This window comes from Schistocerca cancellata, unplaced genomic scaffold (genome assembly GCF_023864275.1).
Source record: "Schistocerca cancellata isolate TAMUIC-IGC-003103 unplaced genomic scaffold, iqSchCanc2.1 HiC_scaffold_426, whole genome shotgun sequence".
In the NCBI taxonomy this organism is placed as follows: Eukaryota; Metazoa; Arthropoda; class Insecta; order Orthoptera; family Acrididae; genus Schistocerca; species Schistocerca cancellata.
In genome coordinates this window covers 1,344,224-1,920,939 of record NW_026046443.1, presented here as the reverse complement: position 1 = coordinate 1,920,939, position 576,716 = coordinate 1,344,224, and the positions used below count along the sequence as shown (strand labels likewise).

The 576,716-nt window shown below is 41.3% G+C and overlaps 1 protein-coding gene and 1 long non-coding RNA gene across 2 annotated transcripts; one reads left to right on the top strand and one right to left on the bottom strand.

Moving 5' to 3' along the window:
• Window positions 1–47,724: 47,724 nt before the first annotated feature.
• Window positions 47,725–48,483, bottom strand: LOC126124762 (uncharacterized). Its single transcript, XR_007526438.1, has 3 exons — window positions 48,355–48,483; window positions 48,090–48,200; window positions 47,725–47,930 (listed from the first exon to the last, which is right to left on the bottom strand). It is a non-coding gene; the product is annotated as an uncharacterized LOC126124762 (long non-coding RNA).
• Window positions 48,484–104,519: 56,036 nt separating this feature from the next.
• LOC126124779 (extracellular matrix organizing protein FRAS1-like) lies at window positions 104,520–557,167 on the top strand. The gene is made up of 20 exons (XM_049915125.1): window positions 104,520–104,668; window positions 215,380–215,453; window positions 326,164–326,225; window positions 328,502–328,651; window positions 360,320–360,541; window positions 379,648–379,795; window positions 404,353–404,684; window positions 409,700–409,814; window positions 430,345–430,478; window positions 455,740–455,985; window positions 460,401–460,811; window positions 465,668–465,966; window positions 491,149–491,305; window positions 497,164–497,355; window positions 511,434–511,664; window positions 511,929–512,162; window positions 532,115–532,303; window positions 533,480–533,656; window positions 544,514–544,681; window positions 555,550–557,167. Exons 1-20 carry the CDS (start codon window positions 104,520–104,522, stop codon window positions 555,739–555,741), a joined length of 3,882 nt encoding a protein of 1,293 aa, XP_049771082.1. The 3' UTR covers window positions 555,742–557,167.
• The last annotated feature ends 19,549 nt before the right edge of the window (window positions 557,168–576,716 follow it).

The window sequence follows — 576,716 nt, the reverse complement described above, 5'->3', positions numbered from 1 at the left end:
TTCTGCAATGTTAACTCTTTAGTAGGTAATTTTGGTATGGGTGATTCCCATTCGTCATTTTGCTTTGTGTTAAACGTAAGTTGATTAGGAGTGAAACCTGTGGAAGAGTGGGGGAGATTGTTTACTATTTGCATAAATGGAGTAATGTGTTTAATCCATCATGAATGTTTGTTATGAGTGTAACACCCCTCCACGGGACTTGCTTTAGGGTGGAAAAAACTCCAAGATGTGTTTAATGCCCTGTGTGCTCATGAATTGTTTCCATTTTCTTCCCACGAAATAGGCTGCATTGTCTGTTAATATGACTTTGGGCTTCCCTACTCTTCATAAATAATCCTCTTCAATTCTCCTTGTGATGCTACTGGCTGTAGTGGTTTTGATAGCATAAAGTTTGATGTATTTTGTGAAAATACCATAAAGAGCTATTATGTATGTGACACCACCTTTTGCTCAAGGATATGGCCATGCGATATCCAGAGAAACCATTTCCAGTGGAGCTTTGGTTAGTATGGGGTGTAGCTCTGTAAACTTTGACATATTGGATGGTTTTGTTCTTTGGCAAATAGCACACTTCTTAAATATTTGTGAAACATGTCGTCGTATATTAGGAAAGTAACAAAGTTTGGAAATCTTGTCTGTACATTTTGTTACTCCGTAGTGTCCCCATACTTTGTGTGTGTGTTTGATAAATTCGTCGATATATTCCTCTGGAAGGCATACACACCAATGGTTAGAACTTTTGTACTTCCGGTGGAACAAAACGCCTTTGTATAACTGATACCATTTACTTACATTTTGGTTTGCATTGCTGTTAAGATTTTGTATTACCTTTTTCCACCTGTTGTCTTGCTGTTGTTTTATTCCCATTTGTTTGCAAAATTTTTTGTTGTCTGATTTTTGTGTACTATTTTGCATCAATAATGTACGGATTTCTGAATCTTGTTCAGACAGTTCACTGAACTCGTCTAGTCAGTGCAGTAATCTGGATAATGCATCGGCAATAACATTCTGACTGCCCTTTGTGTATATTATTTCAAAATTGAATTCCTGCAGGTACAAACACCACCTCACTAGTCTTTGGTGTAACAGTTCACATGTTAAGAGAAAAGATAATGATTGGTGATCACAATAGACTTTGGTGTTTTTACCTCAAAGAAAATACTCAAATTTCTTGAACGCCCAAATTACTGCTAAACTTTAAGGTTCTGATACGGAATATGATCTTTCTGCCACTGATGAAGTTCTACTGGTAAAACTGATGACTTATGGTATGGTTTTTCCTTTTTCTTCTTGTATCTGGAACAAACATTCCCCCAGCCCTTGAGACGAGGCGTCCATTCTTAAACAAAAGTCTTCGGACATGTCAGGATGACTCAAAATGTTTGCTGATATTAATGCATTTTTAATTTTGGTAAAGTCCTCCTGGTATCTCTCATCTGATATCCAAGGCTTATTCTTTCTCAACAGGTTAAGTAGGACATCGCTATTCATAAGCTGCTGTTGTATAAATTTTTGGAAAAAGGAAGTTAGTCCTAGATATGCTTTCAATTGTTTTCTGTTCCTCGGGGGTGGGCAATTACGTATGGCATCTAGTTTCTTTGGGTGTGTTAATATACCCTGTTCTGATACAATATGTCCTAAACATTTCACTTGTACTTTGACATAGTTAGATTTCTTTAGATTTGCTGTTACTCCATACTTTGTAAATCTCTGAAATATCTTTTCTATTATACTGATGTGTTCTGCCCGAGTTGATGTGGCTATTAACATATCATCAACATAAATGGCAACTTTACTGAGCAATTCAGGTCCTAAGACCTTGTCCAAGGCTGACATAAATATGTCTGTGGTAATGTTTAAGCCAAAGGGTAGAACTTGAAATTCATAACTCCTGCCATTGCAGACAAATGCTGTGTATTTATTACTCTACTCATGTTACTTTATTTGCCAGTAAGATTTTTTAAGGTCAAGGGTGCTGAAGTATTTGGTGTTATGAAATTTTAGCAATTGTTCATCTAAATTATCTGGTTTTGTTCTTACTAGTACTAAGATTTTGTTTATGCCTCTAGCATCTAAAACTAGTGATACCGATCCATCAGGTTTGCTAACTGGTAGTATTGGGCTGCAATATGGAAAAATGATGGCTGTATGATTCCCCATTTGCACATTTTATTGATTTCCTGTGTAACTGCTTCATGCTTTGCCCACGGTATAGGGTAAGACTTAACACAAAATGTTTCATGAGGACTGACATTAAGTTTATGTTCATAATCTTTGATTACTCCTGGAGTCTTATTAAAAACACTTGCATATTTAAAAAGTAAGTCAGAAAGCTCTTGTCATTGTGTAGCATATAGAATATTTGCTTCATTCAATTTTTGTTCTACTAATTCCTGGTTAACTTCAGTGTCATTCTTGTGTTCATTATCACATTTGTTCACAAAATACATGGTGGGATATGAATACAGTGACATGAGGTTCTCTGTTTACTTTGTCATACCTCTTCGGTGTGGTAATCAGGCTGATAGAAAATCTTTGGTCCTTCACAAAGAAATGGCACTTACCATTCCCTATGTCTATTTGAGTTTTGTAGGTTCTAAATTTGTCCATACCTATCAAGCAGTTGACTATATGTTTGTCTACTATTAAAAAATTACACTGCACAGAAAAATGTTCAGTGTTCAAGGTGATAAGAGCTTGGTGGTTTACTAATTTGGTTTTGCCACCTATAGCTGTTTCTACTTTGCAGTTTTGCACTGACAGAACTGGAAATTTATTCCGTATTTTTAATTCAGTGAAAAATGCTTCAGACATTAAATTAGTCATGGATCCTGTATCAAGTATTAACTGTGTATCTATACCAAAAATTTTCACTCTGCTTACTGCTTGCACTTGTTCTTCCAGTGTATTTTCCGCTGATTTTAGTTCATGTTGATATAGATCATCTTTTATGTCTCCTTGTTGATTGAATTGTATGAAACATGTTTGCAACTCTGGTTTGCCCCCATTGCTTATAAGGTCTATGGGGCTCAACTAAGACTGATTCGGGTTTTCATGTGGTGTAGTCTGATCTACTTCGGTATACGGGACAACTTCTGTCAGTTGTACTGTGTGATTGTTTCTCCAGTGTGTATCATTTCCAGTTCACAACATGCTTTCTCATGTGTTCATATGGCTGTTGTGAAATGTTGCTGTATTGTGGTTTTGCTGCACAAGGGTTGGCTGCGGTACAGCGTGTTGTATGCTATTGTTGTTGCCGCGCGCTGGCCACCGATGTGGCTGACTGTTTTTATTTACATGCAGTGCATAATTTTCAGAGGAGGGATTGAAATTAGCATGTGGATGGTAATTGTTCCTCTTATACTGAAAGTTTTGTTTAAATCTCTTGTTCCTACCATTCCCATTCCCATACCCATTACCATGGTTAATGTATGCTTGCGGTTGCGCGTACCAGCTTTGCTGTTTATTCGTGTCCGGCTTTTTGTATTGACCAGTAAAGTTATGTTGTTGTGATGTTTGAATGTCTGACATCCTATTTGTTACTACTTTCTCTTCATTTATTAGGTTGATTGAATCTAAAATGGATATAAAATATTCTGTGTCATGTTCAGGTGTAGTAATTAATTTTTCACGAATGTGTGACGGAAAACAACTTTTTAAAATTTTTAAAACATCCACATGAGAAATAGGATTCGTCCAATAACGTGTTTTGTAGAGATACTTCTCAAAATATCTTTGCAAGGTACCATATTTGCTATTAAAAGGGGCGGGGTTAAAAACCTCTTGCCTAAGTCTCCTGTACGGCTTCTGACCAGTATTTGTCAAGAAATGCCTGTTCAAATTGTAAATATTTGGTACAACGCTCAGCTACCCTGGTTGCCCACAAAAGTAAATCACCTTGCATATACCCAACAACAACCCTGATCTTTTGTGCTTCTGTCCAGTTTCTAGGAAACACATGTGGAAAAGCACTAATAAACACAACAGGATTCATCTTCTTACCTTCACTTGTAAATGTCGGAAATTGACGGTGTCTTAATAGACTTTTGTCAGCAAATATAGTGGACAAGCTGTTTGCATTTTGTGCTGTGTTTACATAGCTGTCATCTTGCAAATTGGTGTTCACTTTGTTGATAATATCATTTTCCTTTCGTTGAATAACCCTTTCAACTACATCATTTATTAAATTACATTCCTTCACTACCTTTGCCGCTGCGGAACTAGTTTTGTCTAAAGTACCTGCTTCAGATTATGTAATCACGTCAGATAAATTCTCATTAATTTTGTCTCTTTCCTTTTTGGCACAGACTGATTCGATTTCGAGTGATGCTACTTTTCAAGTGAGTTTATCTATTGCTGCTGGTATATTTTCCAATTCTTGTGCAGTTTGTTTACTACACTAGAGATGTTCTTTACTGTGGAACTTAATTGTGTTTGTGTAGCTTCCAGGTTTGTGTGTGTATCTTTCATCGCTTTTATTTGCTGCTCTACTGTATCATTCTGCTTATTAAGAGTGTCTAATTTCTGTTTTATACCCGTGATGTCATTGTTTACTTCGCAAAGTAAATCTTGCTTTAGGTGTTTTTCCATGTCTTTGAATTTTACATTCATTTCCACATGAAAATTCTTAGTCAAATCACTGATCTGTTGTGTGGCTGTATCCCAAAAATCTTTTAAAACTTGTTTTTGCTCTTGTTTTATGTTGTTTATGTCTTGTGTGACTATGTTAATGTTTTGCGACAAAGTGTCAAATTTTATATTTATGTCTACACACAAATTGGTGTTATTGGTGTTTGTATTTTTTATTTCTGTGATCAAGCTATCAAGTTTTCGAAGAGTAGCAGCATGTGTGCTGTTTTGGTTGCTGTCTAATGTACGTTGGTTATTGACAACTGTACTCTGCAAATCAACATTTGAATTTTGTGTGATCGGTGGTGGTAAAGTGTCGTCAAAAATGACGTTATCTGCACTTTCTATGCTTCGCTGTGTGAACAGAATGCTGCTTGTGGAGATACGTGATGTAGTTTCATCTATTGTCTTCAACATATCATCATAGTTAGAACTCTGTGTAAGTTCACTAGCACTTGTTACTTCGGTTATGTTCATCTCTGACCTACTTAATACTTCTGAGTGTGGAAGACATGGCGCTGGTATTTCAGATGTTCTATCCTGCAATTGTATGCCATCTTGGCTCATTGCGTTTTCGCCATTGTCAACAATAATCAAAACTGATTTTTGTGCCATTTTGCTTGAATATTAAAATTAAAATTTTGAAAAATAGAAAATTGAAATATATTATTTTTGTGAATTTAAACAAATGATTTACGTGTCATTCTCAATGAGGACAGCAAAAAATTATGAGCATTTAGTGGTAGTGGATGTCAATACATTCCTCAGTAGAAGCGATTATACAAAGCATGGACTTCACTTACGAATGGTAGGCAAAGAGAAATTATGTAGACATTTACAACAAGCAGTAAGTGCCAATCTGCAAATACCAGCTCTAACATACATACAATGTGAAGATCTTTCAGCAAATATGACAGTGAAAACACAAGAAAAATCAGCAGCAGAAATGGACTTATCCAACTCGATAGTTATGAAAGATAAATGAGGAGGCGCAAAAAAGAACTGTACTACACCTTCATCACTCAAAGAAGACAGAGCAAAACAAAACTACCATCGACTAAACCAGGCTGTGATACCGGCAAAAGCATCTAACCCAAAAAAAGCAGCAGAACCAAGTTCCACACCCAAAGATATTTAAGATACAACAAGGGGCACTGGAAACCAGAAGCAGTACCTACAGGAGACCCACTAAGGACATAATCAGATCCAGTCTTAAAAGTATCACCAAGGACATCTAATTTTACATGTATCAGTGAACACTAACAATCAACTACTACCACCCCAGCAACAGGAGGAAGTTCAGCAATTCCAGTGAGAAGAAATGTAAGGCGACCATGTTATCTAAAAGATTTTTTATTCCCAAAAAGCCTCAAGACCAAATTAGGATAACTAGTGCACCTATCAACACCACCTCCAGTAGCAGTCCTTGCAGCAAAAACAGAAACCACCTCAACGTCGACCACAAGTAAAATGACCAGAGAGAGGGAGAACTGCCCCTTTTCACCATCAGGACATTTTCTTATGACAATGGAAGAAATCAACTCATGCTTCTAGATGAGAATGAAGATTTCTCACACAATTTAAATTCAGGAATAAAGGTAACTGGTCAACCAAGTACAATCAGAACAAACCTAAAATCTCACCAGTTCACTCTTCTTCATCAGAATATACATTCACTTAGGAATAAAGTAAGAGAGCTTGAAATCTTGCTATCAAGTGAACTCAGATACGTTAATATACTGTGCTTAACTGAACACTGGCTGAAAGAAAATGAGTTAAAGACAGTGAAAATAACGGATTTTGTGTTAGCAGCACAAACTTGTAGAAATAAGTTTGCACGTGAAGGGAACTGCATATACATAAAGAAAGATATCGAAATCAATAACTTAGACAATGCTGAATCCTTAAACACTGAGAAATATTTTGAAATATCAGGCACAGAAATTCCTGCATTCAAGTTAATTGTAATATGTTTATGTAGATCTTCAGATACCCAGCTAAAAAAATTCAATACTCGGCTTGATACTTTACTAAATAAAGTAGTACAAATTGAAAAACAGTTCTTATATGTGGAGACCTAAATGTAGACTTTAATAAGCCAAGCAATTGAAAATCTGAGCTGATGAACATGTTAACAGCCAAAAATTAGGAGATTACAATCCACTCCCCTACACGTGAAACGAATCATTCTACCACTACCATAGACCAAATAATAATAAGCTCCAAAACAAAATATAAATCAGTTGTAATAAAAGCTGGACTGGCAGACCATCATGCACAAGCTATAAGCTTTTGTGTAAACACTAATCCATCCTATAATTATATGAGGAAGACTACACAAATGGGCAGAACTTTCAGTAATACTGCAGTACAAACATTCCAGAATTATCTTCAACAAGAATCATGGGAGATAGTGTATAGTACAGAAAATATTTCTGGTAAGTTTCAGACATTCAGGAATATTTTTAAATATTATTTTGATCTTGCTTTTCGATTGAAAGCCAAAACAACGCAAACCACTAAAAGCAACAAGTGGATTACTAGTGGCGTAAGGAAATCTTGTGCTAGAAAACGGTACCTTCACAATATTGCAAGAAGCTACAACACAACTCAGAAGTTTGCTAGTTACTTTAAAAAATATAAATCTATCTTAAATAAAATAATAAAGGACGCAAAGGAATGAGACAATGACAAATATATAGAAGTTTCTTCAAACAGAACCGAAGCAATCTGGCAAGTTGTAAAAAAAGAAACCAAATCGTACAAAAGTAGAGTTAATAATATAGTATTAAAGGCTGACTTGGAAAACATTAATAACCCACAGAAAGCAGCTAATATGTTTAATAACTATTTTATAAGTGTAACAGAGAAACTACTACAACAGACTTCTAATAGAAAACAGCATACAGAAACAGGGAAAAAAGTCTCAAGCAGATCAATGTTTCTGTACCCAACAAATGTAGAAGAAGTACAGGTTACAATAAAAAGTCTCAAAATAAAACACTCTGCAGGTGTAGATGATATACCTGATTTCATTATAAAGAAGTGTGGGGACTTGATTACTGAGCCCTTAACCGACCTATGAAACCTATCTTTTGCTACAGGAACTTTACCTTCATGTTTGAAAATAGCAAAAGTAAAGCCATTATACAAGAAAGGAAACAAAGATGATATTTCCAACTACAGACCACTGGCACCTCTGTCTGTTTTCTCAAAAATATTAGAAAGACTTTTCAATAAGAGGCTAACAGACTTCTTGGAGGTAAATGGCATTCTGTCAGAATCTCAACATGGATTTAGAGCAAACCGCTCAACTGAATCTGCAGTTCACTCCTTTCTATTAGAGGCACTGATAGCATTAGACAACAAAAACTTATCATGGGCATATTTTTAGATTTGTCAAAGGCATTTGACACCATAAATCATGACAAATTGCTACACAAGCTAGAAAATCTTGGCATTAGGGGAACAGCTAACAACTGGCTCAGCTCTTATCTTAAGAACAGGGAACAATATGTGGAAATAGATCAAGAAAGGGACAATGTCATCAAGAAATATAATTCCAAGCTACTGACTGTTAAATATGGAGTGCCCCAAGGATCAGTAATGGGTCCTGTTCTGTTCTTACTCTATGTAAACAACCTAAACGTAAGCAATGACAGCAGTAAAATATATCAATTTGCTGATGATACGAGTGTTCCAATTACAAGAAACTCAGAAGAAACTCTTGTAAAAAACATAACAGAAGCCACTGACAGGCTAACATGTTACTTTGATGACAATGACTTAATAATAAACACTGAAGAAACTGTAGCTATGGATATACACACAGCACAAACAAAAAATCTGATATCACCCAATCTAGAGCTATACAGACAGACAATTGCCAAAACAGCCTGTACCAAATTTCTTGGACTTCATCTACAAGACAACTTGAAATGGAAAGCACATATTAAGGAAATGAACAAAAAATTAAGTACTTCTTGTTTTGTGCTGCGTACATTAAAAAATTGTACCAGCTACAACACCCTTCAGTGTGTATATTATGCAGTTGTACACTCTCACCTCCGGTATAAAAAAAAAGTATATATATATAAAACAAAGATGATGTGACTTACCAAATGAAAGCGCTGGCACGTCGATAGACACACAAAAAAACACAAACATACACACGAAATTCTAGCTTTCGCAACCAATGGTTGCCTCGTCAGGAAAGAGGGAAGGCGAGGGAAAAACGAAAGGATTTGGGTTTTAAGGGAGAGGGTAAGGAGTCATACCAGTCCCGGAAGCGGAAAGACTTACCTTAGGGGGAAAAAAGGACGGGTATACACTCGCACACACACACATATCCATCCACACATATACAGACACAAGCAGACATATTTAAAGTCATCAGTTTGTTGCGAAAGCTTGAAATTTGTGTGTATGTTTGTGTTCGTTTGTGTGTCTGTCGACCTGCCAGCACTTTCATTTGGTAAGTCACATCATCTTTGTTTTTAGGTGTGTGTCTATATACATACATACATACATATATATATATATATATATATATATATATATATATATATATATATATATATATATATATATATATATATATATTTAAAAAGAAAGATGATGAGACTTACCAAACAAAAGCGCTGGCAGGTCGATAGACACACAAACAAACACAAACATACACACAAAATTCTAGCTTTCGCAACCAACGGTTGCCTCGTCAGGAAAGAGGGAAGGAGAAGGAAAGACAAAAGGATATGGGTTTTAAGGGAGAGGGTAAGGAGTCATTCCAATCCCGGGAGCAGAAAGACTTACCTTAGGAGCAAAAAAGGACAGGTATACAGTTGCACACACACACATATCCATCCACACATACACAGACACAAGCAGACATTTGTAAAGGCAAAGAGTTTGGGCAGAGATGTCAGTCGGGACGGAAGTACAGAGGCAAAGATGATGTTGAAAGACAGGTGAGGTATGAGCGGCGGCAGATTGAAATTAGAAATTAGCGGAGATTGAGGTCTGGTGGATAGCGAGAAGAGAGGATATGCTGAAGGGCAAGTTCCCATCTCCGGAGTTCTGACAGGTTGGTGTTAGTGGGAAGTATCCAGATAACCCGGACGGTGTAACACTGTGCCAAGATGTGCTGGCCGTGCACCAAGGCATGTTTAGCCACAGGGTGATCCTCATTACCAACAAACACTGTCTGCCTGTGTCCATTCATGCGAATGGACAGTTTGTTGCTGGTCATTCCCACATAGAACGCTTCACAGTGTAGGCAGGTCAGTTGGTAAATCACGTGGGTGCTTTCACACGTGGCTCTGCCTTTGATTGTGTACACCTTCCGGGTTACAGGACTGGAATAGGTGGTGGTGGGTGGGTGCATGGGACAGGTTTTACACCGGGGGCGGTTACAGGGGTAGGAGCCAGAGGGTAGGGAAGGTGGTTTGGGGATTTCATAGGGATGAACTAAGAGGTTACGAAGGTTAGGTGGACGGCGGAAAGACACTCTTGGTGGAGTGGGGAGGATTTCATGAAGGATGGATCTCATTTCAGTATCCTGTAATTGGAACACTCGTATCATCAGCAAATTGGTATATTTTGCTGCTGTCATTGCTTATGTTTAGGTTGTTTACATAGAGTAAGAACAGAACAGGACCCATTACTGATCCTTGTGGCACTCCATATTTAACAGTCAGTAGCTTGGAATTATATTTCTTGATGACATTGTCCCTTTCTTGATCTATTTCCACATATTGTTCCCTGTTCTTAAGATAAGAGCTGAGCCAGTTGTTAGCTGTTCCCCTAATGCTAAGATTTTCTAGCTTGTGTAGCAATTTGTCATGATTTATGGTGTCAAATGCCTTTGACAAATCTAAAAATATGCCCATGGTAAGTTTTTTGTTGCCTAAAGCTATCAGTGCCTCTAATAGAAAGGGGTGAACTGCAGATTCAGTTGAGCGGTTTGCTCTAAATCCATGTTGAGATTCTGACAGAATGCCATTTACCTCTAAGAAGTCTGTTAGCCTCTTATTGAAAAGTCTTTCTAATATTTTTGAGAAAACAGACAGAGGTGCCAGTGGTCTGTAGTTGGAAATATCATCTTTGTTTCCTTTCTTGTATAATGGCTTTACTTTTGCTATTTTCAAACATGAAGGTAAAGTTCCTGTGGCAAAAGATAGGTTACATAGGTGGGTTAAGGGCTCAGTAATCAAGTCCCCACACTTCTTTATACCTCTGGTATGGGATTATGTTCTGGGGAAATTCTGGAGATGCCATCAAAACATGCAAAATTAAACAAATAAATTATAAGAATAATGGAAGGGGTAGATAATCGCAAATCATGTAGACTATTGTTTCAAAAAAGGATGACCCTGCCACTTCCTTGCATATATATACTTGAAAATATAATGTACTTAAAGCAAAACTTACATACAAAAAGACCACTCATCACTCAAAATCACACAATACACCACTATGATACAAGACAAAAATTGGATGTACATGTTCAAAGCGCCAACACAAAGTTATTGCAAAACAGCCTTATCCATCCTAGTATCAAACTATACAATGTCTTACCAGATACCATTAAACACATACAAAACATTGGTCACTTCAAATCTAAACTGAAGTTGTACTTGGTTGATCACTGCTTTTTTACACAGTAAGTGAATACCTACAAAACAAAATTTTTGTGTGTTTACACAATGTAGTCTCATTCAGAAGGACATTTGTACTTTATCTCTCTGTATATAGCGTAACAACATTTATTTAAGTATTCATCATTAATTGATATGTTAATATGTGTTATTATATACAAAGGGGTAAGAAGTGCAATAGGATCGAAGGAAATTGTCGGAGATCCGAAATGTGAAATAATTTGGGCGAAGGTCACGGTTAAAGCAGGCTCAGACATGGTAATTGGATGTCTCTATAGGCCCCCTGGCTCAGCAGCTGTTGCGGCTGAGCACCTGAAGGATAATTTTGAAAATATTTCGAGTAGATTTCCCCACCATGTTATAGTTCTGGGTGGAGATTTTAATTTGCCGGATATAGACTGGGAGACTCAAACGTTCATAATGGGTGGCAGGGACAAAGAATCCAGTGAAATTTTTTTAAGTGCTTTATCTGAAAACTACCTAGAGCAGTTAAACAGAGAACTGACTCATGGCGATGACATATTAGACCTTCTGGTGACAAACAGACCCGAACCATTCGAAACAGTTAACGCAGAACAGGGAATCAGCGATCATAAAGCAGTTACTGCATCGATGATTTCAGCCATAAATAGAAATATTAAAAAAGGTAGGAAGATTTTTCTGTTTAGCAAAAGTGACAAAATGCAGATTACAGAGCACCTGACAGCTCAACACAAAAGTTTTGGCTCGAGTACAGATAGTGTTGAGGATCAGTGGCCAAAGTTCAAAACCATCATACAATATGCGTTGGATGGGTATGTGCCAAGCAAGATCGTAAGAGATGGAAAAGAGCCACCGTGGTACAACAACCGAGTTAGAAAACTGCTGCGGAAGCAAAGGGAACTTCACACCAAACATAAACACAGCTAAAGCCTTGCAGACAAACAAAAATTACGCGAAGCGAAATGTAGTGTGAGGAGGGCTATGTGAGAGGCGTTCAATGAATTTGAAAGTAAAGTTCTATGTACTGACTTGGCAGAAAATCCTAAGAAATTTTGGTCTTATGTAAAAGTGGTAGGTGGATCAAAACAAAATGTCCAGACACTCTGTGACCAAAATGGTACTGAAACAGAGGATGACAGACTAAAGGCCGAAATACTAAATGTCTTTTTCCAAAGCTGTTTCACAGAGGAAGACTGCACTATAGTTCCTTCTCTAGATTGTCGCACAGATGACAAAATGGTAGATATCAAAATAGATGACAGAGGGATAGAGAAACAATTAAAACCTCTCAAAAGAGGAAAGTTTGCTGGACCTGATGGGATACCAGTTCGATTTTACACAGAGTACGCGAAGGAACTTGCCCCCCTTCTTGCAGCGGTGTACCGTAGGTCTCTAGAAGAGCATAGCATTCCAAAGGATTGGAAAAGGGCACAGGTCATCCCCGTTTCCAAGAAGGGACATCGAACAGATGTGTAGAATTATAGACCAATATCTCTAACGCTGTTCAGTTGTAGAATTTTGGAACACGTGTTATGTTCGAGTATAATGACTTTTCTGGAGACTAGAAATCTACTCTGTAGGAATCAGCATGGGTTTCGAAAAAGACGATTGTGTGAAACCCAGCTCGCGCTATTCATCCATGAGACTCAGAGGGCCATAGATACGGTTTCTCAGGTAGATACCGTGTTTCTTGACTTCCGCAAGGCGTTCGATGCAGTTCCTCACATTCGTTTAATGAACAAAATAAGAGCATATGGACTATCAGCCCAATTGTGTGATTGGATTGAAGAGTTCCTAGATAACAGAATGCAGCATGTCATTCTCAATGGAGAGAAGTCTTCCGAAGTAAGAGTGATTTCAAGTGTGCCGCAGGGGAGTGTCGTAGGACCAATGCTATTCACAATATACATAAATGACCTTGTGGATGACATCGGAAGTTCACTGAGGCTTTTTGTGGATGATGCTGTGGTATATCGAGAGGTTGTAACAATGGAAAATTGTACTCAAATGCAGGAGGATCTGCAGTGAATTGACGCATGGTGCAGGGAATGGCAATTGAATCTCAATGTAGACAAGTGTAATGTGCTGTGAATACATAGAAAGATAGATCCCTTATCATTTAGCTACAAAATAGCAGGTCAGCAACTGGAAGCAGTTAATTCCATAAATTATCTGGGAGTACACATTAGGAGTGATTTAAAATGGAATGATCATATCAAGTTGATCGTTGGTAAAGCAGATGCCAGACTGAGATTCAGTGGAAGAATCCTAAGGAAACGCAATCCAAAAACAAAGGAAGTAGGTTACAGTACGCTTGTTCGCCCACTGCTTGAATACTGCTCAGCGGTGTGGGATCCGTACCAGATAGGATTGATAGATGAGATAGAGAAGATCCAACAGAGAGCAGCTCGCTTCGTTACAAGATCATTTAGTAATCGCGAAAGCATTACGGAGATGACAGATAAACTCCAGTGGAAGACTCTGCAGGAGAGATGCTCAGTAGCTCGGTATGGCTTTTGTTGAAGTTTCGAGAACATACCTTCACCGAAGAGTCAAGCAGTGTATTGCTCCCCCCTACATATATCTTGTGAAGAGACCATGAGTATAAAATCAGATTTATTGTATGCCTACTCTACACAACTTTTCTCTCGCTGCTGATAACATAAAATTTCTGAAAAATTCACTACAATGCATTTAGGAAAGGAAATTAAAGGAAGGTACTTCTAATTATTATGCAGGGGATGCTACCAAGCACAGCTAAGCAAGCGGTTGCGTAGCGGTCCTACCTTTGCTGTGATGAAACAAAAAGCATATTTCCAAAATTTTCCACAAATTCCAGTTTGTTTTTGCTTCCTTTTTGAATGGGTTTTCTCCACAAGAATTTTTGGTTCTGATTATTTTGCTCCCAGTCGTGATGTTGCACATGAAAATTTGAAAATAATTAGTACATAAAAAAAAATCTCATACAATGTCATAAATAATTTTGAATAATTTACGCAACTGGTTTCATGGCTTTCTCAATGTCATGTCACCAGGTCACCAGTTGTGCAAATTTAAACAAATTGCTTGTATTACTCTTGGAATACTTGATTTTTTTTTTAGTTTTTGGAGGGAATAAATTCTTTCATTGTTAATTTATAAATCTCGTAAAATGTGAGCCAGTTGGGTCATGAACTTACTTCTGATGTCCTTGGTTATATTCATCTTCTTCTGCCATAAGTATTCTCTTGACCGTGTGTTTAACATTAGTTCTTGATCGAGCTTCTTCTACCAATGCAGGCCGCTGACATCGAGATGATGCGCATAAGAAAGGAAAACTTTCTTCGTTTTGCACAAATAATAATTATTAAATTATTATTCAGACAACACAAATGGCTAACACACATATTTTACAAAAATGCGTCTTCTCCACTTGAGAACGAAAGTCAGAGTCTCTCTCTAAAAAAAAAAAAGGGGGGGGGGATTATTTTTTTATCATTTGTTATCTGCCTTCCAGCAAAATATATCTTTATTGGCACTTACAGTGGCTGCACTAATAATTATTATCATTGATTTTAAATTGTTGTCATAGCTTGTTGGGGCTTTTCTTTATGTACCTATACACACCCTCTGTCAGCTGATCACCGATGCATCAGCCAACCTGGTGCATGCTCTCTGTACAGTCAATGACCTCACCTCTGTGCAGAATCCTCCTGTTGAGGGCTCCAACTGTGCATCTGCCACTACCTCATAACTGCCTACAATGCAGACATTTCAGGTCAGTGACAACAAACTATCAATGTTTCATGTGAAAATCTACACATGCAGTGCTTCCGAGTCCTACAGACACATTCATTGGCATTATATTGAATGGTACCTGTTATAGGTTATCCATGACAGAAGGTTCTTCTGTCCATTACAAAGCTAAATGTGTCACAGGTAAAAAATTTTGCCATGTGAAGGTTTCTATGTAAGACCTCTTAGATTTAGATATGGTGCACTCATCTGATATCAGTTGGTCATCATCCATCTGCCTGGTTTCTAAGAAAGACAGTACATTTAGGTTATGTGGAGACTGTCCATTGTTGTGCACAACTATCCAACCCTTCACAGTCTGGACTTTGTGCAGCAGCTCCATGGCACACAGTTCTTTAGTGTTATTGGCTGTCAAAAAGTTTAACATCTGATACTATGCACAAGGATGATATTCCAAAAACTGCCATCATCACACAGTTCAGTCTGTCTAAGTATTACATTATTCCTTATCATCTGAAGACCACTGCCCAAACTTGGCAACAATTTATCGACTCTGTACAGCTTTCCTTACCTTTCTACTAAACTTACCTAGATGATCTTCTCTGCCTCCACCAAAGAGCATGAGCGGCACTTACCTTAGGTATTCAAAATTCTCTCTGGCAATGGCATCAACCACAACAAGTCAACTTTGATGCTGTAGTGTTAACTTCCTTGGTTACACCATCACTTATGATGGATTCCGGCCAATGCCTAACCACATAGCTTTCAATAATGAAATGCCTCCATCTGAAACTTATTGTGACCTCGTACAGTTTCTTGGCATGGTGAACTTTTTCTGGCTTTGTATTCCTCTGCTCCTCTTAAAGCTCCACTGGCAAATACTCTGGTGGGATTGTGGATTGCGCTATATTTGTCTTATAATTATATTAATCTAAATCATTTGATTCGGGTACAAGAGACACATCAAGTTATGGTGAAATTTCACCACAAAGAACGAACAGCTGACGTTAACAAACCACATAATAATAATACAGTTTTGTTATACAGGGTGTCCCATTTAGCTTGACCACCCTAAATAACAATTTGTCCAGATGCAAATTACGAAATGTGTCAAACTAATATTCTTTAGCCATCAGGGATACATCAATCAGCATGATTGCCTTTGTTGTAGGTTTGTTTTTTTACAAAGATACGAACAGCAGTATGACTTTTTTAAATAGCACCCTTTATTTTTTATTCAGTAATTCATTTCCCCTCCTAAAGACCTATTCAAAAATGTATCACAGCGTACCATTCACCGAAACACAACATTATTAATTACATAACACAACACTGATGATGATGCTCCGAGCGATTAGTGCAGGTACTTGGGATAATGGAACACATTCACGTGCTGATGTTGACAGAGGACAAATGCAACATAAGTAGAATGCACACCTGTCATTCTGTCAACCATTATCAGTTGAAGAGTTGTGTGAGTAGACTGTACACCAATGAAGAGGAGGTTGAAATGCTACTCATCTATGGGGAATGTAAGTTAGCAGAGCAGTAATTACAATACTGTTTTTATATGTACAGGTACATTTAGTGCAGTAGTTTAGTCCTTTTAAATACTGTTGTGCAGAGTAGGCATACAATAAAGGCTGTCCTTCCTACAAACTGCATCAACATAAGATTTTTTTTATTGTTGTTGAAGGTAAGCAAAATGCTACACAGGCAGCAGAACTGTACAGAGAGTGATATCCTGACAAGAACCCACCTTCCTAATGGATGTTTTCTTAGGAAACAGGAAGTTTCAGTCCATGACAGCGCAGTCGTCATAGCACTCGCACAGACAAAGCTGCCAAAGTTATTGTTCTCGCTTCTGTTGCTATGAATCCACATGTGAGCACATGACAGCTTGAACACGAGATTGGCATTTCTAAAAACCAATGTACATTGTATTCTCACACGTCACCAGTTCCATCATTACCATGTACACCTACATCAAGAATTGCATGAGAATGATTTCCAGAATCATGTACAGTTCTGTCAGTAGGCACAGCAGCAAATCCTCAGCAACCTGAACTTCTTCTTAATGTTCTATTTACTGATGAATGTTCTTTCTCAAAGGGCAGGTAAGTAATATGAACATGCATTATTGGTCCAGTGATAACCCATGATGGCTTAGACAGGTGGAACATCAGCGTCAATGGAGAGTTAACGTCTGGTGTGGGATGCTTAGTATTGCAATTATTGGCCCTTATTTCATCTGTGGTAGTCTAATCGTCACAGCATATGCCAACTTTCTCAGACAAAATCTTCCTCCTCTTCTGGATGAAACACCACTAAGAACCTGAATGCTTATGTGGTACCAACACAGTGGATGTCGAGCGCATAATGCCTTGCATGCACGTCATGTTCTGAACTGAAGGTACCCTGCCAGATGGATTGGTCAAGGAGGAACAGTTTCTTGGCCTGATAGGTCTCCTGATTTAAATTCTCTGGACTTTTTTCTTTTGGGATGCATTAAAGATGTTGTCTATCACAATATTCCAACAACTCCAGAGGACATGCAGGGAGGTATCCTGCTTGCTTGTAATTCTCTTCAGCAGGCAATACTGGAAGCAGTAAATAATTCTTTCATTCAATGAGTGCACCAGCATATCGGTGTCCAGGGTCACCACTCTGAGCACCTTTGAATGGTCTACTGCTGGGCAATGGGACAGGAGAGTCAAAGTCAATTTTGTGGTATGTTTTTACTTGGTGTTCATTTGTTTTCTGGCAACTCCAGCAAGTGGACAAGTTTGTGATACCGGGCTCAAAGTCAATTTTGTATTATGTAATTAATAATGTTGTGTTTCAGAGAATGGTACACTGTAATTCATTTTTGAATAGGTCTTTAGGAGAGGAAATGAATTACCAAATAAAAAATACAGGGTGCCATTTAAAAAAGTCATACCGCTGTTCATATCTGTTTAAAAAATAAAGCTACTATGAAGGCAGTCATGTTGATTGATGTCCCCCTGATGGCTAAAGTACATTTGTTTGAAACATTTTGTAATTTGCATCTGGACAAACAGTTACTTAGGGTGTTCAAGATAAATGGGACACCCTGTATGTACATACAATAAAATCTAACACTTAATGACCTCTTGCTCAAATTGTCATTTCATCCTCTGTGAATTCTTCTATTGAATAGTAGCACATTTCCCACAGAATCTGCTGTAGCCTCATTTTTAAAATTTATGGCTTCATATTAAATGTGTTTTTGCTCATTAACTTATTATATATTGTCATCCCCATGTACTAATGTAGTCCATGCATGTCATTTCAACTGGTGTGTAGGTAGCATAAAATTATTTTTATTTCTTGTGTTATATGTATGGTTAAAATGATTCTCTTCAAATAATTTTTGTCTGCTGTGTAGGAAGATTATGATTTCGTAAATGTACATGGGGGTAATAGTTAAAATTCTTAGTTTCTGAAATAATGGGTGACAAGACTCTGTTGTGCAGTACACATGTATCGGCAAAAACACTTCCAGTGGGTGTAAGATGCAATGGTCCAAAGACATGATTCATGTATTCAATGACTTCAATAGATATCTTACGGACACTGTAATTCTCACACACCCAATCACCCATTACCAAGTGAATCTTTGATCAGCGCTGTTTTGCATCAACATGGTGTTTGCCAGAAACCTTTCCTCTTCACAAATGGTTGGCCCAAGACAGACCATATGTTACTTCTGTGAGGACATATGAGGGCAAGAGAGCATGATTTTTATCTATCACTGATGACTTGTGGATGCACTTTGTAACCATGTGACTGATCTCCCTCGACACCATTTCTGGCACATGGACTTTATCTGTCAATATGAGTACACCACGGATGTTCACTACATCAAAGGAGCTAACAACATTGTGGCTGAATTTATGTTGTATATGCACTCTATTGCCTTTCTGCTTGACTTGAATGAAGTAGCTCACCTGCAAATGCAAGACACCTACATCCAAAAATTGTTATGTGATACTTCTTTCTCATTGACTGTGCAATCACGTCATCTTCCCAGTTCTTCATTGTTGGTTTTGTGTGATGCATCTACAGGTACACCTTGACTTGTTCCTACATTTCTATGGTCTAAGTTTCTTTTGGCCATTCATGACTGTTTTAGGTACATTCCCTCCATGTTTGACCATGCCAGCAGATGGATGCAAGCAGTGCCTCTGACTGACACTTTGGCCAATCCCATCATGTCAAGACATGGATCACCTACTTTGGTTGCTTCTCCTCTTTTGTCCAAGCTGTGTCTTGTGTGGTGCCAACAAATCCCACACAACTGCATAGCATTGGAGCCACAATTTGAAAATGGCCCTGATGTGTCACAGTGGATCCTGTTCCAAAATGCCACCTTGGGTGTTACTCAATATACAGGGTGTTACAAAAACGTACGGCCAAACTTTCAGGAAACATTCCTCACACACAAAGAAAGAAAATATGTTATGTGGACACGTGTCCGGAAACGCTTACTTTCCATATTAGAGCTCATTTTATTACTTCTCTTCAAATTACATTAATCATGGAATGGAAACACACAGCAACAGAATGTACCAGCGTGACTTCAAACACTTTGTTACAAGAAATTTTCAAAATGTCCTCCGTTAGTGAGGATACAGGCATCCACCCTCCATCGCATAGAATCCCTGATGCGCTGATGCAGCCCTGGAGAATGGCGTATTGTATCACAGACGTCCACAATACGAGCACGAAGAGTCTCTACAATTGGTACCGGGGTTGCGTAGACAAGAGCTTTCAAATGCCCCCATAAATGAAAGTCAAGAGGGTTGAGGTCAGGAGAGCATGGAGGCCATGGAATTGGTCCGCCTCTACCAATCCATTGGTCACCGAATCTGTTGTTGAGAAGTGTACAAACACTTTGACTGAAATGTGCAGGAGCTCCATTGTGCATGAACCACATGTTGTGTCATAAAGGCACATGTTCTAGCAACACAGGTAGAGTATCCTGTATGAAATCATGATAACATGCTCCATTGAGCGTAGGTGGAAGAACGTGGGGCGCAATCAAGACATCACCAACAATGCCTGCCCAAACGTTCACAGAAAATCTGTGTTGAGGACATGATTGCACAATTGCATGCAGATTCTCGTCAGCCCACATATGTTGATTGTGAAAATTTACAATTTGATCACGTTGGAATGAAGCCTCATCCGTAAAGAGAACATTTGTACTGAAATGAGGATTGACACATTTTTGGATGAACCATTCGCAGAAGTGTACCCGTGGAGGCCAATCAGCTGCTGATAGAGCCTGCAAATGCTGTACATGGCACGGAAACAACTGTTTCTCCCATAGCACTCTCCATACAGTGACGTGGTCAACGTTACCTTGTACAGCAGCAACTTCTCTGACGCTGACATTAGGGTTATCGTCAACTGCACGAATAATTGCCTCGTCCATTGCAGGTGTCCTCGTCGTTCTAGGTCTTCCCCAGTCGCGAGTCATAGGCTGGAATGTTCCGTGCTCCCTAAGATGCCAATCAATTACTTCGAATGTCTTCTTGTCGGGACACCTTCGTTCTGGAAATCTGTCTCAATACAAACGTACCATGCCACGGCTATTACCCCGTGCTAATCCATACATCAAATGGGCATCTGCCAACTCCACATTTATAAACATTGCACTGACTGCAAAACCACGTTCGTGATGAACACTAACCTATTGATGCTACGTACTGATGTGCTTGATGCTAGTACTGTAGAGCAATGAGTCGCATGTCAACACAAGCACCGAAGTCAACATTACCTTCCTTCTATTGGGCCAACTGGCAGTGAATCGAGCAAGTACAGTACATACTGACGAAACTAAAATGAGCTCTAACATGGAAATTAAGCATTTTTGGACACATGTCCACATAACATCTGTTCTTTATTTGTGCGTGAGGAATGTTTCCTGAAAGTTTGGTCGTACCTTTTTGTAACACCCTGTACGTACTGACCTCAACTGCTCATTGGTGGCACTCCTGTGTTGTGAACCCCTTGTACCTCTAGCCAAGTTTGTTGAGTACTTTGCTTCCATTTCTCTGTCCAAGCTCACAACACTAGTCAAGCGTGTCCATTCTTATGCAGCGTACATACACATCCCTGCACTCCCCACTCTTATTCTATGCCTCACGTGTTTGTCCACAAGGAATTCGACCAGTGTGAGTTTGTTATGCTCCATGATCTCACAGTTCAGGTAGCTTCACAGTGCCCATACTCGGGACCACCTAGAGTACTATGTCATACAGACAATGCGATGGACATTTGCCTTAATGGCAAGTGCCAGACTGTATCACTCAAAAACAAAGTGAAACCAGTGCGGACACTCAGTGAAGACCGCCCCACCCCTCCCCTCTGGTCTCAGACCTGGCTGACCTTGTCCCAGTGATTCCATGACTTTGTGACTCCTCTTATGAGTGTCTCAGCCTGAAGTAACCAATGTGTGTCTCACCCTCAGATTTGAGTGTTGTGTGTGACATGTCCCCTGCCTGCAACCCCCCCCCTCCCCCACTTAGTGCTCTTTCTTCTGGGTACCTGGGTGCCCCATTTTAGAGGTTCCTCTGACCCTCCACCTTGTGTTCCCACAAAAACAAATGTGCTGCATGTAAAGTACTTTCTCCCCTGGTGCCTTCTTCAATAACATTGCCCCCATTCCATCCAGTGTGGCAACTTTTTGCTTTGACGTTTAGTCATATTACATTGAGGACCTCTCCCTCCAATTACCAGATGACATACTGTTTGTGTTCTACGTGCCACCACTTTCACTTGACCACCCAGCCACCAATTACATCACATACCTCTGTTCTTATCACCTTCCATTGGGTGCTGATGATGACAACATTTCAATTTTGATTGACACCAATGGCCAGCTTATGGTCATCATATCTCTCATCTCGCCTCTACATCATGTAACCAAATGATTCCTCTTTCCTGCATGGACCATCCCCTACGTCACACATGCTCGCTACAGGATTGAATTGTCTCAGCCTTCAGCATTGAGTCTCTCCCACACTCCATGAGACATAAGAAATAGTTCATTCATGTCACTCCCAGAGGCCAACCAAGACATGACTGGTCTTCCTGTCCTCGCCCATGCTCCACACTGATTGTGGGAGGGGGGGGGGGGGGGGGGGAGAGGAGGGGCAGCTCTGTGGTGACTATTGACAGTTACACTAGCAATAGTATTTGGTGCTTTATCCAAAGCTCTTTGACTGGATGCTAACCATCTCCATGTTGTTCTCATGTACTGTTGTTTATGTTTGTTGTGTTAGCATAATGAGTAATAAAACCTCAATCAAGTGGTGAATCATTCTATTCTGCAGTGAGTATAGGACACAATTTTCCACACATTTTTTGTTACTACTATTGTAGATTTCAAATGTGCTCAGCTTTGATAGTTATCACTCCAAAATATTTTCCTTTTGGGTGGAAGTGATGGTATTAGAGAAAAAATAATATCAGTTGCTATGAGGGAAACTTTAATTTTGTTATTATTGTTATCATTTTTCTGTGTTGTACTTTCAAAATAAAACTGCATTTCTAAGAAAATTTGGCAATTTTAATTTTTTCCGATCCTCATGAACTTCAGTTTTGTTTGTTCAGCCCAGGTTAATTTTTGAGCTTGATGTGCTTGTCTTAGTGTTAGATCATCTGCCACTGTTGCCTACTCACATCTCCAGAGTGGCAAGTTATGTATAGCTTTTCCTGTGTTTTTCAAGTACCATAGTGTATTTCTTAAATTTTGTGTATGTTTTTCTATTTATGAAGTTTAATGTCATGTTTTGCAAGAGTAAATTCATTCAGCCTATAGCACAGTAGTTGCACATTTGTTTTGTTTTGGAGAGAAGCATCCATTTGGTTAGTAAGCCAGTCAGTCAGGCACTATGCTGTCACCTGTTCACATCTCCAGAGCAGCACATTGCATATTTAGATTTTTCTATGTTTTACTGGTAGAATATTTCTTAAATTTCAAGTGTGTTTTTCTGTTTTTGAGGTTTAATGTTGCCTTTTTAAGTGTAAGTGGAAATTCAGGCTGTTTATTGAACAGTGTTCATCTCTCTGAACAGCCAGCTATATAGTTAATTAAGGCAGCAGTATCCATTATTGACACTTCAGGAGGGTAGCAAGTTGCATATGTAGGTTTATGTCTGCTTTTATGGTTGACTTCTTCAGTTAGTCTTGTTAGCATGGGTATGATATATTTTGGATAAATGGCAGCATCTGTCATAGAGACTGAAATACTTTATTTTACAGATCAATTTCAGTCACTTTGTAACCATCTTCAGTGCAAACTATTCAAACCTTATAGGCCCATATCATAATAACACAAAATTTTCTATGAGGTCTAACATGTACTGTGATGATTATTTTCAACAGCTATCATCACTTTTACCATGTGCAATAATTTTGAAATAACGGATGAACCTGTCTTGTTCCCTTAGCAGCACTGTATGTTGGAACAGCAACTGTTAAGGTCACACGGTTCCCAATGGAATTGGACATCATTGGGTAGGACATGTTAGTCTTGCTAGCATGGGTAGGATGTGTGCATACTGTGTATGGATGCAGGTGGAGCTGACAACAGTTCACAGACAGCTGAATGTGCTTTCGGCTACAGTCAGCCACCTTCAGGCCAATGTTCACTCAGTATGTCTGCCAGGGGGCCTCATCCAAGATGTTGGGGCAGCCTTGCCTGTAGCTATTGAGTGTGCAGGGTGCAATCATCTGGATGTTGTGGCTCATCAGTTCCGGGCTTGTGTGCAGGTTACAATTAGAGCTTGCAATTTGCAGCATTGTTCCCATAGTTGGTCAGGGTCCTTTTATTGACTCTATGATAATCTTGGCTGTGTATTTCTATACCTGTGTTTTTAGATGGGGACTTGTAGGATGCCCTTTGATAAGTCAGGGGTGCACTACACGAAGGAAGCAGCTACTTATACAGCAGAATACTTGCAGAGTGCAGAAGGTTTTTTTTTAAACTAGGCAGTAGTTTGACGTACTCTGATAAACACTCATCAACACTCACCGGTCGATATGCAGAAAGGGAAGTCCAAACACTCAGAGCCAAGATACTTTGACTGTAAAAATTTTAGCAATAAATTGTCAAAGATTCATTACAAAGTTTCTGAATTTATTGCGCTACAGGAAAGTTCTCAAGCTCAGATTACACAAATTAGAAAGCTCTGAGATATTTAGCGAGTTATGGAGCATATGTTGGAAAGACATTAGATGCCATAGGAGGGGGAGTGTTCATTACAGTTGCCCAAAATATTGTTTGTATTGAGTCAAAGTTGAGTGCGACAGTGAAATTATCTGGTAACATACAAGGGGTCTAGGTGAAACCAAATTAACTGTTAAGTGTTTTTACTGGCCACTCAATTCCATTGTGACATGAAACATAACAGGCCATTTCTCATATGATTTCATCTACATCTACATCTACCTCTACATGATCACTCTGCAATTCACATTTAAGTGCTTGGCAGAGGGTTCATCGAACCACAATCATACTACCTCTCTACCATTCCACTCCCAAACAGGACGCGGGAAAAACGAACATCTAAACCTTTCTGTTCGAGCTCTGATTTCTATTATTTTATTTTGATGATCATTCCTACCTATGTAGGTTGGGCTCAACAAAATATTCTCGCATTCGGAAGAGAAAGTTGGTGACTGAAATTTCGTAAATAGACCTCGCCGTGACGAAAAATGTCTTTGCTTTAATGACTTCCATCCCAACTCGCGTATCATATCTGCCATACTCTCTCCCCTACTATGTGATAATACAAAACGTGCTGCCCTTTTTTGCACCCTTTTGATGTCCTCCGTCAATCCCAACTGGTAAGGATCCCACATCGTGCAGCAATATTCTAACAGAGGACGAACGAGTGTAGTGTAAGCTGTCTCTTAGTGAACTTGTTGCATCTTCTAAGTGTCCTGCCAATGAAACGCAACCTTTGGCTCACCTTCTCCACAATATTATCTATGTGGTCTTTCCAACTGAAGTTGTTCGTAATTTTAATACCCAGGTACTTAGTTGAATTGACAGCCTTGAGGATTGTACTATTTATCGAGTAATCGAATTCCAACGGATTTCTTTTGGAACTCATGTGAATCACCTCACACTTTTCATTATTTAGCATCAACTGCCACCTGCCACACCATACAGCAATCTTTTCTAAATTGCTTTGTAACTGATACTGGTCTTCGGATGACCTCACTAGACGGTAAATTACAGCATCATCTGCGAACAACCTAAGAGAACTGCTTAGATTGTCACCCAGGTCATTTATATAGATCAGGAACAGCAGAGGTCCCAAGACGCTTCCTTGGGGAACACCTGATATCACTTCAGTTTTACTCGATGATTTGCCATCTATTACTACGACAGGAAATCACGAATCCAGTTGCACAACTCAGACCCATAGGCCCGCAGCTTGATTAGAAGTCGCTTGTGAGGAACGGTGTCAAAAGCTTTCCGGAAATCTACTTCGAGGTGTTTCATAATGTTTGAATACAGTGTATGCTCCAAAACCCTACTTCAAACTGACGTCAATGATATAGGTCAGTAGTTAGATGGATTACTCCTACTACCGTTCTTAAACACTGGTGCGACCTCTACAATTTTCTGATCTGTAGGTACAGATCCATCGGTGAGCGAGTGGTTGTATATGATTGCTAAGTAGGGAGCTATTGTATCAGCATAATCTTAACCTGAAGACTTGCCTGTATCAAGCGATTTGAGTTGCTTCGCAACCCCTAAGGTATCTACTTCTAAGAAACTCGTGCTAGCATTTGTTTGTGTTTCAAATTCTGGAATATTCCATTCATCTTCCCTGGTGAAGGAATTTCGGAAAACTGCGTTCAATAACTTCGCTTTAGCGGCACAGTCGTCGGTAACAGTACCATCGGCACTGGGCAGCAAAGGTATTGACTGTGTATTGCCGCTTGTGTACTTTACATATGACCAGAATTCTTTGGATTTTCTACTAAATTTTGAGACAATGTTTCATTGTGGAACCTATTAAAGGCATCTCGCATTGAAGTCCGTGCCAAATTTCGCGTGTCTGTAAATTTTAGCCAATCTTTGGGATTTTGCATCCTTCTGAACTTTGCATGCTTTTTCTGTTGCCTCTGCAACAGCGTTTGGACCTGTTTTGTGTACCACGGGGGATAAGTTCCATCTCTTACCAATTTATGAGGTATGAATCTCTCAATTGCTGCTGCTACTATATCTTTCAATTTGAGCCACATCTTGTCTACATTTGCATACTCAGTTCGGAAGGAATGGAGATTGTCTCTTAGAAAAGCTTCTAATGACAATTTATCTGCTTTTTTAAATAAAATTATTTTGCGTTTGTTACTGGTGGATTTGGAAAAAAACAGTATTGAGCCTAGCTACAATGACCTTGTGATCACTAATCCCTGTATCAGTCATGATGCTCTCTATTAGCTCTGGATTGTTTGTGGCTAAGAGGTCAAATGTGTTTTGGCAACCATTTACAATTTGCATGGGTTCGTGGACCAACTGCTCAAAATAATTTTTGGAGAAAGCATTTAGGACAATCTCAGAAGATGTTTTCTGCCTCCCACCGGTTCTGAACAAGTATTTTTGCCAAAATATCGAGGGAAGGTTGAAGTCCCCACCAACTATAACCGTATGAGTGGGGTATTTATTTGTTACGAGACTCAAATTTTCTCTGAACTGTTCAGCAACTATATCATCAGAGTCTGGGGGTCGGTAGAAGGAGCCAATTATTAACTTAGTTTGGCTGTTAAGTATAACCTCCACCCATACCAATTCGCACGGAGTATCTACTTCGACTTCACTACAAGATAAACCACTACTGACAGACACAAACACTCCACCACCAATTCTACATAATCTATCTTTCCTGAACACCATCTGAGACTTTGTAAAAATTTCTGCTGAATTTATTTCAGGCTTTAGCCAGCTTTCTGTACCTATAACGATTTCAGCTTCTGTGCTTCCTATTAGTGCTTGAAGCTCAGGGACTTTCCCAGAACAACTACAACAATTTACGACTACAATTCTGACTGTTCCTTGATCCAAGCACATCCTGTATTTGCCATGCACGCTTTGAGATTGCAGCCCACCCCGTACTTTCCCGAGGCCTTCTAACCTAAAAAACCACCCAGTCCACGCCACACAGCCTCCGCTACCCTTGTAACCGCCAGCTGAGTGTAGTGAACTCCTGACCTATTCAGCTGAACCTGAATCCCCACCACCCTATGGCGTAAGTCAAGGAATCCGCAGCCAACACGGTCGCAAAACTGTCTGAGCCTCTGTTTCTGACCCTCCACCCGGCTCTGCACCAAAGGTCTGCAGTTGGTTCTGTCAGTGATACTGCAGATGGTGAGCTCTGCCTTCATCTTGTAAGCAAGATCAGCAGCCTTCACCAAATCAGATAGCCGCTGGAATCCAGAGAGAATTTTCTGAGATCCAGAGCGACACATGTCATTAGTGCCGACATGTGCCACCACCTGCAGTTGGCTGCACCCTGTGCTCTTCATGGCATCCAGAAAGACCCTTTCCACATCAGGAATGACTCCAGCTGGAATGCACACGGAATGCACACTGGATTTCTTGCCCTCCTTAGCTGCCATATCCCTCAGGGGCCCCATTACGCGCCTAACATTGGAGCTCCCAATTACCAATAAGCCCACCCTCTGCAATTGCCCGGACCTTGAAGGCTTAGAATCATCCACTGAAACAGGGCAGGCAGCTGCATCTGGCTCAGCCAGAGACAGTACCTGAAACCTGTTTGTCAGACGCACTGGGGAGGCTTTCTGATCAGCCTCCCGGGACGTCTTTCGCTGCCTGCTACACCTTGGAACGACCTCCCAATCAACCACAGGTGAGGGCTCAGCCCCACTGCGGGCAACAACCGGGGCAACAACAGCGGCAGACCAATCTGGGGACAGACAGGATGAGGTTGACATCCACGTGATACCCAAGTCCGGCTCCCCACAGTGGTGCCCATTGGCAACAGCCTCAAGCTGCGCGACCGAAGTCAGTGCCGCCTGCAGCTGTGAGCGAAGGAATGCCCACTCAGCCTTCATCTGAACACAGCAATCACAGTCCCTGTCCATTCTAATCGATGTTTAACAACAGTTACTGAAACATGAGTCCGTGCCTAGATAACACAAGGGAAACACGCGAAGAATGTATGAACTAACCTGTACAAATGCCTAATGACTGCACTACAATCTTCCTGAATTTACGATTACAGTAACTAAAACTCAAAATTACACCTATACGAAACTCACATGCAATGTGAGTAAGAATCTACAAAGTAAACACAGAAATAGTCTTTAAATATGTCTGCTTGTGTCTGTATATGTGTGGATGGATATGTGCGTGTGTGCGAGTGTATACCCGTCCTTTTTTCCCCCTAAGGTAAGTCTTTCCGCTCCCGGGACTGGAATGACTCCTTACTCTCTCTCTTAAAACCCACATCCTTTTGTCTTTCCCTCTCCTTCCCTCTTTCCTGATGAGGCAACAGTTTGTTGCGAAAGCTTGAATTTTGTGTGTATGTTTGTGTTCGTTTGTGTGTCTGTCGACCTGCCAGCACTTTCATTTGGTAAGTCACATCATCTTTGTTATTAGGTATATTTTTCCTACGTGGAATGTTTCCTTCTATTATAACCAAATCATAATATCTGAAACATGTAACAACTCTGATTCTCGTTCTGTCAACTTCTTAAGATATTGGCTAACACAATGACATCTACAATAAACCTGGACATTGCAATAACTGAGGTATACCATCTACAGTTATTTCATCTTACAGTCATCAATGCAGTAGGCTGTATGAACACTTTTTGTTGAGGCAATGTTCTTTTTTTTGTGGTGTGTGTGTTTTTCATATAACATAATATTTTCATGATGTGTGATGACAGTAGTGTTGACAGTCAAGAGATGGAAAAGGTAAAAAATTTGATACAAGATAATAAGAAGACAGTTGAAAATAATGTTAGTGATATAGAACTGTAATGGGAAGAAGTAGGTGGAAATTCAGACAGTATTTGTTCATCGATTCAAGGTTGCAGTTATGAGGAGATAATTGGCAATCTTTTTAATATGCTTGCAAAACTCATTGGGGATAAATTAGATTAACAAATCTAGAAAGTATATCACAGGATTGGAAAAAAATTAAAGAAGCAGAGTGAGAAATTAGGCAAAATATTGGAGTAACAAGGGAGAAAATTAAGTTATTTGGATAAAAACTCGGAGAGGCAAGTTCAAGCACTAAAATGTGCCATGCTAAAGTTCGGGTAGAGAAAACTGTAGAGACAACTGAGGGATTAGAAGTATATTTAAATGGTTTTAAAACACATGTAAAGACAGAGATTAGAAAATTTGAAATACATATTGTTTGAACATATATTACTTCAGCAGAAAACAAAATTGAGAAGGTTGAAAACTGATCAATGAGATAGAGAGCAATGACAGGAGCCCAAAAATCTTACATTCTGTGATTAAAAGTCAGAATGGCAATATTGATTTGAGACTAAATGAAAGAAATAGAATAAGTAACAAATAATTGTCAGATGTAAAAGATAGTGTTGTTGCACGTGTTTTCACTATTTCAAATGTTATGGCAAAAGTAGATGAAATTGAGGACGTTGCAAAGAGAAACATTTTTAGTAGGTAATACTTGGAATAGTATCAACATAAAGAATTTTTCCAGGGAATAGAAATTCCACACAGTGGAATTCATATGCTAGTGTAGGGATTATTTTACTTGCAGTTTGTCAGGCAACTTGAAAATTAAATTCATAAAGAAATTTGTAGGCGGGGAGGTTCTGTCAGGGGATAATTGGAATATATGTACAGATGTTTACAGAATTTGAAAAATGTTTTTTGAACAAATTTTGGTCTGAAGCCAAGCAATACAGGTTCAAACCAGAATTTTAGACTGGACTATGTTTCAGAGAAGGCAGCATTCATATCAAAGACTTTTGTGAACAGCAACTTTTGTTTATTTATTTATCTTACAGCTCGAAACATGTATTTAACATGCATGGGCAATGTTATAATAATTACATTCAGATTATTGATACACAATATAAATAGATTACATGCTACTAAGTAAAATATCATTGAAGTATATTTAATATAGCATTCCTGAGGTCAAATCATGTCAGCACCATCCTGTATGGGCACTTCAATACAAGCCATTTCTTCAACTCGTTTTTAAAAATTCTACCAGAAAGCTGTTTCAGGTTGTTTGGCAGAGAATTATAAAATATTGCTCCCTTAATGAATGGGGTATTTGTTGTTAGATTCAATCGTCTGCTCACCATATGAAAGTCTGATTTTTGTCTTGTATTGTAATCATGGATTTCCATATTCCTGTTTGTCACTTTTTTGTGTTTTTTCACTAATAATATTGATTGAAACATATATACTGCATAGATAGTCATAATATTAAACTTAATAAACAGGTTTTTACATGAAGTTCTGGGTCTTACTTTTGCCATAGTTCTTATTACTCTTTTCTGCAATACAAATATCCTTTTTATATTGTATTGGGTACACCCACCCCACAATACAATTCCATAAGATAGATGGGGATACACCAACCCAAAATACGCTTTTTTTATTGCTTCGATATCTAAATATTGAACTAATCTCCTTAGTAAGTACAGACTAGATGTTATTTTACCACAGACATGATCTATTTGCTGATTCCATGAAAGTCTGTCATCTATATATATCCCCAGAAATTTACATTCTGAACAGGTATTTTCCTGAATGTCCTCATTTAGAACAGTATTTTTATTTGAACTACTTGTCTTAAAATAAATTAAATTAGTTTTGTTAATATTGACCCTCAGATTTTCTTTTTCAAAATGTGTTTGGGCTTTTTCAACAAAATTCTGTACCACTGAATTTAGGTCATCATTACTACATGCCCAGCAAACCCCAGAGGTGTCATCAGCATACATAGTAATACGATGACTGGTGTCTAATACTTTTGGGAAATCATTCACGTAGCAAATAAACAAGAAGGGGCCCAAGATAGAGCCTTGTGGCACACCAAAATTTATGTTCCTTATCTTTGATCTTCTTTTTGCAATTACCTCTCCATTATCATACACAACTTCTGTGCATTGTTGTCTATCTTTAAGGTAAGATTCTATTAAAAGCAACAGTTTCCCACTGACACCATTATAAGCAAGTTTACTTAAAAGAGCGCCATGATGGACTCTGTCAAATGCTTTGGAAAGATCTAAAAACACTCCTGCCGTTTCGTATCCCTCATTTATTTTCTCCATCAGACAGTGTACAAACTGTATTGCTGCAGATATGGTGCTCCGACCACTTCTAAAGCCGTGTTGGAAATCTCCTATTAAGTTATTCATATTATAGTGCTCAATTAGGATTTCTAGCATTATTTTTTCAATTAATTTACCAAACACTGACGTTAAGGCAACTGGTCTGTAGTTCTGTGGTTGTTTTCTTTCCCCTTTTTTATATAAAGGTTTAACTAAAGCAAGTTTCAGTTTCTTCGGAAACACACCTTCTTCAAGTACACAATTTATTAGATGGACTAACGGTCTGGCTAACTCACCCTTGCATTTTTTCAGTAGAAAAGGAGAGAATTCATCCCATCCAGCTGATCTTTTATTTTTTAGGTTGTCAATTAGCTCTGGTTACGTCCTTGATGGTTACTGTAGGTAGCATACAAGAGTCCCTTTCCTTTTCCTTATCATATTTAAACGGCCTCTCCTGTTTCATGCAAGTATCATTTTCAATAGCATCTATAAAGTAATCATTCAATATATTGCTAACTATATAAGGATCAGAAAAATTATCATTATGTATACTTAACTCTATATTATTAATTTTAGTTTTTGAATCAGTGTTCCTCATATCATTAACTACTGCCCAGCACGACTTTGAGACACAGTCAGAATTTCGGATCTGTTTACTAATATGTTCTACTTTCCTTCTCCTTACTTCCTTGCGATACTCATATTTATATTTTTTATAATCCTCTTTATATGAATCAAGACTGGTTTCTCTGTGTAGCTTATACATATACTCCATTCCTTCTTTGAGTCTTTTCGTTTTTTCATACACGTTTGACTACTGGAGGTTTATTTTTATTTACATTCCTCTTCTTTGCCGGGATAGTAATATCAATATGTCTAGTTAAAATTTTTAAAAATACTTCCCATTTGCTGTCAACTCCCCTTTCTCTATAAACAGATTCCCAAGATTCTTGACCCAAAGTATTCTTTAGCAAGGTGATGTTGTATTCAGAAAATAATCTTCTATTCTCAAATTTTTTGTTTTGTTTAAGTTTATTAAGACAACCAATCACTAATAATTGTCCTAGATGATCAGATATGTGCCCGTTTACAGTCTGTGCCGAAACAACATTTTCATAATTGGTCATCACATGATCTATGGAACTGCTGCTTGACTCAGTTATTCTAGTGGGCACATGACCAAGTAGATCTTTAATATCATAGGATCTTATGCAGTCTTGTAAACCTTTGCATTCCTGGCTGTTGCTTAGTGTGTTTATATTAAAGTCTCCTAACATTACAATATTTACTGTATTGCCACCCTTGCTTAGCTTCCCCAATACACTATCCAGTGCTTCCAGGAAAACCTCGAGATTACCAGAAGGGGCTCGATATATACCTAGCACAATAAGTGGGACGGATACAATCATTAACTTAATTATCACTGCTTCAAAGTCTTTCTCGATACAATAATCCTTAACCCATGATACTTTTTCTACAGAACTTATTAGGTTACATTTCCTTACGTAAGTAGCAACACCTCCTCCTTTATGTTCTGTTCTACAAAAAAACGATGTAAGATTATACTCCTGTAACTTATAATACTGAATATTATGGTTAGCTTTTTGATGCTCTGTAACCACGATTACATGTGGAGCCAGATCTGTAACTAAGGCCTCAAATACATCGATTTTGTTACCCAAGCCCTCAACATTATAATGTAAAAATGATACATTAGTACAATCATGACAGGATATATCCTTCTTAAGGTTAACATTATCACACAAATTGATAGTTTCTAAATTGGGAACACTGAGGGACTTTTTTATCCTAAAAAATCAACAGTCTTGACACTGCAGTGAGGAATTATTTCGGTTTGCTTGCTCTGCAGGCATATATAATTATCACTTCCGTCTTTCGTGTGTATGACATCTGAGGTACAAGGTATCACATTTGAATTATCACATTTTGTTTCCTCAATAGCTCTGTTGATGTCAGTTGCTAGAGTATTCTTGCCCAGACGATTAAGATGTAGTCCATGTACAGAGAAGCTGCTTCTTTGATAACTGTTAAGGTCCAGCAGTCTCACATTTTTTAACTTGGAGCAGAAATGTTTTAATTTTTTATTTGTAGATCGGATTTCTCGGTTCACACACGACCAGTCAGGCAGATCAAATCTCGCCGGAATATTTGACAAGATCACATTTGTATGGGACAACATCATTAACATAACAATCAACTTTTTAATAAATGAACTGGCCTCGTTGCAATAAACGTCGTTTGAACCTGCTATAATAACAACGACATCACTTTCTGTAAAATCGGTGCAGTCGTTGTTTACAGAGCTTGTTACATCAACAAACTTCGCCCCAGGTTTAATAACGGATGAAATGCGCACGTTTTCTGTGGTCGAGTTAAACATACAATCTGAAATATTGCGTGCATGACTATCTCCGTAAATTTTAACATTCTTTTTACACTGAAATTGAGCTTGCTTAACCTTAGGACCACTTTTTGTAGTTTTGGTGACACTACTTGCATTTGCAGTTGCACTTTCACACGTGGTTTTCAATTCTTGTTACTGTTTTGTTTTATGTATTTCACCCACATCGGACTGTTTTTTCAAGTATTAATCTAGAATTTTCTTCCTTTAAACATAGTATTTCAGTTTTTAATGCCTGAATGTCATTTTGAAGTAATTTTATAATTTCATTTTTGGAGTCCACTATAGTTGCAAGATCGGCCGTTTCGTTACGTAAACAAGCGTGACACGTCCACGGAAAATCTTCACTGATGTATTTTAAGTTTATTTTCGCGCACTTTTCGTGTAACCAATAGTTGCACTTGACACACCAAATACCTTTCATAACTCGCTTTTCACATTCTTTACACGAAATGCTTATTTTTTGCCTTTTGGACGAGAGCACAGTGCCACTACACTTTCCTATCGGCGCCATCTTGGTACTTTCGCACACTTAGGTGAACCATTACATGAGATAATAGACGTAAATGGATTAAAGAGGTGATTGACACATAAAGTACAGGGAGTGGGGGCTAATATATGGACCAGTTGATTCCATCGAACAATTTTTAAAATATGTTGATAAACTACATATGGTTTGGGAAAGAAATGACAGGCAGAGGGATAGGCAAAGAGAACATGGATTTTAATAGATTTATAATTTTAGAAAAGCAAGAGGTAATTTTCAGAGGGAGTTCCACAGTGGATATTATGGTAATTTAAATCAGGTAAATAAAATAGAGTTTAGTAGGGAATTTTTGGAATACATATTAAGAGTGATGAAAGAGAAAGAGAATAGAAAGCAGAGGGCAGAAGTTGATCTTGATGATCATGTTTTGCCTAACCTGTTTGATGGGTCTTGTAGCTGTAACAGAGCTTTGATTGAAGATACTGATAATGATATTTGTGATAAGTTTGGTCTTGTGGGGTCAATGAATAATGAAAATATGAAGAGGAGTGATGAACCTATTTGTGCTGTGGTAAAATGTGTCGAGACTGAGAATCACATACTTGAGTGGGGAGAAGATAGGATGGATAGTAGTTATGATGGTGGTGATGATGAGGAGTGTGCTGTGAATAATAATGTTATTGATCATGATTTAGGTAATGATGGTATTATGCTGTTTCTGATGTTGACAGTGATGATGATATTATGCTTTGTAAAGAATTTGATGGGATGATTTATGTTGAGATTAAAGGGGGAAGAGTGATGAAAGCTGAAGATAAAAGTCAAATGTAGGTCTTGATGATGATGTAGTGAAGAATAGGGAAGTATGTGATAACCTGCTTATACCAGTTAATATCAGTGAAATAGTGTCCACTTGGTCTGTTGTCAGTAAGCAAAGTGATGAGATTTTGAAAGTAACTTGCCAATATTTTGATAGTGTTAAAAATGGTAATGAAATGAATGATGTTTTGAAGGGAATTTGTCAGTACATACATCAAGAGCGAGAGATAAATTTTGAGTGTAATGAAGAGCCAGTAGATCACAATGTAGTTAAGGAGAGCTTACATCCTGTCAAAAATGTAGAATCTGCAGTGAAAGAAAAAGGTATAGATTTCAGAGAGATAGAAGAGAATTTGCTGTGTGAAGATGAAAGCATTGATAATTGTGATATACATGGGAATCAATATATTTATCTATATATTTGTGTACAAAGTGATAATGGGAGAGGTGTCCTGTTGCCACTGTAAGTCTATGCATGGGAATCCATATATTTGTGTACAAAGTGATAATCGGAGAGGTGTCTTGTTGCCACTGTAAGTCCTATATGTGGAATATCAAAAGAGCTAAGTTACAGAATGAAAGATGGGGAGAATTATGCATAGTTTCCTGCAACTGGAGTCAGAATTACAGGTGCCACTCTAAATGTGGTAAAGTAATCACCAGACAAGCTTAATTGTTTTTCAAAATAAATAGTGTTTATTTTGTGCAGGGTTGTTTAGTTACTGAAGGTTTAAATGAAAGTTTAATACTGGGAGTGAACTGGACTGTCAATGCCAAAGTTAACTTAATTTGAATGAGATAAAATTGTCATTTACTGATCTTCAGTGGGGAATTTTTGGGGAGACAGATATTGTCATGATAATAATAACAGCTATCAGATTTGGTGTGTGGGAGAGGAATTTGATAATACAGGATACTATGAGGAAGACGAAGAATTTTGTGATTAGGAAATAACTAATGATTCTTACAGTGAAGAAAGATAAGGGAAACTAAAGCTTTGAGTATGGAGGGTAAAGGGGAACAAGAAAATTTTTTATGTGAATGTAGTGACATTTTTGGTGAGAGACCAGGCAGAGTGAACAATTATCAATGTAAGCTAAAGCTGAAACCTTATGGTGTACTGGTTAGTAAAAGAAAAGTGGTGGAAGGAAGACTACAGTTGGGTGCACATTCATACATGCATCGTGTGTGTGGCAAATGCAACCAAAGTGACATTTACTTCCACAGTGACACATTTCTAATGTCACATATTTTCTTAAACTGTCCTTTATCTCTGACTTACATACTTATATCTATACACTCGACTATTTGATTTATACACTGTGATCTTTGAATAGGCACATACTTGAGAGAAGATGTACTTGGCTTTTTCCCAAATACATATGCTGCTTTTATAACATTTGTACTATGATTAATTCTGTCATGTTATGATGAGATTATTTTGTTTACTTTGTTTTTTCCCAAACACATATACTGCTTTTATAACATTTGTACTATGATTAATTCTGTCATGTTATCAGGAGATTATTTTGATTACACTATATTATACACATATAAATACAAATCTCTTGTTTACTGATAATTTTTTTTATTTGTGTTCTTACTGTATTCTTCCATGTGTCTGGAAAATTATTTGGTGCATCCGTTTTAGACTTCAACACATTTTACCAAAATGATGCACAGTATTAGACCAGTAACCATGAATAGAGTCATGTCAGTCGAGGCAGAAGTGCAGAGGCAAAGATGTTGTTGAATGACAGGTGAGGTATGAGTGGCGGCAACTTGAAATTAGCGGAGATTGAGGCCTGGTGGATAACGGGAAGAGAGGATATATTGAAGAGCAAGTTCCCATCTCCGGAGTTCGGATAGGTTGGTGTTAGTAGGAAGTATCCAGATAACCCGGACGGTGTAACACTGTGCCAAGACGTTCTGCTTGTGTCTGTGTATGTGTGGATGGATATGTGTGTGTGTACAAGTGTATACCTGTCCTTTTTTCCCCCTAAGGTAAGTCTTTCCGCTCCCGAGATTGGAATGACTCCTTACCCTTTCCCTTAAAACCCATATCCTTTTGTCTTTCCTTCTCCTTCCCTCTTTCCTGACGAGGCAACCGTTGGTTGCGAAAGCTAGAATTTTGTGTGTATGTTTGTGTTTGTTTGTGTGTCTATCGACCTGCCAGCGCTTTTGTTTGGTAAGTCTCATCATCTTTCTTTTCAAATATACACTCCTGGAAATTGAAATAAGAACACCGTGAATTCATTGTCCCAGGAAGGGGAAACTTTATTGACACATTCCTGGGGTCAGATACATCACATGATCACACTGACAGAACCACAGGCACATAGACACAGGCAACAGAGCATGCACAATGTCGGCACTAGTACAGTGTATATCCACCTTTTGCAGCAATGCAGGCTGCTATTCTCCCATGGAGACGATCGTAGAGATGCTGGATGTAGTCCTGTGGAACGGCTTGCCATGCCATTTCCACCTGGCGCCTCAGTTGGACCAGCGTTCGTGCTGGACGTGCAGACCGCGTGAGACGACGCTTCATCCAGTCCCAAACATGCTCAATGGGGGACAGATCCGGAGATCTTGCTATCCGCCAGGCCTCAATCTCCGCTAATTTCAATCTGCCGCCGCTCATACCTCACCTGTCTTTCAACATCATCTTTGCCTCTATACTTCCGTCCCGACTGACATCTCTGCCCAAACTCTTTGCCTTTACAAATGTCTGCTTGTGTCTGTGTATGTGTGGATGGATATGTGTGTGTGTGCAAGTGTAAACCTGTCCTTTTTTCCCCCTAAGGTAAGTCTTTCCGCTCCCGGGATTGGAATGACTCCTTACCCTCTCCCTTAAAACCCAATCCTTTTGTCTTTCCTTCTCCTTCCCTCTTTCCTGACGAGGCAACCGTTGGTTGCGAAAGCTAGAGTTTTGTGTGTATGTTTGTGTTTATTTGTGTGTCTATCGACCTGCCAGCGCTTTTGTTGGGTAAGTCTCATCATCTTTCTTTTTAAATATATTTTTCCCTCGTGGAATGTTTCCCTCTATTATATTCATATCATTAATTTGAATCCAACAATCGCGTTTGTTATTGTTATTGTTATTGTCACTGTTACATTTCGTAGTCTTTTCTGTCATCTTATTTCCTCCTTCTGCTTTTTTACCGTAATCCAGTATACAATTTTATCCCGCCGATATATACTCAATAGTACGTAATAATACGTAACCCACTTCCAAACCATAACCAAAAATTTTTTTTTCCGCTTTCAACACTACCGCTGCTATAAAATCCACCGTTTCCAGTTCACAAACAGTTCCTTTCAGCTATTAAACAACCTTTTCGGCTAGTTTTAATATCTTTTGCTTTATTTCCATTTCCGTTTTTCTCACATCATCGATCATTTTTAGCCGCTTCCCACAGGTTTTAACGTCATTATTTCTTCATCAGACAATTGTTAGCTTCATTTCCATAATCTGCCACCACCAAACCACCCTTTTAATACATCCTCACGTAGTTTTTTCGAAATTTTCCCGTATTTCTCCACCCTTTAACGTGTTTTGGCGGCAACACAACCACCTAACCTTTGTGCACATCATTATCTACCTACACAAGTTCACCACAGGATCAACATAGCCCAGCTCTAACCAACCCTTTTTCGCCTTTTTTCACACCAGATCTCCATTTGCTTTCTAGTTTTACCTTTATCTCTCCCCATATATATATATATATATATATATATATATATATATATATATATATATATATATATTTATTTATTTATTTATTTTTATTTTCATTTTCATTTCAGCCTCGTGTTCCACTTTCCACCTTCCAGTACCATGTCACCCTCACAACACCTCCACAACGACCCCATTAAGTTTTATTTACATTCCCTCCGCAAACATGCCTTCGCCCTAGCCAGATTACACTCCCATATTTTATTTTCTCAGGCTTGTCTGACAGTTGGCATCACCCCCAAAGGCCTCACACTTAAAGTTCCCATCTCTGGCTGCAACCCTTCTTTCCATCAGTCCCTATACCAGTTCCAAACCGAACAATCCATTGCCCTCACCCACCTAATCCTTCACCTACACATCCACTCAGCCAATCAACACACCCATCAACTCCTGTCCCTAATAAAAGTCCTCAATCTTTCCTCTCCCACATCCACACCAGTTGTTCAGAGCATCCTCCTACAGGCCAACCGCAAATTAGAACAGCATGCCACCCTCCACCTCAAAAAACTATCCAATCTCCTGGTTTCCCACCTCCGGAAAGGCAACTCACTCACCCTTCACAACCTTTCCAGCAAACCTCAACCTCCTCTCATTGCACACAAACCCAGTCTCTCCCATCTACTCAATCTCCCACTTCCAGCTCCACTCCCTCCAAAACCTCAAAACTCCAATCAACACAATCTGGAATCACAACACCCCAATTCAGTAGTTAACCTCTCCTCCAAACCTCTCTCCCAATCCGAAACCTCTGTCCTATCCAAAGGCCTCACCTTCAGCCCCACTCCCAGATTTAACCAAACAGCCCTTGTCAAAGATTTACTGTCCTACAGCCGTACTCTCTGCTGGAAATATCACTTTGCCACGAAGAAAAATGATCCTAATCCTACTCCCAATGATCCAACTCCCCAAGATACTATCCAAATTGAACCATGCCTGGAACAGTTCCGTCCTCCCTCACAGCGGGACCCACCTCCTCTTCCTCAAAATCACCCTCTCCTAACCTTCCAGGAATTTCTGACTTCCAGCCTTGCCTCTCAATCCTTCTTAAAAAACCTTATTCCTACTCCCAACATCACCACTGCTGAAGCCCAGGCTATCCGTGATCTGAAGGCTGACCGATCCATCGTCATTCTTCCGGCGGACAAGGGTTCCACGACTGTGGTACTTGATCATCGGGAGTATGTGGCTGAGGGACTGCGTCAGCTTTCAGACAACACTACTTACAAAGTTTGCCATGGTAATCCCATTCCTGATGTCCAGGCGGAGCTTCAAGGAATCCTCAGAACCTTAGGCCCCCTACAAAACCTTTCACCTGACTCCATCAACCTCCTGACCCCACCAACACCCCGCACCCCCACCTTCTACCTTCTTCCCAAAATTCACAAACCCAATCATCCCGGCCGTCCCATTGTAGCTGGTTACCAAGCCCCCACAGAACGCATCTCTGCCTACATAGATCAACACCTTCAACCCATTACATGCAGTCTCCCATCCTTCATCAAAGACACCAACCACTTTCTCGAACGCCTGGAATCCCTACCCAGTCTGTTACCCCCGGAAACCATCCTTGTAACCATTGATGCCACTTCCTTATACACAAATATTCCGCATGTCCAGGGCCTCGCTGCGATGGAGCACTTCCTTTCACGCCGATCACCTGCCGTCCTACCTAAAACCTCTTTCCTCATTACCTTAGCCAGCTTCATCCTGACCCACAACTTCTTCACTTTTGAAGGCCAGACATACCAACAATTAAAGGGAACAGCCATGGGTACCAGGATGGCCCCCTCGTATGCCAACCTATTCATGGGTCGCTTAGAGGAAGCCTTCTTGGTTACCCAGGCCTGCCAACCCAAAGTTTGGTACAGATTTATTGATGACATTTTCATGATCTGGACTCACAGTGAAGAAGAACTCCAGAATTTCCTCTCCAACCTCAACTCCTTTGGTTCCATCAGATTCACCTGGTCCTACTCTAAATCCCATGCCACTTTCCTTGACGTTGACCTCCACCTGTCCAATGGCCAGCTTCACACGTCCGTCCACATCAAACCCACCAACAAGCAACAGTACCTCCATTATGACAGCTGCCACCCATTCCACATCAAACGGTCCCTTCCCTACAGCCTAGGTCTTCGTGGCAAACGAATCTGCTCCAGTCCGGAATCCTTGAACCATTACACCAACAACCTGAAAACAGCTTTTGCATCCCGTAACTACCCTCCCGACCTGGTACAGAAACAAATAACCAGAGCCACTTCCTCATCTCCTCAAACCCGGAACCTTCCACAGAAGAACCCCAAAAGTGCCCCACTTGTGACAGGATACTTTCCGGGACTGGATCAGATTCTGAATGTGGCTCTCCAGCAGGGATACGACTTCCTCAAATCCTGCCCTGAAATGAGATCCATCCTTCATGAAATCCTCCCCACTCCACCAAGAGTGTCTTTCCGCCGTCCACCTAACCTTCGTAACCTCTTAGTTCATCCCTATGAAATCCCCAAACCACCTTCCCTACCCTCTGGCTCCTACCCCTGTAACCGCCCCCGGTGTAAAACCTGTCCCATGCACCCTCCCACCACCACCTACTCCAGTCCTGTAACCCGGAAGGTGTACACGATCAAAGGCAGAGCCACGTGTGAAAGCACCCACGTGATTTACCAACTGACCTGCCTACACTGTGAAGCGTTCTATGTGGGAATGACCAGCAACAAACTGTCCATTCGCATGAATGGACACAGGCAGACAGTGTTTGTTGGTAATGAGGATCACCCTGTGGCTAAACATGCCTTGGTGCACGGCCAGCACATCTTGGCACAGTGTTACACCGTCCGGGTTATCTGGATACTTCCCACTAACACCAACCTGTCAGAACTCCGGAGATGGGAACTTGCCCTTCAGCATATCCTCTCTTCTCGCTATCCGCCAGGCCTCAATCTCCGCTAATTTCAATCTGCCGCCGCTCATACCTCACCTGTCTTTCAACATCATCTTTGCCTCTATACTTCCGTCCCGACTGACATCTCTGCCCAAACTCTTTGCCTTTACAAATGTCTGCTTGTGTCTGTGTATGTGTGGATGGATATGTGTGTGTGTGCAAGTGTAAACCTGTCCTTTTTTCCCCCTAAGGTAAGTCTTTCCGCTCCCGGGATTGGAATGACTCCTTACCCTCTCCCTTAAAACCCAATCCTTTTGTCTTTCCTTCTCCTTCCCTCTTTCCTGACGAGGCAACCGTTGGTTGCGAAAGCTAGAGTTTTGTGTGTATGTTTGTGTTTATTTGTGTGTCTATCGACCTGCCAGCGCTTTTGTTGGATAAGTCTCATCATCTTTCTTTTTAAATATATTTTTCCCTCGTGGAATGTTTCCCTCTATTATATTCATATCATTAATTTGAATCCAACAATCGCGTTTGTTATTGTTATTGTTATTGTCACTGTTACATTTCGTAGTCTTTTCTGTCATCTTATTTCCTCCTTCTGCTTTTTTACCGTAATCCAGTATACAATTTTATCCCGCCGATATATACTCAATAGTACGTAATAATACGTAACCCACTTCCAAACCATAACCAAAAATTTTTTTTTCCGCTTTCAACACTACCGCTGCTATAAAATCCACCGTTTCCAGTTCACAAACAGTTCCTTTCAGCTATTAAACAACCTTTTCGGCTAGTTTTAATATCTTTTGCTTTATTTCCATTTCCGTTTTTCTCACATCATCGATCATTTTTAGCCGCTTCCCACAGGTTTTAACGTCATTATTTCTTCATCAGACAATTGTTAGCTTCATTTCCATAATCTGCCACCACCAAACCACCCTTTTAATACATCCTCACGTAGTTTTTTCGAAATTTTCCCGTATTTCTCCACCCTTTAACGTGTTTTGGCGGCAACACAACCACCTAACCTTTGTGCACATCATTATCTACCTACACAAGTTCACCACAGGATCAACATAGCCCAGCTCTAACCAACCCTTTTTCGCCTTTTTTCACACCAGATCTCCATTTGCTTTCTAGTTTTACCTTTATCTCTCCCCATATATATATATATATATATATATATATATATATATATATATATATATATATATATATATATTTATTTATTTATTTTTATTTTCATTTTCATTTCAGCCTCGTGTTCCACTTTCCACCTTCCAGTACCATGTCACCCTCACAACACCTCCACAACGACCCCATTAAGTTTTATTTACATTCCCTCCGCAAACATGCCTTCGCCCTAGCCAGATTACACTCCCATATTTTATTTTCTCAGGCTTGTCTGACAGTTGGCATCACCCCCAAAGGCCTCACACTTAAAGTTCCCATCTCTGGCTGCAACCCTTCTTTCCATCAGTCCCTATACCAGTTCCAAACCGAACAATCCATTGCCCTCACCCACCTAATCCTTCACCTACACATCCACTCAGCCAATCAACACACCCATCAACTCCTGTCCCTAATAAAAGTCCTCAATCTTTCCTCTCCCACATCCACACCAGTTGTTCAGAGCATCCTCCTACAGGCCAACCGCAAATTAGAACAGCATGCCACCCTCCACCTCAAAAAACTATCCAATCTCCTGGTTTCCCACCTCCGGAAAGGCAACTCACTCACCCTTCACAACCTTTCCAGCAAACCTCAACCTCCTCTCATTGCACACAAACCCAGTCTCTCCCATCTACTCAATCTCCCACTTCCAGCTCCACTCCCTCCAAAACCTCAAAACTCCAATCAACACAATCTGGAATCACAACACCCCAATTCAGTAGTTAACCTCTCCTCCAAACCTCTCTCCCAATCCGAAACCTCTGTCCTATCCAAAGGCCTCACCTTCAGCCCCACTCCCAGATTTAACCAAACAGCCCTTGTCAAAGATTTACTGTCCTACAGCCGTACTCTCTGCTGGAAATATCACTTTGCCACGAAGAAAAATGATCCTAATCCTACTCCCAATGATCCAACTCCCCAAGATACTATCCAAATTGAACCATGCCTGGAACAGTTCCGTCCTCCCTCACAGCGGGACCCACCTCCTCTTCCTCAAAATCACCCTCTCCTAACCTTCCAGGAATTTCTGACTTCCAGCCTTGCCTCTCAATCCTTCTTAAAAAACCTTATTCCTACTCCCAACATCACCACTGCTGAAGCCCAGGCTATCCGTGATCTGAAGGCTGACCGATCCATCGTCATTCTTCCGGCGGACAAGGGTTCCACGACTGTGGTACTTGATCATCGGGAGTATGTGGCTGAGGGACTGCGTCAGCTTTCAGACAACACTACTTACAAAGTTTGCCATGGTAATCCCATTCCTGATGTCCAGGCGGAGCTTCAAGGAATCCTCAGAACCTTAGGCCCCCTACAAAACCTTTCACCTGACTCCATCAACCTCCTGACCCCACCAACACCCCGCACCCCCACCTTCTACCTTCTTCCCAAAATTCACAAACCCAATCATCCCGGCCGTCCCATTGTAGCTGGTTACCAAGCCCCCACAGAACGCATCTCTGCCTACATAGATCAACACCTTCAACCCATTACATGCAGTCTCCCATCCTTCATCAAAGACACCAACCACTTTCTCGAACGCCTGGAATCCCTACCCAGTCTGTTACCCCCGGAAACCATCCTTGTAACCATTGATGCCACTTCCTTATACACAAATATTCCGCATGTCCAGGGCCTCGCTGCGATGGAGCACTTCCTTTCACGCCGATCACCTGCCGTCCTACCTAAAACCTCTTTCCTCATTACCTTAGCCAGCTTCATCCTGACCCACAACTTCTTCACTTTTGAAGGCCAGACATACCAACAATTAAAGGGAACAGCCATGGGTACCAGGATGGCCCCCTCGTATGCCAACCTATTCATGGGTCGCTTAGAGGAAGCCTTCTTGGTTACCCAGGCCTGCCAACCCAAAGTTTGGTACAGATTTATTGATGACATTTTCATGATCTGGACTCACAGTGAAGAAGAACTCCAGAATTTCCTCTCCAACCTCAACTCCTTTGGTTCCATCAGATTCACCTGGTCCTACTCTAAATCCCATGCCACTTTCCTTGACGTTGACCTCCACCTGTCCAATGGCCAGCTTCACACGTCCGTCCACATCAAACCCACCAACAAGCAACAGTACCTCCATTATGACAGCTGCCACCCATTCCACATCAAACGGTCCCTTCCCTACAGCCTAGGTCTTCGTGGCAAACGAATCTGCTCCAGTCCGGAATCCTTGAACCATTACACCAACAACCTGAAAACAGCTTTTGCATCCCGTAACTACCCTCCCGACCTGGTACAGAAACAAATAACCAGAGCCACTTCCTCATCTCCTCAAACCCGGAACCTTCCACAGAAGAACCCCAAAAGTGCCCCACTTGTGACAGGATACTTTCCGGGACTGGATCAGATTCTGAATGTGGCTCTCCAGCAGGGATACGACTTCCTCAAATCCTGCCCTGAAATGAGATCCATCCTTCATGAAATCCTCCCCACTCCACCAAGAGTGTCTTTCCGCCGTCCACCTAACCTTCGTAACCTCTTAGTTCATCCCTATGAAATCCCCAAACCACCTTCCCTACCCTCTGGCTCCTACCCCTGTAACCGCCCCCGGTGTAAAACCTGTCCCATGCACCCTCCCACCACCACCTACTCCAGTCCTGTAACCCGGAAGGTGTACACGATCAAAGGCAGAGCCACGTGTGAAAGCACCCACGTGATTTACCAACTGACCTGCCTACACTGTGAAGCGTTCTATGTGGGAATGACCAGCAACAAACTGTCCATTCGCATGAATGGACACAGGCAGACAGTGTTTGTTGGTAATGAGGATCACCCTGTGGCTAAACATGCCTTGGTGCACGGCCAGCACATCTTGGCACAGTGTTACACCGTCCGGGTTATCTGGATACTTCCCACTAACACCAACCTGTCAGAACTCCGGAGATGGGAACTTGCCCTTCAGCATATCCTCTCTTCTCGCTATCCGCCAGGCCTCAATCTCCGCTAATTTCAATCTGCCGCCGCTCATACCTCACCTGTCTTTCAACATCATCTTTGCCTCTATACTTCCGTCCCGACTGACATCTCTGCCCAAACTCTTTGCCTTTACAAATGTCTGCTTGTGTCTGTGTATGTGTGGATGGATATGTGTGTGTGTGCAAGTGTAAACCTGTCCTTTTTTCCCCCTAAGGTAAGTCTTTCCGCTCCCGGGATTGGAATGACTCCTTACCCTCTCCCTTAAAACCCAATCCTTTTGTCTTTCCTTCTCCTTCCCTCTTTCCTGACGAGGCAACCGTTGGTTGCGAAAGCTAGAGTTTTGTGTGTATTAGTGGTGGGCAGGAAATCGCGTATCTGTTAGAAATCACAGTGACTGAGAAGTCACAGATATCACAGTAGCAACTTTACAGAATCTAACTGCGATTTCAGTCACAGTTAGCAGTCGCAAGTAGTATTTCATATTCAAAGACGTGAGCCATCTATTGCTCGAATTTAGCACTGCTTTCTGCGATTTCAGTGACAAGTCGCAGCTAAGAGTCGCAAGTAGCAACTAAAAAGCGCGGTTAACAGTGGCATCTGTTGGCCAAAGTTCGTACTACGTCCATCTCTTCGATACGGTATCGGGTCTAACTGCGATTTCCGTGACAAATCGCAACTAAGAGTCGCAAGTAGCAACTAGAAAGCGCGGTTAACAGTGCCATCTTTTGGCCAAAGTTCGTACTACGTCCATCTCTGCTATGCGGTATCAAGTCTAACTGTGATTTCCGTGACAAGTCGCAACTAAGAGTCGCAAGTAGCAACTAAAAAGCGCAGTTAGCACTGCCATCTGTTGAGCAAAGTTCATACTACGCTATTCGCTACCGAGTCAAACTGCGATTTCTGTGACAAATCGCAACTAAGAGTCGCAAGTAGCAACTAAAAAGCGCAGTTAACATACTTTTCCTAGTGTCATCTGTTGACCGACGTACGTACTTCGTTATGAGAGCCTTGTGCCTCACGAGTTCGATGTGCTGTGTGTGCATATGAAGGGCTTATTTCAATAGTGGTACAAGTCCATTTTTGTTCATTTTGAGATACAGAGTCGTAAAGTTAAATGAGCGCTGACAAATCTGCATTTGAGATACCAGAAATATTCAAGCATATGGCTTCTTGCTAGAGATGAACCTTTATTTATGTTTGTTTGGATCACTAATTTCAGACGCATTATAGACAGGAAAGTGGAGGTGATGGACTTGTACCACTATTGAAATAAGCCCTTCATATTATATGACGACATGCACATTCAGCATCAGTTATGGTTGGTCAAATACTGCTGTGACTCTGAATGTATTATATTAATAAGAAACAACATTGCCTTTTTCTCCTGAAAATATCAAGTAACGTAACAAATGTGTTTGATTCTGCTTCCAATATGACAGTTTTGGTTAATACTCCACATGCCTACAGGACTTTGTAGTGTTAACACAGCAGAACTCAGACATCTGTATAAGTGTAGAGAAATGAAAACAGTCATATGAATGCCTCACTTTTGTTCCGACACAGTTCAAGACTCGGGAGAAAAGTTTTACACCTGGTGTTCTACATGGCAACTTCACACACAAGAACTTTTTGCCGAGACTACTACCACCTACATAAGTAAGCTTTTCCTGTGTTACTTTCAAGTAACGCACTTAAGCTATTCCTGATTTAACTGGAAGATCTGTACTTCCCACTTTCATATCAACAGCCTCAAAATGCATATTGTAGACTTCGGGATAAGTTACAGGTCAGTGTCACACCAAGATTATGGTGAAAGGGGGGGTGGGGGGGGGGGGCGGCATGTCACTTTCCAATAAGTAAGTGGCGGAAAATTATGGGTATAGGGCGGCTTAAACATGTGGAAAATGAGATTTGTATTATTCACTCACTGTATTTGACATTTATTATTCCTTTAAAATCGCACAACAACTTCAATAAAACACAGTTTAATCATTCACACACTTATTTCACAATTATTTCACTTTTAAACTGCAAATCCTCTAAGAACTGTCTTGAATCTTCACTAGTCTCTCTCAAAAACAGCCTTGATGTGGATAGATACGTACAGCAACCAGTAATCAGAGTCAGAACTGTGTCTGGAAAAACACAAGGATTATTAAACAATTTTTGCTGTCATTAATTACTAGCAATATAATTGACAGAGCAGATTGCTAATATTTGCTATAATGAATATCACATTTGCAAGAACGATCACACTGAAGTAATTAAGTCCATCGAAACGCTTAGAAACTAACCTCTCGTCTGACGAAAACGGTCTAAAGACGCAGTGGCAATTTCTTCAGATCTGTTGACAATGATATTTTGAGTTATCACTTTACTGAGTGACTGAAATGTAGTTCAGGTACCTGTGAACATAACAATATGTTACAATTCATTTTCTAAATACGAACTATTACGGTACTGTACGTCTACTTACATATTAATTACACTATTAATATTTTCACAGTTGTTTCTTTAATACAAAATTAAAGCCAACGGAAGAAAAAACGTAAAACATACTTGCCAAAGACAGGTTTGTTGAGATGCAATTTTCTGTGTTGACAGATGTAACTTTCTCATACGGTGGTAAGTCGCAGAAATCGCAGGAATCACAGAAATCGCAGAAGTAGCAGAAGTCACGGAAATCGCAGAAGTAGCAGAAGTCACAGAAGTAGCAGAAGTAGCAGAAATCGCGGAAGTAGCAGAAATCGCAGAAATAGCAGTGGCGGAGGGATACACGACCTATGTTCCTTAACTGCGACTCTTAACTGCGACAAATCACAGTTAAGAATCACAGATACTCAAAAGTAGCATTCACAGAAATCACTGATATCGGAAAATCGCAGTTTAGCCCATCACTAGTGTGTATGTTTGTGTTTATTTGTGTGTCTATCGACCTGCCAGCGCTTTTGTTGGGTAAGTCTCATCATCTTTCTTTTTAAATATATTTTTCCCTCGTGGAATGTTTCCCTCTATTATATTCATATCATTAATTTGAATCCAACAATCGCGTTTGTTATTGTTATTGTTATTGTCACTGTTACATTTCGTAGTCTTTTCTGTCATCTTATTTCCTCCTTCTGCTTTTTTACCGTAATCCAGTATACAATTTTATCCCGCCGATATATACTCAATAGTACGTAATAATACGTAACCCACTTCCAAACCATAACCAAAAATTTTTTTTTTCCGCTTTCAACACTACCGCTGCTATAAAATCCACCGTTTCCAGTTCACAAACAGTTCCTTTCAGCTATTAAACAACCTTTTCGGCTAGTTTTAATATCTTTTGCTTTATTTCCATTTCCGTTTTTCTCACATCATCGATCATTTTTAGCCGCTTCCCACAGGTTTTAACGTCATTATTTCTTCATCAGACAATTGTTAGCTTCATTTCCATAATCTGCCACCACCAAACCACCCTTTTAATACATCCTCACGTAGTTTTTTCGAAATTTTCCCGTATTTCTCCACCCTTTAACGTGTTTTGGCGGCAACACAACCACCTAACCTTTGTGCACATCATTATCTACCTACACAAGTTCACCACAGGATCAACATAGCCCAGCTCTAACCAACCCTTTTTCGCCTTTTTTCACACCAGATCTCCATTTGCTTTCTAGTTTTACCTTTATCTCTCCCCATATATATATATATATATATATATATATATATATATATATATATATATATATATATATATATATATATATATATTTATTTATTTATTTATTTTTATTTTCATTTTCATTTCAGCCTCGTGTTCCACTTTCCACCTTCCAGTACCATGTCACCCTCACAACACCTCCACAACGACCCCATTAAGTTTTATTTACATTCCCTCCGCAAACATGCCTTCGCCCTAGCCAGATTACACTCCCATATTTTATTTTCTCAGGCTTGTCTGACAGTTGGCATCACCCCCAAAGGCCTCACACTTAAAGTTCCCATCTCTGGCTGCAACCCTTCTTTCCATCAGTCCCTATACCAGTTCCAAACCGAACAATCCATTGCCCTCACCCACCTAATCCTTCACCTACACATCCACTCAGCCAATCAACACACCCATCAACTCCTGTCCCTAATAAAAGTCCTCAATCTTTCCTCTCCCACATCCACACCAGTTGTTCAGAGCATCCTCCTACAGGCCAACCGCAAATTAGAACAGCATGCCACCCTCCACCTCAAAAAACTATCCAATCTCCTGGTTTCCCACCTCCGGAAAGGCAACTCACTCACCCTTCACAACCTTTCCAGCAAACCTCAACCTCCTCTCATTGCACACAAACCCAGTCTCTCCCATCTACTCAATCTCCCACTTCCAGCTCCACTCCCTCCAAAACCTCAAAACTCCAATCAACACAATCTGGAATCACAACACCCCAATTCAGTAGTTAACCTCTCCTCCAAACCTCTCTCCCAATCCGAAACCTCTGTCCTATCCAAAGGCCTCACCTTCAGCCCCACTCCCAGATTTAACCAAACAGCCCTTGTCAAAGATTTACTGTCCTACAGCCGTACTCTCTGCTGGAAATATCACTTTGCCACGAAGAAAAATGATCCTAATCCTACTCCCAATGATCCAACTCCCCAAGATACTATCCAAATTGAACCATGCCTGGAACAGTTCCGTCCTCCCTCACAGCGGGACCCACCTCCTCTTCCTCAAAATCACCCTCTCCTAACCTTCCAGGAATTTCTGACTTCCAGCCTTGCCTCTCAATCCTTCTTAAAAAACCTTATTCCTACTCCCAACATCACCACTGCTGAAGCCCAGGCTATCCGTGATCTGAAGGCTGACCGATCCATCGTCATTCTTCCGGCGGACAAGGGTTCCACGACTGTGGTACTTGATCATCGGGAGTATGTGGCTGAGGGACTGCGTCAGCTTTCAGACAACACTACTTACAAAGTTTGCCATGGTAATCCCATTCCTGATGTCCAGGCGGAGCTTCAAGGAATCCTCAGAACCTTAGGCCCCCTACAAAACCTTTCACCTGACTCCATCAACCTCCTGACCCCACCAACACCCCGCACCCCCACCTTCTACCTTCTTCCCAAAATTCACAAACCCAATCATCCCGGCCGTCCCATTGTAGCTGGTTACCAAGCCCCCACAGAACGCATCTCTGCCTACATAGATCAACACCTTCAACCCATTACATGCAGTCTCCCATCCTTCATCAAAGACACCAACCACTTTCTCGAACGCCTGGAATCCCTACCCAGTCTGTTACCCCCGGAAACCATCCTTGTAACCATTGATGCCACTTCCTTATACACAAATATTCCGCATGTCCAGGGCCTCGCTGCGATGGAGCACTTCCTTTCACGCCGATCACCTGCCGTCCTACCTAAAACCTCTTTCCTCATTACCTTAGCCAGCTTCATCCTGACCCACAACTTCTTCACTTTTGAAGGCCAGACATACCAACAATTAAAGGGAACAGCCATGGGTACCAGGATGGCCCCCTCGTATGCCAACCTATTCATGGGTCGCTTAGAGGAAGCCTTCTTGGTTACCCAGGCCTGCCAACCCAAAGTTTGGTACAGATTTATTGATGACATTTTCATGATCTGGACTCACAGTGAAGAAGAACTCCAGAATTTCCTCTCCAACCTCAACTCCTTTGGTTCCATCAGATTCACCTGGTCCTACTCTAAATCCCATGCCACTTTCCTTGACGTTGACCTCCACCTGTCCAATGGCCAGCTTCACACGTCCGTCCACATCAAACCCACCAACAAGCAACAGTACCTCCATTATGACAGCTGCCACCCATTCCACATCAAACGGTCCCTTCCCTACAGCCTAGGTCTTCGTGGCAAACGAATCTGCTCCAGTCCGGAATCCTTGAACCATTACACCAACAACCTGAAAACAGCTTTTGCATCCCGTAACTACCCTCCCGACCTGGTACAGAAACAAATAACCAGAGCCACTTCCTCATCTCCTCAAACCCGGAACCTTCCACAGAAGAACCCCAAAAGTGCCCCACTTGTGACAGGATACTTTCCGGGACTGGATCAGATTCTGAATGTGGCTCTCCAGCAGGGATACGACTTCCTCAAATCCTGCCCTGAAATGAGATCCATCCTTCATGAAATCCTCCCCACTCCACCAAGAGTGTCTTTCCGCCGTCCACCTAACCTTCGTAACCTCTTAGTTCATCCCTATGAAATCCCCAAACCACCTTCCCTACCCTCTGGCTCCTACCCCTGTAACCGCCCCCGGTGTAAAACCTGTCCCATGCACCCTCCCACCACCACCTACTCCAGTCCTGTAACCCGGAAGGTGTACACGATCAAAGGCAGAGCCACGTGTGAAAGCACCCACGTGATTTACCAACTGACCTGCCTACACTGTGAAGCGTTCTATGTGGGAATGACCAGCAACAAACTGTCCATTCGCATGAATGGACACAGGCAGACAGTGTTTGTTGGTAATGAGGATCACCCTGTGGCTAAACATGCCTTGGTGCACGGCCAGCACATCTTGGCACAGTGTTACACCGTCCGGGTTATCTGGATACTTCCCACTAACACCAACCTGTCAGAACTCCGGAGATGGGAACTTGCCCTTCAGCATATCCTCTCTTCTCGCTATCCGCCAGGCCTCAATCTCCGCTAATTTCAATCTGCCGCCGCTCATACCTCACCTGTCTTTCAACATCATCTTTGCCTCTATACTTCCGTCCCGACTGACATCTCTGCCCAAACTCTTTGCCTTTACAAATGTCTGCTTGTGTCTGTGTATGTGTGGATGGATATGTGTGTGTGTGCAAGTGTAAACCTGTCCTTTTTTCCCCCTAAGGTAAGTCTTTCCGCTCCCGGGATTGGAATGACTCCTTACCCTCTCCCTTAAAACCCAATCCTTTTGTCTTTCCTTCTCCTTCCCTCTTTCCTGACGAGGCAACCGTTGGTTGCGAAAGCTAGAGTTTTGTGTGTATGTTTGTGTTTATTTGTGTGTCTATCGACCTGCCAGCGCTTTTGTTGGGTAAGTCTCATCATCTTTCTTTTTAAATATATTTTTCCCTCGTGGAATGTTTCCCTCTATTATATATATATATATATATATATATATATATATATATATATATATATATATATATATATAGTTATAATAGAAGGAAACATTCCATGAAGGAAAAATATACCTAAAAACAAAGGTGATGTGACTTACCAAATGAAAGTGCTGGCAGGTCGACAGACACACAAACGAACACAAACATACACACAAAATTCAAGCTTTCGCAACAAACTGTTGCCTCATCAGGAAAGAGGGAAGGAGAGGGAAAGACGAAAGGATGTGGGTTTTAAGGGAGAGGGTAAGGAGTCATTCCAGTCCCGGGAGTGGAAAGACTTACCTTATGGGGAAAAAAGGACGGGTATACACTCGCGCACACACACACATATCCATCCACACATATACAGACACAAGCAGACATATTTAAAGACAAAGTCTATGTGCCTGTGTCTATGTGCCTGTGGTTCTGTCAGTATACACTCGCACACACACACACATATCCATCCACACATATACAGACACAAGCAGACATATTTAAAGACAAAGAGTTTGTCTTTAAATATGTCTGCTTGTGTCTGTATATGTGTGGATGGATATGTGTGTGTGTGGGCGAGTGTATACCCGTCCTTTTTTCCCCATAAGGTAAGTCTTTCCGCTCCCGGGACTGGAATGACTCCTTACCCTCTCCCTTAAAACCCACATCCTTTCGTCTTTCCCTCTCCTTCCCTCTTTCCTGATGAGGCAACAGTTTGTTGCGAAAGCTTGAATTTTGTGTGTATGTTTGTGTTCGTTTGTGTGTCTGTCGACCTGCCAGCACTTTCATTTGGTAAGTCACATCATCTTTGTTTTTAGGTATATAGACACACAAACGAACACAAACATACACACAAAATTCAAACTTTCGCAACAAACTGTTGCCTCATCAGGAAAGAGGGAAGGAGAGGGAAAGACGAAAGGATGTGGGTTTTAAGGAAGAGGGTAAGGAGTCATTCCAGTCCCGGGAGTGGAAAGACTTACCTTAGGGGGAAAAAGGGATGGGTATACACTCGCACACACGCACATATCCATCCACACATATACAGACACAAGCAGACATATATATATAGATTTAACAAGAGAGGAGCAAAGATGGATCCCTGTTGGAAGCCATTATTCAGTACTTTTGGGCAGCTACTGTATTTTTCTGTAGTTACAGTAAATGTCCTTCCAGTTAACATATTGTCAATTAGTTTTGTTGTCTGTTTGGATGGGGCAAGTTGCCATAATATATAAAGTAGCCCATGCTTCCAAACTGTGTCATATGCTGCACTTAGGTTGATGGAAGCAACTGATGTTTTCTGCTTCATTTGGTAACCTGCTTCAATAAGTGTTGTTAACAATAAGAGTTGATCTGTGAAACTGTATCCTGGACAGAAACCAGCTTGCTCAAGAGGAAGGTTCTGATAGCTTACTGGACTAATCCAATTATATAGAATTCTTTCTAGGAATTTATAAATAGTCCTTGATAGTGAAACTGGGCAGTAGTTCTTAGGCTGGTTGGCCTTGTTGGGCTTAAGTATTGCTATGATTTTTGATTGCTTCATTTTTTTGTGGGACTGAACCAGATATTGCAATGTCAGAGAAGAAATCCGTCAGTCGTCTTTTTGCATATTTCACACTATGCAGAAGAAATTCTAGGTGGATTACATCATTTCTTGGGAGCCTTCCAGGTTTAAGAGTTTTAAGAGCAGCAGAAATTTCAGGTATAGAGGAAGTTCTTGAGAAGCCAGATTGTTTCTTTGTGTTCGTTTTGAACTATGTAAGTTTGCATCTGATGAATCTTATATGAGTTTTATCCCTTGATGCTCTTGACGTGGACAGAAGATGTGATGGAGTCCTATTAGCTGAAATATGAGTGTTGTTCCTTACTTTCACTTTGTTTCTATCCAACTTCCTTAGTAATGACCATGCTTTTCTACTTGATGTTTGAAAATTGAGTGACTCAACAGTCTACCTAATTTGTCTGGCTGTATTGAGGTTATGAAGTAGGTAATCCACTATTTCTGGGTCTCCAATTTTTTGGAAATTCATTATATTGTTTCTCAGTAGTTTCATTACAACCTGGAATCTATTGCTTCTGGTAACCCCGAAGGATTGTCTTCTTTGCTGCACTTATCATAGCTCCAACAAGCCTCTCATAGCTTTTTGTTTTTGGAGGATTCCAACCAAGACATTTGTCCATATTTTTAGCACTTCACTTTTTTGAAGTTCCATCTAAGTTGTAGAAAAGATGGACCAAGTGGGATGTATGCCCCATTTCTATTAAGATTGGATGGTGTTGGCTGTGAGGGAAGTCTTATAATATGAACTTTGGAGGGGTAATTTATTTTCATTAGTTGTTATAAAGCATAGATTGGGATTATATTCCTGTCTCCAAGCTGCTGATAGAAATGTTCCTTTATTCTTTGCACCAAACATCAATTATAACCTATTGTCTTCTGTCCAATTTAGATTGGCTTCGCCATTTCCATCACTTTCTTTATACTTTCATTGAGTATGATGGCTGATGGCTGTTAAAATCTCCGAGGTATATGGTGGGGTGTTGTGATACTGGGATGACCTGTGAAGGCCAAGAAATATCCTGTGGTTTGTATACATTAATTACTGTTAGTTTCCTATTTTCATGGTAACTTTGTGGATGTCATTGAGATCGGATACAGAGCATAGATGTGCGTTCTTGATTGAAGATCATTTGTATGTTGCCACTCCTTAAGCATGGTGGCACGTAGATCCTAGTAATTCAAACCCAGGAATTTTTTCTCTCTGATTCATTTGTTCTTCAATTTCAGTATGAGTTTCCTGAACAACAACAACATTGATGTTATATTTTGATAAAATCTTCTGTAAGACTTGACGTTTGGATTTACTCATGCCTTCAATGTTGATTTGGTACATCCTGATAACTGGTCCAAAGTTTATAGCAGGAAGATCCTGAGAAGAATCATGTTAGCCCATGTCTTGTGACAAATTATTTTAGCAAGGAAATCTTTGAGATTATCTGTCATTGTCCCCTGGTTTATGTACAGACATTGCTGTATCAGCTAGTGGAGTTTACTATGATATGTAAACATATGAAAGAATAAAATGGTCAACTGATAAAGTTCAGAATACTACCAATACACTTGTTACAAAGGAGATTAAGGCAGATAGTACACTTTTCATGCTTTAAAGGAGTTCAGGTGCTCCAATAGGTGCACATATGTTACTGTGTTCTAACAGATAATAATGATATGAACTCCTTTAAAGCATGAAAAGTGTACTATCTGCCTTAATCTCCTTTGTAACAAGTGTATTGGTAGTATTCTGAACTTTATCAGTTGACCATTTAAAAGGGTGCATTGGTCCCAGTAAACAAGTGATATGAAACAGCACAGTTTATTGTCACCTCTCCTCTTCATTATGGTCTTGCAAGATGTTAACGACTAAGGTAGCAGAAAAAATTGGAAAAGACAAGATGAAAGCAAAGGTGTTCACAGATGAACTGGGGAAACAGGGAGGAGGAGATTCAGGAACAGCTGGATGCTTGGAAAGAAACTGTGAGACAGTATGGAATGAAATTTAATGTAAATAAATCTGAGATCCTGATTGCAACTTGAGAGAAAGATAGACCAACTAGCAGAATAAGGATTGAAGGTGAACAATTGAAGAAGGTGGAATGTGTTAAGTACTTGGAAAATGTGACAAAGTATATGAAAGAAATGAGAAAGAGATCAGTGAACATGGCAGACAGGGCAGAAGCATTCCATCAAAGTGTTAGGAGCCTGGTTTGAAATAAAGACATCTCACAAAGAGAAATTACTACATCCCAGTGCTGACCTACACATCTGAACATGGGTAATGAAGAAACGAGATGTAAGCAGATTACAGGCATGTGAAATGAAGTTCCTCAGAATAAAGATAGGAGTAACAAGGAGAGACAGGACGAGATTGAGTAATGAAAGGGTAAGGGAAATAGAGAAAGAGGAATCCTAGCAGAGCAGGATAGAAACATCACGGTCAAGATGGTATGGGCGCTTAAAGAGAATGGGAAGCTAGAGGATTCCCAAGAAGATACATGAAATGGAGATGTGATTGAAATAACCAAGAGAAAGACCAAGGTACAGAGAGCTGAAAAGTGTGGAAGAGTCTGTTGAAAAAAGATACAAGGACTGGATCAGAGTGAACATAGAAAGATGCCAGGAAAACAATAGTAAATGGTGAGGCATACATTCTAAGCAACTGACACACCCTGGGTCTGGAAACTATTCAAGATGATGATGATGATGATGTCTACATCTACATCTACATACATGCCATGCAAATTGCTTTGAGGTGCATAGCAAAGGGTAAGTCCCCTTTGTACCAGTTGTTAGGGTTATCACTCACATATGGAGTGCAGGACTAATGATTATTTGAATGCCCCTGTGCCTGAAGTAATTATTCTAATGTAATCCTCACAATCACTATGTGAGCAATACATAGAGGATTGTTGTATATCCCTAGAGTAGTCATTTAAAGCCGATTCTTGTAACTTTGTTAATAGACATTCTGTCTTCAAGAGTCCGCCAGTTCATTTCCTTCAGTATCTCTGTGACACTCTCCCATGGATTAAACAAATCTATGACCATTTGTGCTGCCATTCTCTGTATATGTTCAATAGCCCCTGTTAGTCCCATCTGGAATGGTTCCACACACTTGAGCAGTATTCTAGGATGGGACACACAAGTGATTTGTATGCAATCTCTTTTTTAGACTGATAGCCCTTCCCCAGTATTCTACCAATAAACAGAAGACTACCACCTACTTTACCCACAACTGAAACTATGCGATCATTCCATTGCATATCCCTATAAAATGTTATACTTATGTATTTATTTTACTGATTTGACCAATTCCAACAATGAGTCATTGATATTATAGTCATAACATTTTTATCATTTTGTGGAGTGTAAAATTTCACATTTCTGAACATTTAGAGCAAGTTCCCAACATCTGCACCCTGTTGTAATCTTATCAAGATCCGACTGAATAATTATGCAACTGCTCTAATGTAGTACTTCATTATAGATAACTGTATCAATTGCAGAAAGCCTGATCATGCTATTAATGTTCTCTGTAAGGCCATTAATATACAACATGAAAGCAAGGGTCCCAACACACTCCCCTGTGGCACACCCAAAGTTTCTTCTACATCTAATGATGACTCTCCATCCAAGATAACATCCTGTCTCCTTCCTACCAAAAAGTTCCCAGTCCACTCATAGATTTCACTTGATACCCCATATGATCAGACTTTTGATAGTAAGCATAGGTATGGTACTGAGTCAAATGCTTTTTGAAAATCAAGAAACACTGTATCTATCTGGTTGCCTTGATCCAAAGCTTTCAGTATGTCACACGAGAAAATTGCAATTTGGGTTTAACATGATTGATTGATATTTTCCAAATCCATGCTGATAGGGATTTGGGAGGTTAATCTGTTTAATATATGTCATCATGTTTGAGCTCAACATATGTTCTAGGATGATGATGATGGGACAAGACATAGAAAATTACGTGTTATGAAATCTCTAATCTCTCATTGCAAATTATAGAAAAGATATTGATTATGTCATTTATGGCAGTATTTGTTTGATGCATATAGCACAATAATAAAAAGACAAATCTTTTCATTAAGGTTACAGATTGTGTTCACTTATAAAATTACTCTTTTTCTCTCAGAGAATTCGTATTGCCTCCTGACACTGAATGATAATAGTGCATAATAACCTAAAACTTGACTCTGGAGATGTGTACTACATCTTGTTTTTATATTTTTAATATCTCAGACCTGGTAGGAATTGTCTTGATTTTTCCCAGTGCCACTTCAAAGTGTTGTCTTCAGTCACTTTGGTTTGATACTGTTATATTACTCTTCTGTCAGTCACACTCTAAATGACATTCCAAATGACAGTTTGTGCTGAACTTGAAGTTGTATCACAGCTTTGATTTTTTGTATTATTTTTGTCATTGCAGTGTTTAAACTATTTTCCCTTCAGCCAACAATCAAAGCAACATTTATGTGTCAGTAGAGATTTAATATAAAAATGGCATATAAATCCTCACTGATGTCTTATGACAGTCTTCAGAATAAGTTACTTGCTCAGATGTAGAAAATTGATTAAATTATTTAATTGTATTAAAAACAAAGATTCTGTGACTTACCAAACGGGAAAGCGCTGGTAGATAGACACAATAAAAAATATCTCAGGAAATAAGCTTCTAACAAAAAGGATGGTGCTGCCACAGGTGAAACAGGCATCAACTGCGTCTTTTTAAATAGGAACCCCTGTTATTTATTACACATTCATGTAGTGCGTAATGAAATATGTTTTTATTGTGTCTATCTGCCAGCGCTTTCCCATTTTGTAAGTCACAGAATCTTTGTTTTTAATATATTTTCCCCATGTGGAATGTTTCTTTCTATTTTATTCAAATTATTTAAATGGATAAATAAAAAATCTACTCACCAAGTGGAAGCAGAATACACACTTGTGTTTTTTTATGTGTGTGTTCTCCCACCATTTGGTGTGTAGTTTTTTTTTATCTATCCAATTAAATAATTTTGTCACTAATTGAATGTTTTCATTGTTATAGAAAATTGATTAGGATATTTGTAATTCCCCCTTTGTCCTATAACAACATGTTTATTGGGCCTACATTTGCAAGACTTTTAATTAGATTTTATTTTAATGTTATAAACGGGCTTTCAGAAGCATATTTGGGTAACTAACAGATGCCTTACAATAATCATGTCCTTCCCTTGCAGGTATGGACAGTATATAGTACTGTCAGATATTATAGAATCCTGGCGTCAGTGGCTGTTGGTGATTGCTTTGGCTGTGGCCCAAGTTACTATCTCACTAGCCTTACCTGTTCCCGGGTGCCCGCGGGGCTACTTGGGACCTGGTGGATGGCACATGCATGGACAGTATGCCAACTGCTCAGGCGGAGCTGCCAGTTACATTGATCGCCTGATTCTCACTCCGCGGCACATGCACAAGCTCACTAATTACAAATACATTTATCACAGTAGTCAAGTACATGACATTTATGGTGAGTAGAACTTGCAGCAATCATATAAAAACTGTGCAACTTATTGTTTTATGTACTGCTTCACATTAAGAAGAATATACACATCCGCATCATGCACATTGTGATTTCTGCAAACTCCTGTATAATATACTGCCTGATATATGACTTGTCTTTGTTGATCTGTTTCTTATGCTGAGCTATTTTGAATTGTATTGTATTTGAATTGAATCGTAGTAGCATATGCTGGCCCACTTTGCTCAGTCAATTTTTTCGGCAACAAGAGTCTTTGATGAAATCACAAAAATGTGTGCAAGTAGAATTTCTTTTCCAGTTAGAATGTCTTACAACAGCAAGCAGCATAAGCAACCCACTACCCTTATATCAACTGCAAAACATAAAAGGTGAAGCAAGTAAAGGGTGTAAACTTTTGCACTAATGAATGTTTTTTTAATCATTATCTAAAAAGAAAGATGATGAGACTTACCAAACAAAAGCGCTGGCAGGTCGATAGACACACAAACAAACACAAACATACACACAAAATTCTAGCTTTCACAACCAACGGTTGCCTCGTCAGCAAAGGGGGAAGGAGAGGGAAAGACGAAAGGATTTGGGCTTTAAGGGAGAGGGTAAGGAGTCATTCCAATCCCGGTAGCAGAAAGACTTACCTTAGGGGGAAAAAGGACAGGTATACACTTGCACACGCACACACATATCCATCCACACATATACAGGCTGTGCATCCAAAGATGAGGAAATAGTAGTAAAAATACGTGAGCAGATAATAACCAGGGTAGATTCCTCAAAATACCTAGGCTTGCATATTGATAGCAAACTGAATTGGTCAAACCACATCCTGAATCTATGCAAAAGACTAAGTTCAGCAACATACGCATTGCGCATTGTTTCTTCTTATAAAAATATGGAAATCATGAAGTCAGTGTATTATGGTTACTTTCATGCAGTTATGGCATTGGAATTATATTTTGGGGAAATCAGCCACTGGTTAAAAAAGTACTGTGTGTACAAAAAAGAGCCATAAGGATCATGTGTGGAGTCCATCCTAGAGCCACATACAGGAATCTTTTTAAGAAGCTTGAAATCCAGTGCGCGATATATATTCTCTTTGATGTGCTTCATAAGGAAAGAAAAATCCATCTTTAAGCTGAATAGTGCATATCACAGTCACAATACTAGAAGGAAACATGATATCCACTATGAAAAGCCAAATGTAAATATGGTGCAGAAAGGAGTCCATTTCAGTGTCTGTAAGATTTTTAATGCACTCCCTTCAAGAATTAAGTGTTTGGTAGATGATGATCTCTTGTTTAAAAAAACCTTAAGGCAGTTCCTATTGCAAGGATCGTTTTATACAATAGAAAAGTTCATGAACTACAGTGTTTAACATTTCTTGCATTGTAAATTGCAAATGTATGCCCAAATTTGTATTTGTGATACCAAATATTTTTGTTGTAAACATATATTTTGCAATATTTATTTCTCCGTAACACTTATTATTTTGTAATCTTTATCTCTAAAATGTATTTTTTGTAGTAGGACCTAAGTTACTGTTTACTGTTTTTGTTTTGCAATCTCTATCTATCTCTAAAATGTATTTTTTGTAGTGGTACCTAAGTTACTGTATACTGTTTTTGTTTTGTTTTACTTATTACCATAAATTCTGGCCAAAAGCTTGTAAAATTGAAATGTTCCATATCCTGTGATAGTGTCACAACATGGATCACCAGAACAAGAGATAAATAAATAATAAATAAATAAATAAATACCCTGCACTAGTTCCCACTGTGCCCCATGGCCAACTACATAATTTGAATGTCCTAATACAAACCGCTCAGAAGTTATGACAATTTTATTTCATATAGTTCAATAATTGTCACCCCATATGATGCACATGTACAGGGGAAAAAAAAACAATTACAGGAAAATTGGATGAGTTATTTAAGAAAAATAGCTTCACAAATTGAGCAAGTCAGTAATATGTTGTTCCATCTCTGGCCCTTATGCAAGCAGCCTTGGCGACAGAGTTGTTGGATGTCCTCCTAAGGAATATCATGCCAAATTCTATCCAGGCGGTGTGTTAAATCATTGAAGCCCCTAGATGGTTCTGGGACCCTGCCTATAACGATCCAGACATTCTCAGTTGGAGAGGGATCCAACAACCTTGCTGGCCAAGGTATGGTTTGGCAAGTGTGAAGACAAGCAGCAGAAACACTCATCATGTGTTGGTGGGGCAAAAGGTATCCCAGACCATTACTCCTGATTGTCAGGCTGTATGGTATGAGACAGTGAGGTTGGTATCGTCTGCAGCCTGGAATCTCATTGACTGAAGTAGAATTGTCTTCAATGTTAAGTCCTGCATTAAATCAAGCCTTGATGACCAGCAAAGATACAAGGGCTGTTCAAAATGTAAGGTGACTTTTCAAATTGCACGGGCAATGTACATTTGATTGTCAATTTCTTTTTGGTTATGTCGGTATACAAGTCTCGAATATATGTTCACAGTTTCAAGAGTACAGCATACTTCATTTGGTTTTGACAGATCAAAAGATTAGATGTGTTTTAGCGCGCTCCATGATTTTCGATTATTATAAAAAACAGAGCAAAGAATTTGCATCAAATTTTGTGTGAAAAATGGAATCAAGTGCTCTATAACACTTGAAATGTTGGCAGTGGCATACGGTGAGTCTCCTCTAAGTAAAAAAAAAACATTTATGAGTGGTACAAGCTCTTACAAGATGGCCGAGAAGATGCCAATGATGACCCTCACGCTGGACGCCCCAGCACATCAACAGCAGATGATAACGTCAAAGCCGTGAAGAAAATTATTTTGAAAAATTATTGAATTATCATAAGAGAAGTTTCTGATGATGTTGGCATATCAGCCAGCTCATGTCATGCAATTTTTTCAGATGTTTTGGGCATGAAATGCATGTCAGTGAAGTTTGTTCCAAAACTTCTCAATTTTGATCATAAGAACCATCACATGAGCATTGCTCAGGAGCTATCAAATGACATCAGTGATGATCTTGATTTGCTCAAAAGCGTCATAACTGGTGACAAAACATGGGTTTATGATTATGACACTGAGACCAAAGCCCAGTCATCTCAATGGAAGCATCTCAGAGAGCCAAGACTGAAAAAAGCACGCCAAGTTCGATCAAATATCAAAGCTTTTCTCACCGTTTTTTTTTTTTTTTTTCTTTTTCTTTTCAGGTACCTTGGCGTAGTGAATCATGAATTTTTGCCTCAAGGTCATATGGCCAACATGCCATTTGTGAGAAGCAATACACAAAAAAGTCCGGAATTGTGGAAAAACAATTCATGACTTTTGCATTACAACAATGCACCTGCTCATTCATCGTTGCTTGTGAGAGATTTTTTGGCCAAAATCAACACGACAATCATGCCTCAGCCACCATATTCACTGGATTTGGCCTCTGTGACTTTTTCCTGTTCCCAAAATTGAAGAGATTTTTGAAACGACTCAACGCTGTACCAAAAAGTGCTTATGAGAAGTGCTTCGAGGATTGGAAGAAGCATTGGCACAAGCGCATTGTATCTGAGAGGGATTACTTTGTAGGGGACCACATGAACGTTGTTGACTAAATAACTATTTTTTCATAAAAATATAGTCATCTTACTTTTTGAACATGTAATATCTCTTTATATTCTACTAATTATCCTTGCACAATTCTATGAGTGAATTACGTTTCCTACTTGACCATCTATGTACTCACAGAATCAATGCACAAAGTAGTACAGTACTATTACTCTTCCATGAGTACATAATTACTCTTTCTAATATTCTCTCTGGTGTGTTGAGGGGACTTCTAGGATCTTCTCCGTGCCCAATAGCCGCACTGAATAGTTGTAATTTTGCTATCGAGATTACTGGAAGAAAGAGATTGAAAATATATTGTATGCTACTCAAGAAAATATATACTGAGCATTTACATCAAAGGTGTGTAAGGAATTTCATTATATATATATTCTCTAATTGGAAATTTGTTCGGAGGTGTCGTTTCGTTGGTAACCAGAAGGGAACTTCCGATGAATTGGAAACGAACCTGCAATTATTAGATCCAAGAGCTCCATTATTTCATCGGATAATTAAACTCTATCAAAACAAACTTTAACCTTGATATGAGGTTTCCTGACTGACTACACAATGCAAGAAAAACCAAGACATTTTATTTACATAGGATTGCAGATCGCTTCAAATCATCGAGACTGCGGACAAGGAGAGTCATCGTCTGATTCTGATTAAACAAGTAAAGCTTAACTATAACTTTCTTGATCGACTGTGATGACTATGATATGGCTGCTTATGAATGAGATCATTAATAAAATACTAATAACTAACTTTCCTCCTCACCAGCAACCAGTATAAACACAATATTAATTAAAATTATAAACACACCTCGTATGTCTGTGTGTAGACGCTCCAGACAGTAATGGGATATCAGCCTGACTGTCACCCACCACACGGCCTGACGATCAGGAGCAGTGGTCTAGTGTGCCTTTTATTTTCATAGCAAGACTTCTTGGGTTGTCATCCTCAGCATCCTTACAGTACAGCAGTACACTATGATATTCTACGCCACATTTTGTTATCCTTCATGACAAGCTCTCATGTGGGTACATTTCAGCAAGGTAATGCTCTCCCACACATGGCAAGGGTTTCTGCTGCCTGTCTTTGTGCTTGCCAAACTGTACCTTGGCAAGCAAGGTTGTCAGATCTCTCTCCAGTTGAGAACATTTGGAGCATTATGGACAGGACCCTCCAGTCAGCTCAGGATTTTGATAGGGTACAACTACGATGGTTGGAACTTTAATGGTGGCAACTATTTATTTACAGCTTGTACAAAATAGATACAAGTTTCAGAGTTTTACTGACTGTCAAAGTAGTCACCAGCATTGTGTGTAACCCATTGCCAGCAATGTGAAAGTCGTAGGATACTCTTAGCAGTGCCAGTTGTGTTGACTGTTCGAGTGGAGTGGTCTATTGCCCAATGAATGTGTAGCAGTTCTGAAGTGAATGTCAAACAAATCAGTAACAGCTTGCACTGTACGTGCTTGAGCATTGTCCTACAAAATGATGGTCAGATCCTGCAGAAAGTGTCATCACTTCTGCCTCTATGTTGTTCATTTTTGGAACACAACCTATGACCAGCTTAGAGACAGAAGTGATGACACTTTCTGCAGGACCTGACCATCATTTTGCAGGACAGTACTCAAGCATGTACAGTGCAAGCTGTTACTGATTTGTTTGACTGATGGGACTGCTATGTGCTATACCACCTACTGCACTCCCCTGACTTAGCCCTTGTGAGTTCAACTTGATTTCTAAACTGAAGGAAACACTTCACGGAATTCACTTCAGAACTGCTACAAATTCGTTGGGCAATAGACTGTGCCGCTTGAACTGTGAACACAACTGGCACTGCTAAGAGTATCCTATGACTTCCACATCACTGGCAATTGGTTATACACAATGCTGGTGACTACTTTGGAGGTCAGCAAAACTTTGAAACACGTATCTATTTTGTATGAGCTGTAAATAAATAGTTGCCACTGTTTAATTTCCAACCCCCATATTATCTTCTGAGCCTCCTTTCTGATTAACATGTTTGCCTCAAATTTTCTATATTGGGTGCATATCAACCATAGTAATTTTATTTGGCACGTATGTTGCACACTGCTGTGCTAAGATAGAAGTATCCAGATATTGGTTGTGACAGGAACCTCACCCAGATTACGATTGAATCTTCTCATCAGCTTAACAACACCTGGACTTTTTTCCCTCTTCTGTCTCAAATATTTAATACACTAGAAGTCTAAATGTAGATGCACATGAAACACAGACTACCTAGGTGTAAAGCTCCAGGCTTGTATCTGTTTCATAATGGTTGTGTTAATGTGAAATTGTAGCAAGAATTATGTTCAACCATAGAAATATACTGAAGTGACAAAAGTCATAGGTTATCAATACATTCACACCATAAAAGGGCAGTGCATTGGCAAAGCTGTCATTTGTACTAAGGTGATTTATGTGAAATGGTCTATGATGCAATTTTGGCCACAAGACAAGAATTAAGACTTTGGACACAGAATGGTAGTTGTGGCTAGGCACATGGGACATTCCATTTCCTAAATTGGTAGGGAATTCAACATTCTGAGATCCACAGTGTTAAGACTGTGCCGAGAAAACAGAATTTCACGCATTACCTCTTAACACAGATAATGGAGTGCCTGCTGGTCCTTGCTTCATGACCAAGAGCAGCAGTGTTTGTATATAGTTGTCAATGATAACTGACAAGCCATACTGCATGAAATAATCACAGAAATCAATGTGGGATGTATGATGAATGTATCTGATAGGACAGAGTGGCAGAAGGCGCTAACAGCATGACATCACCTGTGATGCCTCTCCTAGGCTTGTGACCATATTGGTTGAACCATAGATGACTGGAAAACTGTGGCCTGGTCAGATGAGTCCTAATTCCAATTGATAAGAGCTGATGGTATGGCTTGAGTGTTGTGCAGATTCCACAAAGCCATGGTAACAAGTTGTCAGCAAGACACTGTGCAAGCTGGTGGTGGTTCCCTAATGTTGTGGGCTGTGTTTACATGGAATGGACTTGGTCCTCTGATCCAACTGAACTGATCATTGACTGGAAATGGTTATATTTGGCTACTTGGAGACAATTTTCAATTGTGCAATTGTGGATGGCTATAGAGGCAACATGGTTCAGTATTTCTGAAGGGACTTGCAACAACTTGTTGAGTTCATGGCATGTTGAGTTCTTGCACTACACCAGGAAAAAGGAGACCCAGCGTGATATTAGGAGGTATATCATGACTTCTGTCACCTCAGTGTACACCTTCTGAGCAAATGCTTACCACATAAAGGCGTTACAAAAGTAAGAAGAAAGTTACTTGAATATTAATTGTATGCATGTTTCTTTACTATTCCTTTCCATGGAATTCAGTAGAATAGCAGAAAATGGTTGACCTATCCCTGAATTTTTTTCTCCAGAAAATTTGTCCTTATAATGTACAAACTTCCTTTAATAACTATGTTTCATAGTAATTCAATGTAAGTTTACTGAAACAGTTGTCCATGGCTTTCGCATCCTCCCACTATCTCACATTTTGCAATTACTCATGTTTGCTTCTTCCTCCTCCTCCTCCTCCTCCTCCTCCTCCTCTTCCTCCTCCTCCATTGCCATTGCCACCACCATCAACTCCATCACCACTACCATTACCACCACTACCATCATAAAGACAACATTCCCACATAATGGATACATAATGTTGATTCAGTTTGACAATACAGAATGCAATTCTTTGCAAATTTGTGTTCTTAGATGATGCTGATAGCATTGCATATCTACTGTGTTTAGTACCATAAAAGTGTTAATGTTGTATGACATTGGTGGTTGTGATTTCCCTATGGCTTCAGCCACCCAAATTTTTTATTTCGTTATTTCAGACCTGCCACAGTGGAGCAATCCTAAGAGGATCTGAGAGCATGGTAGTTCAGATCCACTCTGGCAAACAATATTGAGGTTTTCCATGGTTTCCCTAAACCAGTAATGGCAAATGAACAAACATGCAACAGAGTACCACCCCAATCTTTTCCCAGTCAGAGGTTGTGTTCAGCCCTTAATGACATCATTGTCAACAGTTTTAATTATAATGTTCGTTCCTACCCTTTTCTTAAATTGTAAAACATGAGAGCTATATCTCAGATATATTTGCTTCATAAAGGTGATTGTGATGAGAGCATGTAGAGTATAATGTTGGGTCTATGTGATATGGCTTTGATGACAATCAGAGAGAGAGAGAGAGAGAGAGAGAGAGAGAGAGAGAGAGAGAGAGAGAGAGAGAGAGATGAAAAATAATCATAGTTCAGAGTCTCTTTCTCTCCAATAGCACTGAGGTAGTTGCCAAACTGAAGAACACAAAATTACCTAGAAATCACATTCTGCATTGCCACAAATTTACTAAACAATCATTCCATTTTCCACCTCAGCTGTGTTATGATTACAGTCATTTATTTCGCATAATCAGCTGATTTCAGTGATGTGCCATTTTCAGCTGTTGTAGAAAGTTTTAATGATGGATTCACTGATGCACAGTTTACAGATTGGAAACTTTACATCACTACCTAGTCTCACCTAGTTAAGCACAATCTTGTAATAAATATTTCTTCAAATATGAGAATTAAAACAGCCTACCACTGAGTCAAGCACTATTGCTCTAGTGGTTTGTCTTGACTGCAGAGTCAGCTTGTACTGAAATTAATTATTTACATTTTTGCAAAGTACCATCCCACCAACAGATGGAACATACTGATTTTCACAGTGCAAGATGTCCTAGAGTGAAGACAGACAGTCACTAATAACTAATATTTATATCTGCAGGTTGTTACTATTCCACAATTTTATTTTTGGCTTTACAGGTATACTTGGAACCTTAACATCCATTCTGACAGTCTACCTAGGAGTTCATGCTGGTAGAATCCTTCAATGCTATAACTGCACCTTTATGAGAATCTCCCGCTGGTTGTCATGGGGAGTGGTTACTGTGAGTCTATAAAGTCTCCTGTATAAATAATATTCTCTCCATCCTTCTATCTCTATTAGTATGTCATTTACTTATTAACCTTTGTAAGTTACTTTAGCAGTAGGGTGTATGCCAGTGGCCTGTATTCTGTAAGTTGGTAACAGAGAATTTAGAATCTTCTGGCACTGCAACAGCTTCAGAAGAAAGTGATTATTACCAGTTTCTGAATATTCAGACTGGCTTAGCAAGGGAAAAGATTAGAATGTAAGGAAGAATTATAACAGGCTGTATCAAAAAGAATCAACTGATTTTAAAAAATCATAACTATCATGTTATTTGAGACATAACTATCATGTTATGTGAGACATGTGCGCGTACAACATACTGTTGGAAAGAGCAAACTCTTGAGTCTTATGTGGTTCCCACTAGGTAGCAGCAGTGTGCACCCACTTCAGTTCTAGAAAAAATGGTGTTGGGACAACAGATAGCATTTTGTGTTGTACATTATATGCAGTGCAGGTCAGTGGTAACAGTTTAGTGTGACTTTCGTACTAGGTACAGTGTGGATCCTCTTACAGCACTGAGCATTAGATGATGGCATGAAAAGATCTTAGAAACAGTGTGAAGGAAAACTGCTGGGCTGTACTCAAGTGTCTGACACAGATGTCGAATGCATCTGCCATAATTTCACAAGGAGTCCACAGATATCCATTCACTGTGCAACTCGACAGCTCAACATACCCCTGAAGTCCATCTGGCATCAATGTTTACACATGAAACCTTACAAAATTCAGCTGCTGCATGCTCTTTGTGAAGGTGACAGACAACAATGTGTGGCATTCTGTAATTTTGTTCTTGGCAAGTTGGAGGATGACACTTAGTGTTTAGTGATGAGGGAACATTTCATTTAAATGGAAAGATAAACCATCGTAATGTGAGTATATGGGGTATAGAATAACCACATGAAGTTGTACAACATGAGAAGGACTCTCCAAAATTTCATGTGTTTTGTGCAGTTTCACAGAAAAAGGTGCATGGTGCATTTTTCTTTGCCAAGAACACTGTTACAGGAAGCAAATATATTCATATGCTTGAAAACTTTCTTTTCCCACAGTTGGAGGCTGATTTGAATGACTCACCACCACACTGGAAACTGGAAGTGCAGGAATTTTTAAATCAAAGGATTACTGAACAATGGATCAGTTGCACTGGACCAAATGATTCAGTCTTACATTACTGGCCTCCAAGGTCACCAGACCTGACTGAATGTGATTATTTCTTGTGGGGGTTTATAAAAGGCTCTGTTTGTATGCCTCCTTTACCAACATCAGTGCATGAACTGAGACACCACCTAACAGCAGCTGTGGAAGCTGTAACTCAATACATGGTCACTGCAGTGTGGGAATAATTTGAATACCGCATTGACATATGCCGTGCATCTCAAAGGAGGCATATTGAACACCTATAAAAATGTAAGAGAAAAAAGCCTTTTGAGTTTCCCATTCACCAAAAAACAAAATTAATTGTATATGTTTATTAGTTTAAGAAATATATATGTGCCAAATTGGATGATTCTTTTTGATACACCATGTATATTAATTAAAGCACTGCAGTTTTGATTGTATACTTCATTTTGAGATTAAACTGGTGTAGTGAATTACAGTTAAGAGTCAACTAACAGGATTTTTTTAGATTCATTTATCTTGCTTGTTTTATCAATTATTCATGAAAATAACAGTTCATTCAAAAATTACACAGGGCATATTAGCTGGAATCCTCTGTCATTTCTCAAAAGAAGATGGAATCATCCCAGTCAATAAGAGTCTCTGGTCCCTATCATTTGTGCTGGCAACTGCAAGCATGGCTTTCCTTTTGCTTAGCTTATTGTACTTTGTGGCAGACTATCATGACTGGTGGAGTGGAGCACCATTCCTATATGCAGGTAAATTAAGACTCATTTAACAATATGTTCTTACTGATGATGTTTTGAATACATCACAATTTGTAACTGCTGTCAAAAAGTGACTTTTGGCAAATATTTATAACCAATCTTTATAAATATGTAGGCTCTTTTAATAATAGAACAGCCACACAGGATTAGCTGAGCAGTCTAGGGCACCACAGTCATGGACTGTGCGGCTGTACCTGGCGGAGGTTCAGTCCTCCCTTGGGCATGGGTGTGTGTGTTTGTCCTTTGGATAATTTAGGTTAAGTAGTGTGTAAGCTTAGGGACTGATGATCTTAGCAGTTAAGTCCCATAAGATTTCACACACATTTGAACAATAATAGAACAAAGCTGCCTTGTGTAGAATGAAGCAAACATTGGTTGACTTGTCCTGTATCTTATCCTCTCAATCTGCCAGTCATTTCTCACGTAATTCAAAGGTTTATAATGGCAACATCTAAGGTTTCTTCCTCCTTTGTTCTCTTTGTGATATTTCCAGTTTTAATTTTTTAAATCATAATTACAACTAGAATAGTGCATGAAAGTTAAGCGTAAACAAAGAACAAGTGCTTATTTTCTGAACAGGATCGATCTCATTAAGCTTACAGAGCAAGATATGGCTTAATCAGAAGCCATTTGAGTAACAAATCATATAATTAGAAAACTTATGAAAGTGAAGAGAGAAGAGTCAAGGAAAAGTTACTGAGGAATTAATTCCCTTCCATAGCAGCAAAATTACACACTTACACTTAGAGGACATATATTCTTAGAATTTGCATAGCATGCTCTCTGTATTGATCAAATTAAAAACTATCACTTGTCTATTTCATCTCCTGACGAAAAAGTGGTAGGAAGTCTGGAACAGTCCTTGGTGGCAGTTAATGAACTGCAGTTCACCTGTTTCAAGCTTCCATAGGATTCAGATCCAGGGCTCTCCATCTGATGAATGTCTTCATCTATGGATCCACCAAGCATTTCCGTGCAGGCAGGCATTATGTGAATATGTTTCAAATAAACACATTTCCTCATCTCACTACATCGAGGGATTGGTAATATTCATCCAGCCGTGAACATAAATTATGTATTCATGTACTCCCATTCATTAGTATCTCACCTCAACCAAACTCATTTGTTTCCACAAAGTTGATACTATTTTCCTTTAAGATGATGGTATACCAAGACTGTTTCTGCAAACTGGAATGAATCCATGTGTGAAGAGTTCAGTCCGTCATTCATTCATGGTGCAGTTTGATGTTAACCATTCCACAATGAACTGGAACATATCTGCAATGCCAGAAGCTTGCTGTGAACCTGAGCTGGGGACTGGTAAACACTGCTAGTCATCCATAACCATAAGCTTTTTGTATGCTTCAGCAAGCACTGTGTGGTGTGCAATGGAATGTTGTTAGTCATAAGGGATGGGAATCTTGGCTGATCTGCTCAGATTGTGATAATGGTGTATTAAATGAAACTCTAATCTAAATGTGTGTTAGGTACTGAGAGGGTGGATAGCTGTAGAGGCAAAACTGTCATTAATAATCAACCTATAGGGCACCTGCAGCACTCTGTTTTATTAGCCTTGTAGATGAAATATTAAACTCTAACCTTCCTTCCTTCCTTGATGAGAATGGTGGGGCTCTGTCTGATTCAACCTTTATTTCCATAGCTCCCCAAAAGAGCAGCATAGTTTTCAATTCCTCTAATAATTTCTTTCTGACAGCTTGAGTGTACTATCTGGGAGCTATAACATCCATTCAACTAAGAGGTTTCTGGATAGCCATCTAGAGCTCCAGCTAAGAAGACACTCAATTTGAACAGAACCAAGGATGTTGCAAATTGCATGTATTTCTTACTAATGAGAATTCCAGCAGATTCAAAGTACTGTTTCATTACTATATGAAACCATTTTATTACTTGCATAGTTTCCTCCCCAGATACACTTTGTACCTGACATGGGCTAAGTCAGTAGTTTTTGTATTACTCCAATTTATTACACTCTGCAAACCTGGAGTAATGGAAGCATTTCATTACTCCCCTATTTTCTTTCCTGGACTTTCGCGGCAACTATGTAGTGTTTGTACGAGGGTTGTTTTTTAAGTAAGGGCCATTTTTATTTTTAAAAAAAGATACAAATACTTTTGTAAAAAAACTTTTATTTTCTGATTCTACACACTTTTACTTATTTTTCTACATAGTTGCCTTGTTTATTTAAGCACTTGTCATACCGTACAAATAAGTTTTTAATTCCCTCATCAAAGAATTCGGCCGCCTACTCCAACAGCCAAGAGTTCATGGCCGCTTTCACTTCATCGTCGTCATTGAAGCGCTGCCCACCAAGATGGTGTTTCAGGTACTGGAAAAGGTGAAAATCGCTAGGAGCAAGGTCGGGCCTGTATGGTGCATGGTCCAAAACTTCCCAGCCAAAAGAATCAATCAAATCGCGAGTCTTTTGAGAGGTGTGAGGCCTAGCGTTATTGTGCAGGAGCAAAACTCCTTTTGTCAGCCTGCCACGGCTTTTGTTTTGAATTGCTCTGTGGAGCTTCTTTAGAGTTGCACAGTAGGCATCTGAGTTGATTGTCATTCCTCGTGGCATAAAGTCCACTAGCAAAACACCGCGCCGGTCCCAGAACACAGTTGCCATAATCTTGCGCTTTGACAGCGTCTGTTTGGCTTTGACCTTGACGGGTGAGGTTGTGTGTCGCCATTCCATCGATTGTCGCTTGCTTTCAGGAGTGATATGGGATACCCATGTTTCATCTCCAGTGACAATTTGACTCAACATGTCATCCCCTTCTTCCTCGTAACAAATCAAAAAGTCCAATGAAGTGGCAAATCTCTTCCCTGGAGTCTGGGTACCCACCGAGAACACAGTTTCTTAAAGTTTAGGTTTTCAGACACTATTTTGTACAAAACCGATCTTGAAACTTGTGGAAATTCCAAAGAAAGAGTGGAAATTGTGAATCCTCTGTCCTCATAAATCTTTGTTTCGACAGCAGCCACCAAATCATCAGTGATCACAGAGGGCCAGCCTGAGCGTTCTTCATCATGGACATTTTGACGGCCATTTTTAAACTGTCTAACCCATTGATGCACTTTACCTTCACTCATTGCATTCAAGCCATAAACTTCTGTTAACTGACGATGAATTTCTGCAGCTGATAGGCTTCTCGCCGTCAAAAAACGTGTATCACTGACCGTATCTCACACGCGGTGCGCGATTCAATAATCGTAAACATTATAAAGTAGCACAGCGATGCGTACATGTCAGCTACAGAGCTGCAACTTGCATCAGTGTGAACGGGAAGGATGCCGGCAAGTGGCGCGGTGGCTTGTTGTGACGTCCGCGCGAATTACGGGACTATACGCACGAACGGCCCTTACTTAAAAAAACAACCCTCGTATTACTTAATTATTATTCTTAACAGAGCACATTGTTAGTGATGTGGAGTACGCCCCCCCCCCCCCCCCACACCTCCCCACCCCCTTGCATGTAGTTTGTGTGAAACTCAGGTGGGGTCAGCAATATTTTTTTATTCTTCAGTTCCTTTTTTTCTCATGTTATCCCACTGGGCATCATACTGCCAGCTTCTCAATAGCCCACAGCATTAAATAGGGTTTTAAATGCAGCCACAACACAGCTACCATCATCTAAAGACCATATGTGTCTTGCTTTGCCAGGACAGATGTCAGCTGCAGTACAGCAGAACTGCTTTGTCTGCATGTAATGGTGTATGTGAGACAGTGTCATGGGGCTTCAGTTTGAAATTGTGAGGGGCATTCAATAAATAATGCAGCACATTTTTTTTTCTGAAAGCTATGCAGTTTTACTCAGGATTCCAATACGTGATATTACTCACCACTCTTTTCGTTACAAACATTTTTCAACACAATCTCTATTCAGTGTGACAGCCTTATGCCACCTTAATGGGAGGACCTGAATGCCCAAGTGGTACCACTTTACCGGTCAGTGATCAAGCCAGTGTCTTGCTGCATGAATAACCGCTCCCTACCATCCACACACACACTCCTTCTTGAAGAGTGCATCCTTCTTTGGGCCAAACAGATGGAAGTCAGAATGTGCAAGATCAGGGCTGTAGGGTGCATGAGAAACAACAGTCTAATGAAGTTTGAGTTCCTCTCAGGTGTGCAGACTTGTGTGATGCCTTACATTGTCATGGAAACATAGAAGTTTGTTTGCATTTTTGTGACTGCAAACATGCTGAAGTCATTTCTTCAGTTTCTTGAGGGTAGTATAATACACTTGAGAGCTGATCATTGAACCAAGAGAGAGGACATCAAACAGAATAGCCCCTCCAAAGCCCCAGAAGGTTGTCACTATGACTTTATTGGGTGAGAGTGCAGCTCTGAGCTTTTTCTTCACAAAAGAGGTGTGGGGGACAACTCCATGGATTGCCATTTTATTTCTGATTTTAAGTGATGAACCCATATTTCATCACCTGTGATGTTTGATCAGCCTCATTCCACACAGATGGTCGTTTGTTGCTTTTTCCAGTCTTCTGTTAGGTGACAAGGAAACCAACGGGCACACACCCTTGAGTACCCTAACTGGTGGACAAGTGTGTCAACACTATCAATAGTGACTTCCTGTTGTGCAGCAATGCATTTGACTGTGAGTCAGTCACCTCACATGAGAGTGTGTGCATGTTCCAACAATGTAGGAGTCACAGCTGTATGCTGCTGGCTGGCTTACAAGGAATCAGACAGTTTGTGGGACCTTTTTTTTATGATGACAGACACCTTGCCCAATGAATCACCATGCTTTTTCCCACTACCAGATCTCCATAGACATTCTGCAAGTCCCTACAAATATCTGTGATGCTCTGGTTTCCTGTCAAAAGAAACTCAATGACAGCTCTCTGCTTGGATTGCACCTACATTACAGAAGCCTTCTTGAAGGCTATGTATAGCACTGCCACCTATTGGAACTTCTTTAAACTATAAGTCTGTAGCATGAATACTCCACAATGTTCCACAACTAATTCTGCACTTTTTCAACTGAAGTTGCTGAGAAAAAAGTGTGTTGTGTTGTTTATTGAATGCCCCTTGTATTTTGACATGACAATGAGTTCAGCTCTTGCAGCTTCAGCTGTTACCAATAATGCAAGTACAGAATTGGTGAGGACGTAGAAGAGAAAAATCTGTTCAGGAAAGAGATCCCAGTCAAATGGCACATTCATGAGCACATAATACCCACAACTTGATAAACTAGGGAAAATATATTTATGTGGAATGGCTATATCAGTAATGACATTTAGTAACAAAAGTAGTGATTAACAAATACTTTGTAATGGGTATGGATTGACAATACTGAATACATATGGTAGAAAACTTGGTTGTTATTTTTACAGCCCTACACAGAACACAGTGCTTCATAAACTGTTTTGTTGATTATTAAAACAAGGTGTTTTCTTTCTTTTGATATAGAGTCCTGAAATTGATGAAGCAGCTTTTAGTTGATAAGGCCATGAACTGTCATGCCTGCAAATACTGAATGCAAAAGTATTGGGCAAATAGATATGAAACTTCAGTGAACTGTCAGGTATAGGAAGATGTATTGTGCACACTGACATCAAAGAGCTAAAGGATGGATGAGAAGTGGAAAGTGTAATTGATGTGATGAATACAAAGTAGAGAGGAAATGAGTAGCTCAAAAATGTGGCTACATTTATAGTGACATGTAATTCATCTTCCCAGCCGAAGTCCATAACAACTGATTTCATCTGCCTGAGGGTGTACCCCTGTATTCCTAATCTCGTGCATACAAGCCACACTTGAGGCTAGAATCTTGTTGCAGCACCAATAAAATGTGTAAACTGTTTTGCAGTCAGCTAGTCTTGAACAGATGCTGTAAGGAATTCACTGAAGATAAAGGAGAGAATGGTTTCAATATGCATACCTTATTCTGAAGCTTAAAAAAATTTTCAGGCTCAGAACCCACCTGTATGCTGCAACTTGTGACATGTCACCACATCATGACCAAACCATTACATCATGTTGTAGTACCTTGCCATTAATGCTAAAGAAGTACCTTCAAACTTTCTTTCCTTTTTGAACTTTGTATTTGGAGCAGTACAGTTTTTCTGCTCAAGGAAAGAAGCCATTTTAATTTCCATTCTCAGACTTGGAAAGGATCATATGAGCAAAGTAAGTGTAGTCGTTTGAATAAATAACAACTCCAATTATATCATACCAGGGGGAGATATCCCAGTAAATCCTCATCAGAACAGGTGTAATACAAGAAGATGTCATTTAACCATTTGTTTTTAATTTGATTCTGGAGGATGTAGTTCAGGTAATGAAAAGAGTAGGCAAAGGCATGGAGCTAAATGGAAGAACACAGTTAGTGGGATATGCAGTTGACACTGCAGCCATAGCTGAACCAGAGGAACAGCTGGCAGAAACTGTAGCAGACTTAGAAAAGAATTCTAGTAAGACTGGACTGTAGGTTAAAGCAGAGAAGACTGAAATGATAGAAGTATCTAGGTAAGCCCCTAATATTGCTGAATTACAGGTAGGAATATGGAACATAGCCAGAGTGGAAAATCCAATAGGTATAATAACTTAAAAGAAATTAATGAATATTGTCAATGGGTCTAAAATTTAAATGTCTGAAGTAGATAATGTCATCAAGAAATTTGTCAAATCAGACCAAACTTAAATGTCTGATGCCACCTCCAGTGAGTGTTGACCTCATACAGCCCTTAGCAGCTTGTACCATTCTACACCATGTTATAATTTTACTGGTAGTTACCAGCTTTATCTCAGTTTCAATGTCTTTAATTTTATATGGTCATAATGGTAACTTCTTAATGAAGTATTTTATGTGACAAGAGCATTACTGCTCTTAATGCTTGAGCAGGCATGCCTATGTATAAGGTATGGCATCTACAAATAACATTGTCTTGTACAATTGTGAACTCATGCCTTTTCCTTCATTATTGCATCAGCTAACACAGTAGTAAGTTATGCTGTCATATGTTCAAGTGAGAAGCAGTAACATAAAATAAACAGGGAACTAAGTGAGGAAAAAATCTGATGTTTGCAAGAAAATGCCCCAGGTTTTGAGCTAGCAGCAGAGTTATACAATGAGGCAGTTATCTAGAGATAATTAGTGATTGACTAAGTTTTTGGCTACAATCTGATGCAACTGTTTGAGCAGGCTGTTACCATGAGATAACACTTGAACACGACAACAGAGTGATATTGAAAGTTTATTTTATTATTGTTTAATTAACCAGTGATTTAGCTCACATAATATAAGTGTATTTTATCATCATTTAATTAAACTAAGGTTAAACTGTGATTTTGCTCATATATGTTTATCTTGATATCATAAAAACAGCTTTTCTTTACATGCATACAAAGCGCACCTGCACCTGCTTGTGTTATGAAAATTGGTGCTCCCATCTGAGGGTTAAATTTGTTCATCAGTTACTGCAAGTAATTGTGGATTTTCTGATGTAGAAATTCATAGTCAGTGTCAAATCCTGGTAAAAGTAAAATTTTGTTGCAACTCATCCATAAAGAAAACATCTGGAGACACAGATAGAACTAAGAACTATACACTCCAATGAAACAACTGAATATCATGCAGAAAATGAAAGTGCAGAGAATAAGCATCACAAAGTATATTGTCAGGAGGCGAGGTCAAAGTTGTGCTTATGGGAATCCTGGTGCTATCTGTCCAATTGGAAGACAAAAGAAGCAATCGGAGGATGAACTGCAGAAAGACCTTCAGTAGCTTGGTGTCCATGAAAACTGGATCCAGAGTATAAAGATTGCCATATATGTAGGAACATTGTAAGTTTTGTGCAAAATCTTCCATGATTGCCAATATGTGTGCAATTGTACTATGCACATGGAAGAAATTGTACTTGATAGTCAAAAGATTGACTGGTTTTTAGAATACATGCATCTTTTTTTATCACTTTTGGTATGGGTTAAGAGATTACATGAATATCTTCTGACATTTTTAAGATCCTTCCTCTCTCCACTTTATTCTTATGGCATTACTGACACTGTATTACAGCATTTTGCACAGGAGAATAATGTCCCACAAGATGGCATATCAAATATTACCCTGTTTTTAATTGCTGTATATAGCATTGCCTGCGAGAAGGGGCCTCTTTTAGTCTTCCTTATTTTTGGATAATTTTCAGTTATCTGTTCTTTTTCCAGCTTCCTAGTAGCCACACATCACCTGCATCTAACAAACTTTGGAAGATTGTGTAAGAGAAAAGAGTTTTAATTTGTTTCCTGAAAAATTTGTGTGTATCCTTTTTAAATGTTCTCATATTGTTTCTAATTTCCATGTAATATGAAAAAGAGACACCATTTTAATTTTAGGGATTGGGCACATTTCTGGTCCTAATTTTTGATGAAAAGCCAGTTGCTACCTCTCTGACTGTCCTGAAGGCAAGGTCTCTCAAAAGCATTTGATACCTTAAAATATTCTGGGAACAGATAAAACTTGTTTGCATTAATGTTCATCTCCAGTGCTAGCCTTTGTGTTGTGGATGGTGAGAAACTTCTGGCCACTGGGTGATAACTCTTCACAGTGTAACAAGAATATTAGATGTTCTTGTACCCAAATTCACCTGTGTACCAAACTGTCTTAACACACACCTTTCAGACAGACAACAGAAAGTACAAGATGGAATAACAACAATATTATGAAAAGGATTGACTTCTGCTCACCATATAGAGGAGGAGTTGAGTTGAAGACACGCACACTGTAAATCTTATTAAAAATTTAAACTTATAGCCAAACAGACCTTCTTCAGAAATCAGAAGCACACACATATTCACACAAGCATAACTCACCCCTACCCTGCTACCTCTCTCCCTTCCCACCCCACACCTCCTGCTTAGCCCCAGCACCCACCCTCGATGGCTGGTCATGTCAGACATGCTTCTAATCTGCAGTCAGGCCACAGTGGCAGGAGATTGTGACTATGTGTGTGTAAGAACGCAACCACCCATGATGCCCCATTGTGGCCAGTTGCTGTGTACCCACTGAGAGAATCTTTCTTCTCATGAACCAACAACTTCAGTCTATTACTCCTAGCCTACCCTCCCATATAAAAGAGTCCAACCATTTTCTCTACTGACTCTCCACAGTTTCTATTCCTTTATTGCACAGAGCCCTGTTTGTCACTGCTGATGCCTCCTATGCTAACATCCACAAGATTCATGGACTTGTTGCTATTAAACACCACCTTTCCCAGTCCCTGGCTGACTCCAAACCTACAACATCCTTCCTGGTTACCATGATCAACTATATCTTCACCCACAATTACTCCTCCTTTGAAGACATCACCTACAAACAAATCCATAGTATAGCAGTGGGTGTACACATGATGGTGTCCTATGCAAACTTATTCATGAACCATCTAGAGGAATCCTTCCAACAACCCAGAATCCCGAAACCCTTACCTGGTTCAGATTCAGTGATGACATGTTTGTGATCTAGACTGAGGTTGAGGACATCCTATTTATATTCATTCAGAACCTTCTCCCCCATTTGCTACACTTGGTCCCCTTCAATCCAACAAGCCACCTTCCTCAGTGTTGACCTCCTCTGCAAGGCTAGCTACATCAGTACTTCCATCCACAACAAACCTACCAACCACAAACAGTATCCCCATTTTGACAACTGCCACCAACCCCATACCAAAAAGTACCTTCCATACAACCCAGCTGCCCATGGTTGTTGCATCTATAGTGAGAGCAATCTCTCTCCAAATATGCCAAGTGTCTCACTGAGGCCTTCACAGACCAAAATTACTCCGCAAATCTTGTCCAGTAACAGATCTCCTATGCCTTGTCTCCTCAGACCCCTACCATCTCCCACTGTCTGATCACAAAGGAGCTCTCTTCTCATGACTCAGTATTACATGGGACTGAGGCAACTGTATCACATTTGCACCAGGATGTGCCAAATTAACCTATGCAATATCCTTGTCCATCCCTAGTCCACCCCAGCTCCCAACCCCTTGCCTCATAGCTCATATCCCTGAACTAGACCTAGATGCAGGGCCTGTCCCATACATCTCTCCAGAACCACCTACTACAGTCCTGCCACAGGCATTTCCTATCCCATCAGAGTCATGGCTACCTGTGAAGGCAGCCATGTGATCTACAAACTAAGCTGCATTTACTGTGTCTCTTTCTATGTGGGCATGACAACTAACAAGCTGTCTGTTCACATAAATGGTTACTGCCAAACTGTGGCTAAGAGACAGCTGTACCACCCAGTTTATTAACATACTTCCCAACATAATGTGCTTCATTTCAGGGTCTGCTGCACAGTCTGCACCATCTGGATCTTTTCTACCAGTACCAGCTTTTTCTGAATTGCGCAGGTGGGAACTCTAGCTAATCTAAGCCCTCCACCTACATATCCCCTCCCTGCTTGCACTCCAGCACAACATACAACTTCTATTATATGTATCCTTAGTCTTTTGCCTTTCTCTACTTCTGTCCTGTCTCCCTTTTCCACTCTCCTAGCAGCCCTATCCTGTCCTCACCACGTTCCTGCATGTTCTCATAGACAGCACAACATCTTCCCTCATCCCTACCTTGTTATCCATCCGCCTCCTCACCCCATGCATTCCCTCCCCCTTACCTCTACCACTCACTTTGGATTGATGCTCACATAACACAGTTCCAGTCCACAGTCAGATCACAGGAGCCAGAAATAGTGCCCATTCGTGTGCGCATTGTGCTTATGTGAATGTGTGTGTGCTTTCTATTTCTGTAGGCCTTTTGGCTAAAAGCTTAAATGTTCAGTAGTCCTTCCTTTGTGCTTATTTGTGACTCAGTACCTCCTCTATGTAGTGAATTCAGTGGGTCTTTTTGGGGTACTGAAAATAAATCTTAAAATTTTGTCACTTCAAAGAGGAATTTTAGTTCAATCATAACATTAGCTTTCATTTTAATGTTGCTACTGGTTCATCAAAATGGCACAGCCTAATGATCGAAAATATTGTATTCAGATTGACACTGGTCTTGGAAATGTGTGTCCTAATACTATTTTCAGGCATAAGCAAACAGTTTAGGGTGCTGGCTTAATCATTTGTGGTATGAGGGAGACTGAAAGAATTTATAATATGAAGACTGAGCATTTTGTGAAAGCTATGTATGTTGAAATGCTTTATTTGTGAACAAGTTGAGCATTACATTTACTTTGGAACAAAAAAATTTGTAATCAGGCCTTTATACCTCTTATAAAATCCAGTACAAACCCTTGCACTGGGGAGAACAGAAGGTGAATATTAATGTAATACTAAAGCTATTGTTGCAGTAGTTCTAAGTTGTGTTTATCACAGTATATTATTCAAGCATAAAATGTACTGCTGTAATATATTCACAGTAAAAATCTTCTGTAAGAAAAAGCATTGAATTGGAAGTTATGAATAACTCATTGCGTATACATCTGATAATTTCTATCTACACTGTTTTAATTTTTTGCTTTCATAGCATGCTTCTTCATGAAAATGGACAGTTTTGATAATCTTACTTGATGCTTTATTTGTTTTAAGAACGTTATTTTCTTTGTTGCTTGTTTACAATCTTTGAAAAATAATTGGAAAATTTACTACTGATGAAATTGATTGGTTATTTCCATTATTTAGGCATGAATTCACTGGCACTATTTGTTGGCCATAAGATGACAAGGCATGTGTTTCCATGGACCTGGAAACCTTTCTACAATAATCATTCTGAGCTGTTGGCCATGGATATATGGGGTACTGCTCTGTGGTTAATAATAGCATATTTTATGTATCGCAAAAATTGCTTTGTGACTGTCTGAGAAATGTTACTAAGAGACTGATTTTAAATTATATACATGAGTATATGTCTTGTGTTTTGTTTTCAAGAGGTGGAAATATTTTAAACAAATTCTGAACACTGCAGGCTCTAATCACGTGGTCATAAATGCACAAATAATTCCATACCACAGAATTCTCATGAGAGATCAGGAATGTTTTATGTAAAATGAAATCTGGTAAGTAAACTATAATAGTCTCACTAGACTCATGTTTCAGTTCCATATTCTTCATACACAAACAAGATTAGCACATCTTGTGACCATGCAAACACTTTCTAAAGATGGCTGAATCAAATAACAACCCCATGTCTGTTCTAATCATAAGCTCACAATAAAGCCCTCATGAAAGTTCTCAGTGTGGCAAGTGGAAAATGACTGAATGGTAGCAGTATTGCAGATACAATATGCACTTTTGTGCTCACTAAGCAAGGTGGCACTGAGATCAGCTCACTGGACTCATATTTGGGCAAAGGCTGTTCAAATCAAACTATGCCCACCCAGATTTAGATTTTCCATGATTTCTCTAAACTTCTCGGTGCAAATGCCAGGATGTTTCCTCTGAAAGGGCACAGTAGATTTCCTTCCCTGTCCTTAACAAAATGATCTGAGATTGTGCTCCATCTCTAACAACCTCACTGTCAAAGAGACATTAAATGCTAATCTTCCTTCCTTCTTTGTGCTCTTTACTATATTGGCTGACAAACTTCTATTCTGATTAAAGCCAAACAAATAATTAACATAAAGAGACATTACACAGCCTCCATTGGGGGCAGGGTTCTTTATGCAATAGGTTTTTGGTTTCATCTGGAATATTAAAAGTTACTTCTAATTGCCTTCATAGGAATTCATTGAACAGTGGACTGTTATTTACAGAATTCTGCAGGATACTCATATTCAAATTAAATTTCCATTTTACCTGAAAATCAGTATGTGAGGTAAAGTCAGCAGTTAATATGTTTGCATAGCATTTTAAAAGTTCATAAATCAGATGTGTTGCTGCATCATAATAAAACTTTCAATTATTATACACTGAAGTGGCAAAGAAACTGGCATAGGCATGCATATTCAAATACAGAGATATGTAAACAGGCAGAGTATGGTGCTGTCTGGTACAGTTGTTAGATCGGTTGCTGTTGCTAAAATGGCAGATTATAAAGATTTAAATGAGTAAGAACATGGTGTTATAGTCAGCACATGAACAGTGGACATCAAATGGCTCTGAGCACTATGGGACTAACTTCTGAGGTCATCAGTCCCCTAGAACTTAGAACTACTTAAACCTAATGAACCTAAGAACATCACACACATCCATGCCTGAGGCAGGATTCAAACCTAACGGTTGCGCAGTTCCAGACTGAAGCCTCTAGAACTGCTCGGCCACTCCGGCCAGCCAATGGGACATCAGGAATCTAGTAAAACATCAAATCTCTGACGTTGCTGAGGAAAAGATTCTACGTGAATGGAACCAATGAAAACTGAAGACAATTGTTCAACCTGACACAAGTGCAACCCTTCTGCAAACTGCTGCAGATTTCAACTCTGGGCCATCAACAAGTGTCAGCGTGTAAACCATTCAATGAAACAAAATCAATATGGGCTTTTGGAGCCAACGGTCCACTCATATACCCTTGATGACTGGATGACACGAAGTTTTTTGCCTCACTTGGGCTAATCAACATCAACATTGGGCTGTTGATGACTGGAAACATGTTGCCTAGTCAGACAAGTCTTGCAAATTGTATCGAGTGGATGTTTGTGTATGGGTATGGAGACAGTCTCATAAATCCATGGACCCTGCATGTCAGCAGGGGATTGTTCAAGCTGGTGGAGGCACCGTAATGGTGTGGGGCTTATGCAGTTCGAGTGATATGTGACCCCTGATATGTTTAGATATGACTCTGACAGGTGACATGTATGTAAGTGTCCTGTCTGATCACCTGCATCCAGTCATGTCCATTGTGCATTCTGACAGACTTGGGCAATTCCAGCAGGACAATGTGACACCCCACACATCCAGCTACAGAGTGGCTCCAGGAATGCTCTTCTGAGTTTAAACACTTCCACTGGCCACCACACTCGCAGAGATGAACGTTACTGAGCATATCTGGGATGCCTTGCAATGTGCTGTTCAGAAGAGATCTCAACCCCCTCATACTCTTACGGATTTATGGAGAGCCCTGCAGAATTCATGGTTTCAGTTCCATCCAGCACTACTTTAGACATTAGTCGAGTCTGTGCCACATTGGCTGTGGCACTTCTGCATGCGCGCAGGGGCCCTACACGATATTAGGCATGTGTACCAGTTTCTTTGGTTTTTCACTTAAAGTTCGTTTATAGTTTCCTGTGGTAGAGCTATATCATAAAAAATTAATGTGTTATTATCTTTGATTAATCAAATGTCACAATTACAACAAAGTTTTTTCTGTGTTGTGAATTTAAGATATTTGCAGTCTAACATGACATACGCTTAGGCTTGCTTACCACACTATGTTACTACAACTACATTTCTCAAGGTTGATTTTCTTTTACACTAGTTTCCATCACAAATACTAGTACTACCTCACATTTAAAGACAGATTACACTTCACCATCAAGGCTAAAAGGCTCAGGAATACCAAGGTAAAACCTTGAACAAAGATGTCAGCCTTGAGCTACATTGGTTACACAGGCTGAAATATTGTGTTTAACTCTCAGAGAATGGATTCTTCAGCTAAATATATAGAATATATCTACTGTGTTGAAAACTCAGTTAAAATTTGAAGATAATTACAAAGTTAGGTATTTTTCATAATATTCTGTAAGTTTTTTCTTAATATGCAAACAATCATTGAGAAAACATAAATATTGATGTAATGGCTTCCATTTGTTCATTTTGTGATTTGAATGGAGAATGTCATTATGGTGAACATACTTTGAAATGACAAAACATTCAGTATAATCATTCTTTAATCAATGATTTTGAGATGAGGGTTACATCTACGTGGAAGCCAGAACAAATGGCAGTGAAGAACTTGGTGTGATGAACATTGTAGCCCTTCTTGGTTATCAGTCAGAATTGTGTGATTGAGAGTGCAGGAAGAACCCACAGGAAGTATGAAGAAAGGACTCAGAAAGTGCCATCCAGGAACTGATTGTGAATGAATATGCAACATTCATACATGTGTAAGTACTCAAATCAAACAAAATTTCCTAAAAAGTAACTGATTAAGAACAACAGATTTACATATATGGTAGCAGAGGTATAATAAACTAATTTCACTAGAATCATAAGTGATCCAGGAATATGTCTGATTACAAACACCTGATGTTAACCTGACAATTTTCCATAAATGTCTTATCTCAGTCAAGACAACATCAAAATGTAATCACTGTCCTTCAGAGTTTCTCAACAAAACCTATTCAGGAACTTGCAAGCACAGTCACAGAGTGTCTTTATTTAGCACTGCACAGTCGTCAACACCCATTTAAATCGAGTAATGCACTAATTCAACCATTGCATCAACAGAACTGTCCAGGATGTACCATATGGTGAGCAACAATCTGCCAACAATAGTGGCTTACTCATACACATTGTGTGTGTACTGAAATGTTTACCTTTCCATGGCACTTACACGAGTGTTGCACCCATGAGTCATATGCCCTACGTGCATACAAATAACTCAAGGATCCTACACTGCTGTAGTCTTAATTGCAGCAAATCAAACAGTCTCCACTCCAGTTCACAGAACTTCCAGCATCTGTAGCAGTATTTCAATCCATGATAGTGAAGGTGAAGACAGTTATTGTAATAGAAGATGCCACTACTAACAAATTATACCGCTCTCCACAAATCACAATCTGATCAACACTGCTCCTGAATCACACAGGAGTTCAGCCCATGCATGTGAACATCAGTCACAGGGATCTCTAATCAAGAATAAACTGGGAATCTACATCTTATAAAAGCCAAAAACCTCTGTTCCTTCCTAACTAAATCTACATAAACTAGGACCTCATAAACTCTGAAACAGCACTTGCCTAGAGAAAAGACAAGTCCTGTGCCTTTTTACCTTAAAAAGTCAAGGCAAATGATAAAGTTAAAAGATAACCAGCTATTGTGGCTATGCTATGATTATTTAACTTGCTGACAGTTGAAGAGGTGGGTCTGTAACTCATTTCTAATATATCCAATCTGTTTAAAATGATGCCTGAACTCAGTTATTTTGCACTGACATGCACTCTGCAATGTGTTGACCAACAAATAATGTAGTCAAAAATCAGAAAGATACTTTTAAAATATATTTATTACAAAACATCACAGACAAAACAGACAAGAATTTATCATTCACTTAATTGGCTCAAGACTACCACAAACTAACACTCTGTGGCTACTGTCATACTTGTACCATAATATAGGCTAATATTGGACAGAATTTTAATATACTTTAAGGTAGAATCAGGAAAAATATTATACTCATGCAACAAAAAGCATGAGATATTTGGTATAACATTAAAGAATAATATGATCAAAGAACATGTACCTGTACAACAGGGTAATTTCAGATGGTCACTGTATTCCCAACCAAAGTTGCACATTTCCCTCTAATGGGGTAATTTCAGACATAAATTATCTTTTTTAAAAATAAACATGCTCAGAAATTCTTTGTACATGTTCAGAAAATATTTTACACATTTTTAAAAAAAGCTTTGAAACACATACTTAGAAAATATTTGATTAATAATGGCAATCTACACATAGCATTAATCATAAATCTACAATATGTTCTCAATGAACAAAACTCCCTCTCTTCTTCTCCAAGAATCAGCAGTACTTTGGCAGTTTGGTGTTTGATCACAGTATCATCATCTGGAATCTCAGGAAAAATTAACTGCCTTGATATGGATGCAGAAATCTGACTGCCACCTATTTTGCACTTATTTCTGTTACAATGCTGATAAACTGCCTGTTTAGCTGTTTACTTCTCGTCTTGTGTTCATTTTGTAATGGTCAATGTACTATGTTAAATTTGCTTGGAACCTTCCTGTATGACAGTTTTCCATATCTTAAAGGAGCCGATTTTGATGGTCACAATTGCATCTTGGAAAAGCCTCAAGCCTCCTTTTAAAAGTCCATGGCAGTGTCCAATGTTCAAACAATGAATGTAGATATTTGTAGATAGTTTTATAGACATTAGTGCAAGTGAGATACATGGACAAATTACATTCACATTTCTCTCTTAACATCTAAATAAGTACATTATAAGAAAATTGTGCCTACCACTTTTTGCTCTTACAATAATGAAAGTATTAACATAAAGATATATAACAATAATTTTACACTATACTGAAAATTACTACACACCACAGTCTCAACTTTCAAGTGCAAACAATGTATGTTCGAATCTACTTGACAGTACCCAAGGGGTAAACAGCAAAATGCATATATGAAATAAAAGCTTGCATTCAGTGACACCATTGTAAGAAGAGAAATATACCGTTTCCATCTGAATGTACCTGTCTCTGATACTGCCCCATCTTACAGAATTTATACTTTATATGAATCTCAACAGCTGTTTTCAATATTGTTAAAATAATACATAATGAAACTCACAATTTAAAGTTACCAGTTTTCTTGGTTCTGATTACAGATTTTGCTTTGATATAATTTAGTAATTATTTTGAAGTAATCTGGACATTGAAATAAACTGGTTTTTACATTAAAATTTTATGTATGGTAAGCAATTGAGTAATTACATTCTTTAATTGCATTGTAATTATGTTATGACTTTTGATATTAACATGACTTTAGAATTTTGGCATTGAATACTCTCTTTATTACTAGTGCTTTATTTTAGCCTGTTCTCACAAATAATAGTCTCAGTGTGTATTTACATTTGGCCTAATGTAATTTGAGTTTACAGTGCAACACTTGCATAAGCTAATTAAATTTGTATGTTATGCACCTAATTTCATCCCAATTAGCAAATGTAAGATAATACAATTACAAGTATAATAGTGTCAAAATCTCCAAAATAACTGACATCAATCTGTTCATTAATATTTACTGCCCCACACTGCCCCCCACCCCCATTTATCAAACATAAAAATTGTGGACCAGACTCTCACAAGGCATTGATGTACCAGCATAGAAAGTTTGTTATATGAAGTAATTACTATTGCACATTTTTATTTTAATTGTCTAATATTATTTTATGTATGTGAATTGCTAGCTGCTGAAAGGAAACATGAAAATTTTCAAAATTCATTTTATTACATCAAAGAAGTCCAAATGGTTAGAAGCATAATTTACTGCAGATGCAGAACTTTCACGCAGTCCGTAAAGTGCATCCACTAAAAACAGGTATAATTCACACATTACTGCAGATTTTGACATCATCAGAAGAAAACTGAGAAGACAGGAATGATATTATGCCACTAGCAAGGTGATAGATCTAATACTGTATTCTTCACAGAAGAAAAACAAATTTACTAATGTTCTGATGGAAACAGAAGACATCACAGAGCACACTACTTAGTGATAAAAAAAGGTGTTCCAAAGTAGAAGGAGATTTCTGTCACCCTATCTTGAATTTAGTGTCAGCAAAGATACAGCACATGTTGCTCAGCATAAGATAAGCATCAGTGGCCTATGAGTTGAAAGCTTTTATTTATGAAATACTCATATGAATCTAAAACTTCTCAACAAACCTGTCTGTAAAGCCAAACTACCTGTAAACATCTTAAAAATGGATTATATGAAAAAATAATTAAGTTACATTCCAGAGGGAAAGATACAGTTTTGAAATAAAATTTTGATCAGTCCAACAACAAACAGAGATGAAACTGAATAGAATTTTAAGTCTGTGAATTTATTATGATGTAGTAATGTTTAAAATGTATTTAGTTTGAGGGAAATATGTCAATTTTGTATCCTCAAAATATAAGGTTTATTTATATTCCAATTTATTTACTGCAAAAGGGGAGAGCACATATGTAACACAAAGTAGAATAAAAACTACATCATCTAAAGCATCAAACAATCACATATTTTTAGAAAAATATAGAATAATTTTGTTTTAGAGTTTTTGTATAAAGCAGTCCCCTGTAAAATTTGTAAAAGTGGACTTGTTTCCTTTTTGCAGTTAGCAGTTCATTTATCTTTCAGTTCATGTTGAAATTTTAATTCCTCAGTGTCGAGATGTGATAATTTGTTTAATTGTATACAGATTATTATATACATTTTTCTTATAAATGCCTCATGGAAGTTTTACTTTCACTCCATGAAGTCACAAGCAGGTCCAGCTTCTCATCAGTTTCACAAGCTGTTTTCCACCTTTCTCAGCTATTGTCTTATCTTTATTACAAGAATTTAGCTGGAGCAGAATTACAGAAAAACGTAAACAGTATTAAACAATAAAAATGTGTGGGTAGACTTTACAGTTCCTAAAACCATATAATTAGAAGAACCCAATTGTTGAAAATAATAAAAAGTTAATTACCTCATGAATAATATCATTGAATACAAGTATATAACTAAATTATATATATGTTTCATATATCACTATTCATTAAGGTTCCTAGCAACAGGTATGCCATGTCCTAGCAGTAAAAATGCATGTAGTGGACCTGATCCAATATTTATAAAATAAAATGTTTAGCAAAACCTTATCTGCCAATAGGTTTACTATAAATGTGATTTTGTGGGGGAACCATGATGTTTGAGTTTCATTCATGCCAATTTTTTTTAATGTTAAAGTGTCATCCAATTCACACATCAACAGGGAACAGTGCAGTATCTTGTGTATTTCTTTCTGTTAATGTTACCTTTATTTAAACGTTAGGACATAACAGAACTTCTTACAGATGTAAATGACCATTTTGTTTCATCCATGACACAAATAAAGCCACGTTCATAGGTGACATATGGGTTGCGTTCCAATTGATAACAGCTTTTGTGGGAGATGAAAATACCTTCACAGGTGAAGCTACATTCGTCAGTCCATATCATGTTATTTATAAAATGTTTGTTATCTTCCATTTGGTGCAGAAGCCATTTACGAAACTGTGCTCATCAAATTCAGTTTTCTGGCCACTGATGTTAACATATAATGATATTCATATAGTCTCATACAACACTTCAATAACCAGTCTTTGAAATATCTGGAATTGCAATATCACAGGTACTTCACTATGGTGATTGGTAAACATTCTCAAAAATCACATCCTCTGTTTTTGGAGTATATCTTGTCCTTGAATAACCTCTGTTCATTACTTGTTAATGAAGATTACGTTTCCAGAAGGCATTGCTCCAGACAATGAAAAATTGTTACCATGGTGGCATCTTCGAGGGTAACATGCAGCAACAGTTTAGTTTTCAGATGCATGCAGTACCTAAAGCCTTCCAATACATTCATCATTTGTGTACTCCATTTGGAAGCCACCCACATGAAGCTGACAGGACAAATTATGGTTGAGCACTGTGCAGTTAGGTGACACATGCATGCAGTTTAATTGATCCCACTGTCATGTTATAGGCTACTGTCATGTGATAAAATGATATGCTATGATGAGAAGTAGGGAATGGGTGTCTAAAATATAAAAAATAAACCTTAACAGGATTCAAAAAATAGCTCCAAGGTGGATGCCCCAGCAGTCTACTGAGTGAGCTATGACAGCTGGAATAGTAGTGTGGGGTGATACAGTTCAGCCGGCCGGTGTGGCTTTTCGGTTAAAGGCGCTTCAGTCTGGAACCGCGTGGCCGCTACGGTCGCAGGTTCAAATCCTGCCTCGGGCATGGCTGTGTGTGATGTCCTTAGGTTAGCTAGGTTTTTTGATACAGTTCATTCTGATATTTAGGTTAAAATCATGTCAAGATCACAATAATATTTGTTTATTTAATGTTTTTGGCTTATGTGAAAACCATCTTTAGAATTTTTGGCCCCCTATGTCTGGTGCTGGTGGCTCCTCAGTCTTCTTGTGATACCACAATTGTACATTGTACTGTACAGTGTGACAGTGTTGCCAGCTCCTTGTTTTCATACATGAGTTTGCAAAATGCACCCAATATGATTTTGATAGATAAACTTCTGTCTTGAAACTGAATGAAAGCACAAGTGGTATGTCTGTTTTTGATAATATTTTCAGAATTACACTTAATTAACTCCTCCATCCTTTATACAGTCTTCAGGGTCTAAGAATTCATTTGGTGGGTATAGGCTTCATGACCCTAGAGTTCCTGAGCTGGGGACTGGTATGTGCCAGAAAAAATTTTCAGCAGGCAACCTGTGGGGAACCTGCTGCACCTCAGTTGTAGAAGGCATACCTAGGCATGTGGGGCTCTGTCTAGGTGGATTTTTATTTCCCGTAGCTGATTGTGGCACTGAGATGGAATCCTCCAAATTTTCTCCTTCTCCTCTCAGTGGAATGGGTGGGGCATCATTGGGTATCAACATCCAGTCCAACAAGAGGGGACATGTAGCCTGTCTTCCTGACTCATGGATTTTTCAGAGTACTTATTGTAATAGTAACAGAACTCATGTCACTGGTCAGAATGTGTTTATAAGAGTTTAAAGAAACAAGGGCAGCTTCGTGAAAGTTTCACCTTCCTATATCCAAAATGGTTTATAGGGAATTTGTGGTATTTTAAAATCTGCCAATTGTGTGCCCAGTGGGATGCTGTTCCCATCAAGCGACGAACCTCCAAATAGCTATATGCCTCGTGGAATATGCCTTATAAATGGAGATACATAACACATTGAACAGTAGCAAAGTTGTTTTGTCATACAGGCAACTTGTAGATATTACCAAAGAGGAACTGAAAGCTGAGTGGGCCCAAGAAGACACTGTGGAGGTGTGTAATATAATGGAAAGGATGGATGCAACCTGATCAAATCAGACTCATTTATCCTTGCTTACAATAGCACAAAACTCCCAGAGCATGTCAAGACAGATTTTATTCACTTAAGCATGGGGTTTTATGTCCCCAACCCAGTGTACTGTTTTAAACACCAGCACTTTAGGCACACCACCTTGGGATGCAAGGGTGAAGTCACTTGTTGGAAATTTGGTGAGGCTGCCTTCAAAGGATCAGTTGACCATCTCATCTGAAGTGTGTAAACTGCTCTGGCAATCACCCTGTTTGGAGTGGTGACTGGGGAGTCTTCCTTGAAGAAAAGAAGATGCAGGAGATTAAGACAATGAATCACTTGCTGCATGATGAGGCCAGAAAGATCTATAAGACCTTGCAGCCCCTCACGTTCACTGATTCCTTTACTAAAGTTCTTCAACAGCCAGTTCAGAAAACTGATGCTGCTACAGAAATGAAGGTTTCTAGAGGCAGCACTAATAACTGCATTTGTCAGTACATGTGTTCAGCTGGAGCTGTTTCAGAGCCCTTACATCAGGTAAGGCCACACTTGCCACCATTGCACAGCTTCCTGTACCTCCAGAGGCAGAGTTTGGTAAGAAATCCAGCACTGCCTCACTGCTGCTGTGTAGTTCCTAAAAAGCCCTTTCAGCCAAAAAAAGCAAATAGGAAGCTTTCACTGCAGGCAAAACAGGCAGTAGACTTTCAGAACAAGTCAATGTCATTGGACCTGATGGTCATTCTGCTACTTCTGCTTCAGAGTTAATGGAATGTGAAGTTAGCCAGGGCAACCATTTTTCCCCATTGCTGAACTTACACTCATTGCAGGCTCCCCACTGTAATGGGAAGGGGGTGAAGGTGCAACCCCTGTGAGAAATGGCTCCCACATGACAGTGGAACATCAATGGGTTCAGGCCTCATGTGGAGCTACTGAAACTCACTACACAGGCACAGCACCTGTGCTTATGTTTACAAAAAACACATTTTAAAGCCACTGATGGCCTTCTGCTATGCGGCCTTACCCTCCGCTGAAAGGATGATGTGACTGGGAAAAAGCCAGTGAAGGGTTTTCTGTGTTTATCAGTAACACACGCCACTCCTCTGCTCTCTTCTCAGTTACTGACCTCCAAGCAGTAACCATTGCAGTTGATGAGGGCCAGAAGATCACTGTCTGCTCATTATACCTACCACTGCAGTATATGAGAGACTTTGAGGCCCACACAGACCTTATAAAACAACTTCTCCATCCATTTCTCCTACTGGGTGACTTAAATGCCCATAATGTACCATAGGGTTCAAATATACTTATGCTTGGGGTTGAGTCTTGCTGCTCAGGAGCTGTGCATCCTCAACATAGGTGGTCCTACTCTCAGCTGCTGCTGGGTCATCCTCAGCCATCAAACTCTTTCTGCTCTCCAAACCTTACAGACTCTGTTCACTGGGAAGCATCTGATGACCTTCGTACCAGTGACCACTTCCCACTGTGAATCCACTTACCGGATGGAGCATTACTTGAACAGAAGCCACAGAAATGGGTGGTCAGTAGGGCTAAGTGGGTGCTTTGCAGCCAGCTGGTTGTGTTTGCACACTGCAACAGCCAGGAATGAGTGGACCACATCACACGAGTAATCCATCATACTGTTGACTTATCCATCCCAAAGTCCTCAGGTCATCTTGGAAGGCAATCTGCACCTTGGTGGACCAATAAGTGCTGCTCTAAAATCCGGGACAGGCATCTGGTTATTCAACAATTTAATTATTGCCCAACAGTAAACAACATCACAGCCTTCAGAGTTGTGACACACAGTGCTTGACACATAAGTAAGGAGAGCAATTATAGGTCACGGGAAGTGTTCCTGGACTCTATCAACTGTTCCACATTTTCTAAAAAAATATGGGCAGCCACCGGGAGGATTTCTGGTAAACATAGTAGTTTACCAATAGCAGTAGTGCTGAAGCAGGGATGTCTCTGAACAACACCTGGAGACATTTCTCAGACTGTGGCAGAGGATTTTACAACAGCTATTGCCAATGCCAGCCTGTATCCAGCATTTTGCTGCTACTGTACAACTGTAGGGAGGGGCAAGTTGTTCTTCATATCAAATAATTCTGAGTCTTACTGCCCTTTCTCTATTTGGGAGCTAGAGTTGGCACTGTCTGTGCCAGGTAACATCAAATCAGTACTGTATGCTACAACATTTGCCACCAGAGTCAAAGGAAATCCTCCTTTAATATTTTAACCTGATATGTCAGACAGGTCTCTCTCCCATACCATGGAGATATGCAATTTTGATGCCTCTCCCCACACCAGGGAAGGATCACACATTTCACAGTAGTTACAGGAGTGCCACCTTAACAAACTGTAAAAAAAGATATGGTTGACCATCATCTGGTCTGGTTCTTAGAGACCAGGCAACTCCATAGTTGCTCTCAGAAACAGTTCTGAAGATTTCATTCCACTGTCAGCAACCTACCATTGCTAGAAGCAGCTGTTCAGCAGGATTTTCTACATAAAAATCATTGTCTTTATCATTTTCTTTGACATCAGTAAGGCATATGACACAAATTGAAGACACAGTAATTGCATGCAGCTCTACATCTACATCTACATTTACATATATACTCTGCTGGCCACCAAGCACTATTCACTCCAAAGTCATATTTCCCCCCTCTGTTCCACTCGCTGATTGCGTGAGAAAAAACAACTGTTTCAACGCCTCAGTATAAGCTCTAATTTCCCTTATCTTTGAATGGTGATCATTGTGTGATCTGAAAGTTGGAGGTAATAATATATGCTCTACATCCTCAGCTAAGATCAGATTTTGGAATTTAGTGAGCAGCCCCTTCTGTTTAGCACGTCGTCTGTCTGCAAGTGTATCCCACTTCAAACTTTCTATGAGATTTGTAATGCTCTCGCAATGGCTAAATGTACCAGTTACGAATCTTGCCACTCTTCTTTGTACCTTCTCAGTCTCTTGAATCAGACCCAACTGGTAAGGATCCCATACAGATCCTCAATATTCTGAGACTGGATGAACCAAGGACTGCATCACTTCAGGATTCTACCAATAAAACACAATCTGGAGTTCACCTTACCCATTATTTGTGTAATCTGATCATTCCATTTGAAATGATTTCGAATAGTCACACCCAGGCACTTGACTGATGTTACCGTTTCCAAAGACTGGGCATTTATTTTGTACTCATACAATAATGGGGATTTTTGCTTTGTTATACACATTAGGCTACACTTGTTAGTATTGAGAGATAACTGCCAGTCATTACACCACTCATTTATTTTCTGCAAATCCTCATTGATTTGTTCACAACTTTTATGTGATACTACTTTCCTGTAGACTACAGCATCATCGACAAACAGTCTAATGCTGCTGTCAATACCATCAACCAGATCATTTATGCAAGTTGTAAAAAGAAGAGGACCTATTATACTGCCCTGGCGCACACCTGATGTTACGCTTGTTTCTGTTGAAGTCTCGCCATTCAGGGAAACATACTGCTTATCTGTTAAAAACCTTTCTATCCAACAGCATATGTCATTGGGTACACCACAAATGCAGACTTTTTGGACCAAGTGACAGTGCAGAACTGAGTCGAATGTCTTTCGAAAGTCAAGGAATATGGCATCAACCTGGGAGCCAGTATCAAGAGCCTGTTGTATATCGTGCGCAAAGAGGTGTCTCGCATGACCACTGTTTCCTAAAATCATGCTGGTTTCTGCAGATGAGCGTCTCAGAGTCTAGACAGGTCATTATGTCTGGACACAAAATATGTTCCATGATTCTACAACAAATCAATGTCAGTGAAATTAGCTGGTAATTAGGTTTATCTGATTTTCTACCCTTTTTATAGATTGCTATGACCTTCCCGTTGTTCCAATGATCTCTAATAGATCATGGATAAGAACAGTGCTATATTTGTAGCATAGTCAACATAAAATCTTACAGGGATACCATCTGGGCCAGATGCCTTCCTGGCATCTAAAGATCTTAACTGTTTTACAATCCCAGATACACTAAATATTACGTCAGCCATCCTTGTGTTTGTTTGATAATTGAAAGGGGGAATGGTGCTGCAGTCCTCTTCCATGAACGAGTTTTTCAAAGCTAGATTTAGAACTTCATTTTTCTGTTTATTGTTATCCGTTACATTACCCATACTGCCAGCAAGAGAAGGTATTGAATTATTTCTAGCGTTCATACATTTTATGTAAGACCAAAATTTTTTGGGGTTATTTTTAGAATCTTCAGATAAAATATTGCTTTCAATTTACATCATTGGTGCTTTCATGGGTACTTCCCAATCTTCATACGCCTTTCCAGTCTAAGCAGTGTTTTAGGTTCTGAGTTGGTGACATGCTGTCAAATTGTTTTGAACTGGAGAGCGGTATTCCTAGGTTAGCGTTTTACATGTTTCCCTCTTTGCCATAACCATAAACAGTACCATATCTATGGTAAGGTGTCCTGTGCAATGCTCCTTATTTGTGGACAATTTTGTAATTTTCTGTTGCTCCTCCAGTGTTGCAACAGCAACTCATCAGTTGTAACTTATAGTGGAGAATTTAGAGGAGTAGGCTGCAAAGATGGGTTTTCAGTTTTCTGCAGATAAAGGTGTATTCGTTCATTTTAATCAGTCTCACCATATTTTTAATTTACCTGACATGCATGTGATGGTCACCACTCGACTTTTTAAAGACTCGTTGACGTTCCTGGGCCTCATTGTTGACTGCAAATTGTAGTGGTTACCACACCTGAGAGGTCTGAAAACCAGAACCTAGAAGGCATGAAATATCTTAAAGTGCCTTTGCCACAAGTCTTGGGGTTCAAATGTTCAAATGTGTGTGAATTCCTAAGGGACCAAACTGCTTAGGTCATCAGTCCCTAGACTTACACACCACTTAAACTAACTTATGCTAATAACAACACACACACCCATGCCCAAGGGAGGACTCTAACCTCCGACAGGAGGGGCCGTGCAGTCCGTGACATGATGCCTCAAACCACGCGGCCACTCCGCATGGCTTCTTGTGGGTGGACAGGGTTTGTGTGCTCCAATTTTATAGGGCTTTTGTGTGATTGTGGTTAGAAAATGGATGCTTGTACTTAGCAGACAAAGTAGTCTAGAATATCCAGGACACCCTCCTCCAACTACAAAGGTTGGGGAAGGAGGTGTCTTTCTGCTGGGTGCTAGGGAACATGGGTATCGTGGGGAATGAAAGGGCAGATGTTCCAGCCAAGGAGGCATTTCATATAAACAGTTAGTGCAGTGTGCCACCTCTGGCATGCTCTTATCTTTCTGTTGAAGAACAGAGTCATGTGCCAATGGGAAGAAGACTGACTGGAAGTGACAGATAATAAGCTGGGCCTCATCAAGTCCACAGCATGCTAGTTACATACTTCCTTCCAGCCATGCAGGTGGGATGAGGTCCTTCTGACTTGTCTTCATATAGGCTAGAGCACTATGATACATGGCTTCTTGCTCCAATAAGAGGACCCTCCAATGTGTGGTGCTTGCAGCATACAGATCACAGAGTGCCACATTTTACTAGACTGTGTTTTGTTTCCTGACCAACAGGCTGCAGTTTATTTGGTGAACAATTTTTCTGATTAATTTACCATCTGTTTAGCTGACAATCAAACAGTTTTGCTCAGTTTAGACTGCAAGTGGCAAAAAGCTATAAATTATTTTCTTATCTTCCTCTATCCATAGTTTGCTTATTTAATGATATAAGCTATCAAAATGATAGGTAGTAATTACATAAATATTCACAGCTTTAGATAATCATCTTACAAAATATTGTTTAAGCAACAATAAGTGCTTTCTTATTTGAACACAGTGTACTGCATTGATAAATCAGTCTTAGTTTGGTGTGTTCTTCCGTAGTACAGTCACCTCTTCATTTTTTGGTCAGCATAATGTACACAAGTGTTATCAACAACTGCTCTAATATGTTACTTGGAACACTTGTCATTACCTTCATTTTACCACCCAAGTCTTCACTTAAATAATTTTTTGGCACCACATTTCTACTACCCTGTGGCTATTCTAAACTGTTTCTTAGTTCACATGTCACTACCTTGATTTTACTGCCCATTTCTTTCTTCTTATTATGTAAATCATTATGTAAGTTGTCAATTTTTTTGTGCTAAAAAACTGTGTAACTTGTTCAAAAAAGTCATTTTTGGGTCCTAAAAGTTCTCTGTTATCAAAACCTCAGAATGGACTGCAGACTTACATCTTTTGCTCCCTAGCCATGACTCTGATTAAGTTCATCATTGTCTAAAACCATTTCTGTCTATCCAAGACTTCAGTTTAGTTTTATTTTGTCTTTTGAAACTGGTTAATTGCCAACTATCTCTTCCTGATCTTCCATTTCCTGGGCAATGCATATTAACATACTGACACCAAAAATTATTTCATTGACCTAATCACTCTTTTTCACTACTATACTGTAAAAATATGAAAATTACAGTACCTACCTCTTTTGTGTACATGATATTGAAGCTCTACATGATTATTTCCGGTCATTCACTTTGTCACATTTCTTGTCCATCCCTGTAGTTTCATTTTCATTCAGTAATGTTCTCAGCAATGTACCTGTTCACAATTTAGAGTTTTATTTGAAATTAATTTTTGTGTTGCATAGAAATTTGAAACTCAAAAGTCGGTTACCACATCTGTCTTGACTGTCCATTGATCCCAGCTAGTGCGCAACATTAAAATGTAACCAGCCTTTGTGGCTACATTACAATTTCTTAACTTTCTAACTGTCTATGATGGATTGAGTGCATAATTAGGTTCTAATATAGCTGATCATTTAAAATGTTGTCTGGGCTCAGTTATTTTGCATTGACAATCATTTTGTGATACCTCATGGTCAGGGTTCACAGCCATGTAAAATTTTTTAAAGACATTATATTTGCTGTTGGCTATGGAAATTATTTTTTTTACTGCCTTAATATTTTCTGAGATAACCGGGTTTTATCCCTATTATTTCCTGTAATAAATTTAGAAATGACGAAAGATTGAAAAATTTTGACTCCCCTCAGTTTCAAGATATACAGAATCAAAACGTTTAATTAAACAGGCAAATAAAAGAAAATTTAGTCCGTCCACCATTGGCTACCTTTTCTTAGAGTGATAAGTGGTTGAATACCACCAAAAAATTACCAATATTCTCCTACTGATTCTAATGTTTTGAAACTCTGCTAAAAATGATGTAATCGAGGACCATAGCACTAATTTCAACATTACGAGTAGTCAATGCCCAAGAATGAAAACTAAGGTTCAAGAATTATAATTTTCTTGTTATTTGTCGATTTTGAAAAGCTGCAGGCAGATACAGGTATGTTATGTACACACAGGCATTACATTAGATCGTGTAATTTCTGTTTTTATTGTGTTCTACGTATGAAATGTTAAGTTTTAAGTTATATGATGTGACAAGTTTGTTGTGACTCATACCCTACTTCGCATTTTAAAGCAAATGGGGCATTGTAGGCCTACTTCACTGATAACAGCACTTCATAAAATACTTCCAGACAGGGGATGGTGCCATTACGGAAGGTTGAAATAGAGTGAGGAAGAATTGAGGGTGATATTTACGTGTACATGATCAACTCCTTCCCTCAGAAATATTTCTCCTCTTCATACCTCCTCTGTGTTACCACATGTGACGTGTCACTGATCTCATTTGTACTAAGACTGCAGTGCACGTGAGGTGCTTATTTGCCTCCACCGCCCTGTGTGGAATCCATAAGTTCTAACAAATGTTCACCAACATACAGTCTTCTATAGTTGTTACGCCCTGCGCAGAAAACAGCACGTAGGTCGTGAATCCGTAATCTTGAGGTTGTAAGAAACTCTTAGCGAGGAACTGTTGCTTCAGGAATGATTACATTCCCAATCTGTTTGTTTGTACTGGATGCCACTCGCTTTTTATTGGCAGAACACAAGTTCCTTTTTAGAGTCACAAGCGATTTTTATTCTATATCAAATTAATGAACTGCATATTTCCGTAATTACTATTATACTGTTCTCAACTATATGTCCAAATAATCATATATTGCTAATAAAGTCTTAACTTATACTGACTGCGGCAGACTACATGTCTGTCTTCCGACACTGCCGAACCACTCTGATTTACACACTAGATATTGCTAAGTCTTAACTGATACCGCGGCGGACATGTCCGTCCTTCAAGACTGCCGAACCTGCTCTGATTTACAGCCAAACCACTTTGCCCGCCCTCCTAGTTAGGTGCGATTCGAAGATCGCCGAAGTGCTTCGCTGCCTTTTCGTTTCGCAGTTGTTTATTATTCTGCAGGTTATCAGTACTTCTGAAATAATGCAATGATAGCACGCTATTGAGAGATGCTTTAATTTGAAATTCAAGTAAATACGCTGTTTATTTTTTCAAAAATTAATAATAGAAGATAACCATTTTGGCGCGCAACTTCCGAGCGCAGCAGCCAGTCGCGGAGAAGGACCACAATCTAGGCGTACCGTACCGAACAACCCATGTGTCATCTTGCCACAGCTGCCTTCTCAACTGTTCTAAAAAAAGGTTTCTTGTAGCCGAATATGATGGCTGCAGAGCAAATGATGTGCAAAGACAACAGCGGGAACTACCATATATACCATGTAGGACAAGTTTTGCACGCTGCAGGTACACGCGTACCAGGTAACAGGCCACGCCACGTGGTAACAGGTAGCTTACTGTCTCAGCAGTGCTGTACCAGTTTTATGCCATGTGATCTCCTCTGTCGTCATTATTATTACAACAGCATCTACATCTACATCTATATGGATACTCTGCAAATCACATTTAAGTGTCTGGCAGAGGGTTCATCGAACCACCTTCACAATTCTCTATTATTCGAATCTCGTATAGCGCGAGGAAAGAATGAACACCTATATCTCTCCGTACGAGCTCTGATTTCCCCTATTTTATCGCGGTGATCGCTCCGCCCTATGTAGATCGGTATCAACAAAATATTTTCGCACTCGGAGCAGAAAGTTGGTGATTGGAATTTCGTGAGAAGATTCTGTCGCAACAAAAACACCTTTCTTTTAATTATTTCCAGCCCAAATCCTGTATCATTTCTGTGCCACTCTCTCCCATATTTCGCGATAATACGAAACGTGCTGTCTTTCTTTGAACTTTTTTAGTGTACTCCGTCAGCCCTACCTGGTAATGATCCCACATCGCGCAGCAGTAGTCTAAAAGAAGACGGACAAGCGTAGTGTAGGCAGTCTCCTTAGTAGGTCTGTTACATTTTCTAAGTGTCCTGCCAATAAAACGCAGCCTTTGGTTAGCTTTCGCCACAACATTTTCTATGTGTTCTTTCCAATTTAAGTCGTTCGTAATTGTAATACCTAGGTATTTAGTTGAATTTACGGCTTTTAGATTAGACTGGTTTATCGTGCAACCGAAGTTTAACGAGTTCCTTTTAGCACTCGTGTGGATGACCTCACACTTTTCGTTATTTAGATTCAACTGCCACTTTTCGCACCATTCAGATATTTTTTTCTAAATCGTTTTGCGGTTTGTTTTGATCTTCTGATGACTTTATTAGTCGATAAACGACAACGTCATCTGCAAACAACCTAAGACGGCTGCTCAGATTGTCTCCCAAATCGTTTATATAGATAAGGAACAGCAAAGGGCCTATAACACTACCTTGGGGAACGCCTGAAATCACTTCTGTTTTACTCGATGACTTTCCGTCAATTACTACGAACTGTGACCTCTCTGACAGGAAATCGTAAATCCAGTCACATAACTGAGACCACATTCCATAAGCACACAATTTTACTACGAGCCCTTGTATGGTACAGTTTCAAAAGCTGCTTTTCCCATTTTCTTCAAAAACGCAATGTTTCAAAGTAATGGAAATTTTACGAATAACATTAACATTTTTTTTCAAGGTTTATTTAAAAAAATAAAATCTTTAGCACTGCCGTGATGGCTAATTGACGCTTCAGTTTTCATACCCGGCTGTTAGTACAACACAAAGAAAAGCTGTTATAGCCGAGACCAAACAAATACAGAAAAATACCGGTTATTCAGAACTAAAACACAGGTATCGGTTACTTAAAATCCGTCTTGATTGCAGATTTTTTTTATTATTCATATGACCGGTTTCGATTCATTCAGAACCATCTTCAGATCTGTAAAAATAATTATACTAATTTACTATTTCACGGAAGCAAATCTTTTTCATCCTATCTAATCAACATCAAATGTACCAGAACGTACCTGATATTTCAGTTACAGGAGTAACCCGTCCAAATCCAGCAACTTTCACATGCTACGTCACATAAAATTGGTTGGCAGGGTGCACGTCATTTATATTAATTACCGACAGGTGGCGTCTGGTACATTTGTTACATTCCATTTGCACATACTGTATTCAGTAGATCTTTTTTATATTAAAAATATTTAATTAAAATATGTAGATGTCAAAGTTAAAATCTGTACTTGTCAGGATTAAAAAGCAGTAAAATTATCATTTTTATACGATCTAATAAGCATAGGGCGATTTATATATCTATGGTGCTGGTGTGGAGTTGTTTTCCTCTACGGTCTGCTTCCGTGGTTCCCGCCATTTCGGTCCCCTCAGTCGGCTGATGTCCATCGCCACGGGCAAGAGGGCCGCACAGGAGGGCCCCGTCAACGATGCCAGGCGCTGCACGCGTCTTCCGGCTTCTCCACCGCGCACCATCTCTCATCCCTCGGCCTGGATCTCCACACGCAACAGTTGTCATCTTAGTAGGTCGTCATAAATGCTAAAATAGGCGTCATGATTGAATTCGCTTTGCTCGTTGAGGATTAAATCCGGATCTTTATTTTTGTGGGTGTATATTTCGATCTCTTCCAAAATATTAAGAAACCGTCCCTTATGAGCTCTATGCAGGATGTCTAAATTGTTTTCAATATTCGTGACTGAGTGCTTTGTCGCAGCCATATGCGCCCCAAGAGTAGGTGTGCTCCCTGAATCTGGTTTCAAAGTTCCTACCAGCCTGCCCTATATATTGTTTACAGTAGTCATTACATTTGATCTTATATACACCTGAATCCTGAAATTTATTCCTACTATTACATATTCTATGCCGGAGCTTCAATTTTAACATGTTATTTGTTCGGAACCCAATTTTAACGTCGGATTTACGAAAGCATCTTTCAATTTTGTCTGCAATTCTTCCATTGTAAGTGAGAGCTACATATTTTTTCTTGTTGTTCCTCTTAACTGCTACTTGACTTCCTTCTGTTTGTTCCATTTGCCTCTTCTTTATCTTCCTATAAATATTCATCACCTGCTTACACGTATATCCGTTCGCTACGGCCACTTGTTTTAAAATACTTAACTCCTTTTCTACTTCCTGTTGGCTTAGTGGCAATACACCCACAAAAATAAAGATCCGGATTTAATCCTCAACGAGCAAAGCGAATTCAATCATAACGCCTATTTTAGCATTTATGACGACCTACTAAGATGACAACTGTTGCGTGTGGAGATCCAGGCCGAGGGATGAGAGATGGTGCGCGGTGGAGAAGCCGGAAGACGCGTGCAGCGCCTGGCGTCGTTGACGGGGCCCTCCTGTGCGGCCCTCTTGCCCGTGGCGATGGACATCAGACGACTGAGCGGACCGCGGCACAACACCGAAATGGCGGGAACCACGGAAGCAGACCGTAGAGGAAAACAAGTTCACACCAGCACCATAGATATATAAATCGACCTTTGCTTTTTAGATCGTATAAAAATGATAATTTTACTGTTTTTTAACCCTGACAAGTACAGATTTTAACTTTGACATCTACATATTTTAATTAAATATTTTTTAATATAAAAAAGATCTACTGAATACAGTATGTGCAAATGGAATGTAACAAATGTACCAGACGCCACCTGTCGGTAATTAATATAAATGACGTGCTCTCTGCCAACCAATTTTATGTGACGTAGCATGTGAAAGTTGCTGGATTTGGACGGGTTACTCCTGTAACTGAAATATCAGGTACGTTCTGGTACATTTGATGTTGATTAGATAGGATGAAAAAGATTTGCTTCCGTGAAATAGTAAATTAGTGTAATTATTTTTACAGATCTGAAGATGGTTCTGAATGAACCGAAACCGGTCATATGAATAATAATAATAAAAAATTGCAATCAAGACGGATTTTAAGTAACATTATAAAATCACTGATTGCCGTTATCCCATAAGACATCATGTCTGTTTTTGCACAGGTATCGGTCTTAACCGGTCGGTTTTTCCCATCCCTTCCTTATACTGACCCTGCCGCCACGCAATGAAGCGTGCTACGGTAAGTGCAGATGCAGATGTGAGTGGCGCGCTTGCTTGGGGTACAGGTAGTGGGGGCAGCGGCGCCTTTTTAAGGGAGAGGCGGCCGGCCGCGTGGGGCAGTCCTTCGTCGTCTTCCCGCACAGCACCGGCCAGGTGAGTTCATCCCGGCCGCCGCCTCTGCGTGCAACCAGTAGCTCTGCAGTTCGCTGATCTTTTATTCTTTCGACATTGTCGTGCCTCTGCATTTTATTTATGTGAGTTTCAAATTTCGCTCCGAGAGCAATGGTTGCGTTCCACGTGACTTCCCTGCGACTGCTTATCGGTGGCTTCTCCTAGAGGGCCTATGCTGGATTTTACTATTCGGTTCACACGAAATGGACGAGTAGACGACAATGCAACAAACAAACAATAAACATAGGTCCGGAAATCGTGAACCAGTTGGACTTTTTTTTTCGGATATCTAAAGGCTTTGGTGTGTTTGACTCTTGTTAACAGTGCCTATGAACTCCGAGAACGCGTTGTAAGTTTTCGGTACACGACTGGGATTTTTAAACGTCTACTGGCGTGAATGAGATGTGCCGAAGCCTATCTTCACACGAACACTTGTTGCAATGTGTTTATCTCAAGTGCATATCTGCGGTTCGAATCCGCGGGGATTCTGTTATAAGATGTTCATGTACTCAGTCGTAATACGCCATATCGGGAAAAAACTTGGTTTCCGGACCTATGTGCAGCAGGACTATTTCCTTGTCCCGTTGTGTTCTACTCTCCCCTTTCATTTATACCCTGTGTAGACTACATTGATCCACTACCTTAACAGGTTGGGGCGTATGGATGTGGTTCAGAATTACAGCTTATATCATACAATATTACAATGGTAGACTAATGTCTGAGCAGATTTATTTTCACCAGTAAAAGGCAAAAGCTCGTTATTACTTTCATTGTTCACCAACACAGAGCGAGAGAGATTTTTGTGGAAACACTTGGGTTTCCTGTTGATGTATCGTATTTCTGTCAATTATTGCATATGAGGAGCCAGAGGAAAGAATCTCCAGGTAAGTCACTTTTTACGAAACTCGAGAAAAAGCGATTTAATGTTTGAACTGTGATTACATCAATACATAGCAACATACAACACTTTTTATTTCATAAATTAGACATCTTAGGGTGCATCGAATGTGGAAATAGCGTTATTTGCACCAGGTGTGTTCCTAGAATGAAATCATTTCCCAAAATGCTCTCAAACGTCACTCTGTAAGAGGAAAGAAACAGTTAAGCAAAACAGACGGAATAATTTCGTAATAATCACGACTAAACGAATTTCAGGTTGTGATAATACAGCTGCAGTACTCATATTCACGTATATTTAGTTGAGGCATCGGACTTAAAAATTTCACAGTTCCAGGACGGCAAAAACTTAATCAGGCTTTGCAGTTCTTTATATTTTTGCCAGGAAATTGGAAGGAGATCTAGAATAAAGAATAGAATTGTTTGCGTTATATTGCAGTAAACGTAACTGCCAAGCTATTGTACACTCGGCAAGTAGGGAATCACGCACCTAAAAATACAATTGCATGCAGATGTGGACAGTTCAAACAGCCCATCCATAAAGTTGATATCGTCACGGTGTCCTTATATTGCCATTCTGCATTCCTCCGTGATAAATTGTTTGGTATTATAGCATTCCGTAGTAGCTGGAGTCAGACAATATTATCTTAATTTCCTGTGTTTTGAAAGGGCATTTTGCAGCGTACTTTGAGTCAAAGAGCGTTTTCCGTGTCTTGATTAACACTGTTCACAGTCCAAGAAGGTGGCCCACACCTGGATTCTTCTATCATTTATTTGAAATCTTCAAGAATTTCCATGACCACGCACAGGGAACGTAATTTTCATCTTCTTCAGGCCAGTAATTTGAGAGTTACATAACGAAGGAAGAGGTTGACGGAGAAATTTTTATTTTGACCACCAGCGGAATCACAAAATATACTTACAGTACGTCCCAGGAGGAACAGGCAGTATTCGGGGATATGATAGGAGCGGTCATTCTTAGCAAATATATCCAATAAGCGTTGGGTCTAAACTGTATACCATAAGAGCTATGGGCATTTTTTCAACTTCGCAACTGTGAAAAGTATTCTACTGAACATGTCTTTATAGCTCGTAAGATGTGCATTAAACCCATCTTTGCTGGACAATAATTTCTTCATGGAAGTGGCCGTTTGTAAATACACTTCCAAGAATGTTGAAGCAACGAAGGAACGACGGAAAACGGATGAAACGACGATATTTTTTTCTTGTTTTGGTCCATGTTATTTCCTCCCAAAACATGGAAAGCAAAGAGCTTGCAGTAGAAGATATTTATTTCACAATTTTGAAGGTGAAGAAGTGCTCATAGTTCTTAAGCATTAAGGTCTGCGTTTTAAAGGCCACGCCCACTAGCCTCTTTTGCTTCGAATAATCGCTCCTGTCTTATCCCTGAACATTGACCGTTCCTCGCGGGACATCCTTTACAGAGCTTTCCAATGTCCCCATTCAAGGCACGAGTGATGACGTGAAAAAGGAATGACGTCACTTCATTTGTGCCCCTTCTCTTGGTGCATTCAGCACATACGTAAAAAAAGGATTCACCTGTCACAAGGACATGGACATTGAACGAAAATCGGAAAGTTGTCGCTTAAAGTAAAAGTCACTGGTCGCTATATTTCGCAGGGATACATTTTTGCAAACTCTGTGCAGATACTACCCTTATTTCTGTTTTCCCTTGCCTCCAGTTTACTGGTGTGCGGGGGTGAGGGGAAGAATGCAACTTAATTCTGTTTGCTCTGCCTTCTCGTGGCCGGACAAGTCACCACTGACTTGCTTGCTTCTTTCCCCAGAGAAAATGACTTACCTGGTTCTTTTCCATACAGCAAAACATTGAATGCTAGATGCTCTCGCTTTGTTTTTCCCAATTTTAGTTTGTGAACATCTGCGTATGATCAGTCTTAATTGAGCTGTAGCAATAACTCAGTTTTGGAAAAAGTGACTTACCTGGTTCTCTGCTCTGACTCTTTGTATGGTCGCTCGGAATATAACTCAATACACATCTCTTGAGGGGCCCTCATACGCTCGGTACTTATTGCACAATAATATTGTGTCAAACTATTGCTCATGGGTGCGAGTCTAAGAACGGCGCAATATTTATGCTCGGACGCGGGGCTTAGAACTCTGCCTTCGTAGCGAACACATCGGCGGTTGACGACTTGGAATTCGTATGCACTACGACTGACTTCTTTGTCTTACGGGACAAAAGTAGAAATTACGTATAACGGACGAAATAAGTGTGAAAAGCTTCAAGTAAATATTTCAATGGACCACACGCTCATTCACTGCTGCACAGACTCGTAAACCAGAACATCAACTAATTACAAATTAAACAACTGAACTGCGTGATTTATCGTGTACATGTGCTGTTTCCTACGTATTTTTCTACTGTGATTACGTTGCAAGCGAAATAAAACCATTATTTACTGACTACTGATTGAAAACTTACCTGATCTCTTGTTGGTGGTCAGATAACACTTGCAAGGAAAAAGAAACATGTATGCTTACTAAAAATCTGATCTGATCTTATTTATCAACTCTGAAAACTGCTACAAGTAAAATAAGCCATGCTGCTTATTCTCATAACATCATCATCATACGTTTCATATGCTATTGTGGACAATGAGGTATCTGGCTTTTCCTAAACAGTCACTTCTCAAAGTGTCGCGTGGTGCTCTAATTCTCCAGCACACTCCCTGATATTTTGACATTTACTTTTACGTGTTCTTTGCGGAAATTCGTTCGGAGCGAACTGAATTTCATCCGGTCTCGGCAGGAACTGCCGTTTTTTGCGCTTACCACCCTTACACGGTACAAGATACTGAGCGAGAGCCAATATTTTTAAAGCTCACCAGAATCAATTGCTCCACTTTATATTTTGGCTTGATGCAGCAACATTCCAATATATTGTGCAAATCGTCCATGACGCTCTCGGACGGTTAATATTACTGTGCAATACTCAGAATTGCGCAATGAATATTGATCGTCAAGGCCGCTGTATGCCACAAGACGTGAAAAGGAACGAAAAATGTTTCTCGAATGGAAATTGGTACAAGTACTGCAAAGAATAAAGTAAAATAAAAACAGTGAATATATCTTTCACATTTGGGTTCCACTATTCAGTTGAACCTTCACTGTGCTTAATCACATGGAAGATGCTTCCCGTTATTGACTGAATCAGGTTGTGCAAGTTCTCAATTGACATTGAGCCCACTATTTCAGAATAGAATTATTCGGCTCACTTAGTATAAAGTTGTTAGTCAACTTATTGTAAAAGTAGTGTGTCATCAAACTCTTTATGCACCAGAATCAACTCTGATCCCAGTACACCTATGTAAGTAGCAGATGTCTTGCTGGTATTTGTACATTCCAGATTCAATCTGTTGTGGTTGGCAGGAGAGCCAGCACCGTGTTACTAGAGGACAGTGAAGTCATTAGAGTCGGAACACACACAGACTGATTTTGGGAGGATACGCAAACCTTGTTCAGAATCTTGGGACGAGAATTTGAACCGCCTCCCCCGGAGTCTGAGAGCGTTGCCATAAGCAATGCGCCAGCTCGCTCACCTTGCCTGTTAGCACTGAGTCCTTTGTACGAATCGTTGTACCAGTAGGCTAATACTGAAATAGAAATAACTCTTCTTTAAGTCGCTCAAAATCATTTACCTGTTTCGGAGAGTGAGGGCAGCTTTCTTGCCTTTCTATGGACGTCGTTGTAAGGTAATTCCTGTAGGCATTTCTTAATTCCAAGCATTCATCTGCTGCCGTAGTTTATTTTGCACGTCTGATGATGACTATTGTAATGAAAATAATCACTGTTTAAGAGGACACACATAATTTCTCTCTCTTGTTCCGCTCAGGTTTAATTGTTTGAGCGTTCATTCAACTGCCGGTTTCAAAAAACTAGCGATAACACAACTTGAACGTTCCAAGTCCTTGACGATTTGACGATTGGAGAGGTCCAACTCATTTTAGCGTCACACTTCACTTCTCTGCATGGGTCAGATGCATTAGTCGGGGAAATATAGTTTACCGATTTCCATCATTTTTCTATTTACTTATTCTTGTGGCCAACGGCCCGGTACAAGACTCCCTAGTTTACATCATTTTTGCAGCTTGGATGATAAGTGGCTAACTGTCAATGCCTTGTGTGGGTGACTGCGATGAGTGCATATAGTTTCTGGTTTCACTTGTTGTTATTGTTGTTGATGACGATTATGGTAATGGAGAGGGCGAATCCTGTGGCTAACACCTAGTTTACTCGTCTTTATATAGTGGCGGGGCAAGCCTCCCGTGACGCAGTTTCTGCAACAGGGGCGCACAACCCGTTTTTCCACGCTGTGGTTGCCAGGACCTCAACAAAGGACGAGAGACCGGCGCTACACCAGGAGAGGCAAGGCTAGCTAGCGCTATCACATTATCAGCGTAAGGCACTGGTTCACACCTAGCGTTATAAGTACGGCCATTAGCAAGTCACAGCTTTCTCCGTGCAACAGCTTCAGATCTTGGCACCACTAGATGACCACTTTGTATTAGGTCGGGATTTTCTGCGAGTCATGACGGTAGTGGGAGAAACTTTCTAGATCCGTGAAGCGTTTAAGACATCAAAAAACCGTCCTGACATTTCACCACAGGCGCAATTCGCAGTGGCCCCATCAAGTCGGTCGATAGCTGCCAACGCAGTTTTTAGCTGATGTGAACAACAGCCGACTCGTCCATTAAGATCTCTCAACGAACACAATCCCTAGCCATGTTTACTGGTGGTTGTTATACGTAAGCCTTGTTCATGCAAAGACAAAAACAAGTGAAGTAATTAAAAGCACTAAACACGTGAAAACTTGTTATTGGTTACTTCTACAGAGTACAATGCCCAACTTAGCTACTGCGGCTACTCCAAATGGCGCTGTTGGTAACTTCTGCCGAATCCGCAACATATGGCGCAGTACCTGATCTGCTAATCAGGAATTTTACGCCACTACTGCAACACCCCTACTGCCAATTCCTGATTATAGCATCTTCGGCTACGGAGGTGGGTATTAGCGTCCATAAAATAGAATTTTTTCGTTTTCATGTTATACAGTGGCATGAGAATGCGAAGACACGTATAGTGTTTTACTCGTAGAAATCCTTTGTAATATTGGAGGCAACTACAATATACATGCAAAATAACCATTTTGTTAACTGCGACATCCAGGTGCCGGCCGCTTTGGCCGAGCGGTTCTAGGCGCTTCTGCCTCGGTCACGGATGTGTGTGATGTCCTTAGGTTAGTTAGGTTTAAGTAGTTCTTAAGTTCTAGGGGACTTATTACCTCAGATGTTAAGTCACATAGTGCTCAGAACCATTTGGACCATTTTTGACATCCAGGTGTCTTTATACGAACTTTCCTCGCTATTTTATTGACAAACGAAGCAAAGAATATTGATACATAGCATTTCTTGAGTCTATTTTTTTCTCACCCCCAATACATCACAAAACCGAATAGAATATTTCTTCCGAAATACCACAGAAACGGAACCTAAGGACTCTCAGCAGAGCCATCCAATATATATACTTCTTTTAGGTCTACCTGATAACTCTTTCGTTTCTGGAAGTACTTCATCATGCAGAGTAATGTAGGGAACTCTGTTTGTCGAGTAGTCTTCAGAAACGTTGTCTACCTCGCTTGATGTTGTGTTGGCACTCATCTAGTTTTTTCTGGAGTTTTGTATCGCAAGCATCTCCGGAGTGAAGAAACGTGGCATGAACTATAAGCCCTGCTGTCAATGGTCTTCTCTGTCTTCTAAACGAAACACTCATTTCGAATTTCAAACAATTTTGGAACTGAAGGGGTGATTGTTGTCTTCCTTAAAAATGGTGTTAGTGATATAGGTACGTTGTTATCTACATTTATCTCTTGTTAAAAACTGCATCGTTTGCTAGTTATAAGGGACGATCTGTTTCATCAGAAATCTGTGACAGACCACTAGTAGAAGAGATATGAGATCGTTCCTTTTCGATTTAACGACGGTCTATCACCGTAAGCTAAACCAGAACTTGACCAAGCGAGGGGTGGCTTGGGGGGGGGCAGGAGGGGGGGGGGGGGTGGCGGACGGCGTGTGGAATGTCATGTTGGCTTTCTGATGAATTACGAAATACTTTTGAGGTGGCAGACAAATGTCTCTGGTTACACCTGCTACTAGTCAACGTCCATTACATGTTGTAGCTTACTTCAGGCTGCAACTAAATTAATTCGTCTGCCTGTTTGGAGTTTGGTTTGCAGAGATTATAGGTTTTTAAAGGAGGGAGGGACTTGATGGATTGGAAGCACTGACACTCACGTGCCTTTTTTTGGGCCTGCCCTGGCTAATGTCTTTATCTGTTCTTCTCGTGTATCTGAAACGACCTAAAAGGCGGAAGTATGCGATCTTCTTCAGTTAAGCGATTTCAGGAGACAGAATTTAATAATTCGGAGATTAGAAGGATGATTATCGATTTTTTGGTGGAGTTTACACAGGAATAAAATTCTCTTAGTTGGTTCAGTCCATGCGTCATTAGATGCTAACATTTTTTTGAAAGAAAACGCCTAGATCGTGTAATACATTTTATTATTTTTATGTCGTTCAGCTACTGCCCCATCAGATCTATAATTAAGATTAGAGGAACGTAGGGATGAGAGCTGTTTATTATACAGGGTGGACAAAACTAGTCTGGCACACAAAACATTTCATGCACCATACGCAGAAGATGTAAGTTGGGTTGCTTATCTTAAGGCACATGAAGTATTTTCAGGGACAGTTTTACACGGAGGTGGCGAAAGTGCACATATATGCACATATACAGATGGCAGAAGTATCGCTTACACAAAGTATAAAAAGGCAGGGCACTGGCGGAGCAGTCTTTTGAACGCAGGTGATTCTTGTGAAAAGGTTTCCACCGTGATTATGGCCGCACGACGGGCATTAGCAAACTTCGAACGCGAAATGGTAGTTGAAGCTAGACGCATGGAACGTTCCAGTTCGGAAACCTCTAGGGAATTCAAGGGTTTGCCGAGAACGCCAAATTTCAGAGATTACTTCTCACCACAGACAACGCATCGGCCGAAGGCCTTCACTTAACGACTGAGGGCAGCGCCGTAGAGTTGTTAGTGCTAACCGACAAGCAATATTGCATGAAATAACCGCAGAAATCAATGTGGGACGTACGACGAACGTATTGGTTATGACAGTGCAGCGAAATTTGGCGTTAATGGGCTATGTCAGCAGGCGACAGACGCAAGTATGTTTGCCTGTTGCGCCTCACCTGACCTCGTGATGATATCGGTTGTACCCTAGACGAATCGAAAACCGTGGCCTGGTCAGATGAGTCCGGGTTTCAGTTGGTAAGAGCTGATGGTGGAGTTCTAGTGTGGCGCAGACCATACGAAGCAATGGACCCAAGATGTCAACAAGGCATTGTGTAAGCTGTTGGTGGCTCCACAATGGTGTGGGCTGTGTTTACACGGACTGGACTGCGTCCTCTGGTCTAGCTGAACCAAACAATGACTGGAAATTGTTATATTCAGCTACCTGGAGACCATTTGCAGTCATTCATGGACTTCGTGTTCCTAAACAACAACGAAATCTTTATGGATGACAACGCGCCATGTCACCGGGCCATAACTGTTCGCGACTGGTTTGAAGAACATTCTGGGCAGTTCGAGCAAATGATTTGGCCACCCCGATTTCCCGATATGAATCCCAACGAACATTTATGAAACATAATCGAGAGATCAGTTCGTCCAAAAAAATCCTGCACTGGCAACACTATCGCAACTATGGATGGCTATAAAGACAGCATGGCTCAGTATTTCTGCAGGGGACTTTGAACGAGTTGTTGAGTCCATGCATGCCACGTAGAGTTGCTGCACTGCTTCGGGAAAAAGGAGGGCCGACACGATATTAGGAGATGTCCCATGACTTTTACCACGTTAGTGTATTTTGCTCGACCTTATCAGTCTACAAAGGACGAAAACTTAAAACCTAACAGAGCAAATACAATTTCTATAATCACAAAAGCATGTTACGACAAAATTTATTTCAAATAAACTAATTTCATGTAAACTCACTTAAACCGTATCTTATAATTTGAGACTGAATGATTTTTATTTTAAAGAGTGACTGTCATTTTATAAGCAAGAATTTAAAAAATGAAAGGATATAAAATTCCCACACTATCGCCACCTCTCTGGTAACACCATCTCTCTAGTAGCATTAGTATCATAGTAAAAAAAAAAATGTTCAATTGACATTTGACATCCCACTTAGGCTTAGCTTCAACTGCTCGATATGGAGCGTCGTCAAACAACAGGTTCAAAGTCGTGGTGAGCGAGCTTTTTAAATTTTTTCAATCTTTTAAATTTTCGTCCTTTGTATCCCGATAATGGACAACGAACATCCGTCGTTCTCATATTCCTTTAATGATAATTACACCTCTCATAATGGCAGTAGCCGAAAAGACGTTATAAATTAAGTAATTTATTAGCTGATATAGACTGTTTCCTTCACAAAATATCCACAATGATCGCATACTCATTCAAGAAATTTATTTCCTTAATTACTAAGGATCCAAAGGTGCCCTGGAAACCAAGAGCCGTAAGCAGCACGACCATTATTACAGAACGAGAAGGCACCATGGTGAAATTAAATGGCTTCAAATGGCTCTGAGCACTATGCGACTTAACTTCTGAGGTCATCAGTCGCCTAGAACTAATTAAACCTAACTAACCTAAGGACATCACACACATCCATGCCCGAGGCAGGATTCGAACCTGCGACCGTAGCGGTCGCTCGGTTCCAGACTGTAGCGCCTAGAACCGCACGGCCACTCCGGCCGGCCATGGTGAAATTAGCCGTTGTCGAATTCGGCCACTCCGGCCGGCCACGGTGAAATTAGCCATTCTCGAATTCAGCGTGTGGAAATTACGGCACACTGAATTTCTTTTTCATCCACTTATGGGATCTGGTGATGAAACTGTATTGATTTGAAATCTATTGTGGACGAACTGAACATCAAAACAAATTGTGTAAAGCTGTATGAAAAAATCGACAGTGTTACTGGAATAAATTGAACAATAAGTAATAAAAGCTTTGTGGATGTTCTGCTCCCAAAAAACTTTGCGAAATAGTGTTTGCTTTCATACTTACGAGGGCTGTTCAGAAAGTAAGGTCCGACTGGGCGCGAAATGAAAACCACAGTGGAAACCTGATAAATCTTTACACAGATGTGCTGAGCAGTGTCTCTACTCTCTAGTACGCCCGTCGATCGCCTCACGTCGCTCCTTTTAGTACTGAGCGTAGAGTTAGCACATACAGATACCTGGACAAGTAATGTCTCCTGCCAGGTATGAGGACCTGCTGAGAGATTTCGCCTGATGTCATGCATCCCACATAACGTAACTGTCATGCGTTTCCTTCTTAAAGACAATTCTCAGCTGCGCTCTGTAGGGGCAATGAAGATGTTCCTGCAGCGTTTTCGATGGCAAGAGTTTGATCAGGTACAATATAGACTGTAATCGGCTCCTCCTGAGTTTTAGCTCTGATAACGTCCGCCCCCGGTAGCTGAGTGGTCACCGTGACAGAATGTCAATCCTAAGGACCCAGGTTCGATTCCTGGCTGGGTCGGAGATTTCCTCCGCTCAGGGACTGGGAGTTGTGTTGTCCTAATCATCAACATTTCATCCCCATCGACGCGCCCAAGTCGCCGAAGTGGCGTCAAATCGAAAGACTTGCACCCGGTAAACGATCTACCCCACTGGAGGCCTTAGTCACACGACGTTTATTTTATCTCTGCTAACATTAGCGGCTGGCCATGAAGACAACAATTTGGCACAGACGACGAGCTGTAGGCCATCGCAGAAATTCGGCGGAAAGCACAAGTCGCTGCCTTCTATGACGAGGGCAGTGAAAGGTTAAGGTTGGTACAACGCTACGAGTCGGATCGGCGCCTATGTAGAGATGTAACTGGAAGACGTTGCTAACTGTTGCAAATAAAACATTTTTCGTTTTCACAGTGGTTTCTATTTTGTGACTCTTGGGCTCTTACTTTTCGGTTAGCCCTCTATGAAACAAACACACACACACACACGCACACACACACACACAGAGAGAGAGAGAGAGAAAGAGAGAGAGGATCAAATGGCTCTGAGCACTATGGGACTTAACTTCTGAGGTCATCAGTCCCCTAGAACTTAGAACTACTTAAACCTAATTAACCTAAGGACATCACAGACATCCATTCCCGAGGCAGGATTCGAACCTGCGACCATAGTGGTCGCGCGGTTACAGACTGTAGTGCCTAGAACCGCTCGGCCACTTCGGACGGCAGAGAGAGAGAGAGAGAGAGAGAGAGAGAGAGAGAGAGAGAGAGAGAGAGAGAGAGGAGAGAGAGAGGGGGGGGGGATAGATAGGTTGAAAGAGAGATAGAGAAAAGAGCGAGTAACGAAATACATGCACAAAATTTTAGTGTTTAAAGGCGACACAAGTGAACTGTCTACCCGCTAGGAGTGACGTTCAGAGACGTTTCGTGGCTTCAATATTGCTTTAGAGATGTTGCTAACCTCCTATGGATTTCTTTGTGTGTGTGTGTGTGTGTGTGTGTGTGTGTGTGTGTGTGGTGGGAAGGGGGGTGGCAGATGAAGCTTTTGGTTTCGAGACACCGATAGGCACTCCATAACAGTTTGTTACTTGTTTGACTGAAGCTGCAGCCATTATTCGTGAATTCGTGAACTACCTGGTTTTGAGTGCACGTGTGACATTTTTGTCACAAAAAAGTGTTTCTTTTTATCACCCCTTAACACGCTAAAATTTTGAATATATAATTTTTTACACCCTTCATCTATATGTACAAAAACAAACTTCTTAGGTAAACGGGGTGTTTCATCATCATGTGCTAACACGATGAGAACAAATTCCTTTGCACAAAAAAATGGGGAAAAATACACGACATAGGTTATGAAGCAGTTTTCGAGACAGCTAGACTCGCCGAACTGTGAAACTTGGCATGTGGTTTTCCACGATAGAAACTGCTTACGCTAAAAAAAAGCGAAAATTAACAAACAGATAAACTTTCACTGGGCACTAAGGACTCTACACTCCCTCATGTATTTAGCACCCCAAGATTTCTAAGAACTTTGCAAACTTAGCCATGAAGAAAGTTTACATGACTTACTGGGAAACATGAAGAGCAGCTCAGTAGCCAGCCCACTTAAAAAGGAATGGACTTGTTTTAAAAGGGCAATCACAGGAGTTGGAAAGAAAAGCACAGGTACAAGGAAGGTAACTGCGAAGAAACTATGGGTAACCGAAGAAATACTTCAGTTAATCGACGAAAGAGGGAAATACAAAAATGTTCAGGGAAATTAAGGTAGAAATACAAGTCACCTACGAATGAAAGAAATAAGAAGTAGAGGGGAGCTAAGGCGAAATCGCTCGAAAAGAAATGATTGTCGGAAGGACTGACTCAGCATATAGAAAAGTGAAAATAACCTTATGTGAAACTAAAAGTAAGAGCTTGAACATTAAGAGTGCTATGGGAATCCTACTATTAAATGCAGAGGAGAGAGCGAATAGGCGGAGAGAATACACTGGAAGCCTCTACGAGTGGACGACTTCTCTGGTGACGTGATAGAATAAGAAACAAGCGCCGGTAGGGAAGAGATCGGGGATACAGTACTAGAATCAGAATTTAAAAGAGCTTTGGAAAACTTAGGATCAAATAAGGCAGAGGGGATAGATAACATTCCATCAGATATCTAAAATCACTGGGGGAAGTGACAACAAAGTGACTGTTCATGTTGGTAGGGAGAATGTACGACAAATGTATGAGATGGGCAATGTAGCGTCAGACTTTTGGAAAAAGCATCATCCTCACAATTCCGAAGACTGCAAGAGCTGACACGTGCGAGAACTATCGCACAATCAGCTTAACAGCTCACGTATCCAAGCTGCTGACAAGAATAGTATACAGAAGAATAGAAAAGATAACTGAGGACCTCTTAGATGACGATCAGTTTGGCATTAGGAAAGGTAAAGTGACCAGAGAGGCAGTTCTGACGTTGCGGTTGATAATGGAATCAAGACTGAAGAAAAATCAAGGTACGTTCGTAGGATTTGTTCACTGCAAAGAACGTTCGACAATGTAAAATGGTGCAACAAGTTCGAAGTTCTGAAGAAAGTGGAGGTTAGCTTTAGGGAAAAACGGGTGATGTACAATATGTACAAGGAACAAGAGGGAACAACAAGACTGGAAGTCGAAGGACGAACTGTTCGGGTTAAAAAGGGTGTGAGACAGGGATATAGTCTTTCACCCCTACTGTTCAATCTATACAACGAAGAAGCAATGAAGGAAATAAAGGATACATTCAAGAGTGGAATTAAAATTAAATTTGAAATAATATCAATGAAAAGATTCGCTGATGACATTTACAGAACATAGATTGATAGTAAACCGAAGAAAGACGAGAGTAATGAGGAGTAGCAGAAAGAGAATAGCGAGAAACGTAACATGAAAATTGGTGATCACGAAGTAGAAGAAGTTAAAGTATTTTGCTACCTGGGCAGCAAAATAACCCATGATGGACGGAGCGAAGAGGACATTAAAAGCAAACTAGCACTGTCAAAAAGGGCATTCCTGGCCAAGAGAAGTCTCAAACATAGGCCTTAATTTGAGGACGAAATTTCTGAGAATGTACGTTTAGAACACAGCATTGTATGGTCGTTTACATGGACTGTGGGTAAACCGGGACAGAAGGGAATCGAAGCATCTGAGATATGGTGCTGCAGACGAATGTTGAAAATTAGGTGGACAGATAAGGCAAGGAGTAAGGAGGGAGACAGGCAGCCACATTATTCCGCACGACACAAGAACACAGAATTCCAAGAGAACGTCCAAACAAGTGGAATGTACCGTCCGGATGGAAGAAGATAATGGATTAACATCTCGTCGGCGACGAGTCGATTACAAACGGTCTGAACAAGGCCATAGCTTGAATCTGGCAGTAACCATCCACAGAAATTATCCCAACGTCCAAGCAGGACGATTTAAGGTGACCGGGACATATGTAAATTTGAATAGTCGGGTAGGAGACGGGAGGGATATGAAGTCTGATCCTCGCGAATACGAGTCCATTATCTTACCAACGCCCTGAATCGAAAAAAATATTCTTTGGTGTCATGACGATGTTATAAATTCTTGTAGTACTACTGCAGTGAAAGTAGTTTGAATTTTAGATTTCAACATTACATAGTTTTTCTAAATTATTTGGGACGAGTTCTAGACCATTTCCTGTAACGTCACAGGCCACTAGCCAACAAACCTACAAGAAAGGAAACTAAAGAAAATTGTGTGAAGTAGAGGTTTCATACACTGAGGTGACGAAAGTCATGGAATAGCGATATGTAGCTATACAGATGGAGGTAGTATCGCGTTCACAAGGTATAAAACGGCAATGCACTGGGGGAGTTGTGACAACCTTTCTATGTTTTCCTGGGACCCTTTAATCTAAAAATCTGTCCAGTCCCCTCCACACAGCCCCTGCTACCTGTGTAACTGATTTCTGTATGTAGCGGACTCCTATTACACAGAACCTGGAAACCAACCACCCGATGGGACAAGTCGAAGAATCTACAGAAATGTCTGAGCCTCTGATTGAGACTCTCCACCTGGCTGTATGCCATAGCACCATAGTCGGCTGTGTCAGATGGTGTACTCTGGTTTAAATGGCTCTAAGCACTATGGGATTTAACATCTGAGGTAATCAGTCCGCTAGACTTAGAACTACTTCAACCTAACTAACCTAAGAACATCACACACATCAATGCCCGAGGCAGGACCTGTGACCATAGCAGCAGCGCGGTTCCGGACTGAAGCGCCTAGAACCGCTCGGCCACAGCGGCTGGCGGTGTGCTCTGCCTTCATACTGCAAGCAAGGCTGGGGATTCAGCTAGCTACCAAAAACCAGAGAGAAGCTCTTCCAATCCAAAGAGACAGACATCACTGGTGCCAACATGAGGCACCTCCAGCAACTGGCTGCACCCTGTGCTCCTCACGAGATCTGAAAGCACCCGTTCCACATCTTGAATGACTCCTCCCACTATGCGCACACAGTGTACACTGGATTCCTTCCCCTCCTTGACAGCCATACCCATAAGGGGTCCCAATATGCGCCTAACTTTGGAGCTCCCAACTGCCAGAAATTCCTCGCTCTGTGAATGCCCAGACCTTGCAGGTCAAGAGGCTTCCTCTGGAACAGTGCGAGTGACTGCATCTGGCTCAGGGACTTCATCAGCCACAGACAGAGTCCAAAACCTGTCGGTCAGACAAACCGAGGAGGCCCTTGTATCAGCTGCTCGGAAGGTCTTTCGCCGCCTGCACATTTTGGAACACCCTTCCACTCGACCACAGGTGAGGGTGAACATCAGTGCAGGCTGTTCCCCAGGCTATCACATTAGTGGACGTATTGGGGGACAAATTACATGTGCTGGCCACTCATGCCCATGAGCATTGGCAGTAGCTTCAACCTATGTGACTGAAGCCAACACCGCCTGGCGATGTGAGCAAAGAGTCACCAAATCAGCTCGCATCTGAACACAGCGGAAACAGTTCCTATTCGTACCAAAGATGGCGAAAATGTACTCTAGACTGTTAATGAACGCAGAACTGTACCTCATAAATAAACAAACAGGAACAAAATTAATGAGTTTAAACTAAGGAAAAAATTTAAAACAGGTCGCTTCTTAAGCGAAGCTGTGTGGGCTGTTCGTTATTTGGATAGTTTATGAGTTGATTTCGTGTCTGCATATCTGTGTACTGCATTATTTAGGAGGAGTTTGCATGTCTGTACTGAAATTATTTCGGTAATTTAAGAGCTGTTTGCGTGTCTGCAGAGCTTTGTTTAGGAGTGGTTTACAGGTCTGTGGGGTGTTTGGTGTGACTCCAAGCATGTCAGAGCGTGTGTTCTGTATCAGTGTGATAAATATACTCCATTACTAAATGAACTGTTCCAAAATAAATAGAGCACACTCCTACCTTACTTCTCCCAGCAGCCAAGCGCAGGCTGAGTCATTTTCGCACTATTTTCCCCCTACAGACCATCATCTTGGATTACATCACAGCAGGGATGACAGCACCTTCTGGTGGCAGTACTGTGTACTAGGTCAGTTGGACTAGATCTCGTGGTGAAGAAACTTCCTGCAAAATAAAGACTCATGTCCAGCACAGGCAGAGTCCTTTTACCACCATTTTTCCCCACCCCAGACGGCCATCTTGGGTTACGTCATGAAACAGATGACAGTGCTCTCTGGTGGCAGTACTGTGTACTAGGTCAGTTGGGCTCTGGACCTGGTGGTGAACACACACACTGGATGGTGGTAGTGGCTCAAATTGTTTAAATAAAGACTGGTGCACGATTTCGACAGTTGATGATAAGCAAGCATGTTTGCAGAGTCTTTTTAGAGGTTTGCACGTCTGTAGGCTGTGTGGCATGTCAGAGCATGTGTTTTGTATCAGTGTGATAAATATATTCCATCCCTAAATAAATTGTTTCAGAACAAATAAATAAAGTACACTCCTTCCTCTCTCCAGCAGCCCAGTGCAGGCTGATTCCTTTCCCCAGCTATTCCTAGGAAGAGGAGGCAGTCAGATGACATAGGTTAGTGGTTTACCACCAATATTCAAACTTGGCGCCAGTTCCTAGGAAGAGGTGGCGGTCGGGTGACTTAGGTTAGTGGAGGTACCCCAAGTGACCTATCTTCCCCCAATTTTCTTAGCTTTGTGGAGGTAACCATGGTGTGATGAATTATCCTGTTGGAATTTAAACTTCCCGCCATTTTTCTGAGGGTGGGGGTTAGGCTAGTGGAGGTAGCCAAGTCGACCTACCTTCCCATCAAAATCCGCCATCTTGAATGACGTCATCACTGCCAGCTTGGATGACAACATGTGCTGTTTCCAAGTCTACATGCCGCCATCTTGGATGACGTCATCGCCGCCATCTTGGATACATCTGGCAACAATGGAGAATGGGTTGACAACTTCCTAGCTCCACTACTGGCACATCTCTGCCTATTACACATTACAACCCTCTTCAACTCTCGGCGGTATCTGTCAGTCAACAGATGAGGTGGGCCTGTACGTTTTTGTGCTGCACATGTCCCTTATCACATTTGCTAACAAAGCTAATTGTGTTACATTAGATTTACGTCCTGCATTACGAACACCACGTAGTCTACACACTCGTCCAAAGAAAGAGAAGGTGGAAGAGCCACCCCATTCAATACTGAATGAGAATTGCTTTACTTTTTGTATAGTTTGAAGGGCGTGGAAAGTGCTCAATACTCCATCGCACTATTACGAGCTGGAAGAACAGTCCATACAGTTGCACTGACCACTATGTCCAGATGGCTTAGTGGTCCGAGCATCTGCCTAGCATGCAGGAGACCTGGGTTCGAATCCTGGCCCAGCACAAATTTTCAACTCTCTTCACTGATTTCAATTAATGCCCGCTCGCAGCCAATGTCCGTAATTCCTTTGTGTCGTAAAAACTAATCCTGTGGAAAAAATCAGCTTCAAGTTCATGCTGTGAAACATTCCCATTTGCCAATGTAGTCATATGTTGACCAGACATGATCGACTATGTTTCAACCAATGAGTTCTCAAAGAGATTTCAAGACTTTGCACGTTGAGGACTGATTTAGATGCACTGCTCTCTGCCTCCAACTTGAGCTTATAGACGTACAGCATACCACCCAGCTCAAAGACCTGTCTGTCCAATTCAAGCCTTTACAAATCTGTTATTAAATGTTAACCCAAGAGCTATATACTCGACTGCACAACAAACCTTTGAAGATATTTGGTTCAACGAATGTGTGCAAACGGATTTTCTCCCTGCTATGAAACTGAAAAAGCCCCACGAACATTAGGGTTTAACAGATTTTAATATGCATAACACCATGTATTTGTGTCACGAACCATAGCTCCATAAATATTACTTATTCTAAAATCGAAATGGGTATATAGACTGTAAAGCTTTTCAAAGTACAAACATTGACTAATGTAACTGAATAAGTAGTAAAATTATTGATTCGGTGGAAAATAAAAAGTTTAAAATAAACACTACCGATAAAATCTATCTTATAAAAGTATGCTGCCATATTGGTCTCTCTGAAGTAGTCGCACTATGTTGCAAACATGTCTTCCTAAGTTTCCTACGTGTAAGGCATTAGCCATATAGTCGTCGCACTCGCGCACAAGCTTTGAATAGAACAGTGGTGGGGGAAACTGGAGCTGTGCACTGGGAGCGCAAATCTTGGCCAGGCCTGGTCTACCAGGTGCAGAAGTATGAAACCGGAATTTCCCTATAGTTGGTGCTAGCCGTCAGTGTAGGGCTCGTGAGGCCGCGTCTGCAGCGCCATCTGCTTCCTGTAACGACTGACAATGAATGTCAACACTCAGTAACCAAAGTTCCATACATCGGTATCTGTTTCAAACCCGTAAACAGGTCGAATTTTGTGCCTACGAACTACGATTTGCGGACAGATAACATTCTGTTATCACTTGAAGAAAACTGCTGCAGAATCGCATCGAATGCTTGTCAAAGCTTTCGGCGAACCTGCTCTTGGGAAAAAACAGTGTTTTGAGTGGTGATTTTGACGCGGGAAACCACCGAAAAAGTTCGAAGACAACGACTTATTGGATAAAGATGATACCCAACCGCAACAAAAACTCGCGGAACAATTGAATGTGACGCAGAAAGCCGTTTCTCTTCGCTTGAAAGCTATGGGAAAGGTGCAGAATGTGGGAGAATGGGTTCCGCATGAACTCAATGAAAGGCAGCAAGCAAATCGAAAGACCACTTATGAAATGCTGCTTGCCAGATACAAAAGAAAGTCGTTTCTCCATCAAATAGTGACAGGTGACGAAAAATTGACATATTTTGAGAATCATAAGCGTCGTAAATCATGGGTGAATCCAGGCAAACCATCGACATCCACTGCAAGACCAAATCGCTTTGGAAAGGAGACAATGCTCTGTGTTTGGTGGGATCAGCAGGGTGTCATCTATTATGAGCTACTAAAACCTGGTGAAACCGTAAACACTGATCGCTACCAACAGCAAATGATCGATTTCAATCGACCATTACGTGAAAAACGACCGGAAAATGGAAAAAGGCCACATAAAGTCATATTGCTCCATGATAACGCCCCATCACACAGCAAAACGGGTCAGGGAAACGATCGAGGCGCTCAGTTGTGAAATATTAGGGCATGCAGCTTATTCTCCAGACCTGTCTCCTTCCGATTGTCATGTATGTGCTTCACTGGGACACGATCTCGCTCAACAACGCTTCAATTCGTATGAAAATGTACGAAAATGGTTCGTTGACTTGTTCGCTTCAAAAGAACAACTGTCTTTTTCTCGGCGTGGCATTCATAGCCGGCTGGAGAGGTGGGAGAAATGTATAAACAGCAATGGAGATTATTTTGAATAAAATATTGTTTATCAGTTTCAAACAACAGACGTGCAATTATTGCAACCAAATTCCGGTTTCTTACTTCTACACCTGGTACATTTTCTGACACGTCTGCAGCTATGCCACGGAGCATCTTACGAATGGAAACTTGGAGAGATGGTTTGTTCATTGATGTGCGTCTTTATACTGTTTCTTTTTCAGTTTTCGTGCAGTTGTCTTCTGAAACCGTGATGGTCTTATGAATTAATCTGTATAAGAAAAATTTCGGCAGACATTCCTTGGATAAGTGAGTAAAAAGCATTAGATAACAAGGCAAGCGATAGAGAGATACAGACGAGTAATGATATACAGGAAGTAGATGGAGCATTTTGGCGTCACATGAACGGCGGCACAGTTGCTCATGAGCCTAGCTGATGATCGTACATTCGTGCCACCATCGTTAAAATAATCAACCTGTTACCGTCACTTGCAAATAATAAATCAGAAGAAATTATTGCTCTTCGAAATAGATGCTTTTGCTGTTCTTTTGAGGCTTCAGCCCTCACTGATATTTATACCAACACGTGCCCAAATAACAGATAGAATTAGACCATCCTAAAAAAAAGTTGACTCACGAAAGTGAAACTACTTTTTGTGACCAATCTATCTAGGTTCTTTTGCAGCAAGTTCTGAAGGAACTACTCTGTGGTACTAGATTCTCAAACTCTGGCGATTTTTTAATCTTCCGTTTCACCTTGCAGGCATACCCTACGCCTGAAGCCGCGTTGCTATTCACAAAAACTTCGTTCTAGCGGAAATCTCCAAGTTATCTCCGCACATGGCTTTCCAAAGAATCAACACCTGACAACGAAGTAAAATGCCACACTAAATGAGCCTTAGAGGCGTTCTTACAATTCAGAAACGTTCTCATACATTCGTAATTCGACCTGGACTTAACGCTGAGGCATGTGAAATGTTACGTCTTATCAGTATTTCTCCAGGTGTAAAATGTTGGGCATTAAAAGGAGGAGGAGGAGATTAGCGTTTAATGTTCCGTCGACAACGAGGTGATCAGAGACGGAACACGAGATCGGATTAAGGAAGAATGGGGAAGGAAATCGGCCGAGCCCTTTCAAAGGAACCATCCGCGAATCTACCTGAAGCAATTTAGGGAAATCACAGAAAACCTAAATTAGGATACCCGGACGCTGGTTTGAACCGTCACTCTTCCGAATGCGAGTCCAGTGTGCTAGCCACTGCTCCACCTCGCTCAGTGTTGAATATTAAGAGTAAAAAAAAGCTTTCAAGTTGTAGATATCTCACGGATTACGTAAGACATCGTGTACGGCGGAAATGACACATGAGAAAGTCCGTAAGTGAGTCAGCAGAAACCGAGAACTATTTAGTATAGTTAAGAAGAGACAAAAAGCGATTTAGTACTTGCGATGCTCATCTTAAAACCCTGTTTCTTGCAACTGGTAACTGTAGGTAGGAGAGAACCTGGGAGGAGGAGACTGTGGAACAGTAAGCAGCGGGACGGACAAATTGACATTCGGTCACTAGTACACGTCGCACAAAACCGAGAGACTATGGAAAATGTCGTCGCAGACATCCGTCAGCAAATACTCGTTTGAGGAAAAAGCTGTGGAGGGCTAGATCTATAATTCGCTAAAGCGTACAAGGGAATGTGTTTTTTTTTTTGAAAGGGGGAGGGGGGATGCTGCTTCCATTTAATGTGTACCATTAACATATTAATGTCACTACTTACTGGGCAACAAAAATGAGGAAGAAACATAACTGAAACTGAGAAATAACATTTCGTTATCGCCGTCTCTCTGTCGCCTTGGTAATATAAATATAATTAATATTGAAATTTTCGTAATTAATAACTAAGAATGTTTTGTTATTAATTTTTGTCTTTAGTCCCTACTTCTATTTGTTTCTGTCTGCAATTTAATTAAGTGCACCTTACTCACACGAAGTGCTGAATACTATTGACAAAGGATCTCAAATTGATCCATATTTTTAGAATTAAAGACATGCGCGGAAAAACGGGCTGACCCACAAATGTAAAAGCTTAGCGATAAGTGTTGCCATCTGTTGCTGGGTACGGTAACCATCAAAATTTTCATAGTTCCCGTACCCAGTAACAGATGGCAAAACTTATCTCTTAAGTTTTTATAATTTGTGGGTTAGCCCGTTTTTCCGCGTATTTCTTCAGTTCTAGAAGGCTTTTAACATCGTTTCCCGACAAGCAACTTCTTGTCATACTGCGTGCCTACGGAGTATCGTCTCAGTTGTGCGAACAGATTCGTCATTTCCTGTCAGAAAGGTAACAGTTTATAGTGACTGATGGAAAGTCTTTGAGTAAAACAGAAGTAATATGTGACGTTTCCTCAGCCCTCTGCTGTTCCTAATCTGTAGTAACGAGACAATTTGAGCAGCCCTCTTAAACTGTTTACAGGTGCTGCTGTCGCTTACCTTGTCGTAAAGTCATCAGAAGATCAATACTAATTGCAAAATGATTCACACACGATATCTGTACGGCGCGAAAAATGGCAATGACCAAATAATGAAAAGTGTCAGGTCATCCATATGAGTACTGAAAGGAATACGCTGAATGAATTTTGTCCACATCTCGCTTCCCACGCCCGGGTTCCCGGGTTCGATTCCCGGCGGGGTCAGAGATTTTCTCTGCCTCGTGATGGCTGGGTGTTGTGTGCTGTCCTTAGGTTAGTTAGGTTTAAGTAGTTCTAAGTTCTAGGGGACTGATGACCATAGATGTTAAGTCCCATAGTGCTCAGAGCCATTTGAACCATTTGAATTTTGTCCACGTTTTCCTATGTAAACACGTTAGATGTTGTGAGTGTATGTGCTTCTGACGTTATTAACGCCTACTGTATCAAAGGCAGAACATGGAAGTACCATTATGTGCCATGAGATATAATATAAATTTAATATGTAAAAAATCGAGATATTTTTGTAAAACAATGTGATGAATGTAATGTGGAAACGAAATGGACACTCCAGCTGTATCTAAGTACTATAATACTGTACAACATATGTCGTTTAGCAACTTCCAGTTGCGTCTGTTTAGTCATCACAACATTATCTGTTTTCTATGTAAACGTTGGTCTGCAACACTGAGCACTGAAACATGCAACTGAATGTGAAACCACGGACACAGTCCCGAAGCCGGTTGTTCAAAAAGGGTTCAAATGGCTCTGAGCACTATGGATCTTAACTTCTGAGGTCATCAGTCCCCTAGAACTTAGAACTACTTAAACCTAACTATCCTAAGGACATCACACACATCCATGTCCAAGGCAGGTTCGAACCAGCGGCCGGCCGGAGTGGCGGAGCGGTTCTAGGCGCTTCAGTCTGGAACCGCGCGACCGCTACGGTCGCAGGTTCGAATCCTGCCTCGGGCATCGAAGTGTGTGACGTCCTTAGGTTAGTTAGGTTTAAGTATTTCTAAGTTCTAGAGGACTGATGACCTCACTAGTTAAGTCCCATAGTGCTCAGAGCCATTTTTTCGAACCTGCGACCGCAGCGGTCGCGTGATTCCAGACTGTAGCGCCTAGAACCGCTCGGCCACTCCGACCGGCGAAATCGGTTGTGCATTAAAAAAAATCACCTTCTATTGTGACTGGTAGCAGCTATTATTCTATAGCTATAATCCGTTAATTTCGGCTGCACGATATATTATTCGAACCTAAAGGCCACAAATTCAGCTGAACACCTAGTAATAACAGTTACGAACAATTTAAATTGGAAAGAACACACAGAAAATGTTGTGGGGAAGGTAAACCAAAGACTGCGTTTTAATGGCAGAACACTTAGAACATGCAACAGAACTACTATAGACGCTGCCTACACTACGCTTGTCCGTCTTCTTCTGAGGTACTGCGGCATGGTATTGGACATCGAAACAATTCGAAGAAGAGCAGCTCGTTTTGTATTATCTCGAAATAGGGGAGAGAGTGTGACGGATACGACGCACGAGCTGAAGTAGCTGTTATTACAATAAAGGCGTTTTTCGTTGTGCGAGATGTTTTCACGAAATTTCGATGACCAACTTTCTTCCTGAAAATATTTTACTGACATCCTCCTACAAGCGGAGAAATGATCATCGTAATAAAAACAAGATAAATAAGTGCTCGCACGGAGAGATTAGTGTTCGTTTTTGCCACGCTCTGTTCTGAAGAGTCACGGTAGAGAAATGATCCAAAGGTGGTTCGATGAACCATCTGCCAGGCGCTCAAGTGTTAATAGAAGCGGTTTCGTAGATGTAAATGAGATAAGAAACAGACGTCACAGCCTGGCAAATATCGTGCTAGTGGCGTTTCTGAGCGAAGTTTCGCAATATACATTAGTCAGATCACACACGATTGATTATTTGGGTATGCACCAGGTGTGTAGCAACGAAGGACCCTGACAGAACGTCCCACGTCCTCAAGCGATTGCGAAGGCTACGCGAGCCATGGGGAACAACTGCGCTCGCTGTGTCGACGTATATTGATGGCAGCTGCGGGCGCACCCTCTCTCGCCGGAGGGTCTGGCATTAGCATCACGCCTCCTCCCACAAACGCCCCCTTGCCCAGCCCCCCCACCACCGACCAAAAAATTTACGGGCCGGCTCAGCGCCAGTCGTTCCAGCAGATCGGTCGGCGAACGGCTGCGTGTCGTCCCCAGATTAACACGTTAAGGAGACAACACCTCTTAGCCGAGAGATGACCAATACCTCACTGCGTTGCGGTACCTTCATTCAAATGCAAATCGGTCACTAGTTTTGGTTTCACGAGCGGCCGCTGTAGAGCGTCAGATTCTTAAGGAACAGACAGCACGCCCTCTCACATCTACTGTTGTAGGACAGGATATACAGGGTGATTCAAAAAGAATACCACAACATCAAGAGCTCAGATGGAAACCCTGTTCTAAGCAAAGAAGGGAAAGCAGAAAGGTGGAAGGAGTATATAGAGGGTCTATACAAGGGCGATGTACTTGAGGACAATATTATGGAAATGGAAGAGGATGAATATGAAATGGGAGATATGATACTGCGCGAAGAGTTTGACAGACCACTGAAAGACCTGAGTCGAAACAAGGCCCCGGGAGTAGACAACATTCCATTAGAACTACTGATGGCCTCGGGAGAGCCAGTCATGACAAAACTCTACCATCTGGTGAGCACGATGTATGAGACAGGCGAAATACCCTCACACTTTAAGAAGAATATAATAATTCCAATCCCAAAGAAAGCAGGTGTTGACAGATGTGAAAATTACCGAACAATCAGTTTAATAAGTCACAGCTGCAAAATACTAACGTGAATTCTTTACAGACGAATGGAAAAACTGGTAGAAGCCGACCTCGGGGAAGATCAGTTTGGATTCCGTAGAAATGTTGGAACACGTGAGGCAATACTGACCCTACGACTTATCTTAGAAGCTAGACTAAGAAAAGGCAAACCTACGTTTCTAGCATTTGTAGACTTGGAGAAATCTTTTGACAATGTTGACTGGAATACTCTCTTTCAAATTCTAAAGGTGGCAGGGGTAAAATACAGGGAGCGAAAGGCTATTTACAATTTGTACAGAAACCAGATGGCAGTTATAAGAGTCGAGGGGCATGAAAGGGAAGCAGTGGTTGGGAAAGGAGTAAGACAGGGTTGTAGCCTCTCCCCGATGTTATTCAATCTGTATATTGAGCAAGCAGTAAAGGAAACAAAAGAAAAATTCGGAGTAGGTATTAAAATTCATGGAGAAGAAGTAAAAACTTTGAGGTTCGCCGATGACATTGTAATTCTGTCAGAGACAGCAAAGGACTTGGAAGAGCAGTTGAACGGAATGGACAGTGTCTTGAAAGGAGGATATAAGATGAACATCAACAAAAGCAAAACGAGGATAATGGAATGTAGTCGAATTAAGTCGGGTGATGCTGAGGGAATTAGATTAGGAAATGAGACACTTAAAGTAGTAAAGGAGTTTTGCTATTTAGGGAGTAAAATAACCGATGATGGTCGTAGTAGAGAGGATATAAAATGTAGACTGGCAATGGCAAGGAAAGCGTTTCTCAAGAAGAGAAATTTGTTAACATCGAATATAGGTTTAGGTGTCAGGAAATCATTTCTGAAAGTATTTGTATGGAGTGTAGCTATGTATGGAAGTGAGACATGGACGATAACTATTTTGGACAAGAAGAGAATAGAAGCTTTCGAAATGTGGTGCTACAGAAGAATGTTGAAGATAAGGTGGGTAGATCACGTAACTAATGAGGAGGTGTTGAATAGGATTGGGGAGAAGAGAAGTTTGTGGCACAACTTGACTAGAAGAAGGGATCGGTTGGTAGGACATGTTCTGAGGCATCAAGGGATAACAAATTTAGCATTGGAGGGCAGCGTGGAGGGTAAAAATCGTAGAGGGAGACCATGAGATGAATACACTAAGCAGATTCAGAAGGATGTAGGTTGCAGTAGGTACTGGGAGATGAAGAAGCTTGCACAGGATAGAGTAGCATGGAGAGCTGCATCAAACCAGTCTCAGGACTGAAGACCACAACAACAACAACCACAACTTTAAAAATGTGTATTTAATGAAAGAAACATAATATAACCTTATGTTATACATAATTACAAAGAGTATTTAAAAAGGTTTTTTTCACTCAAAAACAAGTACAGAGATGTTCAATATGGCCCCCTCCAGACACTCGAGCAATATCAACCCGATACTCCAACTCGTTCCACACTCTCTGTAGCATATCAGGCGTAACAGTTTGGATAGCTGCTGTTATATCTCGTTTCAAATCATCAATGGTGGCTGGGAGAGGTGGCCGAAACACCATATCCTTAACATACCCCCATAAGAAAAAATCGCAGGGGGTAAGATCAGGGCTTCTTGGAGGCTCGTTCTCGGCCGTCCAGAACTTTTCCCTTTGCACAAACACCCATTCTCTGTAAACTGTTTATACCGACGTTTAATACACCACCTATCAGGAGGTTTAACACCATACTTCGTTCGAAATGCACGCTGAACAACTGTCGTCGATTCACTTCTGCCGTACTCAATAACACAAAAAGCTTTCTGTTGAGCGGTCGCCATCTTAGCATCAACTGACGCTGACGCCTAGTCAACAGCGCCTCAAGCGAACAAATGTACAACTAAATGAAACTTTATAGCTCCCTTAATTCGCCGACAGATAGTGCTTAGCTCTGCCTTTTGTCGTTGCAGAGTTTTAAATTCCTAAAGTTGTGGTATTCTTTTTGAATCACCCTGTATTTTGCGTCACTCGAAGAGGGGAGTGAAGATCGGGGATTAATGTTCCGCCATCAACGACGTAGACAGGAATGAAGCACACACAGCACTATGCTCAGGAAGCTATCTAAAACACAAAGTTGACGGCAGTGCGATACATCCTAATACGAAAAACAAACGACGCACCACGAACGGATTACCTACATGGGACACAAAAATTGGATGGTTCATTCAAGAGAAAGAACTTCAGAAACTGAGCACATAAATAACGCGTAGGTTCACATTTCGCCATTATGCAAGCAGCTATTCAGCACGGTATTGACTGATAGAGTTGTTGGATTTCCTCTTAAGGGATATAGTCCCAAATTCTGTCCAATTGCCGTGTTAAAGTGTCAAAATCTCGAGGTAGTTGGAGGACCCTGGCCATAATGGTCTAAACGTTCTCAGTCTTTTGTAGCACAAACTGCTCACTAATTCACTTATCTTGCCCAACAGAGTTGTCACAAGTTCAGACTGGTTAACTGTATCTGACAGTGACTCTTGCATCTGCTCAAGATCCAACGATCTTGCTAGCCAAAGTATTATTTGGCAAGCACCAAGCCAAAGTATTATTTGGCAAGCACCAAGACAAACAGTATAAACTCTCGCTGTTTGCGGGTGGGCATTATCTTCCTGAATTGTGATCCCAGGATTCTTGCCATATAGGCTAACAAAAGGGGCGTAGAATATCGTTGATGTGCCGCCGTGCTGTAAGGGTGACACAGATGACATCAAGCAGGTCCGTCCTGGTATGATAAGAAATGGCTCTCCACACTTGAAACCCAGGTAACAGGTCCAGGATAGGAAAGGATGAAACATCAGCACATGGAAAGGAGACCCATCAGATAGTTTGTCGTTTTCACCAAATTAACATTTGTTTAAGAAAAACATACTGATCAATTAAATTCCAGATTAATAATAATCATGAAAACCATCAGAATTATAGTGACATATAAAGTGACAAACTACTGTAATTTACCAACATAAGCAAAAGGAAACAGTATTCAACAAATACAAAGCATCTGAGTTTATAACAGTAAGAATGAAATTTGAATCGTAATTTACAAAATTCATCAGTTAACCCCGCCAAACTCCACAACCTACAACCTTGGCGGCAGTCGCTCAACCCAGGTATAGCTCTAAGGAACAAGACAACTACTCAACTTTTGCTAGGTATGACAGGCGACGCACCACAGCGCTCCCGCGGCAATAACGTAGACCTCGGGCGTTGGGCAGGATGCCGCGAAGGTAGCGGCCCGGAAGACACGGCTGCAAACATCAAGGTAGACTCGCGTTTTGCAGTCAACTGCGAACTTAAATCACAGGCGAGGCAGCACTCTCAAACAGTAATAGAATAAACATTCACAAATGATGAGACTCGCTTTAGCTAGGTAAATACAACTCCTAATCCTAGATAAAACAAATAGTTAAAGCCAAACAAAGCCGGCCGCTGTGGCCGACGGTTCTAGGCGCTTCAGTCCGCAACCGCGCTGCTGCTACGGTCGCAGGTTCGAATCCTGCCTCGGGCATGGATGTGTGTGATGTCCTTAGGTTAGTTAGGTTTAAGTAGGTGTAAGTCTAGGGGACTGATGACCTCAGATGTTAAGTCCCATAGTGCTTGGAGCCATTTGAACCAAACTTAAATAAATACAAGGCTTTTAATCAGATCAGGGGAAACTCGCTAAGACTGACAAAGATAATTAGAAAGGATATTGTCGTACACAAATACATACGCCTTTGTCTAGGTAAGGTGATGAGGGAGTACATGTAACTAACTACTTAGCCACATATATAATAGCTCTCTGAAGCAGGGTATTTTTCCAGATAGACTGAAGTATGCCATTGTTATACCACTGCAAAAAAAGGGGGATACGTCTGATGTCAACAACTACCGCCCAATCTCTCTTCTGACTGCCTTATCCAAAATTCTTGAAAAAGTAATGTATTGTAGAGTAGCTTCACACCTTTGTAAAAATAAAGTTTTAACAAAATGTCAGTTTGATTTCCAGAAGGGGTTTTCAACGGAAAATGCTATATATACTTTTGCTAATGAAATATTAAATGCTCTGACTAACCGGAAGTCACCTGTTTGGACTTTTTGTGATCTATCAAAGGCTTTTGATTGTGTAAATCATGGAATACTTCTAGATAAGCTCAATTATTGTGGTATGAATGGGACAGTGCTCAAATGGTTTAAATCATTCCTAACTGGTAGAGTGCAGAAAGTTGAAATAAATAGCTCACATAATATGCAAAAAACTGGTGATTTCTCAGACTGGGGAACAATCAAGAATGGGGTGCCGCAAGGTTCGGTCTTGGGTCCTCTGCTGTTCTTAATATATATTAATGACTTGCCATTCTATATTCACGAAGATGCAAAGCTGGTACTTTTTGCCGATGATACAAGTATAGCTATCACACTCGACAGACAAGAATTAACTGATGAAATTGTAAACGATGTTATTCAGAAAATCATTAAGTGGTTCTCTGCAAATGGGCTCTCATTAAACTTTGACAAAACACAGTATACACAGTTCCACACAGTAAATGAAATGACCCCATTAATAAATATAGACTTCGATCAGAAATCGGTAGCTAGGTGTATGCATTGATGAGGGGTTGAACTGGAAAAAACACTGAGGATCTGCTGAAACGTTTGAGTTCAGCTACTTATGCAATTAGGGACATTGCAAATTTTGGCGATATACATCTGAGTAAATTAGCTTACCACGCCTATTTTCGTTTTCTGCTTTCGTATGGCATCATATTCTGGGGTAACTCATCGTTGAGTAAAAGAGTGTTCATTGCACAAAAGCGTGTAATCAGAATAATTGCTGGAGCTCATCCAAGATCATTCTGCAGACACTTATTTAAAGAGCTAGAAATCTTCACTGTAGCCTCACAATATATATATATATATATATATTCACTTATGAAATTTGTTATTAACAATCCGAACGAATTCAAAAGTAACAGCAGTGTACATGGCTACAACACTAGGAGAAAGGATGATCTTCACTACTCAAGGTTAAATCTAACTTTGGCTCAGAAAGGGGTAAATTATGCTGCCACAAAAGTCTTTGGTCACTTACCTAATAGCATCAAAAGTCTGACAGATAGCCATATAGCATCCACAAGGAAATTAAAAGAATTTCTTAATGGCAACTCCTTCTACTGATTAGATGCATTTTTGGATATAGTAAGTGGGTAATTTCCCAACGTCAAAAAAAAAAAAAAATAAAAAAAATGTTATGTAATATTTTGTCTAATGTAACAGGGCAGTTGCAGTTAAACCCTTAAGCACGGCAGAAAATTTCTCTCAGTAGTAGCCCTACGTAATTCAATTATGACTAAAACACATCAACGTAGGCTAGAACAAATACCCTTTACTAAATCACAATTAGGTTTCAAATTCATACCCACTACCTGATACAGTACCATTGCGACTTGGTGCAGTGCCACTCACCGGTGTTTCTACTTCAACTCATAACGTCGCACTCCAAGGAGGTGCACACAAGCGAGTTACCAATTAACAGAATCACGTGGCTTCGAAGAAGACGCACTAACAACCATTGTTCGCTCTCAAGCCAAGGCACACGTGAATTGTCCTTTGAACTCCTCTTCAAACAACAGGAGGAGGTCCCCGTCACCAGAGCTTCAGAGCACGACCTTTGTCATCTTCTTTAGCGTTTGCTCGACATTCAAGAAGTCGCTCGGCGATCCGGCTGGGTGTAAGCCACCCCAAATCTGCCCAACCTAACTCCTCTGCCAGGCACTGCTGCTCCAGCCCTCCTTCCGTCACGTGCGGTTCACAACTCTTATCAGCCGCGTCGAGCCCCCTCACGTCAACCAGGAAAAGCAAACACGAGTCACATGTGAAGTGACTATGGATACTGGTGCCAGAGGCAGTTAGGCCAGCAAACCGAGCCGCCACGGCTCAACACCGCCGCACCCGGTTGTCGGACTGTACGGCAGGCGACAGTCAGACTGGTATCCCACGCTGTCTGAAGCCTCTCCAGGTACGTCTTCACTGGTCATCGATACTCAGTTCAAAGCAGGACTCGGCGATAAAGACAGTGATCTTCCAGGCCAAATACGTGTCTGGAGAAATAGGATTATGGGGTTTATCTGTCTACTGAAATCCAAGATAGGTTTACTTTAAGCATAGTTCAGTGTTATAAAAATACAGAAGGAAAACTAAGACATGATTTATGAATGAAACATCTCCAAATCAATGTAGAGGAAAGAAAATTGGAGCACCAAATCCTTATAATACGTTTACTTAAATGGCTATTTATTTATTCTATAGCGTTGGATACTATTTTATGCAATCCATCAGCCAGGCGCCAGTCCAGTTTCTGTGAAAAAATCACTCTGCTTTGCCAACACGCCGCCTGCTACACAATGGTCAGAGGGGTGTGACCTGCCCCTGGGCTTGGACCCCATGCTGAGCGGAATGCCGACCCATCTGACTGTGTGCGGCACACTGAGACTGTGTGTTGGACTATACCTGCGTCCAGTTCTGCAGCAGTTTTCACAATGCCAAAACAGAAGTGTAAAGGACGTAGTGTGTGTTGATAGGTAGTGGTCGGGGCTGGGACAGTGAGTAGTGGTGTGCCAGTGGATCTGACACACCTGGATCTGGACCTGACTGGTTGGGGGAGACCAGCTCAGCTGTGGGGAGTGGGGGATGGGGACGGCAGGGGGGGGGTTTGCCAACTGGTTGTATTACAACCACCCGTTCGCAAGCTGCCAAGTCGTCCAACACCCCTCGTCCCGCTCAGCAGATAGCTGAACCATCTGACCATGTGGGAATGCTGCGACAGCATGGCGGACCCTTCCTGCACTTAGTCACGTGGCAGATTTCACCATACCAAAACAGAGGGGGAAAGGCAAATGCGAGGTGGCAGATACTGGTCAGGGCTAGAAGGTAGTGGTGAGCTGGTGGACGCAACGCATCCAGACATGGATCTAACCATTATAAAATCGCCTACACAATGGCAAATGTGTCATGGGAGACCCACTCGGCAGGGAGGGCTGACCGACTGGTAATGGTGAGCTGGTGGAGGTAACGCACCCAGAGCATAGACCTGACCACTATAAAATCGCCTACATAAAGGTGAATGTGTTGTGGCAGACCCGTTCGTCAGGTAGGGTTGGCCGACTGGTCATCCGGTGAATGGGTGGCCTTAGAGCTCGAGAAGCCTTCAGGCTGTAGGTAGCAAGATGACCATTGCTTTCTGAGACTCAGATAATTTACCAGCCCAGTACCACATACGGACCAAATTCACAATTAACTGGAATTACATTATTAGAGAGAAGTGATGACCTCTGCAATCATCCATGTCCCATTTGAATATAAAATCTTGCATGTCTTGAGGAACAAAATAAAAAAAACCGGATCTAAATATTGCATAATCAAAGAGTGAATAATAGCAATAAAGAATGAAATAACAGACTGACTCCAGGCTGGCGTGTTTCATAGTGAACAGGGTCTCATCGACCAAGCCATTATCCATGAAACGTTGTTGTGGTGTGTCGTTTCTACCTGTACTGAAATTATTTTTAAAAGCATTTGGTTGAACAATGTCATAAATAACTATGATCATTTCGTTCCAATAGTCTCTTTCTGATTTCGCTTTAGCTATGACACTAAGTTAGATCAGACACATCAATACCTGACTCCAAGATGTTTCTCTTGATTTATTCATTTGTTCACACCACTAAAATCACATGTCATTTCTCTCTTTTCATTGTCTTATATTATCTTTCCTCTACCTATTTGTTCAAATAAAATTAACCATTCTTTATCTGCCTCATCTACTGTCAATTTTACCTGACATCAGCCTGTAGCCTTCTGCCCCAGTCTGCCATGGCCTCTTGGTGAAAACATTACGCTTATATGTGTTCGTTGTGATTCTTCTATACGGTCCAGTCATATTAATGTGACCACCACCTATGTCCAACATCGTCGTGCAATAGCCACTCAGATGGCAGGTGGCAGTAATAGCAGTCGACATCAGGGGGACGTGGAAAACAGTGCAGTCGTTGTCACAATGTGTAAATTGAGTGATTATCTGACGCTCAAAAGGGCACGATCAGTGGGTTAAGGGTGGAAGCATTTCTGGAACAGCTAAGCCCGTAAACTATTCCCTTGATGGTGTCGTTAAAGTATGCAGTTTATGGCAAAATGGTACTATGCAAAACTTGTGTTGAGGAAACTGTAATGCACCATGGGCAGTAGATGACAGGGGTGAATGATGGCTGCAGAGATGTGTACAAGCGCATGGACGTGTAACTGTTGAGCAACTGACCACTGAGATGAACCAAGGGGCTACCAACAGTTCTTTTCAATAACTGTTCTGTGAACATTGCTGCGTGTGGGCCTCCACATCAGGCGCCTGTTTCATGCATCCTTGCTGACTGCTTTTCGCCGGCGGCGAAGTCTGGAATTTGCACGTCAGTACCACAACTGACTTCCACTGAGTCGCAACAGGAGGCCTTTTCAGATGAATCATGTTTTGTGTTTGATTTGACAGTTGGCCGTTGGCATGTAGCACGCAAAATGTCTGAAAGTAAAACCCTGTAAAAATCGTCAGAAGGGTCCAGGCCGAAGGAGGGAGCATTATGGTCTGGGGATTATTTTCATTATTCTGGCGTCCGCTTGCTTAGCTGAGCGGTAACGTTTTCGCCTCCCATGCAGCGGGCACGGGTTCGATTTTCAGCGGGGCTGGAAATTTTCTCCGCTCGTAGACTGGGTTTTGTGTTGTCCTCATCATCATTTCATCCTCACCATCGGCACACAAATCGCCCAACGTGGCGCCGACTGAAATAAGACTTGCAGTCGACGGCCTAACTTCCCCGGATGGGGCCTCCCGGCCAACAATGCCACACGCTCGTTTCATTTTTATCATCCTGGGAGGCACAATGGATCAATATGACCATGCATCTGTTTTTGGTGACCATGTCCATTCCTACATTCAATTTGTATTTCCTCGGCACGATGGCATCTACCAACACAACAATGCAATGTGTCACACAGCTCACGTTGCACGCGCGTGGTTTGAAGAGAACTAAGGTGAGTTTACTGTAATCCCCTAGCCACCAGACTCCCAGGATTTATACGCAATCTAGAATATGTGGGACCACTTCGCTAGGCCTGTTCGCGCCATGGAGTCTAAACCGAGCGCATCTCCTCACGGCACTAAAGTCGCCATTGTTCCACATTCCTGTCGGTACCTTCCTGAACCTCATTGTTTCTCTCCCTGTAGTAGCGCGGCAGTCTGCGGTTATTCAGGCTTTTAACAGGTGATCGCATTAACGTGACGACACTGTAGTAGTCTCGTGACGTTACTCACACCACTTGCCACATACTGTACAATGTGTGTCCGTCTGACACAACGATACACTCAATGTTTATTGCCAGTTATTGTCGTTTTGGCTTGGCGCTGTATTTTATAGCAACTTCTACCACATGTGGCATGTGGCATTTAATTCACATTCGTTATATATTCTGCTTTGCATAAGCGAAGATCTACTTGATCTTTTTTCACGAAGAAACCAAATAAGGTAACAAGACATCAAGGTTTATGGAAGATACTGTCCCGTTACACATTTTTACCTTACATCAGGGGTCTTCAAAATACGGCCCGCAGGCTACATTCAGCACACGAAGGAATTCAGTCATACCCCACCTGAACGATAGCTTTTTAAAGTAGCTCGCTGTTGTTTCCACTCGTTTACCTCTCGCTACGAAAACGAAATGGTACACTGTTTGATAGATTCAAAGACAAGGTACGTGCACATAACCCCGAAACACTGAAACGTGAACATTTTTTTCAACATAACATTTTAAGGAAACGTATTCAGTAAAGTGATGACATTACAAAATAATTTTACCAATTGCTAATGAAATCCGCAAACAATGGAAGTCCCTGATCCTGATCACATCCAGAGATGCATTTTAATTACTGCTGACTATCTGTTACGTGTTATAACTCATCAATACAAAGCAATTAATCTTTCAGCAAATGTAGTGGAGCATAAGGTGAAGATATTACTTGTAATTTACCAAATCAGTTACAATAAAAAGCATCTACGAGTAAGTTTGGTCGGAATTCAGTAGCCCTGGACGAACATACAGACATCTCTGACACTGCTCGAGTCTTGTTGTTTTTTAGCGGTTCTAACACAGCATTCTAAGTTATTGAAGGACTAACAGATCTTGTATCCTTGCATGGTACAAAAGCTGAAGTTATCTTTTAACAGGTACAGTAAACTTTAGCTGAAAAGGCTAATCTTACTCTTTCTCGGCTGAAATGTGTTGCAACAAGTGGAAAAATATGTCTGGCGAATATTTTATTGGCAGAACACTCACAAAATGTAACAGATCTACTAAAGAAACTGCCTATACTGTGCTTGTCCGTCCTCTTTTGAAATACTGCCGCGCGGTCTGGGATCCTTAGCATATAGGATTAACGGAGTACATCGAGGAAGTTCAAAGAAGAGCAGCACGTTTTGTATCATCGCGGAATAGAGAGAGAGTGTCACGAACATAATACAGTATTTGAGATGGACAGCATTAAAACAAAGGCGCTTTTGGTTACGGCGGAATCTTGTCACGAAATTTCAATCACCAACTTTCTCCACCAAATGCGAAAATATTTTGTTGACGCCGACCTACACAGGGAGAAAATAGTTCAAATGGCTCTGAGCACTATGGGACTCAACATCTTAGGTCATAAGTCCCCTAGAACTTAGAACTACCTAAACCTAACTAACCTAAGGACACCACACACACCCATGCCCGAGGCAGGATTCGAACCTGCGACCGTAGCAGTCCCAGAACCGCTAGACCACCGCGGCCGGCCTAAACACAGGGAGAAACTATCATAATAAAATAAGGGAAATCAGAGCTCACGCGGAAAGATACAGGTGTTCTTTTTTCCCGCACTGTTCGAGAGTGGAATAACAGAATTATTGTGAAGGTGGTTTGATGACCCCTCTGCGAGGAACTTAAGTATGATTGGTTGGTTCGATGATTCGGGTGAGGGGACTAAAGAGTGAGGTCATCGGTCCCATCGGCTTAGGAAAGGATGGGGAAGGAAACCGGCCGCGCCCTTTCAAAGGAACCATTCCGGCATTTGCCTGAAGTGACTTAGGGAAATCACGGGAAACCTAAATTAGAATAGTCAGACGCGGGTTTGAACCGTCGTCCTACCGAATGCCAGTCCAAAGTGCTAACCACTGCTTAAGTACGATTTGCAGGGTACCCATGCAGATGTAGATGTGGATGTAAATGTAGAATATTCATGTTCGTCACAAGACTGAACTGACAATGTGAAGCCAACGGTTTACTAAACCCTTGATGATACACTGCATTCTTCATCAGGAAGAACTTTGAGCAGAGTTAGCCGATCTGTCCTGTGGGATGGAGAGTGTAATTTCTGAAGTAAATTTCATTCGATGTCACGGACACAAACACCGGCAATTTAAGTCTTCCCTAGAATAAGTAGACTCTTTGTCAAGTATTCTCCAATACTAAATGACAGTAAGATGGTTAACCTGTGGTAAAATTTTGTCAAGGTTCTTTTCTTCGAAGAGCGACTAAAAAGTTTCTGAATGACAAAAACAAAAAAAAAAGGATATGGAAGTTAGCTTTCTTGACTGATGTTGCTCCGCATTTGGATGAAGTGAATAAGAAACTTGAAGGGGAAGACAATATTATTTATGATCTTTAAACACGAGTTAAAGTTTCCATACAGAATACAAAACGTGAGACAGAAAATTTTATCAGATTTCGTCAATTACCAGTCATCCCCAAGTGCGCATCAAATTTCAGTGTCATCCGTATCCTCAACAGTATTTTTAAAGTCACTTTAGTTTAATCTTAGATAGATAATTATTTCATACATATACAGTGTGGTCCATTGATCGTGACCGGGCCAAATATCTCACGAAATAAGCGTCACGAAAAACTACAAAGAACGAAACTTGTCTAGCTTGAAGGGGGAAACCAGATGGCGCTATGGTTGGCCCGCTAGATGGCGCTGCCATTGGTCAAACGGATATCAAGTGCGTTTTTTAAATGGGAACCCCCATTTTTATTACATATTCGTGTCGTACGTAAAGAAACATGAATGTTTTAGTTGGACCACTTTTATCGCTTTGTGATGGATGGCGCTGTGATATCACGTAACATTCAGCCCGCGATTTCGTTAGTTTTCCCCACAGTTTCGATTTTGGTACGATACATATTTAGTGCACTCCAATATAAAGTAGTTCAGATCTCTGTCGTCCTGTCGATGTTCATTACGCTTGGTAGAGTCTTAGGGAGGCGACTATTAATGTAAGAGCGATAGTGTTGAAGTCACAATATGATGTTGCGTGTTTAAGAAGATACATGTTACGGAACGCTCTAATGGGCCATTTGAGAGAAAAAAGCATCGTAATAAATCAGAACGATGCGGCCTCTTGCATCGGAATGCAGCCCAAATGCCTCTCTCTCGTGACAAGCCGACATGTGCTTCTGCGTGTTGTAGTCCTTCCTGCCATGGTGTTATGTTCTACCAAAACAAACAGCCCTTAATAATTTTCAGTTGCTATGCTTTAGGCTTTGTACCTTTCTTTGTGCCACAAGAGTATACTCAAACCTTTTACCACGAATTGCTTTTCTCTGTATTGTGTTATCCGTCTTTCGACTTGTTTTAATTCTGTGCTCCTTTTCTTCCTTACATTGCGCCACTCATTTCATGTGTGACCTGTTATTGCAACAATACCAACAGTTCCCTGCTTTTGTATCGCTTTTTTCTTTATCATTCCTTACAATTCTTCTCATCCACTGTTTCTCCAGTCCACTAATCCGTGATGCCTCGGAGCACGCCTCGCCAAATGGTATTCATTTCTTTTCCTGGTATGGCCTTTTGTTCCAATGTTTTTCCTCCATTCCTAGATAGACGTATTCGATTACAACTTGATTTGTCCATTTCATTTGTAATAGGGAGTTTCTAAATGCATCCAGTCTACTCTAAACTGATTTTTCGATGACCCAGGTGTCACTTCCGTATTGATTGACACCTCAAGTAAACAGGTTTAGGAATTCAGAGTTTGATACTGGCAGATTTATTTTGTTGAAGACGGTTCTCTCCTGGTGCGTCTCAACCTTCTTTTTTCTTGTTTGGTGATCTTATGTAAGTATATTTTTTAAGCTAGATCATTCCTTCACATCTTATACACTAAAACAACTTTGGCTTCTAGCATGTGTTTATTTTCGCTTCCCCACTCGTCATCAGTGTGGTCTTTCTTTTGTTTCCAGTATTATAATGAGGTAATCTTTCCATTCTATTAAATGCTAAGTTTATCAAATCATCCTTAATTTCAATCACGAGGGCACTGTCACTCACAAATCTTGACGTTCATAGTTCTTCCTCTTGCCATTCTACTCCTCGTCTTCAGGGTTATCTTTCAATTGATTCAGTTCACTGTGCTTTCGAAAGTATTCTCTTCATACAGTTTCATGATAACTCTGCACAAAACATTTTTATCAACGTTCAAATATGATACTGAATATTATTATCGAAGGAAAAAATAATTTAAAAATGCAGAAATGCTGTACAACATCATGAAAGTATTTCCTTCTTAATATCATTTTCATGTTCTGTCAAATACCAATGTTAAATTCAGGTAATGGTAGACTGGAAAAGCTGTTAAGCATGGGTAAATACGAGGGTAATCCCAAAAGTAAGGTCTCATGTTTTTTTTATAAGTACATAGACCTGTTTATTCCTACGATAGTTTATATCAGTTTACAGCTTGAACATTTAGCAATTTTTCGACATAATCACCATTTCTGTCGATGCATTTTTGTAGAGCTGTAGCAGTTATTGTATGCCCATGTCATAACAGCTCGCCGCCATGCTGTTCAGAAAGTTATGAACCTCTTCTTTCGCCTCGTCGTCGGAGCTGAATCGCTTTCCGGCCAAATGTTCTTTTAACCTAGGGACCAACGTGCAGAGATCATCCAGGCTGATCCGCCGATCTTCACTCATGCTTTGCTCAACCTTCAACACTGTCTCCTCAGAAATTGACGGTCTCCCGCTCCTTTGTTCGTCGTGAATTTCGGTCCGACCAGCTGCTAACTCTCTACACCACTTACGAACGTTTTTGACATCCGTGCACGACTCACCATACACTTCCGACAGTTGTCGATGGATTTCATTCGGCACAGCGCCCTTTGCGTTCAAAAACCGAATAACTGCGCGCAATTCGCACTTGGCGGTAACATCCAATCGGAGCTCCATTCTCAACGGCTGCCAAGCCAAAACTGAGCGCCTCAGCGCGGCGTGCGCCTATTCACACAGCGCGTGAAGCAGTCTTCATAACAGTGTGACCAAAAAATAGGAGACCTTACTTTTGGGATTACCCTCGTAGTTGGTAGTAGTGCAGCCCTCTCCCCAGCACCTCTGTTCAGCAAGAATAAACAGTTGGTAATAGTGCTGTGCCTTCCCCATCACCTCTTGGAAGTTATTTTCCTTTTGTCTTGTTCCCAGTCTGTACGCATTCTCCACAACCTAAAAAGCATAAATAGTTTCCCCAGTTCGGCCAGTTAACTTTCTTTCCATATTGCATTCAATATTTGTAGCTCAACGATATAATTAAAAATTAACCTGTAGAGAATTTTTAGGAATTGATCAAAAAATATTGGTTAGCCCTCTTTGAGAACACGAAAGTTGACACACAATTTTATATGGAGAGGCTATTCCTTCCCTGCATTCCAAGTGACATAAAGGAAACTAGTAACTAGTTCTGTCAATCCAAGTGACATAAAGTAAACTAGTTCTGTCAGTATAAGAGTAGACTGCACAGCAGTTTTCCAGACGCGACGCTGACTTACAATTACAGGCATTTTCAAAAACATTTCGAGGTTCCAGTTGACTTGAAGAAGGAGCCTGCTGCTACGTATGCTGCACCCGCTGTTTACTTGCGTATCAAGCTCGCATAATCTCGTCCTTTACAGAATGGGACTGTGATTCACTTGCTCGTTGCTGTTTATAAACAAAGTGTTGAGCACACACAACAACTATTGCAGTTCTGCGACAGTGCAAGTGGTCCTGAATGGTCGAGGTGACAGTTCGCGAATCATTCGTTTAAATCAGGAACCCTTCATAAGAAATTTTAATACTCAAGTAGAAGGCTATAATAACTGCTCATTAAGCTGGTGAGTACGGTTGGTTGGTCGATTTGGAGTAGGGGACCAAACAGCAAGGTCATCAGTCCCACCAGATTAGGGAAAGATGGAAAAGGAAGTCGGCCGTGTCCTTTCAAAGGAGCCACCCCGGAATTTGCCTGAAGCGACTTAGGGAAATCGCGGAAAACCTAAGTCAGGATGGCCGGACGGAGGTTTGAACCGTCGTCCTCCCGAATGCGAGTCCAGTGCGCTAGCCACTGCGCCACCTCGCTCGGTTGGTGAGTAAGATTATCATTTCGTTTTTTATCTCTTTGCCACAAAAGAATATAAATTATATTATATATTATAACAGCTGTGATGTTTAGAATCAGTTTCCGACATTTAGTGATAAAAAAATAACTAAATAAAAACAGGATAGCAATAAGAAAGTAATACTGTAATGTTTCAGAAGTATGGAAATTCAGGAAACAAGAATGCAAATGCTAACCTTCGGGTACAGTGGTCTTCTCGCCAGTTTTATTTTCGTTGATTGCCGTTCTGTTTCCAGTTCGAAGTGATGAACCCATATTTCACCGCTTGGACGATGTTTACCTGCCAGTAATTCCACACGCATCGTCCTTTGTTGCTCTTTACGGCCTTCTGCTAGGCGGCGAAGAACCCAGCGGGAGCACACCTCTGTCATACCCCAACTGGTGGACCACTGTGTCATCACTACCAACAGAGGCGTCCAGCGGAGCAGCGAGGTGTTTGATTACGATCCGTCGATCAGCTGGAATGAAAATGTCCGCACGTACCAACACGCAGGGGTCACAGCTGTGTGCGGCCAGCCGGAACACGGGATATTGGACAGGTCTGCGCGACTGCATTGCGTTGGTGACAGACACCTCGCCCAACGGCTCACCATGCTTACGTTAAGTGCCAGGTCTCCGCAAACATTCTGCAAGCGCCTTTGAATATCTGCGATGCTCTGGTTTTCTGACAAAAGAAACTCAATGATACGAAGCTTGTACCAAAAGTAAGGTTCCCATATTTTTTACAAATAGAAAACACTGTTTGTTATTAATAATTTATATATCGTTGAAAGGCTTCGACTTTGCCTATTTTTAACATAGTCTCCATTTTTTTCAACACACTTTTCAAGACGATGCTCCAGCTTTTGTATTCCTAAGTTGAAGAAGTCTCCCGCCAACCAGCCGAGGAACCGTGTGACCTCTGCTCAGACTTCATCGTCGATCTTGAAGCGTTTGCCACCTAAGTGTTCCTTTAGCTGGGTTCTAAGTCCGGGCTGTATGGGGGATGGGGCATAACAGCTCACCCAAATTTCTTCAAAAGCTCCTGTGTTTGATGAGCAACGTGGGGTCGAGTGTTGTCGTGAAGAAGCACTACTTCATCCTACAGTCGTCCTCTCCGGTGATTCTGGATTGCTCGCCAGAGTATGGTCAACATTTCACAATATCTGTCTCAGTTTATTATCACCCCAGGCTTCATGAAACGATGAGGAGTATCCCCTTCCAATCCCAAAACACAGTCGCCATAACCTTTCCTGCCATCAGTGTAATGAATGACCCACGTTTCATATCCCATGACGATAAACAACTTCTCCTTGTTACCTCACCTCATTGTTGAAACAACTTGCGAGCACAGTCAAGATGTTGCTCCTTATGTCAGTCAGTCAGCATCCGGGGAACCCAGCGAGTGCACACCTTGCAATAATCCAACGTTTCTGTTAAAGTTCTTTCAGTTTTGCCATGGGAAGCTTCAGGAATGCGTTCAATAAGTTCATGGACAATCACCCTCCGATCTTTGAGCAGGTCACTGTTGATCTTCTGGACAGTCGCATCCGAAACCGGCGGTCTTCCACTCCGTTCTTCATCATAAACTTCCGTGCGTCCCTCAGCAATAGCCCTGCACCATTCGCGGATGTGCTGAGTGGACATGCACTCTTCACCATAAATTTCAGTCAGCTGCCAATGAATCTTCACAGGTGGTAAGTTCCTTGCATGGAGAACCCGGGTTGCTGCTCGAACCTTGCACTTGGTGGGAATGGCGATCAACACTTCCATCTCTGACGGCTGCCAAGTTTTGCCGTGGGAAGCTTCAGTAATGCGTTCCACAAGTTTCTGGACAGTGACCCTCTGAGCAGGTCACTGTTGATCTTCTGGACAGTCGCATCCGAAACCGGCGGTCTTCCACTCTGTTCTTCTCCGTGAACTTCCGTGACACTGAGCGACGTAGCAAATCGTGGACAGGCGGGCTCGAGAGTGGGGGAACCACTGCACACGGCACTGTTGTCGGATTTAGCCTAGCACCTTCTCTCGAGGCTGTAGGTTATTGGGAACCCTACTTTTGGTACAACCCTTGTAGCTCTCTGGATGGAACACACCTCCATTACAGACACAATTTTGAAGGCTACATATAGCGCCACCACCTCGGAACTTCAAGGAACAATAGAGGCTGAAGCGGCAATATTCCATGATGTTCCATGACAAATTCCGCATTTTTTTCAATCTAAACTGGCTGAAAAAAAAGTGTAGCATTACTTATTGAACGCCCCTCCTATATTCACTGAAATTCTAAAGAGAGCAGGGATAAAATATAGGGAGTCAAATGTTGTCTGTAACATGTACGCGAAACAGACTGCAATTCCATTAGTCGAAGGATATGAAAGGGAAGGAGAAGTCGAGAAGGGAGTGAGACAGGGTTGTATCCTATCGCCAAAGTTATTCAATCTGCAGCCCGCATCTTGTGGTCGTGCGGTTGCATTCTCGCTTCCCACGCCCGGGTTCCTGGGTTCGATTCCCGGCGGGGTCAGGGATTTTCTCTGCCTCGTGATGGCTGGGTGTTGTGTGCTGTCCTTAGGTTAGTTAGGTTTAAGTAGTTCTAAGTTCTAGGGGACTTATGACCACAGCAGTTGAGTCCCATAGTGCTCAGAGCCATTTTTTTATTCAATCTGCAGATTGAGCAAGCAATAAAGGAAATCAAGGAGAAATCTGAAAAGGAAAATAATGTTTAGGGAGAAGAAATGAAAGCTTTAACAATGTAATTCTGTCAGAGATGGGAAAAGATCAGTTGAACGAAATGGATTGTGTCTTGGAAAGAGGTTACAAAGTTAATTAGATTAGGAAATGGAACTCTAAAATTGTAAATAATTTTCATTGGGGCAGCAAAATAAGAGACGATGGCCGAAGTATAGACGATACAAAATGGAACCTTGCTGTAGCAAGAAACGCATTTATTGGGAAATATATGCTCAGGTGATTCATGTGGAAAGGTTTTCGACGTGATTATGGCCGCACGACAGGAATCAAATGGCTCTGAGCACTATGGGACTTAACATCCATGGTCATCAGTCCCCTAGAACTTAGAACTACTTAAACCTAACTAACCTAAGGACATCACACAACACCCAGCCATCACGAGGCAGACAAAATCCCTGACCCCGCCGGGAATCGAACCCGGGAACCCGGGCATGGGAAGCGAGAATGCTACCGCACGACCACAAGCTGCGGACCAGGAATCAAGAAACTTTGAACACTGAATGGTAGTTTGGACATTCTGTTTCGTAAATCGTTAGGAACTCAATATTCTGAGATCCATAGCATTACCTCCCACCACCAACGTCTTTCACTTAACGACCGAGAGAGGCTGCGCCTATGTAGACTTGTCAGTGCTAACAGACCAGCAACATTGCGTGAAAAACGGCAGAAGTCAACATGGGAGTATGACGATCGTATCTGCTAGGACAGTGCTGTGAAATTTGGTGCTAATGGGCTATGATAGCAGACGACCGATGCGATTGCCCTTGCTAAAAGCACGACATCGCCTGCAGCACCTCTCCTGGGCTCATGACCATATCAGTTGTCGAGTGTGGCGCAGCTCTGCAAATCCGTGGACACAAGTTGTCAACAAAGCACTATGTTTATTGGTGGTGGCTTCATAATGGCGTGTGCCGTGTTTAAATGGAAGGATCCATCTAAATCTATCACTGACTGTAAATGGTTATGTTCACGTACTCGGAGACTGTTTGCAGCCATTCTTGGACTTCATGTTCCAAAACAATGGTGGACTTTTTATGGATGACATATCAGTGGGCCACAGTGTTCACGACTAGTTTGAAGGACAGTCTGAACAACTCGAGCGAATGAGTTGGTCAGCCAGATCACCCGACTTGAACTCCATCAATCGCTTATGGGACATAATAGAGAGGTCATTTCCTGCAGAAAATTCTACACCACCAACGCTTTCGCAATTATGGACAGCTACAAGGGCAGCATAGGTAAACGTTTCTGCAGTGGACTTCCAATAACTTTTTGAGCCCATGCCTCATCGAATTGCTGCACTATGATGGGCAAAAGGTGGTCCGACGTGATATTAGAAGGTATCCCTTGACTTCTGTCACCTCAATGTAATCACCCAGTATTTGTCTGGAATGTAGTCTTGTACAGAAGTGAAATGTGGGCAATAAGCAGTTCATATTAGAAGAGTACAAGAGCTTTTGAAATGTAATGTTATAGAAGAATGCTGAAGACTAGATCAGTAGATCAGATAGCTAATGAAGAAGCACTGAATCGGACTATGGAGAAAAGAAATTTATAGGACAACTCGATTTAAAGAAGGGATCAGTTGATAAGATACATCCTGAGGTTTCAATTAGTCGTCAGTTTGGTAATGGATGGAAGTGTGCAGGTGAAAACTGGCGAGGGAGATCAAGGTTTTAACATAGTAAGTGTGTTCAAATAGATCTAGAACGCAGTAGTTATGTGGAGACGAAGGCGCTTCCACAGGGTAGACTAGAATGGACAGCCTGCATCGAACCAGTTTTTGGGCTCCAGACCGCAACAACAATACCACTACTGTAGTCCAAACGGAGCAAAAAGATCCCTGACGGCTCGCTGCTGCGCTGTTGCCAGATTTCAGCTCTGAAGCGCTGACTGCTGCAGGCGAAAACCGAAAACGGTGGCCGTCTACAGAGCTGCGACAACAAAGAGACGCCTCCATAGAGATTTTTTACAAAATCGCGTTGCTCAGTTGCTTGAAGCGTTGTCGCGAAGCTGCCGTGCCCAGCCCATTGCAGCTGTCAGGGATCAACTTACGCTGACTCAATTATAGCTATTCAGGCCGAGAACATTTTAGCGAAAGTTCGGTAATCGTACTCAGTGTTCACTTAGAGGTGGTACTGTTGTACGTCGCAGCATGCAGTTAACTTTCAAACCTGCAGAAACAAATCACTGAAATCAGATGAATTTAAACGATGGACTTGGGAATGAGAGACGGTAACCTATCAGCCTTTGGCACTAACCACAATAAAATTAATCATGTAATTACTACTGAGGTATAAGTATTCAGGAAAAGGACGATAAAAGTCGCGTCGGGTGGCGAGCTTTGCGGAATAAAATCGTTTGCGTCACCTCTGTAAAAACCATTTGCCTCACTCGATATAAGAAAACCAAAGGAAAACGTAAATCTGGAAGATCAGCTAAGGAATTGAACGCCATGTCCATTCCAACGCGAGTCTGGCATCTGTCCTTTGGGACGAAGAGACTAACCGCAGGAACAGAACACGTTGTGAGATAAAAATAAAAGAAAGGCCTAGAACTGAGAAACAATAAAGACTACTTTTAATAACACTTTTAATATGTATGTGACTGTTTATATATTCTTCTAGCTCACAAACCCAGCGTTGCGCTGGCATTAATTTTGCCAGTTTTCCATTAGAAACGAACACAAAATCAACTGTTTTTGTAGTGTAATACAGAAAAAAATTCGTTTCTATCTAATCGTGAGAACCACTTTGAAATTATGAAACAGTTTCTGTGTGCAGCTGCTTTGCATGTCTAGTATGTCGTTTTTATTTATTTATTTATTTCTTGGCTTTCGGAAGTGCCCACACAGCCATCTCAGTAATAGAATGTTCGTTATGACGCTACGAACGTGAGGACAACACAACATCCAGTCTCTAAGCAGAAAAAATCTTCGATCCGGTGGGAACCGAATCCAGGCCCCTTTGGTTAGCAATCCGCCGCGGTGGACGCGCAGCTACGAAGGCGAACTACACTGAGGCGATTTTGTAAACTTCTCTACGGCAACACCGCTTCACAGCTTTATAGACGGCTATTGTTTTCGGCTACAGCTGTCTGCACTTCGTATTTGAAAGCTGTCAAACACGCGGCTAGGTGTCAGGGATTTCCGTGACTTGAGTCGACTGTAAGAGTGTCTTTGTAACAAAGAATAAATATATTAAAACTTCATAAATGATGCGGCATTTTTTCACTGATGTGTGTCTTTATTACGTCATATCTCTTCATCTACAGGGTGTTCGAAAATTCCCGTTACAAAGTTCTAGGACGTGTGGACGGGAATGAGTAGATAGTATTTTGAATTGGAACGCATGTCCGGAAACGTACCGTTTCCGCGCTACGGCCATTTGAAAACATGTTGGTAAGCGACCAGTTTCGCAAGTAATTGATTTGGCGTGACCCAGTACATCATTTGTATTATAATACCACTCATTAATATCCAGAGAAATTGATGGTGTACTTGTTGGCGGGTTCTCTTCAACGTGATGCAGTACGGCCTCTTCCAGTCTGGGTATACGGCGTCTCCTTGGAGCACCACAGTCACGCCTGTTGATGGTGGAGGTACATCCTGCCGTTGCGTAATTGTGGCGTAAAGGGAATGCGATGGAGTCGGACGTTGTAGAGAACGATCTTGATAAAGGCGACGAGCAGCTCTTCCGTTAGCACGAGCTTCCCTGAGGTGTAACCATCACTGCTGAAATTTATTGTCAACAACTGAGACATCTTGCAGACGCAGTCCAAGAACAACGACCAGGAAGACTGCGTTAAGTAATGCTACTGTACAATAACGCCAGCACGAATTTTGCTGCACTGACAAAAAACACTATACAGAAGTTGGGTTTGGAAGTCATTCCTCTCCACCTTATTCACGTCATCTTGCACACTCAGATTTTCACCTTTTCCGTTCTCTATCGAGCAACCTTCAAGGAACTTCTTTTCCAGATGAAAATGTGCTCTGAACATGGCGCGACGACTTCTTCCCCTCAAAACCACGTGATTTCTACAGCCACGCAGTCGAAAAGTTACCCCAGCGTTGGCAGACTGTTGTATGTAGTAAAAAAAGAATATATTATTGATGACCAAGTCTGTGTTATGTGTACGAGGGCGTTTGAAAAGTCCGTGCGAAGTCCGAGAGATGGCACCACTGGTGCGTATCGAGGTCATGTTTAGTTAGTAGCATCTTTGGAAAGAACTCACACCAAGTTTCAACCATATTGGTCTATTTCTTTGTGTTTGGCATTCTAGTGAATCAAGGAAGTCGAGTAATTGTCAAAAAATGGACGAAAAAGAATTTCGTGTGGTGATTAAACATTACTTTATGAAAGGCAAAACGCCTCATGAGACTAAAGAGAAGCTTGATAAACATTACAGTGACTCTGCACCTTCGATTAGAACAGTTTATAAGTCGTTCCAAAATGTTGGGAGTGACCATATGAGCACAACTGGAGCTGAACGTTCTGGACGCCCTATAGAGGTTACGACTCCAGAAATCATTGATAAAATTCATGATATGGTGATGGACGACAGAAGAGTTAAGGTGCGTGAGATTGCTAGTGCTGTGGGCATCTCGATTCAACGGGTACATAGTATTTTGCACGAATATTTGGACGCGAGAAAGCTATTCGCAAGATGGGTTCCGCGATTGCTCACGCTTGTGTGAAGTGTTGCAAAGATGGTTTGCAGCTGCTCAGGAAGAATCCGCAGGACTTTAAGCGTCGTTTCGTCACTGTGAATGAAACATGGATACATTACTATACTCCTGAGCTCAAAGAACAATCTAAACAATGGATTACCAAGGGAGAATCTGCACCAAAAAAGGCGAAGACCATTCCTTCGGCCGGAAAGATTATAGTGACCGTCTTTTGGGATTAGCAAGGGATAATCCTCATTGACTATCTTGGAAAAGGTAAAACTATTACAGGCGCATATTATTCATCGTTATTGGACCGTTTGAAAACCGAGCTGCAAGAAAAACGACTGCGATTGCACCACAAAAAAGTCCTATTCCATCACGACAATGCACCAGCACACACCTCAGCAGTTGTGGTCGCAAAATTAATGGAAACAGGATTTCATCTCGTTTCACATCCCCCATATTCTCCAGACTTGGCCCCCACAGACTACTATTTGTTCCCCAATTTGAAGAAATGGTTGCCGGGACAAAGTTTTTATTCATACGAGGAGGTGATTGCAGCAACTAATAGCTATTTGCAGACTTGGACAACTCCTGTTATACGGAAGGGATCAACAAATTAGAACAGCATTGGACGAAGTGTATAAGTCTAAAAGGAGGCTATGTCGAAAAATAAAAAAGGTTTACCCCAAACACGTAAGTAGTTTCTATTTTTGCACGGACTTTCCAAACGCCTCTCGTATCTGGTTTGTTTACTAAACTTACGGAAAAACGCTACGAAGTTTGCTATAACCCAATATTATTTTAGATTCCAGTTCCGTTTTTGCAATATTGTTGATAGCAGATAAAAACAATTTAGGAGACTAGATTGACGCTTCCTTAGATAGATTTGAAGCAACGTAGAAGCTATACTAGGGCTTGTTATCCTGGTGAAGGCACACGATTTCTTTTTCCCTCTCAGAGAAACTCTTCAGATCACATTTTTTTTAAAAAAGAAAGAAAGACTGGTAGTTTTTCGGCGTCATCTAACGAATAAGTACGCAGACGTACTCCTCTTTCTCATTAAGATGAATCAAATGTTTGTAGTTCTGAGGCAATATTCCATTGAAGTATACCATGAGCAGAGACATTGGAAGTTAATGAAAGTTTTGACAACGTAATGCGCATCTTTCTACTGACGTTATCACCGTATTCACGCGATCGGCAATCTCCGTCTGACATTTATAAGTATACCGAAAAACCTTCGAAAACATTCTGTCCGGAAACTGGTAGAGCGCGAATTAGCAAAGTAGTGAGACTCAACTTCCTGTTGTCTTACAGACCGATGTGGACGAGATTAATCGTAATCAAACTGCAGTTTCAAGTCGTAACCGCAACCGTCAAAAAAAAAAAAAAAAAAAAAAAATCGTAGCTCTCCTCTTAGCTCTTCTGCAGTTCAAACATGTGTCCCGTTATCAGTCTTTAGACCGCACTCAGAAAGTATAGTCTACATCTCTTCCCAACCCGCAACATTTTTGCTGTTGTGTGAACCTGTGTCGTTTATTTTATTGCCTTACTAAATATCTGAAATTTAACAGGTAATATTAAACACGTGGTGTGAAGTAGAGGGTAGGTGAACCGTGGCTAGTAAGAGTTCTGCATTTCCTTCCATTAACAGTTCGATTAAGACAAGCTATGATGCTTTTATTTGTAAGATTTGTGTTAACTACATCCAGCCCAGCCTGACAGTCGTTCTCCCTGGGTTTTTTAACGCCTGAGAACTTAATATCTTCCTCTTCTCGCCCCAGGGCTCGACAGGAATCCCATTTTTTGTTGACCTCCAGGAGGTCACTCGGCTCGCGTTTAAAGTTTGCCGCCTTCGTTCCTTCGAGTGAGCATCTCGCGTCCTGGTGGTAATGTGCATACTAAATCGTGTCAGCATGAAAAGGAGACGCATCCTTACAAAAACTAGATTGTAGTTACCCTATCTCAAAGAACATACTAACCATTAAGACGAGTTTCATTGTTCAACTGCTTATTCCTAGGTTAACGCATTCGGTTCCTTACTTCTACACAGTTAGTTGGGCCACCTCCTGCTCGATATTCAGAGACGTGCTACATATGAGGTCGGTGCCTAGGTTCGTAGCGTTTTCGTTGTGTATGTTGGTATTCCGGTTGGTATGGGTTTATCTATCGATTATCATTTTTTATTGGTAGTTAACTGTTGCTTTTTGAGTTTAAAGATTGTCATTTTGTCATTTTAAAATAGTGAGTGGAGCTGTGGATGCTAGAAAAAGTAGTGCCAAGTGAAGAAATCGGAACATTTGAGACATATTCCTCTATGTTTGTTCAAAAGAGGGGTGACAGCAGCGTAGGCAACCCAAACCATTTATGCTGTGTACGGGGATAAATCCATTGCACAGAGCACGGCAAGGAAATGGATTTCTCGCTATAAGGAAGTTTGTTTTGACTTTAGTGACTCTCCACATTCAGGAAGACCTTTGGATTTGATGAAGATCGTTTAAATGGATTAATCCACAATGATCCACGCGAGTGTCCTGGAGAACTGAGATCATTCCAGCGTTATGCGACATTTGCATCCAATGGGGAAGTTTCAAAGCCGGCCGGGATGGCCGAGCGGTTCTAGGCGCTACAGTCTGGGACCACGCGACCGCTACGGTCGCAGGTTCGAATCCTGCCTCGGTGTGTGATGTCCTTAGGTTAGTTAGGTTTAAGTAGTTCTAAGTTCTAGGGGACTGATGACCTCAGAAGTTAAGTCCCATAGTGCTCAGAGCCATTTGAACCATTTGAAGGTTCAAAACTCGGACGTACAGGTACCACATGCTATACGCCAAAATCACGAAAATCAGCGGGCGGCCATGTGTACGTCTCTGCTTGCTCCTCATCAATTGTCTTGTGAACAATACCGACATTTCCTATCCTGGATCGATACTGATGACGAGAAATGGTTTCTTTATGCTAACATAAGGAAAGGAAAGGAATGGTTCAGCTCAAATAAAGCAGCAACTCTGCGTACAAAGACCTGCATTCATTCACAAAAGATAATGTTATGCATCTGGTGGAACAGCAACGGTAGTGTGGTGTACTACGAATTTCTTCTGCGAAGTGTTAACTATCACTGCTGTCATTTATTGTCAACAAGTGAGGCGTCTTGCAGGCGCAGTCCAAGAGCTACCATCAGGAAGAGTGACTGCTGCTGCTCCACGATAACATACGCCCGCATTCTACTGGACTGACAAAGAACACTATACAGATGTTGGGTATAGAAGCCATTCTTCACCCACCTTATTCACCTGATCCTGCACCCTCAGATTTTCACCTTTTCCGTTCTCTGTTGAACAACCTTCATGGAACTTCCCTTCCGGATGAAACTGCGCTCCGAACGTGGGTCGACGAGTTCTTCGCCTCAAAACCACGTAATTGATACGGTCGCGGAATTGAAAAGTCACCCCAGCGTTGGGAGACGGTTGTACTTAGTGAAAATAGAATATATTATTGATGACGAAAGTCTCCGTTTCGTGTATCTATTATGGTTATTCAACGTGTGGAAAAACGCTACGAACTTTCGCACCAATTTAACAATTCCACCCTGTACGTCACGTGCTGCTCAGATTTCGAAATGCACGCGCCAGCCACTGCGAAAATGTCAGTCACAAGATTTTCAAGCAGCAGACAACCACTCGCATTCGGTTTCCTACAATTTCAATTCATTCATTACCAACGGCCGACAAACTTTCAGGGGTTGTTCAGGGATATTTTCTGAGTATTTTGGTATAAGGAAATAGTCTGAGACGGCCCGTTACAGAGTAATAACGCAGTTATGAGTAATTCGGTTTTGTTACCGTGATTACCTCTCTCTCTCTCTCTCTCTCTCTCTCTCTCTCTCTCTCTCTCTGTCACACACCCACACACCCACACACACACACACACACACACACACACACAAACACAAACACACACGCTGTTCATTAGTTCATTCCGACTCTCCGTGAACCCATGAACTAAGGTACGCCATTTTCTTCTGTTCTGCACTTTCTCCAGCAGACTATCCAAGTCATAATTCATTACTTGTGCGATTCTATGGATCCACCTCATCCTTTGTAGCCCTCTTTCCCTAGTGTCAGCATTAACGTCTTTTCCAGCGAGTCATGTCTTCTCATAATGTGTCGAAAGCAAGTAAATTTTTGTTTGAGTGTCAGGCCTTGCAAAGAGCGAGCTGGTTTTATTTGATGTAATACTGACCCACTCGTTCTCTTTGTGGTCCATGGAACCAACACCACAATGCTAAGGCCTACATCTGCATCGACATCTATAGCGATACTCCGCAGTCTACCTTACGGCGCGTGGCGGAGGGTATCCCGAACCAATACTACGGGTAGTCACTTCCTTTCCTGTTCCACTCGCAAATAGAACGGGGGAAAACGACTATCTGTATGCCTTGGCATGAACCCAAATTTCTCGTCTCTTATCTTCTTGGTCCTTAGGCGCAATGGATTCCGGAGGCAACAGAGTCATTCTGCAGTCAGCGTCAAATCCCGGTTCTGTACATTTTCTCAGTAACGTTCCTGGAAAAGAAAGTAGCCTTTCCTCCAGGGACTCCGATTTGAGTTCCCGTAGCCATCTCCGTAACACCTGCATGTTATTCGAACCCACCAGTAACAAATATAGCAGCCCGCCTCTGAAGTGCTTCGATGTGTATTCTTACGCCTCTCAGCCTTTTTTATGGGCCCAGTGTCACATTTGTACTTCACAACTGGAAAGGTCATAGGCCTTACAATACGGACCTTTGTTGTTAAAGTTATGTTTCTACTCCTTGAAACATTGTCAAGGATGGACATTACCTTTCCGCCAAGCTTCTCTCGATTTCGTGGCCACAGTCACCATCAGCAGAAATCAGGGAGCCGAGATAACTGAACACAGCAACTACGTCCAGTATTTCTTCTCTTATGTGTCATGAAGTGATAGGTGCAGTTGCTATAATTTTCGTTTTCTTGACGTTCAGCACTAGATCAGAGAAGAGGATCTGCAACAAAACCATTAAACGAGAGAGCGAATACAATCGTTGTGGGTCGTGGAAGTGGCTTCGGGCATTTAAATACAGAGAATTTAGGTAGTTTTTTACGTTCCAATTGGTGTTTAACTAGCATCACAGATGTCGACACGCTCTCTGGCAGCATAACATCACGACCACGTAGATCGACTTACCACAAGGCAATTATTAGGCCATCGCTACGCATCCATGGCGCATAAAAAAAAAGAAAGCTTACTATTTGACTGACCATCGTAGCTACATACTCGTGACAGTCGCGAACAAACGAGAATCAGTATTTAAACGACGGCGTTTTCCGCTTATAGCTGTACAAGTTTTTATTCAATTTTGGCGTAATGGCATTGTCAGGCATAAGTATTCGATACCATGTCACGGCACAGATATAAGTTGGTAGGACGTGTTCTGAGGCATCAAGGGATCACCAATTTAGTATTGGAGGACAGCGTGGAGGGTAAAAATCGTAGAGGGAGACCAAGAGATGAATACACTAAGCAGATTCAGAAGGATGTAGGTTGCAGTAGGTACTGGGAGATGAAGAAGCTACATGCTGCTGTAGCTTGAATCCGTAGCCTGTAATAGTTCAGAAATATCTGGACACACGTAAGTAATTAGAAATTATCACTCTTTTCCTTCTTATCCTACAATTTTTTTTTAACTTTTAACACTTTCTCATTGATACATCACATACCAGAAAGTAACAGGAACCAAACACTCCACAACACATTCACATTTACGTCTTCAGTAAGGATATCTGAAAGAAATTGTGAACTGAGTAATTTCTTGGATAACCCTGTGTAGAACTCACATTACAGTTCTTTTAAGGAAGAATGCATATTTCTCTTAACTATTGTTAATTTGTTGCAGTTTGTGGTGTTGCATAGTCGCGTATAACAAGTATTAGTCTTCAGTCCGGTCCCTTTTTCAGAATATGTATAATATCGTATGTCCTTTTAACCAGTGGACGGTATTTTTTTTCATTTTTGGGTAAGATCTTTCATTTTGATATAGAAGGGAGTTATCATGTTGGGTGGTCTGTTTCAGGTACTGGCTGATTTTTTCTAGTGGAGAGACTTACGTTGTTTGCATTGCCACAAATAAACTGATGTCCTTCAGTGTCAATGTTCGGAATTATGAAAAGAAGAGCGGTAAGCTATAGGGAGAGTCGGATAGCATACAAAATGTAGAAGAACCAAGAGGGAACAATAAGAGTGGAAGACCAAGATCGAAGTGCTCGGATTAAAAAGGGTGTAAGACTGGAATGTAGTCTTTCGCCCCTACTGTTCAATCTATACATCGAAGAAGCAATGAGGTAAATAAAAGAAAGGTGGGATTAAAATTCAAGGCGAAAAGATATCATGATAAGATTCGCTGATGACATTGCTATCCTTGGTGAAAGTGAAGGAGAATTACAGAATGTGGTGAATAGAATGAACAGTCTAATGTGGATTGAGAGCAAATCGAACAAAGACGAAAGTAACGAGTGGTAGCAGAAACGAAAAGAGCGAGAAACTCAACATTACAATTGGTTGGGGTTTGGGTTGTTTGGGGGAAGAGACCAAACAGCGAGGTCATCGGTCTCATCGGATAAGGGAAGGATGGGGTAGTAAGTCGGCCGTGCCCTTTCAAAGGAACCATCCCAGCATTTTCCTGGAGCGATTTAGGGAAATCACGGAAAACCTAAATCAGGATGGCCGGACGCGGGATTGAACCGTCGCCCTCCCGAATATTACGATTGGTGATCAACAAGTAGACTACGTTAAGGAATTCTGCTACCTAGGCAGCAAAATAATGCATAACGGACGGAGCAAGGAGGGCGTAAGAAGCAGACTAGCACTGGCAAAAAACGGCGTTCCTGGCCGAGAGAAATCTGTTAGTATCACATACATGTCTTACTCTGAGGAAGAAACTTCTGAGAATGTACGTTTGGACCACAGCATTGTACGGTAGTGAGACATGGAATGAGGGAAAACCAGAATACAAGAGATTCGGAGCCTTTGAGGTGTGTTGCTACAGAAGAATGCTGAAAGTTAGGTGGACTGATAAGGTAAGGAATGAGGAGGTTCAGGGCAAAATCGGCGTAGAAAGGAACGTGTGGGAAACACTGACAAGAAGGGACAGCATGATAGGGCACCTGTTAAGGCGTCAGGGGATCATTTCCATGATACTAGAGGGAGTTAGTTGTAGAGGGTCAAAACTGCAGAGGAAGACAGAGATTTGAATACATCCAGCAAATGAGGACGTGGGGTGTAATCGCTACTCTGAGATGAAAAGGTTGCTACAGAACAGGAATTCGTGAGGAGCTACTCCATACCAGTGAGAAGGCTGATGATTCAAAAAGAAAAAAACTAGAATGTCACGAGAGGTGGCCTCTCCGTCATGAAAAGAGGTGGAGAGTATTGGCTGTGAACATAGAAGCAGTAACAGCAGAATTATTGGTCGATCAATAGAGCTCAGTGACTTCGAACTTGGAGTAGTCATTGGATGTCACATGAGTAACAAATCAATCAGAGGCATTTTTAACCCTTCTAAGGCTGACTCACTCGATTGTTGATGACGTCATATTGATGTGGAAACGCGAAGGAAGAACCACAACTAAAACGAGACAAAACATACATCATGTACTGATGGACACAAGCCGTCCAGCATTGAGAAGGGTGGTTGTAAAAGATTGCATGAATTCAATGGAAGGAATCACTCGTGAGTTCCAATACACTACCATCAGTCCAGCCAGCACAATAACTGGGCGTGGGGAGTTAATAAGAATGGGGTACAGTGGTCCCTCCAGAGCCGCACTTTTCTGCAGTCAGTGGTAAGCCATGTTTGTGGTGGCCTAAAGAGCGACTCCACTGGGCAGTGGATGTCTGGAAACGAGTTATTGGCAGTGATGGATCACGCTCCACCCTGTGGCAATCCGATAGATGGATTTGGGTTTGCCGAATGGCTGGAGAACATTACCTGCTATCAGTAAAGTATGGACGGGGCCATGTTACGGTATGGGGGTGTTTTCCGTGGTTGAGGTGTTGTCTCCTTGTTGCGGTTAAGAAAACGCCGAATGCGGTCAGATACGAACACATTTTACGGCATTCACTACTGTGTACCGTAGAGGAACAGTTCTGAGACGGTTGTTGAATCAGCATGACATTACATCCTGTCATAAAATGGAATCTGTGATCCAGTAGTTTGTGGACAATAATAGTCCCGACCTGAATCCAGTGGGACAGCGGTTTGTGGACAGTAAGAGTCGCGACCTCAATCCAATGGGACAGCTTTGGGATGAGTGAGAATTTTGACTTCGCTCCCGACCCCAGCGTCCAATCTCACTACCTTCTCTCGTTTCGGCACTTGAGTAAAAATGGGCTGCCATTGCTTCGACAGAAATTCACACCACTGAAAGTGTCCCCAGTAGAGTTCAAGTGGTCATGATGTCCACTAAGAGGTGGACCCCATATTAATGTCCACTAACAGGTGTCTGGATACTTTAGCAAATATACTGTAGTTACATATAACGCTACAGATTCAAACTGCAGTAGTACTGTAAGTAACTACATACCTATGACTTGTTAACTGGCTCTAAAATGAAATAAACCCTACAAGAATACTATTACTTATATATGTGACGTGACATGACATCGAATATAAATGCTTGACACTGGCGCAATACCACAGTTGCCATAGTAGGATAAAAACTTCAACACTCTTAAGGGGAAAATGACACCTTTTAAACATACGGGTTGTGGAACTATATTACAAGATGTTAAGAGTCAGTATGGCTCGAAGTGTTTTTGACAAAGGAACACACTATTTGAAAGACACACAACACCTCTGATTACACTAGAAATTACCACAACGAGAATATCAACAGAATTCACTACTGGTGTTTTATGTGCTCATTGGAAGACATGCGGTAAAGTAATAGAAGCAGACTAAAACTTGTGCAATAGATTCTATTAACACAAGCTACGATCTAGACACCTGTACAGGTGGTGAGAACTATATTTTGATTCTTCTCTGGTCATCTGTACAATCGTGTTCTTTGCACGGTGTTGTTGAGACACAAGCTCTCGTTTGCCTGTGCTGGTACATCGGAATATGTGTGGGAGGCTTTATAGCTCACATTTACTAACATACCAAAAACCAGTTTTCATTTATATTGACGCCATCCTCGTATCCAGGACGTATTCTTCTACATTGCCAGTAAAAAGTGTGACCCCCTCAAGGAGGAGGTCGTTTCATTGACAAGTGATGTGGCTGCAGCGCATCATTGTAGGAGTATATGATAACAAATTCAGACCACATGAAATATGTCACAGTAAAAGGCGGCCAAACTGTCGCATCAACGCAGAGTGTAATCCTCTCTGGCGGCAACGAAGGCTTGTAGTCTTGCGTGGAAACGATCATGAACGTGCCAACTGGCATCCTGCAACAGATTGTCCCAAGCACATTGCGCCTTTTGTTGCAATTCGACAATGGCTCTTTCAGGGCATGGAGAACAAGTATGTTCCCATTTCATCATGTCCCATACATGTCCAATTGGTGAGAGATCTGGCGATCTTGATGGCCAGGACAGTTGTTGTACATCACGTACAGCACTTTGCGTCGCAGCAGCCGTATGTGGACGTGCATTGTCCTCCTGAAAAATCACATCACCTTCCTATGGCAGCAGCACGGGGATAACAGCCTATACAAAGCAGCAGGCACTGGTTACTTTAAGCTGCAGAACCACCAAGTATGAGCGCGAATTGTAATTGTTCCTTCGCCATTAACCCTTGGAGCGAACGCACCCTATAATAGGCAGCTTACCGGGTCTACACCTTACAGGTGTACGGCCATCAATTGCTTACAGAAAGAACTTACTCTCGATGCTGAAGACAAAATAGCGCCATTTCAACATCTAGGCAACTCATTCACGACACCCGAGTAACCGTTCTTGGCGGGGGTCGGGAAGTGTGTCGTAGCCTGACCAGAGGCACACATGGTTTTAATCCTATTGCAAGCGGACGATTCCCAATGGTGTATGATGGCACAACAGGTGCAGCATGTGCCTGGATTTCGTTCCTGGATATTGTTCAGTCGGGCACTGCTGCTCGCAGAATGCACCGATCTTGACGTGTGTTTGTACTATGTAGACGTCCAGAATCTGGTTTACAGATGTGGGAATGTCCCACAAACTACTGTTGAAATCAGCGACAGACTACGGATAAATTGTGCTCGACACGGCCATAAATCCGTCTTTATGTCCATCAAGCTTCCCACAGGCCAACAATGCGACCTCGCTGAAACTGCTGAAGCTGATCGACATGCTCGTCGGTGAGGCGTGGTTGCACCCTAGTTAGTTAGATACATGTTCCATGGATCATTTTACTCAATAGATCGTAATGATGTTGAACGAGTCATTTTACATTCACATCGCAAATTAATTTGTACATACACTTACATTCTGAACATTTCTAAGTTTTTTATATTTTTATTTTTTCATTACAAAAAAGATATATACAGATGTGAATTAGTAATTCCTATCCACTACCTTTTACACATTACAGTAGTAGAAATTCTTCTACAGAATAGAAGGAGTTGTCAAGGGGAAACTTGATCAGTTTGTGTTCCAAATTTACTTTGGTGTCAGTCAGACATTTGTAAGACGTCGTGGTCGCCTGACCTTCATTGCTTACATATTCCTCCCTCACAATTATATTCCGCACATCAAGACGCTTTGTTCGAACCCAAACTCGATAAGATAAAGTCAATGTTGTATTCATGTAAACGATATTCAAATAAGAAGTAAGCATACCGTGGTTGAAATACTCGAGGCTGGTGTAGACACACACATTCCAGACACGACGGTCACAGGAGCTTTTAGTTTGGGAGAGCAACCGCACGCCAGGAGGCCGGTCCCAACCTATCTACGTCGGCCGGTGACCGCCCGTAGAGCAGACAGCGTTTGCCTGAGTGGAAGGATGACCCCGTGTTCGGCTTAAAAGCAATTTTCTCTAAATTGTGTGGGAGCGCTCAGCCTACGCATTCTTTACAAATATAGCATGCAGTTTCAGATATTTTCACAGGGAGACAGCAAACGCCAAACGCCGATGCTACAGATTTCCAGATTGGTTACCTTAAACGAAACGTCATTCTCCCGTTTTAAAAGAGGAATGCTGATTGGCAGACGATATTTCTGACCCCTTGAGCTGAAGGAGTAATGCAAGAGACCAAAAGATATACCCCTTCACGTCTGGTGTGGAGAGGGGCCGTTCCGTTGTCACTCTTGGAGCGAGAACACGTAACAAGACCATGCGCGCCCGTACGTGTACTCAAAGAGCGAGGAACAAGTCTCTCCTCAGTACTTCACTGGGAGAGCACCTCTGTTGAGAGCGAATCGGAGTGCGACTCTATATTGAGTCCTTGCGATTAAGCGTTGTTCACTGTGTTGGCTGACACACTTATTGTGCAGTGTGAACGGACAGAGTAATAGTCAAACACCTGCAAGCGAATTTTTGAGTGACATCGGGGTGGACTGGTTATCTGACCGGTGTACCACGCCAATAGTTAGACTAGGGGCGAACAGGGGTCCTTGACTTCATCAAGGCATAGGGAGAGTTTTCATTGGCGAAGGTCGATCCAGATAGAACGAGAGTTATCTTATTTGTCAGCAGCGAGCGGCGCAGACAGCAGTCATCGCAGCTTACGGTATTGTGCGCTACAGCTCTTACGAGCCCCATATTTCCTCCACAACAGTACACTTCACTGCATTTCACACGCGACAGCCTCGACCGTACCTAGCAACATTCTAACGGATAATTATCAAGTTGAGTAGGCGCGGCTCTCAGCCATTCTGTCAAGTCAATAGCAATCTTAAACTTTGTATAGAAATTTCATTAGCGAATCCTATCCTTAAGAGGTAACTTCACATTCCGAAAAGAACCCAGAAATAACGTGTTCAGTTCATAACTAAAAGTGCCATTGCGATTTCTCAGAATTTTTGCAAAATAAATAATAATTTTCGTTAGTTTCATGTTTTTCTTACACTAACTAGCACTACTCCAGTACCCAAGTATCCCACTAGTTACGTAAGAAATTTTGTGAATTTTTGTGTCATTTCCTTACAGCGGACGACTCCAGAAGATATTTATTGCTGAAAGTTTTTTAGACATTTCTCTTTAGAACGTTAGGAGCGTTTGTCTGACTTCTGTAGTAGTGTGGGGGTGGAAATTGCATCTTGCAGGAGCCACAGGGTAAAGGGTACATCTCAGATTAATCCGTAGTGCAGAACGACTGAATAGCACCCACACGCTCACACATTTTATAGCACTTTGTAAGTGATCAAAAATTTTTGTGGCAGCAGAGTGAACCTCTTTTTGTGCTAAAGACAACCTTAACGTGGAGTAATGAATGTTATGTTTCCTTCTAGTGTTCTAATTATGTACATCATTGTTCTTTTTGAACTGTAGTGGCCTGTTTACCACAAACTTCATGAGGGAACGAATGTACTGTGAAGCAGTAGTCAGAATGCCCAACTCCTTAATCAGATGTCTACAAGATGATCGTGGGGGAGCGCCACATATTATTCTTACAGCAAGTTTTCTCCGCAATGAAAATCTTCTTTCTTAAAGATGAGTTACCTCAGAATATTATTCGATATGGCATTATTGAATGAAAATATGCAAAATGTGTCAACTTACAGACTTTGCTCTCTTCAATATTTCCAAACGATTCTAAGCGCAATTGTGACCGAACTAAGTTGCTTTACCGATTCCAAAATGTGTTTTTTCCCATTTAAATTCTCATTAATTTGGACCGCTAAGAATTGTGAAGTTTCCACAATATTTATTGTTTCCTCACCATGTGTTACACTTACATTGGTGTAGTACCTCTAGATGTGCAGAACTGAATATGTTGTGTCTTTTTAAAATTGAGGATGAGGTCATTCGCGGAAAACTAATCAATGACACTTTTAAGAACGTTGTTTACATTTTTTTCTGTTTCTGTACGTGCGCTTGGGTTGATTACGATGTTAGAGTGATCTGCAAAAAGAACTAATTCTGCTTGTTATAATACAGGGTGTTTCAAAAATGACCGGTATATTTGAAACGGCAATAAAAACTAAACGAGCAGCGATAGAAATACACCGTTTGTTGCAATATGCTTGGGACAACAGTACATTTTCAGGCAGACAAACTTTCGAAATTACAGTAGTTACAATTTTCAACAACAGATGGCGCTGCGGTCTGGGAAACTCTATAGTACGATATTTTCCACATATCCACCATGCGTAGCAATAATATGGCGTAGTCTCTGAATGAAATTACCCGAAACCTTTGACAACGTGTCTGACGGAATGGCTTCACATGCAGATGAGATGTACTGCTTCAGCTGTTCAATTGTTTCTGGATTCTGGCGGTACACCTGGTCTTTCAAGTGTCCCCACAGAAAGAAGTCACAGGGGTTCATGTCTGGCCAATAGGGAGGTCAATCCACGCCGCCTCCTGTATGTTTCGGATAGCCCAAAGCAATCACACGATCATCGAAATATTCATTGAGGAAATTAAAGACGTCGGCCGTGCGATGTGGCCGGCCACCATCTTGCATAAACCACGAGGTGTTCGCAGTGTCGTCTAAGGCAGTTTGTACCGCCACAAATTCACGAAGAATGTCCAGATAGCGTGATGCAGTAATCGTTTCGGATCTGAAAAATGGGCCAATGATTCCTTTGGAAGAAATGGCGGCCCAGACCAGTACTTTTTGAGGATGCAGGGACGATGGGACTGCAACATGGGGCTTTTCGGTTCCCCATATGCGCCAGTTCTGTTTATTGACGAAGCCGTCCAGGTAAAAATAAGCTTCGTCAGTAAACCAAATGCTGCCCACATGCATATCGCCGTCATCAATCCTGTGCACTATATCGTTACCGAATGTCTCTCGTGCAGCAATGGTAGCGGCGCTGAGGGGTTGCCGCGTTTGAATTTTGTACGAATAGAGGTGTAAACTCTGGCGCATGAGACGATACGTGGACGTTGGCGTCATTTGGACCGCAGCTGCAACACGGCGAACGGAAACCCGAGGCCGCTGTTGGATCACCTGCTGCACTAGCTGCGCGTTGCCTTCTGTGGTTGCCGTACGCGATCGCCCTACCTTTCCAGCACGTTCATCTGTCACGTTTCCAGTCCGTTGAAATTTTTCAAACAGATCCTTTATTGTATCGCTTTTCGGTCCTTTTGTTACATTAAACCTCCGTTGAAAACTTCGTCTTGTTGCAACAACACTGTGTTCTAGGCGGTGGAATTCCAACACCAGAAAAATCCTCTGTTCTAAGGAATAAACCATGTTGTCTACAGCACACTTGCACGTTGTGAACAGCACACGCTTACAGCAGAAAGACGACGTACAGAATGGCGCACCCACAGACTGCGTTGTCTTCTATATCTTTCACATCACTTGCAGCGCCATCTGTTGTTGAAAATTGTAACTACTGTAATTTCGAAAGTTTGTCCGCCTGAAAATGTACTGTTCTCCCAAGCATATTGCAACAAGCGGTGTATTTCTATCGCTGCTCGTTTAGTTTTTATTGCCGTTTCAAATATACCGGTCATTTTTGAAACACCCTGTATATTAAACGGAAGATCGTTGACATATGAAGAGCTAAGACTAAACCTTGGGGAATCCCACACATGGTTTCTCCCCAGTCAGAATTATGTCACTGGACTATATTGCAAGAATTAGTGAGAATGAATTACTAGAATGAATGTTACAAACACCTTTCACCTCTAAACTCAGCACAGCTGCTGCGTACGAAAACAGAGGATGGACAAACAGGGCTTCTGAGTGGTATCTGATTGCCGATGACCATGACAAATGAATTACTAAAACTACAATCCCACAGTATGCACATATTATACCCTGGTGCTCTGAACACAGTCTTTAAGGGTGTTGTATTTTTTCTTGACGAAGTCTATATTATTCTAGGCAGCTGTTTGTAAGGGTTAAATATCTACAGTGGTTCTCTGCAAAACACTGTGAAGTGCGTGGCAGAGGGTATTTCCCGTTGTACCAGTTTTAAGGCTTGTTCCCGTCCCATTCACATTTGGAGTGTATGAATGGTTGCTTGGACGGTTCTTTGCTCGCTGCAGCTAGCCTAGTCTGTCCTTCACGATCCCGATGGGAATGATGCATAAAGAGTTTTAGAATATTCCTGTAAGCCCCACTTAACGCTTGTTATTGAAACATTGTAACTAGGCTTTCCCGGGATAGTTGGCAACTGTCTTAAAGCATTTACCAGTTCAGCTTTACAGCATTACCGTAACGTCCTCCAATAGGTCAAAAAAACTTGCATCCATTCGCGTTGCTCTTATTTGCATACATTCAATGTTCCTTTTTAGTCCTATTTGGTAGGGTCCTACGTAGTTGAGCAACAATCTCGGATGGGTGTCAGATTCTACATAGGTCACGCGAAAGAATTTTCTCCCATTCTAGCAGCAGTTTATCGTACACCGCTGGAGCAAGGAAGGGTACCTAGTGACTGGGATAAAGCTCAGGTCATTCCCGTTTTCAAGAAAGGTCGTAAGACAGATGCACATAATTATAGGCCTATATCGTTGACGTCAGCCTGTTGTACAATTATAGGACATGTCTTATGCTCAAGAATTACGACATTTTTGAAGAATGAAAATCTCTCTATAAAAATTAACGTGGGTTCCGCAAACAGAGATCTTGCGAGGCTCAACTCTCTCTGTTCCTCCATGAGATCTATAGCGCTGTAGACAACGGCGCTTAGATTCATGCCGCTTTCCTTGACTTCAGGAAGGCATTTGACACCGTCCCGCACTGTCGATTAGTGATGAGTTTACGGAGTATTGGACCAGATTTGCGACTGTATGCAACACTTTCTTGCTGACAGAAGTCTACACGTCGTTCTTAACGGAACAAAATCGACAGATGTAAAGGTAATTTACGAAGTACCCCAAGGAAGTGTGATAGGACAATTACTGTTTACAGTGTGTATAAACGACCTGGTAGAAAGCGTCGGAAGCTCTTTAAGGTTGTTCGCGGATGATGCGGTTGTCTATAGAACTATAAGAAAATAGCGATGGTTCAAATGGCTCTGAGCACTATGGGACTTAACATCTATGGTCATCAGTCCCCTAGAACTTAGAACTAGCTAAACCTAACTAACCTAAGGACACCACACAACACCCAGCCATCACGAGGCAGAGAAAATCCCTGACCCCGCCGGGAATCGAACCCGGGAACCCGGGCGCGGGAAGCGAGAACGCTACCGCACGACCACGAGCTGCGGACGAAAAATAGCGATGTCAGAAGGCAGTGTCGATTTGCAGAATTAACAGCAGAGGACTGATGAATGGTAAAGGCTCTGGCAGTTGACCCGGGACTCAAACAAACGTAATATATGAAATCCACTACCGTAAAACTACGCTATCGATGACAAGTTGCTGGAAACAGTATGTAGTGCAAAATATCTATGATAACTATCTTGAGCGACCTTAAGTGGAATTACCACATAAATCGAATAGTAGGAGAAGCAGATGCCAGAGTGATATTCATAGGGATAATCATAAGGAAATATAGGTCATCGACGAAGGAAATGGCTTACAAGGCGCTTGTGCGACCGATTCTTGAGTGTTGCTCATCAATCTTGTATTATTACTGGTAGGACTGATAGAAGAGATGTAGAAGGTCCAGCAAAGGGCGGTGCTTTTGCCACGGGATGGTTTAGTCGGCGTGAGAGCTTTACGGAGATACTCAACAAACTCCAGTGGTAGATGTTACAAGAGAGCCGTTGTGTATCACGGAGAAATTTGCTATTGAAATTTCGAGAGAGTACTTTCGAGAAAGAGTGGGACAACGTATTACTTCCTCCCACACATATCTCGTAAAATGACCGCGACAAGAAAATTCGAAAAAATAGAGGCAATACAGAAGTTTACCGACAACCATTCTCCCTAAGCGCTATTCGTTAGTGGAACAGGGAAGGAGGGCTCAGTTAATTGTACGAGAAGCACCCTCCGCCACCCTAGATTGTAAGCAATCTCCTTTGTAGCTTGATTGCATTTTCCTAGTATCCAAGCAAAAAACCGAAGTCTCCCATCTGTTTCACCTACGAGTGAACCTGTCCGATCGTTCCATTTCATTTACGTACAAATTGTTACGTCCAGGTTTTTGTATGAGCTGACTGACTCCGACTGTCACTCATCGGTGTTTTCGTTTTGTAAAGTGCATAATTTTACATTTCTGTTCATTTCATGCAAGCTGCCATTCTTTTGCTCCATTTTGAAATCTTACCAAGATGTGACTGAATATTTGTGCAGCTTTTTCAGACAGTAATTCATTACAGACTACTGCATCATCTGCGAAAGGTCTCACACTACTATTACCATTGTCTGCAAGATCATTAATATACAACATGAACAGCAAGTGCCCCAACAGACTTCCCTGGGGCACGCATCTGGTTACTTCTACATCCGTTGATGACTTTCGCATCCAAATAACATGTTGCTTCCACCTTATCAAGAAATCTTCAGCCTACTCACAAATTTCACTTGATGTTTCATATGATGTTTCATATGATGGTACTTTAGATAATAAGCGTATGTGTCGCACTGACGAAAATGTTTTTCGGAAAGTCAAGAAATACAGCATCCATCTGACTACCTTAACCTACAGGCGTTCTGGATGAGATGCGTTATTTGGATTTCGCATGACCCACGTTTCCGGAATCCATGCTGGTTAGCATTCAGTTTAAGATACGTCACTATGTTTGAGCCAGACGTTCATACTAACTTTCGACAACAGATGGTTGGTTTGGTTTGGTAGTTTGGGGAAGGAGACCAGACAGCGTGGTCATCGGTCTCATCGAATTAGGAAAGGACGGGGAAGGAAGTCGGCCGTGCCCTTTCAGGGGAATCATCCCGGGATTTGCCTGGAGTGATTTAGGGAAATCACAGAAAACCTAAATCAGGATGGGCGGACGCGGGATTGCACCGTCATCCTCCCGAATGCGAGTCCAGTGTGCTGACCACTGCGCCACCTCGCTCGGTTCCGACAACAGACAGATGTCAAATATGCGAGACGTTTTCGTAATTCACTTCTGCTGTTTTTCGTGTATGTGTTTGTGTATGTGTGTATGTGAGATGAGTATTCTGACTTCATCCCAGACCAGCACTTGCACTTGCACCCTCTGTCCTCAGATTTTTGTTGGATGTATTCCAGTCTCTGTCTTACCCTACAGTTTTTACACTCTACACCTTCCTCTAGTATCATAGAAATGATTCCCTGATATCCTAACAGACGTCCTATCATCTTGTCCATTCTTCTTGTTAGTGATTTCCATATATTTCTTTCTTCAATGATACTGCGGAGAGCTCCCTCATTCCCTACGTTACCAATCTACCTATTTTTCAACATTCTTCTGTAGCACCTCACGCCAAATTTTTCGATTCTCTTCAGTTCCGGTTTTCCCGATGACCATGTTTGGCTCCCGTACAATGCTGTGCTTCAAACGTACAATTCTCAGAAATTTCTTCCTGAAATTCAGGTCTGTGTTTGATACTAGTAGACTTCTCATGACCAAGAATGCCCTTTTTCCTGTTCTGCTCTGCTTTTTATATCCTTTATATGTTACTTTGCTTCCAAGGCAGAGGAATTCCTTAACTTCGACTACTTCGAGTTACCCAATTTTTATGTGAAGTTTATCTCTAGTCGTATTTCTGCTACTCCTCATTACTTTCGTCTTTTTCGGTTTATTCTTAATCCACATTCCGTACGCATCACATTGTACATTCCATTCAGCATGCCCTCACGCAATCTTATCGTTGATATCCTTTCACACTGAATTCTAATCTCAACCTCGAAGCTTACTTTTATTTGCGTCATTGCTTCTTTCATGTATAGATTGAACAGTAGGGGCGAAATACTACATGTGTGTCTTATATCCTTCTGCTATCGTTTGTGTAGACCTGTGCTTTCTTCCAACTACTGAGGACCGTATTTTGCACGAGGGATCTATGGTCCACTCAGGTGACAAACGCGGTATGTTACCTCCTAATCTCGTGTCTGGCCTCTTTTTCCACGACGCATTACGGCAACTCAACGTGGCACGGACTCGACAAGTCGCTGGAAGTACACTGGAGAAATATGGAGCCATGCTGTCTCTATAGCAGTCCATAATTGCGGAATTTTTGCCGCTGCAGGACTCTGTGCACGAACTGACCTCTCCGTTATTAATGTTCGATGCGATTCATGTCGGGCGGGCTAATCATTCGCTCGAATTGTCCAGAATATTCTTCAAACCAATCACGAACAACTGTGACCCAGTGACACGGCGCATACTCCTCCAGAAAACTTCCGTCGTTGTTAGGGAACATGAAGTCCATGAATGGCTGATAACTGTCTCCAAAGAGCCGAACATAATCATTTCTAGTCAAAGACCGGTTCACCAGAGGCCGCGGTCTATTCCATGTAAACACAGCCCACGCCATTGTGAATCCATCACCAGCTTCCACAGTGCCTTCTTGACAAACTGGGTCCGTGGCTTCGTGGCGCCTGCGTCACACTCGAACTCTGCCATCGTCCCATATCAATTGCAATCGTGACTCATCAGTGCAGGCCTCGGTTTTGCAGTCGTCTGCGGTCCAACCCATATGGTCACGAGCCCAGAAGAGACTCTGAAGGCGATGACGTACTGTCAGCAAAGACAATCACGTGGGTCGTCTGCGGTGATAGCCCATTAACGGTAAATATCGCCGCACCGTCGTAAAAAAAAAAATACGTTCGTCATGCGTCGCACATTGATTTCTACAGTTATTTCACGCTGTGTTGCTTCTCTGTTAGCACTGACAACTCTTAGCAAACGACGCTGCTCTCGGTCGTTACGTGAAGGCCATCGGCCACTCTGATGTCCACGGTGACAGGTGACGACTGATATCTGGTACTCTCAGCACACTCTTGAAACGTGGATCTCGGAATATTGAATTCTCTAAGTATTCCCGAAATGGAATTTCCCATGCATCTATCTCCAACTACACTACTGGCCATTAAATTTGCTACACCAAGAAGAAATGCAGATGATAAACGGGTATTCATTGGACAAATATATTATACTAGAACTGACGTGTGGTTACATTTTCACGCAATTTGGGTTCATAGATCCTCAGAAATCAGTACCCAGAACAACCGCCTCTGGCCGTAATAACGGCCTTGATACGCCTGGGCATTGAGTCAAACAGAGCTTGTATGGCGTGTACAGGTACAGCTGCCCATGCAGCTTCAACGCAATACCACAGTTCATCAAGAGTAGTGACTGGCGTATTGTGACGAGCCAGTTGCTCGGCCACCATTGACCAGACGTTTTCAGTTGGTGAGAGATCTGAAGAATATGCTGGCCAGGGCAGCAGTCGAACATTTTTTGTAAACAGAAAGGCCCGTACAGGACCTGCAACATGCGGTCGTGCATTATCCTGCTGAAATGTAGGGTTCCGCAGGGATCGAATGAAGGGCAGAGCCACGAGTCGTAACACATCTGAAATGTAACGTCCACTGTTCAAAGTGCCGTCAGTGTGAACAAGAGGTGACCGAGACGTGTAACCAATGGCACCCCATACCATCACGCCGGGTGATACGCCAGTACGGCGATGACGACTACACGCTTCCAATGTGCGTTCACCGCGATGTCGCCAAACACGGATGCGACCATCATGATGCTGTAAACAGAACAGTCCGAAAAAATGACGTTTTGCCATTCGTGCACCCACGTTCGTCGTTGAGTACACCAGCGCCGGCGCTCCTGTTTGTGATGCAGCGTCAAGGGTAACCGCAGCCATGGTCTTCGAGCTGATAGTCCATGCTGCTGCAAACGTCGTCGAAGTGTTCGTGCAGATGGTTGTTGTCTTGCAAACGTCCCCATCTGCAAACGTCCCCATCTGCACGATCCGTTACAGCCATGCGGATAAGATGGCTGTCATCTCGACTGCTAGTGATGCGAGGCCGTTGGGATCCAGCACGGCGTTCCGTATTACCCTCCTGAACCCATCGATTCCATATTCTGCTGACAGTCATTGGATCTCGATCAACGCGAGCAACAATGTCGCGATACGATAAACCGCGATCGCGATAGGCTACAATCCGACCTTTATCAAAGTCGGAAACGTGATGGTACGCATTTCTCCTCTTTACACGAGGCATCAGAACAACATTTCATCTGGAAACGCCGGTCAACTGCTGTTTGTGTATGAGAAATCGGTTGGAAAATTTCCTCATGTCAACACGTTGTAGGTGTCGCCACCGGCGCCAACCTTGTGAAAAGCTAATCATTTGCATATCACAGCATCTTCTTCCTGTCGGTTAAATTTCGCGTCTGTAGCACGTCATCTTCGTGGTGTAGCAATTTTAATGGCCAGTATTGTACCATTCTGCATTCAAAGGCTGTTAATTCCTGTCGTGGTGAGGCCATAATCAAGTCAGAGACTTTTCACATGAACCACCTGAGTAGAAATGACAGTTCCGCCAACGCACTGCCTCTTTATACTTTGAGTACGCGATACTAGCGCCATGTACACTCCTGGAAATTGAAATAAGAACACCGTGAATTCATTGTCCCAGGAAGGGGAAACTTTATTGACACATTCCTGGGGTCAGATACATCACATGATCACACTGACAGAACCACAGGCACATAGACACAGGCAACAGAGCATGCACAATGTCGGCACTAGTACAGTGTATATCCACCTTTCGCAGTAATGCAGGCTGCTATTCTCCCATGGAGACGATCGTAGAGATGCTGGATGTAGTCCTGTGGAACGGCTTGCCATGCCATTTCCACCTGGCGCCTCAGTTGGACCAGCGTTCGTGCTGGACGTGCAGACCGCGTGAGACGACGCTTCATCCAGTCCCAAACATGCTCAATGGGGGACAGATCCGGAGATCTTGCTGGCCAGGGTAGTTGACTTACACCTTCTAGAGCACGTTGGGTGGCACGGGATACATGCAGACGTGCATTGTGCTGTTGGAACAGCAAGTTCCCTTGCCGGTCTAGGAATGGTAGAACGATGGGTTCGATGACGGTTTGGATGTACCGTGCACTATTCAGTGTCCCCTCGACGATCACCAGTGGTGTACGGCCAGTGTAGGAGATCGCTCCCCACACCATGATGCCGGGTGTTGGCCCTGTGTGCCTCGGTCGTATGCAGTCCTGATTGTGGCGCTCACCTGCACAGCGCCAAACACGCATACGACCATCATTGGCACCAAGGCAGAAGCGACTCTCATCGCTGAAGACGACACGTCTCCATTCGTCCCTCCATTCACGCCTGTCGCGACACCACTGGAGGCGGGCTGCACGATGTTGGGGTGTGAGCGGAAGACGGCCTAACGGTGTGCGGGACCGTAGCCCAGCTTCATGGAGACGGTTGCGAATGGTCCTCGCCGATACCCCAGGAGCAACAGTGTCCCTAATTTGCTGGGAAGTGGCGGTGCGGTCCCCTACGGCACTGCGTAGGATCCTACGGTATTGGCGTGCATCCGTGCGTCGCTGTGGTCCGGTCCCAGGTCGACGGGCACGTGCACCTTCTGCCGACCACTGGCGACAACATCGATGTACTGTGGAGACCTCACGCCCCACGTGTTGAGCAATTCGGCGGTACGTCCACCCGGCCTCCCGCATGCCCACTATACGCCCTCGCTCAAAGTCCGTCAACTGCACATACGGTTCACGTCCACGCTGTCGCGGCATGCTACCAGTGTTAAAGACTGCGATGGAGCTCCGTATGCCACGGCAAACTGGCTGACACTGACGGCGGCAGTGCACAAATGCTGCGCAGCTAGCGCCATTCGACGGTCAACACCGCGGTTCCTGGTGTGTCCGCTGTGCCGTGCGTGTGATCATTGCTTGTACAACCCTCTCGCAGTGTCCGGAGCAAGTATGGTGGGTCTGACACATCGGTGTCAATGTGTTCTTTTTTCCATTTCCAGGAGTGTATATACGGGCATATCTCTATCCCACGACTTTTTCTCAGCTCAGTGTCTTTTATGGTCAGAACACTGAACGTCCGACAGCTCGCATACTTACGGGCACGTGCCTCCTCCGGCAGTGTGAGGGTAGTGCTCTCTTGTGGAGACGGTGAACCGTGAACGCCGAAAGGTGGTCACACGAGGTGTTCTGTGGCGCAGCCCTCAGCAGCCGCAAGGCGCGAGAGCCACGCCGAGTCGTCCTCGGTGGCGGTCTCTTCCGCGAGAGGCCGCAGCCGGCCTCATTAGCGACGCCCGGGCTCTGCTCGAGTGGCGCCCGCAGCACGTGTGGACTCTTCGCCTCCCTCCGCGCCTGCCCGCTTCCTTAACGAACGGCCTCGCTGGGACACTGTGGTCAACTGTCTTCAAAAGCAACTACAAGGGGCTTTCTTTTACTGTCTAAATTAACTGCATACGGGTGACACTTCATAAATAACGCACAGGTTGGTATTACTGTGGATAGTTTGATGCAGTAACAATTAAAATTACGTCAGATGTAGTTGGGAGCTTGAGGAAGAAGCGCGTGTTTTTATTTTTACGCTGTGTACTCTAACATTAAACTGGCGCGAGGTAGAAACGGACCCTGCAGGCCTCTCAGGTACTATGACCGTTGAAGACCGGAGGTCGTACATCACGATCGAAACTTTAAACGGCAAAATCTGACAGAAATCGACAGTGCGTAAAGTGAAGTTTGTGGTGAGTTTACAGTGGTAGAACAGTTTCACGTTGGATTAATAGTCCTCAAGGTGGTCGTTTGAGCGTAGATGATAATCCGAGACCCGCAGGGCCAGAAACGTCGACAGACGAACGAAGTGTGGCAGGTGCTCTTGAAGAAGATCGCACCATCAGTATTCCGTATTCAGACAAATGATTTGAAAAGAGAAACATTTCTACGAGATGGATCCCACGCTGTTTGACTGCTGAAGAGAAGCAGAAACTCCAGAACATTGCAACCCTATTCAGACAACGATTCGACCGTGAAGGTCAAGACTTCTTGTGTCGAGTTGTCGCTATTGATGAAATGTGGATTAGAAACTTTGAACCGGAGTTGAAATACCAGTCCAATGAGTGAATAACTTCAGATTCTCCACGTCCAAAGAAAAATTCGACGCGCTCATTCAAAGCTCAAGTAAATGATGATTTTTGCTTATGATCATCAAGGCGTCATCATTACAGATAGAGTCCCATATGGAACAAGGCTCACAGCAGTGTATTACCGTAAGTTCATGCAAAACCTGTGCAGAAAAATCCACAAAACCCGACCTCATCTGCTCGAGGCTGTGCCACTCTTTCCCCACGACAATGCTCGCCCGCATATCAGCAATGTTGTAGCAAATAAACTGCCCGAATGCGGATGGAAAGAGTTGCCGCATCCTCTCTACAGCCAACCCATGAGATCACTAGACTTCGACTTGTTCCTGAAGTTGAAATAACCTATGCGTGAAGGCCAGTTATCTTACTCTGGAAGAGTTTTCTATCACCGTTACCTGAGCCATTCGACAGATGAACAGAAATGTTGTCCTGGGTGGAATAATAGAGCTTCTGAGACGTTGACATTCAGTCATGGAGAAGAAGGGAGGTTATACTGAAGGACTGTAAATAGAATTTGAAAAAACAGTTAAACGTGTAAGTAAAAAACTTAGTGTGCATTATTTATTAAATGCCCCTCAAATACGTGTGTTCCTTGACGTTCGGAAGGCACTCTATCTTATAAAAAAAGCATCTGGAAAAGACATCAGTCAAGATAAAAACTCCCATCATCATTCAGAGGCTGCGTTGCACAATCTGGGGGTTTTTAACGGAGACTTTGCGTACCTTTTTAGGGTGCGGGGAGGGGAAGGGGGCTCGTAATTTTTAATGGAGACTTTTCGTGCGTCTGCTCTTGGACACATTTTTTCCCCGGAGTACGGTATTGTGCTTGAGTGTGGAGTTACATCAGTCATTCCAGCCTCATCGATGCGCAACTCAGCAACACGATGCGCATGATTACTGGTACAGTCAAATCAACTGTCTACTGGTTTCCGTTGATAAGCAATGTCTATCCAGCGCAGATCCGCAGAACTGAAACTCTGCTTAGAGATTACCTCAGTATATACGGTGGCGCAGTTAAAAACAGCCCGCCTCCCCTTTGCATGCGAACGCAATATTTCAAGTTCTGAAATGAAATAAACGCCTACAACAATGAAGTTTTATGTAATAATCGATTGTTAGCGTTCTTCTGTCAGCATTGCACTTTATTCCAATCAGTGAAATTTGCGGCCTGTAAAATTACTTTCTCGATAGAAGAAAGAATTGAAATTGAGGAAGCATGTGCGAAAACGGGTTCGATTAAGGAAACTCGCGAAATTTTCGAGGCTTTCCGGAGAGAGGACTATAAGCAAAGAGAGCATATACAGAGTCTGCATAAAAACAGGGGCATCTACAGATCTGTGCAAAATGTAAAACAAGGAATTCCTTCAGTTCACACACCAGATGTTACTGCAGACATTTGCCGCAGAACTATTTAGGGCCGAAAGAAGGCTACACGTAAATTGGTTCAAAAGGCGCTTATAAGTAGAAGGAGTTGCCACCGGGTATTGAAAAGTCTTAATTTGAAGCCATATCGTATGACGGTGGTGCAGCAGTTACGGGAGGATGACAGTCAGAAACGTGTAGATAACTGTACGTAGCTTTTGAATAACATCAACGATGGTTTGTTAGAGCTTTTCCATTACAGTACGAGTGAAGAAGAATGGTTTCAGCTTTGCGGTCATGTGAATTCACAGAACACGAGGTACTGGGCAACGGAGAACCCTAACATTGCGTGTCAGCAACCAATACACGACGAAAAAATCGTCGTTGGTTGCGGTGTAACAGGAACGCGCAACATTGGACCGATATTTTTTGACGTTACCCCCAACACGGTTACATATATGGAAATTTTCGATTCATTTTGTGCTTAACTCACTGAATATGAAAGACAACACTGCTTCTTCCAGCAAGATGGCGGCAGCATGTCACACGTCTATCGTGTCCCTGGAACGAATCCATGATGTCTTCACTGAGGAACGAACTCTTAGCAAACACGTTCGCCGGGTCTAACAGCATGTGAGTTTTTCCTGTGAGGTCACTTGAAGAGCAAGGTCCGCGAAACAAATCCATACACAATATAGGAACTCAAAGACAACATCAGCCGTGAAGCTACCGCCGTTGATATCCGATCTTTACGCAGGGTGTATCTGAATATGCTTAGACATGCACAGCTGTGTACTGGTGTTGCAGGGGAGCACTTTCAGCATGTTCTATAATTGTATTTTTCGCTGTAAATAAATGGTAAGTCCGTTTCAGCTCATCGTTTCTGTAATTTCATTCCATTTCCTTCATACTTACGCGGACTACTTTTACCCGCGCCACCCGTTAACGAAGAAACAGGCTTCGTTGGAGATGGTTGGTTTTGGGGATAAAGGGACCAAACTACAGGGGGGGGGGGGGGGCGGCATCAGTCCCTTGTTCCAGACGCAAACAAGGCTCAAGGTAAAACAACTCCCAAAGTTTCGTTGGAGTCACCCGCTACTACTGTACGATGAACAGGTGGCGACGAGTAACACAAAAGTGGGGAGATTCTGGAACAAGAACTGGCACCACATCGGAAATTACTAAGAATGAGAACGGTTCGAGAAATACAACTGTGTCGAACTTGACCGGAAACTCTGGCACAAATCAAATAGCATCGGCGCTGGATATGGTCGATGTTCTAACTAACTCTATGAATAGATTGTATGCAGTTAAACGCTCGTAATTCCGTCTGCCTGTGAAAATCTCATAATGTCAGTAACCAGTAATTCTAGTAACAAAGAAAGATTTGAAAGTGCATAGATTTCTCTAATTTGTCAGTTATTAGGCTATGCTATATACGAGGGTAATCCCAAAAGTAAGGTCTCCTATTTTTTTATAAGTACATAGACATGTTTATTTATACAATGGTTTACATTAGTTTACAGCTTGAACATTTAGCTATTTTTCGACATAATCACCATTTCTGTCGATGCATTTTTGTAGACGTTGTGGTAGTTTTTGTATGCCCATGTCATACCAGCTCGCCGCCAGCTCCGCGGCTTTGGCGAAGAAGGACGCCGCCACTGGCGTGGCTGCTGCTTTGTCTCAGGTGTAAAGTGGTACGCTCAGGTTTCGTCACCCGTGACAACTGAGTTCAGAAAGTTGTCCTATTCGGCTGCAAGGCGGTGAAGAAATGCGCGGGAAGCATCAACTCGCTGCCGCATGTGGTCCTCAGTCAGCATGCGTGGCACCCATCTTGCACACGCCTTCCGGTAGTTCAATGTTTCCGTTAAAATTCTGTGAGCGGTGCTTCGCGAAACCTCAGGAGCCAACGTGCATAGATCATCCAGGGTGATCCGCCGATCTTCACGCATGCTTTGCTCAATCTTCAACACTGTCTCCTCAGAAACTGATGGTCTCCCGCTCCTTTGTTCGTCGTGAATTTCGGTCCGACCAGCTGCAAACTCTCTACACCGCCTACGAACATTTTTGACATCCATGCACGACTGACCATACACTTCCGTCACTTGGCGATGGATTTCAATCTGCGCAGTGCCCTTTGCGTTCAAAAACCGAATTCGCACTTGACGGTAACATCCAACGGGAGCTCCATTCCCAACGGCTTCCAAGCCAAGACTGAGCGCCTCAACGCGGCGTGCGCATGTTTACATAGAGCGCGTGAAGCACTCTTCACAACAGTATGACCAACTGTCACACAAACAGAGTTCTATACTTATAAAAAAAAAATAAGAGACCTTACTTTTGAGATTGCCCTCGTAGTTACACATGTAGGAACTTTATTTGTATCACTATACATTGTTTTGTAAGAGACCGATTTTGCTTCTCGTTAAAAAGAATGTAACATACGGAGTTACGAGATTTTCATTGTCTACCATCGAAATGTGGTATTGTGGAGGCTCCTAGTTGTGCCTGTGGTGCACTGAAACACTGTCAGACATGTAAGAGAGGAGTGCGTCCTACAGCGCTGTAAGGCCACATGTAATGATCTTATGAATGCCAATGTCACAGCGGTAGTACGGATTAGAATCTAGATATTTATATTTAGGCAATTTATTTTTGTTTTATTCAATGACGTTCTTTACATTACTGCATGTATGTGCAACACGAATGATGATAATCCGGAAGGCATTCGATCCAGCACTGTCGCTTAAGCCGTCCTCACACGCCACGTGTTTCTCATGGCGAAGCACGCCAGACGTGGTGTCCGTCGTGGTTTTCGCACGCTCTGGAACTGCCCGCTACTTTTCAGGGAACGTGCTCCACGCCGTGGTTTACGACCTCAGCGCTCTCCGCCGGCAGTTCTCGGATGCAGCTGTAGCGCAAATCACACAGTTTCTTTGCAAAAATCTGGACAGGTGCGAACAGGTCTCGCGCATCGAATGAATGCAGACAATTCATCCGTCCCGTGAATCGAGAATCTCGAGGACTTTTGTCTGTTATCGATAATGACACTGGCAAAATATCGGTCCCAGAAGTTCCAAGACCTTCGACGAAGACGAAAAAAATATTTATTTCGTGTGATATATTTACAGATTAACAATTCTCTGATTTTGTTTCTTGGCAAATATCAAGATTCTATGTCTACAGGAAGTACCCTCTACTTTTTGATGAGTGAGTTTTAGAGCATCAAAATATGTGACCTAAATGCCCGTATGTTTTGAGTTTATTGACTTTTAAGCTTAAATTTGAAACGCCGCCAAGGGAGAGTAGACCTTAGTACATGACATAAACTCGAACTTGATACGTTTACCTGTACCTAAGAAAGAGGCATCTTAAAAGACGGACGCACAGACAGTCAGTTGGATAACAAATGAGAAAAAACAAAATTTTGTCCTGTGATATAATTATACATTGACAATTTTCAAATCTTTTTCCTTTACTTTTACTGTGCAACCCTGCTCCCTGACATATTTCATTAACCCAGGTGAGTGGGAAGTACCCTACAGCTTTTCATGTGTAAATTTGCGAGTATCAAAATATGTGACATAAATGGCCGTATCTTTTGTCTGCATTAACTCAGACTGTCAATTTTTTTTACACCGTCAGGGGACAGTAGACCTTAGTATGGGGCATATATTTTAACTTGATATATTTACCCGTTTCTTACAAAAGGGTTTTAACAGACGGACGGACAGACAACAGTCGCACAATACATGAATAAGAAACTTTTTCGTATTATGCGAATTAACGCTTTTCAGATTTTTTTCCTTTGGTTGCACCGTAAAAACTCGCTTATTACCAAATTTCATTATTCTGTTTCAACGGGAAGTGCCCTATAGGTTTTGATGAGAGGGTTTGCGAGTGTTAAAATATGTGGCATAACTGGTCCAATCGTAAACAATAGAGAGATATTAATCTTTAACGTCCCGTCGACAACGAGGTTATTAGAGACGGGACACAAGCTCGGATTAGGGAAGGACGGGGAAGGAAATCGGCTGAGCCCTTTCAAAGGGACCATCCCGGTATTTGCCCGAGCGATCTAGGGAAATCACAGAAAACCTAAATCTGGATGGCGGTACGTGGGTTTGAACCGTCGTCCTCCGGATGCGAGTCTAGCGTGCTAACGACTGCGCCTCATCTCTTGGTCCCATTGGTCCCAAAGGAAAGGCTTGACGTCAAAAGTTACTGACGCTACCACTACGTCATTGACATGTCACAGTCTGACTGCCCATCATTTGGTGTGGGAACCCAACTTTCCCCCCCCCCCCCCCAAAAAAAAAAAAAAAAAAAAAAAAAAAAAAAAAAAAACAGACATCCAGCAGAGCGGCACTATCTCCGATTCAGCAGAGGAGAAGACTTTACTATATTAGAGGATAAGCTTCTCCCGGCCATTAGCGATCCGGCTCGCAGATACCTGTAGATTCCAAAAAAATTATTCTTCCGACTGTGAAATATTTTAATGGCGCCTTCACGTCATGCGAGAGGGCCAGAAAGCTGTAAAACCACTTCAGCCATCATCAGCGAAGATACTGCGGGCTGTGTTATAACCAGCAGGCCATTGCTGGTCGCTTGGCGACTGTCCTTACGATAACTCCCGTAATGTGGAAGCAGCCACGAGCCCCCACGCGCTCTCTACCATTCTACCTGCAGCTAGCTGCTTCCGCCTTCCCTGAATTCGACTCATTAAGGAGGCCCTTACGTAGGACTCTGAGCAGCGCATTTAACTTCGCATAACTACAGCACAGACAGAACATAGAATCTTAGTCAACAGAAGGCAAGACCTGTCACCTCTAGTTACCCAGTGCAGCTACACAGATGTGCTAAAACATAATGACCACATGTTTAATAGCATTTTGGTCCACTTTTCAAACACAGTACAGCAGCGATTCTCCTTGGCATGGATTCTACAAGTCCTTGGTAGGTCTCCAGAAATATGTCGCACCAGATGTCTACTCACAGGTCACTAAAGTCCCGTAAATTACGGGACGGTGGTTGCGGGCGCGCAGCTAGCGCCCGATATGTGTTACAGTGGGTACAGATCAGGGGCATTTTCTGGATAAGACAATAATGTGAGTTCTCAATCATGCTCCTCAAACCACTGCAGCACGATTCTGAGTTGTGTCGCGGAGAGTTATCCTGCTGGAAGATGCCATCACCATCAGAGAAGACTTCAGCCATGAAGGGGTGCAGGTGGTCCGCAATAATTTTCTCGTAGTTCACTGCTGTCATGGTGTCTTCGAGTACTACGATAGGTCCTATAGAAACCCAGCTCAGAGTACCCTATAGCATAATATGCTCTCACCAGGCTGTATCTGTGGCGTGGTGAATGTTCCGTGCAACCATTCGCCTGGATGATGGCGTGTAAGGACCTAACCATCGACCTGGTGTAACACGAAATTCGATTCATTCGACATACAACATGTTTCTATTGCTTCATGGTGAAAATTCAGTGATGCTGTGCCCACTGCAGTTGTAGATGACGATGTCGATGGATCAACACAGGAACACTTAGAGGTCGTTTGATGTGGGACTCCACGTTCAACAATGTCCTTTGATCGGTGTGCTCCGAAACACTTGTTTCTGCACCAGCACTGTACTCTGTTGTCTCATCTGCCACAGATCGCTGCCTATCCTGAATTACACAGTGGGGGATCCTCCGACCTCTACGTTTTATAAGGAAACGTGGACGACCAGTACCATATGAAGGGCTTATTTCAATAGTGGTACAATTCCATTACATCCACTTTTCTGTCTATAATGCTTCTGAAATTAATGAGCCAAACAAGCAGAAAGAAAGGTTCGTCTCTAGCAAGAAGCCATGTGCTTGAAAATTTCTGGTATCTCAACTGCAGATTTTTCAGCGCTCATTTAACTTTAGGACTCTGTATCTCAATATGAACAAAAATGGACTTGTACCACTATTGAAATGAGCCCTTCATATGGCCTACGCTTTATTTCACCATCCTTTAACCACTTACCATAGGTGCTCAGGACAGTAGTACGCAAACAGCCGACCAGTTTCGCCGTTTGAGAGATTCTCGTTTCCAGCCACAGCGGCACAACAACCTGTCCTTTGTCAGAACCGCTTATACCAGTGGATTTCCGCATTTGCAGCCCTTATCTTCGCTATAATGACTGCCCATTCGTCTCTCTTCCGCTTACATTCATTTCTTACTGCGTCACGTGCCTCCAGCACCACAAAGAGGCATTCAGCCTCGCGGTAGGTAGTGGTCATAATGTTTTGACTCATCAGTCTAGATGCTCTCAGGACTCTCCGTCTTTCAATCCCACAAAAAGAAATCACATGAGTTAAGTCTTGTGATCGAGGGGACCACTACAGAAGAGATTCACAATGGGTAATACGTCCAATCCAAAGCACATCGGCACTGAAATAATCACGAACGTCTGAAAGAAAGTGTGGGGGAGCACCATGTTCTTCCGAAACGAAGTCTCCACTGTCTTGTTGCAATTGTGGAATAAGCCATTGCTGCTGCATGTTCAATATACGAAACAACTCTCAGTTTTCTCCGCGTTGTGTGTCATCGAATGACCAGTAGGAATACAGCGTTTTTCCACAGCAGATTTGCTGACTTGAGGGAGCCAAGTGCGCCTTTGGTGTTCCACGAGGCGCTCTTGAACACTGCGCGTCGTTTCCCCTATACATGACTATCCGCGCCCACACAGAATCTCATAAACACATGCCTTACTCACCTCCTTGCCGTCTTCGACTGATCCTAGCATCGCCAAGAATTTTGATGGAGGGCGAAATATCACTCTAATCTTATGTTTTCTTAGAACTCTACCTGTTTTCACGGAAACTTCTAGTTTATGGCAGGTAGGCTGTCGTCTTGAAGGCCTCATCCTCTTCGTTGTTGTACCGTTTGAATGTCAGTACCGCTCTGTCTGCTCTTGAGATGAATATCTGTTTTCCAGGAACACGGTTTGGTGGTATTCCAATTTCGCTTACAGGTTTCCACTGGTCATTCGATGAAATATATCCAAAAATGTGGCCCACACTTCAAACTTTTGGAACTCTGTTATCAATGAGTCAGTGGAAATACTTCTTATCAATTGGGATGACGATTTACTATTAGATGACGCATGCATTCTCTCATTGAAAAACTTCGTGTTCTAGGTACACAGCGTCGTTCTGCGATTTTACCATGTGAAGACGATCTATCTGGTTTCGACCTTCCACTCACGGACATAACGCGGGCTCGCTGCAGCCGCAAGGACATTCGAGAGACGCTATTGAAGACCACGCCATTTCCCCAGCACTGCAGCGCTCTCGCACTGAGGTCAATATAGAGTCGAGGATGCAAGCACTCTGCCCCAGTTAGAGGTCTCAGCTACAGCAATCAGCAGCGTTTAGGACAAACGAGCAGTTAAAGTCTAACGAACATGTAGTGTTCTTAACGTTTAACATTGTACCTCAAGAGAGTAACTTGTTAATTAGTGCATCAAGTGACGCTTTGCTAGCCCATGTCAGTTTTAAATTATCCAGTACTCCGGTGGCAAGGAAATGTGTTGAAGTTAAGTAAATCTTTTATTAATTCATGTAATAAAGTGAACTAACATTTCATGTGTTCCAAGTTGATGTGCCACTTCACCAGTCAGTTACAGAACCCCTAGTTGTGTCCAGACGAAAGTTGTTTCGCTTGATCACAACTATCATTATTGAAATTCCTGTAACTGTTCCAACATGTCCAGGTAAACTGTCGCCGCGGTGGTAGACTTATTGAAAAAGAACGGTCCAATACTTCTATTCTGTATTAAACCACACCACACATTCACTTTTGATCTGCCTCTTACCAGCTGTACCACCGTATGTGCTATGTCCAACCCTAGAACCGGACATTATGGCTGTTTTCTTTTCCAGAGACGTGAAGCGGCGCTTCATCGAAGAAACAAACAAACTTTATTAAAGTAGTTTGCATTGATTCGTTCCAACCTGTTCCTAGCAAACTTGGCTTGTCTGGCCGTATAATCTGTTTCCAAAGCTTGCAGGATTAGCACTTTGTTTGTATGGGAATGCAGCCGTTGGTGTAAAATCTTCTGAGATATGCCTCCTTCTCTGGGAACACAACACGTCGATTTCCGCAGATTGGGTTAAAATGAAATAAGCACGTATCAAGAGTGGCTTCACTAGTTCTAAGCCTACTGTTTCTTGCCTTGTCACCAACACTGCCAGTTTCTATAAACTTTTCCTACCATCCTCTGAGGCTCTTCACGCACAAAAAAAAAGTGTTCAAATGTCTGTGAAATCTTATGGGACTTAACTGCTTAGGCCACCAGTCCCTAAACTTACGCACTACTTAACCTAAATTATCCTAATGACAAACACACACACCAAAGCCCGAGGAAGGACTCGAACCTCCGCCGGGATCAGCTGCACAGTCCATGACTGCAGCGCCTTAGACCGCTCGGCTTCTTCACATCTGGCGGATCTCGACCATAGGCATTTCGGAACTATTGCTGAAGGCGACCGTGCTTCATGAACGGCAAAATACAATGCCCTTTCTAAAATTACCCATCTCCATGAGTGGAGCAGCTGTTGTGAAGGTAATGGTTATCTTTATTTAGCATACAACACACGATAGCGAGGAATGTGATCCACAACTAAGCGTTTGAGGAGTCACGCTCCCATCACGTGGCTATCTATCTACGTTCAGTCCTTGACGAACACGCACCTAAAACGCACAAAGTACTCGTAAATGTAAAAAGATAATAAAAATATACAGAAATGGAGTCCACGTCTTACTTTAAACTCGACATCAACTGATTGTCTGCTGCCCTTCTCTACGTTACCCACCATTCACTGGAGAATGAGGTGCTGCATATTTTAAATTAAGACGTCTGTCTGTGTATTTTCATTATGTTTTTATATTTACGACTTGTTCGTGCTTTTAATGTGCTTGTTTATCAAGACAGCCAGATGATGGAAGCTTGAGTTCTGAAACGGGGTAGCAGTGGCTTATGTTCCTTACATTTGTGTGTTGTATGCTAAATAATGATTACGGGATTGCGCTTTCTCCTGCATAGACGCCCTTGTACGTTACCTGTAACAAGAGAGCGAGAAAAAAAATCAGATGCTTTCAGAGCACATGTACAAGTGTATCAGTACAAATTTCGTAAGTGCAGTTACTATTTGAAAAAGAAGAAAAACCGCACCTACCATTTGCAACGAACCTGATCACCATTTCTAGCATAGTTTCATGGTGATAAGATTTTGTAATCAAGGACAGACATCACGTTCGTACTGTATTATAGGAAAATAATGAATACAAATTTAGTTTATGGAACAGACAGTGCAAAATAGAACAGGTAAAAGTAATTTGGCAACTGGAACAGATACGGGCCTATCACTATAGTTAGTTCAAAAATGGATCAAATGGCTCTGAGCACTAAGGGACTCAAGTGCTGAGGTCATTAGTCCCCTAGAACTTAGAACTAGTTAAACCTAACTAACCTGAGGACATCACACACATCCATGCCCGAGGCAGGATTCGAACCTGCGACCGTAGCGGTCTCGCGGTTCCAGACTGCAGCGCCAGAACCGCGCGGCCACTTCGGCCGGCCACTATAGTTAGTTTTTATCTTCTAAACATTAAAAAAGATCCATTAGAGACCAGAAACTACATCATTGGTTCAACCCAGACGAAGCTACATGGAAGGAATGTAAATATGCGACCTCTATAGCAACACATCGACGTTCTAGGTTCGACTATTATCCGCTGCGGATGTTTAGACGCTATTGCATAATCTGAGACAACGTCGATGATTAGTTCACATTAGTTACGAGTCATTACGAGTTAGGTATTCCCTTGATTTCCCTCAACTATTTAGTGTGAACGCTGGGGTAGCTTCATTGGAAGGAACCCAGCCGATTTCTATCCCATTCTTCTCCAACTTAAACTGCTTATGTTATGGCTTCGTAATCAATGAAACGTTGAAGCTTTGTCATCCTTCCTTTTTCGTGACCTTTGATGGCAAGTAACTTTCTCTCCCGTACGCGTACGCGAGCAATGTTCTGTCTGTTGTAAGTCAAGCAGTGTTGAATATAGCTTAGCGACGTCAGCAAGCATGTAATTAGACCACAATTAATGCACGTCGCTTTTCATTTTGACAGATCTGAAAGCCTAAAATTCTTGTACAACAGTGTTTATTTATCTGATGAACAGATGGAGACGAATTATGTAGTTTTCGATGCTCGTGTTTTCTATACATGGGTGACTGCTTTACTGCTCTTCTCAAGTTAATGAATAAGGTGCCGGACGACCCTTTCCCTTATATCAGTCATCGAAGTTGTTCCTCTATAGCTGTGGGAACGTGAGTTCCGATTTAACATTGAACCACTATTATTCGTTCCAATAGCTCTTTGTTACCGTAAAAATGGAAGATCATTACTTTCAGAAACAGGAAGTCACTTCTAATTCGGCCTTGTATATGACATGTGGCTCTGGAATATCTCCAGCATTGCAAACGTTGGGCACGTATGAGGTAACTTCTGTGCTCCACGCATTCCTCTCACGTGTCGCTGGGCAACGTCACGTATATCATGCAACAAATGTGAGTGTGGCGGATGACAAGGAAGCAGAGACATTCACCACGGACAGAGACGATATTTATCACGTACTTGCCCTTTGTGGGCGCAGTGAAGTGTTGGGCCATCCTTCACGAACATGTACAGTACTATATTTATCGCATAAGCGTCGGTAGTGAATGGCGCAAAGAGCTGTAACGTTCTTCACTGGTAACACTGGAAGCATTCTTTGCACGCGCCTTCCAAAACCAGTCCCCAGCGCCGTTCAAGAAGCACACCGACGTGGAAAACTGAATAGCGAAAGTAACTTTCGCGTGACGTGTCATGACGGACGAGGAACGTAGCTCGACGAAACTTGGAGCATGCATAGGAATGATAGCTACCGTGTTACACAGAAGATAATTGAAAGAGATACGCGCTGAGACGAACAGGAATGACACTTTCATTCAAAGACAATAATTACATTGAAGTCACCGTTATTCATAATGGTGCCTTAGACATTACAAAAGGCGGGACATGGTTCTTAACAGGGTTTTGTGATCACCACGGTCGGCAAAGCGTGCTCTGCAATGTGCTCCCATGAGCCGGCCGCGGTGGCCGTGCGGCTCTAGGCGCTCAGTCCGGAACCGCGAGACTGCTACGGTCGCAGGTTCGAATCCTGCCTCGGGCATGGATGTGTGTGATGTCCTTAGGTTAGTTAGGTTTAAGTAGTTCTAAGTTCTAGGGGACTGATGACCACAGATGTTAAGTCCCATAGTGCTCAGAGCCATTTGAACCATTTTTTGTGCTCCCATGCTGGCCACAAGGCTGGTAACGACTTCTTGTGTTACGGAGTTCCATTCCTCCACTAGCGCGGTTGACAACTGTTGCATGGTCGATGGTGCATGTAAACACTCTGCAGTACGTCTCCCCAACGCATCCCACACGTGCTCGATGCGATTTAAGTCGGTTTAAGAAAGGAGAACGAGCAGGTCAGTCCATTCGCCAAATATCAAAAAAATGGTTCAAATGGCTCTGAACACTATGGGACTCAACATCTTAGGTCATAAGTCCCCTAGAACTTAGACATACTTAAACCTAACTAACCTAAGGACATCACACACACCCATGCCCGAGGCAGGATTCGAACCTGCGACCGTAGCAGTCCCTCGGTTCCGGACTGCAGCGCCAGAACCGCACGGCCACCACGGCCGGCTCGCCAAATATCCTTTCTTTCCAAGAGTTCCTCCACCTGCGCTGTACGATGCGGTCGCCAACTGCCATACATAAAAACAGGGTATATACGTGGACAAGGAAAGAAAAAATCCCGGATTTTTCCGGGATTTCCCAGTTAAAAATACACTTTCTCCCTGGTGAAAATGCACTTTTTCCGTGTTAAGTGACAGTATACTCTTCCTCAGCACTGTAAAACTCATCAATCCTTTGAACGTTTATGCTTTTATATACCGATGTGGAATTTCCCGGCACTTTAGAAACAAAACTCGGGGGAGGGGGGGGGAGGGACGTTTTGAAAGACCTTTGATGTGCAGCAAGATGTACGCTGCATATTTTCGAATTACGAAGATATAAATTTGAATTCCGCCAAACAATGCATGTTACTTTCCGAAGCATTGAAATCGAAATTATGATGGGCTTTTGTAAGCCAGTCATAGCTCATGTCACGTGATCTCGCCAGCTGATGACAGCATAGGACACGTGATATAGTCAGCCAATAGCAAGATCACTCTTAAGTAGCGCGAACACACAAATAAGAAAAGACAATGTTTTAAATTAATATATGTAGCATTCACATATAATATTGGTCTCTAAGATTAACAAGCTGGAAGAAAAGTTAAGCTTCCACGTATAATGTTGATCTTTTTTTGCGCGTGTTACACTTTAAGATACATCACACAAATGTGCCAGTAAAAATTTTAATAACGACGTAAATGTCTGATCTTCTGGGCTCGAAATACTTTTAAATGGTCGTCCTCAAAGAGTTTATTTTCAAATCAAAGTCAAACGCTTTGTGATTTAAGAAATTCATCATACATTCTCGCTAATAGTTCATCTTGCGCAAAGGGAAATTTGCTTTGAATGTTACGCTTTTCAAACCACCGTTCGCATTATTTTCCGGCGACCTGTTAGAAATAGGTTCGTTTCAGCAGTTGCAAGAGAGCGCCAGGTAACAGGCGTCACCGCGCTTGCGCAGCTACAGGGTGTCCAGAAAAGGGCTCCCTGATTTCAAAATTAAATATCTCGAAAGCAAAGATCGATAGAGGAATGCAGTGAACGGTATGTTTATTGTGAAAGCTGTAAGAAGTTTATACAGCAGTTTGAAATAATAGTTACAAAAGCTGCCAACAGATGGCGCTATACGCTGTACAGCTCATATCAGCATACATAAGTGAAATAATCGTATGAAAACGATCTTTGCAAACAATCACATCACAATGTTTTCAAAATGTTCACCATTGGCACTACAGAGGTGGCGCAAACGAAGAATGAAATTCGCCATCACAGTTCGTAGTGTCTCAACCAAAATGGATTCACATGCCACAGAGATCGCCGATTCAAGCTCGTCCGGCGTGGCGGGATGCTTCGGGTAGACCATGTCTTTCACTGTGCCCCACAAAAAAAAGTCACAGGGAGTCAAATCCGGCGAATATGGAGTCCAATCCATGCCTGCACCAGTAAATTTGGGATATTCCAAAGCAATGACTCGATTCCCGAAGTATTCCTCAAGAAAGCGAAACACTTGTTCGGTCTGATGTGGTCGGGCTCCATCTTGCATAAACCATTCAGTACCTGGTCGATCCTCTAACGCTTGCTGTGTGGCGATAAATTGTTCCAAAATTGCAACGTAACGTGCACCAGTGACCGTTTCTCGAATGAAAAAAGGGCCAATAATGCCTCTGCTGCATACTGCAGCCGACACAGTAACTTTAGGAGAATACAGGGGTTTCGCTTCACACCAATACGGCTTTTCGGAACCCCAAAATCGCCAGTTCTGCTTATTCACGTATCCATTCAGGTGGAAGTGTGCTTCATCTGTAAACCAGACGCAGCCAACATCAAATCCTTCACTATCAATCATTGTGAGCATCTGATTAGCAAAGGCAACCCTTTATTGCACAGCTCGTATGGGTATGGCCTGCCGCGTTTGAATTTTGAATGGAAACATGTGTAGGCTCTTTCTCAGTATTTTCTACGTGCTGGAACGCTTCAAACCAGTCTCAGATGCAATTCTACGGACGGATGACATTGGATTTCGCTGAATAATTCCAGAAACTGTGGCGATATTTTCAGGCGTAACTGCGGTTTGCTTGCGGCCAACATGCCCCACTAGATCATCAGTTACGCTGCCTGTTCGTTGAAATTTTGCGAAGAGCGTACGAATGGTTTCCGCATCGGGTCCTTTTGGAACATTAAATCGTGCTTGAAAACTTCGCCTTATTGCCGTAGGACTCTCTTCTAACCTGTGGTACTCTAGCACCAGAAAAACGCGTTGTTCAATGGAGTACATGGTTTTAATCTCTTCCTTCGGTACGCTAACCTCCTTTCACGTTTCAATAGTGGAACTGATCGCTCTGGGCTTCGGATCACTATTTATACTAGGCATTACGTATGGCGATTACAGCGCCATCTGTTAGCAGCTTTTGTAACTATTATTTCAAACTGCTGTATAAACTTCTTACAGCTTTCGCAATAAACATGCCGTTTACTGCATTCCTGTATCGATCTTTGTTTTCGAGATATTTAATTTTGAAATCAGGGAGTCCTTTTCTGGACACCCTGTACGATGACGCATATGTTCATACGTGTAAAGCATTAAAAGATCTTACATTATGTCATAAAAGAAGCAAGACATCAGAGGATACTTCAAAAGCGTCGGAATTTCGTGAACCATACTAAAATGCATAATTCGGCTTAAAATGCACACTCGTATGTAAATTTTCTTGGAGTACCAGTACCGTATTATCTCATGTTTGGTTCTTTATTATGGCATTATGCCATACGTGTACTTGAAATGCAGCGAACAGTTTAAACTAGACAATAGTGTGAAATTAAATACTTCGTTTCAAATAAATTGCCTGCCTCAGCAGAAAAGATTAATGAAAGCCAAATCTCTTTAGCAAACCGGCAAAAATAACTTCATTGTTCCGTAAGGTGATTAATGCTTGACTGTCAGAAAGGTGGAAATAATATCTGAAACTAATAACATATTTTGGCCTTCCGTAATTATGCGAACGTATGTTAATTCATTTGATAGCTCCCGGCCACAAAAATCCGTTTTGTTATCATTTAACGTGAGAGCAACAAACTAAGAGGAAAGAACAAAATCACTGAACGTAAACACAGGTCACGTGGAGACGACCCAGCTCCCCACCACAACTCAGACTGCTCTGTTCATCAGCCCCGGATATACTATTATTTCCGAACCGGGGCAAGATTAAGTAGTGGCGCCCAGCCACACTTCTGTAACCAGAAGCGGGAGAAGATACTATTCATACGCGACTCAACTGCGCATGCGCAAGAGCCCTCCCGCTACTGCTCAAACAAATCTAATTTAAACAGTTGTCACGTCACGATCATCGGAGGCAATTTGTTGTTATGAAGCAATTGCAGTGTTCCTAAAGCCTTTGACACACTCTGCTGTCGGCAGACGCTTGTATGAGCACTATTTTGTTCTTGTATATGGCGCGTTTCCTTGGCAACTTAAGTTTTATTTTCTTTCTTTTTTTCCTCTCGTTCATGTTTTGTTGCTGCAGTATTATTCTGCAGTAGCGGGATACAGTAACATCCTTTGTTAGAGTATTGGTTCTTACCAGTAAATATCACAAAAATTTAACGGAAAACTAAAACAATAAAAAATTCCCGGATTTCTAAACGATTCCCGGGTTTTTCCCGATTTTCTCCCGGATGAAAAAATTACCGGGTTTTTCCCTGATCTCCCGGTTGTCCCGGATCGTATACACCCTGAAAAATGAAGTCAGGGCCGAATGCAATCCTAAAAAGACGCACATGAGGGAGGAGTACAGTGTCAAAATAACGTTGACCGGTGAGTGTGCTGTGTTATAAGATCAGGAGGTCATTACGCTCGTAGAACATCACGAGTACGCCTTCCTACACCATAGCGATTGGACCGATCGTGTTGGACAAGTTCCTGGGCGCATTACGTGTTCCCACCCCTCACCATGTGAGGGCACGTCCAGAATCACTACTCACACTGAATCTGCTTTCCTGCGAGAAGAGCACGTGACCTCACTCCTCGTTGGTCCAGTCCCTACGCTCCTGGCACCGTCGCCGCCGATGAGCGGGTGCCAACGGAACAGGACGTACTGGTCGTCGGGAAAAAGAGACCGCCCCGTCTCCCCGTGCCACTGAGGAGAGTGAAATCGCGTGCCTTGCAGTCCTATTAAATGTGGTTGCAGCTGAACCCTCTGTTTGACGTGAGACACTTTCTTGCCAGCTGCACAGTGTAGCGAACGCCTGAAGCTGTAGCTGAACGTGGTCGACCATCTCATCTCCTTCGGGCGACAGTGTCAGTGGTTCGGAACGCTCACCAAGCACGTGAAACAATGCCGTGAGAAATACAAAACCCCTGAGCTACACTTGTTACACTTCGTTCTCCTTCCAGTTTCCCGATGATTGTTCTACATCCACAGTCCACCATACGGTGCGTGGCGGAGCGTACCTCGTACCACTCCCAGACAGAACGAGGGAAAAATGACTGCCTATATGCCTCTGTACGAGCCCTAATCTCTCTTATCTTATCTTTGTGGTCTTTCCGCGAAATATAAGTTGGCGGCAGTAAAATTGTACTGCAGTCAGCCTCAAATGCTGGTTCTCTAAATTTCCTCAGTAGCGACTCACGAAAAGAACGCCTCCTGTCCTCTAGAGACTCCCACCCGAGTTCCTGCAGCATTTCCGTAACACTCGCGTGATGATCAAACCTACCAGTAAGAAATCTAGCAGCCCGTCTCTGAATTGCTTCTATGTCCTCCCTCAATCCGACCTGATAGGGATCCCAAACGCTCGATCAGTACTCAAGAATAGGTCGTATTAGTGTTTTATAAGCGGTCTCCTTTACAGATGAACCACATCTTCCCAGAATTCTTCGAAGACGACTATCCGCCTTCCCCACAACTGCCATTACATGCTTGTCCCACTTCATATCGCTCTGCAGTGTTCTTCCCAGAATTCTTCGAAGACGACTATCCGCCTTCCCCACAACTGCCATTACATGCTTGTCCCACTTCATATCGCTCTGCAATGTTACGCCCAAATATTTAATCGACGTGACTGTGTCAAGTGCTACACTACTAATGGAGTATTCAAACATCACCGGATTCTTTTTCCTATTCATCTGCACTAATTTACATTTATCTATATTTAGAGTTAGCTGCCATTCTTTACACCAATCACAAATCCTGTCCAAGTCGTCTTGTACCCTCCTACAGTCACTCAACGACGACACCTTCCCGTACACCACAGCATCATCAGCAAACGGCCGCACATTGCTATCGACCCTATCCAAAAGATCATTTATGTAGATAAAAAACAACAGTGGAGCTATGGCATCCGTCTGATACCCTTCATCCATGGTTCGCAAGATATCATGTGAAAAAAGGGCGAGTTGGGTTTCGCAGGAGCGATGTTTCTAAAGCCATGCTGGTTCATGGACAGCAACTTCTCTGTCTCAAGGAAATTCATTATATTCGATGTGAGAATATGTTCGAGAATCCTGCAACAAACCGACGTTAAGGATATTGGTCTGTAATTTTTGAGGATCTGTCCTTCTACCCTTCTTATATACAGGCGTCACCTGCGCTTTTTTCCAGTCGCTCGGGACTTCACGGTGGGCAAGAGATTCGCGATAAATGCAAGCTAAGTAAGGAGCCAATGCAGTAGAGTACTCTCTCTAAAACCGAATTGGAATCCCATTAGGACCAGGCGATTTATTTATTTTCAACCCATTCAGCTGCTTCACAACCCCAGGGATGTCTATCACTATGTCCTCCCTACGGGAATCTGTACGAAACTCAAACGGCGGTATGTTTGTACGATCCTCCTGCGTGAAATATTTCTCAAATGCTAAATTTAAAATTTCAGCTTTCGTTTTGCTGTCTTCCGTTGCCAGGCCAGACTGATCAGTGAGTGACTGGATGGAAGCCTTCGACCCGCTTACCGATTTTACGTAAGACCAGAATTTCCTTGTGTTTTCAGCAAGATCTTTTGCTAAGGTTTGACGGTGGTAGTGGTTGAATGCTTCGCGCATCGCTCTTTTTACAGCAGCACGAATCTCTACTAGCTTTTGCCTGTCCTCATTCTCCCGATCTTTCTTGCACCGCGAGTGCAACTGCCTTTGCTTCCTGAGCATTCTCCGAATTGCGCTGTTATGCCACGGAGGGTCCTTTCCGTCCGTAACCCACTTTTTCGGCACATACTTGCCCAACGCGTGATTTACAATGTGTTTAAAATTTGCCCATAATTCTTCCACGTTCATCGTACCGGAAGTAAATGAAGTCGATTCATTTACTAAGTGGGATGCTAACAACTGCTTATCTGCTCTTTCTAGTAAGAATGCTCTCTTAGCCTTGTTGACCGACTTTTTAACTTTTCTCTTGTGAAGTCAACCACATGTTGCCTCGGTGCCATTGAAGAACACAACCACAGTGCATCGTAACTTTTCGCCAACTGACGCACACTGTCTCTTCTCGTTCCTTTAACTGCCTCGTGTTGCTGGCCAGCCCCTCCATGCATTCCCATCGAGTTGTTCATGTGTTACGTTACTTAATCTGTCTCGTCCTTAAGTTCTGCCGAGCAGGTATGTACAGAGAGACAGAGACCTGGCTGGCAGTCAGCGAGGAAACTGCTGAAAGTCTCTTTTTCCTGTCTGTCGTTTCGTCACCCCAACTAAACGATTGTCTCTACTGATACATGACCAGATGCCATTGTTGCGCACCAGCAGCGGCCACCGCAGTTGTGGCAGCCGTGTGCTGGACATCAAGTAACGTTTCTTGAGTCGCAGAAGGCAGGCACGTGATAACTCCACACTTGGAAATCATTCGAGACAGACCTCGCTGCTGCTTCTCAGGTAACTAACAAAATTTATGAAATTCTCAGAGTTTAAAAAGGCAGTATATTTACGTTCACACACTGCCTGCTTTGTAAAGGCTTCGTAGCGCACATGAGCGATACCGTATGAAGCAGTTGCTCTCTTTACTATAGCAGTTTCTCGTTTCATGATTTTCCTCGAATGTGTTGCTGTTATTTACAGCTAACAATCGTGAACGGGAATTCGCGTCTTCAGACACACAATGTAAGCAAAGTACTCGCACCGCTCATTAAAAGGGCTCTGTGCCACTTCGTGCTATGGATACGATATACCGATTGCTTCGTTCCTATACGCTAATCAGCAGTGAACAAATTCCTTGCGACAAATAAATAGTGAAACTTACATACAACGGTTTGTAGAGAGTTAGACGTTTCTGAAGATGATGACTCGTAGTGTGTTATTCAACTATACATTTGAAACCGCTTCCGACAGTTAATTACTTACTTGAATGTTCCATGGATCGTGATTGCCGTCTCTGGCTATAAGATGACTGGACGGAGGATTTATAGGTGGGGACGACACAATGTGTTATCTTCGATGGAGAGTCTTCGATACATGTAGAAGTATCATCGGTGTGGCCCAAGGATATATATTAATATATTCTATATTAATATATTATATTAATATATTCTATATTCATGACATTACAGAGTGTAATAATAGTAACCTCAGACTTACTGCAGATGATGCAATTACCTGTTATGGAGATCTGTAAAAATCTGCAGAAATAGTCATGCAAATATTGATAAGACTCCACAGCGGTGCAAAGACTGGCAACTCACTTTAAATGTTCAGAAATGTAAAACTGTGCACTGTACAAAACGAAAAATCGTAGGATCCTATCATTATATTACCAATGAATACCAACTGGAACCGGGAAATTCATAAAAATACCTGGGTGTAACAATTTACAGAGGTAAGAAATGGACCGATCACTTAGTCTCAGTCGTAGGTAAGACGGGTGGCAGACGACGGTAGGAAAATCCAATTAGCGTACAAAGGGAAATCCACACTCGTCCGACCCATCCTGGAATACTGCTCAAGTGTGCAAAACCTGTGCCAAATAGAACTAAGGGTATATTTAACGAATACAAACAAGTGCAGCACGAATGGTCATAGATTGGTTTCAACCATGGGAAAGTGTCACTTAGATTCTGAAAGAACTGAACGTGCATAAACATGAAGATAGATGTAAACTATCCCTTGGAAGTCTACTTAGAAAGTTTCTAGAACCAATTTTAAGGGATGAATCTAGGAATATACTACAACCACCTATTGATCGCTCCAGTAAGTATCGCGAAGACAAAAATAAATGAATTACAGAGCACAAAGGAGCGTTCAAGTGTTCCATACCTGAATGGAACTTGAAAAAGGCTTAATAACTAATACAATGGGACGTGTCGTCTGCGATGCACTTCACAGTGGTTTCCAGAGTTTAGATGTAGATGTAGAACGTGCAGCTAGAAGGGTGGTCTACAATTATATTTCATCTTCTCGGTTAAAAATATCATGCTGGTCATTTACATTGTTGTCACTCACGTCCGCATCACGGCACGTTGGTTCGCAGGTTGATTTATACTTAACTCTATATGCAATCCCTCTCTCGCTCACAAAACGCACCAACATACACACGTGTTGTAATATAACACATGCAGAAATTCTGAGAGTAGGAGAAACTAACGAGGACGTTTGATTCCATGGGCTCCATGGTTACTCTCCGAGGTCGCATTACCCCAAGGGTTATGTGGCCATTTTGGCTGAACAGGTACATCCCATGGAACAATATTTGTTCCCAAATGTTGATGCCGTATTCCAAGACGACAGGGCTTCTGTTGACACACGCCGCATCGTCCAGAACTGGTTTCGTGAGCACGAGGAAGAATTGTCGCATTTCCCCTGGACGACACAGTCACCAGATCCCAATATTACTGAGCCTTTGTTGCCTACTTTTGGAGAGAAGCGTGCGTGATTGCTATCCAACTTCGTGATCGTTATCTGTCTTGCCATTATTTTGCAGGAAGAATGGTATAAGACTCCCTTGAAAACCATACCGGACTTACGTTTATCCATTCCGTGACGACTGGAAGACACTTTGAATGCCAACGGGTTTCCTACCCGTATTAGGCATACAATCAGTTCTTTCCAAGTGATAAGTTACCCCAGAAAAATATTCCATACGACAACTGTGAGTGGAAATATACGGAATAAATTTAATGGGTTATTCGTTCATTTCCAAGCCTAGCAATTGTACGACGAACGAAAGTAGCTGAACTTAGCTGTTTGAGCAACTCAGTAATATGTTTCATCCAATTAAAGTTTTCATCAATATGTGCATACAAAAATTTAGAGCATTTAACCTTCTATACTATAACCTTTTCATGTGTCACATCTGCTTATTGTACAGAAATGGATAGACCGTATTTTCCGAAAATTTAAGGAGACACCGTTTTCAGAGGACCGTTTAATAGTTCTTTGAAAAACATCAATAACAATTCCATCTGTTGCCTTCTTTCTAATGGGATAATATTGTCTGTAGAAAGTACCAATCCTCCTCGATGAATATTAAGTGGCAAGTCATTTGCATACAGATGTTTCACGATTCATGCTACGCACTTCTAGAGATTGTAGAGGGGACGTAGTAGACCAATTTTTACATAGGAACCCATGTTCGTAAATGTCATCGAAAGACGCTACGGAGTGTCAAAGTTATAAGCACCGGTATCTGTAAATCTATACAGGCTGATTCCGAGATGATGTTACAAATTTTCAAGGATGACAGAGAGCGGTAAATACACTCCTGGAAATGGAAAAAAGAACACATTGACACCGGTGTGTCAGACCCACCATACTTGCTCCGGACACTGCGAGAGGGCTGTACAAGCAATGATCACACGCACGGCACAGCGGACACACCAGGAACCGCGGTGTTGGCCGTCGAATGGCGCTAGCTGCGCAGCATTTGTGCACCGCCGCCGTCAGTGTCAGCCAGTTTGCCGTGGCATACGGAGCTCCATCGCAGTCTTTAACACTGGTAGCATGCCGCGACAGCGTGGACGTGAACCGTATGTGCAGTTGACGGACTTGAGCGAGGGCGTATAGTGGGCATGCGGGAGGCCGGGTGGACGTACCGCCGAATTGCTCAACACGTGGGGCGTGAGGTCTCCACAGTACATCGATGTTGTCGCCAGTGGTCGGCGGAAGGTGCACGTGCCCGTCGACCTGGGACCGGACCGCAGCGACGCACGGATGCACGCCAAGACCGTAGGATCCTACGCAGTGCCGTAGGGGACCGCACCGCCACTTCCCAGCAAATTAGGGACACTGTTGCTCCTGGGGTATCGGCGAGGACCATTCGCAACCGTCTCCATGAAGCTGGGCTACGGTCCTGCACACCGTTAGGCCGTCTTCCGCTCACGCCCCAACATCGTGCAGCCCGCCTCCAGTGGTGTCGCGACAGGCGTGAATGGAGGGACGAATGGAGACGTGTCGTCTTCAGCGATGAGAGTCGCTTCTGCCTTGGTGCCAATGATGGTCGTATGCGTGTTTGGCGCCGTGCAGGTGAGCGCCACAATCAGGACTGCATACGACCGAGGCACATAGGGCCAACACCCGGCATCATGGTGTGGGGAGCGATCTCCTACACTGGCCGTACACCACTGGCGATCGTCGAGGGGACACTGAATAGTGCACGGTACATGCAAACCGTCATCGAACCCATCGTTCTACCACTCCTAGACTGGCAAGGGAACTTGCTGTTCCAACAGGACAATGCACGTCCGCATGTATCCCGTGCCACCCAACGTGCTCTAGAAGGTGTAAGTCAACTACCCTGGCCAGCAAGATCTCCGGATCTGTCCCCCATTGAGCATGTTTGGGACTGGATAAAGCGTCGTCTCACGCGGTCTGCACGTCCAGCACGAACGCTGGTCCAACTGAGGCGCCAGGTGGAAATGGCATGGCAAGCCGTTCCACAGGACTACATCCAGCATCTCTACGATCGTCTCCATGGGAGAATAGCAGCCTGCATTGCTGCGAAAGGTGGATATACACTGTACTAGTGGCGACATTGTGCATGCTCTGTTGCCTGTGTCTATATGCCTGTGGTTCTGTCAGTGTGATCATGTGATGTATCTGACCCCAGGAATGTGTCAGTAAAGTTTCCCCTTCCTGGGACAATGAATTCACGGTGTTCTTATTTCAATTTCCAGGAGTGTATGTCAATTTCAGGTAAGGTTCCCCTTACCGTAAACCAACGAGTCGAAAGTTAAAGGCGAAAAACGTTCTAAAACCTCTGACAGTGCAATACATCTACTGGTACTGTTGTAGCTGAGATTGTAGGGTAGGCAACTAGTGTGGACCAAAACAAGAACAAATGTTTAGTGAACATTTGGCTCTACATCGTACATCTTAAGAGCTCTGAGCACTTGTTCAATAGCGGAGATTTGTTTCACACTAGCGAAGATGAACGAGTCCCCATAGCTCCTCAGGTATGCATTTTAAATCTCTTGTTTACTACACTTTTTTTTCTTTTTTTGGTCCATGCTACCACCTCTGAATGTTGTATCCTACGGTCCTAGTAACAACAGTAGCGGTACAACCGGTACAGGCATATTCAGAAAAAAAACAGAACACCTTCAACAACTAGAGACAGGACGTTCATATTCACAGGACATGTACATTAGTATGTTCTGCAGAAATGATTAGCATTGGAACCAAGTCGGCCCTGCAGGTTCAAGATCAACATCGCTATCGCGGCGCAACACTACCTACCGGTAAAATATGCATGCGGCCCTCGTTGTCGCTATAAACCGAAGGTAATGGATCAATGTGACTTCAGCAGACGTACGGGATGTCTCGCAGACGTAAGCGCGGGCCGTAACGCCAAATCAATGAGTTTGCAGGAGGTCGCATTATTGGCATGAGAGAATGCGATGCACCCATCTGGGAAATTGCTGCTCGCGTGGGACGAAGTGTTTCGCCAGTGCAGCGGGTGTGTGCATAATGGTTCACGGAACAGGACGACAGGGTCATCTCACACCATCCAGACATCCCCCCCCCCCCCCCCCGCCGAGAAGATCGAAACCTCATCCGATTGGCATTGCAGGACAGATCTGCGTCCTCCTCGGCTCTGGCGCAACAGTGGAACACCGTACACACATCGTACACTATCAGGGCTAACACGGCATGCGTTACGTGCGCGTCGTCTATTTCTCCGTCTACCTTTGACGACTGTGCAGAAACATACTAGACGGCAATGATGTATGTAACGACGTCACTGGGGACAGGAATGACATCAGGTAGTGTTTCGGCCGAATCCAGGTTCTGTTTGTTTGTAGATGATGGTTAGATTTTGGTTCGCCGCAGACAGGGGTAGCGGCATGACAGTGACTGCATTCACGCAAGACACACACAGCCAACTTTATGCCTTATGGTGTAGGAAGCTATTGGGTACAATCACATATCACAGTCGGTGCGTGTGCAGGGCACTGTGACCAGTGTGGCCTACGTAAATGACATCCTGCGACTAGTAATCACACCCTTCCCGCATAACAGCCCAGACGACATTTTTCGGCAAAACAATGTACGACTACATGTTGCAGCGCGAACACTGGCCTTCGTGGTGTCACAGGATGTCAAAAAAATGGCTCTGAGCACTATGGGACTTAACATCTAATGGGACTTAACATCTATGGTCATCAGTCCCCTAGAACTTAGAACTACTTAAACCTAACTAACCTAAGGACAGCACACAACACCCAGCCATCACGAGGCAGAGAAAATCCCTGACCCCGCCGGGAATCGAACCCGGGAACCCGAGCGTGGGAAGCGAAAACGCTACCGCACGACCACGAGATGCGGGCACACAGGATGTCAGCCTTTTACCCTAGCCCGCCACATAACCAGATTTGTCACCAATCGAAAATGTGTGGCATATGGCGAAACGGTGGGCGCAGCGTCGTGACCTATTGTCGACCATCACAAATGAACTTTGGAACTGCTGAATGCAGCATGGATGGCTACACCACAGGACGCCATTCGCGCCTTATACGCATCGATGCCATCACGCACGGAACAAGTTATCAGACCCATGGCGCACCCTATGCCTACTAGGCAAAGGACACATCCTGAACCTAGATGACTGAAACGGTAATCATTTCTGCAGAACATACTAACGTAAATGTTCTGTAAATACGAAGGTCCTATCTCTAGTCGTCGAAGGTGTTCCGTTTTTTTTTTTTTTTTTTTTTCGAACATGAGGTTATTTCACTGTCAGAGATATCAGAATCCTTTTCGCTTGTAACTTTCGACTCGTTAGTTTTCGAACCAGAGATTTTTACCTCACGTTGATACATTTATACGCCTTCATCATCCCTGAAATTTTGTAACAACATCACGGAACCACCCTGCATATATATGCATTTACAGGCGCCGGCGCCTATAATTATGACGCTCTGGAGCGTCGTCGGATGATGTTTACGAATACGGGTTCCTATGTAAAAGTTGATCTACTATGTCCTGTCTAAACCTCTAGAAGTGTGAATTGAGGAATATCCCATATACACTAACTGACAAAAACGTGAAGCACTCAGACGATGTGGTTGGATATCAATATACACTATGTGATCAAAAGTATCCGGACACCCCCAAAAACATACATTTTTCATATTAGGTGCATTGCGCTGCCACCTGCTGCCAGGTACTCCATTTTTGCGACCTCAGTGGTCATTAGATATCGTGAGAGAGCGGAATGGTGCCCTGCACGGAACTCACGGACTTCGAATGTGGTCATGTGATTGGGTGTCACTTGTGTCATACGTCTGTATGCGAGATTTCCACACTCCTAAACATCCCTAGGTCCATTGTTTCCGATGTGATAGTGAAGTGGAAACGTGAAGGGACTCGTGCAGCACAAAAGCCTACAGGCCGACCTCATCTGTTGACTGACGGATACCGCTGACAGTTAGAGATGATCGTAATGTGTAATAGGCAGACCTATCCAGACCATCACACAGGAATTACAAACTGCATCAGGATCCACTGCAAGTACTATGAGAGTTAGGCGGAAGGTGAGAAAACTTGGATTTCATGGTCGAGCGACTGCTCATACGCCACACATCACGTCTGTAAATGTCAAACGACCCCTCGCTTGGTGTAAGGAGCGTAAACATTGGACTATTGATCAGTGGAAAAACGTTGTGTGGAGTGACGAATCACGGTACACAACGTGGCGATCCTATGGCAGGGTGTGGGTATGGCGAATGCCCACTGAACGTCATCTCCCAGCGTGTGTAGTCCCAACAGTAAAATTTGGAGGCGGTGGTGTTATGGTTTTTTTCATGGAGGGGGGCTTGCACCCCATGCTGTTTTGCGTGGCACTATCGAAGCACAGGCCTACACTGATGTTTTAAGTACGATCTTGCTTCCCACCGTTGAAGAGCAATTCAGGGATGGCGATTGCATCTTTCAACACGATGGATCACCTGTTCATAATGCACGGCCTGTGGCTTAGTGGTTACACAACAATAACATCCCTGAAATGGACTGGCCTTCACAGGGTCCTGACCTGAATCCTATAGAACACCTTTGGGATGTTTTGGAACGCCGACTTCATTCCAGGCCTCAGCGACCGACGTCGATACCTCTCCTCAGTGCAGCAGTCCGTGAAGAATGGGCTGCCATTCTCCAAGAAACCACCCAGCACCGGATTGAACGTATGCTAGCGAGAGTGGAAGCTGTTATCAAGGCTAAGGATGGACCAGCACCATACTGTATTTCAGCATTACCAATGGAGGGCGCCACGAACTTGTAAGTCATTTTCAGCCAGGTGTCCGGATACTTTTGATCACGTTGTGTACACTGAAGCGCCAAACAAACCGGTCTGGGCATGCGCATTCAAATACAGATATATATAAACAGGCAAAATATGGCGCTGCGACTGTATAAGACAACAAGTGTCTGGCGCAGTTGTTAGATCGGTTACTGCTGCTAGAATGGCAGGATATGAAGGTTTAAGGAAGTTTGAACGTTGTGTTATAGTCGGCGGACGAGCGATGGGACCCAGCATCTCCGAGGTAGCAATGAAGTGGGCATTTTCCCGTACGATCATTTTACGAGTGTAGCGTGAATATTAGGAATCCGGTGAAACATCAAATCTCCGACATCGCTGCGGCCGGAGAAGGATCTGTAAGAACGGGACCAACGACGACTGAAGAGAATTGTTCAACGTGACAGAAGTACAACCCTTTCGAAAATTGCTGCAGATTTCAGTGCTGGGCCTTCAACAAGTGCCAGGGTGCGAACCATTCAACGAAACATGATTGGTATTGGCTTTCGGAGCCGAAGGCGCACTCATATATCTTTGATGACTGCACGTCACAAAGCTTTAAGCCTCGCCTGGGCCCTACAACACCGACGTTGGACTGTTGATGATTGGAAACATGTTGCCTGATCTGACGAGTCTCGTTTCAAATTGTATTTAGCAGATGGACGTGTACGGGTATGGAGACAACCTTGTGAATCCATGGGCCCTGCATATCAGCTGGGGACTGTTCAAGCTGGTGGAGGCTCTGTAATGGTGTCGATTGTGTGCAACTGGAGTGATATGGGACCCCTGATACCTCTAGATACGACTCTGACAGATGACACGTACGTAAACATCCTGTCTGATCACCTGCATCCATAATTGTCCATTGTGCAGTCCGACGGACTTGGACAGTTGCAGCAGGACAATGTGACACCCCACACGTCCAGAATTGCTACAGAATGGCTCCAGGAGCACTGTTCCGATATAAACACTTCTGCTGGCCACCAAACTCTCCAGACATGAACATTATTGAGCATACGTTGGATGCCTTGCAATGTGCTGTTCAGAAGAGATCTCCACCCCCTCGTACTCTAACGGATTCACGGACAGCCCTGCAGGACTCAAAGTGTTTGTTCCTTCCAGAAAAGGACGATCGCCGTGTTGTATGACAGACACATCGTAATCCTTTCACGTCTGTGCCTCCTACCATTCGAGAACAAGTAAAGGACCCCCTGCAACATTCTGGGCCATCATGCACCGTGGACTATTAGCAGCCGGACAAGGGTGTTACGTAGGATGCTGTTGACACCACAACACAAATGGAAGCATTTGATGAGGTGTCGTGACCGGGAAACATGGGCTGCTGATGAACGACGTCGCATTGTGTTCAGCGATGGATCGCGGTTCTGCATTACCCCTGCTGAGAATCGTGGGCGAGAATGGGAGAATCTGTGACGAAGTCTTCCATTGTTTTGGAGAGACACAGTAGTGTTAGTCCTGGAGACATGGTACTACTTCAGGTCACGGCTGCTAGTGGTTGAGGGAACTCTGACAACACAACGATACGTAAAGGACATCCTGCGTCCTCGTGCGACGGTATTGTAATGTCATATTCCAAAAGGACAATGCTTGTCCACTCATGTCTCAGTTAACGGTCTGCGTGTTGTTGAGGTACTCCGTGGCCTGCAACATCCCCATATCTGTTCTCGATACAACAAGTGTAGGATCACATCGGATGTCAACTCCATCCCATTGCCAGTATCCACGATATCAAGACCAGTTACAACAGTTGTGAGTCCCCAGCTCCCAATCGAATTAGTGCATGCAGTGCCAGATAGGATGCGCCATCATACTTGCAAGATGGTTCACATTGCCAAGTTATGTTTAAATTTTACTAGATTTTGTAATAACTTAAGTAATATTACATACCACCCCAAACAGCGAAATTTCATTTCATTTCCGTCTCCCGTTTCGTTGTGCTTCACTTTTCTTTGTGAATAGGAGCAGGGCCAAAACAGGACCTTATGGAACTCCTTTAGTTATTACTTACTAGTCACTAAAATTTTCTCTCCTTCCAACGTTGTTTGACTTTTCAGCACAAATTTTTTCAGGCCGTTTATTAAATACGACTAAAGCTCGTTGTTAGTAAAGCCATCAACTCCAAAACGTTTTTAAGGAAAATGGGCGATAATTATTTAAGCCTTTCTTGTCACCTTTCTTACAAATTTATTTAACAATGGCTATTTTAATTCCTCTGGGAAAATTTCGTGTGCCAATGACGCATTACATGTATCAGAAAAGACATTACTTGTTAAGTTAGAACAAATCTTAAGAATTCTGTTTGAATAAACACCATAAAATATTTTGTTTCCGAGAACTTTTATAATTTTTTTAGTTGCATTGAAGAATGTTCGTACTACTTCTAGTCGCCTGAAGTTTAATGGAATAATATTTTTAGTGTATTCTCTTGTTTCCTCAGTTGAGTCATTAATCCTATTATTGCTGTAACATTTACAAAGCAGTTGTTAGAATTGTTCGTAAGTTGTGCATTGTCAGTAACAACTTTGGCGTTCAATTTAATTGTGATATTTTGTGCACTTACTGGCTGTCTGACTACCGTTACACCGGGTTTTAATACTATTATCTGTATTATTAAATTATGTCTTGATCTGCATGTTTCTGGACTTCAAAATATTACAGTATCATTTGTAAACTGGAAATTACGTTGACTCTTGTCTTCATCTGGCCTTTATATAAATTTGCCTTTTCCTCTTACATCACATTTTAATTACTTTAGTTATCCGTGGTTAACTCGTTTTGTTAAGGGAAAGCTGTTCTTTATTGTTGACACAAACTTACTGTTGAAGACACTGTATTTCACATTGGTATCTCTTTCCAAATATACCTCATATTGTACGACCTCTTTTAACTTATTCTTAAGACAATGCATCGAGGTATCATGACTAAGGCTCACTGTTTTGTAGGAACACGCCTCAGAGCCGTAACGTGTTTCAATATTTATTTCCAACAATTATATATATGATCAGATAGACTGTTAACGATTGATTACACATTAACGGTTTCAGCATGAGAAATGTCTATAATGCTATCAATCAGGTTCCTGCAATATTCCTCCACATGCACTGGAAAATTAACTACTGAAATCAGACTGAAAGGGCCAAACAATGAATCCAGTTGATTCTTCTTGTCAGAAGCTTTTAATAAATCTGCACTGAAATCACCACTACCTACTAGCTGTTTGTTCTTGTTTGACAGGTGTATCTCGAGTTTTTGTTGCTGCTACGACTCTTACTCCCGGTAATGTTTGCTGAATAACAGAGAAATTTTCGTTGTCGTTACTACTATCACCTACTTCTTGATGTTATATTGTACTAGCTATACCCAGCGAACATCGTTCGGCCACTGAAAATCTTTATATGTTATAGCTGACCCGGTAAACGTTGTGTTGCCATATAAATTCTCTCTAGTCTATAAGAATAATGTATACGTGTAACACAATGTATACCCGGCGAACTTCGATGTATATGTGTAACCCGATAGCTGTTGTGGCGGGAGCTCGTGACAGAAACAATAATAATGGCCGAAAACTGTGTAGGGAGTGAGAAAAGGCTTAGATTGAAGTCCGGCAGTATCGGCCACTATTAGTTCCAGCATTTCTACGGTAGATCGCGCAGATTTAACAATTGCAACCGATACACGGCTCGTCCATGAGCATACAAACATAGCGGCAATTTCGTGTCGAAACGTGTTCGTCAGCATTATGAATAAGGCCAGGCGCACACGCATCGATTTTTATCGTACGTAAAAATATTGTACGATTAAATTCTTTCAGAGGAACAAAGGAGAGCATGGGAAATTCTTTGTTCCACTAAAAGAATTTGATCGTACGATACAATTCCGTACGATAAAAATCGATGTGTGTGAGCTAGACCTAAATGTCGGTTTGGCGAATGATACGTGCTACCTAGTTAAACTTCTCAGTCTAGTTGCGTCGATTCAAAGAGCCAATTCGAGTCGTTGCTTTTGGTGCATTTTCTTCAATTAACTATCTATCGAATAGTGAAAGACTATCACCGGTAGACACCTGGCGGGGATAACTGATTAAGTGATAATTGATCAGTTATCGACCGGGGTTGAAAATTACTAAATTACTAAAATCGCTACTAAGAAATAGGGGTTAGTGGTAGAAGGGTAAAAATTTAGAGTTGCGTGTATTTTGTAATACCATATCATAAGAAAATAAAAATAAAAAGTTCTGTCCAAAAAATTAGAAAATTTTTTTTGTCGTGGACCACCCTTATCACTTAGGGGCATGAAAAATAGATTTCGACCGATTCTCAGACCTACCGAATATACATGTAAAATTTCATCAGAATCTATCGAGCCGTTTCGGAGGAGTGTGGCAACTAACACTGTGACACGAGAATTTTATATATAAGGATGTGTTATACAGGGTGTTACAAAAAGGTACGGCCAAACTTTCAGGAAACATTCCTCACACACAAAGAAAGAAAATATGTTATATGGACATGTGTCCGGAAACGCTTACTTTCCATGTTAGAGCTCAATTTATTACTTCTCTTCAAATCACATTAATCATGGAATGGAAACAAACAGCAACAGAACGTACCTGCGTGACTTCAAACACTTTGTTACAGGAAATGTTCAAAATGTCCTCCGTTAGCGAGGATACATGCATCCACCCTCCGTCGCATGGAATACCTGATGCGCTGATGCAGCCCTGGAGAATGGCGTATTGTATCACAGCCGTCCACAATACGAGCACGAAGAGTCTCTACATTTGGTACCGGGGTTGCGTAGACAAGAGCTTTCAAATGCCCCCATAAATGAAAGTCAAGAGGGTTGAGGTCAGGAGAGCGTGGAGGCCATGGAATTGGTCCGCCTCTACCAATCCATCGGTCAGCGAATCTGTTGTTGAGAAGCGTACGAACACTTGGACTGAAATGTGCAGGAGCTCCATCGTGCATGAACCACATGTTGTGTCGTACTTGTAAAGGCACATGTTCTAGCTGCACAGGTAGAGTATCCCGTATGAAATCATGATAACGTGCTCCTTTGAGCGTAGGTGAAAGAACATGGGGCCCAATCTAGACATCACCAACAATGCCTGCCCAAACGTTCGGAGAAAATCTGTGTTGATGACGTGATTGCACAATTGCGTGCGGATTCTCGTCAGCTCACACACGTTGATTGTGAAAATTTACAATTTGATCACGTTGGAATGAAGCCTCATCCGTAAAGAGAACATTTGCACTGAAATGAGGATTGACACATTGTTGGATGAACCATTCGCAGAAGTGTACCAGTGGAGGCCAATCAGCTGCTGATAGTGCCTGCACACGCTGTACATGGTACGGAAACAACTGGTTCTCCCGTAGCACTCTCCATACAGTTACGTGGTCAACGTTACCTTGTACAGGAGCAACTTCTCTGACGCTGACATTAGGGTTATCGTCAACTGCACGAATAATTGCCTCGTCCATTGCAGGTGTCCTCGTCGTTCTAGGTCTTCCCCAGTCGCGAGTCATAGGCTGGAATGTTCCGTGCTCCCTAACACGCCGATCAATTGCTTCGAACGTCTTCCTGTTGGGACACCTTCGTTCTGGAAATCTGTCTCGATACAAACGTACCGCGCCACGGCTATTGCCCCGTGCTAATCCATACATCAAATGAGCATCTGCCGACTCCGCATTTGTAAACATTGTACTGACTGCAAAACCACGTTCGAAATGAACACTAACCTGTTGATGCTACATACTGATGTGCTTGATGCTAGTACTGTAGAGCAATGAGTCACATGTCGACACAAGCACTGAAGTCAACATTACCTTCCTTCAATTTGTCCAACTGGCAGTGAATCGAGGATGTACAGTACATACTGACGAAACTAAAATGAGCTCTAACATGGAAATTAAGCGTTTCCGGACACATTTCCGCATAACATCTTTTCTTTATTTGTGTGTGAGGAATGTTTCCTGAAAGTTTGGCCGTACCTTTTTGTAACACCCTGTATATGATTATATATTAGGATTAAAGTCTTAAAACTAGTTTATTAAAGTATTTCCAATGATAAGGCTTTATTTAATATTGATGATAATGAGAAACTGTAAGAAAATTCCTACAGCAACAATTTGAAACTTCATGGTGGATGAGGGTCGTCTTGTAGTTGTCCGATATACCTTAAATTTTGCACATACTTTTTTTTTATTGATCGGAACAAAACAGAATGATGGGAGCTACACATTTAGAAAGTTGTAAAACAAGGGTCATCCGAACTTCCATGAACTGAAATCCACAGGATTCTGATCGGATGACCGAGGGGGCCAGGCACTGGAACCCCCTTCCGATAAAGGCCTCAGAAAACATCTCATGTGGTAACATCCCCATGATAGTGGGGTATGGCATCATCCTGCTGGAAAATTACGTCGGGAGACACAACTGCACAGTTTGCCGACATGTCGATGCAGGAGTGCCCTCTCACTGGTGCGCATGCGCCTTGCGACTCAGCGCTTAACATGAAATGGTGAGGATGACATCTTGGAGCCGACCGCGGTGGCCGAGCGGTTCTAGGCACTTCAGTCCGGAACCACGAGGCTGCTACGGTCGCAGGTTCGAATCCTGCCTCGGGCATGGATGTGTGTGATGACCTTAGGTTTAGTTAGGTTTAAGTAGTTCTAAGTTTAGGGGACTGATGACCTCAGCTGTTAAGTCCCATAGTGCTTAGAGCCATTTTAACCATTTGACACCTTGGAGAGTGCCTCTATTGATTGCGTATTTGCCCAATAACGTGAAATGTCGAGTTCTCTCGTTATATGGGTTTGTTTCGTGTATATATCTAGCCCAGAATCTTGTATTTCTTTCATGTGGTTATTACGCTTTAGGTCGCTCGGCGTACACTGAAGTGACAAAAGTCATGGGATAGCGATACGCACATATAGAGATGGAAGTCGTTTCGGGTACACAGGGTATAATCAGTTATCCCCGCCAGGTGTCTACCGGTGATAGTCTTTCACTATTCGATAGATAGTTAATTGAAGAAAACGTACCAAAAGCAACGACTCGAATATCCCTCTTTGAATCGACGTAACTAGACTGAGAAGTTTAACTAGGTAGCACGTGTCATTCGCCAAACCGACATTTAGGCCTAGCGCACACGCATCGATTTTTATCGTACGGAATTATATCGTACAATCAAATTCTTTTAGTGGAACAAAGAAGTTCCTATGCTCTCCTTCGTTCCTCTAAAACAATTTAATCGTACAATATTTTTACGTACGATAAAAATCGATGCGTGTGCGCTTGGCCTTATTCATAATGCTGGCGAACACGTACTCAGGTGATTCATGTGAAAAGGTCTTCGACGTGATTATGGCTGCATGGCGGCAATTAACGAACTTTGATCGCGGAATGATAGTTGGAAGAACACGCATAGGACACTATTTCGGAAATCATTGGGGAATTCAATATTCCGAGAACCACAGTGTCAAGAGTTTGCAGAGAATACCACATTTCAGGCATTGCCTCTAGCCACGAACAAAGCAGTTGTCGACGGTCTTCACTTAACGATCGAGAGCAGCGACTTTTGCTTAGAGATGTCAGTACTGACAAGTAAGCAACACTGTATGAAATAACCGCAAAAATTAATGAGACGTACGACAACCGTATACGTTAGGACGGTGCAGCGAAATTTAGCATTAACGGGCTATGGTAGCAGACGACCGACACGAGTGTCTTTACTAACAGCACGACATCGGCTGCAGCGCCTGTCCTGGTCTCATGACCATTTCGGTTGGACACTAGACGACTGGAAAACCGCGGCATGGTCAGATGAGTGCAGATTTCAGTTGGTAAGAACTGATGGTAGGGTTCGAGTGTGGCGCAGACCCCACGAAGCCATGAATCCGTCAACACAGCACTGTGCATTTTGGTGACGGCTCCATAATGGTGTGGACTGTGTTTACATACAATGGGCTGGGTTCTCTAGTACAACTCAACCTTTTGGAGACCATTTGCAGCCATTCATGGAATTAATGTTTCTAAACAACGATGGAATTTTTATGGGTAACGATGGGCCATACCAGTGGGTCACAGTTGTTCAAGAATGGTTTGAAGAACATTGTGAACAATTCGAGCGAATAATTTAGCCACCCAGATCGCCCGTCACAAATCCCATCGAACCGTTATGGGACATAATGGAGAGGTCAGTTCGTGCACAAACTCCTGCACCGGCAACACTGTCGCAATTGTGGACGGCTATACGTCTGCAGGTTACTTGCCGCGACTTCTTGAGTCCATGCCACCTGGAGTTGCTGCACTATGCCTGGCAATAGGAGGTCCGACATGATATTAGGAGGTATCCCGTGACTTTTGTCACCTCTGTGTTGTTACTCCTCGGTATTTTACGGTAGCTATTGTTTCCTGTGATGTGTCGCCAACAGTGTAATAGAACAGAAGCGGATCTCCTCACCTTTGTACGCTCAGTTCGTCACATTTATAGACGTTCAGGGTCAACTACCACTCCCTGCACCAATCGTCGATTCACTACAGGCCTTCCTACGTTTCGCTACAGCCTTATGGCATTGCAGCCTTCACAATGACGACAGCCTCCAAACGTTATCCACTAGATCGCTGATGCAGGCTGTGAACTTTAGCTGCCCTGTAACACTCTCTTGGGGTACTGCCGAAATTACATTCACATCTGTCTATTCTGCTGCTTTAAGAACGAGGTTTTGGTACCTATCTGCAAAGTAGTCCAGAATTCAATCACAAATCTAGCCCGAGAATCTGCGTACTCGTATTTTGTTCTCCAAGCGACAGGGTGTAACTGTATCGAATGCCTTGAGGAAGGCAAGGAACACGGCATTCACCTGGACGCCGAGTGTAAATCATCATCATCATCATCATCATCAGTTATCTGCTATATTAGCAGGTCCTTTGCCTCTCCATTTTCTCCGATCCATTGCTTCCTTCTTAAGGCTGCTGTATGTTGTACCGTCCATCATGTCATCCAGTATCTGGAAACTCTTCCTTCCTCGCTTCCTTTTCCCTTCTACATAACCTTCTAAAACTGTTTTTATCAGTCCGTCATTCTTTCTTAATATATGCCCAATCCAATTTCTTTTTCTTCTCTTTATTACATCTAGTAACTGTCTTTTCTCTCCCACTCTTCTCAGTACCTCTTCATTTTTTACTCTGTCCATCCAACTTATTCTTTCCATCTTCCGCCATGTCCAGATCTCAAAAGCCTCCAGCCTTTCCCTGTCTTTTTTCCTCATAGTCCATGTTTCAGCGCCATATACACTCCTGGAAATGGATAAAGAACACATTGACACCGGTGTGTCAGACCCACCATACTTGCTCCGGACACTGCGAGAGGGCTGTACAAGCAATGATCACACGCACGGCACAGCGGACACACCAGGAACCGCGGTGTTGGCCGTCGAATGGCGCTAGCTGCGCAGCATTTGTGCACCGCCGCCGTCAGTGTCAGCCAGTTTGCCGTGGCATACGGAGCTCCATCGCAGTCTTTAACACTGGTAGCATGCCGCGACAGCGTGGACGTGAACCGTATGTGCAGTTGACGGACTTTGAGCGAGGGCGTATAGTGGGCATGCGGGAGGCCGGGTGGACGTACCGCCGAATTGCTCAACACGTGGGGCGTGAGGTCTCCACAGTACATCGATGTTGTCGCCAGTGGTCGGCGGAAGGTGCACGTGCCCGTCGACCTGGGACCGGACCGCAGCGACGCACGGATGCACGCCAAGACCGTAGGATCCTACGCAGTGCCGTCGGGGACCGCACCGCCACTTCCCAGCAAATTAGGGACACTGTTGCTCCTGGGGTATCGGCGAGGACCATTCGCAACCGTCTCCATGAAGCTGGGCTACGGTCCCGCACACCGTTAGGCCGTCTTCCGCTCACGCCCCAACATCGTGCAGCCCGCCTCCAGTGGTGTCGCGACAGGCGTGAATGGAGGGACGAATGGAGACGTGTCGTCTTCAGCGATGAGAGTCGCTTCTGCCTTGGTGCCAATGATGGTCGTATGCGTGTTTGGCGCCGTGCAGGTGAGCGCCACAATCAGGACTGCATACGACCGAGGCACACAGGGCCAACACCCGGCATCATGGTGTGGGGAGCGATCTCCTACACTGGCCGTACACCACTGGTGATCGTCGAGGGGACACTGAATAGTGCACGGTACATCCAAACCGTCATCGAACCCATCGTTCTACCATTCCTAGACCGGCAAGGGAACTTGCTGTTCCAACAGGACAATGTACGTCCGCATGTATCCCGTGCCACTCAACGTGCTCTAGAAGGTGTAAGTCAACTACCCTGGCCAGCAAGATCTCCGTATCTGTCACCCATTGAGCATGTTTGGGACTGGATGAAGCGTCGTCTCACGCGGTCTGCACGTCCAGCACGAACGCTGGTCCAACTGAGGCGCCAGGTGGAAATGGCATGGCAAGCCGTTCCACAGGACTACATCCAGCATCTCTACGATCGTCTCCATGGGAGAATAGCAGCCTGCATTGCTGCGAAAGGTGGATATACACTGTACTAGTGGCGACATTGTGCATGCTCTGTTGCCTGTGTCTATGTGCGTGTGGTTCTGTCAGTGTGATCATGTGATGTATCTGACCCCAGGAATGTGTCAATAATGTTTCCCCTTCCTGGGACAATGAATTCACGGTGTTCTTATTTCAATTTCCAGGAGTGTAGAAGAACACTCCATACAAGACATTTTATGAGTCTCTTTCTGAGTTCTCTGTCCAGACCGCTGCAGAAGATTCTCCGTGTCTTATAAAACGCCTCTTTTGCCATTGCTATCGTTGTTTTAATTTCTGTGGTGCACTTCCAGTCGGTGTCTATCCTGCTTCCAAGATACTTAAAATTTTGCACCTGTTTTAGTGTTTCTCCATTCAGCACAATTTTTATTTCCTTATTTCCTCCTATTGCCAATACTTTTGTTTTATTTGTGTAAATCATAAGACGTTCTAATTCGTTTTTGCTGTAATTATCATTGTATCTACCTCCAGTTAATGTCAGGGGTGTGACATGCCTAATTCACTGTGTTTTGTGCTGCAGGTGCACAGCGACGATGATTCGACGCGGGGCTGGGTGCATCGCTGTACTGTGGATGGTCTCTGTTCACCTCGCAGGTAAGAGGCTGCTTTGGCCTACTCCCATTGCGGCTGCATGAGAAAACACTACTGCAGTGCTCCACATCGTCACAGTTTGCATATTCTTTACGTCCAAGTCCGTTGTCAAAGTGATTTCAGTTCATAATTGACAAATGAAAAATGAACTTTTGTTAAACGTAAATTGTACGTTTATCGGTCGTGAGTGGAACATTTCCAAACTCTAGTGTCATTTTCGAGCGGGCTGGTTTTATTATTAGAAAAGATCTGTGTTCAAGGCCCAGGCTGCTAATCCTGACGTTTGTTTGAGTCAAATGTTTCTGTAAACATGCAAAATGACAGAATTTCAGAGACTTTACTGGTCTCATATATGATTTCATGTATGTAGACTGAAATGGCGAGTGAAAATCTGTACCAAGGTCGGGAATCGAACCTGGGTCTCTGGCGTAGCAGGCAGGTGCGTCAGCCACTAAGCTACCTTGGCTCAGCCGTTCACACAGCTGCACGGATTACCCTGGCACGCCTCGCTCCTCGATCTAAATTCTCACTGCCGCCGCAGTTTACTTTAAATTCTCCCTTGCACACGAGCAGTCTTACAGAGTGTGAGAAAAAGTACCTCCACAGCTGTATCTTGGGAGTGTCTTTATTCTAGCACGCGGCTAGTTTCGTCGGCACGTTACCTCCATCCTCAGTCCCCACCATTGCCAAAAGAGTGTTTTATATCCATGGCGCATTTACTGCAGGATCTTTATTGCTAGCACACGTGGGCTAGCTTTCATAAAGAGTTTATACTCGACACCGTGTTGCCTCCAATGCCAATGACAATGCTGTCGAAATTAGTTGAGTGATAGAATAAAGACATCCCAAGATACAGCTGTGGTTGTACTTTTTCTCTGATACATCGTCAGCTGAAGTCTCTTGTCCATGCAGTAAGATGGACGTCCATTAACAGAATTACCGACACACTCCATGTTCTGGAATAGCTTCTCAGCATCGACCGTAAATGGAGGATCGAGCGCGAAACACAAGTGCAGGTACTTATACAAATGAACTTGCACCTGGGTTTCAGGCTGAATCTACCATTTACGTTCCATGCTGAAGTGCTGTCCCAGAACATGGAGAGCCTCGGCAATACTGTTCGTGTGTAAGGGGGAATTTACAGTAGACGGGGGCGGCAGTGAGTATTTGGGTCCAGGAGGCAGGCATGCCAGGGTAATCCGTGCAGTCCTGTGAATGGCTTAGCGGCTAACGCTCAAGCCTCGTAAGCAGGAGACCCGGTTTCGCTTCCCGGCCTTGGCACAAATTTTCACTCCCCGCTTCAGTCCATATACATCAGAAATGTTTGTGTGATTACTGGAGTAATCTATTGGCCAATTTTATTACCTGTCTTTGCTGAACTTAAACAGTCATCCACCTCCTGTTATCTCGAGGAGTCCTTCAAATCTTCTCTTGATATGTTAGAGGCGTGACATACGGCCTTCCTTCTTCAATTACTAATAACATCATCAGCCATTGTTTGTTGGACTTTAGACAGCAGTTTCGCAGACTTTTCAGGAAGTATGGCTACCGGAAAGAAATATTCATAAATCCATTGCTTTGAGAAATTGTAGTCCGGATCAGGTATTACAGCACGCTGTGGAAACATGTGTACACGAAATAACAGAGGTTCTGTATGTCGGCTGTTTTGTAAAATTACCGTCCACATGCCGGTGATACACTACGTTGCATAAGAGCAGAATTTAGATGACGTCAGACACAAATAACTGGATTACACCTAATTCTCTCACCGGCCCTAAGTGCAGCTACTCGATACAATCCCGAGGCGTTACAATTTTTCTGATAAAGCTGTAAGAGACTAGCCAAAAAAATCATCTATAATTCATTTGCTATTCTCGCAAACAACTCTTGCCCATTTTGCGTTCTTTGAGGAGGGGGATGAGATTTTCATTTGTTACTAGAGATAAAGCTGATACTCCCCTGAACGATATGAAAACAAAATACGATGATTTTGTTTCTTCATGTCTAACAACCGTTACCTGACACCGTACCCTCCGTTCCATTGCCATACCAAGGAGAAAAAAGGAATTAGCATTCAAAGCGCAATAAGACGCGGAACTGTTGATTTGTAAAGTAGATAGAATGGTTTGATCATATAAATAATGAGCGAAGCACAAACAACTACCACATACTTGCATTCCTATCCGGCAGGCGTTTTTAGTTAGTCTTTACCTGTCCTTTACGTACTTCATCTGGTGTCGCTATCACCAAGTCAACATCTACATCTATACTTACTGGGTGCGTCGTCAACTTGATTTTAAGTCTTTTTCTGGACACGTGAATCTGGAGGATGTAGGCAGGAGGTTATTTGTAATTGTTTTGCATGGGACAGGTAGAGATCTTGGATGCAAATATCTAGTTTGTACTGCGGCTCCATGAATAAGATTCTGTGTTCCGAGATGGCAGAAAGCTGTCTCCTCGCAGATTACAATCTTCCATGCAGTTGCATAAATGTTTCAATGTTCGCACGTAAACTGTTATTTTACTGTGGAATGATGTACCTGAGATTTTCCGCACCTACCTTTGCGACATAAAATATATAACATGAGCCAGATTAAATTTTCTGAAGGCAGTGCCGCTAGATAGATGACTAAGCAACTTTCGCTATCGTTATTTGCCAGTTTTAAACGTCTCAGTATGTGAACAGTATTGACGGGGGCGTGGCTTGTAACCGGACTGACGTGCTGTCCACATTCCTCAGCAAGCACTGAATTATTCAACGTCAGCACGGGGCGGATCATTCAATCAGTTCTCGTACTGCAAGCGCTGTCCGTATGCAAGGAGCTGTCCGCTGAGCTAAGTTCCGCGTTACCTCAGCCAGACAGCCTTGGAATTACCATAATCCTCCACATCCACCTGATTAGTCGTCAGTACCGCATCTCTGTCCCTTGTTGTCGCTGGTCGATCTTCCGTACTGCACCACATTAAATCTGCCGGCCGATCACGAGTCACAAGTAACTTGATTTCAGGACACGCTATTCAATCTCGGGATCAATTTAAACCACTTATGTGCATCTGCATTATTCATGGCCACTTGACACGAGAGTTATTAGTTCCTCTTCTGCGGTGTATAATATGCACAATACTACAGAAAATCTGTGCTCGGAAGCTATTGAGACGTTTACTGAACGCTGACCAAGCATATTGAGATTATTATTACTGCTTTGTAAGAAGCACTATTAGATTAAAATGGTAATTTGTACGACAGAAAAATCTCTACTTTCTGTTTCTTTACAGGCATACAGTGTGACCAACATGTAAATTCAGACTCCGTGTACACGCAGCTTCTCTGTAACGTCAACGAAAAGAAAAAGAATGGTGTAGGACTCATAAAAACTTAGAGGAAATCATGATCAGTTCAGCAGTAAACGAGCAGGAATATCCTTAACGCAGCTCGGTTACCGTTACAGAAAATGCCGAATGCCGTTCGTTGTCAGTCAGAAGACTGTTCGATTGTATTGAGTCTTAGACCATTCCCCAAGGATGCAGCTGATACTAAAACAAACAAATGGACTCTGTTTGAAAGAGATCAGCGTTACTAATACACGCCGGCAGTAGACAATCCAGGGTAAGGGCACCATAGTGATACACACGGTTAACTGTGTGCCCCCACTGTGGGTGTGAAATAGTGGATTAAAGTTTTTTAATTAATTACTTAAGTACTACTAAAGCATTTTAAAGCTACATCTATGAAAATTGGTATTAGACTTTTCAGTTAGAAATTAAAAAAAAATACATTTATCAGTGGTTTTGGAAATCAACCCCTAAGGAGATGAAATAGAGGACGAAATGTTTTGTGAAAATATTTTATTATGAAAGCATTTTTAAACCTACACCTATTAAAATGTACACTCCTGGAAATGGAAAAAAGAACACATTGACACCGGTGTGTCAGACCCACCATACTTGCTCCGGACACTGCGAGAGGGCTGTACAAGCAATGATCACACGCACGGCACAGCGGACACACCAGGAACCGCGGTGTTGGCCGTCGAATGGCGCTAGCTGCGCAGCATTTGTGCACCGCCGCCGTCAGTGTCAGCCAGTTTGCCGTGGCATACGGAGCTCCAACGCAGTCTTTAACACTGGTAGCATGCCGCGACAGCGTGGACGTGAACCGTATGTGCAGTTGACGGACTTTGAGCGAGGGCGTATAGTGGGCATGCGGGAGGCCGGGTGGACGTACCGCCGAATTGCTCAACACGTGGGGCGTGAGGTCTCCACAGTACATCGATGTTGTCGCCAGTGGTCGGCGGAAGGTGCACGTGCCCGTCGACCTGGGACCGGACCGCAGCGACGCACGGATGCACGCCAAGACCGTAGGATCCTACGCAGTGCCGTAGGGGACCGCACCGCCACTTCCCAGCAAATTAGGGACACTGTTGCTCCTGGGGTATCGGCGAGGACCATTCACAACCGTCTCCATGAAGCTGGGCTACGGTCCCGCACACCATTAGGCCGTCTTCCGCTCACGCCCCAACATCGTGCAGCCCGCCTCCAGTGGTGTCACGACAGGCGTGAATGGAGGGACGAATGGAGACGTGTCGTCTTCAGCGATGAGAATCGCTTCTGCCTTGGTGCCAATGATGGTCGTATGCGTGTTTGGCGCCGTGCAGGTGAGCGCCACAATCAGGACTGCATACGACCGAGGCACACAGGGCCAACACCCGGCATCATGGTGTGGGGAGCGATCTCCTACACTGGCCGTACACCACTGGTGATCGTCGAGGGGACACTGAATAGTGCACGGTACATCCAAACCGTCATCGAACCCATCGTTCTACCATTCCTAGACCGGCAAGGGAACTTGCTGTTCCAACAGGACAATGCACGTCCGCATGTATCCCGTGCCACCCAACGTGCTCTAGAAGGTGTAAGTCAACTACCCTGGCCAGCAAGATCTCCGGATCTGTCCCCCATTGAGCATGTTTGGGACTGGATGAAGCGTCGTCTCACGCGGTCTGCACGTCCAGCACGAACGCTGGTCCAACTGAGGCGCCAGGTGGAAATGGCATGGCAAGCCGTTCCACAAGACTACATCCAGCATCTCTACGATCGTCTCCATGGGAGAATAGCAGCCTGCATTGCTGCGAAAGGTGGATATACACTGTACTAGTGCCGACATTGTGCATGCTCTGTTGCCTGTGTCTATGTGCCTGTGGTTCTGTCAGTGTGATCATGTGATGTATCTGACCCCAGGAATGTGTCAATAAAGTTTCCCCTTCCTGGGACAATGAATTCACGGTGTTCTTATTTCAATTTCCAGGAGTGTATATTTGGCTTCTCGGTTGCAAATAAAAACTTGCATGTTTCAATGTTTTTAGACATTCAGCCCCTAAGTGGAGGGAAAGAGGGCCTGACTGATTCACTGGCTCATCCTCACCCTGGCCAAACCGCTAAGGATAGAATCTTGAGATTTGGAAAGCTTGTTGATCTGATACTGTAAGCTTCGTTTAGTAAGGGATTGTTCGAAATTTCACCCCTGAGGGATTGAAGTACTGGATGAACGGCTTTTTTTTTTAATGTCACTATGATGGCAATTTTGAAGACAGAAATGCGAAAATTGTAATTGGTTTCTTCGTAAGAAATAAAAAAAAATGTATGCTTCAACATATTTGGAAATTCAGCCTCGAAGGGGATGAAATACGGGATGAAAATTTTTATGAAAATATGTCGTTATTTAAAAATATTTTTAAATGTATAGCTATGAAAACTGGTATTGGTCTTTTAAAGAAATATGTGTTTGGGGTGGGAGTTTTCATGGAAATATCACCACAAAAACTCAAAACGCACGATTAACGAAGACCTCGGACTCTAGCAGCCAGAATTGCTTTTTGGTCAGAAGTGCATTCAGAAAAGACCATGCTTCTACGGTCTTAATTAGCGTGAAGAGTTTAGACAAACATTGCAGTTTATGAACAACATAGGAATTCGATTAAAGAAAAACAAAAAAAGTGATCTGTACATATCGTATAGCCTACGCGAACGAAGCGGGTGTAGTAGTTAAATATAATCGGTCATTCAAAGATTCGATTAAATGTGCATTCAGTAAAAGCTACAGGGGCTTCGGAAAGTAAGTTACTCATGTCGTCCCACGCTAAGACCATTGCGCAGCATGAGTGCCGCATTATCAGGAGAAAGTACGTGTTCCGGGATTCCCTGCAGACACGTTTCTGCTGAGGTACGGATAACAGGTGCACAACAGTGAGCAAGGGACATGGAATGCAACTGGAATGGTATTCCAAAGTTGAAGTACGCGGTACGGTATCGTTGTTTTGTGCAAAACGTCTAAATTACAGATTCACCGTGAAATTCTGGCTGTATATGGACCAAATACAATGACGCCTCGAGCCTTAGTGAAATGGTGCCAACAATTTGACGAATGCGGCACAGAAGTGGATGATGCTGATCGGGAAGGGAGGCCACCGACATCGACCACGGACGGCAATGTCCAGGCAGTCGAGAAACATCACCTGGAGGAGAGGGACAAGAGAGAGAGAGAGAGAGAGAGAGGGGGGCGGGGGTATTTTCCAACAATGAGGACGTTCACACAACGGTTCTCGAATGACTCCGTGACCACGGAGCGAATTTCTCTTGTTGAGGAAGTGAACGACTGATAGAAAGTCCCGACCTTAGTTTACAGAGGTTTTGTAACTGTATTGAGAGATATTGTCGAGTATCTCGGTCACTTTGAAGTGTAGCGCAGCATTCAGTAAAAGCTACTTTGCCTGTCGTGATAATGTGCATTTTAAAACTTCGTGGTAGATTAAAACTGCGTGCGGACCGAGACTCGAACTAGGAGCTTTGGCTCTCGCGCGCAAGTGCTGTACCAACCGAGCTACCAAAGCACGGCTCACGAGCGCTCCTCATAGCTTTATATCCGCCAATACTTCTTTTCCTACCCTTCAGGCTTCACAGAAGCGCACACTGCACTGCAGAGTGAAAATTTGATTCTGGAAACAACCCCCACACTGTGGCTAAGCCATGTCTTCTCCAGAAGTGATAATGTTGCAAGTTTCGCAGGAGAACTTCTGTAAAGTCTGGAAGGTAGGAGATGAGGTACTGGTGGGAGTAAAGCTATACGGACGGATCCAGTGTCTTGCATTTGTAGCTCAGTTGGTATGCTGTGCAGTTGGTATAGAGGGTAGCGTTTCTGAGTCTCGGTCCGGCATAACGTTTTAATCTTCCAGGAGGTTTAAAAAAAACAGTAGCGTACCAACTTGATAACTTATTCCAGTAAATGGTTCGCTGGTTCAGGTCTCGCCCGAGTCAGTTTTTTTCTCGTTCAACTTAAATAAATAATAATAAAAAAAAGTTGGTGGAGCACTTTCTTCCGGAACACAAAGGTCCCGAGCTCGAGTCTCTGTCCGGCACACAGTTTTAATCTGCCAGGAAGTTTCATATCAGCGAACACTCCACTGTAGAGTTAAAATTTCATTCTGGACTGTGTATCTTACTTGTACTTATTGTAAATCAATGGCACTTGTCAAAATTCGGTATCTGATGTAGCTGGTAAGCACTGCAGTCAAACCGTTGTGATATCGAATTGGATAGGATTTAAATGCAATGACGGGAAACGCTCATACCGACTAAGGTATCACATACGAATCACGATCCGCCCTTACATCATCAAATCTGCCAGTAACTCTCTCCTGCTTCCGGTCCTTCATACAGTATCTTACATACTTTCCTGATTTCGAGTTATGGTCTGGCAAACAGTTTTAGTCTACCAGAAAGTTTCACTTCGGCGCACACTCCGCTGCAGAGTGAAAAGTCATTCCGGAAACAATCTCGCAGGCTATGGCTAAGGTATACCACCTGGATAAAGAAGTGAAGCACCCAGCAGACATTGTAGAATCTCTGTGTAATTTCGGACATATACACGTACCCACCCAATGACTAGAACTGCGAATCTATGTGACAAGTTAGAACGGCCACTAAAGCCCATTAGTTATTGTCGTGTTTATTTCTGTTAAAACGTCTGGGAGGGTACATAAGGGGCGTGAAGAGCGTCAGACGTTGAGTGAGCACCGTGAAGGTCACGGTGATGCCACGTACATGTGTGAAAAAGCGGTATCAGCATTTGACGGAGATTTAAAGATACTGTGAATCTCCATTTTTCCTGTTGGTCGAATCGTCTAATGTCCATAGTTGTGGGGCACTAGGAGGTGTCAGAGGCCCTGCAGTGGACCACATGAGAACGTATGGGCTAGCATGGTTGACTATACCTCACCACCACAGGGGACGACCGCCATTTTGTGCACCAAGCATAACCCCTTCACACCTGTTCCTGTCATATGAGGACAAGTAACAAAGTCCCTGCAACGTTCTGTGTCACCCCGCGTCAGTGGTCGGAGATTAGCAGCAGCCGGACTAAGCAATTAGCGTTCCATTGGTAGGCTGATGTTAACACTACTGGTGATCAACTGCTGATGAATGGCGTTGCATTGTCTTTAGCGATGAATTACGGTTCTGCTCTACCCCAGATGGCCATCATCAGCAACTGTGGAGCGGCCTGGCGAGAGGTCCGATTCTTGGAATGATTTGGAGAGCCAAGTTGTGAGGAGTCACTGGGTATACTGGGCAGATCATGGCTGGTAGTGACTGAGGAAACTGACAGCACTATGGGTATCCTGTGTCCTCATGCGTTACATCTCATGCGATAATATCGTTGTGCCTTTTGTTTCAGCAGGACAATGCTCGTTCACATATGGCGAGTGTATCTATGATTTGGCTGCGTTTAGTTGCGGTACTCCCGTGAATGATCGCATGGTGTTGATAGCCGGGAGTGCCCACCTATGGAAGTTCGGCTGCCGAGCTGCAAGTCTTTTCAGTTGACGCTACATTGGGCGACCTGCATGTCGATGACGATGAGATGATGGTGAGAACAAACAACACCCAGTCCCGGAGGAGACAAAATCTCCGACTCAGGGAACAAACCCGGGCCCACTGCATGGCAGTCACACGCACTAACAACTTATGTAAGGGAGCATACACTCCCGTGGTCATCAAGATACCCAGAATTGTCCCCTGACAGATCATGTATGGGACCGTTTCGGATGTCAACTCAGTCAAAGTGGTATTGTATTCTATGTATGTTGTATGTTAACCGTGGACCTAGAAACGACAGAGAGGCTCCGTCCCCGCCGCAGCCACAGTGGTCCACAACCCCACGACGACTACCGCAGTCCACTTCACCTCTCCGCCGCCCCACACCGAACCCAGGGTTATTGTGCGGTTCGGCCCCCAGTGGACGCCCCAGGGAACGTCTCACACAAGAAGAGTGTAACCCCTATGTTTGCTTGGTAGAGTAATGGTGGTGTACGCGTACGTGGAGAACTTGTTGATGCGGAATAAGGGGAACCAGCCCGCATTCGCCGAGGCAGATGGAAAACCGCCTAAAAACCATCCACAGACTGACCAGTTCACCGGACCTCGACACAAGTCCGCCGGGCGGATTCGTGCCGGGGACCAGGTGCTCCTTCCCGCCCGGAAAGCCGTGCGTTAGACCGCATGGCCAACCGGGCGGGCTCAGTCACAGTGGTAGTGTGTACGATATCAAGTACCAGTTACAACAGTAGTGGGTCAGCATGCCTCAGGAGCGGGTACAATGACTTCATGAAACGTCTCCCAAGTGAATCAGTGCAAGCATTGAGGTCAGATGGAGTGCAAGATAAATGGTGTCATACTGTCAAGTTCTTTATAAATTTGAATCGGTTGGAATAACATCATCTACACTCCATTCCGTGAAATTCATTGTGTTTCCCCAACTTTTCTGTTTTCTTTCATTTTTTACCACGCTATGTATTTCTGCCCAGCAGCCTTTCTTGCAGGTGTGCTAGTCTACCAAGATGTGCAGGAGACCTTCCGTGAAGGTTGGAAGGTAGCACATAAGGTACTGGCAGTAGCGAAGCTGTGACGACGAATCGTTAGTCGTGCTTGGATAGTTCAGTTGGTAAGACCGTTGCCAGCGAAAGGCAAGGTTCCAGCTTAGAGTACCGGCATGTTACTCAGTTTCAATCCGCCGGGAAGTTTCAAAACAGCACGCACTCCGCTGCAGAGTCAAAGATTCACTCTGGAAAGCCATCGATCATTTGTGAAACTGGACTAATTCGTTTAAGAAACGAACCAATGCCCTCCCTGACAGGCTACAGCTTTAATAACCGTGATACAACGCTTGATAAACGGCGTATCGGCGAAGAGCGATGGAACATAAATTCTAAAACGAAAAAAAAAAAATGAAACATGCGTGCCGTGAATTGGTGCACAGGGGGCGGAACCGAGGCGATTGCTCCGTGGGCCGCGGCGGCCGTTACAGGCTGTGATCTGAATATGTAGCAGCCGGCCCGCGCATAAATATGCGCGCGGCCCCTTATTGAGACATTACTCTATTCTCGTGCCGCGTATAAATTAATGAAAGCCCCATCCATTAGGGCGCAGGGCGAGGGGCGGCGCCGCCTTGTCCGGCGGCCCGAATGGCTGGCTGGGTGCGGGCCGTGGAATCCCGTGGCAGGTTGTTAGGACCGGGACGGGGCGTTTGTTATGGGCTCCACGCGGGCCTGTCCAGGCACACCAGACACGTCCCGTAACCGTCAGGCATCAGCTGCTCGACAAGCTGTACGTCTTCACCACTCCATAGTGTTCCCCTGCGTCCGTTCAGATACTACACGCGCACTCTATGTGAGATGGCTGATGAAAGTTGCTGTTGCCTATAGTTTTACTGGAAATTAATCCATTATATGTGCATTAACATCTCAGTGCATATCAGTATGAAAGTGCTGAAATGATCGTATGGCATTATTCGTTGAGAGACGTCTGGGGATCTTTGACCGCCTGGTACAAGACTTTCTACAAAAAAATGGCTCTGAGCACTATGGGACTTAACATCTGAGGTCATCAGTCCCCTAGAACTTAGAACTACCTAAACCTAACTAACCTAAGGACATCACACACATCCATGCCCGAGGCAGGATTCGAACCTGCGACCGTAGCAGTCGCGCGGTTCCGGACTGCAGCGCCTAAACCGCGTGGCCACCGCGGTCGGCGACTTTCTACACAGTTGAGTTACATTAAGGGGCTCCGGAACGCCCTATACTTGCAATGTTAAAATAACGCTTATAAATTACATCTTTCCTCACAAAGTATTTGAGGTAGGAAGTTGAACTTTTTACAGATTATTTATTGGAATATGGGCTACAACTTAACACAGGGATTTTACAAAATTTTAGTTCAGTTATTAAAGATGATTTTTTTCAATTGTAATGAAAATTCACAACATTTTTTTTGCAATTTTTTATTTATATATTCAAAAATATACAGTTTTTTGGAAAAAGGCTGTGTTAAATTATGCAGAAGGTACTGTGTAACATTTACTGAAAGTTTGAAACAAATATGTTTGGAAGATCCTTAGAAAACATGTAATTAGTATGAGAAAATAAAAGTTTTGGGAATCGAGCGATAAAGATTGGATTAACTTTTTAGTGCATTCCAGGTCCATAGCATGGATTATCTTCATCCTCTGCAAACTCCTCCTCCAGCTTCCTCTTGTTCCTCCTCCTGTTTACTCTTGCTTGTATTTCTAGACTCTTTACAGCCCTGTCTGCAGCCCGAAGGCGTTCCTTGTCTAAAGCAAGCATCGCTCGTACCATGTTAGAACCTATCTTCATTTCCATATTTCTAAATACCTTGCACCTTACAATGTTGCCATCATTGAAAGTCGCAACAGCAACTTTACTTTTGCTCATTATTATACTTCAACAAAACAGAGACTCAAGAAACAGAATTAATTACGAATATTTTCGAGATAACGACAGAGTAAATAAACATGAAACAATCGACAATCACACCAGCGATATATATTGAACCATCACAGGTTAGCCACAACACATACTTTATCTCACATCACTAAAATGTACCTGATGAACACGGACGTTAATAATAACACCATTTGACAGCAGTTTAACAGCGCCACAGTGGGTCACGCCCATGTAGAACACATTTCAAAAAAAATTTAAAAATAGTTGTAGTCTTCGGAATTGAATAAATTATATATCTACTAAAAGTAATAGTCTGCAGATTCAGAAAACGCAAAAAAGTAAAAATTGAACTTTTCATGATTTTGAGCCTTTCCGGAGCCCCTTAATACTACGTGCAATAACCACTAACAAAGGGCATGTGGGAGCTCTAGCAGTAGACGGAATATAAACCGTGTCGGAAAACTGTAAAAACAGTGCAATTGTTCTCGTAATTCGGAAACAGCGACTTATCTGACCTCCTAAAGGGCATGATCATTGGCTGTCGGGCCGAGGGCGGAAGCATTTCCGAAACGGCTACCAAGGGGAGGCCTCAGACATGGCCAACCGATTCGGCTCAAATTTGGCATGTCGCTTGAGTACAACCTAAAACGAAGGACTCCAAGATATTTTGGGTCAACACCCCTAAAAGTTTTGACGAGCAATCGACTCAAAATTGGAGGGATCGATAGATAATTGTAAATAGAGCATTTTTCATCATCAGGTAATACAAACTTTTCCAGAAATCGAGGAAAGAAACTTTTACAACTGCCGCTTCTGTACCCACATGGTAAACGCTTTTTGGCGACAGCGCCGATAGCGCAACGGATAAGGTAACTCGCTGGGAATCGGTAAACTCGGGTTCGAACTTCCTAGAAACCTTCATGGTATAGTACTTCAGTATCAACAAAAGTCATTTCGTTCGTCAGCTCCAAAAATCGCTCGACGATAGCCGCTTATATCAACCTGGAACGCCGAGAAACAGAACTGCTTGCTTCCAGTAGTGCATTGATAATGCATCTGTCTTGCAACACTTTTACAAACCAAAACACAGCGTCGGTAATACTGTGACAGGCTCCCAGATATTTGATGTCCTCCTCGCCGTGTCCGGCGACAGCGACTCCGTCAGTCATAGTCCATTGAAACTTTGCCGGAGTCATCTGCGCGTGAAGGTATTTAAAGTGGACAAGCAGTTGCGCAGATGCAGATCCACTCTCTCGTCCTCTGCCTCTGGTTGGCAGTGGATCGTAGGGCCGATACAACTGGCAAGAGGCAGGGGATGCAGTGAATGGCCATATGCCACTGGAAGTATCCTGACATACGCCCTTAAGGCACATCACAGGTGCCTTGCTTCGTCGGTACACCGATGAAGAGACTGACAGAAGGGAAGAAGGAAAGGGAAGGGACTGGAAGGGAAAGGGAGGAAAGGACAGTAGGTCGTTGTGAGGCACACTTCGTCTGGCTCCTCTGCTGAGACCTGACCGCCTAGGTTGAACCTGCCAGTAGCTACGCTACCACCGGTATAGCTCTCAGCATCACAGGAACACGCAAACTCTCCCACCCGCACGGACAGTGCTACGATAAGGTGGTGCCTCCAGGGAGAGATATATATTACAGCGCTAGTCGAAGGGTGTACATCCTCCATTATTCAGATTATGCATCTGAAAGATATGACACTACAAACAATAACTAGTAACTACGGCATAAACAGACGAGCTAATTACTAAAAACTACATGCAGTACTCGTCATATGTTACTTCGGCGCATTAACGATAATAAAATCACTATATGTATCCGTGAGGTTCGCGGCAGCCTAATGACGGAAAAAAAAGCTCTTTCCGGTTGACTTCTATAAGGCTCGTGATGGTCACTTGCACTCTTCCAGGTCCACAACTATGATATGACGAAGTGGCAACCGGGACAACATAACTCTCCCCGCGTGCGTTCTATCCCGTGCCTCGCTGTAAACAAGAGTCGCGAGGTTGGCTATCTGTGATCTCTCGTGAGGAATTCGCAGCACTCTTATTCGGAGTTGTTTTCGTGTGACTAGGATTAAAAGTTTGATACTTTACTAACTCACGCCGTTTGGGAAATTAAATTGCCTACCTTATTATTATCATTCCCTATTGATTTACTTACCTTATTAAACCTCTTATCCCTATCAATTGAGATATGGAAAAATACAAACGAAAAGAAGAATATCCGCTAGGTTTCTTCGAGATTGATTCCCAGCCAGTTACCTTGCCGTTGCGCTATCAGTGCTGTCGGCGAAAAGTGTTTACAATGTGGGTACAGAAACGACACTTGTAAAAGTTTCTTACCTCGATTTCTGGAAAAGTGTGCGTTTTCGGACCCCATACCTGATGATGAAAAATGCTCTGTTTACCATTATCTATCGATCCCGCCAATTTTGAGTCGATTGCTCATTATAACCTTTGGGGGTGATTTTCTCAAAATTGCGGGGGTGTACCTGCCACATTTGAGTCGAATGGGTTGGCCGTGTCTGAGGCCTTCCCCTTGTAAGTCCGTAAACTATTCGCGCGCCGCCGCTGTTAAAGTATACTGCGTATGGCAAAATGGCGCTATCTAAAATCGACGTAGAGGTAACTGTGGTGGTCCAAGGGATATAGGTGACAGGGGTGAACGACGGCTTCTAGCGTTAAAAGGTTTTTTTTGGCTTTTAACATTTAACCAAATATAACATTGATGTTGATAATTCATGGCAATGTTTGCCGACAAGATAAAGAATGCAACCTTTTAACACTAGATTGCGTACTCACGGCAGTTCTCCTTGGCCGTTTCTTGGTACGACTTGGAAAAAGAGAAAAATTAATGAATGATCGACGATGCATCGGTTCTCGATTGTGTTTAGGAGACGTACGGATTGATTGCGTGAAAATAGTTTCTCAAATGACCTCTTAACCCGGATTGCTTTCACGCAATCAGACTCTTCAATGAAATTACCTAAGGGACCTATTTGAATAATAAAAAAAATTGGAAATGAATGCAAAACAGTGAAATTTTGTAAAAAAAAGTTGTCAGATCGTAAACTGAACACGTTAATGGTCTCCTAAATACAATTGAGACACCGCGATAAAGAGCGAACCTGTAACAAAGTTCATTTAAACATAAACATTAATTGTGGTTGATTTAAAGAAAAGAATAAGCATAGATTTTCTGTATAGTGAAGCATCAATATATTCGTAAAGAACAAAGGCGTTAAACTATGAACATTACTAAATTTACAATGAATACAAAACTTACATTTTTATGTTTTTCTCATACATGGAGCAGTCCAACAATCGCTGCTTCTGTATGTGTGATATTTTGTAAAAATTAAATGTCCTGGCGTGCGCGTAAGTATTTTTTATCGTCACAAAATTTACAAAAGCGTTTTTGTTTTCTTGGTGATAACGTGGTTTTTCACACCAAAAGAAATATAACTTGTAGCGGTGCTACACAACACGTCTTAACAAGTCGGCAACCAAACATCAAAGGTAATGAAGTACATGTTAACATATCGGCGACCAGAAGTACAACCAACTATAAAGACTCTAGAATTTTCCTAACAAATGATAAATTGTTCTTTCTTCTGTTTCGCAGCTTCTTGCTATCAAGCGCTGCGGCAATGATTTTAAATATCTGCGCCCAGCGAGTCATAGTATTTAAAAGTACCTTTTAAACGCTGGCCGCGCGTCTTGGTGTAGGCGAAAGTTATAAACAGATTTCGTTTTTTTTTTTACTCTCGTGTTGTCATGCTTAGTATCACTGCAAACTACAGCTTGGTCGCTGTCCTTTTCTCATATGCAAAATGTCTGAAATCCAATAATATCACATTGCTTCCCGCGTGAGGAGCGATGACTCCGTCAGGATCATCGAGACTCACGCGTAGTCGTGATATTATTGCTTTCGTGAAACAAGTTAGTATTACTTGCAAAAATTCTTTACAATAGATTTTACACACTGCATCAGACAAAGTGATTAACATACAGAGTATCAGGTAAGTATATTCGTACGACTGAAATTGATAGTAATTTGTCCATAGGGTAACTACATGACAATTGAACTGTGCCCTTTCTAATGTATTGTACAAGGATAACAAATGTTCATTTCTCGGTAAAAGATAATGAAATTAAGATAAAGAGACACATACATAGATACATTATACATGGCATAATAAATATAAAAAAAACAAAGAAATAAATTACTTGACTTCGCAGGAAGTCTGGGTGCTGTGTGCACTCGTGGAAAAAATATGTTACAAAAAATTGACATTCTTGTTTTACAGTGACATACTACAGGAATATTTTTGTCGTTGTTTCGTCGAAGATTTCTTGCAGTAAATACGTAGCACTTTACTTATTTGTGGCTTTTATGACCTGCAAAAAAAAAAATGTTTCACTACACTTGGGTAGGTATGAGTTGCACTGGGAGTGGTAGAACTTCGGGTATAAATGATAGCACTGCACTTGAGTGGGGAAATTGATTACACTTTCACAGTGGAGGAAAAGTAGGGCATCACTTTCACTGTGGAAGTTGGAGTAGTTGTCGGGGTGTGATGTTGCGTTGGAAATACGTCGTGGGTCAGGAACTGGAAGACTGGTTCTGCAACATGTTGAGCCGTATGGTGGCGGTCTCTATTTCACTTGACACTTGTCCGTGCTTCCATTTATGTTTTCGTACATGAAAAATACAGAAAAAAAATCTGTATTAGAATGTGCTTACTTACTAATAACTTAGTCTAAAAGAAAATTGGATTAGGTAAGGATAACAATTGTTTATGTACATAAGGTCTCATTCTCTTAGGAATGCTTAGTTCTCATATTTATCTATTTTTCTGGTTTTATTTGGTTCGACACGTTTTCGTCATTACTCGGCCTGGTCAGTAAATTCGGTAGCAATTGTGAAAATCGAGCTTAAGACTCTTCCGATTAGTGTCTTTATAATTTCACAAGGTACATGAGTGCTTAATTCATTGCTTTATCATATTTTATTTTGAATGCATTTCAAACACATTTGGCATCCGCGCTCGTTGTGCAAAGAAAAATTGATTGTTGAGCGCTCAGCGTACACAGTGTTACGTCCGTTGGTCACAATCACGTGATAATAACTTGAGAGTTCCACAACGCTAGCAGCAGTATTCTGCGAGAAGCCGAGCGTTAGGTGTCTACTAGCCGTGGTGTGAGTTTTTACACAGTTTTTCATCGACTCTGGATTACGGAAGCAGCCAGATGCGGCGACTCCCGCAGCTGTTTCGAAGATTGTGTCCGTGGAAAGGCGTACAGTACCGTTTGTGGTAAGTACAACACTTATTCACTTTCACTCTTCGGCTTTCTACATCGTGGTTTCGTGGTACAAGTACTTATAACATTACTTCACACGCGGTATTTCACACGTGCCCTTGGAGTTATCACCTTTTCAGTTCACACTTTATTATTAATTCGTGTTCACATTTATTTGGTCGTCATGTTAAGGTTCACACACACCACTTTTATACGTGTCCATTAATTACTTGTCTATATAGTCGGTTCACACGCAGCAGCATATACGTGTCCATTTATTACTGACTGCATTATTACTACAAAGTACAGTTAACATTTAGTATACATATCATGTCTAAAAATTATTTACAAAGAAATATTTAGTCTCTGTGACTACAAGGCCTGACGAAAAGCGTGTCTCTTGTTCGTAGTTTGTGCTTCCAAGGCACTTTAGGTTTACACTTTGTTCGAAATCTTGTTATTCTTTTCTTTTTACAATAGTTACTTTTTTCGCAAGTTCAGCTCTTTTATTTTCTCTCTATTACGTCGTTAGTTTGAAGACATAGTCAATGTGGCTTCGTTTACGTGATGAACAGTTCGTGTTCAAACTACCATTAGGGTAATTGGGAAGCTTGGTGTTCCCTGTCGTGCAATTGCACATACCAAATCTTAATTGAACTCGCAATTTGCGAAGAATAAGCATAGCCCGTCGACAACCAATGTCTCACGACTATCCATTCGTATAGCCTGTATGTATCAATCATGCAACCAGCTCGTAAAATTCACTTCTCTACTGGATAAGGTAGGATGGTAAGGATACTGGTTAGAGGAAAACACAAAAGACTTTTATGGAGTGAAGAGATTTGAAGACACAGTGTTAATGACGTATGATATGATGAGCTTAACATAAATTATTATCACCTTAGTTTTTCATGACAAATAGTATAATTAAATCGATACAGTAGTTTCAGTGTCGTCTGATCCAGCTCTCTAAACAATTTTCTATGCATATCTAAAATTACTTAAACCATGCATTAGCAGTGAACTGTGTCTGTTGACTATCTTCTGTTCCATGTATCGTAAAATTGTTTAAAAAAAAAATCGTCGTATCTCGAGGACCTGAAATAGATATTTCTAGTACTAAACTAATTTATTTACAAATGATCTTTGTATTTCAGCTGCACTGTGCCGTAAAATTGTTATAAGCGTATACGGTTTTCTCCGTATTATAATAAAATAATTGAGTTGCGCACTTCTTTCCTGCTACCTGGATCGTTATTGATTACTTGATTCTTATATGCTAAGCTGCTGCTTTTTGCCTGCTGCGTTTCATAGGTGGTCTCATAAAATTTGTTGTCACACACTCCTTATGCATAACATAACATTTACCTCATTAGAGTAAGCGACCTTGATAATTTTTATTTATTTATTTATTTTTTTTTTTACCTACGAGCAATCATTCTGGTCTGAATGATCATTTTAATTTATTTCATTCAAGAGGAGAGAGCTTTGCTATACATAAAACTAGTGGTAGCAGGTGGCACTTAGCACGTCCCTACTATAATATATGTCAGCTCTTTCGGCTGTGGCCGTTCATGGCTCAATTAACTTAAAACTAACTTACATCTAAGGCAAATCTTGCTCTCCTACAATAAATGTGTTTTACTTAAGGTGCTCATATAAATTACTTATCTTGTTGTGGCAGGTCGACAGGGTGTTAGTCCTGTGCACTACTCTTACATACGTTGGTTCTTCACACATAGTATGACAATTTATAGTGTGTGTGTATATTTTCTTTTAGCAGCTTAACTTAACAGATATTTTCAATGGTTGACTCGGTACTTCTTCAAGTCTGCGTGATGAAACAATCCTTTTATTCGTCCAGATACAGGGTCAGCTAATAGATAGCAACCAATGTGCGGCTTTCTTAAGATAATATATGGTCCTTCATACAAGTGCTGCCACTTGCGATTCTTATGATGAATCAAAGATGGTTTGAAGTGGGTCTTTAATAGCACTCGTTCATTTATACGATACGATAAGATTTTGCTAATGTGTTTGTCATGCGCCTTTTTTTTTTAGGTTAGCATGAGTTGTTAAAGATATGAGAGCTTATTGGTCCCGCAGCTTCCCCGTGGAGGCCTAAAGAAGCTGCTAATGGTTTTCCGACTGGGGTGGAGCTGAAATGTCAGTTATTTTTATTTGACTAGTATTTTGCGACCTACCAGGTCGAAAATTTGCGTTCGTATCCCATACGACTTGTGCATCTGTTGATTGCGTGTTATTTGACATCGCGTTTGGTGCTTGGCTCGCCTGTGTGTAAAAAATAGTCGGATTTCCTTGGCTATTATAACCGGCTGTGTCAGGAAAAGCATCCGACGAATTGTCCTGACTATTGTTCCTGAACTGTTGGTTCGGTTGGTGAGAAAATGTCGCATTTTTCGGCTGGGAAAAATTTATTTGCTGAGAGGGAGTGAAATGACTCGGCTGACTGTACTGTTGTGGTCTGTTATAATTGTTCCATTTCTTTCCCTTGTGACGATTTCCATTATTCGTCTTGTTGTTCTGGTACTGGTAATTACCGTTATGATTTATCGGTGAATTACCGTATTGTTGCTGTGTGTTTTGATAAATCGAATTGTACCTTTTCTGGTGGGGATGTTTGTTATATTGTTTTCCATTACGGCGGTTGAAACTGTTATGATTGCCGTAAGGCTGAGCGTTTGGTTGTCCCGTGTTATGTTGGTACGACATTCCATTGACACAGTTTGTTATGTGCTGTTGCGGAGCGGGCGGTCCATTATTATAATTATTCCGCGCGCTCGCACGCACATCCTCATAGATCATATCCAAATTGTCAAGAACAGAAAGAAAGGCTTCTAGGTCTTCTTCACTCACATTAACTAGTTTTTCTCTTATTGACACAGGAAGTTTTGACTTTAAGATCATGATTACATCTTTGGTTGAAATGGGCGTGTCCCAATACTGAATTTTACGTAGATATTTTTCAAAATAACGTCTCAAACCTCCTCCTTTGGTGTTGAAAGGTTCGGCGTTGTAAACCTCTTTTCGGAGTCTTTGTTGTATACCTGAACTCCAGAATTTATTCAAAAAATGCTTTTCAAAATCTGCATAGGTGTGACATTTGTCTATTATTTCTGTACCCCAAATTGATCCTTCACCGTGTACATAGCCTAAGATGAACTGTATCCGCTGCCTGTCGTTCCATGATTCCGGAAAAGCACCTGTGAATGATTTTAGAAATACCATGGGATGTATATTTCGTTTTTCAGGTATAAAAGGCTGAAAAACTCTGTGTTTTAGCACACTCTCGTGTCGCATTAGTTCAACGAGTGTTAGTTGATCGGCATGACTACGTGACGTAGAAGTTTCACCACGCGTATTATTTACTGTTGGTGAGAATTGTACCTGACACTCGGGATATTGACGATTATCGTGTTCTGGCGGTAGCGAATACTCACTTTGATTGTCACCTTGCAATTCCGTAACTTGTCGTCTCAGTTGATCTATATCATTGCTTAGCTGACGTTTCCATTCCGGAAGATCGTGGCTAAATGCTCGTCTGATTTCACCTAATTCACTGGTTAAAGTGTCACCAGAAGTACCGGGAGCGGTTAAGATTTCTGCTGTAGCAGATTTAACCGTACCCTTTAGTTCAGCGTGTACCTTGCTGACAATGTACTGTTCTTTGGATTGCATCCACTCTTCAAATTCCCTATTAAGTGTATTGCTTATACCGGTGTTGACATCTGCGATCTTTTTGTCAATATTGACATCGGATATTTGCTGAGCAAGGTCTTCGACTCGCTCGCCAACGTGGTTGACACTTTCTGTCAATTGGCTTACTCTCTTTGAAACATCACTGTAATGTTTCAAAGAGTCACTCGCAGTTGATTTACACACATCTATTTGGGCCTGCATATCTATGAACTTGCTACCAATATTGGTCTCGGCGGATTCCACCATCGAAAGAACACTATCAATTTTTGCGTGTACGCTTGCGTTTAGCTCGCTTGCGTAAGCAGTGGTAATGGCTTTAATTTTTTCCTCCATGGTGTCATTCGATTTTTTGATTTGTGCTTGGATGTCGGTAATAACAGAATTTATATTGTTCATTCGCACTTGAGTGTCCTCTACCCTTGATTCTAAACTGTTGAACCTGCTGTCACTTTGATTTGCTAACTGACTGATTTGCGTTCCAAGATTGTCACTTTGGTTTGTTAACTGACTGATTTGCGTTCCAAGATTGTCACTTTGGTTTGTTAACTTACTGATTTGCGTTCCAAGATTGTCACTTTGGTTTGTTAACTGTGCCATTCGAGTGTCAAGATTACCCATGTTTGCTTCAAAACTGGTTTTCATATCAGCAAACAATTTTAGTATATCTGACAGCGAGCATTCACGTGACTGCGACGTGGTCTGTGGCACCGACAGCTCACGTGTCGCTTCGTCCTGTGTTCCCTCACTACGAGATTCAGGTTTGTTTACACCCGCGCGCAGTCTAAGTTGCCTTGGTTGCTCATCAGCCATCGTAAATTTAAAGTAGTTACACTGCACGAGCTAGAAAAGATAATTTTTTTTTTTTAATTATGATTTTCACTTGTCAGGTGCGCCAAGGATTTCGCGTCCTGATTTCTCAGATATTGCTTGCGCGTTATAAACAATTGAAACTCTGACACACGAAAATGCCAATATGGCAACGAGAGAGATAAAATAAATGAAAAACACTTATAGAGCACTGAAACTGGCGGCCATTGTGATTTACTAAAATGCACAACAATGGAAATTCTTGCTAACTATTTCTAACTATTGTAAGCGAAATGATGTGATAGAGGCGGATCTAATAGCAAAAGGTAACATAAATTTGGAAATTAAATTGCTTGAGGAAAAGGAAAAAAGCGTAGAGAGTGAATGTCACGAGCCGACTGAATGCTCGGTACGCAAAGCTTCAAACGTAATGAAAAATCGTACTCACATTAGTTGTCTTGCGCGCTGCTATTTATTGCTGTTGTGGATTCTTGCTGCGATTTTCTGCATATGCGTCCTTTTTTTATCACTGGTTTTGGCTTCCAATTTTCTCCAGATGGTAGCATGAAAATAAAAAGAACAAATTAGTTTTTTAGTCGAGTCCCTGTTCGGGCGCCACATCTAGCGTTAAAAGGTTTTTTTTGGCTTTTAACATTTAACCAAATATAACATTGATGTTGATAATTCATGGCAATGTTTGCCGACAAGATAAAGAATGCAACCTTTTAACACTAGATTGCGTACTCACGGCAGTTCTCCTTGGCCGTTTCTTGGTACGACTTGGAAAAAGAGAAAAATTAATGAATGATCGACGATGCGTCGGTTCTCGATTGTGTTTAGGAGACGTACGGATTGATTGCGTGAAAATAGTTTCTCAAATGACCTCTTAACCCGGATTGCTTTCACGCAATCAGACTCTTCAATGAAATTACCTAAGGGACCTATTTGAATAATAATAAAAAATTGGAAATGAATGCAAAACAGTGAAATTTTGTAAAAAAAAGTTGTCAGATCGTAAACTGAACACGTTAATGGTCTCCTAAATACAATTGAGACACCGCGATAAAGAGCGAACCTGTAACAAAGTTCATTTAAACATAAACATTAATTGTGGTTGATTTAAAGAAAAGAATAAGCATAGATTTTCTGTATAGTGAAGCATCAATATATTCGTAAAGAACAAAGGCGTTAAACTATAAACATTACCAAATTTACAATGAATACAAAACTTACATTTTTATGTTTTTCTCATACATGGAGCAGTCCAACAATCGCTGCTTCTGTATGTGTGATATTTTGTAAAAATTAAATGTCCTGGCGTGCGCGTAAGTATTTTTTATCGTCACAAAATTTACAAAAGCGTTTTTGTTTTCTTGGTGATAACGTGGTTTTTCACACCAAAAGAAATATAACTTGTAGCGGTGCTACACAACACGTCTTAACAAGTCGGCAACCAAACATCAAAGGTAATGAAGTACATGTTAACATATCGGCGACCAGAAGTACAACCAACTATAAAGACTCTAGAATTTTCCTAACAAATGATAAATTGTTCTTTCTTCTGTTTCGCAGCTTCTTGCTATCAAGCGCTGTGGCAATGATTTTAAATATCTGCGGCCAGCGAGTCATAGTGTTTAAAAGTACCTTTTAAACGCTGGCCGCGCGTCTTGGTATAGGCGCACATTATAAACAGATTTTGTTTCTTTACTCTCGCGTTGTCATGCTTAGTATCATTACAAACTACAGCTTGGTGGCTGTCCTTTTCTCATATGCAAAATGTCTGAAATCCAATAATATCACAGGCTGCAGAGATGTGTACCGGCGAATAGACGTGCAACTGTTGAACAACTGACCGCCCAGATAAATCATCGAACAACCGATAGCGTTTCCTCAACAACAGTCCACTGTACGTTGCGCCGTATTGATCTATGCAGCAGGCGTCTGGTTCGCGCACCCATGCTGACTGCTCAAAAAAATGGTTCAAATGGCTCTGAGCACTATGGGACTCAACTGCTGTGGTCATAAGTCCCCTAGAACTTAGAACTACTTAAACCTAACTAACCTAAGGACATCACACACATCCATGCCCGAAGCAGGATTCGAACCTGCGACCGTAGCGGTCGTGCGGTTCCAGACTGTAGCGCCTTTAACCGCTCGGCCACTCCGGCCGGCTGCTGACTGCTCTCCAATACCGCAACGCGCGCTGAGTGGCGACAGGTGGCCTTTTCAGAGAAGTGTCCATTGTACAGGTGGCTTTTGGCGTGTACCGCCCTGAAATCGATTGTAAAAAGGGTCCACGCCGGAGGAGGGAGCGTTATGCTCTGGGGAATTTTTTCGTGGCATTCCCTGGGTCATCACATCATTCTGGAAGGCAGAATGGACCAACACAAGTAAGCACCCTTGGAGACTTGGTGCAAACCTTCATCCAGTTTGTTCCTCCTCGACATGATGGCATCTACCAGAAGGACAATGCAAAGTGTGACACAGTTCACATTGTACATACGTGGTTCTAATAGCATCAGGATGAGTTTACCGTACTTCCCTGGCCACCAGACTCCCCAGATGCAACCCAATCGAGAATCTGTGGGACCACCTCGATCTGACTGTTCGCGCCATGGTTTTTCAGCCGTGAAACCTATCGCAAGTGGCGACAGTACTGGAGTCGGGATGGCTCCACACCCCTGTCGGTTTCTTTCAGAACCTCACAGACTCTCTTCCTGCACATCCGCGCTGCAAAAGGTGGTTATTCAGTCTTTTGACCTGTAGTGACATTAACGTTACTGGATAGTGTATTTGAGGCCACAGCGCCGACTTGCGCGGTGTTTAGAAGAAGATGAAATGAAACGATTAGGATCTCACCAACACGCAGTCCCGGAGTGAATGAAGTCTCCGACCTGTCCGGGAATCAAACCCATGACCCCATGGTCTACAAACAGCGATACTAACCACTAGGTCATGGGTTATAGGTGTGATATTATTTACAGCTTCACACATGATTACTATGAAACACAAGTTACAGAAACCTTACAGCATACAGTTTCTACTGTCCCAGTAAAATTTGCAGATCTACGTGCTAGCTTAGAAATGTAAAAGCAATAATGATGGAGAAGTTGCAAAAACATTTAATTTCTGGTGTCCCAGTATAATTTTCAGATGTTAGTTTCCTTTCGTGCTCCTGCATCCAAAGCTGAGCATATCAGTAGGTGATCTAAATCCATCACTGCAGTTTTGCAAACAGAACATTCAACTGTGGGAAGTGCTCCTCCTGCATTGGGGGAGGCACTCATGTCCCGTTGTTAGTCGACAATTGGCTACTGCTACCTTCCTCGGTTTATTACTGAATAGCTCCCAACAGTTTTGAATGTTTCCTCAAATTTTTCAATTTATTTTTCTTATTAAGTCTGTTATATGACATTTCATAAATGTCTTGTAAGTAAGTTCATTAACTGTGTCACGGGGAATGGGCTTTTTGTTAGCTTTTCTTATTAAGTCTGTTATATGACATTCCATAACTGTCTTGTAAGTAAGTTCATTAAGCGTGTCACGTGGAATGGGTGTTTTTTTTTTAGTTTATATATGTTTTCCTTCTTAGGCCATTGTGTCTCCAGTCTTATTTCCGACATTCCTACATATGTAGGTATCCAATGAAACACTTTTTTCCTTTATTTTAGTCCATTATTGACAATAAGGCGTGTCTTAGCTTCGGTTGTTCGTTCTGTGGAGTGGTTTGTTGAAAGAGCTGGTATAGCAGCTCTAGAATCAACCTGTATTACTGATTATGTAGGTACGTTATTTCACATATAAGGTTGTTAAGTGCTGGTTGGACTGCATGCATTACAGCGTCAAATTTCGTCATATGGAAGGACATGAATAGATAAAAATCATTCCCGAAGTTGGTTGATTTTAGATAGCCACCTGCACTGGCTAACAGACAACGCTGCGTTTAGTACTCTGTCTACAAAAGCAGAAATGACACATTTAGTTGATGATCGCTCAAATTTTATTTGTAACTGAGTTTAAAATAATCTTGTTTATTGACGAGTTACAGGAGTTTAACAGTGGCAGTTTAGACTGGTAGAAATCCGGAAACATTCAATATCAATCAACGTATTTCGATTTATATCGATTCAGTTAATTCCATCAGCCACCTCGCCGAGAGCAGAAACCGGACGTTAACCTGTCTACAGTGACATTCATCTGCGGGAGACCTTTTTTTCCTTTTTTTTAAACTCAGTACCACCATTAGACTGTTTATTTACAGTGTTACATTTACACCTACACAATCATGATTTCGGCTTCAAAATGCCATTATCAAGTGTTTTAAGTGTCATACGGTGGCTAAGATGGCATACTGTCGTATTGAAAATACACTATTAGACATTCGACTCTTAGACAATGTATCTAATAGTGTATTTTAAGTACGACAGTATGTCATCTTAGGCTCTGTGTAACACTCAAAACACTTGATAATGGCACTTTGAAGCCGAAATCATGATTGTGTAAGTGCAAATGTAACACTGTAAATAAACAACCGTCTAATGGCGGTACTGACTTTAAAGAAATATGTTATGACTGTGGCCCCGCATTATGAAGAAATTATTATCTGTGGGAGAGTTTTTAAATATATTCTTAGTGCAAATGTGATGAGGTAAGTCGTAAGAAATGACCTCCATACCAACGAGAATGGATTTCAAAAACACCTGTTATGCGAACTGAAATTGCGCTTTTTTCTCTTGATGTCCAGGGAGGTATGGGTCAAGGTAAACAGATAGAAAAGCTTTTGAGTTAGTTCCAAACAAATGCTTACTAACGAAAGTAAGATCATAAGTATCTCCTTTCAAACGAAATTTAGAATGGATTGAAGATCTTTTTGTTAGGACGGCGTCCCACAACTGTCCATGTTGTGTGTTAAGGATCTAGCAGACAATATTAGTATTAACTTCTGAGTTATTGCAGATAATTTAGTTTCCTATAATGAAGTAGTATCTGCAAACAGCTGCAGAAATATTCAGTCAGATCCTTATAGGATTTGGGTGTGGTGGGGAGATTGGCAAATTGCTTTAAAGATTCAGAAGTGTAAAACTGTGCACTTCACAAAACGCAGAAACGCGATACCCAGGGACTTTAGAAAGTAAATTACACATGTCGTCCCAAGCTAAGGTCACTGTGCAGCACGAGTAGATCACTGTCAGAAAAGAGTACGAGGTCTGTTCAGAAAATTCCGGAACTTTCCCCTAAAAATTTTTCTACGCTTATCTTTTACTTATTGTGCATGGTCTCCTTCTAAATACTCTCCTCCACAATTGATACACAGCCCCCAACGCAGTTTCCACTTCCGGAAGCAGTCTTGGTACGCCTCTTGCTGGATCGCGCAAAGCGCGGTCTACGAATTTTCTTTTATCTCCTCTATCGTTGCAAATCATTGTTATTTCAACGGAGTTTTCAACTTCGAAAATAAAAAAAGTCCGCAGGGGCCAGGTCTGGAAAGTACAGAGGATGAGGCAGCACAGTGATTTCGTTTCTTGTGCAATAGTCACGCACCAACTAAGATGAATGTGCGGGTGCGTTATCGTGATGCAAGAGCCATGAATTGTCTCGCCACACTTTGGGCCGTTTTCTTCTCACATTTTCTCGCAGGATCGCAACACGTCCCAATAGTACCAGCGAACAACAGTTTGTCCCTGTGGCACGAATTCATGATGAACTGATCCTTCAAATGCGAAAAAAACTACCAGCATGGCTTTGAGATTTGACCTGACCTGACGATCTTTTGTTGGTGTTGGAGAACCTTCCCCGACCCGTTGTGAAGATTGAACCTCAGTCTCAACATCTCATCATCACTAGTTATGATTCTCTTCGGGAACAGCTCGTTCTCATCTGCGTGATCCAAAAGCTCTTCACACATTGCGAGGCAAAGGTCTTTTCTGGTCTTGATTCATGAGCTGTGGGACAAAGTTGGCAGCAACATGATCCAGTCCAAGATGCTGTGTCAAAATTTCACGACATGATCCAACTGAAATGCTACAGTCTTCTGCAGTCTCTCGAACAGTCAGTTTTCGATTGACACGCACAATTTCGTTTATGTTGAGGACATGAGCGTCGTCGGTAGATGTCGAAGGGCGTCCTGAACGAAGGTAATCTTTAACTTCCGTCCGGCCATTTTTAAACCGTGTGAACCATTCGTAACACCGTGTATGTCCGAATCACGCATCGCCGCAGGCATCCCTGTTGAGCTTAAAAAAATTTCAAATGCCTCTGAGCGGTATGGGACTTAACATCTGAGGTCATCAGTCCCCTAGATCTTAGAACTACTTAAACCTAACTAACCTAAGGACATCACACACATCCATGCCCGAGGCAGGATTCGAACCTGCGACCGTGAAGACCGCGGTTCCAGACTGAAGCGCCTAGAACCGCTCGTCCACCGCGGCCGGCTCTTGAGTTTCACGCAAAATTTAATGCAGACGCGTTACTTCTCGAACTCTGCTGTCTCGAAATACACAGATTGTACGACACGACGTTCTACTAGATACAGCAATGAACAATAACACAGGCATGAGCAGGAATGCCAACCGCATTTCGCTCCAACACACCATTGGAGCGAAATTACGAATGTTTCGGAATTTTTTGAACGGACCTCGTATACATTTCGGGTATCCTGCAAACACAGTTCTGCTGCGATACGGATAATACTTGGAAATGGTATGCAGTGAAATGGCGTGACAAGCGAAAACATACGCCATAGTTGAGGTACGCGGGCAGTAGGAGTCTTGTGGACACAAAGTCTAAATTACACACAAATTAGCCGTAAAATTCTGTCGGTATACGGACCCAGTGCTGTGGCACGTTCAGCCATAGTGGAATGGTGCAAACAATTTGACCAAGGCCTCAGAACGAAGGTCATACTGATCGGGAAGTCAGGATCTTGCACCACGCAAGGGACGTTCACACAGCTGTCCTCGAATGGCCCCGTGGCCAAGGTGCGAATTTCTGGTCTTCGAGAAACCGTGAGATTGATAGAACATTGCGACCGTTGTTGACAGAGACTTGGTGGGAGCTGAAGTATAATTTCATGTATCCGTGTCGCTTTCAATTGTAGCTGAACATTCAGTAAAAGTTTCTTGGGCTACCATAATAATGTATAACTTATTTTTTGAAGTCCCCTCTTAAAATACACTCCATATAAAATTAAAAAAAACGACGTACCACGTAGGCATTATCCGAATCGGACGGAAATCGGTTGATGTACAAGTGCAGACAAACAAATAATTACAATTTCACAAAAATTGGATGATTACAGGAGAAAGAGCTTCACAAATGGAGCAAATCAATAGTGCCTTGGTTCACCTCTGCGCCTTATGCAGGCAGTTACTCGGCTTGGCACTGATTGTAAGCGTTGTTAGATGTCCTCCTGAAAAATATCGTGCCAGATTCTGTCCAATTGGCGTGTTAGATCGTCAGAATCCAGAGCTGGTTGGAGGTCCCCGCCCGTAATGGTCCAAACGTTCTCTATTGGAGAGAGATCTGGCGACATTGCCGGTCAAGGTAGGGTATGGCAAGTACGAAAACAAGCGGCAGAAAATCTCTCCGCGTGCGGGCGGACATTATCTTGCTGAAATGACAGCCCAGGATGGTTTGCCATAAGGGCAATATAACAGAGTGTAGAATATCGTCGACGTATCGTTTTCTTCTAAGGGTTCCCGCTTTGAAATGAAATGGAATCCCAAAGCATCACTGCTAGTTGTCAGGGCCTACCACAAGCGACACTCAGGTTGGTATCCCATCGCTGTCCGGAATGTCTCCGACAAATATTCGCTAGTCATCGGAGCTCATTTCGAAGAGGGGCTCATCACTCAAGATCGTTCTGGCTCTGAGCACTATGGGACTTAACTTCTAAGGTCATCAGTCCCTTAGAACTTAGAACTACTTAAACCTAACTAACCTAAGGACATCACACACATTCATGCCCGAGGCAGGATTCGAACCTGCGACCGTAGCAGTCGCGCGGTTCCGGACTGCGCGCCTAGAACCGCTAGACCACCGCGGCCGGCCCAAGATCGTTCTGCTCCAGTCAGTGAGATTCCAGGCCCTGATGACAAAGCAGATTACGCCTGTCAGTGTAGACTAACCTGTTCTGTCCATGTGTCCCCACTTGAACACCTGACCTGCTGCCGTGGGGAAAATAAGCATTAATGGTTTGCTCTTGCAACATGTACTTGGAGATAGGAAGCAACATAAAAACATACTACTCCTAACAGCTATAATTGTTGTCCGCAAATGAAGCAAACGTTGATGTAATGTTGTTCAGTACACCTTACTCAGTCACTAATAGAAATATTAGCACGTTCACCCATTATTCCGTATATAAAAACATACACAGATATGTACAAAAAAAAGTTACAATATATATACTTTAAAGACTGTCATGTAAGAAAATGTGGCCCCAAAGCCATAATATACGTTTATTGCCACTAATCAAGTAAATAAGAGAAATGTGGGCAGCTTTTATTTTTACAGTACTCTCTGCAGTTGTAAACACTTGAGGTACTTCGTGCTGATGGACAGGTAAAAGAGACATGGGAAACGCAAACTTTGTGTGGTATACATCCTACCTCGTAGCTGACTTCACACAGCTGCGAGTTGAGTTCTGCCGTAAGACAATGTTAGGAAACAGAGTAACTTTTCTTCAAGTAGAGGCACAAATGATATGGTTTTACTCAGACTCCGATGTGGTGTGGCGTGTAGTACGCAGATGCTACATTTGCAAAAGTGTGTCTAGTTTGAAACCTACGTCGCTCATAGCTTGCCACACAGTGCATAGATATACCTGCGTAAATCACTAGCTCGAAACGAGTTCATTACATCTGCATTGCTTCACTGAGTACACAAAATAATTCGAGTTTCAATATAATTGCTCATTACGTAGCAATTCTGCAGCAAATCACACTCTCTAGGCGCTATGAAAATTCAAGATACTAACAAGCTCACAAGTAGCAAAACGGTTAGAAGTTAGAGACAGCTCTAACGGCTGACTTGAGGCCATGGATCTGCTCCCGCGAATACGTTCATAACGTAAAATGGAGCAACTTCGCGACAGTTTCGGCACTTTAAACGAAAGTCAACATCGTAGGCACAAGACAGCGCGGATGGCTACCGCGTCGTCTATGCACCCTCGTGGATACAGTCGGTGGTGGGTTGGGCGTGGCTGCAGACTGGCTGCTGAAGGTGATCCTCTTTGGAGATTCCGGTCCCATTATCGCCAGTTTGTTCTCGACAGATCTCGAGGTAGCTGGCGCGTGTAGCAGGGTTGCAAGATCCAATAACATAAAATGCAGAGGATGACAGTTATTACCACTAGTGTGGACATTGCGTAACACTGCTGCAGTTAGTGTTTAGACAGTGAATCAGAAATACTCTCGGCACGCGTTTCTCACTCCACCATTCCACTTTCTCTCTCTCTCTATCTCTCTCTCTCTATTTCTCTCTCTCTCTCTCTCTCTCTCTCTCTCTCTCTCTATTTCTCTCTCTCTCTATTTCTCTCTCTTTCTCTCTCTCTCTCTCTCTCTCTCTCTCTCTATTTCTCTCTCTCTCTCTCTCTATTTCTCTCTCTCTCTCTCTCTTTCTCTCTCTCTCTCTATTTCTCTCTCTCTCTCTCTGTCTATTTCTCTCTCTCTCTCTCTCTCTCTCGCACGCACACGCACACGCACACGCGCACGCGCTCGCGCACACGCACACGCACACGCACACACACACGCACACACACTTTACGATTACATGCTGCGATAAACTCCGTGCCTACCCATTTCTGGTTTACAATAGCATTTTCCTCCACCAGTACCGGTCCGACTTCGGGTCTCTTCTTGCAAGTGGTGAGAAAGAAGGAGGGCAAGGTGTTACCCCTCTTTAAAAATCCTGCGTCCATTTGCCTCCGGATAGTAATTCCCTGCAAGTGCCGCATGTCAAGGTAAGAGGTAACGACAGTGAACGGCTTTGAAAGTGGCAGTGAATACAAAAGCATCAACGGTGGAAAAAGCGGAAGAACTGTCTTCATGTCATATTACCTGCAGCGTCTGTCCTCTAGAGAAGCACCTGCAAAATGCATCATTAGAAGCAGCCTAAACCTATGCTGGAAGTGGCTACAAAATACCTTTGGAAGTGGCGATCTCATCGTAACAGTAGCCTTGATATGGAATGGTACTTCAAAACCAGCTCCGGAAAAGGTTATGGCGTACCTTGCAGACGACGCGCAGTTCTTGGCATGCTCGGGTAACTTGTAGAAGTGGGTGAATAGTCACCGACGCATTGAAGGTGGGCATCGCTAATGTGATGACGCCGACTGGAAAGGCAGAAGAGCTGATATGCTTCATGAAGACGGAGAATGGAGGAAGTTTGGGATTTGGTGAAGTCAGGTGGAAGAGAAAAGAAAGGAGGAAAGCGTACATACTTCGTGGAGTGGCGGACAAGAGACCAAAAACAGAGTGGATATAACAGGAAAACGAACTCTAGAAGAATACATGGAAGCAGTAGAATACACAAGTGACAGCATGATGGTGATTCGGCTGAGAACAACGGAGTGAAGAACTCATCCAAGTATACGCACAAGTATGCGCACCACAGGCAGGAAATAATGAGGAATTCCTAGAGAAATTAGAGAATGAAATTACTGATTTGGAAGCGATAGTAATGGATGAATTAAACGCACAGGTTGGAAACGAAAGACTAGAGAAGAAACATATAGTTGGTCCACAAGGATATGGAAAAAAATGAAGAAGGAGAGAAATTTATTGAGTTATGCGAAAGAAATTTTTTGATTGTAGGCACCACGTGGTTCAGGAAGAAAAATAGCCAAAAGATAACAAGATATGTGTGGGGGGTGAGAGAAGGACAAAGACAGTCATTGACTACTTTCTGCTGGAAAAACAAAATCATAGGCAGTTGATGGATGTAACTGCGCTCCCAGGGAAAGCATTTGACAGAGACCATCGACAAGTGGTGGCAAAGATGAGGATGGGCAAAATGGAAGGAATAAAGACAGAAAGGGATAAGGAAATTAGAGTGTGCAAACTGAAAGATTGGAAGGTATAAGAAAAATTCAGTAAGTTACTTAAGCTTAAAATCCCAAGCACTCAACGTGGAAGAGTGGAAGAGGAATTTGGTAAGTTCAAAGAGGCATTTGGAAGCTCTACAGAGAACACCTGTGGCAGAATGTGTGGAAGGACAAAGGATAAGGAGACACACGGTGGAACGAGAACGTGAAGAAAGCAATAAAAGAAAAGAAGAAAGCATGGAAAAGGAAATACCAGGAAACGTGAAAGAAGTGGGGGAAAGTGTTAGCGAAAGAAAAGACAAAAAATTGGGAGGAATTCACACACGAATTGGAAAAGGATGTTACTGGGGGTAAAAGGATGCTGTATGGAATTATAAAGAGTAAAATGAAGAAAAGCACTTACACACAGCTGGTGAAAGGGGGAAAATGGAGAGCTAATAACGCAACCAGAGAAGATAAGAAAAGATGGAAAGGGTACTTTGACAAACTACAATACTTGAATAACAGTAATGAAATGGGAATAGACAGGTAGGACGGGGACATGGGCCTGGAGGAAGAGAAAGACATTACAATGTTAAAAGTAAAACTAGCACTGAGAGGAATAAAAACAGGAAAGGCAACAGTGTACTCAATTTTTAGTAGTAGATAGTTGATGGAAAGGCATAGGGAGTATGGGAAAGATCTGGTGACGACATCTCTTGACTTAATAAAGTCTTACAACAGTGTCCCCAGAGAAAAGGTATGGGATACATTGGAGAGAAAGGAAGCTGGAAAACAAACAACTCCTTCAAGCAATGTATGACGAGAAAGCTTCAGCTGGGTCCAGACCCAAGTTGGAAGAACTGATTGGTTAGGAATGTTACGGGGTTGAGACAAAGAAGTATGGTGTAATCATAATTATTTATAATGGTGATGAATGAAATTGTGAAAGAGACAAAAGAAGCTCATATACGAAGGGAGATGAAGTTGTTGCTATTTGCCGATGATATTTTGGTACGGGGAACAAACAGCAAGAAGATACAAGAAAAACAGAAATTTTAAATTTAAAAAAAATCGAGGAACAAGGAATGAAATTAAGTGTGCAGAGAAGCAAGACACTGGAGGTAAGATGAGGAGACAGAGACGGCAAGGAACAAATTAATATTAAAGGACAGGATATTGAATTCTTCGTGGATAACTTAATATCTAGAAATGTGATAATGGAAAATGAAGAATGCAGAAGTTAGCAAAAGGGCACAACAGAGCAATGTATTTTACTAACGTGTGAAGGGTTTAGTGTGAGGAAGGGAGGTGCCAATAAAGTGTAACGAAGCGCTGTACAAAACGTACTTTACACCCATGCTGACATATGCATCTGAGATCTGGACAATGACAAGAAGAGAGAAGACAAGAATACAAGCCAGTGAAATGAAATTCCTAAGAAGTATATTCGAAAAAAAGAGGAGAGACAGAGAGAAATGAAGATTATAGGAAAGGAATTGGTGTAGAATGAGAGAATTGAGAACAACAGGTTGAAATGGTTTGGATTTGTAAAGAGAATAGAAAGCAGAAGAATACCAGAACGAATGATGGAGGGAAATTTTGAGAGACCTAGAATACGATGGATGGACTCAATAAAGACGAGTTTAAGGAGGAGGAATATGACTGGAACAAAAGAGTTATAGAAGAAGAATGGTGGAAGACAGACTGAAGCGGAGAAGTATTATATACGCCAAAACATAGCCTGTTGCTGGGTAAAGCGGAAACGAAGACGACGAAAAAACATTTCCCTCGTTACATTTCGATAAAACACTTCATTCTGTCAGACACTTCAGATAGCCACCGTCCAACGACGTTTATTAGTTTAAAAAAGACAATTTCAATCAGTTACTATTTCGTATTCTTTATTTCCTGTCTGTGGTGCGTATACTTGGATGAAGTGCTTCACTTTGTTACTTATTCTCAATCGAATCATCATTATGCTGTCACTTGTGTATTCTACTGCTTCCATGTATTCTCCTAGAGTTGGTTTTTCTGTTATATCCACTTTGTTTTTGGTCTCTTGTCCGCCACTCCACGAAGTATGTATGCTTTCCTCATTTTCCTCCTTTCTTTTCTCTTCCACCTGACTTCACCAAGCCCCAAACTTCCTCCATTCTCCGTCTTCATGAAGCATATCAGCTCTTCTGCCTTCCCAGTCAGCGTCATCACTTTAGCGATGCCCACCTTCAATGCGTCGGCGACTGTTCACCCACTTTATCCGTAACGCTTATACATTAGGATTATAACCATCTCCAAATTTAAAAGCCTGCGGTTGCAAACGATGAACTTTTGCCTCACTCTCTCAAAAATGTCGATTTTATTAAATTGTAAAAATACTCCCGCAGCAACAATACGTTAAATTAAAAGGAATTATGTAAAACAATTTTACACAGCCTTCATTTGCAAATGCAATATAACATGAAATAAGTTATAAGAAGGTTTAAATTTGTTTATTACTGTTCATCAACTTGCTGTTAAGATATCTGCCACTTTTACAAGTGCTGTGAAGCTCTTACATCATATTTACGGCTCGCTCGACCGCCATATTTGAGTGAGCACATCAAACACGAATCATTAGTTTTTCCTGTGAGTGGAAAAAGATTTTAAAGCCTTATGGCACTTCAGTTTGGACATAGCATCATGCAGTTCATTGCACGCATGTTTCCACTAGATTGCGCCGATTTCAAAACCATGCCTTTGCCCATAGAGCTGCGATAAAGTCACAAGTAGCTTTGAGCTGATGTCTCCATTTCTTAAGAAGAAAATAAGTAAGTGATGCAAAGATTGCCCGTGAATTCCATCTGGCAGTACGAAGGGAAGATAGCTTCTGCATTTGATTAGGGGTCATTTTTTCTCCTCCTGATAGCAATTATATCCTTCACAGAGTTTAAAAACGAAACCTGAAGTCGTCTCTCCATCCTGGGTTTTCAAGTGCCGGTGTCTCTTCTGAGCCAGAATACCTTCTTTGAAAGTCTTCATATACTGCCAAACATCTTCAGTGATACGGTGGTTGATGCTGGGTGATTGTTATTTTGTCGGGAACGAAGAACCCTTCAAGCGTGTAGAACCCGCTCGAGAATATGATGTTGACACTCTGTAGACCGGGGCTCTTCTAGACCTTTTTGCCTGAACTGACTTTGGAGTCTAACAATTACACCACTTTATTGACTGCTTTTGTGTCAGAAATAATCATTTTGACACTCCTCCATGCATTGTATTCGTCCGAGAGGGCCTGCAATTCGGTACTGATATCTTCAACATGTCCGCTTTCACAAGCCAAATTACGAGGTGTAAAGTTCTTGTAGAATTCCTCAGACAAACGAGTTGATATTCTCTATTGTCAATTCTCTTTCCACCTAAATTCAAGCACAATTCCTCTTCACCAATAAGTTCTTTGAGCCAGTTCTTGACTTCTTCTGCATTCTGGATCAATCGACGCCAAATCCCCGATGGTGATAGTCTAGGCACATCTACTCTGTCTTCAGCCAGGTTTTGGTGCTTTTCTTGTTGACATGGACCCTTTCGTCACAACTTGGCTGTAGGCTTTGTAGGTTGATGCTTAAGCTTCATAGCAGGACAGTTTTCCGCAATATCACTATCAATGTTGCTGCCGCTACTCTTGTCTCCTACAGTACTGCTATTATTGATATTACTGAACCCCTGCACTTTGCTTGCTGACTGATCTGGTAAGTTTCTTCGACGTTTTGATAGTTGTCATAGCAGCCACTTTCACAGTACTGTACGCCACTCGGCATCCTGTTTCAACCTGTTTTCTGCATTTCTTCGTCTTCACTGTAAAGTCAATTTCCACTCGGTTTTGTAACATCGAAAATATAAGTAAGATATTTTTCAAACACTTTATTCCTCCACTTCCTGTAATTTTCCAACACCTTTATAAGTTATTCAATTTTTGCGTAAATTTCCTGTCTGTAAAGAAAAGGGAAGCTCACCCTTTTCCCAGAGCTTCAGTAATTCTTGTGCTACCTTCTTTATAGTGTCAGCTCGCGCTTTGAGTACATCGTACGACACCAAAAAGGTACTAACGATGTCTCTGTTCAAAGACATTTTGCGCGGAATTTCATTCATTCTAGTATCTTGGGACGGCGCTTTGTAGTTGTCAGATTTCTCGTCCGTATCTTTCCACCCGACTCCACTGCTGATATGGGTAGTTTAATTTTAAACTACATGTTTAAACCTGAAGATAAAATAAACGCTATTAGAAATGGCAATTGAGGAAGCACTGTTCCAAACAAATGTAATGTATTATTTTCCCATACCATATAAATGAAATTATATTGGGTGCGGAAAGTTTTTACTTGACTGGATCAAAACAATACAAAAAAGTAACATATAGGCAAAAGTTCATCAAATGCAACTTCAGGAAAGTTAATATTTTCAAAAAAGTTAAAAAGTCATAACCCTAGTATACATCTTAGGAATGCGAATGATACGAAACCGAGGACTTCGCTGCGGTGGTTAGTAGGAGAACAGTTGTGCTTGCACATGTCCTTCGGGTGAATGTCGGAAGATCGAAAAACAGATTTGTAATTGAAAGTCAGCAGAAAGCAGACATAGAGTAAGAATCACGAAACTGGCCCGTAGTTGATGTGGGAGAGTATATACAAACTCTCAAAATTGGAGGAAGCCAAAGAACCGTGTTACAAATGAAAATGAAATGAGCGTATGGCGTTGATGACCGGGAGGCCCCATTCGGGGGAGCTCGGCCGCGGTATTGCAATTCCTCTTTCGTTGACGCCACATCGGCGACTTGCGAGCCAATGATAATGAAAATGATAATAAAGCACACACAACACGGGCCCCCTGCGTGGTAGGGGGTAACGCTACCGCTGCGCTACGGAGGCGGACACCGTATTGCAGAAAACAGAATAAAGGAAAATTGTTGAAGCAGCTAAGATCGATACAGGGTTGTAACGTGTGGAGGAGAAATTACTATATGAAGTTACTCAGAGCCAGTAAGTACGAGGGCAGTTCAATAAGTAATGCAACACATTTTTTTTTCTGAAACAGGGGTTGTTTTATTCAGCATTGAAATACACCAGGTTATTCCCCAATCTTTTAGCTACACAACACTATTTTTCAACGTAATCTCCATTCAATGCTACGGCCTTACGCCACCTTGAAATGAGGGTCTGTATGCCTGCACGGTACCATTCCACTGGTCGATGTCGGAGCCAACATCGTACTGCATCAATAACTTCTTCATCATCCGCGTAGTGCCTCCCACAGATTGCGTCCTTCATTGGGCCAAACATATGGAAATCCGACGGTGCGAGATCGGGGCTGTAGGGTGCATGAGGAAGAACAGTCCACTGAAGTTTTGTGAGCTCCTCTCGGGTGCGAAGACTTGTGTGAGGTCTTGCGTTGTCATGAAGAATGAGAAGTTCGTTCAGATTTTTGTGCCTACGAACACGCTGAAGTCGTTTCTTCAATTTCTGAAGAGTAGCACAATACACTTCAAAATTCAGAACACATCTCGAAAGATTGTGTTCGCACGCTCCGCCATTGCAGGGGTCACAGCTGTGCACGGCCGGCCCGCACGCGGGAGATCAGACAGTCTTGCTTGACCTTGCGGCGATGATGACACACGCTTTGCCCAACGACTCACCGTGCTTTTGTCCATTGCCAGATCACCGTAGACATTCTGCAAGCGCCTATGAATATCTGAGATGCCGTGGTTTTCCGCCAAAAGAAACTCGATAACTGCCCGTTGTTTGCAACGCACATCCGTTACAGACGCCATTTTAACATCTCTGTACAGCGCTGCCACCTGTCGGAAGTCAATGAAACTATACGATACGAAGCGGGAATGTTTGAAAATATTCCACAAGAAATTTCCGGTTTTTTCAACCAAAATTGGCCGAGAAAAAAAATGTGTTGCATTACTTATTGAACTGCCCTCGTAGAATTGTGTGTAGGTAATAGACCGTTGGCGATATTTTCTGTTCTTTTCTTTCGTCAGGAATGTCGGACACACAGGGACGATTGTCACAACCGAAATACGGCCTCCTGTCGCCATTCATTTGTCTCGGGCAGAGGCCGCGCCGTGACGCTGCCGCTCTGCCGGGGTCACGCTCAGCGTCCAATTAGCCGCCCTGTGTGAACGGCGAGTGACTCGGGTTTCTGGCTGCGAGGTACAAGTAATAACGACGCGGCCAGCGGCTCCCCACGACGTTCCGTCTGGATCAATCTTCCCGTCCTCCCCTGAGCGGCACCTTTAATCGGATGGCGGCCCACTTGGCTGTCTGCCTTCACAAGACTGATCTCGTTAGCGCTGTCAAGATAACCGGACCAGCGAACTGAAGCGCAGAACGAAACATCGCATCGCGACCTCGATGGAGCTGTGGTACAAAAACGGATCGCCTACATCCACAGCTTGTGCTTGTGGTATTCGTACACAGGATATTTGAACCTTGTAAACTCTTTTTTCACCATTTATGATTTGCGTCACGCAGCAGTCCTACTACCACAATACTGGACTCTTCCCGTAAAACGATAGGTTTTGTGAACGAAGTACGAAAATGGGTGTCAACTGAAAAGGAGACATAAACTGGGTCCGAACAGGGGATGATTATCTGTCGTTTTTACTCCTACACTTAGAATTTTAGGAAGGAGGGAAGATCTCTTTCATCTCGTCAACGTCAAGGTTATTAGAGACGGGAGACTAGAAATCTACTCTGTAGGAATCAGCATGAGTTTCGAAAAAGACGATCGTGTGAAACCCAGCTCGCACTACTCGTCCACGAGGCTCAGAGGGCCATAGACACGGGTTCCCAGGTAGATGCAAGGCTTCTATACAGTTCCCCACAGTCGTTTAATGAAGAAAGTAAGAGCTTATGGACTTTCAGACCAATTGTGTGACTGGATTGAAGAGTTCCTAGATAACAGAACGCAGCATGTCATTCTCAATGGAGAGAAGTCTTCCGAAGTAAGAGGGATTTCAGGTGTGGCGCAGGGGAGTGTCGTATGACCGTTGCTATTCACAATATACATAAATGACCTTGTGGATGACATCGCAAGTTCACTGAGGCTTTTTGCAGATGATGCTGTGCTGTATCGAGAGGTTGTAACAATGGAAAATTGTACTGAAATGCAGGAGGATCTGCAGCGAATTGACGCATGGTGCAGGGAATGGCAATTGAATCTCAATGTAGACAAGTGTAATGTGCTGCGAATACACAGAAAGATAGATCCTTTATCACTTAGCTACAAAATAGCAGGTCAGCAACTGGAAGCAGTTAATACCATAAATTATCTGGGAGTACGCATTAGGAGTGATTTAAAATGGAATGATCACATAATGTTGATCGTCGGTAAAGCAGATGCCAGACTGAGATTCATTGGAAGAATCCTAAGGAAATGCAATCCGAAAACAAAGGAAGTAGGTTACAGTACGCTTGTTCGCCCACTGCTTGAATACTGCTCAGCAGTGTGGGATCAGTACCAGATAGGGTAGATAGAAGAGATAGAGAAGATCTGCAGGAGAGACGCTCGGTAGCTCGGTACGGGCTTTTGTTGAAGTTTCGAGAACATACCTTCACCGAGGAGTCAAGCAGTATATTGCTCCCTCCTACGTATATCTCGCGAAGAGACCATGAGGATAAAATCAGAGATATTAGAGCCCACTCAGAGGCATACCGACAATCCTTCTTTCCACGAACAATACGAGACTGGAATAGAAGGAAGAATCGATAGAGGTACTCAACGTACCCTCCGCCACACACCGTCAGGTGGCTTGCGGAGTATGGATGTAGATGTAGATGTAGATGCAAGCTCCGACAGGGAAAGGATGGCGGAACTGATTCTTCTTCAGAGGGATCATACCGAAATTTACGTTAACAGATTTACGGAGGTCATACTAAACCTAAATCTGGATGGCCTGACAGGGATTTCAACCGGCGTCATACGCAAAGCTCACATTGTTTCCAGTTCCACATACGAGTTGCGCGGTAGCGTTCTCAAATGTTGCATTTCTCGTGTATTTAATGGGTCTAGTACTGTACCCAAGGAAACATTGACGAAATACCTTAAAATGCCATTTCAAGAACAAATCGAGTAGCGTTCAAACAAAATTCAATCTGCAAACCGACGTGGAAACTACGGCCTTCCGCGGCAACATACTTGAGCTACAAAATAAATGTTTTTGGAAATTATAGCATTCACAGGGTATAGATAAAACGACACCACTGACAGTGAAGCCACAAATATATCTATCGACAAAAACCAGTAAGCGTTTTCAGAGGTGTAAGCTTAATGTCGTGTTAGGAACGAAGAGGGTGTATTACGTCTACGTGCGTGAGATTCGGTTAGCTATGACTACCCGATGTGACATTACTGGACAGAAATCTCGGCAAACCCAGCACTGTCCGTGAATCCAGGCTCCAACTACTGTTCATTTCGTGTGCAAGTGGTGCTGTGGTTTGTATATTCATTGCTACTTTTCCAGGAAAAGCTGAATTTCAGGTGAAATAAATAAGATGCGGCGTATTTGCTCATTGCAACAACACTGCCTTTAAAAATAATATCATTTATCACCGAGTACCGAAAAACGATACTGCTCAGAGTACGTCGGTATCTTGGTGTAAAAAAAGTGGATAAAATTTTCATGATTGAAAGATATGCTCAGAACATTGAGGATTATACGTAGGATTTTTTAAAATAAGGTCTTAGATCCGTCTCGTCACAGACAACGAACGCTGCTCCTTTACAGAGAAAATCTTCTAGGGGGATAAAATTCAGAATGGTATAACAGACTCTGGCAATGTAGGAGAAACAAGTGTCAACAAACACTTTCCCAAATCTGTCTTTTTTTCGTTATATATGTGTGCTTCGTGAATTTTAAATCCTTACTATTTACCTTTGGCTGTTAAAAAGACAGAGCATCTCTCAGATACGACATGTCTGCGAAAAAATATCTTAACAACTTTATTTCGTTATCTCCGCAAAAGAGGAAACTTGACCAGGTAGTTAGTACCGAATCTCTTCAAAATTTAGCCATATTAGTAAGAAGTAAATAAAATGAGGACCTCAGGAAGCAACTAATGACAATGAAGATAACGCTAATGACCATGTCGCGTTTCACATAAGGTTTTAAAGTGAAACACGAGTCTGTTAGTAATAAAGTATAGGCAATTTTGTCTCAGTGTTCCAGATCAGACCAGAATCGACGTGTATTACGAAAAGTAAAACGTGTTACGTGGAGCACAGTCTTCTGCTACTGTTATAACTTCTATGGAAGTAGAGATAGACGGTTTACTTGTGTCCTTAGCAAATATATGACACATCATAGTTTGCATTTTTAACAAGTGTCCTAGAGCGCAACCTTTCTGGATAATAATTCTCTAGACAGTCTTGATTCAACCTAACAGGTTATTATTTTTTAATTACTTTTTCTAAGCACTCACCAGTCATAGTGACTTTGTAGCCGCGGTATACTGGCTGCTTTGATTCCGTAGATGGGCAGTGGGCCTTCATCACTTGAAGTACCACATCATCAGGTGCTATTTACTCGGTTCCTAATTTTCATTTTGTTGAAGGGAAGGCCAGTTAGGTCCTCAGAGGTTTTAAACAGATCTGCTCCCTCCAGCAGAAGAGGTAATTTTATTACATCTTAAGAAATTAAGAAAAGTCATTTTCTTCTAGATGAGAATAAGGTTTTTTTATATGGATACGTCTTCCAAAGAAGACTAAACGGGAAGTGTGGTGTCACACTCCAGGACACATGAAAACAACATCAAGGATATAACAACTTTTTGAACAAAACGTTTGTTTCGATGGCAGGGAAATAAAAACCAAAAATAGCAAGAGTAACATAACAGGTACAAAAGTACTGGCTCAGATACTGAAAAAACTGCGGATCTCAATGGGGTCAGACTTGCACTAAGCACTGAGTTCACTTGTCGGAGACTAAGTTCGCAGAGAAAACACTGGCGGAACTCTCCGTTCGGAACTAAACACTGCCTGGGGCCAAGCCATGAGGGAGCACCCGCTGGGTGATAAGTTCGGCATTGATCACTGGTTGAATGCTACGTTCGTGGTATGTAAGTCCGAAGATGACGACTGTTCTGCATGAGGTACATTCAGATAGTACGAGGCGTGTTTTTTTAAGTAAGTATCGTTTTGAAATTAAAAAAAGACATGCTATCTCGATAATTTTATTTTTGCATGAAAACCTGTACCTTAATCTACGCACTGACGCTATTACAGTCTGATTCTTCCTTGTCTACGTTGTGTACTGAGTGTTTAAGATGCCTCCGATAATCGATAATCTTGAGTCCCGCCGACTGTGAAGTAAGGGCTGTTATAAGATTTCTTAGTGCTAAAGGCCTAAAAGCGATCGATACTCATCGTGAGATCTGTGCAGTTTACGGAGAAAACATTATGAGTGATGGAATGGTAAGAAAGTGGGTGAGAGCATTGAAAGATGGCCGCACAAATGTGCATGATGAACAACTGAGTGGGAGTCCTTCGGTCGTTAATGAAAGTTTGGTGCAGGAAGTGGCTAACAAGGTGACAGAAAACAGACGCTTTACGATTTGCTCCTTGCGGGATGACTTTCCTAATGTTTCTCGTAGTGTTTTGTATGGCATTGTGACCGAGCACTTGAATTACCGAAAATAGTGCGCACGTTGGGTACCGAAAATGTTGACGGATGTGCACCAAAAAGGTTCAAATGGCTCTGAGCACTATGGGACAACTTCTGAGGTCATCAGTCCCCTATAACTTAGAACTACTTAAACCTAACTAACCTAAAGACATCACACACATCCATGCCCGAGGCAGGATTCGAGCCTGCGACCGTAGCAGCCGCGCGGTTCCAGACTGTAGCCCCTAGAACCGCTCGGCCACTCCGACCGGCGATGTGCACAAAACCAAACGTTTCGACAGTGCATTGACTTTCCTTGAGCGGTACCACAACGACGGTGATGATTTCTTAAGTCAAATTGTTACGGGCGATGAAACATGGGTGGCCTACGTCACACCAGAATCAAAGCAACAGTCCATGGAAGTTGAGCAAGGGCCTCGTTTTGCTGCAAGATAGTGCCCGTCTGCATGTGGCGAATCAGACCAAAGATCTCATCACATCTTTTCGATGGGAAACTCTAGATCATCCTCTGTACAGCCCCGATCTTGCGCCCAGTGGCTACCATGTGTTCCTGCACTTGAAGAAACCCCTGGGCGGTCAGCGTCTTCAAGATGACGACGAAGTCAAAACATTGGTGATGCAGTGGTTAACAAATCAGGTATCAGACTTCTATGAGGAGGGTATTCTAAAACTGGTACAACTTTATGACAAGTTACTCAATATTGACGGAAATTATGTAGAAAAGTAGATTAAGGTACAGGCTTTCATGTAAAAATAAAATTATTGAGATATCTTAGCACGTCTTTTTTTAATTTCAAAACGGTACTTACTTAAAGAACACGCCTCGTACTTAGAGTTTGGGGCCGAATGCAGGAACGTCCTACTCAGAATAACCTCACTAATAATGAACATGCTGTGCTGCAACAGAAGCTAATGTTCCTGGGTATCAGCTGACGTGAGAGGCCGGAAAAAGAAACGACGGTGACTTCTGAGGGTGGCGTTTGTCCCTAACGATGGAATATGAGAGCAGTGCTGTTTATTGGGGTGAGTTGCACCTGTCGCTCTTGAAGCCTGACTGACCTGTGTCGTGCTGGCGACAGCTTAAATAGGTACCTGCGGCTAAATACTTTGGAACTATACCACTATCACGTGACGCATGTACACGAGTAGCTTCCTTGGTGGCGGCACCTTCTGCAGGCGCGCGGGATTAGCCGTGCGGTCTCAGGCGCTGCAGTAATGGACTGTGCGGCTGGTCGCGGCGGAGGTTCGAGTCCTCCCTCGGGCATGGGTGTGTGTGTGTTTGTCCTTAGGATAATTTAGGATAAGTAGTGTGTAAGCTTAGGGACTGATGACCTTAGCAGTTAAGTCCCATAAGATTTCACACACATTCTTCACCTTCTGCAGGCACCGACTTCGTCTTCTGGTGGCCGTTCTGATGGCGGCGTGTCGTACATGCGACGATAGGCGTGCAGGGGCAGTGATGGCTGCATGCGTGCATGTGTGATGTAGTTGCTCGCAGGGTTGCCGATCAATTAGACGAGACCCTCTGACTTTGTATCCATCCCCCTCCCGCTCAGGGGAGGATGCCAAGGGCTGCAACCCATCTCGGTGTCTGCATCGTGATGCTGGGCCGCACGAAGTGCAATATTCATGTCTATGAGAAAGACCATGGTCGCAGAAGCTTGACGGCAATGTGTCATGCTTGCGAGGCAGGGGCATTGATGGATGCACGTGCGATGGAGTTGTTCGAAAGGTTGCCGATGTACAGTAAGACTGCGATAATCCAGGACTAGATGATCCGGCAGACTCCATAGTCAAGCACATATCAAAAATATTGCCGTATTTTTAGCTCGTTTATATATGGTGCACAGACTAATGTCTGGATGAAAGCTGATCTGTTTAAAGACTGGTTCTTCCATTTAGTTCCAGCCGTGAAAGAAAATGTCGAAATAATAGGACTACCTTCAAATTCTAAGCCGATTCTCATCCGTGACAACTTCCAAGCTCACCCACCCGAATTTGAGCTTCTGTCAGGTGCCAGTGTTACGTCACTAATTCAAGGGATCAAACAAAATTTCAAGTGCTGGTAGAGAGGAATGTTTGTGCAAAATCTGCTGCGGTCAGATTGCACCGTCAAAGAGTGACAACACAATTTTAACGTTAAAGGCGCTAACTGCACGGTTGCAGTTGCCTGGACCTCAGTGAAAAATACGAGTACTACATAGCACAGCGCCTGGTGGAAACTATGGCCTAAACTGATCTATGAGGCCTGGTCGATGAAGCCGAGATGGAAAGCGATTGAAATGCTGATGAGTCGACAACTAGTAGCTCTGAAAATATACGAGTGATCAATTCTGCACCCACTAATGAACGGAGTGAGTTTTCGGTGGACAAAGTCGATTAATGGATCGATATGGACAGAAATTTACCTATCGAAGAAGACCTGACTGACGATATGACATTACAAAATGTTTTCAACCTACAGGGGGCACCAGAATGAAGATGAATAAACGCTTACAACTCCCATCTCTTTGGCTGAGGCTTCAGAAGTGTTAAACACTTTTGAGAAATTCGCTCTTTTAAGTAGCCAGCAACAAGACGCTGCTGAAGTTATAAAGCTGTTCAGCGTACTACATAATGTTTTCTCATAAAAGAGCTCAATCCCGGAAATAAGTTAGCTAAACTATCAATGACGGATACGAGTCCGACATGTTCCACTTACACGACGTCAGATAGACTTACCTATGATATTCCTGGAAATGGTGAATTGAACTGAACTGCACCAAAATCTTGGTAACAATTTTTATTAATTAGATTGTTCTTGATTTTTCAAATTAATGTTGCTTATTTTATTTCGTAACTGCCGTGAAAAAACTTATTTATGTATACTGAAATTTTCTAAATCTTTTGAGCCTTAAACTGATTTAGCCGTCCATTGTGGTCGAGCGGTTCTAGACGCTACAGTCTGGAACCGCGCTACCGCTACGGTCGCAGGTTCGAATCCTGCCTCGGGCATGGATGTGTGTGATGTCCTTAGATTAGGTAGGTCTAAGTAGTTCTAAGTTCTAGGGGACTGATGACCTCAGAAGTTAAGTCCCATAATGCTCAAAGCCATTTGAACCATTTTAAACGGATTTCATAGAGCAGTACTGCACTGGACTTTTAATTCAATTTTGTTTTTACAGAAAAGTAATACATAGTTTTAATTTTTTGTAATGCAATATCTCCAGTTGTGTTATTTAAATGACAGTTATTTCTTTTTGTTCGTCAGAACTATATGTTTTGCTTATATCCATATTTTAAAACAGCTTTTTAGAAATGTTCTTGATAATCCGGCATTGGCAGATCCCCGAGCCTGTCGGATTATCAAGATCCGACTATATTAGGCGAGAGGCTCCGACATGGCAGGAGATTATTAACAAGAATGCGATAAGATGAAACTCGCTGTGGGCTGCATCAAATTAAACATCCCATGCTAGCATCATTTAAGGTAATACCAACTCTGTTCTTACCTTGCGTAATATACCTGATACGAAACGTTATCAGTGCGAAAATAGTGTTCATAAAGATCTGATAGCTGTTTTAAATGGTAACCATATGCGGTTGCGAAGGACAGTAAACATGGAAACTAATTTAAAAAGGCATTACCACATTTCAAAATATTCGTCATGTTTTAAATACCCTTTACAGCGATATATTCTCTTTTCTAACAACCTTCCTTCAATGGATGCAAGGTATTAATGATTCGACAGTTAATAAAAACAATCATCTCTTTTCGCAATCATTTGATGAAGCGGTGATCTGACTAAGAGTAACACATTTGGTAATGTGTGGGTGTTGCATTCCTTATAGTCCAAGGAGGCTCAATTAAAAAGAAAAGACTAATATTAATGAATAAATGCAATAATTTACTAGCTGTGTGACCGGTTACGATATCTCGTAACCGGTTGGCCCTCACTATTATTAGCACGCAATCTGACTGCATAAAATAAAAATAAAGAATGAAAAGGAATTTCCATTAGCACAATTGATTAACTAAGTCCCCTGCAACTATAAAAGCTACGAAACAACAAAGCACAAGTGTAACTGTTCTGTGTGTGGTAGTGTGACTTAACGTTCATGCATCTGGCTCGGTTCTTTCTCAATACGACAAAATATTTTAAACACCATTTACAATGAACTAATTGAAAAACCAGAAATACTATAATTGCACATAGAAACCAGAATTACAAGTCTAATAAATGAGACGAGCCAGATGCTTTGTTGACTGTACCTGTGAGCAAGAGGGATTGTTATTAAAGAAAACTGTAATACCGTTTTACCTCATTATCTATTGACGAAAATATTCCATTACACCAGCATCATAAATCAAAAGCCCATCTCCTTTCTCAAATATATTCTGACAAGTGCATCTTCTTCCAGCTATACATTACACCAACCGAACAGTACAACATTTCTGTCAACACTCAGATCGTCTGCTCTGTCGCCCAACAGAACAACGACTGCTCTCGACATCCTCTGAACTACAACTGCGCCCAGTGGAGGCGGCGGAGTAATAACCTTGGGCGCAATCTCTGGCGCTGTGACTCAGTGTAGCCACCTTTATATATATATATATATATATATATATATATATATATATATATATATATATATATATATATAAGGACAGTGTACTAAACAACATTATAAGGCGGCGGAGTAATAATCTTTGGCGCAGTTTCTGGCGCTGTGACTCAGTGTAGCCACCTTTCTATATATATATAAGGACAGTGTACTAAACAACATTATAAGGCGGCGGAGTAATAATCTTTGGCGCAGTTTCAAGTGCGGACACGTGGACAGTGTGGACACGTGGAAGCAAAACATGTTGGTCTGTACTGATAGACATAGCCCTCTTAGTGGCACAGTTATGACCGTGCAGAAAACATCAGCACATAAAGTTTGTGGCATGTTTATGGAAACTATGTTCGACGCAGAGAAAAAATAACCAACACACTGACGTGTGTACATGTAAAATAAGTACAGTATGTCGGCGGCTCGAAACGTGCTGCGCGCCACGGACGCAGGCTGGTGGGAGCAGTATTATGCTATGGGAGACATTCTGCTGCTCTTGCATGGGACCTGTGGTAGTAATCGAAGACACGCTGAAGCTGCGAACCACCTGCATCTCTTCATGCTTGATGTCTTTCACGACGACGATGTCATCTTTCAGCAGTATAATTGACCGTGTCTCGGAGCCAGAATTGTCAATTGTGGTTTGATTAGTATTGTAGTGAACTCATCTTGATATCTCGGTGACCAAATTCGTCTGATGTAAATCCTATGGAACCCATATTGGTCGCTTTACGGTGCCATCACTGTGTACGCAAAAATTGGCGGCCCATTATTTACGTGAATTAACATGACCTGTGCGTAGACATCTAATGCCATATACCTCCACAAATCTACCAACGCCCGCATCTCGTGGTCGTGCGGTAGCGTTCTCGCTTCCCACGCCCGGGTTCCCGGGTTCGATTCCCGGCGGGGTCAGGGATTCTCTCTGCCTCGTGATGGCTGGGTGTTGTGTGCTGTCCTTAGGTTAGTTAGGTTTAAGTAGTTCTAAGTTCTAGGGGACTGATGACCATAGATGTTAAGTACCATAGTTCTCAGAGCCATTTGAACCATTTTTGAAATCTACCAACAAACTGTCAGATTTCTTATATACAAAGTAAGTGATGTATTTCGTTCCAAAGATAGACAAAAAACCTATTAAGTGGGTGTTCATAATGTTTTGGCTCATTTACGTACTGATGGAAAAAATCGCATCCACGAAAAATAATTAATGGAGAGAATGAAATTTCAGGAATACGGTTCTCTCGTTACGATATTTAAATGATTAACTTTGCAAGATCTCTGGTTAATGTAAGAGCGAGATTATCCATTGCGAATGTGAAATTATGGTACATTAACAACCGGTGTAGCCGCCAGAATGTTGAACGCAAGCACGCAAACATAAATGTGTTGTGTTGTACATGTGCCGGATGTCAGTTCGTGGGACAAATCTGGTGTCGAGTAGGTCAAGGCAACATTCCGACGCTCTGTAGAAGATTTTAGGTCACAAAAGCTGTATGTGTGCAAGTGTTATCATGTTGGAAAACACCCCTGGAATGCTGTTCATGAATGGCAGCGCAACAGGTCGCATCAGCAGATTGACGTATAAATTTACATTCAGGGCGGGTGTTGATAACCTCGAGAATTATCCTGTTGTCATAGGAAATCGCACCCAGGTGTAGGTTCTGTGTGTATAGCACGCAGACAGCTTGATTACAGGCCCTCAACTAGCCTCCTTCTAACCAACACCCAGCAATCACCGAGGCAGAGCAAACTTTCATCAGAAAGCACAACAGACCTTCACCCTGTACTCCAATGAGCTCTCGCTTGACACCACTGTATTCGCGAGTGGCGGTAGTTGGCGGCGAGTGGAGTACACACTACAGGGCGCCTGGCTCGGAGCTGTCCTTGAAGTAACCGATTTCTAAGAGTTCGTTGTATCACAGAGGTGCCAACTGCTGCTCATATTGCTGCTGCACATACAATACGGTGCGCCACGACAGTACACCGAATAAGATGGTCTTCCCTCTCGCTAGTGCTAAGTGGCCATCCGGAGCCTAGTCTTCTTGCAGCCGGAGATTCCTGTGACCACCGCTGCCAGCAATCATGTACAGTGGCTCCATTTCTGCCAAGTGTTTCTGCAATATCGCAGAAGCATCATCTACTTTCTCGTAGCCATATTACACGACCTCGTTCAAACTCAGTGTGGTGTTGATAATGGCGTCTTTGTCGCTTTAAAGGCGTTTTTGAATAACTTCAACTCACCACGTCCAATCTCAAAGGTGACTTGTTTTCATGACCATTACAAATGGTTCAAATGGCTCTGAGCACTATGGGACTTAACTTCTGAGGTCATCAGTCCCCTAGAACTTAGAACTACTTAAACCTAACTAACCTAAGGACATCACACACATCCATGCCCGAAGCAGGATTCGAACCTGCGACCGTAGCGGTCGCGCGGTTCCAGACTGTAGCGCCTAGAACCGCCGGCCCCGGCCGGCTGACCATTACAACGAGTATGTAAAACAAACCTGGTATATATACTCATAGTGGTGCTCCAAGCGCCACTCTTAAGCGATAGGTATGCAGTTTGAATAGCCATCATCTTTCAGATGTATAAACTAGCCTATCACCTCCTTCTTGGTGTTGCGATTTCTTTTCCGTCCGTGTATTACTCTGCAAATGGCAAAATCTCACAGGTCAGTCACTTCAAGTACTTATAGGAAACCATCCAACCCACAGGATTGACACAGTCTCCAAAACAGAAAGAGTATTCTAACAGCAAAAGATATACAAACTGGGACGGAATGTCTTCAACAAAAGAGCAGTATCCCGTAATGCAAGACTATGGCTCTGTAATACGGTTGTTTTACCAGAACCCTTGTGTGTGGCAGAAACGCCAATTATTGGAGGGATGGCAAAAATTCATGACAGAGAAACAAGAACGAAAAATTCTTAGAAAAGTCTACTGCGCTGTTCTCCAAGACGGAGCTTGGGTCAGACACCCTACAAAGGAACTCAAGAACGAAAGAAAATTTTTAACTGGTTAATGCAAGCAAATTGAACACCAACTGGATTAAAGAAACAAGAGAAGACCTACAACAAGTGAAAATTTTACTGGAGACAGTTCAGAAGTAAAATCAAAAACAAGAAACTTCAATAAGCGTAAACGAAAGAAACAACAGGGAAAAAATTTATAGACGAAAAGCAGAAAAAACACAGTGAATTAATGAGGACGTTTTGTGAAGAAAAGAAAAGTAGAAAAGTAAGCGAAGCTGTGATTGGCTCAAGTATGTACGCCCTCCTGAAGGGGAATAATAGAGAATAATAACATACCGGGTGATCAAAAAGTCAGTATGAATTTGAAAACTTAATAAACCACGGAATAATGTAGATAGAGAGGTAATTGACACACATCCTTGGAATGACATGGGGTTTTATTAGAACGAAAAAAAAGTATTGCTAGACGCGTGAAAGATCTCCTGCATGCGTCGTTTGGTGATGATCGTGTGCTCAGCCGCCACTTTCGGCATGCTTGGCCTCCCAGGTCCCCAGACCTCAGTCCGTGCGATTATTGGCTTTGAGGTTACCTCAAGATGCAAGTGTATCGTGATCGACCGACATATCTAGGGATTCTGAAAGACAACATCCGACGCCAATGCCTCACCATTACTCCGGACATGCTTTACAGTACTGTTCACAACATTATTCCTCGACTACAGCTATTGTTGAGGAATGATGGTGGACATATTGAGCATTTCCTGTGAAGAACATCATCTTTGCTTTGTCTTACTTTGTTATGCTAATTATTGCTATTCTGATCAGATGAAGCGCCATCTGTCGGACATTTTTTGAACGTTTGTATTTTTTTGGTTCTAATAAAACCCCATGTCATTCCAAGCATGTGTGTCAATTTGAACCTCTCTATCTACACTATTCCGTGATTTATTCAGTTTTCAAATTTATACTGACTTTTTGATCACCCAGTATATATACCCCCCCCCCCATGAACCATGGACCTTGCCGTTGGTGGGGAGGCTTGCGTGCCTCAGCGATACAGATAGCCGTACCGTAGGTACAACCACAATGGAGGGGTATCTGTTGAGAGGCCAGACAAACATGTGGTTCCTGAAGAGGGGCAGCAGCCTTTTCAGTAGTTGCAAGGGCAACAGTCTGGATGATCGACTGATCTGGCCTTGTAACAATAACCAAAACGGCCTTGCTGTGCTGGTACTGCGAACGGCTGAAAGCAAGGCATGCAGCTTTACTGTATGATTAAATGATGATGGCGTCCTCTTGGGTAAAATATTCCGGAGGTAAAATAGTCCCCCATTCGGATCTCTGGGCGGGGACTACTCAAGAGGATGTCGTTATCAGGAGAAAGAAAACTGGCGTTCTACGGATCGGAGCGTGGAATGTCAGATCCCTTAATCGGGCAGGTAGGTTAGAAAATTTAAAAAGGGAAATGGATAGGTTAAAGTTAGATATAGTGGGAATTAGTGAAGTTCGGTGGCAGGAGGAACAAGACTTCTGGTCAGGTGAATACAGGGTTATAAACACAAAGTCAAATAGGGCTAATCCAGGAGTAGGTTTAATAATGAATAGGAAAATAGGAATGCGGGTAAGCTACTACAAACAGCATAGTGAACGCATTATTGTGGCCAAGATAGATACGAAGCCCACACCTACTACAGTAGTACAAGTTTATATGCCAACTAGCTCTGCAGATGACGAATAAAATAGAAGAAATGTATGTTGAAATAAAAGAAATTATTCAGATAGTGAAGGGAGACGAAAATTTAATAGTCATGGGTGACTGGAATTCGAGTGTAGGAAAAGGGAGAGAAGGAAACGTAGTAGGTGAATATGGATTGGGGCTAAGAAATGAAAGAGGAAGCCGCCTGGTAGAATTTTGCACAGAGCACAACTTAATAATAGCTAACACTGGGTTTAAGAATCATGATAGAAGGTTGTATACATGGAAGAACCCTGGAGATACTAAAAGGTATCAGATAGATTATATAATGGTAAGACAGAGATTTAGGAACCAGGTTTTAAATTGTAAGACATTTCCAGGGGCAGATGTGGACTCTGACCACAATCTATTGGTTATGGCCTGTAGATTAAAACTGAAGAAACTGCAAAAAGGTGGGAATTTAAGGAGATGGGACCTGGATAAACTGAAAGAACCAGAGGTTATACAGAGTTTCAGAGAGAGCATAAGGGAACAATTGATAGGAATGGGGGAAAGAAATACAGTAGAAGAGGAATGGGTAGCTTTGAGGGATGAAGTAGTGAAGGCAGCAGAGGATCAAGTAGGTAAAAAGACCAGGGCTAGTAGAAATCCTTGGGTAACAGAAGAAATATTGAATTTAATTGATGAAGGAGAAAATATAAAAATGCAGTAAATGAAGCAGGCAAAAAGGAATACAAACGTCTCAAAAATGAGATCGACAGGAAGTGCAAAATGGCTAAGCAGGGATGGCTAGAGGACAAATGTAAGGATGTAGAGGCTTATCTCACCAGGGGTAAAATAGATACTGCCTACAGGAAAATTAAAGAGACCTTTGGAGATAAGAGAACCACTTGTATGAACATCAAGAGCTCAGATGGAAACCCAGTTCTAAGCAAAGAAGGGAAAGCAGAAAGGTGGAAGGAGTATATAGAGGGTCTATACAAGGGCGATGTACTTGAGGACAATATTTTGGAAATGGAAGAGGATGTAGATGAAGATGAAATGGGAGATACGATACTGCGTGAAGAGTTTGACAGGGCACTGAAAGACCTGAGTCGAAACAAGGCCCCCGGAGTAGACAACATTCCATTGGAACTACTGACGGCCTTGGGAGAGCCAGTCCTGACAAAACTCTACCATCTGGTGAGCAAGATGTATGAAACAGGTGAAATACCCTCAGACTTCAAGAAGAATATAATAATTCCAATCCCAAAGAAAGCAGGTGTTGATAGATGTGAAAATTACCGAATAATCAGTTTAATAAGCCACAGCTGCAAAATACTAACACGAATTCTTTACAGACGAATGGAAAAACTAGTAGAAACCGACCTCGGGGAAGATCAGTTTGGATTCCGTAGAAATACTGGAACACGTGAGGCAATACTGACCTTACGACTTATCTTAGAAGAAAGATTAAGGAAAGGCAAACCTACGTTTCTAGCATTTGTAGACTTAGAGAAAGCTTTTGACAATGTTGACTGGAATACTCTCTTTCAAATTCTAAAGGTGGCAGGGGTAAAATACAGGGAGCGAAAGGCTATTTACAATTTGTACAGAAACCAGATGGCAGTTATAAGAGTCGAGGGGCATGAAAGGGAAGCAGCGGTTGGGAAGGGAGTAAGACAGGGTTGTAGCCTCTCCCCGATGTTATTCAATCTGTATATTGAGCAAGCAGTAAAGGAAACAAAAGAAAAATTCGGAGTAGGTATTAAAATCCATGGAGAAGAAATAAAAACTTTGAGGTTCGCCGATAACATTGTAATTCTGTCAGAGACAGCAAAGGACTTGGAAGAGCAGTTGAACGGAATGGATGGTGTCTTGAAGGGAGGATATAAGATGAACATCAACAAAAGCAAAACGAGGATAATGGAATGTAGTCGAATTAAGTCGGGTGAGGTTGAGGGTATTACATTAGGAAATGAGACACTTAAAGTAGTAAAGGAGTTTTGCTATTTGGGGAGCAAAATAACTGATGATGGTCGAAGTAGAGAGGATATAAAATGTAGACTGGCAATGGCAAGGAAAGCGTTTCTGAAGAAGAGAAATTTGTTAACATCGAGTATAGATTTAAGTGTCAGGAAGTCATTTCTGAAAGTATTTGTATGGAGTGTAGCCATGTATGGAAGTGAAACTTGGACGGTAAATAGTTTGGACAAGAAGAGAATAGAAGCTTTCGAAATGTGGTGCTACAGAAGAATGCTGAAGATTAGATGGGTAGATCACATAACTAATGAGGAAGTATCGAATAGAATTGGGGAGAAAAGAAGTTTGTGGCACAACTTGACCAGAAGAAGGGATCGGTTGGTAGGACATGTTCTGAGGCATCAAGGGATCACCAATTTAGTATTGGAGGGCAGCGTGGAGGGTAAAAATCGTAGGGGGAGACCGAGAGATGAATACACTAAGCAGATTCAGAAGGATGTAGGTTGCAGTAGGTACTGGGAGATGAAGAAGCTAGCACAGGATAGAGTAGCATGGAGAGCTGCATCAAACCAGTCTCAGGACTGAAGACCACAACAACAACAGTATATATACGGTCAGAAGCCAATGTAACTTTGTAGACGTACACGCCATTAGCACGTATGTAAATAATTAAAGTTTAAGTTCTGTGTGATACCTAGAACGGCCACAGAGTGCATTTGTGTTAGGGATGTGAACAGCGTCAGACGCTGAGTGATCACTCAGCACTGGGAAGGACACGGAAATGCCACGTAATCGGGTGAGACTGCGTTATCAGTACATGACAGTTTGAAAGGGGCCACGTTGTGGGTCTCCACTAAGGCAGCTTGTCGAAAGAAAAGGAAGTATGATTAGAGGTTAACGTGGCGTCGACAGTGCCGTGATTACAGATGGAGCATAACTCGGAATGATTCATGGGTAGGGAAGGAAATCGGCCGTACCTTTTCCAAAGGAACGAACCTGGCATTTTCCTGGTGCAATTTAGGGAAGTTACAGAAAACCTAAATCTAAATTGTTGAACGGGGATGGCTAGTCGAATCCATCAGTGCTCATATTTCTGGGGTATTCGGATGTCACAGAAGCCCGATATTGGACAGCACGGGAACCTGACGGCAGCTATACTCGATGTCACGGTTCCAGCGACCACGTCTGACCACCACAAAACATGATCGCAGTGTTGTGCACCAAGCACATCGTGAACTCTTCACATCTTCGCCTACCATCTGAGAACAAGTAATGGAGTCTCTACAACATTCTGTGTCATCTCGCACCACTGATCGCAGGCTAGGAACAGCAAGAATAATCGCCCCATGTGTGGCTGCCATTGGCACCACGAACGACTGCGTTCGGAATGGACTGATGATGAATGGCGTCTGTGTTCATAGATGAATCGCGGTTCTGAGCTATCCCAGATGACCATCGTCGGCGAGAATGGCGGCGACCTGGAGAGATGTCCCATTCTTCCAATGATTTAGAGAGGCGCAACAGTGTTACTGCTGACCTCATGGTGTGGGGAGAGACCGGGTTACGGCTGGCAGTGATTGAGGTTACTCTCATGGCACAACGGTAAGCCGCGAACATCTGCATCTTCAATGTGATACCAATTTTAACACGACAATGCTCGTACACGTATGGCACGTGTCTCTATGAAATGTCTGCGTGATGTTGAGGTATTCACGGGGCCAGCAAGACCCCAAGATCTGTCCCTGATAGGACAAGCGTGGGACCATCTCAGACGTCAAATCCGTCCTTGTGGTTCAAATGGCTCTGAGCACTATGGGACTTAACATCTACGGTCATCAGTCCCCTAGAACTTAGAACTACTTAAACCTAACTAACCTAAGGACAGCACACAACACCCAGCCATCACGAGGCAGAGAAAATCCCTGACCCCGCCGGGAATCGAACCCGGGAACCCGGGCGTGGGAATCGTCCTTGTGCCAGTGTCTATGAGGTCAAGGACCAGGTACAACAGTTGTGAGGTAGGTTGGTTCTGGAAAGGATACACCTTTATGAAGGCCTTCCTAACGGAACCAATGTATGCATCCAGGCCAGAAAGGGTACGGCATCATACTGATTAGTGGGCACAAACCGCCAACTTAATTGTAAATTTGACTCGATTTTGTGATCACTAAAATGACACCAAATACCCTCTCAACATCTGAAATTCATTATAAAGGGTGTTTCTAAAATGACTGTAGAAAATGGGAGGGCTGGTAAGAAACTTTCACACAACAACCCATGTCAGCACCCCTTAGCGTTTGACGCTATGCGTTATTTAACAGCGTCGCGTGCCACCCGGGATGTAGGCTTACAGACCGTCATTGAAGTCGAAATGGTAGTGGGTATTCTGGGCGGGAGAAGACTGCAGAGTTTCTTCCAGCAGTTGCTGGGACACGAACTGGTTGCGTTTGGCAATGAAAATGCCTGTTTGATACGATATTCCACAGAGGACGTCAGCTGTGCACACTGCAGAGCCTGGTTCGCACTGCGTCAGTATTTCAACAAACGGGGACACTCTTGTGTTAGTGTTGAACGAAGTGAATGGGAAATGGAGCGTTTTTCCTCGGAGAAAATGGCAAACACGAATTGTGCTTGCGTGGCGGCAGGCAGAATGCTCTTGCTGCTCAATGGTTAACGTTCAGCGGTTTCCGAATCGTCGAGTGCCTGATCCACGCACATTCAGCGCCATCGACAAGTCGCTAAGAGGGACGGGTGCATTTGAAGTGAGTTATCGACTGACAAGATACTGTAATGTAATGTTGCATGTGTATATAAGGCTTACGATGGTGGCCGATGCATTCATTTTGTGATACAGGGGTGAAAGCTCGGATGGACACGGTTGTCATGGCATAGTGCGTACACCAGTGTTGGAAGAGGCGTATGCCTGCTGCAAAACATCCTTTCAACAAGTTCACGGATTGTTGCTCGAGAGTTGGGTATAATCCATTTCACTGTACTGCTTGTGTGGAATGAAGGTCATTTGCACCCTTACCGCCTTCAGAAAGTTCTAGCCCTGAAAAATTTTCTGCGTCGCATTGACATCTGCCAGTGGTTTTTACAGAAGTATGCCATTGAACCTGAATTCCCACACTTAATACTTTTTATGGATGATGCATCCCTTACAAGAGAACGTGTGTTCTACACCAGAGGGAATCAGCACTTCTGGACAGAAGAAAATCCGCTCGCTGCCTTTTTTCGTGGTCACCAGGAACACTTCGCCGCTGGACTGGTTTGGTAGGCGATAATCTGATTGGTCTATGCTCCCCCGACGACTGAATGCAAACAGGAACTTAATCTTCTTAAGGGAAACCCTGCCGAAGTTACTGATAGATGTCCCACTCAAGGTGCGATAGGGCATATGATACCAATAGCGTGCTGCATCTATGCACTTCGTTCATGCGGTGTCAAATAATTTCGATGAGACCTATGGCGAGAAATGGATATGAGTGCAGTGGGCCAGTGGTATGGCCTACACATTCGCACGACTTGACGCCCCTTGACTTCTTGTCTGGGGACACTTGAAATCTGCTATTTACGAAACACTTTTCCAGATGGATGAAGAGCTGATAGCGTGAACTACAGCAGCCTCTGATGCACTCTCCGCTTTGCCACGGGTGTTTGAAAGAGTGCGACAGTCGCTCAGACGTTGTTGCATTCAAGCTGGAGGGCGTAATTTCGCGCAGTTTTTGTAACTGTTTGCAAATAAAGGTCATAATAAATAATGTCGTGTGACTAGGGCCTCCCGTCGAGTAGACCGTTCGCCGCGTGCAAGTCTTCCGATTTGACGCCAGTTTGGCGAATTGCGCGTCGATGGGGATGAAATGATGATGATGATTAGGACAACACAACTCCCAGTCCCCGAGCGGAGAAAATCTCTGACCCAGCCAGGAGTCGAACCCGGGCCCTTAGGAGTGACATCTGTTGCGCTGACCACTCAGCTACCGGGGGCGGACAATAAAAGGTCACGAAATGTCAACTCCACAACTCTTACCTTTATGTCACAAAGATGTTGAATACGTTCCCCTTTTGACCTGCTATCATGTCGACTTGGATGGCTGGCTGTATGCCTAACTTCCCGACGCCGTGCGATGCTGTTAAATGACGCATAGCGCCGAACGCTAAGGTTCAAAATGGTTCAAATGGTTCTGAGCTCTATGGGACTTAACATCTGAGGTCATCAGTCCCCTGGAACTTAGAACTACATAAACCTAACTAACCTAAGGACATCGCGCACATCTATGCCCGAGGCAGGATTCGAACCTGCGACCGTAGCAGTTGCGCGGTTCCAGACTGAAGCACTTAGAACCGCTCGGCCACCGCGGCCGGGGAACGCTAAGAGATGCGGCCGTATAAAACTTGCTTGTTATGACCCACTTCCCCAGACCTCTCACTTTTTACATTCATTTTATTAACACCCTGTATAGTTACTAAGGTACCGCGTGCTTGCTAGATACCGCTGCGACAGCCCGTAGAACCCGCGCTGCCAGTGCAGTCGCCTCAGGGTCCGCTTAGTAACATGAGCCCGAGCTGAGTTGCAGAGGCAGTGCCCGTGACGCACGCCGCTACGGCTAGCGCACCGGCCACCCACCGTGAAAAGCTCGCACCTCAAGACGCTGCACCGAGTGATCATATGCATAGGTGTGCGCATTGTCGTCCTCCTGGAATCTGCTGGTAGAGACTTTAGGTTTACTACAAAATTCTCGCACAGTTTTAGTACAGACAAAGATATATATGTTACTCTGTGGTTTTAGCCACGATTGTATCCAGTGCTATAACCCCCCGCCCGGTTGGCCGTGCGGACTAACGCACGGCTTTCCGGGCGGGAAGGAGCGCCGGTCCCCGGCACGAATCCGCCCGGCGGATTTGTGTCGAGGTCCGGTGAGCCGGCCAGTCTGTGGATGGTTTTTAGGCGGTATTCCATCTGCCTCGGCGAATGCGGCTGGTTCCCCTTATTTCGCCTCAGCTAAGCTATGTCGGCGATTGCTGCGCAAACAAGTTCTCCACGTACGCGTACACCGCCATTACTCTACCACGCAAACTCGTTTGGTGTGAGACGTTCACTGGGGGGTCCACCGGGGGCCGAACCGCACAATAACCCTGGGTTCGGTGGGGGGCGGCGGAGGGGTGAAGTGGACTGCGGTAGTCGTCGTGAGGTTGCAGACCACTGCGGCTGCAACGGGGACGGAGCCTCTCCGTCGTTTCTAGGTGCCCGGTTAACATAACTTAACATAACATCCAGTGCTATTAAATAGCAAATTTAGCAATGCTTCAATAGGAAATAGTCTGTTTTCTTTGCTTTCTTTTAAAGTTTATTTCCGTTTTCCCACTTTGAGAAATATTGCTTTGGCATTATCTCCTGATAATTTTTGTTGACTTCCAAAAATATTTTCTTCATCGTTTCTATTTTACTTTTCGCAATTTTCAGTCACAATATAACATAATTAGTGTATTATCATAAATATTTCTTGTGGATAATTTATCGAAAACGCCAGAATAAATCATAAAAATAATCTAATTTCAGAGTGTGATTTTCACATTCATATTATAAAACTCCGTCCGAACAGGTCTCTCAAGACTCAATGACACCGACTGACCGCCGTGTCATGCTCAGACGACAGGCGTCACTGGATGCAGATACGGCGGGTATGTGGTCAGTACATCGCTCTACCCGCCGTTGTCAGTTTTCGCGACGGGAGCCGCAACTTGTCAGTCAAGTAGCTCCTCAATTGCAATCACAAGGGCTGGGTGCACCCCGCTTGCCAACAGCGTTCGTCAGACCGGACGGTCACCCGTCCAAGTCCTAGCCAAGACCGACAGCGCTTAACTTCGGTGATCTGACACGAACCGGCAAGGGCGTTGGGGCGGTTAAAAAGTTCACTTTTGATGGCGTTGCTGGAGCGTACATACAACGCAGCGCGACTTCGATGCGGATATGTAAGCATCGACATGTAGGTAAGGGATCAGTATGACATTCGTGTCTTTCCGAGGTGCGTGCGGTAAATATAGAGATGTGAACTATGGTGACGTTATTACCAACGGGACCAACGTGCTGTTGTTCTTTTCTCGGCTGCCGTAGGACAAAACCCGGCAGACAAGCACCGGAGAGTGAAGAGCGCGTATGGGGTAGCATGTCTGTCGAAAGCCACCGTGTGACAAGAGCTGTTGATGCTTCGTGATAACGCGCGTGCCCGTTTCGCAGATGTGGTAACGCAGAAGCTACGCAAACTCAATTGGAAGGCACTCGAGCAATCGCCCTATAATCCCGATCACTCCCCTTGCGATTGTCACTCCTTTGGTCACTTAAAAAATGCCTTGAACGGTCGACGATTCCTGTCCGGCAAGGATGTGCAGAAGACAGTTACGGGCGTCTTCAAGACTCAGGACGCGGTGTTTCACCAGATACGTATCTTCAACCCGGTGCATAGTGGATGGTTGCCTGAAACCTCTCGGCGATTTTACCTTATTGGCATACCGATTCTGGGCTGCACGGACTTCGAACTAAAACTTTTGCATCGTCCCTTATAATAATATGGAGATATCCAGGGTGATCAGAAACAGTCTGAAAGTCTTGAAAGTGTGTTGCAGGGTAGAAAAAAATGGCTCTAAACACTATGGGACTTAAAAATGGCTCTGAGCACTATGGGACTTAACATCTTAGGTCGTCAGTCCCCTAGAACTTAGAACTACTTAAACCTAACTAACCTAAGGACATCACACAACACCCAGCCATCACGAGGCAGAGAAAATCCCTGACCCCGCCGGGAATCGAACCCGGGAACCCGGGCGTGGGAAACGAGAACGCTACCGCACGACCACGAGGTGCGGGCTATGGGACTTAAAACCTGAGGTCATCAGTCACCTAACTAACCTACGAACATCAGATACATCCATGCCCGAGGCAGGATTCGAACCTGCGACTTCAGCAGCAGCACGGTTCCGGACTAAAGCGCCTAGAGACGCTCGGCCACAGCGGCCGGCTGTTGCAGGGTACGTTCTGATGAGAAATAATTGTTAAGAAAAGAAATTCGATACGTTACACCGTTTTCGGGTTAATTAGCGTTGACGTTAGTTAGCCAGTCAGACCTTTTTTTGCGCGCACAAATTCAAGCGGTGCGCCACAAAGAGTGTCGCCGTACGTGTTCTGGTTTTGTTTCTAAAACCAAACAAAAGGGTGATACAAAAACTTGACGCAGCCCAGTAGTAACGATCGAACCCGAGCCAAAGGCCTAGCAGTCTCATGCACTATCATCTACGCTACGGGAACAACTGAAACTAACTGGATCTGGCTGGCCGCTTGAACTTGCGCGCAACGGCCTGATCGGTTAACTTCAAAGCTAATTAACTCGGAAATGGCCCAGCGTATCGATTTTTTCTTGTTTATTTCTCACCACAATCTATCCTGCAACACCCTTACAAGCTCCTCAGACTGTTTCTAACCACCGTGTACACTTAGCTCATACTGTAACACAGCACTTCCTGGCCATGCCTGTGTGCTCGACACAGCTTGGAGCTGTTGGGCCTGCCCCCTGCATGGGTGGTGGTCGGGGTGAGCAGGGCTCTTTCGATGGGTGAGTGATTTTGCGCAGAATGGTAAGTGGTTCCCAAGACCCCGTGGCAAATGAACTGGCCCGTAGCAGCTCTGAGTTCTGTTAGTGGAAAGTCTGAATGGCCAAGTGCGCAAAACTTAAGGACGGAAGTAGCTTTCGCATGATGTGTAACTGCCAAGTAACATACCTCAGCGAAACTTAGATAATATGTAGAAAGAACTACTACAACGTAGCACAGAAGATAATTGAAAGAAACACGCATGAGAAGAGTAGAATGACAAAAATAGCTCTAAGCACTGTGGGACTTAACATCTGAGGTCATCAGTCTCCTAGACTTAGAACTACTTAAACCTAACTAACCTAAGGACATCACACACATCCATGCCCGAGGCAGCATTCGAACCTGCGATTGAGCAGCAGCTCGGTTCCGGACTGAAGCGGCTAGAACCGCTCGGTCACAGCGGCCGGCAATAGAATGACACTTTGAATAGTAATTACACTGCAGTCACCTCCGTTTATCATGGATCCCTAGTCATTACAAGAGGTGGGATAATGGGTGTGTCGTCATCACGAACGGCAGAGTCTGCTCTGCTATCTGTTCCCATGCTGAGCACAAGGTTGCTAAGGAGTTGTTGCTGTAGGCCGTTCCATTCCTTTACCAACGCTTTTACCAACTGCTGGGTGGTCCTTGGTGCATCAGAACCTGCTGCAATACTCCCCCCCCCCCCAATGCATTCCACACGTGCTGGATGGGATTTAAGTCGGGGAACAGACAGGTTCAATGCGGTCGCACATTGTCGCCCATAAAAATTACCGAAGTGCGAGTGGGACATGAGGACAACTTACATTTTATGTTTGTTTGCAGTAATGTCCGTCTATTATGCTTTTGTTTGATGATGAATGCATTGCGTGTTCTAACGGCAAAAAGAGTTTTTATGTGATATAATTACAATTTTACAATTTTTGGATCTTTTCTTTTACTTGTAGTGTGAAACTGTGCGCCTTTGCAAATTTCATTGTTCTGTGTCAATGGGAAGTACCATATAGCTTCTGACGAGCGAGTATTAGAGTATCGAATATGTAACATAAATAGCCGTATATTTTTATTGAAAGTTTTGCACCGCCGAGGGACCATAGACCTTAAATTTTACATAAATTTGACTTTGTACGCTAACCTGCTCAAGAGAGAAAGGAGTCTGAGCAGACGGGCAGACAAACAGACAGACAGACAGACAGATGAAAAATTACAAAAAATATTTTTTCGTGTTATATAAGTAGAAATTAATAATTTTCGGATGTTTTCCTTTTCTTTACTTGTACCTGAAACCTTGTTTATTGCTAAGTTTTATGGTTCTATGTCAACGGGAAGAGAATTTTTGAATCTCTTCCTTTAGTTGTGGTGTGAAACAGTGCGTCTTCGCAAATTTCATGATTCTACGTCTAGGTCAATGAGAAGTACTCTACAGGTTTTGATAAATAAGTTTTCGAGTATCAAAATATATGACATATATGGGCGTTTCTTTTGACTGAATAGATTTAGCAGCTTAAAATTTTTACACTGCCATGGTCCACAGACCTTGACATGCGACACAAACTTCAACTTGAAACGTCTACCCAACCCTGAGAAAAAGGGTTCTCAGCAGTCGGGCAGATATAAGTGTTTCGTTTATACAGATTGAGGCACGAAACCCTAATAATGAGTTCAGGGGCTAATGTATCCCTGAAAACACGCACGTGAGGAACGTGTTGTGAGATTTGGAGGTCAGTATGCCCAAGTGATATTATCTCTCCCCACACCGTAACACCTAGACCACCAAAATGACCATATTTAGCCATCTTCCTGGGTTCATTACGTGTTACCACCTGTCGCCATATCAGAGACGTCCAGAATCACTCCTCAGACTCAATCTGCTCTGATCTGAGAAGAGAATGCGACCTTCCCCTCCCCACTTCGTTGCTCCCTTCTGCATGCTCTCTGCGTCATCGCAAACGATGCCGCCGACGTGCGGGTGTCATCGGAACACGACGCACTGGTTGTTGAACAAAGAGACCAACCCAATGTAGTCACCGGGCCGCTGGGGATGGCAGATTGCGTGTTTTGCAGTCCTGTTAAATACGATTGTGATTGTACCTGCCGTTTGGCGTGGGGCCCCTTCTGACAGTTGCACACTGCAGCATTCATCTGACACGTTGACCGTGATCGACCACCTCCTCTCATTCGGGCAGCAATGCCTCTGATTCGAAACGCTCCCCATTGTAATGGTCGCCTAGTCGTAGATATAGCTAATTGCTATAAACGCACTATTTCACTCCCATTTACGGAGCTTGTTAGCACTTAATGTTAGGTTGGCGCCATTAAAATGCATTGTGTTGTGGTATTCGCTGCTACTTGCTGGATCGCTGCTGTCTCTCGATGCTGATGCTGGCTCTAAATCTGGTTGTCTAGGGTTAAAAACATGAGGTCCCGTGTTTTTTATGTGCTTTTGATGATAAAGAACGAGCGAAACCAACAAATATGTAAACTTCAAATATTTATTACTCTGGTGGCCATCTTAATTCCACTGTCCACCAAAGACCATGACTCAACACAAAGTAGTACTTCCGTTACATGTTCTTTGCATTGTTTATCCACCTCAAACAATAACACACAAACACACTTTACCAAAGTGACATTCCGACTGCCTCCCGACCGTTCTTGCTGCTTGTATTTATAACATTGTCAAAGAACTACTAAAAAGAGATATAGTTTACAAGTCACATGTACATCTGTTATCATAATTTGTGCAGAAAAGTTATTAATTTGCATCGAGTGACATAATTTAACATGTTATTAAAATGACAGACAGATTTGTTGACTTGACAGAATAATTCTTTGTTACAAAAAGGCCGTTTTTTAGAAGTTTGTCAATTGACTTCTCTAATTTGCATAAACAAGTAAATAACATGAATTATTAATAATTACATTGGTTTTCGTCTAAAATAGGATTGCTTACGTGAATACTGAGTGAACACGCTCCTAGTGAACAAATAGGTTTCACTGGGTGATTTTTATTTAAGGAGATCCAAAATACCTAAGTTGGCCACTATTTTTCGTACTTCATATTAATTATTTAAGATGAACTTAGCGTTTTTACATGATGACATTTGCTGTATCAGTGATCAAGTGATATTAACTTTTGTGTGGGTCAGTTATTCAGTATAATTTAATGGGTTGACTGTTTATGCAGACATGTTATGCAATCATTGTTAACATACACAATAACTTTTCTATAATCATAAATACTCATTAAACTGGTTGAATTTGGAGGGTATCGCATACTTCGGTACAGTAAAGCCTTTAATATGTTCCGTTACACCATGCACGTGAAACAATGCTGTGAACTGTATCAAACTCCTACACTCGTCACACTTAGTCGTTCTTCCAGTTTCCCGATTATTCTTTCGCGTATGAAGTCATCCAGATGTAGTCTTCAGACCATGTTGTAATTAAGAATACCGCCACCGTGCAGTGGAGCTGCTCGCTGATTGACACATATCGTCTGTGCCCGTTCCTTCAAGAGCCTCGTGTTGCGGGACCAGCCCCATTTGGCAATACTTCGCCATACACTGACGGAATGAGACAAGCGCTTAGTATAGAAAAGGAATTCAAGGGTACATTCTTACGGGAGTCAGTGTCGCAAGCAGGTTATATTTACTTCCATAGGCTTCCTCTCTGTATGCAGCTGCCACTACCTTTGCTTTTCTTTTCATTTTTCATTCCATACCCATGAGAGTACTGCGATCTGTGGTTAAACACCGTCCTCATCAGCCAAATTCAAGCAAACAGTGAGTGTGGTGAAGGAGTTCGCAATTAAAAGCCTCCGGAAGAGGATCTTCAGTTCCGGCATTCGCCTGATAACCAAGGCAAACCTCCCGAGAACTTTGTTTGGACAAAGGATTGTGTAAGTATGTATTCCCTAATTTCTTGAGCTGCTGCAGCTACATTTTTTTTTCTCTTTCCTATTCTGTTTCACTACAATTTTAGATTCACTTTTCTAGTTATACTCAATTTACGTGCACGAAAGGAAACCAGATCATCAATTTGCATGGCTAGAAATATATGGCACAAAAACGTCAGTGTTTATATTTTATCACCCTCCCCCCCCCCCCTCCCCCTCCCAATGAACCATAGACCTTGCCCTTGGTGCGGTGGCTTGCGTACCTTAGCAATACAGATAACCGCACCGTAGGTGAGACTACAGCGGAGGGGTATCTGTTGAGAGGCCAGGCAAACGTGTGGTTCCTGAACCTGAAGAGGGGCAGCAGCCTTTCAATAGTTGCAGGGCAACAGTCAGAATGAATGAATGATCTGGTCTTGTAACACCAACAATACGACCTTGCTGCGATAGTACTGCGAACGGCTGAAAGCAGAGGGAAACTAAAGCCGTAATGTTTCCCGAGGGCATGCAGCCCTACTGTATTGTTAAATGATGATGGCATCATCTTGAGTAAAATACTCCAAAGGTAAAATAGCTCCCCAATCGGATCTCCTGGCAACAACTACCCACGAGGATGTCATAATCAGGAGAAGATAAACTGGCGTTCTACGGATAGGAGCACGGAATGTTAGACCCCTTAACCAGGCAGGTAGGTTAGGAAATGGATAGATTAAAGACAGATGAACGGGAATTAGTGTAGTACGGTGGCAGGAGGAGCAGGAGGTCAGGTGAATACAGGGTTATAAATACAAAATCAAGTGGGGATAATGCAGAAATAGTTTTAACAATGAATAAGAAAATAGGAATGCGCGTAAGATACTCTTATCATAGTAAACGCGTTATCGTAACCAAGATAGACACGAAGCCCGCACTCACCACAGTAGTACCAGTTTATATGCCAACTAGTTCCACAGATGACTGAGATTGAAGAGACTCATAGTGAGATAAAGGACATTATTCCGACAGTTAAGAGAGATGAAAATTTAATTGTGATGGGGGACTGGAATCCCATAATAAGAAAAAAAGGGAAGGATATATAGTAAGTGAATATGGACCGCGGGAAAGGAATGAAAGAGGAAGCCACCTAGTAGAATTATGCACAGTGCGTAATTTAATCATCGCTAACAGTCGATTTAAGGATATTGAAAGAAAGTTGCATACCCAGAAGAGACCTGGAAACAACGGACGGTTTCAGCTTGATTATACAATGGTAAAACAGAGATTTTGTAACGAGATTTTAAACTGTAACATATTTCCAGAGGAGATGTGGACACTGACCACGATTTATGGTTATGAAATGTAGATTAAAACTGAGGAAATTGCAAAATGGTAGAAAATTAAAGAGATTGGACCAGGATAAATTTAAAGAACCAGAGTTTGTTGAGAGTTTCGAGTGAGCATTAGACAATGGTTAACTAGAACAGGGGAAAGGAGTACAGCAGAATTTGAATGGATAGCTTTCAGAGACGAAATAGTGAAGGCGACAGAGGATCAAATAGGTAAAGAGACAAGGTCTAGTAGAAATTCTTGCGTTACACAGGAGATATTGAATTTAAATGATGAAAGGAGAAAATAAAAAAGTGCAGCAAGTGAGGCAGGCGAAAGGGAACACAAACGTCTAAAAAATAAGACTGACAGGAATTGCAAAATAGCTAAGCAGGAATGCCTAGAGGAGAAACGTAAGGATTTAGAAACATATATCATTAGGGGAAAGATAGATACATCATACAGGGGTCCGCCCGGTAGGCCGTGCGGTCTGAGGCACGGCTTTCCGGGCGGATGGAGCGCCGAACCCCGGGATGAATCCGCCCGGCGGATTAGTGTCGAGGTCCGATGAGCGACCATAACACCACCAGTACCAGTCAGACACATCAAGCACCATCTGACACACACTTCGCCGGCCGCGGTGGTGTAGCGGTTCTAGGCGCTTCAGTCCGGAGCCGCGCGACTGCTACGGTCGCAGGTTCGAATCCTGCCTCGGGCATGGATGTGTGTGATGTCCTTAGGTTAGTTAGGTTTAAGTAGTTCTAAGTTCTAGGGGACTGATGACCTCAGATGAGTCCCGTAGTGCTCAGAGCCATTTGAACAATTTCGAAAAAATCATTCCTGAAGAGGAAATTTAATAGCCAATATCGCACTGAGTACTATTTACTGCTGATTACCCGTTTCAACAGTTAGACTGCCATCTTCTGATCTTTAAAAAACTTGTTATACGTCCTATTCCATTATGACAGTATCATACACATGATGTTGACATTCTAGTGGATATTATCTAGAGCATTCCACACAGGTTTGTAAAAATGAAAATAAAACCTTCTTTGTCACGAGTAAAAACATCATCATCATCATCATTTAAGACTGATTATGCCTTTCAGCGTTCAGTCTGGAGCATAGCCCCCCTTATACAGTTCCTCCATGATCCCCTATTCAGTGCTAACATTGGTGCCTCTTCTGATGTTAAACCTATTACTTCAAAATCATTCTTAACCGAATCCAGGTACCTTCTCCTCGGTCTGCCCCGACTCCTCCTACCCTCTACTGCTGAATCCATGAGTCTCTTGGGTAACCTTGCTTCTCCCATGCGTGTAACATGACCCCACCATCTAAGCCTGACTGCTACATCTATAGAGTTCATTCCCAGTTTTTCTTTGATTTCCTCATTGTGGACACCCTCCTGCCATTGTTCCCATCTACCAGTGCCTGCAATCATCCTAGCTACTTTCATATCCGTAACCTCAACCTTGTTGATAAGGTAACCTGAATCCACCCAGCTTTCGCTCCCATACAACAAAGTTGGTCGAAAGATTGAACGGTGCACAGATAATTTAGTCTTGGTACTGACTTCCTTCTTGCAGAAGAGAGTAGATCGTAGCTGAGCGCTCACTGCATTAGCTTTGCTACACCTCGCTTCCAGTTCTTTCACTATGTTGCCATCCTGTGAGAATATGCATCCTAAGTACTTGAAACCGTCCACCTGTTCTAACTTTGTTCCTCCTATTTGGCACTCAATCCGTTTATATTTCTTTCCTACTGACATTACTTTCGTTTCGGCGTTGCTAATCTTTATACCATAGTCCTTACATTTCTGATCTAGCTCTGAAATATTACTTTGCAAACTTTCAATCGAATCTGCCATCACAACTAAGTCATCTGCATATGCAAGACTGCTTATTTTGTGTTCATATATGTTAATCTCACCCAGCCAGTCTATTGTTTTCAACATATGATCCATAAATAATATGAACAACAGTGGAGACAGGTTGCAGCCTTGTCTTACCCCTGAAACTACTCTGAACCATGAACTCAATTTACCGTCAACTCTAACTGCTGCCTGACTATCCATGTAAAGACCTTTAATTGCTTGCAAAAGTTTGCCTCCTATTCAATAATCTTGTAGAACAGACAATAACTTCCTCCTAGGAACCCAGTCATATGCCTTTTCTAGATCTATAAAGCATAGATACAATTCCCTGTTCCACTCATAACACTTCTCCATTATTTGCCGTAAGCTAAAGATCTGGTCCTGACAACCTCTAAGAGGCCTAAACCCATACTGATTTTTATCCAATTCGTCCTCAACTAATACTCGCACTTTCCTTTCAACAATACCTTAGAAGATTTTACCCACAACACTGATTAAAGAGATACCTCTGTAGTTGTTACAATCTTTTCTGTTTCCATGTTTAAAGATTGGTGTGATTACTGCTTTTGTCCAGTCTGATGGAACCTGTCCCAACTCCCAGGCCATTTCAATTATCCTGTGTAGCCATTTAAGACCTGACATTCCACTGTATTTGACGAGTTCCGACTTAATTTCATCCACCCCAGCCGCTTTATTGCACTACAATCTATTGACCATTTTTTCCACTTCCTCAAATGTGATCCTATTTCCTTCATCATTCCTATCCCATTCTACCTCGAAATCTGAAACATTACTGATCACATTTTCACCTACATTGAGCAACTCTTCAAAATATTCCCTCCATCTGCCCAAGGCATCCACAGGATTCACCAGCAGTTTTCCTGACCTGTCCAAAATACTTGTCATTTCCTTCTTACCTCCCTTTCGAAGACTGCTAATTACACTCCAGAATGGTTTTCCAGCAGCTTGACCCAAAGTCTCCAACCTGTTTCCAAAGTCTTCCCACGATTTCTTCTTGGATGCTGCAATTATCTGTTTGGCTTTGTTTCTTTCTTCAACATAACTTTCTCTGTCTACCTGGGTTCTGGTATGTAGCCATTTTTGATACGCCTTCTTTTTCCTTTTACAGGCTGCCTTGACTGTATCATTCCACCAAGCTGTTTGCTTCATCCTACTTTTACACACTACTGTTCCAAGACATTCTTTAGCCACTTCTAGTACTGTGTCCCTGTACCTTGTCCATTCCTTTTCCAATGACTGTAATTGACTACATTCAACTAACTGGTACCTTTCTGAGATCGCTGTTATGTACTTGTGCCTGATTTCCTTATCCTGAAGTTTCTCCACTCTTATCCTCCTACATATGGACCTGACCTCCTGCACTTTCGGCCTCACAATCCCAATTTCACTGCAGATTAAATAATGATCAGTGTCATCAAAGAACCCCCTGAATACACGTGTGTCCCTCACAGCCTTCCTGAATTCCTGATCCTGTTATTATATAGTCAATGACAGATCTGGTTCCCCTGCCTTCCCAAGTATACCGGTGAATGTTCTTATGTTTAAAAAAGGAGTTTGTGATTACTAAGCCCATACTGGCACAGAAATCCAAGAGTTGTTTCCCGTTCCTGTTGGCCTCCATATCCTCTCTAAATTTACCCATAACCTTTTCATACCCTTCTGTTCGATTTCCAATCCTGGCGTTAAAATCACCCATGAGCAGAACACTGTCCTTGCCCTTTACTCTAACAACTACATCACTGAGTGCCTCATAAAAACTATCCATCGTATCTTGATCTGTCCCTTCACAATGCGAATATACTGACACAATCCTAATTTTCTTGCTAGACAGTGTCAAATCTATCCACATCAGTCGTTCGTTTACATACCTTATTGCAACTACACTGAGTTCCATTTCTTTCCAGATGTAAAGCCCTACGCCCCATTGTGCTATTCCTGCTTTGACTCCTGACAGGTAGACCTTGTATTCTCCCACTTCCTCTTCTTTCTCACCCCTTACCCGAATGTCACTAACAGCTAAAACGTCCAGCCACATCTTACTTGCAGCCTCTGCCAGCTCTACCTTCTTCCCAGAGTAGCTCCCATTGATATTAATAGCTCCCCATCTCATTACCATTTGTTTACCAAGTCGTATCTTAGGAGTCCCTGGTTTGTCAGTTAGAGGTGGGACTCCGTCACCTCCAAAGGTCCGAGGCATTTTGCTCTGATTGTTGCCAGCATCATATTTAAAGTACCAGGGAAGCAGGTTGCTAGCCTTACTTGCCCCGAGTCCCATTGGGTTTTACCCCTAACGGCTGAGGGACTAACCGGTGGATTTTGTAGTCTTTGCCGTATGAGCACAAAGGTGACCACGACTCAGAATATGTCCGAGATGCCCAGCCTTATTCCAAAGTAACTGGTATCCCGACTGTCGGGACCACTTACTTGGCCACTCAACAATACAGTTAAAAAGCGCCTTGTGTAACTAGGGCTCTCCACACACATAACATTTCAAGAATGCTTGTTAGATGTTGAATTGCGTAACTGTGCACAGATTAGGTGGGTAGATCATGTAGGCGATGAGGAGGTGCTGAATATAACTGAGGAGAAAAGAAATTTGAGACATAATTTGACTAAACGAAGGGAGCAGTTGATAGGACACGTTCTGAGACATCAAGGGGTCACCAATTTACTGATGGAGGAAAGTGTGGGAGATAAAAATTGTAGAGATAAATACAGTAAGCCGGGTCAGAAGGATGTAAATTGCAGTAGTTATTCGTAATTGAGAAGGCTTGTACAGGACGGAGTAGCATGGAGAGCTGCATCAAACCAGTCTTCGGACTAAAGACGACAGCAACAAAAAGAAGTACTGTTAGCTTTAAATTTATTTAAACTATGAAACTGCTTGTACTATGGAAATTCTTGAAACACCTGTGTAGAATTAAACCCATTTTAGATAACATGGCAACAAGTGCAATAAATACAGCAGTAAATGTTGTTGTTGTTGTTGTGGTGTTCAGTAATGAGAATGGTTTGATGCAGCTCTCCATGCTATTCTATCCTGTGCAAGCTTCTTCATCTCCCAGTACCTACTGCAGCCTACATCCTTCTGAATCTGCTTAGTGTGTTCATCTCTTGGTCTCCCTCTACGATTTTTACCTTCCACGCTGCCCTCAAATACTAAACTGGTGATCCCAAGATGCCTCAGAACATGTCCTACCAACCGATCCCTTCTTCTAGTCAGGTTGTGCCACAAATTTCTCTTCTCCCCAATCCTATTCAGTACCTCCTCATTAGTTATGTGATCTACCCATCTAATCTTCAGCATTCTTCTGTAGCAGCACATTTCAAAAGCTTCTATTCTCTTCTTGTCCAAACTATTTATCGTCCACGTTTCACTTCCATACATGACTACACTCCATACAAATACTTTCAGAAACGACTTCCTGACACTTAAGTCTATACTAGATGTTACCAAATTTCTCTTCTTCAGAAACGGTTTCCGTGCCATTGGCAGTGTACATTTGATATCCTCTCTACTTCGACCATCATCAGTTATTTTGCTCCCCAAATAGCTAAACTTCTTTACTACTGTAAGTGTCTCATTTCCTAATCTAATTCCCTCAGCATCACCCGACTTAATTCGACTACATTCCATTATCCTCGTTTTGCTTTTGTTGATGTTCATCTTATATCATCCTTTCAAGACCCTGTCCATTCCGTTCAACTGCTCTTCGAAGTACTTTGATGTCTCTGAGAGAATTACAATGTCATCGGCGAACCTCAAAGTTTTTATTTCTTCTCCATCGATTTTAATACCTAGTCCTAATTTGTCTTTTGTTTCCTTTACTGCTTGCTCAATATACAGATTGAATAACATCGGGGACAGGCTACAACCCTGTCTCACTCCCTTCCCAACCACTGCTTCCGTTTCATGCCCCTCGACTGTTATAACTGCATTTCTGGTTTCTGTACAAATTGTAAATAGCCTTTCGCTCCCTGTATTTTACCCCTGCCACCTTTAGAATTTGAAAGAGAGTATTCCAGTTAACATTGTCAAAAGCTCTCTCTAAGTCTACAAATGCTAGAAACGTAGGTTTGCCTTTCCTTAATCTTTCTTCTAACATAAGTCGTTAGGTCAGTATTGCCTCACGTGTTCCAATATTTCTACGGAATCCAAACTGATCTTCCCCGAGATCGGCTTCTAACAGTTTTTACATTCGTCCGTAAATAAACAAATGCAATGTTTATCCTTGACATGGGTCACGTAGCAGCATAGTAACGTTAGCTAGTAGATCAATTACTTATCTGTGGAGGATGGAATATACTTGAGAATCGCTCACCAGCTGAGTATTATTTCTGTGGCTGATGTCTTTGTGAGACGAGGCATGCGTCCTCTGCAGAACGCTGGAGCACGGCCTCTTACAGACAGACCAGAAGATCTGCGCCTCGCAGTTAGCGCGTACGTGTGGGGGAATGCCTGCGCGCGCCCGCTGGATCCGCCATGCAGAGATTAATGAGTTCCGCGGAGGCTACTCAACACGGCGGGAGGCATGCTGAGCAGGGATATGGCGCTGCGCTCGCACCGCCGCGTGTCCTGGCAGCCAAAGCGACGCGTCTCGCCAGGCGGGCCCACTGCCAGCCTCGTCTTGTCTGCCAGTACTCCCTTAGCTACACGCTATGCAGTGCTCACAGTGAAAGTTAAGAATACCGTCACAACAGAGACGCTATAGGATATATACTGAGGTGACAAATGTCATGGGGTACCTCCTGACATCGTTCGGACCTTCTTTTGTCTGGCGTAGTGCATAGACTCAACAAGTCGTTGAAAGACCCCTGTAGAATTTTTGAGCCGTGCTGCCTCTATAGACGTCCATAATTGAGAAAGTGTTGCCAGTGCAGGATTTTGTGCACGAACTGAGCTCCTGATTATGTGCCAAAAATGTTCGACGGGATTCATATCGGGCTATCTGGGTTGCCAAATCATTCGCTCGCATTGTCCAGAACGTTCTTGAAATCAGTCGCGAACAATTGTAGCCCAGTGACAGGGCGCATTTTCATCCATAAAAATTCTATCGTTGTTGGGAACATGAAGTCCATGAATAGCTGCAAATGGTGTGACTGGCGCATCGGAGGGTCCTCTTGACCATGTGGTTTACGAGTGCCCCCTTTTCGATGATGTAGCAGCCGCACTACGACAACAACTGCCGAGTAACAATACTTACGACCTACTGAGACAAGAAGAGACTTTTCAAACACTGAATACATTAGCCAACGAGGTATCACGAAAAGTATTGACAATATTCTTGAGAGACTTTCGTGACTAGTTGCTAATCACCAATCGCGTCCAGCACCCCGATCCCGTACCGCCTGTTCGTGGATAGGTCGACTAAACAGTTAGAATCCGCCACGTGCAGGACTAAGGGGACTGGGGTGATCTATTTCACGGATTTGACACATGCACCGGATATGACGTAGATTAGTTAGTAGTTTAGTAGAATAGAATAAGATAGTAGACTAGGAACCTGCAGCGACAATGAACTCCTTGCCTGCCTTGTGTCAGGGGCACGCTCATCGGGTTTAGCTCGATAAGCAAGGCACTCAAGTAGGTTTATACTAACACTGGCACACATGTAACGCTGCAGGCAGTTACCACTAATCACCAGTAGTCATTATAAAGTAATGTTAACATTAGAAATAGTCTGCCTATTAACACAAGTGCCCGCAGCATCTCGTGGTCGTGCGGTAGCGTTCTCGCTTCCCACGCCCGGGTTCTCGGGTTCGATTCCCGGCGGAGTCAGGGATTTTCTCTGCCTCGTGATGGCTGGGTGTTGTGTGCTGTCCTTAGGTTAGTTAGGTTTAAGTAATTCTAAGTTCTAGGGGACTTATGACCACAGCAGTTGAGTCCCATAGTGCTCAGAGCCATTTGAACCATTTTTATTAATACAAGTAATACTGTCTGTGGTCTTATAAATTAATATGAAGTAGTTGCAATTGTAAATAACATTGTAGAATATTAGGACCCACTAATCATTAAGGTGGTGGATTATTCTTGTATAATTATTATGATGTGACAAAGAATTTTAAAAAAATGAAAAATGGTCTCCAAGTAGCTGAACGTAACGATTTCCAGTCAATGATCGCTTCAATTGGAGCAGAAGACCCAGTCCATTCCACGTAAATAAAGCGCACACCATATGGAGCCATCACCAGCTTGCACAGTGCCTTGTTGGCAACTTGGGTTCATGGCTTCGCGATGTCTGCACCACACTCGAACCGTCCCATCATCTCATACCAACTGAAATCCGGACTTATCTGACAACGCCGTGGTTCTTCAGTCGTCTAGAGTCCAACCGGTATTGTCACGAGCCCAGGAGAAGCGCTACAAGCTACTGTTAGCAAAGGCACTCGCGTCGGTTGTCTGTTGTCATAGCCCATTAACGCCAAATTAAGCCGCACCGTCCTAATGGATACGCTAGTCGCACGTCCCACAATGATTTCTGCGGTTATTTCACACACTATTGCTTGTCTGTTAGCACTGACAACTCAACGCGAACGTCGCTGCTCTTGGTCGCTAAGTGAAAGCCGTTGGCCACTGCATTGTCCGTAGGGGGAGGCAATGCCTGAAGTTTTGTATTCTCGGCACACTCTTGACACAGTGGATCTCAGAATATTGAATTCCCTAACGATTTCCGAAATGTAATGTCTGATGCGTCTAGCTCTAACTACCATTCTGTGTTCAATGTCTGTTAACTCACGTCGTACAGCCGAAACACGTTGGTAACCTTTCCAAATGAATTACTGAGTCCAAATGACAGCTCCGCCAATGTACTGCTTTTTTATACCATGTCTACCCGATACTACCTCATATCGCTATCCCAGGATCTTTGTCATCTCAGTGTACTGATTTAACTAAAACACTGGAAAAGGCTTCTAGTATATGTCGGAAGTATACCAAATAAATTAATAAGACATGTTACTCGTCCTCCACGGTATACAAAACTGTTAAGAACATTGTTGCAGATGCAACGTAGAAACCATGCCAAATTTAAAAGGACGCAAAACCCGCAAAATTGGCGAAGTTTTACAGAAGCTCGAATTTTAGAGTGAACTTTAGTCCGAAGTCTTAATAGTTTCCACAACGAATCTCTGTCTCGGAATCTGCCAGAAAATCCAAAGAGATTCTAGTCGTACGTTAATTATACCAGCGACAAGCGCAATCAGTACCTTCACTGCACGATAACAATAGTGATGTCACTGATGGTACTGCCATTAAAGTGGAATTTTCCGAAATTCCTTCTTCAAAGATGGTGAAGTAAATATTCCAGAATTTGGATCAAGAACAGCTGTCTATTTAGTAACTTAGAAGCAGCAAGGCCTCCGGTTCAATTTGTGAACCAGTTAGGTTCCCGACAGAGGATATTGACACAATAGCTCCTTACTTACCAATCATATGAAACTGCACGCTCGTGGAAATACCCGTACCTAAAGATCGGCAAGTTGCACAAGTCACACCAATACAAAACAAGGGAAATAGGAGTAACCTGTTGAATTACAGAGCCATATCACGGATTCAGAAAATATCGTTCTTGTAAAACACAAGTAGCGCGTTATCCTCGATAAGTAATGTAGTAATGTGTGCTATCGACAGGGGATATAAAACTGATTCCATATTTTTAGATTTCCAAAAGGCTTTTGACACCGTTCCTCACTAGCGACTTCTAATAAAATTGCGTGCCTATGAAGGATCGCTTCACTTGTGCGACTGGATTCGTGTTATCCTGTCAGAAACGTCACAGTTCGTACCAACAGACGCAAAGTCATTGAGTAAAGTAGAGGTCATATCTGGCGTACCTCGAGGAAGTGTTATAGAACTTCTACTGTTACTGATCTACATAAACGATTTAGGGGACAATCTGAGCAGCCCTCTCAGATTGTTTGCAGATGATGCTGTCATTTACCGTCTTGTTAAGCCACTAATTGAAAAATTAGTTAGACAATATACTCGTGTGTTGTGAAAATTGACAACTGGCTGTAAATAATGGAAAGTGTGAAGTCATCCACGTGAGTACTACAAAGAATTCGGTAAATTTCGGTTACACTATATATCAAACAAATCTAAAGGTTGTAAATTCAAATTAATACTTACGGATTACAATTACGAATAATTTAAACTGGAACGATCACATAGAAAATGTTGTGGGAAACGCAAACCAAAGATTGCCACTTGTTGGAAGAATACTTAGAAAATGTAACACGTCTGCTAAAGAGACTGTTCACCCTCTTCTGAAGTATTACGTGCGATGTGGGTTAGGACTGACAGAGAACATCGTAAAAGTATAAAGAAGGATGTTCTTTTAATATTTTGTAGGGGAGAGTGCCACGGATATGATATGCCAGTTGTGGTGGCAGTCTCTAAAACAGACGTTCCTCGTTATGATAGGATCTTCTCATGAAATTTCAGTCACCAACTTTCTCCTCAGAGTGTGAAAGTATCTTGTTGGCCCCCATCTACACTGGAGAATGATCGTCGAAATAAAATAAATCAAAGCTCGCAAGAGAAGATTGCGCTCGTTTTTCCCGCATGCCGTTCGAGAGTGGATCGGTGGAGAAATAGCCTGAAAGTTGTTCGAAGAACCCTCTTTCAGGCACCTGATTATGAATTGCAGAGGAAGCTTGTAAATGCAGATGTGAAAGATACAGTGGAAAACTGGTGAAGGAAGGTATAGAAAAGAATAAGTGTGTCAAGAAAAACTTACGTTGGGCATCAGTGGTTCACTGTTAGGATCAATCAACTCATACAATTACTTGGATGTAACAGTCTATAGAAGGAATGAAATGAAACAGTCACATAGTCTCAGTAGTGGATAGGGCAAGTGTCAGACTTGGGATCATTGGTAGAATACTGGGAAAATGCGATCAGGCTTACAAGAAGACTGTTTAGAAATCATTTCTTTGTTGCTTCTTAGCATATGACTAAAACTGTGTGGGATCCACGACCATATAGGACTAACAAGGTATTTCGAACATTTACAAAGAAGGGCAGCGCAAGTGGTGACAGGTTTGTTTGACTAACAAGAGGGTGCCACGGAAGATCTGACGCAGCCGCTTGAAGAGAGTCTCTGCCAATTATGTCGCAAAAGCCTGTTTAGAAAGCAAATGAATCTAAAGCAATCAGTCAGTTGCAAGAAATGGCGGTTTTATTCATCCTTTGACCATGGTTTCTACGGATGTAAACCCGTCTTCTTTACAAATATTTGTAACTTGAAGACAATGTAACAGCAATAACTACAAACCCGGAAACATACATATCAAAATTATGCGTCATACAGAGTCTAGATTCCCACAAAGGGGTGGGAATATCACATATATCATAAAATATAACTAAAAGAAACCTAGTAGTTACCAACATTTCACATTGGAAAAACACAAAATAATGAAGCAATCTGACATTTTTCCAACAAAAATATGCTGTCCGAGCACATCGTGGTGTACATTATTAAATATGCCGGCCCCTATGGTCAGGACTTGTCCAGTAATAATAATTAAAATCCAGAAATATAACGAATCAAATAAAATGTCTGGTCATGTTATGAGCTTCACGCAGACTGACAGGAAATGGAGAGCGTGAACACCAGGAAAACAAGACAGATGACACGTTCGCCGAAATCGAAGTACGGTTGTGGCATAAACAGGCAATAATTGAAAATGCATCGAGGAGTGTAGGGGAGGCGAGGAAGTGAGAGAACAGAGAGAAATAAAGAATGTTAAAGGACGCAAACTTATCATTAAAACCCTTATAAGACTGCAAGGGCGCTAACTTACATTAAAACTTAAAGGACGCTAGCTCACATTGAAACCGTTATAAGAGCACAAGTACGAACACTAATAAAGTTAATGCGTGAACACGCTGTGATAAAGTAGATGATGATGATGAAAGACATTAGTGCATGGGCCATACTGTAGTGAAAAACACACAGTAACGAGAGAGGGTAAAATCAGTCTTAACAAAATATAAAACGGGGGAATGAACACGTATGTATAAACAATGCATATTAGAATTTTGAGAAATGAACAAGTCGCAAAGGCTACCGGCAATCATATATTTCTGCACAGTATAGGTTTGAAGACTACTTAGAAAGTTTCAAGAATCAGTATTAAGTGAGGAATCTAGGAATATACTACAGCCCTGTATTTCTCAGTCCGGTAGTAACCGCTAACACGAGACTAATCACAGCATGCACACATGCATTTAAGGAGTCATTCTACCCCCACTCCATAGACGTTCGATATTGTCTGGGATTGTGCGCGTTCACACGAACACTATTCACCATTGACGCTGTTCTTTCCGTCTCTAAAGCGTTTAAACCACCCAGACACAAACTTTTCACTCATAGCTTTAACGCTGTGCACTAATATTCGACGAGTCTCCATCGCTGTGTTCCCTAATTTTAACCAAAATTTCACGTTAACGCATTGCTCCATTTTGTAATGACACGAGTGCGACGGATATTTGAGGATGATCGACGACTGCCTTTGAGAATGAGACCAGAAGAGTTGAAGTAACCAAAGACAGTATAAGCAGCATTCGCAGAAGTTTCGGATATTCAAAAACGTGTGACCAATGTGTTTCGAGCGATTCCACGGAAAGTGTTTGCTGGCAGTTTCCAACAGCCTTACAACCGATGTCAGAAATGTGTTGAAGTGATTGTGATTACTTTGAAGGCCAGTAAAGGTATTTTGTTCGTAACTCTTGTTTCCTTTATTCTCTGAGCCTATTCGCGAAACTTTTCAGATGCACCTCGTACGAGGGCTTTTTCTTCCCAAGGTCCGATCGGTCGCGTAATTACCAAAGCAGTGAAAATCCGATGAAGCTTTGTGCAATGTCTCTAGTATGCCCGTCGATCACACAACGTCGCACTTTTAAGTTCTTAGCGCACAATGTCTAGGCTCCTGCCAAGTGTGATGTGCGTGCTGTCATTCGATGTCTTCATGCTGGGGAGTTACGCCTGATTTCATGCAACCCACATAACGTAACTGTCATGCGTGACAGCAAAGTACTTCATAACAATGCTCGACTACACGCTGCCGCTGGAACAAAGACGCTCCTGCAGATTCAACCCTGTTTGGCCTCCCTCTGATTTTCATCTCTTTGCTCATATGAACCAGTGGCTATGAGAACAGCATTTTGGCACAGACAACAAGTTGCAAACCAGCCTAGAGAATTTGCATAAGGCACTGGTCGCTGACTTAATGATGAGGGTATTGGAAAGCTGGTACAATGCTACAACAAATTTCCAAGTCTAATGTGTAGGTAAATGTTTCAAATAAAACATTTTTGATTTTCACTGTCGATTCCATTTTGCGATCGATCGGACCTTGGGGGAAAAAAAATCAGCCCCCATAGAACAAGGTAATGAATATGAGCCACCTCTATTGAGAAAGCTCAGAATTCAGTTTCAATAACATCTACACTAACAGTCTTCAAAGCATGGCTTTGACTCAAACTACGTTTGTAAACAGAAGAACATAAACAACAGTGCTACAGCTTCAGTGGGACTTCATTAGGGTTGTAGAGAATTTAGAATTAAAAGCTCGGAGACGCCATGTCACGAAAACCATTCGTAGCAATCCAAATAGAAAAGCTCGGACGCTTAATCCGAAAAAATGGAGAAGGAATGCGTCTTAAGGGAGAGAATCAGAACCTTCTCCGTTTTGCTGACGACATTGTACTGTTTGCCTCTGGTACAGATAAAGGTCAATAACCGAATGGAAGAACTTGATGGGGCAAGTTTAAAAGTAGACATGATAAGCAGTAACCGTAAGATATAACCAATGTATCGTACAGAAAACAGCACAAATTACCATTCACGTCACAGAACCATATGACGCATTTTTACATTTAAGGCATTTGAAAACAACGAGCTGGTGGGCAGTATAAAAGAGTAAAAATGGCGTGGCGTGCACTAAATATGGGTCTCTAAGCTTCTGATGTGAAGAAAACCGTACAATAGTATCACTTTTTGCTTATGACAGTTATATACGGGCTTTAAATGCGACAAGTCATTAGAAACTGAAGCTTACTTTGTGAGCAATGGAAACATGCAAGTTAAAGGAAGAAGAACAAAAGGTTCAGCAAACAGACGCGACTGGAAGATGTAATTAGTGAAAAGTAATGAGAATGAAATAGAGGTAGACAAGACATGCACCACGTGTATGGATTGTACGAGGGCTGTTCGAAACGTATCCTGCCGTATTTTTTATTCTTGAAACCAATAGTGGTATTGGGGGCGCGCACTCTCTTATGTTTTATGGCATACATAGTACGCATACCTGATTTTTTTCACGGCTGCAGACACAGCCAGTCGCTGGCTCGCCGTTGACAAGTGAACGCATGTAAATGGTAGTCGTCGGATTTTGTGTTGTCAGCAAAATGACAGAAAAAGTGGAACAATGTTATTCCATCAAATTTTGTTTTAAGCTTGGCGATTCTCAAGTTGAAACAATCCGCAAGAATCGACAAGTGTTTGGGGAGGAAGCAATAGACACCACAGAGATAAAAGAGTGGTATAACCGCTTCAAAGATGCATGATCATCAGTGATGAGGGAAGAACGTTCAATTCGGTTGTCAGTATCGGCAAATGAGGTTGCTATTGATCACTTAACGATCCTAGCGATGCAGGATGGACGACTCATGATCAGAGACCTGGCAGATGAGGTTAAAATTAGCATTAGATCCATACATTCTATTTTAACGGAAAATTTAGACCTCCGGAGGATCTCAGCAAAATTTGTGCTTCATTTACTAACAGATGAGCAGAGCAATTTGTTCGGAGATCGCACAGGACGTGATAGATATTGTGAACAGGAATCCCACTTTCTTAACACAGTGATCATTCATTGGGTCCTGGGTTTATGGGTATGAGCCAGAAACAAAGTTCCAGTCATCGCAATGGAAGGATCCATCATCTCCGAGAAGCAAAAAAGCGAGGGAAGTCCTCAAAAATTTGAAAGAGTTATTTTTTCTCACTCTGATGGCATGGTCTATCACGAGTTCGCCTCAGAAGGTACTTGTGGCAATAAGGAGTACTGCCAAAAGGTTCTGCGTCGCCTTCGTGAAGCAGTGAGTTGCAAACGGCAGGACTTGTTGGAAGAGACCAGTTGATATCTTCATCACGATAACGCATCCGCTCATCATTCGCAATTAATTCAGAGTTTTTTGGCCAAAGACAAGAGTGCTGTGGTTTGTCACCCTCCTATTCCCATGACCTACCACCGAGTGACTTCTGTTTTTTCCTAAACTGAAAAAGACTCCGAAAGGGATCAGATTTCAGAACAGGAAAGGCATTACGCAATATTCAACGGAGAAGTTGCGCACCATATCAAAGAAGGCTTCCCAGCGATGCTTCCAGAAGTGGCAGCAGTGTTGCGAAAGGTGTATAGAAGCTGAAGTGGATTACTTTAAAGCTAACCAATCTCAAACAATAGATCAATATGAATAAAAATTGATTTTATAAATAAAAGTCGGGTACATTTTGAATAGCCCTCGTAGATCGAGTCAGGAGGTATTTCGCTGGGTTTCAAGAGGCAACGAAAGATAGACACGGCGGCCTACTGGAAGGTGAGTCCGACAAACTCATACAGAAGCAACATGGGTATGTGTAGCCCAATATCGTAATGCACGAAAAAGTGTAGAGGGGCCTCCCCCATAAGTGGATGAAAATAAATGATGATAGTGCTAGTGGTGGTTATGAGTCTGTGCCACAAATTTCTGGTTCGATGTAATGACTAGGGCTTTATCAAGGGAACACAGTTGGTGCGTGAGGCATTATATTTTTTGGAGTATTAACGTAAATTATCTTCACGATTCTGGTTAACGTACAGCCAGACAATCTGGTGACATCCTGAATGAGATTTCCATAAATATTAAATTTAGATAACATTTCAATTTTTCGATTAACGAACTCTGTAACTTAAAAATACAGTAGGTTGAGAAGTTGTAGGAAAGGGTCGGAAATGAAAATAATTTAATACTTGTCGCTGAGAACAGTGGTCCTTTCCTCCGACTCTACTTTCACTCGTTATTTGGTGCTCACTGTCAGCACAAGTGCTGCGTATTAGTAAAATATTGTGACCGCTCGCAACCGAATGAGGTAGCACTGTTTCAAAGGTCTGGTTTTGTATTCGTAAGGGTGGAGTCTCCAGCCTTCATCCGGTGACCTAGATTTATATTTTCCGTGGTTTCCCTATAAGGGACAGTCAAATGAAAATGAGACAGAGTAAGCAAAAAACTAATTGTCATAATTGTTAATACATCTATCCCACTGTAAGGTCAGTAGTGCCTTCATGGAAAAATGTTTTCAGTTTCTACCGAACCAGGATCGTATCCAGGCGTGCATCTCTTCTTCCGAAGTAGATGGACAGCCCCGAATGCCTTTCTTCAGGGCTCCAAAACTATGGAAATCACGTGGGGAGAGATCGGGACTGTACGGAGATGTGTAAGGACTTCCCAGCGGAGCTTCCGCCCGCCCACATGTTGCCAAGTCTGTTTCGACTACGTTGCAGAAGTTTTCCCGGAAAGCGTTTATACGCTCTCCATACAGTCCCGATCTCTCCCCGTGTGCTTTAAGTATTTCTGGAGTCCTGAAGAAAGACATTCGTAGCCGTCGACTCTCTTTGGACAAAGAGGTCCACGCCTGGGTACAATCATGGTTACGTAGGCAACTGCAGACTTTTTTTTTCATGGAGGCATTGACTGTCTTGTCTCACAGTGGGATAACTATAATAACAGTCAGCGATTACTACTGAAATACACGGGATGTTCAATCAGTAACGTAATAATGTTTTTCTCGGACATTTTGAAAAAATGTGGAATTTTTTGTGAGACATCGTGGAATATTCCCGCTTCGGCCCCTATAGTCTCATGAAGTTCCGATTGGTGGCGGCGCTCTATGTAGCTTTCAAAATAGTATCTGTAACGGAGGTGTGTTCCAAGCTGAGACTGTCATTGAGTTTCCTTTAGTGGAAAACCAGAGCATTGCAGGTACTTGTAAACGCTTATAGAATGTCTATGGAGACCTGGCAGTGAACATAAGCGTGGTGAATCTTTGGGCGAGGCGTCTGCAATCATCACAACAAGATCACATATACCTGTCCAATCTCCCGTGTGCCGGTCGGCCGCACACAGATGTGACTCCTCCAATGTTGGAACGTGCGGACACTCTCATTCGAGGTGGTCGACGGATCACAATCAAACACCTCGCTGAACAACCGGACGTCTCTGTTGGTAGTGCTGCCACACTCGTCCACTGTGTTTCTCGCCGCCTGACAGAAGACCGTAAAGAGCAATGAACAACCATTTGTGCACAATTGCTTGAATGTTACGAGGCTGACCGTGACAATTTTTCGTCGAACAACATTACAGGCACTGAAACACGGGTTCGTCACTTCGAATCGGTAACAAAAGAGCAATTCATGGATTGGTGCCATATCGCCTCCGTCCGCCTCCGGTAGCTGCGTGGTCAGCGCGACAGAATGTCAGTCCTAAGGGCCCGGGTTCGATTCCCGGCCCTGTCGAAGATTTTCTCCGCTCAGGGACTGGATGTTGTGTTGTCCTAGTCATCATCATTTCATCCCCATCGGTGCGCAAGTCGCCGACGTGGCGTCAAATCGAAAGACTTGCACCCGGCGAACGGCCTACCCGACGGGAGGCCCTAGCCACACGACATTTACATTTTTACCTCTCCTCCGAAGGAAAACGTCAACCGGTAAGGTCATGGCGGCGGTCTTCTGGGACTCTGAAGGGGTTATTCTGTTTCATGTCGTCCCTCATGGTGCAATGAGTATTGTGCTACCCTCAGGAAATTGAAGAAACTCCTTCAGCGTGTTCGTTGCCACAAAAATGCAAACGAACTTCTTTTCCATGACAACACAAGGCCTCAGACAAGAGTGCTCAACCGAAAGGAGCTCACAAAAGTTCTTTGAACTGTTGTTCCCTATCAGTAATATAGCCCTGGTCACGCACCTTCAGACTTCCATCTGCTTGGCCCAATAAAGAATGAGCTCCACGGGAAGCAGTACATGGATGATGGGAGGATATTGATTCATCAAGACATTGGTTCCGACATAAATAGTAGAGTGGCACCATGTGCGCATACAGTCTCTCGCAGAAAGGTGGCGTAAGGGCGTTGCACTGAACGGAGATTAGGTTGAAAAACAGATTATTGTAGGTACAAGAGTGGGGAATAATATGGTGTACTGGAATCCTGAATTAAACCTAACTAACTTTTTCCCATCTGTGTTATTTTCATTTGACTGGCCGTTGCATCTACTGCCCATACATTTACCTACTGGCGTTCTGCCATCAACAGCTTTTAATCGGGACAGTGGCTATGTCCTTAGTGCAGCATGGAAACGGTCGCTTGATGTTAAAAGGCAACAGAAAAATTAGCTAAGCCAGCAATTCAACGAAATCAGCATCGCTACCAGTTTTCTTCAGTCGTAGAAATCGACATAATCTCTGATAGTATGTGGAAGTTCCGCGAATTCGTAACGCCACCCCCTAACGACCTACAGAAATCTGACAACGACGATGGAGGATGTACGTAGTCAGAAGCTTGAGACTGAATTCAAACCTCAAGCGGCAAGAACTCCGTGAAACATTCATTCATCATTCAGGGAACCTCAAATTACGGATTACACCTCTCTGTGTTCGAGTGCCTCAGCATTCCCAACAAGAATAACGTAATCGGAGGGAAATCGGAAACTCTGGTACCAGAAGCAAAAGCGCGGCTCAGAAGGGAGATTTATCGGTATACGCTGCCAACGCTCGAAATGTCTATTGTCCGCTGCAGAGCTGCAGTAGCAGTGACGCAGAGGGGCGAGGCCGGTGGGGCTGTGGCTGTGACGTGTGCAACAGGAGCCGGAGCCCGCGTCTGCGCCTTTTGTTGGGCGCCTGTGTTGTGCGTTGGCGCCGCTCGAGCGGCCGTGGGGCTGATTTAGACCCGCGCGGTCGACGGCGGGCTCGTAAAACGCGGCGAACAAAAACAGAGTTTGTCTCACTCGTCAGCCGGCGGTTCCCCGCCTGACGGGCCCCATTCCTCTCTTTTATAATGCTAATTCCCGCCCCGCCACCAACAGCGGACTGTGCATTCCCGGCGAAGCTCCCGTTTGGTAGCTCTACTTGTTGCTTCTCAGGCGGACCCCGATTCTTGAGTGTATTCTCTCGGGGATTATCTCCAGCCTGCGGACTACAACACGAGCGTTCTTATGCGTCCTCTTGTACCAAAGCGAGTAGCTTACGCCGGCGTTGTTGGCAGGGATTTAGGGGACGTATTTTAGTCCGGGCGACATTGAGCTCATTAGAAAAAGAGCATCTCTATTCCTTCTCCCGCAGGACATGTGTGATACACGTTAAAAGCGCTCGCGTACAATCGTTACGAAAAAACTGAACAAGCAGGTATACAGCGTCTCAAAAAATCAGACGCTATCATGTCCACCATTAAGGTGTACGGTACTGACATAAGCAGGCAAATCGTAACTCTACAGATATGCAACGGAGCAGCTATTAAACAAGCAAAGATCACGTTACTGTATGATTAGGTACGAAACGCCGGGACTGGGCTGCCATTAGTAATCCTCATGTATTCATGCTGAAGATTAGATGGGTAGATCACATAACTAATAAGGAGGTATTGAATAGAATTGGGGAGAAGAGGAGTTTGTGGCACAACTTGACAAGAAGAAGGGACCGGTTGGTAGGACATGTTCTGAGGCATCAAGGGATCACAAATTTAGCATTGGAGGGAAGCGTGGAGGATAAAAATCGTAGAGGGAGACCAAGAGATGAATACAGTAAACAGATTCAGAAGGATGTAGGTTACAGTAAGCACTGGGAGATGAAGAAGCTTGCACAGGATAGAGTTGCATGGAGAGCTGCATCAAACCAGTCTCAGAACTGAAGACAACAACAACAACAACAACATGGATATTGAACTCAACTGTGCGTAAATATAAATGAATGCAAGTGCCCAGATGTAGGTGTGTATGTTCAAACATTATCCTGGAATACGCGGGGCAATCTCAATCTAACCTACTAAATAGAAAAAAGAAAAGTCTGTTGGATAAGACATCCTTGAGGTGACGTTGGAGATGGGAACTTTGGAACACCTGAAGCAATGTCAAACGATCTGGTACATGTCTGACTTACTATCAGCAAAAGTGGAAGGGTGGAAGTTGAGGTGAGACGAATGTGAGAGATGATAGTAAGCATAACTCTGTGACCTACTATCTGAAAAAAATACTGTGGATGTGACGTCCCCTAGCACGCATAGGGACGGGTATACAGGTGAGACTAGGGAACATACGGAGCACTTCCTATAAAATAATGTAAACACATGACTTACTAATGTGCTTGTCGGGCACCCTTATCGGTAGGGATATGGCGAACGGTGGCAACGTGTGAAAATCGTGGAAAACTGCCGATATTAGTATCGGACTAGTACTCGTTGATAACGTTGGGCTAACTGCTGACAAAGCTTCACCCTCTTTTCTCCTGAAAATAAGACGAAGAAGGCCGTTGAGCTTAGTGATAACATCAGGGGTACAGCTAACAACTCTGGCCCGCAGTCTGAACACCAGAAACTGTACGCAACCAATTTTCCCTCCGTTGTAGGTCTGTGATAAAAATTCTATCACCAGGATCGTATAGGCTACCTCAGTGTTGGGTCTCACAAACATGTTAGCGCCCCCACCTACAGACATGGGTGCGCATGGAAGTACACCTTGCAGTTGTGATAGTAAATTATAGCCATGACTTCACGGTCGAGGGAAACTGTTAGAATATAAACCTGCAGTCCCTATGGTTCTCTTCTAACACTATACATGGCGTTCATATTTTTAAATGTCGGGGGTAGTGGTCTAGCGGTAAAATGCTTGCCTGGGAGGTTGCGGGATCGAATCCGGTGGGACTACGAATTTTTTTCTGTCTGCCCTTAGCTTTGAACTCTCAGTGATATGAAGATTTACAAGAAACTGGTTCGGATTCCATGTTAAACTGTAGGTTCCCTTTTCCCTGTTGGCCGGCTGGATAACTGGGATAGGTTAGGGATACGCAAGTCGCCGGACTAGGGTCCAGCTGAAACACTTGCACCACGCCTCTGAGTCATACGAAATTTATTTTACTTTTTTAAATGCTTTTTATGTCTGAGAGTTGATTCAATGGCTAAACTGATAAGCCACTAATTATAAGCCCAAATATCTGCTGTTCTGCCTGTCTTCGGGCAGCCCTAGTATTTTTGTCTATTCCTTCTGCCAACGAATATTTAACGTGAAATTTGCACTTCTGGTCGGAGCCCAGGCTGAACCATTGGTTCCACCATCATCGGTATAGGGAGGCAGTTCAAAGCCACAGTAAACCACAGTGCCGTTCAAGCAGACGTATGTTTTATATGTGGAAAACAGCGTAATGCATGGTGGTTTGAAATTCCCACACAGCTACTTGATAAAACTGTTGTGCAGACTGATCAGGTGAAGGAACTGTCATATCACTCCCAGCTAACAGCTTATTGTAAATAGTAAAACATGTAGGGAAAGAGTGTCCATCTCGTTAGCATATGAATACAGAGAAGCTGAATAACACATTCAGGTGACGTTGTTGTAGGAGACCAATCAAGGGCTGGCGCGCTGACAGCAGAGGGACAGATATCACGAGATCTTATTGAAGAGATGGTTGGTTGGTTGGTTTGGGGAAGGAGACCAGACAGCGTGGTCATCGGTCTCATCGGATTAGGGAAGGATTGGGAAGGAAGTCGGCCGTGCCCTTTCAGGGGAACCATCCCGGCATTTGCCTGAAGTGATTTAGGGAAATCATGGAAAACCTAAATCAGGATGGCCGGACGCGGGATTGAACCGTCGTCCTCCCGAATGCGAGTCCAGTGTCTAACCACTGCGCCACCCCGCTCGGTATTGAAGAGATCAAACAGGTATCACGAGATCTTCTTGAAGAGATAATATCTGAAGTCCCATAAAGCGGTTAGGAGAGACCACAGCAAATCTGAAACAAGCCGGCCCGATGGAGATGTGAATTCTACCCCTCCAGAAAATTGGTTTCTAGTCTTAAATCTTGTACCGCCTCACGACTTAGTACCATTGTTCTCTATATTTTGGCTCGTTATTTTTTTACTAAAATTTTATACCATGGTTGACATTATAGAGTAGCGAACCATTTAATCCCATGCTGTGTCCCTTTTTTTTATTTTATTTTTGCAGCCTTGGTTAGATCCTAAGGCTTACCAACTTGTATTGGACAAGGAACTGTTGTGCACAGTGACCGTAGCCTGTAAAGAAAAGAGAGGCACACAACTGTCAATCGCAATCCCATTAGTTTTATTTCTCTTGCATATCTAGATTTCGGCTATAAGAAACCATCTTCAGTGCATTTGACATAGAATACAATAAACTCGTGGGAGTTCATCTCACCATACCATCATAATGGCGAATAGGCAGAAGAAAGCTGTCTCAAATGCACTTAAGCCGAAATGCAAAAGCAATAAAAAGTAGTGGGGACAGCGACTGAGTGCTGTGTGCCCCTCCTTCGCTATAGCTTACATCCAAATTTCTGCCAAGAATGTCAAATTTCGAAGCCACTTGCAGCCGCATGTATTAAATGTTCCGTGTAAAGAGCATCGAAAATAAAACACCACTTGGAGCTCTTTAGAAATCACCATTCGGCTCAAAATTATTTATGGATACTGTCAAAAGAAAAGGAAGGGTTAGAACTCACTTTTTACGGGCCCCCGAGGGGTGTCAGAGAACAACTGATTTACAACAGGAGACTTGTTTTACGACAGCGAAACACACTGCCGTTTTCCACGTTTTTTGTGTCCCGCCGCATAAAAGCACTGTGATACCTTCCCGACTGCTGTACACATGTTTTCCATCTGACACCGAATTTCCACTCTGACCTGAATATCTAAAGTACTGAACTGGAGAGGGAGAGTCAGTAAAATGATTGCACAATGTGCAGCCTTTCCACACAATGAGAATGCGAAATTCCATGAAGCAAATATTGCCACCACTCGCTTTCCCCCTCTAAATGAATAGCACAGAACTCTGCTCCAGCCTTTGTTAGCACCTGCCTCGTCATATAACTATTTTCACATTTACATCCACATCTATACTGGTGAGCCAAAACATTATGACCACTACCCAACGCGAGATTGTATGGCTCTTGGTTGTGTTGCAAGCACGTAACTCTGACTGGGAAGCATCTACACGGAGCAGAAACGAATGGGGAATCATCTTAGCGATGATGTGGGCCGCAAATGGGACAATTCACTGAGATAAGCAGCTTTTACAAAGGGCATTTTGTTATAGTCCGGTGCCTGGGAAAGGCGAAACTGGTCAGATGATCGCGTACTACCGTCATGAGCGTCTGTAGGATGGTGACAAACAGTGTGCAGAGTTTGTGAAGTTGTACCAGGGTAGGTTTTTCTGAGAAATAATTGTCTAGAACAAAATTCGATACGTTGTTTCGTTTCCGAGTTAATTAACATTGAAGTTAGTCGTAAATTCAAGCGGCCCATCAGATACAATTAGTCTCAGCTGTTCTCATAGCGTAGTTGATAGCTTATAATATCAAATTATTTGCTTTTATTACTTTTCCCTTGTTTTTAATATAATAATTTCGTTGGCAGTTTTGCGATTTTTCTTTATTGAATTACATAATTTCTTTTTCTTATGTTTTTTATTTTTTAAAAAATTGTACTAGATTAGGTGATATGCTGTAATAATTCCTGGTTGATCATCAAATCAATACTTCTTAGTATCGAGTACTTTCATGTAGATACTGACATTGTTGTATTTACTACTTTGAAGTGAAGCTTTTACTCATATCAGTCCTTTATAGTTTGTGTCTTATTGAATGATCGTAGAAATATTTTATTACACTTTCATTATTTACCAATAATTCTGGCCGCATGACTCAGCATTTTGATTTCGGATCGAACCTTAGTACCATTACTACCGTCCCATGTCCAGTCTTTGTATCGCTCTCTTGTTCGGATCGAGGAAACCAAACAACGAACACATTTGACAACACCGTCTCTGGAGGGCTGTTTGAATTTGCGCGCAATGGCCTGATTGGCTAACTTCAATGTTATTTAACTCGGAAACGGCTTCGCGTATCGAATTTTTTTCTTAATAATTGTTTCTCAGCACAACCTACCTTCATACACCATTACACATTTTTCAGATTCTTTGTGACCACCATGTATAGAAAGTAGTCCAACGTCGGTGCAACCACGAATAGGCTAAAAGGTATTGGAGGCACGGACGTGATAGTATTGATACTTCACTGAGAAATTGTATCGTAAGAAGAGTATCGTACTCACAAATATATCGATGTCTTGATGTACCGATATCTTTGATAAAAAGATTACTGTGTATCGTCTCCAATTTCGCCACTTCTATTTCTAAAATCTATCTATAATAGAAAGAGAGAGAGACAGGCCGTTTTCAAAAGTTTTAAATACAATCATAAAAGCGTTAAATCAATTTATTTTAAATACAGATTACAATTTCTAAATGTCTGGCAGTGAACGAACTGCGAACGAAACGTTGCCAAGATTGGCGAAGTGCCGCATATGTTTTTGTACACCACTCTGTCGCTCTCAACGCACACCGCTCGTTCATTTGTAGGCCTGTTGATGCTCTCGCGTTCAATTGTTGAAAGTATTTGAATTGAGTCATGCGGACATAATTATAGGTAAATAATGACAATGTACACTACTGGCCATTAAAATTGCTACACCACGACGTACTACAGACGCGAAATTTAACCGACAGGAAGAAGATGCTGTGATATGCAAATGATTAGCTTTTCAGAGCATTCACACAAGGCTGGCGCCGGTGGCGACACCTACAACATGCTCACATGAGGAAAGTTTCCAACCGATGTCTCATACACAAACAGCAGCTGGCCGGCGTTGCCTGGTGAAACGTTGTTGTGATGCCATGTGTAAGGAGGAGAAATGCGTAAAATTACGTTTCCGACTTTGATAAAGGTCGTACTGTAGCCTACCGCGATTGCGGTTTATTGTATAGCGACACTTCTGCTCGCGTTGGTCGAGATCCAATGACTGTTAGCAGAATATGGAAGATAATACGGAACGCCGTGCTGGATCCCAACGGCCTCGTATCACTAGCACTCGAGATGACAGGCATCTTATCCGCATGGCTGTAACGGATCGTGCAGCCACGTCTCGATCCCTGAGTCAACAGGTGGGGACGTTTGCAAGGCAACAACCATCTGCACGAACAGTTCAACGACGTTTGCAGCGGCATGGACTATCAGCTCAGAGACCATGGCTGCGGTTACCCTTGACGCTCCATCACAGTCAGGAGGGCCTGCGATGGTGTACTCAACGACGAACCTGGGTGCACGAATGGCAAAACGTCATTTTTTTCGGATGAATCCAGGTTCTGATTACAGCATCATGATAGTTTCATCCGTGTTTGACGACATCGCGGTGAACGCACATTGGAAGCGTGTATTCGTCATCGCCATACTGGCGTATCACCCGGCGTGATGGTAAGGGGTGCCATTGGTTACGCGTCTCGGTCACCTCTTGTTCGCATTGACGGCACTTTGAACAGTGGACGTTACATTTCAGATGTGTTACGACCCGTGGCTCTACCCTTCAATCGATCCATGTGAAACCCTACATTTCAGCAGGGTGATGCAGGACCGCATGTTGCAGGTCCTGTACGGGCCTTTCTGGATACAGAAAATGTTCGACTGCTGCCCTGGCCAGCACATTCTCCAGATCTCTCACCAACTGAAAACGTCAATGGTGGCCGAGCAACTGGCTCGTCATAATACGCCAGTCACTACTCTTGATGAAGTGCGGTATCGTGTTGAAGCTGTACACGCCATCCAAGCTCTGTTTGATTCAATGCCCAGGCGTATCAAGACCGTTATTACGGCCAGAGGTGGTTCTTCTGGGTACTGATTTCTCAGGATCTATGCACCCAAATTGCGTGAAAATGTAACCACATGTCAGTTCTAGTATAATATATTTGTCCAATGAATACCCGTTTATCATCTGTATTTGTTCTTGGTGTAGCAATTTTAATGGCCAGTAGTGTAATAAATGATTGCTACGATCATTCAATAAGATCATTCAGTAAGATACGTACTATAACGTACTGATACGAGTAAAAGTTTCACTTCAAAGCAGCAAATAAAAAAGTATGAGTATCTACATGAAAGTACTCTATGCCAAGAAGTATCGATACTTTTATAGTGTCTCTAGTCTGACGTCCACGATTAATTACAGGACGCGGAGGCAGGGTACTTGCCTGCTCTGTAAAGCACGATAGGCGGTGATCTACGGAAAATCTGACGAGAGCGTACAATGCTGGTTCAGGCACAAGTGTCTCTGAGCGCAGTTCAGAGCACATTGTTGAAGACGATGCTCCGCAGAGGACGATCCCTGCACGTTCATATGTTGACCCAGCGGCATCGTCTGGCGATTTCAGTAGGCAAGGGATCAGTGATATTTGGCCGTGGATCGGTGAAAACCTGTCGCCTGGTTTCTAGTTTCACCATATCGATAGTAGTAACCGGATATGCCGTCATCCAGGCGAACGACTTCCGGAAACATGCAGTGTGTCACAGTCGCAAGTCAGTGTGGGACATTCACTGGAGTTTCCATGGACCTTTGCAATCGAAGGCACCACGACAGCTGTGGACTGGTGAACATTATTGCGGACCCTTTGCATCCTTTCTCTCATGTTTGACGCCTTCCCCGACGACGATGGCATCGTCCAACAGGATAACAGTCCCTGTCACAAGGCCAGAATCGTTCTAAATTGCGTTGAGGAGGATAATACCGAACTCACGTCGATGTCTTAAACACTAAATTTGCCTGCGACACTATTTTGCGTCAGTTTCACGCTCACAAATCGCCGGCCCGTAAATTACGGGAACTGCGTGACCTGAAAGTGGACATATGGTGTCCATAACTCCACCTACCAAGGACTTGTCGAATCCATGGCAACCGAGCGGGATGGCGCAGTGGTTAGTTCACTGTACTCGCATTCGGGAGGACGACGGTTGAAACCCGCATCCGCCCATCCTGATTTAGGTTTTCCGTGATTTCCCTAAATCGCTTCGGGCAAGTGGTTCCTTTGACAGGGCACAGCCGACTTTTCCCCCATCCTTCCCCAACCCGATGGGACCGATGACCTCGCTGTTTGGTTCCCTCCCCCAAATCAACCAAGCAACCAACCAACCAACCAATCCATGACACGCCGAATCGCTGCGTTAATGTGTTCGAAAGGTGGACCACAGCGCTGTCAAGCTTATGTTTATAATGTCTTCGCTCATCAGTTTATACCCTGAAGACCACTGTGAAGTGCTTGGCACACGGTACCTTCCTTTACCACGTATTTGGTTTCTTCCCGCTACATTCGATTATGAAATACGCGCAGAATGACTACTGAAATGCCTATGTGCTTGCAGTAATTAGTCTACGCTTGTCTTTGAGTTTCCTATCGGAACAATACGTGGAAGGCTAGAACATTCTAGATTTCTCACTTAATACTGGTTCTTGCAAGATTCCAAGTAGGCTTTTGCGGAATAATTGTAGTCTATTTTCAAACGGCTGCCAGTTTAGAGTTTTCAGTACTTCCGTGGCGGTCCCCAGCTGATCCAACAAATATGGAGTGTAACAAAAGGGTAAGGCCTAACTTTCAGGAAACAGTCCTCTCACGTAGAGGGAGAAAATACTATATACGGTCATGGGACCGAAAACGCTCTATTTTCATGTTGGAGCTCAGTTTCTGCAACTCCTCAACACAATAACACACAGGCAAAGAACGTATAAGCACAATATGAATCACTTTCTTAAATGTAATGTTCAAAATGCCCTCCGTTCGCAAAGATACATGCACCAACCCGCCAACACACTGAATCAATGTTGCACTGATGTCTCACTGGGGAATTGCATATTGTTTCACAGCCTTCCGGGGAATGGGCACAATGACTCGAAATTATCCTGTACCAAGGTTCCGTACGCAAGCTTTCAAATTCTCCCAGAGACAAAAATATAGTAGGTTTAGGTCCAGAGATCGTTGACTCCGAGGAACTGGTCGACTTCTACCTATCCGTCTGTCAAGGAATCTGTTAATTAGAAGTCTACGAACATTCACACTGAAAGGAGGAGGAACTTGTACTGTGATGGAGCAACCCTTCTGTACCTGCGTAGTAACTAGCGACGCTTCCTAGAGTTGATTTGTAAGAAGTGCGATCTAACGACACGTGGTGTTTCTTACATTATATTACGTAAGAGGAAACAAGGTACCAATGTGCTTCAAATTTTAGCCAGTCACACAACATAAAAATCGGTATAAGTTCCACTTTAGTACGATACCAAGGGCTAATAGTTTCGACACATGACGAAATTGTAAATGTGTGCTAAAGCCCTAATGATTCGTCGAATGTTACTCCGTTCTAGCTAAATATTATATAATTAACAAGTAATTAACATCATACAAAAAAATTATGTCTGCGCATATGAACTGATAGTGAAAAGAAATCAGTGTTCTAGCACACGTTGTTTGTATACATGATATCGTGAGTTTAGGATAAATCCTAATATTGTAATAATATACATCAAAACAGAGTCTAACCATATAATAGACCTATCTCCTTACTAGCGTATAGTCAGCTTTCAAAAGGTATTTAATTGTACCAACTACTTCTGCGAATAATGATTGACATTGTACACTCCACGCACTTAGTACTGATACAACCTAAATTCACCGCAAGTGATTACTGTAATCAAATAATTAATTCAGATTCTCAGTGTAACTCCTTCACATCACCTATGTGGATAATAAACAAATCTTCTTAGAGAAATGGCAATCAGAAGATACTTACACGTACACAGATTCGTCTATATCCTTGCTCTCCACTTTAATGTGTGATGGAATCCAACTATACAGGCTGAATCACCGAAAATATGCAAAGAAAATATTGCGAAAATAGAAAGTGCTATTGCTGTGCGGTTTTACACACAGGATTGGTAGTCAGTGGCTCTTATTGTCAGCCAATCAACAGATTGTAATGATACTTAAAAATCGTATTTTTTGTGCAAACATACAATTCTTAAATGGAACAATGCCTGTTGACATTAACAGACTAAAAGTAGGGTAAATCAGAATCCCACTGGTGTTTGTTGCACGATTTTGGTGCGACTCGTTTATGAGTTATCGTATTTTGAAAAGTTCCCACACTGACACCTGTACAATACCTGTGGTAGCACACAGTAAAGAGCAACAAAAGTGCGTACACTAGTTGTGAGGATTCTGACCTGTAACGAGACAACTGACCATCACATGTTGTGTTCAAGGAGGAGGAGGAGAAGGAGATTAGTGTTTAACGTCCCGTCGACAACGAGGTCATTAGAGACGGAGCACAAGCTCGGGTGGGGGAAGGATGGGGAAGGAAATCGGCCGTGCCCTTTCAAAGGAACCATCCCGGCATTTGCCTGAAGCGATTTAGGGAAATCACGGAAAACCTAAATCAGGATGGCCGGAGACGGGATTGAACCGTCGTCCTCCCGAATGCGAGTCCAGTGTGCTAACCACTGCGCCACCTCGCTCGGTCACATGTTGTGTTCAACACGACCACCGGCAGTGGCAATACATGCTTGGAATAGGGTACGGGAAGACTGCTACACACGTGCTAACACTTCAGCTCCCTAGCAGGCTGCAGTAATACGTCGTTGCGTATCATCCGGTGCAACTGGTATTGTAGCGATGCAAGGGTGGGGCACCAAATTTGTCGTAAAATTCAGTAAATCACTCAACGGACAGTAGTTTTCAGTACAGGTATTTCGTTCATTCCAAGTAAGTTTCGATTCGTGACGTCATCGTCCAGACACGAGTTGACTGTAATCTGAATCCTTTTTAGCAATCTAAGTTTCTCTCAGGTGATAAATTTTATTGATTATGATATGCAAGTTCTTGAAGTTTATTCATCATCGGAAACGTTTAATTAGTAATTGCATGCCATAATTTATCTGTTTAATATAAAGGTGTTTTGATTTTTGTATGCATAAAAAAATGTGAATTTATGTGCGGCTTCTACTCTGAGAAGAGTTATCACTTAGAGTGCAAAAGTGCGTGTGTACAGTTCGCTGACCTGTGTGGTGAATTTTATTTTTATGATTTTGACTCGGATGGAGATAAATCCAGTTCCAGTTAGACTTTATGTGAGATCACGTTATTACAAAAGAGTCGTTTAGCCCATTAGGGAAAACAAACTTGCGCGCTCGATTTGATATACGTTACACGCCAGTGCGTGATCGGGCTGTCCAGATCGCATACAATAGTGGCAAATGGCTTGGACTTAATGCACTAAGTTGGAAGTTAATTTTGAGACAAGCACTGATTTTGACAAAAATGAACCGAAAGTTTATTTAAAATATCGAGGTTCACTTTTAACTGAGACACGTATCACCGTGTTGATTTCGTTGCCTAGCAACACTTTACTGCAGCTTAATTAATTTGTCAGAACGATTTGCGACGCAGTAAGTCCCATTACACACACAAAATGTTACAGTTGACCGTATGAGAGTGTCTTTCTTTCCATAAATGGCAATAAAATGGCTGTTTCAAAAGTTAAATCACCAACTGTTGCGTAACTTCATTGTATCACTACGGAACTTGTTATATCGTGTCTCTTCATTAAGAGATCCCAAGAAGCCGGCACAAACAAGAAGAAACAAGAAGAAGACTAAAAGAAGAGGCATCGATAAAGTATGTCCTTGTACAGCTTTCTCCAACGAAAAATTTTTACAGACATCAAAACCGGAGAATGGACCAGCCACCGTACATGTCCTCTGTTGTGTTGGCAGAAGAGCCAACACCGTGTTACTAGAGGAGGCCGAAATGCACGCGTTTTAGCTCACGCTGGCTGGCGTGAAGAGGGAAGAACTATACTGACGTGAGGTCTGGAACATGACAAGGAATGAGAATTCAGAAAGCGGTCGTAATTACTTCGATACTTAACTTTAATCCATTAATGATGAACGTCGCTCTTGACGGTACATGAGTCACAATATTATCTGTTCAGAAGACATAGTAACTGAAAATCGCGCCTTGCTAGGTCGTAGCAAATGACGTAGCTGAAGGCTATGCTAAACTGTCGTCTCGGCAAATGAGAGCGTATGTAGACAGTGAACCATCGCTAGAAAAGTCTGCTGTACAACTGGGCGAGTGCTAGGGAGTCTCTCTAGACTAGACCTGCCGTGTGGCGGCGCTCGGTCTGCAATCATTGATAGTGGCGACACGCGGGTCCGACGTATATTAACGGACCGTAGCCGATTTAAAGGCTACCTCCTAGCAAGTGTGGTGTCTGGCGGTGACACCACATCCTCTATATCCAATCTAGCTATCTGGAAACAATTCGTGAAGGCATACTGTGGCACTTGGTGCACTATGGGCTGGGTAGCCATCAGGTTGCTATCACACGTTTTTCTTCTGCAGTGGCACATTTTCTAACATCCATGGAAGATGTTCTGTTAGGATACTGCGATACCTGTGCACGTTCAGTTTTCCGTCTACGAAAAACAGGCCGATGAGGTGATGGTTCACTATTGCACATCACACGTTTACGCTTCATAGAAGCTGATGTTCCACCCGACGAAGCCGATGGGAATTGTCAAGAGACCAACAGTGCATGTTTCGGTGGTGTAGCTGGCCATGACTGGTAAATGTGGCTTCGCCATTAAACAAGATACATGATAAACCTGAAGTATACTGTCTTAACGCCCATGTACAGAAGTTAACACGATTCACATAATCCTTTCCATGCAGCTCTTGATAGAGAGAGATATGATCTATGTCGATGGATAATGCGTAAGACACTTGCCTGACTCATACCACGTCCTCGTGCGATTTATTTTATTTTATTTATTTACACGACAAATTTCGTAGGGCCAAATTGATGAACAAATCTCCAAGGTCATGGAACATGTCTGTACATAAAATTACAACATAAAATAACACATAAAAATAAAGTGTTTATGAACCCGAAAAAAGTCAGTCCATAAGTTTAAGTAAACGCGATCAACAATACAACAAGAATCAGCTTCATTTTTCAAGGAACTTTCGACAGAATAAGAGTGACCCATGAGGAAACTCTCCAGTTTCGATTTGAATGCGCGTGGGTTATTGCTAAGATTTTTGAATTCGAGCGGTAGTTTATTGAAAATGGATGCAGCAGTATACTGCACACCTTTCTGCACAGGAGTTACGGAAGTCCTAGCCAATTGCAGGTTTGATTTCTGCCGAGTATTAACTGAGTGAAAGCTGCTTATTCTTGGGAATAAGCTAACATTGTTAACAAGAAATGACAGTAAGAAATATATATATTGAGAGGCCAATGTCAAAATACCCAGACCCGTGAACAGGGGTCGACAAGAGGTTCGGGAACTTACACCACTTATTGCCCGAACCACCCGTTTCTGAGTCAAGAATATCCTTTTAGAATGGGAAGAGTTACCCCAAAATATAATACCACGCGACATAAGCGAATGAAAATAAGCAAAGTAGACTAATTTTCGTGTCGAAGGATCACTCACTTCAGATTCCGTTCGAATAGTAAAAATGGCGGCATTTTAAGTCTTTGAACAAGATCCTAAACGTGGGCTTTCCACGGCAGTTTACTATCTGAACACCTAGAAAATTGAACTGTTCAGTTTCACAAATCATATGCCGATTCTGTGAAACCATGCGGATCAGCTGTAACAGCAGCAAGAACATTAAATTCCCCTCTTCTGGCGTCACTAGTTTTCTTCTGTTCGTTGTCTAGGTCTTACACTACCACTTTTACGTACCTCGTTGAAGGGTCGGTAAGAGATGATCGACGCCTGTTGGGATATCTTGGAGCATAAACCATACCAGAACAAACTGCATTCTTCCTACACTCTCCATATACCATGCGCATATCGGCTTTTTCTGCATTTGTAAAACTCGTCGTCCGCTCACGACTTATTCCTTGGACTCTCACACACTGACTGACCAGCAATACACTCAAGGAACACACTAACACACTGTAAGCAAACATAACAACACCGTACCTAGCAACTACGCAAGCTGAATGACACAAAAAAGTGTCGGTGTGGAAACTTTTCGAAATACATTATCTCGTAAACGACTCGTACTATATTCCTGCAACGAACACCACTGACTTTCTAATTTTGCTACTTTTAGTTTGTTAATGCCAATAGACACTGTTCCATTTAGAAAGTGTATGTTAGCAGAGAAAAAACACTTTCAAAGTATTATTACAATAGGTTTATGGCTAACAATACGAGCCCTTGACTGCGAAACCATTCGATTGAAAACCGCGCATCAATAACACTTCCCATTTCCGCAGTACTTGTGGCGCAAGCTTTAGGTGATTCACCCTGTAGATTACAGTTAATTAGACAATTACCAATGGCCTTATACCTGCAATGCTGCTTTCTAATTACTTACGATAGAGTGAGTATTTATCAGCTACAGACGTCAAGAAATTGAAAATTCATAGATGTACCAGATCGCTCAGTCAGCGATAAAATTTTCTCACTGCAAATTATCTGTTTTGTTTATTTTCTTCTCATATTGATATCAGAATTTTTGCTACCTGCTTATTTCTTTTATTTGTCTTTCAAGTAACCGTTCAGTATTTTTATCTTTTTATTTATCTCCTATCTTTAAGTTAGGAGGGGTAATTAGAATGTCTTGTATTTTTCTGACACAAGAACTGTTTGTTAATATTATTTCAGGCTTGCTGATTAACTACATCGTCTCTGACGTTTCGTGACTTCTCACAGCTAAATGTTAACGTCAAAGAATGTCTTTAACTGATCATTCATTAATAATTACTTTAATTTTACTTTTTGTAATTTTCATTCAAATGATTCTTTTGCTTTCTTCGAGAGGAAAATATCTTACACTTTCTTTCTTTTCTATTATAAAGTAAATTACGAGTCGGAGTTTTATTTCACTATAACCCACCGTAACTTTATTTTGTTTTCGCATACAGAAGCAGTCGATAATAGTGAACTAATGACGACAGATCTCTAAACTCCAATCAGTCAGTCCGATATTTTAAAAAATATAAACAAAAATCCCGCACCCCACTATCTGTTCCTGCTTTGAAGATAACTTTCAAAAAAAATTAAAAAAGTAGTGGTACAGCCTTGACTTGTTTATGTAAATGGTTCCAATTAGTGTTATTCAACTTCCGAGGCAAGATCTTGATATTGAGTCGGCAAAAGCTTACACTCTAAGACCAAGCACCAATTATCACGTTCCTAAATTCGTTAGCGCCAGCAAAATAATACTCGTCACTTCCGAGTTACTATTACCCGGAACAAAAATAAACGAACTTCTACAATTATGAACCACCACACTGTTACCTCAGTATGTGCGTAGTTACAGTTTCCTACGTCGAACACTGAATCAGTCAGAAAGTATCAAATTTACACGCCAAGTAACAGTTACAACACAGCCATCAAAGAGCCTACAAAACGAGCACACAAAAACGAATTTAGGTAACTATTCCGATCAGTAAATGATAGCTCTTTGCAATGATAACTCATTAACCAGGGTCTGGTCTCTGCACAGTCTACGTTACTGAATTCTCGCTTCCAACGAAATATTCTCACGTTTTATCTTGTCACACTCCGCACTATCAAAAGCCAGATCTCCCTCGTTATCTGCATTATATATCACGTTAACCATTTAATATAAATTCATGGACGGAACCGGCAGTATCCATCTTTTAGCTACGCAGATAAAAAACCTAATTCATTCCACAAAGCGAGCGCTTCTGTTCCGCTCCGGCTAATACCAATATAGCTAGCAATATCTATCGTCTCGTCCAATGTACTGAAATTACGAAGCTCGTGACTGACTTAATCTCGTTCGAAACTGTTTAAGAACCATTTACCGAACAAGTGTAGAGTGATATCATTACTTTTAATGATGAATTCAGTTTTTAGAGGGACACATGGCCAGCTGCTATCAACGTAGTCTTTGACCCCCGACGCACTCACTCCGTCTGCTCACGGTAAATAGCATCTTTGCCCCTAAAGCTTGTACCTCGGCCACTCATCAGCCTGGGTCACTATAACATATTGTTCGAAGAACACATATAAACATTATACAATATTAAAATCAACACGTCTTATTTGCAATCCGTCCACTGCAACAATATGATAAGACGAAACAGGACTACCGTGACGACTCTTCAAATGACTGTTTCCTTTTGACCCGTCACACTCTCCTTTGTTCATGAAGTACGTGTTTTGTCACACTCGTAATGGCTTGCTTTTATCGTGAACCTCTCGCCCAGATCGAAGTCCCAAGCGACTGGAAGAAAGCGCAGGTGACTCCAATATATAAGAGGTGTGAAATAATGGATCCGCAAAATTACACACCAGTATCCCTAACTTCGGTCTGCTGCACAACCCTTGCACACATCAGTTCGAATACAACAAACTTTCTTGAGACTGAGAAGCTTATGTCCACGTATCAAAAAGAATGGCTCGTGCGAAACACAGCTTGTCCTTTTCTCACATGATATACTGAGAACTATGGATGAAGGGCAAGAGGCAGATTTCATATTTCTAGATTTCCGGAAAGCATTTGATACGGTGCCCCACTGCAGCATGTTTACGAAGGTTCGAGCATCTGGAATAAGTTCACAGATATGTGAGTGGCTCAAAGACTTCTTAAGTTATAGAACCCAGCATGCTGCCCTCAACGGCAAGTATTCATCAGAGACAAGGGTATCGTCAGGGAAGTGTGATAGGACCGCTGTTGTTCTCTGTATACATACAAGATTTCGCTGACAGGGTGGTCAGCAGTGTGTGATTGTTTGCTATATGCTAATGTGTCGAAGTTAAGTGACTGTAGGAAGACACAAGACGACTTACAAATTTTCTGGTTGGTGTAGAACGGATTTCCTCCAGATTTAAACTAAAATGTCTATTTCCTCATCATATGGGAAAAGCAGTCAGTTTAAACTAAATAGTCATGGTCCTGAAGTTTGGTACCACTACAACAGTTGTCTGATAAGCACGTTTCAGGACACAAGAGTTTTCAGTTGAATACCACAACGAAGCAATTGTATATAAATAGCAGTAGTTTACAAGAAAGGCCCATTTTTGCACGCTACACAGTATTTATTTTATTTTGTTTGTATAGCGATATGCGTTTCTCATTTTTAACAAGGCATCTTCAGTGGGTGTCCTGGAAAATTCCATGACTTTTTTCGTTGTCACTTATTGGTTACAGATTTAAATACAGTCCATGGAAGTTCTTTTATAAAAAAAAATGAGAAGGTACTTGGTGAAGCTGTTTGAAAGCAATGCAGATTTTCGTCATGTAGAGAACTGGTTTAAAGCCTTTACTTTCCCGTGTAGTCACTGTGCATTTGTATCATAACATTTCAACAGTCATGTCTAGAGTGTCATTAGTTTTTGTAAGTGTTGCCAATTTTCCCGCTTATTCATTTCATTAATTTTTTCTGACTGTATGTCCATGTTTGCTTTTTAAATTTTTTTATTTTTTATTTTACTTGATTTATTTTTATACTTAGGGAACGAATAGGATTTGTGATCACAAATTCTACTCCCCCCTTAAGCGAAAAAATAAAAAAAAATGCATACAACCAGCCTGCAGAGGCAAACTGAGAAAACATCCTTACTCGCACTCCACGTACCGCTCAGCGGCGCGTAATTCAAAAACATTGTATCGGAAAAGCTTCATGCTTAATACCCTCGATTCAAGTTTGACGTCAGGTACCTTCACTATGTATTGTACGTGGCTTGATAAGTATAGATTAGAGGGTTTCTTACCATTTTACTTTAATGCTTTATATTACGCTACAGAGTTTGTATATAGAGTGGCGAATCGTCAGATGGCCGTCTTGTTTGTTCCAGACCACTCGAGATGTACAATTAGGTAGCGTAGCAAAGTGAAATGCAGTCGGCTATCGGCTATAACAGGATATCGATCCTCCACGTGACACTAAGTCAGCACTTCTAGATTTATATTTTATACAAGGCTAAAGCGAATACCTGTGATACTGAACAATCTGTTGTGAAGTTGTTTGCAGGTCGGAAGAATGCAGAGAATAATGAAATATTAGCCGTTTACTACAGTTTTCTTGGTGATCCGAAAATAATGAGAATCAAAAAATGGCTCTGAGCACTATGGGACTTAACTTCTGAGGTCATCAGAACTACTTAAACCTGACTAACCTAAGGACATCACAGACATCCATGCCCGAGGCAGGATTCGAACCTGCGACCGTAGCGGTCGCGCGGTTCCAGACTGTAGCGCCTAGAACCGCTCGGTCACTCCGGCCGGCTAATGAGAATCGATCAGGCAAATTTTTATTTGTTTTATGTGAGATGTTCATAAGCCATTTCAGTTTTTTTTTCTGGAATGTTCGTTGCTGAGGTTAGTGGCCTCAAAGCGTTGAATATCTATTTTTCAGACCCAATTAATTTTCAGTTACTTATTGTGGACCTAATAGCTTTGTCTTACACTGGGGAAAACCAGAAAATTTAGGGTCTCTAGTAAATATGTATCTAATTGTTATCTTATAATTTTAAATTATGCATTGTATTAACGTGATGACGTAGTGTGCCGGCCGCTGTGGCCGAGCGGTTCTAGGCGCTTCTGTTCGGAGCCGTGCTGCTGCTACGGTCGCATGCTCGAATCCTGCCTCTGGCATGGATGTGTGTGATGTCCTTATGTTAGTTAAGTTTAAGTAGTTCTAAGTCTAGGGGACTGATGACCTCAGCTGTTAAGTCCCATAGTGCTTACAGCCATTTGAACCATTTGGCGTAGTGTGAATGTAATTATTATTATTGGGGAGGGAGGAGGTTGACGCTACATACGAAGTATAGTGTGTATATACTGAGACAGCATAGCCTGTCTACACTGAGGTGACAAAAGTCATGGGACAGCGCTGTGCAAATATACAGGTGGCGGTAGTGTCGCGTACACAACGTATAAAAGGGCAGTGCATTGGCGGAGCTGTCATTTGTACTCAATTGATTCAGGTGAAAAGGTTTCCGACGTGATTATGGCCGCACGAGGGGAATTAACTGACTTGGAACGCGGAGTGGTACTTGGAACTAGAGGAATGGGACATTCCACTTCGGAAATAGTTAGGGAATTCAATATTCCGAGATGCACGGTGTAAAGAATGTGCCGAGAATATCAAATTTCAGGCATTACCTCTCATTACAGACAACGCCGTGGCCAATGGCCTTCACTCAACGTCCGAGAGCAGCGGCGTTAGCGAAGAGTTGTCACTGCTTACAGACAAGCAACACTGTGTGAAATAATCTTTGCTAACAGCACGACGTCGTCTCTTGGGCTCGTGAACATATCTTTTGGGCCCTGGACGACTGGAAAACTGTGGCCTGGTCAGATGAGCCCCGATTTCAGTTGGTAAGGGCTGATGGAAGGGTTCACGCGTGGCGCAGACTCCGTAAAGCCATGGACCCAATTTGTCAACAAGGTGGTATGCAAGTTAGTAGTAGCTCCATAATGGCGTGGCTGTGATTACATGGAATGGGTCCCTTGGTCCAACTGAACCTATCATTGACTGGAAATGGTCATGTTCGGCTATTTGGAGACATTTGCACCCATTCAAGGACTTCATGTTCTCAAACAACCATTGAATTGTCACAGGGCGACAACTGTTCGCTATTGGTTTGAAGAACATTGTGGACAATTCGAGCGAATGATTTGGCCTTCCCGTTCGAACGACATGAATCCCACCGGACATTTATTGGACATAATAGAGACGTCAGATCGTGCACAAAGTCCTGTGACAGCAGCACTTTCGCATTTATTGATGGCTACAGAGGAAGAACGACTCAATACTTCTGAAGGGACTTTCAGCGACTTGTTGACTGCATGCCACGCCGAGTTACTGCATTACACAGGGAAAAAGGAGATCCGACACGGTATTAAGAGATATCCCATGATCTCTGTCACCTCACAAGGGAACATCCCCATCGCACCCCCCTCAGATTTAGTTATAGGTTGGCACAATGGATAGGCCTTGAAAAACTGAACACAGATCAATCGAGAAAACAGGAAGAAGTTGTGTGGAGCTATGAAAAAAATAAGCAAAATATACAAACTGGGTCGTCCATGCGTAAGATAGGCAATATTATGGGCAATGTGAGGCAAGGAGCGCCGTGGTCCCGTGGTTAGCATGAACAGCTGTGGAGGTCCTTGGTTCAAATCTGCCCTCCACTGAAAATTTTGCTTTCTTTATTTTCGCAAAGTTATGATCTGTCCGTTCGTTCATTGACGTCTCTGTTCACTGTAATAAGTTTAGTGTCTGTGTTTTGCGACCGCACCGCAAAACCGTGTGATTAGTTGACGAAAGGACGTGCCTCTCCAATGGGAACCGAAAACATTTGATCGGAAGGTCATAGGTCAACCGATTCCTCCACAGGAAAACACGTCTGATATATTCTATACGACACTGGTGACAGCATGTGCGTCACATGACAGGAATATGTTGTCTACCCACCTAACTAGTACACTTGGCGAATGGGTGAAAAGTTTCTTCTACCTTGCCCGATTTAGGTTTTCTTGTGGATGTAATAATCACTCCAAAAAAGGTGATGAAAACATAAGAGTTTTTCACATAAACTGAAAATAAAAAGTTAAAATTTTCGGGCGAGGGAAGACTTGAACCAAGGACCTCTCGTTCCGCAGCTGCTCACACTAACCACGGGACCACAGAGCTCCTTGCCTCACAATCCCCTTATTATTGCCTATCTTACGCATGGACGACCCAGTTTGTATATTTTGCCTATTTTTTCATAGTTCCACACAACTTCTTCCTGTTTCCTCGATCGATCTGTGTTCAGTTTTTCAAGGCCTATCCACTGTGCCAACTTATAACTAAATCTGAGGGGGGTGCGATGGGGATGTTCCCTTGTCAGTGTGAATGAAAGTGTGTCGCAGGCAGCTTCACAGGAAGAGCGATACTGAATCATTGAGGAGTCGTGATCCCCCTTCCGTGGTGCCTGTCCAACAACTGTGAAGTGCGTCGACAGTGGGCATACCAAGGTGCATATAATACGCTGCCCACAGTCTACCTTTGAAGTGCAAGGGAAGGAACGACAGATGTGCTAATTACCAGGTAACAATACACAGGAAGGTGGTACCAGAAGCACGACTGTGCTTCATTTCAGTTACCAGCTTAAATTTCATACGTCTAAATCGTGACTTTCTTGCGACGTTGCGTTCAAAAGGAAATTGCTGATTTTCAGTGAGAGTAACATGTGTGTCCCGTAGAAGTCATTCTCCTTCTCAGGATAATGTTCCTAATTATTGCCGGTCATAACTGAGATCTTGCACGACCAAATAAAATTAATATCTTGATAATGATAACTGCCTGTATTTAAATTCATTTTTTCTTTTGTTCATGTACTGGAAGTTGTCCAGCACTGAAGCAGTGAATTCTAAATTCGTGACAGGCGTATTACTACGAGTACTTGTTTGTGCACGAGACCTGTCGCATTGACATAAATGAAATGTGGCTCTTTGCTTTTACTAATGTCCAATTATTTGTATGTGTTGTACGACTGCGTGTGTGAATGAAGGTGAACATAGCGATATGAACAGAACCGAGCCGCGCGGGATTAGCCGAGCGGTCTATCAGCGCTGCAGTCATGGACTGTGCGGCTGGTTCCGGCGGAGGTTCGAGTCCTCCCTCGGGCATGGGTGTGTGTGTTTGTCGTTAGGATAATTTAGGTTCAGTAGTGTGTAAGCTTAGGGACTGATGACCTCAGCAGTTAAGTCCCATAAGATTTCACACACATTTGAACATTTTTGAACAGAACTGAATGAGATTTGACTTTTCACTTGATCTTGTCTCTATTCAAGACTGTTGCCTGAAATCCGCCCTGCCTGTTGTCGTTAGTGCCTTTAATTGTTTGTGCTCAGTTAAAGACGAAGTTTTTAAGCTCTTCGGACCATTTCAAAGTTCAATTATGGGGACTTTGTTAAATTTTTTCGCGCTATTCTTACGTAGTTTCATCGTTAAGACGACGCAGCTCGACAGGATAGTACGCACTTCATCTGTTCACACTGATAGCCTTTTATAACAGTTTCATAAAAGGTTTCATACTTCGACATAGTATTTGGCGGCGCGTTAGCAAAACAAACCTTACTGAAAGTGACGCACTTTGAGCGATCTTTGATACGATGCATCGCTGAAACTGTATATTTTCGCATTACACAAGTATAAATACCAAAGCCACAAAATATGGCATGTTACCTTCGCAGACACTGAAACTAACATGGCAGGTGCACGTTTTTATTCTGTCAGCCAATCGCAGGAAAGAACACCGAAAATCAGATGACAAGACATATAACTGATGTTGTGGTGAGGTGATACCTAAGACAACAGCTATTTGGAGCCAGCAATTTAAATTTTTCTTATCTTCGTAGAGTTTCTAGAAAGCCAACAACCCAATGACTTAAACGCCTTTCCCATCATCCGGCATATATAACGTACACCAGAACAAATCAAGTTATTATCAGGTATATGGCATGTACAAATATGTACATCCGCATCTGCAGGACGGAGTTTAAATTCCTAAATCACGGCTACTGTGTGACTATCACTAATGTAATGTTCTGTCTTTATCACAGTTTATTTTCACTGACTACACAACTTTAATGCGTTTCGAACAAAGTCATCATCAGTAATCTATCAGATAGAAAACAAATGAGATGTAGTTTTATAAGGCTAAAGCACGTACTTTAACATGTTGTTGTTGTGGTCTTCAGTCCTGAGACTGGTTTGATGCAGCTCTCCATGCAGTAAAGCTGCATGCCCTCGGGAAAAATTACGGTTGTAGTTTCCCCTTGCTTTCAGCCGTTTACTTTAACATATAAGTAGAAAATAAAAGTTGAACATACCACATTAAAAGGATATAAACACGCAATATTTCGTCAATATTATTATGGTATAGAACGTACTGTAGACTAGTGCTATGTTTTTGGCGAAATAGTCTGCCTTCGATACAGCAGACTATATGCCTAATAGCATATTTTTAGAGTTACGTTCGAACATTAATGCTGAAAGAGTACTGATCTAGCACAGCTTTAAGACAGGTTGCCTCACAAAACAGCCAGCACTTTCCTTGTTATGTATTCCACAGCATGCACCCGTGGGCCCTTAACCCTGTCATTTCTGGTAACTCGATTGAGCTTTCAACATTCTAATCACAAGATCCAGTCCCACGTCTATTCATAATTTGACGTACAGCCTACGTTATATGGACTCCTGTCTTTCTTGGGTTACATTTCTGCAATATACTGTATCTAAACTCCTATGGCATTTTACTCTCATCATAACTAAACAGAGCGTCCCAGGAGGCATGGTCAATATTCAGGGTTATAATGGGAACCGTCATCTGAAGCATTTCAAGCAAAAAGCTTCATTTGAGCATATGCCCTACTCAGAAAGGTTTCCGAGGTAAGACAAATTCAGTGTACATTGCTACACATTTGCTGTATTAATCAATACATTGTCAGGTTTACACATGTACAACAGTTACTAAACATTACAATATGCGTTTTACAAAGTATTAATGTTCTGAAAGCTCTGGTAAGTACTCTGCAATCAGGAATTTGACGTGTCTTAAAACACCAACGATATTCCTCTACTGCAGCAGGAGCACTACCATCACAGAAACCGCAAAAATACACCATGTCTGCGTACTCTTCACTAGCGTAGATGTGAGACATTTTAGACAGCGCATGAACAAACCCATTTAACGGATGCTTCTCCCTGATGCACTCTCAATTGCTCAGACTACACTCACAACACACCACGGACAAATGCACGTTCAGTGGGCTAGCTTCAAGCAGAAATACATCCCGAGCAAAGAGATTGAAATCAACGAGATTGACTGGACTAGAATAAAACATCAATGAGGTTGGGACTCATAAGCTAGCTCGCCACCAGCCAAAAACAAATGTACATAACATGCTTTCTATCTCGGAAACCATTCAGAATGTGAAGTTTTTGCCCCAAATGAGCGTTTCTGTCGTATCCCTGCATATTGAACATTTCTTCTGGGACACCGAGTATAAAATGAACACTATGACTATCACATCACTTAACGAACGACACACAATCCACAGCACCCGCCTACATGGCAGACGTCAAATCGTTTCAGCAGCGGCAACTCACAATGTAGAAACTATCAGCTGCACCATTATCATCACATTTTTACATTCTTCTAGAAAATTTCATGTTTATTTTTTCATCTATGACTTTTTGTGATGATGTCTCATATAAAAAACATTTTTATTGTGCCCACAGGATGTCTAGAGCTGCAGACACCTCTCGGCACCCTCAGATCGGATGCCAATCTTGTGGTCTCGGTAAGTACTAGCCATAATTCACTGTTTTAAGTGTCCTTGTGTTTCGTTGGTAAGATATCGTAATTACTGCAAAGGCTGTAGCACAGTAAGCGTAAAATTGGGTCGCAGCCCAAACTTCTCTCCTGTACAGCCGAGTAAAACACACTAGTTAAAATAGTGAAGTTATATTCTGGACGAAACATGGTTGAAATATACTTTCAGATATCCTGATCTAAGTTTTTCGCAGTTTTTCTGAATCATTTCGGATGAACGCTGAGATGCGTTATTCTAAAACGTCAACCCCGATTTTGCTTTATTTATATGTTTATGCACTTATTTTCTCTCGTTCATCCATTCCCACTTCCTCTGTGAGGAAACTCTACAATATGCTTAATACATAAGCAGGGTAATGATCGTAGTAGATGTATTGATGACTATAATGAATTTCAGAAATTAATGCCTTATTAATATTGTGTTAAGTGATTTCCCAATTATGTTCTTGTTGAATGTGAGTAGTGACATTTGACAGAAATGTATGGCAGCAGCACAGAATGAATGTGGAGAAGAAATTGACTTGCCAGACGAAGAGCGGGAATTAATGGGATGACGTTAGCAGAGGAAATGAAAGTAAAAAAAAAAAAAAAAAAAAAAAAAAAAAAAAAAAAAAAAAAAAAACAGGAATAGAGAGAGACGTGAAAAGCGTGGTTGCTGTTGACAGTGTGACAGAGGTAGTGATTCACTGTTGGACTGAAGGAAAACAGCAGGGATATACTGAGAAGGATTCTGTGCCTTGCTCAATTCGATCTGGTTGTATCTGTGCTTATTCACCTTGACGTCGATGTTAAGTCAGTTCTTCCGACTGAGAATCACTGTAGGAATATTCCCTACTGGGACGTATTCCGGTTTAGTCTACAAAGTGACGTATTTTGATTTCAATCGTGTTGGTGGAAGAAACTGGCATCGCTAGAATTCGGCCACGCAAGAAGAAGGGCAAATGACGGGCGTATTCTGTTTATTGTACTCCAGCGTGATAGATTAAATATAAAAATCATTCCAATTTCAGAGCTAGCAGGGAAGATCTTGTCCATTGTGATTGCTTTTAATATCACCTCTAAATAGGCCCTACCTAATCAGTGTGAAAGACTTCGGAAGTTAGCCACTATTTTTGTGTTGAGTCCTCGTCGCCAAATGTGGGGTATTGCCCACTCGTCTCGTTAGGGCGCCTAAAAGGATTCTGTGTTCTCGGAATGCTATACAACAATTCAAGCAAATAACATTAACAGTTATTTCAATAAAGCAGATTAGCAATACTTAACCTCGAAATAACAACGGTGTCGCAAGCTATGGGCGACATGCAACATAAATCAGAATCCTTGCTACAATCAGTGTTCATGCAAGTTTGACACACAGTTTGTGGATCACTAATAACTGTTCTCGTAGCACGATCTCCTAGGCCGTTCTAATACTCTGCGAATACAGTCCACTAATGTCCAGCCGAGGTTAGCAGCCAGCAGGAGAGGCGCTTATATTCACTACTTGTAGAGGTCGCTGCTGTCGTGGCGCGGTCCTTGTCGTCGCCTCAGCGCCTTCTCTAGCCTAGCGTTCTTCCTTTTCGTTCTGACGCTTGTGGTTACGCCAGAACATTTTGTAATTGGATACTACATTTAAAGAGAGCTGTCATTCTATACACTAACTGGGAATACTGTCCAAGTCTTTCTGAATTTCCTTAAGACCGTCCAGAAACGATACTTTTCTGTGCACAGCATTGCCGCCAACGAAGTTGTGCATATTAAGAACATTTACAGTTTGATAACGCTTCCTTATGGTACACCGTATGTTACTTTCGTTATGTTGAGCATTCACGTCCAGGTGAATTATAAATTCATCAGATTAGTAATTTATCCTCGAAACTATTCCGTGCGATCATTTCCTGGATCGACAGTGCGATACTCTCTCAAACGCCCTTCTGAAATTTAGGCTGCACGCCCGAAATTTTATGGGACACATGTAACCTTTTCGACTGTCAACAATAAACTAAATATTCAAATAACTGAAAATGCAAGCATACTTCAGTAACATGTGTATCAATAAAGTGAAAAAAATAACAATCGGATGTATGAACACCACGAAATTAAAAAGTTGCCGTTTCTTTTTGATCGCACCTAGTATGTTCTCTGAGTCTCCAACAAATGCGTTGCACGGTAACTTGAGGTGAGAAAGTGTTGTGTGTATACAAAAGCCCTTTGTACACAGTCGTGGAAGCAGAGGTGTGGGTACAGCTGTTGTTGGTGTTGCAGGTGCCGGCGGGCCAGGCGACGGCGCTGTCTCAGCACCACCTGCAGCTGGTGGCCGCCGGCGCGGCGCCGCAGGACGTGCTGTTCCACGTGCAGAGGGCGCTGGCGGCCGGCGAGGGGCGCCTGCTGCACGCCGACCGCCCGCTCGCCCCGGTAAGTTTTACCTGCCAACGAGGTTACTCCCCACACGACAACCTCTCTCCTCAGAATCGACTACTCGTCGTGGGTGCGCGTTACACGCTTGAGTGTAACTCAGTACCCAACCACGTCGCGAATGGGTGATTTTTTTTTTTACTTTATTGTTATTTTAAACCTATACAACAGGCAGGCTGTCAGCAGCACACTACGCTGCTCTTCAGCCATAGAATATACAAAGAGCAAAAACAGTGAGAAGACACATAAGTGACAGAACGGTGGGCAATAAAACAGGAGACACATAGAGACAAACACGGAGCCGTTCACACTCGTCGATAATCCACACTGCTAACTGATGAGACGACACACAAACACTGAAGATGACGATGGCACTGGTGAACGATGGAGTGTGACGGCGAACACTAAGCACTAAACACGACGGCACACACGAAACACTGATGGCGGTGATCTCCGGCGCGCGAATGTCCACTTAGCGTGTGCGAGTCCAGGGACCTGCCAAGAGGGGAACAGGGGTGAGGTGGGGGAGAGGGGAGAAAAAGGATGCCAATGGCCGAGGAGACGGGGGCAGGAGGAGAGGGGCAGGGGAGGTGAAGCCCGGGGGAGGAGGGGGGAGAAAAGGAGGAGGGAGGGAAAAGGGAGAGAAGGGAGGGAGAGTGCCCAGAGGAGCAAGCACAGGAGGAGGGCGGGAGGATCAAAGTTGGTAGGAGGGGTAGATGGACGGGAGGAGGGCATCATCAGGGAGGGGGAGCTGGCGGAAGCCACCTTGGGAGAGGGTAAGGAGGGTGGAGAGATGGAGACCGGGTGGGACGTGCGAATACAGGCGCGGCAGCGGGCGGGGGTGGGAGAGGATCGGGGAGACGAGCGGGTGAGGAGGATCAAGTTTATGGGAGGTGTACAGGATCCGTATCCTTTCAAGGAAAAGGAGGAGGTGGGGGAAGGGGATGAGATCATACAGGATCCGCGTGGGGGAGGGGAGACGGATGCGATAGGCAAGGCGGAGAGCATGGCGTTCAAGGATTTGGAGGGATTTATAAAAGGTAGGGGGGGGGGGTGGAGATCCAGGCTGCATGGGCGTAACAAAGGATAGGGCGGATGAGGGATTTATAGGTGTGGAGGATTGTAGAGGGGTACAGACCCCACGTACGGCCGGAAAGGAGCTTGAGGAGACGGAGGCGGGAACATGCCTTGGCTCGGATTGTCCGGAGATGGGGAGTCCAGGAGAGGCGACGGTCGAGGGTGACGCCAAGGTACTTAAGGGTGGGAGTGAGGGCGATAGGACGGCCATAGACGGTGAGATAGAAATCAAGGAGGCGGAAGGAAGGGGTGGTTTTGCCTACAATGATCGCCTGGGTTTTGGAGAGATCGAATGGGTGACGTACAGCAATGTATATACACTGAAGCGCCAAAGAAACTGGTATAGGCACGCGTATTCAAACACAGAGATATGTAAAAGGCAGAATAAGGCGCTGCAGTCAGCAACGCCTATACAGGGTGGTCCACTGATCGTGACCGGGCCAAAGATCTCACGAATTAAGCGTCAAACGAAAAAAACTACAAAGAACGAAACTTGTCTAGCTTGAAGGGAGAAACGCTCTGGTTGGCCCGCTAGATGGCACTGCCATAGGTCAAACGGATATCAACTGCGTTTTTTTAAATAGGAACCCCATTTTTATTACATATTAGTGTAGTACGTAAATAAATATGAATGTTTTAGTTGGACCACCTTTTTCGCTTTGTGATAGATGGCACTGTAATAGTCACAAACATATGGCTCATTGTTTTAGACGAACAGTCGGTAACAGGTACGATTTTTTAAATTAAAATACAGAACGTAGGTACGTTTGAACATTTTATTTCGGTTGTTCCACTGTGATACATGGACCTTTGTGAACTTAGCATTTCTGAGAACGCATGCTGTTACAGCGTGATAACCTGTAAATATCACATTAATGCAATAAATGCTCAAAATGATGTTCGTCAACCTCAGTGCATTTGGCAATACGTGTAACGACATTCCTCTCAACAGCGAGTAGTTCTCACATGCATTGACAATGCGCTGACGCATGTTGTCAGGCGTTGTCGGTGGATCACGATAGCAAATATCCTTCAACTTCCCCCACAGAAATAAATCTGGGGACGTCAGATCTGGTGAACGTGCGGGCCATGGTATGGTGCTTCGACGACCAATTCACCTGTCATGAAATATGCTATTCAATACCGCTTCAACCGCACGCGAGCTAGGTGCCGGACATCCATCATGTTGCAAGTATATCGCCATTCCGTCATGCAGTGAAACATCTTGTAGTAACATCGGTAGAACATTACGTAGGAAATCAGCATACATTGCACCATTTAGATTGCCATCGATAAAATGGGGGCCAATTATCCTTCCTCCCACAATGCCGCATCATACATTAACCCGCCAAGGTCGCTGATGTTCCACTTGTCGCAGCCGTCGTGGATTTTCCGTTGCCCAATAGTGCATATTATGCCGGTTTACGTTACCGCTGTTGGTGAATGACGCTTCGTCGCTAAATAGAACGCGTGCAAAAAATCTATCCTCGTCCCGTAATTTCTCTTGTGCCCAGTGACAACATGCGTCAGCGCATTGTCAATGCATGTGCGAACTACTCGCTGATGAGAGGAATGTCGTTACACGTATTGCCAAATGCACTGAGGTTGACGAACATCATTTTGAGCATTTATTGCATCAATGTGATATTTACAGGTTATCACGCTGTAACAGCATGCGTTCTCAGAAATGCAAAGTTCACAAAGGTACATGTATCACAGTGGAACAACCGAAATAAAATGTTCAAACGTACCTACGTTCTGTATTTTAATGTAAAAAATCGTACCTGTTACCGACTGTTCAAAGTCGTCGCCATGCAATTCCTGGTGCATTAAAATATGGTACGGGTGCAATCGATGTTGATGTAGCATTCTCAACACCGACGTTTTTCAGATTCCCGGTTCTCGCGCAATTTGTCTGCTACTGATGTGCGGATTAGCTGCGACAGCAACGAAAACACCTGCTTCGGCATCATCATTTGTTGCAGGTCGTGGATGACGTTTCACATGTGGCTGAACATTTCCTGTTTCCTTAAATAAAGTAACTATCCGGCGAACGGTCCGGACACTTGGATGATGTCGTCCAGGATACCAAACAGCATACATAGCACACGCCCGCTGGGCATTTTGATCACAATAGCCATACATCAGCACGATATCGACCTTTTCCGCAAGTGGTAAGCGGTCGATTTTAACACGGATAGTTGATCACGAAGCAAATACCGTCCGCACTGGCGGAATGTTACGTGATACCACGTACTTATACGTTTGTGACTATTACAGCGGCATCTATCACAAAGCGAAAAAATTGGTCCGACTAAAAGATTCATATTGCTTTACGTACTACACGAATATGTAATAAAAAATGGGGGTTCCTATTTTAAAGAACGTAGTTGATGTCCGTTTGACCTATGACAGCGCCATCTAGCGGGCTAACTATAGCGTCATCTGGTTTGCCCCTTCAAGTTAGACGAGTTTCGTTCTTTGTAGTTTTTTCGTTTGATGCTTATTTCGTGAGATATTTGGCCCGGTCACTATCAATGGACTATCCTGTATATGACAGCAAGTGTCTGGAGCAGTTGTTAGATTTGTTACTGCTGCTACAATGGCATGTTATCGAAATTTAACTGAGTTTGAACGTGGTGTTATAGTCGGCGCACGAGCGATGGGTCACAGCATCTCCGAGGTAGCGATGAATACGGGATTTTCCCGTACGACCATTTCACGAGTGTACCGTTTTATCAGGAATACGATAAAACATCAAATCTCCGACATCGTTGAGACGGGAAAAATATCCTGCAAGAACTGGACCAACAGCGACTGAAGAGAATAGTTGAACGTGACTCAAGTGCATCCATTCCGCAAATTCCTACAGATTTCAGTGCTGGGCCACCAACAAGTGCCAGCGTGCGAACCACTCAACGAAACATCATCGATATGGGCTCTCGGAGCCGAACACCCACTCGTGTAACCTTGATGATCGCACGACGCAAAACTTTACGCCTCGTCTGTGCCCGTCACGCCGACACTGGAGCGTTGATGGCAGGAAACATGTTGCCTGGTCGAACGAATCTCGTTTCAGATTGTATCGAGCGGATGGACGTGAATAGTATGAAGACAACCTCATGACTCCATGGACCCTGTATGTTAGCAGGGGACTGTTCAAGCAGGTGGATGCTCTGTAATGTGTAGGGTGTGTGCAGTTGGAGTGATATGGGACCCCTGATACGTCTAGATACGACTCTGAAAAGTCACAAGTACATAAGCATCCACTCATGTCCATTGTGCATTCAGACGGATTTGGGCAATTCCAGCACGACAATGATGATGATGATGTTTGGTTTGTGGGGCGCTCAACTGCGCGGTCGTCAGCTCCCGTACAAAGTCCCAATTTTTTCACAGTCCAATCTAGCCACTGTCACGAATGAGGATGATGATGATGATGAAATAATGAGGACAACATGAACATCCAATCTCCAGGCAGAGAAAATCCCCAGCAAGGCTGGGGATCGGACCTGGGACCCTGTGATCCAGAGGTAGCAACGCTAGCCGTTAGACCACGAGCTGCGGACACAGCACGACAATGCTACACCCCACACATCCAGAATTGCTACAGATGGCCCCAGGAACACTCTTCTGAATTTATACACTTCCACTGGCCACCAAACTCCCCCATACATGATCATTCCCATTATCTGGGATACCTTGCAACGTGTTGTTCAGAAGATATCTCCATCCCCTCGGACTCTTTCGGATTTATGGGCAGTTCTGCAGGCTTCATGGTGTCAGTTCCCTCCAGCACTACTTCATACATTAGCCGAGTCCATGCCACGTCATGTTGCGCAACTTCTGCGTGATCGCGGGGTCCCTACACGATATTAGGCTGGTGTACCAGTTTATTTAGCTCTTCAGTGTATGATCATCGTAACAATAAACCTGATGTAAACATTACGTCATGTATTCTACCGCGTTTGCTGGTATGTTATCGGATTTCGTTTCACGTGGAGCGGAAGCCAAGGTGTCTCGGTTTAGTCAAGTACGATCATAAGGATTCGTTTCATGCATGCGCAGATCGATAGCGGATAATATCGGACAATACCGCATTTAAGTTGGACAGCAGTGACTGTCCAGCTAGTCTAGCTATTCTGCAGTGATATGAGCAGTTGCAGTTACGACGTAAAGAGAGACGGAGGGAGAAACAATATAGCTTCGAATGTAATTTAATTTTTAGAGAGAATGAAATAATATTCGACAGAACTCCAACAATGCCGCACGCTTCTTAGAGAATCAGACAGAAAGCATACCATGCTCTTGTACTTAGCTATCGCAGTATTGTAATTAGAAACAAAAGTGATGAAAATTTCTAGCTTAAAAGCAGATGCAGTACTTCTCCGCAAGATACAGGGTGTTTCAAAAATGACCGGTATATTTGAAACGGCAATAAAAACTAAACGAGCAGCGATAGAAATACACCGTTTGTTGCAATATGCTTGGGACAACAGTACATTTTCAGGCAGACAAACTTGCGAAATTACAGTAGTTACAATTTTCAACAACAGATGGCGCTGCGGTCTGGGAAACTCAATAGTACGATATTTACCACATATCCACCATGCGTAGCAATAATATGGCGTAGTCTCTGAATGAAATTACCCGAAACCTTTGACAACATGTCTGGCGGAATGGCTTCACATGCAGATGAGATGTACTGCTTCAGCTGTTCAATTGTTTCTGGATTCTGGCGGTACACCTGGTCTTTCAAGTGTCCCCACAGAAAGAAGTCACAGGGGTTCATGTCTGGCGAATAGGGAGGCCAATCCACGCCGCCTCCTGTATGTTTCGGATAGCCCAAAGCAATCACACGATCATCGAAATATTCATTCAGGAAATTAAAGACGTCGGCCGTGCGATGTGGCCGGGCACCATCTTGCATAAACCACGAGGTGTTCGCAGTGTCGTCTAAGGCAGTTTGTACCGCCACAAATTCACGAAGAATGTCCAGATAGCGTGATGCAGTAATCGTTTCGGATCTGAAAAATGGGCCAATGATTCCTTTGGAAGAAATGGCGGCCCAGACCAGTACTTTTTGAGGATTCAGGGACGATGGGACTGCAACATGGGGCTTTTCGGTTCCCCATATGCGCCAGTTCTGTTTATTGACGAAGCCGTCCAGGTAAAAATAAGCTTCGTCAGTAAACCAAATGCTGCCCACATGCATATCGCCGTCATCAATCCTGTGCACTATATCGTTAGCGAATGTCTCTCGTGCAGCAATGGTAGCGGCGCTGAGGGGTTGCCGCGTTTGAATTTTGTATGGATAGAGGTGTAAACTCTGGCGCATGAGACGATACGTGGACGTCGGCGTCATTTGGACCGCAGCTGCAACATGGCGAACGGAAACCCGAGGCCGCTGTTGGATCACCTGCTGCACTAGCTGCGCATTGCCCTCTGTGGTTGCCGTACGCAGTCGCCCTACCTTTCCAGCACGTTCATCCGTCACGTTCCCAGTCCGTTGAAATTTTTCAAACAGATCCTTTATTGTATCGCTTTTCGGTCCTTTGGTTACATTAAACCTCCGTTGAAAACTTCGTCTTGTTGCAACAACACTGTGTTCTAGGCGGTGGAATTCCAACACCAGAAAAATCCTCTGTTCTAAGGAATAAACCATGTTGTCTACAGCACACTTGCACGTTGTGAACAGCACACGCTTACAGCAGAAAGACGACGTACAGAATGGCGCACCCACAGACTGCGTTGTCTTCTGTATCTTTCACATCACTTGCAGCGCCATCTGTTGTTGAAAATTGTAACTACTGTAATTTCGAAAGTTTGTCCGCCTGAAAATGTACTGTTGTCCCAAGCATATTGCAACAAACGGTGTATTTCTATCGCTGCTCGTTTAGTTTTTATTGCCGTTTCAAATATACCGGTCATTTTTTAAACACCCTGTATGTGTGACGCAAAAGCGTACCGCAGGGATTTCAAATGGTTCACATGGCTCTAAGCACTATGGGACTTAACATCTGAGGTCATCAGTCCCCTAGACTTAGAACTACTTAAACCTGACTTACTTAAGGCCATCACACACATCCATGCCCGAGGCAGGATTCGAACCTGTGACCGTAGCAGCAGCGCGGTTTCGGACTGAAGCGCCTAGAACCGGTTTTTTTTTTGCTTTCTTTTTTTTTTTTTTTTAATTTCTGGGCGGAAGTCACAAGACATTCGTTCAAGTTGATAGTTGATTCCTTTACTCAGTTTTTTATTACAGAGGGCGAGCAGCCTTCTGACCGAACACGCTGAGATACCGCGCCGGCAAAATCGCTCGGTCGCAGCGGCCGGCGCAGGGATTTCACAGTATGGTTAAACATTAAGTATTAGCTTGAAGTCATTCGTCTGATACTCTCTCAGTTTCTTCCCTATCCGATCGGAGAAAAACATTTCAGTACTGGAACTGTCATCTGCTACATTGATAACGAGTCGGTGAACAACAGAATCAACGAAGCCAAACAAGCACTGCATTTTTTTTCCTCTTCTTTTATGACGTGCCGCTCTGTAACCACTCAGTGTTCGATAGTGACGTGTGCTAAAGAAATGTGCATTAGTTCCAGTACGTTATTCTACTACTTGTTATTTCTCGCGACAAATCCCTAAACTCGTCTCCAGATCAGTTCTTTTGGGTCCATGTTGCTGTAGTACGGTGGCAACCGCAAAAATGCAGCATTATAATGGTGAGCTGAATGCTGTGAAAATGATTGTCCCCCGTGTTTCCACGACGCTAATCACTCTGGCTCATGCGAGACCACGTCTGTGCTACAAGACGCTGGACATAATCCAAATAAAGAGAATCTGATTTTCATTTTTGTCCTAAAAATTTAATTTCTAAAGTTTTCTTAAGTTAAACAATCTTTAATAACAATATTCTGTAAAATATCGATAGTTAAAAATTTATATTAGCGACGAAAACTGGAATCTTGCCTGCCATATGTAATTAGAAAGAAGAAGACGTGCATTTTTAATTAACCCTTTCAGACCTGATTTTTTATTTACTCATTAAAAAAAATATCTGACATCGTTTTTACATTCAGGTGAATCTCCATACAACATTTTTCTAAGTAAAAATTTCATATGATCTCTAGTTTTCTAGATATTTAATGTACACAATTGTATTCATCAGGTCTCCTGCTTCATGTCATACATTAAGTAGGTTAACACTATGGATCATGTATGCCACTCTTTATTTCACTTTAAAACAGAAGAAACAATAAAAATAATTCCAAATTACAGTTCTTATTTAAACAACAATTGTCAACACACTAATTTTAAGGTTTCGTATAAAACTGCAAAAAACAATTTCTGTCCGTTAGGAGGCACAAATGTACTTTACATTTTCTGCACTGAATTCTAAAACGCCATGTATATTTTGGAAAAATGACTTGGAGCTCCTACTCATGCAAAGGTAAATGGTCAATGGAATCAAACTGTATCTCTGTAGCTGGTCATAATTCTCCCGGTTTTCTTGGTATTACTCTAAAGTCTGAAGCCAGTCCTTCATCAGATGGTCGCCCGCTCTTCTTTTCAGTCACTTTCTTCTGGCACAGTTTCAATTCATCTGCTACCCTGATACGAAAGGAAAGAAGGTCCATTTGCTTCTTCTTTGGGATAGACAGGTTGTCTGCATCTCGTCTGTTTTCCAACCAACTTTGCACACTGGCAAAGTCAAACAGCATGATAATTTGTATGCAAAGGCCATTTTCGAGATCTGATGCGAACTCTGTGGCAGCTTATCAATTGATCAAATAGATCCATACCACCCACTGCATGATTATATCTTTTCACTATCTCAAGTTTTTCTACTTTCACATATTTATGGTGTTTTTTGTCCCAATACTCAACAGCATCCACAGAGCCTTTACCAACAAAGTTTGAACACAATACAACTGGCCTATTGTCTGACCACTTACACATGGTAATGTCATCAGCACTAATGATTTCTTCACAGAAACCTCTGGTTTGTTTCATTATTGTTTTATCATCTGCAAAAGGCGAGTTCTTTCCAAATCTGTTTTGACTGACAGTACCTGCCACATTGATGCCTTGACGTTTCAGAACTTCAAACAGATGGTACAATGAAAATAAGTTGTCAAAGTATAATTTATGACCTTTATCTTTTGAGAGTGGTACAGAAAATCCTAAAACAACAGCGGGACCTAATCCAAATTTTTTACAGTATGCAGTATTTAGTTCAGTTGTAGCACCTTGATACAAAAGGAAATCATGCACTATTCCACTCTTTCAACACAACATGAAGACTCTGTTTCCCCATGAACTTGGTTTCCCCTTGACATTTCATAATCTGGGAAATTTCAAGGCGCCAGTCAACACATGCAAACCAATAGCACCTCTAGTTCTTGAGGAGTTGTCTGCTTGAATGAGGATTTGCCTTGTTGTAATGCATAAATATTAGTATGTGCTGCCATGCTAGTTAACAAATCATCTGGTACATATCTTTTGAAGTATTGTATTGGAGAACACAAGACATATTCTTCAAAATTTTGAGTTTTGTATGTTTCTGCAATGGTACTTAGAGGCTTGCGTTTCCATTTTATGGAGTCTTTAGGTGTCACCATTATGTTGTCATACAGGTTATTCAATTCTGGGTTGTTTTCATTGCATAAAAAGTTCATTTCAGCATCCACCTCCTCTCCATCATCTTCATCCTAAGATATGGTGTCTCTACACAAATCATTCATGCCCACTTTATCTGCTCCAACATGTTTCATCATTTGTGGAGCTTGCCTTTCAATAAGTGGTACACTGTCATCCTCATCTCCACTCAAACTAATGTCAGAAATGTCAACTTTTTCAATTATGTCCATAATCAAGTCCCAATCTTTCTCCACAGAAAAATATGCCTTATCCATATTTGTAAGTCAAAAGCCAGCAATATAAAATAACATCATATGTACAGGTCAGTTATTCTCCTCCTTGCTGCTGGTACTGGAATTAATGGAAAGATTACCACACATTGCTACCATAGCCATGCAAATACAGCTGAGACACATTTTAGGCTATTTTTCCTGTTTTGCACCATTAAGGACCTGTTGTACACAAATGTGTACAGTAAAATTAACCGATACATAACACAAATATGAGCTGAATGAAACTGCTGAAAATTCCACTGAAAGAATGTCTAATGTTTACAAAAGAAGGAAACCACACGAAACATTCATAAACAAAACCCAGAACGTGACTATTATAGCAATAAAGTCAATGAGTAATGGCTTCCCACAGAGAGACAACACCAGAGAGTATATTTTATTATGTGGTTCACAGACTGCTCACAAGAGAGCAGCAGCTGCTGGATCATGGCTAAAAGAAACATACACAAATGTCCACTATGGGTTTGGATGCATCTGACATTTCTTGTCATTTAGTGAACAAACTTTATGTACACAATTGTGACCACCAGGTCTGAAAGGGTTAAAATAATCGTTAGATATGTGGTACTTAGCAAATGTTTGATGAGTTTCACATTTAATTGATGTACACATTCCAAAGTTAACAAAAAGTGAAGAGCAGCCTAAGCGATGATTCTTTAACACCACAGATTCAGCTATACATTCCATATTCAAAAATTCATTAACTTCAGTACATACAGTTCCTCTGGAAAGTTCAAAGGTGACTTTTCTCTAAAAACTTGTGAAAAACACTAAGAACTACTTGGCTCTCGCCACTTTTTGACGGTGTTCCACGCCTCTGTTTCAGTACAGAGCAGGAAGCAGCGTCAGACATTTTCATACTACGTATTAACAGCGCGACAATCATAGCCTAAAGGTACAGAGACTGCGACTGTACATGATTTTTGAAATAAAAACTACATTGCTGAAATGTGCTTAAGAAAAACGTTGATGGTTGTCATACATTAGAATGTTTTAAAGTTTCATTTACTGTAACATAGTAATAAGATATTTGATACGTAAGTGGGACCTACTTCCAAGAGCATAACAATGCCAGCGTACATGTTGGCCAATCATCGCGTTTGTGTTTGTTTGAGTCAGGTTTATTCTTCTGATGAGCAAAATATAGTATACGCAAGTCAGTTGATGACGGTGTCATAGCCTACCAACAATGACCCACTTGCCACGCTATAAATGCGACGGCTCCAGGGCCGTTCCTACCATTAGGCAAGCCTAGGCAGCAAAATTTTAGGGGCGGCAAAGAGCGGAAAAAATTAATTTAAAATCAAACAGAGCTACTGAAGAGAAAAAAATGGAAAAGAGGAAAAATTAAAACACCGAATTGTTTTCAAAAGCATACGGAACAGTTACTTAATAAGTGTATACTTACTTTGACGAAAGTAAACATGGTGCATCTACCTATCTCCAAACTAAAGCAACCGCTTCTAGGTACGAAATGGAAACAACGAAGATAGCCACTGCCTTGTCTAAAGCACAAAATCTATCCCTCACAGGGATCAAACCTGAACCCATCCCCGACGACTTGTGAGTAGCCAATCGCTTGAATCACTGCGGCTAATAAAAGTTTAAACCTCTCAACAGAAAATGCAAACAAGTCTTCGTTTATTTATTTAATCGCAAGAAAGTGGATGCTGAAAAAGATAAGTTCCTTTGCTCATTCTAAAAATATTTCAATTAAAACAGAGACGAAATAACACTACGATTATCTAGATGAGCTAGTCTGACGCTTCGCAATGTCTCCCATCAGTATAGCGCAATTTCTAAATTCAAGGAAAAATTAATTCATTCCAGAAAAAACTTCCACACCTTTATTTGTCCTTTTCCTTGCAATTAAATAAAATAAGTTCAAAAATGGTTCAAATGGCTCTGAGCACTATGGGACTTAACTACTGTGGTCATCAGTCCCCTAGAAATTAGAACTACTTAAGCCTAACTAACCTAAGGACATCACACACATCCATGCCCGAGGCAGGATTCGCACCTGCGACCGTAGCAGTCGCGCGGTTCCAGACTGTAGCGCCTAGAACCGCTCGGCCAAATAAAATAAGTAATTGATGCCAAATTTGGACGCTCTGGTATATTCAGTTGAGTTCTAGTTTGAAATATTCAGCACATTCTTCCTATTTCAATTATTTGGGAAATTTCAAAAATTGAGGAGAAAAAAATAATAAATTAAGGAAAGAAATTGTTGTCTTCAATCAGTTTGAAAGCAGTTGAGGACAAAGCATGAAGACACCCTCAGACAATGATGACGGCTCGTCACCTTAATTTCACGATTAAAAGTGTAATAGGAGATTTCCATTGTTGTGCCGCTGGATGTTGGTGCTGGTAGAGCGTTGAGGAAGGGGGGGGGGGGGATGAATCGGGGAGACCGATGTAGTAAAATAGAGGGAACGTCATATGTCAATTCTCGCCTAGGGCGGCAAAACAACAATAGAAAGGAGGACCGCTATATGATGGCGAAACAAACACTGGTAGCAGTTACTTCTGTAAAATATCTGGGAGTATGCGTACGGAACGATTTGAAGTGGAATGATCATATAAAATTAATTGTTGGTAAGGCGGGTACCAGGTTGAGTTTCATTGGGAGAGTCCTTAGAAAAAGTAGTCCATCAGCAAAGGAGGTGGCTTACAAAACACTCGTTCGACCTATACTTGAGTACTGCTCATCAGCGTGGAATCCGTACCAGATCGGGTTGACGGAGGAGATAGAGAAGATCCAAAGAAGAGCGGCGCGTTTCGTCACAGGGTTATTTGGTAACCGTGATAGCGTTACGGAGATGTTTAGCAAACTCAAGTGGCAGACTCTGCAAGAGAGGTGCTCTGCATCGCGGTGTAGCTTGCTCGCCAGGTTTCAAGAGGGTGCGTTTCTGGATGAGATATCGAATATATTGCTTCCCCCTACTTATACCTCCCGAGGAGATCACGAATGTAAAATTAGAGAGATTCGAGAGCGCCCGGAGGCTTTCCGACAGTCGTTCTTCCCGCGAACCATACGCGACTGGAACAGAAAAGGGAGGTAATGACAGTGGCACGTAAAGTGCCCTCCGCCACACACTGTTGGGTGGCTTGCGAAGTATGAATGTAGATGTAGATGTAGATGTAGCACAACCCTGGATGTCTCATGTTAGCAGCAAGCTACTCACATTGCGCAGGCGCCCAGGACACTTCCCTCCTACCATACGCCTCACTCATCTGACAGGGGACACGTCGTGGCGTGACCACGATACGCACAGGAACGGCTGAGTACAGATGTCAGTCGGGAACGGTGGCCAGAGGCTGTTTATCCACGCTACGGTCCGCGCGCTGGCGGCTACTGTTAACATTGGTTTTAACGTGAAGTACACGGTGTCGACAAGAAACCTCCCTGATTTCAAAATGAATGTAAAAAAAAAAAAAAAGAAAATAATAATAAATGAGTATGAGACATGGATACTTGTGGTTTCCGGCATTATGGACACTAACTCAAATATTTATACAAAGAAATTAATAATTTTCTACATCCGATCCTTTCGAAACCTGTAAAATGTCCAAACTATGCTCTGTACCAGCCATCCTCAAAGGAGGTGGGGGGGGGGGGGGGAGAGGGAGACGCTTGGGGCTTGTGTGCAGCGGCAAATATGGGGGGAGAGGGGGGGGGCGCCTAGCGCCGGCTTTCATTGAAAGATTTACGTTTCTTGTTATGTAAGAAAAAGAGGTACGGTGAACATATTGCTAGCGTCAGAATCTCATTTCCTCGAATCAAGTTAGGAAACTCCCCCATAGTTAGTTTGATGCCTTATTTCACAAGAACTGGCCAATAGATCCTTTCAGCAGGGATACTGAGAAAAGTCGCTATAAATACACTCCTGGAAATTGAAATAAGAACACCGTGAATTCATTGTCCCAGGAAGGGGAAACTTTATTGACACATTCCTGGGGTCAGATACATCACATGATCACACTGACAGAACCACAGGCACATAGACACAGGCAACAGAGCATGCACAATGTCGGCACTAGTACAGTGTATATCCACCTTTCGCAGCAATGCAGGTTGCTATTCTCCCATGGAGACGATCGTAGAGATGCTGGATGTAGTCCTGTGGAACGGCTTGCCATGCCGTTTCCACCTGGCGCCTCAGTTGGACCAGCGTTCGTGCTGGACGTGCAGACCGCGTGAGACGACGCTTCATCCAGTCCCAAACATGCTCAATGGGGGACAGATCCGGAGATCTTGCTGGCCAGGGTAGTTGACTTACACCTTCTAGAGCACGTTGGGTGGCACGGGATACATGCGGACGTGCATTGTCCTGTTGGAACAGCAAGTTCCCTTGCCGGTCTAGGAATGGTAGAACGATGGGTTCGATGACGGTTTGGATGTACCGTGCACTATTCAGTGTCCCCTCGACGATCACCAGTGGTGTACGGCCAGTGTAGGAGATCGCTCCCCACACCATGATGCCGGGTGTTGGCCCTGTGTGCCTCGGTCGTATGCAGTCCTGATTGTGGCGCTCACCTGCACGGCGCCAAACACGCATACGACCATCATTGGCACCAAGGCAGAAGCGACTCTCATCGCTGAAGACGACACGTCTCCATTCGTCCCTCCATTCACGCCTGTCGCGACACCACTGGAGGCGGGCTGCACGATGTTGGGGCGTGAGCGGAAGACGGCCTAACGGTGTGCGGGACCGTAGCCCAGCTTCATGGAGACGGTTGCGAATGGTCCTCGCCGATACCCCAGGAGCAAGAGTGTCCCTAATTTGCTGGGAAGTGGCGGTGCGGTCCCCTACGGCACTGCGTAGGATCCTACGGTCTTGGCGTGCATCCGTGCGTCGCTGCGGTCCGGTCCCAGGTCGACGGGCACGTGCACCTTCCGCCGACCACTGGCGACAACATCGATGTACTGTGGAGACCTCACGCCCCACGTGTTGAGCAATTCGGCGGTACGTCCACCCGGCCTCCCGCATGCCCACTATACGCCCTCGCTCAAAGTCCGTCAACTGCACATACGGTTCACGTCCACGCTGTCGCGGCATGCTACCAGTGTTAAAGACTGCGATGGAGCTCCGTATGCCACGGCAAACTGGCTGACACTGACGGCGGCGGTGCACAAATGCTGCGCAGCTAGCGCCATTCGACGGCCAACACCGCGGTTCCTGGTGTGTCCGCTGTGCCGTGCGTGTGATCATTGCTTGTACAGCCCTCTCGCAGTGTCCGGAGCAAGTATGGTGTTCTTTTTTCCATTTCCAGGAGTGTATTTCATCACACAGTTCCTGTCACCGCTCACTCGCAGTGTTAGCTACTTACCAAGCATTGAACAACCATTAATGACTTTAAGTGAACATTTTGCCCAGTGCCATTAATGAAGACGAAACATCGGTCTTGACTGCAGCTGAAAAGGCATCTACGTGTTGCCGTTTCAAAGATACTACCAAGACTGGGTCTGCTTTTTCCACAAATTCAAGCACACGCATGACAGAAAGAAGTGGGTTCAAATGGCTCTGGGCACTATGGGACTTAACTGCTGAGGTCATCAGTCCCCTAGAACTTAGAACTACTTAAACCTAACTAACCTAAGGACATCACACACATCCACGCCCGAGGCAGGATTCGAACCTGCGACCGCAGCGGTCGCGCGGTTCCAGACTATAGCGCCTAGAACCGCTAGGCCACTTTGGCCGGCGCATGACAGAAAATGCGCAAACGTCAGAAAATTTCCAAATTTTGAACCCTGTGTATTTTTACTCTTCTTTAATTTCTCTTTGGATGATTAGTGTGCGTACAACGGTTTTCAAACTGACTACTGTTTCTAATTGACTATTGTTCTGCCGTCATTTGTACGTCGTGCTCTTTCACATATTAAAAATATATATAAACGAATTAAAAGCAACATAGATTGAAATAATTTGTGAACTAATTTAGTGAAATACACATATTTGCTCGGCTACGATAAATGCACATGCAGCTGTGGTTATTAATAAACTAGTTGTTAAGTGTTAACTTTCACCACCTTCGAATAACGGAAATGTATGATAATTTAAAAACATTAGTCGTAATGTGATCGAAGAACACTCTCTAATTATTGCCATCGTTGTAACTAATATTTGCAACAGTTAGACAGAAATATATGGAAATCGTGGGCCGTTTTAGTGCCAAGTATGACAAGTGCTGAGAAAGGGAAGAATAGGGAGGGGGGAGGAAAATAATTCATGTTTCGGGGGAGGGTTCAAATGGTTCAAATGGCTCTGAGCACTATGGGACTTAACTTCTGAGGCCATCAGTCCCCTAGAACTTAGAACTACTTAAACCTAACTAACCGAAGGACATCACACACATCCATGCCCGAGGCAGGATTCGAACCTGCGGCCGTAGCGGTCGCGCGGTTCCAGACTGTAGCGCCTAGAACCGCTCGGCCACACCGGCCGGCTCGGGGGAGGGGAGGGGGAGAAAAATAATTCATGTTTCAGAAGGGGAGCAAACGGAAAAAGTTCATGAACCCATGCTCTATGTCAACACATGAACGTGCAAGCACGCCGGGTGAGGAGTCTATTACATCCACAATCCTTCTGTGAAGATGGCCAAAATCATGAGGAGGTGAGGCCTACACAATTTCTTCCACATAACCCCACAGGAAGATATCCACAGTAGTTACGTCCGGAGATGGCGGTGAACACGTGGTTGGTTCATCGCAGCCTATACATTGCTGTGGAAAAGTTCAGTCTAGGTAGTCATGAACTCCAATGCGGTTATGCACCATCATGCTGGGAAGATCGCATTTGTCTGAAAGGGAAGAAGCTGAGGGTTCGTGTTACTTTTTCCTCACTGAAGAAAAATGTTCCAATTACGCTGTCACCACCGCACACCACACATTCATCTTCTCGTCGTCTCTGACACGTCCCCGAAAGCTGTTGGAGTTTTTCGAACCCCAAATTCGGACGTTGTGCCGATTAACTTTCCCACTGGTGAGAAAGGTTGCTTCGTCAGAGAAAACGACAGCTCCTAGACAGTCAGGGTTTTGCCCGTTCCGGTCCACCATCGCAATAGCAAATTCGTGGTGAAGCTGCAGATCGTTTCGCTTCAACGCTTGCACAATTGCAGCTTTGTAAGAGTGCAAGTTGTTTATGCAACACCTTGTAAACTGGAGAGTGATTTAACCCTCGTGATGCTCAGCGAATAGACTTTGACTGACTCCTTTCGAACGTGTCTCTGATCTCCTCTACTCTTTCCTGATTTCCGTTATTTTCTGTCAGTACCTGATTGTTTGATTACGCTCTCAGTGGCGCCCTAGTAATATCAAGCCTTAACTGCATCCGGTGGCGCCCTCTGAAATGGAATCGCTTAGAAAAAAATATACACAGAGCTTTCTGAGTGGCTGTACATGATTCCGACAACCGCAAGTATCTGTGTCGCTTACTTTATAATTGCATTTACTAATCAAGGATGTTTCATGTGAACGCCATGTAAGTAAAGAAAAGATTTTATTTGCTCCTTATAAATTAATAATTATTCATAAACTATGTTATAAATAAAAGAAAAAGGGCTATAACCATGGGAAAATATTTGTTTCCCGGAAGTGTGTTTCATTGTAACTTCACTTTACACTACCTTGCTTTGAGCGAAACATGCTCATTGATTATGTCACTGACATTAAGTGTAGTTACTGTGTCGTGTTCTATGGTAGATAGCTAAATTCGACAATCTGCTTTCACTTCTTTCAACGTAGATAAACTGAGTACTGCTGTCTATAGGAGCAACGATTAACAACACTCGTTATATTATGCACGCTTATTCTTTAATTGTTTTTTTTATTTACACAACAGATCGCATGAACCTAAACTGGGAGCAGCTAAAGTACTGGCTGCAGGAGCAAGTAAATTATATATTCACTCCATCTTTTCTACTTGCGTCCTACACCATCGCACCGAACGAGATGGTGCATTGGTTAGCACACTGGACTCGCATTCGGGAGGATGACGGCTCGATCTCCGTCCGGCTATCTAGATTTAAGGTTTCCGTGCTTTCCCTTAATCGATCCAGGCTGATTTCCTCCCTCATCCTTGAAACAATTCGAGCTTGTGTTCCAACTCTAATGACCTCGTTGTCAAATCCAATCTTCCTCTCTTCCTTCTTTCTTCCTCCACTGTCGTGTCTTGCTCTAATCCTCATTCCGCAGAAATCGTCGGAAATCGAAAACGTTCGTACAAATAGCAAATTTGCTTCAACGCCTACTCGTAGACCTTTTAGATCTTACAATACCGTAACGAAGTCGCAACAACAACGTGAGCGAGCTGCGGAGGCACATGCTACGTGAACCAAGGGAATACACCCACATAAACCATGTGCGATGAACGTTTGTTCGGTAGTCGTTTCTGTTTTTGTATGGTGCTGCACAAACGAAATGAGACTGTGACAACTGCATCCTTTTACAGTCGCTGGTGAAGTGAAAAGCTTCTTCTCGTAGGCGCACGAAAAGAACACGAAGGATAAAATTCGCGTAGATCTCCCTTCTATTTTTTAAACCGCCTTTCATTTTCGCTGCTTTCTTCGGCGAGTTTGTACGTCCGTCTGTGTCTATGCTTTGGTGGTGGCCTATCTCGTCACCCTCTCGGTGCGGTCCCCCTTGACCTAAAATTGCACGTTTTTTCAAATTTTTAAGAATTCATTCCTTGCAATTCTCTTGCATTTATCCACATTTTACCTATTACAAATTGGTGCAAGAGTTGAATTAACATGTTTTGTTCCACTCTGGTCTTCATTGCATTATAACTAACTTGCGCCACAATATTGCCGACAGAGATTGTTTGCTACAATGCTAACAAATTCTTGCTTAAAAACCGTTTGCTTATGTATGCTTCCCGCTCCAAACGAAATAAGTCACCAAGCGAAACATTGTAACAAGTGGAATACACCCAAATTCTGACATCTATTAGCTATAATAAAGGTCAGTGATAATTCAGTTCACTTAGTACATTTTCACTTAATATCCATCGTCATACAAATGAAGAGGAAGGTTGTTGAATATGCAGTTTTGTGGCTTTAAGTGTTAATTTCAGGAAGAGGTTTGGGAGAGCGGCGGCAGCAAATAGTTTGGGGTAGGGGCTAAATCCTGCGAAAGATGACACAAAACTCAGTACATACATACCTGAGACATTCGTATTTTTCGTACAAATGTCCTGTGCATGTTTTGTCTGAGTTGAAGGACCGTTGGTTCAATCTACAGGTCGTTACATGAGTATTTAAATTTATCTGTGCACACTGAGGGGAAAAAAACATCAACACAAAAAATAATTAATGTAGAGTAATGAAATTTCGGGAATACATTTCTCTAGGTGACATATTTAAGTGACTAACATTCCACAATCACAAGTGCGAAATAAACCATTGCAAATGTGAAATGCTGGTAAATTAATAACGGGTTTAACCTCCAGAATGTTGAATGAAATCATGAAAACGTACATGCATTGTGTTTTACAGGTGCCGGATATCAATTTGTGCGGTGGATTCCCATGCGTGTTGCACTTGGTCGGCCAATGCAGGGATGGTTAAGGTTGTTTGAGGATGACGCTGAAGTCGTCCAATGATGTCTCACATGTGCTCGACTGGAGACAGATCCGGTTATCGAGTAGACCAAAGCAACATGTCGACGCTGTAGAGACGGTTGGGTTACAATAGCGGCACGTGGGCGAGAGTTATCCTTTTAGAAAACACCCCCTGGAATGCTGTTCATGAATGACAACACAACACGTGAATCACCAGACTGATGTACAATTTTGCAGTCATGGTGTGTGGGATAACCACGAGAATGTCCTTGCTGTCATACGACATCGCACCACAGACCATAACTCCAGTGTAGGTCCAAAGTATCTAGCATGCAGACAGGCTGGGTTCATGCCCTCAACCGGCCTCCTGCTAATCAATACATAGCCATCACTGGTACTGAGGCAGAACCAAATTCTATCAGAAAAAACAACAGACATCCACCCTGTCCTCAAGTAAGTACTCGCTTGACACCACTGAAGTCGCAAACAGCGGTGGTTTGTGGACAGTGGAATACACGCTACAGGGCACCTGTCTCGGAACAGTCCTTGAAGTAACCGACTTGGCAACAGTTCATTGTGTTACTGTGGTGCCAACTGCTGCTCAAATGCAGATGCAGTGCGATGTGCCAGAGCCATCACCAAACATTATGGTCTTCTGCCTTGGCCATTCAGAGTTCGATCTTCTTGCAACCATGTATTTGCGTGACCACTGCTGCCAACAATCCTGTACAGTGGCTACATTCCTGCCAAATCATTCTGCAATATCACAGAAGGAACATCCAGCTCCTCGTAGCCTTATTACACGACCCTGTTCAAACTCACTGAGGTGTTGATAATGGTGTATTTATAGCTTTAAAGGCATTCTTGACTAACATCATGTCATGACATCCAACCTCATACGTACTTAACGCTCACAACCATTACTGAGTGTATTTGAAACAACCCTAACTTGCATCCTCACAGTGGCGCTACTAGTGCCACTCTTTTGTGACTGCTACCAAATATGAATAGACATCATCTTTCAGGTGAAGAAACGTGCCTACCAATTTTCGTTTATGTCACACAGCTCCTTCTTGGTGCTGCAATTTTTTCTCTGGCAGTTCTTAACATAGATGTGCTTTTCGTTTTGTGTTGTTCCTGCTTGAGTAAACTGAAAGAGAGGCAAAATCTCTCACCAATGCATAGGTTAGATTGGTTACTCACCTCAAAACTGCCTGGGGAAAAATCAAGACACCAATCGCCTCCACAACCTATTGACAAGTTATTTCTGCTCCTGGTCATTCATTCCAAGTTTTGGTCTGTTTACACCATTCCACATGTAAATGATCATAACATGTATATTTGGTATACACTTACTACAAGGATGTATCCATATCCATTTGTGCACTTGAAAATGAGCTAAAACTTGAAACCTGCCAATACTGCAAAACAAAGCACTTTTTTTAACCAAACAGCCTGTTGATAATAATTATGTCCTTTTTTTAATTTATCAAGACTGTGTTGACCACCCAGAAGAATTCAGTTGAGTTCAACTGAGCTATAATTGCATTTCACTGTTTAGTTTAATTTGTATGCTCCTTGAATCATAATTGCACCCTCTATGACTTGTAAACAATCAGTTATACAATTATACCACAGTTTCTCAGCAAATAATGTGACAACATACTGACCATTTGTTTACATGATTTTTTAATGTACTGGTACAGAAATTCCTAAGGGAGTAAGTGTAAGGCTAGGCTGTTGTCAGTATCCCTCTTAAATTAATTCATTCATTCATTGTGGTCCCTAATCTCACCAAGAAAGAAAAGTTCGAGGGAGGTGGAATGAGCCAAGGTGTACATTAACAAAAGACAACAACATCATGGAGACTTAGTCTTTATATTATATTAACAATACATTATCACAGTACTGTTTAATGCTGTGTACCCTAATCAAGTAAATAAGTGAAGTAGCTGCTTTTAAATAATAATTTAAAACACCCTGATTCTTCCCCATTTTTACTATATACATAGCTGCTGGTTATCTGCTGTTAGTGGCTTAATATTTACTTGATTACAATGGTATTTTCAAAGAACCTTTTTTTTACATCTGGTAAACTCTGAGTCTTATTTAAAGTACATTACTGATTGTCATACAGCTTGGTAACAAACACTGCTACTTGGGTAGGGTGTGCAGTGTAGGGAGAGGAAAAGGAGGGAAGTGAAAAGACTGTGGGTGTGTTGGTGGAAGGTGATAGGTGGGTCAAGGGAATAGGAGGGTGAATAACAAAGATTGTATTGCAGAGAGAGTTCCTATCTGTACAATTAATTCAAAAAAGCTGGTGTTGATAAGAAGGGTCCAAAAAGCACAGATTATGAAGCAGTCATTGATGTGAAAAACAATGTGTTGTGCAGGATGCTGAGCAGCTGTTTCTTGGCCACAGTTTGTCAGTGGCTTTTCATATGAACAGACAGCTTGTTGGTAGTCAAGCCCACATTGAATGTAACACAGTGGTTGCAGCTTAGCTTGTAGACCACTTGATTGCTTTCACAGATAGCCATTCGTTTTATGGGATTGGTGATGCTTGTGACTGGACTAGTGTAGGTGATTGTGGGAGCATGTGTGTGACAGGTCTTGTATCTAGGTCTGTTACAGGGATATGAGCCATGAGGCCAGGGGTTGGAGTAGGGATGGATGAGGATATCATGTACATTTGGTGGGCAGCAGAATACCGTGATGGATGGGAAGGACAGTGGGTAGGATATTCTACATTTCAGGGCATGATGAGAAGCAGTCAAAACCCTGGCAGAGAATGTGATCCAGTTGCTACAGTCCTAGATAGTACTGAGACATGAGGTGACTGTTCCTTTTTGGCCAGGTGGTAGGATTTTGGGTGGTGGTGAGTGACTGGAGAGGTAAAGCACAGGAGATCTGTTTCTGTACTAGATCAGGAGAGTAATTTCAGTCTGTGAAGACCTTAGGGGGGAGGGGGCAGCTTGGTATATTCTGAAGGGGACAGCTCATCACTACAGAGGTGGGGGTTGTGGGTGGCTAGGCTGTATGGGAGGGACTTCTTGGTATGAAATGGGTGGCAGCTGTCAAAGTGGAGTTATTGCTGGTGGTTGGTAGGTTTGATATGGATGGAGGTACAGGGACAACCGCCTGTGAGGTGGAGGCCAACATCAAGGAAGGTGGCTTGTTGGGTTCAGGAGAACAAGGTGAAGCAAATGGGGGATAAGATGTTGAGGTTCTGGAGGAATGTGGGTACAGTGCTCTCATCCTTGACTGAGATTATGAAGATGTCATCAGTGAATCTGAAACAGGTGAGCTGTTTGGGATTCTGAGTGGTTAAGAAGGATTCCTCTAGATGTGTCATGAAAAGGCCTGCATAGGAGCCCATCTGTCTCCTCACCTCTACCATTCCCCACCCTCCTACTTTCTACATGCTTCCTAAAGAGTCCATAAACCCAATCACCCAGGACACCTCACTGTGGCCAGTTACTGTGCCTTTCCCAAGGGGTTCTCTTTTGCCCCTCTGCCAAATTCAAACGTGCTGGGCTTGTTCTACATCTGCATCTACATATTTACTCCGCTAGCCACCAAACGGTGTGTGGCGGAGGGTACAATTCGCGCCAAAGTCATATTTACCCCCTCTGTTCCACTGGCGGATCGCGCGAGGGAAAAACGACTGTCTGAACGCCTCAGTATGAACTCTTATTTCCCTTATCTTTGAATGATGATCATTACGCGATTTGAAAGTTGTTGGTAATAATATATGCTCTACATCCTTGGCGAAGGTTGGATTTTGGAATTTAGTGAGCAGCCCCTTCTGTTTAGCGTGTCGTCTATCTGCAAGTGTGTCCCACTTCAAGCTTTCTATAAAATTTGTAACGCTCTCGTGATGCCTAAATGTACCAGTCACGAATCTTGCCGCTCTTCTTCGGGCCTTCTCAATCTCTTGAATCAGACCCAACTGGTAAGGGTCCCACACAGACGAACAGTACTCCAAGACTGGACTAACTAACGTATTGTAAGCTATTTCCTTTGTTGAAGGACTGCATCGCTTCAGGATTCTACCAATAAACCTCAATCTAGAGTTCGCCTTACCCTTTACTTGTGTAATCTGACCATTCCATTTGAGATCATTTCGAATAGTCACACCCAGATACTTGACTGATGTTACCGCTACCAAAGACTGATCATTTATTTTGTACTCATACATTAATGCGTATTTTCGCCTTGTTATACGCAGAAGGTTACACTTACTAATATTGAGAGATAACTGCCAGTCATTACACCACGCATTTATTTTCTGCAAATCCTCAGTGATTTGTTCACAACTTTCATGTGATACTACTTTCCTGTAGATTACAACGTCATCGGCAAACAGTCTAAGGCCGCTGACAATACCATCAACCAGATCGTTTACGTAAATCGTAAAAAAGCAGAGGACCTATTACGCTGCCCTGGGGCACACCTGAAGTTACTCTTGTTTCTGTTGAAGTTACCCCGTTCAGGACGACGTACTGCTCCCTGTCTGTTAGAAAACTTACTATCCAACCGCACATGTCATTGGATAGACCGTAAGCGCGCACTTTTTGTAGCAAGCGACAGTGCCGAACTGAATCGAAAGCCTTTCGAAAGTCGAGAAATATGGCATCAACCTGGGAGCCGGTATCTAGAGCCTGTTGTATATCATGCACAAAGAGGGCCAGCTGTGTCTCGCATGACCGCTGGTTCCTAAAACTGTGCTGGTTCCTGCAGATGAGCTTCTCAGAGTCTAGAAATGTCATTATGTCTGAACACAAAATATGTTCCATGATTCTACAACAAATCTATGTCAGTGAAATTGGCCGGTAATTATGTGCATCCGATTTTTTACCCTTTTTATAGACTGCTATGACCTGGGCCTTCTTCCAGTTCCGTGGAACTTTCCGCCGTTCCAATGATCTCTGATACATGACGGATAAGAATGGTGCTATATTTGTACCATAGTCAACATAAAATCTTACGGGGATACCGTCTGGGCCAGATGCCTTAACTGTTTTACAGTCCCAGATACACTAGACTCTATGTCAGCCATCCTTTCGTTTGTTCGATAATTGAAAGGGGGAATGGTGCTGCAGTCCTCTATCTTAAACGAGTTTTTGAAAACTAGGTTTAGAATTTGGGCCGTATGTTTATTGGCATCAGTTACATTTACCCGTACTGTCAGCAGGAGAAGGTATTGAATTATTTGTAGCGTTCAGTCGCAGCTGAGGTCGGCTCAGTGACAGAGAGCTGTGACATCCCCCCCTGCACATCTAGTACAGCAGAGGCTGCCCCAGGCACCCCATCCCCACAGCAGCTCAAGGTGGCACTCTGGAGCTTGTTGACTGTGGCCAACAAAGCTTCCAGCTGCGTTTGGACTTTCGCCAACTCCTCCTGCATCTGCACACAACAGACACAGTCCCTATCCATCTAGCTAATAACTGATTTACTATAAAAAACTTAAGGAAATCTACTACCACACAAGGTTAACAGCTACACTCTAGTTGGCAGAAAGGACACTCAATAATGAAAATAAAAATTTATGGTAGAAGCGAAATCTGGTGCTTATTTTCCTACTAGGGGCTATTTAGTGAATAGTAAAGAATAAGACAGTGACCTACAATAAACTGCTAGGGGCTATCTAGTGAATATTATAAACAAATTAAACAGTGACCTACGTTAAGCTGCACCTACTGATCATCCCTCGTATTTGTAATTCATACAAGCGTTTACGTGCACGCGAAAGTGACCTAATAAAACCATAAAAACTGCTACCTTAAATGTACCGAGTCTAAATTACACTAATAATCGTAAACAATGGGTATTGTACACTGACAGATGCAGGTACAAAACAGAACCCTTAGCTAACCATAAGAGTTCAGAATGTGAAACACAAATACAAATTCTACTCTATAGGAACCGATGGGCTTACAGTACACGATCACTAAAGCCCATAACAAGCTAAGGAATTTAAGCAGACGGCGAAATGAGTTTTAGCTTTCTGATAACCAAACCGTATGTAATAAGGGCTCAGAAGTTGTATTGTAACACTGATTTACTCAGATATTGTAGTGTAATACTAATTTACCACGTATTATACGTTTGTTTAACTGTTAATGGTCGCAGGTTGCGCTAGTAAAACGTATACAAGTGAGGTTAGAAATCACTGTCAGTATCACTATTCCTAATAAAACGTATAAAAACTGCTACCTTCAATGTATCTAGTGTAAATGACACTAATAAACATGAATACTGAGTATTGTACACTAACTTAAACTGATTAACCCTCGTATTGATAACTGAACCGTGATTTATTTTCAAAGAATATTCTTAAGAATTTATTTTATTTACTAGCGATTCATCAAGAACATTAACAGATTTAATCACACTATGTAAGCATGGAAGTAGTTGCCAGGGAGTAACTGATCAAACCATAACCAAATTCCTTTTAACAAATGGAAATTTTATTCACTTTAATAGTGCCTAAAAGCATTTTTTAAAAGAAACAGATTTAAAATTATAATCAGAAAGCGCCCTCCAAATATCAAAGTTACAATTTTTTCAGAGGCAGAAAGAAACAAGTTTTGACTGTATGAGATTTCGGGCAGAGAACCTTGCCGCTCCCTTTTGACACGGCTGTAGTTATGACCGCTCACAACAGCCTCTGAAAGACTACACTGGTGCAAATCTGCAACACACCAGATTACTTTAAACTAAGAGTTTTAACAATTTACACAAGCACACAAACTATGCACCCCCCGTAGGAGGGATGGAAATGGTACAAAACACTAACAATTAAAATATTAACCTTGCCACCAAAGGTGCAACTTGATTTTAACTTCTAAGAAAAGTCTTACAGTGAAAGGGTGGCAACTTTATACACTAAAATGATAATTTAAATAAAATCCCATGAAATGCAATCTTATATAAAATTCTACAAGGTTGGCCAAACAATAGTTAAGATGCTCTACAGTACACAGACACCGCCTCTCAAGATCATAGACAATAATATCAAAGTTTCCAAAGATCACAACATATTTCAAGTATTAGGCCGTTACACTCCAAACAATAAATTCGTTAACACACCAAATCCAACAAACATGACAGAGGCAGCTTCTAACATATGGTAGATTGATAGGGAGATTACCAAACAACCCAAACCGGAGGTTGCTCTAACCCGCCCCTACTCCACAAAGAAAAAACGGACCACCCAATTTATAAACAACCACCTTCCCGCGGGTGGTAAAACGGAGAAGAATGGTGGGACAACCTCAAAGCAAAACGGCTGGTGACCTCATCAAGAAAACAAATAGAATTTAACAAGAATAAATCAAACAACATATCACCAATCACTTAACTTCTAATAAACTGCGATCTCTTGAGAAGACCTGGCGCAGGACCCCCAAATTGCTCTCCCGAACCGTCCGTTGCCAGCTGCTTCAATAGACGCAGGAAGGCACGCCGATCTCCTGTCTCATGGCGTCGCAGCTTGCACCGGTCAGACTGATGTCATGGGTTGACTCCTGTTGCTCTCATGTCAACCGCGAAGTCACTACCCCTCACTTTACGCCGCAGCCCACTGGACTCACGTGGCGACCTCACATGCGCTGACACCCAAGACGGGCAAGTCATCTTGTGTCTCAGTACGCGACCGACCAACTGATCAATACAACCACCAAGGATGATTGAATGAGCAAACTCGAGCAGACTGGCGGCCTAACGCACAGACTCAGATGCAGGAACTAAGCCCTGACTGGGCGACCACTCGCTGAGTTCTTTTACTGGTGTAGTGGAAAGACTCTCATTCTGCCAGCTTTAAAGGTTGATCCGAACGACAGACATACTAGCACTCTGAATGACGGACAGACACTAACTGCCTAACAAAAGTGGACAAGAGACAGACTAACAAGCTGGGGAGGAGAGACTGATCCAGATTGCCTGACTGGCGAGCTCATAGCGCCCCTTAAATGCACGTGAACAGGCAACCTTTCCCCTTTCCCACCAGAGGGAGACATCAAAGCAGCGATTGCCACAGCGGCGCCACCACCAGAAACGGAGGGCGACTGCTTCACACTACGCGCTGCGGCACGCTCTTGAAAACAGCAATTTTTACCATGGCTCAATAATGTAAACAAAATGGTTACGTTCACGCGAAAAATTACCTAATAAAACGTATAAAAACTGCTACCTTCAATGTATCGAGCCTAAATGACACTAATAATCGCAAATACTCAGTATTGTGCACTGAATTAATTGATAATCCCGCGTATTCAACGTCAGTTAAGAATGTAAACAAACGTTTGCTTACACCCGGAACTGTCCTAAATAGAAACTTCGCTTATTTTATTCAGATGCAAATAAAAACTGAAACCTTTAATTTATCACGTGTTTCTGACAGTAATGCACGTAAATATTAAAGAATAGACAGCAAAAACGATTAATTACTAGCTAAATTACTTATCTTGTGACACAGAAAGTGAAAAGCGCTCATAGCTGGCGTCAGGGCTGCCACTAACAATGTTGTTGAGGACCTTCTCCCAGCCCCTACAGTGGAAATACTTTTTCAGCACCAACCTAACAACCAGACTCAACCCAAAACCAATGTTAAACCCTGCCTGACTCAGTTCATTCCTCCTATCCTACTTTGATCCTCCCCAATTGTCCCCTAATCAACCCTGTTAACTTTCCAGAATATCTTAAATCTCTAACCTTGCCTCATTATCATTGTCCAAATCCCTCACATGCAAGCTAATCATACATTCACAGAAATAACTGCAACCCACAACATAAAAGCTGATAGCAACCCTATAACCCTACCTGCTTACAAAGCCTCCACCATTGTGTTTTGAACTGCAAAGATTACCTGGTAGGAGAACTGTACCAGCTATCAGATTCATCTGCCTACAAATCATGCCACAGTGACCTCATTCCAGAAATACATAATTATCTCCAGTATCTCCTCAGATCCTTAGACCTATCCCAGAAACTCTCCATGAGTCTATCTCTCTCTCCTCATCCCTACCACTCCCTGCACTGTTGCCTTCTACATGCTTCCTGAAGTCCATAAACCCAACCACCCACGATGCTCCATTCTCGCCAGTAACTGAGAGGATCTCTGCTCTTGTAGAGCAACATTTTAAACCCATCACCCACAACTGACCCTCCTCTGTAAAAGACACCAACCATTTTCTCTTCTGTCTCTCCACAGTTCCTGTTCATTTACTGCATGGTGTCCTGCTCATCACTATTGATGCCACCTTCCTTTATATTAACATTCCAAATGCCCATGGCCTTGCTGCTATTGAACACTAGATTTCTCACCCCCTCACAGTGGTATTCTGCCACCCACTGAACATACACAATAGCCTCTCCCATCCCTACCCCATCCCTGTTCCCAGTCTCTGGCCTCATGGCTCATATCCCTGTAATATACCTCGACACATGACCTGTCCCATACATCCTTCCTTCACCATCTACTCCAGTCTTGTCAAAAGCATCACCTATCCCATCAAAACAGTCTTGTGGTCTACAAGCTAAGCCACGATCACTGTGCTGCATTCTATGCGGGCATGACTACAAACAAGCTTTCTGCCCACATGAATGCCCACTGACAAACTGGTACCAAGAAAGAACTGGATCACCCAATTGCTGAGCACAATGCCCAACCCCCTGAAACAATGTTCTTCACTTCAATGACTGCCTCACAGCCTGTGCCATTTGGACCCTTCCTGCCAACACCAGTTTCTCCGTTTGGAACACAGTTTTAATCTGCCATTAAGTTTCATATCAGCACACACTCCACTGCACAGTGAGAAGTTCATTTGGGAACATCCCACCAGCTGTGGCTAAGCCATGTCTCTGCAATATCCTTTCTTCCAGGAGTACAGATTCTGCAAGGTTTGTAGAAAAGTGAAGTTTGGAAGGTAAGAGATGAGGTACTGCAGAATTAAAGCTGTGAGGATGGGCCATGAGTCATGCTTCGGTGGCTCAGATTGTAGAGTACTTGCCCGTGAAAGGCAAAGGTCCCAAGTTCAAGTCTCCGTGTGGCACACAGTTATAATCTACCAGGAAGTTTCATCCAATGTTCCCATAACACCCCCAGCCTCAGCCTTCAGTGGTCACTGTGCATCACCTACCTATCTCCTTCCCTGTTCCCACTCCAGCACTACGCCGGCCGGGGTGGCCGAGCAGTTCTAGGCGCTACAGTCTGGAACCGCGTGACCGCTACAGTTGCAGGTTCGAATCCTGCCTCGGGCATGGATGTGTGTGATGTCCTTAGGTTAGTTAGGTTTAAGTAGTTCTAAGTTCTATGACTACTGCAGTTGAGTCCCATAGTGCTCAGAGCCATCTGAACCATCCAGCACTACATAGCCCTTTATACCGCCAAGGCATCCTCAGTTTTTTTACTTTTCTCCTTTTGCAGTCCCTATGGCCCTTTCCTCTACCTTCCACCACCTGGCCCTCCATCCAACATCCCAACTGCACCAGAATGTCCTACCCTGTCCCTACCGTGTCCCTGTATACTTCGACAAACAGCATGTTACTGTCCCCCACCCTTACACTGCTAACCCTCCCCCTCCTCCAACCTCCTCCTTGCCCCCACCACACAGATTGCTACTCCCATCACGTACAGTTGCTCACAGTCTGGTCTCAGTGGCCAGAGACAGTGGTCATGTGTGTGTGCGTTGTGTTTGCATGAACATGTGTGTGTGTTGTCTATTTCAGAGGAAGGCCTTTGTCTGAAAGATTAATTGCTTAGCAGTTGTTTTGTTGTACCTGTCTGCAACTCAATGTCTCCACAATCTCTGAGTAGCACTCTATCATTTTCATAATACTGTCATTATTAAATCTGGATTTTTGATTGTTTGTATCTTTATGTATATTTAATCAAGGAAGCTATTACTTTGCAGAAAGATGCTGTCTCCTCACTTTTACTTTACACCTGGTCTGTACCTGCTATCAGTATCTTGATATTTATTTGAGCACAATGGCACTTTTGAAAGATAATATTTCATAGATCTGTAAATTTGGTCCACCTCTGTAACTGAATGGTCAGAGTGACTGACTGCCATGAGGGGAATCCAGGTTCCAGTCCTTGTACAGCCAGGGATTTTTCCTTGTTCGGAGAACAGGACTGGGACCCATCCAGCCCTGTGATGTCAGGTAGTGGCTCCAAGATCTGAAAAGCTGACAGCAGCCAGGAGTGGTGTTCTGACTCCATGCACCTCCATACCACATGCAAATGATGCCATTGGCTAAAGATAACATGGCAGTTGGTCAGTTCCTAGTAGCCCATGTGAGGCCAGAAAGGCAGAGCTTAACTTATATTAACATCACTAAATTCTGAATCTTGTTTACAGTACATTACTGCTTGTCATGCAGCTTTAAAACAGTCAGGGAGACAGGGTTAATAACCAAGTAGTTAACAGAACTTTTCAATCTCTGAATGTAGATATTCAGATAATTTGTAAAAAGGCTGGCTAATGAGATAAGTTTTTAATTTTCTTTTGAACTGATACGGTTCACCAATATCTTGCTTTCATGTGGGGCTCTAGCAGCAACATAAACGATTTCTTTCTTTTTGTGGTTATTTACATTCTCTTAATTATTTACATTCTCTTAATCTTGTTCTTACTTTGTTTAAAGATTTCATTGATTTTTTCTCCTTGCAGTGTAAGTTTGTAAGCTTTGTCTGAAAATCCGCTGCTAATCTCATCAGCATTTTTATATTTAATTCCTTGAAAGATGATATATTTTATCTGTTTTGTTTTTCAAAATTGTGATTTAAAGAGTTCCTTCAAAGATAAATCACATGTGTCCACATTCTAAGGGAAAGTTCCAAATGAGATATGTTCATTTGTTATTTTATATCTATATGTGAATGTATGCTGCTCTACTTTTAAATTTATCAGCAATACTTGTAATTTCACCTTGAAGATAAATACTGGTCGGCCATTGTATCTGCTTGTAGTGTTTTGACTGTATATTCCACAAAAAGAAAGTGTTTTTTATATTACAAGAAATTGAATTTAACATTTTATATCACTAATTTAATGAATTCCAGAAGACACTTTGTTTTCTAGGTGAACTCATTCACTCAGGCAGATGTGGATGCCCTGAAAATAGTCTATCTCCCACCGCAGCAAGTACAAGAGTCTAGTGAAAGTGTGTTCACAATAGCTTTATTAGTGACAATGCGGCAAGGTGGTCCAGCTTACAACTTTGAACTCAGGTTTAGAGTGCATTCATATTCAGCTATGCAGCTGATATTCAGGCAGAAGAGTCCTCATCTACAGCTGAAATTTGTGAGTAATATTTGAAGTTCAAGAGTATGCATGCAAATGCCCTTTCATAGCTCATTGACTAATGTGCTTATTAGTTGTGTATTAACATGTCCTTAATGTGTTAAGAGATCATATTTTAATCTCTTCTGTCTTACTTAACTACTTCTAGAAGCATGCTGCATTTAAAAAGTTGATTCTTTTTGTCTTCTGTAATGTTTCCTCTTCATAATTTTTAAAATAATTTTATCCAAAATGTGTCAAACACGAAAAAAGTAAATGAAATATTAAAATCTTTTATTTAAGTAGCTAATCTCTATAATTTATGTCATCATTTTTGTTTAATTTGACCATCTTCATAGTGTTCAGTCCATTTGTATTGCAACTCCATTGATTTCTTCTCATAATGTAAGCCACCATAAATGCTCCAAAATGACACACTCTTTATTATATTTACTGTTGTGCTGATGACATTACACCGGTAATGGTTAAACAAATATTGGTACAAGACATATTACAGCTGTCTAAAAGACAGTTATAAATTTAAGAATTCTCTTTAGTGGTTATTATACATTTTTCATTCAGATATATTATATTTAAATAGACTATTTTCAAATGTGATGTGTCATCCTTGTTCTATAATTTGTGTTGCCAGTTCCTGTTTGAATACCTACTCAGATCAAAACTCTGTATTCATTATTTCAAGTTCCCTCTTCTTCCCCCAACATAATTTCGGCTTCACCACTCACTAAAATGATTCAGTGAGGCCAGAATACGAATTTTTACTGAAGAAATCATTTAATTTGTGGTTGTAACAGTGTACTATGTCCTAAGTAGCCGAAAAAAAATTGCTTGTTATATTATGTTTTACTAAAACTGCAGAAGCTCTATTGCTTTCTCACTCCTTTTTCATAGCAATTATTTTATCTCTTTTGCTCTCACATTCTACTCTCCATAACTATTGGTTCTTTACCCACATTCATACATTTCATCCATACATTAGCTTTCTCACGTATTTTGTATATTAGTTTTTATCATAAGTTTGTGATGTGCACATGTAATTCTATGCAGTGGTGATTACTGTTGTATTTTATATTTCCAGTTCTGAAAAATGATACTTTTTCTACTGCACTGCTCAAAGAAAGTCTCTTAGTCATAATTTTTCAAATGTCTGTTATGATGTCTGCAGAGTACATGGTTATAACTACATAAAAGTTTCCCCCTTTTCAATGCATTTCACAGTATGTCTGTATAGCTAGTTTCATCATAATTATCTCTTTCTTCTGGTGTATTAGGTCACTCTTAACAGTCTCATTTGTAGCATTTCCCTGTCATCGTTATTTGTTCTGCTTCCACCAAGTCAGTGCTCATAAATGTTCAATGTATGTTGAGAAATATTCACAGGTATTATATTATGCAAGTAAACAGATCTTCAAACTGTGAACTTGAAGGTTAAAACTAATTTTTTAAGGTAGTATAAAAGTAGAGAGAGAGAAAACGCTTGGAAAATAGACCACCGTATACAAAATTCAAATACTTAACACACTGACAGGTGGCTTAAAGTATAAATTAGGTTTATGTTCCAGTCTTAATGTATTTGCAAACAGTGATAATTGTGCTTGTTGTGTCCCCTTTCTGTGATTGTTGTTTTGATCAATAATAATAGTTTATTTATTTATGCTTTTACCTCACCTGAAAAATGTACATCCAGCATGGCATTCTTAGTGAGTTAACATTACAGTAATAATACATCTACGTACATATTCCAGAACCATCATACAGATTGTGGTGGAGTGTACCACATACCACTACGATTCATGTCTGTGCCTATTCCAGTTGTAAAGAGAGTGAAAGGGAAACAGCTGTCTAGATGTGTCTACATGAGCCCTAATTCCTCTCAACTTATTGTCATGGTCCTCTGACAAAGCATATGTTGGTGGCAGTAGAATCGTTTTGCAGTCAGCCTCAAATGCCAGTTCTCTATATTTCCACAACAGTGCTTTAATAATGTCATCTTCCATTAGGGATTCCCATTCGAATTCACAAAGCACCTCCATAATGCTTGCATGCTCATCAAAGCTATCAGTAGCAAATCTAGCAACACACCTGTGATCTGTTTTTATGCCTACCTTTAATCTGACCTATTAGAGATCCCAAACACTCAAGCAATATTCAAGATTGGATTGCATAGTATCCTATATGCCATCTTCTTTATAGATAAGCTACACTTATCTAAAATTCTCCCAATAAAATGAAGTTGACCATTTGCCTTCCCTGCTACCAACCTGATGTGCTCATCCCATTTCTTATAGCTTTGCAGCTTTGTGCCTATGTATTTAATCAGTGCAGTCATGTGGAGCAGTGCACCTCCTGTGCTGTATTTGAACATTACTTGATTGTTTTTCCTACTCTTCTACTCTAACTTACATTTTCCTACAGTATCCTGCAGTATATGAGCTGTACATAATAAGAAGGTCATTATGAAATTAATGCCTCATATTATTTTCATTGAAAGTGAACTGAAATAAGTACAGAAAACACTACAAAAAAATTAAATAGAGCAAAAGTTCAGCTACATATCGTCATTTTTCTACAGGATCACCACCATTTTTATGCTATTTTCTCAAAGATGAACAATGGGCTACCTGCCACAATTGTAAAAACCTTAACCATATGAGGCTAGTCACTTTCCTGCAGCACTGATGACATCTAAGTCTAGAAAATTATGACCACATATTCCATTTGTCATAAGCCAAAGAGACAGAGTCAGAGAGTGCTAAATCAGGACTGTATGTCAACAGGGTAGGACTGTACAGCCAAATTTGACAAGAGTTTTGGTGTCACAATATTGTTTAGCAGCTGGTGTTATCATGTTGCAAGTGGAAGTTTGTCTTATTTCCTGACCTGGCCCTGGAATTCAGGCTTTCATCCTAAAGAGTTTCATGTTGAAGCATCCCGAACTGACAGTTACTTGATCCTCCAAGACATTCAAGATAATGACACACTGCCTGCCTGAGAAGACTGTGTAGATTACTTTACCTGCAAGTACATGTGTTTATTGGAGAATTCCTGTGTCAGCCCTCCATGGATTGTCTTCTGGATTCCAACTCGCAGTGACTGACACCACATCTCATCTCTGGTGATGAGAATGTTCAGAAAATTGTCACCTTCTGCCTCATATTGGTCTAGCAGACCATAAAAAATTTCCATTTGGTCTCATGTAAGCACCCTCTGTACCCATCTTACACACATTTTGTTATAACCATGGCTTCATAACACCTTGTCTAAGACATTACGGCCAACACTCAGCTGTGCACAGTATTGTTCAATTCCTTGGTCAAAATCCACTGATCATCATGGGTGAGTTGATCAAGACACTGCTCATAATGATAGCTAAGCCAAGTTCATCTGGATGTGACTTCTTGCAGTACCCTTTTCATCACTATTGAAGCACACTACCTAACATTGCTCATGTCAATTGTAGCATCTCTATCTATACTCCTTTAGCAACATCAATATATTTTAGTTGGTCCAATTCGTTCAACAGGGAGGAATTCAATGCCACATTTCTGTTTTGTACACAACTTAACATCAGACACCATTTAGGAATGCTCCCCTGATATAGTCCACCGCAGAACAGTGAAACTATGGGAACAGTATTCAAATAGCAGCATACGGAATAAACTGTCCCCACTAATATCTGCACATACAGGGATGTCGAACTTCCCCAGTGGTCAATTTTGTTGCCGATTTTGTTGCGTTGGCAGGGGATGCAGCTGTGTGCCCTGGTGTGACAATCTTGTTTTATATTTTCCCAAATGAAACACTCAGAGACGAGCCGTGTAGTGGTGCGGATGCCAGGGTGAGCGAGTGAGCGAGGTTATGCAGAGCGTCGAAGGCCTGCCGGCACAGGGGAGGTGGGAGTAATGGGCATAAGGTACCGGTAGAAGAGTCGCACCACACCTTGTCCACAACGCCAGGAAATTTAGGTTTAGTAAACACAAGAGATGTTTGAGGGTCCATAAGGAGAGCTTGAGATTCCTCGTTGGAGGCGGCCAGGTTGGATAAGTCAATGATGCATGAAATAGTTTTGATCCGCAAAAAAAAATCTGTGGTGATGCTGTCCATTCCCTTGATGTAGCGAACATCAGTTTTGAATTGGGAGACTAGATCAAAGTGATGGAAATGCCAAGGAGGTGGGTCCTTGAGGGGGTTGCAGAAATGGTCTGCGAGTGGTTTGTGATCCATGAGGATGAAGAACGAGCGACCCTCCACATCGGGGTGGAAGTGTTTGACAGCCTTGTAGACCATAAGGAGTTCTCTATCGAAAGCAGAGTATTTCTTCTGAGCTCTTGGTAGTTTTTTAGAGAAGAAATGAAGAGGGGAAACAATGTCTGCTTGCGTTGCTGTAGTGCCACTCCCACTGTGATGTCACTGGCATCCGTAGTGATAAACAATTTGGCTGAGGGGGTGGGGTGGGCGAGTGTTACAGCGTGAGCTGAAGAAGTCTTTAATGCATTGAAAGCCTCCAGCATAGGAGCACTCCAGCAAACGGGTTTGAGTCCTGAAGTCTGTTTACCCGACAGTGAGTGTGTCAGCGGGGCCTGCACAGTGGCTTGTAAGTAGCCGGGGGCAGCAGTGAAGTGATGGTGTGCATGCGAGATTTGGGAGGCTGTATTCTGTTGGTGGAGATGGTGTAACCCAAGAAAGAGATGGAAGGCTGACACAACTGGAATTTTTCTTAGTTGACCTCGACGCCATTGGAGTTCAAGGTCTGGAGGACCATGGATAAATGATTTTCATGTTCCTCTGCTGACTTGCTGAAAATGAGTATGTTGTCCAGGTATGCAAAGCAAAACTCAAATTGTTGTAAGATGGAGTCAATGAAACGCTGCCACGTTTGCGCCACGTTTTTTAGACCAAATGGCATGAAGTTGTATTGGATCAAAACAAGAGGCATGATAATAGCTGTTTTAGGGATGTCATCCGGCACTACGGGAATCTGGTGGTAGGCACATTTACAGTCAATAACACTGAAGGTTGTAGCACCCGATAACATAAGAGTGAAATCATTTATGTTAGGCAAAGGGTAATAGTCCATGACAGTACGAGCATTTAAACATCTGTAGTCACTGCACATTCAGAAAGAACCGTCATGTTTGGGGATGAGGTGGATCGGTGAAGACCAATTGCTGTCTGATGGTTGCAGGGTACCTGCCTCCAAAAGTTCATTAATTTGCTGCCAGGCTGCGCTCAGCTTAATAGGATTGAGGTGTCTAACCTTGTGCATAATAGGAGGTCCAGCAGTGGTAACTATCTTGTGTGTCATTCCGTCAGTGACGGAAGAAACAGAGAACTGCACACGACATTGATCAGTGTCCTGACGCGAAGTTTTTGGATGAGTAGGGCACAAAGAGGTGTAGCCATTAATGGGAGTGGGAAAAGGCAGCACATGTCTAGCACATGAGCACGTCATGCACTTGTTTGGAGAGGGCAGCTGTGTGCACAGCATGGAGTGGGTCAGAATGCATGGTGACTGTCTGCTGTCAACCTTGCACTTGGTACCTGGTGTGGACGAGAGCAGCTTTGGCATCGCATGTGTCTGGCGTGCGAGAGAGGGAGAATGTTTATCAACTTGCAGGGTGGCTGCCTGTGTGGTCATATTGCACGCACAACTGTTATTACAAGCACTGTCTGACACATATGGCAGTGAACGTGGCGAGTGCATTGAGGATGCAGAGTCTACCGGATGCGAATCATCTCACGCAATAAATGTATTTGAACTAACCTGATGAGTGTCCAAGCTGGTGTCTGCTGGAGAAACATGATTAGGTGGCAGGACTGTGGACTGCAGTTTCAGCAACGGGGTACAAGCCACGACAAGCTCATTGTAAATGTGTTCTATTCATTGTTTCAGCTTGTCGTTTTCCCGGCAGCTTTGTGCCGCCGAGTCATATTCTGACAGTAGGTTTGCATGTCAAAATTGAAACAGAATGTGGAACATAAGTGCGGGAGCACAGTATCTGAGTGTTAGTGGGATGGTGTGGGAATGAGTCCTGAACTACGTTCAGAGAGGGTTTGTAATGGGACAAAAGATCCTTACTGAGAATTGATTCATCGATGTCAGCAATGTAGAAAGTACACGGAAAACACAGAGAAGGAGATAGGTGCACCATAACTTTGACAGAGCCTGAGGTTTGTAATGTTGATGCGTTGACAGCTTGTAGAAGTGACTTCCTCAGTGAAAAGACGGGGGAGCCTCGATTTAGTTATGATAGACACGTCAGCACCAGTGTCGACTAGGAAAACTAGACATGATCAAATGTCAGTCACGTACAAACGACTGTTCGGCTGGGCAGATGAGTGGATGGAGTGCAATGTATGAGGATGTCTGTGAGGTTCCCTGCAGGACTCAGCGTCTTTTAGGTCCTGCGGTTGGCGTTTGGGTGCTGGCAAGGTAATCAGCACTTCTTGGCATTTTTGCTGAAAATATTGTGGTACCAGCAGTACAGATGAGTGGGTGCAGTGGTGGTGGTGACTGCAGCAGTGGAGGAAGCTTGTCCTCATTGATTTGTTCCAGCATGTATACCGGCATGTATGGTATGGAGTGCTCATACTGTGGAGAGAACGAGCGGATACTGCCAGGCGATGTAGAAGGCGTGGAGGCGGAGTGAGCCCTGCCTCTGCCAGCAGACAGCCAGTAAGCAGTAGCAGTTGTGCCAACTAGCAGTGAGTGGTGAGCTGGTTGGTTTTGTTGTAGCAATGAATACAGTTGGCGTGTGATGCAGAGACAAGAGCCGATTGACTCGAAGGAGTGCGGTAGCAGGTGGATCTGTAGGTTGGTAAGAAATTTGGCAGACCACACCGCCCACAGAGTGACGTCCAGCATGGTATGCTCACTCACAAGTAACCGAAGGCGGTGCAAGAGTTGTGAGGGAGTTCAGTCCCTCAGGTGCTCCTTGTGCAAGATCATGATGATTTAATTCTTATGGTGAGCAGGCGAGTCATTCCATGATCATTTTCTTCGCGAACTCGTACTTTGGTGGAGGGGGTGGTGAGAGGACTAGATCACAAATTAAGTCCAAGTGATCACGGAGATGCATGACGAGACACGTGATGCAAATCAAAAAGATGCTCGACAAGTACAAACCATGATACAGGGTCGGCTTTGTGTAAAGGTGGCAGCTTTGGCAGATGACCTGGGAGAGGGGATGAAGGCAGCTTCAGTGTCCCTTGGAAAACTGGCTGGTCCTTGGCAGGAGAGGCCGTACAGCAGGCCAGCACAACAGTCATTGGTGTGTTCCTGGCAAGAACGTCCATGGCAACATAAAACAAAATGAAGTCTCACCACCAAAATTACATGACCAACAAAATCTTAGGCATCCTATGTGACTGTAGGCTTTTCCGGCACAAACTACTGATGAAGGTTTCTCGGGTCTCCAGCCAGGTGATAGTGTTGATATGATATTTCAGGAAGTGTCATACTACCCACCTTCTGGCGAAGTCAGAAGATGGGTAGTATGACACTTCCCGAAATGTCATATCAACGCTATCATCCAGCTGAAGACCCAAGAAACCTTCATCCTTAGGCATCCTGTTATATTTACAGACTAGGAAATGGATCACATGCAACATAATAATAATGCAAACTTTGGCATGATTGGTGAAGTTGAAAACATTTCTGTTTCAAATGCCTTGAAACATAAGAGCTGGTATAAAGCAATGTCTGAAGAATACAAATCGCTGATAAAATTAAAAACTTGGCATCTTGTAGAACTTCCAAAGAATGCAAAACCTTTAACCTGTTGCTTAGTATTGCATAAAAAGCAAGATGAGCATTATAAAGTCAGATTAGTTGCAAGAGGTTTTGAGCAAGAAGAAGGACTGGATTATTCAGAAACTTTTAGTCCTGTAGCACAATATGACATTTCTTAGTATTGTGGCTAAAAATAAAATGAAAATAGCAACATTTGATGTGAAGACAGCATTTCTATACAGTGATATGCAAGAGTAAATCTACATGAATCAACCTGATGGATTCAATGATGGTACAAATAGAGATTGTAAGCTAAAGAAGAGTTTATATGGCCTAAAACAAGCTCCAAAGAACTGGAATGAGAAATTCTCAAATTATCTGATGACATTAAGATTTGAAAATACAGACAATGATCCTTGTATCTATTACAATGAAGACAGAAGCAGCATTATAGCATTGTTTGTTGATGATGGACTAGTTATTGGAAGGATGAAAGACAACATCACTGAAGTTTTGAACAAACTTAATCAGATGTTTGAAATAACATTTGATTGGAAAATGCGAAACCAAATTACATATCTTGGAATGGAAATTAAAATATGTTCACAAGGAATCTTTTTACATCAATCTACATTTACAAAGAAAATCTTAAGGCAATTTAAGTTTGATGATTTAAATTCAGTTGCCACACCTATGGACCATGGAATGATGACAGATGTAGTAAATTTTGTCAATGATGAACAATTTGAATGGACTGAACCTTATAGAGAAGCTATAGGCTGTCTACTGTATCTTGCAACAATATCACATCTGATATTAGTTTTGCTGTTGATTACTGAAGCAGATTTAGTAATAAACCAATGGTTAGTCACTGGAAAATGGTGAAACGAATTTTTCAGTACCTAAAAGGAACTATGAAGTATGGCATATTATTTGGTGGAGGCTCAACATTGCTTCCTTATACAGATTCTGATAATGGTGGTGATATTGCAAACAGATGCTCCACCAGCAGAGTTCTTATTATGTGAGGAGGGCTCATTGTCTGGTATGCTCGAAAACAGCGTCTTGTGGCAACTTCAACTGCTGAAGCAGAATGCCGAGCTGCTGTCTCTTCAATCAATGTTATATGTTGGATATGACACCTCTTACAAGAACTTAGAATTTCAGGTTTGAATAAACCAACAGAACTCTGTGTTGATAATCAAGCTGCAATACATATGTTGAAGAATACTTATGAAGGAAAAATAACAAGAGGCAAGAAACACATTGAAATTTCATGAAAGTTTATTCACAACACATGGGGACGACTGTCAAACTGAAACATGTGGACAGTTCAAGTCAACTTGCTGATATACTCAATAAGCCACAGACTGTAAAAGTGTTTCAAGAATTAAGAAGAAAAATAATTAAGGAGAAGTGTTAAGCATTAATTATTTTCTGTGTCTTGTAATATGTTATGCAAGGTGTTTTTATATATGTTCCATGTTCCACGCAATAATGCTGAAATAGTTACTCTGTGTCAGTCAGTTGTTTTCTTATCCAAGCATGCTGTAGTGCTATACATAAGTGAATGATATATTAAAGTGTTCTCCTTTATATACCACAAAATAGTTACTTATCTTTAAAACAAGAATTTATGAAGACGAATAATAGGACACTTGAAAAAGAAATGTACTAAATCTGTGTCTTGAAACAAAAAAAATGTCGAAAGATGGCTGAACCTATTGCCTACCTTTGTAGTCAAATAATTTGTGTTTCTACCTATTGATATATAGGAACTGGTTTTGATTCCTGAGATGGAAAAATCTGTAAGGTAACCCACTCACCATCATAAGGCCAAATGAGGAGCTGCTTGAATTAACATGTAGCAATATTGATATGCAAGCAGGCAAAATGACATCAAATCAGAATGACTCCACAAGGCTGGGAGCCACACGACACATTTTTATTTACTTACACAATTAATTAAATTAATTTTAGGCATTAAATGTAAACATAATCTATACAATGGAAAGAGTAAACCTCTTATGCAATTTGGTGTATTAGCAATTGTTTGATAATGTGTGTGTTATAAGCATAGAATGTGTGTTTTCTCCCAGCTTATAGGATTATGTCCATCAACACTGGAGCAGAGCATTGGGAAAAGTCAACAAATTGATACATTGATACATAAATTTCAGCTTCATTTTATTCTCCTGTGGTTTTTTTTTTTTTTTTTTTTTTTTTTTTATCTCAGTGATATATAGTTCATCAGATACAAACTGAAAAAAATATCAAGTTTTAGACTGGGTACAAACATGAGGAAGGAGCCCTGATAATTTCAGCGCCTTTACTGAATGAAAATTGTGAAATGGAAAGAATTAGATGCAATAGTGGTACCTCAGACTGTTTCATCACCTAAAAACTTTAACTAGAAAGATTTGCATTTCATTGCTACTTATTTGATCTTGTCTTCACACCAGAATCATGCTCTACTGGATAATTCATATAGTTCTAAGGAATCTATATACATTGAGTAACAGGTTATTTTGCTGCACTTCCCTAGGCAACCTCCTCACACATTGGAACCAAGTGTTGCACAGTACTGAAGTTAGAATCCACTGAGAGTGATGTTAATAATCAAGCTTTAAATCATACATTAAATTTTTAGTAAGACCTCTTATTGTTAACATTTAACATTTGTTAACTCAGAGATGACTGAGGAGAGATAGAGCCAGTACTTACCTTAAGGAGACAGTGTATGTCCTATGCTACCAATGTTAAATTATCAAATTTTGTGACCCATTATCTTGGAAACTTTTTAAGACACCAACTTACAATTTTCCATAATTGTTGAATGCACCTTTCTAGATACACTGAACTAGAATCATTACTAAAATTGTACTGCTGGGCATGTTATCTGTTTTTTTTCATACACTCAATTTTTTGACAGTATTTTGTAAATCAATGAACATAGAAACAAAACAACACAGGATATTTCAATTATTCTATTTCCATATGTGTTTTGTGTTGAATCTCACACTTGGCATACTCTGAAAATTTCATGTCTCTACCATCAGTGCATTTTTATAAAATGGGTCATTTATTGCAAAAAAATGTAGTTCAGAGATATTGAGGTTTAAAACTTTATTATAACAAATTCTTATACAGACTTACATTTCTGCGACTTTTATACTCTAGAATTGCCCAGTCCCATAGCCTGTGTCTTCTTCAGTGTCACAGCAGCCCAGTGCTTGCTGCCTCCTTTTCTTTCTTGCTTCTTTTGTCATTTGCTGAGCAGCTAACTGTGATTCACACACAGAAGCTCATCCAGTTCCTGCAGTCCTTTAGCTGTGTTCTGTCCAAATCTTACCCCTAACTTCTCCAGAACTTAGAATCTTTCATAGTTCCCACCATTAAAAGTTATTACAGCATCAGACACTGCTAACCTCACAGTCACAAGGCCAACAAATATATTTTTAGGCACACAGCACCACTCAACATTATTGAAAGACTCATTCACATTCTGGGTCTTCCTATGTAAACACTTCTTTAGTAGCTCAGGATTTGCCAAATCTCTGTAAATAGGTTTTAATGTATAATAAATATACCAAATTGTTCAGTACATTATGGAGCAGAAAACAGAAAATGTCAAATTTCAATGAATTTTACGTACAATGTCCCCTTAATGAAGCTGAATTTCAATACTAAATCAAACAATGGAAACTCGATATTGGAATATCAACAATGCAAGAAAGATAGATTGCTACTTACTGTAAGGATGACACATTAAGTTGCAGACAGGCACAACTAAAAGACAATTACACATTAGCTTTTGGCCACAGACTTCATCAAAAAAAGAAAGCAAGTATGCCCCACACACATATGACCACCATCTCCACCAGCTCAGACCAGAATGCTAGTGTCACATGGAATGGGAGCACAGTCTGGAGATGGTGGGGAAGGGAAAGGGATAGCAATGTATGGGTGAGGGGAGAGAACAGTGCTGTCTAGCAGCATGTGCAGGGATTACACTGCCAACAGGTGCAGTGACAGGAGGCTGTGGAGCAGGAATCTGGAGGTGGGGGGTGTGGGGCTGCCCCACAGTCTCCTGATGCTGCACCTGTTGGCAGCCTAGTCCCTACACAGACTGCCAGACAGCACTCTTGTCTCTCCTCACCCATACATTGCTATGCCTTCCCCTTCCCCATCACCTCCAGATTGCTGCTCCTGTTTGATATCACAGTTACATTCTAGTCTGAGCTGTCAGAGATGGTAGTCACATATGTGTGGGGTGAGCTTTATGGTGTGAATAAATGTGTATGTGATTCTCTTTCTTTTTCTGAGGAAGGCTTCTACCATATCTTCATTCATGGAACATCCTTCCTGTTAAAATAAAAGATAAAGCTTTGTGGTCACAGAATACAATGATCTTCTTTCCATATACAAAATAGCGAAACTTTCTAAGGGACCAGACCACGGCCAGTACTTCCAATTCAGTAGTGCAATATGCGCGTTCACAGCTAGAGAGTGTTCTGCTGGCAAACCCAATTATTTTGATGGTACTGATATCTTCTGGATTGTCCATCTGGAAAAGAGTGGCACCCAATCCTGTTTCCGAAGCATCCGCAGCAATATAAAAATCTTGATCAAGTCTCGGATGATGTAACAGTGGAGCATTAGTCAAAGCATTGTGGATGTTATCAAAAGCTTGCATGCATTCGGAGTTCCACTCCCACATGACATTTTTTCTTAACAGCCGTAAGAAACAGTCTTGGCTTCCTAACTGATTGGGTAAAAATCGTCGAAAAAATGAAACTAAGCCGATAAATGACTTTAATTCCGTCCTATTTTTTGGATAAGCACATCTGTTAATCGCATCCATCTTTTTAGGATTTGGTTTTATCCCTTCAGGAGTGATTATATGTCCAAGAAATTTCAATTGGTTATGAGCAAACTTGGATTTGCTCAAATTTACAGTAAATCCGTATTCCAAAAATTTCGCAAAAACTCTTCTTAATAAGTCCAAATGTTCCTCCCAAGTTTCAGAAGCAATTAGCAAATCATCCACATATAACGTAACTTCATTCAAAAGGTCTCTACCCAGTACGGTATCTAATGCCGATATGAAAACACCACCGCTTGTTTTCAACCCAAATGGCATGACGGTAAACTGGTAACTTCGGCCCAGAAAAATGAATGCAGTATATTTTCTAGATTCTTTCGATATTCTAGTTTGCCAATATGAACTACGCATATCCAAAGAAGTTAAGAAGCGGGCACCATAAAACTTTTGTACTAACTCTTCTAGGTTCTCCGGTCGCGTTTGTACAGGTATAATGATCTTATTGATCTCTCTGGCATCCAACACCAATCTGATGTCACCATTGGGTTTAATTACCGCCACAAGAGGGTTACAATATTCGGAATCTGAGGGCTCAATAATACCCCATTCTAACATTTTATTGATTTCCTTTCTGACTACTTCTTTCTTTGTCCATGGGATAGAATAGGGAGTACGACAAAAGGGTTTATGTGCATACGTCTTTATATGGAATTCAAAGTCTTTTATTATACCCGGACGTTTACTAAAAATTGACTGATATGCTTCCAATAAGTAGTACAGTTCGTCCCTTTGGATAACAGATAAATATTCTGATTCTAACACCTTTTCCTGCAATGACATTTTATCAATCATTTCTTCAGAACATTCAATAAGGCATATATCATACACATTTTCATCATCAATACTGACATATTTTACCATTAGATTCATACACAACTGATTTGGAATTACTCGGCCCTTTCTCAGGGTGGCTGTCAAACCATTACCATTGGAATTAAATATACATTCACCTTTCTCTAAATTAATGATTGCACCAGTCTCACATAAAAAATCCAAACCCCAGATACATGGTACTGTCATTTTAGGAACAACCAGGAATGTACTTTCTATTTGAGCCCCCCGTATTGTAACGTCGACACGTACCTGTTTCACAACTTTTTGCATTTTTGCGCTGAACGCGCCAGACACGGTACATCCTGTGATAGGAAAAGTGGGTATTTTTACCCCTCGGCTTAAACAGTCCAGCGTCATGACACTAATAGTTGCTCCAGTATCAATTAATATTTCAACATCAACATTATTTATACTTGTTGGAATTATTGCCTGTAAAATTTGTCCACATTTATTAGAAACTTCAGGTTTTTCTTCAATTAATTCATTCCTTATATCCTGATCATTATTGTGCCTTAATACTCTCTGTTCAAATTGATGCCTGCCTTCCTTCTCCTTTCCAGTCATCCTAGGAAGGCATTTGGTGACTGGTATTAGTTTAATCTATCTCGTTGAGTCATCGGTGGGGGTTCATGAACTTCCACAATCCGTACAGTATGATCCGAGTTATGGTATTCACCCCGTCGCACATTGGAGGCTCCTTCGCCCATTGGTATAACTCCTTGTGCTGGATGAGGACTCGAGGCATTTGTTCCATCCTGCCGATGAACATTATGCTTCGAATTATCTTCCCAAGGTCGAATACAATTGGGATCATCACTTGGGTACCTGTTACTCTTATTAATATCACTACTATGCACATTCGCGTCACCATATCGAGGTTTACCTCTAGCACAGTAAGTATCTCTTCTATATTTATTATAATCATTGTTTTTATTGCAACCATAGGATGAAGATTGTCCACGCTCCTGTGATGCGGGTTTGCCCTGGTTTTCGGTATTATTATTATTATTATTATAATTATTCGTATTACCATGAGTGTGAGTCGACATTTGATTACCACTCATTTGTCTTGCGTCTTCCATAATCATATCTATAGAGTCAATCACCGACAAGAACTGTTCTACATCGTGGTCAGGAACATTTATTAACTTTTCACGTATATTTATGGGCAACCTTCCCTTCAAAATTCTGATCACTTCCTTGTGAGAAATTGGATCACTCCAATAACGTGTATTATTTATGTACTTTTCAAAATATTGCCTTAAAGTACTCCTTTTACTGTTAAAATACTCAGGTTGGTAAACCTCTTTTCTTAATTTCTCTTGTTTACTCGACGACCAGTATTTAGCCAAAAAAAGTTGTTCAAACTCAGCGCAAGTATGGCAACTTTCACTTACTTCAGCGGCCCATAATGCGGCTTCTCTGGTAATTTTGGATACTATAAATTGAAGTCGGTCGTGTTCTGACCAGCTACGTGGAAATATTCTTTTGAAATTATTGATAAAGATTTTCGGATGCAGGTTGTTCTTTTCAGTGGAGAATGTTGGGAATTGTCTACTTTAAAAAATGCTGTTCTCCACCTTTAAAGAAGACAAATATCCTCGCTGACCAAAAGAATCATCATCTTTACCAACCGAATCATCAACTTCCCAATGCAAATTTTCACCACAATTGTACTTCGTATTTTCACATGTTCGGTTGTTTTTCGACCTATTCTCCGAACGTTCGTCCTCTGTCAACAAATTTTGTGATGACTTTCGTTCTAACTCCGCCAATTTATGATTGGTTTCCTTTTGCCATTTAGGTAACTCATCAACTATTTTCTCTTTTATTTTCTGAATTTCACTAGTGAAGAGCTTAATTAATTCATCATTTCTACTTAGGTGCTCATTGATATTTTCATTTGGCTGGGATCCAATAGTAGTCTTAACCTTGTCTACAATTTCATTTTCTTTCATTTCTATCCATTCAGATAGATCTTCGTCAAGTCCTTTAGTTTGATCTACTAAATACTTGTCAATCCCCTTACGAGCATCGGACATCGGACTCAAACTCGACTATTTGTTTCGAAAGCTCTTCTATCTGTGCGCTAGCATTGAAACAGCTGCTTTCACACTTAACCATCCTATTGGACAGGCCATCATAACTCTTCGAAACTACCTCATATTTCTTTTCTACGTCATGAAGCTTTCCCATTAAATTATTATATTGCCTTTCTAAGGTGTTAGAAAACTCTACATCTAGTTCTCCAAATTTCGCATTTAATTGAGTCTCCCAGTCCGCCTTTAATTCTTTCTTAGTATTTTCCAGTTTATAATCAAAGGTGTTCAGTTTGCTTTCCAAAGAATCCATTTTAACTTCTAATGAACCAAATTTGGCCTCAAATTTTTCGTTTAACTTTTGATTGTCCTCTTTTAATTAATTATTATCTTTTTCTAGTGAACCAAGTCTTCCATTCATTACACCCATTTGAGTATTTATTGATACCAGCATATCAAACATTTTTTGATTAATATTTCCATTTTGAGGATCAACTTGCTGATCGACTTCCGAAACCTCAAGATCTTTATGTTCTCCCACGCTGCTTACCTTACTTATCATTGTATTTGAATCTCCTAACGGATCTAAATCAATAACTGTATTATTATCTGTACATGTCTCCTGTCCCAGATTGAGCTCATGGGATGCATCATCCATATCCTCTTCACTTTCCTCTCTCTCTCTACTCATTACTCTACTCAACTGCACATTATCATGTATTCTTTTCGTTCATTTTGACATTATTATTCAATACCAAGACACACACTTATTTTCACTATGTATTTATTTATATTTATCTACCGAAATCACAAGTCTCAACTTCTTTTTTTTATAATTATACAGTTATTTTAATCATACCTGGAAGTATCGCTCACTTTTAGCGATTATTGAAGAATACCTCTTTCATTGGACAGACTCACTGGCTGCTACAATATTTTCCAACTCTAGGGTTCGTGAATCCGGATGACACTCGACTCGATGCAGCAATCCTCCTCGATCGAGCCGCACGTTTTGACGCCACTTCTACCGTATCTTCATTCGCCGTCGGCGTTGTCGTTGTTACCGTGAGACACCGTTATACCAAGAGGAAAGGCGCGTCGATCTTAGAGCATGAGATATGATGACCTTAAGCCATTGACAACACACAACGGTCACGGTAGCACCTGATTCCAGAATAGCTGCAGTAGTTAAGATCTACGAACTATCCCTTGTTGACCAGGTCCCCAAAACTTAACTCGTAACGAGATCCCTTCAAAACAAATTGTCATAACGATCATCTATAAAGGCTTCGTACAACGAGAAGAAATGTTACGGTTGATGGAATAATAACAGATACGACCAAACTGTCTTGTCTCTTCTGCTTTATTTAATATAACTTCGTTCACAGTTTCATTTCGCATTCACCACTCATTCACCGAAACCCTTTGATGAACAGTTTTGGTTGCTTAACACCAACAGTCAATGATAATGATACAGCTTTTCTCCTTTTTATAAATTGAAGCCCGCTCTCCGTGATATAATAAGAAAAAAACCGGTCTCAATACCGCGTCCCTCGTGAGATGCGAATAGACTTATCCCGGAATTGACCACCCTGTAGGTGTACTCAATTTAATGACCACACTTCGCTGTCCGCTATTTCGCGTAACTGAATGTCCATTTTTTAGTCTGATTGTACACTGTAGCTATTTAAAATTCGCCCCTATATTTTTCACAACGCACAATTAGCACTTCGTTACTTATTTATTTCTAAGAGTAAACTAAAAAAAAAAAAAAAAAAAAAAAAAGACGCCGTATCATCGGCTTAGTCGATATAAAGCAAAACACCTTAATATGCCCAATTTTACCTCTTCTTATAGGATCGGCTACCTTACTCATTAATTTACTACATATTATTTCCAATAACACTAAACAGGTATCGCCGTTATATTTTAATTGTATTCAAAAGCATGTTACTACTATTATGACCAACCAAATCGTCACAAATCGCGCGGTGTGCGTTTTTAATGATAACTTTACGCTATTCAATTAAATCGCGTGGCGTGCGTTTTTAATGATAACTTTACGCTATTCAATTTCCGTTACAGCTATCTTGACTCGTAATGTTACAGGCTGTAGCCAAAAGTTCACATGTAGATATCTTTTAATTGTGTCTGTCTGCAACTTAATGTGTCATTTTATAGTAAGTAGCAATCTATCTTTTCCTTGCATTGTAAATTTCATTCCCATCAACTGACATGCGAAAAGTATAAAGACTGTACCTAGGTTTAAGAACTCTTAGTTCCTTCACCATGGATAAAAGAGGGACAGATCTGGGAAGATTCTGATTGAGAGGCTGGTCACTCCAGGTTGGGGGGAGGGGGCTCAGCTGTTATCAGACATAGGGAAGAAAAAGGTGAAGAGAAAGATGTAAGAGAGAGAGAAGGAGACAAATAATAAATGTTGATAATCACTGAACCAGTCCTGAGAAGATAGGAGAGAGTAAAAGTGAAGATGAATTGCAAAGAAGTTAAATGAGTAGTGGAAAGAGATAGCTCAATTAAGAACTGAGAGCGAAGCAGAAAAGGAGATTTGGGGAGGGGGGGGACAAGAAAAAGAGAGAAACATACAGACAAAAAAGTAAAACAGAAGATAAATAAAGAAAAGACAAAAAGGAAAAAGAGGGAAATAGAGAAAGAGTTGAGTAATTTTTTTTAAAAAAAAAGAAGCTGCTGGCAAAAAACCATATAAATAAATGGGAGAGGGGATTAATTAATGGTGGTTCAGTCCAGGAAGATTTGATGATATGTTGGTGAGCAGGTTCCTGCCGATGGAATTTAGGGGAACTATGGCTGATTAGGATGATCCAAATGGTCGATGTTGTGTAGCAAGCAGTCATGTTACTTGTCATGCTGTAAATCCTGCTCAGCATTTGGGTACGGGTCTCTCCAAAGTGAATGCTTCTTCTGTGTCCATTCATGCATTCAGCTGGTTTAGTGGTAGTCATTCCTATATAAAAAGCTGTGCAGTGGATATGTGGTAATTGCTAAACAATATATGTGGTTTCTCATGTTGCTATGTCTTTAAATGTTGTAGAAGGTAGTGGATGGCTGCATGAGACACGTTTTACAGTGGGAACAATGGTAGGAGTAAGAACCTTGGAATGGAGATTATGGTCAGTTAATGTCATATGGTTTGAAAAGGAGGTTAGGAGGGGAACATAAGGTAGTAATGAGTGGTGTGGGAATAGCAATAGCTCACTTTGTCAAGGATGATAAGTAATTCAGCTTTGATATTATTAAATCTATCCTCTCAAGATTCACTTAGTGTGATTAGGGGGAACCACATGAAACCCCAGTCAGGACAGTTGGTTATCTAGCTGGCTCTTCAATAAAAATTCATTGTCATATTATTTATTGAAGTGAAACAGAAATATAAAGCCCAGAAATAACAACAGCTCATGCCAACATGTAACATTCCTTTCCATTTTCATGTAATTTTAGCATAGTTCAAAATATGTTTCCCTCATTTTTTGTAGCTTCTATGACCCTGTACATGATTCCACTTTTACAAATCACTTCTCAGCACCTACTACAACTAACAAATTATTCTTTTACTTCTTTTAAAATTTTGTTACAGGGGCAAACAATAAATGTTACACATGTTTTTGAGCTTGATGACATCAAGAACAGACTTCATGATATACGATATGTAATAACGGATATACCAAGAAGAGGAGTTCTGTCTCTACTATTTGCTAATGGAACAGTTATAAAACTTGGAATTGGTACGTATAACATCTAAGAAATGTTTATTTTCATTTATGTCTAAAAATGAAGATTGTGAAATTATTTTGGCATTTATTGCGAAAAGGATGTGTACCTCAAGCGTACATACCCACCCACCCACCTACACACACACACACATGCGCATGCACACACACACACACACACACACACACACACACACACACACACACACACACACACACACACACACTTATACCCAGGAAACATCATGCTAATACACACATCAAAAAAAAAGTTTTGCATCACCTCAATTCCCCAAACTCCTGAAGACAGACGTTGACTGTGAATATTGTATCATAGACACAGTCCCTTTGAATGTTCAGAGATGTCACTACACCAACCCAAAGATGTAACCAACCATGAATGAGCAGCACCTGTTAGACAGAGGGGTTCCAACAGCTGATCTGTTCCACTCATTCAACCAGGAAGGAGGTACATGGCTCATGTTGTCTGTAGTTCAACCATGCCCCGATGGTCAATACCACAGTTTGATCACGTCTGCATTGTTACTTTGTGCCAGGAAGGGCTCTCAACAAGGGAAGTGTTCAGGCATCTCAGAGTGAACCAAAGCGATGTTGTTCAGACATGGAGAAGATACAGAGAACAGGAACTGTCAATGACATGCCTCGTTCAGGCCACCCAGGGGCTACTACTACAGTGGACGACCACTCCCTACAGATTATGCCTCAGAGGAAACTTGACAGCAACACCACCATGTTAAATAATGCTTTTGGTGCAGCTAGATGACATTGTGTTATGACTAAAACTGTGCACAATACACTGCATAATGCACAACTTCACTCCCAACATCCATGGAAAGGTGCATATTTGCAACAATGACATCATGCAGCACAGTACAGATCGAACCAACAACATGCCGAATGGAATGCTCAGGATTGGCATCATGTTCTCTTCACCAATGAGTGTCGCATATGCCTTCGACCAGACAATGGTCGGAGACATGTTTGGAGGCAACCCAGTCAGGCTGAATGCCTTAGACACACTGTCCAGCAATTGCAGCTAGGTGGATGTTCCCTGATGTTTTGGGGTGGCATTTGTCGGTCCGACGTATGCCACTGGTGGTCATGGAAGATGCCATAATGGCTGTACAACACGTGAATGCCATCCTCCGACCAACAGTGCAACCATATCAGCAGCGTATTGGCTAGGCATTTGTCTTCATGGATTACAATTTGTGCCCCCATTGTGCACATCTTGTGAATGACTTCCTTCAGGATAATGACATCACTTGACTAGAGTGGCCAGCATGTTCTCCAGACCTGAACCCTATTGAACATGCCAGGGATAGATTGTAAAGGGCTGTTTATGGATGACATGACCCACCAACCACTCTGAGGGATCTATGCCAAATCACCATTGAGGAGTGGGAAATCTGGACCAACTGTGCCTTGATGCACTTGTGGATAGTATACCATGACGAATACAGGCATGCATCAATGCAAGAGGACATGTTACTGGGCTTTAGAGGTACTGGCGTGTACAGCAATCTAGACCACCACCTCTGAAGGTCTTGCTGTATGGTGGTACAACATGCAATGTATGGTTTTCATGAGGAATAAAAATGGTGTAAATGATGTTTATGTTGATCTCCATTCCAATTTCCTGTACAGGTTATGGAACTCTCAGAACCGAGGTGATGCAAAACATTGGTTTATGTCTGTAACATGTAACATCATCTCTAACCTTCAAAATGGCATCAGTTTGCCAAGGAAAAGAGTCCACAAGTTCCTTCAGGTATGCCATATCCAAATGAAGTCACTCATTGATTGGATCACATGAGGTAACCAAATTGTGGGAATAATTATTGCTATATTTCATTGGCTGTTCAAAATAATCTAAGACATTTTCTATGGGATTAAGATCAACAGAGTTAGCATGTGAGTCAAGGTCTGATAGGGTACTTGAGTGTTCTTCAGCCTGTGAATTATACGTGCAGCTGTGTGGACACAGTTTTTGTCATCTGGAAAGAAATGTGTGCTGACAGCATACTCAACATGAAGATAAAGAAGGAAAAACAACACTTAGTCACCAAAAATTTTAAAATAACCATCCTTTTTCCTGTTCGTGGTAACCTGAATGAGTAGGGCCATCTCATAGAATGGAAAACAAATTATCACAGAAGCATCTGTCTTTCAACCACACCTTCCACACACTGAGGGTTAAATGCTTCATAGGGCATATTAGTACACTCAATGCCTTCGGTCATTTGAAGAGGGGCAACATCATGACTAAACTGACTTCACTATGTGGCTGCTGCCAGCTATTGTGAAGTTTCTGTTTGTTGGCCCATTGAAGTTGTGCAGTTCTATGTGATGTTGTGAGTGATGTCCTTTTGTAAGGCATCTGACTGCAATATGAACTGCATGTATTTCCCTTTTCAGTGTTTGCTCAGAAACTGGTTGAGATGTACCTGCATTCACTGACAGCAGCAATTCCTGTTGAGTTTGAGATCAACTGCCATTGATTGGACATGAGGCTCATCTCCAGTTCCTGTCGGTTAGGGTCTTTTTATAATCAGTGTTCTTACTCTGAGTTACATGACTCACAAGAAGAGGTCCTCAGTGGTTGGACAAATTTTTTGAAACCATATGTATGGTGATGTTGGTTAATGTCCCAGGTATCACACTATGCAGCCATTCACCCTAGTGAACCATCATTTGTGAATGACTAAAGGAACAAAATTTCAGAATTTAGCATGCTGCTCTATAGCTTTGAAAACAGGGTATGTAAAAGATTGGTTGTGCAGTGTAATGGTTAAGGTACAGGCCTCACATACAAAAGGTTGTGGGTTTGAATTTCATCACACTCTTTGAAAATTTTTATTTTTGAATCTTAATGAAATGACTTTGATCTTTATTTTTATTCAGTTAATTTTTTTAAATGTAATTTTTTTTATTTCTGTTGCTTAGTTGAGTCATTTTAATCATCATATTAATTTTTTCATCTGATATCACTTTTCCTTTGTATCATTTTTTTTCCACACAGAATCTTTGTTGATGTGATTTTGATTATTTTTGTATATTAACTTCAGTTTAATTTCTTCAGTTTTATCATCCTATATTTCTGTCGATCTTATTGCATTCATTATTTTCATCCCTCATTTAGCTTGAATTTCATTTTATTTATAATCCTGTCTTTTGTTTAAAACTTCATCTGCATTATTTTGTCTATAGTACAATAAATGTTTGTATGACAATAATTATCCAAAAAATGTACCTACATCTTGTATTGAAAAACACATTTTGACACCATTCCACAGTCAATGTAAATAGATTATTTCATCTTTTGTTTTTTAACTGATACACTGGCAGTTTCAAATGTTTAAATATTATTATAGATAAATAAAAAGAATTATATTTAAAAAGAAAGATGATGAGACTTACCAAACAAAAGCGCTGGCAGGTCGATAGACACACAAACAAACACAAACATACACACAAAATCTAGCTTTCGCAACCAATGGTTGCCTCGTCAGGAAAGAGGGAAGGAGAGGGAAAGACAAAAGGATTTGGGTTTTAAGGGAGAGGGTAAGGAGTCATTCCAATCCCGGGAGCGGAAAGACTTACCTTAGGGGGAAAAAAGGAGGAAAAAAGGACAGGTATACACTCGCACACACACACATATCCATCCTCATATACACAGACACAAGCAGACATTTGTAAAGGCAAAGAGTTTGGGCAGAGATGTCAGTCGGGGCGGATGTACAAAGGCAAAGATGATGTTGAAAGACAGGTGAGGTACGAGCGGCGGCAAATTGAAATTAGAAATTAGCGGAGATTGAGGCCTGGCGGATAGCGAGAAGAGAGGATATGCTGAAGGGCAAGTTCCCATCTCCGGAGTTCTGACAGGTTGGTGTTAGTGGGAAGTATCCAGATAACCCGGACGGTGTAACACTGTGCCAAGATGTGCTGGCCGTGCACCAAGGCATGTTTAGCCACAGGGTGATCCTCATTACCAACAAACACTGTCTGCCTGTGTCCATTCATGCGAATGGACAGTTTGTTGCTGGTCATTCCCACATAGAACGCTTCACAGTGTAGGCAGGTCAGTTGGTAAATCACGTGGGTGCTTTCACACGTGGCTCTGCCTTTGATCGTGTACACCTTCCGGATTACAGGACTGGAATAGGTGGTGGTGGGAGGGTGCATGGGACAGGTTTTACACCGGGGGCGGTTACAGGGGTAGGAGCCAGAGGGTAGGGAAGGTGGTCTGGGGATTTCATAGGGATGAACTAAGAGGTTGCGAAGGTTAGGTGGACGGCGGAAAGACACTCTTGGTGGAGTGGGGAGGATTTCATGAAGGATGGATCTCATTTCAGGGCAGGATTTGAGGAAGTCGTATCCCTGCTGGAGAGCCACATTCAGAATCTGATCCAGTCCCGGAAAGTATCCTGTCACAAGTGGGGCACTTTTGGGGTTCTTCTGTGGTAGGTTCCGGGTTTGAGGAGATGAGGAAGTGGCTCTGGTTATTTGCTTCTGTACCAGGTCGGGAGGGTAGTTACGGGATGCAAAAGCTGTTTTCAGGTTGTTGGTGTAATGGTTCAAGGATTCCGGACTGGAGCAGATTCGTTTGCCACGAAGACCTAGGCTGTAGGGAAGGGACCGTTTGATGTGGAATGGGTGGCAGCTGTCATAATGGAGGTACTGTTGCTTGTTGGTGGGTTTGATGTGGACGGACGTGTGAAGCTGGCCATTGGACAGGTGGAGGTCAACGTCAAGGAAAGTGGCATGGGATTTGGAGTAGGACCAGGTGAATCTGATGGAACCAAAGGAGTTGAGGTTGGAGAGGAAATTCTGGAGTTCTTCTTCACTGTGAGTCCAGATCATGAAAATGTCATCAATAAATCTGTACCAAACTTTGGGTTGGCAGGCCTGGGTAACCAAGAAGGCTTCCTCTAAGCGACCCATGAATAGGTTGGCATACGAGGGGGCCATCCTGGTACCCATGGCTGTTCCCTTTAATTGTTGGTATGTCTGGCCTTCAAAAGTGAAGAAGTTGTGGGTCAGGATGAAGCTGGCTAAGGTAATGAGGAAAGAGGTTTTAGGTAGGGCGGCAGGTGATCGGCGTGAAAGGAAGTGCTCCATCGCAGCGAGGCCCTGGACATGCGGAATATTTGTGTATAAGGAAGTGGCATCAATGGTTACAAGGATGGTTTCCGGGGGTAACATACTGGGTAGGGATTCCAGGCGTTCGAGAAAGTGGTTGGTGTCTTTGATGAAGGATGGGAGACGGCATGTAATGGGTTGAAGGTGTTGATCTACGTAGGCAGAGATGCGTTCGGTGGGGGCTTGGTAACCAGCTACAATGGGACGGCCGGGATGATTGGGTTTGTGAATTTTGGGAAGAAGGTAGAAGGTAGGGGTGCGGGGTGTTGGTGGGGTCAGGAGGTTGATGGAGTCGGGTGAAAGGTTTTGTAGGGGGCCTAAGGTTCTGAGGATTCCTTGAAGCTCCGCCTGGACATCAGGAATGGGATTGCCTTGGCAAACTTTGTAAGTAGTGTTGTCTGAAAGCTGACGCAGTCCCTCAGTCACATACTCCCGACGATCAAGTACCACAGTTGTGGAACCCTTGTCCGCCGGAAGAATGACGATGGATCGGTCAGCCTTCAGATCACGGATAGCCTGGGCTTCAGCAGTGGTGATGTTGGGAGTAGGATTAAGGTTTTTTAAGAAGGATTGAGAGGCAAGGCTGGAAGTCAGAAATTCCTGGAAGGTTAGGAGAGGGTGATTTTGAGGAAGAGGAGGTGGGTCCCGCTGTGACGGAGGATGGAACTGTTCCAGGCATGGTTCAATTTGGATAGTGTCTTGGGGAGTTGGATCATTAGGAGTAGGATTAGGATCATTTTTCTTCGTGGCCACCCCAATTCAGTAGTTAACCTTTCCTCCAAACCTCTCTCCCAATCCGAAACCTGTGTCCTATCCAAAGGCCTCACCTTCAGCCCCACTCCCAGATTTAACCAAACAGCCCTCGTCAAAGATTTACTGTCCTACACCCGTACTCTCTGCTGGAAATATCACTTTGCACGAAGAAAAATGATCCTAATTCTACTCCTAATGATCCAACTCCCCAAGACACTATCCAAATTGAACCATGCCTGGAACAGTTCCGTCCTCCGTCACAGCGGGACCCACCTCCTCTTCCTCAAAATCACCCTCTCCTAACCTTCCAGGAATTTCTGACTTCCAGCCTTGCCTCTCAATCCTTCTTAAAAAACCTTAATCCTACTCCCAACATCACCACTGCTGAAGCCCAGGCTATCCGTGATCTGAAGGCTGACTGATCCATCGTCATTCTTCCGGCGGACAAGGGTTCCACAACTGTGGTACTTGATCGTCGGGAGTATGTGACTGAGGGACTGCGTCAGCTTTCAGACAACACTACTTACAAAGTTTGCCAAGGCAATCCCATTCCTGATGTCCAGGCGGAGCTTCAAGGAATCCTCAGAACCTTAGGCCCCCTACAAAACCTTTCACCTGACTCCATCAACCTCCTGACCCCACCAACACCCCGCACCCCTACCTTCTACCTTCTTCCCAAAATTCACAAACCCAATCATCCCGGCCATCCCATTGTAGCTGGTTACCAAGCCCCCACCGAACGCATCTCTGCCTACGTAGATCAACACCTTCAACCCATTACATGCCGTCTCCCATCCTTCATCAAAGACACCAACCACTTTCTCGAACGCCTGGAATCCCTACCCAGTATGTTACCCCCGGAAACCATCCTTGTAACCATTGATGCCACTTCCTTATACACAAATATTCCGCATGTCCAGGGCCTCGCTGCGATGGAGCACTTCCTTTCACGCCGATCACCTGCCGCCCTACCTAAAACCTCTTTCCTCATTACCTTAGCCAGCTTCATCCTGACCCACAACTTCTTCACTTTTGAAGGCCAGACATACCAACAATTAAAGGGAACAGCCATGGGTACCAGGATGGCCCCCTCGTATGCCAACCTATTCATGGGTCACTTAGAGGAAGCCTTCTTGGTTACCCAGGCCTGCCAACCCAAAGTTTGGTACAGATTTATTGATGACATTTTCATGATCTGGACTCACAGTGAAGAAGAACTCCAGAATTTCCTCTCCAACCTCAACTCCTTTGGTTCCATCAGATTCACCTGGTCCTACTCCAAATCCCATGCCACTTTCCTTGACGTTGACCTCCACCTGTCCAATGGCCAGCTTCACACGTCCGTCCACATCAAACCCACCAACAAGCAACAGTACCTCCATTATGACAGCTGCCACCCATTCCACATCAAATGGTCCCTTCCCTACAGCCTAGGTCTTTGTGGCAAACGAATCTGCTCCAGTCCGGAATCCTTGAACCATTACACCAACAACCTGAAAACAGCTTTTGCATCCCGTAACTACCCTCCCGACCTGGTACAGAAGCAAATAACCAGAGCCACTTCCTCATCTCCTCAAACCCGGAACCTACCACAGAAGAACCCCAAAAGTGCCCCACTTGTGACAGGATACTTTCCGGGACTGGATCAGATTCTGAATGTGGCTCTCCAGCAGGGATACGACTTCCTCAAATCCTGCCCTGAAATGAGATCCATCCTTCATGAAATCCTCCCCACTCCACCAAGAGTGTCTTTCCGCCGTCCACCTAACCTTCGCAACCTCTTAGTTCATCCCTATGAAATCCCCAGACCACCTTCCCTACCCTCTGGCTCCTACCCCTGTAACCGCCCCCGGTGTAAAACCTGTCCCATGCACCCTCCCACCACCACCTATTCCAGTCCTGTAACCCGGAAGGTGTACACGATCAAAGGCAGAGCCACGTGTGAAAGCACCCACGTGATTTACCAACTGACCTGCCTACACTGTGAAGCGTTCTATGTGGGAATGACCAGCAACAAACTGTCCATTCGCATGAATGGACACAGGCAGACAGTGTTTGTTGGTAATGAGGATCACCCTGTGGCTAAACATGCCTTGGTGCACGGCCAGCACATCTTGGCACAGTGTTACACCGTCCGGGTTATCTGGATACTTCCCACTAACACCAACCTGTCAGAACTCCGGAGATGGGAACTTGCCCTTCAGCATATCCTCTCTTCTCGCTATCCGCCAGGCCTCAATCTCCGCTAATTTCTAATTTCAATTTGCCGCCGCTCGTACCTCACCTGTCTTTCAACATCATCTTTGCCTTTGTACATCCGCCCCGACTGACATCTCTGCCCAAACTCTTTGCCTTTACAAATGTCTGCTTGTGTCTGTGTATATGAGGATGGATATGTGTGTGTGTGCGAGTGTATACCTGTCCTTTTTTCCTCCTTTCTTCCCCCTAAGGTAAGTCTTTCCGCTCCCGGGATTGGAATGACTCCTTACCCTCTCCCTTAAAACCCAAATCCTTTTGTCTTTCCCTCTCCTTCCCTCTTTCCTGACGAGGCAACCATTGGTTGCGAAAGCTACATTTTGTGTGTATGTTTGTGTTTGTTTGTGTGTCTATCGACCTGCCAGCGCTTTTGTTTGGTAAGTCTAATCATCTTTCTTTTTAAATATATTTTTCCCACGTGGAATGTTTCCCTCTATTATATTCATATCATTAATAAAAAGAATTAAATTCACATTAACAAAGAATCCAAGTGGAAAATGTACGACAGGAAGAAAAAAACTGAAAAAGTTAATATGGTGATTAAAATGATGTACAAATAAAAAATACATTTAAATAAATTAAAATAATAATAATAATTAACAAAGTCATTTTGATAAAGACTGACTAGATTCAACCCATGTGAGGCCTGTACCTTAACCATTACACTGCACAACCAGTCTATTAAAAATATCTTTTTTAAAGCTGTAGAGCATCACGTGATATTCTGAAAATTTTATTTGTCAGTTACTTGCAAATGAGGGCTCACAAGGGTGAATGGCTGCAGGATGTGGGACTTTAACCTACATCACCATATAAGATGCTTTCAAAAAGTTGATCCCACCACTGGGGACTTCTCCTTGTCAGAAGGGAACACCATTCCTTGTAGATACAAGCTCCTAAAATAATGTGAACACCTTGAACTAATTTATGAGCATAACATGATGTCATAGGAACAACAATGTATATGACATGATCTGTTACCAAAAAATCATCCGTAAAATACTTGAAAATGGCCTAAGTCTGAAATTCAACAACAGTACAGGAAATAAAGAAAATGGCAGCTGAAGGCTTCAAGAAATCATTCAAAAAATAAAAAATAAAAATAAAAATAAAAAAATCTCTATACTGATGCAATCAATAAGGACCAGCCTGTTTGTAGATATTTTCAATGCATGTGGGATGCCAAATTAGCTGCTCAAGACAGTTTTTGGAAAACACGTTCAAAAGTACTTTGCAAGACTGTCTGTCTGTACCCCCTGCAATAAATCCAGAAACATTCCAGTCTATACTTGGTAGGTTAAAGTTGCCTCCAACTAGTACTGCTTGATCTGGGTATTTATATACTATTAGATTAGATTAGATTAGATTAATACTTGTTCCATAGATCATGAATACGACACTTCGTAATGATGTGGAACGTGTCAGGTTAATAAAAGATCTGTACAAGATATTACATTACACAAAATATTGCATGACACTAATGATTAAGTTGGTTTTTTTCCCCTCACTTAATTTATATCTAAAAATTCAGCCAACGAGTAGAAGGAGTTGTCATCTAGAAATTTTTTAGATTTATTTTTAAATGTTGATTGGCTATCTGTCAGGCTTTTGACGCTGTTTGGTAGGTGACCAAAGACTTTTGTGGCTGCATAATTTACCCCTTTCTGTGCCAAAGTCAGATTTAACCCTGCATAGTGAAGATCATCTTTTCTCCTGGTGTTACAGCTATGCACACTGCTATTACTTTTGAACTGGGTAGGATTATTAACAACAAATTTCATAAGTGAATATATATACTGTGAGGTCACTGTGAGGATCCCTAGATCCTTAAATAGATGTCTGCAGGATGACCGTGGGTGGGCACCAGCAATTATTGTGATTACACGGTTTTGAGCAATGAATACTTTTCTACTCAATGATGAATTACCCCAGAATATGATGCCATACGAAAGCAGTGAATGAAGGAGGCATAGTAAGCTAATTTACTGAGATTCTTATCATTAAAATTTGCAATAACCATAATAGAATACGTAGCTGAACTCAGACGTTTCAGCGGACCATCAATCTGTTGCTTCCAGCTTAACCTCTCATCAATGGACACACCTAAAAATTTTGAAATTTCTACCTTAGCTACAGACTTCTGTTCAAAGTCTATATTTATTACTGGAGTTGTGCCATTTACTGTACGGAACTGTATATACTGTGTTTTATCAAAATTTAAAGAGAGTCCATTTGCTGAGAACCACTTAATAATTTTGTGAAAAACATCATTTACAATTACATCACTTAGTTCTTGGTTTTTGGATGTTATTACTATTCTTGTATCATCAGCAAAAAGAACTAACTTTGCATCTTCATCAATGTGGAATGGTAAGTAATTAATGTATATCAAGAACAGTAAAGGACCTAAGACCGAACCCTGTGGGACCCCGTACCTGATAGCCCCCCAGTTTGAGGATTCAGCTGTTGTTTTAACATTACATGAACCACTTATTTCAACTTTCTGCATTCTTCCAGTTAAGTATGAATTAAACCATTTGTGCACTGCCCCCCTCAAACCATAATGATTGAGCTTAACTAAAAGAATTCCATGATTTACACATTCAAAGGCCTTTGAGAGATCACAAAAAATACCAATGGGTGATGTCCGGTTATTCAGAGCATTTAATATTTGATCAGTGAAAGCGTATATAGCATTTTCTGTTGAAAAGCCTTTCTGAAAACCAAACTGACATTTTGTTAGTACTTTATTTTTACAAATATGGGAGGCTACTCTTGAATACATTACTTTCTCAAAAATTTTTGATAGAGCTGTCAGAAGAGAGATTGGGCAGTAGTTGTTGACATCCGACATATCCCTCTTTTTATGCAATGGTTTTACAATGGCATATTTCAGTCTATCGGGGAAAACACCCTGCTCCAAAGAGCTATTACATACGTGGCTGAGAATCCTACTTATCTGTGGGGAACAAGCTTTAAGTACCTTGCTGGAAATGCCATCAATTCTGTAAGAGCTTTTACTTTTCAGTGAGTTTATTGTTTTACTGATTTCAGAGGGAGAGGTTGGTGGAAATACAGTTGTTTCAAACTATTAGTAGCCTTGCCCCTTCTAGTGAAGATCTAGATCCTATTTTCTCCACAACATTTAAAAGATGATTATTGAAAATATTTTCAATTTCTGATTGTTTGTTAGTACACTTGTCATTCAGATTTATGGCACTAAAGTCTTCCTGTGCTCTTGGTTGCCCTGTTTCCCTTTCAATAATATTCCAAATTGCTTTAATTTTATTATCAGAGTTACTGATCTCAGACATGATACACATGCTTCTGGACTTTTTAATAAGTTTTCTTAGTACCACACAATAGTTTTTATAATAGTGAACAATTTCAGGGTCAGTACTCCCTCTTGCTGTTAGATACAGTTCTCTTTTACGGTTGCAAGATATTCTTATTCCTTTAGTTAGCCAAGGTTTTTTATATGTTTTCTTGGAATTATGTTTACTATTTTCTTGGGAAAACAATTTTCAAATACCCTTAAAAATGTATCGTGAAATAAGTTATATTTCAAGTTTGCATTGGGTTCCTTATACACTTCATCCCAGTCTAGCTGCTGTAGGCTTTCCCTAAAGTTTGCAATATTTATATTGTTAATTGAACGCACTGCTTTGAAATTCTGATTTGATATACTGCATGGAGCTATGTAATGTACTTTAACTAGCTGTGCACCATGATCTGAAAGACCATTCTCAACAGGATAAGCATTTATGTCCTTAAACTTATCTTGGTCTATAAAAAAAGTTATCTATCAATGTCCTGCTGTTCTTTGTTATCCGAGTAGGAAAATCAATGACAGAGCTCAAATTGAAAGAACTGAGTAATACTACAAGGTCATTCTTCCTATTACACTCTTTCAGGGAATCAACATTGAAATCCCCACAAATGATAATTTGCTTCCCCCTGTCTGACAGATAGCACAACAAAGCATCCAAGTTTTCTAGAAATAGCTGGAAATTCCCTGAGGGGGACCTATACACTGTTACAGTTATGAAAGTGCCATCATTTAGTTTTAGTTCATTGGCACATGCTTATGCTTCCGTATGTTGCTCTACACAAAATGTTTTAGTTTCTAAATTTTTTACACTGTGGAAGCTGTTGACATATATGGCAACTCCTCCTCTCATCATATTATCTCAACTTTCATGTGCAGCTAATTTGTACCCATTGATGCTAACCTTTTGCATATCAGTAACAATGTGATGCCCAGACAGGCATAGTACATCTATTACATTCTCAGTTTCTATATCTTCTAAACAAAGCAGAAGCTCATCAATTTTATTCTTCAATCCCCCAATATTTTGATGAAATATACTAACATTATTTTTCACTTTACTTTTGTGAGTATCTTGAACTTTTTTAACATCTTTAGTACTTGCCTGGCTGAGTTTCCCACTGGACACTGATCTTACACTAAAAAAGTGTTTCCCCCATGAGATGTAGTTCCTCCCCCCTTTAAATATCCTGCTATCAGCCCAGCCAGTTTACCCTTCCCTTTCTTGTTGAGGTGTAGGCCATGTCTAGTATAGTCCCACCTACAGAGTGAATCAACAGGAACCACACCAATGTGTGACCCTGCACCAGATCCAAGTAGCCGTTCCAACTCCAAATCAACTCTCCTGACTGAAGAGCTCAAATGAAGTCGGTCGTGGCGTTCCAGAACTGACACAAACCCAACACTGGTATGACTCAATGTTGATGCAATCTTTGCCAGGTCACACTCTATGCTGTACCCCGGATCTCTGTCAATACTGTTGCCCGGCCCACCCACAATAACCACGGTATCTTCCTTAGTAAAGCCTCTACATAGTGAACCAAAATCCTCTGTAACCTGCCTCAGTCCAGCACTAGGTTTGAAAAAACTTGTGACCTGGTATTCTGAACCTAATTCATCCTGCAGAAATGGCCCACACCCCTAGCATGCGAACTACCTAGCAACAAGACTTTCTTTCTCTTTGCAGACTTCCCTACATTCTTATTCAATTTCCTTCTGAAAGCTTGTTGAGCCCTGTCTACATCTACTTCTGTGAGAGGTTCATCAGTTTCTGACTGAGGCAACAGGTCAAACCTATTTTTTACATTAATAACAAAGCTGTCAGAAGAATTTCTTGGCCTGTTCCTTATGCCTGTTGCCACTTCCCACCCCTGTTTACCCTTCTCCCCCCTTAACCTGCCCAGTTCTCGCCTAGCTTCATCTAACTCAGCCTGAAGGGCAGCAATTTTCCCCTCCTGTTCCACAATCTTTCTATCTCTACTGCATAGCGTACAGAACCGCTGATGAGTCTCGCTTATTTTCCCAATTCCCACGCCACTACAATCGCCCCAATGAAAAACGTTACTACATCCATCACACCAGACCTTGGAGCTAAGGATTCTACAGCATGTCAGACACTTTACACTCATGTTACAAATCGATCTTAGTGACAGAAAGACAATTAAGTTACCGGAAAACAATGAAAATATGTGTACGAAAAATTAGGCCTACTCGCGACAATGTAAATAGTGGTTCAGAAGTTTATTACTGCAAATTATTTAAGAGATGACGATACTCTACAGATATAAAGGGGCAGCAAACGTATTTAGCACACTAAGCTATCAGTAAATGCACTTAAAATTGTGGTATGAAGTTTAATCTGAAAGCTCAAAAGTTCGGCCTGGCCGCGATATGTAAACAAAACGAACTTTACGTGATTACTGTGAAAATACGCGAGTCAGACAACAACCTTTAATGGTACACTTGAAGAGCACTATAATTAACGTAATAAATTAGTTTAAAGTGTTAAAAACAGTTTATTACTGCTTAAATTACTTATCTTGTATGAGAGCTGTGACTCAGATGTCCGTATAGCAGGCACAGGGCTACCAACCTGAGTTATTGATTGGAGCCTCTAAAATTGTCACTGTAGAATCAGGTGTCTAGGGAAAACATACAACAATTAACTTGGTTTCATGTACACTGTAACACATGACCAGATAACTTCACTGTCACACTCATTTTTGACATCAATAGAGACCAAAGTTTTGTCAACTGCAATGAACACTGCCCCTACTGTGGCATCTAATTTGTCTTTCCGATATATGTTCCATGACTTGCTAAATATTTCAGGGTTTTCTCCTTCAGGTTTCAGCCAGCTCTCAGTCCCAAGAATAATTTAAGTGTGAGAACTTTCCTACAGGGCACTAAATTTGGGAAGTTTGTTATGAATACTTTCACAATTTACTGATAAAATGTTGACAGTCGCAGTGTTTTTACTATTAACATACCCTAGAAAAACCCCATGTGTACTCCACAAGTACTCTGCTGCCCAAGTAGCTGCTTTCATTGTACAGTAGACCCCTGACCCATCAAGGGGAGTCCTATAATTGCCGATTCAATAATGCAGGTCCAGAAGTCTGCAGCCAAGGCTGTCATAAAGTCAACAGAGCTTTTGGTTGAAACCCTCCACTTGGCTCCAAACCAAAGGACACTCATCAACTCTGGGAACAATGTTACACATTGTGAGCTCTGTTGGCATCTCACATGTGAAGCCTTGAACCACAACTTGCATACTTGATAGCCACAGGCAAGGTCATTTCCATACCTTGGATAAGGCCACCAGCTGAACAATGGAGTGCATATTGTCTTTCTTTCTAACCCTGGACACTATCTGATTAAGTCTCCTTAACAAACCTAACATTGGAGCACCTCATAAATAGCAAATCCTTGCCCACATGTGGCTGCTGAAACCCTGCCAAAGGAACAGCTACTGCTCACTCACAGGGTGAACAGGTGAGACCTGATAGCCAGCCTCCACATTGGACCTCTGCCTCGAACAACGTGAATGCTCTACCACCCTGGCACCAGAGGTGTCCAAAGCAATGCCCCAGATTCTCTGGCACTACTACACCCCTAGGCAGCAGCCTGAAGGTAGCTCACCATAGCCAAATTGAATTCAACTGTGAACTATGGCATGCACACATCCTACCCTTCCTATCATGACTAACTGAAGAAGTAAACTGTAAAAGCAGACAGGAACCTAGATATGTAGTTTGCCACTCTTCTGACAAGTCACAAATGTTTGCTAGTGCCTTAATGACAGATAGTTGTATTATCAAGGATGATATTGTCTAGATCCAAGCTGACTATCTTTCAATAGATCATTTTCTTTGAGATAATTCATAATGTCCAAACACAGTGTTTGTTCCAAAACTGTACTGCAGATTGACATCAGTGATATGGGTTTGCAATTCAGTGGTTTAGAAGCAGAGCTGTATGACCTGCCTGTTGTGTGCAAAGGATACTGAAAAATTTATTAATTTAATTTACAAACACAGGTCATTATGAGACCAGATTGATGAAAACTGTCACTGTTGTGACAGTCAAATAAATGTGTGGTGGGAGTTTTCCACAGAAATGAACCTAACCAGTAAGTGTTTTTAATTGCAGTACTCTTTACAAGGTGACACATTAACAGGACTACTTTGAAAGTCATTTTATCACACTGCAGCATATTACAGATTCTTTTACAGTGCAGTGTTATTTGGAAATTATATGTAGGATCTGGAACATGACAACAACACAAAGCATTTATTGTAACACTTAAAGCTATATCTATATTTTATTTCCATGTTTCTTCCACAAAACTTCCCAAATATTTGTTTTTAAATATGCATCACTGCTGATAATCTTCTAGTAGATGTTGATTCTTTAAGCTCCCTCGCTTATCATATGTTCAGGTGGATACATGGTTTCTCAAAAGTAGTTGGACTTATGGACTTATTATGCCAAAACTCTACACTTGTCCAAACATAGCATTTAACCATTTTTTCCTCCTCTTCTGCCATCCTGACCTTTATGTCAGCAAAAAAAAAAAAAATTGTTACAAAGGTAGAAACACATAACATCAACTGTAAACATGCAAGAATCTGGTGAATATGTATGCAATGTGCAAGCTCAAATCATAGGTCGTATTAAGCTGTGTGGTGATTCAGTCTTATTACTTCACTTCAAGCTTTTGCACAGCCTTAGAGTGGATGGTCGAGCCATTCAAGCATAGAATGCTTGAACAATAATGAAGGAAGTCAAATGCAGTTGCTCCCTGTGTCCAAACTGACTATATTGAGATCCACAGGACTTTGAACCCCATGCACCAAGCAACTTGAGAAATCATAGATGTTTCAGGATGGGAAGGTAAGAGGAGAAGGGAATGCTGAAGTCATGTCTCATGTGGTGATCTGTGTGTGGCGTTGGCTGAAGCTGATGTGAGTGAGACTTTTTGGTCATTTACTTTCATTTAAGGGCACAGGGTATGTAGATGACCATTTTGAAGGTGTTTAAAAATCAAATTTTCTCCGTTTCTGTACAATTTAGAAGCAACTGCTTGATAAATAATGTTAAATAGATTGTTTCAGTTATGTATAAGTAATAACAACTGACAAAGCACAGTTTGTTGTAATATAACATGTTGGTAATTATGAGGAAAAAAAAGATTTTGATACATGCAGTAGTCATATTTGGTACAGTTTTGACATATTGTTTTTGGATCAGAACAGAAAAATTTGCACAAACTGTTAAAAACACATAATAAACAAAATCATAGGTAGAAAATTTTTTATTTGAATCCATAATACCAGTTATAAAACAAAGAAGATGATATTTTAAAAACTGCCCAAAAAAGACTTACATTTTCAAGTTTATTACTCATTTTAAAAAAATAAATAGGTGAATATGGATTGGGGCTAAGAAATGAAAGAGGAAGCCGCCTGGTAGAATTTTGCACAGAGCACAACTTAATCATAGCTAACACTTGGTTTAAGAATCATGATAGAAGGTTGTATACATGGAAGAACCCTGGAGATACTAAAAGGTATCAGATAGATTATATAATGGTAAGACAGAGATTTAGGAACCAGGTTTTAAATTGTAAGACATTTCCAGGGGCAGATGTGGACTCTGACCACAATTTATTGGTGATGACCTGTAGATTAAAACTGAAGAAACTGCAAAAAGGTGGGAATTTAAGGAGATGGGGCCTGGATAAACTGAAAGAACCAGAGGTTGTAGAGAGTTTCAGGGAGAGCATAAGGGAACAATTGACAGGAATGGGGGAAAGAAATACAGTAGAAGAAGAATGGGTAGCTTTGAGGGATGAAGTAGTGAAGGCAGCAGAGGATCAAGTCGGTAAAAAGAAGGGGGCTAGTAGAAATCCTTGGGTAACCGAAGAAATATTGAATTTAATTGATGAAAGGAGAAAATATAAAAATGCAGTAAGTGAAGCAGGCAAAAAGGAATACAAACGTCTCAAAAATGAGATCGACAGGAAGTGCAAAATGGCTAAGCAGGCATGGCTAGAGGACAAATGTAAGGATGTGGAGGCTTATCTCAAGAGGGGTAAGATAGATACTGCCTACAGGAAAATTAAAGAGACCTTTGGAGATAAGAGAACCAGTTGTATGAACATCAAGAGATCAGATGGAAACCCAGTTCTAAGCAAAGAAGGGAAAGCAGAAAGGTGGAAGGAGTATATAGAGGGTCTATACAAGGGCAATGCACTTGAGGACAATATTATGGAAATGGAAGAGGATGTAGATGAAGATGAAATGGGAGATACGATACTGCGTGAAGAGTTTGACAGAGCACTGAAAGACCTGAGTCGAAACAAGGCCCCCGGAGTAGACAACATTCCATTGGAACTACTGACGGCCTTGGGAGAGCCAGTCCTGACAAAACTCTACCATCTGGTGAGCAAGATGTATGAAACAGGTGAAATACCCTCAGACTTCAAGAAGAATATAATAATTCCAATCCCAAAGAAAGCAGGTGTTGACAGATGTGAAAATTACCGAACAATCAGTTTAATAAGCCACAGCTGCAAAATACTAACACGAATTCTTCACAGACGAATGGAAAAACTGGTAGTAGCCGACCTCGGGGAAGATCAGTTTGGATTCCGTAGAAATACTGGAACACGTGAGGCAATACTGACCTTACGACTTATCTTAGAAGAAAGATTAAGGAAAGGCAAACCTACGTTCCTAGCATTTGTAGACTTAGAGAAAGCTTTTGACAATGTTGACTGGAATACTCTCTTTCAAATTCTAAAGGTGGCAGGGGTAAAATACAGGGAGCGAAAGGCTATTTACAATTTGTATAGAAACCAGATGGCAGTTATAAGAGCCGAGGGGCATGAAAGAGAAGCAGTGGTTGGGAAGGGAGTAAGACAGGGTTGTAGCCTCTCCCCGATGCTATTCAATCTGTATATTCAGCAAGCAGTTAAGGAAACAAAAGAAAAATTCGGAGTAGGTATTAAAATCCATGGAGAAGAAATAAAAACGTTGAGGTTTGCCGATGACATTGTAATTCTGTCAGAGACAGCTAAGGACTTGGAAGAGCAGTTGAACGGAATGGATAGTGTCTTGAAGGGAGGATATAAGATGAATATCAACAAAAGCAAAATGAGGATAATGGAATGTAGTCGAATTAAGTTGGGTGATGTTGAGGGTATTAGATTAGGAAATGAGACACTTAAAGTAGTAAAGGAGTTTTGCTATTTGGGGAGCAAAATAACTGATGATGGTCGAAGTAGAGAGGATATAAAATGTAGACTGGCAATGGCAAGGAAAGCGTTTCTGAAGAAGAGAAATTTGTTAACATCGAGTATAGATTTAAGTGTCAGGAAGTCATTTCTGAAAGTATTTGTATGGAGTGTAGCCATGTATGGAAGCGAAACATGGACGGTAAATAGTTTGGACAAGAAGAGAATAGAAGCTTTCGAAATGTGGTGCTACAGAAGAATGCTGAAGATTAGATGGGTAGATCACATAACTAATGAGGAAGTATTGAATAGGATTGGGGAGAAGAGAAGTTTGTGGCACAACTTGACCAGAAGAAGGGATCGGTTGGTAGGACATGTTATGAGGCATCAAGGGATCACCAATTTAGTATTGGAGGGCAGCGTGGATGGTAAAAATCATAGGGGGAGACCAAGAGATGAATACACTAAGCAGATTCAGAAAGATGTAGGTTGCAGTAGGTACTGGGAGATGAAGAAGCTTGCACAGGATAGAGTAGCATGGAGAGCTGCATCAAACCAGTCTCAGGACTGAAGACCACAACAACAACAACAAGGAAGATTATTTTGATCATTTGGAAGAATGTCAATAAATTAAAGGACATGCAATGTTTTCACTCCCCTATTGCAAGTAGTTCCTGTGAAAACCTAACTTATGAGAAATTGAAATAAACCAACCATCCATTTAATACACTTATATGGCATTAGGACAGTATTAGAGCATAGTCATTTTCATACTTTGGATGATGGTCTTTTTTCCTTTTCTCTAACCTCCCCTGAGTTCTAGTTTCCTTTGTTCGTCGAAGAGCATACCTTTCTGCACTGGTGATACGTTCCTTGTTGATATCAGTAAGAACAGTAACAATGATTTCTTCAGCTGATATTCCCAGCACTTTCTAAACTTTCATTCTATTTACTGCTGCATCATTGAAACATATTACAGAATCCAGCATACTACCACCCAAACCTCCAGATGTCAAACACTCAAATCAGTACCAAACATTGTAAGTCAATAGAGTATCAATCAAAACTCCAATTTAGTTCATACTGTGTACTGTCATCCAACAGAATGGGCATAAACATTAATTAAAATCAACACCGGAACTAAGGACCACATCAAAAGCATAACTGTGAGTATAAAACAGATGTTGCTTCCATGGGGAGGTTGGCAGAGCATTAGATCCTTGTGCCAAGGGTTTCGGGTTCAAACTCAATGAGGAAAAGCTTTTTTTCCTGTATTATGCATTAAAGTGTTACAGGGCACAATGTGTTTATGACATGAAAAAGGGTTGTTTGGAATTTACAGCAATGTTCTCTTGACAGTCTGCTTTTGCTTCATTTCTTTGAAAATAGTAAACTTAAATAATAATTAATAATAAACAAAATAATAATATCAATAATAAGTACATAACATTCAAATAACAAAGCAAAAGCAGACTACCAAAAGAACATTGCTGCAAATGATGAAAAGTTGTTTTACAAGTCAGGAAAATGTTTTCCCATACAACAATTTCATGTGTAAACAGTTAAAAAAAATTATTATCAGTGGGGTTTGAATGCTCTACCTTCTCATCCACCTGAGATCTACAATACAATTACTCACATATATGCTTTTCCTGTTCTCTGCAGCTTTTGTGATACATGTTCTACTGGACGACAGCACACAGGATGAATGAAATTGGTGTTCTGGTTCATGGTCTATTGACATCAGTATTAGGTACCGATGTGAGGTCTGACATCAGGAGGTAAAGTCCCAAGGTACTTATTCCAACAAACAGCAAATACAGTTTTTGGTACCCATTCCCATATTATTTGGACGAAATGTTCAAACTTTCATTTGGGTTTTCTGTGTAATCATGATGGCAATTTACTAAAAGGCTTTAATTGTTCAAGTTTTGAAAAATAGGTTTTATCACTGTCATCACTGCTTAAGGTAATAAGTGCTTGTGTGTGTACGTTTCCCTACTAATCAGTGCCTTTTGAAACCCACATCATGAGCCAGTGACTTTTGGCCAGTGAGCTTATTGTGCAGTGTTGTCTATAAGAGTTTATGAAAAAAATATCACCCACACCGTTCTTTTCATATTCTCTACTGGATGCAGCATTTCTCCTAATTGCCAAGCTACAGTTACACTGCAGGAAAGCTTTCTCATGGCCTGTAAATGGCTTATCATCAGACAGTTTCTTTCTTTTGTTATCCTCCTAAGTCTTCCCAGCCTTCCACAATATTCCAGTTTTGAAATTTCTGTTGTTCCATACACTTTAGGTCCTTTTACTTTTATAAAACCTTTTGAATCTCCATCCCAAAGGCAACTGATGTATCTAATAATGTTTGAGACTTCTAGAAAAGTTTGACATCTCCTTCACATTCCATTCTAGAACTGTAGCCCTCAGAATTCTTGGAACAATTTTGAGCAAAACACTTGTCATGGTACCTACAACTGCAGCACTGTTTTGTGAGGCATTCAGAGTCAATATCCTATTCATTACACAGAGAAGTGTATGTGACAACACAATTCACAGAAGAAAGTTTTCGCCACTGAATGAGCTGTCAAAGGCCACAATTATATCCCCACATAAATCCACAAACTAGAGTATAAATTGAAAACAGTTCCACATAAAGATTATGCACAGTCAGTAATGCCAATTCCTAATTGAAATTTTGCTCAACAATATTACGAAAAGGAGAGATTGTTACTCACCATAAAGATGACATGTTGAGTTGCAGACAGGCATGATGTAAAGACTGTTACTTATAAGCTTTAGGTCAAAACCTTCTTCTGAGAAGAAAAACACACTCTCATTTACACAAGCAAGCACACATCAGAGACATGACTGCTGTATCTAGCTTCTTCAGCTGGTATGTATTGTGACAGGATACTTTCCGGGACTGGATCAGATTCTGAATGTGGCTCTCCAGCAGGGATACGACTTCCTCAAATCCTGCCCTGAAATGAGATCCATCCTTCATGAAATCCTCCCCACTCCACCTAGAGTGTCTTTCCGCTGTCCACCTAACCTTCGTAACCTCTTAGTTCATCCCTATGAAATCCCCAAACCACTTTCCCTACCCTCTGGCTCCTACCCTTGTAACCGCCCCCGGTGTAAAACCTGTCCCATGCACCCTCCCACCACCACCTACTCCAGTCCTGTAACCCAGAAGGTGTACACGATCAAAGGCAGAGCCACGTGTGAAAGCACCCACGTGATTTACCAACTGACCTGCCTACACTGTGAAGCCTTCTATGTGGGAATGACCAGCAACAAACTGTCCATTCGCATGAATGGACTCAGGCAGACAGTGTTTGTTGGTAATGAGGATCACCCTGTGGCTACACATGCCTTGGTGCATGGCCAGCACATCTTGGCACAGTGTTACACCGTCCGGGTTATCTGGATACTTCCCACTAACACCAACCTGTCAGAACTCCGGAGGTGGGAACTTGCGCTTCAGCATATCCTCTCTTCTCGCTATCCGCCAGGCCTCAATCTCTGCTAATTTCTAATTTCAATTTGCCGCCACTCATACCTCACCTGTCTTTCAACATCATCTTTGCCTCTGTACTTCCGCCTCGACTGTCATCTCTGCCCAAACTCTTTGCCTTTACAAATGTCTGCTTGTGTCTGTGTATATGCGGATGGATATGTGTGTGTGTGCGAGTGTATACCTGTCCTTTTTTCCCCCTAAGGTAAGTCTTTCCGCTCCCGGGATTGGAATGACTCCTTACCCTCTCCCTTAAAATCCACATCCTTTCGTCTTTCCCTCTCCTTCCCTCTTTTCTGATGAAGCAACCATTTGTTGTGAAAGCTTGAATTTTGTGTGTATGTGTTTGTTTGTGTGTCTATCAACCTGCCAGTGGTTTTGTTTGGTAAGTCTCATCATCTTTCTTTTTAGATATATTTTTTCCACGTGGAATGTTTCCCTCTATTATATTCATATCAATATATGCATTCTATCATACATCTTTGAGAAATGTACAAAAGGTTAGCAGAAACTGATGGATGAAGTTACAGTTTGCTGGGGCAGCCATAGGTATCAGTCATGAGCATTTGTGTGTGTGTGTGTGTGTGTGTGTGTGTGTGTGTGTGTGTGTGTGTGTGGTGTGCTTGCTTGTATGAATGTGTGTGCATTTTTATTTTCTGAAGGAAGCTCATATTAACAGTCTATTCATTGTGCATGTCTGAAAATCAATGGCTCATCTTTATGGTGAACAGCTAGCTATTATTTTCATAATATTTCTGATGTTCCAACCTGGAGTTTGCACAGTTTAAAATTTTTCTCAATAATTATATCTATCAATGAATGCAAAGGAAAATACATGTAAAACAACATATTTAAAAGGGGCAGAACTGATGCTTCACCAAATTTAAAAGTCTGACAAAGGCATTTAAATGCTAAATTGTGAAAAAAACATTTTCCACTACACATTTTAATGGAGCATCTGATGGGATAAAAACTGATTTTTTTCTTTGATCCTTAACCCATTGTTTTGGACAAGAAAGTCAAGGGTAGGTACTGGCAGAAAATTATAGTAGATTCTTCTTAAAGTAACAAAGAATCGAGATGGTTAAGAAAAGATGAGTACAGTTCAAAGTAAAGACTGATGTTTTAGAGAAAAGTCGTGGTTTTTATGAGATGAAAAAGAAGAAGATGATAAGTACCTTTTGTGAAAATCTATTCCTTTCTGCTGCCAGAGGAAGAAACTGTCAGTTCTGAAAGCTAGGATTCTTTGTGTACTTTTAAGTGCCTTGTCTTCTGATAATAAGTAATGGACAGCTATTCTGTCTCATGATTTTACATGTTCCACACTGTTAATATCCTTTACAGATGGATCAAACATCTAACTATCTCCCTACCTAATTATTTTCACAATTTTATATATTCCATTGATATTCACAGTCACTTTGAGATTATTACTGGATGTAATATGTCACCAATTTTGTTACTGAAGGCCAAACTAAATAGTACCATGCTTTAATTCAGGAACACTGCTGTTCTGAAGATGTGGAGACATATTTTGATAGTGATATCAGATGCTTCAGTATTTACACTTAAAAATTTCTGGAAGACATAATTTGTTAACTCATGATGTTAAAGATGTCATATTAGCAACAAATTGCTAGAACACTATGATTCTAATCTCTCTATTCTTTAAGTACAAAATCATAAGTGGCCAATGTGGCTAACATATCTACAGAAATAACACTGCTGTAATCATCTGTCTTTGTTGCTGTTGGAACAGAAAGTCATTAGTTCATATGTAGGAGTAATGAAAATCAGTGCTGTGTTCCTGAAATATTGGTCGTCAACCAACAATAAATCAAGTCCAGCAATATTATTGCCATTAGCAGGCTGGCAGATGTTCATTTTCAATCATCAATGTCACAGACAAAATGTAACAAAGTATGTAGTTTGCGACATATCATTAACTAAATATACCTAAAGAAAACTACTGTAGGATCACATATATTTGAGTTGATTTTTGTTAAAGTGGTGTATGCTTGCCAACAAAAACAGTGTTCTATAGAGGAAAAACCACTCTACTGACAATAATGTGTATTTAATGACTCACTTCTTGGATTTCATTTACGTTGTCTGCATTAAAGGTAAATGTCAAACAAATGTAATAAGTGCTTAAGTTTAAAAATGAGCTCACTGACATTTGTCAAACCTTATGAGAAAATGATTAAGTTTGATTTGTGTTGAAATCCATTTTATTTTTCATATATATACACACCATTTGTCTATGAAATTTTTATATTTTTTACTTTAATTGATCTGTAACTCTGTAACAGGACATGAATTTAAACTTCAGCATCTAAAGAATGGTACCATCCAATACAGCCATAATACTTCATATCATCACAGGAAAGACCATTTTGAGGTTCTGGCAACAGATGGAATATCTGAGGCAATAAACAGTGTTCATCTGACAATTGAGAAACCAGTGACAATACAGTTTGCTGTCAGTGCTGGGGACACTGTGTTCACAATGGAGGAAAATGGTCCTCCACTTCAGATTCCAATTTTACGAGTTGGTTCAGATTTATCTGAGGAGTCACAAGTCCTTTGTGTAACATCACCAGGCAATGCAACACCAGACCAAGATTATGAGCACATTGAGAAGGTAAGATCCAGAGCAAGAAATCCAAACAATAAACAGTCTTCTCTTACATGTCCTATGAGTATCTGTCATTCATTCATGTAATTAATTCTGTAAGAATATTACTTTTATTTCCTCATGACTCTTGGCAAGTTTTTACTGAATGATCAAATATGTAACTCACAAGACTCATGGAAATGTTGAAATTTTTTATGTGTGATTACAAGATGTATATTAGTTCACACACACACACACACACACACACACACACACACACACACACACACACACACACTCTCTTCAAACATGCACTGACCATACAAAGTCTTTGCATATAGCTTACTTAGTCTTTCAATTTTTTGGATGTTATCAGGTTTTCACATAAGCATGGCTCTAGTCTGGCACGTGTCTAGTCTCATGGCAGTGTGTCCTGCCAGGATTATTCCCCACACCTTCATTTTCTGCACGATGTTTGGTTGTCTCATCATGTTGTACAGTTCGTGGTTCTTTCTGCATCTCCATGTGTTCTGTTCCCAGACTGGTTCTTAATTTCTTGTTTTAAGTTATTATACCTTTTGAACCAGTTGCCAAAGTATTTAAAAGTATCCACCACTCCGGCTCTGTTCCATATTCCTATCTGTAATGGAGAATTGTTAGGGTCTTATCTGGATACTTCTATCATTTCAGTCTTCTCCACATTAATCCACAGCTCAGTCTTACTGGTATTATTTTCTAAGTCCTCCACAGTTTGTGCCATCTCTTTCTCTGACTCCACTGTGGCTATAGTGTCATCTGCAAATCCCAATTACCAAGTTTTTCCATTTAGTTTCCCCCTTTACCTTCTCTTTCTGTTTCCTGAATTATAATCAATGGTGAAATTACATCACCTTGTCTTACACCAGTTCTGATCCTGAATTCCTTGGACAGCTCCCTCACCTTGGCTTTTGTCTACACTGTACATGCCTTCAAGTTAGTAACTTCTTTGATAGGTCAAGTCCCTCAGTAAGTGTTACATATTTAATCTGTGTATATTATCATACTTCTTTGAGGAATCAAACTGATGGATAAATTTGCAGCACCTCTGCCAGATTTGTCTCATGGAGAATATTTATCCACAGTCTGGTAGATGACTTCTACCCTTTTGGAATCTCTTTCTTTATGCACCTCCCATCCTCAACATATCTGCCACTATCCTATCTTCTCCTGCAAACTTGTTATTCTTCAGTATCTTAATTGCTCTTTCTATGTCCTACTGAGTCACTTCAACTTCTTCTTCCTCCACATCCTCTGCAATTCTTCCTTCTGGGAAGACTCAATATTCAGCATCCAGCAACTTCTCAAAGCATTCCTTCCATCCAAGAGTGCCCATACCAAGAGTCAAGAGGGTTGGGGAGGGGGCGGGGATGCCCAACCCCTCCCCCTAGTTGTCATGAAAAGGAAAAACCATAGTGTAGTTAGGTGTTTTTTCTCAAGAAAATTATTTAAAGGACAGTATCAAGCAGGTACTGTAACTTTTTTATGCCTGTACACAAGTCCCCATGTGTCTTCCAAAATCTTAAAAATACTTCTTACCCAAGGTCTTGCCCCCCCCCCCCACCCTCCCCCCACAAATCATATGGTTGCCCATGCTCCTATCTCTCCAGTATCCTTTCCATGTCTCCATGTCTGTTAGCAAATTTTCATATCATCAGTCCACCTAATTTTCAACATTCGTCTATAGCACCACATCTCAAATGCTTCGATTCTCTTCTGTTCTGGTTTTCCCACAGTCCATGTTTCACTACCATACAATGCTGTGCTCCAGACATACATCCTCAGAAATTTCTTCCTCAAATTAAGGCCAGTATTTGATATTAGTAGACTTCTCTTGGCCAGAAATGCCTTTTTTGGCATAGCGAGTCTGCTTTTGATGTCCTCCTTGCTCCGACCGTCATTGGTTATTTTGCTGCCTAGGTAGCAGAATTCCTTAACTTCATTGACTTCGTGACCATCAATCCTGATGTTAAGTTTCTCGCTGTTCTCATTTCTACTACTTCTCATTACCTTTGTCTTTCTCTGATTTACTCTCAAACCATACTGTGTACTCATTAGACTGTTCATTCCATTCAGCAGATCATTTAATTCTTCTTCACTTTCACACAGGATGGCAATGTCATCAGCGAATTGTATCATTGATATCCTTTTACCTTGTATTTTAATTCCACTCCTGAACCTTTCTTTTATTTCCATCATTGCTTCCTCGATGTACAGATTGAAGAGTAGGGGCGACAGGCTACAGCCTTGTCTTACACCCTTCTTAATACGAGCACTTTGTTCTTGATCATCCACTCTTATTATTCCCTCTTGGTTGTTGTACATATTGTATATGACCCGTCTCTCCCTATAGCTTACCCCTACTTTTTTCAGAATCTTGAACAGCTTGAACCATTTTATATTGTCGAACGCTTTTTCCAGGTCGACAAATCCTATGAAAGTGTCTTGATCTTTCTTTAGCCTTGCTTCCATTATTAGCCGTAACGTCAGAATTGCCTCTCTCGTTCCTTTACTTTTCCTAAAGCCAAACTGATCGTCACCTAGCGCATTCTCAATTTTCTTTTCCATTCTTCTGTATATTATTCTTGTAAGCAGCTTTGATGCATGAGCTGTTAAGCTGATTGTGCGATAATTCTCGCACTTGTCAGCTCTTGCCATCTTCGGAATTGTGTGGATGATGCTTTTCTGAAAGTCAGATGGTATATCGCCAGACTCATATATTCTACACACCAACGTGAATAGTCGTTTTGTTGCCACTTACCCCAATGATTTTAGAAATTCTGATGGAATGATATCTATCCCTTCTGCCTTATTTGACCGTAAGTCCTCCAAAGCTCTTTTAAATTCCGATTCTAATACTGGATCCCCTATCTCTTCTAAATCGACTCCTGTTTCTTCTTCTATCACATCAGACAAATCTTAACCCTCATAGAGGCTTTCAATGTATTCTTTCCACCTATCTGCTCTCTCCTCTGCATTTTAACAGTGGAATTCCTGTTGCACTCTTAATGTTACCACCGTTGCTTTTAATGTCACCAAAGGTTGTTTTGACTTTCCTGTATGCTGAGTCTGTCCTTCTGACAATCATATCTTTTTCGATGTCTTTGCATTTTTCCTGCAGCCATTTTGTCTTAGCTTCCCTGCACTTCCTATTTATTTCATTCCTCAGCAACTTGTATTTCTGTATTCATGATTTTCCCAGAACATGTTTGTACTTCCTCCTTTCATCAATCAACTGAACTATTTCTTCTGTTACCCATGGTTTCTTCGCAGCTACCTTCTTTGTACCTATGTTTTCCTTCCCAACTTCTGTGGTGGCCCTTTTTAGAGATGTCCATTCCTCTTCAACTGTACTGCCTACTGCACTATTCCTTATTGCTGTATCTATAGCGTTAGAGAACTTCAAACGTATCTCGTCATTCCTTAGTACTTCCGTATCCCACTTCTTTGTGTATTGATTCTTCCTGACTAATGTCTTGAACTTCAGCCTACTCTTCATCACTACTATATTGTGATCTGAGTCTATATCTACTCCTGGGTATGCCTTACAATCCAGTATCTGATTTCGGAATGGTGATTCAGCATAGATCCCTCAGAGTGATTGGTGGGTCACATTGTCCATAAACAGCCCTTTTCAATCTATCCCAGGCATGTTCGATAGGGTTCATGTGTGGAGAACATGCTGGCCACTGTAGTCGAGCGATGTCATTATCCTGAAGGAAGATGTGCATGATGGGGGCATGAATTGTCATCCATGAAGATGATTGCCACACGCATATGCTCCTGATATGGTTGCACTATCTGTCAGAGGATGGCATTCATGCATCATACAACCATTACAGCACTTTCCATGACCACCACCAGCATACGTCAGCCCCACATAATGCCACCACAAAACAGCAGGGAACCTCCACCCTGCTGCACTCACTAGACAGTGTGTCTAAGGCATTCAGCTTGACCAGGTTGCCTCCAAACATGTCTCCAACAATTGTCTGGTTGAAGGCATATGGGACACTCATCGGTGAAGAGAAAATGATGCCAATCCTAAGCGGTGGATTCAGCATGTTATTGGGCCCATCTGTACCATGCTGCATGGTGTCATGGTTGCAAAAATGGACCTAACCATGGATGTCAGGAGTGAAGTTGCGCATCATGCAGCCTATTGCCCATAGTTTGAGTCCTAACACAACATCCTGTGGCTGCACAAAAAGCATTATTCAACATGTTGGCATTGCTGTCAGGGTTCCTCCAAGCCATAATCTGTAGTTAGTGGTCATCCACTGCAGTAGTAGCCCTTGGGCGGCCTGAGCGAGTCATGTCATCAACAGTTCCTGTCTCTCTGCATCTCTTCCATGTCCGAACAATATCGCTTTGTTTCACTCCTAGATACCTGGACACTTCCCTTGTTGAGACCCCTTCCCAATACCAAAGAACAATGCGGATGCAATCAGACCACAGTATTAACTGTCTAGACATAGTTGAACTACAGACAACATGAGCCTTGTTCCTCCTCCCTGGTGGAATGTCTGGAACTGATCAGCTGTCGGACCCCCTCCATCTAAAAGGCGCTGCTCATGCATGGCTGTTTACATCTTTGGGTGAGTTTAGTGATATCTCTTGAACAGTCAAATGGACTGTGTCTGTGATATAGTATCTACAGTCACTGTCTATATTCAGGAGTTCTGGGAACAGAGGTGATGCAAAACTTTTTTTGATATATATATCAGTATTTGCAATTTAATAAGGTTTGGGTACATCTTTTATCTGAAATTGATCCAGTCACATCAGCCATTTGCACATAAATATATGCTTCTTTATAATTAATTGATTAATTATAAGACAGAATTTTTCATTTATGAATTACTTGAGCTGTGAAATGGTCAGAATATTTGTTAAAAAAATTCTGTGAATATTTTTCACAATATGAAACCTTCAACAAAATCTTTTAGTAATGGCCCCTAAACATCCCAAAGTTAATATTTCATACAGTTTTCATTTCTCTGCAGGTAGTGACATTCCAAAAAGGCTCAAAATCTTCTGTTTGTGAAGTAAAACCTGTTGATGACTCATTGTACGAAGGAGAAGAAAACTTTTTTATCCAGCTGGAAAGAATCCCAAATGGTTTGTCATCATTATTCAACTTTAAATGCTATATGTCTTCTACTTTATGTGTACCTATAAATGTTTGTCATGTGATATACCCCAGGCTAATAGGCTTACAGAAATAAAAAAAATAACTGCAGTATTTTCTCAATCAAATATATCTAAAATGTTATTTTTAGTCCTTCTAATAGTTACATAAGCAACGAAAAAGTTCACTTTGTCAGTATAAATGAAAAAAATATGGGGATCATTGAAAAGCAAATGTTGGAGTCTATAAGAAAAGTAGAATAAAGAAAATGATATGTAACCCTACACTATGCAAACATTGTAATGATCATTTCCTAGAAATCATAGAGAAAGTCAGTGGAGAGAATTCAGAAGAAAAAGCATAGTAGTGATTCAGAAGCAGGATGGTCATCATTGTATTTAATTTAAGGTCAACTCAGGCAAACCAAGAAAATGTTTAAATGCTTTGAAAAAAATTGTCATTTTAGAGCAGATAGTATTTTTACTGGCATGACATATAAGTAATACATAGCTTTCATAAGTTTCTTGTTTAGAAAGGTGAGAGTATACAGTTATTGGATTCATTAATTTGTGGGAACATGGGATACAGACATATGTAGAAAATCGAATACATGATATTTACATAGAGTAATACCACTTTATTGAAGATGATGTACACAAGACATCCAGTGATGTTCTGGTCAATAGCTGCCACAGAGGCCTAGCAGTGTGGAGCACAGGGTAGGAAATGAAGAAGCGGCACTGAGGTCAACAAGATGATGCAGCAGTTAGTTGGCATCTGGCGTCATGTATGGCAAGATTGCCTGACCATCCGTGTAATGGTTGGCTCAGAAGAGGGATGCAGCTGGGCTCTTTCTCACAGGTGTAAGTCTCTTCTGAATAACTGTGTTGTTAGGGCAGGAACCAGACACAGTTAGTCTGTTTCTTACAGGCAGTGAGGCACGGATGCACATGACCAGTTGTGCTGTGGCTGACACTTTCATGAGACATCACTGGGCCATATCTTGAAGTCACATTGGGCATTGTATGAATGCTGGACAAGTGGTTTATCTGTGGCTGACATGGGAAATGTCTGATGTGTACACGCAGAACACAGGTGGTCAGACCAAATAGAGGAGGGTAGGGTGTCTGTGGTGAGGATTTCTACACATTCTGTGCACATTGAAGGGACTCTGTTCTGATTGAAGTGATGGAGTATGTTGAGATATGTTCAGAGGGTAGTGCAATTGATGTGGATCACTAATTTATTAGCAAGTGCACACTTTGATGGGTGTGGCCTTTAAGGTGACTGACCATGTGGCACTGGAGACCAAGAGGAGGCAGAAATGCTGGGTACCAATCCATTTTGGGTCTTGGTTGAAGTCACTGTATGTGGAAATGCAGTCACAGAGTCCAGCATTGTTGTGTTGAGTTCATGTCGGGAAGAGGCACTGAAGTTGTCAGTGACAGTTGAAGATAAATAGTGCAACTGACAGTGGTTGCCCTGGCGTGTGTTGTGTGCAATTCCGCTGTTGTGTTCCAAATGTGGTGTTGTAGAAAATCTTCAATCTGTGGTAGTTGTGTGGTAATCGAATGTGGAACCAGGGGAATGTAGTCAGTGTAGTCAATGATGTGTGAAGATCGGCAGCAGACAATGATTGAGCTGCATTCTGGGGAGTCATGGTAGAGGGAAATGGCAACAGTGCACTGCCCAGCCAGAGGGACATGCCAGAAGATGCCATCAGCAGAGGAACCAGGTGGCAAAGAGAAACATGGTGTTCTGTTATGCTTGTTGTGTTTCATGTCTGGGTTTGGTGACACTGCAGATGCTGGATGGAGCAGATGGGCATGGTCGCACATCAGGAAGGCATGACCAGTCATCAGGACTGGGTTCATAAGTGCCCTGCCATTGTGATGGTTGTGGGTCATGACACTGAGCTGCTCATACACTGTGGTGAGGGTAGCTGATGTGTCATTATTATATTGTGGGAGCATTGTGATCTGCATACAGAGTGCATACGATTTGGCATGGTATGGTATGTAGAGGCAACAAGGACAGTCTTCTCGAATAGATAGACTTGTTATGTGCACTATTGAGTAGTCATAAAGCAAGTGACAGTCACGTGTGGATGTAACAGCATGTGGGGTGTGATCACATACTTCAAAGTTATTTATTTTGACAGGTTGCATGTCACTGTGCTGAGCTGTGGCATGGACATGATAAACATGGAAGTGACTCTGCTCAGGTGTGGTACAGTTGGCCACTTGTTGCATCTGTGGTGGCACAGCGCAGTTGACAATGATCTGCACAGGTGAAAGCGTAGTATGCATGGCATCGTTCTGCCCAGGCCTGAGTGTGATTCAGTTGGGGCTGTTCTGTGTAGGAGTGGAAGCAGCATGCTTGGCAGAATTCTCTGCAGACCTGGGTGGACAGTGATAGTGATGGTCTGCGCATGCGCAGGCATGGAGTGGATTGTGGGGAGGCCAGGCTTTGTTGACATGCACCACCTGTGTGTGATGATGTCAGAATTAGAAGTGATAGGACAAAGTCAGTCAGGCTTGGCTGCCGCATGAAAGGAAGGATGCTGAGGCTGTTGCTGTGGCACATGTGAAAGTTCATTTACGACACAGATATCTAGAAATAAATTGTCCACAATCATTGGTCAGGTCTGAGATTGATCTGGATGAACCTAGGTCTATTCTGTGGTTATTTTCAAAAATAGGACAACTGGTGGAGCAAGGGCAGATAAAATGAATTTGCACATGGTGCAAAATATGTGCTGTCTGTGTTGAACAAATACAAATTTCTGCAGCCAGGATGTTGCAGTGCAATTGGTTCATAGGATTTTGGCAAGTATGGTGCAGCAAAGAGGTTCCACAGTAGATTGTTTGTTGCTGTCAGTTGTTCAGGACTAGCATCTTAAGTTGAAGCACATAACTAAAGACAGTGGAAGAGTTGGATGAGAAGCACTACATTGTCAAGAATGGAAACCATCAATGTGGTGTGCAAATTTCCACAGTCAGTGGTTATGTGTGGGTCACGCTGTTATAACTGTATAATGTGAATTTTACCTTATATATGGTCATCATAAATCACTGGGATCACTAATGTGGAAACTTGAGATGCAGACAGGTGTAGAATATTGAATATATGATCTGTACATAGAGAAATACCACTTTATTGAAGACTATGTGTAGGAGACAATACAGGGGGGAGGGGGGAGAGGAAGAGAGTGGGACAGGGAGAGAGAGAGAGAGAGAGAGAGAGAGAGAGAGAATCCATATAGTCTCAAATTTATTCATATTCACACTTCATGATTCATAAATTACAGCATCATCATAACAATTTGGAAAGAGTGAAGAAATGCATTAACATACAAAAGCAGCCCTGCCCCCAACCCCTTGCCCCACACTATTACACTACTACCACACAATGTGTACATGGACACTTTGTCTAGATCTGATAAAATTGTAGGAGTGGCTGATGTGCTAGTCTTTTACTTTGTTTGTGTGTATCTGAGAATTTTCAATTTCCTACTGAATATCTGCTGATCACCTGTTACAGAATTTTTCCCAGAATATAAAACACCATTCTAAACCCTAGATGTGTAATCTGTACAGGAATTATTATTACCTCTAGTGTTGTGGCAGTGGATTGCATACCTCATTTTAAATCTATTGCAAAACAAACAAAAGCCATACTGCAGCAATATGTGAAAATACCAAAACTCTGTAAAATAAAAACCTATGCTCTTGAAAACATTACAACACTTCAAGGAACCATAGTGTGGCAAGACATTTCAAATGAGAATGAAGTGGAATGGCTAGTTAAGCTGTTATTCTGAAGATTTGTTCTTACTTGGGTTCCAGTAGTTGATCACACATTTGCATTATCACAGTGGAGATTATTTTAATAATAATAATAATAATAATAATAATAATAATAATAATTTTCCACCTTATAGTTCTTTTCTGTCCATAATTGTATAAACCACTCCCCATTTCTACAGCATGAAAAAAATTGTTTGTTAATAATGCAGGCATTATGTACAAATCTACCAGAGCTCTACAATAGCAGTAAGAAATATTCACTAAAATCATGAAGGAGTTTCATGCACACATAATGTCATTTAACTTATAAATGACAATCAACAGACAATTATTTGATATGAGTTTGGATTCAACTACATCAACAACAGCATAAAATGGGAGAAATACAATAATATTGTGGGTATCAGAGAAAGCAAGATATTTATTCCCATATATATATATATATATATATATATATATATATATATATATATTTGACAATAACTCATAGTTACAGTTAATAAAATTTTCCAGGCTATTATGCAGTGGTTGAACGGATTTCACATTAAAACCGAATGTCTCATCTCCAGCTGCGGGTAATAGCTTGGGGCACACGGTTTACTGAAGACCCATGCACCCCAACCATTACCTACACTAGGATTTGAACCACCACCCACAACAAAGGCAAGGCATCATAAAAATGTTGGCAGATAGAGCAAGCAACATCTGCCAACAACAGCTGCTTGACATAGAATTAAAACATCTCACCAATGGATTGCTCAAGAGTGGTTATTCATTTGCTGAGGTAAAAAGAACATTACAAACACCACATGAAAATCATAGCAATGCTCAAGCACCAGTGAAATCAGTAGTTTTCTTGCCTTTGATTAAGCACTTTAATGATGGCATAGAAAAACTCTTGAAAAAGTGGAACATCATGGTACCGTACTCTAAAAACCCACCCGGAAGATACAAGATCACGTGAAATCAGCTAATGATGCTCACTAACCAATGGGAAAAGCAGGAATTTGTAGGTTCTGTATAGTTTTGGGGAGGTATACATCGATACTATAAAAATAATTGTCAAAATACAACTAGAACAGCACAAGGCAAATTGCAGAAGAGGGGAAATCGACAGATCAGCTGTTGTGGAACATGCTGTGGTGCATATATATACTCAATACCTAATAACATGGCCAATACTCTGAAGATGTGGGCTTCAGATTCCCATTGCTAACAAGTGGTAATTTTCCGCAGGACTCCAAATTGGGCAATACAGCCATAAAAAAATGTTTGCACTACAGTTTATGCCATGCCGTTCTTGAATATAAATGCCTCAGGCCACTTGGTGAACCTGTCTACCACCATGAGGCCATACTGTAGCCTTTGATACTGTGAGTGGGCCTACAATGTCAGTATTTATATGTTCAAAATGCTGTTTTAGTTGATAAAATGTGGTCAATTGGTGTTCTGAAGTTCCATGTGATTTTATTCCTCTGGCACACTGTTCATCACTTCACAAATTTTCTGCAGTCTCTGTGCATATCTGGCCGTATAAAGTTCTGTTTGACTAATCTGACAGTACTCCTTACTCCCAAGTGTACAAGATTGTGCACTGATGCTGTTGCCTTTTTCTATGTCATGATATAACTTTACATTTTCTTCAAGCAATGTCATGACCTATAATCTCAATCCTTTTGATTGTTGCAATAAATCACACAACTCACTACCACTTTACTGCCTGTGCATGAGGGTCTCATAACCAATGGCATTTGTCACTGCTTCCACACATGTGATGTCATCTGCTACCACATTCACTGTTTCCACACACAAAAGTGTGTCAGCTGGAATATTTAGCTTCTTTTCCATCTACACAATGCTGGTCATGAACTGTCTGATACGATTTAAGTGTTGCAGCTGTCTAAGAAATGCTTTCTCCAGCTTTACCTTAAAGGCATATAGGTAAGGAGCTTATGATTCATATAGATAGTGAACTGTCACCCTTCTAATGTGTGTGAATTTTTTGAAAAAGCATAAGCGGCATACAAGTCACCCATGTTGCCCAGCTCCTGCTTAGATGGCAACAACTTATGACTATAGAATGCAATGGCCTGCCAATACTGATCAACATATTGCTGAAGTGCAGCACCAATCGCAGTGGGCAAAGCATCAAAAATGAATATAAGCAAGAAGTGGGATGTGTACAACTGTGTGTACTGACTGGGCAGCCTCTGTTGTAGCTGTTTTCACAGGCTGAAACACAGTGTCTGCCTTGCTGGTTCAAGGCACTCTGCAGTTAGGCATTGGTGTGCCCTTAAGGAATTCATTCAACAGTGTGGTTATCACTAAGTGATTGTGAATGAATGAATGAATCATAGAAATTTACTACTCCTAGGAACCATCATAGTCCTTTGTCTGTGGTAGGTAGGGAGTATTTGCTTATGACCTTCATTTTTTTGTGTGGACACCACCAACATATCATTTATGTCCACATAGTAAAAATCTAAATCTTTTATCATTGCATCCATAAAGCAGTGGAAGGTCTGAGTCACATTGCATAGTCCAAATGACATCCTGGTAAACTGAAATAGGCCAAATGATATTGTCACTGCTGTTTTGGGAATGCCTTTTGTAGCTAAATGAATTGGATAATATGCTTCACACTAGGACAGTGGTAGAGAATATCATGTTACAGTAAACATTTGCAGAAAAGTTGTCATGTGTGGGACCATGTACTGGTCTGGGATGGTCCTTGCATTGAGTTGGCAACAGGCACCTCAGGGGTTTCATCCCTGGTGTATGCAGATTAGTAGTCAAACCTATTAGTTGCTACTGTCACAGATCTTGTAGAAGGACGAAAAACCTGCTCTGATAATAGGGTGTGATATATCTGTCACTATAAACTGCCATTCAAACACACGACATAGCCCCAGGTTAAGGAATAATGTTACTCAACCATACATTGTAGTCTTGGAGTCAGTAGTGGTTAACAGGCAGCAGTCATCACAGCTCTTGCATGGTAGGCAATTTGTTGGATGTACTGACACTTCTGCCCCAACTTGACCTGGTATTGTACTTTCACATCAAGGTCCATCACAAAACGTCAGTGCATGTTTGCAGTAGAAGTTGGTGCTGCTACAGTGTGTGATTCATGCTTCCACTTGGAAGGTGGTGTACACTTTTGCACATCATTACCAAACTTCCTGTGGTACCAACTTAAGTTCTGTGTTGATTGCAATCAGTTATGACCTCGTGACTGTCAGCGGTATAGCTGTTGATGGTTGTGTATTATTTGTAATGCAGCTAATGTGTGGCTAACTCCACCAATTGCAATTTCAGGCAGTCTAACATCACCATGGCCACATTTTCTTGTTTCACCATCAATGTTGAGGCACTTGATGCCAGATAAATTTCAACTATCATGTCAGCCATTTGTGCCAGTGCGTTTCAATCACCCACACACACTGTGAGAATTTTTGGGTATCTGATTGCAATCGAGACAATCATATATTCCATAGCACATCATCACTTACAGTGCTACTTGCCAATGTGTGTAAATGCCCTATGAGTTGTTACATTGTCCAGACTCTGAGCTCCTATGTGTGCAAAAGTTTCTCTAGCTGTTTTGCTTCTGACTGCAACAAGCATGTGATCAGTGCATTTTTAATCAATTAATACCAAGGGTATCTGCTGGTGTGGCTACAATATACTGGATTTCTGCTGCTAGGTCCTCCATGAGCACTGCAACCACATCTAGTCTCATCTGCTGATAGTTGTGAAACAATGAACTGCCACGCAGAGTGACTGTGTGGTTTGAGGTGACATGTCATGGATTGTGAGGCCCCTCCTGCTGGAGGTTCATGTCCTCCCTCAGGCATGGGTGTGTGTGTGTGTTGTTCATAGCATACATTAGTTTAAGTAGTGTGACTTTCCAGCTTGGCAAACCATAATAGAGGATTATATTGCCAGAATGGTGGGGGTTTTATTGTCACCCTGTCAACTGTAGTGCTGGCTGCCAGTTCAATTATGACTGGTGAGTTGTTCGGTCTCATGTGGGAATGAGTGCAGCTGGTGTGGTTGTTACAAGCATCAATGTTGTGAAACTGCATGAAACTCTGAAGCCAGCATGATCGTGTCATAATTGGTTGGAGTTATGAAATATGTAGGTATCAGAGAAAACAAGATATTTATTCCCACATACACTAAATAACTACTTGAACTTATACAAACATGAATGCATACACAACATAAAGCATGGAATAATAAACAGGAAGTAAACCAAAGAACAACTACATTAATACCACTTGAAACTGCCACTACAAGGAACATTCATGTGCCACTTTACATTTTGGGGGGTAGAACATCTATCTTCTATTGTATACATATAGAAACCAAAGTCCCATTGCATGCACTCTGACTGTATGTTTGGGCTAATCTCAAGAACTACTGTAAGGATTTTGATCTGGTTTTGACCAATAGGTAGATTGATTCATGAGAAAGGTTTGTCTGTGTAATTTATAAATATTTTCTGAAAATTGGCCAAACTATTTCTACATATACAAACTAAATTACCAATCTCACTTCTGTTTGTATGTTTGGGATAATCTTGAGATCTACTGTATGGATTTCAGTTCAGTTTCAACTAATAAACACATTGATTCATGAGGAAGATTGTGTATATTAATTTATAAATATTTCATGGAAATTGGCTGAACTATGATGAATTAAAGTTTGCCCTCTAGCAGTACAGCCACTGCAGCTCTATAGAGTAGAAAAGCTTGAGCAGAATATGATCTTGTCTGATAGTGGAATGGTACGCTAGTATGTTCAGTCAGGAGACTGCCCATCTTGTATAATAAAATGACTGAGTGAAGTTCTCATCTATGAAATTTGAAAGACATCATGTGACAGTCACTAAGAACCACTAACAAAAAACATTGATGAAACAGGTCAAAAGAAAGAAGCCAAAAAGGGGCGAACAGAAAATGGGCTAGCAGTAAAGCACATGCCTGCAAGCCAAAAGGTTGGAGGATCAAGTCCTGGTTGGAACACACATTTTGCACCCTGTCTCGTAACATGGCATTTACGTCTCAATGATGTTAAAATTCACTGGTCACAAAACATGCCTCAGATTCCATGTCAGACTGCAAGTCTCCTTTTCAAGTAGTAGAAATCATGTCAGACCTGTTAATCTAGTGATAGACTGCATGCCTGACAACCAGAAGGTTCTGGCATAGAATCTCAGTCAAACCACAGATTTTATCTCTCTCTTTTAACCTAACATTTTCCTCCCAATAAGGTAGAGATTCACCAGAAATGAAACATAGTTTGGATTCTACATCAGACTGTATGTCATCTTTTCCCAGTTGGACAACTGTCACAAATATCTAAAGTCACAAATCTCTGAAGTGACATTCGGTTGAAAGACCTGCACCAGGCCATTAACTCACATGAAATTATTATTAATCTCCCTCTACTCATGTTCTGATTGATTAGATAATGGTAAGACAGAGATTTTAAATTTTAGGACATTTCCTAGGGCAGATAGGGACTCGGGCAACAATTTATTGGTTATGAACTGCAGATTAAAACTTAAGAAACTGCAGGAAGGTAGGAATTTTATGAGGTGGGACCTGGATAAACTGAAAGAACCAGAGGTTATGGAGAGTTTCAGAGGGAGTTTTAGGGAATGATTGACAAGAACAGTGAAAAGGAATACAGTAGAAGAAGAATGGGTAGCTTTGAGGGATGAAATAGTAAAGGCAGCATGATGAGGGCTAGTAGAAATCCATGGGTAACTTATGAGATACTGAATTTAATTGATGAAAGGAGAAAATATAAAAATGCAGTGAACAAAATAGGCAAAATGGAATATAAAAATCTAAAAATGAGATTGACAGGAAGTGTAAAGTGGTTTAGCAGGAATGGATAGAGGACAAATGTAAGGATTTAAAAGCATGTATCACTAGGGAACAGACAGATGCTGTCTACAGGAAAATTAAAGAGATCTTTTGAGGAAGGAGAACCACCTGTATGAATATCAAGAGCTCAGATGGAAAGCCAGCCCTAAGTAACAAAGGGAAAACAGAAAGATAGGAGTATATAGAGGATCTATACAATGTAGATGTACTTGAGAGCAATATAATGGAAACAGAAGAGGATATATATGAAGACGAGATGGGAGATATGATATTGCATGAAGAATTTGACAGAGCACTGCAAGACCTAAACTAAAACAAGCCCCCAGGAGTATACCATGTTTTGCTAGACTGCTAATAGCCTTGGGAGAGCTAGCCATGACAAAACTCTTCCATCTGGTGAGCAAAATGTATGAGACAGGAGAAATACCTCACACTTGAAGAAGAATATAATAATTTCAGTCCCAAAGAAAGCAGGTGCTGACAGATCTTAAAATTCCTGAACTATCAGTTTAATACATCATAGCTGCACAATACTAACACAAATTCTTTAATGTAGAATGGAAAAACTGGTAGAAGCCAACCTTCTGGAAGATTAGTTTGGATCCTGGAGAAATGTAGGAAAATGAAAGGAAATACTGATCCTACAACTTCTTATAGAAGATAGACTAAGGAAAGACAAATCTACATTTATAGAAATTGTAAACTTGGAGAACACTTTTGACAGGTTGACAGGAATACTCTCTTTCAAATTCTAAAGATGTCAGGAGTAAATTACAGGGAGCAAAAGGCTATGTCCAATTTGTATAGAAACCAGATGGTAGTTGTAATAGTTGAGGGGCAAGAAAGGGAAGCAGTAGTTGAGAAGGGAGTAAGACGGTGTTGTAGCCTATCCCCAATGTTATTCAGTCTGTATATTGAGCAAGCAGTGAAGGAAACAAAAGAAAAATTAGGAGTAGGAATTAAAATCCAGGGAGAAGAAATGGAAACTTTGAGGTTTGCCAGTGACATTGTAATTCTGTCAGAGACAGCAAAGGACTTGGAAGAGCAGCTGAATGGAATGGGTGGTGTCTTGAAAGGAGGACATAAGATGAACACCAACAAAAGTAAAACAAGGATAATGAAATGTAGTTGAATTAAATCAGGTGATGCTAAGGGATTTATATTTGGAAATACAGCACTTAAAGTAGTAGATGAGGTTTGCTATTTGGGCAGCAAAATAATTGGTGATGGTTGAAGTAGAGAGGATGTAAAATGTAAACTGGCAATGGCAAGGAAGTGTTTCTGAGGAACAGAAATTTGTTAACATTGAGTATAGATTTAAGTGTCAGGAAGTCTGTTCTGAAAGTATTTTTATGGAATGTAGCCACGTATGGAAATGAAACATGAACGATAAAGAAGTTTAGACAAGAAGAGAATAGAAGCTTTTGAAATGTGGTGCTACAGAAGAATGCTGAAGATTAGATGGATAGATCATGTAGCTAATGGGGAATACTGAATAGAATTGGGGAGAAAGGAAATTTGTGGCACAACCTGACTAGAAGAAGGGATCAGTTGGTAGAACATATTCTGAGACATCAAGGGATCACCAATGTTGTACTGGAGGGAAACATGGAGCATAAAAATCATAGAGAGGGACCAAGAAATGACTACAGTAAGCAGATTCAGAAGGATGTAGGTCGCAATTTTTAGTCAGAGATGAAGAGGTTTGCACAGGATAGACTAGCATGGAAAGCTGCATCAAACCAGTCTTTGTACTGCAGGGCACAACAACAACTACATATGTTATAAAGATATGAGGAAGTTCTGTGTACATAATTTATAAATATTTTGTGTAAATTGGCTGAATGTTCTTCTGCCTATATGTGATAGCTACTCAAAGGATCTACAATAGAGATTTTGATACTTATGGCAAACTGTTGTGACCATCCTGTTGACAAATGTGTGGCTGTAGAGACACAGTGCCTTTGTGCAGAGTTCTAATTGTTAGTGAGTTGAATCAGGCTGTCTGCTCACACCTTCCGGCACCACAGTATGCCTGCAAGAGGTGTGTGCTTGTTAAAGAGTTTAATTTATATGAAACTGGCAATATTTAGTTACCTAACTTTGTTTTCTACATTTTAATCACAATTCTGTGCAGTGACCTGTAAACAAAATCATGGCTGCACCAGCCAAGTCTTCCAGCTGTAGATATTCAGTGCTACCCATGCAAAATCATGTTGCTAATATCTATAGAAATTAAAAGTTCCTGCAATGCTTTCTGTCTGTATGTTCAAGCTGATGTCAGGAACTATTGCAGTGATTTTGATCCAATTTTGACTAATAGATAGACTGATTCATGAAGAAAATGGGTGCATATAATTTATAAATATTTCTTGGAAACTGACTGAACTATTGCCACTTGCCACTTTGGAAAGAATGTCACTGCAACCTTGAAGTACAGACACTGCAACCCCAGAGAGCAGCAAAGTTTGACCAAATTGTGTGTTGGGCCTGGTGGTACAGCACTAAGACTTGGCAGGAATGTAGCCACTGTACATGATTGTTGGCAGCAGCTGTCACAGGAATATGGCATCAAAAGAAGACCAGGCCCCAGACTGCCATGTGGAATTAGCAAGCTTCTAAGATAACTTGTAGAGTTATATATTTCTTCACTGTTTTGGAACCCAAACTGATCTTCCATTATCTTGACTTCTGTCATTCTTTCGATGCTTCTTTAAGTAATTCACATCAGTTTATTAAACCATAACCTATTAAACTTACAGTTTGGTGATATTCATGCCAATCAGCATGTGCAATCCTTAGTATTGGAATTATTAGATTCTTCTCTAAGTCTGAGAGTATTTCCCCTGCCTCATACATCCTACATATCAGGGAGACAAGTTTGTTCTTCTAAGGATGTTTATAATACTGTGGGAGCATTGTTTAATTCAGTGTTGGCTGACATCAGACCAGTGCTATCTGTCCTCCCCTGATGCCATGAATGTCATTGGTTACTGTAAGAGCATGAGCACATATTACAAAATGGATATTGGCTACAGCTGCTGTTTCCATATGGGCCCACACACAAGACAAGACCAATATTTTCAAGCCTTTTGCACAGTGAAGGGAATATCACTTCATCCTTGTTATCTCAGTTCACTGTATTCATTAAATATTAAGGAAATGGAGCGTCTTGATCACTGGTCCATGTAGCCCTGGTGAAATTTAGAAATAACCTCTTGGGCAGGTCCTGGTGATACATCATGTGCCTCTTATCATAACATGCAGTGACTTTACAGAATGTTGGATGCTACTAACACTTTGATTTTATAGATCTGAATATTGCCTTTTACACATGTACTACAAATTCAAATCTTATGGGGCTGCTGCTTTCAAATATGTAAAAGTAAGGCTTCTGCCTGACTCTCAAGCATTTCTATTGTGGTCAGAGATAAGGCTGTCTGTATTGGAAAATATTAACAGAGTATTTCTTTTAATTAAATAAAAACAGCATTTTGTGGATTGGTCTTGATGTTCTTGAAAATGGAAATGACATTGCATGTACAGTATTGCCAGTGGAGAACATCCACAGCTCATGGTCTAGTGGCTGGCGTTGCTACCTCTGGCTCATGCGGTCCCAGGTTCGATGTGCGGCTGGGTTGGGGATTTTTCTATGCCCGGGAACTGGGTGTTTGTGTTTTCCTCATCATTTCATCATCATCCTCATCATTCATGACAGTAGCTAGAATGGACTGTGAGAAAATTGGGACTTCTTACGGGTGTTGATGACCGCATAGTTGAATGCCCCACAAACCAAACATCATCATGATCATCATCATCACCAGTGGAGAACCTTTTGTAAACAACAGCTGGAAGTGGAGCCAGCTCTGATACATTTCCTATAAATTTTAAATGTGTTTGTTTTATGGATAAATGTTGCTTTACACTAAATTTTACATCTGCATGACAATATAACACAGAACATGTAATATTGTGCAATGGTGACAAAAAAGGCATTAAGACTTTCAGCATTCAGTTTTAGTTACACTTTTCAGTGTCAGTATGAAAAATAAGTATGTCATTGCTATTGAATAGCTCCTTCTTGAGCAATTATTAATCCTAGATGAGGCATTTCGTTTTTATGCCAAAATATCCTTTCTACCAAATAACAGGGCAGTGAGTATCACAAAGTAATGTAGAAAAGAATTGTAACTTGTAAGGGTTTTGGGTAAAGTTTTTCTTCAGTGCTAGCAAATACACATGCACATAATCAACTGTTACTTCTCAGTGTTGGGGTCCAGATGGGCATTGTTTATTATTGTATTTTGGAATTTCAATTAATTTATCTGTTAAGTCTGCACTCATTCATTTTAAGCCCACAACATTTCGGCTGTTTACAAATTTGGTATTGAGAAAACTCCAGCTTTAACATTCTGATGACTTAAAGTGTGAGTGTGGGTGTGGGTTATACTGATTTATTTCCCCAAACAACATTCCACTTCTTTAAGAGGTGACTTACTTGGAATTTTGCAGCCCCTCTTCCTTACAGGATAGTCGGCTGCTGGAAAACTCTTGACTTCTTCTTCATCAAATAGTGCTAGGTACAGGAACTTTTAAGCCTCTTTCTACTTATAAAATGAGTAGACATACAAACTTTCCTTTTTGTCAGTTAACGATGTAATTTACTTTCCTGCTGCTGTGGCTGAGCAGTTCAAGGCACTTCAGTCTGGAACAATGCTGCTGCTACAGTCGCAGATTCAAATCCTGCCTCGGGCATGGATGTGTGTGATGTCCTTAGCTTAGTTAGGTTTAAGTAGCTCTAAGTCTAGGGGACTGATGATCTCAAGCGTTAAGTCCCATAGTGCTCAGAGCCATTTAAACAATTTGAACCATCCTATAAACTCCATGGTTCTTCCTGAAACACTCACAAACATCTCTATGTATTTCCCGACAGGTGTTTGTCGGTGCCGTCTGACCGCCGCATCTACTTTCTTCCTGTGACTGATTTTAAACTTGCACACACAAACATGTGACATACAGTAGGTAGGATTCTATCATCCCACACTCATATCTAGAATATTGTGTGTTCAAGATTGTAGAAGGCTGAGTGGTTCTAGAATTTACCCAGAAATTCTCGAATCACTACATATCCCCTCCCTTCAGATTGAACACATGATATTTTTTACATAATCATTATGCAAATAATATCACTCATAATAAAATTTCATATCTTAACAGTACATGCCTTATACGTTTATATACATGTCTCTTCTTTCCATAACAACAATCTTTCTAGTATTGTTTCTCTATTCTTTTCTTATTTTACTTTGTTATTAAGAGATGAGCATTTACCCATGGTTTTAGTCAGCTTTACTAATATTTAGGAATTGTGAGGACACTTTTTCTTTTCTTTATTTCCTGTTTCAATCGTAAACTTCATGTGTTTATGACACATGAGTAATCTATTTTCTATTCTTATCTTTTTGTACTCCCTTTTTCCTAATATGTACTATTTTCATTAGTTGTAGCTTGGAGGAACTCTGGGTGAAATGAAAGTGTTCTTTTGACACTCATTTACTTCCACAAAACACACTAATGCTAGTCATTCATTGAATTTACCCTTTCCAGAATTATTCCTATAAAATTTGTGACTTTTTTCATAATACTGTCCCCTTCTCCTAGGATCAGCACCTATTCTTTGCTTGTGGGTTGATCTTATGAGAGCACTTCATCTTTACATTCTGCTAGGTACACCCCTTACAAAACATCTCTATTTTTTAGGCTACATATCTTCCTATCTCCACATAGGTATTATCTGCCCTTTATACTTAGTGATTTCTGGGTATGTCCCCCTTATCCTTTCTGAGTAGGCCTCATGGTTCATTACCCTACTGTACATTTCTATGTATACCATAATTATGTATCTTCTGGTAAAGTTATAAATCTATCTTAAACTTCGCATTCATTCTTTAATATATCATTTACTCCCTAGAGTCCCCCTCTACTTATCAACTTCTATACTTTCAATTGGTATTATGTCTGTAGATACTACTTACATCTCACTATCCTTCAATTCATCAGAGTTTTTATTGCACTGATGTTGCTCATGCCTTTTTCTTATTTATCCATTATTCATTACTATTTTATAGTTGTTCATTATGTATGGGCACCTCTACTATGTATATTCGATGTAGAACCATCATAACTCCCTATATATGTGCAGATAATTCCTTATGTACACACCTTTTCCCCTACAACACCTGGCAGTTCTCACATCATGACAGGCTTTGTCTTATATAATTTAGTGTTTGCGTAGAAGTGTATATTTGTGTACATGTGGATGTGTGTTCATGTAGCCTGAGTCTTCAGCCTTCTTATCTAAAGATAAGATGTACCATGGGTTATTAGTAACCACGGAAATAAGGAAGGACTTCAGCAATAGAAGTTTATGAATATGGAAAGAGGGAAAAGATAGACAGGTCCTCAAGATGAGAAGTAAGAAAGGAAGAAAACAGATGCAGTTGCTAGGATCAGAAAAGAGAAAGAAAATAGCCCCAAAGACAGGAAACCCTTCCCAGCCCCCTTCCCCAGGATCCCTACCTCTCAGGTACATGAGTGAGATGCCAGAGGAGGTTTGGTGTTAAATCGTGTCCTAGAGAATGGACTTGTCCAACCTTCACCCTTTGAGGTCCCCAAAGGAAACCTTGCAACCCTATGGAAACAGCAAATGAAGAAGAAACAGGCACACTTGTTTGTGAGGGTTGTTTGAAAGGTGCGATGTGCGTTTTGTGTTAGTCATGATTTATTTGTTCTTGCAAATCAAGCTTTTAGCTCAATACCCACCCCTTTCAAAATTTATACAAACCCTCCCATCTATATCACATCTCATGAAAGGTATAAAATACTCTGTACAAAATAGAAAAGCTATACACTTCGGTACAACAATTGTTCAATCAGCCACATCATATTACATTTTCTACAAATATAATACTCTATTTATTTTGTTTCATCTAGATATCACTTTGTTTCTGTGATTCTCTTAAGTCAGTCTCTATATTATAGCCATATCCAGTTTTTTAATAAGATTACAGAATACTTCTAGATCTTAAAGGAATTCAGTGCAGGAAACTATTTGGATAAAACACCGAAAACAACATGGTATCCAATGGTCGTCACTCCACCCATTAATGCAGCGTGTTAATGTCCCTGGGGGATAGATGACAGAATAGTTAAAGATTTTAAAGGAATTCAGTGCAGGAAACTATTTGGAAAAACACCAAAAACAACTTGGGATCTGATGATCATCACTCCACCCGTTAATTCAGAATGTTAATGTCCCTGGAGGTAGATGACTCCATCCGGGTCCCATGGATCTGATATTAACTTTTCTTGTGCTCTGGCAGACCAGTAATTTTCTCTAAATTTCTTTTGAAAGTCTTTCCAAGGGGAAAAATTCTCAGTATTTACTGTTCCCCATTCTGTGGCTTCCCCTATGAGGTGCCCCACAGCAAATTTGATCTTCTTATAATCTTCCCAATTTTTTGGTAATGCTTGGTTAAACCTTTTTAAGAAGTGGGTTGGATGCACATCTACGTCCAGGTTAAATTTAGGGAATTGACTGGATAACCCTGAATTAGCTCCCCAGTGTAAATTATTCACAGTTTCACTAGTTCGTACAACATTAGGTGAATATACTTTTTTTTCTACTTTATCCCGGATAAGCTTAATCTCTTTCCACAGGTCATCCATACCCTTCCTGGTATCATTAAGTTCAGAAGAAGGAATAGGTGATACATTCCAAGATGTTATACTCTCAGTAACTTTTTGATCTATAATTTCCCCAAATTGTTCCTCCAAACTAATTACATTGATAATATCAGAGTTAGCTATTTTCTCTTTGAAATTTCTTCCTACATTATCTACCCATGTATTCAACCTGTAATTTGCAATTGAATGACTGGTATTAACAAATTCTGCTTATCTACACTCTCTTGGAAAGTATACACCCCATGCCTTACATCATTATACTTAATTCTGAACACTTTTTCAAAGGATCCTAACTTTTCAATAAGTTCCGATTCTACACTATTACATTTGTTCGCAATGTCCAGTTCTAACCTTTTTGATAAATCTTGCAAATTGTCATTCTAACATATAATTTATATGAGTGGTTAAAGAATTTGTCAACTCGTTCTTTAAATCCATTTTTAAATTCTCTACTTTAATACTTATAGCATCAAATTTGGTCTTCAAAGCACCCATCCCTTCACATGGATTACTAAACTCTTTACTTTGAGAGTCTACTTTGGCACTTAACAAACCTAAATTTAATGTTTGAATATTGACAGTTTTCCTCAAAGCATTTAAAGCTTCACTCTGGGCATTTAAAGCTTCACTCTGGGTATCTGAGAATTTACTAAACTTAGAGTCACACTCTGAACTTTGATTAAATTTACCAACTCATCCCAGTCAGGCACTTCTTTGCTAATTTTCATGGCCATAGATGGCTCTTGAGTTTCCCCAACCTGTTGTAGATTTTCCATACTTTTATATGCTTTAGCTCTTGTAAGCATTTAAAACTAACTTCAAATATGCTAATTACACAACAAAAGTTCACTCAACAGTATCTGGTACCACTTTGTACTAAAGTAAGAAAGTTTTGTTTCATGCTCACCCAGCATAGGATTCTCATTGCATAGGTGATTGGATGTGCAGGCAGGTCAACACTGGTGAACAGCAGCTGGTGCCAGCGGCACTGGATGTACGTTGGTTTCCACGTATGCGCTCCCGAGATGTGTGTGAGAGCTGTATACTCCCCACACTGGATCTTCTTGGTTGAAGCATTCTATGCTTATTTCTTCTTAGACAAAAATGTCAAAATCTTATTTGCTGTTTTAATTGTTGTGAATTTTTCATGTCTTCACAGTTTTTTATTCAGATTTTGCTCCATTGGATACATGAACATATTCCAATGTCTCAGAGTCGACCCTTTGTCTTATTATGTTTGGTTGCTATGGCAACACATAACAGCTTATTTTCTCATTTTTGACTTAAAATTCCTGTTTTCTCAGTCCTTTCACACAGGTTGCCATGTTCTGCATCTACATCTACATACATACTCTGCAATCCACCATACGGTGTGTGGCAGAGGGTACCTCGTACCACAACTAGCATCTTCTCTTGCTGTTCCACTTCCAAACAGAACGAGGGAAAATGACTGCCTATATGCCTCTGTACATGCCCTAATCTCTCTTATCTTATCTTTGTGGTCTTTCTGTGAAATGTAAGTTGGAGGCAGTAAAATTGTACTGCAGTCAGCCTCAAATCCTGGTTCTCTAAATTTCCTCAGTAGCAATTCATGAAAAGATTGCCTCCTTTCCTCTAGAGACTCCCACCCGAGTTCCTGAAGCATTTCCATAACACTCACATGATGATCAAACCTACCAGTAACAAATCTAGCAGCCCACCTCTGAATTGCTTCTATGTCCTCCCTCAATCTGACCTGATAGGGATCCCAAACGCTCGAGCAGTACTCTAACGTGTTGTGACGAATGAAAGTGTGAAAGTAGACATACAAAGTTTCCTTTTCATCAGTTAATGATGTATTTGACTTTCATGCACAATATAATTCACACTTTCAACATACATGTGTAACTTTCTGTAAGTACTTCATATTGTCAAACATTAGAAACAAAATGAGCTACAGTTAAATGAAAGTTGGCTTGATTACCATGACTTTCTTTAAATGAATCGGAAAATACGTCTTGCGTCCTCCAAGGCTTAGTCAGGAATCTAAAATGGTTCAAATGGCTCTGAACACTATGGGACTTAACTTCTGAGGTCATCAGTCTCCTAGAACTTAGAACTGCTTAAACCTGACTAACCTAAGGACATCACAAACATCCATGCCCGAGGCAGGATTCGAACCTGCGACCGTAGCGGTCGCGCGGTTCCAGACTGTAGCACCTAGAACTGCTCGGCCACTCCGGCCGACTCAGGAGTCTACAAGAGAACTTTTTCAACTGTCCTCGTTTCACATAACAATAGTCTATGACACAATAAGCACTGAGCTGCCTATAAACTCCACGGTTCTTCCCAACACACCCACTAAAACCTCTATGGATTGCCCGACATGTACTTGTCAGTGCCATCTGACCGCTGCATCTACTTTTTTCCTATGACTGATTTTAAACCTGCACACACAAACATGTGACATGCAGTAGGTAGGATTCTACCATCCCACACTGTAGAATATCATGTGTTCGAGATGGTAGAAGGCTAAGTGGTTCTAAAATTTACATAGAAATTCTCGAATCACTTCACAGCATCTGTCTAAATATCTGTGGAGACATTCTGCTAACACACACATAACAGCCAGTGTACCAGATCTGAAATTATTAACCCAGTATGCGGATTCAGTCCAGCTCTGACTAACCCCACATCTTACATATCAATATTCCATGTACAGCCACATACAAACAGATTTCCACAGGAGAGTCCGCTGATCATTTGAGAAATATTAAGTTTTTCCATAATTTAATTTTAAACATCTAATGTCATCTACAAATGTAGGGGAGGAAAATGTAGATCAATAGATTTAGTAAACCTTCAAAACTAATTTTAGGGAAAGTGCTGTAATTTTAATTATCTTAGCAGATTATGAGGGAACTATAGATTACCTAGAGGAGTTTTCTACATAATTTGTTATTGAAATATTATCAATATATGTCATTAAATACTATGTTACAGCTACTTTACTTATGAAAACAAAACTGTGTGATTACTTTGTCTGGTGTGCTATTCGTGAAGTCATACCAAATACAGTTTTGCAGGTGCAGCTGAGTTAGGAATTGTCTCTAAACTTCATGTGAAGATAGTTGATGTGGAGGACAGACCAGTTGTACAATTTGAGAGAAGCCATGTTGCTGTCAACGTGAGTCAACCAAGCAGAATGGTCACTATTAATGTGAGTCTATAACTTGTTTCTAGCGGCTTATATATAATCATCCTGCAGTACTTGTCATACTGATAGAAAATGTAGGATACATCTGAGTATAGTGTGTGTATGTAGTATTTATGTAGTATTATGTTATTATTTTGCACTTTTGTTTATTCTTTGGAAACATTTGTGAATGACTAGATGTTATTTTATTGAATTATTAATACATTAGTAAATTCCATCCAAAGGAGAACCTTCAGGGATGTAGAACATGTGAAAATAGACATACATAGATGAAATAACTGTGAAAAAGAACTTTTATACTCAGGAGACATTTTAACATAGTACTTAATTTAGCTTATTATCATTCAAATTTATTTCTGATACCAGCAAGTCACTTTTAATTATCTGAAATGTGAGTTAGACTTAAACTGTTTGCTGTGAACCAGTTGTAAATGCATTCATCTACCATAAAGGCTGTGCATGACATGTTGAATTTGAGCCGTTGATTAATATGCTTGTGGTTTGAGCAAATAAAACAATTTTTATTAGTAATACAAAACTATTTGAGTCCGATTTATGGTTAGGTACAGAAAAAGAAGAGCTAGATATTACCCCCGCCCCCTCCCCCTGCCCTCCTAATAAAACAGTTTTTATTAGTAATACAAAACTATTTGAGTCTGATTTATGGTTAGGTTCAGAAGAAGAAGAGCCAGATATTGCCCCCCCCCCCCCCCCCCCTCCCGCCCACCAAAAAATCAACATATCCTTATTTCGAGTTTTGTTTTAATCCTGTGCTGTAACTTTTCACTATGAACAACTTTTTCCTAATCTTGGAGATAAGTGATGATATTAATGCAATTAAAAATTTGGTTTTGCAAGTAAAATTTTGTGCTGCACAGACTCAGGCACCCTGACAAGTCACTTAATTACATGTCAAAATCAGTGAATTTTACATCAAAATAATTTTGTGTTTTTTGTTTTTAAATATGGTACTGTAAATTCACCTTTTAATGTACAAAAAACAAGAAGAAAACAAACTGCTATTTCATTTAAAATGAAGATGGAGCTGCTTAGGTAGTTTATGGTTTATGAAACAAAGTTCAGTAATGGAAGTTTGTAAATAGTATGGCATTGGTAACTTTGCACAGTCAACAATAATTAAAATATGGATCAAAATAGAGCAATGTTTTAGTGTAGTATGTTTGAGACGCACAGAAAATGTGGGAAATGACTGAACATGAAGATGTAGAGACTATGTAACTTGTTTGGCCAAAACAAACTTCGTTCCAGAACACTCCTGTATCCAAATATTTACAGCTGGAAAATGTTGATGAATTAGCGCAGCAAGAAGGTATTGAATTTTATGCAAATTAATGCTGGGTTGGAATGTATAATGAAAAGGAATAAAGAAGCTCACCAACTATAGCTACAGATTCATTGCAGTATATGTTGGCTTCAGTACTTGAGCAATATGTTATAAAATATGTCTTCAGTGTTGAGAAAACAGGCTTATTATATTCATACTTACCAAATAAATCATTGTTGTTTAAGGAGACTATTGTTTCCAGGGGAGTGGGGGATCTCTAAAAAAATACTTATTGTATTGGTTAACTGTAATTCAGGGGTGAAAAAGTTATTCTTATTTGTCACTGGGAAACAATTAAAAAGAGTATTTTAAAATTTAATGATATCATAGTTGAATAAATGTGGACACTAATCATCAGTCAGAGTCTGAATCAGAATAAGTAATTTTTATGAAAAAATCAGTAAGTCCAAATTACTGTTGATAATTGTCCAGAAATTAAATTCAGAATTGTTGTTGTTGTGGTCTTCAGTCCAGAGACTGGTTTGATGCAGCTCTCCATGCTACTCTATCCTGTGCAAATTTATGACACTTAAATTTTGTCTCTGAACTTCTCACCATTTTACAACTGTGTCCAAGGTACAGCATGGCTCCTATGAGAGAATTATGAAAAAGTGATTGAGACACCACCTCAAAAAATTTTCCAATTTACTGACATCCCATTTCCACCTCATAACACCACTCATTGCCCATCATTATCTTCCTAAACCACAGTGAACCCCCATATTCCTAAACCCCAGTGAACCCCATATTAATTCCCCATAGAGTCTATGCCCTGCCTTGCTGATCTTTTCTCTATTGGCAACATCCCCCAAAACTCCCTCAGACCATTTCACAACCCAGAACTTAAACAACCCAGAACAATGTTGTCAACCTATCCACCAAAAACCTTAATTCTACAGAAGTTTAAGTCCCATCAAAAGGCCTCATCTTTAGCTGCAAACCCAAGGTTAATCTTGCAGGACTTGTCAAAGATTTACTCTCCCTTTTAACCCAAACAGCAAAGACCAAATAGGTGTAACAGGAGAAAAATTCATATAGTCGCAGGTTTTTACACAGTGGTAGGACAGAGTGCCATGAACAACATATTAAAAGTCCAGAGTGTTGTGATGTGAGTGTGGGGATGGAGGAGCATTTATATTTTACTTTTTTATGTTCTTCTTAAATAACTCAGAACCCATGGCTCCCAACAAAAATGTTATCCAGTACAAAATTAAATTACATAAACTGTTTTACAAAAAAGGTCCCTTTCATTTCTTCTCTGAGAGTAATAGTTTCAGCTTTGCAGGAGATGAAAAATCACATCCATTAAAAATTGTATTTTAGTGGTTTAAAATTAAAGTTTATTGTCAGATGAAGTGGGTTAAGAACAAATTTTAAATATCCATTGCCATATACAAATGCAATACCGCTAGAGCTGTATTAATGGATAATTCTGTTCTGAGGCTGTAACAGGGTCTTTCCAAGGCTCTCCTTACGATTCACTGGTGACACAGTGCTGCATAAATATCTGAAAAGTGTGGGGAGGGATGTTTATTTTCACAAAGTTAATTAATACACATGGAGTACAGATATGAGTTACAACACTAATGCAAGAAACATATGTGAACAGAATGTATGTAAATCTCTGCACGTCGTTCTACACATCTAGAGAGGAAATTGTTTCTTGATCATCCTGTATATCAGTTCCAGCATTCTTCCAGGAAAGGCCATTTCACCCATTGCAAGTGCACTTGCTCTTCAGTTCACAGACTGGCTATTCCCCTCCAACATTTTCTGTACTTTTTTCCTAATGTGAGTAGACAAAATAACTTCACTGAGCTTGGGTTTGTGTAGAGGAGTTATTTTCAGTTTATTAATTGACTACTTATTTGCAGTTTTTAAATGAACTTTTGTGTAAAATTCATTCCTCTATATGATGACTGAGAAGTGTTTAATTTGTAAATATGATTTTTTTGGTGATCTGTGGAGTGTTGGTCAAAAAGTGATTGGATTGGTAAATTTGGCACCTTGCTACTGTCTGTCATTAACACTGCGGTGTAACTACTTGATGGTGAATTAGTGTACTTCTCTCACTCTTAACTGTGTTTCTGGTAGATTGCAGAAACCTCTTTCATTTAGGAAATACTATCATTTGTAGAGTGGGCTGCACTAAGTGGAGCCACTTGCCACACTTTCTACATAGGTGTGAATATGTCTGATGAAACAGGACTGGTCATATTCAGTTCTAGAACACAAGTCTGCTGTAATGAATTGCTTAACTTGCTTTTTAATATCTGAATTTATATAAAAGCTAGGTGACCTACTTCCATTGCAGAGGGCAACAGTTTAAGCCTTGGTCTTCTGAAGGTATTGGGGAGAGGTGAGGATAGGGTGATGCATTTGATAATCCTTATGCTGTAAAAAGTATTCCACCCATTGATAATGGAGAAATGAAATATGTATTGACTGAAACTTCCTGGCAGATTAAAACTGTGTGCCCGACCGAGACTCAAACTCGGTACCTTTGCCTATCACGGGCAAGTGCTCTACCATCTGAGCTACCGAAGCACGACTCACGCCTGGTCTCACAGCTCTACTTCTGACAGTATCTCGTCTCCTACCTTCCAGACTTTACAGAAGCTCTCCTGCGAACCTTGCAGAACTAGCACTCCTGAAAGAAAGGATATTGCGGAGACATGGCTTAGCCACAGCCTGGGGGATGTTTCCAGAATGAGATTTTCACTCTGCAGCGGAGTGTGCACTGATATGAAACTTCCTGGCAGATTAAAACTGTGTGCCCGACCGAGACTCGAACTCGGGACCTTTGCCTTTCGCGGGCAAACCATCTGAGCTACCGAAGCATGACTCACGCCCGGTCTCACAGCTCTACTTCTGCCAGTATCTCGTCTCCTACCTTCCAAACTTTACAGAAGCTCTCCTGCGAACCTTGCAGAACTAGCACTCCTGAAAGAAAGGATATTGCGGAGACATGGCTTAGCCTCAGCCTGGGGGATGTTTCCAGAATGAGATTTTCACTCTGCAGCGGTTAAGAAGAAGTAATAAATTTGCGTACCACATCTAGGTGCAGTAGAGCCATATTAAGGGATGTAATAGGCTGTGTTGTGGGGATGTAATAGGCTGCAAAGGGTGAGGGTTGGAACGGTTAGCATAGATACCTGAGGAATGGTAGATTGCCAGATTGTGGTCATGCACTGCCCACCTTCATAGGTTTATAAACTGAAGAGGGTGCAGAGTGAAAATCTCATTCTGGATGTATTGACTGTGTTTTACACTTGGGATGGGCTTTTCAGTGTGGTAGGCAGCTAACAGCTCCAGCTGTTGAGCTTTTTTGTATAACTTAACAACCGCAAAAAAGTAGCCAATAAACTGAAAATAACTCTATTATATAACAGTTTTGAAAATAGCTGTCTTTCAGCAACCATATATAAGTTTCAATTGAGAGCTAACACAGCCAACTGACTGCAAATAAGCACTAGCTCAGCAAAGTTGTTTTATCTGCTCTCATAACAGAACTGGACAGAAAATTCTGGGGAGGTATAGCCTGTCGGTAAACTGAGAAGCAAGCAGCGCTCAGTGTGAGGGAAATGGTCTTTCCTGGAAAAATGCTACAGTCACCATACAAGATGACTAAGAGTAAATTTCCCCTAACATATCAGAACAGTGTGCAGAGATTTATGTGGAATCTGTCCATATGTGTTTCTTGTGTTAGTATTGCTAGTAACACATACCTGTATCCCATGTATTGTTAATGCACTTTGTGGAAAATAAACAGAGTGGCATTTCTGCACAATGCATAGTACAGAAGGGTCAGAACAACTTTATGAAACACCCAGTACTTGCTTCTTGTGACATAGTTGAGCAGAGAGAGTGGGAAATCAACTGCTCCCTCTTCAGTTTCTAAACCTATGAAGGTGGGCAGTGCATGACCACAATCTGGCAATCTACCATCCCTCAGGCATCTATGCTAACCATTCCAACCCTCACCCTTTGCAGCCTATTACATCCCCACAACACAGCCTATTACATCCCTTAATATGGCTCTACTGCACCTAGTTGTGGTACGCAAATTTATTACTTCTTCTTAACCCACTTCATTTAACAGTAAGAATATATTTTATACCATTAAAACATTATTTTCAGCAATCTGTGATTTTTCCATCCTCTGCGATGTGAAACAGGCCTGAAGATGATGTGATTGGAACATTTCCTAATAAAACATTGTCACAATAATGGATATTGGTTCAATATTAATACATTTTGGAAACTATCTGTCCTAGAAAAAAAATTCATAGGCCTTTTCTGTAAGAAACTTAATTTAGCTTAACTTTGCACTGGGAAACATTTTCTACAGAAGCCCCAGTTTTCAAATTAGTCAAGAAAAATACAAAAGTGAGAACTAAATGACCTCCCACCACCAAGCTCACACCCAACTAGTCAGGATTTAAAAAAAAAAAATGTAAATCTCTCAGTGGAGTACAGAATAACCATCCTGAACCATAAGACAGATAACAGTTTAATAATCCTCTCTGCACACAAAGAATTCTCCTCTGTTGTGATGAAACACAGTGATTATCTGACAGAAGGTGCCTTCAATGAATTCCCACAGGCTTGCCTCCTGTATTGAATAACAAGCCACTTCCTTCACTGACCTCACATTATTGGCACCTGGATTTCTGCATGTCACCATTGACAACATCCCCCATCCTCATAGCCAAACCACTATTGAACACTACTTCTCCCAACACCCGTCTGACCCCAATCCCACCACCTCATTCCTTATACATCGAACTAGTTATTCAGACTTCTCTTTTGAATCAAGGATGTACAAACAAATCTACAGCACTACCATAGGCTTAAGTATGGCACTTTCCTGTGCCATTTTGTGTATGAGCCATCTAGAGGAAGCCTTACTAGCCCCCCAAAGTCCCAAACCTCTTGTTTAGTTCAGGTTCATTTTTTATATATTCTTGATCAGGAAACAGGGTCAATACACCTATCCACATTCCTACAGCACCAATCACATCAACACCTTCTCTCTCTTCCATTTCACCTGGGCCTCCTCAGCTAAGTGTGCCACTTTTTTGGATCTTCACTTCCACCGCTCTGATGGTTTCAACCAAAACGCTGTCCATATCAGGCCCACTAGCTATCAACAATGCTTACATTTTGATAGCTGCAATGCCTTACGCACTAAAAGTTACTTCCGTATAGTCTGGCCACTTGTAGACATTGCATCTGTGGGAGGTCTAATCCCCTCCTCCCCCCCCCCCCCTCCTCCCACCCCCACACACAGAATCTTATCCTTCAACCAGTCCCAGCAACCAGCTGCAAAAGAACACATCCCCCATCACCCAGCATCATCCCAGTCTGGTACAGCTGAACCATTTCCTTCTCCAGGACTTCAACTACTTATCGTAGTGACTGGAAATGAGGAGCATCCTACACACAATCTGTCCCACTCATCTCGAAGAACAAAGTAGTATTCCACTACTCACACAGTCTACACAATATTATAGTCAATCCTTAAACCACACCTACTCCAAACCTCTTACCATGCAGGCCATACAGAGGTGTGAGATTTGTTTGAAGCATCCACCCACCACACCACACATGGTGTCATGCACTTGTCCTTCCTGTCAGAGGCAGGGCCACATGTGTAAGCAGACATGTCATTTACCTGGTGTGCAGTAATTTCTGTGCAGAATTTTATGTGGGCATGACCATCAATCACTCATCCACCCAAATGAATAGTGACCAGCAAACTTTGGCAATGGCAGAGTTGACTACCTAGTGGCAGAACATTGATGACCTCAGCATGCTCAACCAGAATGGCTGCTTCACAACGCATAACATTTGAGTCCTTCTACCCAACATGAGCTTCTCTTAATTATAAAGGTGGGAGTTGTTCTTCCGGCTCATCCTTCAATGATATAGTCCTTCTAGCCTGAATCTTGACTAGCCACTGTCCTACATGCACCTCCACAATACTCCAGGATGTAATGTCAGTCACCATACACCGATGCCCTCTTCCTTGAAGCCTCCGAATCCATTCCTCTATGTCATTGTGCACTGCACACAGCATCCCCTGCCTGCAGCCAGAATGATTTCACTGGTGTCATAACCCTATTCTGTGTACTTACTTTGTCTCCCTCCCAGCCGTATACCACCCTCCCTCAAGCTGACCCTCCCACTTTCCTCCTCCTTTCTTCCCCTACCCACTACACCTGACACAACCCCTTACCCCAGCTGCGCTACAGTGCTACCACAACATACTCAGCTGGGACAATGTAGCTATACAGGTGCATGTTTTTATTTTTGTATGTGTGTGTATATGTGTACTGTATAGCTTTGAAAAAGGATTTGTCCAAAATCAATTGAAGTTCCAGGTTTATGTACCTTTTGATGACTCAGTACATCTACTATTCAGCCAGTAATCTTCAAATTACATTCTGCCAGTTCCAATTTATTAGATGCGTTACACATCTTCTGGGATTTTCCAAGAATCAGATTCGCATACAGAAACTTAATCATGAAATGAAAGCTTCTAAATTATTATATTGTCCTGGAGTATGACTGGATGAATGTGTTGCAGTCAGTGATGATGTTGTTGTTGTTGTTGTTGTGGTCTTCAGTCCAGAGACTGATTTGATGCAGCTCTCCATGATATTCTATCCTGTGTAAGCTCCTTCATCTCTGAGCAACTACTGCAACCTGCATCCTTCTGAACATGCTTAGTGTACTCATCTCTTGGTCTCTCTCTATGATTTTTACCCTCCACACTTCCCTACATCACAATATTGATGATCCCTTGATGCCACAGAATGTCTCCTACTAACTGATCCCTTCTCCTAGTCAAGATGTGCCACAAATTCTTCTTCACCCCAATTCTATTCAGTACCTCCTCATTACTTACATGATCTACCCATCTAATCTTCAGTATTCTTCTACAGCACCACATTTCGAAAGTTTCAATTCTCTTCTTGTCTAAACTATTCATCGTCCATGTTTCACATCCAGACATGGCAACACTCCATACAAATACTTTAGAAAAGACTTCCTGACACTTAAATCTATACTCAATGTTAACAAATTTCTCTTCTTCAGAAACACTTTACTTACCATTGCCAGTCTACATTCTATATCCTATCTACTTAGACAATCATCAGTTATTTTGCTCCCCAAATAGCAGAACTCATCTACTACTTTAAGTGTCTCATTTCCTAATCTAATTCCCTTAACATCACCTGATTTAATTACACTACATTCCATTATCCTTGTTTTGCTTTTGTTGATGTTCATCTTACATCTATCTTGTTGTAACTGCGGCTGAAACAGTCATGGGGTTGATGTGATGGAAAGCACGGCAGGACCCACGGAGTGGCCCACAAACAACAACACAATAGGAGAGGACTGACACAACCAATGAAGGACCTAATGAACAACAACAACGGTGTCTTCGACGTCCATGTCATCTGGCACAGATTCAAATTCCACGGCGCTTTGTACCATACGCCTTTCAAGACACTGTCCATTCTGTTCAACTGCTCTTCCAGGTCCTTTGCTGTCTCTGACAGAATTACAAATTCATTTGCAAATTTCAAAGTTTTTATTTGTTCTCCATGGATTTTAATTCCTACTCCAAATTTTTCTTTTGTTTCCTTTACTGCTTGCTCAATATACACATTGAATAACATTGGGGTAGGCTACAACCCTGTCTCACTCCCTTCCCACCTGCTGCTTCCCTTTTATGCCCCTCAATTCTTGTAACTGGTTTGTGTAAAAAATTGTAAATAGCCTTTCACTCCCTATATTTGACCCCTGCTACCTTCAGAATTTGAAAGAGGTATTCCAGTCAACCTTGACAAAAGCTTTCTCTAAGTCTACAAATGCTAGAAACGTAGGTTTGCCTTTCCTTAACCTATCTTCAAAGGTAAGTCATAGGGTCAGTATTGTCTCAAGTGTTCCAACATGTCTATGGAACCCAAACTGATCTTCCCCAAGGTCAGCTTAAACCAGATATTCCATTCATCTGTAAAGAATTCGTGTAAGTATATTGCAGCCATAAGTTATTAAACTGATAGTTCAGTAATTTTCACACCTATCAACATCTGCTTACTTTGGGATTGGAATTATTATATTCTTCTTGAAGTCTGAGGGTATTTCGCCTGTCTCATACATCTTGCTCACCAGACAGTAGAGTTTTGTTGTAGCTGGCTCTCCCAAGGCTGTCAGTACTTCTAATGGAATGTTGTCTACACCCAGGGCCTTGTTTCAACTTAGGTCTTTCAGTGCTCTGTCAAATTCTTCACACAGTATCACATCTCCCATTTCATCTTCACTTATGTCCTCTTCCATTTCCATAACATTGCTCTCAAGTACATCGCCCTTGTATAGATTCTCTATACATTACTTCCAACTTTCTGCTTTCCCTTCTTTGCTTAGAATTGGGTTTCCATCTGAGCTCTTAATATTCATACAAGTGGTTCTCTTTTCACCAAAGTTCTCTTTAATTTTCCTGTAGGCAGTATCTATCTTACCCTTAGTGATATATGCCTCTGTATCCTTACATTTGTCCTCTAGCCAACCCTGCTTAGCAATTTAGCACTTCCCATAAATCTCATTTTTGAGACATTTGTATTCCTTTTTGCCTGCTTCATTTACTGCATTTTTATATATTCTCCTTTCATCAATTAAATTCAATATCTCTTCCATTACCCAAGGATTTCTACTAGCCCTTGGCTTTTTACCTACTTGATCCTCTGCTGCCTTCACTATTTCATCTCTCAAAGCTACCCAATGTCCTTCTATCGTATTTTTTCCCTGTTCCTGTCAATCATTCCCTAATGCTCTCTTTGAAACTCTCTACAACCTCTGGTTCTTTCAGTTTATCCAGGTCCCATCTAAATAAATTCCCACCTCATTGCAGTTTCTTCAGTTTTACTGTACAGTTCATAACCAATAAATTGTGGTCAGAGTCCACATCTGCCCCTGGAAATGTCTTACAATTTAAAACCTGGTTCCTAAATCTCTGTCTTACCATTATGTAATCTATCTGAAACCTTCCAGTGTCTCAATGCCTCTTCCATGTATAGAACCTTCTTTCATGATTCTTAAACCAACTGTTAGCTATGATTAGGTTATGCTCTGTGCAAAATTCTACCAGGCGGCTTCCCCTTCCATTCCTTACCCCCATTCCATATTCACCTACTGCTTTTCCTTCTCCTCCTTTTCCTACTATTGAATTCTGGTCCCCAGTGACTATTAAATTTTCGTCTCCCTTCACTATCTGAATAATTTCTTTTATCTCATCATACATTTCTTCAATGTCTTCATCATCTGCAGAGCTAGTTGGCATATAAACTTGTACTACTGTGGTAGGTGTGGGCTTTGTGTCTATCTTGGCTACAATAATGCATTCACTATGCTGTTCATAGTAGCTGACCTGTGCTCCTATTTTTTTTTTTTTTTTTATTCATTATTAAACCTACTCCGCTATTACCTCCACCTGATTTTTTATTTATAACCCTGTATTCACCTGACCAGAAGTCTTGTTCCTCCTGCAACTGAACTTCACTAATTCCCACTATATCTAACTTAAACCTATCCATTTCCCTTTTAAAATTTTCTAACCTACCTGCCCAATTAAGGGATCTGACATTCCACACCCTGATCTGTAGAACACCAGTTTTCTTTCTCCTGATAACGACATCCTCCTGAGTAGTCCCCACCCAGAGATCCAAATGGGGGACTGTTTTACCTCTGGAATATTTTACCCAAGAGGACGCCATCATCATTTAACCATACAGGAAAGCTGCATGCCCTCGGGAAAAATTACAGCTGTAGTTTCCCCTTGCTTTCAGCCATTCACAGTACCAGCATAGCAAGGCAGTTTTGGTTAATGCTACAAGGTCAGGTCAGTCAATCATCCAGACTGTTGCTCCTGCAACTACTGAAAAGGCTGCTGCTCCTCTTCAGGTACCACACATTTGTCTGGCCTCTCAACAGATAGCCCTTTGTTGTAGTTGCACAAATGGTATAGCTATTGTATCACTGAGCCACAAAAACCTCCCCACCAATGGCAAGGTCTATGGTTCATGGGGAGTCAGTGATGATATATGTACAATATTGATTATTACTGTAAAAGCCATGTAGTGATTCAAGAATTTCAGTGTAAATTCTAGAACCACTTGGCCTTCTACCATCTCAAAACATGATATTTTAGATGTGAGTGTGGGATGATAGAATCCTACCTACTGCACATCACATGTTTGTATGTGCAGGTTCAAAATTCAGTCCCGAGAAGAATGTAGATGCAGAGGTCAAACTGCACCAACAAGTATCTGCAGGCAATCCATGGAAGTTTTACTGAAAATACTTATGAGAGGACCATGGAATATTTATGTAACTCTGTGATAATAATGTCTGTGGCTATTGTTGGTGAAAAAAGAACAGTGGAGAAAGAAATCTTTAAAAAAGCTCTTATTCCAGCCTTGCTAGAGGCAAGACATATTTTATGTATCCTATGATAGAGTCATGGTTATTAAGCCAACTCATTTGCAAATGTAATTAACTTTTGTTTCTGACATGAGACGATGTGAGTGACTTACAAAAAGTCAGATGTTTATGTGAGAAGTGAAAATTATGTTGTGTATGAAGTTTTAATATAGCATTAGTTGATGAAAAGTAACCTTCAAGTATCTACTTATTTCACAAGTAGAGGGAGAATTTTCAATATTCCTATACCTGCATCACTCTTTGGAGAAGAAGTTTAAAGAGATTCCAGAAGCCAGTGAAGAAGATCAGCTGCAGATAATAAGTAATCATCTTCTTCAAGAGGAGTGGAAGTTACTTCACACTTAAATCATCATCCAAAGTGTTAGAAATTTTGAGATTGGAGATCAAAAGATTGTAGTGATGTAGACAATGATCACAATGAATTTGAGCATGAAATCAATATGCAGTTCCTGTCCCCACTATTCCATAAATGCAGAACATCTGGAAATGTAGGTGCAGCAATTTAGCTGTGCATTTGAGTTACATAATGGATAAAACAATGGATGACATTGAACAATTTGTGGAAAAATTGGCGCTGCAAAATAAAGAAAAAACACTATCTAAAACATTTTGTACATAATCTTTCAATATAGAGTATGAACTTGCAGTAGTTAAATGTTGTATGAAATTGATATACTGTAAGTAATAATATTTGGCAAGATGAAAAATACTGTTTTGTTCATTTTTTGCATTCATCATTTAACACAAAAATTTTTTAACATGAAAATATTTTGATCTCCTGATTTTCACCTTAACAAGGTGGTATAGCTCCACTTGTTCTGATATTTCTGCTAACATAAATACTGTTATTTTTCTTCTTTTTTCTTACCTAATCTGAAAACAGTATGTAAATGAAATGTCAAAAATCTTTTACAAATGGAAATTTTCTGATCCTTATTATTTAAAGCACATCATACAGTTGGCTGATGACAGTGGTATAAATAGTCTGTATAAAAACATTGTTCTTAAGGAAATAATGAATGTGTAAGATTCATTAAAATTTGGATCCAACTAATAAGTACATTTCAGAATTGACACTCCATTTTAAAGCCTTGTTTTTCTTATATGTAAAGAAAATTTTGTCTTCTTCCAAAATTTTGTATTTACAAATCATTATTTATCATCATATCTCATGTCTCTCCATCTTATTTGATAGGTCAGCAAACAAGACTTCACCAATTATGGTCCTTTAAGTTCTCTCCATTTTTGATGCTGCAGTGTCAGATTTCACTATATCCTTGTAACTCAGTCTTGGTCCTCCTTTTGAGTTTCAAATCATACATTAGTCTTGGTAGCCATATCATCTCAGCTGCTATGAGGTTATTTTGTCTTAAAATTTGAGACTGTCTTTGGATTTCCTCATTTCAGAGTCTATCCATTTGTTTATTCCTGGCCATTTTACAAGCAAAACTCATCCTGGCTGCCTGAATTTTGCTGATGCCTGTACTTCTCAGGTTCCATGTTTCACAACCACATGTAAAAATTAGCATGTTACAGGTCTCATAGATGGCTCTTACATTTTAGAGGTACTGCATTGATCCATATTAAGTATTTAACTGTTTCATACAAGTTAGTACCTGCTTGAGTTCTATGAGTGATTTTTTTGTCCATACAACTGGTATCAGAGACAACACTGCCAATTTATTTGAAATGATGGGTCATCTGTAGCTGTTTTGCTTCCATTTCAATGTATCCCCTTTGATTGTGCATATTTTTTTATAGCCATCATCTCATTTTTATCCTATCTGGAGATGAGACCTTATACTTTAGGAGCTGCTGCCCAGGTGTTCATTTGATCTTGAAAATCTCCTTTAGAGCTGCTGCACATACATTCATCATCAATGAACAACATTAAGTACAATAACAAAAAGAAGAGGATGTAGAACTCCATCATCCCTTCACACAGATGTCATATCACATTTTCAGTGATTCCTGAGGGTGTCTTGATTTTAATGTTGGTATCTTCATACAAATCTCTGATCTTGTATATAGTGTTCCCACACTTTTTCCCTCTTTGCAGTATCAAATGCTTTCTTTATATCTAACCACTGTTCTTTGTTGTGTTCACAGTATTTTTTCATTAGTAGGCAGTGGGCAAAAATTAAATCTATTGTTGAGCTGACAAAATAAATCTCGGGTGAACAGCCTAGTTTGAGTGTGCATAGGACACAATAGTTCAGCAATCAACCACATTGCCATCATCAGGTGCGCTGATGTACTGACCGATGGTGGGACGGTGCATGTATATATAGGACAATCCCCCTCCTAAGCCTCCCTCAGGTGCTTCCTATGAGTCGGTGTGGTCCGCACCCCACGCGTGTTCCAGGTACAACGTCCATTCTCCCGCCATCTGAGTGCTGCATCCTAGGTCTAAGCATTCAGGAGAGTCTGCCGGCACCCCTCTCATTATTCTTCCCTCCTCCCCCAAAGTCAGTAACTATGGGAAATATTCTTTTTCTTCTTAATCCGGGTGATCTCTATTCACTAAAGTTCCATTACAAGAATCCTTAGAATTCATCAGCCATAAATTTGATGAAGAAACCACCAACCCTTTCAGACATGTCCTAACATCAACTTAATTCTTATATGACAGTGAATACTATGAGCAGACAGAAGGAGTACCCATGGGGAGTCCACTCTCACCTGTTGTCACAAATATGTGCATCGAACATTTCTAGGAGGAAGCTTTTGAATCAGCACATCTATAACCCACCTGTTTCTTTAGATATGTGAATGACACCTTCGTTATCTGGCCACATGGAAGAGATAAACTGGCAGGCTTCCTCACACATCTCAACTCCCTACACGAGAATATTAAGTTCAACATGGAGATTGAAACGAATGGGATGCCCCCTTCCCTAGATGTTTTGATTAGAATATGAGCTGACGGCACTTTGGGCCACAGCGTGTATAGGAAGAAGACACACTGATTTGTACCTCAAAACTCTTGTACACAGAACTCACACCATCTCTGACATGGACAGTCTCCAACAAGAATTGGACCATCTGAACATCATGTTCTGGAGGAACGGTTACAAGGAAGGGCAAATTTGGAAGACACTACATCCCACAACTGCAGCACCAGCGGAAACTGAGGATGAACCTCAGGAGGAGGTGGCCTTCGCTGTTATTCCATTTTGTGGGGCCTTATCTGGAAAAATTGGACGCATTTTATGTAAACACCAAGTGAAAACCATCTTCCGTCCTCCAAGCAAAACCAAGAGCCTTCTTGGTAGTGTCAAGGACAACCTTGGTCTATGTAAATCAGGGGTTTATCAGATACCTTACCAATGCAGTAGTGTATACATTGGGCAGACCATTCATACCATTGAGGACCGATGCCGAGAACATCAACGGCACACTAGACTGCAACAGCCCAGTAAGTCGGCAATCACTGAGCATTGCTTGTCGGAACTCCACAGCATGGATTATGACCAAACCAAAGTCCTGACACAGACTTCCACATACTGGGACTGTGTCATCAAAAAGCCATAGAGATCAGACTAAGGGAGCCACAACTAAATCGTGACAGCGGTTACATTGTTAGCAAGATGTGGGAATCTGCGATCACCCTGATTAAGAAGAAGAAGGATATTTCCCAGAGTGTACCGACTTTGGGGGAGGAGGGAAGAATAATGAGAGTGATGCTGGCAGACCCTCCTGAATGAAAAGACCTAGGATGCAGCACCCAGATGGTGGGAGATCGGATGCTGTACCTGGACCACGCGTGGGGTGCGGACCCCATCAACTCATAGGAAGTGCCTGAGGGAGGAGTGGGAGGGGGATTGTCTTATATATACATTGGCACCGACCCATCGCTGGTCGGTACTTCAGCACACCTGATGGCAATGTGGTCGATTGCCAAAATATTGTGTCCTATGCACACTCAAACCAGGCTGTTCTCCCGAGATTTATTTCATTATAAAATAAGCCTGAAGAAATTGAAGAATCATATTGTTGAGCTTCCACTCCTGATTTGATTTGATTTTTATTTGGTCCTGTTGATAACATACTGTACAAGTAGTGTACTAGTAATGCATAACAGGCCCAGGTAAATAATAAATTATTACATGAGCATTTAATACATCACATGCAGTGGAACTTCATATAGTGAGCATAATTCATTCCAAAATCTTACTCATAGTGCAAAACACTCATTAAGCAAAACAATTTATCCCATATAAATTGATGTAAAATACAATACTGTGCTCCGTGCAGGAAAAGTACTAAATTTTATCTTATTCATGCCATTTATTCGAAGAAAATTACACATACAGTATTATGTACTTTATTATTCATGATACTAATTCTGTTTTACTAGGAGGCTATCTATAGTCATTTTTTTCTACCAATGCTTCAACACTTGGCAAAAATGTGACACAGCATTATTGTCAAATAAATTTATAATCTGTGTAACCACTGCTTTGTTGGGGTGATGATTTTCAGAGTACGATGTAACTGATTCCCATACTATCAGCATTTCTCTTATTGTGCCAGAAGATTGCTGCTTTGCTGTTACCACCTCCTCCTCTCCACACCTTCCTGCTATGAAACACACTGCTCTTCGGTGGTCATTTCTTGACTTGGATCTTGAAGAATTGAAATTCTTCAAGGAGGTGGTCTTGTATGCCTGGAGAATGCGCTGGGTATTATCCATAACAAGCAAGACATGGAGTGGCAGATTCATCTCAAACAAATATTTTTTCACTGTAGGACCAAACACTTCATTGATACAATCCCAAAAAAGATCACGTGTCACCCAAGCCTTGTTGTTGGACCTCCACATCATATTTAACCTGCTCTTCTGGATTTTACACTTCTTGAAGGCTTGTGAAGTTTCTAATGGTAAACAAGCAATGGTTTAATTTTCAAATTGCCACTTGTATAGGCACAGAATAGCGGTGTGAGACGGTCTTTCATTGGCTTGTGACTGTGCAATGCATTCTCCTTTGCTGTTATAAAGGTAAGCTTCAGAATCTTCTTCCAGAATACATCCATCTCATCACAATTAAAAACTTGTTGTTGCAGATAACACTCAGAATCTACAAGAATTTTGACGCTGCTTATAAAGTTCTCTGCTGCCTTTGTGTTGGAGCTGTCTGCTTTGCCATGCTTCACAATGCTGTGGGTGCTGGTTCTTCTCTTAAACTTCTTGAACCACCAATAGCTACCTTTAAACACTTCTTCAGCCACTGATGATCCTGGTGTCTTCTTAACAAGGTTAGCAAAAATCATTCTCGCCTTCTCACAAATGATGTTCTCATTAATAGTGTCACCTTGCAATTGATTTTCATTTATCCACATAAGAAGCAACCATTCAACATCATCCAGGATACTCTTATCACTCCCTTTGAAGCATCTATCTCTTTAATCTTGTCCTCGTTCTTGAGGATAGCGCAAATAGTTGATATGGACCAATTGTATGTGTGTGCTAAATCAGCAATGTTTGCGTCTTTCAGTGGTTTTACATTTCATTTCTAAAGTCATTTTCTTTCTATTATGGTCTTCTTCTCGCAGCTTTATCTTGGGAACATTTCTACAGAGGTCCTTAAAATTTGCACACATAAAAATACTGTATGAACAGAAGTTTAGAAAAATGTGTGATCATAAGCTGCACTAAGATTGCAGCAAGAAGAGCACTAAACCCAGACTGCAGTACATATGAAAGACATTGTTCATGTGCTGCTGCCTACAATGAATGGTGTGCATATTGTTAAACGTTTCCCCCACTGTGTGCAAACTGCTGGTGATGTCACACTAAATCATTGTCACTCATTATGCAAAACATGAATCGTTAAGTGAGTCATTTTTGTTTACAATTTGTTTTGCTTGTTATGCAAATTGTGCATTACAGGAGGTGCTCCTTAAGCAAGGCTCCACTGTACATATAATTTTTCTTATTATTTAAGAACAGTTGGTTGCATATAATATTACAGCCTGCAGTTTTCTAGAAGAATAATGAAAGAACACATTTTTATTGCAATGACATAAATAATAAATAAATTTACATTTTATCATCACAGTTCATTCAAGAGATTTTCTTCAATGAGGGATCTGATCTTATACTGTATAATTCTTTCATAAAGTCTGCCCACTTGAGACATTAAAGTGATAACTCTATAATTATAGCCACCTACTGCTTGTAAAATGGGCATCATAATCCCAGTTTTCAAAAAAGGTGATCAAAAGAAATGTGTAATTATAGGCGTCTCTAGCAGGAAAACTTTATGAAAGAATTATAGAGTGAAAGGTCAGATCCCTCATTGAAGAAAATCTCTTGAATGAATTGTGATGATAAAATATAAATTTATTTATTTATTTGTCACTACAATAAAAATTTGTACTTTCTTTCTAGCGACTCCTAAGGCCCTGACTGCTTCTCTAATTATTTCATTAACACCAGTGTATTTCCTTCCATATTCTACAATCTACATCATTCCTACTTATGTCTTCCTTGTAGTCTAAGTCACAACAATATGAAAAGGATAGATTGCTACCACCACATACAGGAGGCAATGAGTCCACATAGAGAAGGTACAATGAAGAAGACTGTAAATATTTAAACTTTCAGACAAAAAAAACTTCTTCCAAAATAGAAACCACACACACATTCACACAAGCACAACTCACACACACTTGGCCACTGTCTCATGGCACTGGCCCAACTGCAGATTGCAAATGTTGTAAATGTGTCTGACGTGGGTAGCAGTCTGCTGAGGTGAGTGGTGGGGATAAGGACAAGTCATGGGTCAAGGAAGGGCAGGGACAGCAGGGTAGGGGTGGGAGAGGCTGATGTACTGCCTGTGGGAACATGCAGCAACACGGTGTGGACAGGATAAGGTTGCTAGATGCAAAGTCAAGTAATTGTGCTGTTGGGTGAAAGGTAGTGTTATAGGAATGAAGTATATGTTTTAGGAAGAGTTTTCACTTGCACAACTCAAATAAGCTGGTTTTGGTAGAAAGAATCTAGATAGTAAAAGTTGTGAAGCAGTCATTGAAGTGAAGTGCTTGTGTTGGATGGCATGTTCAGCAACTGGGTGGTCCAGCTGTCTTTAGCCATAGTTTGTCAGCGGCCATTCATGCAGACAGATAGACCATTCATTGTCATGCCCACATAGCAAGCAGCAAAGCGATTGCAGCTCAGTTTTGTAGATCATGTGGCTGCTTTCACAGGTGGCCCTGTCTTTGATGGGATAGTAGATGCCTGTGAAAGGACTGGAGTAGATGATAGTGGAATGATATATGGGACAGGTCTTGCATCTAGGTCTATTGCATTGATGAGAGCCATGAGGCAAGGGGCTGGGAGCAGGAGTCGAGTAGGAATGGACAAGAATATTGCACTGGTTTGGTGATATACCAGTGTGGGGAGGGGGGAGGAAAATTGAGAGATATTCCTCATTTCAGGGGTCAGTAAGTAGTACTTGAAACCCTTATTGGAGAGTACTAAGTCACATGAGGAGTTCTCCTTTGTGGCCAGACAATGGGTGTGTGGAAGATTGTATCAGACTGAAGAGACAAATGCATTTGATTCCATAAACCATGACTTGCATATCTACAATTAGACAAATATGGGATGAAGGACAATGCTCTAAATTGGTTAACATCATACTTACACAACAGAAAACAAAGGGTTCTATCATCTCAGATGCAGTGAATTATTATTCTCACCCATGAATATAAATTCCCCATCAGTTCTGTTTGCAGATGACACTTCTCTTTTAATTGAAGATGACAACACAGGAAAAATTCCAAGCTCCATCATAAGCATACTGGATCCCTGAGAAAACTGGTTCCAGTTAAATGGGTTGAAACTGAACACTGCAAAAACATGAATGGTACATTTCAAAACCAAACATTCAAAATGTGCAGAATTTAAAATACAACATAACAATCAACCTTTGAAAGAAGTTGGCATGGTCAAGTTCCTGGGACTAAATGTGGACAAGAACTTAAGCTGGAATACACACATTGACTTCCTATCAAATAAACTGTACAGTTTTGCATTTCCAATGCAAACACTAGCAAATTTCACTGATTTGAGTACACAAAAGAGTGCTTATTATAGTTATTTTGAATCTGTCATTAGATATGGGATATGTTTCTGGGGAAGTTCAAGTAGTGTATCTTCAATACTGAAACTGCTAAAGAAAATTGTGTGATACATATGTATTGCACAGCAGTCAGATTCTTGTTGCCCATTATTTTGGAAACTGCAAATCCTAACTGTTCTCTCCATACACATTTATGAAATTATTATCTTCCTACACAGCATAAAAAATTATTTGAGGATAATCATTTTAATCATACATATGACACAAGATATAAAAATAATTTTATGCTACCCGCACACCAGTTGAAATTATAAGCACGGACTCAGCAGTAATAGGGGGATGACAATATACAAAAAGTTAATGGGCAAAAACGTATTTAATATGAAACCTGCAATTTTAAAAATGTGGCTACAGCAAATTCTATGGGAGAAATGTTATTATTCAATAGAAGAATTCATAGAGGACAAAGTGATAATTTGAGCAATGGGTAATTAAGGTTAGATTTTATTGTATGTATGTATGTATAACAAAATTGTATTATTATTACAATGCTGTTCATTAACATCAGCTGTTCTTTGTTTATGGTGAAATTTTACCACAATTTGACGCATCTCCTGTAGCTGAATCAAATGATTTAGATTATGTATGTTATGAGACAAATAAACCAAATAAACCACAATCCACAATTCACAAAGCATTGGAGATCCATCTCTGGACAAGATTGACAGGTCCATGTGTGTGTGAGTTGTGCTTGTGTGAATGTGTTTATATTTTCTATTTTAGAAGGGCTTTTTTGTCTGAATACTCAAATATTTAGCAGTCTTTTTCATTGAACCAGTATGTGACCCAGTGTCTCCTCTCTCTGATGAGTAGCAATCTATCCTTTTTGTGTTGTTGTTATTCCATACTGGACCTTCCATTGTCTGAGTCAAATGGATGTGTATGCTTTATATAATTTACTTTTAACAGCTCATCAAAGTAAGTCCTCAAAATTTCTTTAATCTTGCCATCATCTGTGATGAGATTTCCATTAACATCTGTTATGTACTTGGAATGTCCCTTATCTCTTTTCCTGTTCTTCATTATCCCATATAGCTTTCTCTTAATGACATTAACAGTCTCTTTCATTTCATCACTCCACTTGTTCAGCCACTCTTGCTTCTTTCTTAGCAATTCTATATGTTTTGTTATTATGGTTTGTACAGGCTCTGAAGTATTTTCAAAACATGTTGTTCTTGTTAAGGACAGCAGTTCTTGGTCTGTCATTCCACCATCCAGTATTAAAGCCATTTGAGCAATAAACAGCCCATAGTTCAACAAAATAACTTCATTGTCAAATGTGTATAAGTATTGTCTACATTTACTGTTATATTATTATTAAATATGTAATTATCCTGTCTCATAACGTGTTGTAAAAATGGTCCTCTGTGAGTCTCCGAATGGGGTAGCACAGACATTGTTATGGTCTGTCACTGCTAGGCCATCATTGATATTAGTGACTGACAAACAATGGTAATTGAGTATCAAACATTTGTAGTCAGTTTTGGGAATGCCCACAGGTTTTCCTATGGAGAGTTGCTGCTTTGTCTAGGCTCAACCAATCCTTTCTTTACCCTATGCTAGCATTTTTTATGCTAACATTTCTCATGACCAGAAATGATACAGGATGGGAATGACTGGTGCTGTTCATGAGCCAACTGATGATGACCAAGGAGAGATGAACCTGTTGATTTTTGTGAATTTGCCTTAGAGTATGTGGTGCCCACACACCCAATTTCTGAACCTACCCCATTGCATGCAAATGTCGCACAATAATGGTTCATCACATTTGCCAGTTCTCAAGTACACTGACGTGGATCATTGTGCATTAATGCATGTAAAAAATCTTCATCAAATGCCTAAGGTCTTTCTGAGCATAGAGAGTCATTAATGTCAAAACTAGCCTCCTTAAAATGAGAAAACCATTTTCTTGCTGTGCTCTGTTCAGTGGCATTATCCCCCTACATGGTACAGATGTTTCTAGCTGCCTCCACTACTGTCACCCCTCTGTTGAACTCAAACAGAACATGTCATAAATGTTTCAGTTTCTCTACCTGGCACTCCATTTTCTAATGTCCACAGTTCCACTCACTATCTCCAAAAGGCAAAATGACAATATATCAAAATTGAGCTATAATAAAAGAATGACAGTTGATAAATGAACTCAAAGCAACCAGAATACCAATATGCAAAACAAAAACACTATGAACTTATGCACCAACCCAATATTAACCAAAATTTACTCCTTGAGTAAATAATACTAGGAGTGCCTAATAAGGTACACTTCAGTTTGAGTTTTGTACACCTGAAAAATTTTGTAATCTCGTGCCTGATTTCTACTAACAGTCTCTTAACAATATCTGCACCAGAATGTAAAACTCCCTTATGAGCCCTAGACAGGTGTGCACAATCTGTATGATACTTATTTTATTTCTAATAATGCAATTGGGAATTTCAGAGTTCATAGTAAATATGCACTTATTGTTAACAACAATACCATTAGGGGGTAAATATAATGGCACATTACTGTAAGAATCCCACTGACCCTGAAGGAACTTCTGCAAAATGTTTACTTGTAAAATTTATGTAATACAAGGGTCACTTGGAAAGTAAAGAACATTTTTTTCTACAGAAATTTTTATTGATATAATTAAATGAATATGTGTTTTACATACAATTTGATACCCAAGCTACATTTCTACCTCATCACTGTTCAGACTTAGGCATATGTCATACCATTTCACCAGCTTTTCTATGCCTTCTGTACACACAGTTGCCACCAAGATGTTGAGCCACTGATTGACAGATTCTTTAAGTTTATCATCTATTCCATAGGTTTGTCCATTCAAAAAATATTTCAATTTGGGGAATGAGTGACAATCACTTGGGGCTAAGACTAGACTTTATGGCAGATGTTGAAGCATTTCCCACTGAAGCTTGTCCTGCGTTACTTCTACTGCATGTGGATGCACATTATCATGAAGGAGGATGAATCCACTGGTTAGCATTCCATATTACTTGTTTTTAATGGTGCAAGGAAGTCACTGAGCATTTGACAGTAGTACTCTGCAGTCCAATAGTTGTGAAATACCTGTCTTCTTGGATTTTTGTTTCAATTGTTGCTTTGAATCCATCAGTCACCACTTCATTGTGAACATTCCTCCGTCCACCATTAAACATGATACGCCACTTCCAAACTGCTAATTTGTTCATCACATTACTGTAAACTTCAATTATCTGTCTATAAATTTCAGTGGGTTGGACTTTTTTTGTGTCTAAGAAGTGGGTAACACTGTATTTAAAATGCGAATAACACTATGCACATTACACCTGGTGGGATCACCAATTTTGTCACATATTTTAAAGCCACACATCTAAGCAGTGATCACCCATATTGGATTGTAGATGCTGCCAAACTGAAGCAGATGAGTGCCAAGATCAGTGGTCGGTCAGCAGTAGTGATGGGGGGGGGGGGGGGGGGGGGTATGCGGTCACATGTCAAAATGACCCTCATACAATTAACGAATACTTCTGTAGAATTAATATTTATTTACCTTAGTTGCAATCACCAAGAAGATAGTGTTATATCACAATAACTGATGTTCTTTTATACACAATGCACCTGTAGATCTAAATACCTTCGAATTTTTAATTTTCCTGTAGTGTTATGAGAATCTCATCTTTTTTATTAAAAGTGCAAATCTGTTTCAATTTTTATCTCTTATGCTATCAAAACTACCATTTTTTCTTCACTAATTGCTGAAATGGGTCTATAACTATAGGTAGATTTGTTTTTTCCATATGTGGCTTCCATTCATCTACATGTACTTTAATTTATTTATCAGAGAATTAGTATTTTACCCAGGATATGTTCCATTTGGAATTGTGCTTCACACCAGAAAATTAATTTTTGAAGAAAGTTTTTTATTTCATTTACTGCAATGTTATATATTCATTTTCATCAGCATTACTTTGCAGAAATCAGGGTAATATGATGAATTCAGCAATAACTTAAGACTTGTTACCTTTCTCAGTGCAGTTAAGAATGACAAATTTGTACACAAACTAGGCATCATACTGTACAGAAACATTATGGCTGTCTTGTGAACTAATGTATTTTGTTATGTATTTCAGCCTCTGGTCTCACAAAGGTACCAGTTTGGATTTATTGGAAATTGCTTTGATGAATTACTACAGGGTGTGATGCTTAAATCCAGATGAATGAAACTTTCGTTTAAAAGCAAATATATTAAAATGAGATACAAATCAAAATGAAAATCCTTTTACATATAAGTAGTGGTATCTTTCAAGAGTAACTTTACTCAGTGTAATCCTCTTCAATCACAATAACTGCCTCCAATCTTGTTCTGAAAGAATCACTTGCACTCTTTAAAACAGAGCTGTCCATATTCACAAATGCATCTCTGATGGCGGTGCATAGAGATGTGACATTAGCATGCCTCATCTTAATGGTAACACTTTCAAGTACACACCAAACATAGTAGTCGAGGGGGTTCTAACCTGGGCTATTCAGGGACCAGAACTGTTTTGATCAAAACATGTCAATATTATCTGAGAGTCAGTTTTGGACACAATGGCTTGTATGAGCTGGTGCACCATCCTGTTGAAAGACATTTTGTCTCCCCAAGGCTGTAGTTACCATCCACAGTTTCACAACATTTGTCAATACTTGCAGATAAACTTCTTTTGTGACAGCTTGTCTCTTTTCAAAGAAATATAATGGCCTGATATCCCCCTCACTGAACACAATGCCTAGGATGCGAACCCCAGACTTCTCTTAAGCATTATACTTGTCCACAATATTGTAATTATTGATCTTGGGTACCCGAAGAATCAAACTATTTTAGTGGGTGAATGCCCAGTGTGAAGACTTTTGACAATCATGGCTCTTTCATTGTACTCCACACTTATCCATAATATCTCAGTCATTTTGAGATTCTGAATGTTTACTAGATGCATATGGCCTTCAAGAACACCAATCAGAACTCCAGTGCTACTGCGATATGGCAGGAAATTCTGATTGAAATTTCTCCACAGTTAAGTGCTGCACCCAGTATGCAACATATTCAAATCATGTGATTATGATATGTTTACGTGACCTGACGCTGAAATATTCAATAAAAATTATTGATTAATTTGTGGTTTGTGAGTCAAATTATGTTCTCTTAATTTGTATTGGATAATGGTTTATATTCAGAATGAATATACCTTTTGCCATTACATTTTTAAAACTAGCTGTTTATTTATATTAAAGGTACTCCGGACAGGAGGTATGAATATGGAATCAGTTGTCAGCATTCTGTCTGAAGAAGGGACAGTGCAGTCTCTTGTAGACTATGAATCTTACTCACAGAGGCTACTGTTTGCACCATATGTCACAAGCTTGCCAGTGCATGTCAGACTGAAGCAGTTTTATAAAACAACCACTCGCAGTTTCTCATTAACACTGAAAGCTGAACATCCCACAATTCTGGGTGAAATTTCAACAGTTACAGTTCTGGTAAGTATGCATTCTGTCTCTTCAGAAAGAGAGAAAGACGTGTGAGGGGGAGGGGGGGGGGGGGGTGAGGAGGGACTTGCATAACAGATTTCATGAATGATGAATTTTTTACTGTGTCACTGGACTATATATATATATATATATATATATATATATATATATATATATATATATATATATATATATATATATATATATATATATATATATATATATATATATGGTTATAATAGAAGGAAACATTCCATTAAGGAAAAATATACCTAAAAACAAAGATGATGTGACTTACCAAATGAAAGTGCTGGCAGGTCGACAGACACACAAACGAACACAAACATACACACAAAATTCAAGCTTTCGCAACAAACTGTTGCCTCATCAGGAAAGAGGGAAGGAGAGGGAAAGACGAAAGGATGTGGGTTTTAAGGGAGAGGGTAAGGAGTCATTCCAGTCCCGGGAGCGGAAAGACTTACCTTATGGGGAAAAAAGGACGGGTATACACTCGCACACACACACATATCCATCCACACATATACAGACACAGGTCTGCTTGTGTCTGTATATGTGTGGATGGATATGTGTGTGTGTGCGAGTGTATACCCGTCCTTTTTTCCCCATAAGGTAAGTCTTTCCGCTCCCGGGACTGGAATGACTCCTTACCCTCTCCCTTAAAACCCACATCCTTTCGTCTTTCCCTCTCCTTCCCTCTTTCCTGATGAGGCAACAGTTTGTTGCGAAAGCTTGAATTTTGTGTGTATGTTTGTGTTCGTTTGTGTGTCTGTCGACCTGCCAGCACTTTCATTTGGTAAGTCACATCATCTTTGTTTTTAGGTATATATATATATATATATATATATATATATATATATATATATATATATATATATATAAGGCAAATGTGTGTACATAAAGACACACTTTTTCCATGACCAAGCACTGGCACCTAATTGTGGTTGTGGTGGTAGATAGCCTTTGGTCTCCTGCTTTTAGTAAGGGAGTTTGGTCAGGGTGAGTGGAAGTGGGTGATTGTGGATGGCAAAAACATTTTCTCACATATTGTGTTTCTAGAAAGTATCTTTTGAACCAGATTTTCCCAGAAACTTCCAAAATCTTTGAAGATATATGTGACTTAACACTATAATAATGTTATTATCAGTAATTACAGTAATTATAAGCCTAAATCCTCATAAAAAATGAACAGTAGGTTTTTGTAGGAAAATTATTGCAGTTAAATTTTGTACTGGGGTATGTTTTCGCCAGAAGCTGTAGTTTTCAGGTTATTCAAGAAAAACCTACAAAAGAGACCTTCAAATACAAGCCTACCTCCACACTAAGCCCCCCACCAGACAGGATTTTTAGTATGTTGTTCATGGCACTCCTCCTACCACTGTACAATAATTTGTTACTGCACAAATTATTTCCCACATTGGACCTTTTTTGGTCTTTATTAACTGGCTTCATTATATCACCAGTTCAGCTGAGCACTACAATTGTAAAATTGGTGATTGTATGAATTTTGCCTAACAGTTCTGTGAGTTTCAACAGCATAAAATAAATGACTATATCTTTGTATTTGTCAGACCTGCTGACTGCAAAACCACTGGCTGTAATGGTTAACTCTGAATTGAACTGTCAATGTAATTAGTTTTAGCATTACATTTACAAAAGTGATTTTTTCTTTCATCGCCCTCACAGGCTCACTTACACTAGTAACATCACTGAAATAGCTGACTATGTTGCCGTTACAATATTCCAAACAATAGAGACAAAAAAAAGGTTGAATATGGAGAATAATTCATGTAGTTGCAAATTTGTATACAGCGGTAGGAGGGAGTTTCATGAATAACGTACTAGAAATTCTCACTGGTGTGGGCTGAGTGTGAGGGTAGAGGTGTGTTTGAAGGTCACTTGAATAACTATGAAAACACAGCTTTCTGTGGAAACATAATCCATTATAAAATTTAACTACATTAAATTTCCTACAAACATATCCTGTTCAATTTTTCTGTAGGACTAATAGTTTGTGCATAGTGAGCAAAAGAATATGAACACCTTGAATGTGGTCTTTGAAGACCAAATGTAACTTTCCAGGTTGCATAAAACATTGGTAGGGGCAGTTGTATCACCTGTGTAATGATTTATTTTGTGAAATAATTGTTGTATATAAAATGTCAAAGCATTTGGCGGTGTTTATGCAACTGTATGTGAATTTGCAAAGAAGAAATGCAGCATGTAGAAACAAAACAGAGGAAGAAAAAGAAGGATGACTTATGAAATTTCAAGAAGGAGTTCAACAAATAAGAGAAAGGCAAAGTGAATAACAAAAAGCAAACATTAGCAAAGAGATGTGAATTAGAGTAAGTTCAATTAGAAAATATGAATCAGGTAATCAATATCAAATGAATAAAAAAATAGAGAAAGAATGGCCATTCCACCTGAATATCTAGGAGTTTCAATACATAAAAACAACAATTTAGAACTTGAGGAATTCCATTATAATTCCACAAAAAAATACAATGAACATCCAAATGTGCATCATTAGGAAAATGGTCAAAACATGCACGTTCTGCTACACACAAAAATTTAAAGATGTAACTCTGAGTCACAAATGCCTGGCAGTGTGGCCTCAGTTGCCTCAGACTGCAGGCATGTGTGTGTGAGCTGCATTTATGTGATTGTGTATGTGTGTGTCTGTCATGTAATTTTGACGAAGGCCTTTTTGGGTGAAAGGTGTATTTGTGACAGTCTTTTTATTGTGCCTATCTGCAACTCAGCATCACTAGCAACTTTCCTTTTCATAACAGTGTGAAAATAAACTGCAAAATTTTTAAATTCTTTGAATGTTCCAGGAATGCCATTACATTGCCTCAAATAAAAGGTTTGTTCCCCAGTCATTTTACTGCAGAAACTGAATTCACTGAAACTGTGTAATGGTAAAAGACTCTGTGTCAAACAGTTGCAAAATGACATCATCGAAGCCAGTATAATGACTAACAAAGAGAAAGGGCAGATGCTATTTATATTGCGAGTATCTTTAGTATCATCTGGAATGGCCTTCAGTTTAAGCCGATTGCAGTTTTCAGTAAAGTTGGCTTACAGCATGACCTTCAACAAAGCATTGGACCAAATATTCCAATATTCTGGTGTAAACTTAATCATGCTTCTCACATGCCCAGTTGTACATCCTGTATTTATGAATTTGATTGAACTTATTCATGTCACTATGGAAGCCAGAGAAATGTGTTGCGCTCCAGAAATTTTTTTCAGATGATATATGTCAGATGATTATTATCCTGTTTACCGAATCCATTCTAGTTTGTTGAGCTAACTGTTGCAGTCTCACTTTTATTAAGTTGGAATATCATAAAGACCATCAGCCAGAAGCCCACACATGTTGAACATTGACTTTCAGTTGACTTTGATGGTTTGTATTAATACTGAATTACGGTAATATACTCCTTGTCAATCACCAGACAAATGGCACCTAACCAGTTCGAACACTGTTTATTGCAATGCAGCAGGACTCTTCTGCCCAAAGAGACAAAAATACATGGGAATAAAAGATGATATAAACATCCATTTTTCGAAGCAGAGAAGCCTTCTTTGACAAAGAAGAGGGTAGCTGTCATTCAGGTGTACAATCAATCACAGGCTTTTCTTGCTCATTTGTAATCAACTAAATGTAAATTGCCTTTTATAGTCAAAGTGTTGTATAGTTGCACATTATGGGAATAATGCATTGCAGAAATAAAATATGAAGCTGACTACAGTATTTACTATAAGAGCAACAACTGCAGCAAAGCAGTTCTCTTTTGCCAAATGAAATCTGACATGTATACTGGATCCAGGCTTATGGACAAGTACATTGAATGGGCTGCAAAAAAACTTAGAAATGTATTAAATGAATAAGACTGAATGTATCAGGTAACAACCAGTGTAACTAACATAGTACAGCCCATATGACAAGCATGACGTGAAAATATGTGTTGAACAACTCTGATGTTAGCTACACAACCTTCTAACCTGTTTCCTCTGTAGCTTGTACACAGAAATGCCTTGGCCTTTAACATTCCATTGAGCCATAACCTTTCCAGGACCATTAAATTTTACAGGAAAATTTCTCATGATACTCTTTTTCAACAGTTGCTTCATCGAGAAACACACAAATATTGATTTGAATTTATTGATGTGTAGCTTATTCTGTGTATCCATATGTAATTCTGTTTATAATTAAGGCTGTTTCCATCATTTTACTTTTGAGGATATGCTTTGAAATTTTATATACAACAATTATTTCACAAAATAAATCATGGAACTTCTCACATTGTGATTTTATTGTTTACTGGTCTTCCTCAACAATTACCTCAACAATTACCTTTGATCACACTGTAGACATATGGTTTTGAAAATTGCAGCTAAACAACTCATCAAGGAACTCCAGGTCTGCAGCAAGTCGTATTCTGCCAACACGCCCAGTTATTTTGTCATGGGGAAGCAATGGAACACAATTTCCTGACAATAACATGGAAGTGCAACCAGGATATCCTGTTACTTGTGTGACACCATGTGATGTGCAGCATCCAGATTATGGACAGACTATTAACTTACTGTGTACAGCAGCAGGTATTTCTGATCCTCTCACAGACATCATGGTACACTGGGAGGTGTCCACTGGTACTGGACATCCTTACAGGACAGTGTCTACAGCTCCTATTGATATGCTTAGTACAAGACATGCTCCTCGTGTGCTAGATCCTATATTCTTTACTTCTGGGTTCAAAATACGCTGCACAGCTATCCCACTGAATGACGAATGGGGAAAAAAGGTAAGCATTCTTAATATTTTATTATTTTTGTACAAAGCATTCATATTTGATCTAATGACAAACTTAATAGTTTAGTGATATTGTATCAAATAATTCTGATTTCACAGACAAAGTTTTAAAATAATTGTTGTAATCTGCAAACTGACATGTAGCAAACCAAACTCTAAATCTTTTCACAAAACTGCATTATCAATAAAACTTTTGCAGCAGCCTCAGCAGTGTACATTTATGTGTCTGTGTAGTTGTGTGTGTGAATTTGTGTACTTTGTACTAGAAAAAGCACCAGAGTTTAAAAGCTAGCAAAAAGTTTTCTGTTACATGTTTCTATATGCCACATATCAGTCTGCTATAGGTGAGTGGTTGCCTTTCCCTAATATTATATATCACATACAATACATTACACATTGTAGTATTTATTATGAGATATTGAACACATAACTATCTAAAATTACAGGTCTATGCATACATCAATGTATACAATTTCATAAACTGCAATTGAGAATGGATTGTAAGTCCCATAGATACATGTTTCTGCCATGCTCACATCACAGTGTAAGTCCTTTCTTAACAGCTGAAACCCTGACAATGAAGCTGTGACTTCAAAATGTACATTGTGAAAGTAAAAACTCTGTTGAAAAAACAGTAGACAGTCTTTGTTATTAAGTTTTCCACTTTATTTTTAGGTAAAAAGTACTTTTTCATATTGGCCCTTTTCCTGTCAATACATTTTGTGCAGCATTTTCCAGTGAGTAGACTCCATTGTTGAAATTAAGTGGTGTGAGCACCTGAAAATACTCGTCTAAAAATGCTATTAAATCTTCACTAGACTCAAGATATATTTCAGCCAGAAACTGCTTTAGATGTGAGAACGGGTAGAAGTCAGAGGTTGCCAAATTTCATGAATGGAAGTGGATGCTCCAGAAAATTGTGCTTCATATCCCTCAGTCTTTATCTAGGCAAAGAACCTTTCTGATGAAAGATAGTTTTCCATACATATTCCAATCCAGGATTCTTCCCACATATTCTTTTCATCCAGTTGGTCTAGAAAACCTGTAGAATACTTTTTCAAGATAATTAGTAAAAAGAATCTCTCTTTTCTCCCAGAAGATACTGAACATATACATTTCAGGAGGTACAATTGACTTTTTCCTTTTTAGCACAGGATTATGAGCTTCCACCAACTGCTTTGATCACTGTATGGTTTCTGATATGAAGTACTAAACCCTGTCTCATCTGCAGTAACAATTTGATCTAGAAAATGATTCATTCCCTATTTGGCCTTAGCATTGATGATGATTTCAGTTTTGCATGTTATTGTGTCAGTGAATGATATATCGGGCACCCATCTTGGATCTAGTCTTCTTAGTATCACCGCTTCATGCAAAATATATTGTACTCTTTCTACTGGCAAAAATCAAACAATGGAAAATCCAGGATGGAATGTAACAATATTATGAAAAGGAAAGTTATTACTCACCATATAGTGGAGATGCTGAGTCACAAATAAGATTTTGACCAGCAAAGCCTTCATCAAAAATAACAAATGCAACTCACACACACATGACTGCAGTCTCTGGCAATTGAATCCACACGCTGTAGTGTGGCTTCAGTTACCAGAGACTGCAATCATGCACGTGCGTGTGTGGGGGGGGGGGGGGGGGGGGGATCTATTTTTGACAAAGGCCTTGCAGGCCGAAAGCTTATTTGTGACAATCTTTTTGTTGTGCCTATCTGTGATTCAGCATCTCTGCTATATGGTGAGGAGCAACTTTCCTTTTCATAATGCATTTCATTCCATCCTGGATTTTCTATTGTTTGATTTCATAATTTTTGTTTTATTCATTCAACCTTCTTTATCTTTTATATGATAAAATTTCCAATAACTCTTTTAAATTGAGGTAAAATAAATGGGATTTGTAAATAACAAAAACATGAAACTTCAAATATTTTTTCTTCTGAATACTTCTTCTTTAACTACTGTTTATTAATCACCTTAATCACAGTGACTACACCCCCAATGCACACTTTTAAAATAACATACAACAGATTGTGCACTGTCACAGACAATAACCACCTCTGAGTGTAAGACAAGGACTGAACATTTTTGTAACATTTGTTATTTGGGACAGCTACAATTCTTTTCCATTGCCTTTCATTCAATTATTAGAATAAAGTGCAATGTGGCTCTTGACAATGAGGTTCCCATTTCTTGTTTTTATTGGCCCTCAGCTAATACATCGTGGTGGTCAAAGTTGTGCAAAGTCCTGTCTCACTTGAGAATGGGGATACTACTTTGTAAGGATACTGGTAACTCCACATGTAACACAATTGTGTGAATATATTGAGTAATAGCTAACATAAACGCATTGAAATAAAAAACATATAAATATTTTCCGGATCTCACTCAGGCAGAAAAGACAGCACAGTTATCAGTGGATTTGTACAACTACATGAGGACATTTCCATATTGCGTTAGAAAGGTGTAGCAGGTCACTCTGCAGCAGAATGTGCACTGTTTCGAAACTTCCTGGCAGATGAAACTGTGTAACAAACTGGGACTCAAACTGAGAACCTTGGCTTTTTTGTGCAGTGTTCCTATCAACTAAGATACTTAGGTTAATTCACAACTTGCCACACAGCTTAGTTCCTGCCAGTAGCTCTCCACTATCTTAAAACCACACAGTTCTCTTGTATTCTTTAACACCCCTAGACAAAAGGATATTGATTAGCAAAAGATTCATTCTGGAAACAGTCCCCTAGGCTGTGAATAAGCCAGTTCTCCACTATATCATTTCTTCAAGAAGTGCTCATGTTGCAGGAGAAATTCTGTGAAGTTTGGAAGATATGAGCTGAGGTACTAATGGAAGTAGAATGTAAGGGTGTGTTGTCCATAGATAGCTCAGTCAGTAAGAGAATAGTCCATGTAACACTTGAATTCAGGTTCAAATCATGGTCTAGCACACAACTTTCATTTGCCAGGAAGTTTCAGAGAGATAGATTCATTCTGGAAAGTGTTACATGTTTTGTTGAAAATAGTTGCCATCTTTAGCCAGATGCAGACAAGAGCTAACAGCCAATATCCACACAAAAATATTCATGCCCATTTGTTATCCTGTATGATACTTAATCATTTCAGCCCTACACAAAAGAGGAAGAGGGAGGGGGAGGTGTGGCATATCTTTAGGTCACTGCACATCAAGATAATGAAAATCATAAGCATATGACTTATTTTACTTGGAGCATTCAAAAATGATTGGTACTAAAATTTTTTTGTGTTCTCAGGAACCATTTACTGAGCAAATGAATACAGATTATATTATGGATATTTCCTGACAATGTCTATGCACTTTTGCTATCATTCTGATAGTTTCCGTATGTGTGTAACAAACCATTATTTGGGAGGGTCATGGATGGCTGGTGGGCAATTGCATAAAGTTCATAATTTGTGGTGAACTTCTTAGCCCAACAACCTCTTTCATTGCTATTAATAGGGCACAGTTGATAGGACCCAGATCCAGTGAATATGGAGGTTGTGGAGCACAGTAAATGCCATTTCACGCACAATGGAAATGGTCTGGCCACTGGCATATGGCTGCACATTGTCGTGTTGGAGCGGAACATCACAATTCCTATTTCGGTGGCAGTGTAGTTGAATGTGTCAGTGAACTATAGTACTGATCACTGTTGAGGGTCATGTTGGGAGCAAGCAAATCCACCAGCAGTATCCCTTCCTCATTCCAGAACACATTCACCACTTGTTTCTGTATGAATAGTCCTGTCTGTGACTTCAAGGATGAGGGCTCACAGTATACTTCCACTCCATAGATTGATGTTTCTTTTCTGGAGTCTTGTGGAAGAACCATGAGTCTGTGATTGTAAGCAGACTCTTAAAGAACTCTACTTGATCTTCACTTTACTGTTGCTCCAACTGTTGATGTATCTCCACATACTTCTGTTTCTATGCAGTGGAGAGCAGATGGGGCCCTCATTGTGCACACACCTTCTTCTTCAGATCCTCATGGATAATGTTGTGGAGGGTTCCCCATGATAGATCCATGGCCTTCTCTATGTTCATCAAATGTGATTCACCCGTACCCCATGATCAATTGACAAACAGGGCAGTGACAGTTTGTGTGCAGTTGCTTGATGCTGAGTGCTTTTGCATTTTTCAGCACGTTTCCTGCTGTCTAAGAACTCTGATACCCAACAAAATATGGATCTGCAACTTGATGCTTATCTGCACATATGGCTGCTAACCTCTCATGTTTGAAACAGTCACTCCTTCCTTCTACAGAAACCACATTGTCCCATGCTTGTCTGCTTCCATTTTGTCTTATCAATCTCCACCAGTGTATTCAGAAGCCAGAACAAATGTTGCTGCAATGTGTGACCAATGGGAAGCAGCAACACCATCTGGTGGCAGTAGACAGTACTATAGATTCACATGTATATCAACACACATTCCAGACTGCTACTTTGTAGGGGTTATCAGGAGAGTGCTAATCAATATTGTATTAAGTAAATATTTAATTTTGGCATGTTCATTATCATGCAGAATATAGAAATCAAGGATGTGTGATTATATTAATTAAGTTACATATAAACAGTAAATGATGTTTAATGTGAAAGGTGTATCACACCTGTTACGCAAATTAATCATTGAGTCTCTTGATATTCCCCTCAGATAATATTTTGTCACATCAATGACACAGGTTAAGTCTCTGACTTCACAGCTACATAGAAAATCACATTTGTAGAATTAATAATTAGTTTCTACAACAATCAGAATACTGCAATAGCCACTGTATATTCATGGTCATATTGAAAACATCCTTCTTAGATTATTACATTTTCAGGTGGAAGGTCTACCTGTGAGAAGTGCAACAGTAAAAGTTGGATCCAAAAAGCTGTGTCCAGCTTCCAATGAAGCTCCATCATTCTTAGCTACATTCACCAGTGGTAATGAAAAACAAAACAACAGTAAGGTGCACATTCGTGTGGAGGTACCACATATTGATGGAACAGTGCCTATTATTTCTACTGGACCGATTGAAGCACCACACCAGCTCATGAGAGAGAGTCAATACATTAACCAAAATCCCTGTTCCAACACATATCAAGGAAGTGCCTTCCTCAATGACAAAGAAAATAACAGGTTTGTTATTGCAGAACTGCTTCCTGTGATTGTAATGTGTCAATATATGTAACAAGTAGCACCAGAAATATTCAGTCAGCTTTTTGTTATTGCTATTAGTTCTAGGGAAAGCAAGAATACAATTAAGTACTTCAAAAAAAAATTCATCATGATGTTTGTTAATGAAACATCAAAATAACATCTTTAACTTAAAACATTCAATGTCTGTTTCCCTGATATAGCTGTGTACCTTGTCATGAGGTAATGCATCATTTCCAAGACATGCTATCTCAGAAAGATTAAAATAGTATCTTTCTCCAGGACTTTGACTACCGTAAAGTGGGGTGACTTTGAACGGTGAGGTGGTTTGAACAGCAATTTAGCGTCTTTTTAAAACAAATGCTGCACTCTAGTGTGTAAATATGGAAGTGAGTCCAGAGTCATTAAATATTGTCAATAATCGATACTTTCAGATGATATGACAGTTGATATGAAATAACATTGTATACCAATGCCAGAAAATAAAATAATTTTCTGGAAATGTAAGGTCCTTCACAACCACAAAAACATTTGCCTATTATTAGAAGCACTTTTTAGTTTAGAATTTGAAATGGGTTTTTATGGGCAAGTTTAACACTTGAATGAACATTTACAGAAAGCATAAAATGTTAAAATTATTCTTTGGTGATGTAAAAAAATAAAATATGAAGGATTGTCTTTCAAGGGGTGACATTGAACAGTGCTTTCCCTCAGCTCCATGGAAAACATGTTTTAGTGGTTTCCTTCAAAGAAAAGTATAAAATAGTGTTGGACATGTTATCACTGATGATGAAATTACACTTATGAGGAAATGGCATTCCAATGTGGAATCAGATGAAGTTTCTTTCTGTGGCCTAATGTTCCCAATGTGTCAGATTTTGAGAAAGATGTCATTTGTAGGATTCCACCTGATTCTGAGGTAGATAGAAGGGAAAGGCTTCATTTTGAGTTTAAATTTGATGTCTATGACATCTGCTAGAGTGGACACCCTTTTGTGGCAACTTCCTTTTCTGTAGAGTGTTTACAGATGTAATTCTTTAAAAGGTAATAACTTTTTTTCATTTATTTTATTAAAGTCATACAGATTGTTTTGAAAAGATCTGTTTTTAAATAATTTTCTTATTTCATAACTAGCTCAGCACCCATTTCCATTATTAGCAAAATCAAGCCGTATCATATGAACAGTTTCAGGTGATTAAAGAAAACTCATAAAAAATACTCAAATTTTTCTAAATAAGTTTCTTTCAAAACTATATTTATATACAAAATGTCATGCTGTTTCATATGATAGGGGTGTCATTTTAACAGTAATTTTCATGATTCCCACAGAATAGGCAAATGTTTCCGTGTTCAAAGTGACTCCAACCAATGGGGTGAAATTGAACAGTGAAAAATTTTTAAAAAAATTAGCTAGGCCTGGGGGATAAAAATGTATAATCTGCTTTATCATATTCAGCAACACCTCTTGCAACTTCCCAAAAAGTTTAATGTTGATATCTTTCAGAAGATTCTGTTTAATTTACAAAAATGAATTTAAAATGTTCAAAGTCAACCCGCTTTATGGTACCTATTGTTGCCCTCAGAATTAGATAAATCCTTACCATACATTCTGGAGTGCTACTCCAGCACCCAACATATCTATGAAACACTCTGGTGTGTCCTTATATCCCACCAGCCCTAGTCTGCTGAATGTGAATAGTATCCCTGCAAAGACTTAGATTCAAGGACTGGTCTTTGTGCCCATCCAGCCATTCTAATCCAATCTCATCACAAGCATACCACACCCTGTCAGAGGTATACTGTAAAATATGCACAGTATTTTATGGTTGCATGACTGCCAACCAATTGTCCATTTGAATGAATGACTACCACCAAATGTAGAGAGGTTGAATAGCATCACTTGCTCTGATAATACTCATAATATGAATACTTGACAATATAAAGTAATTAGATAGATACAAAATCTACTCACCAAGTGGTGGTAGGAGAATGCACATATAAAAAAGCAAGCTTTCAGAGCCAGTGACTGCTTCCTCCAGCAGAAGGTTTGAAGGTGAATGAAGAGGGGTGAATGGAGAGGAACTGGAGAGGATTAGGAAAAGGGGTAGAGATTCGAAAAGTCACCCAGAATCCCAGGGCATGGGAGACTTACCAGACAGGGTGAGTAGGAAAGACTGTGTCCTGTATTAACAATAAACTATTGCTACACTGCTTAATGCTGTACATGTTTGTGATATCTAAATTTAACTGAGTACATTAGAAAGAAAACTGCTTCTTTGGGAAAAAAGGCTTCTGTCTCTTCAGTTGTACCATAGAACTGAAGTTTTTGTGCTGTTAGCAGCTTAATATTTACTTGATTATGAAGGTATTTTTCAATGCAGATATGTCTTGTTTTTCAAAGCAAATACATCCTATGTCTGTAAATACTGAGCCTTATTTATAGTGCATTGCTTTTTGTCCTGTAGCTTTATTATGAACATTGCTACTTGCCACGTAGCTAACAGAACTTCTCGACTCCTCAATTTAGATACTCAGGTAATTTGTAGAATGAGTGGTTAGTGAGGCATGTTTTTAATTTTATTTTGATTTTGCCGGGTTTCCCAATTTCCTGTTTTCTGTCAGTCAAGAACTTGCTGAATATCAAGAGTACATAACTCCATTCTGAACGCAAGACAATGAGAATGTTTACATAGAAATTATTTTTGTGTCTTGTATTATGACTGTGTAAATAACAGTTTGGCAAAAACTGATTTTAATTATGAGAAAAAAGAGGAAAAAAATGATTATGTAGTAAATGATTGGGAACCGAGTGTAAGAATTCCAAGATACTTAAAAAGTCTTCTGTAAGATCTGTGGTTATTTACTTTATACAGTATTGTCACTTTATAACTACTATCAAGTTCAAACCTCAAAGTAGTGTCATCAGTGAAATATGACACTTAGCACTGAAAATATATTTATTGTGGACACCAATGTACAGACAGAACAGAAATTCCTCTTGGACATAGATTGCTACTGTTTATATGAACATAAAATATTCCAGAATATTCCAAACATAAGAAATTTTGAGAAGCTTCTAGAAATGATAAATACTAAATGACAATTATTTGCTAGTGATCAGATCTGAAATGATGACCCACAACTTAACAGGCAGCAAAATTAATTGCCACAATGTATTGCAATCAATGCAGCTTGTAGCATTGCTCCCTCTTCCAGTGTTTTCAGAAGCCAACAACAGCATCCTAGATATAGACCTTGTCAGTGGTACTCTGTATGGTTGTGCTGGACAATCTTCATGTTTGGGTCATGTTACTTCCTCTTCACTATGATGAACATTGAAGATAATCCCTCCCATCAAAGTTTTGCACTCACTGTGTGGGCCTAGAATGAGAAACTCCCATCATCATTTGTGCCTCAGACCTGTAGGAGCACTACATACAAAGGGTATGGGTGACCTCTCTATACCTTTATCTTCTTGATGAAGGGTTATAATCCTCAACTTAATATGTCATGTCTGACTAGTGATGAAGCATTCAATACAGCATAAAGTAGTGGTTTAGTAATTTTTCCAGTAGTCCTATGTGGAAAGTAGGACCACTGAAAAAGTTGTTAAAACAATACTTCGGGCTGTATTGAACCCATAGCATGCTATTGCTGTTTTCTCCTGGATGAGACCAACCAACAGCAATGTCCCTTGTATGACTACCAGTGGGCAAGCACACACCATTTAATACATTTAGTGACTTAATTACTGGTCTAGGGTTGGTTGTATGCTATTTCATTGTGCCCTATATAAATTTGGTAACAATCTAGGATATTGAGCAATTTAAAGCACAAATATGAAAAATCAAATAAGAAACTAGGAATGGTCCATGTGAACAATGATGCGCCTGACACAGGTCTTATCTCAACTTTAAATATATTACAGTCAGCAAACCCGTTCCCTCAATTGGTGATCATACAGAAACTAAAATTCACAATAATAAAACATGATTTTAGTATAGCAGTGAGAGTAGCAGTTAGTTCCTACATAAGTAATGTTTTACCTGAGTGGTGGCATAGTCCATGTAACATAGCAAAACAAAAGTTATATAAAAGTACTACATCAGAATATTCAACACATTGGAAACAAAAAACTTGAAGCAGAAGTAGTTCTAAATGCACAGGTCTGTTCAAAAAATTCTGGTACATTCATAATTTTGCACGAATGGAGTGTTGAAGTGAAATGCAGTTGGAATCACTGCACACACCTGTGTTTCATTGTTAATTATGTCTGTTAGTTATTTTTCAAGATTGTGTTGAGTGGAACATTGTGTCACATAGTTTACAAATTTTTAGATGGCAGGGGTAGAGGAGCAACATGTTCGCATTAAATTTTACATGAAACTAAAGAAAACCTTTACAGAGACACACCAAATAAAGCAGGAAGCCTACAGTGATGAGTGCTTCAGTTGTACTTGGTGTTATGAATGGTTCACATGGCTTAAAAATGGTCAGACAGGAGTTAAAGATAACCCTCATTCATGATGCCATTGGACATCTACTGATGAAACTCACATGAGGAACATCAACAAAATTGTGCATGCCAATCAATTACTGACTATCCAAGAGATTGCAGAAGAATGTAACATTTCATTTGGATCTTGTCATCAAATCCTGACAGAGGATCTTGGAATACATTGTGTTGCTGCCAAATTCATCCCATGGCTCATCACTCAAGACCAGAAAGATCTTAACCTTGCAATCTGTGAAGAGCTTCTGGATCACACAAATGAGAACAAGATTTTCTTTAAGAAAATCACAGCTGATGATAAGATGTGGGTCTATGGTTATGATGTTGACACCAAGGTTCAACCTTCACAATGGTTTGGGAAAGGTTCCACAAGACCATAAAATGCTCAACAGGTCAGTTCAAATGTCAAAGCCATGTTGACAGTTTTCTCTGAGTTTGCAGGATTAGTTCATCATGATTTTGTGCACAGTGACAAACTATTAATCAGTGGTACTATCAGGAAGTGTTGCAACTCCTGCCAGAAAATGTGAGAAGGAAACAGCCTGTAACATGGTGAGACAATTCATGGCTCTTGCATCACAATAATGTACCAACATATTAATCCCTGTTGATGCATGACTATTGCACAAGTAAAGAAAACACTTTGCTGCCTTTTCCTCTGTATTCTCCAGACATGACCCCTGTGGACTTTTTTGTATTTCCAAAGTTGAAAACCCTATTGAAAGGACAAAGATTTGCAATGTAGACATGGTAAAAGAAAATTTGCAGACAGCACTTCACACAATCCAGCAAGAGGAGTACCAAGACTGATTCCAGCAGTGCAAACAGCATTGGGAGTGGTGTATCAATTGCAGAGGAGAGTGTTTTGAAGAAGACCACACACAACAGTAAAAGGTAAGCATAGAAAAATTTTGTGTGCAAAGTTCTGGATTTTTTTGAACAAACCTCGTATTATGTATCAGTGAGCATGGTCTAACTGGAAGCCAGATAGATCACTGGACAATAAAGGACTATATCTTATCCCGTTACTTCCATGGGCCTAAACATAAAGGTGGTGGAGTTTCAGTATATATTAAAACAGGAAAGCCCTAAAGACTACAAACAATAAATGTGTGAGACTACCCATAGCTACAGAAAAAGACTTTGAAATGACTGGTGTAGTGACATGATTTTAGATTGTTTTGTGTGTGTGCAGATCACCAAATGGTAAGATTAGCATCTTCCTAAAAAGAATTGCCGACTTACTAAGACTGAACATGAAGTAACGCATGGTTATATGTTTATTTATTTATTTATTTACACGTCTCGTTTCATAGGACCAAATTGAGGAGCAAATCTCCGAGGTCGTGGAACGTGTCGGTACATGAAATTACAACATAAAAGTAATAACAGATAAAATTAAAAGTTTATGAACCAGAAAAAAAGTCAAGCCACAAGTTTAAGTAAATACAACCAACAACATAACATAAGAATCAGCTTAATTTTTCAAGGAACTCCTCAACAGAATAAAAGGAGTGAACCATGAGAAAATTCTTCAGTTTCGATTTTAAAGCATATGGATTACTACTAAGATTTTTGAATTCTCATGATAGCCTATTGAAAATGGATGCAGCAGTATACTGCACACCTTTCTGCATGGGAGTTAGGGAAGTGCGATTCAGTTACAGATCACATTTCTGCCAAGTATTAACTGAGTGAAAGCTGCTAATTCTTGGGAATAAGCTGATATTGTTAACAAGAAATGACAGTAAAGAATATGTATATTGTGAGGGCAATGTCAAAATACCCAGACTAGTGAACAGGGGGCAACAAGAGGTACACAAATTTGCACCACTTATTGCCTAAACAGTTCATTTCTGAGCCAAAAATATCCATTTAGAATGGGAAGAGTTACCCCAAAATATGATACCATATGACATAAGTGAATGAAAATAAGCAAAGTAGACTAATTTTCGTGTCAAATGATCACTTACTTCAGATATCATTCGAATAGTGAAAGTGGCAGCATTAAGTCTTTGAACAAGATCCTGAACATGGGCTTTTCATGACAGTTTACTATCTATCTGAACAACTAGAAACTTGAATTATTCTGTTTCAATAATCATATGCCCTTTCTGTGAAATTAAATATCGGCAGCATTAAGTCTTTGAACAAGATCCTGAACGTGGGCTTTCCATGACAGTTTACTATCTATCTGAACAACTAGAAACTTGAATTATTCTGTTTCAATAATCGTATGCCCTTTCTGTGAAATTAAATATCGGGTATTGTTGAATTGTGTGGTAGAAACTGTAAAAACTGAGTCTTACTGTGATTTCTTTCTCCTGAAAACAATGTTATCAGAAGAAATAAAACTGGCATTCTACGGATCGGAGTCTGGAATGTCAGATCCCTTAATCGGGCAGGTAGGTTAGAAAATTTAAAAATGGAAATGGATAGGTTAAAGGTAGATATAGTGGAAATTAGTGAACTTTTGTGGCAGGAGGAACAAGACTTCTGGTCAACTGAATATAGGGTTATAAATACAAAACACAATAGGAATAATGCATGAGTAGGTTTAATAATGAATAAAAAAGTAGGAGCATGGGTAAGCTACTATGAACAGCATAGTGAACGCATTACTGTAGCCAAGATAGACACAAATCCCACACCTACCACAGTAGTACAAGATTATATGCCAACTAGCTCCATAGATGATGAAGAGATTGAAGAAATGTACTATGCAATAAAAGAAATTATTCAGATAGTGAAGGGAGATGAAAATTTAATAGCCACTGGGGACCGGAACTTGATAGTAGGAAAAGGAGAAGAAGGAAAAGCAGTAGGTGAATATGGAATGGGGGTAAGGAATGAAAGGGGAAGCCACCTGGTAGAATTTTACACAGAGCATAACTTAATCATGGCTAGTATATGTGGAAGAGGTCTGGAGATGCTGGAAGGTTTCAGATAGATTATATAATGGCAAGACAGAGATTTAGGAACCAGGTTTTAAATTGTAAGATATTCCCAGGGGCAGATGTGGACACTGACCACAATTTATTGGTTATGAACTGTAGATTAAAACTGAATAAACTGCAAAAAGGATGGAATTTATGGGGATGGAACCTGGATAAACTGAAAGAACCAGAGTTTGTAGAGAGTTTCAGAGAGTGCATTAGGGAACAATTGACAGGAATGGTTACTCTTCAATTCACACTTAAGTGCCTGGCAGAGGGTTCATCAAACCATTTTAATACTACTTCTCTACCATTCCACTCTCAAATGGCGTGTGGGAAAAAGGAACAACTAAATCTTTCCGTTTGAGCTCTGATTTCTCTTAGTTTACTATAATGATCATTTCTCCCTATGTAGATGGGCGTCAACAAAATATTTTCACATTCAGAAAAGAAAGTTGGTGATTGAAATTTTGTAAATAGATCTCACCGCAAAGAAAACCACGTTTGTTTCAGTGACTGCCACCCCAACTCATGTATCATATCAGTGACACTCTAACCCCTATTGCATGATAGAACGAAACAAGCTGTACTTCATTGCACTTTTTCAATGTACTCTGTCAATCCTACCTGGTAAGGATCCCATACTACGCAGCAATATTCCAGCAGAGGGCAGACAAGTGTAATGTAGCCTGTCTCTTTAGTGGGTTTGTCGCATCTTCTAAGTGGTCTGCCAAAAAATCACAGTCTTTGTTTCGCCTTCCCCACAATATTATCTATGTGGTGTTTCCAATTTAAGTTCCTCGTAATTGTAATTCCTAGGTATTTAGTCAAATTGACAGCCCTTAGATTTGTCGATTTATCGTATACCCAAAGTTTTTCAGATTTCTTTTAGTAGCCATGTGGATGACCTAACACTTTTCTTTGTTTAGTGCTAATTACCACTTTTCAAACCATACAGAAATTCTCTCTAGATCATTTTGTAATTGGGAATTGAATGTCTGATGATTTTACTAGATGGTAAATTACAGCATCATCTGCAAACAATCTCAGAAGGCTGCTCAGATTATCACCTAGATCATTTATATAAATCAGGAACAGCAGAGGGCCTATGACACTACCTTGTGGAATGCCAGATATCACTTCTGTTCTACTCAATGATTTACCATCTCTCACTATGGACCGTGACCTCTCTGAGAGGAAAGCACAAATCCAGTCACACAACTGAGATGATACTCCATATGCATGCAATTTGATTAATAATCATTTGTGAGGAATGGTATCAAAAGCCTTCTGGAAATCTAGGAATATGGAATCGATCTGAGATACCTTGTCAACAGCACTCATTACTTCATGGGAATAAAGAGCTAGCTGTGTTGCACAAGAACGATATTTTCTGAATCCATGTTGGTTATGCATCAATAAGTCATTTTCTTCAAGATGATTCATAATGTTCGAGTACAATATATGCTCCAAAATCCTACTTCAAATTGAGGTCAGTGACATGGGCCTGTAATTCGATGGGTTACTCCTATTTCCTTTCTTGAATATTGGTGTGACCTGTGCTACTTTCCAGTCTTTAGGAACAGACCTTTCATCAAGTGAGTGAGTGTATATGATTGCTAAGAAAGATTCTATTGTGTCTGCATACTCTGAGAGGAGCCTGATTGGTATACCATCTGGACCAGAAGACTTGCCTTTCTTAAGTCATTTGAGTTGTTTCGCAACACCTAAAATATCCACTTTTATGTCACTCATGTTAACAGCTGTTATGGCTTCAAATTCTAGATTATTTACTTTGTCTTCTTTCATGAAGGAATTACGGAAAACTGTATTTAGTAGCTCTGCTGTAGTGGCAGCATCATCGGTAACATTTCCATTGCTATCGCGCATTGGTGGCATTGACTGTTTTTGCCACTGGTGTACTTTACATACAACCAGGATCTCTTTGGGTTTTCTACCATATTTTGAGACAATATTTCATTGTGGAAACTATTAGAAGCATCTTGCATTGACATCTGCACTAAATTTTGAGCTTCCATGGAACTTAGCCAGTCTTGGGGATTTTGCGTTCTTCTGAATTTGGCATGCTTTTTTCACTGCTTCTGCAACAGTGCTCTGACATGTTTTGTGTACCATGGTGGATCAGTCCCATCTCTTATTAACTTATGCGGTATGAATCTATCTATTGCTGTCGATACTGTATCTTTGAATTTGAGCCATATCTGGTCTACACTTACATAATTAGATCGGAAGGAATGGAGACTCTCTCTTAGGAAGGTATCACATGAATTTTTATCTGCTGTTTTAAATTGATATATTTTGGATTTATTTTTAGTGGTTTTGTTTGATATGGTTTTGAGCCTCGCCACAATGACCTAGTGTTCACTAAGCCCTGTATGCGTCATGACGTGCTCTATTAGATCAGGATTATTTATGGCTAAGAGGTCAAGTGTGTTTTTGCAACCATTTACAATTTGTGTGGGCTCAATCACTAATTGTTCAATGTAATTCTCAGAGAAACCATTTAGTACAATTTCGGAAGATGTTTTCTGTCTACCACTGGCTTTGAACATGAATTTTTGCAAACAAATCAAGGGCAGATTGAAGTCTCAACCAATTATAACTGTATTAGTGGGGTACTTGTTTGTAAGGAGATTCAAGTTTTCTTTGAACCGTTCAGCTATTATATCATCTGAGTCGGAGGGTCAGTAGAAGGAGCCAATTATTATTTTGGTACAGCTGTTGAGTATAACCTCTACCCATAGTAACTTGCAGGAACTATCTATTTCAACTTCATTACAAGATAAACTACTACCAACAGACACAAACACACCACCATCTACTTTATTTAATCTATCCTTTCTGAACACGGTTTGCATGTCTGGCTTTTGCCAGCTTTCTGTTCCTATAACGATTTCAGCTTCAGTGCTTTCTATCAGCGCTTGAAGCTCTGGTACTTTTGCAACACAGCTACAACAATTTAAAACTACAGTACTGACTGTTGCTTGGTCAATTCTTGTCGTTTCTTTGCCCTGTACCCTTTGAGACCGGAGGCCTTTTTGATCTTTCCCAAGACTGTCTAACCTAAAAAACCAACCAGTCCATGCCACAAAGCCCCTGCTACCCATGTAGCCACCTCCTGTGTATAGTGACACCTGACCTATTTAGTGGAACCCGAAACCCCACCACCCTATGGCGCAAGTCGAGGAATCTGCAGCCTACATGGTTGCAGAACCGTCTGAGCCTCTGATTCAGTCCCTCCACTCAGCTCTGTACCAAAGGTCCACAATCAGTCCTGTTGACAATGCTGCAGATGGTGAGCTCTGCCTTCATCTTGCTAGCAAGACTGGCAGTCTTCACCAACTCAGATAGCCGCCAGAAAACAGAAAGAATCTCTTCCGGTCAATAGTGACACACATCATTAGTGCCGACATGAGCCACCATCTGCAGTTGGTTGCACCCTGTACCCTTCATGGCATCCAGAAGGACCCTTTCCACATCATGGATGACTCCTCCCCAGTACACACACGGAGTGCACATTGGCTTTCTTCACATCCTTAGCTGCCATATCCCTAAGGGGCACCATCACCTGCCTAACACTGGAGCTCCCAATGACAAGTAATCCCACCATCTGCACTTGTCCAGACCTCTCAGCAAGACTGGCCACTGCCACAACAGGCGAGGCCACCCTCGCTGGCTCAGAAGTAATTTCAGCAGTGGGCAGCACCTCAAACTTGTTACGGAGGCATAAGGGTACAGCCTTGCGGCTAGCACCAACTTCTGCCCAGGGATTTGCAACCCCGCCACGGTTCGCCATTCATCATCAGGAAAGTGTTGACCAGCAAGGATGCCCAAATCTAAGGGTGCAGTGGCATCAGAGGTCACAGGTGATGCTACAGGTTCCAGAGGTGCCAAAGTGCTCACCTCGGGTGTCCCAGTGTCACCACGGCCCAGGGCAACATCCTGGAGCCTGTTGACCACAGCCAACACAGCTTCCAGCTGTTTAGGGACGGTGGCCAATTCCCCCTGAAACCGTACACAACAGGTGCAGTCCCTATGCATCCCTAACAATTCTTTTTCCTCTCTTTTATCTCACAAGCCGTTCAAAACAAACAGATGACTGATGACTATGTGAATTTGCACTATACAGGTCCTAAAACATGATTCTACAACTCACAAATACTATAATACATACAAAATTTATAAATTAAACTATACAAGTACCCAAAAACATGCAAAGAAATTAAGAATTAAACTATGAAACAAATAAGTGAGCTCAGAGTATGACTTGCTGCTGGCTGCTGCTTATCCAACGGCAGCAGTAGAAGAAGAATGGGTAGCTTTGAGAGATGAAATAGTGAAGGCAGCAGAGGAACAAGTAGGTAAAAATACAAGGGGGAGTAGAAATCCTTGAGAAACAGAAGAGATACTAAATTTAATTGATGAAAGGAGAAAATATAAAAATGCAGTAGATGAAGAAGGCAAAAAAGAATACAAACATCTCAAAAATGAGATCAACAGGAAGTGCAAAATGGCTTAGCAGGGATGGCTAAATATAAGAATGTAAAGGCATATATCACTAGGGGTAAGATAGATACTGTCTACAGGAAAATTAAAGAGACCCTCAGAGACAAGAGAACCACCTGTATGAATATCAAGAGCTCAGATGGAAAACCAGTCCTAAGCAAAGAAGGGAAAGTAGAAAGATGGAAGGAGTACATAGAGGGTCTATACAAGGGCTATGTACTTGAGGGCAATATTATGGAAATGTAAGAGGCTGTAGATGAAGATGGAAATGGAAATGCCATGTGGCTAGGGCCTCCCATCAGGTAGACCATTCGCCTGGTGCAAGTCTTTCAAGTTGACTTGCATGTCGATGGGGATGAAATGATGATGATAAGAACTTAACACCCAGACCCTGAGCAGAGAAAATCTCTGATCCAGCCGGGAATCGAACCTGGACCATTAGGTATGACATTCCGTCACGCTGACCACTCAGCTACCAGGGGCGGACTAGATGAAGATGAAATGGGAGATATGATACTGCATGAAGAATTTGATAGTGCACTGAAAGACCTAATTCAAAACAAGGTCCCAGGAGTTGACAACATTCCATTAGAACTACTGGTAGCCTTGGGAGAGCCAGCCATGACAAAACTTTACCATCTGGTGAGAAAGATATATGAGACAGGCGAAATACACTCAGACTTCAAGAAGAATATAATAATTCCAACTTCAAAGAAAATAGGTGCTGCAAGTCTGAAAATTATCAGATTATCAGTGTAATAAGTCACTGTTGCAAAATACTAACATGAATTCTTTACAGACAAATGGAAAAACTGGTAGAAGCTGACCTTGGAGAAGATCAGTTTCGATTCTGTAGAATTGTTAGAACATGTGAAGCAATACAATTGCTATGACTAATCTTAGAACATAGATTTAGGAAAGACAAACCTACATTTTTAGCATTTGTAGACTTTGAGAAAGCTTTTGGCAGTGTTGACTGGAACACTCTCTTTCAAATTCTGAAGGTGGCAGGGATCAAACATAGGGAACAAAGGGCTATTTACAATTTGTGCAGATACCAGATGGTAGTGATAAGAGTTGAGGGGCATGAAAGGGAGCCAATGGTTGGGAAGGGAGTGAGACAGGATTGTAGCCTATCCCCAATGTTATCCAATCTGTATATTGAGCACATAGTAAAGGACACAAGAGAAAAATTTGGAGTAGCGATTAAAATCCATGGAAAAGAAATAAAAACTTTGAGGTTTGCCAATGACATTGTAGTTCTGGCAGAGACAGCAAAGGGCCTGGAAGAGCAATTGAATGGAATGGACAGTGTCTTGAAAGGAAGCAAAACAAGCATAATGGAATGTAGTTGAGTTAAATCAGATGATGCTGAGGGAAATATATTAGGAAATGAGAACTTAAAGTAGTAGATGAGTTTTGCTATTTGGGGAGCAAAATAACTAAATATGATCAAAGTATAGAGGATATAAAATGTATACTGGCAATGGCAAGGAAAGCATTTCTGAAGAAGAGAAATCTGTTAACATTGAGTATAGATTTAACTGTCAAGAAATCTTTTCTGAAAGTATTTGTATGGAGTGTAGCCACATATGGAAGTGAAACATGGATGATAAATAGTTTGGACACTAAGAGAATAGAAACTTTGAAAATACGGTGCTACAGAAGAATGCTGAAGATTAGATGGGTAGAACACATAACTAATGAGGAGGTACTGAATAGAGTTGGGGAGAAATGGAATTTGTGGCACAGCTTGACTGGAAGAGGGAATCAGTTGGTAGGACATGTTCTGCGGCATCAAGGAATCACCATTTTAGTACTGGAGGGAAGCACGGAAGGTAAAAATTGTACAGAGAGACTATGAGATGAATAGACTAAGCAGGTTCAGAAGTATGTAGATTGCAGTATTTACTCGAATATGAAGAGGCTTGCACAGGACAGAATAGCTTGGAGAGCTGCATGAAACCAGTCTCTGGACTGAAGACCACAACATCAACAACAACTGTGATTTGGCATTAGTTTATTTTCTACAAGCCATGAACTTATGTCATGAACTGCACTATATGAAACAGAGCCAATGTTGCACTCAACATCCTTTACTACCAAGCTAATGTCATCAGCAAATAGAAATATTTTAGAATTACCCAAAATACTAGCAGGCATATCATTTATATACACATATCAAAAGAAGTTTTGCATCACTTCGGTTTCGAGAGTTCCAGAACCTGTACAGAAAATTGGAATAGAGATCAACACAAACATCATTTCTTCCCTTTTTATTGCTCATGAAAACCACACATTGCATGTTGTACCACCATACAGCGAGACCTGCAGAGGTGGTGGTCCAGATTGCTGTACACACCGGTACTTCTAATACCCAGTAGCACATCCTCTTGCATTGATGCATGCCTGTATTCATCATGGCATACTATCCACAAGTTCATCAAGACACAGTTGGTCCAGATTGTCCCACTCCTCCATGGCGATTCAGCATAGATCCCTCAGAGTGATTGGTGGGTCACATCATCCATAAACAGCCCTTTTCAATCTACCCCAGGCCTTGCCAATATGTTGCTAATATGGTTGCACTATTGGTCGGAGGATGGCATTCACGTACTGCACAGCCCTTACGGCACCTTCCATGGCCCCCAGCGGCATATGTCAAACACACATAATGCCACCCCAAAACAGAAGGGAGCCTCCACCTTGCTGCACTCGCTGGACAGTGTGTGTAAGGCATTCAGCCTGACAGGGTTTCCTCCAAACATGTCTCCGACAATTGTCTGGTTGAAGGCATATGCAACACTCATAGGTAAAAAGAACATGATGCCAATCCTGAGTGGTCCATTCAACATTTTCTTGGGCCCATCTGTACTGAGCTGCATGGTGTTGTGGTTGCAAAGATGGACTTCACCATGGATGTCAGTCGCGAGTGAAGTTGCACATCATGCAGACTACTGCCCACAGTTTGAGTCATAACATGACATCCTGCGGCTGCACAAAAAGAATTATTCAACATGGTGGCATTCTTGTCAGGATTCCTCCGAGCCATAATCCATAGGTAGTGGTCATCCACTGCAGTAGCAGCCCTTGGGCATCCTGAGCGAGGCATGTCACGGACAAATTCTGTCACTCTGTATCTCCTCCATGTCTGAACAAAATCACTTTGGTTCACTCCAAGATGCCTGGACACTTCCCTTGTTGAGAGCAGAGCCCTCCCTGATGCAAAGTAACAATGTGGACGTGATTGAACTACAGTATTTACTGTCTATGCATGGTTGAACTACAGACAACACGAGCTGTGTACCTCCTTCCAAGTGGAATGACAGGAACTGATCAGCTGTCGGACACCCTTCGTCTAATAGGTGCTGCTCATGCATGATTGTTTACGTCCTTGGACAGGTTTAGTGACATCTCAGCCAAAAGGACTGTGTCTGTGATACAATATCCACAGGTCAACATCTATCTTCAGGAGTTCGGGGAACTGGGGTGATGCAAAACTTGATTTGATATGTGTAAATAAGGAACAGGCATGGTCCCAACACTGATCCCTGAGGCATCCCCAATTTGAATGTACCCCACTCAGCCCCCATATCACAGCAATTCTCAACACTGTGAATAATGACCTCTTGCTGTCTGTTGTTAAAGTAAGAGGTGAACCAATTGTGAGCTACTCCCCATATTCCATAATGGTCCAATTTCTGGAGCAATATTTTGTGATCAACACACTCAAACGCCTTAGTTAAATCAAAAAATATGCCTAGCATTTGAAACCTTTTGTTTAATCCATCCAGTACCTCAAAGAGAAAAGAGAATGTGGAGAGTTCAATATGAACATGGGAAAAGAATCAAAACCAAACAATATTCTGAAGAATTGTTAATACAACACAATATAGAGGCAGCAATATCTTCACCATCAAGAGTGACCTCTCACAGTCAGACAGTTATTGACAATATCATTACTGATGTTAGCAAGTATAACTACATCACATGCAGTCCAAACACAAATATCTGATCATTAGGAGTAGCTGATCTGCTTCTGCAGGCGTAAGGACATAATGTCAGAACCCAAACAAACAACCAGATGAATCAGAAACATCAGTGAACAAAATATTAACATCTGTACACCTAAGGTTGCTATACCTACTCCATAAGCAAACATTACAATTTTGACCACCTTTTAAAGTCACTGGAAGATGATTTATGCAGACAAGAAAGAAGAGTGAATTCAGTACAGATACCTATGGCTCTCTAAATATTATGTTTCCCCATTTTGAGGTTAGTTTCATGCCTGTGACAAAGTCTGTTAATTAAGTGATGTAGGACTATGTTAATCAAATAGCTGAATTTTCCATCTTCACTTCTGCTTTATAAATTTGTTGCCAGCAATCTTATAGTAAACTGTATATATAAGAAAACTGTCACTGGTTGATATCTCTACATAGGAGATATTTAAGAAACTTTAATATGAGGGGTCTTTACAACAGCAATAGAAGCCAAAACAATTATTTTCAACTTTTTGTTTGTGCAATGTATGTGGTGTTTGCCTAAAGGGTTCGGCAACCCCTCAGACAATGAAGTGTCAAGAGTTTGCATATGTACGAAGAATTGTCTCCCCAAACTGCATCAATCACAGCAAGGATGGCAGGCAGCAGGATGAATACCACCAGAGGCTCTCCATGCCAGGGACCTATTTCCTCCACCGCATCATGTGTGCAGAACTGGCCTGGTACAAATTCCTGTGCACCCTGGCTATATAGGGCAGTGCAAGCCAACATGTCAACAGTTTGCTCCACCGGAGCACTGGGCCAATTCATATGCCAGCTATTAGCAGCCAATCAATCAGAGCCCAGCTTGAAGCCACCTCAGTGGGACCTATGACTTTCTAGCATTATCTTGAGACCTACCTGGCAGTCACCTACACTGAACACTCAGCCTCCATCAGTAGGGATTATCAGTGGCATAATGTTGATGTCCCACTACGTTTATTCACTGTGTGTTCATTTAGTGTCTGAGAAGCTGTGTTATTTTCATTGAAGAGTTTTCCATTGTTACTAAACCTCTTTACTGTGGTTGTAATAAACCTTTGTTGTTGTTTACCTATGTCTTTTTATTTCTTATCAGGCATCTCCCCATGGGAGTTTGTCTGTCTGTCCTTATGTTTGTATGTGCATCACATGAAAACTTTTGCATGAAATTGGATGAGGTTTTCACAGTTGTATTGTTGGAGGTCTAACTTAAAATCTGGTTCATGTTTCATCTTGATATGCCACCTAGAAGCAGAGATATTTATACATACAGAGTGTTTTCTTTAACTGGGTAAGTATGGAGAAATTGTAATCCATAGGAGATACAGGGAAACTGTCTTAGGAGCCTTTAAGTGCTTTTTTTGTGAAAACAATTTTACCATAATCAAATTTTTGGTCAAGCATGAGTTGCCCATGGAAGTGAGTAAAATTGGCATTTTTTTAAAAAAAAGGTGTATTGATTCAGTTTTGTGTCAGGTTCATTTCATTATATTGGAAGAAAAAAATCAGGACAGCAGAATTTTATAAAACTAAGCTAAATAAACCAGGACAGAAGTGATATAATCCATAAAATATTGGAATATTTTATGATCATAATAATGGTGTTTACGGTTTAATCCCATTGTCCCTAGACATTCTTGAATTCATTCTAGAGTTGGTATAACTACTACCAGTGATAAGTGTGTAGAGTTGATACTACTATTACCCTTGATATGTTTGACAAATTGACACTAAAAATCTGTTATCAATTCTTTACCATTGCGTGCTTTTGACAGCTTCATTTCAGCTTTTTATGTCTTTTTTCTCATTGATAATAAGGTTCAGGATTTTTCAAAATTCATTAGCGTTTGAAATACATATGGATAAAGTCATGGGCATAAGCTAGTTTCTCTCTAAACAATGTTATTGGGTCATTGTCCACTGATTCAGTATTAAAATACTTTTCTTTTATGCTCTATACCCAATTGATTAGTGTATTTTATTGTTAACATTTGTATATGAGTATCAGATAAAACTTAAGAACTGTAAACATGCTGTATAAAATTTGCTTGATCCTCACAATCAAGCCAGTCTAAAGTTAATTTTTGTGACGGCTCCCAAACCCAAGGTCCTCGGCAGTACTTTTGGGGCAGCCACCACAAACTGTATAAAGCATGGGTAGTGACCAGGATGTAGCTATTGTCTGTTGGCAAACTTATCAAACTTATCTTTATTTCTGACAAAACGTGCACCAGCAATACAAGTCCAAGTAATATCCAAGACTAATCCGTGTACTGAGCCTAGTCGAATACAATAGCAAATATCACACTGCAATGGCTCCGCTATAAACTCCACGAAAGGCTAGCAATAGACAATCGACAACAGACTGTCCATCTCAGGGCCAGCGCTCCTCCTTATATGCAAAAGGCAGAGGGCGCTGCGGACCCGAGCTCAGCCGTGGCGAGACCTCTTCCATTGGCAGTAACGCCCTGAGACGCCGATGGCCATGACAGGAACTGTGGCCAGCGATGTCACGGTCAGGGTGCGTGTGCGTGAGTTGGTTGGTTGGTTGGGTCCATGGATAAAACATTCCTCCCCCCTTAAAAGGCCACCAAGACGTCAGGTGCTGCAAGGGCCTGATGACGAAGGTGGGTGTGGCTACTGTGAGGTCTTTGTAGGATGAAACAATGACTGTAACGGCTCATGGTCCATCACGAGAAAAAATTTCCTGCCATACAAGTATTCATGGAACTTCATTACTCCATATATGATGGCTAAGGCTTCCTTCTCAATTTGGGAATAGTTCTGTTGTGTGGTGGTGAGCAATTTGGAAGCAAAAGCTATTGGGCGATCAGCTGATCCGATACGATGTGACAACACTGCACCTAACCCATAGGATGAAAGCATCCACAGCAAGAACAACTGGTTTAGAAGGGTTGAAATGTATGAGGCAACGATCACTCAACAGTGCTGTTTTCAGTTTCTGGAATGCCGCTTGGCACCACACAAACGGAACATAGCACCAACGTAATCGGTGCAAGGGGGCAGCTATTTGCGCAGCATTGGGTATGAACCTACAACAGGGTGTATACGACCCGGGACAACCGGGAATTCCGGGAAAAACCCGGGAATTTTTTCATCCGGGAGAAAACCGGGAAAAACCCGGGAATTTTTAGGAATTCCGGGAATTTTTCATTGTTCTAGCTTTCAGTTACATTTTTGTAGTTTTGACTGCAGAATTGATTCTCTAGCAAAGAATGTTATTGTATCCTGCTACTGGAGAATGATACTGCAGCAATAAAATATAAACGAGAGAGAAAAAATAAAACTGTAGTGGCAAAGGAAATGTGCATTTTACGACAACAAAACACCGTGCACGCACAAGCGTCTACAGATAGCAAAAATATGTTAAAGGCCGTAGGGCGCAGACTGTAATTCTTCGTAACAATAAACTGCTTGCTATGAGCATGACGTCACAACTGTTCACATTAGGTTCATTTGACCAGTTGCCAGCGGTCTGTTGCGCATGCGCATTTGACTCGCGTATAAGCAGTAACTTCTCTCGCTTCCCGCTTCTTGAAGTTTGGCTGTTAGCTGCATCGGTAGTAGCAGCAAGCAGCCAGATGCAAACGAGAAAAATTTTTCTCGCGCGCCCTAGCTGCCAGATTCACGCTTGCACAGAGTTGTCTGAGTTGTAGTGGGGAGGGGGCTAGTCTCCACGTGACCCGTGTTTACGTTAAGTGATTTCGCTGCTTCTCTTCGTGTACAGCTCCCACGTCAAATGAAAACAAAACGGATTTCTGTGGCCGGGAGCTATCAAGTGAATTAAAATGCATTCACATAATTACAGAGGGCAAAAATATATTATTAATTTCAGTTTCTGATTTTATTTTCTTTCCAAGTTAGTAGCAGTCAAGCATTAATCGCCTTGCAGAAGAATGAAGTTATTTTTGCAAGTTTGCTAAAGAAACTCCGCTGAGGCAATCATTTTATTTGAAACGAAGTGTTTCATTTAACAATTTTGGGTACTTCCAACTGTTCGGTGAATTTCAAGTGCACGTTATCATCTTCTGCCATGTATGGCATTATGCCATAATAAAGAACCGAACATGGGATCGTAGAGTACTGGTACTCCAAGAAAATTTACATCCCAAAAACCACACTGAAAAGCTTAACATCAGATGGGACCTACTTCATTGTGAATCTGGAAAAAACCAATGTGCACTTCAAGCCGAATTATGCATTTTAGTATGATTCACGAAATTTTGATGCCTTTTGGAGTATCCTCTGATGCCCTGTTTCTTTTATGGTGTAGTGTAAGCTCTCTTAGTGCTTTATACACACGAACATGCGGGCTTCCTACACCACTGCAGTTGCACATGCACAATAATTCGTTTTTGGCGCTCTCTGGCAACTGGTAAATCGAACCTATAACTAACAGTATTGCGAACGGTGGTTAGAAAAGCGTTACTTTCAAAGTAAATTTCTTTTTACGCAAGATGAATTATGTTACGTGTGTGAAAGTGGGATGGATATCTAAATCACAGAGCGTTCGAAACTGAACAGTTTGAGGACCAGCCACTTCAAGAATTTCGAGCCGAGGCATTTATGTCACAATTTTAAATTTACTGGCACATTTGTGTGATGTATCTTAAAGTATATCACACCAAAAAAATACCAATATTACACGTGAAAGCTTAGCTTTTCTTGTAGATATACGGTGCTGTGTACATTAATGTAAACCGTTAACTTTTCCTCTTGTGTGTTCGCGCTATGTAACCAGTAATCTTGCTAGTGGCTGACTATAACACGTGCCCTATGCTCTGAATAGCTGCTGTCATCGGCTGGCGAGATCTCGTGGCTTGAGATATGACTCGCTTACAAAAGGACATCACAACCTCGGTTGCAACACCCCGGAAACTAACAAGCTGTGTTTGGTGCAATTCGAATTTATACTTCCGTAATACGAAAATATGCAGCGTATATGTTGCTGCAAATCAAAGGTCTTTCCAAAACTTCTCTGCTCCGGCTTTTCTTTTTTTTTTCGGGAAGTTCTACGCGATTGTATAAAACATTAACCATTCAAAGGACTGATAAGTTTTACAGTTCCGAGGGAACTTTTTCTGTGCTAAGTGACAGTAGGTCGCCCGGGAAAAAGCATATTTTTTAAACGGGATATCCGGGAGAAATCCGGGAATAATCCGGGAATTTTTTTTCCTTGTCCCTGTATACACCCTGTACAATAATAGGTAATCTTGCCTAACACAGATTGCAACTCAGACAAGTCCTTAGGCGAAGGAAGGCCGTCAATGGCACAAATGTGCGACTGCAAGGGATGTACACCTTGTGCATTGATAACATGTCCCAGATATTCTATTTAAGTACGAAAAAATACACACTTTTCCTTGTTCACTTTGAGCCCTGCTTCGGACAACACTGTAAACAAGTGACACAACTTCTGCAAGTGTTACTCTGGAGTATGACTGGCAACCACAATGTCATCCAGATAATTTGAGCAAAAAGGTACTTTGGCAGTCAGTTGCGGCAAGTAGCGCTGAAAAATTGCAGGAGCGGAGGAGCTGCCAAAGGGGAGGCACAAATATTTAAAGAGACCCAACTGAGTGTTGATCACAAAAATGTCCTGGGATGGTTCATCTAAAGGAATTTGCAAATACGCATCCCACAAATCAATCTTGAAATAGTATCGGCCCATGCCTAGTTTGTCCATTAATTCCTCAGGGTGAGGGAGAGGACAGCTATCAACAATTGTCTGTGGATTAACTGTACTCTTGAAGTCCACACACAAATGTGAGGAACTATTAGGTTTCTTTAGTACAATTAAAGGGGAGGCACTGGTCTTGTTTTGCAAAAACGTGGGTGGGCGTTATCCTTCAGCGTGACGTGTGCAACATAATCACGTACGCAGCCCAAACCACTGCCAAACAAATCGGGGAACTCTTCACAAAGAGGAACAACAGCATCAGGAGTAGGACATTCACTAACAGCTAACACCTGGTCTTGGATGCTGAGGCCAAACAAATCGAAGCAGTCCAGTCCAAAAATATTTTTGCACGAATGTGCGGTGACAACATGCAATTGAATTGTCCTGGTCACATTATGGAATTGTGCTGGCATACTTCATGTACCCAGTACAATAATACATTTGCCACTATATGCCATAAGCGGAGCAGAAGGTGGAGCAAGTTGAGGCTTTCCTAGCAATTCATACACCCATATATTTATCAGTGTAACGGAAGAGCCTGTATCCAACTGAAATTTCACACGATGTGAAGCAACGTGCAGCTCAATGTACAATTTGTTCACCTGGCATTGCACAGAGGGCAGCAAAGCACTAGTAATTAAATTGACACTACTATGCAAACCATTTGCTAGAACACTGTCTTCAGCACTGTTGTCTTTAGAACTAATAGCATGAACAGAATGTGTGTGTCCAGCAGCACGAGAAGCAATTGAGTTCCGTTTACGTTGTTGGCACACGGATTGTACATGTCCAACCCATCCACAATTGTAGCAAGAATAATTATGCGATGGGAAATTGTCGTGTTGTGACACACATGGCACTTTGGGCATGATTTCAAAGGTGCCCGCGAAGAAGCAAACTGTCTGTTTTGACGCAAAAGCTGTTGGCGGGGACGCAAGCTACTTCTGCCTTGCTGATTGGGAGCACACGGTGTGCACAGCAACTGCGCCCGACAATGGTCAGTCTGTTGTACACAATGTCCATCCGACACACGACAAATGGTAGGCAAGTCAAAACTATTTTGAGGAATTTCACACGCATCTCTACTCTCCAAGATAGCTATGACTTGGTCTAGAGAGGGATCAGGGATCCGCAAAATCTGTTCCCTTACGTGAATGTCTTGCACATTCTGAGTTATTGTGTCATGAATCATATTATCTGCAAAACGTTTTCCACAGTCACACACAAAACGACAGTCACGAGTTAAGCTCTTAAGGGCAGTGATCCACTGTTTGTAAGTTTGACCCGGCTGTTTGCGATAACAAAAAAAATCTGAATCTGGCCACAGCAACTAGAGTTTGCAAGTCAAAGTACTGTGATAAGGCCTGGATGTACTGTTCATATTGCAAAAGTTCAGGTCAGGAGGCGGGGAAAAGTTTTTCCAATAAACGGTACACTTTAACACCGGCAGAGGCCAAGAGAAAAGAAAGTTTTAGCTGACCTGGGTGTTGGTGTGCTGCCATGTGCAATTTGAGTAAGGCCATATACTCTTTCCAAGTTTCTTCCTCTTTATTGAAGGCTCTGTATGGTGGCGTGCAGGTTGGTCGGTCCATTGGGCCGATGGCAGCAGGGGAAGTTCATTGCTGCTGCGCTGCTAAGGGTTGTTGCACGCCAGACAGGATTTGTGTCATCTGCTGCATTTGCAAAAGCAAAATCTGTTCAAGTGTGACTATGGATGCACTAGACACTTGTGCCGGATTGGTAGGAGCAATGGGTGTAGGTGCGGGAGTAACCATGTTAGTACAATGCAACTGTTGAGAACAAGATACCAATAAATGAAACAAAGGTGTGAAGCGCTCCACACTGTAATCAAAAAATGACCACAAACAATTCTGTTAGTTTGGTTAGGTGCAAGCAAGAAACAATTTGCAAATGGTACACAAGCGAAAAGCGAACGATGAGGTGAGTGGGGTTGACAGCGACGTCAGAAGGCAAGGTCCGATCGCTTCTCCAAAATCCTCGTCGCCACTTTTGTGACGGCTCCCAAACCCATGGTCCTCACCGGTACTTTTGGGGCAGCCACCACAAATTGTATAAAGCATGGGTAGTGACCAGGATGTAGCTATGTCTGTTGGCCGAAAAATAAATAATGACAAGAATTGCTCCAGCTAGAATGAAGAGAAAACTTATCTTTATTTCTGACAAAATGCACCAGCAATACAAGTCCAAGTAATATCCAAGAGCAATCCATGTATGGAGCCTAGTCAAATACAATAGCAAATATCATACTGCAATGGCTCTACAAGTCACACAGTCACACTTTCACCTGCCCATGTCAGGCAAAATTTTCTGCCTGATTCATGTAGTACTATCACCGTGAGAGGGTGGTACGGAACTAGAAGTCCCACCGCCACACCTCCAAAGTGAATTGCAGTGACGCAGTCACTGCCCTGTGGAAATTTACTACTTCACCAACACAGTTAGAAAGGCTAGCAATAGACAATTGACAATAGGCTGTTCGTCACGGGGCCAGCGCTCCTCCTTATATGCAAAAGGCAGAGGGCACTGCGGACCCAACCACAGCCATGGCGCGACCTCTTCCATCGGTGGTAATGCCCTGAGACACCTACAGCCATGACAGGAACTGTGGCCAGTGATGTTATCATCTTTGCTGTGTTTAACATATGTGCATATGTACCAAAATTGAAGCATTTCACAGAATAGTCCAGGTCTTGCTGCATATTATAAGACACACAGACAATTTCCACTTCAGCTTCTATTTGGATTGTGTGATTCTAAAATAATGGTATAAAAGATTAAACAAATTTTATCAGTTATCTCATGGTATTTAATCAGAAAGGAGAACCTTGCAATGGGATAAAGTAAGCCACAGAGCAGTTGAAGACAACTATCAACTTACAGCTCATTACTGTGCTGCAAATATATTTACATTCAAAAGTAAGGGTTTAGAGTTATTTGAATGTCAGTTACTTGATCATAACATATCACTCAGGTATTTAAACACTTTGTGACATTAAATATTTTTGATAGAAGGTTAACCAATAAGAAAATACTTAAGCAGCAATGTAGTAAAAGACAGATTGTTACTTACCATAAAGAAGACATGTTAAGTTGCAGACAGGCACAATTAAAAGACACTTACATAAAGCTTTTGGAAACAGCCTTCATCAGTAAAAGAGAGGCACACACGCGCATGACCACCTGACCACCAACTCCAGTATTCAGCCCAAGACGCATGAGTGGGCGGTCACTTGTGCATAAGATATGCTTCCTTGCGTGTGTGTGTGTGTGTGTGTGTGTGTGTGCGTGTGTGTGTGTGTGTGTGTGTGTGTGTCTGTGTGTGTCTGTGTGGCAATCTTTCTTTTCCTATCTTGTTGACATTCCTACTTGGAGTTCCCATTGTTTGAAAATACATAAGCATTCATTTTTAACTGTGTTCTCTCTTTGCTTGTTGGACAGATATCGCAGTAACCCATACTCCACTCTTCAGAATGTCAAAACACCAGAGTTATACACTCATCTGGATCTTGACACTTGCCTTTGGACATTTGATGCATGGTTTAACATGAATGAAATTGTGAATGACTGTGGCGGAAGAATCAAATCTGAAGTACAGGTGCAGTACAATTTTTATTAATTGATGTGTGTAGTTAATGTGATAAGTGCATCTGAAACTTAGCAATACATATAACAGAATTTAAAGTGTGAAAGGCATTCAGAGCAAACTGAAATTAAAATAAAAATATCCATGATCACAAAGCTGAAAAAAATCAAACACAGTGAGCTAGAAGAATCTACCTATCAAGTGGCAGCAGGAGAATACATATATAATGGTATAGAAATGTGCAAGCTTTCGGAGTCAATGGTTCCTTCTTCTCGATGAAGGGTTGAAGGGGAAAGGAAGACGGGTGAAGGAAAAGGACTGATGAGCTTTAAGAAATGGGGAGAGCTGAGAAAAGTCACCTAGAACACTGAGTCAGGAAAGATTACCAGATAGGATGAGAAGGGAAGAGTCTTTCCTTCTCATCCCATCTGGTAAGTCTCCCCTGACCCATGGTTCTAGGTGACCTTTCTGAAATTTCCCCATTTCTTAAGCCTCACCAGTCCTTTTCCTTCAGCTCTCTTCATTCCTTCTCCAACCCTTCTGCCAGAAGAAGGAACCACTTGCTCCCAAAGCTTGCACATTTCTGTACCTTTATATGTGTGTTTTCCTGCCACTGTGTGGTAAGTAATTTTTTTTTTTTACCTATCCAATTACATTATATTTTCATAATTTGATTATTTTCATTGATATAGTAACTTGAAGATGTGCACAATAGTGGAACAGATCAATGCATATACATCAAGCAGTGTCACAAATTTTCAACCATGATTGGGATGCTTATAATGTTGATGTAAAAATGATAAGAAACTGAATAAAAAATGTAATTCTAACTAAATCAAATACTTTTGGAATGGAAGGAAACCTATGTTGATGTCCCTTTATCAGGCTTACCATTAACAAGAATAATGGCAGAAACTTTGATCCAATGTAACAGTTTCTGCCAAAAAATTGGTAACAACCTATTGAGATTCAAAGGTGAGAATAAGCACAAAACATTCTCTGCATCAAATCAGAGTAAAAATTCAAGTTTTTTATGATCATCTTCATTGTCTTTGTTAGAGGCAATTGACTGTTATGGCTGCTATAGTGGTTGCCTTTTGTATCTGAGAGACAGCTTGAAATTGATCAGAGTACATTATCATTTTGCCATGCACCCAGAGACTGTCAATGTCAGTGGTAGATGCATCGCTTTTTTGTGAATTCCTCTATTTTTTCAGTATCAAGAATTTGCTTCCACACATCACTAAGATTATTGCCCCTGTTCTGATTGATGTTGTTCTCTCACATTATAATTTATACTATCTTTTTTATAACAGAATCCTGGTACGTAGACACATGGCACAAGATTTTTAATATCATCAAACATTATTCAGTGTTTATTTGTGATGCTGTACTCACAAAATTATGATGTCTCAAGTTTTCAATTTTTTGTGCCCTTAGTGTTCTGCAACAGTGGCTGGAAACTGCACAGATCAGCTGACCAATATATCTGGTCCACCGTCACAAAAAATTAGATTATTTCCAGAGACCTTGAGGCTAAGACAGTCCTTAACTCATCAGTGTCTCCTTAATACTTTTAAGTGCTAAAAAATATCTTATACCTCATCTTTCCATGACCTGACCTATTTTGTTAGATGTGGAAGAAAAACAATAGGTGGATCATCTAGTGATACTTCTGCATTTCCCCATTTTTGTTTCTTGTAAAGTACTAACATTGTATCTCATACCCCATACCCATTCTTTCAGAACATACATTTCAGATGTTTCACCTTGGAACCCAAGTGGTTCTTGTCAGAAATTGTTGTAGATCTGTATAACAATCTATTTACAATGGCTTTTTTCTGGACTGTATGGAGGAAACTTTGTATGCTGAGATATAAATCTGTGTCCATCAGCTAGTGGCATACAGAATGACAGATGCTTATCATGCTATTGTTCAAGAAAAAGGTCTAAAATGACAAATTTCCTTCTCCCTTTGTATTGAGAGTGAACCAAATGTTCAGGTGTATTAGAATCATGTGATCAAGAAACTTTTCAGTAGCTTTGGTGCTACATGACCATATCATAAACCTGTTTGCAACATATTGTTACAATGATGATGGGGGGAAAATGGAGCCATCTTTATGTGTGTTCCTCAGAAAACTTCATGAAGAAATTAGCCACTGCTGAAGACAGTGGAGAATCAATGGCTATTTCATTGGTTACTTCATAAAATTTACCACCATACATGAAGTATGTGATTATCAAAGCAGGATAGAACAACTTTATAGTTTCAGACGGAAAGTGGTCTGCCAACAGATTCAACATGGCCTCTACAGGAACTTTTGTTTGGACTATCTCTGATTTTGTCACTGAGGATCTGAGAGATCTGAAATGGTATTCACAGTGGCCAGCTAAGGGAGTCATTAAACTGATTAGATATAGAGCTAGCCTAGAGGTAAGAGAATCAGTAGTACTGATATAGGTCACAATTGAATGCTTTCTTTGTGATTTTGGATAAGCTGTGCAACTTGGGAGGTCTATGAGTTCAAGCTCTGATGGTAGACCAGGATTCTTCCGTTTTTCTGCTATATGACATAGTACGAGGTGCATTCAAGTTCTAAGGCCTCCGATTTTTTTCTCCGGACTGGAAAGAGATAGAAACATGCGCATTGTTTTAAAATGAGGCCGCGTTCATTGTCAATACATCCCAGAGATGGAAGCACCGTATGGCAGATGGAATTTTACTGCCAGCAGCGAGAATGAGAACTGTTTTAAATACATAAAATGCCGACGTTTTCCTTACTTGAACAGCGTGCAATCATTCGTTTTCTGAATGTGTGTGGTGTGAAACCAATTGAAATTCATCAACAGTTGAAGGAGACATGTGGTGATGGAGTTATGGATGTGTCAAAAGTGCGTTCGTGGGTGCGACAGTTTAATGAAAACAGAACATCGTGTGACAACAAACCGAAACAACCTCGGGCTCGCACAAGCCGGTCTGACGACATGATCGAGAAAGTGGAGAGAATTGTTTTGGGGGATCGCCGAATGACTGTTGAACAGATCGCCTCCAGAGTTGGCATTTCTGTGGGTTCTGTGCACACAATCCTGCATGACGACCTGAAAATGCGAAATGTGTCATCCAGGTGGGTGCCACGAATGCTGACGGACGACCACATGGCTGCCCGTGTGGCATGTTGCCAAGCAGTGTTGACACGCAACGACAGCATGAATGGGACTTTCTTTCCGTCAGTTGTGACAATGGATGAGACGTGGATGCCATTTTTCAATCCAGAAACAAAGCGCCAGTCAGCTCAATGGAAGCACACAGATTCACCACCACCAAAAAAATTTCGGGTAACTGCCAGTGCTGAAAAAATGATGGTGTCCATGTTCTGGGACAGCGAGAGCGTAATCCTTACCCATTGCATTCCAAAGGGCACTACAGTAATGGGTGCATCCTACGAAAATGTTTTGAAGAACAAATTCCTTCCTGCACTGCAACAAAAACGTCCAGGAAGGGCTGCGCGTGTGCTGTTTCACCAAGACAACGCACCCGCACATCGAGCTAACGTTATGCAACAGTTTCTTCATGATAACAACTTTGAAGTGATTCCTCATGCTCCCTACTCACCTGACCTGGCTTCTAGTGACTTTTGGCTTTTTCCAACAATGAAAGACACTCTCCGTGGCCACACATTCACCAGCCGTGCTGCTATTGCCTCAGTGATTTTCCAGTGGTCAAAACAGACTCCTAAAGAAGCCTTCGTCGCTGCCATGGAATCATGGCATCAGCGTTGTGAAAAATGTGTACGTCTGCAGGGCGATTACGTCGAGAAGTAACGCCAGTTTCATCGATTTCGGGTGAGTAGTTAATTAGAAAAAAAATCGGAGGCCTTAGAATTTGAATGCACCTCGTACATTCATATTTTAGGTATTTATATGTATTGTATTCCAAATGCAATGGCACTTTGCTGTAATACTCTGTAGAATTAAGACTGACCATGGCATTACTCCTGTTAGTCAGCCACACAACTTGATCATCCTGAGGAGTGAGCACTTGCCTCAGCCACTTTTAAACCAACAGTATTTTGGCAATATGTTGACAATACTTTTATAGTTTGACCTCATGTTTTGGATTGGCTGTGAGAGGTCCTACAACATCTGACCTCCATACATGAAAACATAAAATTTACTATGGAGTTGGAGAAGTAGGGTTGTTTGCTGTTTTTAGACATCTTGGTGTGACTTAAGAGTGATGGCACACTTGGTCATACAGTATAGAGAAAGCCCACCCACACAGACCTTTACTCGCAAGTCTGCCTATTTACCATATATTGGTAATATTCCAGTGAAAATAGGCAAAATGCTAAGAAAATATACCATTCTTTCACACTCCTGCAAAAATTTCATGGCTGTCAGGATCTGTCAAAGATGACCTAGAGCTGCCCAAGGCAGGTGTTTACAGGATTCTGTGTGAATGCGGCATATCTTATATAGGGCTAACACATACTGTGCAGGATCACATTGTAGAAAATCAGCAGCATACTTGCCTTCTTCAGCCTTGTAAGTCTGCCATCACTGAACACTGTATTTCCACTGGTCATTTCATGAATTACAGTGAGACAAACATTGTGGCCCATGCGTCTAACTTTTGGAGTTATATTATTAAAGAATATTTGGAAATATGACTGTCTGAGAGGGAGTCTCTTATTAATTGAGACTCCCATTTTCGATTGAATTCAGCATGGAATCCAACCATTGAAAAACTTCGTATCCTCTGTAGCCGGTGTAGTTCTGTGATGGAAACATGGGAAGACACTCGAACTGAAATCGATGCGGTGAGTTTTCACCACAGAGAGCACAGTACATAGCAGTATCGAATGCACTCAAGTAGGGCACATGCAACGCCAAGTGAATCCACCAAGTATGAGCCGTTGTGGCCTTAAATACCAGAGCTCAGTGCATTTTCGCCAGTATCACCTGAAGATGGCCAGAAGACTCTGTGCTGAAATATTGTGGCAGGAAGTTACAACATCTGACAGTTCTCCTGAAATTTTGAGGAAAAATATGTTCACCACAAAAGTTTTAAATTTCACATCTGGAGATCTGATTGACATGTGTGTGATTGATCTTTTCTGCAAACTATCATCACTGGGAGTTAGACCTGATACTATCAGTTTAATATAGAGTAAGTTAAGCAACTATCAAGTTTACAATACACAACTGCACAGATTCAAAGGATATCCAAAGACAGAGATCTCAATGTGACAATGAATTCTAAAAGAAGCCTGTTATAAAGCTTCCAACATCTTTGTAGGTATTACCATACCTGAATGGTTGCAAATGGAGATTACTTTGAAGCTGAATAAGGATATTCAGTATTTGGTTTGTACCTTTTTGTTTTCTTTGTTTTACAATAACATTTGGCAAACTTTTTAGGTCAGCTCATGGGATTCAGATAGGGAATTTAAAGATTTTCCTGGCAACAAGACAAGTAATACCCCAGAGAGGCTGAGTAGCGTGGGGTAGTTTTTGTACACGTAAAAATAGTTTACGTTGAAGTTGAAACTGTTATTGCTACAATACTGTACAATCATTTCACTAATTTTTAGATTAGGTTTGATCATCAAATGTCATAAAACTGATATATTAATATGATATTTCAGTGCCTATGTTATTCTGAACTGTGAATACATTTCATGAAATATTGATAGATCAAGCGCTAAAAATTGATGTAAAAAAATTGTGACCTTTTTGTTTGATATAATTTCATACATCTAAAAGGAAATGAGGAAAACATGAATCTAAAGAACAAAAATTAGTGTTCTTCACTACATAAAAATAGCTAAACAAACTGCTGTGCTAAACAATAACACTTTTGGCAGGTAGAAGGAAGTGACAAGAACCATGTGACTGTTTCTCTATCACTATACCTAAAAAGGTTATCAGCCTCTGGACCCCCCATTGGTTGGAGTACTGTTGAGCATCAGACAGAGCTGGAGGTGTCTTTCCATTATCGGCCATTGCTTTGGGGCAGTCAATTAAAACTTCAGCAACTGTTGAATGCAACTCTACAGGTATGTAAAATGTTTATATTTTGACAGATATAAAAGTTACATAAATTGTGTTTAGAATACCTGTGTAATGCAGATGTTTTCAGCAGCTGCATTTGTAAGTTTAAAATTAACAAAAAAACTTATAAACATTTGTTTGATGATGCAAAATTTCTACTCTTTTTAAAATAATTGTGCAGTAACAAATCCTTGTGTGTTGGTGGTGCAGTAACAAATCATTGTGTGTTGGAGGTTGGTGGCTGGGAGGGGGGGGGGGGGGGTAGTAGGTCTTGAGGAGTGGGATGGGCTCTGTAGGTGTAGGTGTGCATTTGAGTTTGGGTGTGGACACAGGGACATCCACATGGGAGGATAGGTGACCAAGTGGAGGGTTGTGTTTAGTCTCAACATGAGTGTTCTGCTCCTTTCGTGCACTTATTTAAATTAATGAGAATGTAGCATGATTGTCACAGAAGGTTGCAAACTTACTTCATGGAAACAAATGACAAGGAATGGGATCTAATATTTTAGCATCATGTCAGTGAAGGGATCATCAGAGACAGAGAACAGGCACTAATAACAAGATGGTGATGGAAATCATATGAGTCAATTTCAGTTAAACCATCCTTGTATTTGCCTAATTCAGTTCTGGGTAACCACAGGAAATTGAAAGTTGGATGGCTGGATGGGAATTTCACTATTTGTAGTATGTGGAAAGTTGGGGTATGTTTTGTGCATTGTTTTGTAAAATAAACCTCTGACCATTTAGTCATTACATTGTAGTTGACAAAGACAACTGTAATTTTACACTGTTTTTCTGGTGAGTATTTAAATTAACACAATTTCCCATTGCATTCTGAGGATGGTGTGGACTCCACAAATCATGATATATGTTGGAGATCCTAATTAACCTGTGACTGCTCAACAGCTCTTCACAACTCATGGAGACTAATTGAAATAAATTTCAAGTATGAACATCACTTTCATAATCACACACTGTATGTTCTAATAGGACTTACATCAAGCATCTTTGAGGGTCTTGCAAAACAATCTTATCTATGAAGTAATCACCAGTTGTCATTCATCATTTTATCCCAATAACTTATGGAAAACAGGCAAAAAATTACTGTCTGACTGAATATTTTTGTACACTAATTTCTCTTAACATTGGCATGCAACTGTGCTGTAGAAAAAAATAGTGTAATATTACTCCATCTAAAATGTTAGTTACTTAAATTTGCCCAATAACTTTTTACAAAAAAAAAAAAAAAAGGAACATAGTATTTTTCCCAAAGACCCTCATGTATTTAACCAGAACATATGATGTTTCTTCAAAACATATTGGGAATTTTCTAGCTTTGTGGGTTGTATTAGTCCAGCTCATGCTCTCCCCCCCCCCCCTCTCTCTCTCTCTCTCTCTCTCTCTCTCTCCCCCCCCCCCCCCCCCCCCCCCTCTCTCTCTCTCTCTCTCTCTCTCTCTCTCTCTTTTTTTTAACATGTCTGAAAATTATTTGACTGAATATTTAGCCTGTCATCAGTCATCAAGAAGGTGATGTGTTTGTTTAAAATTGGGACTACTGATTTGTTTTAAAAATGGAATAGAGAATTTGCATTAAATCTTTCTATAAAAATGGAATAAAATACATCCAAGTTTTAGAAACACTGAATATTCTTTTTGATGGATCTGCTATGAGCAAAACAAGGGTTTATAAGTCATGTAAGTGTTTCCAAGATGGCTGTGAACAAGTTGAAGACAACAAACATTCTGGACAACCCAGCACATAAATGACCACTGAAAACATGGAAAAAGTGAAAGAAATGATTATGAATGATTGCTGAATCACAATCAGAAAAGTAGTTGATAATGTTGGCATCACACCATGAAATCTTTTTGGATGTTTTGGATGACAAAAATGTGTGACAGTCATATCTGTGACAAAGATGTTGAATTTTGATAAAAACAGCGGTGAATGCAAGTTGCTCAGGAGTCACTTAATGAAGTCAACAACAATGCAGAACCACTGAATCACATCATAACAGGTGCCAAAGCATGGGCATAAGGGCATGATGTTGAAACTAAGGCTTGATTGTCCTAGTGGAGGCATTCTGGATCACCAAGACCAAAAAAAGCTAAGCAAGTGCAGTCAAATGTGAACATCATGAGCCAAAAGGTCAAACAATCAGTAAGGAGTACTATCTGCAAGTTCTACATCATTTGCAGGAAGCAGTCTAGAAGTAAAAAAAAAAGAAGAAAAAAAGATCAACCAGATTTGTGGCAAAACAATTCATGGTTTTGCACCACAATAATGTGCCTGCCCCATTTCATTGCTTGTTCATGAATTTTTGGTGAAAAACAATATTGTAATGATGCCCCAGCCTCCATAGTTGCCAGATATAACTCTGTGTGACTTTTTTCTATTTCAAAAAATAAAGAGAACCTAATAGGGCCATTGTTTTACAAGCTTAGATGAGATTAAAGGTTCACAGCTGAAAGAGCTAAAAGCTAGCTCAAAGATCAAGTCCCAAAAGTGTTTCAGGGATTGGAAGAATTAATGTCATAACTGTATAATATCTAATAGGGACTACTTTGTAGGAGATTACATTTAATGTAGACAAATAAATAAAGTTATTCAAAAAATGAAAATTCCTGATATTTTTTGAACACACATCATATACATATTGTTGCTCAAGAATGAGTTGCATATGAGTTCTGTACATGGTCTTCTTTATAAATGCTATATATTTATAAGATCCTTAGAGTTTTCATTAAAACATATTATTTCACACAATCAATCTAGTTAATACCATTTTGTAACATAAGACCTAAGTGTATGAGTTAAGTGACATACTTCTAATGCTGTTCTCTAGGCAACAGTTTTTTTCCCCTTCTCCCCATTAATAGTATCTTGCATTTATTTACATATAAGGCAAGCTGTCACTCGTTAATTAACTTTATTGCCTAAGTTGTTTAGAACTGTGCTTCAGTTACTCATCACTGACACTTTCACTGTACACAGCTGTTCCACCTTCAAACAACTTGACTGTGTTTATAACAGTCTCTGACATTTTGTACATATTGAACACCATAATATTCTGTTCATTTTTTTGGTGATGTCTTATGTCATATAAATACAGCCTTCTATGCACTGTGCATACCATGAGCACTGACCCTTTTGGGGGCTATATGATTGTGTCTTTAAGTTTGAGTCTATTTGTTGGAGAGAGGACTAAAATACTTCTATCACATATAGGCTGTTGAGGAAGTTATTTGAAATTGTTACCAAAGTGTGAATTCAGAATTATTTCTTGACAATGTAGTCATGTCACTGTCCAGTAAGTTTAAAGTTACCTTCTCCTACACTAACATTCCTGAAAATTACAACACTGAAACAAGATGCACTTGACTGAAGTGAATTTTATACCACAGACTAGGTACATGACACTAAACAAATGATTATATCAATAAATAATAATCAGTTTTTGAAAATATAATATAATTGGATAGATACTATATCTACTCACCAAGTGGCAGCAGGAGAAAAGACACACAGAAAAGTTAAGAGTAGGTGCAAGCTTTTGGAGCATGGCTACTTCTTCTCGCAGAAGGAAAAAGGAGAGGGATGAAAGAAAAGGAGTGGTGAGGTTTAGGAAATGGGGAGAGCTACAGAAAAGTCACCCAGAACCCCAGATCAGGTGAGACTTACCAGACAGGATGAGAAAGAAAGACTGATTGTTGGAGGCTCCACTAGATGAAATGCCTCATCCGAAAGCTTGCACATTTCCTTAACTTTCTTTTATGTGTTTTCTCCTGCCACCACTTTGTGAGTAGATCTTTAACAATCCAATTATGTAACATATGGAAATTATTAGGTTTACAGAACTGTATATCAACTCTGGTTCTAAAAAGTACATCTACATCTACATCTACATCAACATGATTACTCTGCAATTCACATTTAAGTGCTTGGCAGAGGGTTCATTGAACCACAATCATACTATCTCCCTACCATTCCACTCCTGAACAGTGCGCGGGAAAAACGAACACCTAAACCTTTCTGTTCGAGCTCTGATTTCTCTTACTTTATTTTGATGATCATTCCTACCTATGTAGGTTGGGCTCAACAAAATACACTCCTGGAAATGGAAAAAAGAACACATTGACACCGGTGTGTCAGACCCACCATACTTGCTCCGGACACTGCGAGAGGGCTGTACAAGCAATGATCACATGCACGGCACAGCGGACACACCAGGAACCGCGGTGTTGGCCGTCGAATGGCGCTAGCTGCGCAGCATTTGTGCACCGCCGCCGTCAGTGTCAGCCAGTTTGCCGTGGCATACGGAGCTCCATCGCAGTCTTTAACACTGGTAGCATGCCGCGACAGCGTGGACGTGAACCGTATGTGCAGTTGACGGACTTTGAGCGAGGGCATATAGTGGGCATGCGAGAGGCCGGGTGGACGTACCGCCGAATTGCTCAACACATGGGGCGTGAGGTCTCCACAGTACATCGATGTTGTCACCAGTGGTCGGCGGAAGGTGCACGTGCCCGTCGACCTGGGACTGGACCGCAGCGACGCACGGATGCACGCCAAGATCGTAGGATCCTACGCAGTGCCGTAGGGGACCGCACCGCCACTTCCCAGCAAATTAGGGACACTGTTGCTCCTGGGGTATCGGCGAGGACCATTCGCAACCATCTCCATGAAGCTGGGCTACGGTCCCGCACACCGTTAGGCCGCCTTCCGCTCACGCCCCAACATCGTGCAGCCCGCCTCCAGTGGTGTCGCGACAGGCGTGAATGGAGGGACGAATGGAGACGTGTAGTCTTCAGAGATGAGAGTCGCTTCTGCCTTGGTGCCAATGATGGTCGTATGCGTGTTTGGTGCCGTGCAGGTGAGCGCCACAATCAGGACTGCATACGGCCGAGGCACACAGGGCCAACACCCGGCATCATGGTGTGGGGAGCGATCTCCTACACTGGCCGTACACCACTGGTGATCGTCGAGGGGACACTGAATAGTGCACGGTACATCCAAACTGTCATCGAACCCATCGTTCTACCATTCCTAGACCGGCAAGCGAACTTGCTGTTCCAACAGGACAATGCACGTCCGCATGTATCCCGTGCCACCCAACGTGCTCTAGAAGGTGTAAGTCAACTACCCTGGCCAGCAAGATCTCCGGATCTGTCCCCCATTGAGCATGTTTGGGACTGGATGAAGCGTCGTCTCACGCGGTCTGCACGTCCAGCACGAACGCTGGTCCAACTGAGGCGCCAGGTGGAAATGGCATGGCAAGCCGTTCCACAGGACTACATCCAGCATCTCTACGATCGTCTCCATGGGAGAATAGCAGCCTGCATTGCTGCGAAAGGTGGATATACACTGTACTAGTGCCGACATTGTGCATGCTCTGTTGCCTGTGTCTATGTGCCTGTGGTTCTGTCAGTGTGATCATGTGATGTATCTGACCCCAGGAATGTGTCAATAAAGTTTCCCCTTCCTGGGACAATGAATTCACGTTGTTCTTATTTCAATTTCCAGGAGTGTATTTTCGCATTCGGAAGAGAAAGTTGGTGACTTAAATTTTGTAAATAGATCTCGCTGCGACGAAAAACGTCTTTGCTTTAATGACTTCCATCCCAACTTGTGTATCATATCTGCCACACTCTCTCCCCTATTACGTGATAATACAAAATGAGCTGCCCTTTTTTGCACCCTTTTGATGTCCTCGGTCAATCCCACCTGGTAAGGACCCACACCGCACAGCAATATTTTGACAGAGGATGAACGAGTGTAGTGTAAGCTGTCTCTTTAGTGGACTTGTTGCATCTTCTAAGTGTCCTGCCAATTAAACACAACCTTTGGCTTGCCTTCCCCACAATATTATCTATGTGGTCTTTCCAACTGAAGTTGTTCGTAATTTTTACACCGAGGTACTTTGTTGAATTGACAGCCTTGAGAATTGTACTATTTATCGAGTAATCGAATTCCAACGGATTTCTTTTGGAACTCATGTGGATCACCTCACACTTTTCGTTATTTAATGTCAACTACCACCTGCCACACCATACAGCAATCTTTTCTAAATCGCTTTGCAACTGATACTGGTCTTCGGATGACCTTACTAGATGGTAAATTACAGCATCATCTGCGAGCAACCTAAGAGAACTGTTCAGACTGTCACCCTGGTCATTTATATAGATCAGGAACAGCAGAGGTCCCAGGACGCTTCCCTGCGGAACACCTGATATCACTTCAGTTTTACTCGATGATTTGCCATCTATTACTACGAACTGCGACCTTCCTGACAGGAAATCACGAATCCAGTCACACAACTCAGACAATACCCCATAGGCCCACAACTTGATTAGAAGTTGCTTGTGAGGAACAGTGTCAAAAGCTTTCCGGAAATCTAGAAATACGGAATCAACTTGAGATCCCCTGTCGATAGCAGCCATTACTTCGTGCAAATAAAGAGCTAGCTGCGTTGCACAAGAACAATGTTTTCTGGAACCATGCTGATTATGTATCAATAGATTGTTCCCTTTGAGGTGATTCATAATGTTTGAATACAGTATATGCTCCAAAACCCTACTGCAAACCGACGTCAATGATATAGGTCTGTAGTTCGATGAATTACTCCTACTACCCTTGTTAAACACTGGTGCGACCTGCGCAATTTTCCAATCTGTAGGTACAGATCAATCGGTGAGTGAGCGGTTGTATATGATTGCTAAGTAGAACTAGCACTCCTGAAAGAAAGGATATTGCGGAGACATGGCTTAGCCACAGCCTGGGGGATGTTTCCAGAATGAGATTTTCACTCTGCAGCGGAGTGTGCGCTGATATGAAACTTCCTGGCAGATTAAAACTGTGTGCCCGACCGAGACTCGAACTCGGGACCTTTGCCTTTCGTGGGCAAGTGCTCTACCATCTGAGCTACCGAAGCACGACTCACGCCCGGTACTCACAGCTTTACTTCTGCCAGTACCTCGTCTCCTACCTTCCAAACTTTACAGAAGCTCTCCTGCAAAACATGCAGAACTAGCACTCCTGAAAGAAAGGATATTGCGGAGACATGGCTTAGCCACAGCCTGGGGGATGTTTCCAGAATGAGATTTTCACTCTGCAGCGGAGTGTGCGCTGATATGAAACTTCCTGGCAGATTAAAACTGTGTGCCCGACCGAGACTCGAACTCGGGACCTTTGCCTTTCGCGGGCAAGTGCTCTACCATCTGAGCTACCGAAGCACGACTCACGCCCGGTACTCACAGCTTTACTTCTGCCAGTACCTCGTCTCCTACCTTCCAAACTTTACAGAAGCTCTCCTGCGAAACATGCAGAACTAGCACTCCTGAAAGAAAGGATATTGCGGAGACATGGCTTAGCCACAGCCTGGGGGATGTTTCCAGAATGAGATTTTCACTCTGCAGCGGAGTGTGCGCTGATATGAAACTTCCTGGCAGATTAAAACTGTGTGCCCGACCGAGACTCGAACTCGGGACCTTTGCCTTTCGCGGGCAAGTGCTCTACCATCTGAGCTACCGAAGCACGACTCACGCCCGGTACTCACAGCTTTACTTCTGCCAGTACCTCGTCTCCTACCTTCCAAACTTTACAGAAGCTCTCCTGCAAAACATGCAGAACTAGCACTCCTGAAAGAAAGGATATTGCGGAGACATGGCTTAGCCACAGCCTGGGGGATGTTTCCAGAATGAGATTTTCACTCTGCAGCGGAGTGTGCGCTGATATGAAACTTCCTGGCAGATTAAAACTGTGTGCCCGACCGAGACTCGAACTCGGGACCTTTGCCTTTCGCGGGCAAGTGCTCTACCATCTGAGCTACCGAAGCACGACTCACGCCCGGTACTCACAGCTTTACTTCTGCCAGTACCTCGTCTCCTACCTTCCAAACTTTACAGAAGCTCTCCTGCAAAACATGCAGAACTAGCACTCCTGAAAGAAAGGATATTGCGGAGACATGGCTTAGCCACAGCCTGGGGGATGTTTCCAGAATGAGATTTTCACTCTGCAGCGGAGTGTGCGCTGATATGAAACTTCCTGGCAGATTAAAACTGTGTGCCCGACCGAGACTCGAACTCGGGACCTTTGCCTTTCGCGGGCAAGTGCTCTACCATCTGAGCTACCGAAGCACGACTCACGCCCGGTACTCACAGCTTTACTTCTGCCAGTACCTCGTCTCCTACCTTCCAAACTTTACAGAAGCTCTCCTGCAAAACATGCAGAACTAGCACTCCTGAAAGAAAGGATATTGCGGAGACATGGCTTAGCCACAGCCTGGGGGATGTTTCCAGAATGAGATTTTCACTCTGCAGCGGAGTGTGCGCTGATATGAAACTTCCTGGCAGATTAAAACTGTGTGCCCGACCGAGACTCGAACTCGGGACCTTTGCCTTTCGCGGGCAAGTGCTCTACCATCTGAGCTACCGAAGCACGACTCACGCCCGGTACTCACAGCTTTACTTCTGCCAGTACCTCGTCTCCTACCTTCCAAACTTTACAGAAGCTCTCCTGCAAAACATGCAGAACTAGCACTCCTGAAAGAAAGGATATTGCGGAGACATGGCTTAGCCACAGCCTGGGGGATGTTTCCAGAATGAGATTTTCACTCTGCAGCGGAGTGTGCGCTGATATGAAACTTCCTGGCAGATTAAAACTGTGTGCCCGACCGAGACTCGAACTCGGGACCTTTGCCTTTCGCGGGCAAGTGCTCTACCATCTGAGCTACCGAAGCACGACTCACGCCCGGTACTCACAGCTTTACTTCTGCCAGTACCTCGTCTCCTACCTTCCAAACTTTACAGAAGCTCTCCTGCAAAACATGCAGAACTAGCACTCCTGAAAGAAAGGATATTGCGGAGACATGGCTTAGCCACAGCCTGGGGGATGTTTCCAGAATGAGATTTTCACTCTGCAGCGGAGTGTGCGCTGATATGAAACTTCCTGGCAGATTAAAACTGTGTGCCCGACCGAGACTCGAACTCGGGACCTTTGCCTTTCGCGGGCAAGTGCTCTACCATCTGAGCTACCGAAGCACGACTCACGCCCGGTACTCACAGCTTTACTTCTGCCAGTACCTCGTCTCCTACCTTCCAAACTTTACAGAAGCTCTCCTGCGAAACATGCAGAACTAGCACTCCTGAAAGAAAGGATATTGCGGAGACATGGCTTAGCCACAGCCTGGGGGATGTTTCCAGAATGAGATTTTCACTCTGCAGCGGAGTGTGCGCTGATATGAAACTTCCTGGCAGATTAAAACTGTGTGCCCGACCGAGACTCGAACTCGGGACCTTTGCCTTTCGCGGGCAAGTGCTCTACCATCTGAGCTACCGAAGCACGACTCACGCCCGGTACTCACAGCTTTACTTCTGCCAGTACCTCGTCTCCTACCTTCCAAACTTTACAGAAGCTCTCCTGCAAAACATGCAGAACTAGCACTCCTGAAAGAAAGGATATTGCGGAGACATGGCTTAGCCACAGCCTGGGGGATGTTTCCAGAATGAGATTTTCACTCTGCAGCGGAGTGTGCGCTGATATGAAACTTCCTGGCAGATTAAAACTGTGTGCCCGACCGAGACTCGAACTCGGGACCTTTGCCTTTCGCGGGCAAGTGCTCTACCATCTGAGCTACCGAAGCACGACTCACGCCCGGTACTCACAGCTTTACTTCTGCCAGTACCTCGTCTCCTACCTTCCAAACTTTACAGAAGCTCTCCTGCAAAACATGCAGAACTAGCACTCCTGAAAGAAAGGATATTGCGGAGACATGGCTTAGCCACAGCCTGGGGGATGTTTCCAGAATGAGATTTTCACTCTGCAGCGGAGTGTGCGCTGATATGAAACTTCCTGGCAGATTAAAACTGTGTGCCCGACCGAGACTCGAACTCGGGACCTTTGCCTTTCGCGGGCAAGTGCTCTACCATCTGAGCTACCGAAGCACGACTCACGCCCGGTACTCACAGCTTTACTTCTGCCAGTACCTCGTCTCCTACCTTCCAAACTTTACAGAAGCTCTCCTGCGAAACATGCAGAACTAGCACTCCTGAAAGAAAGGATATTGCGGAGACATGGCTTAGCCACAGCCTGGGGGATGTTTCCAGAATGAGATTTTCACTCTGCAGCGGAGTGTGCACTGATATGAAACTTCCTGGCAGATTAAAACTGTGTGCCCGACCGAGACTCGAACTCGGGACCTTTGCCTTTCGCGGGCAAGTGCTCTACCATCTGAGCTACCGAAGCACGACTCACACCCAGTACTCACAGCTTTACTTCTGCCAGTACCTCGTCTCCTACCTTCCAAACTTTACAGAAGCTCTCCTGCGAAACATGCAGAACTAGCACTCCTGAAAGAAAGGATATTGCGGAGACATGGCTTAGCCACAGCCTGGGGGATGTTTCCAGAATGAGATTTTCACTCTGCAGCGGAGTGTGCGCTGATATGAAACTTCCTGGCAGATTAAAACTGTGTGCCCGACCGAGACTCGAACTCGGGACCTTTGCCTTTCGCGGGCAAGTGCTCGGGCAAGTGGTATTGAGCCTAGCTACAACAACCTTGTGATCACTAATCCCTGTATCAGTCATGATGCTCTCTGTTAGCTCTGGATTGTTTGTGGTTAAGAGGTCAAGTGTGTTTTTGCAACCATTTACAATTCGTGTGGGTTCATGGACTAAATGCTCGAAATAATTTTCGGAGAAAGCATTTAGGACAATCTCAGAAGATGTTTTCTGCCTACCACCAGTTTTGAACAAGTATTTTTGCCAACATATCGAGGGAAGGTTGAAGTCCCCACCAACTATAACCTTATGAGTGGGCTATTTATTTGTTACGAGACTCAAGTCCGCCGCTCGTGGTCTCGCGGTAGCGTTCTCGCTTCCTGAGCACGGGGTCCCGGGTTCAATTCCCGGCGGGGTCAGGGATTTTCACCTGCCTCGAGATGACTGGGTGTTTGTGTTGTCCTCATCATTTCATCATCATCCAGGAAAGTGGCGAAATTGGACTGAGCAAAGGTTAGGAAATTGTACGGGCGCTGATAACCACGCAGTTGAGCGCCCCACAAACCAAACATCATCATCACATCATCACGAGACTCAAATTTTCTCTGAACTGTTCAGCAACTATATCATCAGAGTCTGGGGGTTGGTAGAAGGACCCAATTATTAACTTAATTCGGCTGTTAAGTATAACCTCCACCCATACCAATTTGCACGGAGTATCTACTTCGACTTCACTACAAGATAAACCACTACTGATAGACACAAACACTCCACCACTAATTCTGCCTAATCTATCTTTCCTGAACACCATCTGAGACTACGTAAAAATTTCTGCAGAATTTATTTCAGGCTTTAGCCAGCTTTCTGTACCTATAATGATTTCAGCTTCTGTGCTTTCTATTAGCCCTTGAAGCTCAGGGACTTTCCCAGAACAACTACAACAATTTACAACTACAATTCTGACTGTTCCTTGATCCAAGCACGTCATTTATTTGCCATACACCCTTTGAGATTGCAGCACACCCCATACTTTCCCAAGGCCTTCTAACCTAAAAAACCGCCCAGTCCACGCCACACAGCCTCCGCTACCCATGTAGCCGCCAGCTGAGTGTAGTGAACTCCTGACCTATTCAACAGAACCCCACCACCCTATGGCGCAAGTCAAGGAATCTGAAGCCAACATGGTCGCAAAACCATCTAAGCCTCTGATTCAGACCCTCCACGTGGCTCTGCACCAAAGGCCCACAGTCGGTTCTGTCAACGATGCTGCAGATGGTGAGCTCTGCCTTCATCTTGTAAGCAACATCGGCAGCCTTCACCAAATCAGATAGCCACTGGAATCCAGACAGAATTTCCTCAGATCCAAAGTGACACACGTCATTAGTGCCGACACCACCTGCAGCTGGCTGCACCCTGTGCTCTTCATGGCATCTGGAAGGACCCTTTCCACATCAGAAATGACTCCACCCGGAATGCACACGGAGTGCACACTGGATTTCTTCCCCTACTTAGCCGCCATATCCCTAAGGGGCCCACTACGCGCCTAACATTGGAGCTCCCAACTACCAATAAGCCCACCCTCTGTGATTGCCCAGATCTTGAAGGCTGAGAATCATCCTCTGAAACAGAGCAGCCAGCTGCATCTTATCTCAGCCAGAGACAGTACCTGAAATCTGTTTGTCAGACGCACTGGGGAGGCTTTCTGATCAGCCTCCAGGGGCATCTTTTGCTGTCTGCCACACCTTGGAACGACCTCCTGATCAACCACAGGCAAGGGCTCAGCCCCACTGCGGGCAGCAACTGGGGCAACCACAGCAGGCGGCGCTGACTTTGGTCATGCAGCTTGAGGCTGTTGCCAATGGGCACCACAGAGGCAGACCGATCTGGGGACAGACGGGACGAGGTTGACATCCCCGTGATACCCAAGTCCAGCTCCCCACAGTGGTGCCCATTGGCAACAGCCTCAAGCAGCGCAACTGAAGTCAGTGCCGCCTGCAGCTGTGAGCGAATGGATGCCAACTCAGCCCTCATCCAAACACAGCAATCACAGTCCCTGTCCATTCTAATTCATGTTGAACAACAGTTACTGAAACACGAGTCCATGCCTAGATAACGCAAGGGAAACACGCAAAGAATGTATGAAATAACCTGTACAAATGCCTAACGAGTGCGCTACAATCTGCCTGAATTTATGATTACAGTAACTAAAACTCAAAATCACACCTCCTATACCAAATTATGTAACAAATAAGTGAGCTAGGAGTATACGACTTGCTGCTGGCAGCTGCTTATCCAATGGCGGCAGGGGGCACACTGGCTGTGACCAACCGACACTGGCCATTCAAAACAAAAACAGAAGACAAATGGCTATGCGAATTTACACTATTCAGGTACTAAAACGCAATACTACAACTCTCAAATACTATAATATGCCTGAAATTTATGAATTAAACAATGCAATTACCCAAAAACACGCAAAGAAATTAAGAAACTAAGCACAATATGAAGCTCCCATATGCTGCAATTAAGACCTCTGAGTACTGTGAAATGAAATAAAAGAGGAATTGGATGTTTTTCAAGAAACTTCCCTCTGTGTGTTGCTTAATGGAGTCCACATAACATCAACAGTGGTTGTTGGATGACCACAAAGAATAACTGGCAACCAGCTGCGTCCCAGATATGGTCAATGTGTGATACGCCAGACAATTTTGCATGTTGTAGAATCAGTTGTATCCATAATTCTTGAAGGAAAACTTGCACATTTCTCATCACATGGGCTAGGCTTAACAGTAGCACATTAAGTAGCAAATTTTTATGGGTGTTAAAATCAATTCTCACTCACTCTCAGTTCATTCTTAATATTAATGAGATGTCTGTCAGTTTAACCCTGTGTTTAGAACTGATATCACAACACACACTGTTTTTCACCATGGAGGCAAGCTCTAGTTATGTAGGAGGCACCCAGAAAGTCACAGGCCTTGGAAAGAGCTTGTATAATGTTAAGAGGGCAATTGAGTCTGTGTAGTTTTGATGATACTTCATTTCTAATATCAGGAAGGGTTTATATAGGAGTATTCCTTTCACATGTAAGCAATAATACAATCTCTGAAAACTGGCCCTAAATTACATCACACGTCACACTTTCAAAACTTATTTTATGACATAATCATGCAGGATCATGTGGAAATGGGGTAATGGCAGAATGAAAATACTTTACTGCAAAAACGTTAAACAGTACTACTAAAAAAGGCTAAAAAATTCATCACCATCACATTCAGTAACACAAAGAAAACCTCACAAAACTTCATCAGAGATGAAATAGCCAAACAAAACAAGGACTAGCATTGAAATTTCATTATTTTTGGGAGACCAGTAATATTAAAAATTATTATCCACTGTATGTATTCACATTTTGTGCATAACTAAAAAAAGCTATTAAACCTGAAATGAATTTAGAGTTGATTTATTAATGCATTTTTTTGAGCTGAATCATGTTTGCTGAAGATAAATTACTTGCTTTATATCATTGATTCAATGTTATTCTAAAATTTCTGAGACACAACAAATTCATTTCATTATACACAGCTGAAGAGAGTGGCTGCCGATTCAGATGGCCGGTTGCTGCTGGATTTTACAACTACTACTCACTTTCATGGCTGGTTTGTGACATCTCACAGAGGAGCCCCTCATGTGAGATCCACTGTTTACCCTCCACATGGACTACTTACCAACATGTCACTGCATCTCATATGGTCACAGGCAACATGGAACAGTCCAGTGCAGTCTTGGAGGGCAACTAGTGACTACAGTCTCCAGGTAAAATACAAAGACTGCGTACTAGAATGATAGAGTCATTTCAATTTTTTTTAAATTTTTATGTATAGTTGTATAGTTTTTCTCAGATATGAGCTTTTTATTGGTCATCTAAGCTCTTACTGTTCTGCATCATTGACCATTTAATTAAGAAATACTTTACTAATGAACATTTTGTGTTTACTGCTTTGATTGCTCTCTCCCTTTATGTATAGTAAACATTCAAGTAGAATTTATTTTTCAAGCAACCCTTATGCACATTGACAGGATTACTCTGGAAACTATACAGCCAGTCTTGTGGCATGTGTTGCTGCTCCTGGGCTTCAGTACACACCAAATGCTGCCAGTGACTGCATACCTCAAGTACCACCTGTAAGGTTGTCTATTCCTGTAAATTTTCAGCATAGTGCTAAACCAGCAGCACTGTCATATGGACTTGAGACACATTTTGTCATCAGCAATAACCTTGACAGTTTACTAGGACCACCAGAAAATCTTCAGGTATGTTTAATGGAGAAAAGCAAATAAGTAACATTCTATGTCTGTTCTCACAGCTTCAATAATTCAGTTTAAGATTTTTTTCTCTTTTTTAATACAAAGAAATAGTCAGTACTGCTTTATGTGCACTACAAGAACATTTGTTTAGTAAGCAGTTAATTTTTCTTGATGGAAATTGATTTTAATGAAAATATGAGCATTTTTTAATACAAAGAAATAGTCAGTACTGCTTTATGTGCACTACAAGAACATTTGTTTAGTAAGCAGTTAATTTTTCTTGATGTAAATTGATTTTAACGAAAATATGAGTTTTTGAAAAATATGAAGTAGATAGATAAAAAATGTATCCACCAAGTGGCAGCAGGGGAAAATGCATGAAGATGTGTGAACATTGAGCAGCCATAGTCAACAGCTCCACCTTCTGCCAGAAGGGCTGAAGGGAAAGGAACATAGATGAAGTAAAAGGTTTTCCAACAATCAGCTTGTCCTCATCACATCCAGGAAATTTCCGCAGATTCAGAGTTCTGGAAAAGTTTTCTATAACTCTTCCCCTTTCTTAAACCTCACAGACCTTTTGTTTGATCTCTCTTCCTCTTTGTTCATCCCTTCTTCCAGAAGAAAGTGTCACTCGCTACGAATACTCATGCATTTCCACAACTTTTATGTATTTTCTCCTGCTGCCTGTTGGTGAGCAGATATTTTTAATCTAGCTTTATAACATTTTAAAAGGAATTTTTGTCATTTTGTGGCAGAAAAGTTACATATTTAAGCAAGAAAAGAACCAAAATTTTGGATCTCTTTCTAGTAGTTAATAGAAACCAAGTGTAATCTGTTGCAACTCAAGAAGAAAGGGACGAAAAGACCAAAAATAATTAATTCTTGGTGGTTGGTGGGTTTGATGTATTTAAGATTCATATGTAGCCATCAGAGTAGTGGGGACTGACATCCATAAAAGATGAAGTTAATCAACGAGCTAAAGAGGGCCAGGAAAATAGACAGTTTTGAGAGTGTTGAGGAATGTGGATAGTGTTTTTGCCACAGGTCCAGATCATGAAGATATCATCAATAAGGCTAAGCTGAACAAGGTTTCAGGGTTTTGTGTGAGTAGAAAGTATTCCTCAATACCAAAACTATCAGCCATATCCCCACTTTGAGATACCATCCCTTCTTCATAATCCAGTCTTTCCAGCTGTGTAAGATACATCTATAACAATGAGTGGTTCTTTACTAGTATGATAAAGCCTATGATGGGCATTATCCCTCCCCCCCCCCCCTCCCCCCTCCCACTCCCCCCAAAAAAACCTAAAGCACATTTATTTTAAGAGCTAGTACTGTTTTCACTATTTATGTCATTTGTTATATCTAAATGCTGAATTTCACATTAAACATAAGACTTCTTTTGTGTAATGATGAATATAATGTAAAATATATAGAATGCCTAGTCAGATGCAAGAGATGATGTGGTGTCCTTAACAGCTGAATCACATTCTCTGCCATAGCTTTAATGACCTTTCATCATGACCTGAAATGAGAAATCTGTTCTCCAAAATTCTTCCCACATTTTTCCAAACTAATACTTTGTATAGACTGAAATTACAAAATGGCCTGGTTCATTCTTATGCCACTTTTACTACCAACCTCCTGCACACGAGTCATATCTATGAAAGACTCAGGTTCAAGAGCCATCATATGACCCTACCCAGTAAACTGGCTGTATGGTGCACTTGCTTGCAAGCAATTCAAGTAAAACTGAAGGTGAGAAAAGGTCCTACCCAAGTCAGCTTCTGTGAATTACAGCATTTGTCTCTCATTTATTTAATGTCATCAGCACACTTTGGAGTGGAACTGTAGCCTCTTTATTTCAAAAGAGAGCTCACTGTGGATCAGTGAAGGCACAAACATTGTTCCTCCAAGAGCAGATCCAGTTAGATCTGTAACTTGGGCCCTAATGCTGTTATACAGTTTTGACAGCTTCAAAATTCTCAATAATAATGACTGATAAGTTTGCACTATGACAGACATGGTGAATTATGAGTATTTAAAAATGCTACAGAGTAACATACTCATGTGTCTGAATTAATCACAGCAGTTCTTTTACCTGGAATTATTTCAGGAAAATATTATTGATGGCAGGCACATGGTCATTTTTTGCGAGGAAGAATGGTTCTATTATACAACCATTTCAGAGACTTGTCCTTAATTTAGGCAATGAATGGATAAATCAAGAATAAATTTTTCACTCTGCAGCCGAATGTGCAATGATATGAAACTACCTGGCAGATTTAAAGTTTGTGCCAGACGAGACTCAAACTTGGGACATTTGGCTTTTGCAAGCTAATGCTCTGCTGGCCGATCTACCCAAGCATGACTCACAGCCCATCCTCACAACTTTACTTCCACCAGTAACTCATCCCTTACCTTCCAAACATTGCAGAAGTTGTCCTACAAGACTTGCAGGACTCCTGGAAGAAAGGATACTGCAGAAACATGGATTAGCCACAGCCTGTGGGAAGCTTCCATAATGAGTTTGTCACTTTGCAGTGATGTGTGTGCTGATACGAAACTTACTGCAGATTAAAACAATGTGCCAGACCATGACTCAAAGTCTGGGTCTTTGCCTTCCATGGGCAAATGCTCTACCAATTGAGCTACCCAAGCATCACTCACAACCCATCCTCACAGCTTTACTTCTGCCACTACCTCCACTCTTACATTCCAAATATTGTGAAAAAAAAACAGTACAAGGAGACTTCTCTTTTTGTATCATTTGTTAATCACAACACAGTTCAGTACAATTTTCATTAATTTAAGTTACAGAAATCACTCAAAAGTCTTTAAACAATAAGTTCTTGTGTGTCATGGATTAAACATCAATGTAAGAATAAACTATTATTTTGTAAACTACATTATACTTGGAATATTGGCTATATCAAAGTTCTTGGATGAACTACCAGAACTATTGTGATTTTGGCTTATAAAAAGAGTTGTTGGTCAGAAATTCAGAAAACACATTGACAATATTATTCTTACATGATGTGGATTTCCTTGTTTACATGTACCACCATATTGTAAATTAGGATAAATTACTTGAAGTTATTAATTATTTGGTTAATTAATTAATTCTGAATGTCATTTTGTACAGAAAAATTAAGGTAACAAAAGCATTTTGTCAAAGTTCAGAATCTAAAAATGGTTATGACAAAAACTGAAATGGAAAATGGGTCTACTTATGAACTTGATGCAAATTATCTTTTCAATTAATTAGTTTCTGATAATCGAAAGTATTTTACAGGAAATGGTGCTGCCGCACTTTCTGTTAGAGTGGGTCACCTTCCTTGATTGTATTCAAAGGGTTTTGTACTTTGTGAATTGCAGTACTAACGTCAGTTAACTGTATTTTCTCATTGGGAGTGCCCCAATAAAAGTTAATTATGTCAATGTAAACAAAACAAACAGCTTTATAATCTGACAATAAATTCAAGTGAAATCAAGGCTAAATAAGAACTTGAGATTTTTATCTGAGTGTTTCATGCCAATAGATAAATGTATTGAAAGTAAAATATAAATTAGCAAAAACAAAAAATAATGATTATTTATGGAAGTACAAAAAAACATAGCAAATGGGAAGAATCCACCTGCTATCTTGTGAGCAGATGTCAGACATTAGAGAAATTTCCTCACTGGGTGTCAGGTTTCTAGTCTATAAAAAAAAATTTGCAATCAGTTCTGACAATTTGTGTTGTGCATATATGTGCATATACTGGGTGCCCCACTTAAGTTGCCAGGCACGTTTTCTCTGGTATTTTGACAGACTTTTTTTTCTTGCGATGTGTAACTGGAGTCTGCCTAAACAAATACTGCTCACCACAGCTTCTATGCAATGCCCATTGTCGACAGAAAGAATTGGTTTTAGCCATTACAAGTAGAATGTTTTTTAAATTGGAATTTTACATGTCCATTGGATAAAGTGTTTCCAGATTACTCTAGTCTGGAATTCATTTATCTTTCATTAACAGGTACATGACAATAGAAAGTCCACCCCTGGTAGATGAGTGGTCAGCACGATGGAATGTCCTACCTAACAGCCTGGGTTCGATTCCCGGCTGGGTCAGAGATTTTCTCTGCTCAGGGACTGGGTGTTGTGTTGTCTTAATCATCATCACTTCATCCCCACCAACACGCATGTCGCTGAAGTGGCGTCAACTCAAAAGACTTGCACCAGGCGAACAGTCTACCCGCCGGGAGGCCCTAGCCACACAGCATTTTATTTACAATACAAAGAATAAGTAATAAGCCAATGGCAACAGCGACACATTGGCCCATGTTGACTGCTACCACCATGCAGCAGTGCTGCCCAGTTGCTGCTGGAGTATTGGTTGTTCTTCATGCTTTAATGTCCCTGTTAATAAATATTGATAAAATGAATATTGCAGTAGACTAATTTGGGACCACTCTATCAAATGGATATGTAAAATTCCACTTTAAAAAACATTTTGCTTGTAACAGGAAACAAGCCAATACTTTCTGTCAACACTGGGCATCATATGAAGGAATGATGTGCAGTGTTTGTTTGGGTTGACTCAAGCTACACATTGCCGTATTAAATTGCAAATCTGTGCCAAAACAGCAGAGAAAACAAGCCTGATGATTTTTAGAAGGGACACCCTATATTCTGAATGCTAGGAATAACTTACTTTACTCATAACAATTTAACTTCTGTAGATGAGTGTACTCATCATTCTCTGCCACTCCCCAAGTGCAAGTGCTGAGGACATGTTTAAACATGACCCCTGGGTTTTCTTGAATTGCTATTGACATGTTTATGGCCAGATCAACTGACCTCTCTCTGCTGCAGATGAATTACTTCCATACCTCAATGAATACAAAAGTTTTGAGTATTTATCATACAACTAATGTGCCTCTTTGCAATGCAATCATTTGCAAAAAAACCTCATTTCAATAGCGTTTGGCAGTACTGTTTTTTTTTTTTTTTTTTTTTGCCCTGAAGTTGAAAATTTCCACTAAGTCACATTACGTAAATATGTTGTTGTTGTTGTTGTGGTCTTCAGTCCTGAGACTGGTTTGATGCAGCTCTCCATGCCACTCTATCCTGTGCAAGCTTCTTCATCTCCCAGTACCTACTGCAACCTACATCCTTCTGAATCTACTTAGTGTATTCATCTCTTGGTCTCCCCCTACGATTTTTACCCTCCACGCTGCCCTCCAATACTAAATTGGTGATCCCTTGATGCCTCAGAACATGTCCTACCAACCGATCCCTTCTTCTGGTCAAGTTGTGCCACAAACTTCTCTTCTCCCCAATCCTATTCAATACTTCCTCATTAGTTATGTGATCTACCCATCTAATCTTCAGCATTCTTCTGTAGCACCACATTTCGAAAGCTTCTATTCTCTTCTTGTCCAAACTATTTACCGTCCATGTTTCACTTCCATACATGGCTACACTCCATACAAATACTTTCAGAAATGACTTCCTGACACTTAAATCTATACTCGATGTTAACAAATTTCTCTTCTTCAGAAACGTTTTCCTTGCCATTGCCAGTCTACATTTTATATCCTCTCTACTTCGACCATCATCAGTTATTTTGCTCCCCAAATAGCAAAACTCCTTTACTACTTTAAGTGTCTCATTTCCTAATCTAATACCCTCAACATCACCCGACTTAATTCGATTACATTCCATTATCCTCATTTTGCTTTTGTTGATGTTCATCTTATATCCTCCCTTCAAAACACCATCCATTCTGTTCAACTGCTCTTCCAAGTCCTTTGCTGTCTCTGACAGAATTACAATGTCATCGGCGAACCTCAAAGTTTTTATTTCTTCTCCATGGATTTTAATACCTACTCCGAATTTTTCTTTTGTTTCCTTTACTGCTTGCTCAATATACAGATTGAATACCATCGGGCAGAGGCTACAACCCTGTCTTACTCCCTTCCCAATCACTGCTTCCCTTTCATGTCCCTCGACTCTTATAAGTGCCATCTGGTTTCTGTACAAATTGTAAATAGCCTTTTGCTCCCTGTATTTTACCCCTGCCACCTTTAGAATTTGAAAGAGAGTATTACAGTCAACATTGTCAAAAGCTTTCTCTAAGTCTACAAATGCTAGAAACGTAGGTTTGCCTTTCCTTAATCTTTCTTCTAAGATAAGTCATAAGGTCAGTATTGCCTCACGTGTTCCAGTATTTCTACGGAATCCAAACTGATCTTCCCCGAGGTTGGCTTCTACTAGTTTTTCCATTTGTCTGTAAAGAATTCATGTTAGTATTTTGCAGCTGTGGCTTATTAAACTGATTGTTCGGTAATTTTCACATCTGTCAACACCTGCTTTCTTTGGGATTGGCATTATTATATTCTTCTTGAAGTCTGAGGCTATTTCGCCTGTTTCATACATCTTGCTCACCAGATGGTAGAGTTTTGTCAGGACTGGCTCTCCCAAAGCCATCAATAGTTCCAATGGAATGTTGTCTACTCTGGGGGCCTTAAGCATAGTGAAAGTATGTGTTGTCTTAGAATAAAATGACAATCTGTGTGTATAATCAATCTCTACAAATCAATTAAACAAACTCTGTTTTAAACTATTTCTAATAATTAAGACTCCAATAAGTAAGTAGAAATTGAAACTGTGCTGGACTCAAACTGGGACCTCTGTCTTTTGTTGGCAACATTTTATCAGTTTAATGGCCTAAGTCTATTTCACAGCATGAATTAAAACTTTAGCTTATCCTTATTTTGGAGTCAGTGATGGAGGTTTGGTCAGAGAGCTTGGTTAATGGAGTGTTACCTGTTAAAGAGAAGTATGAATCCGGGAATAGTCACAATGCTTCAGTATCTCACTTGAAAGACTAGAAAAATTATCTGTCAGGACTGAACAATCTCTGGAGTTGCTGAATGGGACATCAGCCAGTATTACTAATGGATATGATAATTATGTTCTTGTTACTTTTGTACTACTGATGGATGATGATAATTTTGTTCTTCTTATTGGTGTTGGTGACAATGATGGTGATAACAACTGAAGTTTCATTATAGCATGCATGACACTGAAGAGTGAAAGTTTGTTTGTGAAATCAGAAGTTGTTTCAAGTGGTGCTGTAATGTGGTCATCAGGTTTTATAATTTAGATAGTTTTCTAATAATGAATGTTGAGCACAGGCACATTGGATACCCAACATTTTGTTACAACTAACAGAATGAAAACACATGTTGTACAAGTACCGTGCTTGGATGTGAAAGCAGGACCATAAGAAAGGCTGAACAGTGTAGAATATACACCTTTGAATTGTAGTGCTGGAAGAAACTCCATAGAGTTACATGGACTGCAAAGAGAACAAATAGATCAGTATTACAGCAAATAAAGCTTGATTGCTCCTTGAAGGTTTCATACTGAAACAAAAACTGACCTCCTTTGGGCAATCTTGGGAATACATGATTTGCTGGAAAAGTTGTTAATGCTGGGGAAAACTGAAGAGACAAGAAGATGACAGAAAATGATGAGATGGATTTATGACATCACATATGTAACAGATTCTAAACTGAAAAGTCTGCAGAAGAAAGCAGAAGAAAGTGCACAATGTAAGAAATTGGTGTGCTTTAGTTCATGGGGTCATGGAGAGTCAGAATCAACTACAAGAGTAGAGAAAGGGAGAGAGAGAGAAACAAAGAGAGAGATCTAATAAATGACCATGGTCACCTTCAGATTCATATTTGGCACATTAAATGAAAACAGTGACACTCTAAAAAAAATTTTACTTCCAATAGTGGTAATTTAGCAATGATCACAAGATTTTCTATTCAAAATTTTATCTACTTTTTTTGTAAAGTTCATATGGAATATTTTCACTAAATTAAACAGTTAAATTCTCACAATAATTAAATAATCACAAATCTTTCAGTTAAATCCACTTCAACTGGCTTCACTCAAAAGTATGACCACTCTTAGTTACCTTTATTGAAGGAGCATTATTTTTAATTGTATAATCTTGTCACCAGTTCTTCTGTAATGTGGCTCTTCATTATACTTGAATATGCAGCAATATATTTCTTATCTTAATATGCATTGCATACTCTCTTTTTATGTAAAATTATAGAGGAAAATGGGACTACTTAAAAGAACAATCTGAATGAATGGTGCATTTTGATAATTTATTTTTGTAGACAAAACAAAATTCAAAGATAGAGCTGGATTTACAATATGTTACTTAGTCTCTGTGCAGGTCATTGCAGTTCCAGTGTTCACAATGACACCTGTAAGACACTATGACACATAACTCTCTCATAGTACAATTAATGTAATTGTATCTAAAAACAAAGATGATGAGACTTACCAAACAAAAGCGCTGGCAGGTCGATAGACACACAAACAAACACAAACATACACACAAAATTCAAGCTTTCGCAACAAACGGTTGCTTTGTCAGGAAAGAGGGAAGGAGCAACCTGACGAAGCAACCGTTTGTTGCGAAAGCTTGAATTTTGTGTGTATGTTTGTGTTTGTTTGTGTGTCTATCGACCTGCCAGCGCTTTTGCTTGGTAAGTCTCATCATCTTTGTTTTTAGATATATTTTTCCCACGTGGAATGTTTCCCTCTATTATATTCATATAATTAATGTAATTGGATAGATAAAAGATCTACTCACCAAGCAGCAGCAGAACAAACACATAAAATAAGGCTAACTAGGCAAGCTTTTGAAGCCATTGACTCCTTCCTCAGGCAGAGAAGTTGCAAGGGAAGGAAGTGGGGTGAAGGAAAAGTACTGGAGAGGTCTGGAAAAGGGGGTAGATTTTGGGAAAGTCATCCAGAACTGCAGATCAGGGGAGACTTATCAGATGGAATGAGAAGGAAAGACTGATTGTTGGGGACTGCACCAGATGAGATTTCAAAACCTGAGAGCTTAAAGATGGAAGACAGGGTAATATGCGAGACAGAAATTACTGCTTAAACATAGTACATGAGTTAGTAAGAATGAAAAGCTAAGTTCATTCTACATGACAGAGGTGGGAGGCGGGCAGCAAAAAATAGACAGTTAAGAAAATGAAAAATGTAGAAAACTAAAATGGAGTGAAGAGAGCAGTAGTTACTGTGAAGAAATGCTGAGACAGAAGAAATTTACGTAAATTAAGGCCTGGTGGGTGGTGATAACCAAGGACATGTTGTAGCACTACTTCCCACCTCCAGAGTTCTGAGAAACTGGTGTCGGGGAAGAATTCAGATGGCACATGGGGTGAAACAGGCACCGAGGTCATGATTGTCATGTTGTAGAGCATGCTCTTCAATAGGGTATTTCATGTTGCCAGTATACACCCACTGCCTATGCCCATTCATCCTAACTGATAATTTGGTGGTAGTAATGCCTATGTAATGTTATACACTCCAGACCAGGATAATACTGAGCGACCAGTGGTGTGCTCCAAAGTTGTTTTTGGAGGGATCAGTAGTACCAGGATTAGATGTGATGGCCGAGGAAATTTGCTTTTGGATTAGGCTGGTGGGGTAATTATATCCAGTGAAGGCTGAGGTGAGAATGGTCAAGTATTGCTGTAAAGAATCTGCGTCCAAGCAAATACATTTGCCTTGAATGCCAATGCTTTAGTGGAGAGAACGTTGGGCATGGAAAGGATGGCAACTGTCAAAATGTAAGTACTGTTGTTTATTAGCAGATTTAATCTGGACAGTAGTAGTAATATTTGTAGCTGGCCTTCAGTGAGGATGAGATCAACATCTAGGAAAGAGGCATGGGATTCAGAATAGGACCTTGTGAAATTTAATTGGGAAAAAGTATTCAGAGATTCCAGGAATTTTAACTGGTCAGCCTCACCATGGATCCATATGGTAAAGATGTCATCAATGTATCTGAACCAAACCAGGGGCTGAAGACTTATGGATCCCTGGAACCCCCCTCCCAGTGACCCATGAAAAGGTTGGCATAGGAAGGAGCCATCTTGGTTCCCATGGCTATACCCCTGATCTGTTTGTACATATACCCCTCAAAGGTGAAGTAGCTGTTTGTAATTATAAAGTTGATTAAGGTGAGTAGGAAGGATATTGTAGGTTTGGAATCAGGTGGGTGCTGACTGAGGAAATGTTCAGCAGCAGACATATGATGTATGTGGGAGGTGGTGGCATCAATGGTGACAAGCAAGGTGCATGGTGGGAGAGGGAGGGGGGCATGAATTTCATATGATCTAGGAAATGATTGGTATCTTTAATATAGGAAGGAAGACTTTGTACTATGGGTTGCAGGTGCTGATCAATAAGGCAGATATACATCGAGTGGGTGCTTTGAGCCAGCAACTACAGGATGGCCAGGATGATTAGGTTTGTGGATCTTAGGAAGAAGGTAAAACAAAGGTGGGGGTGTGTGGTTTGGGTGGGGTTAGAAGTTCTACGGACTGAGGTGTTAGTCCTTTTGAGGGGCCTAAGTTTTTAAGGAGGGACTGCAGGTCACTTCAATCACAGGAATGGAATCTTGATGGCAGATGCTGTATGTAGAGGTGTCAGACAGCTGGCATAGACCTTCACAATCATACTCCTTTTGGTTAAACACCACAGTGGTAGATTCTTTGTCTGATGGGAGGATAATGGCGGAGTCATCAGCTTTTAGGGAACATAGAGCTGGGATTTCTGCAGAGGACAGGTTAGGGTCATGTTGTAGGGACATGAGGAAGGGCTGTGAAGCAATGCTGGATGTGAGAAATTCTTTGAAGGCTCGTAAGAGATGATTTTGAGGTAGTTGTGGTGGATCAAATTGGGATCGTGGTCAGAATTGTTCAAAGCGGAGTTCAGTGTCAGCTTTGCTGCTGGACAGGTTTTGGGATTGGGTTGCAAAATGATATTTCCAGTTGACATTATGTATGAAGAAAAGTAGGTCCTTCACCAAAGCAGCATGATCAAAAGCAGGTTTAGTGCTGAAAGTGTGACACCAGCATGACTACCACCAAATTATCAGTTAGGATGAATGGGCATAGGCAGAGGCAACATGCAGATGGCAACATGAAATATCCTGTTGCAGAGCATGCTCTACAACATGACAATCATGACCTTGATGCCTGTTTCAGCACAAGCACCATCTAGATTCTTCCCCCAGACACCAGTTTCTCAGAACTCCTCAGGTGTGAATGAGTGCTACAACATGTCCTTTGTTCTCACCATCCATCAGGCCTTAATTTATGTAAATTTCTTCTGTCTCAGCATTTCTTCACAGTAAACACTGCTCTCTTCACTCCATTTTAGGTTTCTACATTTTTCATTTTCTTAACTGTCTATTTTAAGCTGCCCCCTTCCACCTCTGTTACATAAAATGCACTTAGCTTTCCATTCTTCTTAACTCATGCATGACATTTAAGCAGTAATCTCTGTCTTGCATATTACCCTGTTTTCCAACTTTAAGCTCTCAGATTTTCAAATCTCATCTGGTGCAATCCCCAATAATCAGTCTTTCCTTTTCATCCTGTCTGGTAAGTCTCTCCTGACTTGCGGTTCTGGATGACTTTCCCAAAATCTACCCCTTTTCCTAGACTTCTCCAGTCCTTTTCCTTCACCTCTCTTTCTTCCCCTTCAACCTTTCTGCCTGAAGAGGAAGCGACTGGCTCCAAAAGCTTGCCTCATTATAACCTACTTTTATGTGCATGTTCTGCCGCCACTTGGCGAGTAGATTTTTTTATCTACCCAATTACATTATTTATATCTAAAAACAAAGATGATGAGACTTACCAAACAAAAGTGCTGGCAGGTCAATAGACCTAACATCAATTGCATTATTTTGTCAAAAATTGATTGTTTTTGTTGTTTTATCATAGTATAATTAATTAGACATTAGCTATCAACAATCCATGTAATTATGGAGCTTCCTTCATAAAATTAAAATTATACCTGTCCAAAATACCACATCACCAATACCAATCAGAATCGATCACACCACACATCTCACACTGACAACTGCCATTTAGAGACTCCCACTAACTGACTGACTGTCTGCCTCTCTGTCTTTGCCAGAGCATAATAACAACTTTAATCATTGGCATGTGCAGCAACTTAATTACAGATTCCTCAAATGTTTAAAAAACTCTAACATCTGTATCATTTCTGCTATAAAAATTTGTATTACATTCCAGTGTTAAATGAAGCAAGTATATTTTAATCAGTCACATGCTACTGAAAAAATAAAAAAATATTATTTTCATGTATTTCAGAGCTGTATAGCTTTACATGACACTCACAGGTGGCGCTTGATTGCTTAATTTTTCTGAACACTAGTCAGGTAGAACACTACACCCATCCCTCCATCAGGGGACAGAGAATTGCGGATCACATGTAGTACACATGATATGGAACAAAATGTGTACCCTGTTTAGCTTCTAGGGCTCCAGAGAAATCTTATGACTTAACCTATTTCCACAGAATTGTGAAAGATGCTGACTGAAGTGGTTTTGATGCAAAGCAATTTGTGATGCCTCACAACTAAGAATAAGACATAGTCTGAAGATGGAAAGGCTTGTCAAAAGTTCTTGGTTTGCTTTGGCTAGTTACTGAGGATGAATCAATAAACTGACCCCTATAGCAAGTAACAAAGTGGTGGATGTCCCTGTGTTATCCTAGAAGATTGCATTACCAAGCAAGATTACTGAGTTGCTAACATAGGGTACACACAATTCACAGGAGTAGGTCTCAAATACCTGCCAAAACATACAGGTCTAGAAATAACAGCAGTTTTCCTAATTCACCAACAGCAAATGATAAGATGATTTGCTGTATCCTGCTATTAGGGCATATAAGTGTGAGTGAACCGAATGTTGTATCACTGTGTGTGTGTGTGTGTGTGTGTGTACACAAATCAACCATCAACTGTACTAGTGCAGGCCAGCCACTGCAAGCCACCTGTGGGAATCATGCACATAGCACAGTGTCTGCCATGCCCTCTACTGGTGACTTGTGCCTATGTACATGCAGAGCAGTGCTGATGGGCTTCTCTATATTCTTCTAGTTTGCACCATGCACATCAGTTGTTCTGTGTTATGTTATGAGTGGAGTCATGAGATGCTTATTTCCGTTATTGTTCAGAAGTTTACGAATAAAGCCATATTTGTGTTACTTGGAGTGGTTTCATGTATTACTTGGTTACTACGTGACTGGTGATGAATCTGGTATGGTTTCTGCATGTGCAGTCTTTAAGTGCAGTTTCATTAGGTTTAGTCATTATGAACACTGTGCCACCAGCCCTGACTGAACAGTGTACTTCAGCAGTGACCACTTTGTCAGCTTCCATGCTATTCCACCCACTTTTCCTCCATATGACAATTTAACTGAAGATTGGGAAGCTTACAAAAAAAAGACAGCATTTTTTGGCTTTTGGTGTGACAGACTGTGCAAAGCCTTCTTCCTCTAAAGGATTCCACCTAAAATGTGTCAGTTACTGTGCCAGCTTGCCCCTTTACAAGAATCCTGAGCTCTTACTTCTGATCACATGTGCAGTTTATGTCCAACTAACATCATGAATAATTGCACATCATAGAGGCATGAGTTGAATTTACCAATGCTGCAAGAAACGAAACTGGTCATACAGGGTTTAGACAGCCAAATTTCAAGGCCTTAGTCATAAGAATCAGTTGATTACTGATGCCCATAATGATTCTTATTTAGACTCTATGGTGTGCAACACAAATATCTGTTTAGCTCCAGACAAGGAAGTGAGTCAGAAGGCTTTACTCTGTGAAAATACTCTGTCGGCAGAAGTTTTGCAAGCAGCAGAATCTTTTGAAGTTTCTTAGGCAGCAGTTGACCAAACTGGGGTTATGTGGCAGTAGTGTCACAGGATGTTCCCACTAGGACGACAGATAGCTTGCACAAGGCAGTGGCAGTGGCAGTGGCAGTGGTAAACATGCATTCCCAGTGCCGAGCAGACCAAGGTCAGCCCAAGAAGCCATTATCACCACAGTGCCAGCGCCAATATCCTCTGTTTCCATCTTGTCCTTCCTGTTCTGTATAGCATGAACATTCAGTGTGCCCTAAGCGCAGGTCTATTTGTAGGGCTTGCCAGAAGAAAGGCTAGATCGTCTCCATGTGTCCATTCACTGAAGGTTGCTCAGGATACAGACAGGGATGTAAACTGTGTGACTCCAATGCTTGTGACTTCTCCCAAGTTGTTTACTGGGTTAAGTGTTTTTCGCCAAGTGCTGTGGCTACAAATTGACATAGGTGCTGCAGTGACGTTATTGAACTCTCAAACCTATGTGAGTTTAAGCTCACAGAACACCAGTTACACACAAGCCGGTCAGTTATAACGAACAGAACATTGCATTGTTGAGACAGCTTATAGCTTCTGCCTCTTTCTATTATGTTTTTGGTGGCTGCTGACGCAGGTGTTGAGAACTTGTTCAAGATGGACGCATTTCAGTCATTTGGATTTCCTATCACCAGTGCAGTTCACCTTGTGTCCAATCAGGTAATATATTCTCAATTGGAAACACTGTGTGAGGAACCTTTGAACTAGTTTTCCAAAGATGTAGGGCGTGTTGTGAATTTTTCTACTGATATTTCTTTGAAGTTCATGGCTTGGCTCATTTCTGTCTTACACATCCTATTCCTGTCACCCACAAAGATCAAGTGAAAGCAGAATTGGACAGACTTCAAAGCTGAAGTGAAAACAGAGTTGGACAGACTTCCATCCTTAGGAGTGGTGCAACCTGTTATGGTTAGTGAATGGTCATCTCCACTAGTTGTACTTCATAAGCAATCAGGGAAACTTGGCCTCTGTGGGTGGGTACATATCCTCTCCCATAGCAGGAGGAGCCATTGGCGAAAATGTCAGGTGGCCACTACTTTCCTAAAATCAATTTGTCTACAGCATTTCTGCAGCAGTTCATGTAGATAAAAACTCTCAGCAAGTTCCAGTTCTGAATACTCCTTTCAGTCTCTAATAATATTTGCACTTTCCTTTTGGTGTGGCTAGTGTCCCTGCAATTTTCCAATGATTTTTAGAGCAACTGAATATTCCTGTCCTGGGTTACATTAATCACATGGGTGATATTGTTGACATGGGCTCTTCCATGGTCAGTCACTTGAAAAATATGTGCACTTTGTTTTCTGTCTTACAATCTGCAGGCTTATGGTGAGACATCACAGAAGCTCAGTTTTTTCAACCTACTTTTGTTTATTGGAGTTCAAGGTCTTGCAGGATGAGGTTCGCCCTCTGCCAGACCACATCTTCATTGTTATGTCTATGCCTCACCCTTCATCCATGAAGGAGCTTCAGGCCCACCTAGAGAAGATAGCCTACTACAATAAATTCCTGCCAGGGGAAACAATGTTGGCCCACCAATTGCATAACTTGTTATGCAAGATTGTATCTTTTCATTGGAGCCCAGACTGTGAACATGCTTTTCAATTGCTGAAATCTAAACTAGTCTTAGACCCTTGTTTAGCTACATTCTCTCTGGACTAGCACATCATTTTGGTAACTGATGCCTCACAGTGTGGCCTGAATGTAATCCTAGCATGCCAGTGTGCCAATGGATGTGAATGATCTGTTGCTTTCACCTCTAAATCTCTCAATCTGACCTAGCAGCATTACTCCCAAGTGAAAAAAGAAGCTCTTGCCACTGTCTATGCTCTCCAGGAATTTCATGTTTTTTTCTGTGGCTCCAAGTTTCACCCTATTACTGACCACAACCTTGATTTCCTTGTTTAAGCCATACACTTTCTTGCTTGATGAGGCAGAGTACTGCCTACAATGCTGAGTGCTGTTCTTGTCTCACTACAATTAGGAAATCCATTTTCAACCTATGTCTAAACACGCCAATGCAGACTCTTTATCCTGCCTTCCTGTGGGACCTGGTCCTGACTTTGATAATGAAGAACTGCTTTCCTGTGAATGCTCTGTTGCTTTCACCTCTAAATCTCTCACTCTGGCCCAGCAGCATTACTCCTAGGTGAAAAAAGAAGCTCTTGCCATAGTCTATGCTCTCCACGAATTTCATGTTTTTCACTGCCTACAATGCTGAGTGCTGTTCTTGTCTCACTACAATTGAAGAACTGCTTTGCTTCCATCTTGATACAGAAATACAGCCTGTGGTCAAGGATTTTCCAGTTGCGAGCTCACATGTAGCAGCTGCCATTGCCACTGACCTGGTTCTCTGCTACATGGTTCAGTTTTGTTCAAAGGGCTAGCCAGATAAAGCAGTGGGTTAGTCTTTGGACCCCTCGCACGACTGTTTCTCCTCACATTATCACTCTCCCAGAGTAGTCATTCCCACTGTATTATGGTGTGAGGTTCTACGCCTTCTGCAACAGGGTCTTTGAGGAGTTTCATGCACTAACCTGTTGGCTAGGAGACATGTTTTTTGGCCAGGTATTGATGGAAATTCATCTGTTTTGTTGTGGCTTGTCAGCAGTGTGCCCAACAACGGGGCATCCCTACCCCGTGGTCCACTTCATGCTAGATACGGAAATGCATTCATTTGGAAATGCATCATATGAGCGTTGTGGGTCCCTTCTTGAATTATAATTGACCCTTGGTTATGGATGCAGTTTTCTGGTTTCCTTACATTCTCCAATGTGAGTTAACATCAGCTGATATCACAATTTGTGCGCTTTTGAGTGGTTTCCAATAATGGGACCCAGTTCATTTCTCACACCTTTCAATTGTCTTGTTCCTGTCACAGCATTCATCATGTCCTGGCTCCCCCATTCCAACCTCAATAAAATGGTGAGGCGGAATGACTAAAGTGTACATTCAATTCCCAAATAAAAAAGTTTGTTGTGGATTCTTCCCTGTTTTCTCAGCACCTATCATTTCATGCCTGTGGGGGAGTTGATCCAGCTGAGTTGCCTCATGGCTGGCAGCCACATATGTTCCTCCACCTTCCAAGTTGTGCACATCTGCCGTGGTTGGATTCATCTGCTCGCTTCACGTCACAGTCTCCAAGGCACGGGGGTTTGGTCAGCAAGTATATACTGGCCACTGTTGTCTGCCACCAGGGATGCCATCTTTGTGATATCTGAACAGTGAATGGGTTGGTGGTGCACAATTTTGATCAGCTGTACCCCTGCTTACCACTGGAAGCTACCAGTTCATGGGTGTGGCCCTGTCACCGCAGCCTGCCCCTCCACCCTCCACCTCAAACCCATTGTCATCTGCTGTGGAGGCACTCCCATGCCATTGGCTGCCTCCTCCACATGCAGCATCCTGAGGTTCCAGCTTCCCAGTGCCAAGTGCTGGTCAATCTCTGGCCTTGAGTCCATTGCCACAGCCTGCTGTTCTGGTTGGGCTGCTTCCATCGGTCCCCTTGCCATCATTGTAGTTGATCTGTGCAAAAATCAGTATGTCAATTTTAAAAAATTGGCCAGGTTCTGGTAGGACTCATGCACTGAGGGTTCCATACAAACTTAATTATGTATGTAGGCAGTCACCCATTCTGGGAATCGAAAATCTCACCAATTTTTGCCTGTTGTTAACATTGATACTGGGAAGGTATTGGTCCCAGGATTCCAAGACTTTCAGAATGTTTCTGTTTCAATAATACAGATGTGACAAAGTGGTGCAAGAAGCAGGTGACCATTTTTATAATAAGAAATGGTTCTTCATTCCGGCTTACTGTGTCACAATGGTAAAAGTCAAACTTCAGGCAAGGAATGACTATATTGCTCATATGATGCATTTCCAAATTTATCCACCATCAAATACACAGGAGCAATTACTGCACATATATATTGTGTTTCAAGTTATATGTGAAACAAACGTTCATAGACTTCTACCCTTGTGCCCCAGTCAGCCTACTGATTGTTTTAATTTCAAGTTTGGCATCAGATAACAAATGACAAAAGAAATATTTCCTTCGTGTGATATAATTACAAGTTAACAGTTTTCAATTCTTTGCTATACTTGTACTGTGAAACCTTACTTGTTGCCAAATTTCATCATTGTAGATCAACAGAAAGCACCATATAGATTTTGATGAGTGAGTTTGCAAGTATCAAAACATGTGCCCTAAATGACTGTGCCTTTTGACTGCACTGACTTAGAAGCTAACGTTTATTATAACACCAAAGGACCTTAGTATGTGACATAAATTTCAACTTGATATGTCAACCCATTCCTGAGAAAAAGGGGTTTTAACAGATGGACAGACAGACAGACAGTCTACTAGAAAATGACAAAAAAAATTTCTTCATGAGATTAGAAACTAATTTACAGTTTTTGGATTTTCTTCCTGTGGTTGTACTGTGAAACCTTCCTTTTTGCCAAATTTCATGATTTTAGGGCAACAGGAATTTGTATCAAAATGTGTATCATAAATGGCCATAACTTTTGACTGCATTGACTTGAAGCTAACATTTATTATACCACCAAGGAACCATAGATCTCAGCATGTGATGTAAATTTCAACATATGTCTACCCATTCATGAGTGAAAGGGGCCTTAACAGACAGATGGACAGACAGACAGACAGTTGATAACAAATTACCAAAAAATATTTTTCACTTGTGATAATTACAAATTTACAGTTTTAGGGGTTTTTTTCTTTGGTTGTACCATAAAATCTTCCTTTTTGCCAAATTTTATGATTCTAGGACAATGGGAAGTACCCTCTAGGTTTTGATGTGTGAGTTTGCAAATATTAAAATATGTGACATAAATGGCCATATCTTTTGATTGCCTTGGCTTAGAAGCTTCAATTTCTTATATCACCAAGGACCTATAGACCTCAGTATGTGGCATAAATTTAAACTTGATATGCCTACCCGTTCCCGAGAAAGGTGGTTTTTAACAGTCAGATAGACAGACAGACAGACAAACAGACAGACAAGAAAGTGATCCTATAAGGGTTCTGTTGAGGCATGGAACCCTAAAAATGACATGGAAAATTCAAAATAACAAAAGGGATTATCTTATTGGCTAATTGGTTTGTGCCTACACTTCTGTCTAAGCTACTAATTATGTCTTCATAATTAGTTGTCTTAAACTATCACTTTAAATACTGAGAAAAGCCAAAATATTGAGCCTTTAATCCAACATGAAGATATGAAAACTGTTTTCGATGAGCTTCGGTTTTCAAAATGATCTTTTTCACTGCTGTTTGTAATCGTAAGTGATGGATACATTCTTAGAGTGATCTTGATAATAGGACAACACCTTTAACATTTAATGGGTCCTAGTTTGGATGAACTGAATTATGGAAGAAGCTGGCTTTTCATGAAATCTAATTTCATTTCAAGCGGACTTAATTCATATCATCTGTTTACTGGAAAACTCAGTTGAATAGTAAATCCATCCAGCTAAGTAAGTCCATGCAAAGTAATTATGTAAACATCTTTACAATTACACAAGGGTCTGCACCTCAATACTGAAATAAGTACTTCACTATTTTAAATTATTGTGGTGTAGGTCATCAGGCTTCAGTCCTGCCCATGACCTTTGAGACCTATGCATGCATTGTTAGGACCATCTAGCTTACATTCAGGACTTTGACATATGACTGTAGATATTATGTATGTCAAATGAGCACCATCACACTGTTAGGAAGGTGGTCCAAATCTCTTGGCTTAATAGTGTATAACAGTAACACAATTGTGTGTCATTTGAGTGGTAATGACTTTCACAAACTGAAACCATATTTTATTAAATAAATACAAACAAGACCAACATAGAGTAATAAACACTAAGTACAAAAAGTTGCTGGAAAAAAAAATCTGTATTCATCACTAATACTTCAAATTCTGGTTTTCAGTCAGCTGTATTTCAACAAATATAGAAAAAAGGTTTTGCAAACCCTAGGTCACATACATTAGCTTTTTTCCTCTAAGGTACAAAGGTAGGGCAAGGAAATAAACAGACAGTTCCAGTCATATTTCTCTCAAAAATTTCATGATATGTATTATATTATAACTTTTTTATCTGGACTAACAAAAATTATTTATTTTTTATTTTCAGGATTACAAAGGCCCCTACTTTCCTGAGGAAACAGTTGTTGGGCATATCCTTTGGCTTCCTACCCACCAATTGCACTCAGCATATCAGTTAACAGTACATCGTGTCTATGTTTGTTCTGGAAATGCTGATACTGCCCCTACCAGTTGCCTACGAGGATCTCCAGGACTGGGCCACACTATCTTATTACTGGTACTGCTACTTTAGCTTAAATGGATTCTATTTTGGCAATAGAACATTTCTATAAGACAATGAAATCAGAGTTTAGTTAAAACAACTCCTTCCTATTTTCATAACTAGTAGTCATTGGTAAATAACGAAGAATTTGTGTTTTGCGAAGCACATGGAGAACTCATGCTGTTAATTATTCTTTCTTTAGCAATTGCTTAACTAATTTCTTTTCTTTGCATCACTTAGCATTTTGTAAAAATGATTTGCTTTACTCAAATTTATAACTTTTTGCAGCATCAGACTTCTGTTCTATCTTCAAAATGACATGGTACTATGAAAACTGGGATCAAAGAGATAACCAATATTTTCTAATTTGATGAATCTACTCCGAATGCTGAACACACTTCTTTTTCCATGTTCTCACAATCTGAAAACACGTTTTCTGATTTGAATTGTCATTTTTTATTTCCTCCAAGAATGAAAATGAGATGTATTTACTGGTGATACACATAAAACTCTGTTACCTTAAGTACTTAATCAAGTCAAAATATTCCATTCATTTACAATTGTTACATAATTACAGCAATATATTTTCATTCTTTTACTTTTTAAGACAAAAATTTCCTGTTTACTTATTATTTAAAATTATATTTTCTAACAAAATCATGCACACACTAAAGAAGAACGTAGCTCATTTGAAATGTTTTCTGTGCTCTAAAAAAAAAAAAAATTAGACACGTCTCCTAGCCCTTCTAGTAATCTCACAGGCTAATCACAACAGGTATTCCTTTTTGGAGTTGTCTGTTTTATTACAGCCTCTTCCTAATTAGAAAATACAAGGAACATGTAGGTTTTAATTAATATTACTAAGAGACTTTCATACTGTGTGTGTGTGTGTGTGTGTGTGTGTGTGTGTGTGTGTGTCCTAACAAGAAAGGTAAGTATCAAAACTGAGTCATGATGTTCAACACCTAGTTTTGTTAGTTTCATGTCCATGGATCATTTGCATGATAAAATAATGATGTGGAATTAGCATTTCATGTTCACATCACAAATTATGTGCCTATCTACTGGTCAACATTTCCTTCCTATGGTGAGTGACATTTTATGTACAGTTTACATGGGTTCAAATGATGTCATTAACAAATTCTTTGATTACCAGAAAATACTTACATGTTTCTATATATTTTCAAACAGGATAGAGATGATCCAGAAATTTCTGACGACTCTTACAATGATAACTCCTTTGAAGCACGTTTTGCTTCTGAAATGGATGATTTTGGCAAGCTCGCTCATTTTCCTGGAGCTGATGGCTTTATCTTCAAAGTAGCACCTTTATATAGTATGAATGTTGGTAATCAGTGGTATCTACAGGTAAGACAAATAGATTAAACTAGCAAGATTTGTGCTCAAGTAAATAAATTACAAAAGCTTTCCTAAAGACTATGCCTGGGGGAAACTGTGTGCTGCAAAATAATAGATCATAGACAATCAACGGATTCCCCACCCCCAGCTTCAGTCTATGACTGGTTTGACGGAGCTAATCACAAATTCCTTCAACTCAGAGAGAGTAATTATTGTTTGGCCATATTCCAGTCTCTGTCTTCCCCTACAGTTTTTCCCCTTTACAGCTCCCTCTAGTTCCATAGAACTTATTTGTTGGTGTCTTAACACATGACCTGTCATCCTGTCCTCTCTTCTTGTTAGTGTTCTCCATATGTTCCTTTCTTCACCATGTCTGCAGAGAACCGCCTCTTCCCTTATCTTATCAGTCCACCTAATTTTCAACATTCTTATGTAGCATCACATCTCAAATGCTTTGATTCTGTACTGTTCCAACTTCCCACAGTCCACAATTTACTACCATACAATGCCGTGCTCCTAACGAACACTCTCAGAAATTTCTTCCTCAAATTAAGGCCAATGTTTAATGCTAATAGACTTTCCTTGGCCAGAAATGCCCTCTTTGCCTGTAGTTGTCTGTTTTTATGTCCTTTCTTTGTCTATCATGAGTTATTTTGCTTCCAACGTGCCAGAATTCTTTAACATCTTTGACTTTTTGATCACCAATTTCGATGTTAAGCTACTCATTATTCTCATTCCTGCTACTTCTTATCACTTTTGCCTTTCTTTGGTTTACCCTCTTCCATATTCTGTGCTCATTAGACTGTTCATTCCACTCAATAGGTCCCAAATTATTCTCCACTTTCACTGAGGATAGCAGTGCTGTCAGTGAATCTTAATACTGATATCCTTTCATCCTGAATGTTAATCCCCTTCTTGAACATTTCTTTTGCTTCTGTCAGTGTTTCTTCAATATATAGATTGATAAGTAGGAGTAAAAGACTGCATCCCTGTCTTACATCCTTTTGTTCTTGGTCTTCCAGTCTTATTTTTCCCTCTCAGTTCTTGTACATATTGTATATTACCCATTATTCCCTATAGCTTACTCCTACTTTTCTCAGATTTTCAAACAGCTTGCACTATTTTACACTGTCAAATGCTTTTTCCTAGGTCAACAGTTCCTATGAACTTGTCTTGATTTTTCTTCAGTCTTGGTTTCCTTATCAAGCACATTATCAGAACTGCTGGTCTGATGCCTTTGCCTTTCCTAAACCCAATCTGGTTGGCATCTAATATATTCTCATTTTTCTTTTCCATTCTTTGTATATGATTCTTGTCAGCAGATTGACTGTATAAGTTGTCAGTCTCATTGTGAAATAGTTCTTGCATTTATCTGCTCTTGCTATCTGTACACCATCTACAATAGTTGATTGGTTGCCACTTTTCCCAATGATTCTATGAATTCCAAAGGAATGTTATCTATCCCTTCTGCCTTACTTGACCTCAAAAGTTCTTTCAAATTCTGACTCCAACACTGAATTTCCTATGCCTTTGATATCAACCACAATTCCTTCGTCTATTGTGTCATCAGAAAAGTCTTCCCCCTCATAGAGACCTTCAGTGTACTCTTTCCACCAGCATGCTCTCTCTTTTGTGCTTAACAGGGGAATTCCCTTTGCATTCTTACCATTGATGCCCTTGTTTTCAATCTCACTAAAGGTTCTTTTGACTTTTCTATGTGGTGAACCCGTACCTCCAATGACCATTTCTTTTTCAATTTCTTCACATTTTTCATGCAGCCATTTCATCTTGGCTTCCCTGTATATCCTATTTATTTCATTCCCAAGTGGCTTATATTACAGTATTCCTGTGTTTCCCTGAACATTTTTGTACTTCCTTCTTTTGTCAATCACTTCAACTGAATCACCTACTGTAATACTGCTTATCATAGAGTCATTTATATGACTGGTATATTGTATGTGTCTTTATCAACAGGTATTAATAAGCAACTGACATACAAATGTTTACTTTCTGAGCTGCTCCAGTTTGGCATGGTTGGAGTCCAGACAGCAAGTACACCTAAAACAAATATTCACAACTATTTGTGACTATAAGTAAGTCAGTCAACTAAAAATTATGCATGAATGGACACTCAGAAACATATTGTGTGAGTATGTAGGCTTTCAGGTCATATCATATCTCTTTCACTTTCTATTACTTACTCTTGTTGCAAATGTCCCACAGTATCTAGTTATGACTTGGATTATTTTAGTCAAATATCTAACAGTGGGTTATTTAGTAATGGTAAGTAAAGTAACGACATACTTAAAGCCATATAAACCAATGGCTTAATGCCATCTTAGAAGGGAAACATTTCATCTCAAACAGCACAACATTATGCAAATATATACTGTAATTATATATTTTTCCGAACCACAAATATTTTATTAATTTCCTTACAATTTTGGGCCACTGGCCAACTTCAGATGGATATGAAATATATTGTTACAAAGTAGTAACCAATGTAGTCAGTACATATTGTAAGTGCAAATATATTACTGAATTACATGAATACAACTAAGACCATTGCATTTGCAAGACTCTGCAAATGAATAATTAGTAAAGCCCTTGTTATTATTTCCATCTTGGTTTTCCATTGTTAGGTAAACCCGTACCTCATATTCAGTTGTAGTTCATGTAAATCCTCTTCTCTCCATAACCAAACTCATTGACAGACAGATCATTAGTTTCCCAAAGTCTGGAAGTAAATAAGTAATTAATTAAGTAATCCCATACAATCTTTTTTTTTTATTTTTCTTATTCAGAAGAACAGCCCTTATCACCCTGACATCATCTTATTTGGCATCCATGGCACACAAAACTGCAATATCAAAATTGAAACAGCTCCTTCTCCACTAGTAAAACACTCACCCTCTGTCATGCCGTGTAGCTGTACTGTGCTTACATTTTCATTACATATCCGTGCATCAATAAAAAATGTGTGCACAATGTGCAATCTTTCCTCTACCACCACTACCATAAATTAATATTTCTACATGAACATCTATCATTGGCACAGTAGAAAGGAAGTGGGACATGTTGGAACCTTGAATAGCAACATGTACCACCACAAGCTTCACCTATCAAATGAGTAGTATCCTCAAAGAAGCAACCTTAGCACATTAAGCAGTCTTTCCACAGAATATGTTATTAACATTTTGTGTTTCTGCTGTCTTCATGTTGTGATCTGAGTCCCAGCAACTGCTTAACATAACCATAAGCATAAGATAATAACCGTATCTGTGACCAATCACAGCCCTGCTTGTTACCATTGTATTCATTAATCTGAAGTGTGATATGTTGCTGTTGCTGTTGAAAGTATAATGGGGGCAGTCACAGATGCACACACCATGTGTTCTGCTACTTGAACACACCAGCCTTCAGATTGATGAATACAATGTGTGGCAAGCAGGGCTGTGACTGGCCACAGAAAAATGCTAAGCAGTTGTATACATATACTGCATCTCAAGAAAGCACACAATAGGCATGGTCAGATGTCAGTGTCTTCTTCTTCTTCTTCGGTTATCAACCCACAGGTTGGTTGGCAGCAGCACGCCATTCCGTTCTTTTGTCAACTTTCTTCTTCATATCTGCATAGGTCTGGCACCCGATGTCATTTATTACTTGTTGAATGTAGCTTAATCTAGGTCGTCCTCGGCGAGTTCTTCCTTCAATGATTCCTTCTAATATTCTCTTAATGAAATTGTTATGCCGTAAAATGTGACCTATGAAGGTTATTCTTCTTTTCTGTATATTTCGCCAAAGAGATCTGTTTTCTTTCACTCTTCTGAGGACATCTTCGTTTGTAGCCTTGTCTCGCCAGCTGATTTTTTCCATTCTCCGGTAGCACCACATTTCGAATGCCTCTAATCTTCTCTTTTCTTCTTTTCCACAAGTCCAAGTTTCACATCCGTAAAGGGCTGTACTCCACACATAGGTTTTCATGACTCTCTTTCTTACGTCTAAACTAACATTTCTACTCGTCAGTAAGTTTCTTTTTCCATTGAATGCTATTTTGGCAAGTTGTATTCTGTTTTTAATGTCACTTTTGCTCCTTCCATCTGCTGTTATTTTGCTACCTAAGTAGTTAAATTCTGTAACCTGCCCTAGTTTCTCTCCCTTTATTGTTATTCGTATGGGTTCATTGTAGTTCAGGGCGCCACTCACCATCACTTTAGTCTTTTTCTTATTTATTTTCATTCCATACTGTTCTTTTAAGGTGTTTTCCATTTCATTGAGTGCGGCTTCTAAATCTTCTTTCCTTTCTGTAATTATGGCGATATCATCTGCATATCGCAACATATCTATTTTCATTCCGTTAAGTTTTATTCCTACTTCAATATTCTCTCTTATTTTGTCTATTGCTTCTTGGATATATGCGTTGAAAATTACTGGAGATAGTGGGCATCCCTGTCTCACTCCTTTCCTTATTCTTGCTGTTTCTTCTTTGTTTTCCTTCTTAACTAAGGCTGTTTCATTTTGGTATATTTTATATGTGGTGATCAACAGAAACCTTGATGATGGATATTCCTGTCCTAACATTCCTGTGCAGTCTAATGTTAGACCACTATCACTAAAAAATTGAAGGCCCACAATGAGGCTTCTTTCAAACTACATATAAATGTACACCATTGGCAAGGTATGTAACTGATCAGTTACAATTCTCTGTGATTGGCAGAATGGTCACCAGAGTGTGTTAGCTTTGTTTATGTTTAGTGTTCTGACCAGGCCTTTTAGAGCACATAGTGGTGTGAACGGCTTTAGATGTTGAATGATAATTGTAAAGGACATGGAGATGCTGCGTACTGATGTGAGATAGCTTCGTTAGCACCTGGCGTAGTTTGAAAGAAGCCTCATTGTGGGCCTTCAATTTTTTAGTGATAGTGGTCTAACATTAGACTGCACAGGAATGTTAGGACAGGAATATCCATCATCAAGGTTTCTGTTGATCACCACATGGGAAGATTATTATATGCCCCAAGTACATCATAATCACTTTGCATCTGTGCTTGGCATCTGATGAGAAGTACATTCTATGTCACCCTGCACCAGTGATCAGAGGCTAGCAGCAGCTAGACGAGGTAATAAACACCACAACACAAAAGGCTGCATTTGGAGTAGTGCTGTGACAAGGAAGCTTGGACTGCTGATGAATGGCATTGCATTGTATTCAGCAATGAATTGCATTTCTGCACTGCCCTGGGTAATCATCATCAGCAAGCCATCATTGAAGAGTATGGCAGCAATCTGGGGAGAGGTCCCACCCTTTGGATGTTTTGGAGAGGTACAGTGGTTTTAATCCTGGTGTCATGGTGTGAGAATTATCCTAGGAGATTTGAATGGAAAAATAGGTAAAGAGGATATGTTCACTGCCACAACAGGAAAACATAGAAGCACTCCACCACAAATGAAAATGGATTACAAATGATCAACTTCACATTGTCAAAGAATATGTGAATTTGCTCCATGATGCTCTCTCACAAAGAAAATCACAAAGGTATATGGTGCTCTCCAGATGGCAAAACTGTAAATCAAATGGACCATGTTATGGCAAATCAAGATGATTCGGAATCAACGACCAAAATCCATGCCAGAACCTAAATTTACTGTAGAACGACTGAAGGAATTGTCTGTTAAAGAAACATACATGATTGAAATTATTAATCAGTTTACAGCATTGCAAAAAGTTGGGGAGGAAAACAGTGTTGGGAAGATTTGGAAAAGAATAAAGACAGTAGTAACAGATGCAGCAGAGAAAACATTGGACAAGAAAGAGAAACTGGAGAAACAGAGTCAGAGACCAGTGCAAAAGAGGAAAAAAGCCAGGATGCTGCGACTGCATAATATGGAGAGTGAGGACAGGGGAGAGACATTCAACACAGTGAGGTGAGAGACAGCAAGAGTTCTACAAACAGGGAAAAGGAAATATCTAACTAGAGTCTTGGAATCTATAGAAGTGGAAAGCAGGAATAGAGGATCAAAGACACAGTTTCAGTATGTAAATAACAGGAAGACAGGTTATCCAAGTGAAAACATATTCATTAAACATAAAAATCAAAATACACTAACACAGCTGGAAGATATTCTGCAGTCTGGGAAGAGTATTTCTCAGAAATGTTAGATTGCACTGACCCTCACATAGCCTTCAACTGTGCAATGATTGAGAGTAACAGCAGTAATATTGACAAATACAGCATTACAGAACAGGAAGTGGTACACACCATTCAAAAGCTGAAAAACAACAAGCCTGCAGGCAAGAACTAGATATCAGCAGAGATGTTAAAAGAGGTGAAAACAAACTACACAAAGAAATTTATAACCTTATCACAATGATCTCAAAAACTAAAACATTACTGAAGACTGAAAGCTGCAATAATTTGCCCCATACACAAGAAAGGAAACAAAATGAAATGTGTAAATTACACAGGAATCAGTCTGCTGAACGTAACATACAAAGCTCTGTCAATGATCATTCTTAATAAAATTAAGCCTTACACAGAAAACATTATTCAAGAATACCCAGCTGGATCTCAACCAAACCATTCCACAACTAACAATCTGCTTATTCTGTGGTAGAATTTTGAGAAATACTGGGAATTTAATGAAAACATACAATTTCCAGCAGGTCTATGGTAGCATCCACAGAAGTAGCCTCTACAACATACTAAGAGAATTTAGGATATCAGTAAAATCTTAGGATAATACAACTGTGCATGGATGTCTCACAGGCAAAAGTGAAGTTCAGAGGATCCATATTCCCCAACTTCCCAATGAAAACAGGCTTACAACAAGGAGATGCTGTTTTATGTGTTCTTTTCAATCTGGCAGTGAAGAAAATGGTTTTAGAGAGTAATTTACAGCTCTACAATGGTCTCCGATTTGAACACAGTGAAGTAAAACTCCTGGCATGCACAGATGATGTAGTCTTACTCAGTGAAACAGAATAAGAGCTAAAAGACATGTACAGATCTCTTAGGCACAGAGCCAGTAAAATGAGATTTTGATAACCTAAGAGAAAACAGAATATATGTAAATAGGTTGAGCCATAAACCAAAATCTACACTTTTAAATTGACCACCCTTCTATATTCAGAAAATTTCATGAATTTAAACACCTTGGATTGCATTTCCACAGTAAAAATGTCATAACACTGGATATAAATGAGAGAATAGCCTCAGGCTCAAGATGTCTGTATGCTCTAAACAGCCCATCCGAATGTAAAGCTTTGTTAATCCCCACAAAGATGAAGATATTACCACCACCATATGCCCAGTAGTACTGTATGGTCAGGAAAGCTGTTCACTTACCAAGAAAGAAAGAGAAAAACTGAATGCTTTTGGAAGAAATGTGATGAGAACAATCTGGAGACTTGTGATGGAGAATGATATCTGGAAATTTTGAAAGAACACAGAATTTTTTCAGTTAATGAAGCAACCCACTGTAAAACAGAAATTAAAAAGTAGGAGATTGCAATGGGCTGGGCATGCAGCTAGAATGGAAATAACAGAATTCCCAAGAAGGCATTTGAGGGCACTCTCCAAACAACAAGACCATTGGGATGACTTCACACACAGTGGAAAGATGTCATAGAGAAGGATGGTGCAGCATTAGGAATCCCAGCAGGATGGAAAAGGACAGTGAGAGACAGAATAAGATGGAAGCAGATCATTGATGCAGTGCATGTTCTACAGGGCCTGTGATCACTGAAAAGAAGAGGAAGAATCATGATGTGGGGAACCATCAAGTATGATTGCAGGTCATGGCTGGTAGTGACTGAGAAAGTTCTAGTGGCACAATGGTATGTCACAGACTACCTACGTCCTCATGTGTTACCTCTCATGTGATATTATTAAGGTGCCATTTCTCAACAGGACAGTGCTTGCCCACATGATACATATGAAATGTCTACATGATGCTGTAATCCTGCAGTCAACAAGGTTGCCCAATCTGTCCCTGACAGAACACTTGTGGGTCCAGCACAAACATCAGCTCCATCCAGTATCAGTATACAGGATATCAAAGACCAGGTACAATAATTGTGGGCCTGCTTGCCTCAGAAGAGAATATGACAGCTTTATGACCCTCTTCACAAATGAATCATTGAATGCACTCAGGCCAGAGAAGATGCAACATGATGTGAAGAAGTTATGAGGTCATGCAGTTGCCACAACTTGTTCAAGTACCTGCCAATCACACACTAAATTGTTTTGAGAAAAACACTTAGCATTTAGAAGGCTACCTATCACATAGATAAAATACCATAAAACTCTTGAATGAAGCAGTCTGGCCCTTTCTCACTTCTTCTTCTTCTTCTTCTTCTTCTTCTTCTCCTTTTTATTCTTCTTTCCCAATTGGCTGACAATATTGCCTCTCTTCAGAGTGACCCCTCCTCGTCTTCCTGCATTGTATCATACACAGCTCATTACAAGTACATTGATTTTTCCACGACAACATGTCAATGCATGGAATGTGTTTTTTGTGTTTGAATTTTGCTGTAGTTCATACACACATGTGGAAATTAATTGAAGACATCTATCTATAAATATGCAGCACTCCCCTTCAGTCCTTCAGAATTTATGACAGCAGTGTTATACAAGGACTTTGTGAGACACTGGACACACTGGGAAGCCCTCCTGATCCATGACAGTTTAACTACCACCCAAACTCATGAAGACTGGTCAGAAGTAAATCCAAGATATAGACATCTCATACAGATGTGCCATATGTGCTCAATGGATTCAAAGTTAGGTGACCTGAGTGGCCAAAAATGCATTCTAATGTCTGTGCAGTGTTGCTCAAATGATTCTGTACAGTTAAAGAGCAATGAGGAAGTTCACTGTCACTCTGAAGATAAAGGTCATCTGCTGGGTGCTATAGGCAAACGGATGCACATGAACACATAGTATGTTGCTGTACTCTTCACCAGAGAGACAGTGGCCGATGTACCAGGTGCCCTATTTTATCTTAGTGATCATGCCCCACATGAGAATACCTAAAGGATGTCCTGCTGGCAAGCAGAATGTGCCACCTCATGTGGTTTTTGAGAGACTTGAACCATCACTTGGTTTGTAGTAATGTGAACTGTGACTTGTCAGCCCAAGATACATTTTTCTGTAGTTCATGCTTCCAGTGATCCCACTCCCCTGCTCATATTATTTTCTGTGCCCTGTGACATGTAGTGAGCAAATATGTGTGTGTGGAGCAGTGGCTTCTGTTGCAGAGAAGTGGTGGTTCTGTATGGTACAATTGCTACACAGCATTGAACTGGCAAGTGAAGTACTGTCATCTACCTACTGTTATCACTCAGTGTAATTAACAGTGATCCATGTCATCAACATGTCATTGTCCATTACAGTTCACCCCAGTGGCATTGATTTTCCTCTAACTGAAGAACTCATAGTACACCCATGAAATGGTGGCATGTGTAAAGAGTTGTGCCCTATGCATCAGGCAACAACTATCTGGCCTCAGCCAAATGTGATGATAACATTGGTCTCACCTATCTTGTGCTTGACTGCCATAGTGGTGACCAGTAAAAGAAGACAGAAATGGTCTCTCCCCTTCACAACCGTTTTATCTAGATCAGTTGCTCACGAGTTTAGTGGACTCTCCCTTCTCAGTTTCATAATGTGTCTATTTTTTTTACATTATAATACATTTTTTTAGGATTCCCTACCTTGGTGAGAATGGACCCTTACAGGATCACTATGTTGTCAGTCTGTCTGTCTATCTGTCCACTGGTAAGAATCCTTTTTTTCGCAAATGGGTAGACATATCAGATTCAGATTTACATCACATACTAACGTCTCTGGTCGCTTGGTGGTGTAAAGCATTTAAAATTCTAAGTCATTGCAGACTAAAGATATGCTGATTTACGTCACATATTTTGATATTTGCAAATTCCCTCATCAAAATTTCTAAAGTATTTCCCATTGAGCTAGAACAATGAAATTTGACAAGAAGTTACACCACATGAAAAAATATTTTTTCTGTCATTTTTTTATTTGTTTGTCTGCCTGTCTGTTCGAAACATATTTCTCAGAAACAGGTAAACTTATCAAGTTGACAATCATTTCACATACTAAAATTTACAAGCCTTTGACAGTGTAAAACATTTAAGCTTTTAAGTCAGTGCAATCAAAAGATACAGCCATTTATGTCACGTATTTTGATATCCATAAACTCACTCACTAAAATCTATTGAGTACGTCCATTGACCTAGAACCATGAAATCATCAAGAAGCAAGGTTTTACAGTACAAGTAAAGGAAAAATTATATCACACAAAAAATCTCTTTTTGCCTTTGGGATTTACGTTGCGTTCATCATCTGTCAGAAGCATAATAGAAAGTATTAATTCATGCCAACATAAAATGTAAATTGTAGTCACATTTTAGTAAGTAATAAAAATATTTTCTTAAATCTTCTCTCTCTATATATATAAACATAAGTCCCTTGCTTGCTTCTGTTTGTATGTCTGGGCTAGTATCGAGAACTACTGTACAGATCTTCATATTGTCTTGGAATTCCTGGGACTGATATCTTGTCAGTATCAATATCATTAACAGGCAAAATCATTGAGATCCTCAGTACATAATTAAGTTTGTGCAGAACCCCTCAGTGCAAGAGGCCTACTCATACTTGGCCAATTTTTTTATTTTGTCTTCTAACTAAAAATTTAACATTACGACACATACATACATAATAGAAATTAAACAGAAAAATTCTGAATCAAGGGTGAAATTATTATGTTCTTGGCACTAAACATGTTCTTGGTGTCAAACAGCTAATGATATTTACTTTATGCACATGTTCTTTAATTCTACAGGCATTGTACAGTATTGGTCCAAGAAGTGCCACACGATATACAAGAAGTGTAGATAATGGACTGCCAGAGAATGCCTCAACTGTAAAACCATTTTTGCTTGAACCATCCATCAATGTACCTCACGCAAAAGAAGTGTTGGCTCCAGGAACATTTATTGCAGCTGCTGGGGTATGTCTAGAACAAACTAATTTTTGGTAGGAAAAATATGTAATATTTATAATTGATTTTGGAGTGTACAGGGTGTGAAATTTAATACACAGGGCTGTCACATCTCATGGCAACAATGGCTCTAACCCAGGTGTGCACTGAGTCACACTAACAACAATGTAGGAAAACACAGATTGCTGCTTACCACAAAGAACACACATCAAGTTGCAGACAGGCTCAATTAAAAGGCACTTACATAAAGCTTTCATCCACAGCCTTCATCAGTAAAAGAGAGACACACACTATTCACTCACACAACAAAGCACACTTCATGCACACAAGACTTCCAACTCCAGCATCTCAGGCTGAATTGCAACTATCACATTGGACGCAAGCAGCAATCTGGAGGGGATGGGGAAGGGGTAAGGATAGTAGTGTACGTGTGGGGAGATAGACGAATGCTGTCTGATGGAGTGTACCGGGACTAGACTGCCATGTCTGATTGCTGCTTGCATCCCACATGATAGTTGCATTGCGGCCCGAGATGCTGGAGTTGGAAGTCGTGTGTGTGTGTGTGTGTGTGTGTGTGTGTGTGTGTGTGTGTGTGTGTGTGTGTGTTTTGTGTATGTGTGTGTGTTGTATGTGAGGTGTGCTCACTTATGTGTGTGAATGGTGTGTGTCTCTCTTTTACTGATGAAAGCTGTGGCCAAAAGCTTTATGTAAGTGTCTTACAATTGTGCCTGTCTGCAACTTTACATGTCTTCCTTATGGTAAGTAGCAATCTGTATTTTCCTACATTGTTGATATTCCTACCTGGATTTGAGCCAAACTAAGTCAGCTATGGACATGTCATATAACACAGCTTCAACTCTATGCCAGTGTTCATCAATCTAAGTGGCATGTGAATGGTGGCATACCTGTCTCCTGGCAACCTATGATCAAATGTATTAAAAGAGTGGCAGATCTGGCAAGTGAGCTGGCCAGTGCAGCAGTCAGACAGCCTCTGTGTAGAGGTAGGCCTGGGCAATATGGGCAACACAGGGTCTTCCATTATCTTCTGGAACAATAATGTCATGAAAACCTCAAAGACTTCGTATAGCCACTAGCATTAGCATTCAGAAATTTAATGGCTGTTGCCCAAATTTGTGAGTTTAGATTAGATTAGATTAGATTTACTTTCATTCCAATTGATCCGTAGTGAGGAGGTCCTCCTGGATGTGGAACATGTCAGAAAAACAACAATACATGACAAATATTTACAACTAAAACAAATAAGCTAATGTACCATTCCACAGGTCCCAAGTGGAATGATCGTCATTTTTTAATGAACACTAAGAGTCATTTTACAAATACTAATGCACTGAATTTAAAATAAAAATGTTTTTTATTTATTTATAAGGTAATAAACATGTAATACAACTACTGTAATACTTATTTACAATGAACACATTACTGCACTGAAATGGTGCAGAAGTTAGATTATACTTACACACACACACACACACACACACACAAATTTTCAGTGAACACATTACTGCACTGAAATTGTGCAGAATTTATGTTGTACTTATATACAAATCAGTTGGTTTTACTAAGAAATTCATCAATGGAGTAGAAGGAGTTGGCCACCAATAAATCCTTTAGACTTCTCTTAAACTGAATTTCATTGGTTGTTAAGCTTTTTATGGCTGCTGGCAAGTTATTGAAAATGTGTGTTCCTGAATAATGCACACCTTTTTGTACAAGACTAAGTGACTTTAAATCCTTGTGAAGATTATTCTTATTTCTAGTATTGATTCCATGAATTGAGCTGTTGGTTTGAAAAAGTGATATATTTTTAATGACAAATTTCATTAAGGAATAAATATATTGGGAAGCTGTAGTTAGTATCCCTAGTTCCCTAAACAGGCTTCTGCAGGATGTTCTTGAGTTCACACCACATATAATTCTTACTGCACGTTTTTGTGCCCGGAAAACTTTAGCTTGGCTTGATGAATTACCCCAAAAAATAATCCCATATGACATTATGGAATGAAAGTAAGCATAGTATGCCAGCTTTTTCATTTTTATATCCCCTACGTCTGACAAAATTCGCATTGCAAACAGAGATTTGTTAAGACGCTTCAGCAGTTCTGTGGTGTGCTCCTCCCAATTGAATTTATTATCAAGCTGTAATCCCAAGAATTTAACACTATCCACTTCTTCTATCTTCTTGTCATCATATGTTAGACATATACTCTTGGGACACCCCTTACAAGTTCTGAACTGCATGTAGTGTGTTTTTTCAAAGTTTAGTGACAAAGAATTGGCTAGGAACCAGTGATTAATGTCCACAAATATTTTATTGGCTGATCTTTCTAAGACTACACTTGATTTGCTATTTATTGCAATGTTTGTATCATCGGCAAACAAAACAAACTTGGCATCTGGTAATGTTACTGATGAAAGGTCATTGATATACACAAGAAAAAGTAAGGGCCCCAAAATGGAACCTTGTGGGACCCCACATGTAATTAGTTCCCAGTTGGATGATGCCTGATAGCTTGATACATGTCTCTTTCCTAATAACACCCTTTGTTTCCTGCCAGAGATATAAGATTTGAACCATTTTGCAGCATTTCCTGTTACACTATAATATTCTAGTTTACTTAAAAGGATATTGTGATTTACACAGTCAAATGCCTTTGATAGATCACAAAATATACCAGTTGCCTGCAATTTTTTGTCTAATGAATTAAGCACATTTTCACTGTAAGTGAAGATAGCCTTCTCAATATCAGAACCTTTTAGAAATCCAAACTGTGACTTTGGCAGTATGTTATTTGAGATAAGATGGTTATAAAGACGACTGTACATTACTTTTTCGAAAATTTTTGAGAATGCTGGTAACAGCAAAAATATATGCAAAGAAGATTTGTCTAATCTGAGTGTGAGAAAGCCTTGAGTATGGTAAATCTATCATGTGATTACAAAGGGGACCCAAAAGAAACTAATTTTTTGATGGGCACAGCTTTCGTAGTACCATGTTTTGCCACTATGAGCACATAGAGCAAACACTCCAGAATCAGTAAGCTGAGTGATACTGCTGAAGGTCAGGCCTAGTTTCAGCAGAAGTTACAGTCACAACTGTTTTGTGTGATTGCCAGTTTTGCAATGGCAGATTTTTGTGAACAGTATATGCTGGTGAAATTCTGCTTTTTGCTCAGAAAAAATGGAACAGAAACTCTTGAAATGTTAAAGAGTGTGTATGAGGACAATGCTATGGAGAAAACTCAAGTGTTTGAATCGTTTTTCCATTTCAGAAATTGTGAAATGTCAATCGGTGATGAACATCATTTTGGTCAACCTTCACTGGCCCAAACGCATGAAAATCTTGAAAAAATTCATGGGATTATCAATGGAGATTGATGATAGAGTGACTTTCAATTCAGTGCAGTGAGTGCATTGTGGCAGATTTGGGAATGGAAAAGGGTGGGTGCCAAATTTGTGCCATGACTGCTGACTGCTGAAGAAAAAAAGGACACATGGAAGCATGCTGTGCTTGGAAAGAAGAGTCACAAAATGATCCAAACTTTTTTTCAGAATTGTCACTGGCGATGAAACTTGATGCTATGCTTATGAACCTGAATCATAGCAACAATCAAAGCCAATGAAAGACTTCAAATTCATCTCACACCAAGAAAGCTTGTCATGTGAAACCAGACATTAAAAGAATGATGACTCGTTTTTTATATGAGAGGAGTCATCAATTCAGAGTTTGTTCCACAGGGTCAGACAGTTAACCAGGCTTTCTACTTGGAAGTTTTGAAAATACTGAGCAACAGTGTGTAGCACAAGCAGCTTGATTTGTGGCAGTCAGGTGACTGGTTCTTCCATCGTGACACTGCCCCTTCTCACAAAGCCAAGTCTGCACAACAACCCTTGACCACAAATAGTATGACTCCTGTTCCTCAGCCCGCAAACTCACCCAACTTTGCCCCTTGCGACTTCTTTTTTTCTGACAAGGACAGGAGACATGAAAGGAAATCATTTTGTTGAGGTTGCTGAGGTGAGGAAAAAATGATGGAGACACTGTCAAGCATCATAAAAGATGAATTTAAACAATGTTTAGAAAAATAGAACAAAAGATTAGACAAGTGTATTAGTGCAAGTGGAGAGTACATTGAATGTGAATAAATACGTTTAAAAAAAATAAGTTTGGTTTCTTTTGAGGTACCCCCTCCCCCCCCCCCCTCCCCATATTTTTTGCGTTGTGTAGATGTGAACTATTTCTTAGTCTAATTTGTTTAGATTTTCTGTAGGATAAATTATACATCTGTAGATGTAAAGGCTGGGGACTGTCAGAATGTTAATGATGGCAGACGTAGAACACACTAATGGCTTTCTAGTATAGTAGCAGATTCTTATTGACAATTCATCTTAATTTATATAATAGAAATTATACTTGTGCTAATTTATTGCTTAATTAATTTCTGTGTCCATCACAGAACAGTCTTTTATAAATCTCAAGACCATGTAATTTCATATTCTTATTCTCAGACTTCATTGTTCTGAGACTTAAATATAGTTGTCTTGTTTTTATTTTGTTAATGGGCAGCTGGTTGGCTAGCACCAGTGTTTAGTCATCTTGATTACTTCTCTGTTGTAATTTTGAACACTTTTTAAGTTTTTATCTGTTGTTATTAGTGTGAGGTCACTGGCATACAGCACATTCTCACATGGTATAACTTGAGAAATCATTTATATAAAAATTGAAGAGAAGCGGTCCAAGAACCAACCCCTGTGGTATTCTTTTTTTTTTTTTATATTCAACAAGTGTGATGTCCAGTTAGTTGCATATACTTGCGTAGCATTCCAGTCAGATAGGTTCTAAATACACTTGACAATTTATTTCTAATTCCATAGTGAGCTAATTTTATTAAGATAGGATAGTGTGACACTCAGTAGATGGCTTCACTCAAGAATATAAGTATACCACATGTATAATATTTAACAGATTTCCTGCTGCTTTTACTTTTGACAGATCTGATGTAAAGCCAAACTGGTTTGCAATCAGTAACCTGTTATTTTCAAAATAAGCATATATTTGTCTGTGTATACAGCTTTCTATTATTTTTGATACAATTGGAACAATTGACATTGGTCTACAGCTACCAGGGAGGTGTCTTTCTCCTTTCTTAAATATCAAGAGAGTAACACTGATTTTAAGAGCTTCAGGGAAAATATCATCTGCCACATATGTCTTGGCTAGATAAAACAATGGAATTTTAATTTTATTTTCTATACCTTTATGACAAAGTTAGTCATTCCATAACATTCCTCTGCTTTAGAATTTCCAAGCTTGTTAATTGCTTTACTAATATTGTGGGGAGCAATTTTAGACCATGAAAATGTACTTAAATGTTTTTCTTGGGGTAGAAGTGACTCAAACACTGAGCTGTTGTTGCAGCTTGAATGATGATAGTCTGTACAGTTTACAAAATATACATTTATTACATTAGAGTGTATAGCAGAGTTTCCCAAACTGTGTTCCATGAGTCCTCCATGGAAGACAATTCTAAAGAAACAGAGACTAAAGTATAAAAGATGTAAAATAAAGCATAGGACTATAGATAGATGCTGAATGAAATGCATTTGACAGTCAAGAGGGCAAGGCATGAAGTCTTCAATGATTACCATAGCAGAATATTGTCAAATGATCTTTCATAAAACCCAAAGAAATTCTGGTCATATCTAAAGGCTGTTAGCAACACCAAAGTTAGTGTACAGTCCCTAGCGAATGAGATGGAAACTGAAACTGAGTAGCAAAACAAAAGCTGAAATGCTTAACTCTTTTTTTTTTCAAATGTTTCTTTACAAAGGAAAACACAAGAGAATCATCCTAATTCAATCCTCATACCACTGAAAAGATAAGTTTAATCAGTATTACTGTCAGTTGTACTGAGAAAAGCTGGAATCATTCAAATTGAACAGGGCTCCAGAGCCCGATGGAATCCATATTAAATTCTATACTGAATGTGCAACTGAGAGGCCCTCTTCTAAATATAAAATATTGTAGATGCCTCAAACAGAAAATTGTGCCCAGTAGTTGGAAAATGCACAGGACACATCCATCTACAAGAAGGGTAGTAGGAGTGATCAACAAAAGTATCATCCAATGGAAAATCCAGGATGGAATGTAACAATATGAGAGAAGGTAAGTTGCTACTCACCATATAGTGGAGATGCTAAGCCATGATAGGCACAATAAAAAGATTCACACAATCATAGCTTTCAGCCATTAAGGCCTTTGTTAGCAGTAGACACACATACACACACGCACACACACTCACGCAAGTGCAACTAGCACACACATCTGCAGTCTCAGAGAGCTGAAACTACACTGCGAGCAGCAGCACCAGTGCATGATGGGAGTGGCAACTGGGTGGGGGTGAGGAGGAGGCTGGAGAAGGGAGGGGGAGGGATAGTATGGTGGGAGTGGCGGACATTGAAGTGTTGCAGTTTAGACGGAGGGTAGGAGAGAAGGTGCGGAGGGGGGAGGGGGTAGGTAGCGAAAATGAGAGAAATAAAAATAATAATAATAAAAATAAAAATAAAGGAAATTAAAAGACTGGGTGTGGCAGTGAAATGGCAGCCATGTAGTGCTGGAGTGTGTCCTGTGCTCTCTGATACCTCCCTTTCAAGAAGGATCACATTTCTGCAATATGTTCCCTAATAAAGTATGTGAGATGTATTCCTTAGAAAGCTGATTACTTGAGTACCTGTGTTACGATCTGAAATTATTCTTTGAACTAAGTTGACACTCCCATCTTGAGATATATTTGACACTCAATGTCATCATAAACAAAAGCAATTCTTTTTGTATGTGAGAGCTTTACTAAGTATAGACGTGTACAAACAATAAAATATGACTCCAGTCTCATTCTAGGGTAACATACCTGCACTGAACAGTACCATATTTGATATTACAAATGGTTCAAATGGCTCTGAGCACTATGGGACTTGACATCTGAGGTCATCAGTCCCCTAGAACTTAGAACTACCTAAACCTAACTAACCTGATGACATCGTACACATCCATGCCCGAGGCAGGATTCAAACCAGCGACGGTAGAAGTCGTGCAGTTCCAGACTGAAGCGCTTAGAACAGCTCGGCCACTGTGGCCGGCCTGATATTACCCTTATGTAACAATATTATGAAAAGTTGCTGCTCACCACATAGCAGAGATGCTATGTTGCAGATAGACGCAATGAAAAGACTGTGAAAGCTTTTGGCCCCACAGGCCTGTATGTGACTCAACATCTCTGCCATATGTTGAGTAGCCACTATCCTTTTTCATAATATTGTCATTATTCCATCCTGTATTTTCCATTACATAACAATAGCTGTAAATAAAGACATCATTTCCTATCACAAAAAGCACTCACTTTGACCGCAGAGGTGGGCAGTTATTATTATTATTATTATTATTATTATTATTGCTATTATTAGTATTACTGCCTTCCATTCTGAGCCTTACTGTATTTGCAATGCATATGGGTGTTTAATTGAGGATCTGATTTTGGGCTTAAAGGATCTAAATGAAAAAATTAATATGTTTTTCATTCAATAAAGTTTAGGTTTCTTGGACTTCTTCAGAAACATACATACACATTTACAAAGATTATTCTCCTGCTTCCTTTGATACATTTACATTCTGATGCACCATTTCAAATCACAAAAGACATTCCATTTTATATGACTGTCAAACAATGAGAACATGATCTCCATTCCTTGTGTGTGTGTGTGGTTTATGGGCACTCAGTGCATCCTTTGATCTTTTCAAGGTTGAGAAGGCACTCTATGATGAAGCAGTTACAATCTTTATCCTCTGTGCTCTCATCACCATACAGAAGTTTTCTGTGGTCCAAAATTACTACAGATGAACGTGACAAAAACACCATAAAATAGCTCTCCATTCCCACAACCTGAGTTAATATTTATATACAATAAAAAAAGCTTTCCTTGACTCCCATACAATGATTTGTCTGTAATCTATGTTTCTCAAATCTAATTATGCAGGGATCTCTTAAGGTATAATTCATTCATTCATTCACTCATTCTTTCACACATCATGTTCCATCAATCCTACTCCTATACTACTCAGGGGCTGTTATTATCTAATACTTCAAAGAATGATTTTAATTTTAGACAGGTCACTATTAGCTGTCTACATACGGACAAAATTAGGATCTGCCTGATACACACATTAGTTACACAGAATTTACATTTGTGTGTCCAGATATTCAGATATATTGTAGCAGGAATGACTAAAGATGTATTTTTTACTGTGTGGGGACTTGCAGTTTCCTGCCAGATGGCCCCTGGCAACATATTGGAGACTTTGGCACCAGAATATAAAACTTCATTCTGAATCCTACAGATGGATGCATAGTCTATACTGAAATTATTTCTGATCCTAGCAAGGTTGTTGTCAATTGCTCAGTTCATCCTAATTCACTCTTGTTATTAACCACAAATAACATTAGGGAGAATATGTATTAGTGTGTGAACATCAGACTCCCAGGTCTCTGCAAGATCGTCAGTTACAACTTTACACAATAATCTTATTGCATGTTTCTGTAGAATAAACTCTTATTTCATCTCAGCTCAAGTGCCCCAGAAGATTGTCATAGGACTGAACTGAGAAAAAGTAGTCAAAGTGTAGTAGCAATCTTTTCTACGGGTCAACAATGAGACAGAAATTTCTGAGTGCAAAGCGTGCAGAGTTGGGGTTTCTTGTTACCTTACCCACATGCTGGTGTCACATCATTTTATTACCCATCTGAAGTGGGAACTTCACACATGGAGCCTCATCCAGTGTATGCCTATTGATCTCTAGTTCTGTTACCTGTTAGTCATTTTTATTTGTATGGGATTGTATGAGTTTTTGCAAGATTAAGGTTTAAGCTACTGGCTGTGAACCAGTTGTAAGCCTCTTCCAACCTCTGCGTATGGTATGGACGTGTTTGGAACTTTTCTCAATAAACTCATATCACATCAAAACATTACTGTTTTCTATGAGTTCTTCAATTTCCCCAGGAAACCATTAATGTAGAACAAAAGTAGGATTGGGCCATGCACTGAACTTTGTGGCACACCATATTTAATAGTTTCCCCACTCCGAATTTTATCTTATTCCCATGTAACATTTGCTAATGTGACACTTTCTTTTCTGTTGTTAAGATATTACTTCATCCATGCAAGGGGAAGACTTTTAATGCACTATCATTTCAGTTTCCCTGGCAGAATTTTACGTTCAGCTCTACATTAACTGAGTTTTTGAGATCACATATTGGTTGGCAGAGAAGCCTCTGAGGAAGCCAAACTGAGTTGTTTCAGTATTTTGTTGTAAGTCTCCCAAAAAAAGTTCCAGAACATGGAAATAAGTGAGGTTGGCCTATAATTAGAGGTCACTTACCTGCACTTTTGTATATTTTGTTACTACTGCATAATTCAGTATTTCAGATAATATTCCTTGATTCATTGACTGATTATAATGGCATCTCAAGGGCAGTGCTGCCAAGTCAGCACAAGATTTTAATACTTTGGCTGAGACATCATCATAACCAGAAGAATAACTACCTTTTAGTAACCTAACGATTTTCATGATCTCTTTAACAAATGAGTAAACAAAACTAATGTCTGGTGTTGTAGTACACATTACTTGTCTAAGTAACTTTATCAAATCTTCTTTCAATGGATTTTTTTTTTTTTTTTTTTTTTTTTTTTTTTTTTTTTTTGTCCCTGAGTTCTCAGTTACTGTTAGGAAGAATCCATTGGATTTAATAGCCAATGGTTTTAATTTCATATCATCTGTTTCACTTCTACTGCCATTTGTGAGTTCAATATCATTTGCCTTGCCAGTTTTATTCATTTCATGCCTAATAATGCTCTGGGTTTTTCTTGCCTTGTTCTTGGAATTTTGAATTTTTTGTGCATAGTACATGGTTTTTGCCATTTTTATGACACATTACAGAGCTTATAGTGAATTTTCCAGGATCAGATTAAAGTTAGTCCTTTCATTAAACAATTTAGAGCTATCTTTCTAGCACGTGATATTTTGATCCCATGTCTACATTCTGTGATTAACTCAAGTACTCTTTTTTTATGAAACTCTGCAAATGTGCAGTCATGTATATAGAGGTACAAAGCTCTTCACACAATAAAACTGTTTGATTAACAAAGGGGCAATAGCTATAATTTTTGGACATAATTACCACTTATGGCCAATATATTTATTGGTTGTAAATCCAGTTTCTACAGTTTGTCATTTCCAAGCATACATACTGAACACTTTGGAACACATATTTAAGTGTCCCAATGACAACATTTTTAATTCCACCACCAAACAAAGCAATATGTGTCAGATTTCAAACATCACTTTTTTTTCTTTCAGCAATAATAATCATTTCTTATGCAATGAAATAGGATCCAGTTATATGTGTGCTTGAAACATGACACTCTATCTAAATTTCAATCACAATTCATACATAAATTGCCAGTCATAACTCATATCTATCACGTTCAAAAATAAAATTGTTGGAAACTAGTTTGTTTTAAGAATTGCAGACATGATGTGCAGACTGACTTGTATATAAAAAAAATAGCAGTTGTTAAGAAAGTTGTGATGTTGCTTTGCACTGGTATCAGAGCTCTGACGGTAATGTTCCATTTAATATAGCATTTCTGCACATTTTTGCTGGCATCTGTAATTAGTGTTTCTCTGTTTCCCTGTATTTGATAATAAATCCTACCAAAAGCATTTATTTTCCATTTATATTTATAAGCTATCAGAATCTACTTGTCTGTAATGATCCAGCTGTATAATTCCTTTGTTTCTTGTCCAGGTAATTCTTCTGACTGCTTGCTGCCTGGGAGGAGCATTGTGTCAGTCAAGAAGGCAACCTACTTCTGATGTCGTTGCCCCTCTCAATAGCTCACTGCAAAGCCCCAATACTGGGAAGCAACAAGTGCTGCTGAGAGCTATACCAGTCACTGTGTGGAATGACCTGGCTTCTAACGAAGGCACTGAAGTGTGATATTATAAATACTACCTCATGTAGTGATATCATTGTATGTTTAGACAGAGGAGGAACTAACTATGTGGACAACTGTAGATTCTAGTATTTTTTGAGATTAACTGTAATCTCACACATTAGATATGGCATGAATGTTAAAAGTGAGAATTAAAATTACGGAGGTCACAGATCTCTGACTTACCAATACAGCTGAAAATCAAATAACTGAAATAAAATTGTCAGATTTATTTAATTATTGTTTTAAAAAAAATGTTATTGATTGTCTCACTTTCTTAATAGTTGCTTCAGTGTTAAGTTCTATAAAAAAAAGGCAGATGAAATAGCGAAAGATAAACAACTGTACACAGACAACCCATGTTCCCTAGAGAAACACAGTGACCATATTGTAAATTTCTTAAATTACATATTTCTCCTATCACATTTGTGTTGCACCCACAAAATTGGTCACACCCAGCTTGCCAGCCACTCGTGTCCATGAACAGTGCACTACATACAATCTTGCGTAATCAACAACTGTGCATGACACAGCACAATTAATCATGCCAGTGTGCATGTGGCCTAAGATACACCTCACCGAAACTTGGAAATTAGTGTTACCACTTATACAGTTTCCTGAGAAACAAATAGAAAACATTTTTTGCTGGTTACTACAATTTCATAGCTGCTTAGATTGAACACATTTCCTATGACTCATGTTACAAGTCCACAAACAGTCAATATGTTAAAAAGCCATCTTCAGTCCTTTTGTTATTTATGACAAATGAATTTAATGCGGCTGCTCTTGCATTTATTTAATTAGCACAAAAAATAATTTATTAACTGTCTAAGCATAATATTATATTCAATGGCATATTTAACTCAATAATATAGCTTTATTTATGAGTAGCTCTTGCACCCAATATGAGTATACTAGTGTCGTACCAACTTTCTACACATGCCAGATTTTATATTATATCTGGCTTTTGGATCTTTTAGGGAGCTTTTGTTGTTGGTTAGCTCCTTCCTTGTTCCAATGTGATTCATGTATAATGATAGACTAATTTATGGAATCAGTAAATTCTACCAGGAGGTATCACTTCAAATGCTCTATGTCCAAGCTCACACATTATCTATCTTATACAGTGTTTCTTCAACAATAAGAAGATATTTTCCTTCTAGGATTTTATAATAAGTCCTGTACTGGTGGAATGTATAACTTTACAAACTTGGTTATCCACCATTAAATACATTATTATTATTATTATTATTATTATTATTATTATACCTACTACTCCTGCTGCTGCTGCTGTTGTTACTATGTCGTCACTGCTACTACCAATGCATTAGAATTTAATGAAGAAAAATCAAAGGAGCACAGTACAAATCTTTCCCATGACATAAACAGTTACTGGCAACTGTTACAATATATTATCCTGTGTATTCATATTACTTTTAAAAAATTAAGTTAATATTTAATTTTAACTGCATATTAATATGACTTTTGTACTTCTGGTATTAAAATAAATTGTTAGAAAAAATTAATGTTGTTATTTAATTTCCTGATGATAAACTATGATAAAACAGTGTTCCACAAAAATAAAAAGCCTTTATTAGCACTGTATTGAAACCTACAGCCATTGTAATTATGCTCAGTAATGAAAAATCTGTAAGACTTTCATATTTTATTCTGCAGTGATATCTGATGCTTTACAACTCAGAAATACACTAAGTGAGGAGAGGAGAGGGGAGGGGAGCCACGGTTTACTAAAGCATTGGTTCAAATAAATCAATAATACTGTAGTATCATAGCCTATCAATACTGCTGAAGCCGGAGCCTCGAATATTTCTGTGGGCAGTGTGAGCGGCACTTGGAATATCACCACCAATAAAGAACCTGCAGGCCACCAACCACTGAAGACTACCATGATGGCATTATAAATGGCAGGCACCTGGGCACCCTTCTGCTACCTGAGAGTACTTCCATGTTGTTAGTTGGTGCCAAATGTTACACCGAGTTGTTGATAGTTGCCCTACCAGAAGCCATTCAGTGTCACACTCACACACACACACACACACACACACACACACACACACAATTGGGCCTCAGCTTATAGCTAGCCATGTCAGCCACAAGTTATCAACAACGTAGCATTTCTCGACCCACAAAATGACCACAAAGTATTTATTTAAAGTGCACTTGTGCCAACTAATGTTTTGCTTGTCTGTCCAGATTCCTACTGCAACAGATCCTCTGGTCACCTTCCACACCATTTATTACTGGCAACAAGAACATAAGATTTGGCTCCAAGGAACATATCAAGTACAGTAACATGCTCTGGTATAAAAACACTGCTGAAACAAAGGGACCACATAGAAACATACTTACTATTAAAAAGGGCAACAATTTATTGATATCTACTGGAGAAATCTAACATGCATTTCTGTGGATCTAGGAAATCCTTGCTTAATCATCTCAGCTGAAATAAGTAATATAATTTCTTTGAACTGGTCACAGTTAACAATTACCTATTAATAATGTTTTAAGTACATACTGCAATACTTCATTTTACAACCACACTAAAGCTATTGAAATCTATATCAGTTGAGCACTGGAAATAAGACAATAATTAAATGCTCCTCTGTGTTTGAAATTACATTTATCATGAAAAAAATCAATTTTTAATGTGCTCTCTACTTCATATTCATTTAATGTCATCCAAATTTTAGATCTGAGATGACTTCACACACACACACACACACACACACACACACACACACACACACACACACACACAGACACACAAACTTAAAGGCCACTCACTCCTCAGATGTTGCAGCTTATTTTTGGGCTTTGACCAAAATTCAGTTGTTAACTGGACTTTTCTACATGTCTACTCACTGCCCAACATCTATGTTTCTGCCAGTGGAGTTGGTTTAGTATCTCCGTAACACTCTCTCGCCAGCTAAACAATCCCATGACGAAACATGCTGCTCTTTGTTGGAGCTTCTCTATCTCTATCAGTCCCACCTGATAGGGATCCCAGTTAGACGAACAATACTCAACAATCAGGCGAACAAGCACCTTATAAGCCACTTCTTTCGTGGGTGAGTTACACTTCCTTAAGATTCTTTTGATGAATCTGAGTCTGGTGTCTGCTTTTCCCACTATTGTTTTATATGGTCACTCCACTTAAGGTCGGTCACTCTGGGTAGTTATGCCTAGATATTTTATGGCAGACGCTGTCTCCAGCTGTTTGTCATCAATAGTGTAGATGTACAGTAGGGGATTTCTTTTCCTATCCATGCGCAATATGTTACATTTATTTACGTTCAGGGCCGACTGCCAGAGACTGCACGATTCATCAATTCTCTGCAGGTTGTTCTGCAAATTCTGTTTTCTGCCATTGTTACTTTCGTATAGACAACTGTATCATCTGTGAATAGCCTTAAAGAGCATCTGTCATTTTCTACTAGATCATTTATATATATTGTAAACACCAACAGTCCTATCACACTTTCCGGTGGTTCTCAGGATATTACCTTTACATCTGTCGATTTAGTTCCGTTAAGAGTGACATGTTGAGTTCTACTCCAATACTCCATAAGCTCGTATTTTTTTTCATTAAACAGTAATACGACACGATGTCAAATGCCTTCTGAAATCAAGGAACGCAGCATCAACTTGAGCGCCATTGTCCACTGCATTGTGGATCTCATGGAGGAACAGAGCGAGCTGAGTTTCGCAGGATCTCTGTTTGCAGAATCCATGTTGATTTTTATAAAGGAGATGTTCATTTTCCAAAAAAGTCATAATTCTTGAGCATAAAACGCTCCATAATTCTACAACAGATTGATGTCAAAGATATAGGTCTATAATTGTGTGAATCTGTCTAACAGCCTTTCTTAAAAATGGGAATGGCCTGCATATTTTTCCAGTCATTAGGTACCTTTCATTGCTCAAGTGATCTATGATAAATTACTGTTAAAAGGGGAGCAAGTTCTTTTGCATAATCTTTATAGAATCTTATAGGTATCTCATCTGCACCTGAAGCCTTTCCGCTACTAAGCAGTTGTAGCTGATTTCCAATTCTGTGATCAGTTATCTCAATATCTGCCATTTTAATGTTTGCACAACAATTGAAAGGAGGGACAGTGTTACAATCTTCCATGGTGAAACAACTTTGGAAGACTGAATTCAGTATTTCAGCCTTCTCTCTGTTTTGTGCCAGTGTGGTCACTGAGAGAATGAATCGATGATTTTGACCCACTTACTGATTTTACCTATGACCAAAATCTCTTAGGGTTTTTATTCAGGTCAGTTGACAACATCTTACTTTCAAAATCATTGAACACTTCTCTCATTGCTCTCCTTACACTCATTTTCACTTCATTCAGGTTTTGTTTGTTAGCTAGGTTTTTACTTCTCTTGAATCTGAGATGAAGTGCTCTTTGTTTACATAGTGCTTTTCTAACACAGCTATTAAACCATGGTGGATCTTTCCCATCCCTTAAAACCTTACTCAGAACAACTTGTCTAGGGCATACTGAGCAATGCTTTTGATTTTTTTCATTTGTTCTTTGTTCTCCACATCTTTGTCCTCATTACCCAATATTTGATGCTAACTGCTGAGATATTCTGAAATTTGTATCTGTCACCCTTGCTGAGCAAATATATCTTCCTACCTTTCTTAACATTTATTGTAAGACCCGTCGTCATAGATGCTGTCACAGCCTTATGATCATGGATGCCTTCCTCTGCACAAACTAATTCAATAAGTTCAGGTCCATTTGTTGCCAGGAGGCCTAAGACATTACCCTCATGAGTTGATTCTCTATCTGCTAAGGTAATTTTCGGACAAGACATCCAGAACAATGTCACATGATTCCCTGTCTCTGGCACCAGTTTTGATGGCATGACACTCCCAATCTATACCTGGCAAGTTGAAGTCACCCACTATTACAATGGTATGGTCAGGAAAATTACTTATGATATTCTACAAGTTCTGTCTGAAGCACTCTACAACTACAGATCCTGACCCAGGTGGTCTATAAAAGCATCTGGTCATCATTTTTGACTGTTCTTGGATACTTAATTTCACCCAGATTAATTCATATTCGGAATCCATAATAACCTAGCTAGAATTTATAAAATTTTTTACTGAAATAAATATGCTGCCAATCTGAACTTAGGATTTCGTTGTCATTGATGTCTGGTTTCAACCAGCTTTCCGTTCCCAATACTATCTGTGCATTATAACCTTCAGTAAGCGATACTAACTCTGGGACCTTTCCTTGGATGGTCCTGCAGTTTGCTAAAATCATATTAATCTTTTCTATCTCTGATCTGCGAGGACCAACATTCTCTGAGGTCGCTGTGGCTGATTTAACAGACAAATCGTCTTTGATCCCAAGGGAGGGGTTTAGCTAACCTAAAAAGCCCCATGTGCATGCCACATGTACTCTGTTACCCTAGTAGCTGCTTCCTGCATGTAGTGCATGCCTGGCCTATTAAGGGGAACCCTAAAATTCTGCACCCAATAGCAGAGGTCAAGAAATTTGCATCCGATACCATCGCAGAGTCGTCTGAGCATATGGCTTAGACCTTCCACTTTGCTCCAGACCAGAGGACCGCGATCAACCCTGGGTACAATGCAACAAATAGACAGCTAAGCCCGCACCTTGCGTGCATTGCTACTTGCCTTCACTAAATCAGCAGCCACCAAAAGGAGCTGAGGATGGCCTCAGAACCCAAGCAGCAGGTGTCATTTGTGCCAACATGTGCCACTACATGCAGCCAGTTACACCCAGTGCGCTTGACAGCCGCCAGCAGGGACTCCTCCACATCACGGATGAGACCTCCCAGCAAACATACCGAATGCACACTGGAATTCTTTCCCATCTAGCCTGCAATCTCACTGAGGGGATCCATCACCCGCCTAACATTGGAGCTCCCAATGACTAGCATAACCACTCCAGACTGGGCAGGAAAATCAACTGCTGGCTCAACAGGAGAGGCATCATGTGCTGGCTCAGAGGTATCATCAACAAAGGTAAGCACCTTGTACCTGTTGCTAAGACATAGGGAGGCAGTCGCACAGCCTGCTCCCTCTTTTGCCATCTGCCCAGTGACATGTGAACCCAACACTGTCTGCCACCCACTCTGGAGTGAAGTCTGTGTCACCTGAGGATTCCACTGGCACCAAAGAAGTTGCAGGTCTCGTCACTGACGCCCCGACATCACCGCAACTTTGAGCATTAGCTAGAAGCTTGTTGACGGTAGCCAACGCAGCTTCCAGCTGTTTATGGACAGCAACCAACTCTCCTCGTGTCCGCTCACAACAAGCTCAGTCCCTAGCCATATCGCACTGTGTATAAAATAGATATAAGGTCTCAAATGGCGCTACTGTGTTTGAAAATATACCAAAGGAATATAAAGTAACACTAAAAGTTGCTGTGCAGATTTCTCGCTGTACTTGGAGACCACAAGCTATTAAACAGAAATAAATATCTCTTCTGAAATTGATGTATTTACAGATACCTCTCATTAGAAATCCTGTTTGCTGAAAAGTTACTGCATGATATAAATATTCAAACTAGAATGCGCTGATCTGAACTGTGTGCTGTCTCCTAGCACAAAATTAAAACTTAGTGATGTGACGGAGTTTCTGGGAACAGGAAAATTTACACTACGAAGCCACCCTACACAAGGATATTCACAAGACTTACACAAAAATAAAAACTACAATCAATTTTCTAACCACTAGTCTACACAGTATAATACACATGTACATTTCACTTCTTTGCAGAAGTGCATGAACATAAAACAAAAATTAAATTAATTTACAGTTTATCAAACAAGCACTGCTGCTGCTCTGCTGCACGTCCTCTCGGCTCGGTGGCTTCCGGTACACTGAGTAGTCAACGGTCATTCACTCAAATGAGTCACACGATGGGTGATGAGGCAGTCTGGTGATGGCAAAATTTACACTAGGAAGCTGTCCTGCACAAGTATATTCACAAGACTTAAAATAATTATTTATTTTCTAACCACTAGTCTATACAGTAAAATACAGATAAACAGTTCACTTCTTTGCAGAAGCACATGAACAAAAGACAGACTAAATTAATTTACAGTTTATCAGACAAGTATCCATTTTGATACAGATACTTAGTATCATAAATTTTGCATCATTATATTTACAGAAAAGAAACATTTTTTATAAACAATAAATAAAGTTAAGAATTTCGTGTTCCATAAATTAACAACAGTAGATGAATGCTTGTGCTATCCTTTAACTATTTCTTCTTTTATCAGTTTTAATAGTCTTGGTACCTAAATTGAATAAAGAGAATATTGTTACTTCAAACTGAACAGTATATTCTCTAACGAAAGACACAGAAATCATCAGTGTCTGTGGAACTTATTGTTCATGGTCTTTCTGGTAGCAGCACATCAATTCAAGTGTGTGTGTGTCATAGTTGAGCTTCTTAAGAAAATTTCAGGTACATAGTCCACAAGTACACACTTGCTACACTTTTTAATGTTAACATTGATGTATTCTTTCCATCCTCCTTTCTTCTTTCTTTCCCTACAGAAGTGAGGGGTACATCAAGGACTGGTGGATTTTGAAGCTGATAAACCTTTTTGTCCTCAGTTTTCTAACTTTTTATCTCATATAACTTAGTTCCTTCAATAAATTCTGGAAGTCTCAATGCCAGAGTGGATGACGGTCCTAACCGTTCATATATGTTTTGCGTCAAACAAGACGCTTCTGCCTAAGGGACTGTTTGTCTGTTTCCCACAGGTAAGCATTGCTCTTTACATGAAATGTAGTGAAATCTGAAGCAGTTCATTAGATAAGGAATGAGAGACTTTACTTCAAAGCAGATGAAACCCAACATTATGTGTCACTGCCCACAACAATATAGACATGGCTTTTTTTCCCAGTCATGCTATTGAGTTTCTTTATCATGCTTCTCACATCAGTGAAATATTCTCCTTCCCATTCTTTCTCTGAATCTCCAATGCTAATATGCTTTAGGTCTCTGCACAAGACAACACACTCCCTGACATTTAGTGATGAATTTCTGTGGTTACTGGAAACACTCTGAGGGAATGTTTTCTTACCTAACTTGTAAGTCAATTATCAAATAATAAAGCAAGAAAAGATAGGCACTGCACGAAGCACAATATTCACATGTGGTCAAGGAACACATCTATTTCCCAACTGTGTAACTACAAAGAAACATACAAAATAGTCCCAAAATTCATAAGTTCTGAACCAAGGCACAGGCACTCATTGGCGTGGCTAGTGCTGGAAAAAGGTGTGGCTCAACAGAACAGGTGGATGCCGAGCAAGGTGTCAGTCTCATCCCCAAGCACAACAATATTCTGGCACGAGGCATGGAATTGGCACAAAACATTGTATGAAACACCATTTACACACCTACCAGCAGAGCAGGGTAGAGACAGCACACAGCGTGCATGTCTCTCAAAACCTCACAGTACATATTGCCACACAGCATGACTGTTGTGTGGGCACGGAGCAGGAACCAATGTTGATATTACAAGGAGTGGATGGAGACTGGTCAAGGCTAAGTGTAGAAGTTTCACTAAGGATCAAGCTATTGTTGTCTACCAGTAGCCAGCGATCACAGTATGCAGGTATCTGGTCACACGGCATGATCGACAGCTTGGAACAGAAGTAACATGCAAAGGGAGAAACTCACTGCCTTAGCAGATGGTCGTTGCAGGTTAACGACATACAGAATTGCTAAGATAGCAGGCCACCACTCAGTTCCCCCCTTGCCCCTCCCATGGGAATGGAGTCTGAGTGGTGAGCAAGGTGGTGACAGCGAAGGCTGGTACTGGTGGATGACATGTCTTTTACCCACGGTGAGGATGTGGGCAATGGCATCGACCCTGCAGTTGCTGGTCATGCAATGGGGATGGGCGCCGGACTTCAGGGTGCTGAGTGCAAAGTGGGTGGGGCAGCCAGCTGTCAGTATCATGGGTCCACTGTGTGACAGCTAGCAGAGGTGCAGAACTGGCAGCCGACACAAGCAATGAATAATCTGATGGCATGCGGGGTGGGCAGAGACAGGCCGGATCACCCTGAGCCTGTGTTCAGTGCTGCACTCGCAGGGGTGGGCAGGCACTGGGCGCTATTGCCAGTGCAGGGCTGTGCAGGCAAGGGCATAGTGTTGTTGCCAGTTGGCTGTGAAGAGAGGTTGACAGCCTGGTGGTTTACGTTTGACAGGTGAAAGTGCAAATGTTGGGCACTTCAAATGTGAATCAGCAGTGTCTCTGGTGTGAGGACAGGTGAAAGCAGCTCCAGGACGCAGCACTGGAAGCATGTGAAACAATGCTGCTGTGGAAGTGATGTGGGCATAGCCCACTGTTAACTGAGGCGGTCTCGCTGGCACTGACAATGCACTTTGCTTTGTTGATGATGATGCCTGCATAATGGAGGCTTTAAAAATGCTGTGGAAGTGCTCACAGTGTTATTTGGGCATCATGGAAAACACAAGTATGTCATTGAAGTAGGCAAAACAGCAGGGCAAGCTGTCCAACATGCCGTCAAAGAAATGCTGCCATGTTTGGCTGGTATTACGGAGGCCTAAGGTCATAAAGGCACTCTCATGGAGTCCAAAAGGTGTGATGATGGCAGTCTTCTGGACGTTTGTGGGTGTGTTCAGAATCTGGGTGAACGCCTCCATGTAAATCGTGCTGAAAATTGTAGCTCCAGCCAGTGCATTGTTGTATCTGTGTACGAACAGCACCGTGATTCAGTTGGAGATGGTGTGGATGTTAGCTTCTGGTAATTGACGCATGGGTGCCAGGAACCATCCTTCTTCTTGACAAGGTGAAGGATGGATGCCGCGGGCTCTTCAAAGGACACACCACACTGGCAACGAGCAGCTCGTCAAACTCGGTCTTGGCGATCATGAGTTTGTGAGGTGGTAGACACCATGGCCAGCAAGTAACAGGTGGTCTGGGTGTGGTGTCGTAGTGGACAGTTGAATGACAGACATCCCAAGTTGGGCTGTATGGGTGTGTGAGAGCAGAAAATTGCGCTCATACGTCAGTGTTGGGGCCAGAATACGCCGTCTGCTTCACATCATACAAGTGGTGCATTTCATTCACCTCCCAGTGCCACTGTCAATGTCAATGAGGTGTCAGCCTGAAATGTCAGGGAGCAGGTGGTAATGTCTGATGAAGTCTGCTCCAATAATGAGGACCATGACGTCAGTGACGGTGAAGATCCAGGGGAGCTCCCATAGCAGGCTGAGTCAAGGACGCCATGATATATGCCATAGGTGGTGATGGTGGAGTTGTTCACTGCCATTAGGAAGATGGCTAAGGCAGTGCCAGCATCCCATGTAAGTTGCTGTGGGAAGATAGACAACTCAGAGCCTGTGTTAATCAGGAAAGGAGTGCCAGAGTGAGCATCACAGATCAACAGGAACTGAGAGATCAAGCCAACAGATGGGCGTGTCTGATCCCAGCGGTCATTGGCATTTGGGTGCCAAGAGCAGTGCTACCAGTAGTTTGTATCGTCGGTGCCAAAATGCTCGCAATATTAGCAGAAGCCGGCTGTGTCAAGAGAGGTGTCAGCATGTCGACTAGAGCTGCAGTGGTGATAGCCATCGTTGCACCAGCAGCTGGAGCTGCATGGATGGTGGCAATCAGAATTGAGGTAGATCATGGTTGCTTGCAGCAAAGCATACTGGGGCTGAGGTGGACAAGGATGTCTTATACCTCCAGCTGATGGGCACTTCTCTGTGGGGCGAGGAGAAGAGCGGCTGGTGACGTCATTAATGGTGCATCGAGCAGCAAGGGGACAGCTAAAAACAGGTGGCCAGCAGAGTGACAGTCAGCTTACTGCACCGTGTGTGGGTAGGACTTGTGCACAATGGTGACAGTTGCAGGCAGGATGGCCAGTGTTTCATGAATCTGGTTGGTGAGGCTGGTGGCATCAGTGAGGGAGAGATTGACATGCATCGGCACAGCTGTCTGTAATGGGGCTGGAAGGTGAGCCAGCCACATGTTGTATAGAAAGCAGTTGGAGACCATGTGTGGCTCTGTCAGGTTTCAAAGATGACACAGGAATTGTGGAGGTTTCTGGCTGCCGCACTGCTCAAGGGAAAGGAGAACCTGGACATGCTACATTTTATGCAATGTGAGTTATGTCATTAGGTGGCAGCAAGTGTCTCATAGGAGTCCGTGGCTGGGAGCAATGAAATAATGTTGTGGATCTCCATTGCTTATGTCAGCTCAAGCTGGCTGATCACCACAATGAACTTGGTGGTGTCCTGGGTGATGCCGCAGCTGGTGAAGATGGCGTCCATTGAGGAAAACCACAGGCACAGGCACAGGTGGCGGCTTGCAGGACAATGGACAGCAGTGTATCGAGGCAGGGAGGGTTGGCGGTGGAGGTGGAAGAAGCAGGGGCTGGTGCAGGAATCAGCGTGGAGACTGTTGCCAGTGGGTGGTCTGCAAGTGATCACATCACCGCGAATTGTGCACACCGGTCAGCATTGCTGCATTTCAGTTCTGCGAGGCACGCTGTCAGCTCGGTGATGGCTTGTGGTGCTGGAGCAGCAGCCATGTGCAGTGAGGTGTCAGCTGGGGTGGAGGGAGAAGTCTTGGCCACTAGGTTGCACAATGGACGGCAAAACACACAAGACAAATTGCTCATGATGTGAAACACTAGTGTATGGTGCACAAAAATACAAGTTGTTGGTGGGGTACACACAAGTACGAGGGTCGAAATGAGTGCTGACAGAACGAGGTAGCCGACACCATGCTGAAATAGGAAATTAAGTCAACAGATTCTACTGTCAGGTCACCAGTGTAAGAATGTTTCCTTACCTAACTTATAAGTCAATTACCAAATAGCAGAGCAAGATGTGGTAGGTGCCACACAAAGCAAAATGTTCATACATGGTCAAGGAACACATCTAATTACTGATTACGCAACAATAAAGAAACAAAATTCGTAATTTCTGAACCAAGTCACTTGCCGGTGTGGCTGGTGCTGGAAAAAGATGCATTGTAGTATAAAAGGCAGATGCTCAGCAAGGTAGCACCCCCGCATTTCACCAACACAACGAATTTCCAACGCGAGGTGTGGATTTAATAGTCTTTGGCAGAAGATGTGGCATGAAAGACCACTTACAGACCCCACTGAGTGGCAGGGATAGAGATGGCGCGGCGTGAGTGTCTTTCAAAATTTCGCAGTATGCGGCAACGTGTGACATGCCCAATAGCAGTGTGGGTGCAGAGCAGCAAAGATTGTTGACAACGCGAGTATAAGATGGAGACTGATCGAGGCTAAGTCAGCAGAAGTCTCGCTACAGACTGAGCTTTTGTTCTCTGCCTGCAACCAGTGACCGTAGCATGCAGGTATATGGTCACAAGCCATCAATAGCTTGGCATGGAAGTAAGATGCGAAGGGAGAAACTTTGCTTTCAGAAAATCTATGAATGGGAGATTTCTGCTTATACAGGAGAAGCATTAGTGTTCAATGTTCTATTGACAATAAGGTCATTAAAGAAGAGGACCAAATGGATTGGATGAGATAGGGCAGGAACCATCTATGACCTATTCGAAGGAACTATCCAATTAACAGAAAACATATAAAACCTAAATCAGGATGGCAGGATGGGATTTTAATCCTGCTCCTACCAAGAGCCTTCAATGTGGTCCTCACTATCCCCTTTACAAATTTCCCTCTACTGTCTGTACAACAAGTAGAAGATACTTATTAATATTTGGTTCCTACAATTTGTGGCTGAACTGATGCTCTCAGCTTACAATTGAAAACCATTTTCATTAAATGTATGATACTGGGCTCAGAGGTTAACCCAACATTTCTATTCCCAATGACACTTCTGCCACAATGAACCAAAATCAAAGATATGACACTAGACTAGTGGCACTGAAGAGCCTACAGTTTCAGAAACTCAGGTTTGCCAAATCCCAATTCAGCTATTGGTATCTGAGCTCCCTGAGGCACTCAGCATTCAGCACAGTCCATGGGATGCATATAGTTTATCAGATTCTGACATTACTCTCACACTTTCTGAATGAAATATTTCACATCATGATGACAGAATTATTTGGTTGACAACAGCAAGGTCTTTACCACCTATTCCCAAGTCTGTGGAGATGAGTGGAGCTAAGATGAGCAAAAGCATTAAAAATTGTAGAATAAAAACATAAAATATTTCCTAAAAATTTTCACACACACACAATATAAAAGCTTGCAATACATCAGTAAACAGATGCTTAATGCTGGATTTTCGCTAAACAAAAAATGGTGCATTAGCCACTTTACAAAACACTTAAATTTAAATATTTCATACTCCAATTAGCTCTTGCATGAGGATCAGAATAGTTTCCATGTATTGTGGAAAATGCAGGAGAAAATCAGTGGGGAAACAAAAGATTTGCACCTGTTGGGAGTCTGGCAGTGAGATCATGAGTGATAATAGTTGCCTGGGTGTCATAACACTCCAGTATATGTTTGAGTTCTCCACAGACTTAAAACGTTTTGAATAGGGATCACTTCATTTCATTTAGCCTCCTCTGCTAACACAGTGTCTTTTATGATGTGACAGTAGCATGAAAAATCAGTGTTCACTATCAGTAATTCCCATCATTCATTTAGCACTCAGCTGTGTAAAATTTACTTTGTTAATGGAAAGACATCATCTGGAGATACACTATTTTCTCAGTACTGGACTGTAGTACCCAAAGTACTACACGTTGTCCATGTGCCATTGTGATTGTGATATATTGAGCAGTAAATATATCTGCAAGATAAGCTGTGCCATCAAAGAAGAATTTCATAGTCTTGGGCAGTTTTCGTACATCCAAACAAATTCCTATGTGAAAACTGCCTAGGAAAGGATAATCGTTATTTAAATAGACTGAGACCTGTAACATCTGGCAGAATGCTTACTAATGTCTGCAAAATAATTGAAACAGGGAAACTAATATGGCTTAATGGAGTGAAAAAATCAGATTCTCTTGCTGAGAAAGCTAACCAACCAAAAAAGGAGGTACTATAGAGTATAATTTCAGAACACAGTCTACAACATGTAAGTCATCAAAAGGAAAATTACATATAAACACTATACCACAAGATCCAATAAACTTGAAGCAGAAGTAGTAATATGTGAAATACAACCAGACATAGGCATCACACATCTCTTCTACTGCCATGTCTTTGCTTTCAATGTTTTGAGAGATGGTAGTATGGACTGAACTGAGGAAAAAATTTTCAGTAAACATGGGTTCTAAACTGCATTTCTTAAAAGTTATGAGCATTTCTTCATCTTTGCTACAGTGAAACATCTCTCTTCTACTGAACAAGTGCACGTAGCTCTAAAGGTATGCATTTTAGAGCCCATGTTTAATGCACTTTTTCTTGTGTTTTGGTCCACACTATTACCTTTTTATGTTTAGAATACTTTTTTTTAACATGCTGTATGTTAAAAAAGGAAAGCTCCTGAAGACTAAACCATAAAGACATGAGATTACACATAGCTAAAGAAAAATACTTTGAAATTATTGGTGTAATAACAGATGACTTAGAGTGTTTTGTATATACAGATGTAAGGTGGCAATATTAGCATCTTCCTGAATGAATTAATATGAAGAGAAAAATTGTTCTATGTGGAAACTTTAATACTGACGTGGAAAAATGACAAAAAACATGATTTTGAAGAATTGTTACAACATTATAATGTTAGGGCAACAACATTTGTTTTAAAAAGAGTGACCTCTCAGGGTCAGGCTGTTACTGAAAATATCATTATCAATATTAGTACAAGTGGCTATGAGTCACATGAAGTTCAGACAGAAATATGTGATCATCACAGACAGCTGGTATACAAGTAATGACATCATAGCACACTCAATAAGAACAACTAAAGAAGTCAGGATAATCCGTGAGCAAAATATTAACATCTTTGAAACAATATTAATTAGGGAAAACCAGATCAAAACCCAACAGGCACAGAGTGTAAATGAAAAGTATGATTTATTTATTACTACAACTAAATATCATTTAATGTTGCATTCATCCAAGTAAGAGCTGCAGGATCATACATCGGAGATAATCAGTGAAATATTAGAACAATGTAGGAAGCTGCAGGGACTGGGACAGACTGGCAACACTGAAAAATATAAAGTATTATAATTAAAGTATAATGAGAGATGCAAAAGCAATTAACACCACCATAACAAGCTCAAAAAAACATTAAAGGCAACCTGGAAAATAATTAAAGCAGGACAGAAGGAAAAAGTAGGCTCAAACAAAGAACATAGTCCACGTCAGTGAAAATAGACAGAAAAATGGTTATAGATAGTACAGAAGTAGCAAACATATGTGGTGATAATTATCTAAATGTGGTAGAGAGCTTAAAACTGGAAAGAAACAGCCCAGAATGGAATAGCATTATGGTACCAAAAATTATATAGTTCTTGAAAGCAGTCACAAAAGACAAACTAAGAAAAAATATACAGAAACTAAAGTCCAAGAAATCAGCTGATTATGACGGAAAACCAATTTGCATAATAACAATAAGGCAGTAAGTGAACAAATGATCACACAATGGCTGGACACAGAAAACAGCTCTTTTAGAGGTGTAAGTTTTCCATAAAAACAAGAAAGGGGATCAGGAGTACACCAACAACTAATGACCAGTTTCACTGACAACAGGTTCTCAAAAATCCTCGATATGTTTATGTATAACAAATTAGCACTTTCCTGGACAAACACAGCATTTTTGTAGTATCACAGTATGCTTTCAGAAAGGGTAAATGCACAACATCAGATATTGTCAACTGACAGAAATAAATTACACACTTAGTAGATGAAAAAAAAGATGTATTCCCAATGTTTCTGAATCTCTCAAAATCATTCAGCACCACTGTCCATGAAATACTGATACAAAAATAGTAAAACTATGGCATTAGAAGGCAATCAGGAGAGTGGATACAATCACACCTACACAACAGTAACTAGTGTGTATCAACTGGGAACAAATACCAGTCAGAAACAGAAGCATGAAACATGGGGTGCCACAGGGTTCAGTAATGATGTCATTGTTGTGTAATCTATTTATAAAATGATACAGGAGTTAAACTGAAAGAGAAGAAAATATTGTATGCAAATGACATGGCAGTACTGAATAGTGCTCAAAATGTGAAACAGCTTGAATGAAGCACATATATTTCTGCAAATGACACTGTCCAATGATTCACGGGAAATGAACTGGTCATAAGAAGATTATGTATGCATTGTTCTAAAACAGATAGAAGTCTGAGCGTGTGGATTTAGAGGTAGTTGAAACAAGTCTGGAACAAATAGAATCCACTATATTCTTAGGCACTAGTGCAGATAATGAGATTAAATGGAAACAGTTTTTAATTCTATCTGTAAGAAACAGGACTTCATTATATTCATAATGAAGCAGCTATCACATTATGCATAAACAGCTACCATGCATGGTATATCAAAGACTCTTTGAACCACACCTGTCATACAGAGGTGCAGTGTGGGGAAACTCAAATAGTCATTAAGCAAAAAGAGTTTACACTGAGAGAAAAAAAATGTTAGTATAATTTTAAGGTGGCCTTCTGAAACATGCAGAAACTGCTTCAGAATTATAGGTATCTTAACTTTTACATCTTTATGTAGGTGTGCAAACACACAAGGTGTCACAAAAGAAATGGTCAGTATTCAGGGTCATGATGGTAATGATCACTCGAAGAGAAAAAATCTAGTAAACATGGGCTCCAAGATGCATGCCTTTTGAGATATAAGCACTACTTCATCCTCAATACTGTGAAATAAATCTCTTCTACTGCAAACTCGTTGCTTTCCATATTTTGGGAGGAGGTAGTATGGGCCAAAAAATAAAAAACTGTCTACCAAAGATGGGCTCTAAAATGCATACCTTAAGAGATACGAGCATGTATTCAGTAGAAGAGATGTGTTTCACAGCACTAAATATGAACAAGTACTTATAGCTCTTACGGTATGCATTTTAGAGTCCATATTTACCAGACTTTTTTGCTTCGAATGATCGTTCATTTGTCATATCCTTGAATACTGACCACTGCTCCCAGCAAGTCTCATGGGCAAGCTAATTTCATACATACATACATTAATCCTAGTTCCATAGATCATGAATACGACATTTCGTAATGATGTGGAACATGCCACTTTAACATAAGTTTTCTTTACACAAAATAATTAATTAAGTAATTTTTTTTTTAAGTTACTACCCCCCATGAACAATGGACCTTGCCATCGGTGAAGAGGCTTGCGTGCCTCAGCGATACAGATAGCCGTACCGTAGGTGCAACCATAGTGGTATCTGTTGACAGGCCAGACAAAAGTGTGGTTCCTGAAGAGGGGCAGCAGCCTTTTCAGTAGTTGCAGGGGTAACAGTCTGGATGATTGACTGAGCTGGCCTTGTAACACTAACCAAAACGGCCTTGCTGTGCTGGTACTGCGAACGGCTGGAAGCAAGGGGAAACTACAGCCGTAATTTTTCCCGAGGGCATGCAGCTTTACTGTATGACTAAATAATGATGGCGTCCTCTTGGGTAAAATATTCCGGAGGTAAAATAGTCCCCCATTCGGATCTAAGCGCGGGGACTACTCAGGAGGACGTCGTTATCAGGAGAAAGAAAACAGGCGTTCTACGGATCGGAGCGTGGAATGTCAGATCCCTTAATCAGGCAGGTAGGTTAGAAAATTTAAAAAGGGAAATGGATAGGTTAAAGTTAGTTATAGCGGTAATTAGTGAAGTTTGGTGGCAAGAGGAACAAGACTTTTGGTCAGGTGAATACAGGGTTATAAATACAAAATCAAATAGGAGTAATGCACAAGTAGGTTTAATAATGAATAAAAAAATAGGAGTGCAGATAAGATACTACAAACAGCATAGTGAACGCATTATTGTGTCCAAGATAGACACGAAGCCCACACCTACCACAGTAGTACAAGTTTATATGCCAACTAGCTCTGCAGATGATGAAGAAATTGAAGAAATGTATGAGGAAATAAAAGAAATTATTCAGATAGTGAAGGGAGACGAAAATTTAATAGTCATGGGTGACTGGAATTCGGTAGTAGGAAAAGGGCAAGAAGGAAACGTAGTAGATGAATATGGATTGGGGTGAAGAAATGAAAGAGGAACCTGCCTTGTAGAATTTTGCACAGAGCACAATTTAATCATAGCTAATACTTGGTTCAAGAATCATAAAAGAAGGTTGTATACATGGAAGAATCCTGGAGATACTAGTAGGTATCAGATAGATTATATAATGGTAAGACAGAGATTTAGGAAGCACGTTTTAAATTGTAAAACATTTCCAGGGGCAGATGTGGATTCTGACCACAATCTATTGGTTATGAACTGTAGATTAAAACTGAAGAAACTGCAAAAAGGTGGGAATTTAAGGATATGGGACCTGGATAAACTGAAATAATCAGAGGTTGTACAGAGTTTCAAGGAGAGCATAAGGGAACAATTGACAGGAATGGGTGAAAGAAATACAGTAGAAGAAGAATGGGTAGCTTTGAGGGATGAAGTAGTGACGGCAGCTGAGGATAAAGTAGGTAAAAAGACGAGGGCTGCTAGAAATCCTTGGCTAACAGAAGAGATAATGAATTTAATTGATGAAAGGAGAAAATACAAAAATGCAGTAAATGAAGCAGGCAAAAAAGAATACAAACGTCTCAAAAATGAGATCGACAGGAAGTGCAAAATGGCTAAGCAGGGATGGCTAGAGGACAAATGTAAGGATGTAGAGGCTTATCTCACGAGGTGTAAGATAGATACTGCCTACAGGAAAATTAAAGAGACCTTTGGAGAAAAGAGAACCACTTGTATGAATATCAAGAGCTCAGATGGAAACCCAGTTCTAAGCAAAGAAGGGGAAGCAGAAAGGTGGAAGGAGTATATAGAGGGTCTATACAAGGGCGATGTACTTGAGGACAATGTTATGGAAATGGAAGAGGATGTAGATGAAGATGAAATGGGAGATATGATACTGCGCCAAGAGTTTGACAGAGCATTGAAAGACCTGAGTCGAAACAAGGCTCCGGGAGTAGACAACATTCCATTAAAACTACTGACAGCCTTGGGAGACCCAGTCCTGACAAAACTCTACCATCTGGTGAGCAAGATATATGAGACAGGCGAAATACCCTCAGACTTCAAGAAGAATATAATAATTCCAATCCCAAAGAAAGCAGGTGTCGACAGATGTGAAAATTACCGAACTATCAGTTTAATAAGTCATGGCTGCAAAATACTAACGCGAATTCTTTACAGACGAATGGAAAAACTAGTAGAAGCTGACCTCGGGGAAGATCAGTTTGGATTCCGTAGGAATACTGGAACACATGAGGCAATACTGACCCTACGACTTATCTAGATTAAGGAAAGGCAAACCTATGTTTCTAGCATTTGTAGACTTAGAGAAAGTTTTGACAATGTTGACTGGAATACTCTCTTTCAAATTCTGAAGGTAGCAGGGGTAAAATACAGGGAGCGAAAGGCTATTTATAATTTGTACAGAAACCAGATGGCAGTTATAAGAGTTGAGGGACATGAAAGGGGAGCAGTGATTGGGAAGGGAGTGAGACAGGGTTGTAGTCTCTCCCCGATGTTATTCTATCTGTTTATTGAGCAAGCAGTGAAGGAAACAAAAGAAAATTTCGGAGTAGGTATTAAAATCCATGGAGAAGAAATAAAAACTTTGAGGTTCGCCGATGACATTGTAATTCTGTCAGAGACAGCAAAGGACTTGGAAGAGCAGCTGAACGGAATGGATAGTGTCTTGAAAGGAGGATATAAGATGAACATCAACAAAAGCAAAACGAGGATCATGGAATGTAGTCGAATTAAGTCGGGTGATGCTGAGGGAATTAGATTAGGAAATGAGACTTGCGCCATAGGGTGGTGGGGTTTCGGGTTCCGCTGGATAGGTCAGGAGTCCACTACATGCAACAAGCAGCTACACGGGTAGCAGGGGTTGTGTGGCGTGGGTTGGGCGGTTTTTTAGGTTAGATGGCCTTGGGCAAGTACAGAAGGGGCAACAGCCTCAACGGGTGCGGGGCAAAGTCAGGACATGCGGGGACCAAGCAGCAATTGGTATTGTAATTGTAAACTGTCGAAGCTGCGTTGGTAAAGTACCGGAACTTCAAGCGCTGATAGAAAGCACCGAAGCTGAAATCGTTATAGGTACAGAAAGCTGGCTGAAGCCAGAGATAAATTCTGCCGAAATTTTTACAAAGGTACAGACGGTGTTTAGAAAGGATAGATTGCATGCAACCGGTGGTGGAGTGTTCGGCGCTGTTAGTAGTAGTTTATCCTGTAGTGAAGTAGAAGTGGATAGTTCCTGTGAATTATTATGGGTGGAGGTTACACTCAACAACCGAGCTAGGTTAGTAATTGGCTCCTTTTACCGACCTCCCGACTCAGCAGCATTAGTGGCAGAACAACTGAGAGAAAATTTGGAATACATTTCACATAAATTTTCTCAGCATGTTATAGTCTTAGGTGAAGATTTCAATTTACCAGATATAGACTAGGACACTCAGATGTTTAGGACGGGTGGTAGGGACAGAGCATTGAGTGACATTATACTGAGTGTACTATCCAAAAATTACCTCGAGCAATTAAACAGAGAACCGACTCGTGGAGATAACATCTTGGACCTACTGATAACAAACAGACCCCAACTTTTCGACTCTGTATGTGCAGAACAGGGAATCAGTGATCATAAGGCCGTTGTAGCATCCCTGAATATGGAAGTTAATAAGAATATTAAAAAGGGAGGAAGGTTTATCTGTTTAGCAAGAGTAATAGAAGGCAGATTTCAGACTACCTAACAGACCAAAACGAAAATTTCTGTTCCGACACTGACAATGTTGAGTGTTTATGGAAAAAGTTCAAGGCAA

Excerpts from the sequence above, each read along its gene's own strand:
- LOC126124779 (XM_049915125.1), top strand. The coding sequence starts at position 104,520 with ATGAAGCGTGCTACGGTAAGTGCAGATGCAGATGTGAGTGGCGCGCTT. Across the intron at positions 360,542-379,647 it reads CTCATCTACAGCTGAAATTT|GGGCAAACAATAAATGTTAC; the intron begins GTGAGTAATATT and ends ATTTTGTTACAG. Across the intron at positions 460,812-465,667 it reads ATGACGAATGGGGAAAAAAG|GTGGAAGGTCTACCTGTGAG; the intron begins GTAAGCATTCTT and ends TTACATTTTCAG.